General features: G+C 46.9%; 3 protein-coding genes and 1 pseudogene across 5 annotated transcripts; 3 read left to right on the top strand and 1 right to left on the bottom strand.

Annotated features, from left to right (window-relative positions):
• The first annotated feature begins 186,626 nt into the window (after positions 1 to 186,626).
• LOC147661239 (uncharacterized) lies at positions 186,627 to 375,186 on the top strand (annotated as a pseudogene). Its single transcript, XR_015306002.1, has 3 exons — positions 186,627 to 186,707; positions 263,136 to 263,496; positions 372,965 to 375,186. The product of XR_015306002.1 is annotated as an uncharacterized LOC147661239 (transcript).
• On the top strand, positions 263,495 to 264,959 carry LOC147661241 (uncharacterized). The gene has a single exon (XM_086951204.1). The coding sequence runs from the start codon at positions 263,798 to 263,800 to the stop codon at positions 264,809 to 264,811; it is 1,014 nt and encodes a 337-aa protein (XP_086807330.1). The 5' UTR covers positions 263,495 to 263,797; the 3' UTR covers positions 264,812 to 264,959.
• On the bottom strand, positions 363,875 to 364,933 carry LOC147661240 (uncharacterized). The gene has a single exon (XM_086951210.1). It carries the CDS (start codon positions 364,931 to 364,933, stop codon positions 363,875 to 363,877), a length of 1,059 nt encoding a protein of 352 aa, XP_086807336.1.
• Positions 375,187 to 389,759: 14,573 nt separating the features above from the next.
• LOC147661238 (uncharacterized) lies at positions 389,760 to 553,333 on the top strand. 2 transcript variants are annotated; one of them, XM_086951203.1, is made up of 4 exons: positions 389,760 to 389,882; positions 419,179 to 421,022; positions 432,250 to 432,255; positions 551,363 to 553,319. In XM_086951203.1, exons 2-4 carry the CDS (start codon positions 419,838 to 419,840, stop codon positions 552,863 to 552,865), a joined length of 2,694 nt encoding a protein of 897 aa, XP_086807329.1. In that variant the 5' UTR covers positions 389,760 to 389,882; positions 419,179 to 419,837; the 3' UTR covers positions 552,866 to 553,319. The 2 variants fall into 2 exon arrangements, with proteins under 2 accessions (XP_086807329.1, XP_086807328.1); XM_086951202.1 differs by lacking the exons at positions 389,760 to 389,882; positions 419,179 to 421,022; positions 432,250 to 432,255 and adding an exon at positions 443,067 to 443,240 and having other exon boundaries at positions 550,523 to 553,333.
• The last annotated feature ends 23,383 nt before the right edge of the window (positions 553,334 to 576,716 follow it).

The following is a 576,716-nucleotide window of genomic DNA, read 5'->3' as shown; positions in this document are numbered from 1 at the left end:
CAGTCCTAACCTCCCCCACAACTGTTATCGGCTGTGGTAGAGCGCAGCCTTCTAGGCGCTATTCCTAGACAGCGGAGCTCCGAGGATCTCTCCACTAACCACGCCGCGCCCCGCCTGCTCCCACCCCTGCTCGGGGCTGTGGGTGAGCGGGGCTCGCTCTGAGACCACGTCCCAGCCCCATGCCAACTTTGGTTGGTCCTGCTGTCTCAAGGCGTTATTGAGCTAGGTGGCTCCATGGACGAGCGCTCTCTTAACATTCTCTGAATTTACTGACTTCTCCTGTAGGGGGCATGCTGCCAGCGAGGCCCCCACCAGCGTGGAAATGCAGCGCTATGGGCGGATGAGGTATGCTTGTGGTGAGGGGTGGATGTTAGATGTGTCCTTCTAACATCCTCTGCCTTCCCCGACATCTGGGCATGGGAATACATAGTTCGGTGTGCCCGCTCTGCGCATCCACGACTCTCTGCACATCCACGACTCTGGACGCTATCTTCGCATCAGGGGCTGCCTCCTCGGATGCCAGGGTCGCATGTCTGCCCCCTCTCTCTGCTAGAGAGGACTCGTCCACCCTACCCTGCCTTCCCTCTCACATCGCCTGCTCGCTGCTTCGGTGAGCACCGCATTGGGTGCTTTTCCGATTCTATGCCACCCCTGCTGGATGCCCTGGCGTGGGTATTGGTTAACTGCCCGTAACCCCCGATATCCCTGCACACAGTAAATTGCCAGTCCTAACCTCCCCCACAACTGTTTTCGGCTGTGGTAGAGTACAGCCTTCTAGGCGCTATTCCTAGACAGCGGAGCTCCGAGGATCTCTCCCCTAACCACGCCGCGCCCGCCTGCTCCCACCCCAGCTCGGGGCTGTGGGTGAGCGGGGCTCGCTCTGAGACTACGTCCCAGCCCCGTGCCAACTTTGGTTGGTCCTGCTGTCTCAAGGCGTAATTGAGCTAGGTGGCTCCATGGACGAGCGCTCTCTTAACATTCTCTGAATTTACTGACTTCTCCTGTAGGGGGCATGCTGCCAGCGAGGCACCCACCAGCATGGAAATGCAGCACTATGGGCGGATGAGGTATGCCTGTGGTGAGGGGTGGATGTTAGATTTGTCCTTCTAACATCCTCTGCCTTCTCCGACATCTGGGCGGGGGGAGGGGAGAGGGGGAATACATAGTTCGGTGTGCCGGCTCTGCGCATCCACGACTCTGGGCGCTATCTTCGCATCACGTGCTGCCTCCTCGGATGCCAGGGTCGCATGCCTGCCCCCTCTCTCTGCTAGAGAGATCTCACCCACCCTACCCTGACTTCCCTCTCACATCGCCTGCTCGCTGCTTCGGTGAGCACCGCATTGGGCGCTTTTCCGATTCTATGCGCCCGTAACCCCTGATATCCCTGCACACAGTAAATTGCCCGTCCTAACCTCCCCCACAACTGTTTTCGGCTGTGGTAGAGCGCAGCCTTCTAGGCGCTATTCCTAGACAGCGGAGCTCCGAGGATCTCTCCACTAACCACGCCGCGCCCCACCTGCTCCCACCCCTGTACGGGGCTGTGGGTGAGCGGGGCTCACTCTGAGACCATGGGTAGGCACAGACTCCGGGCACACGTACCGTGGACAGGCTGCTGTCTCAGCAGTCGCCCACTCCTGCTCCGTGAGATCGGATGGCAGAGGCCCATGTTCGCCACTTAGGAGGTTAATCCCGGCGCACTCAGCTCGCCATCACTTGTACACAGGGGAGCAAGTCCGCTGCCGGCTGCAGCCCCAGGAGACCCGTCTGTACTAGGATGGCACCGGCAGATGTGTGCGTGCCCAGTCTTCACCAACAGGGCCCTGTAGATTGCTGCACCAGACACAAAGAGCTGCTTGAAGCAGCGTGACTCACCTGCAGCCTTCAGCCAGTACCACGTCCGTGCTTCGTGCTTCGGTGAGAGAGGAGCGCTCCAAATGACCACGTTTCTCCGAGGCAGGTGAGGCAGAAATGCCTCGGAGAAACACACGGCCATTTTCGGATTCGGGGGCATGTTTTGCTGTCCTGAGTGACGGACGACATCACAAGCTAAAGAACAGCAAAATGTACGCCCCAGAATCCGAAAGAGACGGGGCTAAATCGGAGTGGCTGCTCTCTCCTCCAATGGCTGGCCTCCGTTTAGGAAGCCAGCCAATGGAGGAGAGAGGAGGGTTAAACGACCCTACTAAGAAACATAAGATCTCCTCCCGGAAGCTGGCAAGCCTGCATTTCCGGTCCGAGACCTAAAAAGGTTCTCTGACGATGAACTGAAAGAATGGGCAACTTTTGAATTCCAGGCAATAGCAACACAATCACTTTTTGATTTTGGGACTGAGCATGTAAAAAGGCTTGTTGGAACGTATCAAAATGTCTTGGTCCTGGGTGATTGTGAAACACAGACGATGTTGTTCGACAATACAGAGAATATAAATATGTGGTGGCAGAACATGTAAAGGGCAGGTTATATACGACCTTTCAAGACTTGGTATATTTCACTGTACTCAACGCTGCTCAGTATAGTGTGGTGTCTCAGCTTGTTGACGTCTGTGAGGCATCTAGTGCAGATTGTGAATGAGGATTCAGCCTCATGAACACTATAAAGAGTAAACTGAGAAATAAACTAGAGGAGAAGCATGTGGATGTGCTGATGAGGACAAAGGCCAACCTCATGAATGGGAAAGTTAACCCTGATCGAGTTTATCAGCACTAGAAAAATGGCAAGGATTGACATGAGAATCAACCCTGTCACCCATCTAGTGATGGTACTTGACTTGTGAGAACGGCCCTCTCCCACAGTCCATGTTTGCCTGGATGTCACACATTTCACAGACAATCCCTCAGGAGAGATATCCAGACATTACTCAGAAGCTTGCACATCAAATTGTAAATATAGTATGTTATTGTGTAACCTATTATGTATATGTGATCTCATGCAGGCTCCCAACGTTTCCTCACGATAAGACCAGTGCTCCAGTTGAGAATTTCCAATAAAATCTTATAATAGTACCATCTTTGGAGTCACGTACTTTTCTAAATCTGAAGTGTACTTGCCTTTGTTACCAATTCATGTCATGGTGTGTGTATCTAAATTGCAAACCTACCTTAAGACCCTTCACGTGACGTTGTATGTGTGGAAATAAACCGTCTTTTTACTTTTTTTAAGGAAAAGTTTGGAGTTATGTTTGGCGCAGCACCCACACGTACGATCTAGTTACTGATGCGCATAGCATTGGCTGCAGCGCACTTAGACCTTACACTGTCGCACACAGAGGAAACAAATTAGAGGGAACATTGGCTCCTGGGAAAGGTTTGTTACCCCGGCCTTGGGTGGTGGTTATGTTATGTTATGTTAATCCAGTTTATATAGCGCATGGCTACCCCAGCAACAGGGCATCCCAGCGTTGCAGACATGCCAAAGGCAGAACAACGCAGCCAGTGAGGGTATGTTAAATGGAAGAGAACAACCAGGTTTTAATTTGTTTTCGAAAAAGCATGTGGTTGGTGGTGGCCGGTGCCCTTAGAGGGATCGAGTTCCAGAGCTTCGGGGCCAGATACCTGAAGGAGCGGCCGCCGGCTCTACTCCTCTGGATCTTGATTGTGGGGGCAAGAAAGAGGTCTGCCGAGCGGAGGGCACGCGTGGGGGCATAGAGGGAACAAAGTCCCTGCAAGGTTTGGGGGCCAGCGCAGTACAGGATTTTATGGGTTAGGCAGAGAGTTTTAAATTGAATGCGTTGTTTGATCAGCAGCCAATGCAGGCGTCGGAGGATCGGGGATGTGTGGCAGGTTTTTGGTAGTGCAAACAAAATACGGGCGGCGGCATTCTGAGCTCTTTATAGCCTATTTATCACTGTCAAGTTGGAGCCCAGCATAAGAGCATTACAGTAGCTAGATGGGATAAGACTACGGCCTGGACTATGATCTGACGAGTGGGAGGCTCAAAGAAGCCAAGAATGGGTTTGAGGGAGCTTAGGCGACCATAACAGGTGCCTGCCACTCTTTTAGCATGGGTCTCTAAAGCAAGTGAATTGTCCAACATCACACCCAAATATTTGACTACCTCCTTAGGAATCGGAGGTGGTCCTAGTGTGGGGGCCCACCAGTGCTTGTCCGATTTCTGTGTATCGCTGCCTATTAGGAGTGCCTCCGTTTTAGATGAATTTAACTGGAGACAGTTCTGAGACAACCAGTTTGATACGGCCAGGATATCTTCTTGGAATTTGGTTTGGTCCACCACAGTGTTTTTGGAAAAGGTAAAAATAAGTTGCGTGTCGTCCGCGTACGATATCAATTTGATCTTACGTTCCCGGGCCAACATGGCCAGGGGGCGGACATACACGTTAAACAGATGTTCTGTGACGGCCAATAAAGCAGACTCCGTGCTGTGTTTAGCACGGAATCCGTTTTGAGACTCGTCCAAAATCCCATAGGTCTGTAGGTAGGTGGTCAAGATGGAATTCACATGTGCTTCCGCCACCTTGGCAAGGTACGGAAGTAAAGAGATAGGTCTGAAACTATCTGGCCTGGCGGGGTCCAACGAGGGTTTTTTAAAAGGGGGACTACCTTAGCATGTTTCCAAGATTTGGGGATGGAGGCTGACTGAAATGAGTTGTTGATCAACACCCGCCCCTCCCGCAGAATGGAATCCTGAAGTGGTCTAAACAATTCCGGTTTGACGGGATCTTCTGGGGATCCAGACTTTACTTTTAAAGCCAGGAGTTCCATCTCAGTCTGCTCAATGGGTGGGAGGATTTGAAGTGAGTATGGGAGGTCGGTTAGGCCTATGCGGGGCTGGGGGTCGTAGTGGGTCTATCCGGGTGTAGAGAGTTGTAGATCCCTTTAACTTTGTCAATAAAGAAACATGATAGCTTCGCACTGTGCGTCAGATACTATCAAGTTACCTGTTCCCTCCGGAGCCTTGGTCATGTCCTTCACCAGAGCAAAAATAGTTTTGGAGCGGTTGGTGCTGGAATTGATCAAGTCAGTGTAATAGCTGGCTTTGGACATCTTAATAAGTTTATGATAGGCTTTAGTATCGGATCTGAAGTTGGTTTTAGCCAGGTGATCATATGATCGCCTCCAGATGCACTCCAGTAACTTGCATTGCTATTTTTTAGTTGCGAGTGCCTCAGAGTACCAAGGATGGGACTGCACACGCTTTGGCCTCGACCGTTTCATAGGGATGAAGTGATCCAGTGACTAATTTATCCACTACCTGTAAGCTGTATCAGCCTCCTCCATATTGCCAGGCCAAACTGGGCGGGAGGTTTTCAGTCTGGCTTCAAACAGGACATCATCCAATTTATTCCAGGGGCGCCTCCACAGAAGGGAAGGGAGCTTTTCCCTACAGCTAGCTGGGATCTTCATCGAAATGCGGACCAGAAGTGATCGGTCCAACTGAGGGGACTAGGGGTAGTAAATGTAACTTCCTGGATGCTTGTGAACACCGGGTCCAGCAGGTGACCTGCCTGATGCGATGGCCCATCAACCAGCAGCGGTTTAGTAACCCCTCATTAAATGCTGCTGTACTGCGTGAATGAGGCCAGGCAGCGCTGCAGGAGGCTCTTGAAACAATAAATGCCGTCCTTGGTGTGACGGGGCTGGTGTAAAAGTGAGTCTTACTTCACAGTGATAAATGTGCAGCTCACACGACCTTCTCTCTAGCCTGGAACATGTAAAAGTCCTTGAAAAACTGGGACTATCCAAGCAAATACGCGATGTCTGGTCACCCTAAGCATTGTTTATTACAAAATAAAGACAGAAGACATACACTTAACACAGTGACAAAAGGCAGTGCCATGATACTGGCGTAAGCCTTCGCACACGTTATTATGTAACGTTAAAACCTTGGGGCTTATTTATCAGCCCTTTGCTCTGCTCTTGCGTAACTTTTTGTGACACTGCGGCGTCGTACAAAAATCCACCACGTTGCGCCCTATTTACAGTGTGACACATCTAAGCAGAAACATCACTTTATAAATCCCTGCGCTACATTATACCTGCGTTAGGTATAATGTATGCAGGGGAGGCATTCCCCCATAAAAAAGGGTTGCAGAAGTGGCGCAGTGAAATCTATTAGATTTCCCTACACTAAATTTAGGACGCCTCTGCGCCAAAATCTTACGGCTGCCTCGCAGCAAGCGTGAGACTAATGCAGATGCATTTAACATGGGACTTGCCCATGTGTAATGACCCATTGCTGGAGTATAGTCACTTTTGCAACACACTCCTGCAATGTGTCATTATTGCGCCTACAAATACGGCAGAAATACTGATGTATCTGTAAATCTTTGCGACATGGAGCGCCGTACAGTAAATACAAAAACCACAGTTGATGGACAGAATGCAGAACAACGTCATACATTCACCCCAGTACAGAGATCTGGGCCCAAATCCATAGTTTTTTTGCACTCCACACCACCCCAGTTCAGACATGGCCATATGCAAATCAGTCTGACCCTGTGCCTCATGGGAACAGTCCAGCCCGAACTGCCAAGTCATGCCTTCCCTGGACCGGAAACAAGCTTCCGAGGACTGGTTTCTGGCATTCCTGCCGTCTTCAGCCCGGCTTGCTTGAATCCAGTGGTGTGGAGTGCATGGGACTCACGACTGAGCATACCCATCCCACTCGGAGCGACAAATGCAAAAACCACAGTTGATGGACAGAATGCAGAACAATGTCATACATTCACCCCAGTACAGAGATCTAGGCCCAAATCCATCATTTTTTTGCACTCCACACCACCCCAGTTCAGACATGTCCATATGCAAATCAGTCTGACCCTGTGCCTCATGGGAACAGTCCCTGAACTGCCAAGCCATGCCTTCCCTGGACCGGAAACAAGCTTCAGAGGACCAGTTTCTGGTATTCCAGCCGTCTTCCGCCCGGCTTGCTTGAATCCAGTGGTGTGGAGTGCATGGGACTCAGTCTGACCCTGTGCCTCATGGGAACAGTCCAGCCCGAACTGCTAAGTCATGCCTTCCCTGGACCGGAAACAAGCTTCCGAGGACTGGTTTCTGGCATTCCTGCCGTCTTCAGCCCGGCTTGCTTGAATCCAGTGGTGTGGAGTGCATGGGACTCACGACTGAGCATACCCATCCCACTCGGGGTGACAAATGCAAAAACCACAGTTGATGGACAGAATGTAGAACAATGTCATACATTCACCCCAGTACAGAGATCTGGGCCCACATCCATCGTTTTTTTGCACTCCACACCACCCCAGTTCAGACATGGCCATATGCAAATCATTCTGACCCTGTGCCTCATGGGAACAGTCCAGCCCGAACTGCCAAGCCATGCCTTCCCTGGACCGGAAACAAGCTTCCGAGGACAGTAAATACAGCGCATCCATGGTGTCGCAAGGAGGTCACAGTGAAAAGTGTTGCATTGCTGTTTTCACACAACGATGCAACACTTTTCATAAATGAGGCTCAATGTTTATTGGGACAATTATTGTTAAAATATTCTAAAATGTACCTGCTCAGCGTGAGGCTGGTGCTTAAAATATATTAATGAAGAAACTAAATATGTAAGTGCAGTTGTGGACAGGGCAGGGATGCATGACGATTGACCCGATTTGTGCGAGGGATTCCTGATGTTAGAAGTAAGAAAACATTTCATTTAGCGTCTTCCACCAAAGATTGCATCTGCTTTAGTGAAGTTGATGGCAAAACTCCATTTCCTGATGTGCCTTTACTCTCCCAGTCTGAAGATGCTGGCACGCGTGGGCCCTGGCTGGCAGGTGCCTGTTCACAACGCGTAGGATGCCACCTTCCCAAGCTACAGATAGTCCTGCCAAGTACCATGCAGCAGGCGTCAGACTAACGCATTTCAGTGTGGTGTTCTGCATCACCGCACTGAAATGCAGTCACGCATATATATCGCGTCAGCTCAGTGTTAAGCTGCCCAGAGAGCGCTGGCTGATTTGATTTGGTTTGATACACAGGATTGTAATTTAATATTGAAATACAGGGTTCAAGCACCAATAAGCTAATATCTATATCTATCCACAGGAGAGTCATCGCGCAGGACAGCGCATGAGAGGGAGAAACGGGCACCCCAGAAGGAAAGGAGTGAGGATGCAAGCAGGAGTGCAGGGCAAAGCACTGAAATCCCACCCGCACCCACAGCACAGGCAGCCTTCACACCTGAGGCAGGCACAACAGCACAGCCATCATTGCCTCTGCTGTATGATTCACCAGAGCATGACCCACCAGCACAATCTCCCTCACCAGCTTCAGAGTCATCGGAAGTGGTAAGGCCCATGAGGCATTATGTACCCCCTATCCAACTCATGGCGTCGTCCTCTGAGGAAGAAAGGGAGGGTGACACCAAAATTGCTCCACTGGAGACAAACAATGCTGGGCTGCAGTCCAGGTCAGAAGGTGTCACACATGTGCAAGACGCCGTAGGGTCCGGAAGAGCAGCACAACTGGGCGTGGTGAAGTGGTCTTCTGCGGCTGGAGGGCCCAATGGTAAAAGTGCAGCGCCTGCAGGCAAAAGGCATACTATCAACGCAGAGACAGATGCGCCAATTAAACAACCAAATGGGCAATATGAACCAGAGCATCAGCTCCATGGCGGAGAGCATGAGGGAAATGGCAGAGGGAATGCGGGACATGTCCCAATCCATGATGGCCCTCTGCGATAAACTAGACAAGGACCGCACACAAAGGCGCCGGGAGAGGCAGTGTATGCAGCATCACACCAAGGCGCTGAACCGTTTGGCAACTGCCACTTCCCTGCTATGTAAGCGCTCTGTGGCGATGCAAGAGGGGCCTGTTCACTGCTGCACAGATTTCTCCAGGGGGATGGGGAGGGTGACATCTGCTATGGAACTGCTGCTGACCAACCAGTCAGCCAACGCTGATGAGCTAGGTGTCGGGTACACTGAAGACACCACCAGCAGGAGCAGCAGTAGCACACCCATACAGGACATACGGAGGAGCAGCAGGTGCCAATCTGCAGGCCCTGTCTCAACAGCCAGTGTTGAAACCCAGCCTCGGGCATCCCGCACTGTTGTGCGTGGGGGCAGACATTATTGCTGCACACACTCCAGAGAACATCTTAGGGTAAACTAACCCATGACCGCCTAGTTAGGTTGTCACAAATTGGACTACCATGGTGTGCCATTTGTCATTTGCCGTAGTGCCTATTAAACTACGTCATTCACATTCAACCGCTGGCTGTGTCTCCTTACTTACTTAAAAATAGCTGCGTGTAATCTCTACCCAACTCAGTCTCCCATCTGTTTCTGGCGCTACTGTTATGTTATGTTAAAATGTGTTTATATAGCGCTCGGCTACTCTAAAAGAGTGTCCCGGCGCTTTCCACATGAAGCTACAGTGTATAACAACATAACAAGAAAAACAAAAGCCCAAGAGAAAACAAAGAAGAAAATCCACCTAAACAGAAAGATTAAAAAGCCAAGTCTTCAAATTCCTTCTGAATTGAAGCAGATTAGGAGTGCTGCGAAGTTCCAGTGGAAGCGAGTTCCACAGCTGGGAGGCCTTGAGGCTGAAGGAGCGCCCCCCTATCCGGGCCTTCCTCACGCGTGGAACCACAGCCGTGAAAAGGGATTCCGAGCGCAATGAGCGGGCAGGGCGATAGAAAGCAAATCTCTTCTGAAGATATCCTGCGCCTGAGCCAAACAGACCTTTATGCACCAGCGTCAAGGATTTGAACATAATCCGCTTACGGATCGGGAGCCAATGCAGCGTCCGCAGAAGACCAGATGCCCGTGCGCGTCTATGCAGACCAAAGATTGCGCGCGCTGCCGAGTTCTGTGTCACCTGCAGACGCTGGACCAAGTACTCTGGAAGACCCAGGAAAAGAGCATTGGCATAGTCTAGCCTGGATCCGATAAGCGCCTGCACCGTAATCCGTCTATGCTCCGCAGAAAGAAGTGGAAGAAACTTGCGGAGCATTTTCAGAACGCCGAAACAGGTGCCAGCCAGGCCAAGAACATGTGATCTGAGAGAAAGCTTGTTGTCAAGCTTAACGCCAAGATTTTTGGCCACCAAGGAAGAATGTGCCGGAGGACACATGGCGGCCGGCCACCACTGCCGCCACTCGGGATCGGTGACACAGCCGAAGAATAACACCTCCGACTTACTGGAGTTGGCCTTAAGACTGTTCCGCTGGAACCAGCCAAAGACCATATCCAGACAGTCCCGAATTCTCTCCCCATCAAATGGCTGGTCTTTAGCACATGTGAAAAGGAGTTGCGGGTCGTCGGCATAGGACACGATCTGGGCTCCGTAAGCCTCCACCGCTGCCGCCAAGGGGGACATAAAGATGTTGAACAATGTCGGGCTCAACACAGAACCCTGTGGAACCCCAACTCCCAATGGCGGCATCTCGGCGGAGCTCTGGGAAACCCAGACCGTCTGGCGGTGGCCCTCCAGAAAAGATGAAAACCATCTGAACACCGTCCCCCTTAGGCCGATGTCATGAAGCCTAGCGAGAAGCGCCTCATGAGGGACGGTGTCGAAGGCCGCCGACAGGTCCAACATGACAAGCATGGCCTTGCCACCCACATCCAAGGTCTCCCTGATGATCTCAGAGACCTCCACCAACGCCGTTTCCGTACTGAAGTTCGGACGGAACCCGGATTGGGACGGATGGAGCAAGTTGTTAGATTCTAAAAAGCTCGACAAGACACCATGAACATGTTTCTCGGTGATCTTAGCCAGGGCCGGGAGCAGTGAAATTGGCCTATAATTGGCCAAGACCTCGGCATCAAGACCAGGCTTTTTCAGGAGGGGGATCACCATCGCCCTTTTCCAGGTGCGAGGGACACTCCCCTCTCTCAAGGAGGCATTGAGGATAGGGTTGACCAGAGGATTCACCACTGCCGCCATCCCGGCCAAAAATTTGGCAGGGCAGGGGTCAAGCGGGGAACCAGATTTGAGACTGGCCAGCAGGGCCCGGGACATATCACTGGAGACAGGTGGAAAGTCAGCCAGTACTGCCGTAGGCAGGGACGATGTTCCAAGTCCCGGGGCCACAGCAGCCCTCCACAACGCTCTCCGAGAAGGAGGCCTGAATAGCCTTAATCTTGTCGGTGAAAAAAGTGGCAAGATCACATGCCCACGCATCCGAAGAGACAGGCGGGGGGGAATAGGAGGAAGGGGCCGTGAACTCCTTCACAATCGTGAAGATCTCCTTACAGGAGTTCGCCGCCGTCTCAATCCTCCTGGCAAGATATTCCTGCTTGGCACCCAGAATGTCACGATGATAGGCCTTCACCGCCGATCTATAGGCGAGTTTGGCCTCCCCATCATATTGAAGGCGCCAGGCCCGCTCAGCAACCTTGCATTGACTGCGAGCCAGACGCAGCGACTCCGTAAACCAGGGTGCCGACTGCCGTATCACCGAGGACCGGGGGGTCACCCTTGGTGCAAGATCATCTAACCTCTCAGTCAGCCATAACTGCAGGGCCTCAGTGTCTCTTTCCGGATCCCCCGAGAGGGGGCAGGGATGTTCCGTGAGCGCCTGCTCCAACATATCTGGCGTCACTCTGTGCAGCGCTCTCGAAGCCGTTCTGGGCACCGTGGGGGCGCAGATGTCAGACCGCCCATTTTCCAACACGGAAAACCCAATCAGACTGTGATCCGACCAGAGCACCGGCCGTGTTTCGATGTCAACAATAGGGACAGAAGAGAACACTTGATCTAGAGTATGCCCTCTCTCGTGTGTGGGCCCTGACACAAACGGTGTCAAGCCGAGCGGAGATGTAATATCCAGCAGTTTGGCCCCATTCGGATCGTCCGTGACATCGAGATAAAAGTTGAAATCGCCTGCCAGCAAGCAATGCTGTGCAGAAAGCGCCAGCTCCGAGATGGCTGTCTGTAGATCCTCCCAAAAGGAACCCACCGGGCCAGGGGGTCTGTAAACTAGCAGACCCTTAAGTGCTTGAACTGGAGACAGTCTGAGCGTAAAGCCCAAGGATTCAGAGCCCTCAATGGGGTTGACAGGAAGAACCGAGCAGGAAATGTTCTTCCTCACCACCACCGCAACTCCGCCCCCTCTGCCCTTCGCCCTGTCTTGGCGGAAGATATTATAGGATGGAGGGATCGCAGTAAAGACGTCCGGATTGGACGCCTCTCCCAACCAAGTTTCGGTCAGGAGCAGGCAAAGAGGATTATCCCTGACAAGAAGATCGTAGATGTGCTGAGCATGTCCTCCTACCGATCTAGTGTTCAACAGCAGACAAAGATGTTTCGCATGCACTTTGGATGTTCTGGGGGTGCAGCAACGTGACCCGGTGGGCGACCAGCCACACGCCGGGCAACGACGTTTACCCTTGTGTCGGCTGGGGAACACAGAGCGACACAGGCAAGATGTAGTACGCAAGGACCGAAGCGTAGCAGAGGTATAATGTATCATCCTCCCAGCTCCTAGTCAGAGTCCGCTGCCGCCTCGCCGCCTCCGAGACGCTGACGGGCGCAGACGGGCAGGACTCTGGCACGACTCAGGCTAAGCGAAGGCGTACACCTGCGCGTTCCGCTGCGCGGAAGGGGGCGACTTTAAGTAGGCTCTCCCGTCACCCTGCGCGCGCGAGTCCGCTCAAAGATGGCGGCCGGCGCTGAGAGTAAAGCCCCAATCCAAAATGGCACCCAAAATCGATCCCCAGAGCCCGGACCCACCAAAGTGGTGGTGCTTGGAGGCACAGAAGTGCACTTTTTAAATGCAGAGAGGGGCCAGAGGGCGCTCGCTACAAGCAAGAGGCAGTGCAATTTAAAAGCAAGGTAAGCGCGAAGCAGATACAAACCCAGCTAAATGAGAGGGAAAATTGTTAAAAACACAGCGCTAGTGCAGCGCGAGCTTAACGAAGTGGTAGGTGGTCAGGGACACCGCCACGTAAGGAGCCGCCTTAAGTAGGCTCTCCCGTCACCCTGCGCGCGCGAGTCCGCTCAAAGATGGCGGCCGGCGCTGAGAGTAAAGCCCCAACCCAAAATGGCACCCAAAATCGATCCCCAGAGCCCGGACCCACCAAAGTGGTGGTGCTTGGAGGCACAGAAGTGCACTTTTTAAATGCAGAGAGGGGCCAGAGGGCGCGCGCTACAAGCAAGAGGCAGTGCAATTTAAAAGCAAGGTAAGCGCGAAGCAGATACAAACCCAGCTAAATGAGAGGGAAAATTGTTAAAAACACAGCGCTAGTGCAGCGCGAGCTTAACGAAGTGGTAGGTGGTCAGGGACACCGCCACGTAAGGAGCCGCCTTAAGTAGGCTCTCCCGTCACCCTGCGCGCGCGAGTCCGCTCAAAGATGGCGGCCGGCGCTGAGAGTAAAGCCCCAATCCAAAATGGCACCCAAAATCGATCCCCAGAACCCGGACCCACCAAAGTGGTGGTGCTTGGAGGCACAGAAGTGCACTTTTTAAATGCAGAGAGGGGCCAGAGGGCGCCCGCTACAAGCAAGAGGCAGTGCAATTTAAAAGCAAGGTAAGCGCGAAGCAGATACAAACCCAGCTAAATGAGAGGGAAAATTGTTAAAAACACAGCGCTAGTGCAGCGCGAGCTTAACGAAGTGGTAGGTGGTCACTCCTGCTGCATAGGTCTCTGGCTGTTCAGTTCCATCATCAATGTCCTAATGATAAGTCATATCACTTTCAGTGCCTTTCTTGGTGACAAGGTTGTGCAGCATGGCACAGGTTGCAATGATTTTACAGCAGATGATGGGTGTGTACTGACGTGCACCTCCGCTCTTGTGGAGGCAGCAGTACCTACTACGAGTCAAAGTGTGCGCTCAACAACGTTGCATGTTGCTCTGTGTGCCACATTGTAGCGTCCCTGACTCCAGGTTGATGGGTTCATGTAGGGACTGAGAACAAAGGACCGCAGAGCATAAGCGCTATCGCCTAGGTGGGAAAGAGAGTGCCATTAGTTACATACAAAAGAACACTTTCAGCTGTAGTTATTATCAGGATGTGTCACAGTGAATTACCTAGCAGGTATCCTTCCCCAAATTCTCCCGCAGCTAGGCGTGTGTAGATCCCACTGTTCTGGAAGATGTAGGAGTCGTGGGTATTTATGTTGCCAGCATCACAGATCACCTGCACATTAATAGAGTGGGTAGTCTTTTTGTTTCTGTAAATGTACTCTGTGGCAGCAGGTGGGCAGCAGGTGGGCAGATTGGGATGTGGGTGCCATTAATGCAGCCGATAACGTGTGGGAAGTGTGCCGGTTGATAAAAGTCAGTCTTGGTCTTCAGCAGTTCCACATGTGTGTCAGGGAAGCTGATGTAATGATGCATTCTCTGCATCATGGCCTCCAGGAACTTCCTGAAGAAACGGGACAGGCAGCTCTGGGACACCCCACCTATCGCAGCTATCACCCCATGGTAACTCCCAGATACAAGCAGGTGTAGGCTACAGAGCACCTGCACATGGAGTTGGATGGCGTGCGCCCTTGGGGTTGGGTGCTCCAAAAGTGGGTGCAGGTCCCTAATCAAGTCCAGGATGGTGTGGGGGTGTAGCCTGCACCTTTGCAAGATCTCTACCTCAGTGAGTTGAAAGAGCGTTATCCGCTGTCTGTAGACTTGCTACTCCTTTATCCAGACCCTCTCCCCTGCTGCCTGTAGCCGTAGCCGCCTTGCTTCAGACCCGCCTGGACCCTCCTTCAGATCGGTTGCTCCCCCACGCTCCTGCTGACCTGCAGCTGCCACGCTCTGCCGACTCAGTGGTATTGTTTTCTCTCCAACTTCCAGTTTTGTGTAGCTGACCCTCGCATCACTGCAGCGCTTTGCTCGCGTAGCGCTGCACTATCGTATTTATTTAATTAATAGCGCGGCCTTGCTGAGACTGTAAGAATTATTAGCGCTACACTGAGGCTGGTGTGCTTAAATTTCATTAGCCTGCACACTCAGCGCATTTGTGCATTTGCTGCCCCTGTCTCTGTTTGCCTTTGACCCTCCATTTTGTGTTGCTTTCCCCTGGTCCGCCCCTCCTCCCGCCACCGCCTCCCAGCTGCTGCCCCTCCCACCCACGATTTCTAGCCTTCCTCGTCCCCGAGCACACTGTGACCGCCTGGACCCTCCTTCAGATCGGTTGCTCCCCCACGCTCCTGCTGACCTGCAGCTGCCACGCTCTGCCGACTCAGTGGTATCGTTTTCTCTCCAACTTTCAGTTTTGTGTAGCTGACCCTCGCATCACTGCAGCGCTTTGCTCGCGTAGCCCTGCACTATCGTATTTATTTAATTAATAGCGCGACCTTGCTGAGACTGTAAGAATTATTAGCGCTACACTGAGGCTGGTGTGCTTAAATTTCATTAGCCTGCACACTCAGCGCATTTGTGCATTTGCTGCCCCTGTCTCTGTTCGCCTTTGACCCTCCATTTTGTGTTGCTTTCCCCTGGTCCGCCCCTCCTCCCGCCACCGCCTCCCAGCTGCTGCCCCTCCCACCCACGATTTCTAGCCTTCCTCGTCCCCGAGCACACTGTGACCGCCTGGACCCTCCTTCAGATCGGTTGCTCCCCCACGCTCCTGCTGACCTGCAGCTGCCACGCTGTGCCGACTCAGTGGTATTGTTTTCTCTCCAACTTTCAGTTTTGTGTAGCTGACCCTCGCATCACTGCAGCGCTTTGCTCGCGTAGCGCTGCACTATCGTATTTATTTAATTAATAGCGCGACCTTGCTGAGACTGTAAGAATTATTAGCGCTACACTGAGGCTGGTGTGCTTAAATTTCATTAGCCTGCGCACACTCAGCGCATTTGTGCATTTGCTGCCCCTGTCTCTGTTCGCCTTTGACCCTCCATTTTGTGTTGCTTTCCCCTGGTCCGCCCCTCCTCCCACCACCGCCTCCCAGCTGCTGCCCCTCCCACGCTCCGCCCCCTCCACCATCCATTTATGACCAATGCCCCCACGCGCAGCGTCCACGCGCCCACGGCCGCGCCGAAGTTGCGTCAAAGGTAAGCCCGTCTACGCCCGTCCGCGCCTGGACCGCGCCCAGCGCCATACCCCCTGGCCCCAGTCCCACCCACCCCACCCGCATTACCTACGACGCCTCCACCCTCCTAGCCCTTAACCCCGGCCGACTCTCCAACTGCGCCCAAGCCGCCCCTGGACACACCCATGGACCCTTCTCTTGCAATTCCTGCAAGTTTGACGGCACCAAGACCAACTCCTCATCCACGAACACCAAACAGAGCTCCGACACTAACCACCTTAAATGCATCCTGCTCAACACCCGCTCAGTCCACAGACACACCATCGACCTCTGGAATCTACTAGACACCATCTCCCCGGACGTCGCCTTCCTAACAGAAACATGGATGAACGCCTCCTCAGCCCCAGACATCACCATTGCCATCCCGGAAGGATACAAGATCCTCCGTAAGGACCGCACCGACCAAACAGGAGGAGGCATCGCCATCGTCCATAAGAACTCCATCCGCATCTCTACCAGCTCAGACGTCAACCTGGCCAGCACCGAACACCTTCACTTCCAGATCCACACCGACCCCAAGACCACACTCAGAGGCACCCTCCTCTACCGACCTCCAGGATCCCGCGCACAATTCAGTGACGACATCACCGACTTTATCACCCCACACGCTCTCCCCTCCGAGGAATACATTCTACTTGGAGACTTCAACTTTCACCTGGAAAAGAGCTTCGACTGCAACACCACCACCCTCCTGGACAATCTCGCCAACCTCGGACTCAAACAAATTGTTAATACCCCCACCCACATCGCAGGTCACACACTCGACCCCATCTTCTCCTCCAGCAAACATATCTCCTTCAGTTACACCACAACTCTACACTGGACGGACCACAGCTGCGTTCACTTTACCTACACTAAGACCACAACTCACAACCTCCCTCAACCTACTCTACGAAGAAACTGGAACAAAATCACCTTCGACCAGATCTCCTCATCGCTTCTTCAAAACCCCCCGGCCCACTCTTCGAACCCCAACCAAGCAGCCATTAACCTCACTCAATGGCTAACCAACAGCGCCGACAACCTAGCACCTTTGAAAAAACGTCAAATCAAACTAGCCAACAAAAAAGCCTCCTGGTTCAACGATGGCCTTAAGAAATCCAAGAAACTCTGTCGTTCCCTTGAGAAAGCCTGGAAAAAAGACCCAAACACCAGCACCAGGGATGCCTTCAAAAACGCCACCCGCATACACCACCAACTGATCCGGACTGCCAGGAAAGCCGCATTCAAAGACCGACTAGATAACAACGCCCACAACAGCAAGGAATTATTCAACATCGTCAAAGAATTTACCAACCCCTCCGCCAACTCCAACGACATCACCCCCTCCCAAGCCCTCTGCGACTCCCTAGCTTCCTTCTTCCACAACAAAATCGCAGACATCCACAACAGCTTCGACAACCAACCCGGAGACCAACCCTCCCAACCCTCCGCCGTACCTTCACCCTCCTTGAACATCCTTAATGACTGGAACCCAATCTCCACTGAGGCCACCATCCGCCTGATGAACTCCATCCACTCAGGATCCCCCACAGACCCATGCCCTCACCACATCTTCAACAAAGCAGATTCCATCATAGCACCACACCTCCGAGACGTCATCAACTGCTCCCTCAACTCCTCCACCTTCCCAGAAAGCTGGAAACACGCAGAACTCAGCGCCCTTCTGAAAAAACCCACAGCTGACCCCACCGAACTCAAAAACTACCGACCTATCTCGCTCCTACCATTCCCGGCCAAAGTCATCGAGAAAGCCGTCAACAACCAGCTCGCCGCCTTCCTCGAAACCAACAAATCCCTCGACCCTTCACAGTCCGGCTTCCGAGCCAAACACAGCACGGAGACCGCCCTCATCGCCGCAACAGACGACATTCGAACTCTACTGGACAATGGAGACACAGTCGCCCTCATCCTCCTCGACCTCTCCGCAGCCTTCGACACAGTCTGCCATAGCATCCTTCTACAGCGCCTCAGAAACATCGGAATCCAAGGTAAAGCACTGGAATGGATCACTTCGTTCCTCACCGGAAGAACCCAGAGAGTCCGCCTCCCACCATTCAAGTCAGAGGCCACTGAAGTCATCTGCGGCGTGCCACAGGGATCCTCACTCAGTCCTACCCTCTTCAACGTATACATGAGCCCCCTCGCGGCCATCGCACGCCAACACAACCTCAACATCATCTCCTACGCAGATGACACCGAACTGATCCTCTCACTCACCAAAGACCCTAATACCGCCAAAACCAACCTTCATGAAGGAATGAAAGAAGTTGCCGAATGGATGAAACATAGCCGTCTAAAACTTAACTCAGATAAAACAGAAGTCCTTATCTTAGGAACCTCCCCCTCCGCCTGGGATGACTCCTGGTGGCCAGAGGCTCTTGGAAAAGCACCCATCCCGACGGATCACGCACGGAACCTGGGCGTCATTTTAGACTCCTCACTCTCGATGTCCAGACAGGTCAGCGCCGTCTCATCATCTTGCTTCAACATTCTTCGCATGCTCAAAAAAACATTTCGCTGGATCCCCACCGAAACCAGAAAAACGGTCACCCATGCACTGGTTACAAGCCGCCTGGACTATGGAAAAACCCTATACGCCGGCACCACCGCAAAACTCCAGAAAAAACTCCAACGCATCCAGAACGCATCAGCCAGACTCATACTTGACATCCCACGTAAAGACCACATCTCCAGTCACCTGAAAAAACTCCACTGGCTCCCCGTCAATAAGAGGATTACTTTCCGCCTCCTAACCCACGCACACAAATCACTTTACGAACTCGGACCCGATTGCCTCAACACTCGACTTTCCTTCTACACCCCCCCCCCGCCAGCTACGTTCCTCCAACCAAGCCTTTGCTACCGTACCTCACATCAATAAAACCACCATGGGAGGTAGATCCTTCTCCTACCTGGCTGCTAAAACCTGGAACTCACTCCCCACTCACCTTCGTCTCACTCAAAACCATCTAGCATTCAGAAAGCAACTTAAAACTTGGATATTTGACAAGTAATCCCCCCACCCTTCCTCAAGCGCCTTGAGACCCTCTGGGTATGTAGCGCGCTATATAAATCCATTTGACTTGACTTGACTGGCCATTCGGGTCACACTGTTGCATTTTGGGGCCTTTTTTATATCCTGCACCTGGTTACCACCTGCTTTCAATCCATGGTAATTACCGACTCTTAAATACCGAATTTCATGAAATTCAGTATTTTAGATGATTCCTACATCTCAATACTCATGTTTTACCATTTCTTGTTTACCAATTCGGTAAATTCCAATTCGGTAAGGTGCTGATTCGTAATTACCGAATCGGTCTTTTTTGGCCTCATATATCTCAAAAGCCAAATACCGGTCGGTAACGGCCTACATTTAGTATGTTCGGCCGTTACCAGCTGGTATTTGGCTACCTACATCTGGCCCCCAGTCTGAGGGCTGCTCTCCACAGCTACCACTAGGATAGCTTTCTATAAAGGTTGTCTAAACCTACCATCAATAAGGGTCCTTTGGACTGGTACAAGGTGCCCACAAGAATAGTGGACATCATATGCCAGGCCAACTTCTCACACTCTGGAGCAGTTCTCTCTCAAGGGGCAAGATCATCTTCCTGAGAAGACTGATCCTCACATGAATTTTGGGGGAAAGATGACTTTTTACCCTTACAGCTTCTTGTTGTTGGCAGTCTGGGCCATTATTCCAAGCTCCACAGCTCCTTGATCTCCTTGCCTCCTGGCTTGTGCTCTAGTCATCACAAACACATTCTCAGAGATTCCACATATGGCTGCATGACTCCTCAATTCAACCTCAGCCCCTGCTGACGTCTTCAAATCATTGCCCATAAGAAACCCTACATGAATGATAGAGGGTACCACAACCTTTTTAAGGACAGTAACCCCTACCCCAGCAGAGATCGATTGCTGCCATGGGGTAGCTGTTTGTGATATCGCCTGCGTTGGTAACTTGGTAAGTGTTGCCCAAGTGAGTATAGCTTATGTGACTCCAGTCTTTCAGCAACCTAGTGACAGTGGCACCGGTGTCCTCTGACTCCTCATATTAGGATGCCGGGCAGCCAAAGTGGCAAGTTCAGCGCCACCCTCTGATAGCAGGACAGCCTCAGTGACTTCTCTGGTGAGGTCAGAGCTCACTGTTGTACCCAAGGTGAACCCAGCTACACCCTGTTGGGGCTTACTGCACGAGTGCTACTGCTAGGGGCGCTAGGGTGAGTAGTAGCAGTCTTGGTGCCTTTCTTAAGACAAATTGGATCATTTGTCCTATGGACGTTTGCTCACAAACAAAGCACCAACGAGGTTTATTACTAATGAAAGAGGAGGATTGTGATCCAACCTCAGAGGGAGATTTTTGTGAACAGAGGGCCTAATTCACAGAACTAACAAGACAAAATCATAAACTTACTACCATTTTGGTATTCACAGAAGGCACTTACGCATATTGGTATTCACAGAAGGCACTTACTCATTTTGGTATTCACAGAAGGCTCTTACTCATTTTGGTATTCACAGAAGTTAGGAGTCCTAACTTTAGGACTCCTAAACTCTTCTGTGAATACCGAAAGTCTTAAAGTTAAGATTTTTCTCAGTTTTGGAGTCCTAAAGTTAGGAGTCCTATCAGGAGGCACTGGAGCGCAATATCAGCCCTGGTAGGGGGTTCTGCTGTAGCACGGTGTGGATGATGCAGCAGTTGTGGAGCCCAGGTGACGATGCTGGAGCATCGGAGCCATCAACGATCTGTCTCACGCTGGTCGACAAGTGAAGGAAGGTCAGTGTCTGGCAGAACCACCAACAAGCCTTGGCAAATGTAAACACCGGTTCGAAGGAGAGGATGCTGTGTTTAGACCAGCAAGGACTGTGGGACTAAACCAGCAATTGGTAAATCAGGGCTGGCCCTCAGCACGCAGGAGAGCCAGCAGGAATCCTTGGAGCTCCCTCGAGGACCCTCTGCCAGCAGGTACAGGGAGTCGCAAGGAAGCCTCAGCAGCACACAGGAGATGAAGGCCCACGATACAGTGGATAATGGCAGGAAAGCGTTCTTGGAGCTGTGCCAGGCTGGGGCTTTTTTGAGCTCGAAGATCTTCAGTAAGGGGAGCCAACAAGCCTTGGCAACGACAGACAGACACAGTGCACAGGGAGGCAGTTCACGTCGGCTGGAGCGGGATTACAGCCACCCCACTTGCAGGAAAAACTGGTCAGGCCTCTGGAGAGCCAACTAGCCACCAGTTGTGTGTCAGAGCTGGGCGAAATCCGGGGGACAAAAGTGTGAGAAGTTAGCCTGGCATATGATGTCCACAAGGTCTAGTGGGCACCTTGCACCAGTCCAATCGACCCTTATTGGTGATGGTTGTAAAGTCAACCTTATAGAAAGCTATCCTAGTGGTAGCATGAGCCAGCAGTCTTCAGGCTAAGACTTCAGTAGGCAAGTTAAACACGTTGTTTCACCATATATAATCCCTTGAATACCAAATGAAAGGACACCACACAAGGTATATATCAAATATATATGTATTTAATCTAAACACAACCCCTCTGCACCCTTTATGAGGTCAGAGGTAAAAATACAATACAAGTCATACAGTTAATACACAATAAGTTGCACAATATACGTTACGCCCTAGGGGCCTAACTAACCATATACTAAGAAAGTGGAATGAGTACCACATGAGTGTTAAAAAGCAGGCCTAGGGCCTGTAGAATCGCTGGGGCTACACTAATCAACCAGTTGTTAGGAAGTAGGAGACCCACGGGAGCCGCGTGCAGTGTCTAAACACAGGCGCTGGTTCCCATTGACTTTCTATGGTGTTCATAAAAGTTACAAAGTTAAAGATTAAGGACACTTCCGGATGGACTTGGATGGAACCCTTTTAAACAAGGACCCTTGAAGAGTCAAATACCCACGGGAGCACTGGAGTGCTCGAGTTACCTCACCCAGGGAACCCGGGTGCACAGGTGTCTTTTCGTGTCGGGTTTCGTCATCGTTTTCTATGGAGAGCTGCAAAGAAGTGCTGCAGACGACCAGAAGAAATGTTCCGGATGGATCCAAGGGTGAACAGAGTCAGGGTCACTAGCCAGTGACCAGGAAGGAACCAGGCGATGTTGGGTGCTTTGCAGGTGAAGATGGTGAGATTGTCTCTTCAGCCACGAGGTTCAGGAGGCATCAACAACAACCAAGTGCTGGATTCTAGCTGTCCCACGATGGATCTAGATGACTGCGGTGTCGGTATCCGGATTGGACCCAACAAGCCTTGGTAAGTGCAATCCACGCAGGATGTCGAAATTGGCTCAGTTGCAGATCAGCAAGGTCTGTGGCGCTTCTCCTTTTGGGGGAAGCTGGATCAAGCCTGAAGCAACCAGGAAAGCAAATTAGTTTCAAGATACCGTCATTGGGGGGCTCACTAGCCAACGGGCAAGCAGCCGGGAAGACGCGACGAGCACAAATGTGAAGGTGGGGCACACGGGACACTTGCGGAGTGTGGGGGCCTGGGCTTCGGTGCAAATGATGCTCGAGGGCTCGGGCTTTGTGTACTCCAATGCACAACTTACTGAGGCTTCAGAAAAGGAGTGCAGTTAGCAAAATGCAGGATGTCCAAGATATCCGGTCCCACATCTCTCATGTCCGCCACAGGTCTCAGTTTTGATGTGGATGTGGGCCAGGGTCAGAGAAGTCTGGAAGTCTAGTTCTTGAGTCACAGAGTCGTCGGGTTCCAGCAGGAGCCTTGAAACTGCAGACCAGCAAAGTTGCTGTTGGTGCCTGTTTGAACAGGGTGGTCACTCCTTGACCACAAGTGAGATGTCTTCCGTCTTCTAGTCAGAATAGAATGTCGAAGGTCCAAGAGTTCTGTATCAAAGTTTCTTTCCAGGATAATATGAACTCCTGGGGACACAGCTCCTATACTTATACTAAAGATGGGGGCTGGATTACCTGCCTAGGTCCCTCCTATGGGTGGACCTGAGAAGGGGGTGGTTACACCCCTTTCCCTTTGTCCAGTTTCATGCCAGAGCTGGGGCTGGAGTGCCCCAGCAACTGGTTTGAACCGGGCTATGCATGGAGCACCTTGTGTGCCCCAGGCAGTGTCTAGATGCATTCACTGAATGCAGCCCTCCCTGTCCCAATACACTAAACCCCTGTCTGGGGAGGTGCCAGCACCTCCCTGGACATGAAATCTATTGTCCAGGCCTCCCCTGATAGAGTTTCGTCCAGCAGCAGGCGGTCAGACATGTATCTGTGGCAGCGGCATCTATTTTGTGATGCTGAGGCTCTGTTTAACTTTAACCGAGTAAAGCAGTATCATACATGTCTTTTCCCTCTTGAAGGGTGGAGTGCTACCCCGCCGCCAGAATTGGCGGGGGGTAATATTCCAAAGTGTTTGACACCCTACACAACATGTTTTGATAAAGCCAAACCAAAGTTAGCATTAACCGCGAGGATTATAATGCACTTAAGAGTATATGGTGTGGCTAAATCATAGAACAGCTATAAGGAGATGGTTTCGAAAGCTACAGAGGGGCTCAGCTCATGCCAGAGCACCCTCTCACATAAAACCAAGCACTCTGCCTCCTGGATTGTTGAGGCCTACCTTAGGAGTGGCTTATGGGTGTAGATGTGTCTATATGTAAAGGTAGATATAGGTATACTATATCTAAGTAAGGGGTGATTACACCACCTTACCCAGGCTGTGTGAACAGACCTGTGGTGTCAGTTTGGAAGGCAAACCAGGGGTGGCACAATACATGAAGCAGCCCCTGGTAGGCCTAGGGTGCACCTATGCTCCGGGTACCTATGGTACACTATACAGGGGCTCACAAGGGTGACCCAGTAACCAATCTGGTATGCACCTAAAGTTCATGATATCAATTTAGAGAGAGAACAGCTGGGCTGTGGGTCTGATTAGCAGGCCCACAGCCACAATAAAGTCGAAAAACCAGAGTATCACAGCAAAAAGTGGGGGTGACCATAGGAAGCAGACCCTACTCTCCTACCAATAGGATCAGCAAACCGGTCGTTGTCATATAGGTACCTGCAGATGCAGGGAAGTTACTCCTTCATTTCATTCCTTTTAGCTGGGATGCAGGCTGAATCCTTGGTGACTCAGAGGACGCATGGCCACAGAGTTGCAGAACTTGAAAAAGCACAGGAACAAACACGCAGCAGGAATCTTCCCACTGGAGCAGTCTTGTCATAAGTCCTGGCTTCAAGAACATCAGAGTTCCAGAGTCAACTAACAGAAAAGTCTATGGACAGTCTTCAGAAAACAGGCAGTTGGATCTAGATGTTGTTGTCTGGACAAATCTAAGGACCGCCCCTCAGGGGAGCCGATAAGGAACCATAAAAAGGGCAAGAACCTCTTACCTGTTTATCCACCTATCACAGGGGGTTTAGGATGCTACTCAGCTATCCTACCAGTCAGATGCTCCCAGGGGCAAAGATTCAACAAGGCGGAATCAAGTGACCACCTGGAAGAGCTCTGGGCACCTTTCTAGGGAGGACCTGGACAGGGGGGTGGACAATTCTCTGTCTTTTGTGTGGTTTCACGCCAGAGCGGCATCCAAACGCTCCTGATCTTTGCAAAATGGGTTTATGCATGGAAGGCACGAAATGTGCCCTTCAATGCACTCTGGTGGGGCTAGGAAGCTCTCGGTGGTTTGCCTGCCACGCAGTAAGCCTGAGGTAATTAGGCAAGGCAAAAAGCAATCGCTATAATAGAGCAAACAAGGCAATGAAGCAAACCACAATATAAAAACAAAGCGTCAGACAAAGTCCCACTCTCCTGCTAACAGTGTCAGGAAGGAAAAGTAAGGTGACTTAACTGATGGCGTAGCAGTGAAGAAAGAGGATGGACTACGTTTCATTGTGGGTTTTATAGACTGTCGGACTGTGAATGGATTGGACTATTGGTTACTATGGTTACACCCTAAGGTTCATGGGTGATGAAGTTTGTGAAGTTGTTGTTTTATTTTACCTTTGAACCTGCTATGTTAATAAAGGTGAAGAAAGATATGCATAATCCTCGCCTCTGGTCCTGACATAGAAATGGGGTTGTTATGATCCGTCAAAGACACACTGAGCGGGTGTTTTGCAAGGTATGGGAGACGTGTTTGTGCTTGCTGCAGGCAATGTTGTGGTCAGGCGAGCAGTCCCCATTAGGGTAAAAGAGCTTCAACCCCACAGGGAGGCTGTTTTGAATTTGAATTTAAAATATTTATATAGCGCAACATTCACCGTGCGGTTTCTTGGCGCTGTGGAGACTAATTTAGCAGTAGGAACGAAAAACTGGTGAAGAAGAGCAAAATAAGATCAGTTCACATTAAGAAAAGCCTGGGTGAAGAGAAAGGTCTTAAGATCTTTTCGGAAAAGGGAATAGTGTCTGGCCAGACGTAAGTGATCGGGGAGGGAATTCCAAAAGGATGGTGCCAGGAATGAAAAATTGGCTCCGCCCCATTTCTTACGTCTGTACCGGGGTACCTGGAGAAGTGATTGGGTAGATGAGCGAAGCTCACGGACAGGGGTATACTCTTTTAACAGAGAAGAGATGAAGGCAGGGGCAGTGCCCTGGCGCGCCTGAAAAACCATGCAAACGGTTTTAAAAAGGGATCGCTCCCTAACAGGTAGCCAATGTAGTGCCTTCAGTAGGGGAGTAGAGTGATGGGAGCGGGGGGAGGCCATACACCAATCTGGCCGCCTGGTTTTGAACCAGCTGGAGCTTCCGCAGACTGTACGCTGGGATGCCATTGTAGAGGGCGTTGGCGTAGTTTTAGCCAGGGATGCCGCAGCTTCCAAAGTCAATGGCTCCGGCCCTAATGCCACATCCTCTTCCATCAGTTAAGAGAGTGACACCTCAACTCAATGGACTGACTGGCCTTCTTACTACGAAGGATGGGCCACACCGCCCATGAGGAAATGCCCTGCTTGAGGCTTGGACATGAGCTCCTGTAAAAGCTTTGATGGACATAAGCGCCTGTAAAAGATTTGATGGACATGAGCGCCTGTAAAAGATTTGATGGACATGAGCGCCTGTAAAAGCTTCGATGGACATGAGCTCCTGTAAAAGCTTCGATGGACATGAGCTCCTGTAAAAGCTTAGATGGACATGAGCGCCTGTAAAAGCTTTGATGGGCATGAGCTCCTGTAAAAGCTTCGATGGACATGAGCTCCTGTAAAAGCTTTGATGGACATGAGCTCCTGTAAAAGCTTCGATGGACATGAGCTCCTGTAAAAGCTTTGATGGATATGAGCGCCAGGAAAAGCTTTGATGGACATGAGCTCCTGTAAAAGCTTTGATGGACATGATCGCCTGTAAAAGCTTTGATGGACATGAGCTCCTGTAAAAGCTTTGATGGACATGAGCGCCTGTAAAAGCTTTGATGGACATGATCGCCTGTAAAAGCTTTGATGGACATGAGCTCCTGTAAAAGCTTTGATGGACATGAGTGCCTGTAAAAGCTTTGATGGACATGAGCGCCTGTAAAAGCTTTGATGGACATGAGCTCCTGTAAAGGCTTTGTTGGACATGAGCTCCTTTAAAAGCTCTGATGGACATGAGCTCCTGTAAAAGCTTTGATGGACATGAACGCCTGTAAAAGCTTTGATGGACATGAGCTCCTGTAAAAGCTTTGATGGACATGAGCTCCTGTAAAAGCTTCGATGGACATGAGCTCCTGTAAAAGCTTTGATGGATATGAGCTCCTGGAAAAGCTTTGATGGACATGAGCGTCTGTAAAAGCTTTAATCGGTTTGAGGCTTGGAGAGCAACCCATGACTGAGGGAGGTCCACTCGACCAAACATCTGTCTTCAAATTGGAGGGGTGCACAATCATTAAGGCATGCTGGGGGTACTGAAACACCCCCAATGGATACAGGTAATGCGTCGGGGATCAGACTTTTGGTTGCTATACAAATTACAGTCTATGTGATAATAAATGTCATGAAAATCTACAGTAACAAAATGGCCCACCAGTCCATGTAACAGCCCCACAGGCAGCCACACCATGGCTCTCATACTGACCTGCGGGACCTGTCCTGGCGCAGTCACACTGTCCTACAGGCCAGTCCATCCCTGGACTGAAGGTGTGAACAGAGCATGTGCTCCGGGTCAGAGACACTCTCATTCATTTTATTTTATTTTATTTAATGCGATTTTATATAGCGCAAACATTACCCGAAGGTGTCAGAGCGCTTTATATAAGAACCAGTTGCGATACATAAGGATTTAGGATTACATGCATTACATAAAAGATACAAACAGAAAAAAAAATGCAAATGTACAAGTTAAAAGTCACACAAGGAAGAGATATAAACAGAAAAAATTGTAAATGTACAAGAGGTAAAGTCACTCAAGGAAGGGATACAAATGGATATACTCTAAGAGTCCAGAAAAAACAGAGATGGAGAGTAAGGGATTGTGTCCGTGGACACTGGACGAGAAATACTCCTGATCCCCTGGTCATGAATAGTAAAAAACAAATGAAGGAGTATCACCCGATGAGTAGGATGAAGGCTTTCCAGACGTGGAATCAATATTCCTTGTTAAAAAACCCCTCACTCACCACCTAGTGGTGACTTGCTTCATCATCGGGGTCCACCCAGGTGGCCTAGCGTCCCCTGGGTGTGCTTCGACACCTGGGTTGCAGTGGAGCAGGTTGTGAAGTGTAGGTGCAAAAAAAGGGTAAAGTGTTAAAAATTGTCCTGGTTTTTACTTTATACAAGAATTTTAATGAAAAAGCAACAGGACAATGTTAAAATAAAAGGTGAGATACTGGAAGGGGAGTTACGACCTACGTATCTCAGTTATGTGTTGGTGTGTTGGTCCACATGTTTCAACCATTAGGGGTGATCCCCGGTATTCATCAGGACCAAAAAAAGGAAGTGGGAGGTGTGGGTCCCCTAAAAAACTCACCCTGTCCTAAATCCTTTGTCATCCAGTGGTAGAATTTACCATTGGGAAGACACTCTAAGAGTCACATAGGAATGGTAGAGAGTACAAAGGTCTACTGCATATACTAGTGATTAGAGGTATCTCTATATACATATTAATACAAATAGAAGAGTTTCTCAAGTCAAGACCCAAAAAACCAGGAGAGCAGAGTTCCATTAAGTGGGGTAGGAGGGAGCACGCAGTTACAGCACCAAGGGAGGGTATGGAGAAAAGGCAAATCAGAGGATCGTCGAGGGGGAAATGAGGGAAAAGGGTAAGGGACAAGGGAATGGACGAGATGGCGGGTCAGGGTCCAGAGAAAAGCGACCGAGAACAGCTGCAAAATGGCAGGCAGGACAAAAGTAAAGAAGTCCATGAGAGTGACCAGAAACAATGCACAATATTGTAATAAGCTGGGCCCAGAAGACGTTCATATGACAACCAAGGCACCTCTCTTGGTGCAGCCAAGACTGCAATAAGATTAAACAAATACACACTGGCTACACTCAAGCCTCAATGAAAGCAAAGCCCCTTAAGAAATGCTAAAAAGGTGTGACAAATGTACTTTAGTGCAGGAATGTTGTAAGATGAACTACAATGTGTTACACTAACCCCTGATGCGTGGTACTTGGCACAGCTGATACTTGAACATGCCTCCTACCAAGTGGAACATCATGAAAACTCTTGCACCTAAATTCAAAACGAAAGTGAAAAACAGAATCAACAAAGAACAGCTTTCACCCAGTTTAAATACAGAAAGGCAGACTCTCTGATCCCTAGAAGATAAGTGGAAGAACCCATCAGCACCCACTCCCTATAACGTACAACAGCCCAGGAAAAAGAATCTACAGTAACATTAAATATAGAGTCTGTTTCTCTCGCGATTAAATAAAAGCATCTAAAAATGATTGAATTCATCAAACTCCTCCTTTACTCCAGCATGTCCCTAAATTGCAGATTTGTAAATTATGACTTATCACCCCTAAGGGTACCCAGGCACTGGGGCTGTTGGGGAGATTAAGTGAGCTGTTGCCCAGAGTCACATGATGCTGAGCTGCAGCCAATGCTGGGGCTCGAGCAGTGAGCCCTGTGCTTCGGAGTCAGCTGCTCTGGCCGCTGCGCCACACCTGTCCCCGGAGCCCTGTGCGCTGGAGTCAGCTGCTCTGGCCACTGCGCCACACCTGTCCCCAGAGCCCTGTGCGCCGGAGACAGCTGCTCTGGCCGCTGTGCCACACCAGTCCCCAGAGCCCTGTGCGCCGGAGTCGGCTGCTCTGGCTGCTGTGCCACACCTGTCTCCAGAGCCCTGTGCGTCGGAGTCAGCTGCTCTGGCTGCTGTGCCACACCTGTCCCCGGAGGCTTGTGCGCCAGAGTCTGCTGCTCTAGCCGCTGCGCCACACCTGTCCCCGGACCCCTGCGCGCCGGAGTCAGCAGCTCTGGCCGCTGCACCACACCTGTCCCCGGAGACCTGCGCTCTGTAGTCAGCTGCCCTGGTCGCTGCGCCACACCTGTCCCCGCAGCCCTGTGCTCTGTAGTCACCTGCCCTGGCCGCTGCGCCACACCTGTCCCCGCAGCCCTGTGCTCCGGAGTCAGCTGCTCTGGCCGCTGCACCACACCTATCCCCGGAGCCCTGTGCGCTGCAGTCGGCTGTTCTGGCCACTACGCTACACTTGTCCCCGGAGCACTGTACTTCGGAGTCAGCTGCTCTGGCCGCTGCACCACACCTGTACCCGGAGCCCTGTGCTCTGGAGTCAGCTGCCCTGGCCGCTGCGCTACACCTGTCCTTGCAGCCCTGTGCTCCGCAGTCAGCTGCTCTGGCTGCTGCGCCACACCTGTCCCCGGAGCCCTGTGCCCTGGAGTCATCTGCTCTGGCTGCTGTGCCACACCTGTCCCTGGAGCCCTGTGCGCCGGAGTCGGCTGTTCTGGCCATTGCGCCACACCTGTCCCCGGGCCCCTCTGCTCCGGAGTCAGCTGCTCTGGCTGCTGTGCCACACCTGTCCCCGGAGCCCTGTGCTCCGGAGTCAGCTGCCATGGCCGATGCGCCACACCTGTCCCCGGTGTCCTGTGAGCCGGAATCAGCTGCTCTGGCCACTGCGCCACAGTACGCCGGAGTCAGCTGCTCTGGCCGCTGCCCACACCTGTCCATGGAGCCCTGTGCTGCGTCCCCGATGCCCTGTGCGCCGGAGTCAGCTGCTCTGGCCGCTGAGCCACACCTGTCCCCGGAGCCCTGTGCTCCGGAGTCAGCTGCTCTGGCTGCTGTGCCACACCTGTCGCTGGAGCCCTGTGCGCTGGAGTCAGCTGTTCTGGCCGCTGCGCCACACCTGTCCCCGGGGCCTGTGCTCCGGAGTCAGCTGCTCTGGCCGCTGCGCCACACCTGTCTCCAGAGCCCTGTGCGCCTGATTCAGCTGCTCTGGCTGCTGCGCCACACCTGTCCCCGGAGTCCTGTGTGCCGGAGTCGGCTGTTCCGGCCGCTGCGCCACACTTGTCCCCGGGGGCCCTGTGCTCCGGAGTCAGCTGCTCTGGCCGCTGCGCCACACCTGTCCCCGGAGCCCTGTGCTCCGGAGTCGGCTGTTCTGGCCACTGCGCCACAGTGCGCCGGAGTCAGCTGCTCTGGCCGCTGCCCACACCTGTCCCCGGAGCCCTGTGCCCCAGAGTCAGCTGCTGCGGCTGCTGTGCTAGACCCCCCCCCCCGAGCCCTGTGCTCCGGAGTCAGCTGCTCTGGCCGCTGCGCCACACTTGTCCCCAGAGCCCCGTGCTCCGGAGTCAGCTTTTCCGGCCGCTGCACCACACCTGTCCCCAGAGCCCTGTGCTCCGGAGTCAGCTGCTCCGCCTGCTGTGCCACACCTGTCCCCGGAGCCCTGTGCGCCTGAGCCAGCTGCTCCGGCCGCTGCGCCACACCTGTCCCCGGAGCCCTGTGCTCCGGAGTCAGCTGCTCTGGTCGCTGCGCCACATCTGCCCCCGGAGCCCTGTGCGCTGGAGTCAACTGCTCCGGCCTCTGCGCCACACCTGTCCTCGGAGCCCTGTGCTCTTGAGTCAGCCGCTCTGGCCGCTGCACCACACCTGTCCCCGGAGCCCTGTGCTCCAGAGTCAGCTGCTCTGGCCGCTGCGCCATAACTGATACTCAATACTGAGGCTGACTTGGGAAACTGACAGGTTTATTGAGTGGGATGGAAAGTTTGATCCTTTCTTACAACTGTGACTGTTACTCCTCATATTTACATTTATAAATTAACTGACACTCTTTAGTTTCTCTTTCATATTTACACTTATAAATGAACTGATAATCTTTGGTTTCTCTTTCATATTTACATTTATAATTGGAACTGACACTCTTTACTTTCTCTTGTTCTTTTTCTTGTCTGGGGTGAGATGTTTAAACATTTAATACAAAGATACATTCAAAATCCTCTGCTATGGAGTCAGTGGAGGCTGGGCCTGACAGGACTCACTGCTGCTGCTGACTCTGCCACCAGTGACCCGAAGACTATTCACACTCACAGGAAGAGAAGAGCTCCGCAGCCTCCACTGCTTGTGCTGTCGCTGCCGCTGCTGACCCGGACGTTATTACCTACAAAGGCCGGGGAGAAGCTCAGTCTGCTGCTGGCGCTGACTCTGCCCCCGGTGACCCGGAAGTGAAAGTGTATACAGTTTGTTATAAGGAGTGAGAAGGAACCTTCGAGGGAGGAGAGAGGGGGAGACTCAAAAATTAGCTAGCATTCGCACAAATAATTTTCAATTCTATTAAGGACACGGAGGCGAGGATTATGAAGGCATGCTTGGTCTGCCCAGCCTTAACCCTCACATTTTCCAGTGCATGCATGGTCTGCCCATCCTCAACCCTCACATTCTCTTATGCATGCTTGGTCTGCCCAGCCTCAACCCTCACATTCTCCTATGCATGCTTGATCTGCCCAGCCTTAACCCTCACATTTTCCTGTGCATGCTTGTTTTGCCCAGCCTTAAAGTTCACATTCTCTTGTGCATGCTTGGTCTGCTCAGCCTTAACCCTCACATTCCCCGACAGCTGGTGGCAATTATAGCGAAATGAGTGTGTTTCATCACTCTCTCCTTATTTGACATCACAGTCCCACTTAACCTATCTCTACTTCTCTATGTACCACCCTCTCTTTCATCTCTGATCTCTTTTCCTCAGCTTCGTCTACCTCACCTCTCATCCAATATACCTCACTCTGCTCCACCTTTCTATACCTCTCTCTCATGCCCGCTCTCTTACTCAACACTCTACCTCATCCCTATCTCTGTACCGCACTTATCTTGTTTCTCAATTACATCCTTGTTTCTCCCTTGATTCCATTTCACCTCTCGCACAAACTCCTCTCTAGCTTTACTTCACCTCCATTCTCTTTCACGTCTACTACCTTACCTCTTCTTGCCTGTCTGCCCTTTCCATGCCTCCCCATTCTCCTCAACTCTCCATCTCCTCTGTCTCTGCCACACCACCCTCTCTCACTACATACATTTTAACACTTACATCATTCTTAGTTCACAGCCTACTCTTGCCACCTCTTTTTCACCCTCTACCTCTGTTCCTTTTCCTTCACCTCTCTAAATATTTACTACTTTCTGACTACCTCTATCCCTCTACCTCGACCATGAACTATTCTCTCTTTAAATATGTTCTCTCTGCCCATCATCAACCCTCTACGACCCTTGCTCGCTCTTTCATGCAAACATATGTTTTCTCTCTGGACCTCCTTCTCCACTTCACCTCACCCCCTCCACCTCAACTATCTCTCTCAAACTTTATCTGTACGGATCGCTCTACCTAAATGTCTCTTCCTTTTTAATTTTCCCACAACTTGAGATCTCCATATTAACATCACCTCTCTTTCTCTAGTTCATATATGTTTTCAAATTCCTCTTTCTACACTTCACCCCTCTCCGCTCTCGTTACCTGAAAGGTTGTGCTCTATGTAGTATCCTGTGTTTCCCTTTAAATGTCTCGTTCTTGCATGCTTGCATTTCTTGTGTATCCTTTTGAATGCTGGTGTTCTGTGTTCTACAGAGCACTGTTAGAATTCTGTGATGTACCATTAGGTATTCTACCATCTGACACTGAAGTACATGGATCTGCTTTTCTTCATGGATTAAAGCTACAACTTAACTCTTCATCTGGTTGAATTATTGAAAGAGAATACTACACTCTACCTCTTCTCACTTTGCACTCTCTATCGTGCATCGTCCACTTCTTGCTGCTTTTACCTCTCTCTAATTCACCTTTTATCTACATTGCCTCTCTCTCTGTTCACCCCCCCCCCCCTTGGAATACTGTCCTCTTCTGCCTCTCTACATTACCTTCTCGCTACCTCACCCTAAACTCTACCTATTTCTCTACCTCTCTTTAACATCTCCCTCCATCTACCACTCTTCATCTTTCCATCCAGCTACCTCACATTTCTTTATATACTTTTCCTCTCTCCACCTCTTATATCGTTCTACATCATTTTTGTCTCTCCCTTTCACCTCTACTTCATGTATTCATGATTTCCAATGAACAGTGCAGTCACCACAGCCTCCCACCAGCTGACAAGAAGTTCAAAATTAGAACAAAAAGATGCTGCGATCTGAGCAAGAACCATGTGGAGGCCATGAGAGGGGAGGCGGCCTCTGATTTTCAACTAAAGACTCACTTTCAGGACAGAACTCTTCTGCCTTAAAAGGTCTTACATTACTGAGCACAATATCAAGCTCACCCCCTACCCCCTCCTCCTCTTTTGACCCCCCTCCTCTGCGCCCCCTCCTCTGCCTACCCTCCTCTGCCCCAGCCCCCCCTGCCTCAGGCCCCCCTCCTCCACTTTTGACCCCCCTCCTCTGCCCACCCTCCTCTGCCCCAGCCCCCCTGCCCCAGCCCCCCTGCCCCAGGCCCCCCTCCTCCTCTTCTGACCCCCCTCCTCTGCCCCCCCTCTGTTTTCACCTCTGACCCAGGCCCCCCTCCTCTGCCTCTGCCCCAGCCCCCCTCCTGTGCTACAGGCCCTCCTCTGCCCCAGACCCCCCACCTCCTCTTCTGACCCTTCCTTCCCCTTCCTCTGCCCCCACTTCCCCCTCCTCTGCCCCTCGCCCCCTCACCGCTGCCCCGCGTCCCCTCACCTCTGCCCCAGCCCTCCTCTCCCTCCTTTGCCCCAGCCCCTCCTACCCCCTCCCCCCTCTGCCCCAGCCCCCCTCCTGTGCCCCAGGCCCCCTCCTCTACTTCTGCCACCCTCCTCCCCCTTCCTCCTTTCCTCTGCCCCTCCACGCTCCTCCTCCTCCTCCTCTTCTTCTCCCTCTTCCCCCCTCCTCTTCTCCCCTCTTCCCCGCCCTCCTCTTCTCTCCCCTCCTCTTCTCCCCCCTTCTCTCCCCCCTCCTATTCTCCCCCCCTGCTCTGGGTCCTCCTGATTCTATTACAGGACCGGAGGCTTCAGATTATGCTTCTCATTCTTTACTGCAAACATCACAGCAGCCAATGAAAATACATATTTTTCATTAAATAACAGTAAACAACTACATTTCCCATCATGACTTGTACATAGACACGCCCCCATAGTCCATAAGAACCCCTTGCGTGCAGCCATCTTCCTCTTTCTTTGTAGCGAACAAGTCCAAATAACTTGAATAACATCATAACTCCTCCAACATGGAAGAAAGAACGTCCTCCTCAGGTTGAATATCCTGGCAGTCTTCTGCGGTTAATCAGATTTCTTGTCTGAGCCTGAAACAAAGGAGATGAAACCGTAACCACCGAAAAGAACTGGGTGGGTAAGCTGTTACACATAACCAATCCTCGCCTTCGTGTCCTTAATAGAATTGAAAATTCTTGTCGCGAATGCTAGCTAATTTTTGATTCTATTACAGGACCGGAGGCTTCAGATTATGCTAGTTTATCGCTCATTGAAAACAACAGAGGTAATATCCCCCACCGGCTTATAATAATACGTCTTAAAAGTAGACTCTGAGGACCAATCTGCGCTACGCATAATGTCCTGAATGCTGGAACCCAACATAAATGATTTTTACGCCATAGCGCCTCTTACAGAATGAGCACCAAAAATGGTGATGTCAATGACAGCTTCTTTCATATTATAACGAAGCCATCTGGCAATGGTGGTGGCTGCCACAGCTTTAAAAGGTTTTTGCATTGCAATCAACAATTGTGAACAGCCCTGAGGCCTGATGGCCTTTGTGCATTCCTCATATGTCTTCAAACATTGTACTACACATAATTTCTCATTATCATGAAATGCATTATAACTAATATGACGTGACATTGTCTTTGTGCGTCCTGTAATGGTAAATGAAACTCCTTCCGGAGTAAATACTCTACCTGCAAAGTCGAGAGCTCGCACATCCGACAAACATCTGCTTGCCGAGAGGCAAAGTAGCATGGCTTATTTGGCCGATAATTGTTTCCTACTTAAGAGAGTGTTGACAGGCCATCTGTTAAATAATGCAAGAACTAGTGAAACATCCCACAAGCCTGTATACTTGGGTTTCGGTGGATTGGCCACCCGAATACCTTTAAGCAACTTGCACACCACTGGATGCATGCCTACCGGTTTCCCGCCTATCTGGGCATGCCCCGCTGTAATTGCGGACCTGAAATTGTTTACCGACCTATATGCTAAACCTTCCGCTGCTTTATCCGATAAAAAATTCAACACGTGGGGTAACTCTGCCCCCACGGGATCCAAATGTCGTTCCACGCACCAATCCACCCAGTTTTTCCAGGCCGAGGAATACCCTTTTCTTGTGGATGGTGCCCAGGCCTGCCTGATAAACTCTGAAGTCTTGTCCGAAACCCCTGGCAGTTGCCACTGTTCCCGGAAAGCCTCCATGCCATCAGATGGAGCCTGCCTTCCACTATCAGCGGGTGCTGCTCCTGATGAAGGCCCAGCAACAGCGACTCCGACTCCGGAAGAAGTCTGGGGAAATCGCAACTCCACTGTAATAACTTGGGGAACTTGGGGAACCATGACTGGGACGTCCACCACGACGTTACCATGACTACCTCCGCCCGTTGTCTGATCACCTGAGACATTACACTGGGAATCAACAGGAAGGGAGGAAAGGCATATTGGGTCACCTTCGACCAATCCTGGAGAAAGGCATTGGTCGCTTTCGCTAATGGATCCGGCCTCCAACTGAAGAACTGCGGGAGCTGATATGTTAGTCTGGAGGCAAAGAGGTCCGTCTGGAATGGACCTCAAATGGTCTGTATCCACTGAAATACCTCTGGAAACAGCTTCCAGTCGCTGTAGTCTCTGTGGTACCTCGAGTTCCAATCCGCCACTTGAAGGAAGGTATTCCGCCACTACCGATATTTGATTTGTCAGGCAATATTGCCAAAAATCCTTGGCTATCTGCACAAGAAGCGACGATCTTGTGCCGCCCAATTTATTGATGTACCTCACTGCTGACACATTGTCCATGCACAGGAGGATATAACAAGAGGTCTGCTTCGGGGATAACGTCCGCACTGCGAACGACCCTGCGAGCAGTTCCAAGCAATTTATATGTAAAGCAAGCTCCTGTGGAGACCATCTGCAACCTGTGGAGATGTCTCCGCAGCGCGCCCCCAGCCCTACCGGCTGGCGTCGGACTCTATTATGACTTCTGGTTGGGAGCCGAAAATCGCCCTTCCGTTCCAGGCGTCTACATGGCATAGCCACCATTGTAGCTCGGTCCGTACTTCCTCTGATAGAGGGATGATGTCTGAATAGGACAATCCCTTTTGAAGACGCCTGATCTTTAGCCTCTGTAGGGCCCTCTAGTGTAGAGGGCCCGGGAATATCGCTTGGACAGGTGGGGCCAACATCCCTACTACTCTGGCAATCGCTCTGAGAGTTACTGTCTGGTTGCTCAACAACTTCCAGATTTCTTTCTTGAGATCTTTCAGTTTCGCCTTCGGAAGGCATAGCTGGGCCGACATCGAGTCTATCGTGAAACCCAGGAAATCTATTACTTGAGTGGGGACTATCACAGATTTCTTTGAATTGATGACAAACCCTAATGTTTGAAGCAGCGTCGTCGTAAGGGCGAGGTGCTGCAGAAGAATCTGTTGACTCTGTGCCATTATCAGAATGTCGTCCAGATAAAAATATGAGACGTATCACCCTCTCTCGAAGATGAGCCACCACCGGCTTCATTATCTTGGTGAAGCACCAAGGAGCTGAGGAGAGCCCGAAAGGCAGAGCCAAATATTCGTACCATTGGCCGTTCCACCTGAACTGTAGGTACCTGCGATGCGGAAGGAAGATGGGAACCGAGAGGTAAGCGTCTTTGAGGTCTAACCTGACCATCCAGTCCCTTTCCTGTAGCAAATCTGTGAGAAGATGGATGCCTTCCATCTGGAAGTGATTGTACGTTAGAAATTGGTTGAAATCCTTGAGGTTCAGAACTAGACTGTTTCCACCTCCCTTCTTCTGTACAATGAAGATGTTGCTGCAGAAGCCGCGAGGTCACTGAAGACGGGCTAAGGAGACGCGTTGAAGTCACGCGCTCGCCCGCCGAGCACCCAAAATTCCTCAACAATGAAAGACAAGGCAGGTATGATAGGCTACGCTCGAACCATTCGATACCCAGCAATTATCATCAGAAATAATGTATAAGCACACATATAATCCAATAACCAATATAAATCAATTAAACAAGTATAACCATATAGGCCATGCAATACAGCAATAGGAGGGAACAAGGTGCACTTATCTCTTGCTGTGAGCAGCAAAGAAAGAGGAAGATGGCTGCATGCAAGGGGTTCTTATGGACTATGGGGGCGTGCCTATGTACAAGTCATGATGAGAAATGTAGTTGTTTACTGTTATTTAATGAAAAATACGTATTTTCATTGGCTGCTGTGATGTTTGCAGTAAAAAATGAGAAGCATAATCTGAAGCCTCCGGTCCTGTAATAGAATCAGGAGGACCCAGAGCAGGGGGGGAGAATAAGAGGGGGGAGAGGAGGGGGGGAAGAGGAGGGGAGAGAAGAGGAGGGGGGGAAGAGGGAGAAGAAGAAGAGGAAGAGGAGGAGGGTGGAGGGGCAGAGGAAGGGAGGAAGGGGGAGGAGGGGGCAGAAGTAGAGGAGGGGGGCCTGGGGCACAGGAGGGGGTCTGGGGCAGAGGGGGGAGGGGGTAGGAGGGGCTGGGGCAAAGGAGGGAGAGGAGGGCTGGGGCAGAGGTGAGGGGACGAGGGGCAGCGGTGAGGGGGCGAGGGGCAGAGGAGGGGGAAGTGCGGGCAGAGGAAGGGGAAGGAAGGGTCAGAAGAGGAGGTGGGGGGTCTGGGGCAGAGGAGGGCCTGTAGCACAGGAGGGGGGCTGGGGCAGAGGCAGAGGAGGGGGGCCTGGGTCAGAGGTGAAAACAGAGGGGGGGCAGAGGAGGGGGGTCAGAAGAGGAGGAGGGGGGCCTGGGGCAGGGGGGCTGGGGCAGGGGGGCTGGGGCAGAGGAGGGTGGGCAGAGGAGGGGGGTCAAAAGTGGAGGAGGGGGGCCTGAGGCAGGGGGGGCTGGGGCAGAGGAGGGTAGGCAGAGGAGGGGGCGCAGAGGAGGGGGGTCAAAAGAGGAGGAGGGGGTAGGGGGTGAGCTTGATATTGTGCTCAGTAATGTAAGACCTTTTAAGGCAGAAGAGTTCTGTCCTGAAAGTGAGTCTTTAGTTGAAAATCAGAGGCCGCCTCCCCTCTCATGGCCTCCACATGGTTCTTGCTCAGATCGCAGCATCTTTTTGTTCTAATTTTGAACTTCTTTTCAGCTGGTGGGAGGCTGTGGTGACTGCACTGTTCATTGGAAATCATGAAGACATGAAGGAGAGGTGGAAGGGAGAGACAAAAATGATGTAGAAGGATATAAGAGGTGGAGAGAGGAAAAGTATATAGAGAAATGTGAGGTAGCCGGATGGAAAGATGAAGAGTGGTAGATGGAGGAAGATGTGAAAGAGAGGTAGAGAAATAGGTAGAGTTTAGGGTGAGGTAGCGAGAAGGTAATGTAGAGAGGCAGAAGAGGACAGTATTCCAAGGGGGGGGGGGGGTGAAGAGAGAGAGGCAATGTAGATAAAAGGTGAATTAGAGAGAGGTAAAAGCAGCAAGAAGTGGACGATGCACGATAGAGAGTGCAAAGTGAGAAGAGGTAGAGCACAACATTTCAGGTAACGAGAGCGGAGAGGGGTGAAGTGTAGAAAGAGGAATTTGAAAACATATATGAACTAGAGAAAGAGAGGTGATGTTATTATGGAGATATCAAGTTGTGGGAAAATTAAAGAGGAAGAGACATTTAGGTAGAGCGATCCGTACAGATAAAGTTTGAGAGAGATAGTTGAGGTGGAGGGGGTGAGGTGTAGTGGAGAAGGAGGTCCAGAGAGAGAAATATGTGTTTGCATGAAAGAGCGAGCAAGGGACGTAGAGGGTTGAGGATGAGCAGAGAAAACATATTTAAAGAGAGAATAGTTCATGGTCGAGGTAGAGGGATAGAGGTAGTCAGAAAGTAGTAAATATTTAGAGAGGTGAAGGAAAGGTAACAGGTAGAGGGTGAAAAAGAGGTGGCAAGAGTAGGCTGTGAACTAAAAATGATGTAAGTGTTAAAATGTATGTAGTGAGAGAGGGTGGTATGGCAGAGACAGAGGAGATAGAGAGGTGAGGAGAATGGGGAGGCTTGGAAAGGGCAGACAGAGAAGTAGAGGTAAGGTAGTAGGCATGAAGAGAGAATCGAGGTGAGGTAAAGCTAGAGATTAGTTTGTGTGAGAGGTGAAATGGAATCAAGGGAGAAACAAGGATGTAATTGAGAAACAAGATAAGTGCGGTACAGAGATAGGGATGAGGTAGAGAGTGTTGAGTAAGAGAGCGGGCGTGAGAGAGAGGTATAGAAAGGGGGAGCAGAGTGAGGTATATTGGATGAGAGGTGAGGTAGACGAAGCTGAGGAAAAGAGATCAGAGATAAAAGAGAGGGTGGTACATAGAGAAGTAGAGATAGGTTAAGTGGGACTGTGATGTCAAATAAGGAGAGAGTGATGAAACACACTCATTTCACTATAATTGCCACCAGCTGTCGGGGAATGTGAGGGTTAAGGCTGAGCAGACCAAGCATGCACAAGAGAATGAGAGGTTTAATGCTGATCATACCAAGCATGCACACGAGAATGTGAGCTTTAAGGCTGGGCAAAACAAGCATGCACAGGAAAATGTGAGGGTTAAGGCTGGGCAGACCAAGAATGCATAAGAGAATGTGAGGGTTGAGGCTGGGCAGACCAAGTATGCACAAGAGTGGGAGGGTTAAGCCTGGGCAGACCAACCATGCACAAGAGCATGTGCAGGTTAAGTCTGGGCAGACCACGCATGCACAAGAGAATGTGAGGGTTAAGTCTGGGCAGACCACGCATGCACAAGAGAATGTGAGGGTTGAGGCTGGGCAGATCAAGCATGCACAGTAGAATATGAGGGTTGAGGCTGGGCACACCAAGCATGCACAAAAGAATGAGAGGGTTGAGGCTGAGCACACCAATTGTGCACAATAGAATGTGAGGGTTGAGGTTGGGCACACCAAGTGTGCACAATAGAATGTGAGGATTGAGGCTGGGCAGACCAAGCGTGCACAAGAGAATGTGAGGGTTGAGGCTGGCAGACCAAGCATGCCCAAGAGAATGTGAGGGTTGATGCTGGGCAGACCACACATGCACAGTAAGGAGCTGATACATTATTTTTAGTGCAACTCAGTGCAGCAGTTAGGTACAGCTCTGTGATGTGCGAGGGGGAGAAAGCAGCACTGAGCCAGATTTATGAAATGCAGCACGCTGCTGCACACTGCCCCGGTGTTATCCTCCAAGTCCTCGGAATCAGCGGGATGATGAAATAAAGGCCACCTCCTGATCTAACCGAACCCAGAAAGCTGTAACAGCCTGGGTCAAAGAAGGATCAAGTGAGGGCAGAAGGGAAGGAAACAGGAAGGAAAGGAAGGGGACAGCAGGGAGGGAGATCTTTAACGTAAATAAGAGTAGGCCCTGAAGATACTTCTCTTCCCCTACTATCTGGTCCTGGATATTTGTATGAAGCGTGTATGATCTCCACCATGAGTGATCTGATGGATAGCTGAGAACACGTTTCACCATATCATGTCAAGGACCGAGTTATAAATAAGAGAACCCAACAATAAAGTAAAGATGTGGGTTACGTCACCCCTTTTAAATGTAAGTACGGTACCTGGTCGAAGAGCCAACAGATCTGGAAAAGGCAGGGATGCCTGCCCACAAGGTGTAGGAATAACCAACAGAGCTCCTCCGCACGAGCCGGAGAAAGAAGGCTCAGCCAACGGAGAGCACAGGGATCTGACGAACAAGCTACGCTTGTTACTGTTAAGGAATTCTTAGCCTCCACCGCACGAGCCGGTGAAAGAAGGCTCAGCCAACGGGGACGCTATTTAACGAAACAAGCAAAACAACTCAGGGCTTTCTTCGCACGAGCCGTGGGAAGAAGGCTCAGCCAACGGAAAACACCCTTAACGCGAAGCACGCCGTACCTTGGCGTGAAGCAAAACGGAAAGCTGGAAACAAGGAAACAAATTGCTCTCCCCGCACGAGCCGATGCAAGAAGGCTCAGCCAACGGGGAAACAATCGAAAACGAAGGAAGGATAGCAGGGTGAGGCTCAAGGCAAGGAGACGATCAGGAACTCCGATGACGAACCAGCACTCCAACACCGGGTCAGATACAAGAATATCCGACGCTTTGCATCAGCAGATTCCACCCTTTTATACTCCTCCCATAACACCAAGGATTCTGGGACATGTAGTCTTGATAGCATGAATTGTAAATGGAGGCGCTTTCCGACTCCTGACAGTACATCCCCCCTCACCAAGAGCGCCTACATGGGCCAGGACGCAAAGGGAACTTCTTATGATAGGCTGCCACCAGGCGCGGAGCATGAACTCCAGACGCAGGTTCCCAAGAGTTGTCCTCCAGTCCATACCCCTTCCAAGAAACCAAGTAGCGCAGGCCTCTACCTCTCTGCCTAGAATCAAGAATGCCATCCACCTCGTATTCTGGACCATCCTGGACAACAACAGGTGGGGGTAGCTTGCGCACAGGTGACAAGGAGGGTTTCAAAAGCGACACATGAAACACCGGATGTAATCTCAAATGGTGCGGCAACTTAAGTTTCGGGTTGACACGCCGCAGAATGGGAAATGGGCCAATGTATTTCGGATTGAACACACTGTACTTCCGGAACCTGATATTCCGCGTAGACAACCACACCAGATCCCCCACCTGATACAGCGGACCCGATCTCCTATCGTTTATCCGCAGTTCCCTTGTAAGCCACCTTGGAAGCCTTTAGATGTGCTTGGCTTTCACCAGCGTGTCCTTGATGTGAGCCACCCTTTTGGCCGCCTCAGGCACTGAATTCTCCCCAAGAGGATGGAGAAAAGGAATGAAGCGTGGATGGCGCCCATATGTACAATAAAAGGGGGAGACATGAGTGGCACTATGAGTGGCATTGTTATTAGCCACCTCCGCAAGCCACAAATAACTCACCCAGTCGTCCTTTCCCTGATCTACATAGCATCTCAAAAACTGTTTCAATGTTTGATTGAGACGCTCCATCTGCCCATCAGTTTGGGGATGAAAGCTGGTTGATAAAGCTGTCTCAATATGCAACAATGAACACCAAGATTTCTAAAAACGTGCTGTAAATTGGGAACCCCTATCCGAGACAATAACAGCAGGTAGACCATACAGTCGCACTACGTGTTCCATTAACAATCCTGCTAGATGACCGGCTGAAGGTACTTGCGGGCAAGCAATGAAATGGCCCATCTTGGTCAGATAGTCAATAACCACCAACACTGCCGTGCATCCCTGATCCTTAGGCAGACCAACCACAAAATCCAAAGAAATGTGTTCCCAGGGAACAGAAGGAGTGGGCAGTGGTTGTAGAAGCCCAGCCGGGCGTCTATGATCTGACTTTACCGTTGCACACACCTCACACTGGGAAATCCATCCCTTGACATCAGTTCTCAAGGAAGGCCACCAACATCTCCTAAGGATCTGATCGATTGTCTTGTCAACCCCCATGTGACCCGCACTAGGAGACTCGTGGCACCATTTGTAAACCTGTTTACGGAGAGGCAATGTGGGAATCAGCAACCGCCCATTGTGCACTGGATAACCGTCTTTGATTTGCCATTTTGGATGCAACCGTATCCAATCCTTCCAGTAGAAGGTTCTGATTCCCTTGCGGATGCCCTGCAGGAATGCGTCTGGCTGAATGACACATATCATGTTCGCCGTATCAATGATGGCATTTTCCACCACATTCTCCGGAGCCTTAAGAGATGACTGGCGGGTCAATGCATCAGCCTTCCTATTCTCCACCCCAGGGCGGAAGGTGATGGTGAAATGGAACCCTGAAAAGAACAACATCCACCTGAGTTGCCTAGGCATGAGATGTCTAGCCGCTGTCATGTACTGAAGATTCCTGTGGTCGGTATACACAGTAACCATTTGTCTGGCTCCCATCAGAAAATGCCTCCATTCAGTAAATGCCACCTTTATCGCTAAAAGTTCTTTTTCTGCGATACAATAATTAGATTCAGCCCCATTCAGCTTTCTAGACATGTAAGCGACAGGATGCTTCTGCCCTGTTGACTCATGTCTTTGGGATAGAATGGCCCCAACAGCAACATCTGAGGCATCCGCCTCTACAATGAAAGGTTTCTCAGGATCCGGATGTGCCAGCACCGGAGCCAACACAAATGCAGCTTTCAATGTCTTAAAGGCCTCATCTGCATCCTGAGTCCATAGAAAAGGCTGTGTCTTCCTCAGTAAATGTGTAATGGGAGCCACCACCTGGGAGAACTGCTTGATAAAACGCCTGTAAAAATTGGCGAAGCCTATGAAGCACTGAATGTCTCTGATGTTTTGAGGAACAAGCCACTCCTTGACTGCTCTGATTTTTCGCTCTGCCATCTCTTGCCCCTGTGGACTGAGAATTACCCCCAAAAACTCAACTGTAGTCACATGGAAATCGCATTTGCTCAATTTGCAAAACAGACTATGCCTTTGTAATATTTGCAATACCTCCTTGACATGCTGAACATGTAAATCCACAGAATCTGAGTATATCAGAATGTCATCTATGTAGACGACGACGTATCTGTCCAATATCTCTCGCAGCACATCGTTCAAGAAGTATTGGAACGCCGCCGGGGCGTTGCAGAGCCCAAATGGCATAACCAAATATTCGTAAAGTCCATATCTGGTTTAAAGGCTGTTTTCCACTCATCCCCCTTCCTCATTCTTACGAGATGATAGGCACCCTTTAAGTCAAGCTTGGTATAGATGGTGGCCTTCTTCACCTGTTCCAATAGCACCTGGATGAGAGAAAGGGGGTAGCGATTCTTTATGGTGACTGCATTCAGGGCCCGAAAGTCTACACAAGCCCTCAGTTCTCCATTAGCCTTCGGTATAAAGAAAAGAGGGGACGCAGCAGGAGACTTAGAAGGCCTTATGGACCCTAACTTAACCAATTTGTCCAGATAAGACCTCAAATGAGTGTTTTCAGGTTCGGTCAAAGCATACAAGCGACCACTAGGTACGACTGCTCCAGTTACTAGATCGATTTGACAGTCGTACTGACGATGGGGAGGGAGTACCTCGGCTTGAACCTCATCGAAAACACTCGAAAATTCTTTATATGTTTCTGGCAACAACACTTCCTTTTCTGCTGCTGTGGCCCCATGTACGCTGCTGGCTAAAGAGAATGAGGGACTCGCAATATCTTCATAACAATGGCCTTTACAAAATGAGGAGTTCATGTTAACGATGCCTGTTTCCCAATCAATGTCAGGGTTATGTAGTTTCAACCAAGGGATCCCTAAGATTGTGCCATAATGAGGTGCCTTGATAATACTAAACGTGACCCTTTCTTTATGACATCCAAATGCCATTTCTGTCTCTCCAGTCTGATAACCAATGGGGCCGATATCTAACTTCCTCCCATCAACTGCATACAACTCTTCATGAATGGCCCTGGTTAGGAGCAGAATACCAATTCTTCTAGCCTCAGTCAAATCCATAAACATCCCTGTGGCCCCCGAGTCCACCATGGCATGTACCATAATCCATTCGGTTTGTATGAATAACAGGATCTTAATAAACAAATGTTGTGCTCCAACAACTTCTTTCAGTAGTGAAGGGATGACTGACTGGCTCCAAGGAACCCCTTCGTTCACCTCAGAGCCCTCTAGTTTTCCGTCGACTTTTCCATCACAGCCGATGCCCCTTTATTAAAGCGGAATCTGGACACCTTGGGTTTTACAGCGCATTCTCTGACAAAATGCCCTTTTTTGCCACAGTACAGACAGAGCCCGTTCTTTCTTCTCTGCTCTTTCTCAGACACAGTTAACGCTGCTCTTACCGCCCCTATATCCATAGGTTCGACCCCGGAAGCAGTGGTATTATCAGCGGGCTTGGATGGAACAAAAGAAGGTACCGTTCTGCCCTTGTCTTTATGGTCTCCCTTGCGTGCCCTTAACCTGTGATCCAAACGCATGCCCAAATTTATTAAATCCTCACAAGTCGCAGGTTGTGGATCTATTTGGGCAATGACATCTTTCATGTCTTCATTCAATCCTTGATGAAACAAGGAAGCCTGTTTGGCTTCCGGCCACTTGATTTCGGTGACCAGCCTCCTAAACGAGTTCAGATAGGTTAACAGGTCTTGATTACCCTGTCTGAGTCTCAACAACTCCCTATCGGCTGTATAAGAGTCTGCCCGTCTGTCAAAAACTTTTACGAATTCATCCCTGAACGCCTCCCAATCGTGAATGATGGGGTCATCTCTTTGAATCAAGGGGACTGCCCACTGTGCAGCATCTCCTGCCAAATAAGATACTAGAAAGGCCACCTTGGCCTGGTTAGTGGGGAAGGATCTTGGCTTACATGAAAAGTGTAAGGTAACTTGGGTAAGGAATACCTGAATGGAACCAGCATCCCCCTTAAAGCGCTCCGGGTTAGCCAACGGTATAGTGGTTGGCATTTCTACCACCACTGGACTTGGAGAAGTTGCCTCTGATGGCCCTGCGCTGAAAGGATTTCTTTGAACATTATCCAACCTTGTGCGTAAATCTGCTCTCTCTTGTTTGGAGGAGTGTAATTCGTTTTGCACTAACACCAAGGCTGCTAAAACATCATTCAGAGTGGCCATTTCCAAAACCCACTGATCAGCAGGACGTATAATCTTGGGTCGGATATTCTGTTATCCTCCAAGTCCTCGGAATCAGCGGGATGATGAAATAAAGGCCACCTCCTGATCTAACCGAACCCAGAAAGCTGTAACAGCCTGGGTCGAGGAAGGATCAAGTGAGGGCAGAAGGGAAGGAAAGGAAGGGGACAGCAGGGAGGGAGATCTTTAACGTAAATAAGAGTAGGCCTTGAAGATACTTCTCTTCCCCTACTATCTGGTCCTGGATATTTGTATGAAGCGTGTATGATCTCCACCATGAGTGATCTGATGGATAGCTGAGAACACGTTTCACCATATCATGTCAAGGACCGAGTTATAAATAAGAGAACCCAACAATAAAGTAAAGATGTGGGTTACGTCACCCCTTTTAAATGTAAGTAAGGTACCTGGTCGAAGAAACAACATATCTGGAAAAGGCAGGGAGGCCTGCCCACAAGGTGTAGGAATAACCAACAGAGCTCCTCCGCACGAGCCGGAGAAAGAAGGCTCAGCCAACGGAGAGCACAGGGATCTGACGAACAAGCTACGCTTGTTACTGTTAAGGAATTCTAAGCGTCCACCGCACGAGCCGGTGAAAGAAGGCTCAGCCAACGGGGACGCTATTTAACGAAACAAACAAAACAACTCAGGGCTTTCTCCGCACGAGCTGTGGGAAGAAGGCTCAGCCAACGGAAAACACCCTTAACGCGAAGCACGCCGTACCTTGGCGTGAAGCAAAACAGAAAGCTGGGAACAAGGAAACAAAATGCTCTCCCCGCACAAGCCGATGCAAGAAGGCTCAGCCAACAGGGAAACAATCGAAAATGAAGGAAGGATGGCAGGGTGAGGCTCAAGGCAACGAGACGATCAGGAACTCCGATGATGAACCAGCACTCCAACACCGGGTCAGGTACAAGAATATCCGACGCTTTGCATCAGCAGATTCCACCCTTTTATACTCCTCCCATAACACCAAGGATTCTGGGACATGTAGTCTTGATAGCATGAATTGTAAATGGAGGCGCTTTCCGACCCCTGACACCCGGCACAAGTACTCAGTATACCTAGTGCCACGCAAAACCTTTACACCTTAGGGCAGAGGAGTGTGTGATGTCTAGCATAGGATTAGTACTGGAAACACACTTATAGTACAAAAATCTATACATAGAGTAATCTTTCTACACTTCACAGGTTGTGTTTGTGCTGTGAAGTGCAGGGCAGGTTGTTTTTGTGCTGTGAAGTACAATGCACATGCAATATGTGGAGTGTTTGAAGAAGTGACAATGTTTCTCTGTGTAACCTGAACTCAGCCCCTAAAGATGATGAATTTGCTGAGTTAATGATGTTGAGTTTACACCAGCAAATTACATGCTCAGGTCACATGAAATGAAATCCCTAAGATCTGATCTGGGCATATAATTTGAATCGATCCAATATAATCATCCTTTCTTGCACATGGTCCAATCAGCATTTGATCAGCGTTGTATTCCGGTAGATTTTTCTAACTTGATCCACAAGCAGCAAATAAAACCATACACACATGGCGATACATTAACCCCTTCGAATCTCATGACGAGCTCAGCTCGTCATGAGCCACGGTGCTCGTGCGCTCATGACGAGCTGAGCTCGTCATGACCTTTAGAACGCTCGCAAGCAGGGCTAATTCCCCTGCTGTGCGTACGTTCTAAAGAAACGGGTGTGGTCATGACGAGCTCAGCTCGTCATGAGCACACGACCACCGTGGCTCATGACGAGCTGACCTCGTCATGAGCACAGGGGCGCTGTGCGTGCCCCCCCGCCCCCCAGCAAAGCATGAGAATTTGCCCAGCTGCGAAGGGGTAATACAGAGCCAGTGTTATCAGCACTCTCACAATCCCACCCCTGCCCCACTTACCATCAATTGAAGACATTCTCTCCAAAAAAAAATAATCCACTCTGTGGCTCAGACAGGCTAGTTATAAACCTCACCAGACCAATACCCTGGTACAAGCTAGAGATAAAGAAGGCGAAACCTGCATTGCTTCGAAACTGGCGGAAAAGGGATGATAAAGCGCGAAAAATCTAATTCAAAATTGAGCTTGCAGAATATAAAGGCAAAACCGCACATACAAAGTCCTCTTAATAGGCAAATAATAAAAATTATTTTTTATATTCTGAATGATTTGTCGCCCCCAGATGAAATGATAACTTCCCTGACTCCTATCGGGGCATTCTGTGACAATCTAAATACTTAACAAAAAAATTCTTCAAATCTATACTACTATTATAAAGGAAGAACTTTGAGGCTTTGAGGCGGGTAAACTCAGGAACCACAGCGCCAATCCACACACCTGATACATCGTTGTAATCCTCAGGGTTTGCAGATGGACATAGGCTATATAAATTAAAAATAAATACGTTATTAAAAAATATAAGTTACAAAAAAAAGTAGTCCCTTCAAAGTAGCGCCGGACGCGATGTGTGTGCTGACATCAGGAGCGGCGTACACGCGAGGAGCGGCATACAGGAGCGGCGGAGAACAGCGCGGGTTGTGTTCAACAGATTATCGCCAGCAATAAATGCCCTCTGGCAGAAGCAACGCTTTCACTTTCATCTGTGCGAGCACACGCTCTCCGCCCCGGGTCCGCAACAAACCTCGCGGGTTTCTCCAGCTGCAGCAGGTAAGTGGCTCTGACCCACCAGCTCTGTCCATAGGGCCACGTGCTCCTTCTTAAGTCTGCAATATTGGGCATCAAGGCACTCAAGCTCCCCTTCTCTGGCTCGGCAGGGGGTGGGACCCCACACCTCTGGGCTACGGTACCCCCGCACCACACACTTGATGGCTCTCACCTGGAAGGACTTCCTGCCGGCGGGCCGCCGGCTTTCTGCATGCTATTTTGTTCGGTTTTTATAGCGCCAACCATCGGTGCATTTACATTCTCTTTCCAAATGCTGGATTTTGGGAAGACACTGCAGAGGCGGGGGCGACGAATTGCAAAAAGGGTGGATGACATTAGGGAAGGAGGACAGGATAAGAGCTTCTTAAAAGGTGTTCGGTCGGAAGGAATAAGGGGGGGTGTTAAACGCAGACCAGGCATGGCCAAGTTAACCTAAAGCACCCCACGATCAGTACAACAAGGCTCGGGTCAGTCCGTGCCCCTCTTACTTACCTCTCAAAAAAAAATAACTGCCGGTACTGCCACTCTATTTAAGGTAATTTCAAAGGAACGTATTGACAACTAAACAATATGTGAAATAGACCTTTTGTTCAGTCTGAAATAAATCAATTTGCCAGTGCCAGTTTCTCAAGCTTCAATTATGGTGCAGTGTGCTCTCTTCATCCTGTCAGTACCTTTAGCTACGATTCTGACGCGTTGTAGTCATTCCTCTCCTCCAGGTCTGTCCCGCTTCATTTGGACACACAGTAAAACATCCTGACAAATGTTTGCTGATCTAAACCACTCCCCTCCATCCGTAATTGAATGACAGCCCTAGAAGACATTCCTTCTCTTAGAGCAATTGAGCTCATGAATAATAAGCGTTTTTGGTCCTGAAGAGACCTCCCCATAAGCCAGAGAGTTCGAAACGCGTAGACCTGTTTTCCATACAGCTTTAGGATTAATTATAAATGTCATGAATTATGAAAATTACTAAAAAACGACTCCATGGCTGTTAAAGTTGAATCTTTTGTATGATATGTATATATTGTAATGTTGTTTTTGTAATAATTGTTGTAGATAGAGTGTGGCTGTGAATGTTGGAATGGATTAGGAGAGTGAGAGAAGCAGAGTGAATGTTTTTCTAGGATATTCTATGGTGCAAATGTAAATCTTTCAGATTACATAAAGATAAACAAAAAGAAAAAATAGTTTTTGCTCTGTGAAAAAAAGAAAAATAAATGAAATTGATTTATTTCACACTGAACAAAAGGTCTATGGCACATATTGTTTAGTTGTCAATACGTTCCTATGAAATAACCTTAAATAGAGTGGCAGTACTGGCAGTTATTTTGTTTTGAAAGTTACTGAGGCTAGGCCTTACTGCTTCGAAGCCCCAGCCCAGTGTTGGTATCAGCCTCTTACTTACCTCGGCACTCGCCTCCGTGCTTCTTCTGGCTATATCCATAGGTTCGACCCCGGAAGCAGTGGTATTATCAGCGGGCTTGGATGGAACAAAAGAAGGTACCGTTCTGCCCTTGTCTTTATGGTCTCCCTTGCGTGCCCTTAACCTGTGATCCAAACGCGTGCCCAAATTTATTAAATCCTCACAAGTCGCAGGTTGTGGTTCTATTTGGGCAATGACATCTTTCATGTCTTCATTCAATCCTCGATGAAACAAGGAAGCCTGTTTGGCTTCCGGCCACTTGATTTCTGTGACCAGCCTCCTAAACGAGTTCAGATAGGTTAACAGGTCTTGATTACCCTGTCTGAGTCTCAACAACTCCCTATCGGCTGTATAAGAGTCTGCCCGTCTGTCAAAAACTTTTACGAATTCATCCCTGAACGCCTCCCAATCGTGAATGATGGGGTCATCTCTTTGAATCAAGGGGACTGCCCACTGTGCAGCATCTCCTGCCAAATAAGATACTAGAAAGGCCACCTTGGCCTGGTTAGTGGGGAAGGATCTTGGCTTACATGAAAAGTGTAAGGTAACTTGGGTAAGGAATACCTGAATGGAACCAGCATCCCCCTTAAAGCGCTCCGGGTTAGCCAACGGTATAGTGGTTGGCATTTCTACCACCACTGGACTTGGAGAAGTTGCCTCTGATGGCCCTGCGCTGAAAGGATTTCTTTGAACATTATCCAACCTTGTGCGTAAATCTGCTCTCTCTTGTTTGGAGGAGTGTAATTCGTTTTGCACTAACACCAAGGCTGCTAAAACATCATCCAGAGTGGCCATTTCCAAAACCCACTGATCAGCAGGACGTATAATCTTGGGTCGGATATTCTGTTATCCTCCAAGTCCTCGGAATCAGCGGGATGATGAAATAAAGGCCACCTCCTGATCTAACCGAACCCAGAAAGCTGTAACAGCCTGGGTCGAGGAAGGATCAAGTGAGGGCAGAAGGGAAGGAAAGGAAGGGGACAGCAGGGAGGGAGATCTTTAACGTAAATAAGAGTAGGCCTTGAAGATACTTCTCTTCCCCTACTATCTGGTCCTGGATATTTGTATGAAGCGTGTATGATCTCCACCATGAGTGATCTGATGGATAGCTGAGAACACGTTTCACCATATCATGTCAAGGACCGAGTTATAAATAAGAGAACCCAACAATAAAGTAAAGATGTGGGTTACGTCACCCCTTTTAAATGTAAGTAAGGTACCTGGTCGAAGAAACAACATATCTGGAAAAGGCAGGGAGGCCTGCCCACAAGGTGTAGGAATAACCAACAGAGCTCCTCCGCACGAGCCGGAGAAAGAAGGCTCAGCCAACGGAGAGCACAGGGATCTGACGAACAAGCTACGCTTGTTACTGTTAAGGAATTCTAAGCGTCCACCGCACGAGCCGGTGAAAGAAGGCTCAGCCAACGGGGACGCTATTTAACGAAACAAACAAAACAACTCAGGGCTTTCTCCGCACGAGCTGTGGGAAGAAGGCTCAGCCAACGGAAAACACCCTTAACGCGAAGCACGCCGTACCTTGGCGTGAAGCAAAACAGAAAGCTGGGAACAAGGAAACAAAATGCTCTCCCCGCACAAGCCGATGCAAGAAGGCTCAGCCAACAGGGAAACAATCGAAAATGAAGGAAGGATGGCAGGGTGAGGCTCAAGGCAACGAGACGATCAGGAACTCCGATGATGAACCAGCACTCCAACACCGGGTCAGGTACAAGAATATCCGACGCTTTGCATCAGCAGATTCCACCCTTTTATACTCCTCCCATAACACCAAGGATTCTGGGACATGTAGTCTTGATAGCATGAATTGTAAATGGAGGCGCTTTCCGACCCCTGACACCCGGCACAAGTACTCAGTATACCTAGTGCCACGCAAAACCTTTACACCTTAGGGCAGAGGAGTGTGTGATGTCTAGCATAGGATTAGTACTGGAAACACACTTATAGTACAAAAATCTATACATAGAGTAATCTTTCTACACTTCACAGGTTGTGTTTGTGCTGTGAAGTGCAGGGCAGGTTGTTTTTGTGCTGTGAAGTACAATGCACATGCAATATGTGGAGTGTTTGAAGAAGTGACAATGTTTCTCTGTGTAACCTGAACTCAGCCCCTAAAGATGATGAATTTGCTGAGTTAATGATGTTGAGTTTACACCAGCAAATTACATGCTCAGGTCACATGAAATGAAATCCCTAAGATCTGATCTGGGCATATAATTTGAATCGATCCAATATAATCATCCTTTCTTGCACATGGTCCAATCAGCATTTGATCAGCGTTGTATTCCGGTAGATTTTTCTAACTTGATCCACAAGCAGCAAATAAAACCATACACACATGGCGATACATTAACCCCTTCGAATCTCATGACGAGCTCAGCTCGTCATGAGCCACGGTGCTCGTGCGCTCATGACGAGCTGAGCTCGTCATGACCTTTAGAACGCTCGCAAGCCGGGCTAATTCCCCTGCTGTGCGTACGTTCTAAAGAAACGGGTGTGGTCATGACGAGCTCAGCTCGTCATGAGCACACGACCACCGTGGCTCATGACGAGCTGACCTCGTCATGAGCACAGGGGCGCTGTGCGTGCCCCCCCGCCCCCCAGCAAAGCATGAGAATTTGCCCAGCTGCGAAGGGGTAATACAGAGCCAGTGTTATCAGCACTCTCACAATCCCACCCCTGCCCCACTTACCTTCAATTGAAGACATTCTCTCCAAAAAAAAATAATCCACTCTGTGGTTCAGACAGGCTAGTTATAAACCTCACCAGACCAATACCCTGGTACAAGCTAGAGATAAAGAAGGCGAAACCTGCATTGCTTCGAAACTGGCGGAAAAGGGATGATAAAGCGCGAAAAATCTAATTCAAAATTGAGCTTGCAGAATATAAAGGCAAAACCGCACATACAAAGTCCTCTTAATAGGCAAATAATAAAAATTATTTTTTATATTCTGAATGATTTGTCGCCCCCAGATGAAATGATAACTTCCCTGACTCCTATCGGGGCATTCTGTGACAATCTAAATACTTAACAAAAAAATTCTTCAAATCTATACTACTATTATAAAGGAAGAACTTTGAGGCGGGTAAACTCAGGAACCACAGCGCCAATCCACACACCTGATACATCGTTGTAATCCTCAGGGTTTGCAGATGGACATAGGCTATATAAATTAAAAATAAATACGTTATTAAAAAATATAAGTTACAAAAAAAAGTAGTCCCTTCAAAGTAGCGCCGGACGCGATGTGTGTGCTGACATCAGGAGCGGCGTACACGCGAGGAGCGGCATACAGGAGCGGCGGAGAACAGCGCGGGTTGTGTTCAACAGATTATCGCCAGCAATAAATGCCCTCTGGCAGAAGCAACGCTTTCACTTTCATCTGTGCGAGCACACGCTCTCCGCCCCGGGTCCGCAACAAACCTCGCGGGTTTCTCCAGCTGCAGCAGGTAAGTGGCTCTGACCCACCAGCTCTGTCCATAGGGCCACGTGCTCCTTCTTAAGTCTGCAATATTGGGCATCAAGGCACTCAAGCTCCCCTTCTCTGGCTCGGCAGGGGGTGGGACCCCACACCTCTGGGCTACGGTACCCCCGCACCACACACTTGATGGCTCTCACCTGGAAGGACTTCCTGCCGGCGGGCCGCCGGCTTTCTGCATGCTATTTTGTTCGGTTTTTATAGCGCCAACCATCGGTGCATTTACATTCTCTTTCCAAATGCTGGATTTTGGGAAGACACTGCAGAGGCGGGGGCGACGAATTGCAAAAAGGGTGGATGACATTAGGGAAGGAGGACAGGATAAGAGCTTCTTAAAAGGTGTTCGGTCGGAAGGAATAAGGGGGGGTGTTAAACGCAGACCAGGCATGGCCAAGTTAACCTAAAGCACCCCACGATCAGTACAACGAGGCTCGGGTCAGTCCGTGCCCCTCTTACTTACCTCTCAAAAAAAAATAACTGCCGGTACTGCCACTCTATTTAAGGTAATTTCAAAGGAACGTATTGACAACTAAACAATATGTGAAATAGACCTTTTGTTCAGTCTGAAATAAATCAATTTGCCAGTGCCAGTTTCTCAAGCTTCAATTATGGTGCAGTGTGCTCTCTTCATCCTGTCAGTACCTTTAGCTACGATTCTGACGCGTTGTAGTCATTCCTCTCCTCCAGGACTGTCCCGCTTCATTTGGACACACAGTAAAACATCCTAACAAATGTTTGCTGATCTAAACCACTCCCCTCCATCCGTAATTGAATGACAGCCCTAGAAGACATTCCTTCTCTTAGAGCAATTGAGCTCATGAATAATAAGCGTTTTTGGTCCTGAAGAGACCTCCCCATAAGCCAGAGAGTTCGAAACGCGTAGACCTGTTTTCCATACAGCTTTAGGATTAATTATAAATGTCATGAATTATGAAAATTACTAAAAAACGACTCCATGGCTGTTAAAGTTGAATCTTTTGTATGATATGTATATATTGTAATGTTGTTTTTGTAATAATTGTTGTAGATAGAGTGTGGCTGTGAATGTTGGAATGGATTAGGAGAGTGAGAGAAGCAGAGTGAATGTTTTTCTAGGATATTCTATGGTGCAAATGTAAATCTTTCAGATTACATAAAGATAAACAAAAAGAAAAAATAGTTTTTGCTCTGTGAAAAAAAGAAAAATAAATGAAATTGATTTATTTCACACTGAACAAAAGGTCTATGGCACATATTGTTTAGTTGTCAATACGTTCCTTTGAAATTACCTTAAATAGAGTGGCAGTACTGGCAGTTATTTTGTTTTGAAAGTTACTGAGGCTAGGCCTTACTGCTTCGAAGCCCCAGCCCAGTGTTGGTATCAGCCTCTTACTTACCTCGGCACTCGCCTCCGTGCTTCTTCTGGCTAGAGACAGGTGTGGCCTTTGACAACAACACGTGGCACCACACACACAAACTGCACAACACGCCACCCGTTCGTCTCCTTACTTTGATGCTTTGCCATACCAGACCTCCCAAATATACCCAAACTGCTGCAAGGTGAACACCCATACTGAGGGGGTCGAAAGAAAGCCTACTACGGCCATGTTTACACATGAGTATATGATTGCCTATTATAGGCAAAATTACCGGTCACTAAAAGAATGAAAACATTTGTCATTTTGTACCCCAAACATCTATTGCCAGCTTGCAGTCGCAGCCTCTCCTGCCCACCTTCCCTTGCAGTTTGCTGCCCCAGCCCTTCCCAGCCACCCTTCATTGTCTGCTAGCTTATTCAGAGCCTCTCGCCCACTCCTTTGTCAGTTCGCTGCCCCAGCCCCTGCTGCCCACCCTTCCTTCTCCATGTGCTTCTCAGATGCCTCGGTGTGATTGCCCGGACACCCTTCGCTCCCCTGTTGTCTTCCCATTAACCCTGTCTTTCTTTTTTGATGTTCTCCCCTATTTGTTACTTCCTCCCAAACACGATCCGTTGTTGTTGTATCTATACTACTATTGTAAAGGAAGAACTTTGAGGCTTTGAGGCGGGTAAGCTCGGGAACCACAGCGCCAATCCACACACCTGATACATCGTTGTAATCCTCAGGGTTTGCAGATGGACATAGGCTATATAAATTAAAAATAAATATGTTATTAAAAAACTAGCAGCCCGTCCCGACCTTGTCCGGGAGCAACAGGCTTCCCCGACCCCCGCCCGCCCCGACATTGTCCAGCAGCCCAGGCCCCCACCCGGCCCGTCCCCCGCCTGCCTCGACCCCCGCCTGCCCCGACATGGGTCCCCTTACCTCAGCCGCCGCTCCTCCCGCCTGTCCGCTGCTGATATACTGCTTTAAATATGTCTGTTCTTCTTTGCAGAGGTGTACAGCTGACCAATCCGTTCTACAGAGTGTACATTGGCTGGGAAAGCTTACATCATAGATAATCTTTTTGGCCTAGAGGTGTGTTAATGATTGCTGTTTCACCATAAAAACACAGGATCATTCTCTTTTCTCCTGCAGCCCGGGCCCCCGCCCAGCCCGTCCCCCGCCTGCCCCGGCATGGTCCCCTTACCTGAGCCGCCGCTCCTCCCGCCTGTCCGCTGCTCGCAACGCTGCTGGCCTGTCCGCTGCTACTCACGTCACCGCTCCTCCCCTGCCGCACCTCGTCACGCTCCTGGACGCCGCTCCTCCCCGCGCTCCTGACGTGAGCACGCACTACTACTACGGAGCTACTTCGGAGGGACTACTTTTTTTTTACTGTAAATTTTTTAAATAACGTTTTTTTTAAATTTATATAGCCTATAACCATCCACACACCTTGACGATTCCAACGGTGTATCGGGTGTGTGGATTGGCGCTGTGGTTCCCGAGTTTACCCGCCTCAAAGGCTGAAAGTTCTTCCTTTATTATAGTAGTATAGATATAAGTTACAAAAAAAAGTAGCGCCGGCCGCGATGTGCGTGCTGACATCAGGAGCGGCGTACACGCAAGGAGCGGCGTACAGGAGCGGCGGGTAGGAGCGGCGGAGATCAGCGCGGGGAGGAGCAGTGACGAGGAGCGGCGGAGATCAGGGGAGAAGCGGACATGACCGGCGGACAGGCGGTGAGGATCGGCGGGGCAGACAGTGAGGAGCGCTGGCGGGGAGGAGCGGTCAGCGGCGGATGAGGTAGGGCACCAAGTTACCAGTCAGCAAAGCAAACTTGAGGGAGGAGCGGCGGCGGGGAGGAGCGGTGAGCGAGCCACAGGTACCGGAGGAAAAACAAACGTGTGCAGGAAAAAGTAACGTGGGCAGGTTAACACGAGGAAAAATAAACGTGTGCAGGTGACAAAAGCGTACAAAGTGGAGCGGGGAGCAAAGGGGCCATTATAGGACGAAAAAGTGAAACGGGGCATTACAGGGAGGAAAAAGTGACGTGGGCAGTGACGTGGGCAGGTTAACCGGAGGAAAAAGAAACGTGTGCAGGTGACAAAAGCGTACAAAGTGGAGCGGATAGCAAACGGGCCATTACAGGATAAAAAAGTGACGTGGCCAATGACGTGGGCAGGTACCAAACGGGGCATTACAGCAGGAAAAAGTGATGTGAGCAGTGACGTGGGCAGGTTACAGAATGTCAGGGCGGGCGGGGCCCTGAGCCATGATTGCTCCCGGACAACGTCGGGACGGGCTGCTAGTATAGTATAAACAAATACAGCAGCAGTAATTCTGAAGTCAAATCAAATCAAAACAAGCTTTATTCGATTTTAAAATCATAAAAGCAGCCAATTATAAACATCTCCTCTCACTTCTAAAATTACAATGGTAAACATAAATATGTACAAGTTCATAAAACAGTTAATTTACTGTAGCTATTTCTAGTTAGTCAACATAAAAATAACACATCCCATATATTTTCTGTCAAACCTCTAAACATTTAAAATGTTACTTGCTCTCAGTATGCTTTTTAGGAAACCCACCATCGTTCCAATGCGATAATAGTTATCCAACATCTGTAAATACAAAAGAGCTGGACAGCATTGTCTCCATCCCCCCTGTTTTAATAGAGGTATAATCCATCTACGTTCTTCATTTATGTAAAATTTACAGAATAGGATTACATGGATAGTTGTTTATGGAGAGATATTATCGCAGGGGCACGGGCATTATTCCCTTGACCAATTGTTCATGACTGGGTGACTAATCAAACGATGGAAGGTACCAAATCTAAAACATGTTAACACGTACCCATCGTATCCCCTATACAGCACAATAGATACGGTTGGATGTTATACGTTATAGTAATTATTTGGTGCTGAACCACCATACGTTTATTCATTTCTGTTCTCTTCCAGGAAAGTCATACAACTTTTTTGAATTCCTCCTGATGTATGGAAATCATTGCTTCAGGTGGGAAAAGTGTTCCGGACGCCCAATTATCCTGCATAAAGCTTTTTACGTATTTTAGCCAAGTAATCTTGCTAGTATGGTCTCATTTCATTGCGTGGGTTAGGATTTCCTTATTTAGGCCTGTGCAGGTGGAGGTCCAAATTCTATGCCAGAGCAGCACAGGTTGTACCTTAATTAAGTCTGAGATGAATGATACTCCTACCTCGCTGTGGCAGTTAAAAACTGGGGTGCTGGTGGGAACTGTCAATATAAAGCTTAAAGCGTTTTCAACATGTTGGATTGGTGCACAATAGTGAAATCCCCATATACCCACCCCAAAGGTTGCTATGCTCATGCATTTATCCTGGTAGATTATCAGGAGAATTTTGGCTGGCCTTTTGCCCAGTTTTTCATAAAATTAATTAAGGCTGCAGTAGACTTCATAAAGAAAAGTCTCCTATTCTTGATCACTTGAGTCCAAGACCCAGTACAGTTAAATAGGACACCCAGATATGTAAAAGTGTTAATAGGTTCCACCCTGCTCCCTGAACCTTGAAAGCTTCTACACTTTTGTTTCCCTCTCCCACAAGTCATTATAAAGCTTTTCTTTGCATTCATTTTCAAACCCAGGTTGTCCATAAAACTAGTATAAAAAGTAAGAGCCCTTTGTGAACCAATCTGGGTATGTGCCATAAGTAACGCATCATCGGTGTAGAGAAGGGAGACTATTGGACGCTTATTTACATATGGCGGGTCCCTAGCTTTTGACACCTACTCCTGTTCCAGTGAACAGGACTGGTGCCAAAACGCATCCTTGCCTCACTTCCCTCTCCACTTTGAACAGTGCGGTACACTCTCCCTTAAGTCGATAACAAACTGTAGCTGTGGCACCAGAGTATAACTGTCTTAGAAACTGGTTTAGTGTTGGGTCGACCTTGAGATCACTAAGAATGCCCCACAGTTCGCTGTGTATAATGCAGCCAAATGCAGCTGTAAGGGCGAGGAATGTCAAATAATATGTCCCTGATTTAGCCTGAGTGTACTTTCCAATTAAAATACTAAGATTAAGAGCCCACTCGTTGATTCCTAAACCAGATCTAAACCATACTGTACATCACTTAAAATATTATTTCTCCTGCCCGTGTTTGCAACCGATCTAAAACAATCCTTCCTGCTACCTTCATAAGGGACTCTAATAAGGATATCGGGCGGTAGAAGGCGCGATTTTCCCGATCTCCCTTCTTAAAAATGTGCGCAATGATCGATTCGCACCATGTATCTATAAATCCTTTTGCACAGCATGCTCATAATACGTGTGTTAATATTGGGGACCACAGCTGCGGAATTGACTTAAATAAATTAATTGGTACCCCATCCACTCTTGCTTGTATTTGTGGCCATGGTTACATCTTCCAGCATGATATGAAAGTCAACAGGCAGAAAACCCTGGTGGCCCCCCGAGCTCTAGCCTGCAGCCTGTTTCCCTCTCTGTGTCAATCAGTAGGGAGTAAACATTTGAAAAGAAGTTCACACAAGTTTTTTCCTCAATTGCTACCTCAATGGTAGGCGCATCGGGCTTGTTAGTAAAAAAAGGTGCGTTCACGCCCTGCCAAAATAGGGACTGTCTTTACTTGTTGAAGCTTGTTTAAGGTTCTACCACGCCTTTCATTTCATTCATCCCAGTTTTTCTAGCTTCATTGTACAGCTTCCTACATTTCCTATTTCCCTCCTTATCTCTTACTTTCTTATGTAAGGCTTTTTTTCTGAAGTCAAGTCAGAAAGAACTCAACCACCTTTTCCTTTTTTGAAGAAATAAACAAGCTTCATCAATTTATGATCAAGGTCAAATCCGGGTCACCAACTGACCCTTGCCCTCCAGCAGTCATATAATCTCTGACCTCAGCAATCAATCAATCAGCATTTGTAAAGTGCACCCTTAATGGTATCTGGGCGCTGCGGGTGCTGCGTCTCCCTCGAAAAGCGAGGTCTTGAGCAATCCCCTGCAGAGCGTTTTCATCAATTCAGCAGCTCAAGCGATCGTTCCAAGCGTGTTTCAAAATGCTGTAGAGTTTACGATACTGAAAAACCAGGGAGAAGTCCCGGATATAACCAAGAATTATAGGGCAATACCTCTACTCCCTTAACCTGCAAAAAAATTGGTCAGAGACCCGTCTGCAAGAGGTTCCAGGCTTTATAACTACTCCAGCTCCCAGATCATTCTTATAGATGGAATATCCGCCTCACCACTCCAGTATCAAAATATGATGCAATTTAATGATTACTTGAAGAGGATGAATCAGCTAAAACTGTATGTGGACAAAACCGAGTTTGAAATTCTAAAGAATAAGACCAACGTTTGGAAACAACTTTACTCACCAATTTTAGCAATGTACTGCCATTTCTTTTCATGTTTTACAGTTCCTACTTGTTCCATTATTTCATGTTTCTTTATCACTTATTGTCCATATAATTTTCAGATTTTCTTTAAATGCTGTTTATAGAATTCTTATGATATGTCATTGCTTTTTGCTTTTGTGTTGTCTTTCTTGGTTGGAAGCTTTACTTTCATTTTTTTCTTTATTTCTGTCATTTGTTTCCGTAAGAAAAGGGGATCTGTTGTGTCTTGATTATTCCTTTCCTTTGTCCATTTTCTCTTCTTCCCTACTGCTCAGCCAGGATGAGTGTTGGAACGTGTGGTGATATCACAGAATACTTGGGTGCCTGCTGATGCGTGGATTGTCAGTTGATGAATGCCGCCTGAGCAGCAGGGATGCTGCTCCTGGTGGGGCAATTACCTATCTACTTACCATTTTATCTACCAACATACTTTGTCGTGTTCTTATCTAGGACCCTAATTCGATATTCCCGATTTATGCCCTTGTGAGGTTATAATCAATAATGTCCTGACAACGGCATAAGAATCAGATTCATATTTAGTAATAGTCCATGCAATCCAAAGCACAGCACGGGTACTCCCATTGACTCCTAGAAAGCACAACACGTTCTTTAAACAAACCAAGCCTTCAGCAGCCCGGGAAACCCCCCCCTGCTTTTGTTTTGGTTTGAACAAGAACTCCTGAAGTCCTGCAAGAACTGTTAGTTCTTGGTGACGTCTTATGTCCAACCTTACGTCAAACCCGGCACCTTTCAGGTATAAAATACCAACAGTTGCCTTAAACAAACACACAGTGGTTTGGAGCAGAGCGGCCATCTACTTGCCCGAGAGCCCATCTGATGCGTGTGCCCACGGAAGCCGCCCCTCCTGTTTGATGCACTGAGAGAGACGCTGTCTTTTTCTCCACCCGAGAAAATCCAGCTCCGGTGTTTCCAGCCTACCCTTGCGGGTTGCTGGAATATCGAGTCCGGAGGAAAGAGATACCAGACCCCTCACATTCTATTACCAAGGTACGGAGCTGACTAAACCCTTAGGAGAATTCTTGATGCAGATTCTTGGCAAAATTATCTTAACCAACTTAACTTAACATCGCTACTTACTTGTCCCTTCCCGAGTATTAGGCTTAGGTCAGGTACACTGGGGTAGGCTTAGTTAGAAGCACCAGTTGAGTATTTTAGTCAATGTATTTGTGTATGTATATATTTTATCCATTTTAAAGTATCATATGGCTAAGAAACCATATCAATACTTTTACAGTATTATTTCATAATACTACTTTTACTGTACGCACTTTACTTTACTCTAAGTATTGCGATTGTGGCAATTCACTTCTCTTGTATGAGAAAGAAAACTGCTCAATAAATAACACCTTTTTATTGAAAACGCCTGTCTCTCTATTTCTCTGCACTCTGGTGAAACTAAGTATGCACTGCTGACTGAGTGAAATATCTGTCTATTGTTTTCACACGACTCTAGAGATATACTCTTATTCTGAGGGAGCAAAGTTGTCATGTTTATGTGGTTGTCAGAACCTGAATCCCTTCTTGTCTGAGCCAGGGAAGGTTATCCATCCCTCTTCATTCAAGAAAGTTTCCAGTGACCTCTGAGCTAGCTGGCGCAAACCTAAATTAAGTTTAGCATAGCCAGTAGAGACCTAGATGACCTCAGTCCTAAGTCTACACTGCTGTTTATGTTATTCCAATGCGCAGAGCCTATTGGGAAAATAGGAACTACACTACATGGCGCCCAACGTTTGGTAAGGCGATAATCTAACGCAAGACAATAGAGTAACTCAGTCGTGCTTTTTCACACAACCCTATCCCCGTAAAAACTCCAATAAACGTCTGGAATGGGTGAAAGGTTAATATCCGCCTGAACTTAGTAGGATGAGAATCCTATGTATTAGTTTCTGGGTTTGATCAACGTTGAAGGATACAGTGTTCCAAAATATTGTGCACCTAATCTTTGTTTCCTTGAAACTCGATCTGCAACAGAAAACCTAAGTCAGTAAAATGCCAGAAAGTGACGAAGAAAGGGAGCGAGCAAGACTAGCAGCTCGACTCTTAGAGGAAGACACAAGTCTTCATGAAACCGAACCGGATGCAATACTCATTCCGGTCAATCTAAGAAGAACTATAACTCTAAAACTTATATAAAATGGCCTGACACCGCGAGGTGGTACAGTCATATTCGTGATAGAGGCACACGAATATCGGCAGACAGAGGTATTCTATTCATGGATACACTTTCCAGCAGCACACGCTACGACAAAAGACTTCCACTATTACAAAATAGAGGAACCTCCGGATGAATACACTCCTTTCGAGGAGATTGAAATTCCACTAAAATACCAAGAGTACCTTCTCTGGTTTAAAGGCGCCCTAAAACATAATGATCATATCACCAGGCTCGGTCCACTAGGTAGACCAGGAGCAACGTGGCCAGTTCTAGCCAGCTACACACCACATCCAGACATTGATAAAATGTCAGTTGCTGAACTTTTAGCTCAGCTCAAAACTCTTAATTAAAATACATAGACAATTAGTCCAATATGTCATGCGGACCTCAATAGTCCAACCGACATTTAACATTCCACAGCAGACCCCCACCAGGGGACCATAAACAAAATCACACCACAGAACATACAATCATGTCTGGGTAAAGTACCCATAAAACGGGAACAAATTCCATTCTGGTTAGCACAGAAAATTACTCAAATAGAGGCAGAATTTCCTGATACTACGCCTACTGATAAACACAGAATTCTGACTATCTGTCTCCCAATGGGGATCGCACTACATGTGGAGGACTGTGACACTTGGGGCACAGTCTTTGCTTCCATCTACACAAAAACACACGGTGTCCCGTCTACGGCAGTCATACCGGATGTATTAAGACAGATTCAAAACGAATACGGTCCAGAACCAGCTTTAACCCTGAGTATGAAATTACTAAAAGATTCAAGCTGGTCTCGGCTATATTACTAGCCAACATAAAAGGTGAAGCAGCATCTGTGGCGATCCGCCAGAAACTGAAGGAAACAGATATAGCAGCCCAACCATTGGAACTTGCCAGAATCATAGAACAATCCTATGAAGAGCTAGGAAGAGATTGTTTGGGTGGAAAACAGATAAAACCCAAACTAACTGAAAATCCTGAAAAATCATTTATTAAAAATAATCCAAAGACTCCAAAAAAGAGCTGGGATGGTAGTCAAGTCAAGTCAAAGACATCGTTTATTTAGACCTTAGTCTTTAAACAAATAGCAAAGCTCATTACACTTATTACTACTGTGCAATTTGTACATTCTCGGAGCACCAAGGAGCTTAGTACACCCTCAATAATAAATAAATACCGATTATCCAATAAAAACATGGCACACTTATACAATTTATACCCAGCTTAATACAACTCTAAAACCCAATCAATTCATGTTTATATAAAATTCATAAAACCTAACATAAAACTCAAAAGCAATTTATAAAACTCTTAAGGCTGACTAAACCATTCTTGGGGACTTTTAATTGCCTTCATGTAATTACCCAATGCAATTGCTATCTCTATATTTGGTAGTTCCATTAATAGTGCTGCCGCATGTAGCCGTAGCCTTGTATCATATTTAAAAAATATTGGGCATAGGTACCGTTTACGGGGGTCTAGTAGAGTTCGGCAGTCTAGTAAAATATGCATTATATCACCTTTAGTTCCCAGCCCACATTTACATAATCCGTCACTAGATAGCATTTGTGCCTTTACTTCTTCATCAATCTGCCAAGGATTAATGCCCGTTCTTAATCTTAAGATCTCCTGTCTGAGACCTGGATTAGGTAGGATATCCAAATAAGGAAAACAATTTCTCTTTAGCCATGATTCTCTTAAAAATTGAACAGATTTTTTCTTATTCAGATATTCTAAATCGGCTTTTTTAGACACTTCTTTTCCTTGGTTTCTAAGGTCGCTCTTGGTAAAATCTACCTTTAACGATAGTTGGCAGATTGGCACCCTTAGATGATCACTAGTCAATAATACCTTTTTTCTTGCCTCCCTAGCCCATCTTAGGCTGCTGAATTCTATCTCCTTTCTACACCATTGAGATACCTTATGGACTGATTCTGTGTCTAACCGTTTCCAGAAACGGATTAAAAGCATTTGAGTAGTATGGTCCAGGCAGTTGAGCCTAACTCGGTTCTTACCGCCTGGATCATTGATGAACAGGGTAGGGAAAGCAATTTTTTCAAGCTCTTCCCTTTCTCTAGATCCCAGTCACGTTTCCCTCTTACAAAGAGAATTTCTGCTCCGTACAGGACTTGTGGCGGGATCATCGTGTTAAATGCATTTAATACCGGTTTATGAGACATGTCTCCATAGTCATGATTAATTTTTTTCAGCCCGCAGATTGATCCAAATGCTTTTGCATTCTGTGCTTCTAGGTGAGTGCCCCATTTAAGAGACCTATCAAACCACAGTCCAAGGTACCGATATTCCTTGACTGTTTCCAATTGCAGGTCTCCTAGGAACCATGTAAAACTAGTTGCCTTTTTCCCAAAGCACAGGATTTTGGTTTTGTCCATATTTATAGTTAAAAATTTCCCTTCGCAATACTCTCTAAAAGCATCTAGCATCCTCTGGAGACCAATTTCAGTCTGATCCATGATCACCAGGTCATCTGCATACAGGAGACAGGACACTTTCTTACCGTCCATTCTCGGACTGGCACTTCTCTCAACTTCTAGAGTTGCCGGTAAGTCCGCCAAAAAGATTGCAAAAAGTAGGGGGGCCAGCACACAGCCCTGCCTGAGCCCATTCCTAATTGCAATTTTTGGCATCAGTGAACCTTCTGTGTCTCTGATTACCTGTGCCCAGTTCCCACTATGTAGTTCTTTTATGATGGGCAGCAAATACTCTGGGATGTTTTTCTTTATTAATGTCTGCCAGAGGCAGTTCCTGTCAACTGAGTCAAATGCGGCTCTGAAATCTACAAAGCAGCAGCACAATTTACTGTTTAGTTCAACTGACTTACGAGCCACTGCCCAAAGGGCGAAGCAGTGATCGATCGTAGAGTGGCCTTCTTTAAAACCCCCCTGTTCCACTGGTACAATCTAATACTGTTCCACCCAGTCCTTCAGTCTTTGCAGCACTCTTTTTGAAAACACCTTTTCACCTATATCCAATAGGTTAATTAATCTATAGTTTTGTGGTGCATTCATTTGCCCTTTTTGTGCACGGGTCTTATTATTGCTCCTTTCCAATTATTAGGTATGTTGCCTGACTCAAGGATCACAAGAAACATGTGGGAAAAGAAACTCGCCCACCAATTTAGCTCGGTTTTTATTACTATTGCAGGAAGATTATCTGGGCCTGCTGCTCTGGATAGCTTTAGGTTCACTATTGTATTTCTTACATTGTTTTCTGTGAAGTCTGCCTTTAATTCTTTCATTAGCCCTTGCCAGGGCTGAGGCCTTCCTTCTTCAGGTTCTCTACGAGGGCTATAAAGTTCCTTCAAATATTTCTCCCATGATGCTTCCTCTACCACACAGTTCATTGCCCCCACCATGTGATCGGAGCCAGTTCTTACCAGCTTCCAGAACTCACGTAAATTCTTAGTTTCAATGGCTTCCAGAAGATTTTCCCAGCATTTATCCTTATACACTCTTTTAGCTGTGGTAATTAGCCTTTTAAATTCTCTTTTCAGTTTATTAAGATAGAGTTGTCTTATCCCATCATTTTTTACTTTAATACTTCTGGTTATTTTTCTTATCTCTCTCTTTTTCTTTAGGCATTCCACAGAAAAACATTTATGTTGTCTTACTACGGGGGTGTGCTTATTTGTTTTATCTTTTGTTAATTCAATTCTAAGGCAAAGCACAACTTGGGCTAATTTTTCCTCATACCATTCTACTGTTCTCCCCCTTATTGTTCCCAAATCTACCTTCTGCTGTAACTTCTCTAATTTTTCTGTATATTTGGCCGTTAATCTAGTGGTCACTCTTTTTGGGTACTCAATTTGATGAGGGATCACTTTATCTCGGGGGTACAGCGTGCCCCCTTGCAGCACCAGCTGCAGGGGGTTATGATCGCTTTCTTCCCTTTGGAGTACCTCAAAACCTATTATGAGGGAAAAATTCCATGCAGACATAAACATATAATCTATTGGGCAATTTTGATTGCCTTTTTTAAATGTTTTCTGTGCTGGGCTATCGTTTTCAAGTCTTCCATTCAGACTGAACAGACCCTTAGTCCCTAAATAATTTCCCAATGCCAAGTCCTGGCTTGAAGAATCACAGGCTAAAAAGCATGCATTTTTTATTCCATATACCTCCAAGATTTCATTATGCCAAATATCAACCTTCTTTGGGTACAATTTGTGGTTAAAATCCCCCATAATAAAAAATGTATCTGACCCATACTTTTCCCATAATGAGTCAAGATCTTCTTTAAAATGTTCCATTTCAGTTCCATATTCCTTGGTGTCTCCCCATTGCATGTACACATTTATAACAATAACATTCTCATAAGTTTTATTTGAGAACAGCAGGGAAGCCCTACATGCAAGTAACCATTTACATTTTACATTTATTACTACCACATTCTTTGCAACTTTCGTAGACAGGAGGGTCATAATTCCTCCTGCTGGGCGCCCAAACCTTTTTTTATTAGCTGAACGATTGAGCTGGATGAACCCATCAAAAGTTGGGGTTTCGTCGCATAGCCAAGTTTCTTGCAGATACAGAATTCAAACATTTTTTGCTACCTTATTTATAGCTTCTTGTTTTGTCGACTCCCCAAGACCATTTATATTCCATGATATAAACTTAAGGCTATGCGACACCCCATCATCCTATTCAACCTCGCTTAGACCACCCTCTTCTTCCATGCCTCCCTGAAGCCACTGAGATGGTCCCGGGTTATTTCTTTGGCTCCAACTGCCCCAGGAATTGTCAAGGGCTGAATTATTTACTACTATATTCAGATTATCTACCCCCCCCCTTCATTCTCCTCACATATCCTCACCTGTCTCTTGGCAAGCCCTGCATGGCACCTTAGGAAGCCTCTACCTTGGTTGATATTTACCTCTAGTTCTTTCTCGGGTACTAGCCTTATACCCTCCTGTAGAATCTCCCTCTCTGCTTTCTCAATTGCCAGTTTTACTAAAGCTGAGTAAACAGACACTCTTGAGAATTCCTTTCCTTGGCTATTTTCTATAAATCCCACCTGTCTCAGATCTTTTGTTCCAATACCCCTCAGGCTTGGACACTTTGCGAATGAGTATAGGAGTTGGGGTCTATTTAATGGTACCAGTTTTCTTCCCTTTTTTTGCTAAGTGAGCTGTTTCAAAGTATAACCACCTATTATCACCTAGTTCTGTTTCTTTCTTTGGGGATTCTAAATCTGTTCTAAAGTTCTTCCATCCAGTTCCCCCTTGTTTTCTGTTTACTTCCATTTTCGCTTGCCCCTGTCCTACTTTTTCATAATTTTGATGCTTCTGTTTTTGTATATTGCTGCCCAAATTCAGTGATTTTAAAGCTGGTTTTGGTTTTAATAGCTCCTTCGTAGGGCTCTTGGTACCACTTTCCCTTTTGTTAATAATTCGGCCCTTTCTCATATTCCCTACTCTCGCCTTTTTTAGAGGTGTCACCTGCTGTGGCGTTGTTTTTAGATAAGGTTCTTCTGCTCTTTCCATTTTACTTTCCTTTTTGCCAACTTTTTCTTTTCTCTTTCTATATAACTCTCTTTTTAAGAGCCCGCTCAGCCTTGGTTTACTGTTTCTCCAATTGCCTTCTCTTCTTCTTATCAACATTGGGCATTTGGATACATATACACTGTGTGATGGTTCTATTATACCTATACCCCCGTTATTTTCCGTCACCTGTGGGTCTAGAACAGGACTCAACATGGAAGGCATTTGCCCCCTAATTCCCTGCAATTCCTCCTCTATCTTTTGCAAGTGGACCTTTTGTGATTTCAACACCCCATTATTTAACATTGTGACCTCAAGTATCCCCTGAAGGGTTTTTTGAAGAATCAAAAGTACGTCCATCATTGAGGAAGGAGTTGCAGAGATGTCAAAGTCATGTAAACTGTTTCTCTCAGAATTATCTCTTCTCTCTGTTCTCGAGGTCTTCTGGTGCATCTGGATTATATTCGTGTGTGGCCAAAGCGCCTTTGGGACCAATACATCGTCCTGGTCACATCTCAGGCCTTCGCTGTCAATTTTTGCTAAGCTAGATACTTCCTGGTCCTCCATTTCCTCCATTTCCTGACCATATAGTGAGAGTAACTTCGGTGACGAAGAGAGCCGCGGTCCTATTATTATTTTGTTTTGGCTAAATAGCGAATGGTTCCTCGATTGCGATACCTCTACTACTTCTTCACTAGATTCTTGCAAGCCATTTTTATGCTGCTGCTCTTCTTCCCCTTCCATGGGCTTGGTAGAAGAAACTATTTTTTTTGTAGTGCTTCCCTACAAAGTCCTTTATTAATTTGGAGGGCGATGAGCTTCCTTTATTATTTTGCCAAGCTCCTTTTGTAGTTTTAGAGCCTTTTTTATTTTTCCTCTTTCGAGCCACTTCTTTTACCCCTTCTTTGGGGCTCTCCAAGCTCTCCAGGCTTTCCTCTAGGGTTCTGAGGTTCCGTGACGATCGTAAGTGGTGTTTTTGACTCGCACGAATATGGTTGAGTCTGGTATCTATGAACCGCAAATGACGAGTTTAGTGGGTGTACGCAGTTTCGCTGTGCTAACCTAAACCGTTCGGTTGTTTCGTGGGTTTCTACATCCGAGCCCACGGGTTCCATCTTAGATACGGCATCCATTTTGTCTCTTGCCCTCAAGTAGCCAGCGGACGGACGCTGTCCGCTTCGCGACTCTGGGATTCCCAAGACTCTTGCGGAAGACACGTTTCCTTTGAAAGTGTCTTTATGATGAGGGGGATGATACTGTAAGGCAGATGGCCCCGCTCGAGGCTCATCTTGCCGTGCCGGTCTATTGTCTTAGCCGTGCATCTCATTAGGCGCGTCCCTTTGATGCTTGCAACTCGTGTTTCCCGATACCACCCCTTTTACACCCTTTCCGATCTCCCCACTGTTTCTGCCTTCCATTGCACCTGTTTCTGTTCCTTCTTCGATCTGTTTACTGCCAATTGGAATGTACTAATGGTGGGAAGATGGGTTTTTACAGTTGGGAACCACCAAATGTTTCCGTACTTATGTTCCGGGCCCTGAATACATGAAGGCAACCCCTTTTGGCGTTTATTATGGGAACCAAGTTGTAAACCTTTGTGTATCATGTTAATCTATGAGAGAAATGTGTATAAAAGGAGCGACCCACAGTAGCAATTTGAAGCAGTCTCCCAGAACTTACACGTGTTGTACTTCTTGTGACTTCTGTGTTCCCTGCAGTAATAAACCTCGAATCTTTGACGCCGAAGGAAGTGTCCCGTGTCTCTGTCATTGGTACGCCGGAACAGGTTACCCACAAAGGTTTCAGGTGTTGTCCCCTGGCACCGCTGGGTCTTAGAAAAACCCAGTCCTTCAGTTGGCGCAACCAACGCGGGCCTCATCATGAAGTGACTACCTGGAGGAGAAATTTTTCAGAGAACAGAATTCTGCTGGGGCTTTGCTCTACGGCCTCCTTGCGATTTCTCTGCTTCCTTTTAGGAGCCATTAGTCTTTTATTTGGGTTTTATAAGATGTTGGGTAATCCACTTGCTCCCCACTTGCTCTCAGGTCAGCTCTTAAATTATCGCCCCTTACTCAGTTTTGACTAAAATTATTTTCTTTTATTTCTAAAAATGTCCAGCCATCCACACACTTACCTCTGCTGTGCCCTCTTCTTGCCTCACCCGCTGCTCCAGCCACTGTGTGCTTCTTCCAAAATCCCCTTCTTTGGTTTTTTTTTTTATTTCTGCGGGATCACCTCCTACTTTTCCTTTCAAGCTTCTCCTTTTCCAGCTGCCCGGAGCTCCCAGGGCAGGCTGCCCCTCCTATTCCTGCTCCTTCTCCTGTTCCTACCCCCTGCGTTTTCTCTATAAGCAGGGGTTTTCCAGAGGCAGAGAGCAGCATATGCCAGGTACCAACGGGGATTTACCGGCGGGCTCACTGTTGCTCTTCAGGGGTCCCAAGCGCCTGCCAAGCGCCTGCCAGCAACCTCCTAGAAGGCACGCGCTCTGGGGCTTAGACTACGGCGCAGTTAAGCTCAAAATTCCGCCGTTCTATGCCGTATTTTCGCGGCCGGTATCCGCGCTTCTCCCTGAGGGCTCCTGGGGGCGGTGCTTCGATGGACGTTGTGGACGTCGCAGCGTGGTGCGGCGTTCTCGTCAGCGGGGGCGGCAACAGCAGAGAAATAGGTAACCTCCTGTCATGGGATGGTAATAAACAATCCAATCCCAGGGAAAAACGTTTCCAGTCCAGAGGAAGGTCTCCTCAGCGTAGAGAGAGATCTCCAGGCCGAGAAGACAAGTATCCCCAAAGGGAACCCTCTGAAAAAAGATACAACCTTAGAGATAGGGATAAAATAAGAAAACCAGACAGATATCAAGATGTTGATACACGTCCCTCTAGATCATTCTCACTGAATCCTTCTCGATCTTCCTCACAGAAATCGGAAAGAAGAGGACGATCAGAACACAGACAAGAGCACGCCAAGTCCAAAGACAAGGAACCTGCTCATTAAAGTAAAAAATTACAATTTCCCAGAAAGAAGGTAGCAAGTATTAAGATTAAACATGCCGAGAATTCTGAGGACAAAGCTGAAAAACGGAGAGTGGGCACAGAAAATGCTAGACAGCGGAGCAGAAGTGACCATAGCTCACAAGACCCTGATGAATCTTCTGGAGACAGTGGACACAAATGAATACATTCAAGTGGAAACTGCAGACACACGAGTTAGTGTGCCCCATAAGCTATATGAAATAACATTACGTATAGAGGGAGATAAAACCAGGAAAATAAAAAGTCTCTTTTGGGAAAAACTTTCAAAAGGCTATGACATTCTGTTAGCTGAGAAAGACTGGCCGCCAGAGTTTGTCAGGGAGTGCCCTCATGGCGAACAAATGATTATGCCTGCCTTCTCGAACCATATCCCGATTCATAAAAAATGTACTTATGCAAGAAAATGGGCAGTAGCCCAAGTTCCTGCTTTATACAAAAATCATGTAGGATGGGATGAGGACTCACCTCACCACAAGATCCAGTTAAAGAATCAGCCCACTGCACAAAGGCAGTACCCAGTTAAACAAGAAGCTAAAAAACAAGTCAGGGAGACTTGAATACCAAGGGGTGATCGAAACATGCACCTCTCAAATGAACAATCCTTTGTTTCCCGTCTTCAAGCTAGACGATTCGTATCGTCTAGTTTTGGACTACAGACACCTAAACTCCTGTTGTAAAACATTTGCAATACAAAACTCACATAGTGCAGCACTAATGAATAACATTGTGCGCAAAAAATATAAAACAACATTAGACATCTCTAATGGATTCTTCTGTCAAAACATTGCACCAGAAAGCAGGTATTTGACCGCTTTCTCAATATTTGGATCGCAAAAACTATTTTGCCGACTCCCACAGGGATTCAAGAATAGCCCAGGATTATTCTCAGCAAGAGTAACAGAGTTACTACAAATATATGATGATGAAGCATTATCATATGTAGATGACATCTATCTCACAGATGATGACTTGGAGACTCACTTAAAAAGGGTGAACACCATAATACTTGGACTCGTCTCAGAAGGTTACAAATTCAACTTTAAAAAGTCACGAATGGGGCGTGGCCAAGATGGCGGAGTGAGCGGTCGCACTCTCTGCGAGCTCCCGTGAACCCGAGCCCCTTGACCGCCTTTATTCGCAGATCTCCCCCCAAAAGGCCGGGGATCTGCTAATGGATCATGAGATCTTCTTACAAGGACATCAGCGGTGCTGGTAGCCCTCAGACTCGCTGTCTGAGAGCCCGAGGAGTGTGTGCGGAAGTTGAGCCGGCTCGGCGAGAAGACGGAGGGCCGCGGCCGCGGCCAAGAGGCCCGACTCAGTCCGGGGAAGTCCTGCGGTGGAGCGGCTGGCTGGAGTGTTGAGGCAGGACTCCTGTCCTGCACGGAGCGGTGCATATATCCAGTACTCGGTGGCGATAGGCTGTTAACCGGGACCCCCGGGTCGGATCTTCACGCAAGACCGGGGTTGAGGCCCAGCGGCACGCTCTCCTGAAGCGAAGCTTCACCGGTGGCGGAGACACGTCCGGAGTTGGAGTCTCTGTAGCTGGCCACGGCTTTGAGCATCTGAGTGCGGATGCCCGGTGCCCGGAGGAGTGTGTTGTAAAGTGTTTCTTAATCTCCTTATCTGTCATCTGTCTTCTCATCCTTTCCAGCTTGTCTGTATTTAGAATGCTATGTATGTCATAGAATGCTGGCTTTGAGATGGGCCTTCACTTGGTGATGGAAGGCTGAGTGTCCAGGAGGACAGCTCCTGGTGGGGCTTACTTGCTAGCTAACTTATTTACTTACTTGACCATTTAACTACCATCTTGGTTCACCTATACCATCTGTAACTTCAACTACAATAAATACTAACTTGGAACTACACCTTGACTCCATGAAAATTATTACATCACTTCATTGTGCAACTGGGAACCGGAAGGCCGACGCAAGAAACTACGCGAGGCCGGTGGTGAGGCCTAGCAGTACACGCCCTTGACGCGTGCTTCTTCCGGAAGCGGAGGTTGTCGCAGAGCCGGAGCGGAATCCCCTGTGGCAGAGTACAACGCCCGGTGGAGAGGCGCGGAGCCCCAGCGCCCAGAAGAGGGAGACCAGACCTCGGTTTGTCGCCGAGGACCACCGCGTGAGACCTAACGGCTGGCTCCTTTGAGGCAGACCCCCCCCCCCCGACGGCGGCAGCTGGCCATTAGATTGGACTTGGAACTTCCGCAGTTGACTGCTGCACGGACTGGGGCAGTGTGACTGGCCAGGGCCTGGGGGTAGGAGACTGGGCCCGAGAATGTGGCGCTGATCGCTACGCGAGGCCGGAGGTGCAGCCCAGCGGAGATCCCCACTGCAGCGGTCCCCCAGCGTCGACGGTCCACTAGAGGAACAGAGCAGGCCCCACGATTGATTGGGGGCACATGTGTCTGCCGCTGGGGCACGGACTTTAGCTCGAGGCACCAGAACGACCCACACGTGATATCGGGCCTAGTCCGGAGCTCCTCCGATGCGAGGGTTGCCCACCCGGCCACCGGTTTGATCAGCGGGACCTACGGCAAGCCAGGTCTGAGACGCCCGATATAGGGAGTGAGGCTACCTGCGGAACTCGGCAGGCGACAGCGAGCTCCTTCACCGGCGATATGGCCGGTAACAGAGGTACCAGGAAAGGGGACCTGACACTGCCTGAAATGTTGAATAGAGGCCCAGCGAGACAAGAACGGGGGCACCAATCACCGGGCCAATCGAGCAGCTCCCAAGGGGCAGCGGGGGGAGAACCTCCAGTGACTAGATCTTTCCTCGAATCCCTCTTCAGCACGCTTCGGGAAGATTTCCAAACGCTAAAGCAGGAAGTTGCAGGGGAGGTCAGTGAGGTGCGAAGAGAAGTCAATGGTCTTGGCGAGCGAGTGACTGACACACAACTTACTCTTCTATGTTCAAGAACTTTTATGTTAAGATTGATGTAAATTCAACTTTTTATGAAATGTATATTTTATTTATTGTTTATGTGACTGTAATAAACTTATGTATTTAATTGGAAGCTGTTCATTCTCAGTGTTGGTCCTTTACGTATTGTGTTTTTATATTTAGAATTACTGCCTAGGTAGTTTTCTCCACTGGCTTGGCGAGCGAGTGGCCACTATGGAAGAAGCTGGTCACTCCAGGGACGAGGAGATTACGCAGCTGCAGCAGGAGGTACTGTGCCTACGGGATCAGCAACTCGACCTCCAGTCGCATAATGAAGACCTCGAGAACCAGTCCAGTCGCAACAACATACGGGTCCGGGCCATTCCATCCGGAGACGAGGGCGAGGACGTTGCTGGGTATCTCAGGGAACTCTTCAGAGAGATACTGGGAGAGCCGGATGACTTTGTCATCAGAATAGACAGGGCTCACTGGGTGGGCCCGGCTCGCAGGGCCTCTGCGCCTCCTCCTGACATATTTGCTTTCCTACCGGACTTTCCCCTGAAGGAGCGGATCATTCGTGAAGCACGTCAGCAGCAGTCCCTGCACTTCCGGGGGCACCAGGTTGCTCTCTATCAGGACCTCTCGATAATTACTCTCCAGAAGCGTAAGGGGTTCAAAATCGCTACGGACTTCCTGAGGGAGCACAATACGCAGTACTCATGGGACCATTCTTTCTGCTCGATTTTCCGATGGAACGGGACTCTGCATCAACTTCGCTCCCTCCAGGACACCTGGGGGGTACTTGGCATTACCGCGACGGACGATGCGGCTCCCACTCCCCGTCGACGGCATGCTACCAGAGACGGTTGGCAATCGATCCCAGCACGCAGGTCTCCTGCCTCTTCTGCCCGTCCAGACTCGCCCACTATCCGGGCGGACATGGCCAATGCAGTTCAAGACGTGGCTGAAAACACGGCGCCTACTGAGGTCGCTCTGACGGCCTGAATATTCTCCGGGGGGAGATCGACATAGCCATTCTGGGGCTCAGGGAGGGGGGGTGGCGGGAGGGGCGGGCAGTGGCTGGACGTCCACTTGAGTAACTTTCCGCAGACTTGTCCGTTGAGGACCGGACTGGGACAATGGAATCTTGGGAACAGTTGGGGTAGCAGGGGGGAGGGGGTTGTTGGGGAGGTTACAGTTGAAGGTCGGGGTTGGGGACAGTTGGGGAGTTGGGATGGAGGGGTGGAGGGAGGAGGGGGAGGGGATCTGGGAGTTGAGAAGGGGCGGGGGTGGGTCGTCCAGTGCACTGTACGGATATTAGATAATCTGGCGAATTTCATACACCCTGGTCTGCCTGAACGGGGAAACTGCGCAAACATCTACACTCTCTTCTTTGCCCTGCAGCCTCTGGTACCGTTGGGGGCGCTTGTACACACCGCCTTATTTGAGCGGGGTCTTCACGCTTTCTTCCACATCTTTCCCGATGCCTCCTGACACTTTTAAGGTTGTGACCCTGAACGTCAGGGGTCTGAATAATCCTGTCAAACGGCGGGCAGTGCTCTCTCTCCGGGAGAATTCATGTGCGGACATATGTCTCCTTTAGGAGACACACCTGCTGCCACAGGACACACATAGAATGCGCTCCCATAAGTTCCCGTCCCAATTCTTTTCTTCCTGTGCCGATGTGATACGGGACTCAAGCCAACCCCTCCCGTACCTCCCATTCTCGGACACTCACCCTTCACAACAGCCCCTGAGGTAACGTCCTGGGACACCAACCTGACGACCAGCTCCCCTCCCCTCTCTGTCTTCCAGGAGCCAATCAGGAACGGGCGATTCCCGGAACCACAACCACCTGACCCCGGAAGTCCCGCCTCGGAATCCCCACCGGAACAGGGTAAAAGCGGAAGCGAGGACAGAGACGCCGTCGGAGCAGCGATCTCGTGGCAGGAGGCTCGGACCGGCGTTGAAGCAGACCAGACAAAAGAAGAGGCAGAAGAGTGGATCGAAGACTGGTGGAGTCCAGAGGAGGAGGCTGAAGAGCGGCCGCAACTCACCTGGGAGTTGCGGCGGAGCATGTGAGTACTACCGAACCCACCTCTGTAGCACGTTAGGTGCTTTGTATATAGTGTTCGACCCTCTCTTCTTAGTAGCACAAAGCCTGGCCTGCACTGTAAAGATTTTGTATAGCACGTCCTCACTTGTACAGCACTTTGTACATAGGCGGACCCCTCACGATCCCTCACCTACACCCTGTCTCTCTTCCCCTTCCGAACCCGTCCCGATACCCTTCCCTCACTGTCTTTTTCTACTCCCGTACACTCCCGGTGCTGGTTGTAGAACAGTGTCATAGCGAGACAGGTTAGACTAACCGCTCCTTGTCCTCTTTCTCTTCCCTCCGAGGACCACCCAGTACGTATCCATCCCGGAGGACCCATTCCATCACCGGAGGGAGAAGACAAGAAACCATCGCATACGACCGTACATCTGTACTATCTTTTCCATCACCTGTACTAACTGTGTTCTTGACGCTATTAAAGACCCACCATTGCACACTACATACGGCCTCCTCGCCTGATTTTCCGGCCCGCCCTAAGCCCACGTTCACAGGTGGTGTCAGAAGTGGGATCAGCTGGAAGCATGGAGGCCGTCGTCAATCAAATGGCGGAGACCCAAGAGCAGTGGGGAGCGTTAATAGAGAGGTTCTTTAAAACCGCAGAAGACGACCGCGGCCAGCTACATGACGTTCTCAAGGGTCAAGGAGCCGCACACGACCAGGCCATGGGGAAGCTAAGTGACGCCCTGGGTCAGCAGAGACCGGTTGCCTCCCTCCCATCGATTGTATTGCAGAAGTATGTGCCGGGGGAGGATCCGGACTATTTTTTCACCAATTTCGAGAGACTCGCACAGGCAGCCTCATGGCCACCCGACCGCTGGGGTCAATATCTGGGGCCGCTGTTGACCGGCGATCTCCAGGCCGCTTACCAGCAAGCCAATATTCAGGGAAACACACCCTACGCCGACATCAAAACTTGCATTCTGGAACGTTTGGGTATCGAAGATGAGACATACAGGGTCAAACTGCGGCAAGCTAAGGAAGGTCCGCAGGAAAACCCCAGAGCTCTCTCCTTCCGCATTAAAGACTTGGCAAACCGATGGTTGAAGCCTGAGACATCCTCAAAAGAAGATATCCTAGGAAAGATATACTTAGAACAATTCTTGGCTTCCTTACACCCCGCTACTCAGAGATGGGTACGACAACATGCCCGTCTCACCCTCAACACCGCTGTGGAGATAGCCGCTGCCTATAACCGGGCTCAAGAATTGCAAAGAGGACGGGAAGAACATCCCAACCGAACACACAACTCGGGTGGAAATCGTCCACCCAGACCCCCGCTGCCACGCAGACCGGAACCCCCTCCCTTTATGCCGGCTCCCATATTGTACAGACCACCCCAACAAGGACCACAATGTTATAACTGTGGAGCCTATGGCCACATGGCCCGCATGTGTCCACAAAAAGAGGAACCTATGGAGGTGGGCCTCGTACGGAACTATGTATGTGTCAATCCGGGAGCCAGTCCACCTCCCTTTCATATTCCAGTACAATCGATGGCCAACCTGTTCTCGCCCTAGCGGACACCGGATGCAGGCAAAGTGTCTTACGACCTCAAGACATGAGCAAACCCATTGGTCCACACGTGGGTATGGTCGATATTCAATGTGTCCATGGCGATACGAGAAGATACCCGACTGCACGCATCCGGGTACAACACCCCGCTGATCCTGGAACCGACCTCACAGTCGGACTAGTCCCAAACCTCCCAGAACAGGCGATCTTGGGGAGCGATTATTCCGGACTCCCCGGGCTCGTACAAGAGACCACCGATTCGTTTTCCCATTGGTGGAAAGAAGCACCTTTTTCTCAAGAGCAGCCGGTAAAGACTTCAGATCCTCGACCCAAGAAAACACTTACCCAACGGCGCCAGGAAAAGAAATGGTACTCCAGTGCTTACCCTGTTATACCGGCGGAACACCCCTGGCAGACTGACAGAGAATTCAGGGCCGCACAAAGGGAAGATCCTCTCCTGCGGGAAGCATGGGCCAAAGCCTTGGATAATGAAGACCCTTTACATGTAGGTCCCTACTTTCTTAAGAAAGCAGGACTGTTATACCGGAAAGGAGGGCCCCAGCAGAATACACAATTGTTAATCCCTGGTCCCTTTCGCGACAAGGTCCTGTTTCTTGCACACAGCCACCTCCTGGGGGGTCATTTCAGTGATGAGAAAACAAGTCAGGCTATCCTAGAGAAATTCTATTGGCCGGGTATCCATCAACAAGTGAAGACCTATTGCCGGGAATGTCCGGTTTGTCATAAAAACAGTCGACACCATCCCCCCAGGGTTCCCCTACAACTGCTTCCCCTCATTGATGTTCCCTTTAGCCGGGTAGGGATGGACATCATAGGACCCCTGATACCCTCCCGAAGTGGTTGCCATTATGCCTTGGTCCTAGTGGACTACGCCACCCGCTTCCCAGAAGCCGTTCCCTTGCGACAGCCCACCACTCAGAGTATAGCCAAAGCGCTCATCGCTATCTTCTCCAGGGTAGGATTTCCTCAGGAGATCCTTACGGATCAGGGCACCCCTTTTGTTTCCCGCCTGATGCGACAAGTGTGTTCCCATCTCGGGATAAAACAGATCAGAACCGCAGCGTACCACCCCCAAACAGACGGGTTGGTAGAACGCTATAACGCCACCCTGAAACAGACACTAAAGAAATTATTGGCCCTAGAAGCCAGGCGTTGGGAGGAGATGTTGCCGTTGGCCTTGTTTGCCATCCGATGCAAAGCCCAAAGCAGTACTGGCTATTCGCCTTTCGAACTCCTGTATGGTCGGCCACCCCGTACCCTTCTGGACATGGCCCAAGAGGCCTGGGAAGCCGAACCAGACAGAACCCGACCCCTTCCTGAATATGTGGAGAATCTCAAAACCCATCTGGCAGTCGTCCGAGACATTGTACGTCAAAACATGGAAGACGCCCAGAACCGTCAGAAGAGACAATACGATAAAGGTACCAAAACCCGTACCTTTTCCGCCGGAGACCTGGTCCTCTTAATGATGCCATCATCTGACCAAAAACTACTGGGTCAATGGCAAGGCCCCTACACCATCCTCAGGCAGGTAACCCCTGTTACGTACGAGCTGGAGTTGGACCCCACACGGGGTACGACCCAAATATATCATATCAATCTCCTTAAGAAATGGGAGGGACCCCGACCTGTTTTGACAAGTGAACCCCACCATCTAGCGCTCTCATTTGAGCCCTGTTTCAATCCCGATCTAAATGAGAAACAAAAACGAGCTCTTCACGAGGTCCTTCTGCCCTCGAGCCACGTTTTATCCTCCTCTCCAGGGCATACCACGATTACCGAACATGCCATCCATACGGAACCAGGGAAAGTGGTCCGGTTAAGACCTAACCGAGTCCCCGAAGCCCGACGGGCTGTCATCCAACAGGAAGTCGAACAAATGTTACGTATGGGAATCATTGAACCCTCCACGAGCGATTGGAATTCGCCGATTGTCCTAGTCCCTAAACCTGACGGATCAGTGAGATTCTGCATAGATTTCCGCGAGGTGAATAAGGTATCTTCCTTTGACACGTATCCCCTACCTCGCGTTGATGAAATGGTCGAGCGGATAGGGAAGGCCAAGTACATCTCCACGCTCGACCTTTGTAAAGGATATTGGCAGATTCCCCTTAGAGAACAGGACAAGAAAAAAACGGCTTTCTCCACCCCGGCAGGGCTATACCAATTCACTGTTTTGCCCTTCGGCTTACATGGTGCCCCGGCCACCTTCCAAAGAGCCATGAACCAGATATTGAGGCCCCACTCCCTATACGCAGGAGCATATCTTGATGATATCATCATCTTCAGTGACAGTTGGGAAGAACATCTGGAACAGTTGGGACAAGTAGTTACGTCATTGGGTGCCTATGGGTTTACCATCAACCCCGCCAAAACCACCTTAGCAGCCCAGACTGTCAAGTACTTAGGCTTTCTATTGGGAGAAGGAGTTATCAGACCCCAACAGAATAAAGTAGAAGCCATCCAAGCCATTCCTTTCCCCCGAACCCGAAAAGACCTTCGAGCCTTCCTGGGTCTCCTAGGTTATTACCGACGGTTCGTCCCTAACTTCTCCCAAAGAGCAGCTCCCCTTATTGACTTGCCTAAAAAGACAGCCAAGACCGAAGACGCCCTGCGTAACCCTACTCCTTCTCTTTTAAGTGCCTTCCAAGGGCTGAAAGCATCCCTGACCTCTGAGCCTGTTTTAGTCAGTCCAGACTACTCTCAACCCTTTCTGTTACAGACGGATGCATCAGACCAAGTCCTAGGGGCCATGCTCTCTCAGACAGACGACAAAGGAAATGAGAGACCGATTCTGTTTTTGAGTAGGAAGTTGTTTCCCCGCGAAATGAACTATGCAGTTGTAGAGAAAGAGGCTCTTGCCATAAAATGGGCTGTCGAGAGCCTCCGGTACTATTTGGAGGGGCGCGAGTTCATCATCTACACCGACCATGCTCCCCTTGAGTGGATGGCCCGGAACAAAGGACACAATGACCGGGTCCTCTGTTGGTTTTTGTCCCTCCAACCATTCTGTTTTAAAACAATCCACCGCAAGGGTTCTGAACAAGGAAATGCCGACTTCCTTTCCCGATATCCCCTCAATCCAACTGTACAAGAAGGACAGCTAGGGGAAGGGGATGTGATACGGGACTCAAACCAACCCCTCCCGTACCTCCCATTCCCGGACACTCACCCTTCACGACAGCCCCTGAGGTAACGTCCTGGGACACCAACCTGACGACTAGCTCCCCTCCCCTCTCTGTCTTCCAGGAGCCAATCAGGAACGGGGGCGATTCCCGGAACCACAACCACCTGACCCCGGAAGTCCCGCCTCGGAATCCCCACCGGAACAGGGTAAAAGCGGAAGCGAGGACAGAGACGCCGTCGGAGCAGCGATCTCGTGGCAGGAGGCTCGGACCGGCGTTGAAGCAGACCAGACGAAAGAAGAGGCAGAAGAGTGGAGCGAAGACTGGTGGAGTCCAGAGGAGGAGGCTGAAGAGCGGCCGCAACTCACCTGGGAGTTGCGGCGGAGCGTGTGAGTACTACCGAACCCACCTCTGTAGCACGTTAGGTGCTTTGTATATAGTGTTCGACCCTCTCTCCTTAGTAGCACAAAGCCTGGCCTGCACTGTAAAGATTTTGTATAGCACGTCCTCACTTGTACAGCACTTTGTACATAGGCGGACCCCTCACGATCCCTCACCTACACCCTGTCTCTCGTCCCCTTCCGAACCCGTCCCGCTACCCTTCCCTCACTGTCTTTTTCTACTCCCGTACACTCCCGGTGCTGGTTGTAGAACAGTGTCATAGCGAGACAGGTTAGACTAACCGCTCCTTGTCCTCTTTCTCTTCCCTCCGAGGACCACCCAGTACGTATCCATCCCGGAGGACCCATTCCATCACCGGAGGGAGAAGACAAGAAACCATCGCGGACGACCGTACATCTGTACTATCTTTTCCATCACCTGTACTAACTGTGTTCTTGACGCTATTAAAGACCCACCATTGCACACTACATACGGCTTCCTCGCCTGATTTTCCGGGCCGCCCTAAGCCCACGTTCACAGCCACTAAGACAGCGGGAGTGGCGATACTGGTGGCCAGACACTTTAAAGGGGAGATCCTCCATAAGCTCACCGGTAACTGGACATAATATCGACTACATAATATCGAATGGACAAAATATCGACGGAAAAATATCGACATTAACTAAATATCGACTATAGGAATATCGTTGGACAAAATATCGACTGTAAAAATGGCCCAAAAATATCGAATACAAAAATATCGACTCAAAAATATCGAGTAGACAAAATATCGAAATATAGTGAAAGTAAAAAATATCGAGAAAATGTTAGAAAATATTGATTTTATAAAATAATATATATATAATATATAAATAAATAGTAGTTAATGTTTAGGAGCGGGTTGTGGGTTTATAGGGGAATAGGGTAGGAAGTAATTTAATAATAATTAATTATTTAATATATGTTTGGTAATTGTTTTAATTGGTAATTAATTAATATTAATTAGTTAATTGTTTAATTGATTATTTAGCATATAAATTAATTGATTAATTGATTAATTAATTATTAATAATTATAGTAAAAGTAAAAAATTTAGAGAAAATGTTTGAAAATATAGATTTTATAAAATAATATATATATAATATATAAATAAATAGTAGTTAATGTTTAGGAGCGGGTTGTGGGTTTATAGGGGAATAGGGTGGGAAGTAATTTAATAATAATTAATGATTTAATATATGTTTGGTAATTGTTTTAATTGGTAACTAATTAATATTAATTAGTTAATTGTTTAATTGATTATTTAGCATATAATTTAATTGATTAATTGAGTCATTATTTATTAATAATTATTATTTTTAAAAATTGATTTGTATATGAATTTAATTGATATTTTGGTTATTAATTATTAATAATTAGTGATTTATTTTATTAAGAATTAGCATATTATTTACATTTATAAATTGCTAACACATTAATTATAATTAGTTAATGATGTAATTAATATATTGCATATAATTTAAATAACTTAATTGGTAATTAATTTATAATAATGACTTAATTACATTAATTGGATACATTGAAATGTAATGTGTTAATTTATGTTGATGTTAATTAATTAATTGGAATAAAGCAATATTAATTAATCAAAATTATTAATATAGCTAATGTGATAATATATTTTATTATTGTTTTTGTAAAACATTTTTTTTTATATTATATATTCATATTTCTTGTTGTGTTTATTATTATTTATAGTGTTCTGGCTCAGTTTCATAGTTTTTGTTATAGGTTAATTTTTTAGGGTTCAGGGTCAGTTTTAAGTTTGTGGGTAAAGGGGTATTTGTAGGGTTCAGGGTCAGTTTTCAGTTTGTGGGGAAAGGAGTATTTGTAGGGTTCAGGGTCAGTTTTCAGTTTGTGGGTAAAGGGGTATTTGTAGGGTTCAGGGTCAGTTTTCAGTTTGTGGGTAAAGGGGTATTTGTAGGGTTCTGGGTCAGTTTTCAGTTTGTGGGGAAAGGAGTATTTGTAGAGTTCAGGGTCAGTTTTCAGTTTGTGGGTAAAGGGGTATTTGTAGGGTTCAGGGTCACTGTTCAGTTTGTGGGTAAAGGAGTTTTTTTGAGGTTCAGGGTCAGTTTTCAGTTTGTGGGTGAAGGGGTATTTGTAGGGTTCAGGGTCAGTTTTCAGTTTGTGGGGAAAGGAGTATTTGTAGGGTTCAGGGTCAGTTTTCAGTTTGTGGGTAAAGGAGTTTTTTTGATGTTCAGGGTCAGTTTTCAGTTTGTGGGTGAAGGGGTATTTGTAGTGTTCAGGGTCAGTTTTCAGTTTGTGGGTAAAGGGGTATTTGTAGGGTTCAGGGACAGTTTTCAGTTTGTGGGGAAAGGAGTATTTGTAGGGTTCAGGGTCAGTTTTCAGTTTGTGGGTGAAGGGGTATTTGTAGGGTTCAGGGTCAGTTTTCAGTTTGTGGGTAAAGGGGTATTTGTAGGGTTCAGGGTCAGTTTTCAGTTTGTGGGGAAAGGAATATTTGTAGGGTTCAGGGTCAGTTTTCAGTTTGTGGGTAGAGGAGTTTTTTTGAGGTTCAGGGTCAGTTTTCAGTTTGTGGGTGAAGGGGTATTTGTAGGGTTCTGGGTCAGTTTTCAGTTTGTGGGGAAAGGAGTATTTGTAGGGTTCAGGGTCAGTTTTTAGTTTGTGGGTAAAGGGGTATTTGTAGGGTTCAGGGTCAGTTTTCAGTTTGTGGGTAAGGGGTATTTGTAGGGTTCAGGGTCAGTTTTCAGTTTGTTGATAAAGGGGTATTTGTAGGGTTCAGGGTCACTTTTGGCCTTTAGGGTGAAGGGGTCTTTTTAGTGTTTTGGGACAGTTTTGGGTATTTTAGAGTGCTGATGTATAGTGTAACTTAACACTGATATATTAAATCTATTACACGAAAATAGCTATTATTATAACTTTACATTAGTACGCTTTATTTTGATCAAAAAAATATATGTATTAGCATGTTTTCAGAAAGTAGCTTGAGTGGAGTTGGAATTCTAATTATTAATTGGTTGGTGTCCAGCACCATCAGTAATATTACCTACACTGGAGTTGGATTAATAAAAAAACATTGGTCAGTCTCCACCACATTTTATGGTAGTACCTTGAGTGTAGTAGGAATAGTAAATAATTTTTTGCTAGTGTCTTGCAGCTTCTATGATATTAGATTGACTGGAGTAGTAATAATACATATAAAATTGGTCAGTGTGCAGCACATTTGTATACATTTGTTCATTACTGTATTTTAATATTAAAAATTAATGCAACATAGATGTTTTCAAATAACTTTATTAAACAATTTTTTGATTTTTTATTGTGTACTACAATACAATCACAAAGAAATATAACATCAAATTTTTTTAACTTTTATTATTCACAGAATAACATCTTTACATTTATATACATGTTGTCAATGTAAAAAAAAATTTTGATTACTACATTCTTTCTGTAAATTTTACATATTCCCATCAGTCACTTACAATTTAAAGTATTTATATAGAAATACATAAAACAATGATTTGTTATACATTTTTACATTAATATTTAATAATTTTAATATTAAATATTAATATAATAAAATATATATAATACATTTTTCTTTTTAACAAGTAACATGACTATTATTACATTTGTTAGGATAACTTGAAATCAATAAAAAAAATTCTTTGGTGTATATTTCACAAAATGTTGTTTTTACATAAAACATATAAATGGATTTGGTTGTAAAGTTTATAATTGTATAGGGAAACAATATGTTTAATTATAATATCTGGTATTGACCAAATATTACTAAAGCAATTATATACTTTTGTTATAGTTAGACATAATTATAAAACTGTTTGTAATAATTAATAAAAAAGATAATTATTTTATTAATTATTATTATTATTAATTAATAAACATAAACATTTTTTATTATTAACAAAAATATATACATTCACAGATAAAATAGATACTTTTTTTTCAGGCCATTCTTTATATACAAAATGGTTCTAATTGTTATATTAATAACAATAAATAAGTTATATTATTTATCATTATTAATTATTAGCATAAACATTTATAATGTTTTATTAAAATTATACACAAAATTATTCATATAAATATACACCATAAGAAATTATTTACATCTTTTATTCAAAGTCTTACATAATTATTTAATATTATTAATATATAATAAATATTATATATTAATTTCTATTAAATATATTTATTTTTGTTAATAAAGGAAAATTGTCATGAGTATAGTGTATTAATTTGTTACTTTATACATGTGTATGTATTATATATTTTCCATATTACATTGTTTATTCTATTATCCTTTTACACAAATGGGTTAAGGGGACTACTTTTTTACCGCGTAAGGTTATTGCGCTCCATTCAGGACTGGAGAAGCTCGCGGTTGGGAGTTGCTTCGCGTGGAGAGAGGTAAGGTTATTTTTAACTACTAATTATAAGTAAGTGGTAATGTTTGAGGGTATAATCGAACTCTGTAGTGTTTTTTGGTGTATGTATTAATAGTTTAAGTAGCGTTTTGGTGAAAAGTCTCCGTTATGGATGTGTCGTGCTTTTTTTACTTCAAGTCTAATTGTAAGTGTTCGGAAATGTCTTCTTACATGGTTAATGTTAATGGTTAGTATATTTACAAATGTGAAGGGGGTATTTGTGGGTGGCTTTCGTTATGTATGTTATTTTACAGGTTTCGGTTCCTCGCATGAAAACTACATGGAAGGAAGCGTGTTTTTTAACGGAGAAAAAAACGTTTTAGTTATTATGCTTATATTTAGACATTCTTTCTCCTATTTTTCGTGTTTGCCAGGAGCGGTTTTTACACTTTTTAAACCTTTTTCGGGTTTTTTTGAGGGTTTCGATTCGGATTGATACATTGATATGCGTAACCGTTTTTTTAAAATAGTGTGTATATAACTTTAAATCCTAAAGTGTCCACACTACTGTTTTCGGGATTTCCTGGAGCGTTTTTTTACGTTTTACTTTTTATTTTCGGGTTTTTGAGGGTTTCCCATATTGGAATAGTAAGATATTGGATTGGATTGTATGGATTGATTTTTCCTTGATTGCGTCTCTCAAGTCCAAAAATTGTAAGTATTTATTTTACAATTTTGATTGGGTGGGAAATGTCGATTTTTCATGTTATGTGTATGTTATAAAAAATTATAAACATTGCATATTTGTTACGAATTTTTTAAAATAAATTTAAAATGTTTGTCAAACAAATATGTTTTATTTATAATTTATTATATATGTGTATGAAATGTAATTTAATTTAATATTGTAAGAAGACATTCGTATATTTACTTTACATTTATTTAGAGGAGACTTTTTGCTATTATTGCCAGGTATTCTAATCCTCTAGTTGTAGGGTATAATGTGACTTGACTTTGAAGTAGTCGGAACATTTGTTGGGTTTGTTTAGTGAGTTTTGGACCTATTTGTGACACTGATTGTTCCATTCTTAGTTCCTGATAGCTTTGTTCTTTTTTCAAAGCTTCAAGAAGGTTTTGGAATGTGGGTTTGCCTCGGTTTGTAGTTGCTTGGAAAGCATTATGCCACCCTTCAACACTGTTGTTGGTTTTAGCCTCTTGGTTTAAAGTACTGAGGTAGACATTCCACCAAGGGATTTGGAATTTGGGCTGGCGTCGATGTCCTGATCTGTGCAACCTTCCCACCCAAGTGTCTTCAAAATAGTCTAGCAATGGTGTTAGTTTGTCCTCATTCCTCTTATAGTATGCGCTGTCAATTAATAAATTGTAATGTTCAGCAACATCTGTAACAGGGACGTAGGCCAGGGCTATTAACTTTTTAACTTGATAGGCAAAGGTGCTATCTGTAGAGTATAGTATACTTAAAGTAGATTTTTGGAGATGCCTCCATATACTCTGATTAAAATGATAATAGCAACCCTGGATTGCTGTGTGGGGAAATGTTCTCAAAATGCTATTAATCATAGCTAATTCGAAATCAATAATTATTTTTTCAGGAAAATAATTATTGATTTCCGTTTTGAGAACATTTAAAATTTCGGTGTAAGTTGTTTGCTGTTTGTTGGGTAGCAAACAGTAAATGAAAGGTATGTTAGAATGATGGTATAAACCGTGGATGGAATACAGTTGGTAAAAAGGTTTTGGGCAGGGTTTAAATGTTCCATCCATCATCCATTGGGGACACTGTTGGATTTTTCGTAAATTACTTGCAGTTGCAAACATAATTATTCTGTTTGTACTGCTTTCATTATCAAAAAGAATAAATTTATCTTTATTGTGTGTGATGGCCATTTCGGGAGAAATAATAATTTCATCAAAACAAGTTGGGTTGGGTTGGGTTGTGCTAGTGAGGCGTTTAGTGCGTGCAATTGTGCGTTTCAGGGAGTCAATAGAGGGTAGTTGACCTGAAGCATGGGGAGGGATTTTTACCAGTTCTTCTTTCAGGATTTGTGTGGTGGGTTTGTCACTTTGTGTGCTAGCACTTTTAATACTTTCTAAAGCATCTCTAATTTCAATTTCTGTGACATTTGGGGGATGATTATGTTCTCTAGTAAATAGCACATTACTTTCCTCAGTAGTGGCCCTCCCATAACATTTGTTGGAGTAATATTTTGTACACTTCCAAAAAACCTTTCTACCACTTTGTCTCTCCTGATTGTACACATAACCCATGTAGCATAATAGTAATTTATTTTTCTGAGACATGACAAATTCTGCACCTTCAGTCATTTTGATTTACTTGTTCTAGGAAAGAGTAGAAAGAAACAAAATCAGAACCCATTTTTTTACTTTTGTGGTGCTAACATCATTATTGATGCATTTATACTTACAGTTAATCAAAGTAGTAGTCACAGAAGCAGAAATGTCTTTTCAATGATGTTCTTGTATGTATGTCTTTATTTGCTGTTGGTATGAAAATATAGAAAAACAACGTTAATGTTTACATATAACAAACGTATTTCCTACTCAAAAGCAGTTGTCATTTTTGCCTACTAGTGCATTTGATGTAAACATTACATATACTTACTTGTTTAAATAGTAGTATAGTAGTAATTGCTGGAGTATATCAATTTAGTACAGGTATGATCTGTAGAGTAGATAGAATAAATAAAAGCAAAATATTATTATTTTAATACTGAACCGTTTGGAAATGTAATAAATTTAAACGTATACTAACTTCTAAATATGTCGTTTTCTTTGTTGTAGGTAGAATAGCTGTATGATGTATTCTGAATATCTGTAGAGGAAATATAAAATAGATAACATGTTGTTAAGGACATAGTCTGTGTTATTTTCGGCAGTTTTAGAGAAATGACATGTATACTTACATTTTTTACAAGGCTATTCTTGTATATTGGTATATTTTGTGTATGATGTTTTCATATGATATGTAGCATAGATGTATGATGTTTTCTGAATATCTGTAGAGGCAATTCAAAATATATAACATGGTGTTAAGAATATAGTTTGCGTTTTTTGTGCCCACTTTTTAGCAAATTACAATTATACTTACATTTTTCTGAAGGGTATTCTTGTGTTTTGGTATAGTTGATGTTGGATTTTTCAAATGATCTATAGGGAAGATGTAAAAACCAAGATATGTTGTTTAAAAATGTGCATTAATGAAATTGGCAGTTTTATAACAAACACATCTATACTTATATGTGTAATTAGTGTAGTTTTATCGTTTTTCCTGTAGAAATAGCACAATTTCTGGATATCTGTAAATATAATGTTTTTTAAAATTAAATACTCTTGTAAATTAGTGTTTAAAAACAGCAGTTGTTGTGTAACAGAGAATTATTATATACTTACTATCTGATTTTGCACGTGAAGAAATATGACCATTTAATAGGAATTGTGTTGGAGTAGTTTCTATCAGAAAAGTAGGAAGACATGAAAATAAAATAAGTGTAAGACTTAGGAGATGTAAGGAAAATAGTGCACTTCTAATTTAGTTATCTACAAAAATGCTGTGTTACTTACTTGAATAATTAGCTAGTGAGCTGGATCTTTAAAGATGTTTATTCTGCAACAAAATCTTCAAAGTGTTGGCATCTACTTTCCAGAGAGGTAGCAGCAACAAATGGTAGAATGCATGTATCCCTTTTATAGTATATGTGTTATGTGTGCTTTGATTTGATTGGTTGTAGGATGTAAGGAAGCATAGTATAGGCTAGTTTGAATTTTTTTAAGTTAATTGGAGTGTTTGTTGATGTGAGAATGGTGGTATGTGGTCTTTCCCGCATTAAAGCAGGTTCGTGTTTAAATGCAATATATTTATATGTGAAAATAAGTAATGAAAATGTTAGTTAAATGCAAAGAATAGTAGAAAATGATAAAATGCATGTAATAGAATGTATAGCAAATGTGGATTAATAGTAATTTTATGTAAGTAACAGGTATTATATGTGAAATGTATTTTTTTGTGAGAAATGACTTTTATTGATGATAAAGATGGTATTTTAGAAAGAAAAGTGTACAAACATGAACTCGATATTTTTTTTTTTTACGATATTGTGGTAGTCTATATTTTTGTAGTCGATATTTTTGTAGTGTTAAGGCTAATTTCATGTCCAACGATATATTTGTAGTCGATATTTACTTAAGCGATATTTATGTATTCGATATAGTTAGTACTCGATATTTTTTACTCGATATTTTTGTATTTTGTGTAATAAGTATAGATAGTCGATATTTTTGTCGTCGATAATTTGTCAACGATATTTTGGTAAGTCGATAATGTGTCCGTCGATAATATTTCAGTGATCCAAGCTCACCGAACAGAAAGGCAGGCTGTTGGCATACCGGTTTAGGATTGGGGTCTTACTTTTACGGTCGGTCCCTGTACAGCCCTAATGAACGGCAGGAACGCTTTCTACAATCGGCGGTTGAGGATATCACTGCCTCGCAGGATAGACACATTATTCTCGGGGGGGGGGGACCTTAACATGGTTTTTGACTCCGCTGTGGATAGGTCGGCGCAGCGCTCCCCGCAGGTCGGGGAGTTCTCTGCCAGCTGTAGGGCGCGGCTGGCGGAGGTAGACCTCCTGGATCTTTGGCGACACATGCACCCCATGGACAGGGATTATTCATATTATTCCCACGCACACAAGACGTATGCGAACTAGACCACCTATTGGTCACGTCTCCGGTGCAAGCGCTGGTCTCGGGGTCTGATATGGGCGTGTTGTCTTTGTCGGATCATGCCCCGGTCGATGCTACGTTGTGTCTGCCTCCGACGGCTCGCCCTCCCAGAACGTGGCGTCTCCGCGACACCCTGTTGCACAGGAAGGTTGTGGTGGACCGCATTGAAGACGCGATCCGGGAATATCTAACTCACAAGGACAACTCTGACACCGCCCGGGCCACACAGTGGGCAGCCTTGAAAGCAGTCCTCCGGGGGGAATTTTTGTTGATCTCCTCTGCCGAAAATACAGAGCAACAGGCCAAGAGGGAAGAACTCACCGATAGGGTTCGTGAGCTCGAACAGATACATCGACGGACAGAGGCCCCAGAATCTGGCGGCAGCTCAGGGAAGCGAGGAAGCTCCTTGTCAGATTGTCTCCCACTAGGAACCACGCTGCAGGAGCGACGATATTTCCAGCCCTCTATCCCTACACAGACTGCAACCCGCAATATGTATAGCACTGCACACTACAGCCTGCGCCAGGAGAGGGGGCAGGATAGACAGGAACCCGTCCCGGGGAAGAGGAAGACTTCGGAGGACCCCCTACGTCTCCAGTTCTTAAGGCTCTTCAGGGGTACAGAGAGCAACACACCCTGCAGGGGAGAGATAAACAGAAAGAATACAAATGAGAATTCACACCCCCCTGTACTCTCTCTCTGCACATCCAGGGTTTCGGGAACCACAACAACCCCTCTCGTCTTACCCGCAGGAGGTGTCAGTATCGCTGGACAGGAGACGTCGTGCCTCTTCCTTAGTATTGAAATCTTCTAGAGTTAACTCCACTCTATAGTAGGTTCCTGGATTCTTTATACACATTAGGGGAAAAAGTCTTCCGACATAAAAAACCCCTTCCGTCCTGGATATGTGTAAACAAACAAAACGTCCCGCTTCCCAACAACCCGAAAATTCCGTGGCCACAAAAAGAAATGGGAAAAAACCCGCCAACTAGCAGCTGGTTCGTAAAATGAACCCGAATAACACAAAAGGATATTGAGTGAGGTCCAATATCCGGAAATGAATGCACTGGCGTTTTTAAATGTCCGCACGCAGCCGCTTACAAACTCCAATGCTGAATCAGGTACTTATCCCAACAACGTCCGTACTCCCAATCCCGATACAGGAGGTATTCTTATCAGAGCGAAGCCTCGCTCAGCAAGCAAAGTGTCTCCCAGTAGTACAACACGAACACAGCCGAATAATCCCACGTAGCTCGGTCACCAGAAAAGACAACGTGACCGGTAACTAAACCAAGCACTGACTGCCCGGTTTCTTCTCCTTAAAAGCGATCACATGGGTCAAGAGGGAGGGGTGTAATCAACAGCATGTGCACAGAGAGAGGACTGGGCGCAGCCCGTTCTAAATCCCAACACTCCTGGCGGCCCTGGACCGAGCGGAGTACGCTGCACTTCGGCTGCGCCATACCTTTTACACTGGGGGGGACCGCTGCGGCAATTTGCTGGCCAACAGGCTCCGAGTAGCGCGCCAGCGCCAGCGCCAGCTGGTGAAGGAGATCTCTGACCCTATGGGGATGGTGCAGACGGAAGATGCTGATATCACAGCCGTATTCCGCGGGCTTTACGCGGATCTCTACACCAACGAGCCACCGGATGAGACGGCCATGGCTGCTTATTTGTATTCGGTCTCCTTACCTTCCCTCGATCCCTTGCAGGCGGAGCACCTCAACCGGGATATCAAGATGGAGGAGGTGATCTCTGCCATCGCCAGGCTCAAGCATGGCAAAGCGCCAGGCCCGGATGGATGCACTTCGCTCTTTTACAAAACGTTTTGTACGTCGCTGGCCCCTATCTTTACTCGTCTTTTCAACTCGTTTGCTGAACCGGGGGCCATCCCGCCTGATCTTCTACGGGCCTCCGTTACTGTTATCCCCAAACCTGGGAAGGACCCGAAACACTGTGGATCTTATAGACTGATATCTCTTTTGAATGTCGATTTTAAATTATACATGGGAAACTTGGCCGCCCGACTAGCCCCTCACTTACCCGGTCTCATAGATCCTGATCAGGCTGGTTTTGTCCCGGGGAGGCAGACGGTTGACAACACGAAACGGATCGTCCACCTGCTAGAGAAAGCCTCCCGGATTCCGGGGAAAGAATGATGCTGGCGGTGGACGCAGAGAAGTCGTTCGACCGGGTGCACTGGCCTTACCTGGAACGAGTTCTGATGAAGGCGGGCATTGGGGATAAGTTCCGCTCCATGATCCTCAATTGTTACAAACAACCGACCGTTATGGTTCGCGTGAATGGGTATAACTCTAGGGACTTTAACATCGAACGAGGCACTAGGCAGGGATGCCCGCTCTCGCCCTTTCTCTTCGCGCTTTATATGGAGCCATTCTCCCAACGGGTCCGCGACAATCCGGCGGTGACGGGGGTGCGGATGGGAGGATTCACACACGCTATAAGCCTCTACGCTGACGATGTCATCTTGTCGCTTGACGAGCCCAGAACGGCCCTGCCGGCCTGCATGGAGGAGCTGGCCTCCTTTGGCGCGGTCGCGGGGTTCAAAATGAACATGGGAAAGTCGGTTGCTCTGCATATCTCCCTAGAGCCGACCACTAGGGCCCATCTACAGAACTTATTCCCCATTGTTTGGTCATCAGAGGCGGTACCCTATCTGGGAATCCAGATAGCCCCCACTTTGCCGGCCATGGTATCGGCCAACTACACGGCTTTGGGCGCCAAGATTAGGGAGGAATTGGGTCGATGGAACCGCGGCACCCTCTCCTGGTTGGGCAGGATAGCTGCCATTAAAATGACGGTCCTGCCTCAGGTGCTTTATCTGTTCCGGGCCCTGCCACTCCAGCCGCCGTTGGATGGATCTCGCAACTACAGACGGATGTCTCACGCTTTGTATGGCAGGGGAAAAAGCCCAGGATGTTGGCCCCTAAAGCGGGAGGTTTGGGAATACCTGATTTCCGTAAATATTTCCAAGCATTGCAGTTGCGTTATCTCGTGGAATTGAGTAGGTGGGAGTCCGATAACACTGGCTCTTTCAGGACCAGGCAGTGGCGGGCAGACCCCTGCAGGAAGTCCCATTTCTACGCCGGGCTCACCGACCCAAAAACTTGTACGCTTCTTTTGTTACGAGAGTGCCCCTGCGGGTCTGGGATGCCACTAGCACTGCATATGGCCTCACCTCGTTCCCGTCGCCACTCACACCGTTGGTGGACAACACAGACTTTACTCCAGGAATGGAACAAGGAGCGTTCACCCACTGGAGGGGGCGGGATGTAGGGCCCTGTGTCACATGTATGGCCCAGAAGGGGTTATCCCCTTCCCGCAGTTCCGCCAGGAGTTTTCACTCCCTGAGACTGAGAGACACCGCTATATCGAAGCTCGCCATTGGGCTCTTCAGCCTCAGGTGCGAGAGACAGCCGATAGGCTCTTCCTTCCGTATGAAAAATGGCTACTGTCGCGTACATCTGATTCGAAATTGATTACGCATCTCTATAGGTTGCTACAACTGCCTTCAACACACCTCTACAACCCGGGGAGGGAACGCTGGGAGCGGGAGCTGGGAAGGACATTGACCCCTAAAGAATGGGAGCACATATCCTATAGAGCGAGGCATTCGGCATACCACATGGGTCTCACTGACACGCTGACTAAGGTCTCCACCTTCTGGTACTACACACCGGAGCGTGTACACGGATTTGACCGTAACAAAGAGGACACATGTTGGCGAGGGTGCGGGCACCGGGGTACACTTACGCACATTCTATGGCACTGCCCACTCCTGTAAAACTACTGGAAGGAGGTACTGGACGAGGTTGATTCCAACTTTGGCATTGAACTGCCACGCTTTCCAGCATACACCCTGCTAGGACTCCCGAATGGCCTGATGTACCCACTCAGATCCCGCAGGGGTAGGCAAATAGCCATCGCACTGGGTTCAGCTGTCCAAAACATCCTGATACATTGGCGTACTTCCACTACTCCCTCTATCACTGGCTGGCTCCATAGATTGTGGCACGTGTTGGGCATGGAGAAATTGTCGCTCACAGCGGCGGGAGATACAGCGCAGTTTAATGAGCTTTGGCAACCATTTCATTCCTTACTGCTTTCAGAATTTAAAGAACTTACCTGTCCCAACTACCTCCGCCTATTGCGCTTCACGAGCCCGGCTACGACAGCCCCGTGAACTGATGAGAGATTCGTTGTGCTAAATAAAATACTTTAAACCTAAAAAGTCACGAATTGCCCATCTAACTGTCCTATTTTTAGGTCATGAATTATCAAGTGAAGGAAAAAGCCTGGCAGACAATTTCTTAGAGAAATGTGCTATACTCCAAGCACCAAAAACGCTGAAGAATTTGCAATCACTACTAGGTTTCCTGAATTTTGGAAGAACATACATTCTAAATTATGCGGAGAGGGTTAAACCTCTCTATGAATTAATAAAACCAGATTTCAAACAAACCAATTGGACTCAGAAACACACAGAAATTTTAAGATCACTACAAACAGACATGTTAACTAAAACAAAATTGCAAACACGTGAGAACACATGCAATCTTGTAATCCGAGTCATCCCAGGAAGATGCAGATTCACATACCTGACCTCTAATGAGGGAGAAACGGTACCTATAGCTTACACATCACACTTGTACACTGAAGCTGAAAGGAAATTCAGCTCCACAAAAAGAATTCAAATTGTGGTTAAAACTGCTGTAGCTAAAGAAAGAGCCCTAGCCCAAGGCAGAAGAATATCTGTTTTTTCAGCAGAATCAGCCCTTGAGGCGTTAACAAGTCCTCGTAACTTGGTTAAAGGAGTATTAGATCCAGAATGGATAGAATGGGAAACTTCTTTTGCTACAGAAGACGTTAAATACTATTTTGACCCAAATCTGAAAAAACTAGCTGATCTAGTATATGAACACGAATATCCTCTGACAGCTGAAATTCTGCCTCTAGAAAAATATACCTGCGTAATCTATATGGACAGATACGGGCGCTCGGGTAGATTCAAACCATTGATTACCAAAACAGAATCACTCAGGAAATGTTCAGCTCAGCGAGCTGAAATAAGAACCTTAAAGATGGCGCTTGAAAATGCCGATCGCGAATTCCCCACACTAATAGTGTGCGATTCGTATTTCTGCGTCAAATCCTATAACAGTGACATGCACACATGGATCAAAAACAGTTACAAAGATGACACAGGTGCCACAATAAAGCATAAAAAGCTTTGGGAACAGGTAGTTCTTTTACAGAAAGAACTACGAAAGACTCACGTGATACACGCATTGAGTCATCGACGTGATGGCGTTCACGTTGCAGGGATTTCATTGGCTAACACAGCCACAGCGGAAGTGGTTCACCCGGCCACTGATAAGCGTTCAGAAAAACACATAGATGGGGAAACCATGCTAGCGGTAAAAGCCTCATTAAAAGGCAATTATTCAGCACTATCTCTCAACTATCCACTCAGTAATACATACATAATTGATGCAAACTCCGTTCCGTTTGCTCGAATCCCTGAAGTGGGGGATAGGGTAATTCCAAACACAAACCGGAGTATCTTCTTACTACAAGAAGCACATATGGGGTTGGATCTGAGGCACCAGGAGATCCTGAAATCTCTGATGGAACTACAATCGGAGTACTTGTGGCCGGGAATGAGCGTAGATATCTACTATTTTGCAAAGAATTGCAAGGACTGCAACAGAGATCGCAGTTTCGAACCGGTCCAGCCTGTAGCCCAGATACCACTATTAGAGAGCATCAGGCTTTCTATATCGCAGAAATCCAGTCAGAGAAATGCGTCCCCATAAAAATTAAGACTGAATTCACCCCAGCACTCGGCTGACGCCAGAACTGTTATAAAAGATTTGCGAGTCTTTATCGGCACATATGCAATTGGCATGCTACATTCTGATCAGGGTCCTGCGTTTAGCTCTCGAGCTTACAAAGAGGCCATGAACAGTATGGGCATCGCATTGCGGTACTCTTCTCCCTTCCATCCTGAGGGAAATGCGGTTGTGGAAAGAAAAAACCGGGACATAAAGCAATCTATAACGGCAAGGGTATTAGGTTCGGGTGATGGGTGGGTCAAACATTTAACAAGTGTCCAACGTAGTCTTAATAATCTGCCAAGAAACTCTCTAAAAGGTCTCACTCCATACGAACTATTGTTCAGAACTAGAATGCTTATTCAGGACTTAGATAGTCATACTTCAGTGGTAGAAGAAAAAAGCTTTGATATCAAAGATCGTTTGGCTGTTTTACAGGATTTAAATGAAACAAGAAAAAACCTGAGTAACATAAAGTTGAAACAACAGTCGAAATCCACTGAAGAAAAACCACCTGTCCCAGCAAGACCTGTCTGGATTCCAAATATTGGGGATCTGGTCAGAGAAAAGATCGCGGTAAAGAAGGAATTTGGACCTTCATACAGAAAAGCAGTACCTGTTTTAGCTATCAACGGAACAAGATCAGTGGTACTACCACCCCTTGCTGGTAAAAAGGAGAACCAAGTTGCATCCATCGACCTGGTAAAACCACAATCATGTGGTCAATAATAAGTAGTAGGCCAAGTGGACTCCCAAGAAATAGCAGAATACCAAAGTTTGCTACAATCCAAGAGGCTCATGCTGAGAGACTAATCAAAATTGAAAAATCTGCGATGAATGAAAAAGGACTATGCAATAATGCCATGGAACTTGTGCCTCTTGAAACCCAAATAATAACAGTTCATCAAGAAACACCAATGTACAATGATGTAGCTTCAGACTATTCTAATGCAACAAAGAAAAATGCAAAAGCAAATGAAAATCGGGAAGCAATTCCAACAATTGACAGAACTGCATCAGGCTACTTCATCAACATCGACAATTTCTCTGAAGACCCAAGCGAACATGAAGAAACGCCTCTAACACAAAGTTTTAAAAATAAAATAATTGAACTTTTTCTATCACTAAAAAAGACTTACCTAATTTCACCATTGATTGAATTTTGGATTGTGTTAGGTGTACTTTTCCTCCTGCTTTGGTTCATCATGGTTATATGTTTGGGAAGATTCATGAAGGAAAATATAGTACAATGGACACAGTAAGTCAGAACATCAACTTGGTCCTAAGGCCGCACACATCTTCTCACATCGAGAAAAGAGAACTGTCATCAGTGAACATCACAGCCATTCCAATACCCAGTGGGGTAGCATGGGATAGAACTGATTATGACATTTTGGGCCCGGTCGAGCTTTTAAAGTATCCCCACCAGCTCAAGATTTCATTAAGTGATTTTGTAACACCTAGTACCTTCTCTGATGACTGGGATTTTGAAAACATTAATAATATGATGTCAGATTTAGTAATGTCAGCAAAATTTACAGAACAAGATTACTTGCAGGGTTCGTCCAATTATGAGGAGCTTTACTGCTACAACCATTATGGTGATCAATATTTGCATAAAAGTGCTCAACCTAGAAATGTTTTTCTTTTAACCAGTGGGAACACTGTCCAACACCACCAAAAGGCAGTTCAAAAAAGTTTTCTGATAAATTCCAATACTTCTCAGGACTTAATAACAGTGACCCAAGAACGTTTTATTTTAAAATGTCAAATAGAACAGGAATGAAAACAATGTTGACAAATACTAAATTGATTTATTCAGAAAGATTTTATGACAAATTGTCTACAATAGGTTTTGAAATTTGGAAAAACACCATTGAAACAAAAACAATCTGGGGTTCCAAAGATTGGCAAGTACAAGGCCTAGAATCACTGTTTAGAGCCTGCATGATCCCAGAACAAATTATTTTCTTGAATGACACAATTCAACAAACTACTTGTCTTGGCCTTGCTAAGATAAAAGACATGAACACACCGTCTATTCCAAAACCCATGCCTGATAGTGACGGCACTACTGATGTGGAGCTAGACGTTTCTAATATTTTATACCAAAACAGAACACATACTGATTGGAAAAAGTGGTTGATCTGGCCAACAGACACGAATAACTGTCAAGATAGATTCCTGAACAAATCACAGGGATTCAAAATGACCAGACCAGACCCTAGATATTCCCAGAGACAACATCCAGGGATAGTTACAACATACAGTGTAGGGAAACTTTGCCTTGAGTGGCTACAGAAATCCACACTGGCTGAAATTGAGCAACACTTGACTTTACTTAAAGACGGTGCTGACTTGCGTAATTTCATAATGGGACCACAGAAACAGCGTCAAAAACGTTTCATAGCGGCCGGTATATACGCTGCATACAACGAAGTATGGAAAGTAATACAAATTGAGACAGCGGAAAAAATATGAGAAATTGATAGTATTAATTTGGAAAAATCACTTTCTGTTGTGGACAATGGGTTAACGACTCTGTCTTCCAAAATATATTCACTGGACAGTATTGTATTGCCTGCCTTTGATATAATAGAGCAGGACTTACTAATGCTACAACATGGTCAGTCTCAATTACGTTCTATTGTACAGCTTGGATGGACGTTGCAAAATCCACGTTCAGGCTACGTACCATGGCTTTTAATCAACACAACGTCATTATTCGGTCTCTTTAACCTTACTGATAAACAAATCAGTTTGGCACAAAAAGAAGCAGACTATACGATTCTGAGCATTGAAAAACTTGAGAGATTACCATTGACAATCTCAGAAAGACCTGTCATTGAATGGATAATACATGGAACGTTTACAATTCTGATAACAACTTTCCAGTTTAATTACTGTCAAAAGTATATACCAGCAGGACAGTATGAAAGGTTGGGTAAAGAATACATCAGATCAACCTGAGATTTACCTTATACACACAAATGTTACAGTGAAGGAAAAAGAGAGGCATTTCTTAGTGGTAAAAATTGTAAAAAATCACTAAGCGGTACACTTCTGTGTCAAGGAATTAATTTGCATGGAGCGTGTGAAGGGTCTTCAAATAACCTTTCATGTCACCTGCATGGCACGCCTGCAAAACAGATAGAGCCATTCTTTAGACCACTTTCAAACGGTAGTTATATTTTAATAAGTGACCACAGCTGTTGTGGCATGCTGCCAGGAAAAGCCTATCTGACAACTGTAACTTCCAGGGCCATTTGCTGTATGCAAGAATTGTATCCACACAGCAATCCAGATATGGGGGATGCGTTATGGCCTTGGTTGAATATCTCTTCTATTCGAATTGATACTTTAAGCAGAATGAAGTCTATTCTTTTACAAACAACTGTGCCTCTAACGTCATCAAAAGAAACATGTGATCTGCAAGTTGCAAGGACAGCAGCAGAGATACATACCCTTTTATCAACAAATTGCCCCGTACATTTCATAGAAGTGTTGAGCCAAATCTTAAACATGTCTGATACCAGTGGCAGCGCACATGTATTTAAGACAATTTTTTCGGGACTGTTAGCACTGTTTGAAACAGTTCTGGGCATCTTCCCGAATTTTGTCCACTCTGTCGTTGGCGGCCTACCCTTAATCTTGGGACTCGTGGCAGGAATTGTATTTTTTGCTTCTTCTGCACCGATATGGCAAGCCAATCCACAGGCAAGACTCTAGCAACGATGGAAGAAACGATCCTAGCAATACTATACCGAGACCATATCACTAAGGTCCTCGGATTGCCCCGGCTAAGAGATCTAGGTACAACGTGGTTTCTTTCATTCAAACCGATCTGGCAAGATTGCATCATACCTGTGCTTGGATGTCTGCTATGTGGAGAAGAATGCGTGTTGGACATCTGTCTTACACTACAATCAGCAGTACCAATGGATATCGATACTTTGCTAGGTCCAATAACGACTCATGCATCGTGTTGTCCCCAGCGGCTACCGATTCTGATGACGGCATTCATTGAGACTTCACCACTACGAGTATGTGGCGGTGAGGTAAGAGAGGAAAGCAGCACCGAACAGGTACAGCCTTCTGTGGGCATTGCTGATCCTACCATCGATGATAGCACTCACGCAGAAAACTGCACAGTTGCAGCATTTTCATACTTGGTCGAACTTTCACCTGATGTGGTAGACATATTTTTTGCGAATGTGTCTGAAACAATGTTCTCTCCATCCAACGAGAATAACTCTTAATATAAACAATGAGCACACAGCGTTCCCTGAACTCTGAATTCGGCCTTCAGTTTTTGATAAACAAAGCTACAGAAAATATTTGGAACTTTTCCCCGAAAAGCGGAATTATTTTTGACCATATTTCCAAAATATTTACTTTTTTTTTGGCACATGGTACTCTGCTTAAATTCGAACTATTCTTAGAGAACAGAGCTTCTATTTTAGGATACTAGAGACAATATTTTATCTCAGCCTCTAGCACATATAACAGATATTTGTATAAATATGTGATGAAATGGTCTCGACCTTCTTTTCTGTATTTAGAGCCATTTCATGTGTAATTTTTTGCAATTCGTTCAGTTATTATATATATGCATTTCTAAGAATGATAACACTGCTTGAAAAGCGTACAGTACCAATACTCATTTTCCGTGTATTTACCGTATACCATTTCAAATGCGAAATATGTAGTTTGGGGTGGGTCAGAAAAAAACACATGCACCTTTGAATGTTCAATATTGCTTAGTTTTAGTAATGATGGACATCAATTCGTGGAGTGGGTGTCGTGTTCTTATCTAGGACCCTAATTCGATATTCCCGATTTATGCCCTTATGAGGTTGTAATCAATAATGTCCTGACAACGGCATAAGAATCAGATTCATATTTAGTAATAGCCCATGCAATCCAAAGCACAGCACAGGTACTCCCATCGACTCCTAGAAAGCACAACGCGTTCTTTAAACAAACCAAGCCTTCAGCAGCCCGGGAAACCCCCCCCCTGCTTTTGTTTTGATTTGAACAAGAACTCCTGAAGTCCTGCAAGAACTGTTAGTTCTTGGTGACGTCTTATGTCCAACCTTATGACAAACCCGGCACCTTTCAGGTATAAAATACCAACAGTTGCCTTAAGCAAACACACGGTGGTTTGGAGCAGAGCGGCCATCTACTTGCCCGAGAGCCCAGCTGATGTGAGTGCCCGCGGAAGCCGCCCCTCCAGTTTGACGCACTGAGAGAGACGCTGTCTTTTTCTCCAGCTGAGAAAATCGAGCTCCTGTGTTTCCAGCCTACCATTGCGGGTTGCTGGAATATCGAGTCCAGAGGAAAGAGATACCAGACCTTCCACATTCTATTAGCAAGGTACGGAGCTGACTAAACCCTTAGGAGAATTCTTGATGCAGATTCTTAGCAAAATTATCTTAACCAACTTAACTTAACATCGCTACTTACTTGTCCCTTCCCGAGTATTAGGCTTAGGTCAGGTACACCGGGGTAGGCTTAGTTAGAAGCACCAGTTGAGTATTTTAGTCAATGTATTTGTGTATGTATATATTTTATCCATTTTAAAGTATCATATGGCTAAGAAACTGTATCAATGCTTTTACAGTATTATTTCATAATACTACTTTTACTGTACGCACTTTACTTTACTCTAAGTATTGCAATTGTGGCAATTCACTTCTCTTGTACGAGAAAGAAGACTGCTCAATAAATAACACCTTTTTATTGAAAACGCCCGTCTCTCTATTTCTCTGCACTCTGGTGAAACTAAGTATGCACTGCTGACTGAGTGAAATATCTGTCAATTGTTTTCACACGACTCTAGAGATTTACTCTTATTCTGAGGGAGCAAAGTTGTCATGTTTATGCGGTTGTCGGAAACTGAATCCCTTCTTGTCTGAGCCAGGGAAGGTTATCCATCCCTCTTCATTCAAGAAAGTTTCCAGTGACCTCTGAGCTAGCTGGCGCAAACCTACATTAAGTTTAGCATAGTCAGTAGAGACCTAGATGACCTCATTCCTACGTCTACACTGCTGTTTATGTTATTCCAATGCGCAGAGCCTATTGGGAAAATAGGAACTACACTACAACTTCATTTGTAACTGGAACTTAATAAAGCACTATCTTGGTACTTACTACCAGACTACACCTGGACTTCATTTACCTATGACAAATATTAGTGCATCTAGATATGAATGAATGCGCAGTGTATTGTACTGAATTACCTGCATCTACCATCACATGGGAAGCATCCACCTTCCCTGAATTTAATGCCTGTTTTCTGTGCAATTCACAGGAGAAACACTTTTTCTGTCCTCTCCACGATTTTTGCTACCACCCAGTAGGACAAAAATCACTTCCAATATGGCGACCACCGTGCGCCCCACATACACCACATACTTACGCTCTAGCATCTAGATGTAAACCAGGAAGTAGATTAGGAGCCACCATGGCGTCACTTATACTCCGTCAGAGCCAGGTGTAGGTCAGAAACCGTAACCACGCTCCAATACTGTAAGTATTAAACCCTTCACCCTTTTTCTACCTGTTCCCAACCCCCAATATCCTGGCGGCTGAGAAGAAAGATGCACGTTAACTGTCAGGCCCTCTGCCTGAGCGGGCACTGCTTTGGGGAAGCTTGCTAACACCCTGCATTATCAAGTGTTGAAGACTGTATGGCCTCTGCCTCCTTCTTCTTGCAGGACTGTCGGCACGCACAATAGAGTATGCCCTGACCGGTCTGACTGGGGCCCTGTGTTTTGAAATTTCTGGGTGAGTTACCCACTACCTTTGGTTGCACTCAATGTCCCAATGAGGCCGTCCTCCGTGTGTGTTTTGTCTGGTGATAGCCGTGCCACCCCGTGATCCTGACAAGGGAAATTGAACATAACAGGTCTCATTATACTCCGGAATACTGTGCCAGCTAAGTTGAAGGTGAACATATCAGATAAATACCTTAATTTATTACGTTTGTGATTGCATGCACCTACCATCCTGCTTGCTCGCTTGCCTGTAATGAGCATGCACTTACATGAATTACCAATATTGTCACTACAGCACTGGTGGTTCTCCGCAAAAATAATTTTTTTGCATGTTATCGTGAATACTTGTTTTTAATCTTTTCCTTTTACCCTCATGTCTCTCTCAAATCTAGATCTGCCCCCGGGATATACTGAATATCCATGTAATGTGTACCGGACATGGTTTACACACACTTTACCTTTCCATCCCTGTTGGAGTAGAATAAGGTCTCCTTGATCCTGACAAAATGCCATGATCACCCGGAACTGGAATAGGCATTAAACACTTTGACCTTTTGATTGACACTTACTATAGGTAAAATAGACCATTGCATCTATTATATGCTCAACTCATATTTTTTAACCATGACAAAGGGACACAATAATTAAAACTGAGTTCTCTTTCGGATCTCCTTAGTCATTTTTAATACACACCTTCCTCACCCATTCTACTCACATTACCTCACTCACACTCACATTTCACAGCGGCAAAAAAGAAAAAAACTCCAGTAAAGAGTCCCCTCGAGGGCCCGTTGGACATTGCAGCGCCCGCGCAACGAGAAGCTGATGATGATTAATCATGACACCTCATGGGGTGTGTGAGGGACCTTGCTCCAAAAGGAGCACACCCTTTTACTCACCACATTACAGGACCTAGATATCCACATAGGAACTGAACAATACCTTGTTCTCCTAGCATGGGCAATTGCTCAGCTAATAGAAGATCTTGCAGTGAGTTTGTGTCGCTTTTACCACATCCGCCCCAGTAAATGTATGATCAATTTATGGTGTAAATTTATAAATCATACCTCAAAATATATCACACAGACTGAGGGATGAGGGTTAGGGGCTTGATGAATGGATGGGAAGAAGGTTTTGGGGAAAGGTAAGACATGCACAATAAACCAGCAATATCTATACGGTCGATAAACACCATGTCATCATCATCAAATCTGTTGTGGAAAGAAATGAAGGAATGAAACGAATCAGTTAAACACATTGCAAACAGTTCCTCAGTCATTGAGACCCAAGTTATATCTAAATGTTCTGTCATCTAGGGTTGAACAAAGGATTATGCAGGAGTGAACCAACACAGTTGACTGTTCTAAAAAGTATGATTGTTAAAAGAAAAATAATACTGCATAAAAATAGCAAATTGGACGGTGCATCTGCATTCTTCTCACAATGTCCAGCTTGGCTACCTGGCTGAACCAGTCAGGTAAGGTAAGCAGGAGTGTTAAAGAGCTTTCACCTTTCCTGCAGGAAAAGAGAAGGCCTGTGGGTTGTAAAACAGAAACAATATTGTAGAGTCAAGAAGAAGGACAGAAGGTAAGCTGAGGAGTGGACTAAGAGGCACCGCAAGAACATAGGCTGATGCAATCATTCATTATGACTCCTGTGCGATAAATTGAAAAGTTAGAACAATTCTACAACTAATCCCAGACAAATAGCTCCAGGTACCTGGTTGAGCAATCTCACAACCATCATAAAATGTAGCTGAGTGTGTCCATTGTGTGATGATGTGACATCAAAGGTCTGTCTACAGTTACAGCCCCCAACCACAACCACATAATAGAAGAGTTTGACATTTGTGGTAACACACACTACTGTCATGCCCCGAGTTTCCGTACACACTGCCCCTTTAATTGAGAGCGCTATTTAAGTCACCAAGACTCTTGGAGCGACGCTTTACGTTCTTGCGTCTAGCTCCGATGGTTCTGGTGTTCCGTCCTGTTCCTGTTTGCCTGACTTCCTGTTTTGCTATTCTGCCCTCGTTACCTTTGTGGGAGTGTTTCCGGCCCTTGCGCTCGTGTGCGGGCTCCGGTTTTCCTTCTCCCCACAGAGTCTCCGAGGTTAGCGGACGACTCTGTCCCTAACGTCCGCTGGTGTCTCGTTACTGTCGCCCGGTAACGTGTACGCTACCCATTTCCTGGAGTCTCGCCCGGCGGCCGGGTTCTTCCCCGCCATCCGGCTGGGCTCAGCCTGTCCCTTTTCATTTGTGTTGCTGCGCCCGGGCTTGGTCTCCGCCGTCCGGCTGGGCTCCTAATCAGTCCTCTTCCTTCACCTGCGTTGCTTCGCCCGGCGGCCGGGCTTGGTCTCCGCCGCCCGGCTGGACTCCTTACTCATTCTTCCCCCCTTACCTGAGTTGCTTCACCCGGCGGCCGGGCTTGGTCTCCGCCGTCCGGCTGGGCACACTGGGGCCTCCTAGTTCGTTAGGTTCCCTCCTGCTCCGTTTATTTCTCCTTAAATATGGTGCTCCGCCCGGCGACCGGGCTGGTTCTCCGTCATCCGGCTGGGCATCTATTTCCCTCCATATCCATCCTCCACTCTATGCTGAATTTCTTATTGAGCATATCGTCGTTTTTACTTATTCCTTGGCAAGCCTCACATGTGTTCTGGGATTCTTGTGTGGACCAGAGTGGGGTGCAGAATTCAACCTTCACGACTTAGAATCACAGTAACAGCGCTATGCGCTGCCTACATATAAGTTGGCTAATGTTATGATCCTAATAGAAACCTGAGTGTGTGTTTTGTTTCATAGATTTCCATGCAAAGATCATTTGGTGTTGGCATCAGCTCATTGTCATCAGAATAGTGGATGTTGTCCAGTAGTCTTCTACCAAATACAGAGTGAGAGTTGAACAAGTCAGATATTTAACACTCATGTGTACAAGGTCAGAAGACAGTGCTTACTGTTTTTTTCTTTGTAACAGCTCAAGACGAATTCCTACCATTATCCCTCATATCAGTTCTGCGACATAGACAAAACAAATGTGGTATGTAGTAGTCATATACATAATATAGCCAGGGGGTATTTGTGTTTTGTGTTTAACCTAGAGAGATTGTATATTTACCTTTCTTTACAGCCCACCTGTTGCCAAGTGTCCATTCTGAGTTGCCACTCATCCACTGTGAAGACCTCCATCAAGCTCTTATTTTTTTCCCCAACCTTTCCTTGTTTTGTCTCCCTGTTTTCCCCTGGCGAGCCTTTAGTTACTCTAGTGTTTGATAGAGTCGGAAGGCCATAGGGGAAGGCTGTGGAATATTCTTCGGATTCCTGACGCTCCTGCGGAACCTGCTTGGAAATCATTACAACTACTCAGCAGCATTTCCCAAATAAACTCACCCCTCTCTAGTCCACAGAGCTGAGTAGGCCTCTTACAGTTATACTCATGGTTTCCCTTTAAGATCAATAAGTTCCTTTTTATGGATTTTGATGTAGTCCCACCCTGAGTCCTGCCTCCGAGTTATGAATCAGTCCAACTACCCACCCAAATGAGATTGAGAGAGATAAACCTGTAGTGCACTGTTGTTGATGAACAAGAAGAGAGAAAGAATTACAGAATTTTGATTAGATTTGTATTTGTTAACTAAACTGACTGGTCTGGTCTGTGAAGAAACTGATAAAAAAATAGCACAGCATTCAAGTAAATCTACGTAAGCATTAAAGGTCCAATCACCTGCAGGCAAAATCACCCATCAGTCCCCAAACATTGCAAATCAGAAAATTCAAGTTTACAAATTAGTCGAACACCCTAATTTACTCTCTGCCACCACATGAATCATCAATCATCACTCTCACTCACTCAATAATATACATCACTCATTGGTGCAATAGTTACTTGTTCCAATCCAGGCACAGAGGTACACAATTGTTGTATTGTATCTCCTCTTTTCATATGGAAGCAACACATTGGCAGTCTTGTAAATTAAAGTATCTTTACTTGGGCAGTCCTGCTAGGGAATAAAAAAAGGATAGGCATGGGACGGAGGCAGGAATTATCTCCAATGTTTTTGAAGGGAATGGGGAGGTTTCCTCACTGCACACTGGTCCAACTCAGTCTGGCCATACATGTGAATAAAGAGTGGGGCTGCATTAGTCAGACACAAAATATATAATGTTCCTCTAGGTAGATCCATTTTCTTTTATATTTTTTTGCAGAGCAGTTTGACGATGTTCTGAAAGTTCTATGTTGGCATACTCAGTCAGGGAAGTAGAGTTTGCCCTTAAACTCAGTGGGGTTCACCCATAAGTCGGTTGTCAGGAATGCATACTCCACAGGCGGCTTCAGTGCCTTCATTATTTGTCAACATTCAAGGGGTCTCCCATTATATTGCAGTCAGCAGTATATGTGCAGTCAATCATGAGTGAATTCATGCCTGGGCAATGCCCTTTGTTATTATGTAGTGTGTTCTTGTGGTCCTAGGTTTCATTGCTTAAGCGTTGCTATCATTATTCTAGTGATGCTGCCAATGCTTGTTTTGTTCCATTTGCAGCATAAATTTCAGGTAAATAGGAAATGCTTCTTTGTGTTGGGAAGCATGCAAGACTATGGAGCATGACAGTTGTTAGAGTCTTGGAATATCAATGTTGTCAAGCACGTTGTGAACCATGCCCGGCAACGCCCTGCCAAGAAGTTATAAATAGACATTTCCTTCAGCACTTGGTGCTTGGCTTTTGTTTTCACTGTGTCTGGAGTTAGGTGTGAATTTTTTCCTTCTGCTACCGTTGATCCAGTTTCCTGTTCCTGGAATATTCAAGGATTCCTGCCAGCTGGTTACACAGAGACAGAATTCAGAACTAAGAAAAGCTAAGTGAACATTATATAATCCAAGGCCTGCTCAGTGTGTTTTTATTATTTGAGCTGCCAGTTTGTGTGTCATTGGAGGAAGCTCTTAGGGAATCCTGCCAGCTGGTTACACAGAGACAGAATTCAGAACTTTCAAAGCTAAGTAAACATTTCTATTTTCATCACAAGGCCTGCTCAGTGTGTTTTTATTATTTGAGTGGCCAGTTTTCTTGTCATTGGAAAAATCTGTTTTCCTTTTTGTTTAGTTATTTTATATGCAAAGACACCTCACTCAGTGTTACGGCTACAGTCGTTTTTTGTGGACAACATTGACATTGAAATTTCAACCTTATTTAACATTCGCTTTTGGGTTTTTTATGTTAGAACTTTGGAGCACCATAAATAACAAGTCTCCTCATGCGCCAGAGACAATTACCACTGTAATCATTTGATATCACGATGTTTTCGCAAATATTCAGGTGAGAGAGTGTCAGAATGAAGGCATATCACTACATACTGAATAACTAGTATTTGTTAGAATGATACAACATATTTTTTGTGTCTTTTAGAACATTCAGTTGTTATATCTAAAGCAAAATAGCTCCCCAGATCCACAAGATGAGAGAACGTTTAAGAAGTTTCTCACACCTATATTAATAGAGGTAATTGAAGGTTGTAGAGCAGAAATAGATAAACACATATAATTTTTACTTACACTATCACTACTGTTTAATTAGAATCAATCCTGTTTATTCCTAAGGTACAAAAAGTGTTATTCTCGCAGTCTTAGAGTTTCGATCCTGGCTGGCCAGTTTCAGTAGAAGACTAGCTGTGTCTGTTTCTTTTCCCTCTTTCTCATCCAAATCCCCTTCCCTTTTGGCACAGCTGCCATGGATCCTGTTTACTCCTGCAGCGCTGAGAGATGTTCTAGGAGGACTGGGAAATAGTCATCGCCCCTGTAGACGGTCCTGGATTTCAGGTGAGTGGCTGAACTCACATGTAACATTTGTGAAATTGGGGTAAATTAGATATGGAAGCCTTTAATCAATTCTTGTCCAATAGTGCCCCTACTATTGATCAAATGTCAATCACTTCTCTGGAAACAATACATAATTGGATTTCTAATGCAATTGAACAACTAAAAATTAAAAAAAGCACATGCAAAGCGCTGGAGAGACGTTGGAGGAAGAACTATTCATCTGATTCTAAATTGACATATAAAAATGCTCTAAAAGAATATCAATCTCTATGTAAATCAGCTCGAGCGAAATGTTTCCTCTACTATTTCTAATGCACAGAACTGTTCACGTACTCTGTTTACAATGGTAAAAACTAGCTGGCTCAGAGACAAAGCCTACTTCCCCTATTTTAGATGAATTACAAAGCAACACTCTTGCTAACATTTTTATAAATAAAGTGGACAAATATAGCTGACACTTGATAAAACTAGGCCAACGGTCCCTATTCAGTTAGTTTCCTCCTCTGAGCTCACTTCTAATACTGAACCTTCCATTAAATTGGAATCGTGGGCACCTCTTAATATTAATTCTTTAAATAAAATCTTAGGTAGCATTAAATCAGGATCTCCTTGTGATCTCCTTCCTGCCACAGTACTTAGCAGCTTGATTTGCCATCCATGAAGAATGTTATGGAATTACTCAATGCTTCATTGCAAGAGGCCATGGTCCCCTCTGACTGGAAACATGCAATGGTCCTTCCTCTCCTGAAAAAGGGCAATGCTGATCCTGCCCAGTCATCTAATTTTAGGCCAATTTCCCTGCTCCCAATTTTCTCTAAAATCCTGGAAAAACATGTAAATCTACAATTAACACAGTTTATCAAATCCTCTAACTTCCTACACTTTTCTCAGTCAGGCTTCAGAGCGGGTTTCTCGACTTAGATGACTCTTCTTGGAGTCACTGAAATGCTACGGCAACGTCTGGATATAGGAGACACAGTGGCCCTCATATTGCTCGACTTGAGCGCTGCATTTGACACTGTGTTCCACACCGTGCTCATTAAATCTTTGCAGTCTCTAGGCATTGCCGGTTCAGCATTTGTTGGCTTTCTTCATTTTTATCAAAGTGGACTTTATAAGTTTTTACATTTAGGGCTAATTCTAAAATCCATTCTACCCCTTATGGGGTACCCCAAGGGTCGATTCTAAGTCCTCTTCTGTTTAATGTGAATGTTCAACCTTTGGCAGCGATTGCAGAAGAGGCTGGGTTGTCTTTCTTTTCTTTCGCCGACAACACCCAAATCATTTTCTCCCTTTCTAGGGAAAAGCTGTCGGGACCTTCAATTCTTCAAGCGGGTTTGAGTAACATTGCATCTTGGATGCAAACCAATCTACTCAAACTCGATGGCGAAGAAACTGAGATCCTGATTCTGGGGAAAAACAAAGATCTTTGGGGCCCCCAACACTGGCCCAGCACAATGGGCCTTTTACCTCAGCCCACCTCCCAGGTCTTCAACCTGGGAGTCATCATTGATAAACTATCAATGAAACAACGAGCGGTTAAAGTTGCAGCCACCTGCTTCACCATTTTAAAATGGTTGAAGAAAATTATCTGATGCTCCCTAGTGCTACCCAAAAAAACGTAGTCCAGGCACTTGCAAAATCTAGACTGGACTATGGGAACATACTTTACTTGGGAGCAAATAGGGATGTATTACGGAGGCTTCAGGTGGTACAGAACTCTGCCGCCAGATTGCTTTGCAAGATCCCAAGAATGTCTTCCACCTCTAGTGGCTTGAGAGATCGGCATTGGCTTAGAGTTAAACATCGTGCCAAATTCAAAGCTTTGAACTACATGTTCAAGATCAAGGCAGGCACTGCTCCTCAATATTTGCAAAATCTAGTCCATCCTTACCAGCCCTCTCCCCTGTTGCGTTCCGCGACTCAGGAAAAATGTGTTGTTCCCAGGATTAAACCTACAAGAATGGGTGGTCGCTCTTTCTCTTATCTTGGCCCATCCTTGTAGAATTCTCTCTCCATAGCGATTCGCAAAGAAACGCTACATATGAATTTCCGTAAACTCCTAAAAACTTGGCTGTTTAATCAATAATCTCTTACTTTTTCTATTCTGTTCCTTCAGGCTTGCGCTGGGAAACCCTTTTTGGGTAGCTGTGCGCATTATAAAATTAATTTAACATAACATAACAGAACATAACATTGGTCACCTAACGCACTTGAGTCGGACCAATCAGCCTCATTCTCCTCCTCCTGTGGTGTTTCAAGAGCAGCGTATATGGGTGGTCTGAAATGTTGGTTCATTTTAATCATGGTTAATTGCTCTAATCATGGTTACTCGCTCCACATTTGAGGAGAGCTACTGGTCCTTCTGACTGTGCCAATGGTGCCAGCTGCACTGAACACACGCTCAGCAAATACACTGTTCACCAGACAAACCAGATACTTTATGGCCAGTTTGCTGAGCTCTGGCCATTGGTGTATATTCCTATCCAAATATACCAATGTGTTTTGATCCACAAAGACTTCTTATGGATAATCCAGATAGTCTTGGACCATTCTCTGAATGGTAATTGATGCTGTCACTTGCTTAATCTCTATTGCCTTCACCTCTGCACTCGACTGACTTAAGCTCTGTTACTTGAAACCAAGCCATTGCAGATGTTGGGTCCAAATCTTCTGTTGCTTGTGTTGCTATTGGCTGTGTTGTTGTTGCTGGTGTTGGTTGCTGTGCAACAACAGCACTGCCCTTTCCGGATTCATAGTTTGAAGGCTGCAAACCAAAACTTCTGCCCAGGACCATAATGTCGAGCTGTTTTTCTTACACTTGCAGAACAGTCCACATCATTAGATTAACATATCCCCTTCTGAAAAAGGAATGAAAGAGGCCAATTGTTTTTTGTATCATGGGTCACGTATTGTGGCACAAATGTACTGTTTGGAGAACACAATCTCTCTTGGAATAACAGACAAGTGAGGGATTAAGTTCTCAACCAACTGATACACTTCTTGGTTCACATCGGCGAACCTGTGCGACATCTTATTGAACTAGTCCTGTATGAGATGCAACAATGGAATAGCGTGCCCCATCGTACTGTCCTCGTTGCTGATTAACTGTGTGAAAACCTAAAAGGAAGTCGCATTTGTGTCAGGCATTTGATTAGCCTATATTTGGCCACCTGTATGTTCATGCTTTTCCCAGTTGCATCCCCACCTTTTTGAAGGGCGCAGTCATTGATCGGTTTTTACTGCTCAGACAAATGTTGCAACATGTAGTCATTTGAGTTCCCATGTGTTGGCACCTCCTGTTTGAGGGCTTTAACTGGTACTCTATTATCATGCTGAATGATCCTCAAATGCTTCCGGGCTTTTAAAAGAATGACTGAAATGAGTGCAGATTCTTCTGAAGGAGACCTGTATGCTGCTGACCACGTCTTTATTTTTAGAAAGTCCTGCACAATCAAGTTGATGCAATGCGCCAAACACAGACCCTGAAATATCCACCATCTGCCATGCCCTTGACTATAATACTGCCATTGACCATGGCAACAAATTCAATTCTGAGACCTGTGGCTCACATCTATTCAAACACCTTATTGTTAAAGTCATCTAAGATGTTTGCAACTGCATGGGATTTCTCCATGGTGAACATGGCTACTTTTGCATGGCCCCAAAAGCCATTAAACTTTCTTCATCACTGAGACCTGCAGACAACTGTTGCCTGACCCCCAGAAAAGAGATCCAGTGTACAGTAATACACATGCAATCAGTTGCTTGACAAGCGGTCCCCATGTCTCTCGTCAGGTGTAAAGTGCGAATAGAATTCTGTTGCAAAGCTTGTCCAACCAATTGCAGCACATTGTGATGGAGCACTAGAACAGCAACTCTGGAAAAGTAGATGTAACTGGGAACCTTTCATTTCTGACAGATGGCAGCTGCAAATTCTATAAACCCCACTCTTTTCACAAAAAAAAGAGAGAGGAGTTCCAGCACTAACATTTTAGCCAGCTTCTTGTGCCATTGGGTGGTTACGTTCATCGGGCTTATCCTGCCTAAACATGCCTGTAGTAGTAGCCTGGAACCTTACTCCAGCCCCACTGTCACACATTTTTGACTGAGCCTGTGCTTCCTTTCCCCAGCGAGCCGTGCTCTGGAAGGTCTAATTGACTCAAAAGCGGGATATCCTGAAATCAATGCTATCATCGGTAACTATACTCTGCCCTTTTTTTATGGTGCCACTGACGCAGGAGACTTCAGGACAGAAGGTGGTAGACTCGATGTGCATCTTAGGGGAATCATCACTGGATGCGTTGGTGTTGACACCTGAGTCATTTTCCATTTGGAGGTTGCTGATGCGTGTGATGCTGGCACACTGCTGGGGGCCGGGCTGCTTAGTGCTATAAAGCTGTCATCCACTTCTTCTTCATCACCTCCTATCACAGTGACCAGAGTTGATTCCCCTCTCTCATCACTACTACTACAAGCAGCAATGCTCCTCCCATGCATTGTGTGATGCGTTTTCATATGGGTTGTTTAGCCTACAGTACCACAGTATGAACAATGCTTACCTCGACAAACACTAGAGTGGCAAATTGAGCAATTTGCAATGCTATCCTCTTACTTGCTAATAGTACATAAGGCCCAAACTGGCAAGGAGAACTTTCATAGCATGCCATTGCCAATGCCTGAAGAAGAACTACAAGTAGATGGGTGTGTCATTGATTACCTCTCTGCTGTGAGTACTTTGATTGAGATGGGGGTGGATGCAGATCTCAACAGTGGCCTTACAAATCTGGAAGCTGGCTGTGGTTTTACCAATTGTAATTCATCAAATGTGGTGTATTCGATCTTTTGCCCATGCATGAAAATATATATAGGTCAAACCACTCAGAAAATAAAGCTTTGCATTGGGCAACACCGGAGCAGAATAAAATACAACATGAAAACGCCCCCTTGGTGGAACACTTTGTGGAAAAGGCACACAATGAAAGAGACTTGCCTTGGACAATTATTACACAGATCAAACCACCACCACGTGGTGCGGATGTGTCACAACTACCTAACAAGGAGGAGCTCCATTGGAAACTAAGGACCAACATTATCCGTATGGGCCTCAACCGCCTTGAGGATTGGACAACCCTCCTCTAACTGAAGGTGCAAACATCCCCACGATATGCCTGGTTAGAAATTGCTGTGTCAAAGAAAAATTACTGTGTCAAAGAAATGTTCTGTCTCTGTCATTGGATAGAAAACATTTTCTCAAATGTGATCATCTGTCTCCCCTTTTGATAATTTGAATGTACATTGTTTTAAAGTCTTGATTTTCACTTATGTCACCTCCACTATCACTTCACAACCTTTCACTCTCCACTCCAAGATGGCTACCACAACCTTTGAACCACTTAGTTAAGCGTTAGTCCCCCCTTTATTGTTAATTTTAACCACATGCCCCGTGCTATCTCATTCTCCACTCCAAGATGGCTACCGCATACTAATTGCATAACTGCCATTCCAATATGGCCACCACACAGTCAGCGTCAGTCCCTCCTTTATTTTTCAAGACCACATTCCCAAGCTATCTCATTCTCCACTCCAAGATGGCTACCGCGTATTAATTGCATGACTGCCATTCCAATATGGCCACCCCACAGTCAGTGTTAGTCCCTCCTTTATTTTTCCAGACCACATGCCTTTTTAGCCGGCTCCCATAGAACAGCCCAACAGCGATCCCCGCCAGAGATGCCACATCCTGCGACTCTGCAACAGTCACAACTGTAAGTACACCCACCCTAACCCGCTTAACCTTACTCCAGCCCCACTGTCACACATTTTTGACTGAGCCTGTGCTTCCTTTCCCCAGCGAGCCGTGCTCTGGACGGTCTAATTGACTCAAAAGCGAGATATCCTGAAATCCACGCTATCATTGGTAACTATACTCTGCCCTTTTTTTTTTTGGTGCCACTCAGCCTTGACTGCACAATACTTATCAAGGCCACCTTCTCCATAGGTCCTATTCGAACCACTCCTCTCGACCTGTACTACCTCCCCGCCTAAGGATATGCCTTGGTAATACCCTTCACCTCTAATATCACCACGTCACTTACACAAAATTGCTCACTGTAGAGATAATTGTCCTCGCCTTAAGGATTAGCCTTGATATTAACTTTCTCCCCGAATGCCACCGCGCGGTTCACACAAAACTGCTCACTGTATAGACAATTGTATACCTGGTTAGGATCTGCCGTGATAATACCTTCATATTTCACCATGCCGGTTACACAAAACTGCTCACTGTATAGACAACCTTGTATCCAACACTGTGTAGTCGTCGATAGTGCACCATTCACACTGGACCCTCTCACTCCTATTCAGAATACTGTCTTGCACTGCGCCATATGTAACGTTTTGTTTTTTAATCGCCCTTTCTCTGTACTGGTCCCAATTTGAACTTGGGTTTTTAATTCCAACACCATTTCGCACTGCACAGTCACTTCTCCTTCCATTTTTGCCACCTGCGCCGAGCAGACTTCACTATCCAAAATCACTGCACCGATGTTTAAGTGCACTGTATTACACCGTTGCTCCAGCACTAAGCATGCCAGCAAAGAACGGTCCTTGATGTGCGAACAGTAAAATGCACCACCATGTGTTTTTTGTTTTATACATGCCTGGCCACGTATTCACATTGTTTTTTTTCCCCTTCTCTCCCTCATTTTTTTCCCACTTATGTCAATTGTATGTAGCATGAAAGGCCATTGTTTATAATTCCAAGACAAGCATGATTTATATATTTGTCCTAAACATGATGCCATTTATCTTGTTTTTCGGCATTGAAACGTCGTCGACACAATAGGATCATATGTACTGAATATGCTTGTGAATGCTATGTACAATGGTCACTCAAACTACAATCAAGTCTGTTCACTGATTATAAGTATACAGGCCGACTTGCTCGCTCTTGCATATACTTGTTGTTTTGTCTTGTTCACTGTAGGTCACGGGCTGTGCCCCCTTGACATTACTTTCTGATTGTGTGCATCGCCAAATAAATTCCTGTCCGGCTGGACAAAGGACATAAATACTATTCCAGTTTGTGTCTATTCTTACCCTGATCCCCCAAACTACTAGGGTCCACTTTTTTTGTAATAAGTTAAACGCCCAAGGTCCCTAGTGTACTACCTTTGGGTTCCCTTGTTTCCTATAACTGGTAGCAGGTTGAATTGGAGGGGTAATGTTGGTGTCCTCTGAACCAGATTCCATAATAATGACTGACTCTTCCTCCTCATCCCCTTCCATTATTCTAAGGCTTTCAGGAACTTTATTTGTCCTTTGTCTCTCATGGCGGGTCTCGGACTCAGCTGGGGTCCATTCCATGTTCAGATGATGAGAAGGGGGGCTTCCTTTCTTTTCCTTGCTGTAGATCAGAAAGCCAGTTGTTCTAGAAGAGGTAAATCTTGCTCAGCAGAAAGCCAAACCTCCTGTACTCCTACTAGATCTATGGCTGGCTGCGGCTCCTTTTGTTCACTTTGAGCAGTTTCCTATGAAGATTGGGTACTAGTTTATGGCAGAGACAAATCCAATTCAGACTCACTGCTTGTTGCTATGATGGCTGTGGCTGCCTCGCTGAGAGATATGACCTTGAGCTTAGGTTGGGGTGGTGCCATTGAGGTGGAAGTTCCACACCATCACCACAGGCAATGTGCTTCCTCTTCTCCTCTGCCTGAGCCACTTTCTTGTCAGCACCTTTCTTTGAGGCCATCTTTAAGTTCTGTCAGTTGGCACTTAGCTGCGGAAGAGAGAAGGACTCACGTGTTGTGGACACGTCACTTTGTGCTGGCCTTCTGTCTGGGGGTACTGTGGGTGCACCAGGCTAAAAGCAAACAAGCAAGAAAAACATTTAGTGGAACTCACCATTTTTGCAGTTGAGTATTTATAGTACAGACAATATAATTTAGTGAGGTTATCTTATAACAAATAATTAACAACAATGGTATAGCCTATCCATTCAAATGTCAAACCACACTACCACCATAACATAATATTTCAATCAAGATTACAACGTACAGGTGTATCTGTTTGCTTCATTTGGATCTAAAGGGAGACACCTGTGACAGGCAGAGGAGTGCAGGGGAAAATGGAATAATACTTAAAAATGTTTGCTGGTGCCTATGGCAGGGACGGGGTCCAGGGGAAAAAGAGTAATGATAACCTTTAAAAAAATGTATGCTGGTGATGGAGCAGGATTTCTCAAAAAGAAACCTGCTCGGATGAACACCCCCATAAAATGTACTAACAGTAAGAAGTCATAGAAAATTAGCGTACACATCACATGAACACAAGGGAAGCGGCTTTGCACATGCATGCACTAACGTGAGATAATGCATGAACTAAAACCGTATTTACATTGTTTTGAAAGTAATCAGAAATCATGCATGACTAGGCCGCATGTGCGTTTCATAGTTTGCATGTTACATCTTGCTTTGAAATAATAAATAATGCAGCTTTTGCTTACGCTTATGCTAGGAAAACATTAACAGGGAATAGTGCAAAGGATAGTGGTAAACAGTGAAAAGTGCATTATCATATAATTAATGGCGGTACGATCTTTTGCTTTGTATTAGTTTTAAAATTTGTTGTGGTGTCACGTATTTACTTGTATTTTAACTGCGATTCAGACACTAAAAAGCTCACCGCCCTCATAACTACTTTGGGGCAGCAGCCTTTCGCTCCTACTTTCGCACAGCCGATTTGAACGCTGTTGCGATTCGGGTTCACTTGAGCGGCCGCCATCAACACAGGCGTGCTCGCTGATCACGCCCCCTTGAGGCCACGCCCCCCTGCCTGCCCATAAAAACGCTGACAACTAGCGTCCTCGTCAATTTCCATACCCACTCCTGAGGTGGAAGCCGGGAGGTGGCGGTACGATCTTTTGCTTTCTATTAGTTTTAAAATTTGTTGTGGTGTCACGTATTTACTTGTATTTTAACTGCGATTCAGACACTAAAAAGCTCACCGCCCTCATAACTACTTTGGGGCAGCAGCCCTTCGCTCCTACTTTCGCACAGCCGATTTGAACGCTGTTGCGATTCGGGTTCACTTGAGTGGCCGCCATCAACACAGGCGTGCTCGCTGACCACGCCCCCTTGAGGCCACGCCCCCCGGCCTGCCCATAAAAACGCTGACAACTAGCGTCCTCGTCAATTTCCATACCCACTCCTGAGGCGGAAGCCGGGAGGTGGCGGTACGATCTTTTGCTTTGTATTAGTTTTAAAATTTGTTGTGGTGTCACGTATTTACTTGTATTTTAACTGCGATTCAGACACTAAAAAGCTCACCGCCCTCATAACTACTTTGGGGCAGCAGCCCTTCGCTCCTACTTTCGCACAGCCGATTTGAACGCTGTTGCGATTCGGGTTCACTTGAGAGGCCGCCATCAACACAGGCGTGTTCGCTGACCACGCCCCCTTGAGGCCACACCCCCCTTAGCTAGATATGCGCATGCACAGGAAGCACAGCGGACGAGCGCAGCGGGAGCGCCGTTTGCGCGCCGAAGGCGCGCCTAAGGCAAGCCCGTCTGCGCCCGTCCGCGCCAAGTCCGCAACAGGCGCAGGAAACTCTGACCTAACCCCCTCGTTAATAAGGTACCATCCCAACGACCTGCACCGTCTACGTGGTAAGAACAACTGCACCTGCAAGCTTGAAATGATGAACCTCAAAGGCTCGTTCAGCTGTAAACTCTGCCGTTGGTCTTCTGTCAGAACCCCAGCCCAATCGCCCACCCCCATATCCTTCCCCATGGTTAACCAGCCGCACTTTAAAGGAGGACTGATTAACGCCCGCTCCATGTGTAGGCACAGCCAAGACATAAGAGACCTTATCCTCAATTTAGACCTCGATTGCCTCCTGATAACTGAAACCTGGCTAACGGCCGATATCAATCCGGATTTAGCCATTGCCCTCCCCCAGCGTTTCTCCATTTTCAGACAAGACAGACTGAAAGGGAGAGGCGGAGGAGTTGCCATAATACTTAGAAACAGTTTCACCTGCCATACTTTTAACTTAGACCCCCTAAAAGACATCAAAGGTCTTGGTTTCTCAATCAAACTTAACGAATCCTCGTCCTTCTCAGGAGGACTGATTTATCGCCCACCCGGTAATGCCACCCGGTTCCTAGACTCGCTAAGCGACTCTTTGGGTCATCTTTTACTTAGATACCCACACTTTACTCTTGTCGGGGATTTTAACTTACATCTTGAGTCCAAATCCGACTTGCATACCAACAACTTTCTACAGACCCTAGAAATTTTCAACCTTCAGCAAAGTGTTACCCAGCCCACTCATTTACTAGGGCATACACTCGATGGGGTTTGCACTAACTTTCCCCCTCTAATTACCCTACCCCTGGTCCCACAAATATGGACGGATCATAGTTTGATCCCGTTCCACATTAAATCCTCACGCCCACAAACCACCAGTAAATCCAACTCACACTTGGATAACTTCGTCAACTGGAAAAAGATACAAGAAATTCTCATGCTAAATCATATCTCCCAATCTCAGGCCCCTAATCTCACCGGTGACGCTGAACATGATGCCAATCTTTTTCACAGCTGGATTTCTCAGGAAATCAGAGCACGTGAACCTCCTAATCGCCCCCGAAGAACAGACAAAAAACCTAAGACCAATGCCCCCTGGTTCACTTCCGATCTAGCTACTTCCCATCTATCTTATAGAAAAGCCGAACGAAAGTGGCGTAGAACGTACGACAATGCTGACCGACTTTCATATATTCAGCTGAGGAAAATATACCTTTCCAACATTAAAACAGCTAAAAAAATCTTTTATATGAACGCTATTAAGGAGTCCAAACAGAAACAAAAAACACTGTTTTCAATAGTGAAGACGTTCACTCAGCCCAGAGCATTACAACCTGAAATCCACCCATCCCAAGAGTTTTGTAACAAAATCGCCGACTTCTTGAGGAGAAAATCGACGCCATCCAAAAAAAAATTCCTCCTCCACAAGCAACTCAGGTTTCAAGCAATTCTCCTCAGAAAGTAATTCCAGTTGGAAGTCTTAAAAATTTCACACCGGTTAGTCTAGATCAAACTAGAGAAGTTATCTTGGCATGCAAATCTGGATCTCCCTCTGACCCATGTTCCCCCAGAATTCTCCACCAACTCATTGACGTGGTGAACCCAATCATTAACAAAATTGTTAATTCCTCTCTTAGCACGGGATCTGTTCCTCGTTTGTGGAAACAGGGAATAGTTAAACCCCTGATGAAAAAAGCCAACAAATCCCCGTCCGAGCGCACTAATCTCCGTCCTATATCGCTTCTACCTGCTCTTGGAAAAATCACTGAACAAATGGTTTACAGAGAACTCAAAAGCTATCTCGAAGTTCACAACGTACTCCACCCCCAACAATCTGGCTTTCGCCCCCATAACTCTACAGAAACGGCACTGATCGAATTAACAGACTCGATAAAGCTGCTGCAGGACCAGAAGAAGAATGCCGTCCTCATTCTCCTGAACCTCACTGCGGCGTTTGATACCATCTCGCATTCCATCCTGATTAGCAGATTGAAAGATATAGGTATTTCTGAGGTGGCCCTAGCATGGGTAAAATCCTTTTTAACCGACATATCTCAAACGATTGCTCTAGGTCCTTTCCTCTCCAAAGAGAAGAGGGTTTCTTCAGGAGTTCCTCAGGGCTCCATCCTGAGCCCCCTCCTCTTTAACATTTACCTAATTCCACTCATATCTCTGATTGAGTCATTCGGCATACTTGTAACATCGTATGCCGATGACACGCAACTCATCGTGCCCTTAGAGGAAAACTCGACTAAGGCAGAACAAAACCTCAAAAACTGTCTGAAGGCTGTCTTCCACTTAATGGATATAAAGCATCTAAAATGCAACTCCAGCAAGACGGAGATCCTCCCAATGGGAAAAAACACCATCTTCTGCCCAGGCCAATGGTGGCCGGAAGATACAGCTGCCCCCCATCCCCCCCCCCCCCCCAGACGGTAACAACTGCAAGGAATCTCAGTGTCTTGTTTGACACCGATTTGTCCTTCGACCATCACGTCAGGACTGTGGCTGGCCGATGTTTTGGAATTTTAAAGTCTCTAAAAAATTTGTTTGACTTTTTACCGTTAGACTCTAGGAAAACCGTAACAGTGGCCCTAGTACTCGCACGCTTGGACTACTGTAACGATCTCCTTGCTGGAGCAAAAAAGGCTACACTTAAAAAACTTCAAAGTGTACTTCACACCGCAGCCCGACTAGTTCTAAAGCTTCCCTGAAAATCATCAATATCCGCAACTTTAAAATCCTTACACTGGCTCCCACTTCATAAAAGAATATTTTTCAAGATTCTTATTATTGCCTTCCGAGCATTCAATAACTCCGGCCCAAAATACCTCACCAGGCGTTTCCCCCACTACAACCCGAGTAGATCCCTGCGCTCCTCCCATGACAATCTTATCCTTCCAGCTAGGTTCAACCTGAAGACAAAAGGTGGCAAAACCTTAAATTACCGGGCCACTAAAGCCTGGAACCTCATGCCCAAAAACCTGAGATTCCAAACCCAAGAAAAACACTTCAGAAAATTGCTAAAAACCTGGATCTTTAACCTTCCTGATGATTGCACCATGGCAGCCATCTAATTCCTCAGCCACTATGAAGTAATTTGATCTCCTACCTGGAAATCAGCGCCATGATGCTCCTTCCGGAGCGACCGCTGTGCTCTTTAACCGCATCGCTGCGGCGGCTTTTCCCGCTGTGTGCGGCAAATTTAAAAAAGCCGCGTTACATGACGAGCTCAGCTTGTCATCCGCACACGACCACCGTGGGTGATGACGAGCTGAGCTCGTCATCAGCAGCGAAGAGGATAAATACCCCCACAAATTACAAATTACAAATGAATGTTTATGTTCCATTTGCTTTAGTGAGCCGAATGGTCTTCCATTTTTCCTTAAGTTGGTCGGATAGAGGAGGGGTTTGGAGAAAAAAGTAAAAGTGACCTGTCTGAACAGACAGAAGCGCTGAGCACAGCAGATGAGACACAGAAGTTCAAGGCCAATACGCTGAAAGAGAATACTGAGTGCCTGCCAAAGGGATGTGACTGACCGTGGGACCTAAAATCTCTACCGCGGACGTAGCCGAAAGACTTATGAGAATGTCATTTAAACCGCTACATGTATTAAATGTATGAACAAGTCAGAACTGAGGTAATGGGAAAAGAAATGAATGGGAAAGTTGAATGGAATGGGAACCTGATGGTGTGACACACTACCTCCTAAATCCACCAGTCAACAGTCGAAATTTGTGAAATGTTTCAACTGATGTGGGACAGACATATAGGTTTTAGGGTATAATTAGGGGGCCTTTAGGGGTGTGGTTTAGACTTGCGGGGAGAAATAGAAGAAGGGTAAACGCGTCGCTTTTCGTTGGTTTGCAGAGAGGCCTACCAGTTCCTGTCCCTGTCCCTGTCCCTGTCCCTGTCCCTGTCCTGCTCCTGGGTCCTGAAATCTTTGTTCCCTGATTCTATTTGTTAACCCCCGCCATCACCTTGGCCAGGGGGGTGGTATTCCACAGATCCTTTGGGTTTGTATTATTATTCTGACTCATACTTTGCAAAATTATGTTGCAAATGTATTTTTGTCTATGAAACGTATGTCTCTTCATCGATGCACTCCGTCATATATATTTGTTTCACATTATTTTTGCTGAAACTGATGTCTCTTAATATTTCCACTCCTTCAAATGCATTACATATATTGAGATTGAGTTTGACAATGTTTGTATTTTGCTGTTTGTTTTTTCTCCCTCTTGTGAGTTTAATTGTTTGCATTGGTGACCATATCCATTGAGCATTTAATTTGAGATAAAGCTTTATTAACCTTACAGAGAGTGTTAGATTTGGGGGTCTCTAGTTGGCACAGGTAGGCACTTGTGACAAATAGGGACCCTTGCCTCTAGTCAGGGTAAGGGGGTACACTCCTAAAATAACCCCTGTTCACCCCCTTGGTAGCTTGACACAAGCAGACAGGCAGTGTGTAAAGCATTTGTGACCACATACAGTAACCTAGTGACAACACTACAGATGGACACCACACAAGGTTTTATATCAAAAATAAGTATTCTTTATATAGATTTATCAGAAGACCATAAACGACAAAAATACACAATACTGTTACTTTAAGATTGTAGTTTTAGCTTAGTTCAGTTCTTAAGATGCAACACTTTGTGTCAATGTACCTTATGATGCTTTGCGCTTCCACGACAAGCAATGTCGCAGCGATGGAACTGCAGCAAAGTTCCGGTGCAAAGAAATAAAGACATGAAGATCTTCCAGATGAGGCACGCTTCTCGGGAGATGCGGGAAGTTCTCGGTTCGATGTGTTGACTGCAGCGGCGACACCCTTGTTCAGCAATGCGACGGCAACAGCTTCAGCTGCGACACTCTTCTCCCAAGTTTGCGTGAAGCTTCCGCACGATGCGACAACTACAGCGGCGACATCCAAGATGCAACAGCAGCAGCTCCAACTGCGGCGCCCTTCTCTGGGGGATGCGAGGCGCTTTCTTCGATGCGGTGCAATACGACAGCTATAACGCCGACATACAAGATGCCACAGCAGTGACTGAGACATGCCTCTTCCTCGTTGTGAGACACTTCTCTCGATGAAGTGCAAAACGACAGCTACAGCGCCAACATTCACGATGCGACGGCAGCAGCAGCGACGCAGACACGCTTCTTCCTCGTTGAGTCGCGCTTCTAGCTCTTTGCAACAGCGCAGTTCCTCAGAATGCCCAAAACAGCAGCAGGCACTTCCACAAGACTTTTGGGGAGCTGGGGGTTGAAGTCTGTTGTACCTGAGAATTCAGCAGAAGGCAAGCTCTTTTCCAAGCCCTTGGAGATCCTTCACAAGTTGAAAATAAACTACCCAAAGTTCCTTTCTACTTCCTTTGGCAGTCAGGCAACCACTGCAGGCCAATCCCCCAAGCAGCACTTCAGCTTAGGGATATTCTCTCCTCAGTTTCTTCTGGTTCCACTCCTCAGCAAAGGTTTCTTCTTGTAGTCCAAAAGTTATCTAATTTCTTGGGATCAGGGTCCCAATACGTATACCCCACAATCCTTTGACCAGAGGGACCTTTGCCCAGTTCAAACCAGTTCTGGAGCACTCTGTGTACATGTCTCCTTCTTTCCTTTCACAGTGCAAGGCAGAAACATCAGACGCCCCACAGGAGGTGGTGCGAAATCACAGCCTTGGAGCACTTTGTTGACAGGATTCCTTCTCTTCTTTCACTGTGCAGGGCAGAGACATCAGCCGCACCCCAGGAGGTGGAGTCAGCATTGTGGGAGGCAGGCACAGCCCTATTCCATGTTCAGGTGCAACTCCTCCCTCCCATCTAGATGCAGATCTCTCTATTCACCACTGGGCTGACTCATTCTATCTCCTGGAATCTCCAGCCCTGTCACTCACAAATCCCAGACAAAGGATTACACAACCTAGCAGAGGCAGGCTTGAAAGGTTAGTCAAGAAAATACCTACTTTCTAAAAGTGGTATTTCAAACACAGAACCAACTTCACTAAAAGATGTATTTTATCATTCTGAGTTCAGGCATACTAAACTCGAAATTCAACCATGTTCTCTGAGTCAGTTAGGATTATAAACATGTAATAATTTAACAGCCCATTCTGGCCTATGGAGAACAGTTAGCCTTGCAATAGTGAAAAACAAAAATGGCTGTATTTCACTATTAGGACATGCCACACATATCAGTGCATGTCCTACCTTATACTTACAATGCACCCTGCCTTTGGGCCTACCATATGGGTGCCTGATATGAAGAAAAGGGAAGGTTTATGGACTGGCAAGTGGGTGCACTTGCCTAGTCAGCATGGCAGTACTAGACTGCACACAGGCTCTGCAATGGCAGACCTGAGACACACATTTACAGGTTGCTTCTGTGGGTGGCACAACCAGTGCTGAAAGCACACTAGCAGCATTTGGTTTACAAGCCCTGGGCACACTCAGTGCACTGTACTAGGGTCTGACCAATAAACTAAATCAGCCAATCATGGAATCACTAATTCATACATCAATTTACAATAGGAAGAGAATATGCACTTTAGCACTGATCAGCAGGGGTAAAGTGCCCAGAGTCATAAAACCAATAGAAACAGGTCAGACAAAATACAGGATGAAGCCAAAAAGTTCAAGGATGACCCTGCAAAAATGGCCAAGTCCAACATAACCCCTTCCAGCCAAAACGCAGGTTAGAACAATCACTACCTTGATGGGCTTGCCTGCTTTGGGCAATAGAACATGGACCTGGCCCACAACAGCAGGGGAATATTCCAGTTCTACGCCAATCTGAAACTATTACAATCCCTCTTTCCATACTCTCAGGGTCCACTAAGCTAATCCATGGGGAACCCTTCTCTTTACCTGTGGACACCACCTGTGCCGCATCTAACCTTAACTTGCTCACTGGTGTGTCCTACAGACAGACAGCAAGTTACAGTGGCCACTGGCAGTAGTCAGGGATGAGACCCAAGCCTTATGCCTCTCAGGGCTCTCAATCCTCTGTGGCGTCAGAGAGCGGGAGCAGTAGCCCCAGGTGCTTGGTACCCTTTGCCCACTCTCCCTCCTGTCAGGTCCGGTATGACATCCTGACCCTGACCTACCAGCCCGAGTCCTGTACCCGGCAGCTGGACCAGAGACTGGGGTGGCCTCTCCCACACCCAGTCCTCCTCCTTGGGGCTTTGTACCCTCCCACCTGGAGTGGTACCCCCTTCCAGAATTGTCAGGGTGCCTGTAGCAGGTGTCCTGCATAATTTCCCTACCAGTTCAGGAGTTCTATCCTGTAACTGGGTTTCCAGGTCAGGGGGGACACCCTGACCCTGGCCTTCCAACCTAGGGCCTAAACCCTCCAGTTGAACCGGGGTCAGAGGCAAGGACCTCCTCCTTCTGCACCCCCTTCCAGAATGCTGCACCTTCCCAACTGGAGTGGTACCCCTAGAAGCTACATGGATCAGGACATTGAATACAGTTGCCCCTTCCTCCAGGTCATACAACACCTGAACCTAGTTTCCAAACCCAGGGACCAACCCCTGCAGTTGAACACTTGCCTGGCAAACCAGGACTTCTGGGGGAGTGCATATACCCTCCCCAAGGGTGACACATAACTCGTGTTGTGTGATAGTCTGCCTGGCACACATCTCCCAAACCCTGTCCATCTGACAGTGCGTGAAGATCCCCCAGGACAGAAGTGGTGTCACCATGGTCACTCACCGGTGACTCAGCCCTTCTGGCTGGCCCCTCATCCACTGGTTCTTCCACTGGGGATTTTTTCCCCTTCTCACCCCTCAGTCTGGACATCTGTACCCCTCCACCTGGAGCAGCACTGCCAGACATCAGAACTGATGGAGGTCTGATTACAGACACTCCCAACTCACCAGACACTAGGGGATCCCCCTCAATGGGCAGCCCATCAGGGCAGCCTGGGCTCCCCACCCGGTGTTCCCTTAAAGAACCATCCAGGCTCTGAGACTGGGTTTCGGGCACCTGTGGACACGCAGCCCCACACTCACTCCTTCTTCACTGAGACAGGACATGAGTCCCTACACCCCTCCCACTACAATGGGACCTAACTGGGCTACTCTGCACCACTTCCATCACTCTGGGTTGGAAGATACCTGAGCTACTCCCCACAGGGTCACTCCCCAATGCCTCTCCAGACCCTCTGGAATCCACCAAAAGGTTCTGCCTCCAATGTGAGCTCCGTGGGGTCAGAGAACTCACTCTCCAACAGGTGTTTGCATAGCTCTGGAAAACAGGGACTTTCAATATGCTCTCCTACAATTGGACCACACAGCCCGCCACAGGGGTTAACCAAACTATCCTTCACCTCACCATCCAGTGCCTCGCACACGTACTCCACACCACTCTCCTGAGATTGGCAAGACATTATCTGACTGTCTCTGTCATTCAACCCACGGTCTTCTGGGTGATCTTTACGCTCAGATACCAGGACATCAAACGTGGGGGAACCCCTCTCACTGTATCTCTCATCTAGAGTCAGTGAAGTGTTCCTCCCACCACTAGGACCATGGACCCCTGCGCCAGTTACTCCATTCCCCTCAGGGACAGTGCGCACTACTGGAGCTACCTCATGTCCTTGAACCTCCTGGTGTATGTAAACCCCCTCCTTCAAGTCAGGTACCATATCTCTGGGTGTATGTACTGCTCCCTCAGCACTAGAAAATTCAATTTTGCTGCCACCATCTGAGCTGGACTCCACCTCCAACTCAGCAAAGCTCAATCTCTGAGCTACACACACTTCTTGTTGCTCGGCTGAGACACTCATGACCTCAAGCCTCTTGAACTCCATATCAAGCTTCCTCATTATCAAGTCATGCTCAAACTGCATTTTCTTTTCTTCCAGGGCTAACTTTATGGTTTGCATCTCCAATTCCAACGGCATTTAACTTGAGCTTTGTCAGCTCCATCTCATGCCTTCTGCATCTCTCTGTCCTCCAGCTCCTCTGGAAACAGACGCTTGGCAGGAACACTGCTACCTGCGGGGGAAGGTGCTTCCCTTCCTCCTGGACCCAATGTCCCTTCCAGCTGCACATCTGCATCCTCATCCCCTTGATCATTCTCAGGGGCATTTCTTGCTTCTACCCAGGCCCTCAGCGCCTTGTAGAACTCCTCCTTCCGGGAGAGCCCAATAATGGGTACATTGAATTTCTTGCAACAGTGCTTCAGCTGCCTTACTTTGTGGCGTTGCAGTTTCTCCTCTTTCCACTCAAAATCAACAGAGGCTATGGATTCTGCTCTCCCCACTGAATTAGGCATCTTTCAAAAATAGGAAATCCAAAAAGGAATCTGCCAAAAAGTATGTCATTGTGTTATGGTCTGCACTCACTAAGTAGTGTTCACCAATCACTGTATATAAATCACAAATGCAAGTCCAGAATCCTCACCGCTGACCACCAATGTTAGATTTGGGGTCTCTAGTTGGCACAGGTAGGTACTTGTGACAAATAGGGACCCTTGCCTCTAGTCAGGGTAAGGGAGTACACTCCTAAAATAATGCAATGTCGCAGCGGTGGAAATGCGGCAACGTTTCCGATGCAAATAAATAAAGACTTGAAGATCTTCCAGATGCAGCACACTTCTAAGGGGATGCGAGAAGTTCTCGGTTCGATGCGTTGACTGCCGCGGCGACACCCTTATTCAGCGATGCGACGGCAACAGCTTCAGGTGTGACACTCTTCTCTCACGTTTGCGTGAAGCTTACGCACGATGCGACAACTACAGCGGTGACATCCAAGATGCGACGGCAGCAGCTCCGACGGCAGTACGCTTCTCCGGGGGATGGAAGCCGCTTTCTTCGATGGGGTGCAATACGACAGATAAAGTGCTGACATACAAGATGCGACGGCAGCAACAGCAACAGCGACACGCTTCTTTCTCGTTGCCAGACACTTCTCTCGATGGGATGCAATACGACTGCTACACCATCGACATTCACAATGCGACGGCAGTAGCAGCGACGTCAACACGGTTCCTCTTCATTGCGAGACGCTTCTCTCGATGCGATACGACAGCTACAGCGCCGACATTCAAGATGTGACGGCAGCAGCAGTGATGCGGAGACGCTTCTTCCTCGTTGAGTCACGCTTCTAGCTCCTTGTGACCCGCAGTTCCACAGAAGGCCCAAAACAGCAGCAGGCACTTTCACAAGAACTCTGGGGAGCTGTGGGTTGAAGTTTGTTGTCCCTGCGACTTCAGCAGGAGGCAGGCTCTTTTCCAAGCCCTTGGAGATCCTTCACAAGTTGAAAATAAAGTACACAAAGTTCCTTTCTCCTTCCTTTGGCAGTCAGGTAACCACTGCAGGCCAATCCCCCAAGCAGCACTTCAGCTTAGCGATAGTCTCTCCTCAGTTTCTTCTGGTTCCACTCCTCAGCAAAGGTTTCTTCTTGTAGTCCAAAAGTGATGTAATTTCTTGGGATCAGGGTCCCAATACTTATACCCCAAAATCCTTTGTCCTCTGAAGGCAGAGGGGACTTTGCCCAGTTCAAACCAGTTCTGGAGCACTCTATGTACATGTCTCCTTCTTTCCTTTCACAGTGCAGGGCAGAACCATTAGGCGCCCCACAGGAGGTGGAGCCAGCATTGTGGAGGGAAAGCACAGCCTTGGAGCACTTTTTTGACAGGATTCCTTCTCTTCTTTCACTGTGCAGGGCAGAGACATCAGCCACACCCCAGGAGGTGGAGCCAGCATTGTGGAAGGCAGGCACTGCCCTATTTAAGGTTCAGGTGCAACTCCTTCCTCCCATCTAGATGCAGATCTCTCTATTCACCACTGGGCCGACTCATTCTGTCTCCTGGAATCTCCAGCCCTGTCACTCACAAATCCCAGACAAAGGAATACACAACCTAGGAGAGGCAGGTTAGAAAGGTTAGGCAAGAAAATACCTACTTTCTAAAAGTGGTATTTTCAAACACAGAATTGTAAAGCCAACAGAGTTCAGGCCAGGGATACTAAACTCACATTTCTACCATGTTCTCTGAGTCAGTTAGGATTATAAACATGTAATAAGCTAACAGCCCATTCTGGCCTATGGAGAACAGGTAGCCTTGCAATAGTGAAAAACTAAAATGGCTGTAATTCACTATTAGGACATGCCACACACTTCAGGACATGTCCTACCTTATACTTACAATGCACCCTGCCCTTGGGCCTACCACAGGGGTGTCTGATATGAATAAAAGGGAAGGTTTAGATATTGGCAAGTGGGTGCACTTGCCCAGTCAGCAGGGCAGTACCAGACTGCACACAGGCTCTGCAATGGCAGACCTGAGACACACATTTACAGGCTTCTTCTGTGGGTGGCATAACCAGTGCTGCAAGCCCACTAGCAGCATTTGGTTTACAAGCCCTGGCACACTCAGTGCACTGTACTAGGGTCTGACCAGTAAACCAAATCAGCCAATCATGGAACCACTAATTCATACATCAATTTACTATAGGGAGAGCATATGCACTTTAGCACTGATCAGCAGTGGTAAAGTGCCCAGATGCATACAACCAACAAAAACAGGTCAGACAAAATACAGAAGGAAGGCAAAAAGTTCAGGGATGTTAAGGAGAGTAGGGTCTGCTTCCTATGCCCCCCCCCCACTTTTGCTGTGATTTTCTGGTTTTTCGACTCTAGACTGGCTGTGACTCTGCTAATCAGGACCACAGCCTAGCTGTTCTCTCTCTAAGTTGATACCATGTACTTTAGGTACATACCGGATTGGGTATTGGGTCACTTTTGTGAGCCCCTGTACAGTGTACCATAGGTACCCAGGGCATAGGTGCATCCAAGGCCTACCAGGGGCTGCAGTATGTATTATGCCACCCCTGGCTGGCCCTCCAAACTGACACCAGAGGTCTGTTCACACAGCCTGGGTAAGGTGGTGTAATCACCCCTTACTTAGATATAGTATACCTATATCTACCTTATATATAGACACATATACACCTATAAGTAACTCCTATACTAAGCCTCGACAATACTGGAGGCAGAGTGCTTGGTTTTATGTGAGAGGGTGCCCTAGCATGAGCTGAACCCCTCTGCAGCTTTCGGAATCATCTCCTTATAGCTGTTCTATGATATAGCCATACCATATACTCTTAAGTGCATTATAATTCTCGCGGTTAATGCTAACTTTGGTTTGGCTTTATCAAAACATGTTGTGTAAGGTGTCAAACACTTTGGAATACTAACCCCCACCAGTTCTGGTGGTGGGGGTAGCATTCCACCCTTCTAGAGGGGGAAGACATGTAGTTACTGGTAAACCCGGTTAAAGTTACACAGAGCCTCAGCACCACAAAATGGATGCTGCTGCCACAGACACGAGTCTGACCTCCTGCTGCTGGACGAAACTCCGTCAGGGGAGGCCTGGACAATAGGTTTCCTGTCCAGGGTGGTGCCAGCACCTCCCCAGACAGGGTTTTGTGTATTGGGGCAGGGAGGGCTGCATCAGCCGGACAGGGTTTTGTGTATTGGGGCAGGGAGGGCTGCATCAGCCAGACAGGGTTTTGTGTATTGGGGCAGGGAGGGCTGCATCAGAAGATGCTTTTCCAGACACTGCCTGGGGCACACAAGATGCTCCATGCATAGCCCGGTTCAAACCAGTTGCTGGGGCAGTCCAGCCCCGCTCTGGTGCGAAACTGGACAAAGAGAAAGGGGTGTGACCATCCCCTTCTCAGGTCCACCCATAGGAGGGACCGAGCCAGGTAGTCCAGCCCCAAACCTTAGTATAAGTATAGGAGCTGTGTCCCCAGGACTTTAGATTACCTTGGACGAATCTTCACAAGACATATCCCAGACCTTCGACATTCCATTTCGACTGGAAGATGGAAGATATCTCCCTTGTGTATTGTATTGTATTGTATTGTATTGTATATTGGATTTATATAGCGCTTATCACCCAGGGGTCTCTAAGCGCTTGCCTTGGGAACCCGTCCTGGCTTTTCCCTGTGAGATAGCCCCTACAGGGCATCCCCAAGGTGAAAGCCAGGCATCCTGCCGCGGGGGGCCGTTGTGGAGATTAAGCAAGCTTAATGCCCAGAGTTGCAGAGTGTGAACCCATGATTAGGTCAGACACCGAAGCGAGAATTATCGAGTCCGTGGACATTTGAGCTCAAGACCCTGCCGCGTCGGGAATTGAACCCTGGTCCCGGGTCTGACCTCTGCTTCAGGGTCTGCCTGCTCTAACCAGTGAGCCACACTTCTCCTTGTGGTCAAGGAGTGACTACCGTGTGCACACAGGCACCATCAGCAACGTTGCCGGTCTGCATTTTCAAGGCTCCCGCCGGATACTGAAGAATCTGTGACACAGGAAATGGACTTCCAGACTTCTCTGAGTCCGACCCAGATCCACAGCAAAGCTGAGAGCCGTGGCGGACACGAGAGACGTGGGACCGGACACCCTGGACATCCTGCATATTGCTAACTGCTCGACTCCCGAGGTACCCTCGCAGTTGTGCATTGAAGTATGAGAAGCCCCTGCCTCGAGCACCCTTTGCCCCAAAGCACCGGCCCCCACACTCCGCGAGTGTCCCGTGGGCCCAACTTTTGCATTTGTGCTCGACACGTCTTCCCAGTTCCTTGCCCATTGGCTAGTGAGCCCCCTGAAGACTTTTCTTTGAAACAAACTTGCCTTTCTGGTTGCTCCAGGCTTGCTCCAGCTTCCCTCCAAAGGAGAAGCGCCACAGACTATGCTGGTCTGCAACAGAGCCAATCTCAACATCCTGCGTGGGTTGCGTTTGCCAAGGCGTGTTGGGTCCAATCCGGATACTGACACCGCAGTCAACTAGATCCTTCGTAGGACAGCTTGAATCCAGTGCCTGGCCTTCGTCGATGCCTCCTGGACCTCGTGGCTGCAGAGACAAACTCACCTTCTTCACCTGAGATCATCGCGACATCGCCTGGTTCCTTCCTGGTACCTTCCTGGTCACTGACTAGTGACCCAGACTCTGTCCCCTCTGCTTTCAGGTTCTTAGGATCTTCGATCCAACCGGACACTTTTCATCTGGTCGCCTGCAGCACTTCTTTGCAGATCTCTATAGAAAATATCGACGAAACCCGACACCAAAAGGCACCTATGCACCCGGCTTCCCTGGGTGAGGTAACACGAGTACTCCAGTGCTCCTGTGGGTCTCGAAGTGTCCTAGTCTAAAGGGATTTTGTCGTAGTCCATCTGGAAGTGCCCTTAAACAGTAACTTTGTAACTTCTTCGTTTCCCATAGAAAGTCAATGGTAACTCGTGACTGTGTTTAGACACTGCACGCTTCTCCCGTGGGCCTCCTACTTCCTAACCATTTGTTTTTTATTGTAGCCCCAGCAATTCCCTATGCCCTAGGCCTACTTTCTATCCCAGACGTGGCTCTTATACCACTATTTTAGTATATGGTCTGTGAGGCCCCTAGGGCATTACTGTATATTGTGCAACTTATCATATGCTAATTGAGTAACTTGTATTGTGCTTTTACCTCTGACCTCATAAAGAGTGCAGAGGGGTTGTGTTTAGAATAAATACATATATATTTGATATATACCTTGTGTGGTGTCCTTTCATTTGGTATTCAAGGGATTATAATTGGTAAGACAACTAGCTTCACATGCTCTCTGAAGTCTTAGCCTATTGACTGCTGGTCCATGCTACCACTAGGATAGCTTTCTATAAGGTTGACTTTACAAACACCATCAATAAGGGTCGAATAGACTGATGCGAGCTGCCCACTAGAACTAGTGGACATCATATGCCAGGCTAACTTCTCACAGGATGACCCTGCAAAAAGGGCAAGGCCAACAGAGAATCTGTGATTATTCTAGCTGACTGTATAGTTGGTTAGATAGTATTATCATTATCATCAACTATTCAACTAATTGGTCAGTCGACCAAGAAGAAAGAAAGTTCATGTATAAGCTTAGTTATGGTTTTAGACATGTCAAATATGAATCTGTGAAAGAAATTGAGTTGATATATAGTAACAATTGATTCCCAGGGCATCAGGGATTTGGGTGAATGTGTATGGGCCATTGTACTGTGATATAATCGAGTATTGATCCCTGATCAAGTATTAGCTTGCGCTGGATCACTGGGGTGTGGCAGGCGCCTAGGGCAGGCAGAGTATGGAGGGAAAATGTACAAGATTTTTAAAAGAAAACAAGATGTCAAGTCAAGTCAAGTCAGAGAATTTATATAGCGCACTACATACCCAGAGGGTCTCAAGGCGCTTGAGGAGGGGTGGGGAATTACTTGTCAAATATCCACGTTTTAAGTTGCTTTCTGAATGCTAGGTGGTTCTGGGTAAGGCGAAGGTAAGTGGGAAGTGAGTTCCAGGTTTTAGCTGCCAGGTAGGAGAAGGATCTACCTCCCATGGTGGTTTTGTTGATGCGAGGTACAATGGCAAGGGCTTGGTTGGAAGATCGAAGCTGGCGGGAGGGGGTGTAGAAGGATAGTCGTGTGTTGAGGCATTCTGGTCCGATTTCGTAGAGTGCTTTGTGTGCGTGGGTTAGGAGCCGGAAAGTGATCCTCTTATTGACGGGAAGCCAGTGGAGGTTTTTCAGGTGACCAGAGATATGCTCTTTACGCGGGATGTCTAATATTAGCCTGGCTGAGGCGTTTTGGATTTGTTGGAGTTTTTTCTGGAGTTTAGTGGTAGTACCGGCGTAGAGGGTGTTTCCATAGTCCAGTCGGCTCGTGACCAGAGCGTGGGTGACCGTTTTCCTAGTTTCGGTGGGGATCCAACGAAATGTTTTTTTGAGCATGCGAAGAATGTTGAAGCAGGATGAGGAGACGGCGTTGACTTGTCTGTTCATTGAAAGTGAGGAATCCAGGATGACGCCCAGGTTCCGTGCGTGGTCTGTCGGGATGGGTGCTTTTCCAAGGGCTTCTGGCCACCAAGAGTCGTCCCATGTGGAGGGGGAGGTACCTAAGATGAGGACTTCTGTTTTATCTGAGTTCAGTTTCAGACGGCTGTGTTTCATCCATTCGGCTACTTCTTTCATTCCTTCGTGTAGGTTAGTTTTGGCGGTGCTAGGGTCATTGGTGAGTGATAGGATCAGTTGAGTGTCATCCGCGTAGGAGATGATGTTGAGGTTGTGTTGGCGGGCGATGGCCGCGAGGGGGCTCATGTATACGTTGAAAAGGGTGGGGCTGAGTGAAGATCCTTGTGGTACGCCGCAGATGACTTCAGTGGCCTCTGACTTGAATGGTGGAAGGCGGACTCTCTGGGTTCTTCCGGTGAGGAACGAGGTGATCCATTCTAGTGCTTTTCCTTGGATTCCGATGTTTTTGAGGCGCTGTAGAAGGGTGCTATGGCAGACTGTCGAAGGCTGCGGAGAGGTCGAGGAGGATGAGGGTGACTGTGTCTCCATTGTCCAGTAGAGTTCGAATGTCGTCTGTTGCTGCGATGAGGGCGGTCTCAGTGCTGTGTTTTGCTCGGAAGCCGGACTGTGAGGAGTCGAGGGATTTGTTGGCTTCGAGGAAGGCGGCGAGCTGGTTGTTGACAGCTTTCTCGATGACTTTGGCCGGGAATGGAAGGAGCGAGATGGGGCGGTAATTTTTGAGTTCGGTGGGGTCCGCTGTGGGTTTTTTCAGAAGGGCGCTGAGTTCAGCGTGTTTCCAGCTTTCCGGGAAGGTGGCGGAGTTGAAGGAGCAGTTGATGACGTCTCGGAGGTGCGGTACTATGATGGAGTCTGCTTTGTTGAAGATGTGGTGAGGGCATGGGTCTGTGGGGGATCCTGAGTGGATGGAGTTCATCAGGCGGATGGTGTCCTCAGTGGAGATTGGGTTCCAGTCATTAAGGATGTTCGAGGGGGGTGAAGGTCCAGCAGATGGTTGGGTGGGTTGGTCTCCGGGTTGGTTGTCGAAGCTGTTGTGGATGTCTGCAATTTTGTTGTGGAAGAATGAAGCTAGGGAGTCGCAGAGGGCTTGGGAGGGGGTGATGTCGTTAGAGTTGGCCGAGGGATTGGTAAATTCCTTGACGATGTTGAAAAGTTCCTTGCTGTTGTGGGCGTTGTTATCTAGTCGGTCCTTGAAGGCGGTTTTCTTGGCCTTTCGGATCAGTTGGTGGTGTATGCGGGTGGCGTTTTTGAAGGCGTCCTTGGTGCTGGTGGTTGGGTCTTTTTTCCAGGTCTTCTCAAGGGAGCGGCAGAGTTTCTTGGATTTCTTAAGATCATCGTTGAACCATGAGGCCTTTTTGCTGCCAAGTTTGCTTTGTCGTTTTTTCAGTGGTGCTAGGATGTCGGCGCTGTTGGATAACCATAGGGTGAGGTTGGTGGCGGCTTGGTCGGGGTTTGAGGAGTGGGCTGGGGGGTTTTGAAGAAGCGATGAGGAGATCTGGTCGATGGTGATTTTGTTCCAGTTTCTTTGCAGAGTTGGTTGGGGGTGGTTGTTGGGTTTGGGCTTGCTGTAGGTAAAGTGAACGCAGCTGTGGTCAGTCCAGAGGAGAGCCGTAGTGTGGCTGAAGGAGACATGATTGCTGGAGGTGAAGATAGGGTCGAGAGTGTGACCTGCGATGTGGGTGGGGTAAGTGACCAGTTGTTTAAGTCCGAGGTTGGCGAGGTTGTCCAAAAGGGTGGTGGAGTTGCGGTCGTTGTTCTTTTCAAGGTGAAAATTGAGGTCTCCCAGAAGGATGTAATCTTTGGAGGGGAGCGCGTGTGGAGTGATGAAGTCCGTGATGTCCTCACTAAATTGTGCGCGGGGTCCTGGTGGCCTATAAAGGAGGGTGCCTCTGAGTGTGGTCTTGGGGTCGATGTGGATCTGGAAGTGAAGGTGTTCAGAGTTGGCGAGATTGACGTCAGAGCTGGTTGAGATGTGGATGGATTTCTTATGGACGATAGCGATTCCTCCTCCTGTGTGGCCGGTACGGTCCTTGCGTATGATCTTATAATCTTCTGGGATGGCAATGGTGATGTCTGGGGCGGAGGAGGCGTTTATCCATGTTTCTGTTAGGAAGGCGACGTCCGGAGAGATGGTGTCTAGTAGATTCCATAGGTCAATGGCGTGCCTGTGGACCGATCGGGTGTTGAGCAAGATGCATTGTAGGTGGCTGGGGTCGGGAGTCTGTGGTGTGACCGTAGCGGAGTTGTTGATGGTGCAGATGAATTTGCAGGCGTAGCATGAGAAAGGTCCATGGGTGTGTCCAGGAGCGGCTTGGACGCAGTTGGGGGAGCGGCCGGGGTTAAGGGCTAGGAGGGTGGTGGCATCGTAGGTAATGCGGGAGGGCTGGGCAATGCGAGGGCCAGGGGGTCTGGCGCTGGGCGCGGTCCAGGCGCGGACGGGCGTAGACGGGCTTACCTTTGGCGCACCTTCGGCGCGGGTTGGGCGCGAACGCTGCGCGTGGACGCTGCACGTTAGGTCATTAGTCATAAATGGATGGTGGAGGGGGCGGAGCGTGGGAGGGGCAGCAGCTGGGAGGCGGTGTCGGGAGGAGGGTCGTATCAGGGGAAAACAACAACACAAAATGGAGGGTCAAAGGCGAGCACAGCCAGGGGCAGTAAAAGCACAGCGTGTGATGTGAAGGAGCCTAAAGCGCACAAGTCTGCATCGGTTTAGCGGTAATCACAGTTACAGGTCGCGCTACGAATTAAATAAATAAATTAAGCGACAGTGCAGCGCTAGTAAATCAGGCAATAGAGTGACAGTGCAGCGCTATATTTAAATAAATGGAAGCTTGAAGCGCTAGGCGAGCAGAGAGCTGTAGAGCAGGAGATCACAAACGATACCAGCGTATTTGAAATCAGGAGCGTGGAGGAGCAACCGGGCTGAAGGAGGGTCCAGGCGGTCACAGCGAGCTCGGGAGCGAGGGCAGATATTAATCGTGGGTGGGAGGGGCAGCAGCTGGGAGGCGGTGTCGGGAGGAGGGTCGTATCAGGGGAAAACAACACAAAATGGAGGGTCAAAGGCGAGCACAGCCAGGGGCAGTAAAAGCACAGCGTGTGATGTGAAGGAGCCTAAAGCGCACAAGTCTGCATCGGTTTAGCGGTAATCACAGTTACAGGTCGCACTACGAATTAAATAAATAAATTAAGCGGCAGTGCAGCGCTAGTAAATCAGGCAATAGAGTGACAGTGCAGCGCTATATTTAAATAAATGGAAGCGTGAAGCGCTAGGCGAGCAGAGAGCTGTAGAGCAGGAGATCACAAACGATACCAGCGTATTTGAAATCAGGAGCGTGGAGGAGCAACCGGGCTGAAGGAGGGTCCATTTACAAAAGAAAATGAAAGAAAAACAAAAAGAAACAGAAAAGGAAATAAATACTGGTGTACTATGGGAATATAAGAAATCCATTGGGAGGAAAGGAGGTGCAGGGGGGAAATGGAGAAAAATGCATATAATACATTTATTAAACACTCTTCTTAACAATATATATATACTATAATGATAAAGTAAGTGATTTCATGGGGAAACAAGTTTTAAAAAATTAACAAAAATAGAATGGCATAGCACTCTACTATAAATCTCCATAGAAAATGGCTTTGAAAACTGGAGAAAACACACACTGGCTGTCTGTACACAATGACTGGCGGCCACATGGTTGAAAAACAACTACAATCAGTTCTGAGAATGAATTTTCCAACCCATATATAGTTTGTGAAGTGTACAATTGCCCACACACAAGCAATTAACTCTTTTTCGATAACAGCATACCTTTGTTCAGTCTCACGAAGGGTGTGGGAGGCGAATTATACATTCCATTCTTCCTTACCAAACCTCTGTGACAGCACATCTCCCACCCCATACATGTAGGCATCCACAGTGATGATTCACTTCTTCCCCTTGAAAATGGTCTCAAGGTAGCCTGTACTATTTCTTGCTTATTATTATCAAAAGCAGCTTGTTGTCTGTCCGTCCGCAAAGTTCTCTATATACCTGCTGTAGTACTCGCACATTCCTGCAAATGAAAATAACGGATCCTTTTTAACATGGGGAGGTGACTTGACAATTGCCTCGACATAGGACTTATTTGGTACTACCCCATTATCCGACAAGGTGTGTCCCAAATACTCCACAGAACTTTTGAAAATCTTGCATTTGTGACCCTTGAGTGTTAAACCGTGTTTCTCTAACCTGGAACACACGTCAATCATGCGTTGTAAAAGTTCCTCTTTGTCCTTAGAAAATATTTGAATATCATCCTGGAGACATTTAACATATTTGTCAGTGTCTCTGAAGATATGGAACATGTCTCTTTGGAGTACTGAAGCCGCAGAGGCCAAACCAAAGAGCATTCTTTTATATTAATATAATCCCTGTGGTGTGATAAAAGCAGTTAGGTGTTTGGATTCCTCACCCAACACGAGCCAATGGTAAGCTGACCTAAGGTCAAGAGTGGAAAATACTTTTGCTCCCTCCAACATAGACACTACCTCATTAATGTTGGCCAGAGGATGACAATCGATCAATATATTTGACTTCCACGCCCCCAAGTCAACACACAAACACAACTTTTGATCAGGCTTGGGGCCAAAATATTGGGAGAGACCCACTCAGTGGATTCAATTCCTTCAATAATCAGTACCCCTCTCAAATATATTTTTTTTAAACATATTTTTATTGAGAGATTGCACAGATTAAACAGCCCCTCCACACCGAGGTCAGCTGCACAATAAAATGGCTCATTTCAAATCAGCAATCCACATGGTCATTTAGTAGCAAACATTACTACATAATGGAACTCGCCCTCCCCTCCCCCAAACCCCCGACCCAACACCCCCCCCCGGATCCCACCCAGCCCCGAGTGCACGACAGCATGTTCCAAAGTCTCCAATGATAATTACATACCAGTAACGTGTGTATCTCCACATCTGTATCTCATATCACAACTCCTGGTCCCTCTCCCTTTCCACTGGGGGTTCCAACCAAAGACCCCGATATTCCGCCCACCTCTTCCATATCTTGTAGTGTTTTCGCGGGCACCCACGGGCCTCAAATATCGGCAGTTCCAGCCCCATACAAAAGTCAAGGCCCTTCTTCCACACCAAGACCGAGGGAGGGCGGGGGTCCTTCCATGCCTGTGCTATGTCCCTTTTGGCAAGAGTAATACCCAACAGTAGGAGATGTCGCTTATAAGCAGCATATCACAGCTCCACACCATATGGATCAATGTCCCCACCTCTACCCTGCACCTGAGACAGTCCGGTGATGCAATGAGGCCTGCCCGTCACAGTCTTTCTCTTGTAAAGTAGACCCTATGTAGGTATTTAAATTGAATCAGTCGCAGCCGTATTGCTATGGCAGCACCTCTCGGGGCCTCCAGCGCCTCTCTCCAGTCCTCTTCCTCCAGCGCCCCCACATCTCTCTCCCAGGATTCCCGAAGTTTCTGAAGGGGTGGCGAGCAGTGTATAACTGATGTGCGGTAGATGCGGGTTATCTTTTTATCTTCTAAATCTCCCATAAAGACTTTGGCCTCAAGTGAGCTGAATTCTGGCAAGGAATCCAGATCGGCGATACTCGAGGAGATGGCATGGCGGAATTGCAGGTATCGGAAAAATAGGGTGTTGGGCATACTATAATCCCCTCGCAGATCCTGAAAGGATTTGAGCATCGTACCCGACATCACATCTCCCAGGGATGAGATGGCTATGGCGTCCCATCCACCAAACCCCTGGAGGGATGCAAGCGCTGGTAAACGGCCATTTCTCCACAACGGGGTCTCCCGGGTTTATTTGTTCCACCAGCCCATACGACGCAGTGCCTGTCTCCAGACCTGAAACACCACCTGAGTGGCCGGCGGCAGTTCTCTCCCGCGTACAGGAGTGTGTGTAGCGCATTAGAGCCCATGAGATGTCTCTTCAGGGCGTATGCCGGATCTTCTCTATCCCCGTACCACCATTCATTGAGGACTAGTAGGTGGGAGGCCTGATAATAGGACAATATGTCAGAAGTCACCAATCCCCCATCGTAAGTAGACAAGAAGCAGGTGCGCAGCGCGACCCGCACCATCCCCCCGGCCCACAAAAACCGCCCCAGCGCAGAATCCACTTGGCGAAACCACTGAGGCATGACCGGGTATGGATAGTTTTGCAGTTGATAAAGAAGACGGGGAAGAGCCACCATTTTGAAGATGGCTGATCGGCCATATATGGTGAGGGGCATCCGAGACCACGTCTTCATCTCCGAACGAACTTTATCCCAGACCGGCAACATGTTGCGCTCCCAGGACACCTCAGGACTCATGGAGATAAACACCCCCAGGTACTTGATGCCATCCTTGGTCATCTGCAGCGTGGAAGCCCAGTCCCCAACACCTGGACCTTCCCCCAGGACCCACAGTGTCGATTTCCGCAGATTTAAGTAGAGACCCGACGTTTCGCCAAATATCCGCATGATTTCTAAGAGACGTGGTCCCGATCTGTCCAGCCGTGTGAGGAAGAATAATACATCGTCGGCATACAGGGCGATTTTATCTGTCAGACTCGACCCCAATTGAAACCGTGTAACTGTGCATCGATTCGCACCCAGGCCGCCAGCGGCTCCATTGCCAGGGCAAATAGGTATGGGGAGAGGGGGCACCCCTGACGCGTACCACGCGCGATTGAAAACTTTGCGGAAGTCGCCCCCGCTACTCTAACTGACGCCGTCAGATTCGTGCATAGTAGTTTCAGATAGAGTCTGGGCAGCAGCGCAAATAAGTAGGTCCAGCTCAGTGAGTCGAAAGCTCGATCAATATCTGCGAGGAGAAGCGCCGCCTGGACTCCAGTATTCCGAACCGCCGCCACCGCCATGTGTGCTCTACGAATATTATGTCTGGTGGCCCTACCCGGCATGAAGCCGGCTTGGTCTGGATGCACAAGCTCCATGTTATGGGGCAGGAGACGGTTAGCCAATGCCTTGGCTAGGATTTTAGCCTCAATATTTCAGAGTGATATAGGACGGTACGACTCGTGTCGGTCCGGAGATCTGCCGGGTTTCTGAAAAACCACGATCTCCGCATGCCGCCAGTCCGCCGGGAGTGTGCCCCTCTCCCTCGCCTCCTCAAGAGCCGCTCTGTAGTGGACGCCGCGCTGTAGGTGATAGTACCTGAAGAATGCACTGGGGAACCCATTGGGCCCAGGGGCCTTCCCCATGTTTAGTTCCCCCAGCGGCTGTCCCAGCTCCTCTGCCGTGAGGGGGAGCTCCAGTCTATCCTGCACTTCGTCTGTCACCGCCCGGGGTGGCAAATCCCGGATAAATTTGTCTACCATGTAGGCCGGTATACACTCCTTTGGGGCGTATTGGACCGCGTAATACGTCGCAAAGCTCTCCGCCAGCGCCCGTGAGTCCTTGACCGGGGCCCCAGCTGTGACTAGAAGTCCCGGGGGGGTCTGAGCCTGAAATGTATTCTGGCAGATGCGGTGTAACATTGTCCCGGACTTGTCCCCCCACTGATATATTCTGCTACGCATCGCCAGCCACACCTGTCGCGCCTCATCCAGCAACCGTGAAGCATAAGATTGTTGTGCCAGCAGGAGTTGCCCCACCGCTTGACCATCGCCACTGATACTGCAGCGGCTCTCAAGAGCCTCAACTTCCGCGGCCGCCCGAAGCAATTCTGATTTCTTTCGTCTGAGCTCCGCCGCGCACCAGGCAATATCTATTCCCCGGAGTGTGGGCTTCATAGTCTGCCACAGAGTACCGGCCTTCATGCCAGGGCCGGCGTTCTCCGCCCAATAGAATGCTATAGCTTCTCTCATATGTCGCTGGTACTCCTCATTTTGGAGATGCCACCTGAACAGGCGCCACCAGAAGGGCTGCCGCCCCCTATCTAGGGCAAAGTCCAGGACCACTGGGGAGTGGTCTGAGAGCCTCCTAGGCTGTATTGTCACCGACTCCACCCTTCCAATAACTGAGCGGGGGACCAATATGTAATCCAACCGAGAGAAGGATTTGTGGACTGCCAAGACATATGTGTATTCCCTCCCCTGTGCATGTAGGTAGCGCCAGGTGTCCACCCAATCCAGGCCTCCCACCAAGTCCCCTAGTTTAGTGCCTCCAGGCGCCAACTGACTGTCTCCGGGCCTACTCCTATCAAACCGGCCATCCATAACGTCGTTCCAGTCTCCACCCACTATCGCCGGAGACTCTGGGATATCTGCCCAGATCATGAACAGCTTCTCTACTAGGGACCATTGCAGCGGGGGAGGGGCATAAACGCTTCCCAGCACCAGGGGCTCCTCTCCCACCTTCCCCCTGATAAAGATGTACCTGCCCTGCGTATCTACCCACTGGGTGGAATGAATGTATGAGAGCCTGCGGTGTATCAGGATGGCCACCCCCCGGGACCCCCTGACAAAGCCTGCATGGTAGACCTGCTGATAACCAAAGCGCTGTAAGCATAATATCTTATTACCCAATAAGTGGGTTTCCTGTAGACACAATACATCAGCACGTTCTCTCTTCGCCTGCCGCAGGACTGCCCCTCTCTTAATCTTATCTAGCATACCCCTCACATTCCAGCTCAGAATTCGCAATGAGGCCCCCCAGCTTAGGACCTTTGTCTCAGTGGTCGCCATTTGGAGCCCAGGAAAGGAGAGCGCCCCACAGCGGGCCACACCAATAGAGATACATATAAATAGGAGGTACCGGAACAGTCGTAGAATCGAATTCACCCAATCCCCCCCCTGAACTTACCAAACTGCCCCCCCAGCCACCCACCTCCCCCACCCAACTACCTTGAACTGTAAAAACTCCCAGCCCCCCTCCCCCGCCCCCATACCTCAAAACAGTGAAGTACCTGTCGCGGAGCAGCAATCTGCCAATACCCAACTGGACGCTGGCAGCCCTCTACCCCAATGGATCCCCAATAACTCTCCCAACCCCTCTGTCCTTTGTAGCTCACGCACTCCCTGGAGTGCCCCCCGCTCAACCCCCCCCCAAACCCTACAGCATAGCACCCCTGCAAACAACAAACCAGACGGTGGGTAGTCCCAGGTGCAGTATCTATCCGTCTGACCTCAACCAGACCAATTGTTAGAATGAAAACAAACAACATGTCTGAAATACAGAGTAATGGTCGAATCTCCGTAGGTTTGGGACCCAGAGCTTCATCAGCGGCAAATCAAGTTCCATCTGTGCGATCCTCTCGAGCCTCCTGCTGTCTCACTGTCGTATTCACCGATGCCGAGCGCCGCCGGGAGCGGGATCTCCAGTTGGCATTGGTGGTCCATGCCTGTGCCCCATTCTGAGCGGAATCGGCCTCCAACCCCGGTGGCGTGTGCACTCATGTTTACTCATGTAAACACTCCATGTTCCAAATGTCCCTGAACTTTTCTTGGAAATATTTTCTACTGATAATGGTCCAAGGAGAACCCGAATCCATCATAAGATCAAGCTTTACCCCTGAAATCCTCACTTCACACTTAGTGGAATTCTGTACCATACTCCTTTTTAAATCGCTATCTTGAATGGACAGTACTATACCTTTGTTACAGTCTGTGCCACATTCAGACTCTGGTGTGGTCTCTTGCATCTTTGCAGTGTATGACACTTTTCCTCTTGTTTGGCCTCAATTCCTTCTAAGGTCCTTGCATACATGCGCAAAATGGCCTATCACCCACATTTGGCACACTCTCTGTTGACTGCAGGACAGCCATAAAATGAAGCTATGTGTGTACTACTCCCACATCTGTAAAATGCGGTAGGTTTCTCTACCCTATCAAACTTCTTCCCACGTGTAAAGTTACTCCCCCGCAGGCCAACTGTGGTAGGACCCTCCGTCATGCATTGTTCAGCCTTCTTGACCACACATACATCCTCTTTCACACTTGTAAATAAAGTATTGTCCTTAATGGCTGACATCCATTTCTCAGATTGTTCTAATGCTTTAGTTCAGCAATGGCATCTTATTATTTGGGAACACCCATGAACCACAATTGTTCCTCAGTATTTTTTAATTTTCACAAGGACAATGATTTGATCCCAGATCTTTTCATTTGTGATATTGCCAAAATTGCAATGCATATATGAACCCCTTAAAGCAGTCAAAAAATCATGAAACGATTCGTTCTTTTTTGTGCTCTAGTGTAGAATTTAAACCTGTTTAAAGCCATGCTGGTGGTGGGTTTAAACCTTAACTCTTTTCGTAAAATAGCTTCCTTATACACATCTATTTCTTGTCCTTTGGGTGGCCTAACCTGAGGTAAATTTCTAAATGCCACTTGCCCTTCTGATTCTAGGCAATGTAAAAATATATTATTTTTCCATTCTGCCCCGATACATTCACCATCTATAGCTTTGATATGTGTAAAAAAAATCCTCTTTCACTTCATCCATGGAATGGGGGGTTCCCTTTTAGTTTGTAGAAATTTGGATGGTGGTTCAAACTGCATGGTGTCTCAAATTAGTATATATATATAAACCTTAATTTCTGGAAGTTACTTCCTAAATAAGTCTTATAATTTCGCAATGCAGCTCCTAAATACAGTAACACCAAATGAGAATACTCGCAATATTGCTCGTCCATAAATATTATTATTATTTTTACTGACCGATATATAGTTGTCGGCAAACTACTTGAATAAAGAACCACAATAGCAATGGGTGGTACGCACTTTTAGAGTGCCGACAATTCTATTGCAGGACAGGAGGCTCCGATTATGCTAGTCTCATTTCTTTATTGAAATGCCCAGCAGCCAAGTAAAAACCACATTACCCAGAAACACTTGGGTGATAACCATAGAGTCTTGTAGTATAAATAAGCATACAGACAATCCCACTTCCTCTTTCTTTGCTACTCCGCAGCCAGTTAAGTGTTTCTTACCTTACTATTGTTCTTGGTATTGCGCTTCATATTGCTTGCACTGCTTGTATTTGTTTACTTGCTGCATTGTTTCTGCGCTTACTCGCGCTGCTTGCGCTTTCCTTGCCGCGTTCCGTTCGGTTGTCCCGTTTTTCGTGGTGGCGCGGCTGGGTGCGAGGCATCTCCACCCTGAGATTGGGCGCCTTGTGCCCGTGCTCTCCTTTTGTTGTGGAGTGGAGTGGAGTTTTTGGAGTCGGAGCAGCCTCGCGCGGTTTGCGCGAGCTGCTCTCCTTCCTGGTAGGCGGCCGGTTCAACGCGCATGCGCGTTTTGATATTTCCGGCGCTCCGTGTTCCTTCCCTCACCGGAGCTCTCTGAAGGACGTCCCCTGCGGCGTTAACGCCCACAGCCTCCGGGATTGACCCTGTAGACGCCAGTTTCTAGGAAAAAGACTCTGGCTGTAATAATTGGCATAGGCTTTGCCTAGGGTGACGATTTTTGGTGAAAGTAAGCCCTCCCTCCACTCTTTAAATCTTTTGGTCTGTAGTTTTCTGCAGTTTGGCTTACTGTGAGGGTTTTTTCACCCCCCTTAAAATTGGCCTTTGGCTTCTGCATATTTTTCCTTCCTCCTTTGTGGGCATATTTTTCACAACCCTTGTGAAACATGAGTGAATATTACTATGAGGAAGATGAGGAGTTTGATGAGGAGGCTCCGGACACCATGGAGCAACATCTTGTGGAGGCTTTAGACCGGGGAGTCCAGCACTCAATGAATAAAGCTCTTGTGCGTGCTATCACGCCTCTCAAGCGGCACTTGACAAAGTATGCCAGACAGCAGGGTTGGGTCCCTGCGGCTAAGAAGACCTCTTCCTCTTCGCCTGCTAATCCACATGCTTCAGACTTCAAGAAGTTGGCCCAGACCTTGTCCTCTGCCACACCTACCACTATTGTGGAGGATGACGAGAGTGATGACCTGCAGTCATCTTCGTCCTCAGACCCCGCTCCTCCCCCTCCCAAGAAAAAGAAGTGTAAAGAACATTTTGTCGATGCGTCGTCGCATCCACCTGTCCTTACTTTTGAGCCGGCGGACATTGTCCACCCCCAGTCCACGGCTTGGCTTCCTTCCCCGGCTGTGACGGAGTACGTCCAGCAACACATTCGTCAGCCCTTCGAAAAGGAGGTACGTGCCCGCCTCCGTTCCGAATGTCCTCGCCCTGATTTGGCTGACCACCTGGCGGAGACCCCTGAAGTGGATCCCACCATGACAACATATTTACGCTAATTTGCGAAAGATCCCAAGAAGGGTCTTGATAGGTCTTGGCGGGCTTGCCAAGACAAGTTTTTGGATCTGTTGGGGCCCCTCACCAAAATGTTGGACCTTGGTTTTCTGGCAAAAAGTACGAATCGGATGGTTGATCCTGATGAGCTCATTAATTGGGCTCAACGCGCCATTTGCCAGTTGGGTAATGCCAACTGTGCGCTCTCTAGCGAGCGGCGCCGTTCCATCTTACTGAAATTAGACCCTAAGCTGGCAGAATTGGCAACTTCAGAGTCGGGCCCTGCGGCTCAGGGTCTGCTTTTCGGTCATCCATTTCTAAAAGAACTGACCAACTTCGTAAATACCTTCAGTGGCCTGGATAAGGCACAGGCATCTCTGCGCCGGACCTTTCATCCAGTTTTCAACAGGGCCGGAAGAAGCAGGGGACGTTCCTCCGGCCGTGGTCAACAGCAGCCCTCCCAGAGGGGGTACCAGTCCCAGCAAGGAGGTCAGCAGGATTCGGGATATAACCAACGCTCAACCTTCTATCCCTCAAGAAAAGGCCATGGCCAGTTTAAAAAAGGACGTGCTGGTGGTTTCTCCGGCGGCTATCACGATTCCTCCACTTCAGGTGAGAATTCTTCCTGCATGCAGTGTTGTTCTGGGGGGCAGGATTCGCCTTTTCCTAGAGAACTGGCGATCAATCTCCAGCGATGCATGGGTGCTGGAGACAGTTCAGGTCTTCAAACTGGAGTTTTATCATCCTGTTCGTCAGTTCCATCCTCCCTTTCCTCTCAGTTTCTCAAAGCAAAGTCAAGAGTTCATCACAGAGGAACTCAGGTCTCTGGAGCAGAAAGGGGCAATTGTGCCGACAGTGCGCCATCCTCGGGGCTTTGCCAGCTCAATCTTCCTGGTGGAGAAGAAGGGAGGGGGATCGCGGTTGGTTCTCAATCTGAAGGACTTCAATGCGGGAGTGGTTTACCGCCACTTCAAGATGGAGGGCATCCATCTATTGAGGGATCTCCTGAGGGAACGAGATTGGATGGTCCGTCTGGACCTCAAGGATGCATACGTCTCTGTACCGATTTTTCCGCCCCATTGCCGCTTTCTTCAGTTCCAGTGGCAGGGGATTTGGTATCAATATCAGGTTCTACCTTTCGGCCTTTCGTCAGCACCGTGGTGCTTCACGAAACTGTTGCGTCCGGTCGTGGAGTCTCTCCGCTGTCGCGGAGTTCGCTTGATCATCTATTTGGACGACATCCTCCTGTTGGCGGACTGTCCAGTCAAGCTTATGACTCATCTGACGTGGACCGTCGACCTTATCCAGTCTCTGGGATTTTTAGTGAATGTTCCCAAATCTGTACTTCGACCTACTCAGGTGATAGATTTCTTGGGGTTCCAAATCAATTCCCTCTCTTGTCAACTTCTGCTACCTCGTCAGAAGATTCGATACATCAAGCGGGAATTGAGGTCTGTTGTCTCGAGTCCGACAGTGTCGTTGAGATCATTAGCACGAGTTGTCGGTCTTTTAGCGTCTTCTCTGCAAGCGATATTTCCGGCTCCGCTGCATTACCGAGCGTTGCAGCGTTTGAAGATTCAACATCTTCAGAGGGGCCTTCGCTACTCCGACCACATTCCTCTGTCGGAGGAGACGAAGTCGGAAATGACATGGTGGTTGACTCACATGGAGGCCTGGAACGGCAGAGCCCTCTTCGGATCTTCTCCGGAGATTGTGATCGAGTTGGATGCCAGTCAGTGGGGCTGAGGAGCCCGCTGCGGCTCGGTCACGACGGGGGGACGGTTGTCCCCCCAGGAACTTTCTCTCCACATCAATTGTTTGGAGTTACTGGCGGGATCGTTCGCGATCAAATGTCTGTCTCCGCTTCAGTCCCGCTGCTGTATACTTCTCTGGATGGACAATGTATCGGCAGTCCGTTATATCAACAAGCTCGGGGGGACTCGTTCGAGATTGTTGGCGGAGATCGCCAAGGAGTTTTGGCATTACTGTCTACACAACAAGATCACAGTTATTGCGGAATACCTTCCGGGTTGTCGCAATGTTGTGGCGGATTGGAACTCCAGATACCTGAGGGATTTCAGCGACTGGAGACTCCATCCGCTGGTGTTTCGACAACTTCTACGGATTTGGGGCCCTTGTCAGATCGATCTCTTTGCGTCCCGGCTCAACGCCCAACTTCCCCGGTTCTTCAGCTGGAGACCGGACCCGGAGGCTCTGGCAACGGATGCGTTCCTTCAACCGTGGCCGACCTCCCTCTGTTATGCGTTTCCCCCGTTTATGATGCTCCCCAGGGTTCTGGCCTATGTGACACGTTTCCAGGCAGAGCTGATTCTGATCACTCCTCTGTGGCGGGCTCAACCGTGGTTCCCTGTTCTCCTGGAAATGACTTGCGCATTGCCATTTCTTCTGCCTCAGAAGCGGAATCTCCTCCGCTTCGGAATCCGCATCCCCTAGTTCAGTCAGGCTCTCTCCTTCTCCTGGTGTGGCGGATTTCGGGGAACGTTGGGCGGTGTCAGGCCTTTCGACGGACGCTACCAGACTCCTCAGCAACGCCTGGGCCCCAGCTACCCACAAATGTTACAGAGGTTCCTGGAAACGTTGGAGTGATTGGTGTGCTCAACGGCAAGTTGATCCAACATCAGCTGATGTCTCTTTAATTGTCAATTTTTTGGCTTCCCTGTATTCGGCTTCTGGTTTGGCGTACCGTACTATCAGCAATTTCCGCTCTCCTATTTCTGCGGGCCATCTTCCTATTGACGGAAAACCTGTGGGGGAGCATCCTCTGGTGTCCAAAATCCTTAAAGGTGTTCGTATGGCTGTTCCTCCGCGTCCCAAATATGTGGCTTTATGGGACGTTTCGGTTGTTTTGCGTTTTTTGGAGGCCTGGCCGGTCAATTCCCTGCTATCACGCAAACAACTTTCGGCCAAGCTTACCATGTTACTGTGTTTGCTTTCTTGCAAACGGATTTCGGATGTTCACGCATTGGATCTTGCTGGACGGAGTTTTACTCCTGAAGGGGTTACATTTCGCCTTTCCAGGCGCACCAAGACCAATACAGAGATTATCTCTTACCCTTCTTTTCCGGCTCGTCCCAACCTTTGTGTGGTCCAATGCCTTAAGGCTTATGAGGTGAGTACTTCGCTTCTTCGTTCTGATATGCAAGGTCAGTTGTTGATTGCATTGCTGAAGCCCTTCCGCCCCATTACTCTTGCTACATTGGCTCGCTGGGTACGGTGGCTTATGGGAGAGGCAGGTATTGATGTTTCTGTTTTTGGTGCTCATTCGGCTCGTGGGGCCATGGTCTCTAAGGCCTTTCCATTGGGAGTCACCTTGGGGGACATTATGAAAGCTGCTGATTGGTCGACAGATTCTGTGTTTAAGACTTTTTACTTTAAACCTGTTCCTACGGTTGTTTCTGTGGTGTTGGATGAGCTTTGAACGAGCATAATCGGAGCCTCCTGTCCTGCAATAGAATTCAAAATTTGCAAACATTCGTGACAAGAATTTTCAATTCTATTAAGGACTAGGAGGTGAGGATTATCCCACCCATGGATTGTACATTGTGAATACTGACAATTGTTTATGCATTATTCTGTTACAACAGTCTCTATTGCTTTGTCTTTTTCCCCACCCTTATTTCAACATGTTCCTGTTTTTACCGGACGTGTATTACGGCTTTGTGTCTCTTTTCAGGCTCTGATCCCAAGTGATGTATCTCCGCTTCAACGTAGGAGTGCCTGTTCTCTTCTCTGAAGATGGTTCCTGTTTTCTGCCTTCGGCGGTTTGGGATATGTACCTTGCGTCGTCTTCCATGGACTGAACTTTGCTGTTGCATTGACTGTTTTGAACTGTTTGCTGTTTCCTGGATTCTCCTCACCAAAGAAAGAGGAAGTGGGATTGTCTGTATGCTTATTTATACTACAAGACTCTATGGTTATCACCCAAGTGTTTCTGGGTAATGTGGTTTTTACTTGGCTGCTGGGCATTTCAATAAAGAAATGAGACTAGCATAATCCTCGCCTCCTAGTCCTTAATAGAATTGAAAATTCTTGTCACGAATGTTTGCAAATTTTGAATTCCTCTCCAGATTATCTTGTTTGATTAAGATGGCCACTATGTAACGTAATGACACAATCACGTTACGCGGCTGTGTTGCACAGTGACGTCGGGAACGCATGATCTTGGATCGCCCTGAGCGTCTCTCTGCTATCGCAGGCGTCAAAGTTCAGAGTTTAGTCGAAGATTCAGTAGAAGAACGAAAAACGGCGAGTGGGGTCTTTCCTTTTTCTGACGATAAACACTGTGCTTGCCAAGCAGTTTTCTTGACTCAAAGTCTCCTTAAATTGCTTGTTTGTGAAGATTCACAGAATCACTTACTTCACCGCTTATAACAGCCATAAAAAAATCCATTGCAGAAATCCAGGATCGCTAACTGGAAACAAACGGAAAAAAAATAACAATTTCTAAATTCCGTAGGTGTGTGAGGAAGTCCGCTCCTGTGCTGCATGGATGGCAGGTTGCCCCAGTAGCTCGTCACTATGTGTTGCAAGAAGACATGATCCAGAAGAGTTTAGTAAATTTATTTGGAGCAGTAAAGCATACCGGAGGCAGGGCAGCAACAGTAGTAATGAAATGCATCCAAGAACACCCATGATCAACATTCTTGTGACATGTAGAATGCACTAAAAAGATAACAAGGCATGTGCATGAGCATAGAAGAACTCAATACATGTAAAAGTGACTCACAATGCAACACAGGCCTATGGTAAAATCACAACAGCTGGCTATACAAAATAGCCACATGGTCAGACAGCAACTACAAGCAATGAGGCATGGTGAACACAACAAAGAACACATTCAGACCTATGTTAAAAGCACACTGGCTAGCTACACCAAATGGCCGCCTGCCACATGGTCAAACAACAACTACAAGCAAGGAGGCATGGTGAACACAACAAAGAACACATGCATGCTGTTGCAATCAAAGAAAGATCCTTTGTAAGCAAGTAGCGTAGATTTTATGATGACGTTTAATAGGAGAGAATAGTCTCTGTTACAGATGGCAGATCAAATGTAGATGTAGCATCAATGACCCGCCAGGAGCAGCCTCCTCCTGCTAAATCCTGCTAACCCCAACTAATCTCTCAGGCATACATAAACATTCTAATTCCATTACATCACACTCACTCCAACTGAACTCTCAAGCAGACATAAACATTCTAACACTATGAATCACGCACACATTATGCACATACACACAGTAGCTGAGCAGCAGGTAGCAGAGAACTAAGGAGGGAATGCAACGTACCCAATTCAAGATATAACATTTCCCCCCTCAGAAATAATTAACAATAATGGAGGGAATATTATGACTCTAACCCAAAAAGTAAACAAAAGGTATCTTTCAACCTCCACTCAATCTAAACTTAGGGAATCTTGTGAGAATATAACTCACAAGATGTATTTCACAAGGGGTATTTCGCAACCCCAGCTCACACTTGCCACAGGACACTTCAAAACTCAGAAGACGAGTCTCTTTCAACCCACACCCATTCCAGCCTAATGAATCTTGTGAACACAACAGTAAGCAAACCAAAAAGATGTCTCTCAACCCTAACTCAGCCCAGCCAAGGGAATCTTGTGACTAAAGAAAGCAAAGAAAGTAGTGTGGCTCACTGGTTAGAGGCGGCAGACCCGAGAGCAGAGGACGGCCCGGGACCAGGGTTCGATTCCCGGCGCGGCAGGTTTCTGGACCAGGGTCAGCGGACTCGATAATTCTCTCGCCTCGGTGCCCACTCTGATCAGCGATCACACTCGGCAACTCTGGGCATTAGCTTGCCTCATCTTCACTAACGGCCCCACCAGACCGCCGGGGATGCCTGGTCTCACCCTGGAGATACCCATTAAGGGACCATCTCTCAGGGAAGCCAGGAAGGGCTTCGCAGCGGTCGAAGCGCCTTGGGACCCTCCGGGTAAGTAGTGCGCTATATAAATACCTATACATTTACAAAGAAAAAGTTATCTCTCAACCCACACTCATGCATCACAACCGTAGGCAACCAACAATCCAGCATAACAAAATGCTCACTACAGCAGTAGGCATAGGGAATCTATAACCCTTGCTCATCCTATCACGCAACCACATAAACTCAAACTTGATAGGAAGAGGGCATCTCTCACCATCGATCATCCGAACAGGATACTACAAAAACTTGAACTCAGTAGGCAGAGGGGATCTCTCTCTCCCACAAACTTTGCAGGACCAAGCACATTATAAATTCAATGCTACTCTTACAAACAACATTTTCTCCACAACACAATTTCTAGATTTCCAAACAAGGCATATATAATAAATATAAAATTGCTCATTTCGCATAACTTTGCCCCATACTCCACTCACATATGTACCATATAATTACCATATAACTACTATTGTGCATTATATCTCATGCCACCCTATAAATATTACTGACAACTTTACTCAAACCCAAAATAACTAACAAAACATTGCAGGTAGCACAATGTTCAGTTAGCCTGTGAGCGATCTCTCACCCAAAACACTCTAAGTACACCAAGAATTCACGTTCCATAAGAAATTTACACCAAAATACACCTGAAAGCACAATAAATCAAAAATAAATAAAGTGGTCACCGTGGTCTGTGTTAATAATGTACTGCCAAGTTCTGCTCCTAACACAACAAAGCTTGATTCATGCACTCCCAGGCTGTACTTCAACTCATAGCACTGCTTGAATCCAGACAGGTTTGCTGTGTTGCCTGCGTGCAACACTGCTATCTCCTGAAACCTATTGACGTTGCTGCAGTTAACGCCGCGGTATCCTTTTGGTGCGATGCATCACAATCAAGGGCCCACTGTGCCCTTGATCCATCCTTGCATGGTGCATCGTGACCTGAGGCCAACTGAAGTCAGCATTCAAGTTTTCAGCCTCCTATCCCAAAATGGTCCCCAGCACCACCAATAGCAGCACCTCCCTCCGCTGCCTGGTCCCCTCACGTCACCCACTCACAGCGCTTCTCAAAGAATCTCACAGTTGCATCCGCGAGCTCAGAGAAAGGCGGACAGGCGCGCGACATAGTGGGGATCACATGCGTCACAGGTGCGTTGCAAATTCAAATCCTGCAACACATGGTAGTCTCACATTGCAACGGCAAACAGTAAAATAATAACATTCTGACAAGTTAGTGCTTCAATATGACAGCGCGTGACACGGGCTCCCGACCAAAACAATGCTGCAGTTCACCAGACATTCTGAAATACAAAGCGACTCCCTGCTCGATGCACCTCTTCTCCACAACCCATGAAGCACAGAAAAGCCTCCCAGTTCACTCGAATGGCGCCAGTTGCTCTCTGCCTGTCCAACTTACAGTAGACCCTCACGGCAAAAGCAATTCCAATGCGCGTGCCAATGAAACTGTATTTGAGCTCACACAACAGATGAACACACTCACACCCTCACAGCCACTTCGCTCACTGTGTACTTCATTTCTTTCGTTGTCAGCGCTGCCAGATAACAATATTCCTTTTTTTTCCCCTGACCATCCACGCCTCATCATGTCCAATGTCAACGCCCGGCCGTTCACTCCACACCATATTATCTTGGTAACACAATGAACACACTTCGGTTGTCATGAAGCTGTATGGTATAGTATAATCCAGACTCCGGAATCACGATAAGGAGACAGCATACATTTGAAAGACAAAAAAACGCCGCTCACAATTCAGTAAACTGCAGGCTTTCAGTTGGAGATGACACTGGTGCGGCTTAAGGGCATTTTTTCTTTCTTGTAGGGATCAATCCCTTTTCTCTATTTCTTTAAGAATTCACTTTATCTTAATGTCTTTTCTCTTAGTTTCTTATAGGCTTTATCTTTCTCTACCATATCTTTTTACTTCTTTCAGGTAAACTTGATCTTCCTCTTTCAAACTTGTTCACGCGTAGGTTAGTTCTCCACTTGTCGCTATTTTTGCAATCAAAGAAAGATCCTTTATAGGCAGGTAGCGTAGATTGTATGATGAGGTTTAATAGGAGACAAATAGTCTCTGTTACAGGTTGCGGATGTAAGGTAGATGTAGCATCAATGCTCCACCAGGAGCAGCCTCCTCTGCTCAGACTGCTCACTCTGATCTCTCAAGCGTACATAAACATTCTAACTCTGACATCACACTCACTCCAACTGATCTCTCAAGCATGCATACACATTCTAACTTTATGACATCACACTCACTCCAACTGATCTCTCAAGCATGCATACACATTCTAACTTTATGACATCACGCTCACTCCACCTGATCTCTCAAGCATGCATACACATTCTAACTTTATGACATCACACTCACTCCAACTGATCTCTCAAGCATGCATACACATTCTAACTTTATGACATCACGCTCACTCCAACTGATCTCTCAAGCATGCATACACATTCTAACTTTATGACATCACGCTCACTCCACCTGATCTCTCAAGCATGCATACACATTCTAACTTTATGACATCACACTCACTCCAACTGATCTCTCAAGCATGCATACACATTCTAACTTTATGACATCACGCTCACTCCAACTGATCTCTCAAGCATGCATACACATTCTAACTTTATGACATCACGCTCACTCCAACTGATCTCTCAAGCATGCATACACATTCTAACTTTATGACATCACACTCACTCCAACTGATCTCTCAAGCATGCATACACATTCTAACTTTATGACATCACGCTCACTCCAACTGATCTCTCAAGCATGCATACACATTCTAACTTTATGACATCACACTCACTCCAACTGATCTCTCAAGCATGCATACACATTCTAACTTTATGACATCACACTCACTCCAACTGATCTCTCAAGCATGCATACACATTCTAACTTTATGACAGCAGGGAGGCTCCACCAGGAGCAGCCTCCTGCTGCTCAGCCAGCTCACTCCAACTGATCTCTCAAGCGTACATAAACATTCTAACTCTGTGACATCACACACACGCACACACACACACAATCACATTCACACTCACACACTGACTGAGCAGCAGGGAGCAGAGAACTAAGCTAAGGAGAGAATTCATCATGCCTAATTCAAGATATAACACATGCCTATGGAAAAAGCACACTGGCTGGCTTCAAGAAATGGCCACTGGCTACATGGCATGGAGAACAAAGACAAATGAAGGCCTATGAGCAAACACACACACACTGGCCAGACAAAGGAGGCATGATAAACATCCAAGAAAACACCACTATTCATTCAGTAAAGCAAAAAACAATGATTCAGTGAGCTATAAAAAAAATTCACAACAACATAAATTCTCCTAAGGCATCAAATATGATTACCCCACCAAAATACACTTTTGTCGAAAAACATGAGAAATACAATAAAAAAGCAACATAAAACACACATTTTAATTTCATTCAGTATCATCTCTGGCCTAAATGATGTTTAACAACATATGCCACATGAACCTTTGTTTCTTGTACCCAATGACTAGTACTAGAGGGATGGCCTGTGAACAGACAAGGCCACATAGTAAAATAAATGAATAGTGCAAATTTAACCAACATGGAGAAAATTTACTGAACTGTGAAACCTTTTTGCCTTACAAAAGATTAAAAAAAAATGCCAAACAAATAACTAGGTCCCTGCTGCAACTCCAGGGCACCCACTACAACCACAATCAAAATTTTAACTCCTTCGCCGCGGCGCGAATTTCGCTGCGGCGCAGGGAGCGGGCGCGGCTGTGTTTGTGACGGAACCACACCGTCATGAGCACACGCAGCCCGTGGCTCATGACGGGGTGGTTCCGTCATGAGCATGCAAGGGGTTAAAAATGAATAAAAATACAAATAAATATAGGTGCATACCTTCTATCAAACAAACAACACCCGTATACAAACATTTTTGGACTTACTTATGATATCAAAATAGAGAATGATCCTTCCACCTTGAAATCCAAATGATAAGTGGCCAGGAGATGGGCAGATCATTGAAAGGAGCATGCTTGACAGGAACAGGAAGTTGGAGTCTTCGGGGCACTTCGTTCTTGTTGAAAAAAAAGTAAAATTAAAAACATTATTTTCACACTAAAAAAGACTTGAACTGGAGTTGGAGTGGAACAGTCACTAGAAAACGTATTTTTTTAGTTCATTAATCTGTTTCTTGAGAACAGAATCATCTCAAGAAGCAGCCGCTTGATCTCGCGCTGCCCAGCATCATGAAAGTGGTGCCGGAAGGCTCAACGGCGACTGGAAGCCTAGCTGGCATGAGGCAAATCTCATTGTGCTCGCCAGCACGCTCCAACATAAGCTCTCAAGCACGTAAACAGAATTATAATTCTGCCACGCACTTGGAAAGTTTAATTTAGTAGGCACTCCATGTTACACGCGTAGTACGGAGTTCCTGATTTCCGCAAACTCTTTGAGTGAAATTATAACTCTACCTGGGCCTACTTCTATCCCCACTGTAGGCTGGGGAATCGAGCAATCCCCAACACATCTGGAGGAGCATTTATTTATTTTATTTTACAGAGTTTTTTGTAGCACAAACCTGACCCGGAAAGGGTATCAGAGCGCTTTACATAGCACCAGTTGCATTAAATGAGGAAACATTCATTTTTGTTTTGGCACGGGGAAATTAAGTGATTTGCCCAGAATCACAGGATGTTCAGCGTCCTTTCCGAGACTCGAACCCAGTTCCCCAGTTTCAAGGTCGACCGCCCTAGCCATTAGGCCAACTCCTCATTGACAGACTTGGAGAGTTGCACAGTAGCCCTGAGAGATGTTCATAAAATGTTTTGTGAGTGAGCTACTGCTGAAAGAAGAGGTAAAAGTAAGAAGGCCACCCAAGAACACAGCCAGTACGGAATGCAGTAAGACCGTGCAAGGCATACCTCTGTTTCCTGCACTGGAGCCCAGCCTGTCAGAGTCAGTCAAGCCTGCTTCAGTGCATAATGTAACAAATCAGCCTGAGACTGACGTGTGACTCAGCTCCATAGCTGCGGTAAAGAGGTGCTCTGCTCAGTGTAGCAACAGGGCCTTGCCTAATCAGCATAGTGCCCTCAAGAGGCAGGTGTCTGTCTACAGTGCAGAGAGCTACCATGAAGAAGCTGAAGGAAGTATACTTATTTATTGTTACCTGGGATACTGCATTACAGCATGGACGGCGACAGGTACACCTATGTGAACTGCTTGTATAGTGCAGAGATTTGACTTCAAACTTGAGACAGACACAACTTTCTATACATTGTAGCCAGCACCAGCTTCTCTCAAGGTGAAAGGCACCATTTTTATTTGGTATTCTAGCTTTCCACCTTGTACTGTTTGGACACTCGGTGATAGGCACCCTATCAGGCTGTGCCACATTCACTGTTTTACTCCAGGTGGTGCGTTCACCTATTCAGATGTCTCCATTGGCACTGTCTGCATTGTGGGGACCCTCAGTTACCAGAAGTTCACATTTGCTGAACTTGTTGGTATTTTAGGGGTTAACTGGGCTGTTGGACTCTTTTGTATAGACAGCTTTAAGTGGTGTTTATAAGTACTGCTATGTTAGCAATACACCTAGTGTATTTATTGGCCCATATAGACACTTAACACTCTATTCTCAAAGGTAAACTGAGATGAATGTCTAACTTCAGGTTTTTCGGTATTTACAAAAGGCATTTACAAGCAGTAAAGTTAGACTTTTGTTTCAGTAAAGCTTAAGTTTTGGTCTTAAGTTTAACTGAGACTAAAAGTCCTCAGGCATTTGGTCTCAGTTAAACTTTAGCCACTTTACAACGTTTGGTATTCACAAAGGGCATTTACAAATAGTAAAGTTAGACTGTTGTCTCAGTTAAACTTAAGTTTTGGTCTTAAGTTTAACTTTTGGTCCAGTTAAACTTAAGACCAAAACTTAAGTTTAACTGAGCCAAAATTCTAACTTTACTACTCGTAAATGCCCTTTGTTAATACGGAAAGCCTTGAAGTTTGACTTTCGTCTAAGTTTACCTTTATGAATCGGGCCCAAAGGCCTCATCCCTCTGCTCTTTATGAAGCAGCCAGGGGACTGACTGATTCAGTGGAGTAAGTGGAAGAAGGTGTTCACGAACTATGCTAGTTTTTGGAACCAATTTGGGTGTGGCGAGGAAATGCTCCTTGCTAATACAGTGCTTAGTGACGGAGGCCCAGGAAGTTCTGGATAAACCCGATTGATCTGAGTATTAGTAAGGGAGGAGAGTACAAGGTGAGAGTGCACAGCTGCCAAGTCCTCAGATCTCTTATGCGTGACATTTTAATGGTTACAGTGTACATATGAGTGACGTTCAATAACTAAATCTGTGACACTTGGAGGGACACTTTCTTGTGAGTAAAACCAAGAAATGGAGTGCATGGAAAGAGATAAATGTCTAAAAAGAACACCCATTTGTGCAACAAGAAACTCTAAAAAAGATAATGAAACAGCTTTAAAACCCCTGAAATTGAAGGTCACTGGCTTTCTTCAGCCTACTGCCATCTGCATACTCCTTCAAAACACCCTCCTCCTGTACTCTTGCACCACTTCCACACATCTGACACATTTCATCTGTTCTGCTGCAGCACCTGCTCGGTGGACCGTGGACAAATGACATTACTGTCTCCAGTGTAAAACTGCTAGGCCACGTCTGGCTACGTACACTTACCACAAGGAAACTAGCATAGCCGGTGGGACTTGGAGCATAGTGCAAAGAAGGTAATGGGCCCAATGGGGCTATGAGGAATCCATTGGGAGGCAAGAGGTGCCTGGGGAAAATAGAAAAACTGCATATAATACATTTAATTAAACACAGTTCATAAATAATACATATATTATGTTGATCCACAAACACATTAAACTAAGTGATTTCATGGGAAAAAAAGTTTTTAAAAATGAGCAAAAAAAGTGGCATAACCCTCTTCTATCAATCTCCATAGAAAATGGCTTCGAAAACTGAAAAAAACCACACACTGGCTGGCTGCCCAAAATTGCTGCTGGCCACATGGTCAAACAACAACTACAAGCATAGAGTCATGGTGGACACAACGAAGAACACATGCAGGTCTATGGCAAAAGCACAGTGGCTGGCTACACAAAATGGCTACCGGCCACATGGTCAAACAACAACTACAAGCAAGGAGGCAAGTAGTAAAGTTAGACCTTTGTCTCAGCTTAACTTACGTTTTGGTCTCAGTTAGACTTAAGATCAAAACGTAAGTTAAACTAAGACAAAAGTCTAACTTTACTATGTATAAATGGCATCTGTTAATCCCAAAAGTTGTGAAGTTAGATTTTTATCTCAGTTTAACTTAAGCCTTGGTCTCAGTTAGACTTAAGATCAAAACGTATGGTAAACTGAGACAAAATTCTAACTTTACTACTTGTAAATGCCCATTGTGAACAGCGAAAGTTGTAAAGTTAGACTATCATCTTAGTTTACCTTTGTGAATCGGACCCTAAGTGTCTTCAGGGGGAAGAAATACACTGAGTGGTTATAGTGCCATGGCACCTTGCCGGGATATAACGAAAGGTAAGACTCCGTCCACCACCCACTGGATTCGCGTGAGAGCACTGCCGTGTCCTCCTCCTGATTCAGGGTGTTTGTTCACGTAAGCACATGCTGGCAGACCACATCGTACAATGGCCAAGGCTGCAAGGCCTGGCTAAACTGAATCCCCGGCTCCGCAGCACCAATAATGCGAGTAGTTTTTACTACGCAGTTCCTCTTCAGCGCACCTCATCGTGGGGTGATCTGGGTTACGTTATACTGCTAGACAAATGCATTTTGGTGCAGTGATGTAGACACTACTCTAAAATGTGTGGTATCTGGCAGGGCTGAGAGTGAATCTGTGGAAGAGTTTTTGACTGAACTGAAGGAATTGGTACTAGTAAAGTTGACTGATAAATGTATTAGGGACCGGTTTGTTCTTAATTGCAACTGTGATGCACTACTGTGGGCAGCACCTGGGACCACCACTTGGAATATGCCCAGGGACACAGTGTATTGTGTTAGAGAGTGAGAGGACCTAAGCAGGTAAGTACTGCCATGAGAAGCGCTAGAGAGCTATTTTTGAGAGACAATTGTGTGGGTTATTTAGTGTGCTAGTTTTAACATTTATAAAAAATACAAATGATTTTATAGTATTGGACTGGAAAATAATCTTATTGGGGATAGTGGGGGTATTTTGAGGTATGGGTTCTTGCATACCCTCCACCTACAGCCCCTGGTATGACTTGGACTGCTTAACACGTGCTACCATGAGAAGACTGCTCGACCTGTGCTACCATTGAGAGGACTGCTCGACCCGTGCTACCTCTGAGAGGACTGCTCGACCCGTGCTACCACTGAGAGGACTGCTCGACCCGTGCTACCACTGAGAGTCATTTGCTGAAGGGGTACTTGGCCCAGTTGCTCAAGATCCATAGTAGGTGAGGCCGGCAGACATCAAGAGTAAAAGGCCTCAGCCCCTGCCGTTGGGCACTGTTGCTTCTGCTTGTCCTATGGCCCTCTGAAAATGGTTCTGACATTACCACTATTCCGCTCCCAGAGGCAGAACATTCAGGAAAATAAAGTCAGGTGAAAAAGAATTCCTGTTATCAAATATGAGAGTTTCGAACTCCCACTTCACTCTAAATGGGGTAGGGTTTGAGGTGGCTCATGCTTTGAGTGGGTGCAACTGTGTAGTGTCTGAGGTTGATCTTAGTATGCCGGTCTGGGGGAGTATCTGGATAGGGGCAAGAGTAAGGATTAGAGGGTATGGTCTGTGTAAGTGTTAGTTAATAGGTTCGGGGATAGGTGCTAGGGAGGGCCCAGGATGTCAGTAGGTAGGGCCTAGGGTGGTTGCTGGCAGGCCTGGTCCAGGGTGGGTACTAATGGGTAGGGTCTCGGTGAAGGTAGGGTCTGGGCAGGGGTGCCTCTGTGCCAGGTCATGTTTTGGGATGGTGTGGTGATTAGGCTCTGGGGGGTGCTAGTGAATAGATGCACTGGTAGGGTCTCTGGTTGGTAAGGTCCGAGCAGGATAGGGTATGTTATGTTAATGACACTTAAAGATAGATATGTTTAAAGTGACGTCCTGACCCTGAGCTGGTCAGGATTCTGTCTCAGGAGAGGAAGGGGTACATTGCACTGCTTGATTTCGAGAATGGTAAATGAACGTCCCCAACTTGTTCGCACTTATAGAGTTGAATAATGAGCCGAGCAGTGGATGCAGAGGGTAGTATCCTGTATGGTAGATGGTTAGAACATTTGTGGCTGCCTGCTGTCCGCGCAGGGGACCCTCATAAGGGGGCGGCCACCTTAGTGCACACGATACAGTCTAGTGCTAAGGGACCCCTTCTGGGTCCGCGCGCCCCGCATAATTTCCCGGCACGGGTGGGTGGGAGATAAGTATAAGTAGCTCACCCGCCCACCTGGCATCCTCTTTTGGCCGCTACCCTTCATGCCGTTTGGTCGTGCCGGTGGAGGTCCTGGAGCTCTTCGTTGAGGTGAGTCCTCATCAAGTTACCATGGGCCCCTTTGTAACGCGGTCAAGTGGGGGGCGCAAATGGCATAGTTGGGTTCAGAGTTCTGGCCACTTTGTTACCCGCTGGAGTGCAGGTGTAGAATGTGGGTGCGGGCCTGGAGGGGCCAAGGACTGGGTCGATTTATGGCTCCTACCTCCAGGTAGCAAGCAATTTTAAAGTAGTTATGGAGAGGTGGTAAGCGCAATTAAAGGCTCCCAAGTCGCTGCGGTGCAGTGTGGGTGATCACGCCTGGGGACTCTCGTCCATTACATAGGATGCAGGTAGGGTGCCTGGACAGCACCAACAGGGGTTCATGTGGAGAAGCGTGGCTCAATGGTTAGAGCGGCAGACCCTGATGCAGAGGTCTGGCCCGGGACCAGGGTTCAATTCCTTCCTTGGCGGCTCTTGGACTCAATCTCCCCGGACCTGATAATTCTTGCCTCAGTGCCTAGTCTAATCATGTGTCCCACTCTGTGACTCTGGGCAATAGCTTGCTTAATCTCCACAACGGCCCCAGCAGCGCTTGGATGCCTGGCTTCACCTTGGGGGTGCCCAGGAGTGGACATCTCACAGGAAAGCCAGGAAGGGTTCCACAGCGATATGAATACAGCGCTACAACACCTCTGGGTAGAAGGCACTATATAAATACAAACACATTTACATTTACATTCAGTAGGCTTTACCCCAGGCTGGAGGTTGAGACTTTCCGGGCCCGATTTGAGTGGCAGGAGTTCAGGGGCAGTGTCTTTTTCCCGGCTGCTGGGGGCAAGTGAGCCTTTTTCAGGACGATGGCATGCCGTCAACAGAGGAAGAGCAGGGGCAGCGTTGTTGTTCCTGTGGCAAGCTGGTGCGTGGTTGGCTTTTGGTCCGCGCATCCTGGGGCAGTGACCGGAAAGCAATAGCATCAGAAGTGGGGTGAAGCATCTATCAAGGGTAAGGATGTGGGTTCGGATCCCGACCTGGTAGCATATACAGCAATAATTTAATTTTACCAGTCTGGCGTGATATCTCACATCTTGCTACTGGTGATTTTGGGTGTGCCGTTCAGTGTTGAGTCACTGTGACCTAGTGGTTAAGGTCTCTGACTCTTACTCTAAAAATGATGGGGTCAAATCCTTGTTTCAAGGGTTATGGGTTCTGAGTTAAAAACTATAGCCGCTGTTGCGGGTCGGAAGGCTTCGCCACCGGTTTTGTCAATGCTCCGCGCCGCACTCGCCGCTGTTGCGGGTCGGAAGGCTTCGCCACCGGTTTTGTCAATGCTCCGCGCCGCACTCTGGTGGTGCAGGCAGCAGCGGTGTATCCGGAGGGAGTCCGGGGCAAGTTGTGGCAATCTTCTTTGGTATCCTTGTGGCTCGCCCCTCCCCCCTGGTTTGAGGCTGAAGGTGCTGGCCTCGGGGCCCATGAGGCGTGAGTCGGGCTTTGGTGGCGGTGAAGGCTGAGGCAGGGTCTTGAAGGGGCGGTGTGTTGTGTCCTTCTGCGGGCCTGCTCATGATCCTTGGCTGGCGCTGATGCACTGCGGGGTGCTGTTGGGCACAGCAGGGAGAGATGGGTTGGAGCCTCCCCCTCCCCCGGATGTGTCGGTAATTGAGGTGTGTGTTCACTGCCTCGGAACCCAGAGTTTTGGTGAACTGGATTGGTAACGGATTTGCCATTTCACCTAAATTTTGAAAACAACAGAATGTTGTGGGGTGCCACGGGGTTGGCGGGTAGGACGCTGTGCATTGGCAGGATGGGGCACCCCAGCCAGGGGGTGGATCTGGCGGCCTGTTGAAAACGTGCCTCAGACAAGGGCTGCCATGTTCGTGGGCTGTCTGGGGAAGTTTGTGCCTGACGATGTATGAGCGGCTCACTTTCCGCATGGAGTTGCGGCTCTGAGGTGGTGTTGTTGGGCAGTGGTCGGGTGGTGGCGTGTTCGTGGAGCACAGTGTTTTTGGTGGCATGCATGCTTGCTCAGCACCGACAGATGTAGACGTGCTCAGTGCGAGTTAGCCTGGGTTTTCCACAGACGGCTCCAGCTGATTGGATTCACGGGAGGGTTCGAGTGTCAATGGAACATGGTTTTGCCTCTTTCCCTGGGTATATGACAGAGGACCGGCAGGCATAATGGGCACTCTGAAAGGGTACCCTTTAAGTGGTTAGTGAAAATTGTGAGGGAGAGGATGTGGCACAATGGCCAGAAGTAAAAGAAAACACAAGCACAGTGTTTGCTTGAAGCACTGCGTGCCCTATGAGTTATATATAAACACAATATGTGTTCACTTTTGCGAAAAGTGAATACATATTATGTTTATATGTAACTTGTAGTGCACGCAGTGCGTCAAGCAAACACTGTGCTCGAGTTTTCTTTCTTGCAATCTTATGTGGGACGGGCAGCCCACAGATCTTTGCGTAACACACTAACAGTGTTCAGTTTAGTAGAAACTTTGGAACAGCTTATCAAGATTGTTGTTTAAACTTTGGAGTGCACCATACACCCTCATTTATGCACAATGGCCAGAAGTGCCAATTTTGGAGCGGGGAATCCGGTTCAATCCGCAGTGCCGGCTCAACATCCGGTGATTGTGAGAAATGCAGCCTATCTGCTTGTGCCTATTTACAGCACTTATAGATTGCAGGAGTGACGGATTAGGCGAGCTCCAAAAATCCGGGTATCAGAGGTAACGGATTCCCCATGAAAGCCAATGAACAGTTAGTGACCGGTAAACTTGCTTATTTGGTATCACATTTATATGCAGCCCACTCCAACCTCAATGCGGTTTTATCAGATGGTGCAGGGGACTGTTTCTCTTTTACACTATGGTTGGTGGAAGGGCCCGGATACATGGATATCCGCTATTACAGTATGGGCTTGCTGGATTGGTTAGTTGTTCGGGTGTCTTTGTTCGCTAAATTGGTTTCGCCCATGGTTTGGGAAGCGCTTCCGGCATAGGCGCTGTAACTCTGGAAGTGAATTTCGATTGGCTTGTGGTGCTAGATGTTATAGCTCAATCAGATCAACAGTTACTAAAACGCAACAACATGGGTTCACACGCAGTGGAAGGCCCTTTGCAAAGGTTCACTGGTAATCTTTTGTTCCCTTATCCAGTATTTATTTAGTTGTGAAACAGGTACTAAGGTGGGGATATCTTTTGACGTATTTCCATGCCTGAAGGTACTTAGTGACGAAGTAATAGTGTCCCAAGTTGTGCAACATTATGCAGCTTAAGGTGCTTTCACGCGCAGACTTTAGTTGGCGCCTATTACAATAAAAAGTATCCACTCCAGAGGCACATGATGACCAGGGGAAAGCAAGAGAGTAGATAGCAAGAAGGTTTAAACGGAGGATATTTAGGAGCTAATTTCCAGGGGAATAATCCCCTTTTGCTTAAATCCATGATGTGATAAAGTCACCCCTGGACTTTCAAAAAGTGCTGCAATGGACTACTAATGGTAAACTACAGCATCAAGTTTACCTGTGCTAAATTTGACCGGGTGGTTTCCGGTGCTCTGTACCGTCACTTAATTGTCAACGCCGGCGATGGTGACAGTTCGCCACAAGCTAGCGCTGTTTCTCTATTTTAGAGATGATCACAAACCAACAGGCAATTATTAATTCAATAAATTTGCAACCAAGGTACTCGGGTCTCGACATTAATGGGACTTGGAAGATACGTTTATGAGAGGTAAAAGGCAGCAAAAGGATATATTAGGAAAAGCAAACAGAGGGACGTAACCTGACTGGTCTGCAAATTGAAGATGAGGGAATTGTTCGAATAGACGCCAAGACTGTTCACCCTGCTTGTTGTGCCATCAGCTCTGTGACCAGACTTCTAAGTTCTTTCAGACTACAGAAGAGGAGTCCTTCTACCTGGTGAGTGTTTCATTTAAGGTATTGTGAGCATCTGAGACGTTTCCAAATTGAAGGTGTAAAACCAAGCAATGAAGTGAACAGAAATCCAACAATATCAGAAATGACACCCTTTTGAGCAATGAGAAGCTGCAAAGTCTGATAAAGTCATTCGGCATATCAGTCATCAATTATGCCGATGACACTCAACTGATTTTTTCATTTGAGGGTAAAGAGACAGTTACGAGGGACACCTTTCACCGGTGTATGTCGGCAACAGCAGAATAGCTGCGAGTCAACTCGCTTCAATTTAACGGGTCAAAAACCGAGGTTCTTCACTGCTCCTTGGATCGACTCCCCCGCCCGCTGCCGGATGATTTCTGGCCAGCCTCTATTTTGGGCACGGTGACTGCCGCTGAGTCGGCTCGCAACTTAGGGGTCTTGTTTGAGCCTAGCCTTCAGCTTGACGCCTCTGTTAACAGGACTGCGGCGACTTGTATGGGCTTGCTTCGAGCCTTACGAAAAATCTTGCCGTTACTCCCTCTAGGAGCCAGAGCAGAAGTGGTGCGTAGTTCCATTCTCAGTAGGTTAGACTACTGCAACGCACTGCTTCTGGGAGCTCCTAAGATCCTGATACTAAAACGGCAGAGGATTCAAAATATGGCAGTCAAATTGGCTTTATCTCGCCCACGTTCTGCATCGTCATCTGCAGCACTATCTGATCTCCACTGGCTACCTGTCCAGCAGCGGATTGCTTTTAAGGCCTTGTGCCTTGTTTTTAGGGCTTTGCATGGACTGGGACCAATGCTGCTCCAAAATCTTTTTTCCTGGTACCAAGCCGCTAGACCCTTGAGATCTTCTTCAGCATTCCTGGTGTTGGTCCCCAAGATTAACAGAGTGAGGATGGGCGGTCGTGCCTTCAGTTTCACGGCCGCCATATTATGGAACACCTTACCTCTGGCGCTGAGGAGTAGGCAAGATCTGATTTCTTTTAAGAGGGATCTAAAGACCCACCTCTTCCCAAGAGCAATGTAGTGTATTACATCCGATGGAATGGTATGGTCACAGCGCCAGGATACCCTTTGGGTGGCAGCCGCGCTTAACAAGTACTCATACATTTACACATTTACATTTACAAAGGGATCTTGAAAATGCTGCAAAACTCTTGAAATTGGTTTCTAAGATGACAGTTGCATAGTCACAGTCCTTTAATTGCAGGCTGTGACCTCGTAGCACTATGAGTACATATGTCAGACCCTCACGGTGCCAAACAGGGCTCAGTTCTGTTTTCTCTGGTTACACCCACCCACACACTCACTCAGCAGTAATTGCATTAAGCAACTGAGTTCTCATAAGGTAAATGTATAGGAAAAAAGAATGCATTTTCCCATCAATTTAGCCTGATAACAGGGCGTGAGACAAGGCTCTCAGGGTCTTTAATCACTGCTGCTGCTAGTAAGTAAGTCGTCAACCCAATCGACCTGTCTGGTAACGATGATGGTATGGTTGTCAGCCACAGCGGCTGGGTCCCTTCAATGGCCTTGAAAGGCTGCTTCATTCACATGGGTTGGACACAGGAAACTGCAGCCCCACCCCTACTGTCACTACACATTTGAGGGCAAGAAAAGGGTTCAGTGCTTGCAGACCCCATGCCGGGTGGCAGTGAAATGCTCTAGGGGGAGCACTGCTGAGGCTAGTGTTGCCACCTGGCCAGTTTTCTACCAGCACCAATGGTACCGCCTGCTACTAAAATAAGAAACATCATCGAAAGCCGGTATTTTTACCCATTAACTGTACATACTTCAAACAGCAAATAGAAATAGAAAGCACCTTTAACTGTTTTATGGAGCTTAGTCAACTATATCCTGATTAACAAGCATTTGCAATGCAACAGGTCTCGCATTTACGCAAGTTTGAGCTGTTGGCATTGTACATAACAATGCCTTTTATTTATGTTTTGGTTTTTGAAACCTAAATAAAACACATTGTCATTTACTATGCCAATAGCTTAAACTTGCGGAAATGCGAGACCTATTGCATTGCAAATGCTTGTTCAATAAGGCATCCCAGTTCTGGCAAGCTCTCAATCAATTCTCATTTTCACTAACAGCTTCCGTACAATTGGAGAAAAAGCTCAAACTGCTGCGTTCTTACAAATGTTTGTGAAATGTGTTGAACATTACTTTTTCCCTCTGAGAAAAAAAATGTGGCTATTGAGCGGAAAGTATGTTCATAACGTTCACATTGTGTACTAGGGCTGAAGGCGGTCATTCCAATTTCACTAGAAATTAATAAAGTTTAAACATTTTAATTAAACAGTGTGAGGTTCCGTGACGATTTGAACCCGTGTTTTCAAGTTTGTCGGAAATACATAATATTAGTATCAGCGAACCGCAAATGATCCATTTAGCATATCCTGGTGTTTTCGCTACGATACGAGTAAGAGCACTCCTGTTATGAACACATTTCTGATCTACCCATGGCATCCATCTTAGATCATGGCCGCCATTTTGTGTTTCCTTGCCCTCACATATGCAATAGCCTCTGATCACTTCATTCACTCCACTTTGATTAAGGACACGTAGCCTTAGCCGGAGATTCACCTCTTACATGACACGTACACCTTAAACCAGATCACGCTGGAGCTGCATGACTCAATAAAGGCTGCCTCCTCTGCCCGAGGCCAGCCCACCTGAACTGGTTTTCCTGTCCATTGTCCTGATCAGGATTAGGCGGCCGAAGCTGGTAGCCTTGCCCATTTACAACCCACAAACATCTCTTATCCCGTTTTTCTATCTTCTGCACCTGGCTCTGCTCCTTTCCTTCTGGGCCTTTATTAGGGGGAGGTAACGAACTTTACGATGAGGCGGTCCGGCTCTTGAATGCAATATTGACAAGGGATTGTGATGGACTAGTGGGAACCCCTCTTCGTGATGTTTGGCATCAGATATTATCGACAGTTCCTGTGTAACGCCAAATATTTATCGTTTAAGACACAAAGGTTTGGGAATGTACTGACATGTGAAATATTTGCCTGAAGCACAATTTTTGGTATATAAGGAGCAACCCTCAATGTACAAATCGAACAGTCTCCTAGTCTCTGCCCGTGTGTAGATTCTGTGATTTCTGTGTCCCTGCAGTAATAAACCTTTGGTCTTTGACGCCACCATCGAGAAGCCCGTGTTTCTGTTCATTTGCGCACCAAGGCAGGTGGAACTCCGGGGTCTTTGGGTGTTGTTCCCTGACACCTCTGGACGGAACCAAAAAGTCCAGAACTCCAATTGGCGCCCAACGTGGGGCGACGTCATTCGGTACCGGTCCAAAAGCCTGAAGAGTTCGAGAAGCTTCGTGTGAAGATTCCTGAGGGAGGCGCCCCACTTCATCGATCCCGGCATATCGCAAAAGTGGCCCTGAAGTTCTCTTCCACGAGGGTTCCCGTTCAGGACGGCTGCAGTGGGCCGTTGCCTTGACCGTCGCCCTGTCTTGGACCCGAGGTGCAGCCTTAGTACAGCGAAACGTGACGGGTTTCTCCTTGGTGACGTCTTCAGTGCCTCAGTTAAGTATTTAGTGATAGCTAGCTGGTTACTTTGTGAGGATTGTTAAAAATCCTTGATTGGTTCTTGGTTTGGTTTGGTTTCGTAAGATTATCACTAGTTGTTCTGGTTACGATAATCTATTTGGTTCAGTTTGGGTATCGATACATTAGTTTGGTTTTGGTAGGCCTAAGTTCTTTGTTCAAGTGCACATATCTGTTTCGTGTTTTGTTTGTTTCGTGTTCTAGACTGAAAATGGTAAGTCGGAAAATGTTGTCTTGTTTCGGTTGCAACCATGACTCACGATTGGAGGATTCTTGTCTGGTTCCTCCAATTGGGACTCCCCTTTATGACCTATATTGCAAATTTGGAGTGGGTCCTATATCCTATAACGAGGTGTGGGTCCGTTACTGTAAGAAGGATGGTGTCCTTAGTTGGCCACTACATGGTAGTTTTGAACCCGAGATCCTTGATAATTTAGAAGCGAAATTGTTTAGTAAGAAAGCCCGGCCGGCAATGTTTGATTCTTTCCGTTATTGGCGAAAAGAATCTAAACAGAGAGAAATGAAAAGGTTGAAGAAAGAACAAAAAGAGCAAGAAGAGTTAACTCTAGAGCAAGCAACTAAACAACTACAAGATAATGAGTGCGAAAAGGCTATAGACGTAGCAATTAGAGAGCATAATTTAGCGATTGACAAGTGCTACCCTGCCTTGCCATCGAAAACAACTAAGATACTGGAGGATCCCGAAAACGATCCTCTGTTGTCTTATCTGTTACGTTCACCTCCACCGTACGCACAAGGTGCTGCGGCTCAACTTGTACCGAATGTTCAATTACCGGTTGCTGGACAACCTGGTGTTCTTGTTCCTCAGAATCTAGTTCCTGTACCTCCTGTGGTTAATGTGAATGTTCCTACGGCTCCTCCTCTTCCTGGGTTGCCGACTTCTATACCTGTATCTGTCTCGCTTACACCTACTACTTCACAAACTATTTTCATCGATACTCCTACTGCTTCGCAATCTGTTCCTACCTCTACTGTGTTCTCTACGTCTGCAAGTGTATTAACTCCACTTTCTGTACGTCGAAAAATAACTGATTCTGTTGCTAATATTCTGTCTCCTTTATATAAATCCTTAATTAAGACTCCTACTTCTGATTCAGTTCAGAGACGTAGTCAGCTACCAAGTACTGAAGAACGGGGAGTTTTAGATTCCACGGCTCTCAGATGGATTACGAAAGTTAGAAGATATAATACGAGAGATGTATTAGATACGTTTATGCAGTGGAAGGAACCAACGCAACGATACGTCTTTGATGAGATGTGCTCGTTGTTACATGAGGAAATAGAGGAAGATGATGTTGAATCAGACTTGGAGGATTTAATTAAGGTGCAAAAAGAGTTTGCTGCAGGAATGATAGTGGGTGATAATATAAAAGAAGCGATGGAACTTATTTTGAGTTTTAGGAATGATCCATCTCTTCGTTCGCCGAGAGATTTAGAGAAAGGGAAAATGAAGCTAAGTCGCCAATATCCTATGAGGGAGGTTCCTCCGATTTGGCGCGAAGCTATTCAAGCTGATGCGGTTGCGGGTATTGCAGCTGCTCCAGCACAGTTCCAACGAGTGTGGATACACATTCCATGGAAGCGAGCTGAAGTACTAGCAGTGAAACAGGCCTTACCAGATCCGCGTAAGAATCCAGCCGGATATTACAAGGAATTGACACAGACAGTTGAAGCTTGTATAATGAATTTGGCAGACATTGACATGCTATTTGGCAATGTAGTTCCACAACCAGTGTGGGCTAAAATTCGTAGAGAGGATCATCAAGCAGCCTTAGGTGGTGATTGGGCAGCTATCACTGCAGCAGATGGTCAGCAAACGGGTGGTGCAAAACCCGAACCCCTAATTGCTAATCTTCCAGGTAGAATAATTGACTTAATGAAGACTCTGATGCCTGCGTTGCGTGTTAATTGGGATAAATTATCGGCATGCAAGCAAAAGAAAGATGAAAGTGTCTCCGACTTCTTCACGAGGTTCGAAGAGACTTTTGTAGACCATAGTGGTCAGGATATGAGCACTGAAGGAGGACAGAGGTTGTTTGTCGATAAATTTGTGCATAATTTGTTACCTGAATTATGCAATAAATTAAAGGATTCAGAGAGTGCGTGGGCTGTTTCCACGACTGCGCAAATACTTGCGACTGCGCAGTACTACGAAAATAGGGATAAGGAGGAAAAGGAGAAATCAGAGAAGAAAACGAAAGATTTAAAGACTAAAGTTCTTTTACAGCAGGCGTATCCGCCTCGCACGAACCAGACTAATATGCAACAGAATTCGTATCAAAGGACAGATTATAGTTCAACCAGGCCTCAATATCAGTGGAATCAGTGTGCGTACTGTAAGAAAGAGGGTCACTACAAGAATGAATGTCCGATTCTAGCGCAAAATAATGCAGCAGCAGCTCAGAGAGGTCGTGGTGGTTTTGCGCAGAATTCTAGAGGTCGAGGGCGAGGTGCTATGCCTCCGCAAACGAATGATCATCCCTCTAATCACTTTGATCAACGAAACGTACAGTCAGCTCAACAGAATAGATCTCAGCAATATCTTGTTGAGGATTATTGTGAAGTTGATGAGGGATTCCAGCAAAATGGGTACTAGGACAGCCATGGACAGAGAGAGGGAGTAGTATCAGTTCCAGTGGATCAGAGTGGGCCTTATGTCGCAGTAGCAACATCAGGTGTAGTCGAACCGTTTCTGTTGGATACTGGTGCCGCAAAAAGTTCTATAATTCATGCGAAACTCCCTGGCGCACCTTTGTCTGGCTCAACAAATGTTTCCGTAGGTTTTTCAGGCGCCCCTGTTTACAACCCGATATCTAATCCTTTGTCTATTTCTGTTGGACCATGCCAATTGAAAGCACCCTTGATTTTGACGACAGGTTGTAATGAAAACCTGCTTGGTTTAGATTTGTTAAAACGACTATATGCGACATTGTACTGTTCTCCGGATGGAGTACAGCTTACTTTGGGTAAAAGACTCACTTCTCCGATGTACTTGTCAATGGACGCACTCCCGCCAGAGCTGCGCTCACTCCCTAATTCTCTTTGGGCGACTGGTCCTAATGATGTAGGCCTTTTAGAAATACCACCGTATGTAGTAACTTTGAAAGCAAATGTAAAATTTCCTAGAATTCCCCAATATAAAATATCAAGTGAAGGAGAACGTGCACTTTTATTGATTGTGCAAGATTTGATTAAGAAAGGTGTGGTTGAAGAAACTCGAGGAAATGTTTGTAATAGTCCTGTATTGCCAATTCTGAAACGAACTGATCCTACGAAGCCTCCAGTATATAGGTTTGTCATAGATCTTAGAGAAGTTAATAAGATTGTGGTTCCGCAGTTTCCTGTGGTTCCAGACATTACTGCCTTGTTAACATTGATTCCTGCTACAGCCAATTGGTTCTCAGTCATCGACTTGAAGAATGCCTTTTTCAGCATTCCGATAGCCGAGGAAAGCAGGGATATTTTTGGCTTCTGTCTAGGAGGTCGAAGCTTCAGATTTAAACGCGCTCCACAAGGCTACTGTGAGAGTCCATCTATTTACAGTCAAGCATTAAAAAGTCAGCTAGATTCTTTTGTCCTTCCTTCAGGTTCTGCCCTAGTACAGTACGTAGATGATCTTTTAGTGGCTGCCGATGACAAGGAAACTTGCAAAGCAGCTACAGTATCGTTGTTACATCATTTGTCTGATTTGAATCACAAAGTATCACCTTCCAAGATGCAATACTGCTGCCAAGAAGTGACCTACCTAGGTCATCTCTTGTCAAAGGAGGGAAGGAAGTTGACCCCAGAAAGAATAAAAGCAATTACGCAAATGAGTGTTCCACGCACACAGAGAGAAGTACGTGCCTTTTTAGGTATTACCTCCTACTGTAGGCAGTGGATCCCAAATTTTTCTCTTTTAGCGAAACCATTGGTAGCTTTGACTAGGAAAAATGTTCCGAGTCCGGTGCCATGGTCTGATGAATGTCAAGAGAGTTTTACTGAATTACGAAAAGCCTTGTGTTCAGCTCCTGTATTGGGTACACCTGATTACAGTAAGCCATTCACGCTCTACGTTCACGAGAGAGAAGGTTGCGCGTTGAGTGTCCTGACACAGAAGTTTGGTGATAAACAACGCCCTTGTGCGTATTTCTCATCAACATTAGATCCGGTAGCTAGAGCGTTGCCTAGTTGTTTGAGAGCTACAGCGGCAGCTGCGGCTTCCATTCGGCAATCTGCTGGTTTGGTGATGAACAACATGCTAGTGGTCATGGTTCCTCATGCAGTGGATACACTCATGAACCGAACGAAGACACAACACCTTACCAGTGCGAGATTATCTGGTTACGAACTGACACTACTAGCGAGTCATATTCAGATCAAAAGATGTAATGTATTGAATCCAGCAACGTTGTTGCCGACTGATCAAGAGTCGAGTGATTCTGAGCCACATGACTGCTATTTTAAAACGGAGGAAGAGACAAAAGGACGCATTGACCTGAAAGATACTCCGTTACTCGATCCGGATGGTACGCTATATGTGGACGGGTCATGTTTTAAATTGGAGAATGGTGATATGACTGCTGCTTACGCGGTGACGACTTTGAAGACGATTGTGGAGACTGCAAGAGTGAGTCAGAATTCTGCCCAAGCTGCAGAATTAATAGCTCTAACGAGAGCATGTGTTTTAGCTGAGGGAAAGAGAGTGAATGTGTTCACAGATAGTCAGTACGCATTTGGCGTGGCCCATAGTTTTGGCCGGTTGTGGAGAGAAAGAGGTTTCATTACGTCCCATGGGACTAAGATTCAACATGGTCAGCTAGTTAACGACTTGTTGGAATCTCTAACCTTGCCGACTGAAGTTGCAATTGTAAAGTGCAGTGCTCATAAAGCAATCACGGATGATGCTGGACGTGGGAATGCGTTTGCTGATGAAATTGCTAAACAGACAGCTAGAGATGTGATGAGTAGAATGTATGTTGCAACGTCTGCAAGATGGATCGCTGAGTCTGGGATGTGTGAAGATACAATGGAAAGTGTGAAGGAGATTCAGAAAGAAGCAACTGAGGAAGAGAAACGTGTATGGAGAGAGAGTACGGGCAAGTTGGACTCGAATGGATGTTGGATTGATTTGACAGAGCAGCAACGTTGGATGTTGCCGGATGCGTATGTGCTTGCAGTAGTGACAATGGCGCACGGAGTAGCGCATATAAGTTCTAAAGGCATCTGTAAGATGTTGGCTCCGGTCTGGAAGAATGATGGGATCAGTAAGTGTGCAGAGAGAGTGGTGAAAAATTGTATGGTGTGCTTGATGCATAACCCTGGCAAGGGAACTCCAACTCCAGCTGGTCATTTCGCTCCTCCTTCCTGTCCCTTTGAAGTGATTCAGTTAGATTTCATTCACATGGAACGCTGTAATAATTTGAAATACGTCCTGGTGGTGGTTTGTGCTTTTTCCAGATCGATAGAAGCATACCCACTGAAGGACAATACCGCCTTATCAACTGCCAAAATTCTTCTCAAAGAATATTTCCCTAGATTTGGTATGCCACGGATTGTATGGTCAGATAACGGAAGTGAGTTTATAGGGAAAGTTATGCAGAGTGTATGTGCAGGCCTAGGTTTGAAACAAAAATTTCATAGTGCGAACCATCCCCAGTCAGCTGGTCTAGTGGAGGGTTATAATGGTACCCTCAAGCTGAAGATAGCCAAAATTCAAGCATCCACAGGTTTGGCTTGGCCAGACGCACTTCCTTTGGCCTTGTTATCAACGAGAGCAACAGTGCATTCTAGAATAGGGCTTTCTCCATACGAGATTGTGTTTGGCCGCCCGGCAAATGTCTGGGGTGTGCCAAGGCCTAAACAATTTTGCTCCATTGAATATCCTATGTTGATAGACTACCTTTACGACTTGACTGCTAAATTGAGTCTTATTCATCAACAGGTTTTCGATGCACTACCAAAGCCTCCGGAGAGTCCAGGGCATCAACTGAAACCCGGCGACCACGTGGTGGTCAGAAACTTCGCGAGGACCAAGAATCTTCAGCCTCGCTACATCGGCCCCTTCCAGGTCCTGCTGGCAACGAGGACAGCCGTACGTGTTGCTGGCCGCAAGCACTGGATTCACGCTTCTCACGTAAAGCGTGTTCCGTTGCCACTGCCTTACGACGACTGGGTGAAGAAGGGAATTGGTGCCTCCGAATCTGAAATCACCCCGAAATTTATCCCTTTCAGTGATGCCGATTTGATTACTGACACTTTGAAACCTGACTCTCCTCCTGAGAAAACTCCTTCGAACATTGAACATTTGTCTCCAGCATCAGAAGAAACTTTGTTATCTGCGAACTTAAACTCTGCAACAGCTGCTAGTGATACACTATTTTCCGATCAGACAGTACCAACGAAGAAGAGATACAACCTTAGAAGCCATAAAAAGGACTAATAAAGCAGGCAACTGCATATTGTGATTTTGATATATATATATATATATTGAACTTTTGCTTTTCAGCCAGGAAGTTTGCTATTGTTTATTGTTTTTAAATTGCCTTGCCGTCTGGGTAGCCGTAGGGTCGTGGCTGTGTGCCTAGTTTGAATTTGCAGGGGTCTGACACAAGGTCGATCTTTCTGTTGGTTCTGGGAACTCCCAGGGCTGACAGAGGCATTTTCATCTACGTACACATCATCAGTGGTCGCGAGCGGATTGTAGAAGATGGAGCTTCCTGCGCTGCAACGAGAAAATGTGATTTATGTTCGCAGAAACAGACTGTACAAAATTCTTCGTAGCAAATGCTTTTTGATGCAATGTGTCGTTACATTTTTGATTATTTTAGCAACATTGGTGGGTGGAATAGTCTTTAGTATAAATCTGATTTTTGTGCCAGTTACTACAGTACCTCCCCTTGATCCTGTTACTTCTACTGTTTCTTCTATACACTCTTTTCACTCGTTTCCTGAACATGAGCAAGCACGACGTACAGAGTTCATTAACAACACTTTTGTACAGCTCTTGCACCAACACCAACTGGTAGTTAACACTACAGACTGCTGGGTGTGTGGCTTGATACCCCACACTATGGATAAAGGTATTCCCTATCTGGTTTTGCCTTTCAGCTACAATGGATCATTTCAAGCTCTTCAAACCATCTTTGCTTATGCCCTTGAGACCTATCCTCCGCGTCCACCACGTTCCACTAAATATAACTCTGCCAACAAAGCTTTAGTCCAGGGAATTATTGACATGATAACGTTAACTGCAAAGAGCAAAACAAATCACCGATAAAGGAGGGATAACTTTGCAGGGATTGTCTTCCAGAACTGACCCTTGTCTGCACGTCGTGAAACGCCGACTTCGCCGACGCTTTAAACCGGGAACTGCCACTCGTCCCTGCGGCCTCCCCGTGTCCCAGGAGGGATTGACCGCCGAGGCCTGCGCTAACAACTTGCCGCACCCGCTTCGCGGGTGCCGCTGCGCGGCGCTGAGGCGTGGGGTCGAGGCTGCAGGTCACCACCAAGCATCCATCACCGGGAGGAAGAAGGAACTGTGGAAGGTAACTGGGGGCGCGTGAGGCAGGGACTCCATTGACCAGGAGTCCCCGCGCTGCACAGGTGTGCACGGCCGCGCCCCCAGCAAGCCACGCCCCCGGCCGTAACACCCCCAATAAACAGAGGGCGGTAACGCGCAGCGGGACGCGAGCGGGACGCCGAGCGAAGCCCGGGCAAAGGGCGGGCCCTCTGTGGCCCTCAGGGGCCGGAAGAGGCCGGGCTGGGCCAGCTCCCTAAAAATTGCCCCCCCAAATACCTTACAACCGGCCACCACTATCAAACACAGTACCCCCTGCAATGAGGAAAACTGCGAAGAAGAACAGGATGCCCACTCTAAGATCAAGCACAAAAGCTAAATCGGATAATCCACCATCACTACCGACCCTAACGGCCATCGACAAAATGCTTAAGCAGACTATAGGGGCGGTCTCCGATGCTATAGCTAACACTGAGAGAAGATTGTCATTACCACCCGTAACCGTTATCCAAGACACTCAGGAATCACTCTTTAATTTGTCAGAAGCATCTGAGAACTCGGTAGAGGAGGCTTATACCAGCCGGCCCATAACTCCACCATCTTTCGCCGACCTTCCTTGCGCCCAGGCGGTCGCTGAAGTCAGCAGGGACAGTCCGGGCGCACAATCAAGCAGTCAAACAAATATAAAGGACTTAGATGCACCTACGGAGGATAAAACGCTGCACAGGGATGGCCGCAAACAAGGGAAGAAAAAAGGTCTTGTAAAGTCCAGCAACCATAACCTGGTTACACCTATCACCCCGCTCACACCGGGAATACCATGCTGGATAACCAACATGGTGGCGGATTTGAAATCTGACTTAGAGCACTCCATCACGGTACTGTTAAAGCCCCTTATAGCAAAAATAGACAGATTAACATCATTGGTCAACAATAAGGGGATAAACCCGAAATCTCATCCCGTGCAGGAACGAGATGTGACAAATTCCAAAGCACCGGTCACAACAAACCCATCGAAAGAGAAGGTCTCTTTAGCGAAAAATAGTGCCCCCAAACCCAACAACGTTAACAATACCAGTGTCATGCAGAAAGGAGCCAAGGAAAAACAGAAGGCCGCTTCCACCCCACAAGCAGGTAAAAATAAAAATCAATCATTAAGCGGTAATAATAAACCTTTACCTAGCTCTTCACTAACACTTGAAGAAAATAAGGCCCAAACCCCGAAGACAGACCCCAAGATAGTCCGCACCCCTACCGTGGCAACCGAAAACGATAAGAAAACAGCCACACGTTTCCGGACAATTAATCTCCCCCCTGAGGCATTACCATTTGTGGTTGTCCTTACAGGAGTGCCCCCACTCAAGGAGGGCCAAAGGGAATCACAAATTGAACTAAAAAACAAATGCGCTCAGTGGCTGCAAATACATAGGCCCCTGCCCCCAAACATCTATGGGGAAATCCTCTCAGTGAGAAGGGGCGAGTGGATTGGCAAAGGCACTAAAACCATCGCAGGAGACATCATCACGGTGAATTTTAGAGATATGACAGCAGTCAATTTCATCTGCAACGCCCCCCCGAGTTATACCCGTTCACAAATCCACCCGGTCCACCTATCCTATTTCTATCCCCTGGCACCTCAAAGGCCCAGGCAGAATTTCTTTCACAACAGAACATCACATCCGGGTTTTCAATACGGCCCCCCTCAATGGCAAAGGCCAAATCCTGTATTCCCAGTATTTCCTACTTATGACTCTTCACTGACGCAGTACAACCATTGGAACAGGTTTAGTACACTCGATGGGGTGGACTGACAGAGAATGGCTTGCTCCCCATCGTTAAACCAAAGTAGGAACGAGCCAAGTCTTACATCACCAGGGGACAAAGCGGGAGTAATCCACGGACTACCTGACTCTATGGTCCCTGTGTACACCACAGAAGGTAGGAGTACACCACCTACCAGCACCCAGGGCACAGGGGAGGGGACACACTATGAGAACAGAATCGGTAACCCCCCCGGGCCGCAACTAAACAGGGCCGTCAAACCCGCAAAGGACAAACAACCAAGTCCACCAAAAGGCGAAGGTAGAAGGACTCCCAAGGCAATATCTTATGACAACTTATTTATAGCTACCTGGAACATCGCAGGGCTAGCGACTAAGTTCACATCTCAGGACTGGCTCAGCTACATAAGGAAATTCCACATCCTATGCCTCCAAGAGACCTGGGCTACTGAACCGCACGAATATAGCATGGAGGGCTATAAAAGCTTCTTCGTTCCTGCAAAAAAGGCTACCTCAGGGAGAGCGAGTGGGGGGCTCGCGATTTATGTCCACCTAGACATTGATGGTACCTGGTCCAACACTAAATGGGTCACACGTCATCTTCAGGTACTAAGGTTCACTTCGCCAAGCCTAACCTTCATGCTAATGAATTGGTATAACACACCGGCCGTAACGGAGAAGGGAGTAGCTATAAAAGAACTTGAAATTTGCTTGAACTTTTTATCTAAGACACCAGAGCCCATGAATTTAATTTTAATGGGAGATTTTAATTGTCATCTCTGCGAAAACCTGTTACCTGCCAATAAAGACTGGTCAAAATGTACAATTATGAAAGGCCCACACTTCACCCACTCACCGGAGGGCTGGGACCTAGAGAGACTGATGAAAAGGTACAACCTCGCCCACACCATGGATCTTGCCATCCTAAATGAGAGAGGAGAACTTACTCCAACATTCAAAGGCAGGGGCTGTCACTCTTATATTGACTTTGCATTAGTTTCGGCTCATTTAAAAAGACTTATTAGCACAAACTTCACAGAGGCCAGTAGCTTCAGCGATCACAACCCGGTGATCATCAAAATGGAAGGTTTTGTCTATTCAGCGGTAAAGGGGAAGGTTACATTGGAAAGAGTGGTAGACCAGGGCAGAAGAATTAAATGGGCCAATATTGATGGGAGCTGTTTTTATAAAAAACTCTTAAGTGAAGCATCAGCAGCGATCGAAAAATGTCTCGACCCCTGCGTAACTGGAGGTGTGGTGGTGAAAGCATTTGAAGAAATCGCGCAGGTAGTAAACAACGCCCTTCGAACCAAGGGAGAGAATCATAACATGCCCACAAACCCCCGATGGTTCGATTCCAAATGCACAAAGGCGCTGAAAAAACTGAAGGACAGTCTACATGCCCAACCTAGGGACAAAATAAAGGTGGCAAGGAACAGAGCCGAATATAAAAAAGCCGTGAAGGCACGAAAACAGAGCATACAAAACCAGGCTTGGGCAGACCTAAGGGACGCCGCAGAAAGAAAGGACTCTACTGCCTTCTGGAAAGTGATCAATGCTCCATGTTTTCAGGACCAAGGAGCCCCAAAAATCCTGAATACCATCTTGCCGGAGCAATGGCAAAAACACTTCCACAGCTTATACAATCATTCAAATCATGCACCCCAAGAGGAGCTTCTCAAGGCCCATCAGCCCACTAAACCAAATTTCACCTTAAAGGAGGTCGAATTGGGAATAACCGGACTAAGCAAAAATAAGGCGCCGGGTCCGGACGGAATACCACCAGATTTATTCCTAAGCAAGCCAGAGCTATGGGCTCCGCTACTCACGAGGGTGCTAAACGAGGCAGCGGAGGTTGGCCTCCCCCAGTCCTGGTCAACGGCGACTATAGTCCCTATCTACAAAAAAGGCAATCGGGACGACCCCCAATGCTACCGACCCATCTCACTCATTGATGTGACTGCTAAAGTGCTGGGTAGAGTCATTCTATCAAGACTGCAAGATTGGGCAGAGGAGCACCAAATCCTCTCCGAGGCACAATATGGCTTCAGGAAAGGCAGATCTACCACCGACCAATGCCTAAATTTATATCTCCTGACCGCAAAATACACCATCGCAGGGAGGGGGTCAATACATATGGGGTTCATGGACCTCTCTGCGGCTTTCGACCGCGTAAACAGGAAAAAGCTGTGGGCTCTGCTAATGGACCTAGGCGTGGACCACTCCCTAGTTGAGACCCTACAAAATCTACATCGCAACACCTCAGCAAGCGTGAGATACAGTCAGGAAGGAAAAAAGACTGACCCCTTTAGTTGTAACAGTGGAGTAAGACAGGGGTGTATCCTCGCCCCATTTCTTTTCTCCATTTATATCAACGCATTGGAGCAGGACCTTCTTAAACTTAAAGTTGACTCACCCCAAATCGGTCATCGAGCAGTACCTGTACTACTTTACGCCGATGACGCGGTTTTGCTCTCAAGAACACCCCTGGGGCTACAAAAATTAATCGATGGGTTCGTCAAATTCATGGACAAACTGGACCTGGCAACAAACCTGGAAAAATCCTTTATTATGACATCAGGGAAACCAACGAAAGGATCTTTCTCTTATAACATCGGGTCACATAAAATAGACCAGGTCAAGTCCTTTACATATCTGGGGGTATTATTTGACCATGACCTATCGTTTAAACCCCTGATAGAAAAACACTCGACCAAATTGGCGGCCGCAGTAGGAGCAATTATGGGGTATGGGCAGAGACTAGGGAAATGGTCCCCGGAACAAATTTTGACCCTATATAGATCCATTTGCTGTGCAAAAGTAAATTATGGAGCAGAAGTGTGGGGCTTTTTGGGGAAAAAAATCCAGCCACTCCAGACGGAAGAGAATAAATTTCTAAGAAGAATACTGAAAGTCCCACAGAGTGTTTCGGCCCATATCATACATGAAGAGCTGGGAGAACCCTTCCTGGAGGATAAAATTAAAATCAAACCCCTTCTGGCTTGGGTGAAGGTATGGACCAACCCTGAGGCGGCCCTAACTAGACAAATTATCGAGGATTGCCTCAAAAGAGACAAGGGTCATGCAATCCCCTGGTTGAAATTTGTTAAAGATTCGCTAACAGAGATTGGCTGCTCTGAATATTTCTTAGCCCCCGACTCTTTAACCCCGGAGTGCAAAACCTCGGTCAAAAAACTTCTGTTAGCACAGCTGAAACTGACAAGGGCAGAAAAAGAGAGGCTCAAACCCACCAATCTCTCTTATAATAATCTCACACCGAAGCAAGGTATGGAACCTTATCTAAGGGTCATGTACAATGCGCAGGATCGCTACTTCATAACCCGATTTAGAATCAATATGTTACATCACATCCTTGCAGTACCATCTGGATTTACCCGCACAGTGGAGGAGAAGGGTACCTGCGGCTGCGATCATAGATCTCCGCAGGATACCCTTCATTTTGTCCTACTGTGCCCCTTTTACGCGATACCAAGACGCAAGTTCCTGGTGGGTATCCTGAAAGAGCAAAGATTTAAGCAAGCGAAACTGGCGTTGAGATTTTTAATGGAAGCAGAGGACGCTTACACTTTATTCTGCACGATAAACTTCATTCGGATCGCAACAAGACTGAGGTCTACCAGAGATATTGTCCCTTGAAATTGCACTGGACATTTTAAATTCCCTAAAACTATCCCGGTCCTTCCATCAAGTACATAAAAACTGAAACATTTATACTTTTTTAGACTAAATATTTTTTAACACTGCTTTTTAACTTGTGTATGTTGTATCTGTGCTTTTATGGTGTCTTTTTAAGAACCGAATAAAGTTTACAAATTGAAATTGAATTGACATGATCAAGGATGTCAATAATACTCCATCATACCCTAAAGACGAACTACGAGTGTATTTGAGTTGGAATACTTCAGAGTATCGCCTTAGTTTAGGAGAAAGCAAGCGTAAAAGCTCAACTCCAATCTGGGTCGTACCTCACCGAGGTCAGGTCTGTTTGCAAGGTAATGGGAGAAATCCGAGAGCTCAGCTAGGGAGGAGTGAGTGCGTTGAGACTTATGTGTTTCTGGCTAACTCTTCCCCTGCCTTCCTTACTGCTAGGGGTACCTATTTCATTTGTCGAGACCGAGCTTATACATGGTTGCCTGCAGACTTTTCAGGTTCATGCTATATTGCTCGATTGTTGCCTCCAACATACACTGCTTCATCTGATTACCACAGAACAAGAGTAGCAAGAGGTGTCTTCAGCAAAGAAGATACCGCTGGTCAGGAAGCTGGAGACTTTTTCAAAGGCTTCCTTCCGTTCTGGGGACCTATGGCCAATAGTAGAAACATACGTCAGCTAACACGGGTAGTTGAATCTACTATTACCGAAACTGCTGGTGCCCTTAGCAATCTAACAGCTGAGCTTCAGGCGGATAGACTCATGACGTTGCAAAACCGTATGGTTTTAGACGTTATCCTTGCAGACCGAGGTGGGGTATGCAGAATGATCCAATCGAGCTGCTGTGTCTTTATTCCTAATAATGCTCCAACAGTCTATGAGGCGATCTCTAAGCTACACAAGATTTCCGACTCTATACATGTAGACAAGGGAAACTGGTCCTTTATGGAGTGGGTTTGGACTCTGATCTCAGCGTGGGGATGGAAGGTTCTAATGGTCATTGGTGTCGTCTTAGTATTCCTCTTCTCATGCTGCCTGATTATCCAGTGTGGTCCAGCCCTGTGTGGCCTTTGTGCTGCAACCTGTTTTAGGAAACCACCTGCGTTTGGAGAAAAGGCACGAGAAAGGATGATGATACAACAACATGTCACTGACCTGATGAGTATAGAACTAGACTCTGATATAGACTGAGTAATTGCCTATGTAAGGGCAAAAGGAGGGTCTGAGGTTCCGTGACGATTTGAACCCGTGTTTTCAAGTTTGTCGGAAATACATAATATTAGTATCAGCGAACCGCAAATGATCCATTTAGCATATCCTGGTGTTTTCGCTACGATACGAGTAAGAGGACTCCTGTTATGAACACATTTCTGATCTACCCATGGCATCCATCTTAGATCATGGCCGCCATTTTGTGTTTCCTTGCCCTCACATATGCAATAGCCTCTGATCACTTCATTCACTCCACTTTGATTAAGGACACGTAGCCTTAGCCGGAGATTCACCTCTTACATGACACGTACACCTTAAACCAGATCACGCTGGAGCTGCATGACTCAATAAAGGCTGCCTCCTCTGCCCGAGGCCAGCCCACCTGAACTGGTTTTCCTGTCCATTGTCCTGATCAGGATTAGGCGGCCATTTACAACCCACAAACATCTCTTATCCCGTTTTTCTATCTTCTGCACCTGGCTCTGCTCCTTTCCTTCTGGGCCTTTATTAGGGGGAGGTAACGAACTTTACGATGAGGCGGTCCGGCTCTTGAATGCAATATTGACAAGGGATTGTGATGGACTAGTGGGAACCCCTCTTCGTGATGTTTGGCATCAGATATTATCGACAGTTCCTGTGTAACGCCAAATATTTATCGTTTAAGACACAAAGGTTTGGGAATGTACTGACATGTGAAATATTTGCCTGAAGCACAATTTTTGGTATATAAGGAGCAACCCTCAATGTACAAATCGAACAGTCTCCTAGTCTCTGCCCGTGTGTAGATTCTGTGATTTCTGTGTCCCTGCAGTAATAAACCTTTGGTCTTTGACGCCACCATCGAGAAGCCCGTGTTTCTGTTCATTTGCGCACCAAGGCAGGTGGAACTCCGGGGTCTTTGGGTGTTGTTCCCTGACACCTCTGGACGGAACCAAAAAGTCCAGAACTCCAAGTGTAAGTAAAGATGCCTTATCTCCCTGTCTAAGATGGAGGCAAACCTTGACTGTCCATATTACAGAAGAAACCATTCTCGTTCATTAAAGGAATGCGACCACTCAAGGTTTAAACAAGATCTACTCTTATTGCTGGTGTTTAATAACCATCTCCCCAAAATCACTTCTACTGTGTGCCTATTTAATGGTACAGTATTTTCAGTGGTTTCAGGTTGCAGTGGAGGCGTGAATGCAACGTCCAGATGTGCACTGACCAAAGTCCTTTGAAAAAAATCTCCCCAGGATTTGAAGCAGAGCTTCCCAGGGAGAATTGAGGACCAAACAAAGGCAGACCCAACAATGTTCCATGTTATTCAAGGGTATAAAACAATAAACAGGGGCCTATTGTTTTGTATAGTGTGCTCCTACAAGCCAAAAGGTCCCATGCCCTTTTATGGAATGTCTTCTTCCAGCTTAGATTTAAGCCATTTTTTAATCTTACAGAGGCTACTTTTCGCCATTTGCACAACAAGAGGCTTTTAGACGTTACATAGCCTCATTTGCACCTACCCCTTAACACCACACTGCCTCGATCTCATCCTTAGACACTAAGCCCCCACAACAACCAAAGCCTCTGTCTCTCTTATAAGAATAGAGACCCCTGAAAATTACACTTCAGTCTCACGTACACCCAATATCCAGGCGCCTATGCCCTACCGGCTAGTACCGGTCCACTTACAAATTCCAGAGTCTCAAAGTATCAGTCATAACTGGGATACCTGGATATTCTGCAACCTCAATCTCATGTATATGAATCAAAATTCCTGGACATTCCACTACATAGTTGGTGGACTCAGGACATTCCACCAGCTTAATCTCAAGTGCTAGGAATCGAGCCCCCCCCATGGACGTTCCAGGCCCTAAATCCAACCTGTAGGAATTTGGGTAAATCCTGTGATGTTTACCTGTGGATAATCCCCTCTTAACACTTTAGAAAGGCCAATTTGTAGGCTTTTGGACGTCAAGGCTGGTTTGATAAGCACACAAGTTACAGGAATATTCTCTCCTGGTGGCCTTACGCCTGAAAGGGAAGACCAATTGTCTGGGGCTTCGTTCTTCTTGGTGTTACATAATCAGAGCGTGCCATGTCGAATCCTGATGATGACACAACTAAGGAGACTTGGATGAGGTAATATTCCCTGGCTGAGGATAATGATAAATAGTTTTGATCTGTACAGAAGTGCAGCTGCCATGGCAGTCCGCCCCCCCCCCCCCAGCCTGCAAAGGGTCCTCCGAAAAAAATGCCTTTACCATTTCGTTTTGGAGGATTACATTTTACTACCCTTATCCCTACCAAGGCCCAGTACTGTAGCAACACCGTTACCTACTTTTCTGGGTGCAAGGCTATCACAAAATGTTGAGAGAGAAAGTGATCTCATCTTAAGGGTAATGCCCTTGTAACTTTCGAATCAGACTCGACCTTCAGTATCAAAGCCTCACTCCCAACCCCCTACCGTACCTTCGATGACAGAATAGAAAGAAATGTGACCCCTTTAAAAGTGCTGTTATACATGTCTCATTTACATGACAATGAGACTATTTCTCATTTACATATTTCTTGAAATCATCCTCATTGAACTATGATTTCTGACATTTTTGCCTGAACCGGTTTCCCAAAGTAACTTCCCAGGCTTGGATTTTGAGAGTACTGGCAATGCCTGGAGACTTTCTGAACACCTACGTAAAGCAAATATCAAAATCCGCAGGAGGATTTGGCAACGGTTTTCAGGTATAGGGTTTATTTTTTTGCATAAATAAAAAATATCGATAAAAAAAACCGTAATGGCTCCACCTGCTCCTCTGAAGGCATGTGCGTGGCATCCTCCCTGGAGGACAATCCCATACCCATAAATGTGCAAACACTTCATACATATCTAGGAAATAGCAAATGTACACAGCACATACACAGGCTGAGTTGCAACCAACACCAGAGTCCATGAAACCGGAGCAGACCAGGCCTTCCAGCAAAACTAACCCTAAACATGCAGCACACTCCAATGAGAACATCAATGGACAGCCAGAGCGAGGCCTGGCACGCAAGACTAACACTAAACATGCCGCACACGCCACTAAGAACAGCAGTGGACAGCGAGAGCGAGGCCTGGCACGCAAAAAGAACCCTGAACATTCCGCACACGCCACCTAGAACAGCGAGAGCGAGGCCTGGCACGCAAAACGGATTTCCGGGCGGGAGAAAGAGAGGCATGAAACGCACGAACTAAGGGACGGAGAAGCAACGGAGCGGGCTGCGAGTCTGGATACAGGGAGGAAAGACGAGAGCTGGAGCCGGAGGTGAGAGCGATGAAGGGATATGAATAAATCATGTAATGGAGAGAAGGTCAAGATTAGCCGAGGTGTGGGTGGCTGGTGAAACAAGGGAGGGGGCTGTTGTGAGGTGAACAGCTGCCAAGGTTTCAGACTGCCATGTGCGCAGTGGTCGAAGTGGGGAAAAAAGTAGGGGAACTGTGGGTGGAGAATCAGGGGGCGGGAATAACCGAAGATTGAATCAGTGGGCGGAGTCAGGGGCGTGGCTAGAAATAGCAAAACATACCAATTTTTAGTACGTTTAGCATTTCACTGACCAGTTACAGCTTATAACGTTATTTAATTAAAACAATGGATAAACATGTTTGAAGTTTAATTCAGGAAAAAGCAAACACTCATAGGGAATACAGGTTTATGTAAAGCGTTTGAAATATAAGCAGGGACAACATGTTACCATAATGCTTTTACTCAATGTTCAGAAATCCATGATTATTTTTTGTCTCAAACATTGAGGTCATGAATACTTGGCTCCTCCTGTACACATGTGTTAAGCAGGGCTCAGAACAGAAAGGGACTCTTCAGGAGAAATCTAGACTCACGGAAACCCACAAAGGCTCCTTCATATTCATGTCGCCAGCTAGCTGCTCAATCATAATATAGCTAAAAGAACAACTGAATGCAGAACAATATCATACATTCACCCCAGTACAGAGATCTGGGCCTAAATCCATTGTTTCTTTGCTCAACATGCCATTCCAGTTTGGACCTAGCCATATGCAATTCAGTCTAGCTTCTGCGCCCAATGGGAACAGTCCTGCCCCTCCCTTCTCCTGCCCCTCCCTTCTCCTGCCCCCGTCACTTCTCCTGCACCCGTCACTTCTCCTGCACCCGTCACTTCTCCTGCACCCGTCACTTCTCCTGCACCCGTCACTTCTCCTGCACCCGTCACTTCACTTGCACCCGTCACTTCTCCTGCACCCGTCACTTCTCCTGCACCCGTCACTTCTCCTGCCCCTGTCACTTCTCCTGCCCCTGTCACTTCTCCTGCCCCTGTCACTTCTCCTGCCCCTGTCACTTCTCCTGCCCCTGTCACTTCTCCTGCCCCGTCACTTCTCCTTCTCCTGTCCCTTCGCTTCTCCAGTCCCGTCGCTTCTCCTGTCCCGTCGCTTCTCCTGTCCCGTCGCTTCTCCTGTCCCGTCGCTTCTCCTTCTCCTGGTCCCGTCGCTTCTCCTTCTCCTGGTCCCTTCACTTCTCCTTCTCCTGGTCCCTTCACTTCTCCTTCTCCTGGTCCCGTCACTTCTCCTTCTCCTGTCCCGTCACTTCTCCTTCTCCTGTCCCGTCACTTCTCCTTCTCCTGTCCCGTCACTTTTACTGTCCCTTCACTTCACTTTTACTGTCCCTTCACTTCACTTCTCCTGTCCCAGTCACTTCTCCTGTCCCAGTCACTTCTCCTGTCCCAGTCAATTCTCCTATTCCCCGTCACTTCTCCTATTCCCCGTCACTTCTCCTGTCCCCGTCACTTCTCCTGTTCCCCGTCACTTCTCCTGTTCCCCGTCACTTCTCCTGTGCCCGGTCAGCACTCCTGTGCCCGGTCAGCACTCCTGTGCCCGGTCAGCACTCCTGTGCCCGGTCAGCACTCCTGTGCCCGGTCAGCACTCCTGTGCCCGGTCAGCACTCCTGCCCGGTCAGCACTCCTGCCCGGTCAGCACTCCTGCCCGATCACTTCTCTTGCCCCGTTCACTGCTCTTATCTGTTCACTGCCCCTATCCGTTCACTGCTCCTGCCGGTTACCGCTCCTGCCTATGCCTAATCACCGCTCCTGCCCCTTCACTTCTCCTGCTCCATTACTTCTCCTGCCCCCGTCACCTATCCTTCCTTTCCTGTCACCTCTCCTGTCCCGTCACTGCTCCTAACACGTCAACTCTCCTGCCCCGTCACTTCTCCTATCCATTACTTCTCCTGCCCAATCACCTCTCATGCCCTAGTACCTCCCCTTTCCTGTCGTCTCTTGTGTCCTGTCACTGCTCCTGCCCAATTAACTCTGTGTACAACATTAACAAATTAAACATGGTGTCAAGTTCCCCACATACTCTGTCTGGGGAAAGCTCCTCTGTAATCACCAACTACGATCTCACTGGCACTTGATATGCTAAAGGCAGAGGGCGGGCGCATTGTCATTCGAAAGGGGGTAATCAGCCTCAATCGGAATGACATGGGCTGCCCTTGGTCTGTGCGAGCTCAAGGGAGGGTGGGGCTGTTGCAGCCTTTGGAGTTCATAGAGAAGTGCGAGCAGCCCCTGGAATCTAATGAAAAAAGTTATCATTTTTAGGTCGGACTATTCTTGCCATCCCCGGATGCTTTTTTGAAAGTAAGAAGTAGGGGAACAGACTGAAATTATTTTTAGAAGTAGGGGCACGCCGTGCCCTTCTGTTCCCACCCACTTCTAACCCTGGTTCTACCATGGAGGAATCATATCTCCCACACCAGTTACTGGGCCTCTGGGGTACCTATGCCCTGAGTATATAGGATACCATATAGGGTCTTATAAGGGTACCCCAGAATCCAATCTGTGGTGTACCTAAAGTACAAGCAATCATTTTAGGGAGAAAGCAGATAGGCTGGGGTCATGAATAGCAGGATTCCAGCTAAACTAAGTCGAAAACCAGCAAAACACCAGGAAAAATGTGGGAGTAACCATGCAGTCAGATTTCACTTTCCTACACTGAGCACATGATTATTTCTGCAGCAAGTGTTTTTAAATGCCTCTTTGTGACCAGTTAAGTAATCTAGCACAGATTTACTGTCACATATGTCCTCAGTGCCAATTTCATTGTGGCAGATTTGTTGTAAAATAAATCAATAAGTTGACTGCTATACTCTACTTTTCAAGCTTTTCTCCGTGTGACTGCACCCCCTTTCCGCTGCCACACCTTAACCTCCAATTTATGGGTTCTCAAGTGTAATTGCTTTCTAATTCCAGCACTTAAAAGGACCCATTATTTTTTTTATTTGTTTTAGGCTCCAGGAGATTAAGTAATTTGCCCACAATCAGTAGTGTGCCTGCCTGTTTCACACGTCGCCACTTTGACACAGCAGATCCCTGTAATCTTGCACCTAGGCTGACCCCAATTCCACAGGTGATCTGACTCTGCAACGCATGGCCTTAGCCTGGGTCCTTCTAACTGGTCAGAACACTGATCCCTCACATCTAATCATATCCTGCACTACGGAGGGCTTTTGGCCACCACCATAAGCATCAGTCCTCCACCAAGCACAGCGATATAAGTCCATTCATTCATGCAGGGAGCTTCAGCAAGGGTGAGGGCAGCTGCGGCCCATGCAGGTAAGAGCGGTGAGACGGGGTTTGGGGGGGCAATACTACAGTCGACCACGAGGGAAAATTAAGTAAGTAATACATTTTCCCTCATTGTCGTCTGTCGAAATCCCCACCGATCTTACCTGCGCAGGCCGCGGCTTGGAGGAGGGAAATATGATGAAGAAGATGGACAAATAGGTGAGAATATAGCTCCGTAAATGGTTGGATGCAAGAGCAGTCTGAACCCCCTGCTTTAGCAGCTACAGTGAGGGCGGGGTTATTTATAGGTCTATTCTGTCTGTAACTCGGCAAACAAAAGCTAATAATTACAGCTATAAAGGAATACAGTGTCAGTGGAAGAGCAAGCAGGAGCAAGGAAGAACAAAAGATGGGTAAATAGAAGAGGGAACAATGGAAAGAATATATAGACTGGATTATGCAAATGTGCTCTACCTAGGGGTCAATAACGCTTCTTGCTACGCCCAATCACTACTCTTCCTCTAGTACTATTCGGAGGCTACATTGGCTACCAGTGGGGAGACGGGTGGAGTTTAAATCTCTTTGCTTTGCGTTTAAGATCTTGAAATCTCCCTCCTCTGGCATAATATCTGGCCTGCTTTCGTTCTACACTCCCTGGCATCATCTGCGCTCTGCCGGTAAGAACCTGGTTTCTATATCACACGTGCAGAGGGCCCGTGCTGGTGGTCGCTCGTTTCGCGCACTGGCTTCCAAGCTCTGGAATGACCTTCCGTCTCATATACGGAGCATGGATAATTATTTGACCTTCCGGAGACCGATAAAAACCCATTTGTTCTCGCAGTAAGCTTTCCTTTTCTACTCTTTTGTCGTCTCGGCCCCCTTGTTTCTCGTATCTGTGTGGGATTCTTTTGCAGTATTTTTTGTTATTGTTGCTCAGCGCCGGGACGACCCGTTGCTGGGGCAGCCGTGCGCTTTACAAACTATTTTAACATAACATAACATATTGAATGGAAGGAAGGGTGAAAGGATGGATGAGAGGATAGATGGATGTGTGAGTAAGATGATGAGTGAATGGATAGGTGGATGTGAAGGTGAAAGGATGGCAAAGTAAAAGGATTGATAGATGAGTGGGTAAAAAGACAAATTAATGGATGGCAGTGGAAGAACGTATGATGGACGGATGGCAGAGTGAATAGATGGGTTGCAGAGTTGGTGAACGTTTGGGATAGGAATAGATTGAATGATGAATAAATGAATTAATGGATGACAGAATGTAAAGGTGAGATAGTGGGTAAATTGATGAATGGATAGATGCTTGGATTAAAGAGACCAGGGAGCTCTTCGAGTGGAGGATGGGCACATTTACTTATTTTGCTTGGTGTGCATCAGAGGTTTACTGCAAAATGGGGGGCATTCTAATTTTCTGACTACTCCCTTGGTTGGATGGAGCAGTGCAGGCCGCTCTTTTAGGGAGTGCAAAGCACACTCTCATCACCTGCTGCTTGCCATTATAAGTGTAGTTCAAAGTTCGGGGCATTTTGATTTTCTGGCTTCTCCCCTGAGCAGAGCCTCACACCTTAAAAGCCACAGGATCACAGAGGAGGGCTTAAGATCATGTTGTCCTCCAGTTAAAGGGGTCTGGCAGTTTAAAGGAAAACCCTGTTCTCTTTATCAAGACCTGTATTTCGAACAATCCCCAACAATAGGCATCCCACGATGTTTCCTTGTTCAATTACGTCTACTGGGTGTTGAGACTAATGTAACATTCGCCGGATTTCCCCTTTAATACATCACGTACCGAGCAGCAAAACACACACTTATAAAAACATAGCTTAGAACACTCAGCAAAATATATATTCCATAAAACGCATTAGAAGAAGCAAGCACCCTCGGGCACGCCTTTGACAGCTACAAGTGTTTTTACAAGTATACTGTCTATAAAAATAGCTTGATCGAATGTAATGCTTTTCCTCGCCTCCTCCGCGTCGTCGACGCCAGGGTGGGGTTTTCCAAACAGCAGATTACACTGCCCACAGCGCACCTCTCATGCCCCAGCGGGATTATTTTAAAGTTTTGACTACATATTTGCGGACCCATCTAGTATATTTGTTGCACAACGAGCCATGGCCTGCACCCAGATACCAGAGAACCTCATGCAGATCTCACTGGCATATGCTAAAGGCAGGCTGCGGCGGGCGCATTGTCATTCCAAAGGGGATAATCAGCCTCAATCGGAATGACAATGGGCCTGCCCGCAGTATGTGCGAGCTCAGGTGTAGGGGCTGCTGCAGCCTTTGGAGTTCAACAGATAAGTGCGAGCAGCCCTTGGAAGCTGAAAAAAAAGTTCTTGTTTTTAGTAGGACTATTCTCTCCGTCCCGGGATGCTTTTTTCAAAGAAAGAAGTAGGGGACCGGGCTGAAATTATTTTTAGAAGTAGGGGCACGCCGTGCCCTTCCATCCCCGCCCACTTCTACCGCTGCATGTGAGACATTTTCATAATCTCTGTGTAAGTATGAGTGACATTTCGACGACTATGAATGACACTTAGTTTATCACGAGCAAAATCAAGCAATGAAGGCGAGTGAAACGTATAAATAAAACAATTACACACATTTGAGCAACGATAAACTCAAAGATTTTAAAACTGCCGCAAAGCAAGCACCAGAAATGAAAGGGCACTACCTGCACTTGTGTGTCAAGCACCAGAAATGAAAGGGCACCACCTGCACTTGTGTGTCAAGCACCAGAAATGAAAGGGCACTAACTTCACTTGTGTGTCAAGCACCAGAAATGAAAGGGCACTAACTTCACTTGTGTGTCAAGCACCAGAAAGGAAAGGGCACCACCTGCACTTGTGTGTCAAGCACTAGAAATGAAAGGGCACCACCTGCACTTGTGTGTCAAGCACCAGAAAGGAAAGGGCACCACCTGCACTTGTGTGTCAAGCACTAGAAATGAAAGGGCACCACCTGCACTTGTGTGTCAAGCACCAGAAATGAAAGGGCACCACCTGCACTTGTGTGTCAAGCACCAGAAATGAAAGGGCACTAACTTCACTTATGTGTCAAGCACCAGAAAGGAAAGGGCGCCACCTGCACTTGTGTGTCAAGCACCAGAAATGAAAGGGCACCACCTGCACTTGTGTGTCAAGCACCAGAAATGAAAGGGCACTAACTTCACTTGTGTGTCAAGCACCAGAAAGGAAAGGGCGCCACCTGCACTTGTATGTCAAGCACCAGAAATGAAAGGGCACCACCTGAATTTGTGTGTCAAGCACCAGAAAGGAAAGGGCACCACCTGAACTTGTGTGTCAAGCACCAGAAATGAAAGGGCACCACCTGCACTTGTGTGTCAAGCACCAGAAATGATAGGGCACTAACTTTACTTGTGTGTCAAGCACCAGAAAGGAAAGGGCACCACCTGCACTTGTATGTCAAGCACCAGAAATGAAAGGGCACCACCTGCACTTGTGTGTCAAGCACCAGAAATGAAAGGGAATCACCTGCACTTGTGTGTCAAGCACCAGAAATGAAAGGGCACTAACTTCACTTATGTGTCAAGCACCAAAAATGAAAGGGCACTAACTTCACTTATGTGTCCAGCACCAGACCAGAAAGGAAAGGGCACCACCTGCACTTGTGTGTCAAGCACCAGAAAGGAAAGGGCACCACCTGAACTTGTGTGTCAAGCACCAGAAAGGAAAGGGCGCCACCTGCACTTGTGTGTCAAGCACCAGGAATGAAAGGGCACCACCTGCACTTGTGTGTCAAGCACCAGAAATGAAAGGGCACTACCTGCACTTGTGTGTCAAGCACCAGAAATGAAAGGGCACTAACTTCACTAGTGTGTCAAGCACCAGAAATGAAAGGGCACTAACTTCACTTGTGTGTCAAGCACCAGAAAGGAAAGGGCACCACCTGAACTTGTGTGTCAAGCACCAGAAAGGAAAGGGCACCACCTGAACTTGTGTCTCAAGCACCAGAAATGAAAGGGACCACCTGAACTTGTGTCTCAAGCACCAGAAATGAAAGGGCACCACCTGCACTTGTGTGTCAAGCACCAGAAAGGAAAGGGCGCCACCTGCACTTGTGTGTCAAGCACCAGGAATGAAAGGGCACCACCTGCACTTGTGTGTCAAGCACCAGAAATGAAAGGGCACTACCTGCACTTGTGTGTCAAGCACCAGAAATGAAAGGGCACTAACTTCACTTGTGTGTCAAGCACCAGAAATGAAAGGGCACTAACTTCACTTGTGTGTCAAGCACCAGAAAGGAAAGGGCACCACCTGAACTTGTGTGTCAAGCACCAGAAAGGAAAGGGCACCACCTGAACTTGTGTCTCAAGCACCAGAAATGAAAGGGCACCACCTGCACTTGTGTGTCAAGCACCAGAAAGGAAAGGGCACCACCTGCACTTGTGTGTCAAGCACCAGAAATGTAAGGGCACCACCTGCACTTGTGTGTCAAGCACCAGAAATGAAAGGGCACCACCTGCACTTGTGTGTCAAGCACCAGAAATGAAAGGGCACCACCTGCACTTGTGTGTCAAGCACCAGGAATGAAAGGGCACCACCTGCACTTGTGTGTCAAGCACCAGGAATGAAAGGGAACCACCTGCACTTGTGTGTCAAGCACCAGGAATGAAAGGGAACCACCTGCACTTGTGTGTCAAGCACCAGAAATGAAAGGGCACTACCTGCACGTGTGTGTCAAGCACCAGAAATGAAAGGGCACTAACTTCACTTGTGTGTCAAGCACCAGAAATGAAAGGGCACCACCCGTACTTGTGTGCCAAGCACCAGAAATGAAAGGGCACCACCTGCACTTGTATGTCAAGCACCAGAAATGAAAGGGCTCCACCTGAACTTGTGTGTCAAGCACCAGAAAGGAAAGGGCACCACCTGCACTTGTGTGTCAAGCACCAGAAATGAAAGGGCACTAACTTCACTTATGTGTCAAGCACCAGAAATGAAAGGGCGCCACCTGCACTTGTGTCTCAAGCACCAGAAATGAAAGGGCACTACCTGCACTTGTGTGTCAAGCACCAGAAAGGAAAGGGCACTAACTTCACTTATGTGTCAAGCACCAGAAATGAAAGGGCACTAACTTCAAAGGGCACCACCTGCACTTGTGTCTCAAGCACCAGAAATGAAAGGGCACCACCTGCACTTGTGTGTCAAGCACCAGAAATGAAAGGGCACCACCTGCACTTGTGTGTCAAGCACCAGAAATGAAAGGGCACCACCTGCACTTGTGTGTCAAGCACCAGGAATGAAAGGGCACCACCTGCACTTGTGTGTCAAGTACCAGAAATGAAAGGGAACCACCTGCACGTGTGTGTCAACCAACAGAAATGAAAGGGCGCCACCTGCACTTGTGTCATCGCTATGGTCCATAAGAAATCCATCCGCATCTCTACCAGCTCAGACGTCAATCTCGCCAACTCTGAACACCTTCACTTCCAGATCCACATCGACCCCAAGACCACACTCAGAGGCACCCTCCTTTACAGGCCACCAGGTCCCCGCGCACAATTTAGTGAAGACATCACGGACTTCATCACTCCACACGCGCTCCCCTCCAAGGATTACATCCTTTTGGGAGACCTCAACTTTCACCTTGAAAAGAGCAACGACCGCAACACCACCTCCCTCTTGGACAACCTCGCCAACCTCGGACTTAAACAACTTGTTACTACCCCCACCCACATCGCAGGTCACACACTCGACCCTATCTTCACCTCCAGCAAACACGTCTCCTTCAGCCACACCACAGCTCTCCTCTGGACTGACCACAGCTGCGTTCACTTCACCTACAACAAGCCCGCATCCAACAACCACCCCCAACCCACTCTGCAAAGAAACTGGAACAAAATTACCATCGACCAGATCTCCTCATCGCTTCTTCATAACCCCCCCGCCCACTCCTCAAACCCAGACCAAGCAGCCACCAACCTCACCCAATGGTTATCCAACAGCGCCGACATCCTAGCACCACTGAAAAAATGACAAATCAAACTAGGCAGCAAGAAGGCCTCCTGGTTCAACGATGATCTTAAGAAATCCAAAAAACTTTGTCGCTCCCTCGAGAAAGCCTGGAAAAAAGACCCAACCACCAGCACCAAGAACGCCTTCAAAAACGCCACCCGCATACACCACCAACTAATCCGAAATGCCAAGAAAGCCGCTTTCAAGGACCGTCTAGATAACAACGCCCACAACAGCAAGGAACTATTCAACATCGTGAAGGAATTTACCAACCCCTCAGCCAACTCTAACGACATCACCCCCTCTCAAGCCCTCTGCGACTCCCTAGCCTCATTCTTCCACAACAAAATTGCAGACATCCACAACAGCTTCGACAACCAACCCGGAGACCAACCCACCCAATCCCCTGCAGGACCCCCACCCCCCCCTGAACATCCTCAATGACTGGAAGCCAATCTCCACTGAGGACACCATCCGTCTGATGAACTCTATCCACTCAGGATCCCCCACAGACCCTTGCCCTCACCACATCTTTAACAAAGCAGACTTCATTATTGCACCACACCTCCGAGACGTCATCAACTGCTCCCTCAACTCCGCAACCTTCCCGGAAAGCTGGAAACATGCCGAACTCAGCGCCCTCCTGAAGAAACCCACAGCTCACCCCACTGAACTCAAAAACTATCGCCCTATCTCACTCCTTCCATTCCCGGCCAAAGTCATCGAGAAAGCGGTCAACAACCAGCTCGCCGCATTCCTCGAAACCAACAAATCCCTCGACTCCTCACAATCCGGCTTCCGAGCCAAGCACAGCACTGAAACCGCCCTCATCGCAGCAACAGACGACATTCGAACTCTACTGGACAATGGAGACACAGTTGCCCTCATCCTCCTCGACCTCTCCGCAGCCTTCGACACGGTCTGTCATAGCACCCTTCTACAACGCCTCAGAAAAGTCGGAATCCAAGGAAAAGCACTGGAATGGATCACCTCGTTCCTCTCCGGAAGAACCCAGAGAGTCCGCCTTCCACCATTCAAGTCAGAGGCCACTGAAGTCATCTGCGGTGTACCACAAGGATCTTCACTCAGCCCCACCCTCTTCAACGTATACATGAGCCCCCTCGCTATCATCGCACGCCAACACAACCTCAACATCATCTCCTACGCCGACGACACTCAACTGATCCTATCACTCACCAGAGACCCTAACACGGCCAAAACCAACCTGCACAAAGGAATGAAAGAAGTAGCCGAATGGATGAAGCACAGCCGTCTGAAACTGAACTCAGACAAAACAGAAGTCCTCGTCCTAGGCCCCTCCCCCTCCGCCTGGGATGACTCTTGGTGGCCAGAGGCCCTTGGAAAAGCACCCATCCCGACGGACCACGCACGGAACCTGGGCGTCATCCTGGATTCCTCACTCTCGATGAACAGACAAGTCAACGCCGTTTCTTCATCTTGTTTCAACATTCTGCGCATGCTCAAAAAAACATTTCGCTGGATCCCTACCGAAACTAGAAAAACAGTCACCCACGCTCTGGTCACGAGCCGACTAGACTACGGAAACACCCTCTACGCCGGCACCACCGCAAAACTCCAGAAAAAACTACAACGCATCCAGAACGCCTCAGCCAGACTCATATTAGACATCCCGCGTAAAGAACACATCTCTGGTCACCTGAAAAACCTCCACTGGCTCCCCGTCAATAAAAGGATTACTTTCCGGCTCCTAACCCACGCACACAAAGCACTCTACGAAATCGGACCCGAATGCCTCAACACACGACTATCCTTCTACACCCCCTCCCGCCAGCTACGATCCTCCAACCAAGCCCTTGCCACTGTACCTCGCATCAACAAAACCACCATGGGAGGTAGATCCTTCTCCTACCTAGCAGCTAAAACTTGGAACTCACTTCCCACTCACCTTCGCCTTACTCAGAACCACCTAGCATTCAGAAAGCAACTCAAAACGTGGATATTTGACAAATAATTCCCCACCCTTCTTCAAGCGCCTTGAGACCCTCTGGGTATGTAGCGCGTTATATAAATCTATTGACTTGACTTGACTTGACTTGTCTCAAGCACCAGAAATGAAAGGGCACTACCTGCACTTGTGTGTCAAGCACCAGAAAGGAAAGGGCACCACCTACACCTGTGTGTCTAGCGCCAGAAATGAAAGGGCACTAACTTCACTTGTGTGTCAAGCACCAGAAAGGAAAGGGCACCACCTGCACTTGTAGGTCAAGCACCAGAAATGAAAGGGCTCCACCCGAACTTGTGTGTCAAGCACCAGAAAGGAAAGGGCACCACCTGCACTTGTGTGTCAAGCACCAGAAATGAAAGGGCACTAACTTCACTTATGTGTCAAGCACCAGAAATGAAAGGGCACTAACTTCACTTGTGTGTCAAGCACCAGAAAGGAAAGGGCGCCACCTGAACTTGTGTGTCAAGCACCAGAAAGGAAAGGGCGCCACCTGAACTTGTGTGTCAAGCACCAGAAATGAAAGGGCACCACCTGCACTTGTGCGTCAAGCACCAGAAAGGAAAGGGCACCACCTGCACTTGTGTGTCAAGCACCAGAAAGGAAAGGGAGCCACCTGCACTTGTGTCTCAAGTACCAGAAATGAAAGGGCACTACCTGCACTTGTGTGTCAAGCACCAGAAATGAAAGGGCACTACCTGCACTTGTGTGTCAAGCACCAGAAATGAAAGGGAACCACCTGCACTTGTGTGTCAAGCACCAGAAATGAAAGGGAACCACCTGCACTTGTGTGTCGAGGGCAGGAAGTTGAACACAGGTGTCAGTCTTCCTGTAATTTAACACAGCCAGCACTGGGCGGCAGCAGCAATTCATCGGTTCCGGTTTGTCGAGAAAGGTACCAGATGTTAAAGGCAACTATTTGCCACATATTAATGGAGAACAGGCACCAGTGCTGGCACTGCACGCTGGTGCTACTGAGGGCCCCCAAAACACAGGTCTTCTCAGATGACCTAATTGCCAGCTGCCTAAATATCACAAATTAATTGCTTGTAGGTTGTTTTTAATACATATTATATTATATCATAAGTGAAAGAGTCAGTAGTCAGATGACTTGCCAGCCGCCGCAGACAGCACGGCATTGGCAAGCCTCAGTAGAGTGAGTATGGCACACTAGTGCAATCAAGGACGCTGTAACTATCAGAGTACAGTAGACTTCAGCAATGCACTGCTCAAGCCTAATATAAATAATTAGCGAGCCGTAACCCGCCCAGCCCCAGATTACATACACAGACTGTCACAGAGCGAATTAATACATCACCAGCTCTGCTGACTTAACTGCGACGGTGGCCGTGCTAAAAGTAATTTGTTGGATATCACCAGTATTGTCATCCTGTGCTAACACTATCCAGTGAAAGCACATTTGTAAGTCAAGCAGAGTGAGAGAGAGTTCACACTCCAGGCTGCACTCACTTTGCTTTGAGGCGAGCGGCAATTATTTGCACAGGCCGCCTCAGCATGGCTTCAACACTCTGATTCTGAAGCTCAGCAGCTGCGTGAAGAGGCTGGTGTATTCCTCTGTGCTCAGCAACTTCACAACACATGACTACACGTACGTCATTGGCGGGTGCCTGGCCATTTATTACTTACTTCTATCTCTCGGTCTCACAGTCCCACTGCCAGCGGTCAGACGGCGAGCCACACGGTGTCTCCAGACTCTCCCGCAATCGTTCTGGAGGATCACAATGCCTAATGCGCGGGCCCATTGCTGAGACTGTAGTGACAGTCACAGTGAGGGTCGCGCCGGGCAGTAATAATATTTAATTATATGCGCAGACTGAGAGGCTGGAGGCACTTACTTGGGAAGTTGTCCAGAGGAGTGTGGCGGGTGTCGCTCAAACTGCTTTCCACGCAATGCCGTCTCTCTGTAAGGCAGTGGCTGCAGGCTCACTTAGGCCGCAAGCCACTGCGCGCCGTGGTAAGTTAGGTTTGCCGGGCGGCGGCTGTCTCAATTATAGTCACCCTCCAGGCTGGCAGGCCAGTGAGTCCGGGGGCTGGGCCGTCCAGTGACACGCACTTTTTCTCCTGGCGGCCGCGCTGCAAGCCAGGTGGGTCACTCACTCCTCTCGAGCTCCCTCAGATCTGGCATTACTCAGTTGAGGGGGGTAAAGTAAAAGGGCTGATAGCGCTCGGCGGCATTGGTGCGAGCTGTGCTTGCGGCTGGCAGCGTGACACTGCATGCGTGCCATATTTGAATAAATTTGCGGAACCCCGCAAAACACTAGGCAGCTTTTGTTTGCAAACTTCCCAGACCTGCTATGGAAGCAGGGTGTGACGTCCCCCACGCACCCGCCTCAAGTACACAACATGATTGTCCGGCTGCTCCGCGGGGATGGTGATGCATTGTATCAGTGTGAGTCACCCTGCCAGCAGCCTGCCTCAATAACTCAACTGCAAGCCTGTGAGAGCAGTGGGGGCACAGCGCACTGCCACACTAAACAGTTTTAACAGCTTGCCAGCACTAACGTGGCCGCTGTGAGACTCGTGCATTATGCGTGACAATGCATTTCAGTGCGGTGATGCGGAACACCACACTGAAATGCAATAGTGTCACACCTGATGCGTGATACTTGGCTGGCCTGGGTGAGATACTTCTGTGTGTGAAGAGAAAAGTGGGGATGGAAGAGAGAATGGAGTCTGAAGGTGTTTGGGACACCGGCATTAGACGTACAGTGAGAGAGGTGGTACTTTTCAGCAACGAAGTGGCCGAGAGCCCAGGAAGGGTTTAGAGGGCAGGGATAACAAGATAAAGGCACGGGCGCGCCCCCGCTCACCCTAGCGTGCGCCCCCCGCTTGCCCCAGCGTGCGCGCCCCCGCTCGCTCCAGCGTGCCCGAGCCAATACTCCCTACACTCCACAAAGTAATACAACATATTGCCTACAGCGCAAGAGTTGTTTAGGGTCGACCTAAAAATTAAAGAGCAGAAAAGTGATGGTACAAATGTATCTATACGATTTTGTTTAAAGCCTTATTTAATGTCATACCCAGGCCTTTCAGACTCTTAACCTCTTCACTGTGGTGCGAATTCCGCTGCTGTTCTGGACATACCACTCGCGGGCGTGGCTCGGAAGGCCCGCGGGCATCGAGCGCACACGCCCACCGTGACCCCAGCCGTCATGAGCATGGAAGAAAACAACAACAACTGGTATTTTTAGGTCTTGCAGCGCTTTGCGAGGCATGCAGTATACAGTATAGTGGGGGGAAGCTCCGCCCACTTTCCACGTATCTTTTATCTCGGACCCCCACCTATCACCCCTGTCACCCTGAAGCCAGCAATTGACAACTGGATAGCCCTCTCCACCGAAGCTACTCTGAAGACGATGAAGTCAATCCACTCCGGGGCACCCATGGACCCTTGCCTCACCACATCTTCAACAGAGCCGCCGACATCATCGTCCCCATGCTCCGCCACATCATCGCCCCAATTCTCCGCCACATCATCAACCGCTCCCGGGTGACCGCCTCGTTCCCCGACGACTGGAAACACGCCAAGGTCAATCGCCCACCTCGCCGAAACAGACGACATCCGCACCCTACAGGAAAAAGGAGAAACAGTAGCCTTCATCCTCCTCGACCTCTCTGCAGCGTTCGACAGTCTCCCACCGCACCCTAATACGCGGACTCCATGAATCAGGGATGCGGGACAAGGCCCTCAACTGGATCCACTCCTTCCTCTCCGGCAGAACGCAGCGGGTCAGACTCCCCCCGCACCCCCCCCTCCCTTTCCTCTCGGACCCTACACCGACCACCTGCGGAGTCCCTCAGGGGTCCGCACTCAGCCTTACGCTCTTTAATGTCTACATGGCTCCGCTTGCCCCCATCGTCAGAACCTACGGACTCAATGTTGTCATATGCACACGACAACCAACTCCTGCACTCCCTATACAATGAACCCAACACTGCCAGACACAATTTCCGAGAAGGCATGAAAGGTGTCGCCAAATGGATGGAAAAACAGCTGCCTACAACTCCACACCGACAAAACAGAAGTACTCATCATGGGCCAAAACACCAACGCCTTGAACGACACCTGGTGGCTCCATGCTGTCGGAAACCCGCCCGACCCCACAGACCACGCCCACATCCTCGGAATAATCCTGGACTCCGAGCTTAAAATGGACTGCCAGATCAACTCCGTCTCGTCCTCCTGCTTCAACACCCTTCACCTCCTACGTAAGACCTTCAAATAGATTCCCCTCAAACACAGAAAGTCAGTCACTCACGCCCTGGTCACCCGCATACTCGACTACGGCAACGCACTCTAAGCCGGAATAAACAAAAACATCACCCACAAGCTACAGAACATCCAGAACAACACTGTGAGACTGGTCCTCAACCTGCCGTTGCCATATCTCCCAGCACCTGCGAAAACTCCACTGCCTCCACGTCGAGGCTAGGCTGTGATCCCACGTACCAGGAAAACAAGATCGGGAGGCCGCTCCTTCTCCTTCCTCGTGGCCAAAGCCTCGAACGCCCTTGCGCTCCACCTCAGACAGACCTCACTTCCCATCTTCGCAAGACACTTCAAAACTTGGCTCTTGGACAGTCTCCCTCCCTGATAGACTGGAAGCTGCACCCCCGCCCCCTCCCCCAGCACCTTGAGACACCTATGGGTGAGTAGTGCGCTTAACAAACTCGTAATTGATTGATTTATTGATTGAATACTCATTTAACTTTCGTCTAAACACCAGGAAATATTTTAAATTGCTTAAAGTGTCAGACACTGGGACAGAACTATGAAAAACTGAACTTTCCAGGGAAATGCCAGAACCCTAATGTGATTCGAGCCCAGAACGACACAACCACAGGACGCAGACAAGACCACAGCAAGAGAGCGACCTATAGAAGTATAATCACTCCCAGATGAGTGTAGCAATTCTCTCACGAGGACAGCGGGCCAGTGCTTGAAGTGTTTTTGTCCTTCTATTGTGGAACTCAGTAGAAAGCACATCCTTACCTTCAGTCACTTTATTCTGTTTATAAAAGCCAACCGCTATGTGTATTCTGCTTAGTTTTCAAGGTCCTAGCACTGTATAACCGCATTGGCATAGCCAATAGTCCTTGAATTTGAGACCTTATAAGCGTTAAGTTATCCAGCACAATAACCTTGGTGCAACATCATCAACTGTTGCGTGGCTTAACACTTATAAGGTCCAAAAGGCGGACGTATAAGCTATGCCAATGCTTGTTTACACTGCCATTCAGTGGTCAACAGCTTCAAAGACTTCCTCAACGCCTTAGACCTCAACCAATTATGCAACAGCCCGACACACGACAAAGGAGCAATCCTGGACTTAATAATCGCCAAAACTGATTCCACCCATCTGGAATCGATCCTCCCCTGTGACTGGTCCGACCATCACTACATCACCTTTTTCATCAATGAAACTTTCAAGCTGAACTCTGCTCAATCCACAAAGCCTAAGTTATTGAAAAGGGACTGGAAAAAGCTCCAAACAAATACCCTACCCACCTCCAGCAAGAATTTACTTCTTCCCCCTGCTGGAGTTTCCAACGTAACTGACCTCACCAACCACTACCTAAACTCCATGACCTCAATAATTAACCCCTTCCATGCTGGTGACGAACCCCCAGCCGTCATGCACTAAAGTGCTCGTGTGCTGATGACGGCTGGGGTTCGTCATGACCCGCCCCTGTTCATTTGTTTACCGCACAGGGGCAGAAACCTGCCAGCAGTGAAGGGGTTAACGAACTTGCACCCCTGCAACTAAAGAGAGTCTCCACGAAAGACTCTAAACCCTGGTTCAACAATCTCCTTAACGAGGACAGACGCTCTCTCAGAACTGCTGAACGCAACTGGAGATCGACACCATCCCCCGAGCTCCTCCTGACTCTAAAAAGAAAGAGAAATTCTTACTTTCGTAAGGTCAAACGCACTAAAGCAGATTTCTTTACCCAGCAACTTGACCAATCAAGAAATCGACCCAAAAAGCTTTTTAAATTAATCAAAACGCAATTTAAGGACCAAGCCCAACGGCTACCTAAACTAACTCACCCACAACCATCCTGTGACGATTTTTCCAACCACTTTAACCTAAAGACGGAAAACATCATGAAAGATCGTCTCAATGACCTAACTTCTCATTCTGACTCCCTTACCAAGGCGACCCCCTCACCTCCTAACGCGTCTCAACAAATCACTTCAAAGTTTACCTTGAAAAACAACGCAACATGGTCTCACTTCCACCCCTATTCTGAAGAAGTAATAGGCAAATTTCTGAGTGCCCTAAAGCCCCCCAACCACCTAACTGACCCTCTCCCCGCAAATGCGGTCAAAGATCTTACCCCCTCACTACTACCAATATGGACCAAGATCATCAACAGCTCACTTCAACAAGGCTGCATCCCTGACTCTCTGAAGGTAGCACAAGTGTCTCCCATCCTCAAGAAACCCACAGCTGACCCCACGGAACTCAACAACTACCGCCCAATATCCAATATTCCCACTCTGGCCAAACTTCTGGAAAAATGTGTTCACCACCAATTGACTAAACATATTGATCACTTCAAGCTGCTAAATAAGCACCAATCCGGCTTCCGCACAAATCACAGTACAGAATCTGCCATGACACACATCATTGATGATGCACTTCAACTACTCGATCGTAACGAAGCATGCCTCCTCATCCTACTAGACCTCTCCTCAGCTTTCGACACGGTCAAACACGAACACTTGATAGATCTATTGAAACACAGAATGGGTCTTTCAGGACCAGTGCTCGACTGGTTTACATCTTTTCTGCATAATCGGACTCAAAAATTTAAGGTCAACAACACACTGTCCAAACCAACGCCTGTTACGCTAGGAGTCCCACAAGGCTCCTCATTATCCCCTACTCTCTTCAATCTGTTCATGGAACCACTCTCCGATTTGCTACAAACCTCTAGCGTGCAGTTCCACATGTATGCAGATGATACCCAACTCTACCTCAAGATCAATACCTTGGATGACATTAGACTACTCAACAACACTCTTAAGACCACCCAAACTTGGCTGGCATTTAATCACCTCAAACTGAATGCTTTAAAAACTGAATTCCTTCTTATCGCCCCACCCGCCAAAGTCCCCACTATGCACAATCTGATAAAACACCTCACAACACTCGATGTTCAACCAACCATTGTCGACTCAGAGAAATCACTTGGTATAACACTGGACTCCAACCTCAATATGCAGAAGCATATTAGTAATGCAACGAAGGGACAAATTTTCAGATCAATACACTAAGGAAACTGAAGCCCTTCCTACCTCCTAATGACTTCAAGTTAGCGGTTCAGGCTCTTGTTCTACCGCGGCTGGACTATTTTTTTTTTATTTTTTTTTTATGGAGTTTATAGAGCGCACAGCTACCCCCGAAGGGGTGTCCCGGCGCTAAAATCCAGGGTTTGCCAAGGGAGAGGGGGAGTGAAGAGAGAAAATGGAGTAGAGACTAGAGTCCAGAGAAGAGCCAGGTTTTAAGTTTGGCTCGGAAGATTGTTTCGGAAGGACAGAACCTCAGCTCAAGTGGAAGGGAGTTCCACAGTCTGGCAGCAATGACACTGAAACCTCTGCCTCCGGTTCTAGACAATCTGAAACGGGGCGAGATCAGGAGGCGGAGGTCATTGGATCTCAGGGATCTGGTGGAACAGGATATCGAGACCCGTTTTTGCAAATAGGTAGGTCCATAGTTGTTGACGGCTCGGTAGGTAAGGGTGAGGACCTTAAACTGGATGCGGCTAGCCACAGGGAGCCAGTGGAGTTCCCTCCGGTAGGCAGAGACAGATTGACGGTACGGGATATTACCGATCAGTCTGGCTGCAGCATTCTGGACAATCTGCAGCCGGCCTATCAGGTACTGGGGGGCCCCTGCGTAGAGACTATTGGCATAATCCAAGTGGGACGTGATAAGGGCCTGGGTGACTGTGCGGCGGGAATCCAGGGGGAGATAAGGTAGAATCTTTCTTATCATGCGTAGTTTCATAAAGCAGGCGGAAGTAACTTTATTAATCTGGGTTTTGCATGACAGGGAGTCATCAAATTGGAAACCGAGATTCCGCGCCGAATGAACAGGGGATGGGGCAGGATCAAGCGCCGTGGGCCACCACCAAGAGGAGGGGATAGAGGATTTCTGATTGAAAAACAGAACCTCAGTTTTATCTGCGTTCAATCTGAGGTGGTTCGCAGTCATCCAGCCACTGATGTTATTGAGGCATTGGCGGAAGTTGAGGAATGCCGAGTCCGAGTGGTCCCTAAAGGAAAACACCAACTGTGTGTCGTCAGCGTAAGAGACCACCCTGACTCCGTGAGACTCCACAACGTCAGCCAGGGGGGCCAGATAGACGTTGAAGAACAGGGGGCTGAGGGCGGAGCCCTGAGGAACCCCACAGGACAAAGGTTTTTTCTCTGATTTAAAAGGACGTAAGAGTACCCTTTGACTTCTGGATGAGAGGAAGGACTCAATCCAGCTAAGGGCAGTGCCACCAATGCCTATCTGCTTTAGTCGATCCAGGAGGATGGGATGAGAGACCGTGTCGAATGCTGCGGACAGGTCGAGGAGAACCAACATGGCCTCCTCGCCCCTGTCCACGCATTCTCGGATGGTTTCAGATACTTCCAGCAGGGCCGTCTCCGTGCTGAATCCGGCTCTAAAACCGGATTGAGATCCATGTAACAGAGAATGATCTTCTAAATATTCCGTAAGTTGAAGCTGTACGGCTTTTTCGAGGACCTTAGCGGGTTTAGGGAGAAGGGAAATGGGGCGGTAGTTAGTAAAGACAGCAGGGTCTGCGTCTGCCTTTTTCAAAATGGGGATCACCAATGCCTCCTTCCAGGTGGTAGGGAAGAAGCCATGGTGAAGGGAGGCATTCCAAACAGAAAGAAAAGGGCAAGCAAGTGAAGGCGCCAGTTCTCCCATGATTTTAGCGGGGACCGGATCAGAGGGGGCACCAGATTTACAGCAAATTAGTAGTCTGATAGCCTCGTCCTGGTTGAGTTTGTTGAATGAATGGAAGGACGGAGACTCTGGGGGACTAATGAAAGAAGACTGGGTGACAGACTCTGTGGGGAAGGAGACACAGAGTTTATTGATCTTTTCCAGAAAGAAATCTGAGAGTCCCTCGCAAAGCACCTGACTAGCGGTGTTCTGGGGGGCCCTAGCCGGAGGATTAATGAAGTCTTTAACGATGCCAAAGAGCGTTTTTGATGAATTTTTGGCTTTATTAATTTGAGCAGCAAAATGGTCTTTCATCGCGCTTTTCTTGAGTTTAAGGAATTGTTTTAGGGCCGTTCTGTAGAGATGTTTGGCTTCGGGGTCGTAGTCAAGTCTCCACTTGCGTTCAAGAGCCTTACATCTACTTTTTTCCTCTCGGAGAGGGGTGGAGAACCAGGGAGCAGAGGGTCGCGACCTAGTGGAGGAGATAGTTATCTGGGGGGCAATAGAATCAATCGCTTTAAGGAGAGTGGAATTCAATCTAGAAACATTTTCATCGATGTCCGGGGAAAGGTCCTCCGACTGATAGTGGAATAATGGGTCCAGGGTAGCGCAAGTAACCTTGTGCCACTTTCTTCCCAGCTCCTTCCTAGGGGCCATTGGGGCAGATTTGTGTCCCAGGGTGAGAGAGAATGGAATGAGGTAGTGATCAGTCCAGGTGAGAGGAAGAGGTTGAAGAACAGTGATGAGCGGAAAATTAGCGAATATAAGATCCAGAGTGTGGCCTGCCACATGAGTGGGACCTACAACCAGTTGTTTGAGATTGAGGCTCTCCATGGTATCTACCAGGTTGGTAGCCTTAACACATAGAAGTGTTGCGTTATGTGGTCTCCCCAAAACCACCACAGCTCCGCTAAGATCATCCAACAATGCAGCAGCGAGACTCATCACAGGCTCGAAAAAAAGGGCCCATATCTCCCCTGACCTAAAGTCTCTTAACTGGCTGCCATTTGAAGCCAGAATCCACCTGAAAATAGCCTGCATGACGCACAAGGCTCTACATCATAGGGCACCCAGGTATCTCAGTATATCAGGAGGATCAAGATCAACAAGAAGTTCAGAAAACTTCCTTTTGAAACCACAAAAATTAATTAAGAAAAAACCTATAATCGCTCCTTTTCGGGAATGGCACCCAGGATTTGGAATGCCCTCCCACCACAATAAGACTTAACCCCTCTCCGTCCTCTTTCAAACTGGAAGTAAAAGGCATTCTGATGGCGAAATGTACGTAAACATTGCCTTACATGACTGTTTTATGAACCCCTATTTCACTCTTTTCACCTACCATTCTAAAGCCTGGCTTGTTTATATCCAAAACTTTGGTCCATGTATTTTGATGTTATATTTTGATATACACCTGTTCTATGTATTCCCATCATTGTTCTACACCGAGCTAGTTTCTGCACCTTATCTGATTTTGCCCTGTTATCTAGGATTTCCTCTACCACCATGCTCTATTGCCTTGTTTTACTCCCTGCACGTTTCTTTTCTTTTGTTTTTAAGATTTTGATGTTATTCTTACGCTCCTTTTATTTCCTCATATGTCCTGCCTATTTACGCTTATTGTAAAGCGCTCTGATACCCGTAAGGGGCTTGTTCGCGCTCTATAAAACTTTCAAATAAATAAATACATACATACTGGTGATAAGTGTATACATGATTGGTTACATTGAGTTAGCTGTAAGTCCCTTGTCTAGATGGAAGGCATGCAACTAAACACCTCCTACATGGGCCTGCAGAACTCATGTAATTAAAAACCTTCTCCGTGGGCCTGCAGAACTGGATGTGCCACCTACGGAGGTAGTTCTTTAAATGTGCCACATATGTGCCATCTTCCGCTATTGGGACCCCTGTCCCTATCTGAGTGAAGACTTTAATGTTGTTCCTATTTCTTTACTCTCTGGATTTCCATGCTAGAAGGGCCCCACATTTTTCTCCATATTCAACGTTCTTTAATTTACTCGTCTCCCATTTTTCTTTTATGATTTTCTCGTCACACATTTTGAGTTGAAGTTGTAGATCTGAAAGCTCCTTCTCTAATGCCGGGACCCTCTCGGAATTTGAAAGGATGGCTCTTTGTAGCTCAGAGTCTTTTCTAGTTATTGCCTCTAAATCTTCCCGCCTTTTGTTTTTTATAGCCTTTCTTTTGTGCGCCATTAGAGAACTCAAAACCCCTCACAAAAAGGCCTTATGAGTTTCCCAAACAACCTGAGGGGCAGAGGAGCCTGTATTAATTCTCTTTTTACCTGATCACTAAGCAACAATGTCCTTTCCAACGTCCATCTGGTATTTAAGGGACTCCAGCTTAATAGGAAAACCAGTTCCAAAACTGCGTGGTCTGATATCCCGACGGGTATAAACAAAAGGGAACTGATGTCTGAGAGAAGATGTTTATCAGTTAAGAAGTGGTCTATCCTTGAATAGTGTTTATACTTTTTGCTGTAAAATGTAAACCCCCTGGTAGAACCGTATTTCATCCTCCATACATCTAACAGACTGAAGTCTAAGGTAGAGAGTGATTTAGTGGGAGCGTGATACTTAGCTTTGGAGGTTCTATCTAGTGTCTGATCAAAAACCAAATTAAAATCACCCCCCAGGACTACTGGGCCCTTAGTCCCTAGTAAGGCTGCCGCTAACTTAAGTAGCGGGCCAGGGTTATCGTCGTTAGGGCCATAATATACTGCAAACGTGTAAGGGATGTTATAAATTGATATGGCTGCCACCAACCATCTTCCTGTCTGATCTGTTTCATATTTTTTCAGACATATCCCACTATTTGCCCGAATTATTATTGAAACCCCCCTAGTTGTTCCCATCTGCCTAGAGCATATAATTTCCTGCACCCACCTCAACTTCCTAAAAAGTGTGCTACAAGCATTTGCCTCTAGATGAGTTTCCTGAAGCATTATAAGATCGCTTCTGAATTCCTTAAAAACTCACAAACCCGGGACTGCTTCCTTATTTCCCCCAATCCATTCACGTTCCATGATAGGGTTTTAAAATTGTGTAACTTGCTCATGACCCGGCTATTGTTTTCTGCCCGTCTAGAACCTTGTATAAATGAACTTTTTCCATATATGAGGATTTTTTAACTTTTACCCCCCCTACACCCTCCACCCAGTGCTCCAGCCCCCCTCCCCCCAGAGGAACCCCCCCCAACATACCAGACGATGACACCGCCTTTGGAACTCCAGGAGAAATGCCTCTGGCTGAATTCAAACTTTAACAGCGAGTAGTTTGCAGTGACTTACTGCCCCCCCCCCCCCACTTTTCTTTCCCCTTTGATTGCACCCTTTATTCCTATGCAATACAGTGTGTCACACCATGCTTTGAATCAACTTCAGTGTTATATGCTCACCTTATTTCACCTTATTTCACCTTATTACCCCCTTTTTTTTTAAATTTATTTATCTTATTTCTTTCTTTTTAAAAAAAAAAATTTCTTGCACCCGGCTCGAATATAGACAGCTCTGCCTACTCTTTCTTCCCTTAATTTTCTTGGTTTTCTCTCATCCGAGCTAAAAGATTATCTACCTCTTCGGGCTGTGAAAAACTGTATGTCTTATTTCTCCACATGATTCTCAATAGAGCTGGAACCTCATCTGCACATGGGCTCCTAGTGATCTCAACTCTGGCATTCTAGTGCCTAGTTCCCATTGTCGCTGTGCTGTTCTGGCTCCTAAATCTGATCTGATGAGATAGGGGTTTGCCCGATAATGGAGGTCTGATTTTGATAAACATCTTCCCAAAATTAGTTCCTTGACACTGAAGGTCTGGAAGTTTACCAGTATCTTTCTAGGCGCTTTCCTTTCTGCGTGCCTCTTGAAAGGGTCTCTATGTACTCTTTGGATTTCCGCCTCCAGGTCTATATCGGGGCGGTCTTTTAAGAAGCCGGCAAACAAATCCCTTGATATCCTCCAATTCCTCGCCCTCTGGTATCTTTAAGATTCTCAGATTATTTCTTCGGGCCTGAGTCTCCAATCTCTCGACATCAGTAGCCAGAGATCTGTTTTGTGCTCTCAAAGTATCAATGTCTTTTGAGTTTCCTCGTATAGATTTACTTAATGCTACAACTTCCGTTTCCAGTTTCCCAGTACGGCAGATAACATCATCTAACTTGGACTCCAGTAGATCGAACCTGTCGTGTATCGCCTTTTGATTGCCTTCAGATATCTCAAATTTAGACATTAAGTCCCCCCTTAAAGACTGAAAAAGATGTCCCAACCTGTCACCATCCAACTCACTCAATTCTTCCGATCTCCGTCTCGATCTAGGAATAGCAAGCTCTAAATTCTTGTCTTTGTGGTGACCCTGAATTGCGTTTCCTTCTTGAGTGATTGTCAGACCATTTGATGGAAGCTCAGCTGTTACTAAGAGTGTCTTAGGTCTAGTATCTTGTGGACCTGACACTTTATCACTGGCCTGAATACTGTGAGGAGGGATGGGAGGAAGAGGAGAAAGGGAAATGGGAGAGGGGGGAGAGGGTATGTTGGAGCTTGTTTTAATTGAACATGCTGAGCCTCCGGATCTAGGGTACCTGTAGCCCCATCCTCTTCGCCTCTTAGCCATACATTTGGCTGACCTGACTGTCCAGCATCCTCCGAATTAGATAGGCTCTCGAGGGGCCCGAAGCAATTTTTTTTAGGGGAAACGTAATATCACTGCCCGTCTGTCTGTGTAGTTGGACTTATTGACTGCTCCATGATTTTGAAATAAGTTTAGAGGGAGGGAGTATTCTTTACCACCTGCTTTGCTGTATTAGACCCTTTTAAAGCTTTTTTACAGAGGTCGCCCTTTTATTTTTCCCTTTGCAGGGGGTTAATGGCATGGGCCGCTCTCTCTCTTCAAAATCTAGTGCCCCTCCCACCTTCAACTCCTGCCGGGATCTCAACTGATATCTGTTTTCCTTGGTGAGGGAGTGGTTCTAGCTTTAAGCAATCTTGTTTTCAAGCTTGAGCCACCTGGAACAGTTACCACAGCTGGTTTAAAGAGCTCGGTTTGCCTCTGCTTTTGCCTTTGTGCTGTGACAGGCTTTAAAGAATTCTCCACGGTTTCTAAGACCCCCCCTTCGCAGATGATCTTAACCGGGGCCTCTATTGATGCTGATTCCATAAAACCCTGCTTCAAAATAAACTCCAGGGGCTGTTTCAATGTTAGCCCCCCCTCTACTCCACACCTTACCGCGAGGGTTGGCTCATCCTGCTCTTCGGGCGAGGCGTGTAGTATTCCCTTACAAACTGGCCCTCTAAAGCGAAGCTGTGTGAGCACAAAGCGGGACTTAATCCATAGACTCCGGCGTTCTCCCAGGCTCCGTTGTGCAAGTGGCTCCTCGCGCGTCATGCAGGTCTCGCGATGCGCAGGTCCTAGCGCCGCCTGCTGCCGCCGCCGTTCGAGAGAGACGCCAGTGATCTCGAAGAGAAAGAAAGGGAGCAGATTTAGTCTAATCGAGGGTGCTGCTATGACGACCAGCATCTGTAGCCTACCTTAGTAAGTGGGGACACTCATCCTCTCGCTGTGGCGTTTTTGGTGATGCCAGCCATCGGGAGTCTCCTGGAGCTGCCGCGACCGGCTCTCAGCCCGCCGCCATGTTCCTCTTCGTGGGCGTGTTCTGATCCACTCTTGGATTCCGCACTTGTGACGGTTCCACTGAGGGCTTGAGGACCTAATCTGCATGGACGAAAACACGTAACTGTTTACGTCAGCTTTAGGTGGTCTCTTAATCTAATCAAAGTGTCGACAGCAGGGATAAGGGGTATTGTGGGCTTGTGTAGTTTGAGTGGTTGAGGGACTAGGTCTCAAGGTGTAGAGAGAGCCTGTGATTTCTTGACCATTACAAGTATACAGGGTAAGCAATAATGGGAATGTTGTGATTTACGCTGATGTGTTAGTGGGGGAAATGGAATACCTCTGAACAGCCTGAATATATGTTTCTGTCGCGTTTGATGTGGAAGGGATTGTTTGGGTTGTGAACTCCTCTGCGACATATACACCTGGGTGTATGTTGCTTACCAGGCTGAGGGGATAATAGTGCACGCGAACACCTAGGATAAGTATGTATATGTTAATGCCATTCTGCTGCTAATGGAAAAGTTTGAAAATTTCATATAACTGTAAAGTATATATTCAATGTGTATATCATTTTGATTTCAATGTCTGTGTAATACAAAGAACAGTGTTTTTATACATACCCTATGGAGTCTTTTTGTAGCGTCCACCGGATTTACACTTTGAACCTGAGGATAAGCCTGACTGATCCGTCCCAAACTATCCAAGGATGAGCACAGGTTATCAAACAAGTGTATCGTACTCATCCTATCCAGGACGGTGGATTCTGCCTGGCTTCATGCAAAGCGCTTTGTCTAACAAATTCCTAATAAAAGATAAATTGAAACAAACTCTTAAGCTGCACTAATTTTGCATCCAAGACCACCTCAGTTGTCCCAACTCTGACATGTTTGTTGCTATTAAAAAAGACCTATGAAGGTGTCTGTTATGGTACAGCTAATATTTTGGTACTAAGTAGGACAAGTGAATTTCTCTAGAGGGCAAGCTGATTCATGTATCAATTTTATTTAACCTCATTTTTCAGGTTTATAATGTAACAGTTACCAAAATAAATCCTCCCCCACCAGATGGCATCACAACAACACATGTATACTGATCGAGATTCTCATTATGGCACTTTTTAGGTCTCGTAGCGATACAGTGCGTAAGCACTGTACTCGCCGAGATCTATTGTTACTGACTCTGCTTCCCAGGAGACAGCGCCGGCCGCGCGCTTCTCTCAAAATGCGATAGGCGCAGGCCACGCGCTCGCCGTGTCTGTCTCCTGGGAAGCGCATACATACACAGGCACACCCCCCCCCCCCCTGCACGCATGCGCACACAGCACCACACACATACACAAGCGCACATACACGCACGGGGAGACGTCCCCCCCCCCACCCCACCCCTCCGCCGTCGCATACACACACGCACACATACAGGCATTCCCCCCTTCCCCTGAGGGGGTCACATAGCTCCCCACGCTGGAATAAATATGAAAAGTGCTCTGACGCCTGGCATGGTTCCTGCTTTACACAGTCATAAAATAAATACCTTAAATTATGGCCCCGCGCGCTGCCGCAGCTCACCCCGGCTTTCTCCCATCCCGGGGGGGGTTGGTGGAGGGGAGGCGGGGTCGCTCGCTGGTGCCGGGTGCCCCCCTCCCCCGGTGTGAGCCGCTCTTTGCGGGCTACCGCCGGGTCCTCCGCAGTCCTTTCCACCTACTATCTCCCGGGGCCCGCAGCCGCCCCGCGATCCCAGCCTGCACCGCGCGCGGCCGGAGGGAGGACCTCCAGCGGTCCCATCGACCAGCGTGCAGCGGGGACTCCGCTTATTACTTCCTGCTTTCAATCATAGGCAGCGCCGCCCGGCGGCCTCCGCCTCCCATGAGTAATCCAGGGGCCGCCTCCGGAGCCGGCAGCCAGCAGCACTGATCCCGCCGGGCCGCACCGAGCGATGCTCCTCTCCATGGCGTGGTTCAAGGCTCCTCGACGCAAGGCCAAGAAGGCGCCTCGAAGGTAACCAGCGCTTTCTGACTCCTCGGAGGTGGCGGGGCGGGGTGAGGCGACTGGCGGGGATCCTGGGGTTTAGCACACATTGTCGGGTTTGGAGGAGGCGCGGCGGGCGCTCTGAGGCAGCGGCACGTCGGGCAGGGGTGATAACCAAATGCATGCTCGGTGAAAGAAATATTTGTGCATTTCACGTAAAATAATAAATGATGTTGTCAGTTAAGCTTAAGTGTGTGTTTTGGGAATAGGTGTGAACACGGATTCGAGACGGTATTCGCCAAGTTGTACCCCAAGCAGTAATATCAAAAGGTGAACAACATGTTACATCTCTGCGCTCGCACAGATTCTCGCCTTCTGTTTTGTGTGTTGTAGACTGTGCGTGGCAGACCGCACATCTGTCTAGGGCTCTAGGCGCTGTATTCAAGGGTGCGGTGAGAACCCTCTCTACAGCAGGCACGCCACTGATGTATGAACAGTAAATACATTCTTCTGTCTCTTTATGAACTTGTGGTTTCTTGTTGCATATTTTTTCCTGTTGCAAGTGTAGCAAAAATTCTTTAGCAAAATGCGGAAGGCGTGCAATAGTTTCCTAGAACAGTGCGAGAGTTCCCACCACGAATACTGCACAGGCTGCCCCAGGACCAGAGGAAAGGCCTCACTTCAGAGGAGTGAAGGCTGAGTCAGTCTGGAGAGACTCCAGACCTGCGATATGCAGGAAGACCGTAGCTCTCAGCACCGAGTCCTTAACTTTTAAGTGGTTCTCTGTAGTCATTGACTTTCGGAAGTCAAGCTTGAATGCAGGTCTGACTGAGCCAACGCACCTCCAGTAGACACTGCTCCCTATGCGATGTGACCTCCAACTATCACTGCTTTAAACAGCCCCACCTCACCATGTCTGTACCCCAAGCTGTGTGAGCTCTAAGAGTTATCACTGCTCCACCCAACCCCACTAGACCATATCCGCTTCCTTGCCCGTACCACATCTACTCACTAAGTGGTGCAGTCTCCTAATCTCCCCTCCCGTCGTGAAAGGGATATCCGACCCTCTTAAGTAAAACTTATTCAGTGATTAAAAACTGATAATATTGTTTGAAGAAAATACACTCTGTGTCATCATTAGAGCTGCGTGAATAATAACAGCTGTGAGCAACAGCACTCTTGCACACACTCAAACTGCTCACCAATTCAAAGTATGCTAAAAAATGTATGCAACGCATTGTCATACACAATGCCAATAACTCAAACTTTAATGCTGCGAGACCTATTGCATTGCAAATGCTTGTTTGGATATAGGCTTCACTTAGATATACTTAGACCCATGAGGCATAGCAGAATAACAGACAAATAAATAGGTATCATCATGAGGAAATAACCAGACCTCGCACTGTGCTAAGTAAACCTTAGGAAACGCTGTGGGACCATTGCCCTCTCATTGTCAGTCCCGAAATACACATGGCTCGCCAAGCAAGTTGTTCCTCTTGTATTTTTTCATCTCTCCTGGTGCTCCATATGTGTTTCTTCGGCTAAGGACCATTCTCTCTGAGCCATGTGGGTATCTCTGGGGCCCGCTGTCCCATCCAAGTAATGGCTACCCTGCACCTGGCCAGCACCAATATCAGTTGTAGTAATCTATAGGAAAGTTTCCGTTTCCTCTGCCTAGGGACCAGCGCCAGTAAGCATTGTAAGGGTGTTAGTGTGATCCGGAGGCCTGTGGTGGCAGCTATGTGTCTACAACGCTTGCCCAAAATCCCCTAATTAACGGGCAGTCCCAGGCTAAACGCAGGAAACCCGCCCTCTCTGCGCTACATCTGGGGCAACTGTCCCCTCTGTCCTCAGAGTAACGCCTCAACAAAATCGAAGTGAGGTAGGTATGGTGCAGGAAGTTAAAGTGTATTAGTTTAAAGTGTGCATTGCATGAGACCTATCGCGTAAGAGCCCCTATGCGCTTGCGCTGCCCTTGGTCCAGCGGTGTGCCCAAATTTGCTTCCCAGACCGGTGGCACCGGTGAGGCGGAGTCTCGCTTCATAGCTGCATATAGCAGGGAGATTAGTCTGCGTCCTCTGCCGCAGGACAGAAGAATATGTAAGGTGTGAGTCATTGGGGGTGCTTCAGGACACTGAGGCCAGATTGACCGCACTACATCGCGCAGGCCTTCGTAGTGTAGATACTGTCCTCTACCGAGGCCAAAGGTCTCTACCGCCTGTTCATAGGTCATTAAGGTCTCGGTGGGGTATAGATCGGCCAGGACCTCACAGCCCCCTTCTCGCCAGTCACGGAAGGACATATGTTGTTCCATTGTTATCATGGAGGCCAGTACCCAGATCGTGAGTTCCCTCTGGAAGGGCACTGTTCGCAAGACTTTCTCTATAAATCGTTGCCGCCTCCGTGTGCCTCACAACGTAGGGCAATGCTTCATTCGCCCCCTGCCCTGCATCAAAGCCACCTGTAACTCCTGTACCGTTGCTCTACCCGCCAATAGTCTCGTCTCCCAAACATCCGCATCCGCAAACCATCTGGCCGCCGGTTGCAGCTGCGCCGCGATGGCCAGCCGACCCATTAATGATAGCGGCAGGGTATTCCAAAAGGACACTGATTGTTGCAGGGACTTAATCACCCTATCAATATTGCGGGCCAGTAATTGTGTGTCGGTTGAGGCCACTTGAATACCCAAATAGCGAAGCCCTCATGTTCCCAGCGCAGCCCAAGGTCTGGCAAGTCCCCCAGGGGCACTGACTCAGGACCCGACAGCGGAAAGATTAGGGACTTGTCGTGGTTGAGCCTCAGTCCCGACGCCTCGCCGAACCGATCCAGATGGTACAATGATATCGGAAGCGCCTCTCTCGGGGCTTTCAAATAAAACAAGGCATCGTCTGCATACAGAGAGATGACATTGCATGTGTCTCCCACCAGAATGCCCCATTGCCCATCTCGGAGCGGATCCGAATGGCAAAGGGCTCTATAGTCAGGGCAAAGAGTAGTGGCGAGAGGGGACACCCCTGTCGTGTACCCCGTCCCAATTGACACTCCTCCGATTGCGCGGCTCCAAGTTGTACCCTGGCCCGAGGGGACTTATATAGGATACAAATCCAATGGCAGAAATTGGGGCCCAAGCCCATCGCTCGAAAGGCCTCCTGCAAATAGCCCCAGTCAACCGTTTCAAATGCTTTAGCGAGGTCGACGGATAACAGTACCGTCTGTTCCTCATTCCCTGTACCTCGTGCTTAATGTGATTCAAGCGCCGTAGGTTCATGGCTGTATTGCGCCCAGGAATAAACCTGCATTGGTCTGATGGACCAGATGCGCCATATAAGGAAGGTGCCAATAGCTTGGTCAAGATCTTCACATCCGTATTAATCTTAGTGATCGGACGATACGAAGAAGGGTCGTGCTTGTCACCCCCCGGTTTGAGGATCATGCAAATTGCGCCCCGTGTCATGCTCTGTGGGAGAGACCCGCTCTCAAACGCTTCTAAAAATACCTGTAAGAAGAGATGAGACAGTGTTCCCCCAAACTCTTGATAAAATTCCGGTGGGAACCCATCGCTCCCGGGCAACTTTGCGCGCGGCAAACGGGCCAGAGCTGTACACCTCACCTAGCGTTAGGGTCACATCCAGGTCCTCCCGATCCGCCTCAGAAAGGGTCGACAGGGTCAATCCCTGTAGGTACAGGAGATAAGAGACCTCGGAAATATCTGGGTCTGCAGTATATAGTCGTTGTAAGTGGGACCGGAGAACCCCGAGGATGTCTTGTTCCGAGTGAACCATGTCCCTGTTTGGGTCTCGCAGGGCTACAATACGCTCCGGGCCTGCTCCTTCCGAAGGATCCAAGCCAAAAGCCGCCCTGACTTGTCGCCCTCCCTATGAAGGCGCTGCCTATATTGGTCTAGGGTATATTTGTCGAGCCTGTCAAGAATATCATGTACCCGAGCCCAGGCGGTCTGCTCCTCCTCCATCTGCAGGGCGTCGGAGGCCGCTGAGGCTTGGGCATTTAAAAGAATATCCTCTGCCTTCCGGAAGTCCTGGTGGAGCTGTTTCCGGACTCCATAGTTGAGTCTCATGCAGGCTCCCCTCACCACCGCCTTTAGGGCCTCCCACTTGGTGACAAGCGAGAGGCCCCCCTCCTCCCAATTAAGGTCCACGTAATCCCCAAGAGCTGTTTCCACATTGGACCTCCCCACCTGGTCCTGGAGAATATCAACTGGGAGTCTCCAAGTCTGAGGACGGGAAACCTGGGCTCCCCATTGCACCATGCATGCTACCGGGGAGTGATCAGATAGAAAACGAACCTGGTGGGTAACCTCGATGGACATATTAAGCTCAGCATTCGCTACTAAGACCCTATCCAGGCGACTGTACAGGTTGTGGGTGGGGGAAAAACAGGTATACACTTTCTGCGTCAGGATTTTCTGGCGCCAAATATCCACCGCTCCTGTATTCTCCATAACCTCCCTAAGCTGCGCAGTCATATGGGGTTTTGTGCCCTCTCGGGGTGGAGACCTATCCAGGACAGGGTGAAGAACACAATTAAAATGCCCCGAACTAAAGGACTGCGGCCCCCAGATCATGGATGAGGACGTCTTGGAGGGCCTGAAAGAAGACCGGGTCATCCGTGTTGGGTGCATAGGTGTTCAGTATTACGACTTCCCTGCCTTCCAGTTCGCCCTAAGAAGCAGGTATCTGCCGTGGATGTCCGCCTCCACATATTGGATAGCGAACGGGACACTAGGCGCCACCCAAATCCATACCCCTCTAGCATACGTAGAAAAGGATGAGTGGAATACCTGACCCTGCCACTTTTTTCCCAATTTCTGTTCTCCCTTATCTGCGAGATGGGTCTCCTGGAGGCACGCAATTGAGACCCCATGTCTACGAAGAAGAGAGAGGACTCTATATCTTTTAGTGCATGTTCCCAGTACCCTCACGTTCCAGCTCATAAACTTATACCCCATGTCTGACGATGTAGCCTGGACAAGCAGATTTTAAAAATAATTTCCCACCCCTGTAAGGGGTATTTACATATCGGTAAGGTGCACCGATTATCACGCACTGTAAGAGGGTGTTTAGAGTTTAACTCCATGGCTGCTATGCGTTTTCCCCATCTGTGCTGCAAATTGTTGTTTTACATTGTTTTATGACGAGCTGGGCTCGTCATGAGTGTACGAGGAGGCTACACCATGACGAGCCCAGCTCGTCATGAGTGTGGAAGGGGTTAAGAAATCTGTGGGCTTTGCGCTGATTATTGCTCATACTGCTAGAGATATTAACTTTTTGTGGAAGCATTTACACACTGTATCACTTATTACTTGTACTCTGAATGGTTTTAAATAAATGAGGGCGTCTGTGACCATTGCACTGCATTGTTCTCACACTGTATGTAGTGCTAACAGAAGAGGAAACCTATTCACTGCACTTCACTTTGCAGAGACCTTCACTGAAGAATTAATTTGTGCACCTGGAACTGCTTACTACAGTGACAGGGGAAAAGAAGTTAGGATATGCATAACGTTATGTTAAGTGTATCTGTAGAACGCATTGTCACCAGAGAAGGTATCCTGGTGCTGTGCAGGTGTGGAAGTCTAGCCTAGAGTGCAGAGTCATTCAAAGAGCCAGGTCTTCAGCTTCTTGCTTAACTCAAGAAGTGAGGAGGAGGGTCTGATATGTTGAGGGAAGTCATTCCATGCTTTAGGTGTGATGTATCTGAAGGGTTGGCCTCCGGATCTGTTTCTTTGTATGCGTGGGATGTGTCAGAGTACGAGTCTGGCTGAACAGATGTGCCTATGGGGGTGATGGAAGGAGATGCAGTTGTTAATGTAGACCAGGACTTGTTGGGTAGTGCCTTGAATGTGTGGTGAGGGGTTTAACTGTGGGCGTTTATGTATCTGGAGCCAGGGAGCTGTGATATGTGTTCTAAGTGGGAGGTTGAGGATATGTCTGGCTGCTGCATTTCGGGTGGTTTGCAGCCTTTCGGTGAGCTGTTTAAAGATTCCTGTATAGAGAGAGTGCCTGTAGTCTAAACTACTGTTGATGTGTGCTTGGATGATGGTCATATGGTGATTCTCGGGAGCAATTTGAAAATGTTCTTTATGGTGTGAAAGTAGTGATGTCATTGACCTGAGCAAACCTGTCCACCTTTTTCTTGATTATAGTCCCTGGGTTGCTGGTGCGTGAGCTGGAGGTAGGAGTAGGTCTTAGGTGTATGGCCATTAGATGCGGTCCCATGGACAGGTGTTTCCAAAGATCAACACTTCGATCTTGTCAGTGTTAATTTTGAGACAGTTAAATTTCATCCTGGTGGCTACTTCAATTATGCCCGCAGTGAACTTGTTTCTTGTGTTGTGGATTTAGTCCAAGAGGGACCGTATTCGTTGTGTGTTGTCAGTGTAGGACAGGATTTTGATGTGGTGGGTATGGATGGCATTGGCCAGTGGGGTTATGTAAGTGATGAATAGTGTCCTGTTGGAGTTCTTTTTATCTGGAAGGAGCAGATCAGTCGCATACAGTTTCTTGAATCTCGAACTTGTGAAGGAGCCTGATAAGGATGGAATGTGGTACCATGTGTCACACCGCCAAGAGGTGCGATAGGATGACTGCCTTACTCTCCACTCTCTCTAGGATCATGCAAATGATTCGTTATATGACTTATACATGTTGGACTTGTTGTTCACTTAGCCTTCTGTGTATTGTATTCGCTATTTTGACCTACACACATCTGGTTGTGAAGCGTTCTGATGCCCTCGGGTCTGGCCAGCGCTATAGAAAACTCAAAAAATAAAAATAAAAATATGGCATAGGTAGGTTCAATGTTTCCATCTCTGGTTGGGTCTGCATCCAGACTGGGTGGCCTTGAGGAGCTGGTGGTTGATAAGGTAGCTGGTCAGACACTTCTTGATAGTTTTTTCTTGGACTTTGGCCATATATGAAAGCAGGGTGATCAGTCAGTAGTTGGAGAGTTTGGTGAGATCTGAAAGAGGGTTTCCTCAGCAGGGCGGTGATTGCTGCCTGCTTCCGGGTTTCTGGGAAGAGGACCACATTGATGGAGTCATACAAGATGGGAGTGAGGACTTCACTGATGGTTGTTAGACCTTTGTTGAAAGTGTGGTGGAGGCATGTGTCTAATGGGGCCCCGGAGTGGATGGTCTTCATGGTTGCAGCTGTTTCTTTGTCAAGGTCCATACTTTAGCTGAGATTGGAAGACTGGCTACGAGGTTGCTGGAGTCAGGTTGAAGTTGGTGTATGTGGATGTGATCCTCACCCCCGCCAAAAAAAAGTTACAGAGATTGTTGCAGTGGGTCTTGTAAGGGGAGATGTTGCTGGTGGTGGCTGCAGCATCATGAATTTTCTGTTTATGGAGAAGAGTTATTGGTGCTGTTGCTGGCTTCAATGCGTTTGGTGTAGGCTGTTCACTTGGCATTTCTGACATGCTGGTGGAAGCATGTCAGGGCAAATTTGAAGATCTCATTATCTACAGTGTCTTCGATCATTCTCCACTAGCTTTCCAGTTGCTCACAGTGCTGCATCTCCATCCTGATTTGTTTTCAGTGTACCAGCTGGCTTGCTTTTGTGATCTTGATTTTTAGGTCTCGCCTACACAGCGCGTACGCGCTGCATAGGAAAAGACCTTTTGAAATCGACGCAGCTTTGCAGGCAAAGTGAGACACCCAGGTCGATTGATCTATATGAATATCAAGAGAGGGGCCACCCTGATCCTACCGAAAAGGGGCATTTACCACCCTCCAAAATGCCTTGCTATCTTTACTCCTCGAAGCCTCACACAAATGTACCAATGCTTCATTCTGTTAATTCTTTTTTCTCACCTCCCTATCTGTTTTATTGTCAGCTTGTAGCTTCCTTGTAGCTTCCTTATCAAATCTTTGTTTCTGGGACTTATTTTAAGAGGAGTGTGAAGTTCTTTGGAGGCCTTTGAGCAATTTGTCTCAAACCCCCTTATTGTCAATGGAGTGTTTCTTGTAGTTGGATGTAAAAGATAGAAATTTAAAGATATTCCAATTTTACTAAATGCTATTACTTCTTGATGAATATCAGTGTTGGTGTCTAAGTAGGATTCAATGTCAGGTAACGCCTCCTTTGCAACCTTTGAGAGGAAGGAAATAGGGTTAATTTTCTCCCATTTAAGAGTAGATCCATTTTTCCTACTCAGAATCGGGTTTGGGGCAAATATTGAGCTTGATTTAGCAGAAAGAGGCCAGACAAAACAAAAAAAGAAGGAAAGCATGATCACTGAACTCTGTCAACTCTACTATGGGGGACTTAATACATCTCTTAAAATTAGCCTGAATAATTGTAAAATTAGATGTCGAGGTAACTCCAGTAATTTAATAGGTGGGGAGGGGTTGACCAGTCATGGGGTGACACAGGTTTATTATAACTAGGTCCCAAGTTAATGAAAAACTGTTTGAAATGTTTCCGTAGTTCAGATGCATAAAATGGATTAGCAACAAATCATGTGTGTCAATTACCTCACAAATACATTAGTCCGAATTGGGGCCACAGTACACGTGAAAATCCACAGCTCAAATAAAACAAATTGAACATGTGTGGTATGTTAACAGAGATTTCAATATTCCCGCCAACTCTGCAGTCACCTGTGTAGGATTCTTAAAATTATTCTTATAAAATGGATCCATAACAAATCAATTTTCCTAGAAGCTTCGGTAGGAAGGTGGATATATGACTATGGTTACCCCCAACTTTTTGCCTGGTGTTTAGCTGGTTTTCGACTTAGTTTTTTTTTTTTTTTTTTTTTTTTTTGGTAGACCTTTATTGCACATTAGCACATTTACACAGCGGTGTGCCTACAACCCGCTTATAGGGCCGGCCGCAATCAGAGCACCACATATTAGGCAGGGCAAGCAGTACATCTCTTCATTCCAAACTCACATGCAGTGTACGTTAAGCCCATGAAGCCACCACAAGTGTTCCCGAAGCAATGTCCAATGTACCCGAACAAGTCCGGCCGTCTGCCCTTATGTGATCTCGGTCTGTTTCCTTTTTTTAACACAACCAAAGTCAACCGACAACTAACCCCAACTCCCTCCCAACCCCCTCTATCCTGGTCCTGATGAAGACTTCAATCTAGCATGTGCATATACCGTATGACAGCCGGTTCAGTAGGGAACAGAAAGCGTATAATTGAGTTAGGCCACACCCCTCAGTGTCTCTCACAGCACCCACTGTAGTACAGAGCATCACAGGGTAGTACAGTCTCATCTCCTCCCAGAGCAAGTGCAAGTGTCCCAGAGGGTATCAGTAGTCGCACACCCCGCTTAGCTAGCATGCCCCACACATATTGAGGCCACATTCACGCTGTCTCCTGCCCCCCCCCGACAAATTCACTATCTCACTCATTTCGCTATCAGAATCGTCCAGAGATAGCACATATAGCGTAAACGGCTCCCATACATCCCGAGGGCGGGATTTCTCTGGCAGCTCCTCATAATAGCATTGCAGTTGGTCTCTACAGTAGGCCATGTCATTCAGCCACATCTGTACATTAGGTGCCCTCCTCCCCCCCAATCCAATAGCGACCCTCCTCTTAGCCAACTGCAGAGCCAGGACCACAAGTCGTCTTGATTGAGCAGGTACCCCAGAGGCAATGCCCAAAAGGCAGAGACGTACGTCCAGTTTGACCTCGCTGGAGATCATGACAGACAGTCTCTCAGTCACCTCCTTCCAGAAATCATACACTCGCGGACAACCCCAGGCCAAGTGTATAAAATCAGCTTCGTCAGCTCCACATCGGACACATTGGGCACTGGTCCGGAGCCCATATCTAACCAACTGGACCGGTGTGTAGTACCATTGATGCAGATATTTAAAGTGCAGGAGGCGAAAGTTGCCGTTGATCACACATCCCCCAGTCATGTTACAGCATTCCTCCCATTCTTCATCACTCAGAGGTTCTGGCAAACTCCTATCCCAGCGCGCCCTGGCCAAGACCGCCCCCCCTCCTTCATCCTCCTGCGCAGCCTTATAAAGTCTAGAGAGCAGTTTAGTTCTATCTTTGGCCGTGTAGAGCAGCTGCAATGCCCCAAGTGTTAACGGCTCCGCCGGATACGTTGGAAACAAATCTCGCACTGCTGCCCTCAAGCGGGTGTACACAAAAGTGGACATAGCCGTATTAGTGGAGCTTTCCGTCATGGCCTGTAAAGAGAGAAAGGAGGTCCCCGGGAAAAGATCCCCCATGGTCTGAACTCCCGCCTGCCTCAAGACCTGCAATCCCCCGACCTCACTGGACACTGATATATCTGAGTGATATAGAAGCGGCATAGCCGGAGCATATAACGGCAATCTAGCAGCCCTTCTACCAAGGTCCTCCCAAGCAGATGCCGTGCGCCGTACCGTATCAATCTCCCCCTTCTCGAATACTGAATGTTTGTTGGTTATCATCGCCCTTAGCGGATACGGCAAGACTGCACTAGCCTCAAGCGCCACATGTGGGGTGTATGGCGGAGCAGTGATCCAGTAACTGGCGAATTGAGCTTGCGCGCATAGGTAATAAAGCTTCATGTCCGGCAGGGCGAACCCGCCCAGTGCATGCGGTTTAGTCATGACATCCCAGGTCACCCGCGGTTTCTTGCCAGCCCAGGTGAGCGAGATCAAGAGGGACTTCAGCCGTGCGAAAAAGTACGATTTCAGCGAGACCGGGACATTCACAAAGAGATAAAGAAATTTCGGCAGCACCACCATTTTAATCAAAGAAGTACGATCAGCAAGCGTCAGAGGGAGCCGAATCCATCTCGCCACCTGATCCTCCAGCTTAGAGATGGCTACTCCATAGTTAGCCCTTATAACTTCTTGGCAGTCCCTATGTACCCAGATGCCCAGATAGCGAACCGGGTCCGTCGCCCACTACAAAGGGAACTCCAGCGGAACCCGACTGGTCGCATCCGTGAGTGGGAGTATCACCGATTTGTCCCAGTTAATAGTCAACCCGGAGTGTCGACCAAACCTAATAAATTCGCGAAGTATATTTTCAAGATGGAGCGACGGATCTCTGACATACAGGACCATGTCGTCCGCATACATCGACACCGCCAGAGATCTGAGGGGGAATTTCAACGCTGCCTCCGAGTACCTCTGCCGCAGAATACAGGCCAGAGGTTCCATCATGATGGCAAATAATAGTGGCGATAGAGGACACCCTTGCCTTGTTCCCCTCTGGATCGGGAATGACGAAGAGACATGCCCGTTGACCCTGACTCTTGCAGTCGGAGCGGTGTACAATAGAGCGATAAGGGAAGTGAAGAAAAAAGGCACCCCCATCCGGTGCAAGACAGCCAGCATATATTTCCATGCCACCGAATCAAAGGCCTTGGCCGCGTCAAGCATGACCGCCGCCGCAGGGAGATCCGGTTTGAGTAGGTGCAATACAGCGAAAAGTGTCCGCAGATTATGCGTCGTGGACCTGAGAGGGATGAAACCTGATTGGTCCGGCAGGACCATGACTGGCAAGAGTAGACGTAGTCTCGTAGCCAACACTTTGGCAATAATTTTGACATCAGTATTCATAAGTGAGAGGGGACGATATGAATCACATTTATTTAGTGGTTTCCCAGGTTTAGGCAGCGCCACTAAGAGTGCCTCTCTCATGGACGCCGGGAGCCGTCCACGCTCAAACGCCTCTTCCAAGACCAGCGCCAGCTGTGGAATCAGGATGTCCGCATATTTTTTATAAAATTCGGAGGGCAGACCATCCGTGCCGGCCGCCTTTCCATTCGGAAGTGCCGCAATGGCGTCCCTGAATTCAGCCTCCGTAATATGGTGCATTAGGAATTCCTGCTGACCTTTAGAAAGCCATACCAAGGCAACACCCTCCAGATATCGGTCCACCTCCTCCTCATCAGCCGTGTCCCTCCGCTCATAGAGTTGCGCATAATGCTTCGAGAAGCAGGCCAAGATACCCTCAGTGGTGGTCACCACTTCCCCCTGATCCTCAATCTCTTGCACCGTGCAGTGGCGTGCCCACGGCTCCTTGATGCGATCCGCCAGTCCCTTTCCTGGACGTCCCCCCTCGCCATAGTATCTAGCAGTAGCATGCTTAGCCAAGAATTTCACCTCCTGCTCCGCCAATTCATTGTATTCCGTGACCTTCACTCTGATGTCTGCAAGTGTCGCGCCCTGCGCGCCCTCTTCCAACCGTCTCTCGAGGGATAGTAACTCCCTTTCCAGCCTGGACATGGAACCCCTGATAGACGTGAGCACCCCTGATTTCAAGCCTATGCATGCACCTCTCACCGTCACCTTGAAGGCCTCCCACACCGTGCTTATATCATCAACAGATCCCACATTATTAACAAAGAACTCCTCAACAATTCGTCCTAGGCGATCAGAAAGCACTTGGTCAGTCAGTATCCCCGGAGATAGTCTCCAAGTGAAAGGGGCTGGGGCATGTGTCGGGATCTGCAATACCAGTGTAGCAGGAGCGTGGTCCGAAATAGTGCGAGGCAAGTGAGCAGCATCTACCACCCAACCACACACATCCCTAGTCGTCAGCCAGAAGTCTAGTCTCGACCATGTATCGTGTGCTGAAGTGTAGCAAGTACCCACTCGCACAGTTGGATTCCGCAGTCTCCACACATCCAGCAGTTGCAGCCCAGTCATACCCTCGCACACTGCTTCCGCCGCCCTCTTGCGCACAACAGGACTGTCGTGTTTCTTGTCCAGCACTGAATCGAGCGTGACATTCCAATCTCCCCCGCATAGGATAGCTGACGGTGCAAGCAAGTAAAGTTTGTTCCAGAGCATTACATAGAAATCAGGATCGTCAATATTTGGACCATACACATTGAGCAAAGTAACCAACATACCACACAACTTGCCCTGCACAATAATAAACCTTCCTTCCTGGTCTATTTCCTCGTGCACCACTTCAAAGGGTAAATTTCTCTTGATCAAAATCATCACCCCCCTAGCATATGAAGAGTACTTAGTGGCCAGTCGCACCCCCGCCCACTGTCTGCCCACCATTTCAGCCGCTCTGCCCTGAAGATGCGTTTCCTGAAGAAACACCACCTGAGCGCCATGTCGATTCAAAAATGCCAGCATCTGTCTCGTCTTTTGCGGCCTATTAAGACCCCGCACATTCCACGTTATGCATGTGACCTTACCCCCCCTGTCCATTACTCTCATTCTGTAAGCCTCCCAAGCGCCAATAGAACCGCCACCTTGCCCATCCCAGAAAGCTCACCCCTGCACCCCACCAACCATATGCGACATGAGCATCCTCGTAGAAGAAACGGACCCTCAACCGGAGGGGCTTCAGCGCCACAGTCCTCACATCCCAGACCAGGACAGTAAACAATCCCTCAACAGCCCTCAATCCCCCTTCCCCCATCCCACCGCCCACTTCAGCGCTCCCAATTAGCCGAAGCCATCCCGAAACCCAACATTGCACAACCCCCAACATTTCAAACAACAGTGTGTGGGGATCTCCCTTATCAGGGGCGTAGCGGCACACTTCTCCCGCCAAGAGATGACGGGAGCGTGGACCACACTCAGTTAGAACATCTCCAACCTCACAACCCTAATCTCGTGAACAGGCTCCCAATATTGTGCCAACAGTTTATCATACAGTACTAGAAGAGCCCCAGATGTGCCTACTACCAAGAGCGCCGTAGTTTCAACCGAGGGCCCTGGCATCCATAGGGCAGGCCCAGTACGAGCCCCTCAGAGCTCACCACCTTTCAATCTAGTGTGCTAGGTATAGAGCCAGCCAAACGTAAGTCGATAGCAGATATAGGGACGTCACCCTCCATCTTCCCCCACCCTCCACAATATCCATGTTCTCACTCTCAAGGGCCAGCAGCCCCAGAGTACTCCTCAGTTCGTTAAAGAGAAAGCGAATGAGAGGTCGATGGGGAGTAGTCCGCAGTGTGCATCGCAGCAGCGCTCTCGTCGTAGGTAAACATTCAGAACAGCTTATGCGGCTTCATCCTGCCCCTCTTCTTCCGCCACATTCCTCCCGTCCGGCTCTTTGGCGCGTTTTTTCAATTTTTTGGCGTAGTCCATTGCTGCCTTGGGGGAAGAAAAAATCTTGTTATCCGCCGGTGGCCCTATCCGTAGGCGTGCAGGATACAACATGGCGTACACAACATCATTAGCCCTCAGCATTTGTTTCACCGGGGCAAATTCTTTACGGGCTGTTTGCACTGCCATGGTGAAGTCTGGGTAGAACTCGAGCCTATTGCCTTGATATTTAATGGAGCCCTTCTCCCTTGCGAGCCGAAGAATTGTGTCCCTGTCCCTGTAGTTCAGGAGTCTGGCTACTATCGGCCGCGGCGGCGCCCCAGGCGGTGGCCGTTTGGCCAGCGAGCGACGAGCGCGCTCAACTATGAAGACCTTAGAGAGTTGTTCGGAACCAAATATGTCAATAATCATCCTCTCCATATAGTCCTCCATGCGTCCCACGTTCGTGGATTCCGGCAGGCCTGTGACCCTTACGTTGTTCCTTCTGGACCTCCCTTCTAACTCCTCGTTCTTCGCCTGTATGACGGCCAGCACCCTTTCCATGTTGAATACTTTAGACGATACGGTGGCCAACCCGTCCTCCGTGGCAGACACCCTCTGCTCCACTTCCCCCATTCGCTCGTTTTGGCGGTCAAACTGCGTCGCCATGTGGTCGAGTCGGTGATTGACCGATTCCATGGTGCCCTCGATGGATTGTAGGGTCTTCTGCATAGCCACCAACGTGGCTTCTAGGTTCGGGGCGCCCCCCACAGCCCCCTCCCGATTAGTGACATCCGGGGTCTGGGAGTTCATAAGTGCAGTCTTTTTTGCCTCGAAGTTAAGCTTCGGCTGGTTCCTCTCCGCTCGGCCCATGGCGGCAGCTCACGCAGCACAGCCAAATATACAGTTCAGCAGCCCTGACTCGTCCGTCTATGCCAGCCCAGTGGGTCCTATGCAGTAGCCTGGTGTCCCTCGCAGTCTCAGCGCTCTCCTGTGCACCTGTCTGCAGCGCCGCCAAGGCCCCCGCGCCGGTCAGGAGGCAGCACCCCAAAGCGATCCCAGACGGTCTTTACGTTCCCCCCCCCCCCCGATGCTCGGGGCATGCCAGTCGGTAAGGCCGTGTTCAGCAAGGCCCCCTCAGCAAGCAGACCCCTCCAGCTCCGGGTCCCCGCATTCCACTCGGATTTTGACAGCCACAAGTCCGCGGTGTGGATTAACAATTTGTCGGGCTGCCGCAGATGTTTAGGCAATCATCACTTCCACCAGTGGCAGCAGTGCAGAGTAGCGCGCCGTCATCGGCTGGGGCATAGGGGCTGCAATTAATGTCTCCGTCTTCCCGCCTTGCCTCCCCGCCGAGCCCCTCTCCCTGCCCCCACCAGAGTCGGCTCACGCGGCGCGGCCTCGGCAGGCCCAGCGCCACCTCCGCAGCCCCGGGCTTGCTTAACGCCCCGCCCCACTCACCAGCTCCGGCGGGGCCGGGTCCGGGCCGTTCCAATCTCCGGCGTCTCACTGGGGATATTTCACTGGGTTTCGTCGTCTCCGCCCCGATGCCGCTAGGCTCCGTCCTCCTCTCCGCAGGGTGGAAGCCGCAGGTTCTAGCGGGCGCCCAAGTTGGCCAGCAGCGGTAGTCCCACGAGGTGCGGGCAGTGCAGGCAGCAATCTCCCGTCACGGAGCTCTCCGTTCCAAAGTGCGCTCCGGACGGCCTCGGAATCCGGACAAAAGCTACGCAGCAGGCCCCCGATGTCAGCGGGGCTCTCACAGCTCGATTGCAGGGTTCAGGCTGCAGAGATTTTAGGATAAATGGATGTATTTTAAGTGGTCCTGACAGAGCCTCACGCAAGTGCGGCCATCTTGTCCGGCGCCCTCTAGCGCCCCCCTGGTTTTCGACTTAGTTGACCTGGGGCCCTGCTATTTAGGACCCCAGGCCCTCTGCTCTCTCTGTTGAAATGGATTCAATGTACTCTAGGTACATACCAATTGGAACCTGGATCACCTTGTGAGCCCCTGTACAGTGTACAGGGGCTCACAAGGTGCATAGGTGCATCCAAGGCCTTCCAGGGGCTGCAGCACATATTGTGCCACCCCTGGCCGGGCATTACTATTTGACACAACTGGCTGATCAATCAGCTGGGGCAAGGTGGTGTAATCACCCTTTGCTGTAGATATAGTATACCTATATCTAACCCAAAATCGACACATAGATTCCTATAAGTCACTCCTATGGCAGACCTTATCAATCCTGAAGGCAGAGTGCTTGGAATTATGTGAGATGGTGCTCTAGCATGAGCTGAGCCTGTCTGCAGCTTTCGGAACCATGTCCTTATAGCTTTTCCATGATAACGCTATACCATATACTCTTAAGTGCATTATAATCCTCGCGGTTATTGCTAACTTTGGCATAGCATTATCAAAACATGTCGTGTAAGGTGTCATACGCTTTGGAATACTACCCCCTCGCCAGTTCTGGCGACGGGGGTAGCATTCCACCCTACTAGAGGGATAAGACATGTATGTAACTGTAACCCCAGTTAAAGTTAACCCGAGCCTCAGCATCACAAAATGGATGCTGCTGCCACAGACACAAGTCTGACCTCCTGCTGCTGGGAGTCCTTCCAGCAACGGAGGCCTGGACAAAGGATTTCCTGCCTGGGGAGGTGCCAGCACCACCCCAGACAGGACTTTGTGTATCCAGATAGGCAGGGCTGAAAGGAATGAGACATGCCTGGGGCACACAAGGTGTCCCTGTGCATACCCCGGTTCAAACCAGTTGCTGGGGCACTCCAGCCCCTGCTCTGGCGCGAAACCGGACAAAGGATAGGGGGTGTAACCACCCCCCTTCCTGGTCCCACCCATGGGATGGACCTAGTCAATAGTACTGCCCCCTTTAGCAGAATAAAGGTAGGAGCTGGTCCCATTCCAAATTAGATTATCCTGAACAACTCTACAAAGAAGAAACTCTGGACTTCGACGTTCTGCTCCACAGAAGACTGAAGAAATCTCCCTTGTGGCCAAGGAGTGACCACCCTGCATCTGCAGGCACCATCAAGCGTCCTAGCGGTTCTCTTTGTCGTCCTTCCTGGTGGAACCAGACTTCAGAGCCCGACGAAACCCGGACTTCCAGACCTCTCCGACCTCAACTCACATCTACAGCACAGCTGAGATCCGTGGGTGAGACGAGACACGTGGGACCGGCCATCTTGAAGAAACTGCACTTCGCTTCCAGCACAACCTCTGAGGCAACCTCGAGAAAGTGCTTTGGGGATTTAGAAGCCCCAGCCGCGAGCAGCTCCTGCACCGAAGACCAGCCCTCCAGCCTCCACGAGATCTGTGTGGGGCCCTTCTGCCTGGTTGCTGCTCGACGTGTTGTCTGGTCACTTGCCGGCTGGCTTGTGGCCTCCTGGACGACGAACTTTGAAAACTACACCGCTGGTCTGGTTGCTCCAGACTGGCCCTTGCTTCCTTCCAAAAGAGAAGTACCCCGGACCCTCCTGGTCCGCACCAGACGCCATCTTCACTCACCGCGTAGGTTGCCTTTGCCAAGGCCTGTTGACTTTTTGATCTCGGAACAGACACCGCCGACAGCGAGAGCCTGCGTGGGACAGCTCGTGCCTCCATCCTGGTCGTCGAAGACACCTCCTGGTCCACGTGGCTGCAGAGTCAAGCGTCCCCTCTTCACCTGATCGCGACATCACCTGGTTCCTTCCTGGTTCCATAAACAGCAGAAGGTACAAAGTTCCCCGGAGAATAGACAAGAAAGTGTGTATGTTGTACAGAGGGAGAGCAAAGGCAGGGAACAAGAAGTTCACTTGTTGGAACTAGAAGGCCTCGACCACCCAGTGAGCTAGATGTCATGCTTCATCATTGGCCTCCTGCTCCTCGTCAGACTGGCGCTGCAATGTCTGACGGGCGCCTAACAGGCGCTCTTTGTTGGAGTTCTTTTGTTCCAGCCAATGGTTGAGTGCGTGTGAGGGGTTAAGTGAAGGTGTAGTCGTGAGGGGTTTGTGATTAAAAAAGGTAAGTCAGTTCACAAGGACATTTATTTGCGTGGCTAACTCCCTTGATTAAAAAGGTGGGAGGGGAGATAGAGACTGTAAGGGGCACAGCAGACTACCTCTTTAATCACAAACCCCTCACGACTACACCTTCACTTGACCCCTCACACGCACTCAACCATTGGCTGGAACAAAAGAACTCCAACAAAGAGCGCCTGTTAGGCGCCTGTCAGACATTGCAGCGCCAGTCTGACGAGGAGCAGGAGACCAATGATGAAGCACGACATCTAGCTCACTGGGTGTGTGAGGCCTTCTAGTTCCAACAAGGGAACTTCTTGTTCCCTGCCTTTGCTCTCCCTCTGTACAACATACACACTTTCTTGTCTATTATCCGGGAAACTTTGTAGCTTCTGCTATTTATGGTTGATTGGACATGTACACTGCACCCCGCTAAATAACGTCCAGAATTGGTTCCTTTTTTTTGTATTCCACTCCGGTCACTGGCTAGTGACTGTGAACATTGTCCCCTCTGCTTTCAGGTCTCCATCTTCCTCGATCCACCCTTGGATCACTCCGGACATCTTCCTCCTGGCCGCCTGCAGCATCTTTCTTCAAGGCTCCATTGACTTCAACGCGGAAATCCAACACATTTTCACACTTATGCGCCCGTGCTCATAGGTAGATTGACTCTCCTAGTGTCTAGGTATCCTGTAGTTTCAGTCTCAACCAGTCGGAACTGTCTTTAATTACCTATTTCGTAATTTGTTCATGCCCATTGACTTTGCATTGAAACCCGCGTGTGTGTTCTAACACTGCACCCGCATCCCGTGGGCCTCCTGCTCCTTACCTAAGGTCAGGGTAGTGTAGCCCCAGCGATTCTACAGCCTCTGGGCATCCTCATTTCTTCTATCGTTCTACTTATACCATTTACTTAGTATATGGTTTGCCGTGCCCCTAGGGCACCATTGTAATTTGTGCGACTTATTGTATTTTTCTGAAGAGTATTGTTATGTGCTTAGCCCTCTGATCTCATAAAGAGTTCAGAGGTGTTTGTTAGTAATAAATATATTGTTTATTTTAATAACAACCTGTGTGGTGTCCTTTCATCTGGTATTCAAGGGGTTATATGTGGTAAAATAGCTGGCTTCACATGCCAAAAGAGTTTAGCCTAAGACTGCTTTGTCCATGCTACCACTAGGATAGCTGGTCTATAAGGTTGACTTACAACCAATCATCATAAGGGTTGTTTGGACTGATACAAGGTGATCACTAGAACTAGTGATCATCATATATCAGGCCAACTTCTCACAGCTTCAGCCAAGATAACATGAAAACATGAAAATGGGGCGAGTTATTGATAAAGGTCACTATACCTAGGGTGATTGTGTTTGCTCGAATTCTGAGTAAGCTCCCCTCAGATCTACCTCTTGCTGATGGAACTGCTGGCGTAACAAAGGAGCAGTAGCCGTTTACATAGACAGACTGCTCTGCCCAATTTTCCTGAAAGCAGATATCAGAATTTGTGAAGCCTTTATGCCAATTTTGATTATCCTTTTTGTTTTCATAACCTCCTATAGTCCTAGAGAGAAACTTTATATCACTTAGCGACTCCTGCGACTGAATCACTGTCTGTACTGGTGAGACGGATGATGTAGGGTCAATTGGTAAGGATGTAATACTGCTTAGTGAACCTAAATAAAACGACCTACTGAACTCTCTCCACAGGTACCAAAACCAGAAACCGTATGATAATCATTTTAAAGAACAGATTGAGGAGGCAAATGATTTAGTGGAGAGATCAGTCAATCACATGCCTTCATATCTTCCAACAATGAGTACCTATTTGATAGAGCAAGGGCATCAAAAGCCACCTGGGCAGGCTTATGACCAGTTCTCACTAAAGAAAGGCCCTGAGTTAGTACGGTGGAACTACATACTGATGCGGACCCATAAAAAAAGCCCAACGAGACTGCATACATTTCGAGAATGGAGTGAAGGGGCAACTGGTAAACTCCCTAATAGGTCACTCACTAGCCATTCATTATCAAAGTTTAAAATAACCAGTCACTATTGGTTGTTTTTATATCAGACCCAATTCACTGCGTTCTTCTGGCCATTATCAAATGATATTGGATGAGATGACCTTTATTAGAGTTTTGAGTTATCCAGTGTCGAGCCTTGGCCATCAGCTGAAGTGAAGATTTTCTAAGATTGGGACTTAATAAAGGCATGCTGACTAAAATTTTAACATAGTGACAAGCTGCAGGAGGAAATTCCATGTATTGCTGATTTGGTCTGCTATTGGCCCGAGTAGAATGGGGATTTATCTTAACCTGTGGTTTTGATAAGTCGTGTGATTGCCCTTACCCATAGAATCTTGCATGGTCACCTGCAGTGGGCAACTCCTAGGGAGCAAATCTACATGGTCTGGACCTATAGGTTCCCTGTTTTCAACACAAGGATGACCAATAGCAGTAGAGGGCGATTTAACTAACTCAGGACCAAGGATCATGTTTTCGCAATTAAAACACAAATTATGACTTTCACAATTATAGTTTTTAAGAGTTTTACAGACATCAGAGGGGATGACCTTAGGTGCGATCTATAGAATATAAACGGGCATAGATCAGTTGCAAAAGTTGTTTAAAGTTATCAAGAAGATGACACCAATATGAGGGAAATGTAGTCTCTGAATGTTACTGGCCATTCATACATGTGGAACTCGCTGGCATAGCGACCTTTCTGATCTTCTTGGCAGGACACTTAGAGGACAGTATTGCATGACCTCTTTTTCATTTACGGAGGTAGCGTAAGTTGGTTTCCAACTAAATGTAGAGGCAGGCTGTGAATGTTCGGGGGTTGGTACAGAGACTGCTGGCAAATCTGGAAGAGAAACTTCATATAGTTCTGTTACACCCGCCTTAGTTGGAGAAACAACTAGATTAGATGACTGCCCTGTCCCTGACTCAACGAAAGTCTCTTTTCTGTAAGTGAATGAATCAATGAATGAATAGGTACTTGCAAAGTTCATGGCTACAAAAGCCCTCCCAGCGCTGATGACAGAGCCAATTACCGACAAAAGGAGCAACAAGGGAACAGCAAGGTCTTCAGAGTTTTATGGAAAGAGAGATGATTGGTCTCGAGCCGAATCTGATCTGGGAGTTGATTCCAACTCTTCGCAGATATGGTGGAGAACATCCGTCCACCGCTCCTCACTCGATTAATTTTGGCGACTGCTGCGAGACGTTTCTTCTCGGAGCTTACTGATTTTTAGGGAGGTAGGGGGTGATGATAGTTCTTAAAATCGGGATTGCCCTAGAAGACAGCAGCCTGTGGGGAATACACAGGGCCTTAAACTGAATTCTCTCTCCCACTGGCAACCAGTGCAGAGAGGCAATCAAGGGCTTTGCCGATGCCCGATATGGAGCCTGCAATAGAGAACGTGCAGCACAATTTTGCATCATCTGAAGCTTTTTAATGGTGGCGCATGTGGATCCAAGATAAGGCACATTAGCTTAGTCAAGCAGCGACAAAATCAGGGTCTGAACCAGCAGTTTCCCTGCAATAAAAGGTAGCAAGGGAAGAATTTTCCTAATGATTTTAAGGATTCCAAAGCAGGTGGCTGCTACTCAGCGAGCTTGCTCCTTAAAAACCAATTTGTGATCAAACCACACCCCAAGAATTTTATATGTCCTTTAGGTGTAGGCATAATACCTGAGCATTTTAGCCAGAGAACACAAGGGTTGGTGTTAATGGAATTCCCTAGAAACATCAGTTCAGTTCAGTTTTTACGCCATTTAGCTTAAGGAAGGAGTTATCCATCCAAGTGTATACTCTCCAGGCAGATGGCCAAGCAGTACTGTTTATCATCAAGCTGTTTGAGGGAAACATCTGCGTACGAGAGGATCTTAACCCCGAAGGGCTTAACCACATCTGCCAAAGGTCAAATGTAACATTAAAAACGTGGGGCTCAGGGATGATCCCTGAGGCACCCCACAAGGCCGAGGCGTTGTCTCCGAGATAAAGTTATCCTCAAAAACTTGAAAGGACCTATCTTTAAGAAATGACTCCAGCCAATTAAGTATGGCTCCTGAAACACCAATCTCTCTAAGTCTGTCAATCAGAAGTTGATGATTGACCATGTCGAAGGCCGCGCTGAGGTCAAGAAGAACAATGGCTGCAGATCCAACGACATCAAGAATTTTCCTTGATTCTTCAACCACTGCAAGCAAGGCCGTTTCCGTGCCCTGTTGTGGTCGGAATCCAGTTTGAGAGGGGTGTAGGCGATCATTTTCCTCCAAAAAGGTGGAGAGAGTAGAATTAACATATTTTTCGCTGATCTTTTCAAACCCAGGTAACAGTGAGATTGGCCGATAGTTTGCAAAGATTTCCGGGTTCAGGGTAGGTTTCTTCAGGAGGACCCATGGCCCGTTTCCAGGGGAATGGAACAATCCCAGTGTTTTATTTTATTTATTTATTTATTTATTTGAGACTTGTAATGCGCATGGCTGCCTCAGCAACGAGGCGTCCCAGCGCAACCAGAAACCCGAGACAGAAGCAAAAAGACCACTCAGCGCTTAAACATCAGATAATGGGAACAGCCACGTTTTTTATGGATTTGCGGAACAGCAAGAGTTTGGGAATACCTCTAAAGTGCGCTGGGAGAGAATTCCAGAGTTTAGCCGCTAGTAGGCCGAACAAACGGCCCCCTGCCCTCACTCTCCAAACTCAAGGAATACAGACAAGCGCAAGGTCAGCAGATCTCAATGAGCGCTCTAGGACTTGCCCCTTTTGGCAGGTCCACCCCGAAACTTTTTTGATTTTGCCTAGCCTGTTTCTGTAACCTGGTGTTGGTGATTTTAGGTCTCTGCGCACTTTTTCACTGTGGTCCTGTGTAAAGTGCGTGCACTCTCTGTGTATGTATGATGAGAGTGGCCTGCCCTCCCATAGGAATGCATGGGGAATATGCAGGGTCGAGTTTGGTATGTGCGGACTCGTGTGATTAAATGCTGTGCGATGATGTGCGCAGATTTATTATGTCTGGTGTGGAAGTGTGACTTCTAGAAGTTGGCTAGAAGTTGGCCTGCCTGTGCAGTGAATGTTATTTGACTGTCTGGCTTGTGATTGGCTAGAGCTGGCTAGTGTGCCTGGTGAATGGAGAGATGCGCATGTTGATAGCCGGAAGGGGTGCACCTGGGACCTGAATAGGGCTGGGCCTTCCCTACACAATTCTGGCTCCGCCCTTTGTGGTGCGACTGATGTCCGTAGCCTGTCCTGTGAATGGGGAGAGGGGCTGAGCACAACAGAGTGCTCCACGACCAGCTGCGTCTGGTTTTCCCCCACCCTGTACCCTAGAGACAAAGGATTTGTGTGTATAAAAAGAGACTGTGACCTCCTGTAAAATGTTCTTGTGTTCCTACTTGAATCTACCAGAGGCGTGCTGCTGCTGGGCCGTGCCCAGCCCCTCGATGTCCTCCCCTGGATGCCTGGAAAACTTTCTTGCCTGGGGGGACTGGAGGGCTTTTTCTTTGTTAGGAGCTGCCTGCTCCATTTCCCTGGACTCATTGGACTCCCCAGCGCATTGGAAGTGCTGTAGTTTTATTGACCTCCCCAGCGCTATGCTTATGATGCCCAATCTTTCCTCAAAGGAGGAGAAATGTGTGGGCTGGTGCAGCGTGGTGCTTCGTGTCTGTAGTGGCCGATATTTTGGTAAATATGACCATTGCTCACCACCATCTCAGCATATTGTAGACACTTAGACAGCACTGATTATTGCTTATGGTATGCTTTGACATCATCACACAACATAGGGATTGCTTAGTGGTAGTGTTTGCCTATTGGCTTTGGCATGAATTTATGCCTTCTTTCTATGGTTTTTGCTCTTTTTAGGGCCTAAAGGCCTATGCTCAAGCGATGCCATGTTATTTTCTGACACCATCTTGCTGAGACTCTTTAGGTGAGAGGCTATGTTTTAGTTCTGAGGTGTTGTTCGCTCTTTGCAAACTGGAGAGGACCGGTTCTTATCGGAGGAATGTACTTTCTCTGTGCCGGGGACTCAACAACAGTTCGGCCGGCTGGGGGTGCGTCCTTGGCACAGAGATTGGTGCAGGAATCTGATGGGAGGCTGGGCGCTTGCTAGAAGCTTCTCTGGAAAACCTGCATTCTATATTAGCAATAGAGTTAGAGGGCAGGGTGTCATTTGTCATTCGTCATTTTGCCAGTTGGAAGCCAGTTGAAACTAAGTGGAGTGCGAGGGCCATGAGGAACATCAGAATTTGATCTGTTGGTGATGGTGGTCTGGTGATAACAGAGATTCCTGATCTAACCAGAGAGATGGGCCCCCTTGAAAGCCAGATGTATAGAAACCTGGTGAGGTGTTCTAAGAAGGTTTTCATTATACCTGTTTATGCTTAACCACTTTTTCTTTTCAGCTTGCTATATGTATGTCTGTGTTGGTGATTGCTCATTAGTTATTTATTTCCTCGTCATTCTATCATTGTGTAATAAAGAGCATTAGTTATTTCTTCTTCCTTGTCATTTTGTGATCATTGTATAATATATTGACCCCAGATAATAATTTGTTTATGTTCTTTGGAATTTATTTATTTATTCTATTTTATTTATTTAAAGATTTGTAAAGCGCCTGGTGACCCGGAGGCATCCCCGCGCTGTGAGAGCTTGAGTTAGCCAGGAGGGGAGAAAAAAAACTTATTTAGGAAAAAGCAGAGTTTTAAGCTGCTTGCGAAAGCGCAAGTAGCAGGGTTCCAACCGCACACTGCGGGGAAGCGAATTCCAGCGTGTGGCTGCCTTTACGGAGAAGCGACGGCCTCCAGTACGTACCCTCCTAAACTTGGGGACATTTGCCAGTCGCTCATTGTCCGAGCGCAGAGATCTCGAGGCTTTGTACGGGGTAACCATATTTCCTAGGATCGAAGGGCCTTGTCCATTGAGGAGCTTGTGAGCGATGCACATTGCCTTGAACTCGATCCTCTCTCGCACTGGCAACCAGTGGAGAGCCTTAAGCGCTGGTCTGGCAGAGGTTCTGGAGGGAAGACCCATCAGCATCCGGGCAGCCGCGTTTTGGGTTTGTTGTAGCTTGCCCAGGGTAGCTTCAGGGGAGTCCAATCTGTAGTCCAATCGTGCAAGGACCAGTCCTTGAACCAGGAGTTTCCTAGATTGAAGGGGAAGCAGAGGAAGGATCTTGCGGATTGACCGCATAAGTCCAAAGCAGGTTCCAGCTGTTTTTGTTGCCTGGGTTTTCATTGATAAGTCCGGTTCGAGCCAGACCCCCAGACTCTTAATTTCTTTCTTGGGGGCGGGCACCTCACCCATAGTATAGCGGCCAAACAGATGATGGAATTGTTGACCACTTCTTGCCCATCAACATAACATCTGTTTTGGACCCATTAAGTTTGAGTGAGGACTCGCACATCCAGAGATGGATTTTCTGGAGGCAGTGCAAGAGATTATCTGGGCATTGATCGAGATGTGAGAGAGAGACGACCAATTGCGTTTCGTCCGCGTAACTCACAATCTTGATGCCGAAGGGGGCAACTACATCCTCCAGAGGGGCCATATAGGCGTTAAAAAGAGTGGGACTAAGTGAGGAACCCTGGGGGACCCCACTTGTCAAAGGAAGAGAGTCAGAACGGCAGTTGCCATCCCAGACCTGGAACGAACGGCCCGTCAGGAATGACTCTATCCAGGCCAACGCAGTGCCCCCGAGTCCTGCCCTGGCCAGCCGGTGGAGCTGGACACGGTGATTCACTGTGTTAAAGGCGGTGTCTAAGGTCCAGGAGGATCACTGCCACTGACCCCCCCGAATCCAAAATGCACCTTGCCTCCTCGATGACGGCGAGGAGGGCAGTGTCCGTACCTTGGCCAGGGCGAAACCCCGTTTGGGAACGTCGCAGCAGATTGTTAGATTCCAGAAACTGGGATAGCTGGACGTTAACCAGTTTTTCCGCAATTTTGCTGATGCCCGGGAGGAGCGAGATCGGCCTGTAGTTGGCCAGATCAGCGGGGTTCAATTGGGGTTTTTTGAGGAGGGCTTTAACTACCGCCCCTTTCCAACTAGGAGGGACGGCGCCTTGGGACAGAGAGGCATTGATTAACTCCAGAACTGGTGGAACAATCGCAGAGGTGACTGTTTTCAAAAACCTCATGGGAACGGGGTCACGGGGGGAGCCACTTTTCATCTTTGCCAGAGTCATTTCAACTTCGTCCGGTGAGACCGCCCTAAAAGCATTAAGCTGCGGGAGAGGGTCGCCTGCTGGACAAGTGTCAGGCGTCACGTTGTCCCAGCAGGATAGCTGGCTAGGCTGCGGAAGTGAAGCTAAGATGTGGGAGATTTTAGAGTCAAAGTATTTTGCAAGTTCATTACTCCTGTCCGGTAGGGCCCTGGTCAGTGAAGGGGGTTGTGGTACCTTTAGGAGTTTTTTGACGATGAGATAGGATTCTCTCGCGGAGTTTGAGGCATTTTTTATCCTATCATCATAGTAAGAGGCCTTAGAAAGTTTCAAAGCAGATTTGTATGCTCTCACAGTCCTCCGGTAGGAATCTTTACTAGAATGGAGCCAGTCCTTCCTACACAGTCGCTCCGCTTTTTTACATTCCTTTCGGAGGGCTCTGAGTTCCAGGCTAAACCAGGGGGCCGAGCCTGTCTTTCCGCTCTTGTCTTCGCAGGTTTTTATGGGTATGAGAGAGTCGAGTGAGTCGGAAATCCACTTCCTGAAATTACTATCAGCTACGACAAGGTCCCCAGAGGGAGCGGGGGTCGTCGATTCCAGCGCTCTGGCCCAGTCCTCAGTTGAGTCTGGACAATGCCCTGTCCTGGGTGTACGTGACGGGCTTGTGGGGCTTCCTGAATTCTCCTGGCCAGAAAAGAGGAACCAAAAAATGGTCTGTCCAGGGGAGGGGGCAAGAAGGTTTGGCCTGGAGGGTATGAACATTTGTAAAGACTGGGTCTAGCAGGTGGCCCTTGATATGGGTAGCTCCGGTATTGGCCAGTTGGAGGCCATAAGCAGCCAAGTCTAGTATCAGGTCAGCAGCCCCTGTGTCTAGGGGATCATCAAAGTGAATATTGAGGTCCCCTAGCACAGTGAAGTTAGGTGTAGAGTGGGCGAGTGCTGAAATAGATTCTAGTAGGGCGCTAGCGAAGGGACCAAAATGGCTGGGGGGGGCGATACACCAGAAGACCGGCCAGAGAGGTTGTCGGGGCCAGATGGATGGTAAAATGGCAGCTCTCTTAGTCCGTGATGTGGGCATCGCTAATTCTGCATGAGAAATGATCTCTGTGCAAAATGGCCAGTCCGCCCCCTCTACCAGAGGGACGTACTTGGGACTGGATAAGAAAACCCGGGGCCAGAGCTAAGACCACATCCGAGTCCGAGTGTGTTGTGAGCCAAGTTTCCCTAAGAAACAGGATGTCTAGCTCATGGTCCACGAGCAGGTGGTTAATAAGCAGGGCGTGCATGGGGAGCGACCGACAGTTCAATTCTGCTAGTTTCAGGCCAGAGTGTGCAGTTGGTGCCTGAGTCAGATGTAAATTGACCGGGTGACAGAGTACACAATTTATCAAATGTCCATCTGAATCATGTACATAATTACACTGTGTGTTCTTTGTAGGTCTGAGACTTAGTAAGTTGCGACGCGAATAACTCACCCTATCAGTGTCCACGCCCGGCATGGGTTCTGGCCCTAAGCCCGTTCGTGCGCGGACGGGCGCAGACGGGCTTGCCTTAGGCGCGCAATCGTCGCGCCCGCTGCGCGTATGGGGAGGGCACATTTCTAGTGAGGTGGGAGGGGGCGTGGCCTGTCTCGGTGGGCATGGCTTGTGCTCGCTCCGATTTTGGCACCAAGAACTCCGACCCGCCGCAGCCCTGAAATCGGCAGCGCGGGGAGTTCTCAACAGGTGAGGTGGGGGAGTGCTCTGGGGTATCGTGCTACAATTAAAGTGCAATTTTCAATCAAAAGCAGTTTTAAAAATAGTGCAACAATGTAGCCAACATGAAATTTTTATAAGTATTCTTTAAAATCAGTTCTCGAGTGGATTAGTTAAAAAGCGTTTCGTCTCCCGGCTATCTCCCCTCAGGAGTCGTTAGTCTCTGATAGCGGCCTGAATTTAGCTCGCTTTTGAGGTCTAGCGAAGGGGGCGTGGCCTGCGTCAGTGGGCGTGGCTTGTGCTCGCTCCGATTTTGGCGCCAAGAACTCCGACCCGCCGCAGCCCTGAAATCAGCAGCGCGGGGAGTTCTCAACAGGTGAGGTGGGGGAGTGCTCTGGGGTATCGTGCTACAATTAAAGTGCAATTTTCAATCAAAAGCAGTTTTAAAAATAGTGCAACAATTTATCCAACATGAAATTTTTATAAGTATTCTTTAAAATCAGTTCTCGAGTGGATTAGTTAAAAAGCGTATCGTCTCCCGGCTATCTCGCCTCAGGAGTGGTTAGAATCTTTCTTGTACCAAGTGCTGTCGCATAGAAGGATGGTAAGTTACCCTTCATGCAAGTAATTGTTGAAGAGGGAGGTTGTAACACTGGCAAACCAGGAAATGTAAATTTGGTTCTGATTCCTAGTTGCGAAGGTGAGTATTGATCCTGCACAAGGGTGCAGGAAGGTATCTAGAGGGGGACACCGCCCTGATAAGGATGAGAACTGCACCAGGGTGCAGTAGGGAATCCTAAAGAGAGATTCTCGCCCGACAATGTTTACCCTACATCAGGGTGTAGGGAAGGTGTCTAGAGAGAGGCACCGCCTGACAAGGTTGATCCTGTGCAGGGGCACAGGAAGATATCTATAGAGAGATATCGCCTGACAAGGTTGACCCCACACCAGGGTGTGGGAAAGATGTCTAGGGAGAGACATCGCATTGACAAGGTTGATTCACCGGAAGGTGTTCCACATTGTTCGTCGGAAGGCGTTGCTAATTCGCACCAGGGTGCGTTGCTGATTCGCACCAGAGTGTGTTGCTTGCGTAAATGCGTGTTGATTCACCGATGGGTGTTGCTGATTTTTTGGAAGATGTTGCTATACATACCCTCAGAGCTATGATCTATAGTAGCTTTAGTGTCTCTAGTTGTTAGTATTGTTCCTTTCTCAGACAGATATTCTAAAAGTGTGGTGTTTTTAAACATTCAGGGAAGGGATGGTGCACGTAATGTCCTGTTAGTTGGCAGAAGCCCAGAGCTTCTAGGCAGAAATAGAGGATTTTCAGGTCATAACAGTGTCCTGCTGGGGGGAGCCCCAGCGTGAGGGGTTCCCCCATGATGCCTCATTGCGGTTGCCCACCCCGCGGTTTTTATAGTATCACTTATTTGCTTATTTTAACGGGTGCCCACCCCGTTTCCACTTTTATTTTTCACCTTGAGGGAGCCTACCCCTCAGTTGCACTCAGATGAAGAAAATCGCCGCCGCGGCCCCAAGCAGCCACTGTCTTTATTTTGAGCCGCTCTGGGATTGGTCTCAGCCGGCCGAGATTCCGGCGGCGTCACAGAGGTGCCACGCAGGGATTGGCCCATCAGTGAGGGCTTCCCCTGCGCTCAGAGGTCATGCTGAGGAGATCGGCGCCAGGAGAGGACGCCTCGGGGCTCCCAGGATGGAGGGAGAGCCCTGCAAGCGCCACCGAAGACAGCTGTGATGCGGAGGGGGCTCGGGGTACACTGCCGGTGCCTGCCCCCACCACGAGTAACGAGGAAGAGCACCGCCAGTGCCAGTCGTCAGAGAGCAGTCCACATAGCCGGTGAGTGAGGGCTGAGGGGGCACCCAATTGGTTAAAGGGTCTCGAGGGACCCCAGGGGCATGCCCGCGTTTCTCGCCCCCTTGCTCCCCGAGTCTGGGTGGCTCCAACGTGCCCTATGTTGTTAAAAGCCCCAGTGGGGGTCCCTGAGGGCCCCCTATGTCCTAGAGCCAGAGGGCTCCACCCTGGGTAGCCAGTTCTTTTTCTCTAGATTGCGCATAACGAGGCTAGGAGCCAGAGTGCTCCAAGGGGCAAGGTTGACCTCAGAGCCTAGAGGGTTCCACCGTATGCGCAACATGTATTTCTTTTTTTTTTTTTTGTCCTCATACATGCCACCAGTTAGTAAATACTCTAAGTAGGCGCTCTTCAAGCCACTGACACAAACCTTCCTTCCCAGCCCTTGTGTTTGTGGATAGCCATGGAAGATTGCCCAGAGGTATGGTTGTTACCCGTCCAACTTCCTCTCGTTGTGGTACTTGCTGCTTAGGAAGGATAGGACCACAAGACCTCTGGCATAATCATTGGACTATTAGTTTATTTTTCGCTCCAGGCATTCAATGCTGACCACAAATTAGCAGACTTTTCGCCCCCACATAAAGTGTCTAATTTACTCACAGCCATGATGTTTTTAAGGCAATCTGCAAACGTCGGAGGGAGTGCCGACTTCCAAACTTTACAGATCTCTCTTCTAGCGATCACTATTACATAAAAAATAAACTGTGACCCATTACTGTTAACTGCATAATCAAATGGAAGGCCAAAAAAGACTAATCTGGGAGTACATAAAATTGGAACTGTAAGTACCTCCTCTAAAAACTTACACATCTGTCCCCAGAAGTTACATATAATAGGACATTCAAAAAACATATGGATATCATTTGCACCCTGTAGATTGCATCTGGGACAAGAATATTGGACTGCAGAGATCTTGGAAAGTTTCGCTGGGGTCCAATACACTCTATACATTGTACATAAATGGTTTCTTCTTAAGTTAGAAGGTTTAATTATTTTTTGAGACATGGAGAAGGAATCCAACCACAACTTTTCTAAGTCATCTGTTATCTGGACCGAAGAAGGGTCCCATAATTTAACGATCTCTGATTCCAGATTGTCTTTATGATCTAAAAAGATCTTATACCATTGTGCAATCTCCCCTTTCCTTACTCTAGAATTACTAATTAACTCCAATAGAAGGTTTTCATCATCTGTATCCCAGTTTTGGCTTCCCCACCAAGCGGAAAGTTGATAAAACTTAAATCTCGTGAGAGTCACACTGGTTAAGCCAGCTAAAAATTCCCATTTTAAAACTTTCGATGCATCACAAAAATCCCCCCGTCTCAAAAGACCAGCTCTTTTTAAAGGGAGAGCCAATTGATCCATTAGGCAGTCAGAGGTACCAGGGGAGTCCCAGACTGGGGAATATTGATGGTAGTACTCCATGCATAACAGCTTACAGATCTGCGTCCAATAATATAAAGCTGCCTTCAGGAGCTTCAGTCTAACCTTTTTAAAAAACTTTTTGTCACTAAACTTAAACAGAAAAAAATCAGCACCATAAGGAAGGTCTTGCAGCATGGCCTGAAAAAGTAAACTATTGGAAGTAAAGTCCAATTTATTGGCTAATAACCTGAAGTTTTTGAGCTGGAAGGCATAACAATAAAGTAATAGATCCGGGAGAGCTAAGCCACCTAATTTTAATCCTCTCCTTAACTTCTTCCAGGCAATCCTTGGGGTTTTAGTCGCCCAAATGAAAGATCCTATCCTGCCCTGCAGGTTGAGAATATCTTTTCTACTAAATACTAAAGGAATCGAATTAAACAAAAACGTTACCTTAGGTAAAATGATCATTTTGATTAAATTAACTCTGCCATAGATGTTTAAGGGCAGAGCATTCCACTTAGACAGAAGTTTTTTGATCTCCTTTACCACTACTTCCCAGCTAGCCTTGGGAATATCTTCTAGTTTATGGGTCAAATGAATACCCAGATATCTCATTTTAAGCTTAGCTTCTGGAATAGGGACTGAATTATTCCAACACATAACCTCAGTTTTGTCCCTATTAATACTGTAACCAGAAACAAAACCAAAATTCTCAGCAAGCCTAAATAATCTGGGAATTGCTTCTAAAGGGTTTGAGGTGTAAAGGAGAAGGTCATCTGCATACAGTGCTGTCCTAATTGATAATTCTCCTATGTTAAATGAAGAAATAATAGGATCTTGCCTTAAGGAACAAACAAAGGGCTCAATATATATATCAAATAATAATGGAGACAAGGGACATCCTTGCCTTGTTCCTCTGCAAATGTTCAGCCAATCTGACAGACCACTGTTTACCAGAATCCTAGCTCTCGGGCCCCTGTATAAAGATTCCACACTCTTAATATAGGTCTCAGGGAAGCCAAATTTCTTCAACACTGTCCATAAATATAGCCAGTTCACTTGATCAAAGGCTTTGGCTGCATCTATTGCAACAATGGCAAGTGGCTTTTCCTTCTGGATTGCGTAATCTATGGCGCCAATTACTTGGAATGTAAGTTCGTTCAGTTGTCGACCAGCAATAAATCCTCGCTGATCAGGGTGGATGATAGTTTTTATAACCTTAGCCAATCTATTTGCTAAGATACCAGAATAAATTTTTAGATCAGAGTTCAATAGTGAGAGATAGGCCGATACGACTCTATTTTTTCTGGGTCTTTATTCGGTTTCGCAACTAATGAGATGGTTGCATCTAACCAAGAGGACGGAATTTGCTGTCCCTGAATAAAGATTTTATTACATAATTTCTGGAGTGGGGCTAGAAATTCATCCGTATTATCCTTGTAGATCTCTATCGGGAGCCCATCTGGACCTGCAGCTTTATTTCTTGCCATCTTCTTCAATTGAGATCTAATCTCCCCCTCAGTTATTTCCTTTGCCAAAGAGGCTATGTCTTCATTGCTCAACTGTGGTAGGTTCCTCAAAATGTCCAGGTTTTCTAATTCATCGGATGGCCGATTCACTTTTTCAAAGTAAAGATCTTCATAAAAAGATCTAGCTTCCTCCTTAATGTCCTCATCTTCTGACAGAACTGTGCCAGTTCCTTGTTGTATTAAAGATTTAATATTATTTCTAGTCCTCTCAGTCCTAGCTCTCCAAGCTAACAGTGATCCGCATTTCTCACCATATTCAAAGTTACGTAATTTGCTTACTTCCCATTTATCTTTGAGTGTTTTTTCAGTTCTTAATCTGAGGTTAGTTTGGAGGTCTAATAGTTCCTTTTCCAGTCTTGGTATCTCAGTTTGATCGTTAGAGATGGCAGAAAGTAGCTGCTGTTCTTTTATTTTAATCAGTCTAAGGTCGTTAACATCCATTTCTTTATTTAACTTTCTATTCAGAACCATATGAGAGCCATATATTCCTCTTAAAAAAGATTTAAGAGCATCCCATATAATATGATCTGGAGCTGATTCATGATTAAATAAGAAAAACTCTGATATATTTTCCTTGATTTTAATGTTAAACTCTTCATTAAGCAAAATAGTCCTGTCCAGGGTCCACCTATACTCTGAAGAATTTTTTTGAATCTTAATGCTTAACTCGACCACTGAATGATCAGACAACCCAATCGGAATATAAGTGATAGAATAAATGTTTGCTAGCAGCGATCTATCGAGCAGAAAAAAGTCTATCCTGGAGAACTGATGGTATTTTTTGCTATTGAAAGAATACTCTCTCTGGGTACCATGTTTAACTCTCCATGCATCACACAACGTATACCCTTTCATAATATTCTTCAGAATAGAGAGAGATTTCCTTGGACAGTATATTTGGCTTTTGAGGTACGGTCAACTTCTGAGTCTAGTAGCAGATTAAAATCGCCTCCTAACACTATAGGAATCGTATGTTGTAGCAAGTAATTTTCTAATTTCTGTAAAAAACAGGGATTATCCTCATTTGGACCATAGTAGACCCCACATACAAACTTAACTGCACTTATTGATACTACTGCGGCCAACCACCTTCCCGACTGATCTGTGGCCCAATCGTGGATAACAATTCCTTTATTGGCGCAGATTATAATTGCCACCCCTCTCGTGGTGCCAGATTGTTTTGAACACAAAATGTCCTGAACCCACTTGTTCTTTATAAAAATATTTCTAGTCTTTTGCTTCCAAGTGAGTTTCTTGTAAGAAAATTAAAGAAGCTCCAGCATTTTCTAAAAAGTGGGAAACATTAAATTGTTTCTTGCGACTCCCTAAACCATTCACGTTCCAGGAAAGGATTATAGTATGCCTAGCTTGAGACATCAAAAGATTTTAATCTTCTATTGTGGCTATCAAAAGAGCATAATAACCTATAGTGATAATTAAATTAAAAAAAAAAATGCACTTTTATGGCGCATGAGGACATTTTTATTTGATTTTTACGCCCACCCCTAGACACCCCACCCTCTCTCCCCCCGAGGAACCCTTCCCTTCTGATTGCTGATTGGCGAATATACGCCCTAAGAGGCCCTTAGATCCCGATTACCCCGCTTATTGGGAAGTGCAAGTCTCTAATTCACTATCTACATATCTACATATTTATTCATTTTTTTTTTTCCCTTTCTTTTTATTTTTTTATTTTTTCCCCTCCCCGCTTCCCCTCTTAAACACCCCACACCCGAGAACATATATATATATATTTTTTTCCTCCCATTCCTCCCACTCCCCAGCTCTCTCAGACCTTCCTTAGTTAGGGTTGAGGCAGGATTGAGACTGGTAGTACGATTACGACAACCCTAAATTACGTTATTCTGTCTGCTCTGTCTGCTCTTTCATCCTGACTAGGACTGCATCCACTTCCTCGGGAAACTGGCACGAATACATTTTATTATTCCACATTATTTTGAGGAGTGCTGGAAATTTCATTTGCACCTGTGCTCACATAGAACGTAATTCTGGCATTCTAGATCCAAGCTCCCATTGTCTTTGGGCAGTCTTACCACCTATATCGGATCTAATATGATATGGATTCGCTCGGAAATGTAGAGAGGTACGGGATAGACATCTGCTGAGAATCAGCTCTTTCACGCTATAAGTTTGGAAATATACCAAGATCTTCCTGGGAGCCTTTCGGTCAGGATGTAACCTAAATGGATCTCTATGGACCCGCTGTATCTCGGCTTCCAGATTGATATCAGGGCGATCCTTAAGAATGTCCTCGCGTAGCAGTCTACAGACAAATCCCTTTATGTCTTCCACCTCTGCCCCTTCCGGGATTTTTAAAATCCTCAGGTTATTGTGTCGGGACTGAGTTTCCAACCTTTCCAAATCCATTGTCAGGGATCGATTCTGAGCTTTTAAGGCTGCTATATCTTTAGAATTGACCTTTGAGGAGCCTGTGAGAGATTAAACTTTTCCCTCTAGCGCACTGGTTCTAGTGCTGATACCTTCAATTTTTGCTTCCAAAAGGTCAAATCTGTCTGCAAAACCCGCTGGTTTCTTTCAGAGATCTCAAATCTACCCAATAAATCTCCTCTCAAAGACTGTAGTAAGGACACGGTCTGTCATAGCACCCTTTTACAACGCCTCAGAAATGTCGGAATCCAAGGAAAAGCACTGGAATGGATCACCTCGTTCCTCACCGGAAGAACCCAGAGAGTCCGCCTTCCACCATTCAAGTCCGAGGCCACTGAAGTCATCTGCGGCGTACCACAAGGATCTTCACTCAGCCCCACCCTCTTCAACGTATACATGAGCCCCCTCGCGGTCATCGCACGCCAACACAACCTCAACATCATCTCCTACGCCGACGACACTCAACTGATCCTATCACTCACCAGAGACCCTAACACTGCCAAAACCAACCTGCATGAAGGAATGAAAGAAGTAGCCGAATGGATGAAGCACAGCCGTTTGAAACTGAACTCAGACAAAACAGAAGTCCTCATCCTAGGCACCTCCCCCTCTGCCTGGGAGAACTCTTGGTGGCCAGAGGCCCTGGGAAAAGCACCCATCCCGACGGACCACGCACGGAACCTGGGCGTCATCCTGGATTCCTCACTCTCGATGAACAGACAAGTCAACGCCGTTTCTTCATCTTGCTTCAACATTCTTCGCATGCTCAAATAAACTTTTCGCTGGATCCCCACCGAAACTAGAAAAACAGTCACCCACGCTCTGGTCACGAGCCGACTGGACTACGGAAACACCCTCTACGCCGGTATCACCGCAAAACTCCAGAAAAAACTCCAACGCATCCAGAACGCTTCAGCCAGGCTCATATTAGACATCCCGCGCAAAGAACACATCTCCGGTCACCTGAAAAGCCTCCATTGGCTCCCCGTCAATAAGAGGATTACTTTCCGGCTCCTGACCCACGCACACAAAGCACTCTACGAAATCGGACCCGAATGCCTCAACACACGACTGTCCTTCTACACCCCCCACCCCCGCCAGCTACGATCCTCCAACCAGGCCCTTGCCACTGTACCTCGCATCAACAAAACAACCATGGGAGGTAGATCCTTCTCCTACCTGGCAGCTAAAACCTGGAACTCACTTCCCACTCACCTTCGCCTTACACAGAACCACCTAGCATTCAGAAAGCAACTTAAAACGTGGATATTTGACAAGTAAGTCCCCACCCTTCTTCAAGCGCCTTGAGACCCTCTGGGTATGTAGCGCGCTATACAAATTTATTGACTTGACTTGACTTGACCCCAAACTTTTGTCTGCTGTTTCACTTCCTCCACGAGCCCCTTCTTCCTCATCCGCAACATGTATTTCTAGAGCCAGAGGGCTTCAACAGTTGGTGCAGTTTTGCTCCTAAGGGCCAGTGAGGGCCCCTGTCGCAGTTTTGAGTTCCCAGCTGCCCAGCAAGTAGTGGGCAGCTGCACCGTTTAGGTTTTTCTTTCTAGGAACATGTACTTTGCATCTAAGAGTGAGTCGCACTCCTTCATCCCTACCTTGGCCTTCCCCAGCTGCGCAGCACTTAGTGCCAGCTGCAGCGTTTAGGCACTGTTCTTGTCCTCGCCTGCCCAGCAAGTAGTGGGCAGCTGCAACGTTTAGTCTTTGGCGCAGTGGCGCAACCTGGACCTTGATGTGAGTTATGTGCTAATGCTTTGGGTGTTAGGAAATGTACTGTGTGTAGTATGTTTTGCGCACCCTGTGTTCTGATACCTCTGAATGTGTTTATGCTTAGGTTGTTTTACCTAGTATAGTTATACTAGTGAGTTCATGGTTCCCTGCGTGATATATGCCTAAGGTGATTAGGATTCCGTAGGATGTACTTACCTCCTTCCAGTGGTTACTGGTTGTGTGCTACATGTCCTATTTGGTGCTATAATTGTTCTATGTTCTAAGTGCTAGTTTTACCAAGTGCTTATTCCTGACAGTGGTCCATGTGGCCCTGTCCTATGTACATAATCCCCCTGCAAATTCCGGCCGTGGCAGTGGCACAGTGTATATTATGTGATTCTGATTCTGATGTGTTTTTGATAATACACAGGCTATTTTTTGATATAACCTTGTGTGGAGTTACTTTTCTGGTGTGCCTGGGATGTTGTTGCTGTGTGCGTGCGCAAATGCTTTACACATTGCCTCCGGGATAAGCCTGTCTGCTCGTGCCAAGCTACCTAGAGGGTGAGCAGGGGTTATCTTTGGCGTGTACCTCCCTTGCCCTGACTAGAATGGTGGTTACTGCCTGGCTTTGGTGTAAGCCTTAGCCAACCAGAAATCCCATTTCTAACAAGTGCCTAGGCACATAGGGCATCAGTAGACCAGATAGCCAGACAGGGGCTTGGTGTTTCAAGATTTTATATGAAATGCACAATACCTTAAACTGAATGCGCTTTTCGATGGGAAACCAATGTAGCTTGGGGAGCACATGCGCTACCGAGCAAGATCTAGGTAGGGCCACTAAAAGACGCGCCAACGCATTCTGTACCCTCTATAGGCGTTTAATGCTGGCTTTGTTAGCGCCTAAGTATAGAGAGTTACCATTATGCAGCCTGGAAAGAACGGATGCCTGCACAATAGTATGACGTACTCTGGGAGTAAAAAAACCAAGCAAGGATCTCAGCCCTCGCAAAAGCGGCAACAGCTTTTGGCAGTTTCTCAAATGTTAATCCTTTGTCGAACCAAACACCAAGGGTCTTCACAGCCTCCTTGGGTGATGGGGAGGGTTTGAGATGGTCAAGCCACCACTTCCGCCAAGGGTCTCACATAGAGATTGAACAAAAGCAGGCTTAAAATAGAGCCCTGTGGCACCCCCTTGCACAGGGCATAGTCCTGGGAATGGAAAAGTGGCACTGAGTCCTGGAAGGACCGCCCCTCTAAAAAGGACTGAATCCAATCCAGGGCACCGCCCCTGATCCTAACTTCCCGGAGGCGTTCAAGAAGGATCATATGAGACACCGTATCAAAAGCGGCGCTCAGGTCCAACAGGACCAAGCCCGCAGTCTCGCACATCCAGTCTACTCCGGATGGATTCCGTTACTGCCAAAAGTGCTGATTCAGTGCTATGGCGTTGGCGGAACCAATGCTGAGATGAATCAAAGATGTTATGCTTTTCGATAAATTTAGATAGGATGGAGTTCACGTGCGCTTCTACCAGCTTAGCCAGGAAAGGCAGCTGGGAAATGGGGCGATAGTTGCCAGGATCTTCGGGATCAAGAGACAGCTTTTTTATCAAAGGAATGACATTAGCGTGCTTCCATGCCCTGTGAACAGAGGCTAGCCTCAAAGACAAATTGGCCAGTTCCAGACCCACGGGGGCAATTGATGAATGAAACTGGCGAAAGTGGGCAGATGACATTGGGTCAGCTGGGAAACCTGACTTAATTTTAAGGCACAGGACCTCAAATTCCTGGGGCGTCAGGACGGTGAAACATTAATGAAGTCCAGAATAACTGAGCTAATGGAGTCAAAAACCTGGTTAATAAAGACAGGGGCAACCTCATCATTGGGGGAGCTAGATTTCAACTGGTAAACATAAGTTTTTAAAGATTTCAATACCATGGGAGGGATGGTCTCAATGCCTGGAGCTGGCATTGGGCTAGGTTATCTGGAGAGGCGATTCCTACTTGCCCTGATGGAGGCGGGAAGGTAGAATAGATATCATCAATTTTTTTAAAGAAGAAGTGCGCCATATCATTACACCGCCCTAAGGGATCAGCAGAAGAAAGGGGAGGTTCAGATGGTTTGAGGAGGATTTTGGCAATTTTTAAAATTTCCCAGGGGCAGTTGGAGGCAGCGAAAATCTATTTTTCATAGTACTCAGCTTGGGCTAACCTGATTTCAGCCTTCTAGGTTTTAATGGCTTCTCTATACTTCGATTTCTCGATCACCGAGAAGTCCTTCCTCCAACTTCTTTCCAAGCGTTTACAAATTTGTTTCTGCTCCCTAAGTTTGGAGTTGTACCATTCCGAGCCGAAACTATCTTTTTTGCTAGTCAGTTTTTTCAGAATTAGTAAATGTAGTGACGTTTCCAGCCATCTAGTCACTTTATCAATGGCTAGTTTAGGATCATTGCCGAGGATGGGTCTAGATTTTTCAAGAGTCGATGCCCACAAGTCAGTATCCAGTTTGGACCAGTTTTGACTCCAACTTTTTATCTTTTCTCGTGGCTGAGCGCAATCCTGATGGGTCCAAGCAAAGGGCATCATAAGATGGTCAGACCACGGTAGAGGAATATGCTTTCCTACTATCAGATTGTTAATATTAGAGAAGAGTGGGTCAAAAAGGTGACCTTTCTGATGGGTGGGGCTAGAAACTTAAAGCTTCAGTGCTAAGGCACCCAGGCTTTCAATAACAGCGTCAGCATCCGTAGTGGATTCCTCATCAAAATGGAGATTAAGATCTCCTAATACAGAAAAGTTGGAAAAGGAGCTGACCAGTTTAGCTATATTTTCAGGAGGTCCTTAATAAAATGGCAGCTATGCCCTGGGGGCCGATCTATAAGGACACCAGTAAAGGTACATGTGGAGGAGAAACCTAGGTAGAATAAAAGACTTTCACAATCAATGATTTTATTAGCTGACATGCAGCCGTTACATTTTCCTTTATAAATGATAACTACACCCCCCCCCCACCCCCCGCCCCCAACCCAGCGTATTCACTTCCCTTTCTAATCTTTGGATGAGATAGCCCGGAGGCAAAGCTTGCAGTACCGCAGGGTCCGAGGTATCCGAGAGCCATGTTTCGGTGAGCAACAAGGCATCAAGATCTTGTTCATCCATCAGTAAGTGCAGCTCTGCAGTGTGTTTGGCTAGGGAATGACAATTTAAGAGAGCCATTTTAAAAGTTGATGCCAGTACCGGGCTTGGATCGGTGGTAATAAAAAGGTAATAAAAGAGGGACTAATTTGAAAGGGCAATGGGGGCATTTGTTAACGCTATTTGTTGGCGCCATTAAATGGGCACAAGAAGCGAGTGGACTCTTGTCTATAACCTTAAAGCTGATCTAAGGTGTAGCAAAGCTTACCTTTTGCCAATGGACCAGGGGTGCTGGCCCCTGGTCTCGGGTCGGGCGCAGACGGCCACGTCATCCGCCCCTTAAGAGGAGTGGTGCGTGTGATTGCTGTCGCAGCTAGACTGCTCGATCATGTAAGGCAAGCCCTTCTATGTGTCCCCCCCGGCCCCCCGGAGCATTGAACACAGCTCCTTTCTGAAGTGGTGCAAACATCAGTACAAGTGCAAACAAAGTGGCCCGGAAAATCTGGTTGAAACCTGTATGTAGGGAGCTGGGGTTGAGGTGTCATAGTCTGGCATTACGTGTACTCTCTACCGATTCATCATCCACTGTCATGATATGCGGGGTGGCAAAATTTTTGGGTAGCGTTTGGTTGACGCGCTCACGGTTACTGAAATTGCATTCTAGGTTACCAACGGATTGATGTATGTAACTGAAGATACCCTCACTTAATTTAGTGACTGTGGAGCATTCTTTATCTTAGGATATTTTTATGCTGTTCTATTTTGTTTTAGCGGGGGATGGAATATTTATTGTGCATATGTACTCTTTTTTATGGTGAACAATTTTGCCGAATAAAGATTATTACTGAGTTTGGAAATATGCAATATAAAAAAGTTAAAAACCCAATCAATTCTAGTATTCCATGTTTCCTCTCAGAGAGCCCTTGAGTGCATAATAAGTAAATGTGTTTTATTTTTCTAATGCCGATGTTGCCTTGGTCAGAAAGGTATCTAAAGAGGTAACAGTTACCTCCTCTGTTGATCTCAGATTTTTCTTGCCCATGGTGGGCCTGTAACGGGGGAGTGTAGAAGATAGAGGGGGGGCCCAGCTCAGCCTCGTCTGGGCATCCGACAGGCATGGATGGGTCTGCCCTTGGCCCGACCGAGTCCCATGCAGAGGTACCAAGCTGCTGCCTTTAAGCATCTCCGGGTGCCGTAAGAGTGATGCTTTGTGCAGTGGAGCCTGGGGGCTGAAGTTCGTGCCCTGGCTCTGCTCTGATGCAGCCCCTACAGCGGGACCTCGCTGCTGCCTTCAAGCTCCTCCGGGCGCGGGAAGAGTGATGCATCGTGTGGTGGAGCCTTGGGTCTGTAGTCGGTGCCATGGCTCTGCTCCGATACGTCCCCCACAGCGGGACCTCACTGCTGCCTTTAAACGCCTCCGGGCGCAGGAAGAGTGATGCGGCGTGCAGTGGAGCCTGGGGTCTCACTGCCCCGGCCCTGCTCCGATGCGTCCCCAGGGAATCTCTAATAGAGTGTTCTACCTTGCACTCACTTCAGTTGTCCAACTTGAGAATAATTGGAGAGTTGAATCTTCATCTTGATCTAATCAACAATAAAGAAATCCAGGACTTTACTAATGACCTGGCCACTTTCAATTAGCTCAGTTAGTAAAACATTCAGCTATGAGGCTGGCCATCTGCTGGACCCTGTTTTTTCCATCCTGGCCACCCTTCAAACTGCTCCCCCTATTCCAGTGACCTGGTCAAACCATTATTTGGTGCCTATGACCATTGATACACCTGGCGTTGAAAAAAACATTACCGGTAGCCCCACAATGAGAAAGTAGTAGCATAAACTGGACCCATCTGCCTTGTCAAGGTTTATCGAAAGGAGTGTGCCTCTATTAGACTCCAATAAAGAACCTGGCGGAGACTTCCACCAAAGCATAGAAATCTACTCTATTGTGAACAACCTGATTAAACCCACCACCACTCCTGGATTAGCAGAAGCTTCTAACATCCACTGTAGCAAGCTTGGTCAATGATCTTCATCTTTACTTTAACCGGGGTGAGAAAACAGTCAAAGCTGTCTCTCTTGACACAGGGACCTACCACTCGCAATGGGCTCCCTTGGACCAATTGGCTCTACTTGACACAGATTCTATTTCCACCTTAATGCATCAAGTGAAATCTGGATCTCCGGGTGACCAATTTAAACCTGATTATATTTTAAAATTTCAAGAGCGCATCACACCCTTATTTCTAGAATTAGCCAAACTCTTGCTGAGCACTGAAGAAGTATCAATATCAAGGAAACACGCCAAGGTTATTCGTCTTCAAAAAAAGCCTCCGCTAAATGCCACTCAGCCAGAAAATTATCACCCTATTTCTCGTCTGTTGTTTCTGTCCAAGGGTGGGTAGAAACATGTAGGCAATCTCCTAGCCAAAATATTAGAACAATATAAAATATTAGATTGTTTCCACAATGGATTTAGATCATACAGCACCAAAACTACTCTTTTAACAGTTACCAAATCCCTTTGCAGTACTGCAGATGCTGGCAAATCCCATGCTCTGATACTCCTAGATTTAAGTGCGGCCTTAGACACTCTCTCACATTCAATAATATTAACTCACCTCACTGACCTAGGGGTACAGGGCAAAGGCCTGGCCTGGTTTACCTCCTTTTTAAAGAAGTGGTTCTTTCAAGTTATACCCCCCTTTCGTCTCATCACAAAGAGGACTGGCTCCTGGCATCTCCCAGGGTTTGAAGCTCAGTCCTACCCTTTTTAGGTCTCTGACTCGAAGGCTGCGCTTGCGCAGTCTCGCTCTGAGACTTTGTCTACAGTATGGGGGCATGAACCTGCCCCTATTCTCCATTGGCAGGCTTCCTAAACCGAGGCCAGACATTGGAGGAGAGGGGCGTCACTCCATTGAAGACCGGATTCAGGGGACAGGGGGGTGTTTAGCTTCTTTCTGCTGGGCTCTCCCTGTGCTTGTAAGTCTTGCTGGGGGGCTGTTCAAATGCTCTTCAAATCCATCACTCATACATTTGGCTACTGCTTGGTGTTTTGATCTAGTTGGGGGAAAGATCATATTTGTAAGTGGGCTTTGGACTGGTAATGCAGTGGGTATTTCTTATTGGTGTAATTCCTCATCTCAGTTGTCACTTGTCAATGTAACATGGTTCTGCCTTAGTTTGGCTCACAGGTAAATGTGCGGGCTTCCACGGTTGCTATTTCTAGTTTTTCTTGTTACTTTTACGTGGCATGGTGTTAATCTGGCCGGCATGAAGATGTATTATTCTTAATTTTTATTTATTGCTGCCAGGTATGCTGAGGTTTAAAAATAGCCCTAAACAGGTCTTGCTAGTGTTTAGAAGGTGCAGCCCATCGGTTTCATGTGAAGGAATCAAAGGACACGCGTCATATCGTTTCCAAATGTAATATCTGTATGATAGTCAGGGCGGCCATTTTTGCTAGGCCCAATAATCAAGCTCTTCTGGTGCTTAGTCTTAGGCCGCTGCCTTTCAAGAGCGAATGGAAGGCAACGCCTGCTTATAGCAAAAGGGTGCGTGTGAGTGTGTGCCGCATATTGATGGAACCCCGTCCCCTGGGCCTGTGAGCTCACCAAGTGACTTCATTGACAAGCAGAAAACAAGTGTTAGAAAAACCTGAATCCCTGGGGGTGCTGCAATGAGCCAGGGCAGGAGATGACAAGTAGAGTGGTCCTCTCTCATCCCTTCGCTCTTCAACAAAAGACAATTGTAAGTACGCACTTGCATACATGAAACATGCCTGGAAAGTGCTTAGCTACGCTTTCAAACAACGTTATGAATCAAACACCAATTATAAATAAAGTAAATGCCTGAAATTCCAATTAAATAACTATATATGTACATGCGTTGCTCCTCAAGAGGTAGGGAACTGTGTTTGGCAATCAGGGCATTGATAATAACTAGTAAGCAACGTGGTGGGTATTGTCTTGTTTCAGACAGAGAATACGTACATTTAACCTGTTAAAAAAACCCAATTTGACATTTTTAAGCACAAGTAGACACGTAGCCACGCTATTTTAACCTTCTTCTATTTTTACACAAAACTATAACAAAATGTCAACTACAATAAGGCGTACATTTGCTGCAGGATTACAGACCATGTTCTCGATGGTGTTCTTGTTAAACAGCTGTATGCTTATCTTATGAAAAATTTGGGAAACATATACAAAACACCATAATAAATGTGCTCGGAAGTCTTCCAGTCTATGTGTGTGTGTTGGGCTCTGTGTGTGTGTGTGTGTGTGTGTTGGGCTCTGTGTGTGTGTGTGTGTTGGGCTCAGTGTGTGTGTGTTGGGTCCTGTGTGTGTGTGTGTGTGTGTGTGTGTGTGTTGGGCTCTGTGTGTGTGTGTGTTGGGCTCTGTGTGTGTGTGTGTTGGGCTCTGTGTGTGTGTGTGTTGGGCTCTGTGTGTGTGTGTGTTGGGCTCTGTGTGTGTGTGTGTGTTGGGCTCTGTGTGTGTGTGTGTGTTGGGCTCTGTGTGTGTGTGTGTTGGGCTCTGTGTGTGTATGTGTTGGGCTCGTTGTGTGTGTGTTGGGCTCTGTGTGTGTGTGTGTTGGGCTCTGTGTGTGTGTGTGTTGGGCTCTGTGTGTGTGTGTTGGGCTCTGTGTGTGTGTGTGTGTGTTGGGCTCAGTGTGTGTGTGTTGGGTCCTGTGTGTGTGTGTGTGTGTGTGTTGGGCTCTGTGAGTGTGTGTGTTGGGCTCTGTGAGTGTGTGTGTTGGGCTCTGTGAGTGTGTGTGTTGGGCTCTGTGTGTGTGTTGGGCTCTGTGTGTGTGTGTTGGGCTCTGTGTGTGTGTGTTGGGCTCGTTGTGTGTGTGTTGGGCTCTGTGTGTGTGTGTGTTGGGCTCTGTGTGTGTGTGTTGGGCTCTGTGTGTGTGTGTGTGTGTTGGGCTCAGTGTGTGTGTGTTGGGTCCTGTGTGTGTGTGTGTGTGTGTGTTGGGCTCTGTGAGTGTGTGTGTTGGGCTCTGTGTGTGTGTTGGGCTCTGTGTGTGTGTGTGTGTTGGGCTCTGTGTGTGTGTTGGGCTCTGTGTGTGTGTGTGTGTTGGGCTCTGTGTGTGTGTGTGTGTTGGGCTCTGTGTGTGTGTGTTGGGCTCTGTGTGTGTGTGTTGGGCTCGTTGTGTGTGTGTTGGGCTCTGTGTGTGTGTGTTGGGCTCTGTGTGTGTGTGTTGGGCTCTGTGTGTGTGTGTGTGTGTTGGGCTCTGTGTGTGTGTGTTGGGCTCGTTGTGTGTGTGTTGGGCTCTGTGTGTGTGTGTTGGGCTCTGTGTGTGTGTGTTGGGCTCTGTGTGTGTGTGTGTGTGTTGGGCTCAGTGTGTGTGTGTTGGGTCCTGTGTGTGTGTGTGTGTGTGTGTGTTGGGCTCTGTGAGTGTGTGTGTTAGGCTCTGTGTGTGTGTTGGGCTCTGTGTGTGTGTGTGTGTTGGGCTCTGTGTGTGTGTTGGGCTCTGTGTGTGTGTGTGTGTTGGGCTCTGTGTGTGTGTGTTGGGCTCTGTGTGTGTGTGTGTGTGTGTGTGTGTTGGGCTCTGTGTGTGTGTGTGTTGGGCTCTGTGTGTGTGTGTTGGGCTCTGTGTGTGTGTGTGTTGGGCTCTGTGTGTGTGTGTTGGGCTCGTTGTGTGTGTGTTGGGCTCTGTGTGTGTGTGTGTGTTGGGCTCTGTGTGTGTGTTGGGCTCTGTGTGTGTGTGTTGGGCTCTGTGTGTGTGTTGGGCTGTGTGTGTGTGTGTGTGTTGGGCTCTGTGTGTGTGTGTGTGTGGCTCTTTCTATGTGTGTGTGTGTGGCTCTTTCTATGTGTGTGTGTGTGGCTCTGTCTGTGCATGTGGCTCTGTCTGTGCATGTGGCTCTGTCTGTGCATGTGGCTCTGTCTGTGTGGCTCTGTCTGTGTTAGTGTGGCTCTGTCTGTGTTAGTGTGGCTCTGTCTGTGGCTCTGTCTGTGCTAGTGTGGCTCTGTCTGTGCTAGTGCGGCTCTGTGTGTGTGGCTCTGTCTGTGTGTGTGTGTGTGTGTGGCTCTGTCTGTGTGTGTGTGTGTGGCTCTGTCTGTGTGTGTGTCTGGCTCTGTGTGTGTGTGGCTGTGTGTGTGTGTGTGTGGCTGTGTGTGTGTGTGTGGCTCTGTCTGTGTGTGTGTGGCTCTGTCTGTGTATGTGTGGCTCTGTCTGTGTGTGTGTGGCTCTGTCTGTGTGTGGCTCTGTCTGTGTGTGGCTCTGTGTGAGTGTGCGTGTGGCTCTGTGTGTGTGTGTGCGTGTGGCTCTGTGTGTGTGTGTGTGGCTCTGTGTGTGTGTGTGGCTCTGTCTGTGTGTGGCTCTGTCTGTGTGTGGCTCTGTGTGTGGCTCTGTGTGTGTGCGTGTGGCTCTGTCTGTGTGTGGCTCTGTGTGTGTGTGTGTGTGGCTCTGTGTGTGTGTGTGTGTGTGTGTGTGTGGGTGTGTGTGTGTGTGTGTGTGTGTGTGTGTGTGGCTCTGTGTGTGTGGCTCTGTGTGTGTGTGTGGCTCTGTGGGGGTGCAAATGCAGTAGGTCTCGCATTTGCGAGAGATTAAGCTATTGGCATTGTAAATGACAATGCCATTTATTTATCTGTTTTCAAAACCAACACATAAATAAAAATGTTGTCATTTACAATGCCAATAGCTCTAACTTTTGCAAAGGCGAGACCGGGTAGTGATTTCCCATAACAATTGGTCAGAGGTCTTGATGGAGAGAGGAAAGAAAAAAGGGCAAGGATTTGAGGCGATAATATTCTTGTCAGTTTTTGGAGGATGTTATTATTTATCACTAGGCATGGCATTTTACCATCCCTCCTCAAGACTGGGCGTTTTGAAGGAGGGCATCTGTACCGTTGTCTTCTGGGGTGAAGCGTGAAGGGAGTAGTGACATGGGCTCTGTGTGTCTGTATGTGTGGCTATCTGCGTCTGTGTGTTTGTGGCTCTGTGTGTTTGTGGCTCTGTGCGTTTGTGGCTCTGTGCGTTTGTGGCTCTGTGCGTTTGTGGCTCTGTGCGTTTGTGGCTCTGTGTGTGTGTGGCTCTGTGTGTTTGTGTGTGTGGCTCTGTGTGTTTGTGTGTGTGGCTCTGTGTGTTTGTGTGTGTGTGGCTCTGTGTGTTTGTGTGTGTGTGGCTCTGTGTGTTTGTGTGTGTGGCTCTGTGTGTTTGTGTGTGTGTGGCTCTGTGTGTGGCTCGGTCTGTGTGTGTGGCTCTGTGTGTTTGTGTGTGTGTGTGGCTCTGTGTGTGTGGCTGTGTGTGTGTTGCTCTGTGTGTGTTTGTGTGTGTGCGGCTCTGTATGTGTGTGGCTCTGTGTGGGTAGTTTTTTTTGTGGGTGGCTCTGTGTGATGGTGGCTCTGTGTTTGTAGGTGGCTCTGTGTGGGTGGCTCTGTGTGATGGCGGCTCTGTGTGTGTGTGTAGGTGGCTCTGTGTTTGTGTAGGTGTGTTTGTGTAGGTGGCTCTGTGTGGGTGGCTCTGTGTGTGGGTGGCTCTATGTGAATGACTCTGTGGGTGGTTCTGTGTGGGTGGCTCTGTATGTGTGTGTGTGGCCTTGTGTGTGGGTGCAAATGCAATAGGTCTCGCATTTGCGAGCGATTAAGCTATTGGCATTGTAAATGACAATGCCATTTATTTATGTTTTAAAAACCAAAACATAAATAAAAATAATGTCATGAGCAATGCCAATAGCTCTAACTTTAACAATGCCGAGACCATTGCATTGTAAATGCTTGTTAATATTCACGTCGGACCTCTGGTAAAGGTAGTTAAATCCTTTCGAATCTCACCAGATGTCTGCTGTGATCATCGAGTCACTCCTCTACTTTAGCTGTAAATAAACCCTGTTGAGCGAGTACGCAGACATAAGGGAGTATTGAAGGCGATGAACAGGGATTAAGGTGAAGTTGATTTCAAGAAATACCCAAAGGTGTAAATGCTGCATGTACCTGCAACAGACATCTTGTCCCACTCTGCCAAGGCTCCAACCAACCACAGAGTAGCATGCTGGCACCAAACGGAAAATATTAAGTCAGATGCCATGGTAAGGTAGAAAAAGACAAAAAGCAGACACGTATTAGCAGCAGAGATATTGCAGGTATATTACAGGTTGTGATGGAATTTTTATCATCAATGCTGCAATCTTCGCACAAATGCTTGAGCCAACCCCAGGAAAGTGGCAAAGATAACTTAACAAGCAGAAAAGTAAAGACAGGAGTTGGAACTTCAGTTGCTCCAGTGTGAACAGGAAAGTTTTGTCAAGAAGAGTGTGAATGGAGCTACATTTCTTATATACTTCCTGGAGCGTTACCTTTATTATATACTTCCTGAAGAGTTTTCTTTGTCATATCATTTTTGGAAGGGTTACTGTTGTACACTTACTGAAGTGACAGCAGCACATCCTGATCCATTTCTTTTCCACAATCCCTTCTTGTTTAAATAACATCATGGCTATGTGCATCTTCCTAAAGCTGTACCTCTAGCGAGTGGGCACTCCATGTGTACTCTTTCTGTAGTAAGTTACTCTGTGAACAATGGAAAATCACCTCCTTTCCTGAAGTAAGTAAGAGTGACCTGTTCAGTGCAAGATTTAGTTAAATATCTGTGTATGGTGAAATATCTCTAGGTAACATTCATAAATGGTAAAGAAGAGATGTCTTTTACAACTAGTTAAATATTGTGTATTCCCTTTCTCTTACATTTCAGTTTAGTGATTTTAAATCTCTTTACATCCAATAGGAAACCAGCCTTGAATGCACAAATGATCGTGAATAATGACAGTAATCGTGCAAATCTGAAAAAAGCTGTTAGAAAAAATAAGCTCCAATATTCAGGAAAAGATCTGCACAGTCCGAGACTGCGGACCCTAAACAAATCCTGGGAGAAGCAGTCGAGAGCAGTTCAGTGGATGTAAGAGTCTGAGCTGTGCACCTCCACGCAACAGGATAAAGAATGAGCTTTAGAAAATTAAGGCAACAGAACTGACTAACCACCTCCTTTATAAACAGGCCTCCACCACCAGCTTTGATCATGTGTTCGAGGTGGATACAGCATTGCTCTGCTTCCTGTAATGATGGCAGATATCCATTCAGCGTGCTAGGTGTATTATAGACTCTTTCTGGCCAAACCGCATGACGACTGAAGGGTAATGGAACGAGAGGGTATTTGGTCTATAACACTGTCCCAATTTGCATCGACCAGAAGGAAGCCTAATCTTTACCCGTAAACACACAAAACTATTATGCAATCTAAAGACCTACTCACCTACAAAGAAGCTTTACTTGCCAAAATAATATATGTAGCTGTTGAGTCTTGTATTTCATTGTGAAATCTGAAATCAACCATCCAAAATACCACACACATATCGTTAATGTGAGAATAACACAAGTACTTTATCAACCATGTTAGCTCCTCAGGAAACGCATTCATGGGATGCAGACAATTGTAAACTCAACCCAGAGACACTAACCAAGAAAAAAAAATCATACACATCCTCCAAGAGCTTTAGTTTGTCATCGCTACTAAAGAACGATCATCAAACATACACAGGAGATGCAACGTGCAATTGCAATGAATGTGTGAAGAACATTAGTCAGTTAGGGCTCCTAAAAACTCATCAGGGAACAACACATACAGGGGAAAAACTATACCATTGTACTGAATGTGTGAAGAGCTTCAGTCATTTAACACAACTCCAAAGACATCAGCGAACACACACTGGGGAAAAACCATACCATTGCACTGAATGTTTGAAGAGCTTCGGTCAGTTAACACAACTCCAAATACATCAGCGAACACACACTGGGGAACAACCATACCATTGCACTGAATGTGTGAAAACATTCAGTCAGTTAACAAATCTCCAAACACATCAGCGAACACACACAGGAGAAAAACCGTACCACTGTACTGAATGTGTGAAGAGCTTCAGTCATTTAATACAACTCCAAAGACATCAGCGAACACACACTGGGGAACAACCATACCATTGCACTGAATGTGTGAAAACATTCAGTCAGTTAACAAATCTCCAAACACATCAGCGAACACACACTGGGGAAAAACCATACCATTGCACTGAATGTGTGAAGAGCTTCAGTCAGTTAACACAACTCCAAAGACATCAGCGAACACACACTGGGGAACAACCATACCATTGCACTGAATGTGTGAAGACATTCAGTCAGTTAACAAATCTCCAAAGACATCAGCGAACACACACAGGAGAAAAACCATACCATTGCAATGAATGTGTGAAGACATTCAGTCAGTCATCACATCTCCAAACACATCAGCGAACACATGCTGGGGAAAAACCATACCATTGCAGTGAATGTGGAAGTCGTTTTAGTGATTCCTCACATCTCAGGATTCATCAGCGAACACACACGGGAAAAACCATTCAAGTGCAGTAAATGTGTGAAGAGCTTCAGTGTGTTATTACATCTCCGAAAACATCAGCGAACACATACTGGGGAATTACCATATCATTGCAATGAATGTGGAAGTAGTTTTAGTGATTCCTCAAATCTCAGGAGTCATCAGCAAACACACACGGGAAAAGCCATTCCAGTGCAGTGAATGTGTAAAGAGCTTTAGTGGTTCATCAGCCCTACAGAAACATAATTGAACACACACTGGGGAAAAACAATACCATTGCACTGAATGTGTGAGGAAATGCAGTCGGTTATCAACCCTCCAGAGCCACCAGGAAACACACACAGAGGCAAACCCATCACCACCCAGCCAGTTAGGAACAGCAACAAGACTGCTCTTTAGCACACCCATCCTTATACATAACACACTACAGGGGTATTCTCCTGGGTCAAAATCACGTTAATTTCACGTTAACAGCAACAAGTTCTAAACTGGACAATTTATATTTAGGAACAAGTGGTTTCTAAGGCCATTAGTGGCATAATAAATTTGAAACCCAATAATTTATAGATCTGTATTAATGATACATATCCAAACACCACCCATGTATGGACATCCAAGAGCCTTTAAAAACCACACTACAGAGGTGTGTACCAGGATTTACTTTAACATTAACATGAACTAAATTATGATACAGCAAGAACAATCATGATTCTATGAAATGTACACAATGATGACTAGATTTTACATATTAATTAGAAATTTATGTTTTTAGATATGTAATAAAACATATTTTTTTGAATTCATGGTATTTGACTTCTGGGTGTATAGAAGGAGATCTTAAATGTGATTTATTTCCTAAACTATAAAGATAATTTGTGATGTCGGCAAAAAGCCTAGTTTATTTGGCAATAGAGGGGTCAAATCTCGAAAGCATGACTTCTTTTAGCTGGTAGTCGGGCGCAGGTGGTATCAGAGGGGACTATTCTCGCCAGTGAGCTTTCTCTGAGTGAGAAGCGGTTCTCTGTTTGAGATGATACTACTTCTCCTTCTGTGTTAATGAAGAGAGAAGTGTTACCAGTAATACTGAGATCTGGGATTCCCTTCTGTTTTGGGAACTTACTTCAGTCATTTGTACCCAATCAATACCTGATTTATTTAGGAAGCTTAACATCTGGCTGTATTCTGGCAGTCCTCTTGTTAATAATCCATAAAAATACCACAGGGATTTAAACATTAATTTGTCACATACAAATTTGTCTTTGGTTTTTTAGGTTCTTATATAGTGCTGCTTTATCTAATAATGTCTGATGGGTTTTCTTCAAGAGCCCTTTCTTCTTCGGAAGATGTTTTCCATCGACAGACCCAATGGGATTTCCGATGAAAGGCTGACAATCTGTCCAACTCTAAACAGGGCTCATGGGTGGGCCATTGGTTTGGCTGGTGTAAAGCTTTGTTGCACTTTTGATAGAGTGCCCTGAATCCAGCCCGTCTTTCTTTGGTGATTTTTCTATTTTGAGTTACATTTGAAGAGGGTCCGCTTATTTATAGTTTGACAGGGGGTCCACAGTCTGCCAGAGGAACAGGTATAACAACTTCCACTACCCCATTGGACTACTGTCCACCATATTTAGCGATCTCCACCAACCCGACTATCTCTGTGTCTTCAGAGGAGTAACAGGAGCTCCTCTAAAAGCACCTAAAGTTTGCTGAGTGGCTGCCATTTTTCACACGGTTGCCCAACAGACTTTTTGGTTTTACTCCTAAAGTGAGAGTTTGATTTTTGTAAAACCAATAAATAATGTACTTGATACACTGAGAGCTTTCAACAAGGGAGTCTAGGTAATTTTTCATAGATTTTTTCTGTTCGAGACTGGCAGTCTTTTCATTGTGTTCCTGGAGGGAAACAAGTAGGTCAGAATGCCTACCATAAGTACGGCGGACGCCTGATGTACTTACACCAACGGCCCCAGGTATGTCGGTCATTGTGGTGAGGGTTCCTGAGGTTCTGACCTCTGTGTATGCAGAGGGGAACATTCTTAGCTTATTCTCACCAATCTCTAAAATTCTCCAATTTATTTTTATAATCCGTTTAATACAATTTGCTAATGGATTATACATGAGAACCACGGCCATGCTTTCTTCTCTTACTCCTGCATTAGGGATCAGGAGGTTGTCTCTGACTCGTGGCCTCTTCTTCGCCTGCTTTAGTCCTTCTGGGATAACCTCTTCCACCAATTTATCCTTCAAGGATTCCTATTGTTTCATTAAAGAGCCTTATTTGAACAGTTTCTCCAAATTTTTAAAACTGTTGAAAGTGGAGATTCTTCCTTAGAGACCTTGGTTGAAAGATGGCAACATTGTGTCTGGTGCTGTGTACAATCAGTGTGCCAGACTCGAAGGCTGTGCTGTTGCATCAAATATTGTGTAAAAGCAGTGTGCCACCCTCTGAGGATGTGTAAAAGTAGTGTGCAGCTCTCTTAGGCTGCAAAAGGACTTATGTAAAGCATTGTGTCTCCATACGCTTGCTGCTTAAAGCAACATCGTGTCCACCTTCTACCTGGGATCCAATCTGCTAATAATGTGTCGGTATTAAAATGTTACAGATCACAATGCCCATTCACAATTAATCAATTTGACACACTCGGTTAAATGGTGCGGCTCTGTCTGTTTTGGCAAATATCTTAAGCTACCTATCGTCTTCATCTAAGTCTTACAGAATTATGAACACACTTGGATCAGCCATTTAATACACCTCATTTTATTTATGGGAAACCTGTGTGGGAGCACTCATTAATTTGACTGTTTAAAATGGAATAAGGATAAGCAGACCTCCTTTACTGACATATCAGATGTTATGTGAAATGTTAAATGTCGTATACTTGTAAAGTGCACAGCTGCCCCAGCAAAGGGGCGTCCCGGCGCTGTATACCGCTGGGAAACCCATCCTGGCTTTCCCTGTGAGATGGTCCCTCCTGGGCATCTCCAAGGTGAAGACAAGTATCCCCGGCGCTGATGGGGCCGTTAGTAGAGTTGCTGAGTGGGACCCATGGTTGGAGTAGGCACCGAGGCGAGAATTATTGTGTCTGATGACCAAGGCCCAAGACCCTGGCGCGTCGGGAATCGAACCCTGGTCCCGGGCAGACCTCTGCTTCCGGGTCTGCCGCCTCTAACCAGTGAGCCACACCACTCCACTATGATGTGGTAACGTCTTTATTGTGTTAAATTCCTGGCCTGAGAATCCCTATCTCTCACGGATTGGTCGATCAAGTCTAATTGACCATGCTTTTGCGTTTCAGACAGCCATCCTTTGGATGTTTTGGCTAGGCAGTGTTCTCCTGGAATTCTGTTCGCAATTTCCAGCTGTACATAACATTTTTAACACCAGTGGATTAACCTGCCTTTCCTGAACGACCAAATCTCTGTGTAGGTACATCTCTTAAAGACTAGGAAGCTTGAACATCTGGTCTCAAAATGCTTATTTAATTTAGGAAACTGCATTGTCCTATATCCAAGAGCACATATATTTCATTAGAACAATCTTCAATCACAAAAATACAAATACATATATTACCAAAACATTGTTTACTTGATTATATGGTTATCATTATTATTATTAGTGGAGAAGTGTGGCTCACTGGTTAGAGGAGGTAGACCTGGAAGCAGAGGTCAGCCCGGGACCAGGGTTCAATTCCCGGCTCGGCGGGTCTTGAGTCCTAAAATGTCCACAGACTCGACAATTCTCGCTCTGGTGCCTGCTCGATTCACAGGTTCACACTCTGCGACTCTGGGCAATAGCTTGGTTAATCTCCACAACGGCCCCTGCCTGGCTTTCACCTTGTGGATACCCTGCCGGGGTTATCTCACGGGAATACCAGGACGGGTTCCCTAAGCAAGCGCTTAGATACCGGGTCGGTGATTTGCGCTATATAAATACATGTACATTATCACAGACAATATCATTTTCCCAAATAGATAACTAGACACACAACTGTTGTTAACTCCCAACACATTCTCCTGTCTGTGTTAGGCCGATATGCAGCATGTCATTATCTTTCCGAGAACTCATGAATGTTTCAATTTATCCAAACAATAATTTTGCCACCACAGAAGGCAACACAAGTCTGCTACCAGCTCCATGATATCTGCCTTTCAAGGTCGGACAGTGAATGTGAAAAATATACATGTAGTCCCGTTGTTTTTTTTTTTTTTTTTTGTAAGTTTCCAAAACCTTTATTGAAAAATTGCATGGTACAATAGTATATGCATTTTGATCCACAGTACATTCCTGTTACAGACCTAGTTGCTATCCTAGTTCACATTCTCAACAAGGCAACAGTACTTACTCTAAACCCCCCTCCCCAACTCTGTAACTCCCTCCCCCTGCACACTATGGCATATCCAGTATTGCAACATTTGATACATTATAATATCCCCGAATCGGTCGGCCCATCCCATCCCCTCTGTAAGGTCCTGCACCCATCACATTAATAGATTTTTCAAAATCTTATATCCTGCTGTATATTCATACATTCCCTTGGTTACAGAGCACATCCTCCTTCCCGGCCTCCCCACTTTGTACCCATGTAGTCTACAATGCGATCAGTTTAGGCAATCTTACCTCCCTCCACTCGCTGTTAGGCCCCCCTCCTCCCTCTGCTCTTCCTCAATAGTTGCACTCTGCTCCAGGAGGTAAGCCACTAATGGCTCCCATATATCTTTAGGGTGGTACTTCATTGGTAGCAGATCCGCCTAGTAATGTAGTTGCTCCTGCCAAGTGGTTAAGTCATGCACCCATTCATTAAATTTGGGTGTGCGCCCTCTCCCCCATCGACGCGCCACCCTCCTCTTCGCAATCAGGAACACCATTGCCAAGAATTTCCTATGTGCTGTCTTTAGAATCCGGGTTATTCAGGGAAAATATTGGCCCTTTAAATGATTGTAATTATCCAGACTTTACCCTGGACAAAGTTAGATTGGCGCTGAAAGAAAGCAAGGGGGGGAAGGCCCAGGGCCCGACGGAATTCCTATCAACCTTTTTAAATTTAACATCAAGCTCTGGGGTCCTATCCTCACTTTGCTCTTTTTTTTTACCCACCTGGCCTGAGTCACTTATCGTCCCTATTTTCAAGAAGGGCGACCGTAACAACCCAGCCGAATACAGGCCAATTTCCCTTTTGGATTGCCTGGTTAAGGTGGCTGGTCACATGCTTTTGGGACACTTACAGGAGTGGGCAGAATCTAATAACATCCTCTCAGACCTATAGTATGGTTTCAGGGCAGGTTTGGGTACTGTGAAGCAGGCTGTTAACCTAGACTTGTTAATTGGCAAGTATGTACACATGAAAGGAGGAAATCTTTTTTTTTTTTTGTTTTTATTGATTTGTCTTCAGCTTTTGATTTGGTAGCTCATGATAAGTTATGGGCAATAATGACTGCTATGGGCATGCATGTTACAATTGTGAACTTCCTATGAGACTTGTACGCCAGAGTCATTTAATATAGGAAGAAGGGTGCGGCAGGGATGCGTAATGGCCCCCTTCCTATTTAACCTCTATATAAACAGCATAGGAGATATAATGGCAAGCAAATTCGTAGACCTTTCGCAGGTGGGGCAAATGCCTATTACAGCACTATTTTGTGCCGATGATGCGGTGCTAATGGCCCGCACTCCCATTGCTCTGCAGCGCCTGGTGGACGAATTTGCTCAGTATATAGCTAATTTGGGGTTAAAAATTAACATAAATAAAACCTTCGCTATGAAGATTGGGAAGAAGGCTACCCGCTGTCGTGACATTATCATTGAGGTTTCAACCATCCAGTTTACAGATTCTTTTTCTTATTTGGGCATTGTTTTGAATCAATCAGGGCATTGGCAAGGGGCTATTAAATCAAGGCAACAACATTTCATGAGAACAAAAACGGCCCTATTGAGTTTCGCAAGTCAGTTTGGTTTTAAACACCAAAAGGAGATGATGACTATTTATAATGCAAAGTGCAGATCGTCAGCCATGTATGGGGCTGAGCTTTGGGGTCATGGAAAAATAGACATATTGCAGCTTGAAGAAAATGTTTTTTTCAGGTCTCTCCTTGCAATCCCGAAAAGTAACTCAACGTTTGTATGCCACTCTAAATTGGGTGCCCCCCCCCCACTTAGCAGATTTAATTAGGATCCAACCTGTGCTATTATGGCACAAAATATGGTCATCTGAAAACACTGTTTTAAATCGAGCGATAATCGCCGACTGCCAAAAATCCCCTAAGGTTTTTAAAATCCCATGGCTCAAGTATGTTCAGAATTTTTTGGTAAACCTTGGTCATTGTGAATATTTTACTCTCCCAGAGAGTTTAGCCACCGTTCAGAGGAAAACCTTGAAGCTCAAATGCATCTCTTTTTTAGAAGAAATTAGATTAGCATCTGAAAACTGTAAACCCACGGTGTTGAGGAACCAACTGATTTTGACTAGTGTTTACATGCAACCGTACTTAGTTAACATCTACAGTTCTTGTCATCGGTTTGTGCTCACACGTCTTCGGCTCGATATTTTTCATCATTTAATCAGTTTTCCAATTGCTAATAATTGGTCAGCCGATCAGGGGAAACTCAGAATACTATGCACACCCTATTCTTTTGTAAACACTTCTCATGTTTGAGACAGAAATTTATAAAACCCTTGATATTAAAGCTGGGCTTCAGATACTGTCGTCCGGTCTCGGGCACCGCCATGCCAAGTGCATGAAGTCTGCTCCCTCCCTCCCGCATCGCTCGCACCTGTCGTCTGCTCTCAGTTGAAGCCTGTGTAGTTTAGCTGGGGTGTGATACAGGGGATGGAGGGACTCAAAATGTATGTTCCCCCAGGTCCTTATCCCATTCTTCTCTAGCACGCAGGGGATGAGTGGGGGGCCAGTCTCTGACCTGCGTGTACAGCAGGGAAATCGTATGTGGACGGGCCTCCGGGTGCAGTATTGTATTGAGCGGAATAAACATGTCGGGTTCTGCCAGGAATGCCTGGGTAACTGCTTTCATGCTCTGTATAAACCGGGTGTACATAAATGTGTCCATAACCGTGGGCTCATGTACCGCGAAAAACTGCTCTTTGTTTCGGAACTGCCCCCCGCATATAGATCTCCCCCAAGTGTTGTACTTCAGTTTGCTCAGCATTTTACAGCACAGTCCCTCATATGTAACCTTCAACAGTGGATTGTGCAGCAGTGCCATCTTAGGAAAGTACATTAGTGGTATGTTCATCTTGCGTGCCATCCATCGCCAAGCCGTCACTGTACAATCCACAGTGGACGGGTCCCGCCCTCGTTCTTGCACCTGTGTGAATAAGTATACCTCCGGGGGCGTCGGGGCCATGTAGCCATCCTCCACCGCTAAGTGTGGCATAAAGGGGGGTGGGTGTATCCAATAAACAGCAAAGTGTGCCTGTGCGCTTTGGTAGTATTGCTTGAAATTGGGGACATCGTATCCACCCTGATGGTATGGCAACATCATCGTTGCTAGGTTCAACCTTGCCTGTATTCCCCCCCCATATGAGTCGTACTAGCTCGTATTGAGGGTACGGAAGAAGAAACTGCCCGGGTAGTAAGGAATATTAATAAATAAATACTGGAATTTTTGGCTAAATCGTCATTTTAATAAGGGATATCCTTCCCGCCATCGAGAGGGGCAGTTTTATTTATGTAGATATGCTGTCCGTTACTTTATCTGTGGCAGTACCATAATTGGTGCGCACTAATGCGTCCTTGTCCCTGGTGATGTGTATCCCTATATATTTAAAGTCCCCCGTCTCCCACTGCAGTGCTGTGTATTTTTATGCGTCAATGGGAATATTGCTGACTTAGCCCAATTAATTTGAACCCCGGATATAGCCCAAAATTTTGTGATTTCCCTCAAAATCGGATTCAAGTTGTCCTGGGGCTTCCTTATGTATAGCGCCATATCGTCCGCGTATAAGGAGATGCGTAGCTGCCTACACCTGGTACACCAGGGCCCTTTCTTTATGGTGTTGTCTTAGTTTTGCGGCCAAGGGCTCTATTGCCAGCGCAAACAATATAGGAGACAACGGGCAGCCTTGCCTCGTGCCTCTAGAAATAGTGAAGTTGGCAGATCTGGTGCCATTTAGTAATACCGTGGCCCGTGGGTTTCTATGCAGTAGCTGGACCCAGTCAAGGAAGGTGTATGGCATACCCATCTGTCTCAACGTTCCAATCAGGTAGTCCCACTCTACAGAGTCGAATGCTTTGGTGGCATCTAAAAATACTACCACACCGACTCGTCATACAGTCCAACTCTGGTATAAGGCACATAGGCACCTTAAATGTGCAGACGCTATCACACAAATGACACCCCTGCGGGACTCACACAAACTGGGCTTCATGGGAAATAGCAAGGGGTTCCGAGCATGGGATGTCATGGGCATCTCGGTGGTGGGAGATCTCTGGAGAAAAAACAACATAGTGGACTTCACTTACCTGCAAACCAAATACGATATGGGCAGTCCGAGTATTATAGGTATATGCAGATCCGTCATTCGCTTCTATCGGTCATCCCGGCAGGTACAAAACTACCAGAGTCCACTCCGTTGGAAGATAGGCTGCTAACAGAGCATATGTCACATAAAGCGACGTCCTACACATATAGGAAACTGGTCAACAACCTACCTGACATGCTATCCAAATTGCGCCTGGCTTGGGTGGACGAAATTGGCGACCTTGATGACTCGGAATGGCAGGAGGCTCTTTCGTCACCCCGAGAATCAGCGATCCCGTCCAGACTTAAATTAGTTCAATTGAAAATACTACACCGCACATACTATACCAGAACGGTCCTTTACAAAATAGGGAGGGCTTCTCACGAATACTGCCTCCGCGGATGTGGAGAAAGAGGAACATTCTTCCATACCATTTGGGACTGTAGCCGGGTGGCCACGTATTGGGCGGCGGTGATGCGAACCATTTCCCAATCCACGACTATTTCACTGATGCCCAACCCACGTCGCTGCCTATTAAATATCTGGGATGCGGAAGATATGACCCACCGACAACAGGATTGGGCCACACTGGGAATGTTAGTGGCAAAACGTAATATTGCCAGACTATGGGGATCCAGCGTACTGCCCACACTGCGAGACTAGTGTAAAGACATGGACGAAGCGATGGTGGCTGAAAAGGCGGTATTTGTCCATCGGGGATGCCCCGAAAAATGGGGACAAATCTGGGGGGCCTGGAACAAATTTAGGGGTGACATATGTGAGCCACCACGAGCTGATCCGGATGAGTGTTTTTCATATTAAAGGTTTGAACTAAAGTTTACATAGGCCAACATGGAACTCCTTGGGCTGTGCTGAACCCTACCCTACTGCGTATCGCGCTTCATGATGTGAGATTGGTTTTGTGGTCATAATACCAAGGTTAATAAAGCTGCAGACTTGACCGTTGTTTTGTCACCTTTGATGGACTGAACGTGATTACCGTGGTTTATTTCAATGTGGGATTTGTTGTTTGTTTTAAAAAGAGCAGAAAATCTTAGACCTAAGTCATGTGGTATATTTCCATTCTTACCATCATGTTGCTATATGTTTTCATCCGCCGCCGGACACCTGGGTTGTCGGCTCAAAGGCCGTGTTTTCAGTATAATGACATATAGGTTGTGTTACCATTGTGGCCGGCCCAGGGGGTTGTAGGCCCTATATTGTGTATTCTGGTTCATGTACAATAAAGGTCTTAAAAAAAAAAATACTGCCACCGCCGCACTGTTTGGGTCTATATCTTGGAGTACTGCTAGTAGGGTCCTGAGATTATGGGACGTGGACCTATTGGGGACAAACCTACCTGGTCCAGCAGAACCAGCCGTTCCATCAGGAGGTTAAGGCAGACAGCCATCACTTTAGAGAGTATTTCAGTGTCGCAGTTTAACAATGATAAGGGACGGTAAGAATCGCAAGAAGTTGGGGACTTCCCTGGCTTCAGTAGTGAAAATATCTGGGCTTCCCTCATGGTTACCGGCAGGCTTCCTTCCACCAATGCCTCATAGTACACTGCCTTTAGAATCTGGGCTAAGGTTGATACATATGTCTTATAAAATTCCATGGGCAATCCATCTGATCCCTGGGCCAGTCCTGACTTCATATGCATAATCACTTCTGTGATCTCGTCAACCTCCAGTTCCAGGTTGAGGAATTTTTGCTGGGTATTCCCCAACCAAGCCAGGGCCGTGTCCTCGTAGTATTGTTGCAAATCTAAGGGGGAGCCCCTATGGAAGTATTAAGGTTTTTGTAGTAGGCCACAAATATGTTTAGCTGCTCTGTTAGGTTCTTGTGCACCTGACCCTGCTCATCCTGTGTTTCCGCTACGTAATTCTCAAATTCAGGGGGGCGTACTGCATTCGCCAATGCCTTCCCTGGATGGTCTCCTTCCCCATAAATTCGTGCCATATGAGAGTTCCCCCTGAACCTGCACTCGTCAGCTGCTTCCTCCTACTCTGTCAGTTTGGTGTGCAATTTGGCCCTCGTAGCCCCTGCATTGCCCCCCGCCGACAGCTCCCTTTCAAGCGCCTTCCAATTTATGAAGGGTTCTACCCAAGTTCTTTCGGACACCTCCCCCTTTAGCAATGCACCAGCCTCGTACTGTGACCTTAAATGCTACCCACACTGTTGTTAGGCTTGTTACCGAATTCACCTTCTGCTAAAAAAAACTCCTTAATTTCCTGCCCTATTTTTGCCTTAAACACTGAGTTTTGGAGGTGCAAGGGATTGAGCCGCCAGTTAATATATGGGTAGGTATTTATCGGGGCCAGCAATGTAATCCGAACCGGCGAGTGATCAGAATATGTGCGGGCTAGTTGATAACCTCCTCCCACCCAATGCGCCATATGCACTGACCCAGTACATAGTCCAATCTGGCCCTAGATGAATGCACCGCGGAATAGTGGGTCCCTTCACCTAATGTGGGGTGTTTGTATCTCCGCGTGTCTAGCAAGTAATTGGTTTCTATTATGTCCTTTAGTGTTCTCTGCATGTTGGTGTAATGCATGGGGGTGGCGCGGGACCTATCTCTCCGCGGGTCTACCACTGTTTTGAAGTCCCCCCCCCCCCCCCCCCCCCCCCCCCCAGATAACATAGGTAGTACCAAACGTCTGTATTCTGCCCCACACTGTGAGCACGGTGTATGCATCATCCTTTTTTGGACCATAGTAATTAGCAAATGTTACGTCGTAGGAATTTAGTCTCCCACAAAGCAAACAGCATCTCCCATTGATATCTATTTCCATGCCTCCCTGCACAAACTGTAACCCTCGTGTGATAAGAATTGCTACCCCTCTTGAATAACTAGAGTATGATGCGAAGCTGCAATGGGATGCCCACTTTGTTGCGAATTGGGGCGCATGCCTCAGGTCAAGATGGGTTTCTTGCAACAGGGCCACTTTAACCTGGTGTCTATCCATGTAACCCAGTACCTGCCTCCTTTTTCTTGGTTCGTTCAGCCCCCGTGCATTCCAAGATAAAACAGTAAGCTCGTTCACATCCGATGTACCATCACCCATTGTTTCAACTCCTGCCTATGCCTAGAGTGTGCTTGCCGTGCCCATGTCCGTTCCTGCTGCAATTAACTTCCCCCCCCATCCCTCCATCCTCCCCCCAACCAGGCTTCCCCAACTTGCCGAGCATATATACCTCCCCCCCGCAACAAATATAAAAGTCAGTCAAGTTTTCCCCCTCGCCTGAGGGAAATAAGGGGGCCGCCCTCGTATGGGAAACACTAGAGGCCCACAACTCGCCCACTCTCCTCCTCTGTTTCACCCACTCGCAGCTCCGTTTGGCTAAGCATGCCGCTTCAGTGGGATGGAGGTGAGTGTCCGGGCGGAACTACTAATGAATCATAAACTCTGTTAATTCGTCACCAACTTGGAGATGTTCGCAGGCATCGAATTGGCCGTGTCAGTTTTTAGCACGCAAGGCAAGGCCAAATCCCTCATTCCGGGTTCGACGTGGGTGAATGGGACCTGGAGCGCCTGCCTGCCTCCGCCTCCTGGGATGCTGCTCTTCAATTCCTTCTGAGGTAGTCTTCTGCCTGCTGGGGAGTCGTGAAAAAGTGTTGCTTTCCTAAGTGGGTTATTCGGAGTTTCACTGGATACAGCATGGAGTATGGGACGTCTTGTGCCATTAGTTTTTTCTTCACTGCCGGGTACTTCCGTCTAGCTTCCTGTACCGCTTGCTTAAAGTCCGGGAAACACGCCAGGGTAGTGTTCTCGTATCTCACTCGTTTCTTTTCCCGGGCCAGACGAAGCACAGTGTCTCTGTCGCGATAGTTTAGGAAGCGGATTATTACAGGGCGGGGCGTTGCTCCTAATGGCGGGCGCGCCGCTAACGAGCGGTGAGCCCGTTCCACAGTCATGTCGGCCGAAAAAGAGTCTCTGCCAAACAGTTCAACAATCAGGTTTTCCATACAATCTTCCATACTGCCCGTGTTGGTTGATTCAGCCAGTCCTAGGACTCTAACGTTATTTCTTCTGGAGCGCGCCTCCAAATCCTCGTTCTTATCCGCTATTACTTTTAGCAATTTATCCATTTGAAGTATTTGTGCTCTATTCGCCACCGCTCCGTCCGATATCCTGGTTTCGGTTTCCTTGAGTCTCTGATCATGCTGGTCCAGCTTATTCACCACGAAGTCCATTCTGGCATTCATGGTATCTATTTTCGCATCAATAGATGTGAGGCTCTGTTTCATGCCCAGTAGTATCTCTTTCTAGTCGTCCTCCTGTTGCTCCGCTGAATCAGAGTCCCTCTGCTCCACCGAGCTCGGTTGTGGCGCCTTGCAGGAGTCCAGTGTGAGTTTAGCTTGTTTGACATCAGCACGCCCCATGTTGACAAATCTGTTACGTTATGAGCAGGATATGGACTTTATTTTCCCCGTACTCCACAGGTTCGTTGTTGCTCTCACTTCGCAGTCGATAAAAGCAGGGTCTTCAAATGCAAGGTGTGGGTCCTTCTGGTTGCGCTTCCGTGTCGCGTTTGTCTTACACACCAAGATCCCACGTGTCTGACTACCACTCCCTGGTTAATTTCGGGTCCGATTTACTGCTGCTTCAGTTTACTTTGTGTGGCATCACGTGCAGTACTCGTAGATATCGGCGGGTTTTGCTCTTGAGGTCTGGGGGTCCGGCGGCTCTGCGTATCTTAGCCCCTGGTATTATGCACTGTCGTTCGAGCCTGTGCCAACCCCTCACCTGTTCCACAAGGGTATGGCCTCTGTCCTAAAATGGTGGCTTGCCGGCCCAAACTCCACCACCTCCACGTACTGTTGGCTGTGCCTGCCCCCTAAACTTCTGTTCAGGGGTTATGCATGTGCTGCTTTCTATCCTGTCTTTGATGTATTATGCAGGGTGCCACTTAGCTGGGGCTGTGCTCAGCGGTCTATTCTCTCCAGTCTTCCACCCTGCGTGAGTCAAAATGGCGGCTGCTCTTGTCCTCGGTCTCGCCAATTCTGCTGCAGACGCCACAGTCTATTCACGAGTCTGCGTACCCTCCGTACCTCCTTTGCTCTCCCGTCGGAGCTTCAATGAGCCCACACCAGTTTTTTCAGCTCTCGCTCACCAGCGCCGATGTCATAGTCCAGGTGACAAGCGCAGGGGCACGCTCCTCCTTCTCATGCTTGTACCCCTTCTCACAGCATTCTCACCACTTTGCGGGTGCCCGGGCAGTGGGCCTTCAACCAGCAAACTTCTTCCCCTCTGCTATTCTTATTCCGGAGCCCTCCGAGTCCGCACCCTTCGTGGCTTGGGCCGTTATTCCTCCCGTGTCTCCTCCTACAGCGGGGCCTTGTCTCTACCGGCCTTGCCCAGCAGTCGCAGCCGCCGCACCTCACCGGACCTCCTCCTCTGTCTCCCTCCCGGAGGTTCCCCAGTTTCGATCTCGGCGGCGGTTCTGTCCTGAGCTCTGCAACTTTCACTACGGCAGGCTGTGGTCTCTCCGCTCTCCAGATAGGTTCATACAGGGCCACTTGTTCAATGGAGGATGAGGATTATGTTTAGTGTTCCGCCCGATGTGGCAGGAGCCTTACTGGTGCACGGCCATCTTGGTTGTGCGCCCTCTAGTGCCCCCCTATATGTAGTCTTGTTTTACATATTTATATCATGCTAGTTCATAGCAGTTATGTCTCGGATTAATGGGAGCCCCCAATGTAGAGTAAAATACAGTTGTTAACTCTATATGTACCTCATGAATTGACCACTGAATTAGCTAGGTCTTACCCCGAATTTATCACACGAGCTCCTGCCAGACGGCTGCAGCATTCGTTCCTATGCTGAGAGCCAATCAGAGAGGAGCAGATCTGAGCCCAGCTGATGTGTGTTTTCCTTCCTGTGAGAAGTTGGCCTGATATGCGATATCCACTATTCTAGTGGGCACCCTGTATCAGTCCAAACAACCCTTATGGTGATGGTTGTAAAGTCAACCTTCTAGACCACCTATCCTAGAGGTAGCATGGACAAAGCAGTCTTAGGCTAAAACTTCAGAGGGCATGTAAAGCCAGCTGTTTTACCATATGTAACCCCTTGAATACCAAATGAAAGGACACTACAAAGGTTATATATATATATATGTATTTATTACTAAAACAACCCCTCTAAGCTCTTTATGAGATCAGAGGCACAAGCACATAACAAGATACTCAGTTATCATACAATAAGTTGCACAAAATACAGTGGGGTCCTAGGGGCACACTAAGCAATATACATAAATAGTGGTATAAGAACCACGTCACGGATAATGGATAGGCCTAGGGCCTAGGGAATCGCTGGGGCTATGTTGTACTACCAAAGGATAGGAAGCAGGAGGCCCACAGGAGGCGTGTGCAGTGTCTTAACACACACACGAGTTACCATAGAGTTAGAATGGGAACGAAAGAAATGGAAACTAGTTCTTTTAGGACACTTCCGAATGGATTAGGAGAGAGCTAGCCAGAGACCAGGAAGGAACCAGGCGATGTCGTGAAGCAATCAGATTAAGCTTGTCTCTGCAGCCGCGTGGACCAGGAGGTGTCGACAATGACCAGGAGCTGGGCACGGACTGTCCCACGAAGGATCTCGCTGTCGGCGGTGTCTGCTTCCGGATTGGAGTCAACAAGCCTTGGCAAAGGCAACCCACGCAGGAATCGAAGATGGCTTCTTGATCAGACCAGCAAGGTCTGATGGGCTTCTCCTTTTCAGGGAAGTAAGGGCCAGCCTGGAGCAACCAGGCCAGTGGTGTAAATTTGTAGGTTCGTCGTCACAGAGGCCACTAGCCAGCAGGCAAGTGACCGGACAGACGCGTCGAGCACGTGACCGGACAGACGCGTCGAGCACAAAAACACTAGAAGGCCCCACGTGGCACTCATGGAGTGTGGAGGGCTGTGCGTCGGTGTAGAAGGTGCTCGGGGCTGGGGCTTCTCAATCCCCAATGCACAGGTTCGAGGGTGCCTCGGGAACTGCGCATTTAGCAAAGTGCAGGTTTTCCAAGATGGCCGGTCCCACGTCTCTCGTCGCCTCCACGGGTCTCAGCTTTGCTGTGGCTGTGGATCGGGCTCAGAGAAGTCTGGATCTTGTCAGGCTCTGTGATCGGGCTCCGGCGGGAGCGTCGATAAAGCGATAAAGCAAACCGCAGATTGCTGGATGGTGCCTGTTTGCACAGGGTGACCACAACTTGACCACAAGGGAGATTCTTCAGTCTTCAGTAGAATGTCGAAGGTCCAGAGTTTTGTTTCAAGTTTCAGTTCAGGATAAATCTAAAGTCTCTTGACTCAGCTCCTACCTATATACTAATCTGAGGGGCTGGATTACCTGCTAGGTCCCTCCTATGGGTGTGACCAGGGAAGGGGTGGTTACACCCTTTTCCCTTTGTCCAGTTTCGTGCCAGAGCTGGGGCTGGAGTGCCCCAGCAACTGGTTTGAACCGGGCTATGCATGGGACACCTTGTGTGCCCCAGGCAGTGTCTCATTTCATTCAGCCTCCCTGCCCCAATACACTATGGCCTGCCTGGGGTGGTGCTAGCACCTCCCAAGACTGGAAACCTATTATCCAAGTCTCCCTCGCTGGAAGGTCTCCCGACAGCAGGAGGTCAGACTTGTGTCTGTGGCAGCAGCATCCATTTTGTGATGCTAAGGCTCTGGTTAACTTTAACCGGGTTTAGTATGAACAACATGTCTTCTTCCTCTAGAAAGGTAGAATGCTACCCCCGTCGCCAGAACTGGCGAGGGGGTAGTATTCCAAAGCGTATGACCCCTTACACGACATGTTTTGATAAAGCCAAACCAAAGTTAGCATTCAACTGCGAGGATGATAATGCACTTAAAGGTATATGGTATGGCTATATCATAGAACAGCTATAAGAACATGGTTCCGATAGCTGCAGACAGGCTCAGCTCATGCCTCATCTCACATAAAACCAAGCACTCTGCCTCCAGGATTGTTAAAGCCTGCCATAGGAGTGACTTATAGGTATATATGTGTCTATATGTGAGGATCATTTCTGAGACATTAAATGCCTCTATTCATCTGGCAACAGTCCCATCGTCCTGGAAGCACGCCATGGTCAGCCCTCTGTTGAAGAAGCCGTCTGCGGATCCTGAGGTGCTGGCCAACTATCGCCCTATCTCCCTGTTGCCTGCTTTCTCAAAAATCTTGGAGAAGCACATTCACGGTGTACTTTCAACATACACGGAGAATAACAACTTACTCCATTTCTCCCAGTCAGGTTTCAGGGCAGGCTATTCCACCGAGTCTGCCCTCCTGGGAGTCACCGAGAAGATCAGGGGGCTCTTGGACGATGGGCAAACGGTTGCGCTTGTCCTGCTTGATCTAAGCGCGGCCTTCGACACCATCTCACACAACAGACTGCTTACCAGGCTGAGTGAGGATGGTGTCGGAGGGACAGCGCTGGACTGGATCGGGTCCTATTTGAGCAACCGGACGTTTCAGATCTCGTCCTCCCAGGCTCAGTCAGACACCTTTGTCTCATCCCATGGCGTGCCTCAGGGCTCAATTTTGAGCCCGCTATTTTTTAACCTGTATCTCCGCCCTCTCGCCGATCTAGCAGAGCGAGTAGGTCTAGAACTCATGACCTATGCGGATGATTCGCAGATTATTTTTTCCCTTACCATCTCAGAGCCTTCATCCCCCTCTGCGCTGAAACTAGGTCTTCACGAAATCTTCAGCTGGATGTCAACGAACCAGCTGAAGCTCAACGGGGAGAAGACGGAGATCCTTCTCCTAGGTAAAAACAGAGATCTGTGGCAGGATATCCATTGGCCGCCATCCTTGGGCGCTTTTCCTATCCCGGCTACCCAGGTCAGAAATTTAGGGGTGTGCATCGATGAGTCACTATCGATGAAACAGCAGGTCAATAAAGTGGCTGGCACTTGCTTCACTATCCTCAAGTGGCTGCGGAAGATTATCTGGATGCTGCCTGTGGATACCCAGAAGACCATAGTCAATGCACTTATTACATCTAGGCTTGACTACGGTAACATCTTATACCTGGGTTCCAACTTAGCCGTGATCAGGCGGCTTCAGCTTGTCCAAAACTCCGCAGCCAGGCTGCTGTGCAAAATCCCCAGGACAGCAAGGATTTCGAAGCACCTCAAGGACCTGCACTGGCTCAGGGTTGAGAACCGGGTTCGGTTCAAAGCTTTGACCTATATGTTTAAGATCAAGGCAGGAACCGCACCAAAATATCTGCAAAAACTAGTTAGACCCTATGCTCCTGCACGCAACCTCCGTTCTTCAAATGGAGCAAATTTTGCGGTTCCTAGATTTAAACTGGCCCGAGTGGGAGGGAAATCCTTTTCCCATCTGGGACCAGTCCTTTGGAATTCCCTTCCCTCAGCTCTACGAAAGGAGGAAAATTTTGCCAGTTTTAAGAAAAGCGTAAAAACCTGGCTTATCAATAAATAATTGTGGTCTTTGATCGTGCTGCTTTCTGTGTTGTCGGTCTCTTAGTCCTGGCGCCGGGAAACCCTTTGTGGGTATCTGCGCGCATTATAAATGCAAAAAATAATAATAATAATAATATGTAAAGGTAGGTATAGGGATACTACACCTAAGCAAGGGGTGATTACACGACCTTGCCTCAGTTGAGTGATCAGCCAGTTGTGTCAATGTGAATGGCCAGCCAGGGGTGGCATAATACATGCTGCAGCCCCTGGTAGGCCTTGGATGCACCTATGCCCTGGGTACCTATGGCACACTATACAGGGGCTCATAAGTTGACCCAATGCCCAATTGGAGATGTACCTAAAGTACATGGAGTCCATTTTACAGTGAGGGCAGATAGCCTGGGGCCCTGATTAGCAGGATCCCAGGCCAACTAAGCCGAAAACCCGCTAAACATTAGGCAAAAATATCTGGGGTAACCATAGTCAGGTATCCACCTTCCTACACTTACAAAGGAACACTCTTGCTTAACTTAAGTCTGATAGTCACAGCTTCTCCAATGTGAACAGGTATGCAGTGTACGAAGTCCCAAAAAACTCTATAGGCAAGTTAGCTACTCCAAACTCTCATAGTGTAGCACATAGCACTTCCAGGTGCTAAGCTCCAAGTAACATTCCACTCTTGTTACAAATGTTCATATTATGTTTGCTGCTAGTAACATACATGAGTGCTGTTATAAATATAATCTGTGTGGTTATTAATCAAGTACTAAGCAACAGGATTTGACGGTTGAAATAAAAACTTCTAAACATATATAGGGTCTTTTCCTAGCACAGTGCATGTGAAAGCTATGCTAAAGAACAAAGTTGGGTTTGAATTACCACTGCATCCCTGACCCCTTCGCAGAAGTGTTCGTAACCCAGAACGCACGGACACCCCACCGTTACGTATGCCCAGTGGGTTTGTGTGGGGAGTACAATAACTTGGAATTCTATTTAAGCGATGGGGCACTGAACTTAGTCCAGGCACCCTTAGATGGGAAAGCCAAAGCCGATTGAGCTTGGCCAGAGTCCTAGTTTATGCAACACAACAATATTGTTTACATGATTATTGGGTCATCATAAACAATATCTTCAATATCTTCAAAAAAAGACAGATAAACAAACAGTTATCATATGTTTCACCTTGCTTCACATAAGACCGTATCTTCAAGACCATAATACATACACAAACTAACCATTTTATAGTCAACACGTCAATTATCACGGATATTATTTTAAACCTGTGCACACTTAATTTAATTATTTTCTTAGTAAAATATGACACTAAAAGTTATGTCACAAGATGTCTCTGTTAAATATATAGTCATTCGAATTTAATATTTCTCCATAAAGCAATTGACTTAAACAAAAATATATTTTTCACTATCCCTAAATATATTATAGATTAATGTAATTGACAATACTTGTGCTGAATCAATGTAAGTCTTAAACTTATATTGTGTATCAGAAATATTGCATTATATCTCCTACGATTAGTGTAGATAAGTATACCTTTATTTAATGTATTGTCAGGATAACGTCCTCAGTCTTCTGACGAACACAGAATTATTATCAAGTCTTTTTTTCTGAACAAGGACAGCATTATGACAATGAGTCACGTTAGTGGAGGAGTAATGCTGTGTTTAATAAGATTGAAGTGTCTGAAAAGATACTTGGTAGGCTATTATGTATACCAACTCTGTATCCTACGTTGTAGGAAGAGAGAGAACCAGCATGACAGGAAGGAGGCCTGGAGGCAGCTGTAGTACTAAAGGTGCTGAAAAAGGCAACTGAGTTTGAGAGAGTGGACTGATAGCAAAGGAACCCTTGGACCCGTTGTGGGAACGCCCCCCGAAGTAAAGAGTTTCTTAGTAAGCAAGTATTTCCTGTGCTTGACACCTTAGCCTGGCTATCACCCCTAGGGACAGGCAGTCTCTAGGAACTGTGCTTTCTGTGGCTCTGCTCGCCTATGGTGAAAGGCCAAAGTAGTAACAACCCAGTCCGTATGTGTCCATGCAAGAGCACGGAATCAGAGGGGACAGGAAAGCACAATATCGGAGCTATGACTGATCACCCAAAAAAACCCGTTTGGCCTGATCTGGAGAGCACCCCATTGTGCCAAGCTTTAATTATCAACAAAGAGCTATGCGAACTGTCAACAGACTTACGCAAACAAATGGACGGAATGCTGAAAATGCAACCATTCTCCCCCAGTCAAAAGATCTTGGTTAAATCCATCGTTCTTTTGCCCACTACGCCACCCCAGTGTGGACCCAGTCAACAGGCTGCCTGCTAGAGGGACTATTAGTTCCAGGATAACTGTTTGTCAGCTGATGGAGGAGGAGGGGCCACATCGTCTACATGCTATGTGCCGGACTATCAAATGCAGCTGGATGCCACGCCACTGTAGGTGCCTGGTAATGGGACTACATATCCCATGAGACCTGTTGTCTGCTGGGGAGGGACCATATCTTCAACGTGCTATGTAGCCCGTACTGCCTCCTGCAGCACAGGATACCAAACTCACGTCTTTATTCAGCCTGTAACTGTTAGATTAGCTGAGAGGCTGCTCTGCATTTCCCTGTATGCAGGCAGCTGCACAAAGTAACTTGACAGCTGGGAGCCCCTAAAGCAATTGTGAAAGTGACACAGCTCACAGCTCTGCAGTCACTGACTGCACAACAAGTTGAGTTCTGTTCCGTTTCATAAAGCTGTCTCAGGCCCGCTCACCGCAGGGGCCTCTCACGAGTGCCCTTACTTATATTTCAGGTTCCTTGCAGCAGTAAGGTCAGTTAAGATAATGACATGAAAAGAACAGATTGCAATACTGTATGACCTTTTGAAAATATATTTAGTTTGTCACATAAACGTAAGTTAGCTTATAGCAGCCAAAGAAACAATATATCAATTGATTATAAACACTTTTATTACTTAACACTGTTGTCTCGGAAGTGTGCAAACCGATTTCACAAAAACTAAACCAAATCGGTACAGTTAGGAAAAACGCAAACTGACATGGCCAGCACTGGCTGAATCACAGCTCTTTGTTTTCTCACGGCAGGTTGGTAGTATGGGTGCTAGGGTAAGATGTTGCTTTATAAGTCAAGTTAGCAGTGTAAGTACATATATTTAAAAATAGGTTAACCTGTTGCAATTCAAGTCTGTAAAAAAATGTAATCATGAATTTGGCTTTAAATGGTTGAAAGAAATATATGTATCCAGGATGTGCATCTGTCAATGACATACAGCCACAGGGAGAGCTGACCTCGCGACATCTCTGCCAGTAGGTGTACAAGGCCTCTGTCTCCTCTGCTTGTGTCAGTTTTTGTACTGTCCTTTTCAGTGTCTGTTATTACTGTGCCTTGGTGCCTTGTTATTGTGCTGATTGGTGCCTCTTTGCCTGTTTTGTATTTTTCCTTATATGTCTTTCATGTTGTTCTGTTGTGTCCTCTGTGCACGATTTTTCATGCCGCTGCTGCCCCCTGTGGTCACTGCCGGTTTCCTGCTCCCGCCTCCCAGCTTCGCTTCTTGCCCCCTTCCCTATTTAATGGCGACTGCTGCGAGGGAGCGCGAGTAAGATCCCTGACCTCCTGACCAGGGACCTGCTCCCTCCCCCAGCAGCTCCGCTGTTGTTCCGCCGCCGCTGACCCCACGTCACCTCTGCCAGTAGATGTTCGAGGCCTCTGTCTTCCTCTCTGCTTGTGTTCGTTTTTGTGCTGTCCTTGTCTGTGTCTGTTATGACTGTGCCCTGGTGTCTTGTTATTGTGCTTTTTTGATCTGTGCCTCTTTGCCTATTTTGTTTTTTATCTGTCTTTCCTGTTGTCCTGTTTATGATTGTATACGGTTTTTCCTGCCCATGTGGCCCTTCCCTCCTGCTGGTTTCCTGCTCCCGCCTCCCAGCTGTGCTTCCATTCCCTATTTAATGGCAGCCTCTGCGAGGGAGCACAAGCAAGACCTCTGACCTCCTGGCCAGGGACCTGCTCTCTCACGCAGCAGCTCTGCTGTTTTGCCACCGCCGCTGACCCTGTGTCACCTCTGCCAGTAGGTGTTCGAGGCCTCTGTCTGCCTCTCTGCTTGTGTCAGTTTTTGTGCTGTCTTTGTCTGTTTCTGTTATTACTGTGCCCTGGTGTCTTGTTATTGTGCTTTTTTGATTTTTGCCTCTTTGCCTGATTTTTAGGGCTCGCCTATGCCTTCCGCAAGGAATGATAGGGGAGAATTTTAGTGGGCAAAATAAGTTCTCAAACCATCGGGCGGATTTTCGACAGTTCACGTGAACACAAGCACGCGCTTTTCCCTCGCTCCCGAGCCGCCTGCCTCCGAGAGCTTCACTTCAAAGGGCTCCCCCGCCCACTGCTTCACACTTTGTGTCTCCTATTTCTCCTCCCCCCCCCCTCCCCACAGCAATGCCAAGAGCTTGTTTTCCGTGCAGCTTTTTTTCTTCTGGCCTGCGTGTATCCATGCTTACCACCACCGCAGCAGCAGCGAGAAACCTGGCCGCTACCCTTTCATTTATGGGGTGAAGTTTCCCGGGGCTTATGAGAGTGCAGAGCACACAGAGTACACAAGCGACCAAGGTGTGCTATCTGTGCCGTTAAATGAGTTACCGTGGCAACTTCCCCTTTGTCTTGTATTTATGCTACACACAGTCAGTCGCCCGCTGCAGGGCCCTGTGTGCTACAGCATACACACATGTTCTGCTGTGAACTTGTCAGTGCTAAGCTATCGGCTCTCACCCTGCTTAGCCTATTCACGACACACGGATGTCTGTGTCTCGCCATCCTTCAATGGGACCTCAGTCGTCAAATTGCGCCCCAGGCAAATTACCAGTGTCTTGTCCAAGGACTCGCGCTGCACGGAGGGTGCACGCTAAGTCCGTGGTAAACATGCTCCTTAGAATGCGGCTGCCAGTACCTCTAAAACAGCAGGCAGTCTGGCAGATGATACTGACTCTCCCTATCTTTGATGCTTACTTGTCTTGCTTCGCCTCACTACATATATCAGCACAGCACTTGCTTCTCTGACACTGCACTTCATGATTTGGACAGCACGTTGCAAACAATGCTTGTTTATTTTGTCTGAGTTCGTTGACCTGCCTCGTCTCCCTCAGAGCGCACACCGCCCCTGCAGTAGTGGTTCACCTCACTCCTTCGACACATTCTTTTCCCATACCATATTTTATAGTTTGAACAGCACAGTGCTAACAATGCTTGTAAAGTTTAGCACAGTTTGGCTAAGATAAACAGGCATTGTTAGCACTGTGCTGTCCAAAACATGAAACGCAGTAAACTCCGACACTGCCCATCATGTTTCGAGCAGCACAGTGCTAACAATTCTTGTTTAATTTAGCACAGCTGCTGACTTTTACTGGCTATACGTATACTTGTGTCTTTCACAGTTCCCATACTCCACTGCATTCACTATTCAGGCGGAAAAAAGCTTGAGCTCGCAAAGCGCATTCCAATTTTGTGTTGCCTCTACATTTCTAGGCAAACCACTTATTCTCCCAGTGAATACAAAATAAATGAATGTGTCTTGCTGTAATATAACTAGTGCTCCGATACCTTCGGGTCCAGCTCGCATTATTTAAAACTACAAAACAATTAAGTGACCCTCCAGCTTCCTGGCATACAGCAACATAGAACGTTACTTATTTAGGTTTGTAAGGTCCAATTTTAATATCTATGGTGTTAAATGCACCCTTGGATGTAACAGTGCAATGGTGAGTTCATGGTCTATAAACCTCAGCCTAAGCTGCGGTTTTACTCACATAACCTTTCCAACCTTAGGACATCTGAAAATACATTTTTATCATGCCCCTTTTTATGACAGTTCTCATTTTCATAATGCACAGACTAATTTAAAATTAGCATATGAAGCAGGGATCTCATGTAAGCTGTGAGCAGCAACCCCATACCTGTTTTTGTCTTTGCATTTTTGTGACTAAAGCATGCAAAACTGGCCTGGAAAAAAAATACATATCAGTATACTATACACAGATTAGTTGGTTTTCACAATGCTGCTTTGGGGGGTTCTTTGTGGCTTTTCAGCATGCACTCTTTTTGTTTTCTTTCGGATATAACAGTAGCACTCCCAGCAGACGTCTCACTGGATTTAGATTGTGTTAAGTGTAACTCAGCAGTGCTGTCAGTGAAGCACAAAAGCATTTATACATTATGTTTAGACTGATATTCTGCTTATGCCAATTGTTCAAGAACGCAGTGACATATTGGCATTGTATGTGAAATTCAGCAGCGTTATGTGTGGTAAGTGATGATTTGACATTTGTAGCAGAACAGAAGTTGAGATCAGTTCTAGTGGCCCTGTAATGAGTATTGCTGTTATCGCCCAAAGACCAATAATCATCTCTTTTGGCTTTGACTTTTAGGGAGAGGCTAAGGTGACAGTCAAGGCTTATCTTGGAAGGTGAACTGGGGTAATATGCCTAGTTGAGTTAGCATACTGTATAACTCACAATAAACATAATGTTGAAGCTGTGTTTTTTTATTAGTCTTTATTTAGATTACTATTTAATTAATCTGAGTACGATTCTGCTGAAACTCTGTAACATGAGTTTATGCTGGAGAGACTCACGTGAGTGGCAGATACAATATTGATTAGGAAAACTGTACAGCGTATGTTGCCTCACACAAAAATTAGGTACACTGTTTAGTGTTACCCATTTACTCATTCTCAGAATATCACATTGCAGGGAACTGGCAAGTCACCTGTCACTTCACAAAGCTGCAAGTCAGTTCTTTTTTTTTAGCTTTGTAGTCGGGAGAGGCTGACATGGCTCAAGAGCGGAAGTCACTACCTGCAGTCTGAATTCAGTCTGATGGTGGCATGTATATGGCAGCTGATAGGAGTGCATTACAACGAGAAGTCACTTCAGACTTCAGCTTGCATGACCCTCACGCACCTTGTACAAGGGTTGCCTAGCTGTAACATGCAAAGCTGCTGTGTGATTCTAAGTGGGGATTCAAGCCAGGCCTGGACAGGTCCAACACTACACTATTGACATCCGTAGTTACTCTGTTCATCGCTGTGTGGAGGATCTTCGCTCTGTGCACTCCAGGGGATCTCCGCATTTGGTTAGGGAGCAGGCACTCTTCTTTAGAGTTTGTAGGTCCTCATAGTATCACATTGGCCTGCCCGAGGCGCCTGCCACCGAGAGCTTCACTTCAAAGGGCTGCCCGCCCCCTGCTTCACGCTTTTCACGGCCGCTAGGCCGTGTCTCGCATTTCTCCTCCCCCCTCCCCACAGCACTGCCAAGAGCTTGTTACATTCCTTGTTGACAGCTGGCTCTGGACCTTTGACCCCAGAGTGAGTTGAATGATAAGGAGAGGAAAGACACTGCATAATGGCAGGACAGTGGGGGATGTAAAGAGCGGTCACTACATTGTATTTTCCAGTCCCGTGCATTACTTCACCGCTGCATCTAGATTTAAAAGGTTTGCTTGTCTTTTAAGCGTCGCAAATAAAAATGCATCTGGTCCACTCAAGTTTCCAGTTGGAGGTCACAAGGTTGGAAATAATTTTAAAATGGGAGTTAAAATGCGAGCCACATTTCCTCTGCAGCACAGACAGCTTTCTTTGTGGCTCCTCCTACATCACCTACTGCGCTCTGAAGGTAAAACATTGTGTTTCCCATGCCAGACTACTTTTGTGCATAATGTTTGCTTGTCTTATGCTCACATCATGCATCACAAATGAAGAGCCGTTTTAAGGCACTACACCCCCCACTCCATCCATCCCCCCACTCCATCCATCCCCCCCACTCCATCCATCCCCCCACTCCATCCCCCCACTCCATCTATCCTTCCCCCCACTCCATCCATCCTTCCCCCCCCACACCATCCATCCATCCATCCCACTCCATCCATCCACCCCCACTTCATTCATCCATCCCCCCACTGCATCCATCCCCCACGCCATCCATCCCCCCACTCCATCCATCCATCCATCCCCCCACTCCATCCATTCATCCCCCACTCCATCCATCCCACTCCATTCATCTATCCCCCCACTCATCCGTCCCACTCAATCCATCCATCCCCCCACTCCATCCATCCATCCCCCACTCCATCCATCCATCCCCCCACTCCATCCATCCATCCCCCCACTCCATCCATCCCCCACTCCATCCATCCCCCCTCTCCATCCATGCACCCATCTCACTCCATCCATCCCCCCACTCCATCCATCCATCCCCCCACTTCATCCATCCATCCCCCCACTCCATCCATCCATCCCCCCACTCCATCCATCCCCCACTCCATCCATCCCCCACTCCATCCATCCCCCCACTCCATCCATGCATCCATCTCACTCCATCCATCCCCCCACTCCATCCATCCTCCCACTCCATCCATCCACCCCCCACTCCATCCATCCATCCCCCACTCCATCCACCCATCCGCCCACTCCATCCACCCATCCATCCATCCCCGCACTCCATCCATCCATCCCCCCACTCCATCCATCCATCCCCCCACTCCATCCATCCATCCATCCCCCCACTCCATCCATCCATCCCACTCCATCCATCCCCCACTCCATCCATCCATCCCCCACTCCATCCATCCATCCATCCATCCCCCACTCCATCCATCCATCCATCCCCCACTCCATCCATCCATCCCCCCACTCCATCCATCCATCCCCCCCACTCCATCCATCCATCCCCCCACTCCATCCATCCATCCCCCCACTTCATCCATCCCCCCACTCCATCCATCCATCCCACCACTCCATCCATCCATCCCCCCACTCCATCCATCCATCCCCCCACTCCATCCATCCAAACATCCACTCCATCCATCCATCCATCCAACCCCACTCCATCATCCATCCCCCCACTCCATCCATCCATCCCCCCACTCCATCCATCCATCCATCCCCCCCCACTCCATCCATCCACCCCCACTCCATCCATCCACCCCCACTCCATCCATCCACCCCCACTCCATCCATCCATCCATCCATCCATCCACATCCATCCATCCCCCTCACTCCATCCATCCATCGATCCACCCCACTCCATCCATCCATCCCACTCCATCCATCCATCCATCCATCCCATCCATCCATCCCCCACTCTATCCATCCCCCACTCCATCCATCCATCCCCCACTCCATCCATCCCTCCCCCCACTCCATCCATCCCCCACTCCATCCATCCATCCCCCACTCCATCCATCCCTCCCCCCACTCCATCCATCCCCCACTCCATCGATCCATCCCCCCACTCCATCGATCCATCCCCCCGCTCATCCATCGATCCATCCCCCCACTCCATCCATCCATCACCCACTCCATCCATCCATCCATCACCCCACTCCATCCATCCATCCCCCACTCCATCCACCCATCCATCCATCCGCCCACTCCATCCTCCCATCCATCCATCCACGCACTCCATCCATCCCCCCACTCCATCCATCCATCCCCCCACTCCATCCATCCATCCCACTCCATCCATCCCCCACTCCATCCATCCATCCATCCCCCACTCCATCCATCCATCCATCCCCACTCCATCCATCCATCCATCCCCCACTCCATCCATCCCCCCACTCCATCCATCCATCCCCCCACTCCATCCATCCATCCCCCCACTCCATCCATCCATCCCCCCACTCCATCCATCCATCCCACCACTCCATCCATCCATCCCCCACTCCATCTATCCATCCCCCACTCCATCCATCCATCCCCCCACTCCATCCATCCATCCCCCACTCCATCCATCCATCCCACTCCATCCATCCCCCACTCCATCCATCCATCCATCCCCCACTCCATCCATCCATCCCCCCACTCCATCCATCCATCCCCCACTCCATCCATCCATCCCCCCACTCCATCATCCATCCCCCCACTCCATCATCCATCCCCCCACTTCATCCATCCCCCCACTCCATCCATCCATCCCCCCACTCCATCCATCCATCCCACCACTCCATCCATCCATCCCCCCACTCCATCCATCCATCCCCCCACTCCATCCATCCATCCATCCAACCCCACTCCATCATCCATCCCCCCCACTCCATCCATCCATCCCCCCACTCCATCCATCCATCCCCCCCACTCCATCCATCCACCCCCACTCCATTCATCCATCCATCCATCCACATCCATCCATCCATCCCCCCCACTCCATCCATCCATCCATCCATCCCACTCCATCCATCCATCCCACTCCATCCATCCCCCCACTTCATCCATCCATCCCATCCATCCATCCCCTCCATCCATCCATCCCCCACTCTATCCATCCCCCACTCCATCCATCCATCCCCCACTCCATCCATCCCTCCCCCCACTCCATCCATCCCCCCACTCCATCCATCCATCCCCCCACTCCATCCATCCATCCCCCCACTCATCCATCGATCTATCCCCCCACTCCATCCATCTATCCCCCACTCCATCCATCCATCCATCCTTCCCCCCACTCCATCCATCCATCCATCCTCCACTCCATCCACCCATCCATCCATCCATCCCCTCCATCCATCCCCCACTCTATCCATCCCCCACTCTATCCATCCCCCACTCTATCCATCCCCCACTCTATCCATCCCCCACTCCATCCATCCCCCCACTCCATCCATCCATCCATCCATCCCCCCACTCCATCCATCCATCCATCCCCCCACTCCATCCATCGATCCATCCCCCCACTCCATCCATCCATCCCACACTCCATCCCTCGCCCCACACTTCATCCCCCGCCTCACACTCCATCCCTCCCCCGCCCCACACTCCATCCCTCCCCCGCACCACAATCCATCTCTCCCCCCGCCCCACACTCCATCTCTCCCCCCGGCCCACACTCCATCTCTCCCCCCGGCCCACACTCCATCTCTCCCCCCGGCCCACACTCCATCTCTCCCCCCGGCCCACACTCCATCTCTCCCCCCGGCCCACACTCCTTCCCTCCCCCGGCCCACACTCCATCCCTCCCCCGGCCCACACTCCATCCCTCCCCCGGCCCACACTCCATCCCTCCCCCGGCCCACACTCCATCCCTCCCCCGGCCCACACTCCATCCCTCCCCCGGCCCACACTCCATCCCTTCCCCGGCCCACACTCCATCCCTTCCCCGGCCCACACTCCATCCCTCCCCCGGCCCACACTCCATCCCTCCCCCGGCCCACACTCCATCCCTCCCCCGGCCCACACTCCATCCCTCCCCCGGCCCACACTCCATCCCTCGCCCCACACTCCATCCCTCGCCCACAATCCATCCCTTGCCCTGCCTCTATCTCTCGCCCTCCCTCTATCTTTCGCCCTCCTTCTATCATCTATCGCCCTCACTATCCATCGCATCACCACAGCATCACTCAGGGGCACCACAACATCACTATGCGCTACCATAGCATCACTGAACGCCACAGCATCACTCGTCGCCGCCACAGCATCACTCAGCGCCACCACAGCATCAATCTGTGCAACCATTCAACAACAACTGATTCAAATATGTTTTCTCAATGTTTCAAACTTTATTACAAATGTCACAAAAAAATTTTAATATTTTACTTCTGTTCTTGTATTTTCATCACAATAAAATACACTAAACATAATCTTCCAAAAAGTTATTTGCAAAAGTTTAAGCTATTGCCATTATAAATTACAATAAATTTTATTTAAGTATTAAATATTGAAAAAAATACAACCCATTGTTATTTTTAATATTAATACATCTAAGTCATGTAAATACAACACATATTGCATTACAAATGCTATAGGTGTCACGTTTGCAAAAGTTAACACTATTGGCATTGTAAATGACAAAGTTATTAATTTCGCTATTTTCAAAACAAAAACATAAATAAAAAATGTGTCATTTACAATACTAATACCTCGAACTTTACTAATGCGAACCCTATTGCATTGCAAATGCTTGTTCTTTTTCTTCATCTGTCTTTCCTGTTGTCCTGTTATGTCCTCTTTGCCCAGTTTTTCCCACCGCTGCTGCCCCATGGCCCCTCCCCCCCTACTGGTTTCTCGCTCACACCTCCCAGCTGTATTTCCCTCCCCCTTCCCTATTAAATGGCGGTCACTGCACGCCAAAGGCATGCCAAAAGCAAGCCTGCATTCACCCGTCTGCGACCCGTCCGTATCCAGCGCTAGGGACCCTAGATCTCTGGCCATCCACCGCTATGACAGAGCTGCCCTCCTTTCACTCAACCCCGGCAGGAACAACTGCCAGCTGTCCACGCCAAACCCCACCCATGGACAGTTCTTCTGCCATCAATGCCGCCAGACCTTCACCTCCATCCGCACCCCTACGGCAATCGCACCCACGTCGGACGCCAATACCACCGAAATCCTGAGGTGCATACTCCTCAACATGCGCTCCTTGCACAGCTACGCCATAGAGATCTGGAACTTCATCCAAACCCTCTCAACAGACATCATCATCTTCACAGAAACCTGGACCGCCCCCGGCATCGCCTCTGCCATCCCTTAACAATACAAGATCAAGAGGAAGGACCGCCCCAACCGCCCAGGAGGAGGACTTGCCATTGTACACAAGAGCTCCCTCCGACTCATGACCATGATTTCGAGCGACAGCCCGCCCACCACGAACACCTCCATTTCAAGATCCAGACCAGCCCCAGAAGGACCCTAAGAAGCACCCTCAGCTACAAACCACCTGGGCCTCGAATTGCGTTCACCACCACCTTCGTCAACCTCATAGCACCCCACGCCATTGCCTCCACAGACTTCACACTCAACCTCAACTTCCACCTCGACAATATCAGCGACCCCAACTCCGCCACCCTCCTGGACAACCTCACCAACCTCGTACTGAAACAACTTGTCACCACCCCCACCCACAAGGCAGAATACACCTGTGACCCCATATTCATAGGAGGTAACAAAATCCACTTCAGCCACACCATGCAACACCCATGTACGGACCCCCTCTGCGTACACTGCCACATCGACAAACCCACAGCGTCCAAACCAGCCCTCCAACCCACAGGAAGAAACTGGAGCACAATTACTGAGGAGCAGCTGAACTCCACCCTCAACCGCTATGCCTCTGCCACCTCGACCTACGATAACCTCGAAGCCGAAGAACTCCACAGATGGATCTTCAACTACGCAGGCAAGCTTGCACCCCGACCTACCCCCGACGCGCTTACACTGATCCTTGGACCTACCATTTTGCTGCCCTTCGTCGCTGCTGTTTTCCTGAGGACACCGGGGCCAAATCTTCTACCTGCTCCTTTCCCTCGCTGCTCCTGCGGACCGCTGACTGCCGGGGCACTACATCCCCCAGAAGGCAGTGCGGTCTCGCGAGAGGGCCCGCAAGAGACTTTGCCAGCCTTTAAAAACTTCTAGGAGCCCTAGCGGCGCGGGACGCTCTTACACTGATCCTTGGGCCTATGATTTTGCTGCCCTTCGTCGCTGCTGTTTTCCTGAAGACACCGGGGCCAAATCTTCTACCTGCTCCCATCCCTCGCTGCTCCCGCGGACCGCTGACTGCCGGGGCACTACATCCCCCAGAAGGCAGTGCGGTCTTACGAGAGGGGCCGCAAGAGACGTTGCCAACCTTTAAAAACTCCTGGGAGCCCCCGCGGCGCGGGACGCCCGCGTGATCGCCCAGGCAAAGCTCTGGCCAAGGGCGGGCCCGTCTGCGCCCGTCAGAGCCTGACAGAGACTGGACTGGGCCACTCATCTGTTATTTGGACTTTGGTAGCTTGGCACTAAATACCCTGGTAAGCTTTATGCACTAGAGGGTCTGAATTTTATTATTCTGTTGTAAACTTTGACGCAAGTCTCCTCATTCTTCCCCTTTGCATTAAAATATTGTTCTTCTTTTGCCAGGAAGGGAAGCATCATGAGCAAACGTAAGGTATAGCTGCCACTCTAGATGCATTTATTATTAGGGCAGAATCTCTACTAAATCAGGAGATTCAAATTGCCGAAAGGTCATACACAAAGGTGCTCACCTAGGCTCTCTGGTACGCCACATATCCTCCCGCTGGTATCCCTAGATGCAGAGAAGGAGGATGGTTTGACATTTAATAGCTCTAAACGGTGCAACTCCATAGGGACTGATGACATAACTAGTTCACCGATGGGCACGAGACTAAGAAATCAGAATTTGGCAAAGAAAAAAAACATAGACACCAAGGGTGCAAAAAAGAAAGCCACAGCCCCCAGGAAGGCTAGGACTAGGGTTGCTATGGGTTTGGGACAAAGAGGGAAATCAAAACTGAACATGGAACCCACGAAAATTCATGTAAAGAGTGTATCAACTCAGACAGAGCCACATGGTGAAAAGAACTACTTCTCTCAAGCAAATTATCTAGGGGATCTCGAATCTATCTTGAAGAGATCCCTGGACTCTGCCAAGGAAGGCATGCTATCTGACCTAGTGGACCACATAAGTGAGATCTTAAAACCGCTAGAAGAAAAGCTGGATCTATTGGAAAACTCTATGGGACGACTGAGTTTGGGTAGCTATTCATCTAGTGCCCGCACCTTAAGGGGAGGAGATTTAGCAAATGCTAGTGTACAATCAGCGAGTAGACCTATCCCATTAGAACCAGAGATAATTGTACATCATGATCATGGTAGGAAAGGACCCAGCTGACATAACCAGCCAAAAATAGATAGTAGAGAAGCACCACCGAGGACAGAGGTAGAAGCTAGTAGTGCGATATATCAGGAACTAGGAGGCAAAATAGACTTTCCCCCAGTATGTGACAGATGTGGGGGTCAAGTAGATACATTATTGGTATATAGCCCGAAAGGCACAGATCTAACTACAAATGAAGATGTTTTAAAATTGCCACCTGCATCATGTCCCTACCCGTTGATCCTAGCAGGTGTACCGGTGCTTAGGAGGGATCAGAAAGAGAACTGGATGAATCTGAAAAACAAGGTGATTCATTGGCTAGCAAAGTTTAGGCACTTCAACCCAATGAGAGGAGCTGACATCCTGATGGTTCGTAGGGTAGGGTGGGTGGGAGAATCAAGGAAAAGTATAAGAGGGGATTGTGTTGTAGTAAACTTCAGGCAGCCACATATGATCAGGGCCATCTTGGCCACCAAAGAGGTGACTGATTTGAGGAATACCAGTATTAGTGTCTTACCGTTGGGCTATTTTTATAGACCGACTGAGAGGAAATACTAGCAATGCCGACCCAAAGATATAACGGAATAACTCCTTTGAAGTTCTATCAACACTTGAGGACCTGGATTGACTCTTAGAGTTTTCATACTCCGGGTCGGAAATACCAATAGGGCATAGGGAGGATGATTGTCCGGAACAGAGTTCTGTACCGGAGCCACGAATGGCGGTGGAGTCTCAGTCATATGGGCACAGAGAACCTGTGGGCCAAGTACCACCTCCGTTGATAGCAGAAGATTTCTGCGACCAAATGGACGCAAAAATTGATGCTTCTTCATTACATATGCTAGATAGTAGTGTCCAAGCCATAAGTATTGAGAATTTGGGGAACAATTTTTCACGTCCCAAGAACCCTGTAATTCCACTTTACCTGCATGTTGTATCTTGGAATATTGCAGGTCTAAAGCGGAATATGTTTGATCCAATATGGAATGACTACACAGAGGCTAGTGATGTGATACTCTTGCAAGAGACCTGGCTTATAGACACACCTCACAAAGTCGGTTTTAAAACATTTTGGGCGGGTCGAGCCCCTCCGTAAAGGGAAGACCGTTGGGAGAGCTAGTGATTTGGATCTGGGTCTCTTTGGAAACCACGATCTCATCCCTGGATGTATCATCCCCAGATATACTGGGCCTCAAATTGAAGGCAAAAAATGGTGGGGTTGTATATCTGTTTACCATATATAACAGACCCTCACCTGCACATCGTGAGTCAGAAGTAATAAGTCAGCTGGACCGTATTCTTGACTCATTGGGGTAGAGAGTAAATATTATTGTAGGAGGTGATTTTAATTTCAATTTTGAGCCTGTAGCGGGTTTTGGAAATCTTTTGGAGGTGGAAGACCAGGCTTATAACATTCCAGAGTTAGAAAGTAATAAAGAGGTCAAATGTACAGTAGCGGCGACACAACTGTTAAGGTTGACAATGGCCCTTAGCCTTAGACCCTGCAACGGGCGGCTCCCATCTGATAGACCCAATGCCCGCAACTCATGCAGTAACATAGATTATATTCTAGTGTCACTGGGATGATGGAACTACCTAGTTGACCGTAAAATAGATCCCAGAACAGAGAGTGACCACCGACCCTTGAGGCTGGCGGTCACACCAGAATTCTTTTTCCTATCCCAAATTGGTTCTGTAGAAATCGACAGTCTGGATGATGAAATCATATTAAAGAGAAATAATAGAGCTGTAAAATGGCCACACATTCTGGGGAACAAAAGGGCACTAGCCAGTATTTACACAACCTTTGCAGACACCATAGCACCTCTTCTAGAAAATAATATCGATCAAATAAAGATGACTGACCTGCATGGCACGCTAGTAAGTGCTTTGTGACCAATACTAAGCAAAATGCCTAAAGTAAGGGAGTCGGGCGGAACAGAGAGGATTGATCGCAGTAATCCCTGGTATAATAAGGACTGTCGAATAGCCAAGCAAGAGTTAATCAAGGCTATCCAGAGCAAAGATATAGATAAGATAAGGGAAAAAGGTGCACATATAAACAGACTCTAGGAGTTGCAAAGAGGTTATGGGATGAGGAGATCTGGGCTGACCTAATTTGTGCGGCCAAAGCAAAGGACCAGGATGGTTTTTGGAACTTGATGAAAATACTTGGGTGTACCATTTTTCTGCACTCTATTCTGAATCCAACTGTGATAGTTTTGAATTATCAGAGGAAATGATTAATAGAGCAAAGGCAGCCAATTTGAATTTTACGTTAGAAGAAACAACTTTAATGCTGGAGTTAGTCAAACCGGGTAAAGCACCAGGTCCAGACAAAATACCTGGTGATCTTTTAAAACATGACATGAACGTTTGGGCTTTTTATATTAACCATCTTTGTAATGCGATAGCAAACTTTGAACCAATTCCAAACACGTGGAAGAGGACGGAAATAGTCACAATTTTTAAAAAGGAAAATTTTCGCCCTATTAGTCTGATTGACATCCCACAGAAATTATTTGCTACACACATACTTTCCCGTTTATCGACAGGATAGATGATGTGGACTTACTCTCAAAATTCCAAGCTGGGTTTAGAAAGAAGACCTTTACTATTGACCAAGTCTTCAGGTTTTTATGTTTGTGCTGGAAATATATATCCATAAGGCAAGGCAGCCTATATATCGCATTTGTAGACTTGAGGGCTGCGTTCAACTTGGTACCCAGGCACTGCCTTTGAAGCTGCCTGAGAGATTTAGGGGTACCAATCGAATTGCTTGTGCAGATAATTAGGCTTCACGAAGGGAATTATGCCAAAGTGCGTTGGGGGCCAAAGGGAGAACTCAGCAGGGAGATACCCGTGAAACGGGGGTACGATAAGGATGTGTGCTGGCGCCCACCTTGTTTACACTGTACATAAATGATATCCCAAGCTTCCTGAGAGGTTGTAAAAACAACTCCCCTAAGCTGGGAGGGGAAGTTATACCTGCTTTACTTTTTGCAGATGATACCATCTTAATCTCACAAACCCCCAGCGACCTCCAAAATCTGTTGAATTCATTCCACTCGTACTGCACTAATAGGAGACTTGAAATTAACCCCAGCAAAACTAAGTACATGTCTATCAATTCACGTAAATCCTTTAAAAAGAATTTAGAGCTTAATGGACAAAAACTAGAATATGTAAATAGTTTAAAATATTTAGGTATCTCACTTGACTCAAAATCGAATTGGAAGCCTCAATTGGAAAAAAATAGAGTACTCTTGATCCAAAACTGCACTCCAATTACAAAGAAGCATGGAGGGAGTACCTCTAAGGCTGTTTCTCTAGCCATCGAGGTTTTTAAATTTAAGACTCAGTTAGCTGTTTTGTATGGGGCAGAACTTTGGGGACCATATTGTAAATGTAACTTTGAAATGGGAGATAATAAATTCATCCGGAAGTTACTATCTTTACCCAATAGAACCCCAATCCTTTCGGTGATACTTTTATTTAGGTAAGAATTTGGTCAACGGCAGAGCTTGTTCATTATAAAAGGGGCCTGCAAGAGGTAATGAGTTTTGGTCTCCTGAAAGCCATTCCGTGGTTTTCCCACGTTATGATTTGGCTAAAAAAATAGGATTATTGAGATGTACCCTCTGATTTGACTATGGCATGAAGTAAGGTTGTTAAGTTATCCTTCTGGAACTATATGAGTAGTATTTTGCAGCATGACTCTAGGTTAGGATCCTTGACTACATCATTCCTCTTGCTAAAAGATATGCCCCAATTTGAACCCCTGATGGACGAGATATGCCCACAAATTGCCAAATCATTGTACCTGAAATTTAGATATGGTGTCTTGCAAACAAATGATAAGAAATCAAAATGGGCTAGCAATCGTAATGACCAAGATCATGATAAATGTACTTTTTGTAAGCACTTAAATGAAGTCAAGGAAGATGATGTACACATTGTTTTCTTCTGTTCCTTATATGACACCCCTAAGAAAAGATGAATCAAGCCCTTCTGCATCTCCCTAGATGTAAGGCACTGCAGAGAGGTAGAACGTCTATTGAAGTCTGATACCTCACAACTGGTGGTTTTTTGTGTATCTAGATTTCTCACCAGTGTGATGGCCATTAGAGCTAAAAAGGGTTTGAAATTGTGATATTCTTCTACTTTTTTTGCACTATTGGATACAAGTTGTTTTTAAAATTTTCAACTATTGTTAACACCTTAGCTGCGTGTAAACATTTCTCCCCAGTGCTGCGCTGTCCATTAGAACTAGTGCTGAATGGACGTTCAATGGTCGTGCGCAGCACTGGGGAGGTAGCGCTGCTGACGACCATTGGCCGTCAGCAGCACTTAAGGGGTTAATAGCCCAGCAATGAATCCGCCGAATATCTAACTACGTGGGTCCATTAGATGATGTTTGCTATTGATAAGTAGTAATTTCGAGGTGTGTGATTCCCAGATTTTATATATAAATTCCTTTCCTAGATTTTAATTATTTAATTATTTTAAAATATTTATTGTACTACGAATGTATTGTTTTTATTGTAAATGGTTGGACTTGGGTAAATTGTGATGTTTTCCGCCCAACACAGTGTGATAATGAATGCTATCGCTAAGATCTGGTCCGAAATGTGTTATTTTATATTTTATGAACTTTTATGGTCTAAAAAAGACCAAAATAAAGTTAAATTGAATGAACCTACCCCTGACAAACAGAACCCCAGAAAAGCCACTTGGTATACCACCGACCTCCAAGAATCCAGACGCACCTGCAGATGTCTCAAGAAGAACTGGAGAAACAGCAAATCCTCGGAGGACTGCATCACCTACAAGAACACCATGACCGAATACCATCAACGCTTCAGATCCACAAAATGGACCTTCATCCAGAACAAGATGCTTGCCAACTCCAGCAGCTCCAAAGAACTCTTCAGCATCATCCAGGAATTCACCAAACCCCCCAACAAAACCACAGATATCACACCCTCCCAGGACCTCTACAACAAGCTCGGCTCCAACTTCCATCAGAAAATCAAGGGCCTCTACGACAACTTCAGCGACCAGACACCCTACTCCGAAACCACTCCCCCCTCCAGCAACGCCAGCCAGCCCACCATCTCCTCTTGGACCCTAGTCACCACGAAGACACCGCATCGACCATGAAAGCATCCACTTGGGAGCCCCCACGGACCCCTGCCCATGCACATTTTCCACAGAACCGACATCACCATCGCTAAGGAACTACGACGCACAATCAACACCACGGCATCTTTCCAGACAATTGGAAACGCGCGGAAGTTAGACCCCTACTCAAGAAAGTAAATGTAAATGTAGGCGTACTTGTAAAGCGCACTGATACTCCAGAGTGTCCTGGCGTTGTACTCGTACCGCTAAGGAACCCTTCCTGGTTTTTCCCCGTGAAATGTCCACTCCTGGGCATCCCCAGGGTGCAACCAGGCATCCCTAGCGCTGTTGGCGGCCGTTGTGGAGACTAAGCAAGCTATTGCCCAGAGTTGCAGAGTGGGACCCATGATTAGAATAGGCACCGAGGCGAGAAATCAGGTCCAAGGATTTTATGAGTCCAAGATCCGCCGAGACCACCCGAGGCGGGAATTGAACCCTGGTCTCGGGCCACACCTCTGGATCAGGGTCTGCCGCTCTAACCATTGTGCCACACTTCTCAGCCCTCAGCAGGTTCATCTGATCTCAAGAACTACAACCCATCTACCTCCTTCCCTTCCAGCAAAACTCACAGAGAAGAGAGTCAACCTCCAACTAACGAAATTCATCGAAGAAAACTCCATCCTAGACACCTCCAAATCCGGATTCTGCAGCAACCACAGCACTGAGATCACTCTACTCGCCTCCACAGAAGACATCCGCACCCTCCTCGACCAAGGAGACATCGCAGCCCTGACCGTACTCGACCTCTCTGCAGCCTTCTGCACTGTCTCCTCCCGCACACTCACCGCCAGACTCCACAAAGCCTGCATACAGGGAACCACTCCCGACAGGCTCCGCTCCTTACTCACCAGCAGAAGCCAAAGAATCAGACTCCCACCCTTCTTTTCTGAACCCATGGAAATCAACTGCGGAGTACCCCAAGGATCATCGCTCAGCCCCACCCTTTAACATCTTCATAGCCACGCTCGCTGCCATCATCAGACGACACCCAGCTCATCTTCTCCCTCACCAAGGACCCAATCACCACCAGACTCAACTTCCAGGAAGGAATAAAGGATGTCGCATTCCTGGATGAGCAGCAGCTGCCTGACGCTCAACTCAGAGAAGACAGAGGCCTCGTCCTATCCCCCTCTGCATGGGACAACACCTGGTGTTGTCATCCCTCTCCGTGACCTGACTGTTCAACGCTGTCGCATCCACCTGCTTCAATAACCTCTGCATTCCCTGAAAGACCTTCAAATGGAACCCCACCGAATCAAGGACGATCGTCACCCTTGCACTCATAATTAGCACATTGGACTAATAAAATGCCCTCTACGCCGGAATCAACAAGTCTCTGCTCCTCAAACTCCAAACCATACAGAACACCGCAGCCAGACTCGTCCTCGGCATCCCTCGACATGAACACATCACCCAGCAACTGCGTAAACTCCACTGGCTCCCACATCAAGAAAAGAGTAACTTTCAAGATACTCACCCACGCCTACAAATGCCTCCTGGACCCAGATATCTCAATGACATAATCTACTTCCACGTACCCAAAAGGAAACTCCGATCCGCCGACCTTGCCCTCACCAAACCCCCATGCATCCGCAGAGCAAGAACGGGGTGAAGAACCTTCTCCTACATTATGGCCAAGACCTAGAAAGAGCTGCTGATCAACATCAGACATCCCCTCACCCTGCACATCTTCAGGAAGACCCTCAAGACCTGCCTCTTCGACTGACCGGAGCTGCTCCCTTCCTCCCCCAGCCCTTGAGACCCTCACGCGTGGGTAGCACACTTTTAACTTCCCTGATTGATTGATAGAAGTATCTTGGGCCACGCCAGTAACGGTCAGATGACTCTGCTCAGTGGTGACGGAGCTAGTGTCACTCCAACTCGTTGAAATGTCACTCATAATTACCCTGAAAATATGAAAATGTCACTCATAGCAATCTGAAACCATGGTAGCTATGCCTAATTTGGGCCTAAAATCAGTTGTTTGAGGATATAAAACTGTATTAAATATAAGGAATAACCAAAAAACACAGGAAGATTAGAAAAAATCTGTTCTTTTAATTTTCGCTTTGACATATGACTTATGCAACACTATATGATCTGGTGAATAAAACTGTATGGTATTTTTCTCTATTTACTTTGCTATGTACCGTGAATGGCATTTGAAAAACCCGATAAATAAAGTGTTTCAAAAAATAAAATGAAAAAATAAATACGCTGCCCAGTTTAATTACACCACTAACACATATGCTCATATATTGAATGAAATATAAACTGTCACTTCCAGTTGACAGCCTCCTGTAAATACTCTTTAGTCCTCTGCATCATTCTTTTGAAGATGCTCATGTGCAGTGAAGCTGTAAATACATTTTTTCAGCAGCAACCAAGGGTGAGACCCTGTATGTGGACAGTGTGTATTTTAAAAACATCCATATTTGTGACATCTATTAGCCCAGGCATTTCCTGCCACAAAATGCTTGTTTGTGTGTATTCACTCCTGGAGACTGGATGTGAAGTTTCTTTAAGTGCCCAGCAGATGGCGCAGTTCGCCTGCTGATTAAATCCACTGAGCACATTGTATGAAAGGAGGAAGGGTTTCCTGTTCCAGGTCAATGGTGGCAGAGACAGCACCTGCAACGGACGCTGATATTACTTCCTGATACTCAATCTGTGTCCAGCCTGCTGCAGAGGAGGAAGGACGCTGTGTCTATGCAGTTATCTTCATCCTCTCACAGACGCCCCCCCCTCCCCAGACTCCAAATCTGCACCAACCCCACCCCAGCCCTAGGAGGAAGAGAGAGCCTGGAAATGTCTGCACAGGTTTCAGCTCAGGTAGGAGATTGTCAGCACCTTGTGCTATGTTTGTAGAAATGGACTGAATAGTCTTGGAGTAAATCTCTGCCAGGAGCCAGGCTCTTCTATCTGAGTACCTCTGGGGGACTTTCCGTCCGGCCCTGAAGGTGTTTGTGGTCATCATTTGTGTTAAAGATGGGATCTGTGCACGATGCACTGCTTCTTACTGCACTGTGAGAAAACTGTGCACACTGCACTGCATCATACTGCACTGTGAAGAATCTATACCACTGCACTACATCTTACAGGACTGTGAGACGTCTGTACACACTGCAGTGCATCTTGCTGCACTATGAGATCTGTGCACACTGTTTGCTCGGCTCTCGCTGTTAGTTTGTTGACTTGCCCACCTTCACCCCTATGTCAGAAGCATGTCCCCCAGGCAATTGAACATCAAGCTTTCCCTGCTGCCCCGTGCCCCTTTGCCCCTGTTTCCATTTCTCAGTCTAGGTAAAACCTCAGTCATTGCAATAGTTTCCAGCGGCAAAGGTTGGTTTATGGCATTATCTGCTGCAGATGTGCGTCTGCTGCAGCGATTGAGTGTGTATGTGCGTGCACTGACCTTGAGTTTGCCAGGTAGGAGGCCGTTCCAGCAGTGGAACGTACATGTCTGTGTTTTTGATGTACCCCTGCAAGTTGGATGTGTGTGTATCTGAACAGGGTAGAGTTGTCTTTGATGGCTGTGTCTGTATATGTGTGTGTGTGTGTGAGGCACGTCTACAGTATGCAGTGTGTCTGTCTTAGGGGATGTCGGTGCGACTGTCAGTCACTCTTCTTGGCCTCTCATCTCTGTACATGAATCTTTAGGATTACTGGCCTTAAGAGGATCTTCTCTGTGCAGAATGGTCAGGTAGTACTCAGCACACTGTAGACTTCTGAGCAAAGTCACATGCCAAGTTCTAGTTCTTCCCCATAGTTTGGAAGAATTAGGCGAGTTTGAGTGTGACTTCAGCACGACTTCCAAATAAGTGAGTGTCCGCAAGCACCCATGGCTACTTGTGGGGTTGCTGCACTCTCTCATCAACGGTGTGTTGATGAGGATTATGCTATGATATGAAGCCTACATGAAGGATTCCAAGAGACTTTTGAAGTCATTCTGCTCTAGTTGTCACTTCAGGAGGAACGGGAGAACAAGATGAGCGAGCAGAAAAAGCAAGAAGAGGCCAGAGAAGAGAAATAAGAGGGATACAGAGAGAAAACACACAAAGGGTGGAGTAAAGTAATTAATATGTCAAAAACACAAGAGGGAGGTAGAGCAAAGGGTTGGATTCCTGCTCCACAATAATATTTAAGTAAACAAAGAGAATCCAACACCAACACAGAGGAAGGGAGGGGGAAAGAGTGATCAACAAATGTTGAAGCACTCAGTGTTTTGTAAAATACCCCTCACACACCAAAAGGCCCCTTGGTGTCATGCTTCATCATCGGGGTCTTCGCACCCCTCTAACGGGGTGCGCGTGCTGCGACCTACGACTACGCGGGAGCACTTGTAGTACTGACTATGTGTGGTGTAAGGTGTGTGGGGTGTATTTATAAGTGAGTAGTGGGATGTGGTGAAAAATTAAAAAGTACCTGGCACATGAGTATAAAAGAATTTTTTTTTTTATTCTGAGCTCTGGCTGGAACTGTTAAAAGAAGTGCAGTGTGAGGTCGAATCTGTTATATTAAAGAACAGGACCTCTGGTGTGCGTTGTCGACATGTTTCGGAGACAAGCTCCTTCTTCAGGACGGGGGCACGACCTCCCCACCTTACTCACGTATTTTTAATAAAAAGTGTGTATTTACAGAAAAGTGAAGTATTTAGGCTAAGTGTGCCTACAGCGGTCTGCTACAAGTACAATGACTTGTGAAGTGCTTGTTGGCTTCATGAGCATAAAGGAACGTCAGGGGTGTTGCTTGATTTGCAATACAAACAGGACGCTGTGATCACCGTCTTACCCCTCGCGCTGCTCCGCTGACAGCGGAACAGCGCGAGGGGTAAGACGGTGATCACAGCGTCCTGTTTGTATTGCAAATCAAGCAACACCCCTGACGTTCCTTTATGCTCATGAAGCCAACAAGCAAGCTTCACAAGTCATTGTACTTGTAGCAGACCGCTGTAGGCACACTTAGCCTAAATACTTCACTTTTCTGTAAATACACACTTTTTATTAAAAATACACTGCACTTCTTTTAACAGTACCAGCCAGAGCTCAGAATAAATTTTTTTTCTTTTATACTCATGTGCCAGGTACTTTTTAATTTTTCACCACATCCCACTACTCACTTATAAATACACCCCACACACCTTACACCACATATAGTCATTACTACAAGTGCTCCCGCGTAGTCGTAGGTCGCAGCACGCCGCATCCCGTTAGAGGGGTGCGAAGACCCCGATGATGAAGCATGACACCAAGGGGCCTTTTGGTGTGTGAGGGGTATTTTACAAAACACTGAGTGCTTCAACATTTGTCAATCACTCTTTCCCCCTCCCTTCCTCTGTGTTGGATTCTCTTTGTTTACGTAAAGTAATTAATAGACATCGGCCAAAATATGAAAGAAAGACATTTGTAGTGGAGGAAGCGAGAGTTCTAAAAGATGGCCAGGTAAAGAAACGTAATGAACAATTTTTATAAATTGCCAAAAGTTGAATTATATGTTCTGATCTAAAAATGTGATTTAAGTGTGACGTGAATGTGAGTCTTGAAGAGTTATAGCTGTAAGGTGCTGTTTAGTGGTACCAATATTTGAGCCAACGTTAGAGCAATGGATCTGGGATTTAATCCCAATCACTGAACGGTGTAAATGACGAAAGGGAGGGATTAATGTATTTTCGGGTTACCAATTTCATCTCTAGTGAGATAGTTAAGAGGTCCCAGGTTCCAACTGCCCTCCTTAATAAGTGGGTTTATTCACAAACGGCACAGATCTGTGTTACGTATGTGGCACACATACCAATCCCAATAATTGCTGTTGGGAATGTCCCTTTCTAGTGTTCTTTCCCTCAACAATTGTTCTGCTTTTTCCCCTCCTGGTTTTCCGCTGATCTATGTGCTAGCCTAAAGACTTTGGTCTCTTTTTACACTGCCATTCAGTGCCAATATGCTGTGCTTGTCATATAAATACTGGTGATTAGTGTAGATATGATTGGCTAAATTGAGTTTGCTGTAAGTAGATTGTCTAGAGGTAAGACATATACCTAGGGCACGTAACTCAACACCTCCTCCGTGGGCCTGCAGAACTGGTTGTGCCACCCACGGCGGTAGTTCTTTAAAAGTGCCACAGATTTGCCATGACGGGGCCTGTGTTGCAGGTTACTGTTACTAGGCTTGGCATTTAAGAAGCTTCTTGCCAAGGTTCTCTTGCTATATCGAAGTACTCCCTGGGGACAGGGGTTGGTGTCGGGAAGAGGTAGGGCATGTGCGTGTCTACGCTACATACACTGGTAGTGAATGGAACTGAATGGTATGTTCGGTATGGTAGGGCCTGCTTTTCGTATTGGATTGGCCTGTGGGATCTGTGGAAAGGCTATTGAGCTGGATTTCCTGCATGCAGAAGACTGGCTGTAAAGTGTTTGAGATCGATGATTTGTTAATGCAGTGAATTCGACATGACAACAGTGGAAATATCACTTTGGGAAAGTGGGAATTTCTGTGCTCATGGCTCTGTATGCCTATCTACCTGTCTCCAGTTCACCGCTGGCTGCTGGGGGTTGACAAGGTAGTTGGCCAGACACTTCTTGATGGTTTTCTCTGGAACTTTGGCCATTTATGATTGGAGGGTAATTAGTCAGTAGTTGGAGAGTATGGTGAAGTCCTCAGAGGGTTTACTCAGCAGGGCTGTGACTGCTGCCTGCTCCCAGGCTTCTAGGAAGAGGGTCGCATTGATGGAGTCTTTCAGATTGGGAGTGAGGACTTCACTGATGGTGGTTAGATGTTTGATGAAAGTGTGGTGGGGCATGGGTCTAGGGGGCCCCACAGTGGATGGTATTCATGGTTGCGGAAGTCTCTTTTGTGGAGATGGCGTCCTACATGATCAAGGTCCATTCTTCAGCTGAGATTGGAAGACTGGCTGCGAGGTTGCTGGAGTCAGGTTGAAGGTTGAAGTTGTCGTATGTGGATGTGATCGCCTTCCAAAAGAAGTTACAGAGATTGTTGTAATGGGTCTTGTAAGGTGGATTGTTGCTGATGGTGGCTGCAGCACCGTGAATTCTCAGATTATGGAGAAGATTTATTTGTTGCTGTTGTTGCTGGCTTCGGTGCGTTGGGTGTGGGCTGTTCACTTGGCATTTCAGACATGCTGGGGGAAGCATGTCTGGGCAGAATTGAAGACGTCGTTGTCTGTGGTGTCTTGGATCATTCTGCACTTGCTTTCCGGGTGCTCACAGTGCTGCATTGCAGTTCTTCTGTGTACCAGCATGCTTGCTTTTGTGATTTAGATTTTTTTTGCTGTGTTTGAGGGGGTGCACAGTGTTGGTGCAGGTGGTTATCCAGTCGTTGAAGTTCTTGATGTCTTCTGTTAGGTTGCTGCTATGCTTGAGGAGGTCCAGGGGGTCGGTGCAGGTGGTGATCCAGTCGTTGAAGTTCTTGATGTCTTCCGTTAGGTTGCTGCTATGCTTGAGGAGGTCCAGGGGGTCGGTGCAGGTGGTGATCCAGTCGTTGAAGTTCTTGATGTCTTCCGTTAGGTTGCTGCTATGCTTGAGGAGGTCCAGGGGGTCGGTGCAGGTGGTGATCCAGTCGTTGAAGTTCTTGATGTCTTCCGTTAGGTTGCTGGTGTGCTTGAGGTGACGTGTGTGGAGGGCAGAAGCCCAGTCCTTCTCTGAGATGTTCTTCCAGCAGCTGGGGCCTGCCCAGAGGTGGTGGATCTCCCATGATCCAGGCTGGTGAACTTGAAACTTAAAAGGGTGTTGCCTGTTCAGGTGATGAGCGCTGGTTTCTACACTCTGATGTTGTTCAGTGTGGTGAAGAGAAGGGCCAGGAAGTGGTCAGCTGTGTGGGTGGGTCTGGTGATGTGCTGAGTAAGGTTGAGGTTCCCAAGGCTTTTGAGGAGGGTTTTTGAATGTGAATCATGGAGGTTGCAAAGTTCTAGAGTCAATGATAATCTCAAGTCTAGATTCCTTCTGATTTCCATTCTTTCTTTTACACAGACCTATATCTCTATATTATCAAAGCTTTTTCTAATCTTTCTTCTACATTTTTACTTTGGAACTGCTGGCTTCTGGTAATTCACTTTGTGGTCATGATGAAAAGACATAGGTCGGCTAGTTCCCTTTAATGCTACCAAATATTTTGAGGACACTTTGCTGAATGCTTCTATGTCTGACCCAATGAGAGCCGCATTTAGTGTGTGAACATCTGAGGGGAAAAAGAAATCTTCTTACTATAGCAACCGTTGTATCCTCTCTGGTTAATTACTTGATGTCTAGAATACTACATGGAATACACATCCAGTCTCCTGTGATCCTATACTCTTTACCAAGAGACTAAAAGTGTACCCCAGTCGCACTGAGAGTGGATAGTTTCCCTTCTGACAATGCTATGATGTGACTGGCTGTGGTGGCACCAGATTATTCGTCAGGGTACCACTGTGTTTACTTGCACCCCTAAGGGGAATACTGCTGGGTCAAAGTGGGGAGGTGTGTGTGTGTGTGTGTGTGTGTGTCTGTCTGTCTGTCTTTCTGTCTGTCGTTACTGTCCTGTTTCCCTGATGTACCTGACTATTTCTATTGCTTTGGCTCCCCACTGATACTGGAAGTAGTATGTGGAGGTGGGGGCAAAGGGTGTCTTGGGCAGGAAAGGAGCAACACCTGGCTGGAAGAAAGCCCTGGAAGATCCGCACGAGGCACCTCCTGCCTGGAGGGGGTTTCAAACTGGTGAGCCACCACAAACCACAGGCTCCTTCCAGTCCAGCTGGCCTCAGAGCAACGACAAGCATCACCCAGGGCAGTGGTGCTCTAGAAACACATTTTCTGTCTGTTGTTCCGTGACCACAGGTGTCATGGCACTAGGGAACCAAGAACATACTGATAGATTTGAAACAGACAGACCAGCACAAGCCGTCAGGGCTGCATGGTAGCAGAAAAAACATTGACACAGTTCTCCTGAAACAATTATGACTTTATAGTGGGAAGGAATGAATTGAGGGGCCAAAGATAGCTCAATTTGTCTGTGCTGCCTACATTCACCGAAGGTCCCCCGCTCACATCTAGCCCTCTGGAAGGAAAGAATATGACGCAGAACCCAGGTGCTAGATCACAGAAGTGACATAGGAGTGTGGGGCTCCAACACGTCAGCCAACGAGGGTTGTCTGCCTTTGCACTTTGTAAAAGACCTGATGAGTAAAACCGAGGATTTTAAGGTGGGTCAGTTTTTTGCCTGGGAGCCATTGTAGAAACATGATGACATTTCTGCATCCCTAACTCTAGCATTATTGGTACATCGTAACTACACTGTGGTTTCCCAATTCAGTTTCCAGCAAGCCGTGGTAGAAAATAAAGGCCCTTACCCCCTCCACTTGATTAGGGTTGTGGAGCAATGGCAAAGTCATATCATGATTCACTGTTGTAAAATGCAAGAAGAGCAAACCTTTTGAATTTAAAGATGAAAAGTTCATGTGGTGACCAGTGATCCAACTTCCCAGCTGATGTAGTTCTACAAACGACAAGAACATCTAAATACATTTAGGACATGAATGACTGTCAAGCAGATCCTCCGATGACTGATGGAATTGTCAGAATCCTAGTCCAGTGTAAGGATGAGCTGTGTGTCATCGGGATAGGCTTACACTTTCAAACCAAAGGAGTGGACTAACCCCTCAGTGCTGCCACAAACAGATTAAAGGGGTGAGGTAGCATAGCCCTTGAGTGTCTCAGTTATATTGCTGAGTGGAAGAGAAACGTTCTCAGAACCCCCACACTGAGAGGAGCAGAATGAGTGGAAAGTCTGCCTGCAATGCCTTCCATCGAGGGATATTCAACCAAAAGCAAGTGTTTGACAGTCTCTGAATCAGTTTAGAGACTGAAATCAGTCCTTAAACTTCCTACACCACTAAAAACAGCGACTACAACTGGAAGCTTTCAAGACACAGCAGCAAAATCCTATTCCAGTGGAATCCATAGAGAGCACTGACTCAGCACTGTCTTTATCTCAAATTGAGTAGCTTGCAACTACCAGACCAACTGAGGCCTTAATTAGTCTAACCCGCACTAAACTGAATACCGAGTGCCCAATCTGTAACAAAAAAAAGTATAAGCACGTATAGTGGCAATGTATCAGATTTTGGTGACATACCATTTTTCCAGTGCGTATTGTAATTTCCCCCTAGTTTCCCTTTGAGACATCCTTGTACACACCCAAAAAGTTTGTTGAGTGATCCATTTGCCGTCACACCATGGAAGGAGAGTTACCCCAGCATTCTGCTGAAGTAAAATCGAACGTTTTCCAAGTTGTGAAAAGTTCAAATTAAGGTTTACACACATACAAACTAATAAAGCAAACCATGCATGTGTAATTCAGTGCATATGTGGCCGGAAATTAAACCGTGACAAAACATTTACACCTGACTGGTATTCTTTTGTTGGTCACTGTCGCGCCTCAGTAGAGTCATCAATGACTTTCTGACTGGACAGTGGGATGCTTGTTGCCATAAAACTAATTTTGGTGGGTCCTTTTGTATCTTAAATGTTTTTGTGGGCAAGGAGGGATTTTTTTAATGTTTATAACTTGAAACGCAGTAGCAAGGACTCTGGCTCAATGAGTTGTCCAGTTTCTATTTGGCACCAATTTCCCATTGACTAGTTTTGTTTACAAACGTAGGAAGAGCCACTGAGTCTTAAAGACTTCTGAGAACATCTAAGCGCTATCCCAGAGGTTAACATTGGACTTTGACTCAATGTTATTTGAGACCCCAATTCATGCTCCTACACACACAGTAAATGTTTTTGACTTTGTATCTCCCCTAGTGGGTCCCGGCACCTTCTGTATATTTTTTGCTGCTCCTTTTTGTACCTCTTGGTGACAGTCAAATTCTTCTTTCGCGTTGTAGCTGGTGTGGGACATTGGCCTTATTGTGTGTGGTTTACTATGAATTGAATTGAATTGAAATAAAAATAAAATTTATATCGCGCAACTAAGCCGTAGGCATCAATGCGCCTAACAAAGAAAATCAAAAAAGGCAAAACCAGAGCTAAGGATAGGCTATGGCAAATAGCCACGTCTTAAGGGCCTTTCTAAAGGCTTGCTTTGAGGGAAGGGTTTTAATCTCAGACGGCAGAGAGTTCCACAACCTTGGAGCCAAAGTTGAGAAGGCTCTGCCACCCCACCTAGCTCTACGGACACGGGGGATTGATAGCAAGAATTTATTAGCCGAGCGCAAGGATCTGGAAGGGGTGTACGGATTTAACAGATCCCTTAGGCCTCCAGATTTGTTCGTGGCCAGGGCCCCATAGATCAAACAAAGGGACTTAAAAGAAATCCTGGCCTCAATTGGAAGCCAATGCAGTGCTTTCCTGGCAGCCGTGGCAGAGGCCCGCCTAGGGAGATCTAGCACAAACTTCGCGGCGGCATTCTGCACCATTTGGAGTCGCATTATCAAACTCTTGTTAATGCCAAGGTATAAGGCATTGCAGTAATCTAGTCTTGAGCCTATTAATGCTATTACAATTTGCTTTCTGGCTTGAGGGGACAGGTAATGTTTTATCTTCCTCAGGGTGTTTATTATGCCCCAGCAGGTGGAAGTAGTCCTACTGACTTGCTGACCCAACCCCAAAGAAGGGTCAATCATGGCTCCTAAGTTCCTAGCCAAGGCAGTGGGTGTAGGGCACACTCCCAAAGATGAGGGCCACCATTCCGCCGACCAAATGTCCTCCTTACCTCCGAACACCAGAATTTCTGTCTTCTCGCCGTTGAGCTTCAATGAATTGCAAATCATCCATTGAGCCACTGCCTCCATGCAGTGTCTAAAATTGGAGGCAGCCAAGATGGCAGGTTGGGCGAGAGACATCAATATCTGCGTGTCGTCGGCGTAGGAGACTACCTCCATCCCGTAAGATCTAATAAGCCTGGCATGAAGTGCTGTGTATGATTTCTAGCCTGTGCCAGAGCATGCCTTGACTGCTTGACCTTACTACTTCGAGAGTCATTTACTCAAAGAAAGTAATCTGGTTATTTAGTTGAAGTGCTGTAGCATTTGTGTCACTGAAACCACAGTGTCTGCCTGTAATACTGCCACGTCACCACAGACTGATCAAGAGACCCAAAGAAAATGCTTCTCCAGCTCCTGCACCTCAGAGCTCCTGCCTGATAGGAATCAGGTGGAGTGTTCTGCAGGGTGTGTTCAGCTGCTCTGGTCAACACTTCTTCCAGTTCCTTTCTGAGAGTACCTAGCTGGAAAGATCTGCTGGGTGTTTTCAGCTGTTCTGGTCAGGACGTCTTCCTGCTCCTGTTTCATTGCACTGCATTTAGTTCCTTTGCAGGTTTATTTTCACAAAGATGACCTCTGATTCCAGAAGGTCACAGGACTAGCCTTTTTTACCATGCTGTAGCTTCTTCTCTCTACGCATTTCTTCTACTGTCCTTACCAGAGCTTTTTTGTAGTTTGTAACTTTTCAAGGCTACTGACTCAGTTGTACTTTTCATGTGGCCAATGGTGTCCAGAGTTCAACTGTTTACCCTCACACAGGTGTCTTGATCACATGCCTCAACACCTCATCTGACACACTATTGGAAATATTTCATAGCTGGCCATTATTTACAACAGTTCTTGTTCCAAAGTCACTGCAGGGACATTATTCCAACTCTAGAAAATGATAGTGTTAGCAGGATGTACTACTGCTACTGAAATCTGCCAAACTACATAGTGTGAAGTGTTCGCACTTGACTTTTATAGCTATTGCTGTGAAATGGGTACCACAAAGTCTTAAGCGAGGTTGATCTTCTTGCGATAACTCTAATCAATGAGAATATTTTCCCTATTGATGTGGTCTAACTCACAAGTCCATATGTTGCTGCATGTGCTCTCTATCAGGAATCCAGCTGTTCCTCCTTGTGTCTTGAGCTGTTTCTTTGCTTTTGTGGTTGTTGATCTCCTTTTTGGAGCCAGACCAGTGAGCGGAAGGTTTATCTTGCAGTGCACTTGTGAAAGAACTTAACAAGGTGTAGCTGTGGGACTCCTACTTCAAGATTTTTGACATTTGCAGAGATTCTGTTACAAAGACTATCTCAGTCTAATTTAATGACAGAAACATGAAGCTTGATCTGTATGTCCAAGCAACCGTAGATGTATCCATGAGAAGTCTTCTGGTCCTGCTACTTAACCAGGGTCAATCACGTCATTACACCTTGCTTCTCACTCAACCCTTCATTGGCCGTGGTACACTTGACATTAATTTATACCTCATCTCGGGCAACGGGCAGTCGATGTCATCCCCACTGCATAGCCAGCCTGTGCCAAACGGCACCAAGGAGAATATCCTTGTGCTCTGGATACTTCCTCCCAACTATAGTCCTTTCAGCACCTGCATCCTTCAGGGTAATGACCTTCCTCCATTGGAGGATAAATAACACATACCCCATGATATTTGGATGCATGCACTTAGGAAAATCTGTGTTCCCTTTCAAAATGGTGATTTCTGCTAGATTGTGTCCAACAGGGCTCATTACCCAAGTCGACACACTCAGTAAAATGGGTGCTGCTGGGACACGTCTTTCATCAGACAGTTCTTTACTGAATGCCCCCTCAGTGTGAGACCCTGTAGCAAGTTCTTCCTTTGAACTTGAAAGAATATTCTTTTCCTTTTGTACGGACTTGAAACCCAATTCTTTTTTGTCTGCGTCCTACCAACGGGAATGTTCTACGGTTCCTACGAATTAAGTAGGATGTGTATTCCGGACTGCATAAACGTCAAAGTATGGAAACTTGGTTCACACGTATCATCAGGAATTGTTGGCCTGGCTCTAACTTACTCACAGTGCCCCATCTGACTTACTAGGGTACCAGATGGTTTCAGCAACCACAAACATGACCACTCTTTTACTCCCCAAAGGAAACATGAACACAGAACTACCCTTTTGTTGTTTACTTTTGCATGCCCAAGATAAAAATAAGAAAGATACGAATTGACTTTTCAAACATTTATTGAAACAATCAATTTATTTTTTGAAATAATCTTGTATACAAAGAATGTGCAAAGAATGTGCTGCAATTATTAGGCAAAGAAAAACAAAGCAATGTAACCAGCATTACAAGAATGGTGATAATGATAAACAGTTTCTAGTGATTTCCCTTTTGAGCCCACTTTAGTTCTCCCTAAGTTTTGCGATTTTGACGTTTTAGGCTGTCCCTGCTCGCTCTGCACAGCCACATATAACACATTTGTGTTTGGAATATTATTTTGAGAATACGCTGTACATGTTGTTTGTTATTCACAGACTCTTCTTGGGACTTCATTTACAAATTTTATTCAAGGTTTTTTGGAATACATAATACATGCAGATGTTTGTTTGAATTTATCAAGTTTCAAGTTTAATGTTTATTGCTTGATTAATTAAAATCATCACAAATACCCCCCCTACATAAAAAGAGTAAGTTTCATCTTTTCAAACAGCTAGAGGTGGGTGTCATATATACAAAAGTGCAAACTATGCTCTGACTCCCATACATTTCAAATGTATAAAAAATCTGTTATTTTAAAATCATTCTAAAACTATATTTAGATCAAGTTGCAGCAAAAAGTTAAAATTATGCGCCAACCACTTTAAAAAGTATGGGAATTTGTTACATACAATTATGATTAAAGATCGTCCGCTTGCAATAGGCAGCTGTTGACTAATCTCATAAACTTGATCCCTCGGCAGGACAAAATGCATGACGAACCCTCCAGCCACCTTATCACTGCTTGTCTGCTAGAGCGAATGTTCAGATTGATACAAATCGCCTTTAGGTATTGTCTCCTTTGGGTTAACATGACTGGGCATGCGCACATCAAATGGGCCAGGGTTTCCTTTTGGAATCCGCATAAGCGACAACGTTCTGAGTTAAAAACTGTCAACCAGGAGGGTGATAAATCCTTGGAGACATGCACCTCCAACCTGAACTTTAGAAAGCACATCTTCAAAAAGGAACTAAAATTTGCAGATAAGTAGGTTTGTGGCTTCGAAGACTTGTAAGAGTTCATGACTGTCCATCCATGCCGTCTCTTTGTGAGTGCAAATTTATCTTCCAATAAAGATTTCTTTTTAATTGCGACGTTGACAGTTTTGTTAAAGGACGCTCGGTCCATCTTGTTGTCCCATGCTGGTTGGAGTTCCAGAGTGGCCAAGGATGTACTCAGGTAGCTTCCCCAAGAGTTTGGGGTTTCTTGCTCGTTCTGTGACCTTACTTCATCCCAGCAGAGTCTATTTAGAGTGTCCACTTCGGATAACCGGAGGGTGTGACAGAATTTGATAAAGTTACACATTTCCCTGTATTTGAGGTCCTGAAGCCCGAATTCCAGTCTTACCTGGGCGGGTGAGTCACATGGGCGGGTGAGTCACATTTTGGCAAATCAAGAACTGCTTTATAGATTTTTGACTGCAATTCGTTCTGGAAATGCGAATCTTTGCCACACCAGAGGATAAGACCGTATGACATGCTTGGTTGGATTTGAGCAGCCATAACTTTTAACAAGTGCGAATGGTTAGGGCAGTCCAATTTTCTACGAAGTGATCTGCAGGCATAGATCAGGGACTGGGTCTTTGCTTTGAGGGACATTTTGTGTTCCTTGTGACTTGTGCCCTGCCCGAAAATTATGCCCAAATATTTGTATGAACTTATTTCTTCCACATGGGCCCCCTTAACCCTCCATTTGAACTTTAATTTCCTACTGTCAACCAGAAGAACGATTTTTGTTATCTTTGTTTATCTCTAGCTGATTCGAATCCAAGTAGGATGCCAGGTTGTTTATTGATCTTTGTAGTCCCACTGGGGTTTGGCTTAGCAGGACTATATCGTCTGCATATTAGAGGATTGCAACTGGTTTGTTGGCCAGTTTTGGGGGATGGCAATCTGGGTTTTCAAAGTATCTGGCAATGTCCGATAAATACAGATTAAAAAGACTTGGGGCCAAGACACAGCCTTGCTTCAGACCACTTTGTGTCTGGATACTTCCAGTGGTGCTCGACCCGTTTCCCAGCTTGACTCTTGTTCAGGTGTCGGTGTGCAAAGTTACAATGGCGATGAGGAGTGCATTTGGTATGCCCCATCTCTTAAGTTTGCTCCATAAATGGTTCCTACTCACTCTGTCAAATGCTGATTTGATATCCACGAAACAGGCTAGGAGGCGGACTTTTCTTCTTTGCGCCTGTTCCGTCAAGAGAGCTAGGGTTGCAAGGTTAGATTGAGTGCCCATGCCTTGCCTGAATCCTGTTTGGAAGTTGGGGATGATGTTTTGTTCCTCCATCCAACGTTGCAGATGGTTCAATAGGCACGAGGCGTATAGTTTGGCTTCCACGTCAATCAAGGAGATTAATCTATAATTCCCTGGCTTACCATATTCTCCCTTTTTATATATGGGGTGAATGACAGACCCCCTCCAGGATGCTGGGATATTAGAATTTTCATAGATCTCATTGAAGACTGGTGTTAGGATTTCAGACCATAGATCTGAGTTATTCCTAAAGATTGCGTTTGGAATACCGTTTGGCCCAGCCGCTCCCTCATACTTTAATTTCTTTATGAGGATTTTTAGTTTTTTCTCATTTGTCAGAGGAGTTTGCTCTTCGAAAGAGGGCTTTAAATGGGGTGAATTGGCAGTTGTTGTTGCATGACTCGGTCCAGCTTGTGCCTCTTTTTGGTCATGGTGTTGCCCCTCGGGTTGTTGTTCTGAATCCCTCCTAGATTGGTTGAACAAGGTCTTTACGAGGTCTGTCCAGATTTCTGCTCCAATTCCTGCCTGTTGCTGAAGTGTTGGATCCTTTGTTAACCTGTTAATAATCCCCCAGAAATCGCTGGAATTGGGTTTTTTACTAGCTATCAGTAGTTGCTGCCCGATTGATTCTTTGTACTCTGATTTTGCTTTCCCCAACTTCTTTGAATAAACACTCCTTAGTGTCTACAAATTTATTTCTTCTTGTTTTAGGTCCTTTTCTCCCTCTCGGGATAAACGTCGCACTTCTCTCGCAATCTCTCTTTTGCGTATTTTGAGATCGTAGTTGAACCATGGGTGCCTTTTACCTGTATTTAAGGTTCTCTCTGACTTGGTAACCGGGAAGGTTTGAAGTAAAAACGCGACCATTTGCTCCCACGAGCTTACGTGAGCACCTTCTTGAACTAGGCCTTGGGTTTCAATAAAGGCCTTTACTTTGTTCTCAATAAGTTCAGGAGCCTCTCCTCGCCATTTTACTTTACGCAGGTTGAACTTTTCTGGATACTGCGTAATGGCGTTATTCTTCTGGGCGAAGTTTGTTCTATTCTTCAGATTCAATATTAACGGCAGATGATCACTCTCAGCTCGTGTAATTATTCTGAAACTGTTTATTTGTGAGAGCTACTTAATACTCGTTATAATAAAATCTATTGTCGAATCGACTTTTCCACTCAGGTGCGTTGCCACTGGAGGCGAGTCCCACGGGGAATTACCGTTCATGATTATTAAGTCGAGTGCTGCTAGTTTGCGGACAAAGTTCAGCGCACCGTTCGATATTTTATGGTTTCTTCCCCGATTGGTCGCTAAAAGATTGGTATTAAAATCGCCGGCAATCACCAGTTCAGCGTTTGGGTGGCTTTTCTGCAATACTTTTAGCAATTTTATAAGAGGTATGTATTTACCATTTTGCTTCTTTCTCTCTGGGTGGATATAAACATTTATTAGGAGGAGAGTTTTGGTTTGTTCCTTGCCGGTTACCTTGGTCACTTGGATCCAGTTTGCCCCTGTGTCTATTTCTTCAGTTTTCCAATTCAGTTTTTGAGTTATGAAGGTTGATAAGCCCCCTTTCGGATGGCCATAATTTGAGTGTCTTTCTGCCAGGCAATGATGTTCAATGAAACCAGGTATTGAGGTTGCCCCCATGTTCCATGTTTCCTGAAGCATAATTATTTGCTGTTGGTTTAAAAAGGTTACTGTGTCTTGGTCTTGGCCCATGTCCCTAAAGCCGTGCACATTCCATGAACAGAGCGAGACGTTAGCTGATTCCTTGTATTCCTTTGCTGGCTCCGATGTTTGTATTTCTTTGTTAGGAATACTTGTCATTCAAAGTTTTTGCGATCCAGGCCCAGTTCTTGAGGTCCTGGGGGCTTCCCCCAGTTGTACCCAGGCTGTCGCTTTTGGGGGGCCTATTGTTTTGCACCGATGTCGTTGGTGAGTTGGAATGTGCTCCGCGTAAACATGTGTGCTGGTGTCTTCGTGGGCTTTTCTCTTCATTTAGACTGTTTAAGAAGGGGTGCGGGTACCTTGGGCGTTGCACTGCCTGAAGCCTGATTCCCCATGTCTCAAATCTTCCACTCATAGCTACAATGTTATCCACCTGGTCCTTAGACGCCCACGTTGTCAGGGACTCCTCTGCCCCCTTCTAAATGTTTCCTTGAATTCCAATGAAATTAAATCACGTGAACAGATTCCTTTTAGTTCGGGGATTTCATGGAAAAGTCTCAAGAGGTTTCCCCTATTGAGCGTGTCCTGTGTGCATTTTGATGAGTATTCCGGGATGAAAGACGGCTTCAGTTCACATCAGTCTTTTACTTCTTGCTTTTCAGAAGACTGTGGAACGCTACCATTTCCTCCCCCTGGCTCTTTGAGAATTTTCAGGGGTTCTTCTCTGCCTCCCCGTCATACTCTGCCGGTTTAAAATTTTTACCTCTAGCCTAGCCATTGGAGGACCCGAATGTTTTTGGGCCAACGTCTTTGTTTGTGGGTCCTCTTGCTCATGGACTAAGAGCTTGCAGTGACGATCCTTCCCCCTTAGTGTTACAGCAATTGGTTTCAGGGGGAATTGAGGGATAGTTAACAATGTTCCCTCTAACCTGTTTTGCTTAAGTTCTGCAACGTTGGACCCCTCTTGCGTCTCTTGTACTTGCAGTGTTAATTGTTGACTATTTTGTGCTTCATCACCCCTCGAGCTGCTTTGTCCCGGCAGTTGCTGGTTTACCCTATGTGCTACTGCTTCCAATACGTTTTCGCGTAGTTTTATTTTCTTCTCTTGCTGCGCCACCCGGGTATCTTTACCAGTCACTTTATCCTCGCGGACTGGGCTTCTAACTCCTTGTTTGTTTTGAGACTCAGAAAATGCTTTTATCATTTGCCTAAGGTCTTGACTGTCTGCGAAGGAGGACTGTGAAGAGTGTGCTTGATTCCTTTCTACGCTTCCTGCCTCATGTAGGGGTCCAGGTATTACTTTAGTTTCCGTGTTTGGTTTTGCTGTAAAGAGTGGGAATAATTTGACCAGGGCTGGATTTTGTTGTTTGTTGTATTTTAGCCTGGCCTTCCTTGCGCGCTTTCTTTCCCGTTTTGTGATTTTAACTTCCGCCTTTGTTATTGGCTCAGATGACGCTATTTGTTCTTCGCATTGGATTGGATTTGTCTCAAAATCCGAATTAATTTGAGCGTCGTTTTTATTTTTTGCTTCCTCATTGTTGACCATGGTTAGGTGAGGGGTTTGCTCTTGCGCGGTTGGTTTTTGAAATGTTCCTTGGCACTGGTGTGTTAATGACAGTTTGGCTGGCCCTAAAACATCTTTTAAGATTTCCGGTAATGTGGCCAGTTTTTCTATTATCGGGCTACAATGGCAGATGGCTTGTTGATTATTTGTGTCGCTCTGCCTTTCTAGGGATTGTTTTTTTATTAGTAACACTGTTATTGCGTCCAGTTTTTTGTTTATTCCGGCAATGTGAGTGGCCATCAAATTTATTAGGTCAATTTGGACGTCCATTTTTATCAGATTGGAAATTTAGTACCTTTATGGATTGTTCCAAGGTTTGAATCAAATTGTCAGCCCATTTCGTATTGTGGTGGTCATCGTTGTGTTGTATCAGTGCTGACGAGCTGGGGCTTGACCCATTTCCGGAGGAGATTGTATTGGTGAAGACAGGATTTGTTGTTTCTTTGTTATAGGGCTATGGCCATCCTCCTATGGTTCTGTTATGTTGGCGTCTTGAATTCTTCGAGGATTCAGAGGCGTTGATGAGACCAGGATGGCTCTTCTTTGTGAGATTGTATTCTTTGGGCTCGGGGTAAGTTGCTCCCTGTCCAGTCCCGTCCCTTCTAGAGACTCCAAGAGTTCAATTAGGTTCGCCTCGCTTATGTTGGAGATCGATTTGCTGATCCGCAATTCCTTTGTAGCTAGGCTTGCTGCTGATTTTATTAGATCTATTTTTTCCTCCTTTAACCATTTTGTGATAACGGGGGACTGTTCCTTGTTTCCTTGGGGGATTTCACCAGCGTTTCGATTTACTGTAAGTGAAGGGTCTTTTTGTTACTGTATTTGGCCTTCAGTAAAGGAGTGGGGTTTATCACACTCTCTACTTGTCCCCATAAGAGCCTCTAGGACCTCTAGATCCGAGGATTCCGCGGTATCTCTGGTGTTAATTATATTTAGTTTTGCTGTAGTTTCTTTTTGAACATCAGTTACATCTCCAGGTTTCGTTTTGGGAGTTAATCACATCCTTTCAATTGCTGCCTGTGCACCTGGGCTATTACTGGTACTAATTTTCAGCCATCTGTATGTGCCAGCACAATCTCTGGAAGTTTTGATGGTACTCTGTCTAACATAGCCGTAGTAGCTCTAAGAGATGGTTGTGTTTTAGCCGCCTGCATTGGGGTTGGCAGTAGCGCAGATTCTCTTTGGGGGGCGTACATAGCCGCCAAGGGGTCTTATAAAAATAAAAACTTTTGTATCACTGTTTGGTGAGTCGGTTTAGCGTTTGACTTTGTTGGTGTGGTTGGGACTGAAACCAGCCTGTCCCTGTGACGCCCTTCGTTTTCCACGATATTGGTTTGTGAGACCTCTTCCTCTTGTTCTTTAAGTTTTGTTTTTTTGTTTTTGTTTCCTTGTTTCCTTCGCGGTCTTGCTATGGCCTCCTGGCGGACAGTGCCTGATCGCATCTGTGAAGAATCCCGGTGTTGTGTTTCTTTGCGCACACCCGGGTGCTGGAGGCCAAAGTGCACTACCTTATCTTCCTTTACTTCCACAAACACTAACTCCTGTCGATCTCTTTAACGGCAGTGCTTCGGTAAGTGCGGCCTTGCGCTAACTAGCCCCGTGGCATTAGGGCTTAAGGGTGGCTTCTGATGAGGCAAATTGCTGGCCAAAGGCCCAACCCGGTCACAAAATAACAGAGTGGACTAGGCACTTCGAATCGCTCTCGCAATTGTTGTTCTTCTTTTTCGGGCAAAAAAGGCACGCAGCTCGTCGTTCGTCAATTTCTGCTCATCATTGAGCTCATTCGTGCTCACCGCCCTTGTCCTCCTTTCCCCAGGCGAGGGGTCAAGTGGTGGCATCTGGTAGGGTTGCGTCGGGTCGGGTGAAAATTCGGCTGGCTTGGGCTTTAGGCTGCTTACAAGCACGTGTTTTTCGGCGCTTCTGATTTTATGCTCGCAGATTTCGATGCTACTTTATGCGCCAGTGATGAGCGGGTAGCAGGTAATGAAATAGATAGAGCGATTGGGGGGGGTGAGGGAGTGAGCTGGGGAGGATGGTAGTGGGGTGGTGGGGTAGTGAGTTAGGGTTTGAATTTATCATTTCTGTATTGTAAACAATGCTTATTGCAAGATTTAAGGACCACGTTTTACAGACAAGAGAGCAAAAGCATAAATAACACAGCATGTAGCATGAAAACCAACCATATCAGCAAGTTCCTAATGGCAGAATCTATAGAACTATAGTTGGTAAAGCAAAGGAAAAAGTCCAAATACTTTCGAAGTGCAAAATAAAGCAATCATCAGTCCAGCAATATACAAAAGTCAAGCATGTTTTGTAAAATCAAGGAATGGATACAAGAAGGCAAGTACTCAAGGGAAAGATACAAAAGAGGAAATAGCAAAAGGGATTGGATTAGGAGGAGGGGTGGGTCTGTAAGGGGCAAGATGGCGGCTGCCTAGGTAGCCGATAGCAGCACTGGCGAGTACGGGCTAGGAGCAGATGGAAAAACCTCCCAAACGATTTGGCTGAGCTGCCAGTGAAAACTCTGTGAGGCTCTGCCCCCTTCCCCATTTCTCATGGTGGGATTGTGCCACCAGAGCAATAGCCTGGTGTCACTCTGGCTGAAAATCGGACCGCGGCTGATTGAGCACGCCGCTCGCAGACTGCTGGTGTCGGAGTTTGCTGGAAGCAGCGAGACAATGGCGCCAAAGATCGCAGTGAGCTCTACCGGCTCCAAAACTACCGCAATGGTGGCGGCCACTCGTAAACTCAGGGCAGAGGTGGCGGCTGTGGCTGCAACGGCTGTTACAGCTCCGGGTGCTGAAGAGCGGACGGAGGCCGGTTCTGGACAACCCCTCGCGTTAGATCCGCCGAGGAGAGGCAAAGGCTGGATTATGGTGAAGAATCGACCGCCCGGAGCATCAATAGCGGAAATGTTAGTTTGTGGCAAGGAGACGAGGGTTCAGACTCCCAATGGGACACCCATGAGTGCCGACAATGGAGTGAAGAACGGGGCTAAGGGACAAGAGAATAAGAAGGTGAGCGAGTCAGATTCTTCTGGGTCCCTAGTCCCAATTGTTGTATATCTTGATGGTCTACCTACAGATGGGGCATCTGGGAGGGGCCAGAGGATGCGCTCTCAAATCCCAGCTCTATCTATGATAAAGAAGGAGATAATGCCTTGACAACGAGCAATGGCCAGGAAAGCACTATAAATATGCTGGTGATTTTTGTACAATAGATCATGACATTGCTGTGGGCAAGAATAAAATACAAGATGCCGTGGGTCAGCCCCTAGAGGATGTATGTGACAAAAGGTTGCTGAAGCCTGGTTTGAAAAATGAAGAAGGGGCTGCGTCCACTATAAAAGATATAACAGCTACCGATAAAGATAAAGATGGAGATAAAGGTAGATTTGACATGGATAAAGAACGCAGTGACTGTTTTTATTCACTCTTGGATGGGGGCGAATGGTCAGAGGTGATCAGAGTTCATCGCCAGGCACCAGTAATTTAGATTCTGACCCTGACTTAGAAAATCATGAGCCTGACCCCCCCCCCCCCCCCCCCCCCCCTACAGCTAGGAAAGCGAACCAATATATAGGCAAAAACTGGGGGAGTAAGGACCTGAAATGGGACTATTCATCTACTGCTCCACTATCTGGTCATATAGTGGATAATCCCCAGTCGAAAATTGGTGCCATTCCATCAACACTGGAGATGATTCATCAGGCCATCCTCTCGCATAGGGAGGAAACATGACAGGACAGTCGGAAGGCACAGGCAGCGATGAGGAAGATGCAAGGAACTGTCAGGAAGCTATCCAAGGCATGCTCAAATACAGGCGAGAGGATGAGAAACCTCGAGGAGAGAATTGTGGTGACGAAGTCAGAAGTTGCCAGCGCGTCAGCTAAGGGCTACAGTTTGCAAATCAGGAATATCCAGTGGAACCTTGAGGAGTCCGAAAACAGGCAGAGGCGAAATAACCTCAGGGTGCTGAGTATTCCTGAAGGAGTTGAGGGGCAGGACACAATAATGTATATCATTGGCCTCTTTAAATCTGCCTTTCCGGGACTAAGTGAATGGAACTGGGCGGCTGAAGTTCAGAGGGCCCACCGCATCTCGTTCAAACCCTGAGTTCAGGCAAAAGAGGGGGATAAACCTCGCGTGTTCCTTATATTCCTCTGCAATTTCCTTCTAAGACAGGCCATATCAGAAAAGGCCAGACCAGAAGCAAAGAGAATAAGCGATGGGGTCTCGTTTTTTGTCCGTCCTGATTTTTGCCATTCAACAGTGGAGAGACGATGGAGATTGAGGCAGTTAATAAAACCTTTTCAGGACAAAAACATTCAAGTGTATCTCGTCAACCCGGCGCAGCTTAAAGTAATCCATAACGGACAGACTCTGTTTTTGCTTCAGAAATCAAAGCTAAAGAGTATCTTGATACAAGTGTCAAATAAGATGGTTCTAATGACAAGTGCGTAGCTGAAATTTGAAGAAGCTGTCGGTTCCTGGATATTATTGAGTGATGGGTTTGGTAGAGTAATGAGGGGGGGATGAGGGAACTCTTAGGGGAGGTTAGGGTGGCTATTACATTGTGATTTGTTGGATGCAAGGGAATTTTGGGAGGATCCAGGAAGTCAAGGCTATAATTTTTTTATTGACCTACCTGGCCAATGCTGTGTACATCACATGCGCAGACCAAGGTCTGAGTGTCTCACTAGGGTAGGGGGAGGGAGGGAAATCAGGGGGAGGGTGTAAGGTGGGGGGTGGGGGATTGGGGGGGAGAAAAAATGGAAAAAAGGGAAAAAATCCTGGTACTATTGTATAATTGGTGTTATTGGAGTAGTTATGTGTCTGCTTCTGAGCAGTCTATGGATACAAGATGGCATAATGATTCAGAAGGGAAAGCTCTAAAAATGGAGTATGCTTAAAATTTGCAGTTATTATAGGAGGATTGAATGATCGGGGGAAAAGACAAAAGTTAGGGTACTTTGTCAGATCAAATCAGATTGATATGATCTGTTTACAAGAGACCCATCTCCCATGGGCCAAAAAACATCTGTTGAGCCTAAGGGGTTATGACCTCTTGGCCTGCACTTCACAGACATCCACAATTAGAGGGGTAGCAATATTGGCTAGATCTTCCGTTGGTACAATAAAGCGGCAAATGACAGATGGCCAAGGGAGATGGGCGTTGGGGGAACATGAAATGGGGTATACAATTTGTTCAGTTTGTGGTTCCAATCAAGACGATCCAAAGTTTTTAATCTTTTGGAATTGGAATTAACTAATTGGCCAAGACCTATTATTATGTGTGGAGATTTTAATATATCTGCTGATCTGACTAATAACAGTGTTTATGGTGGTCGTAAACCTAAAGTTTTTCGTGCCTAGAGTTCTTTAATGGAATCACATGGTCTGGTGGACGTCTGGGGGAATGAGGAGCCTAATAGTCAGGGATTTACTTATTTCTCATGTTCTTATAAAAAATATACCAAATTGGATTATTTTTTAATCTCCTCCATTGAATTAAATAGGGTTGGGATTAAAAAGCTACCCAAACTCTTATCCGATCATAATCCACTAATTTTGCAATATAATATTGGTATTTCAGGCGAGAATCGGACTAGATGGACCTTCGAGCGGAAGCTATTAGCTAACCCTATATTTGTAGAGCATTTATGGAGCTGGGCCTTGTAATGCTTTGATATAAATCGATATAGTGCTAATAGAAATATGGTGTGGGAATAATTTAAATCCGCCCTGAGAGGCGAAACAATAAGCTTCTCGACAAGAGTACGGAAACAAGATGGAGAAGTCAATGCGAAATTAACTGCCCAGCTTGTGGATGTAGAAGAACATCATATAAGGGATATTATCCAGGCCTGTGATGCCACTGAGAGTCAGCAGAGGATCCTGGCCATAAAAGCAGAATTATGTAAGGGGTTGGCACAGAAAGCTGCAGACGAATATCAGACACACAAGGGCAGGCTTTATGAAACAGGGGAACAGGCGGGGAAGCTTCTAGCACTACGAATAAGGCAGAGCTGTAATAGGAATATAATATCTAATATCCAAGAAGGTACCCTGAACTATACAAAACCCGAAAACATCTTAAAGGTTTTTAGAAATTACTATCAAAAGCTATACATGGAAGAGATGCACTTCGATGGGGTTACCGCAGATTTTAAGGACGAAGGACCTCAACTTGCTGTGGCAGATAGAACTGTGCTTGATAGTGACATCAATATGGAAGAACCGATGGAGGCAATGCAAGAGCTAGCACCAGGGAAGGTCTCGGGTCCCGATAATATCCCACTCGAAGTTTATAAAACCTTGCAGAATGAGATTGCACCTATACTGTTAGATCTATTTAACTGCATTTTTAGGTCTCGTAGAGAGACCTATTGCCTTCAAACCAGAAAGCTGAGGATTTGTAGAAGTGCACGTGCTCGTGAACGCGCTTCTATCCCCCTACCTTGCTCTTCAAAGGCTCCCCTTACCATTTGCTCCTGCCTCCCCGCCCACTGCTTCACACTTAACGGCCGCCAGGCCGTGACTCGCATTTCTGCCCAGCAGCTTCAAAGGGATCTGCTTCCCCGCCCACTGGTTCACACTTCACGGCCTGGCGGCCGTCACTCGCATTTCTCCTTCCCCCTCCCCACAGCAATGCCAAGAGCTTGATTTTACAGATACTTTATTACCTGAAACTTCGTCCGTCGCTTATCTTTCCGTGCCTCCCCTCACCCCTCCCACAACACTGCTTTCAGGCCTTACCATAATCTCCCAGTGCATCCACCTCACACCTTCCACCTCCCACAACAATACCCCTCTGAGGCCAATTGTCCTGTTTTCATACGAAGTTGATGTTATTAAGGCCCGTGGCCTCTGTTTTTTCCCCGAGTAGCTTCTTTGCTGTCCATGGCTTCATCCAGCCTCACCCTTCACCTCCACCTGGGAAATGCAATTACTGCTTATGCTATAACTTAACAGGAGGTACTTTCTAATTATATTAGACAACATCTGTTTTATTTTAAAGAAAAAATATTGAAGATCGTATCATTTACTGTTCTCACACTGGGTTAAAAGGATGACTGAAATTGGTGTTTGCGACAATAATGTGTTGTTTTCTATAAAAATCTAGGCTTGTTTTATTTTGGCAGTGCGGTACGCTTTAACTATAGCGACCTAGCGCCTTTATTTTCCTCGTAACGTGCTAATTTTAATCTGCATTATTTTTTTTACATTTGATTTTTTTGCAAGCACGGCACGATTTACCATAGCGGCCGCTCGCCTTTTGTTCTTTTTTTGGCGCTTTGGCAGCTTGCTACTCATTGCCATCCTGCCCCCGGAGGCCACGAACAACTTTCAGTATTAACGACACCGTGGGTGCCACACATTAGGTTGCAGGCAGCACAGCGCTCGCTTTTCCACTCTGCTGACTGCTCGTAAACACTTTACCGACCCCTGGTGGTGCACTACACTTTCGACACTCAATGATTCTGGCCTCACAGCAGTAAGGGTCAGAGTGTCAATACTTCCTTTAATGTACGTCAACTGCTGATTAGGAATTATTGTTGTATTATTCTTAAGAAACATTCTGCTTTGGCCACTCCACATTTAAAGATATTTCTGATTCTGGGCGCTACGCTTAATATTTTAGCCTTCTTGACTTGCTGACTTTGCCATTGCTTGTTTTCTTTACCCTCTGCCTGCAATTGTCTGTCCATCTGCTTTGTGTATTCTGCATCGAGCCACATTTGGCATCATATTAAGTCGTTTACAACACCCTTTCCTCTCTCTCCATCCATCTACCCCATGCCATTATTTGGAAAAAAAGCTGGTCTGCACAATGTATTTTTGTCTGTAAATAGCGATGTACTGCCATTATGCCTCTGTTCGGTGGGAAACAAGACACAGTGGGGCGCTCGTTGCATGGGGTTTTATCAGGCACCCCAGTCGCTACTTCCACCCACCCTTCAATACACATGCTGTGCGTATATGCTGTTTTTGTTGCTCAAGCTTTGTAAGAGTTTTATTAGTCTTCATAAACTAGAATGCAGTGTGTTTTAACTAAGCATTTGGAGTGCAGTCCGTTTGTACCCGTTTGCTTAGGCCAGCGTTTTTTTTATATAGAAGCTTCTTCCTTTTGTGAATTTAGACTGGCACATCTCCAGTCTCCGCTGAGGCATGTGTTTTATGTTTTCTCACCCTCAATTAGTATTGAACCCTTTGGGCACTGTAACGACAGAACGATTTGTTTTCTATGTTTTTAGAAACTACCTCTGTGTTTACACACTACCCCTAGAGAGCTGTTTTGTGTTTTTAGACGACTGTCAATTTTGTGTTCAGTTTCTGCTCTCAAATCCTCCGATGCCTGTGGGCAGATTGATTTTCCAAGATTGCAATCAGGTCTCCACCCTCCAACACCACCCTCCAACTCCACCTCCACCCTCCAACTCCACCCTCCAAATCCAACCACCAACTCCACCTTCCAACTCCACCCTCCAACTCCAATTTCACCCTCCAACTCCAACTCCACCCTCCAACTCTACCGTCCAACTCCACCCTCCAACTCCAACTCCACCCTCCAACTCCACACTCCAACTCCACCCTCCAACTCCACACTCCACCCTCCAACTCCAACTCCAACTCCACCCTCCAACTCCAACTCCACCCTCCAACTCCACCCTCCAACCTCCAACTCCACCCTCCAATCTCCAACTCCAAGCTCCAACTCCAACCTCCAACTCCAACCTCCAACTCCAACCTCCAACTCCAACCTCCAACTCTACCCTCCAACTCTACCCTCCAACTCCACCCTCCAACTCCACCCTCCACCCTCCAACTCCACCCTCCAACACCAATTCCACCCTCCAACTCCACCCTCCATCACTCAGAGGCACCACCACATCACTCAGGGGCACCACCACATCACTCGGGGACACCACGACATCACTCGAGAACACCACGACATCACTCTAGGACACCACCACATCACTCGGGGAGACCACCACATCACTCGGGGACACCACCACATCACTCGGGGACACCACCACATCACTCGGGGACACCACCACATCACTCGGGGACACCACCACATCATTCGGGGACACCACCACTCATCACTCGGGGACACCACCACTCATCACTAGGGGACACCACCTCTCATCACTCGGGGACACCACCACTCATCACTCGGGGACACCACCACTCATCACTCGGGGACACCACCACTCATCACTCGAGGACACCACCACTCATCACTCGGGGACACCACCACATCACTCGGGAACACCACCACATCACTCAGCCCAACCACATCATCACTCAGCACCACAACAACACTGTCCTTGCTTGCTACCAAAAAGCATTGCCATAGCCAATAGGACTCGCATTAGGAAAGTGTAAGCTATTGGCTTTGTGAATAACGATGCTATTAAATTATATATTTTCAAAGCCAACACATATTAAAAAAATGTGTCATTTACAATGCCAATAGCTCACACTTTCCTAATACGAGACCTATTGCATTGCAAATGCTTGTTTGTTCTGGGGTTGTGCCGCATTCGTGGAAGGAAACAAATATTGTTGTATTTCATAAGAAGGGTAAACCGAAGGAAAAACCTGGCTCGTATCGTCCAATATCCCTCATAAAAACGGACACAAAGATCTACGCCAAGGTCTTGGCCAAAAGGCTTGGAGGGGTCATTGGCGGTCTGGTCTCCCCGTGGCAGCATGGCTTTATCCCAGGTCGTGGCACAACGGACCATATTGGACGTGCCATCACGCTGTTCAATGTCCTGGCTGCCACGGAAGGAAGGATGGCCATGATCCTTCTGGACGTCGAAAAGGCCTTTGATCGGGTCACGTGGAACTATTTGTGGGGGATATTGGACCGAAGGGGCTTTGGCCCTAGAATCTCGAGAGCTATTAAGGCGATGTATTCCGATCCAAAAGCCGGAATTCAAGTAATGAGGTAGCTCAGAGTCGTTCTCTATTGCAAGAGGGACACAACAGGGATGTCCCTGCTCCCCCATTCTTTTTGCTTTGTACATAGATCCCTGATAAGTTGTCTTTAGAATGTAGTCAGATTGATCCAGTAATTAGCAACAGGTTTGAAACTAAGCTGCTAGCCTATGCGGACGATTTGGCCATTATTACCCCGGACCCAGATAAGGCTTTGGCAGCGATCGCAGGGATAGCCAAGGATTTTGGGCGGAACTCAGGATACCTTTTAAATGAAAGTAAAACCCAGATGATCTGTACAAGGAATATCATAAGGTCTGATGATAGGTATCTTGATGCAGCTGTTTATCTGGGCGTCAGAATGAGTTTACAAATGTGGATTATTATAGTTCGTTAACTAATGAAATTGTAAAGGATAATTTTAATCCATTGTAAAAATCAATTACGGCAGATTTGAAGAGAATAGATGTCCTCCATCTTTCTATAATAGGAAGAGTTAATATCCTTAAAATGACTATGCTTCCTAAGATTTTATATTTATTTCGTTCCATCCCATATTTGATTGATTGAGGCTGTCCTAAAAACTATTGAGACAATTTTTGCAAATTTTATCTGGCGATACAGTAAGATCAGACGCGGATTGAAATACCTATCCCTCCCGCAACAAAGGGGAGGACTGGCGGCGCCAAATATTAGATTTTATCAACTGGCCTGTCTACTGAGCCAGATGGCGATCTTATTCGAGCCTGCCACAAATATATCTGATACTCGATATAATGACCAAGCAATTCCATCCATATATGAGCTGCTACTGGGCAGTGAGGCTTTGGTACTCTTGCTGTGAAAAAACGATAGACGATACTTAAAAAAATGCGATATAAGGTGCTGGATAGTCTCTGGGAAACATGGGAGCTAGTTCGAGAGGCAATGGAAATTCCTAAAATCAATCACTATACATCTTTGTGGAATTCTAGTAGTCTCTTGCAATGTAGCAATGATAGAATGGCGAGATAATGGGAAAAACTAGGGGTTAAAAGAGTAGGGGATATGTTTGAAGGAGATAGTTTGTTGAGCTTTGAAGAGAGTCAGCAGATATTTGGAATACCGGCGCATCAGGGATTCAAGTATCTGCAGATTGCTGGAGTACTTGGGGGTATTAGACCTCGGATTATCCCAGGAGGTCAGATTAGTATAATAGAATATTTATTAAGGGGCGGAATTAAAACTAGGATGATTTATGGATCTCTACTGTCAAGTATACAGGACGACTTTGAAAAATGCGAAACATCCTGGGCAACTAGACTGGGCGATCCGGATGTAGATTTAGATAAATCTCTACAGATGGCTAGTAAAGTTTTCCGCTCCTACAATTTGAAGCGCAGCAATATAAGACCCTCTTTAATTTGTATCTCACCCCTTCCAAATGTTGTCAATGGGGGAAAAGACTCGACGATAAATGTCCAAGATGCCAGGAAGGCATATGTTGCATATGTTTTACAAATGTGATAAATTAACTCCAATCAAGGGGGAGATTGAGAAATTCTGGGAGGGGCTGCTAGGTTTTAAGATCAATCTATCCCCTACCCTAATGCTGATAGGAACCAATAGTAATTTGGGCCTCAATAAGGAGAATGAGGCATTCGTTTTTATGAGTGTGGCTGTTCTCCGGATATTGTTAGCCTCTGCCTGGAAAGATGTAGCACCCCCTTCCTATCAGATGTGGTTGGCTAGGCTCCTTGGGATCTATAACATCGAATCCTCCCTCTACTTGCGGAGGGGTAAAAAGATGAGGGATTGGGGGCGTGACATATGGGCACCGATCAGGTTAGATGCTCATACATAAATTTAAGATCCCAATAAAGCTACTTGGTGGTACTATGGGCGATCTTGTAATTAAATTCTGACTTGGCACTGTACGATATAAATTAATTATGCTGCTCTTCTCTTTTTAGAAAATGTTAACTTGATCCAGTCCATCTTTATACGTCTCGTGTGCATTTCTTGTAAATATTATTTCTAGATTTATAATGAGGTTTATGAGGAAAAAATGTATGTATTTATGATTGTACCAGGTATTTGATCCAGTCCATCTTTATACTTCTCTTGTGCATTTCTTGTAAATATTATTTCTAGATTTATAATGAGGATTATGAGGAAAAAATGTATGTATTTATGAATGTACCAGGTATTTTTTCCAATTTAAAAAAAAAAAGGGATGGGTTTAGGAGGTTATCGCTCAACAGTTGGATGCGGACGATAAGAACCAATAATGCAGGAGTTAAAGGCTTAGATGCAAGGAGGGATGATCTAAATGTACGGCTGCAAGGAGGCAGGAGCTAAAGGGAGGAAGCCAAAAAGACAGGCGATGAGGGGCTGGAGCTGTCTTGAATGTATTTTATTGTTATATTTATAGAGGACCTTACTACCCCTATATGGAGCACTGAAGTGCTTGCCTACCTGAGTAGCAAGCTACAATATGTGTAGAGTGTGTGGTTGGAAGGGTGTTGTATTTGTATTGATGCTATGTGGGAAGTGTTTCCATGTTGTGTTTGAGGACCACTGACTGGGGTGTGTGTGCAGCTCATTGTGCAATGAGACACGGTGCTAATCTGATGGATTCGGAGGTGTGAAAGGTATGCACGCTATTTTGGTTTTCATCGCTCTGCAGGTCCATTTCTGCTATTTCTTTTGTTCATAATCCCACTTTGGTGGTTACAGCACTGAGTCGTCCATTCTGAGATACTGTGTCTACTGTTTAAAGTTAATGGTCCTGAGCAGCCATAGATGAAAGGGTATTGATATGTTGAGATGTCTTCTGGAATGGACTTTGTTAAAAGCATCCCATATCTCATTTTCATTGTGAGGTGTCAAGAAGTGGTTGCCCGTGGTAGTATCTAGTTAGTTCGATCAGATCAGTATAGTCTCTGCGCTGCATAACACGTCTGCAGCAGGTTTGGCTGACTGCACCAGAGCAGTTCCATGGGACTGCCCATGGACCACCTATAGTGTCTGGATTACAAACTGTAGAAAACAACTGAAGATGTATCAGACTTTCTAACAGAAAATAAGTTTCACTCTTTACTACTTTGCCAGCAGGAGACACATTGATGGAATTAGAAACTCTTTTATGTCTCATTAAAAGCTAAAATAAATGTGAGTGGAGGAATAAAGCACCCAGCGTGATTCAGGCTGACCCTCTCTATCCCAAGGGTACCATGAGTGAGGCAGCTCTGAAAACCACAAATAGCTGTTAAACCCCCAGCAGCTCCATGGAAGTGATTGTCATCATTAATGCCAACTTTTGATAAAAATGCCTGGAGTGCATTTTTAAATTCAAGGAAGCTAGGCAGTGTTGTGTTCCATCATTACCACCCAATTGACTTCAGGATTCAGGCCACTGTGCCAGGGAGACATTTATTACGCCACAGTTCATACAGCATATTTTTCCTGAGTTTTGCGGTAAATAACATAGGGAACAGGCATTATTACCTCCCATGTGAATGAATAATATGTTTAAAAAATACATGCATTTGATTAAAATGTAGGCTGTATCACGCTGCTCATCTTGTTGTACTATTCTTGATGACATGAAGCAAGATATTTGCTATTTGACACTGGGCAGTCTACTGAAGAGGAAGTAGGTGCAATCATGTGTAGTACTTCCGACTACTAGTAATTTCTCTTACATGTTGGAGTAGTGTAGTTAAAATAAATGCCAGACTACTCACTATGCATCACACAAACCACAAGCTCGCATTTGAAAAATACTTTGTAGGTTCAACCAGCTCCGAATTCTATGAATTATGGCCAATTCAGAATTTGCCCATCTTAATTTACCCAGAGATGTATGAATGAAATATATCTGTAGATGTAGTGTTTGTTTCTGCTGCATGATACTCTTTCAGTAAGGTAATTTTTCACATTGAGGGAATGGAATGTGAGCACACTTGTAATACAAAGAGAAATGTAAAGTTATTTTCCATGTTGGGCCTAGACGTGCCGGCACACGTGGTAACTATGACCATCATATTTACAGATGGCCCCAGGGATATCTTAAGGATTTTGGGGGCCCCTGTTAGGAACAGTTTTAAATGTATGATCCAGTTTCAGCTCTTTCATGTCCTCGTTGGCCATGTCAGAGACAGTGCACAGGCACATTGGTCCAAATTCAAATGATGTTGACATGTAATATTCAGTTATAGGATGTGTGTTTTCAATATTTTAACACAGCAGCAACTCACTCATATTAACTGCAAATAATCTCTGTGACACTTTGATATTTCTCAAATGTTAGGTCCTGATTTGATCTTCAATAAACCTTTTTTATGGCTGTTGCATGTAACATAAACACATTTTGCTACAAAATGTCTGTAATAGACACTCACATATCACCAAATTGAAAATAAAGCAAGCCAGTGGTTGCTGAACATCATCTCTGCAGAACATAATCACTTCAAATATTGCCTAATATTCACACGGTTACATAAAAAACAGAAAGGAGGGCATGCATAATTTACTTTGAATGTCTGCATGCGAAGCATTATTGGGTATTTTTAGCAAAATGAAAAATTAACATTAACACCACACTGCTCCTCCAGACGAAGCATGTGATCATAGAAAACAATGTAGACTTGCAATGCCAATTGTCCACTTTCTTTCATAGTTCCCACCAGAGTGTGATGGAATTGCTGCCTACAATCCTTGAGAATGGCTGCAGCAGCTGCAGAAGTCATTTGCCACGTTTTTATTTATTTAGGTATGTGTCCCCACTCCCCCTCTCAGCGACTGGAGAGTGGCCTTAATCCCAGCAAGGCCACAAATGCATGGCACCTGGCACAATTCGAGTGGATTGCACTGATGGCACAAGGCAACAGGTGGCAGGACACTCCTCCCTTCAGTTGTCTTTTGGGGCAGAATGAAAGGCCCTTGCAGTTGGGCTGGGCATGAATATTTGACTGTCGCTTAGCCAAGCCCAATCCGAACAGGGCTCCTTTGATGTCATTATTAATTCTCGTTCAAATTAGCAAATCTTTGATGCAGAGGCTGATTGGAACGCAAAGAATTAAGAAAAAGTTGTAAAGTAGTTATTACAGCCTTTCTGTGTTGATCAACTAAGAAAGGCCCACTTAAAACATGGGTCCCCAGGCCGAAACCCACTTTGCCCATGCCTAGAAACGTCTCTGTGTTAATGCATATGCAATGTAAGCAGAGGACTCGGCCGCTCTACGCAAACTTGTATCAGAGGGGCCTGAAATCAAAAATGAAACGGAGAACATAGAAACAAGACTAAAAGGCTCCATTCATCATTAATTTTTCAAGGGATGACTCACTTGCTGGTGTGGGACTCGATCAGGAGAATGCTGCACCGCAGCTCTCCTCTGCCCTGCTCCATTTAAGAGAGTGTCGTCCCACTCAGACGATTGCATAACAATCGCCTGTGCCAGGGAGACGCGACTGCGAGCTCACAGGCATATCAAAAGGCATGCAAATTTACAACCTATCACCAGGTGCGGCAAACAAAGGCCTCCATAGCTCGCTGCACTCCGAGGAAAGAAGCATGTTGATGCTAATCTGTTTATTCCCGCGTTCACATCACACAGTTCTTCATAAGAATGTTACTTTTTTCAGTTGCATCTGCCTAATGATCGCAGCATAATAGCTTCATAATAGACCCACAATAGTTTCAATAAATGTATCGTAAACTTTCTTTGTGTCTTTCTTATGTTCACTATGGGCATGAGTAAGTGAGTAACAAAAGGGCAGGATCCGTTTCCACAGGGCCCTTGGGGATAGAGGATCATGTTTGAGCCTGCTGAAATCACCTGTTACTCTGGGAAGATTAGGAGTTCAGGTGAGGTACTGTGAGCTAGAGGGATTGTGCCAACAGGTACTGACGTTGTAGAGAGCCTCAGTCCCTACACTCTGACCTCCTTTCGTCCTAACACACAGTTCTGCTTTACCAGAGCAATCCGTGCAACAGGTTCAGCCATTAGAACATTACTGTGTGGTTATAAGAATATATTATTCTACACCTACCTGACACTACCTATACTATTATATGAGGGAGAGAGATAACGGGAATGGAATGTGTAAACATAATGCTGAAATTGAAGATGAAATGTTGACTATAAAAGGCAATAAAATATGTTTAAGAAAAACAAAACCGTACCTATAATATTGAGAGCTTAGTGGAAGTACCCTTTGCCAGATATCTTGGGATACCCTAAACTTCCATACCTAACTGTGATGTATGACAGAGCCAGCCTGTGTAGAACAGGTTATCGGCCATCTTTTTTTTGTCATCATTCTTTGTGCGTGTGTTAAATTGTAGGGCAAAAACCATTCTGTGCGTTTAGATATTTCCAAGGCACACAGTTTGATTTTAAAACCTGCAATTTTCACTCAATTACATGGCATGCTTTATACTGTACAGCGGGTGCAATAAAGTGAAACTTGTTCCCCTTTGGGCAGGAAATATTGCTTCAGCCAGTAATAAATTGTGTGTTTAAATGCTTGATTCCACTCTGATAGAAGGGACCATGAATACCAGTCACATTTTGAGGTGGTCCAGGTGGCCGGGTTTGTCATGTGTGTTATCTAGGGGAATGATTGGTTTGGGCTTTATTTGATGAATGCAAATGACCGGCTGCTCATCCTTGGCCAGAATTCAGGCTCCCTAGTGTGCATTCATTTGTATTTGACTGTGTACATCTGACTCGTTCCTTTAGGCATTACATCCTGGGGCCATATGTGATTTACTACGGCAGTCTTCCAGGTGTGTTTGAGGCTTGTTCCGTATCTTGTGTCTCCATCACATGAAGTGCAAGGGGTGAACAGAGGGCAGCTGGGTTATGTTGATCTGATGAAGGGTACCTCTGAAACCGTTAAGTGTTTTACGGTGAATTTAGGTAGCGCAGGCAACAGTTGTTCTGTGGTATGCTGGACTCCTAAGAGCGGGATCTTTCCATAAATTACTCCCAAGCTAACATTCCCCCCTCTAATTGATTTTTCAACTACTAATGCGTCTTGAGGAAAGACGCATGGACATCTTAAGGCCCTGGGCTGAACTGAGATTGGGGGCCTCTGTTCAGAGCAGCTTTGGATTTATGATCCAAATTCAGCACTTTCATGCCCTCTTTGTCCAGGTCACTGACCGTGCACATGCTCACTCCAATTCTAAATGTGTTTACATCTAATATTCAGAAATAGTGACCTGTGTTTTAAACATTGTAACACCGCAGCAGGTCAATAATATTACTGAAAATTACCTCTGTGACCCCCTCACATTTCTCATATGTCAGGTCCAATTTTGATCGGAGTGAAAAAAAATATACGCTTGTTGCATGAATCAGTCACAACATTTCTCTGGAAAATGCCTACTATAGACTCTCACACATCACCCACATAAAAAAATAAATGAAAGAAAAAACGGTATTTGAAACCTGTTTAAGAATTATTCAAGGTCATCAGGGCAAGACTGCGGAACAAAGCTGACTCTATTAGCGCCCACCCCGGATGCCTGACGCCCTGGGCTAGAACCCACTATGCCAATTCCTTAAAACATCTCTGCATGGGCGGTTCCTGTTTCTGGCTTGTGGGGTGAGTGTTTACCTTGGCTTTGGGTGTCCTAATTCCCCCTATTTTCGGGGTAGCCTTCTTCACACAGGCACATATTAGTTGTACAGTGCAGCACAGCAAGAGCAAGATCACAACCACTGATAACAAGGCTTTGTATAGCCACCTTGGTACTTAGGTAAACAAACCTGTGAACCATTCTATGTTTGGGATATCTTCTTCTTTAATCATGACCTGCTGTAGGTTGTGCAGTGTTTGGATGGCGATTGACAGTGTTCCATTGTCCAGGTCTTTCACGCTGTACCTATCTTGGCGCATACACACCCTTCGATTCCGGTCATTAAGTCCAGCACACCTAATCGTTGGGTGTATGGGAGATTCGTGGCGCACATGTAAAAATACACTCCTAAATCTATTCCAAATGTAATTCCCTTGGGTGCTTGCAATGCCAATGGGAGAGGAGAACACCCTACTTCTCGCTATGCAATCCTAAGATTTGACACAATTTACAACAATGATTGCAGCACACCACTTATCACAACAATAATAACACTTTTTTTCAAAAAAACATAGGACAATCTATTGGGCTCTTGAAGATTTCTTCCTTCTTTTTAATCGTTTTGTTCAAACTCCCATCCCTTATGTCATGCCAACGCGTTTCGCCGTGGTTTAAGATCACCAATCAGCTTCATCAGGGCTAAAATGATACAAGAAGCGCTTTTACAACAACATTCTTTTCCCAAGCGTTACATGCATTGATACAGAGCCCCCTCGTGGTCATCAACCTTGTGCATTCCAATGGTCCAACACTCTGTGAGACATGCACGAGATTTGTCCATTATTTGCACCTTGTGATTCACTCATTAGAAAAAACATTTCTACATTATACATTTTTCAACTTAGAATATTCACGCATTTCTTTAAAATTCATTTCATCCTTAGTACTTCATACAAGGCGTGCGGTATACATCTTACGGCTGCAGCCATAGATTCCCATTTAGAGACTATCAGCTACTCCTAATCTTTCTACAATCAATAAAACATTCGATTAGTTTCCACTCCCATATGGCAAAAATGTTCCTATCTTAGAGCTAGTTGCTTCGTATAACCTACCAAAAGTCTGCCGATTATGCTCAAATCATTGTTATCCCGCCGCCGCCTGCTTCTCAAAAGGGTCTCCCCCTGCCAAATCGAAGCATAAATTGCCATTACTACTCCGAAGCATTCCTAAAGATGGAAATCTAATCCTCTTTTCGGCTCGCTTACCTTCAATAATATTGTTCAGTTCCTCCCAAGGACAGGCGACAAAGTTCCTCTTCCTTCGTAAACTTAAGTACGTCACCATCGCGTGTACATAGAAAGGGGACTACCGGGCGCCTCGTAAGTCCGCCATCTTGGACTGGTTAGAGTTTCTCTATCATGAAGCTAAATGCTTCTTTCTGATGCCTTCATGCCATAAACTTCAGCAATATGGTACAACAGTTCAGATCCCCTAATACTTAACCTGCCCACAATATTTAACTTGTATATTAAAAATTTCAATTTGCCGCCTTCCCCAAATAAAATCTATGGCACTCTTGCTAATCGACGCAACCACAGTTTAGAGGCAAATTTCCACAGAGCAGCTGTGCTTCTTTGCAACAAATTATTTCTGTTGTCTACCATAGCAGACCAGTTAAGTTTGGTATCGAATAGACAAGCATTTGCAATGCAAAAGGTTTTGCATTCACACAAGTTTGAACTATTGGCACTGTAAATGACAATGCCTTTAATGCCGTGGAGAAGTGTGGCTCAATAGTTAGAGCGGCAGACCCTGATGCAGAGGTCTGGCCTGGGACCAGGGTTCAATTCCCGCCTCGGCTGGCCTTTGCGGGGTCTTGAGCTCTAAATTCCTTGGACCTGATTTCTCGCCTCGTGCCTATTCTGATCATGGGTCCCACGCTGCAACTCTGGGCAATAGCTTGCTTAATATCCACAACGGCCCCAACAGCGCTTCACCTTGAGGATGCCCAGGAGTGGACATTTCACAGGGATAAGCCAGGAAGGGTTCCTTAGCGGTATGAGTACAAGCGCTGGGAGACCCGGTCCGGGTAGCTGTGCGCTATACAAGTACAAAACATTTACATTTATGTTTTGAGTTTTAAAACCTAAAGACAAGGCATTGTCATTTACAATACTAATAGCTAAAGCTCTAGCAAATGCGAGACCTATTGCATTGCAATAAAGGGCCTTTTTAACAGCTTGTTAGATTATAACTGTCTGAGGATGAGACAGGTCTGCGACGTCTTCAAAGTAGTGATAAATAGTGCAGTGAAGAAGATGTGTAAGTGTTGTAAATTACACAGACACAAAGTGTGAAGTGAGAGTTACATTTGATCCGAGCTATAAACACCAACAAAGCTCTCCAACACCTTTCTCTCTGTGATTACACTGTTGTGGCTTAGGAGGAAGAGCGGGGGGCTATTTCCTGCCCTCCCCGTGATTTGAGTTTGCAGTGTTGTAATGCATAATGTCATTGCTATCTTTGGCCTAATAAAAAACACTCCAGCTGTCGTAGGGCCCTGGCTTCACCTCCTGATACAGGGCGGGCTGTGATTTATGGCAGGCATGGAGGGAGGGAGGGATGGTCTCGGCTGCAGCTCCGGCCTCTTACAGTGCCCATGCTATTACTAGTCCGCGAGAGGCGCTAAAGTGGTGGTATTGGTACTGGTGGTGGTATTACTGGTGGTGGGGGTATTGGTGGTGGTGGTGTTGTTGTTAATAAAACAGGCTTCTGAAAACAACCAGTAAGGTGGCTTTAATATAGATCACATGTAACACAGATGTGCTGTTGTCAGTTTCCCGCACTCAATATGGAGGGTGGGGCATTTTTTTAAGGTTAAGAAACAGAAAAAGTATATTGTTACATTAATGGAACAGCTGTTGGACTTACTGGGAAAGGCACTGCCAACTCCATATTATTTGAGGTCAATAGCACATTTCTATCCTAAAGTTGAACCAAATTCAGGAGATTAGTAGTCTATGCTTATATATGGGCTCAATGCATGTCCAGGCCCAGTACTCCGTTTACATCCAAACCAATCACGTTGAAAGTTACCAAATTTCCCAACTGAATGCAAATGTAATCGTACATTTTTTTTATCAGATTATTTTCTCAGAAAAGTATTTATTTTTAGTGCCTTTTTCCTGAAAATATACAGTGAGTTAAAACATTATTAAACCGTTAAAAAAAAAAACTCTGTGTGGAACTGATGAACTTCACAAAGATTACAAAGTTTCAAAGTTTGTAAAAACTTAGTGTTGCGGACATGGACATAAAGCCCTTGCAACGTCATGCACCTCTAGCACAAACAGAAAACAAACACTAAAATAATTCAAACAACATTAAGCTGTGTACTCAAAATATCTGCGGGTCTTAGCTGCTGATTTTCACCAATAATAAAAAAAAGGGTGTACACAATGGATATAAAATCGCACAGTCACACTTCAAACCCGAGGGCATCTCACCCAATCACTCATCACCCAATGATCCAACAGCTGTTCCTTTTCTAGTGGACATTCTGACTTTCAACTGTCCACAGGCAGCAGCAGTCCGCTATGCACAGTGTTCAGAAATACAGTTTTTAGGTCTCGGCGTCAACGCTCGGAAGCGCGTCTCCGCCGAGATCTTTTGTCAGCGACTATCATTCCCAGGAGACAGTCCCGGCCACGCGCATCCTTCCAGGCGATTTGTAACTGGAACGCGCGCTGTGGCCAGGCGCTGTCTCCTGGGAAGCGCAAGCACCACACACGCATGCGCATACACACACACACACAAGCGCCCATGCACGCACGCACATACATACATACAGAGACACCACCCCTGACTCATACACACACGCGCGCACACACACAAGTGCACCGAGGCCCCCCCTCCCCCTCCCCCGCCGTCACCGTCGCACACATACATACACACACGCACACACGAGCATACACACACACAAGTGCACCAATCGCGCTCCAGCCTTTTGGAACTTACCTTACCTCAGCACGCGGCGCCCAACCTCCTGCTGGCGCGGCCCCGGGGCTTTACACCGCTCACAGGAGCCCCGGGCCGCGAGACGCTACGACTCCGCCTGCCTCCTCTTCCGGTGTGAACGTGGCCCCGCCCCCGTCACAGGCGACCGTGCCTGACTTCCGGGGCGGCCGCGAAATGAGTAGGCTTGTTTTTCGAAGCCGCCTTCCCGTTCCTCTTTTCAGCCGTCGTCTTCCCATTGCATTCTTCATTCCCTCTTTACTCAGTTCTTTCCCTCGTCTCCTCACCTGTGCCTCCCACCGCTACAGTGTGCCCCGGCCTGTAAAGCACAAGACTACAGACAGTGCAACGATAGAGCTGGAGCCCAGGTAAGGTCGGCAGTGCCAATGGGCCAACTTGTTTAACTTTCCAGCAGATCGGCAACAGGAAAAATATTCCATCGTTCAGTAACCACCATATAAAAAGCACACCATTCGCCATAACATATAAAGTGCTCTCAGACGCCCAAAACATTACAAGATCCCTTTTTTTTAACCTTTGAAACAAGGTAGGACACAAACAGCAAATGCTACACTCTGTAGAAAAGAGGGCTGGGACGATCTAGAAAATTCCAGATAAACGTCTATATTTCTACAGTATCTATCCTCTTTATGCTATCTCTATCCTGTAACAAAAACCCCACCTCCTTCTGTACGCTGCCAGCCGCCCCTCTCCCCCATTCCCTGATCTCTATTCACTTTTGCATACCTATATACCCCACCCCCCTGTGAACTACTTACACCATCCCCTTTCTGCCTACTTTTAAAAATACAACTGTCGAGAGCTAATTACATTACAATGCAAACTCCATACCATTCTAAGTTGAAATCTTTGAACAACTGCCCTTAATTAACTTATTAGAAAATTGGCAACAAATCAGAAAAACAATGTCCGTTAACGTACAAGTACAACGCACCCGTTCCCACCAGACCATCTGAAGCTCTTTCGCACCACAAATCGTTTACAAGATGCTTTTATTACCTGGCAAACAGGATAGGAAACACACAGCAAACGCTACAGTCCTTCAGGGAAGCACGGCATCAACCATCTTGTAATTTCCTAATTAACCGCCAACAGTTGCTACGCAACGTAATACAACGCAGCACTCTCATTTGCTGCTGTACATGTCATTCAGAATATGAACATAAAAGGGGTGAAAACGTAAACTTCAACATTAAATACATTCTCTATCCTTACAGGGCATTATAATTTTAAATTAGCAGTCGCATAATATGTTTCACATTCTGTTCACATACTTTTTACAGAAAATGTTAACGACATTGCTATTTAACTAATGCATGTTACATTGCCAGTATTTACAAGGCAGCTCGCCTAATTTATTTTTTAATACAGCTGTCTATTAATTGTAATGCACCAAATTGTAATAGTAATTGTTTTTTCTACCTTATTTTATTTTGTGACACACCTATTGACATTGTACAATGTACATTAAAGCCTTTTGATTGTGTTTTACTGAAATGCAAGTTTAATAACTGAAACACTTTGCTCTGATCCGTGGGTGTTAGCTGTGTGGGAATGCTTGCTTCGACCACAATGCTGCCTGTTTCAAGCACATAGGTGAGGTGGCTGCTTCTTTACCTCTTCAAATGCTCCCCTTTATTACCAGTATTTATGAACCGCTACACGCACGCCGGAGTCGATGCAGCAGCACTCCTGCTCTCCTGGCCACATACGCTCGCTAAAGCCCTGCAAGGAAGGGACTGAGGGCTTCATGGCTGCTAGCAGCACCCACTGCTATCTACCAGCAAATGTCGTGTGTGGAGTCACAAGTGACAACTTTCACATCCTATCTTCAAGACTTTTGGCCCTTAAAGACTCGCTCAAGCCCTTCTATAGATAAAATCGAACCGCCTTTAGCCTCACGGCTACATGTTGTAATAGCGAACACTATAAAATAAATTAAATTTTTTTAGGAGCATAGTCAAGGACAATTGTGGCACTATTTGTCGGCTGTTTGACATTACCTCGTGTATGGAACCAGGCACGCTCTTACTTTTGTGAAAGAAAGTGTCAGTGAGCAGACAGAGGGCCATAAACAAAAGGAAACAAAGAAATAAACAAGCATTGACAAAACGGGAACAGTTTTTCGTGCAAGCGAAAACTTTTGCTATTATTGGGGTCTTACAGTGTTGCACAGAAGCGCAGAGTAGTGAGTGGAGAGTAGTGAGTAGTGAGTGGAGAGTAGTGAGTAGTGAGTGGAGAGTAGTGAGTAGTGAGTGCAGAGTAGTGAGTGCAGAGTAGTGAGTGCAGAGTAGTGAGTGCAGAGTAGTGAGTGCAGAGTAGTGAGTGCAGAGTAGTGAGTGCAGAGTAGTGAGTGCAGAGTAGTGAGTGCAGAGTAGTGAGTGCAGAGTAGTGAGTGCAGAGTAGTGAGTGCAGAGTAGTGAGTGCAGAGTAGTGAGTAGTGAGTGCAGAGTAGTGGGTGCAGAGTAGTGGGTGCAGAGTAGTGGGTGCAGAGTAGTGGGTGCAGAGTAGTGAGTGCAGAGTAGTGAGTGCAGAGTAGTGAGTGCAGAGTGAGTGTGCGCAGAGTAGTGTGCGCAGAGTAGTGAGTGCAGAGTAGTGAGTGCAGAGTAGTGAGTGCAGAGTAGTGAGTGCAGAGTAGTGAGTGCAGAGTAGTGAGTGCAGAGTAGTGAGTGCAGAGGAGTGTGCAGAGTGAGTGTGCAGAGTGAGTGTGCAGAGCATTGTGTGCTGTTGAGTGCAGAGTGCTGTGTATTGGCAATGTTAATGACAATGCCGATTATTTGTGATTTAAAGAAAAAAAAATGTCATGAGCAATGCCAATAGCTCTACCTTTAATGATGCCGAGACCATTGCATTGCAAATGCTTGTTTAGAAATATCTGTGTCTCTTGGCACAGGGTTCAACAACTAGACCCAAAGACATTAATATAGATGTCAGCATATCGCCAGCAATAAGCAAAAGTAGATACACTGACACTTGCTTAGCACTTTACCCATTTTTTATTGTCTTCATCCACACATAACTGTTGTTTTTGAATTGCTTACTTGTTTTCAACAATTTCTTAAAACAAAAAGCAGATTCAAACTCCAAACGTATACAGTCATTCAATCCAGGGTCATTGGGTAGCAACCACTTACACATCAAAAGGAAATTAAATCAGCATATTCCACAAGCCAAGCCACGGGTGTTTGCTAAGCATTTTGATGCAGACTATTATTCTTAAAATAGTATGGACATTTTGAGGAAACCGAAAACAAAATCCTGCAGAAATGCAAGGTGCAGGAAGGCTAACAAACTCTCAAAAAATTAAATTAACAAAAAACACTATTTGTGAATTCCTTTATCCTTCCAGAGTGGGAATGGTGCCAGAAAACTGTTGTCGTAATACTGTCGGACGTAAACATTGTGCCCTGTTGATTCAAAACCATTGCTACCCCAAATCTACCCCAATGAGACAATATTTTTGTAAACTATATTTAGGACAAAATGTTTGTGAGACATAATTTCTGATTACGATACTCAGACATGGAGCCCAGAGTGGGGTGTACAAATCTATAATTATTCTATTTTCAGTTTTATAGAACACCGCCAAGATCGAAAAGGATTAAGAGTGTTTACTTCTTAAATGCTAATATTTCAAGAAGAAAGTTGTTTTTGCAAGTCTGTAGCCCACCTAAAATATCTAATTTGTAGAACGGGTAATTGCTGGTTCTCAAAAATATGCCTGATGACTTTTTTTGGGGGAGTTTAATATAGCTCACACCAGACCTGAAGATATCAGAGCCCTTTACGGACACATTCATTTTTGTTGTTATGCGTGGGGAGATTAAGTGATTTGCCCAGAATCATTGGATGTTGAGCATCCCTGCTGAGACTCAAACCCAGCTTCGAGCCTTCACTCTAAATGTATTTAAAGAGGCCATCCAGTGTAGCAATAACAAAAGGTTCACTTTGCCCAATTCTGCACCTTTATCAATAGGCCTTCCAGAATGTTCCTTCGTTCGATTAAATCAGTTGGGGTGTGGATATCCAGTGTAACATAATTCCCTAAATGGCCCATTTAATGCTTAACCACACCTTATAGTTTTTGTGTTTACGAGCGCTTCGTCAGTGAGTGTGTGTGAGAAGGAAGATCCTTCTCCTACCTGGCAGCTAAGACCTGGAATACACTCCCCATCCACCTCCACCTCCGTCTTACCCAAGACCACCTCTCCTTCAGGAAGCAACTCAAGACCTGGCTGTTCGAGCAGTAGCGGACCCCTCCCCCCACCCCCCCAAGCACCTTGAGACCCTCCGGGTGAGTAGCACGCTATACAAATGTCTTGATTGTGTGTGTGTGTGTGTGTGTGCTTGTGCGCGTGTGTGTAAAAGCAACTATATTGTTAAATGTTTTGAGAAGGGCATGTTTTTTGTGTGCCGAGGATTTTCAGCCCAGGCTGAAGTCATGGCTTGCCCTTGCGCCGACGTCCACCCACAGACCCACTGACCTTCCTTCAGACTTTTCTGCCTGTTCAGCTCAAGGCATTACTGGTCTTTCATGTTTCAAAATCCTCGGCAGGTAAGATGTCCTGGAAGTCCTGCTGCTGGTGCTGCTGCTGTTTTTATGCAGCTATCGATCATGATGACTGCTCTTCACATGCACACAAGGAACTCCACAACACCGAACCAACGTACCTCAACAGACGACTCCGCTTCTACACCCCCAACCGCCAACTCCGCTACGCTGACCTCGCCCTCGCCACAGGCCCCCCCTTCCGAAGAGCAACCTCCGGCACCAGATATTCTCCCACCCCGCCGCCATGACCTGAAAAACCCTCCCCATCCACCTACGGCAGACCCAAGACCTGCTGACCTTCAGAAAACTCCTCAAGGCTTGGCTTTTCGAGCAGTAGCAGCATTCCCCACCCCAGCGCCTAGAGACCCTCACGGGTGAGTGCTGCGCTATGATTGATTGATTCTTATTTTACAATACAAGGGAAACCCAAAGGAGCGATAGGTAGGGGACCTTGGGTGCATATATTGTTTCAAGGAACATTGGTCCACAACAATTAGTCAATAACTTAGAATGAATATAGAACAACAAATGAAGTCTATATAAACTGTCCAGCCGGACAGAGTTTAATACCACAATAGTAGAATTTTACCAATCAATAAGTTACAATATCAAAAAGTGGGACACAGCCTGTGTCCTACTACTGCATCAAAGACAATTGTGACACACATGAACATGAATGAGGCAAAAGCAAGCAGTCTGCATACATTCCAAAATTTGGCAGACATATATTTGCACAAAAACACTGTTGTGATTTAAATAGTAATCAAATCAAATCATCCAGTGTAAAGTGTCAACGACGTTTCGATCCCTTTAGGGCATTACGGGATCATCATCAGGACAATCAAGATTCATGCCTTATCATACACAGTGAAATTTGCATTATTTGCATTAAGCGTGTCGCCAAGGATAAATGATTACAGCGGGACCGCAACAGCAGGTATTTGTACGAGGGAAACACGATGGTCCCGGGGATAGTAGTGTGTGCCGTCAACAATGGGGGTCCAGGTACTGACAGGGACCCCCATTGTGGACGGCACGCACTACTATCCCCGGGACCATCGTGTTTCCCTCGTACAAATACCTGCTGTTGCGGTCCCGCGGTAATCATTTATCCTTGATGACAAGCTTAATGCAAATAATGCAAATTTCGCTATGTATGATAAGGCATGAATTTTGATTGTGTACAATACACACCAAGCACAGGGGTTTGAGGCTATGCGATATTGCACCTATCCACTAGTGTCACGTTAATATCTGAAAATTTTAGGTGCTAAGGACAGGAGATCCAGGCCCCTAGGTCTCCCTGAGACTAAAAAGTCTCAAACAAACACAATATAACACAATGTCCAGCACTCTACAAATGTATAGAAATTATCTATTTCTTTATCGTATAGTAGCCAAGGAAACAATAATTATGGATAAACACCATATAATTACAACATTTCATTCATTCCATCCAAGGAAGTTAGGAGTCTTCAATGGTTGAGTAGTCAGGTCTTTTATTCTGTTCAAAAAAGGCTATCTTCATAAAAGCAATGTTGTAGCCAGTGCCTACGCGTTTCGTCCAAACGGACTTCTTCAGGGCAGGTTAGTCACTGTTTTTTGTCTAGTCTGATGCTTCATCTAAGGAGTTGTCTGTGAGTTCCTTTCTCAGCGCAGTTGTGCAAGCATTAAGACAAATATCTTATAATCGGTAAGTATAGTCTTATAGTTGGGGGTCCTGTGACTCAAAGAGATATTTTCGTGCTTTCTTTGATGAAGTAATTTGCTGAGCCGGAACGTTGTAGGTCCAACTTATTGTTGTGAAATGTAGAGTCGAAGCATCATGGCATCGTAACCGCATTCGCTTACGTAAGCGAATGCGGTTACGATGCCATGATGCTTCGACTCTACATTTCACAACAATAAGTTGGACCTACAACGTTCCGGCTCAGCAAATTACTTCATCAAAGAAAGCACGAAAATATCTCTTTGAGTCACGGGACCCCCAACTATAAGACTATACTTACCGATTATAAGATATTTGTCTTAATGCTTGCACAACTGCGCTGAGAAAGGAACTCACAGACAACTCCTTAGATGAAGCATCAGACTAGACAAAAAACAGTGACTAACCTGCCCTGAAGAAGGCAGTTTGGACGAAACGCGTAGGCACTGGCTACAACATTGCTTTTATGAAGATACCCTTTTTTGAACAGAATAAAAGACCTGACTACTCAACCATTGAAGACTCCTAACTTCCTTGGATGGAATGAAAGAAATGTTGTAATTATATGGTGTTTATCCATAATTATTGTTTCCTTGGCTACTATACGATAAAGAAATAGATCATTTCTATACATTTGTAGAGTGCTGGACATTGTGTTATATTATGAATTTTGATTGTCCTGATGATGATCCCGTAATGCCCTAAAGGGATCGAAACGTCGTCGACACTTTACACTGGATGATTTGATTTGATTACCATTTAAATCACAACAGTGTTTTTGTGCAAATATATGTCTGCCAAATTTTGGAATGTTTGCAGACTGCTTGCTTTTGCCTCATTCATGTTCATGTGTGTCACAATTGTCTTTGATGCAGTAGTAGGACACAGGCTGTTTCCCACTTTTTGATATTGTAACTTATTGATTGGTAAAATTCTACTATTGTGGTATTAAACTCTGTCCGGCTGGACAGTTTATATAGACTTGATTTGTTGTTCTATATTCATTCTAAGTTATTGACTAATTGTTGATTGATTGATTCAGCACAGCATGGGAGGGAGGCCAAATTGCAGAGCGACCGGTACCCCGGAATCCGCGAACCACGGGGTCCAGAGATATTGCAGTTATGTGTTGGAGCAATAGGAGGCAGCCATTACGCTCGCATTCCCAGCATGACCTGCACATGTGGAAGGAGCACCATGATTGCTGGTTGCATGACAACAACCTCCTTGTAGATTGGCCAAAATACCTTCAGAGGTGGGGGGAGATTAACAAGGTTGGTTGCAGGAGAGCTCTTGCCCATTGTTTTAAACCACCTTTACTGACAACTCTAGCTTTCTAATTAGGCTTCCATGTGCAACTTGGAAGTGTTTTAGTAAAGAAAAAATCTTATGTCCTAATCCTCTGTTCCATAGTAACACTTTCAACAGTAGGAGGCATTTCGGAGAACTAATGTGTACACGTAGTGTAGATGCCATAAGTGTACCATTTGCTAGTCTGTGCAAGTAAGCTAGCATTTTAAATTTAACAAAATCAGTACTCGCATGCATCGGGTTCCTGGCAGCCACATGGGCTGGTCAGCTGTTGCAAGGGAGTAGGGGAGGAGGGCTGGTCGGAGCACAGCTCAGCAGCTGATCACTATGGCAGGAAGAGGCTTTTGCCACTGATGAAGACGTGGGTGGGGCTAGAGGGGGAGCAGATGCAGCTTTGAAGCTGCAAATAAAATGAAAGTGTGGCGCTTGGAAAATCGGCGGTGCCATTGTCCCAGGTGGGCACGTTGTTGTGCCTGCAGTAGGAAAAACTCATTACAGAAAATGGGGCACGCAACATGCAACAACCAAGTAAATGTGCTAGTAGTAATTGGGAGGATACAAATGGCAACATGCTCATACTAAGGAGGGAATAATAAGCCTCATAATGAATCAGACGCCAGCATTGACGAAAGACAAAGACACAAGCCAATCACAAAATAAGGGTGGGGGAGTGGGTGAAACTATCACAGAACTCTGCAGAGCAGCGCCTGCACGCTGGCTCAGGCTCGACCTAATAAAGGACTCTACCCATTCCAGAGAACACCCATCTGGATGGAATGAAAAAGACTTTTTCCTTCCCAGTCCCGCTATCATCATAAATGTTTTTGATTTGTTAACAAGCAGACCCAGTTCCGTCTTGAAAGTTGAATAAGAGCCAAGCTCTAGGGCCAGGGGTGTGTTGGCCATCAAAACCGCATCATCTGCATAGAAGAGAGCAGGCAGTGATAAGCCACCTGCTGATGGAACATCGCTGCACTGTGTGGTCAAAACTACATTACATTTATTGGTGTACAAGGAAAAAAGAAAGAGGGCAGTGACGCACCCCTGTCGCACCCCCTTTTAAATTTTTTATATTTCCGAAGATTCCCCCTGTTTACCAAACCTGACTACTGCCCCTGCCTTTCTATATGTCTCCCTAATAAAAAGAATTATGGAGGTGTCAATGCCCATCGACTCCAAAAGAACCCACAATTATGAGTGGTGTACGCAGTTGAAGGCCACGGTCAAGTCCACAAAAGCCATATAAAACTGGCCCTTTTTTGCACAAACATATTTTGCTGCAAGTAAGGGTGAATTTTGTCCATGGTCGATCGTACCCCTCCCCTTTCTAAACCCGTTCTGTGTCTCAGCTAAAACATTATTAACAAATGGCCACTCCTCCAGTCTATTTAGGAGCAATCTCCCCATTAGTTTGCCAGTAGGGAGATTGGGTGGTAATTTGCCGGATTCGAGGGATCCCCTTCTTACATATGGGGATAATCACGGATTGTTTCCAAGATACGGGGTGTCCCACTTTGGAAACCGTATTAAAAACTTGGGTCAAGAGTGGAGCCCATACATTTTTATGTACAAAGACATATTCAGAGGAACCCCATCTGACCCTGCTGCCTTTAGGGCAGGCGATTGAGAGAGTGCAAGCTCAATTTCCTCTAATGAGAATGCCATCATCAGATGGGCAGTCATCAAGTCCTAAAGTTTTTTTATAGCACTATCCATCTCTACTTTGCAAATGCTCTGTAAGTGAGACACCCAGGTCGATTGATCTATATGAATATCAAGAGAGGGGCCGCCCTGATTTTGCAAAAAAGGGGCATTTGCCACCCTCCAAAATGCCTTGCTATATTTGCTCCTTTTTTCTCAACGCCCGAGCTGTCTTATAGTCAGCTCGTAGCTTCTTTATCAAATCTTTGTTTATGGGACTTGTTTTAAGAGCAGTGCGAAGATCTTTGTAGGCCTTTGAGCAATTTGTCTCAAACCCCCTTATCATCGATGGAATGTTTCTTATAGCTGGATGTAAAAGATTAGAATTTATAGATGTTAAAATGTTACTAAATGCTATTACTACTTGATGACTATCAGTGTTGATGTCTAAGCATGATTCAATGTCAGGTAACAACCCCTTTACAACCTTTGGGAGGAAGGAAATAGGGTTAATGTTGTCCCTTTTAAGAGTAGATCCATTTCTCCTACTCGGAATCGGTTTTGGGGCAAATATAGAGCTTGACTTAGCAGAAAGAGGCCAAACCAAACAAAAAAAGATGCAATGCATGATCACTGAACTCTGTCAACTCAGCTATGGAAGACTTAATACATCTCTTAAAATTAGTCTAAATAATTGTAAAATCAGATGTCGAGGTAACTCCAGTACTTTGAAAGGTGGGGAGGGGTTGACCAGTCATGGGGTAACACGGGTTTATTATAACTAGGTCCCAAGTTAATGAAAAACTGTTTGAAATGTTTCCGTAGTTATGATGCATAAAATGGACTAGCAACGATTCATTAGTGTCAGTTACCCCACAAATACATTGGTCCGAATTGGAGCTACAGTACACTTGAAAATCCCGAGCTCAAATAAAAAATATTGAACGTGTGCGGTATGTTAACAGAGATTCCAATATTCCTGCCAACTCATCTGTCACCTGTGTAGGTTTCTTAAAATTATTATTATAAAAATGAATCTGTAACAAATCAATGTTCCCAGAACCTTCAGCCAAGATAACATGAAAATGGGGAGAGTTATTGATAAAGGTCAGCTTACCTAGGGTGATCGTGTTTGCTATAATTTTGAGGTAGCTCCCTTAGATCTACCTGCTGCTGATGGAACTGCTGGCGTAACAAAGGTGGCTGAAGCCATTTACATAGACAGACTGCTCTGGCCAATTTTCCTGAACGCAGATAATATCAGAATTCATTAACACTTTATGCCAATTTTGATTATCCTTTTTGTTTTCATTACCCGCTATATTCCTAGAGAGAAACTTTATATCACTTAGGGACTCCTGCGACTGAATAGCGGTCAGTACTGGTGAGAAGGATGATGTAGGGTCAATTGGTAAGGATGTAATACTGCTTAGTGAACCTAAAACGACAAACTGAACCCTCTCCACGGGTACCAAACCAGAAACCGTTTGATAATCGTTATAAAGAACAGACTGAGGAGGCAAATGATTTAGTGGAGAGATCAGTCAATCACATGCCTCCATATCTTCCAAGAATGAGTATCTATTTGATAGAGCAAGGGCATCAAAAGCCACCTGTGCAGGCTTATGACCAATTCTCACTAAAGAAAGGCCCTGAGTGAGTACGGTGGAACTACGTACTGGTGCGGACCTATAAAAAAAGCCCTACGAGACTGCATACATTTGAGAATGGAGTGAAGGGGCAACAGGTAAACTCTCTAATAGGTCTCTCACTAGCCATTCATTATCAAAGTTTAAAATAACCAGTCATTATTGGTTAGTTTTACACCAGACCCAATTCACTGCGTTCTTCCGGTCATTAATAAATGATTTTGGATGAGATGACCTTGATTAGAGTTTTGAGCCATCCAGTGTCGAGTCTTGGCCATCAGCTGAAGGGAAGAATTTCTAAGATTGGGACGTAGTAAAGGCACGTTGACTAAAATTTGAACATAGTGACAAGCTGCAGGAGGGAAGTTCATGTATTGCTGATTTGGTCTGCTATGGCCCCGAGTAGACGGGGATTTACCTTAGCCTGTGGTCTTGATAAGTCGTGTGATTGCCCCTTACCCATAGAATCTTGTATGGTCACCTGCGGTGGGCACTACCTAGGGACCAAATATACATGGTCTGGACCTATAGGATCCCGGCAGGGAGCCACTGATTTTCAACACAAGGATGACCAATAGAAGTAGAGGGCGATTTAACTTACTCATGAGCAAAGATCATGTTTTCATAATTAAAATACAAATTATGATTTGAACAATTATAGTTTTAAAGAGTTTTACAGACATCAGAGGGGATGACCTTAAGTGCGATCTATAGAATCTAAACGGGCATAGATCGGTTGCCAGAGTTGTTTAAAGTTATCAAAAAGATCACACCAATATGAGGGAAATGTAGTCTCTGAATGTTACTGGCCATTCATACATATTAAACTCGCTGGCATAGCGGCCTTTCTGATCCTCTTGGTAGGACACTTGGAGGGCAGTATTGCATAACGTCTTTTTGATTTACCATTAACGGAGGTAGTGTCAGTTGGTTTCCAACTAAATGTAGAGGCAGGCTGTGAATGTTTGAGGGTTGGTACATAGACTCCCGGCAATTCTGGAAGAGAAATCCCACATAGTTTGGTTACACCCCCCTTAGTTGGAGAAACAACTAGATAAGATGACTGCTCTGCCCCTGATCCCAATGAATGTCTCTTTCCTGTAAGTGCGATTTATTTTTCTAATACCGATCATGCCTTGGCCAAAAAGGTATCTAAAGAGGTAACCGTTACCTTCTTTGTTGCTCTAAGCTTTTTCCTGCCCATGGTGGTCCTGTAACGGGGGAGTGTAGAAGTTAGAGGAGAGGCCCAACTCAGTCTCCTCCGGTCTCCGACTCGCATGGATGTGTCTGCCCTTGACCCGGGAGAGTCCCATGCAGAGGTACCTCGCTGCTGCCTTTAAGCATCTCCGGGTGCGGGAAGAGTGATGCATCATGTGGTGGAGCTTTGGGGCTGTAGTCAGTGCCATGGCTCTGCTCCGATGCGTCCCCCACAGTAGGACCACACTGCTGCCTTTAAACGCCTTCAGGCGCTGCAAGAGTGATGCGGTGTGCGGGGGAGCCTGGGGACTGTATTCAGTGCCCCGGCCCTGCTCTGGTGCGTCCCCAGGAAATCTCTAATAGAGTGCTCTACCTTGCGCTCACTTCAATTGTTCAACTTGAGCATAATTGGAGACTTGAATCTTCATCCTAATCTAATCAACAATAAAGAAATGCAGGACTTTACTAATGACCTGTCCACTTTCAAATTAGCTCAATTAGTAAAACATTCAGCTGCGAGGCCTGCCAACTGCTGGACCCTTTGTTTTTCCAACCTGGCCCCCTTCAAACTGCTCCCCCCCTTCCAGTGACCTGGTCAAACCATTATTTGGTGCCTATGACCATTAATGCACCTAGCGTTGAAAAAAACATTACCGGTAACCCCACAATGAGAAAACAGAGGCATAAACTGGACCCATCTGCCTTTTCAAGGTTTATCGAAAGGAGTGTGCCTCTATTAGACTCCACTATAGAACGGGCAGAGACTTCCACCAAAGCATGGAAATCTTCTCTATTGTGAACAACCTGATTAAACCCACCTCCCCTCCTGGATTAGCAGAAGCTTCTAACAGCCACTGCAACAAGCTTGGTCAATGATCTTTATCTTTACTTTAACAGGGGTGAGAAAACAGTCCAACCTGTCTCTCTTGACATAAGGACCTACCACTCACAATGGGCTCCCTTGGACCAATTGGCTCTACTTAACGCAGATTCTATTTCCACTTTAATGCGTCAAGTGAAATCTGGATCTCCGGATGACCCATTTAAACCTGATTATATTTAAAATTTCAAGAAAGCGCCACACCCATATTTCTAAAATTAGCCAAACTCTTGCTGAGCACTGAAGAAGTATCAATATCATGGAAACGTGCCAAGGTTATCCGTCTTCTAAAAAATCCTTCGCTAAATGGCACTCAGCCAGAGAACTATTGACCCATTTCTCTTCTGTCGTTTCTGTCCAAGGATGGGGAGAAACATGTAAACAATCTCCTAACCAAATTATTAGATCAATATAAAATATTAGATTGTTCCCAAAATGTATTTAGATCGTACAGCACCAAAATTGCTCTTTTAACAGTTACAGAATCCCTTTGCAGTACTGCAGATGCCGGCAAATCCTAGGCTCTGATACTCCTAGATTTAAGTGCGGCCTTTGGCTGTCTCACATGCAATAATATTAACTCGCCTCACTGACCTGGGGGTCCAGGGAAAAGGTCTGGCCTGGTTTCCCTTCTTTTTAAAGAAGTGGTCTTTTAATTTATTTTAAAATAATTTTTATTGTTTTCATTAATAGCACAATACATAAGTCCAATATAAGTTAGCAGTACATTATACATCATTGGAATACATTCAGACATAATCAGGCCTTTTGGTTCATACCGTCACAGCAGAGCCATAACGGGAGGTTTCTCCTTCCATGTCTTAGCTCCGACCCAATGGTATTCTATGCCTCCTACCCTTAGAAAGATTCAATATCACTTACTGTTCCGGAAACAGCGGAGGACCCAGCTCTTCTCCATCTGGGCTGACTATTTCGTCTCTCTGCCTCTGGGTTTCTTTAGATCCTTTTATGTCCCTTGATGATTTTGTCTGACACCTGGACCCTCACCTTCCCTTCGGGAAAGGCAGCCTTCAGGTGATGTGCTTTCTAAGGCTCTGCTCCCCTCTTGTAAAGGGTCAAAGTGGGGAACACCCTTGCAGCAAGTGCCTTTATCAGCCGCAGGATTAAGATAGAGTGCACCCCAATTCCCAGCCCAGTAAAAGCCTGAAACAGACCCAAAATGGAGCATGTACCTACATGTTCACCTCCTCTGTTTGTACCTCATGAGTATCTACCTGTGCACTTCCTTCAGGGTTCGATTCCCGGCGCGGCAGGTTTCTGGACCAGGGTCAGCGGACCCGATAATTCTCTCGCCTCGGTGCCCACTCTGATCAGCGATCACACTCGGCAACTCTGGGCATTAGCTTGCCTCATCTTCACTAACGGCCCCACCAGACCGCCGGGGATGCCTGGTCTCACCCTGGAGATACCCATTAAGGGACCATCTCTCAGGGAAGCCAGGAAGGGTTTCGCAGCGGTCGAAGCGCCTTGGGACCCTACGGGTAAGTAGTGCGCTATATAAATGCCTATACATTTACATTTACATTTATGTCCCGGGCAAGCTTCTCTAAAGACGCTTTTGATCCTTCGACTGCCAACCATAGCGTTTTTCTTTCAGACCATTGCCTGTGTTCATCGAGTCACTCCCCTGCTTTAGCTGTCAAGCGAGTACGCAGACATAAGGGAGTATGAAAGGTGATGAACAGGGAGTAAAGCAAAGCTTATTTTAAGAAATTCCCAACTGTGTAAATGCTGCACTCACCTGAAAGCAATGGACATCTTGCCCCACTCTGCCAATGTTCCATCCACCGACCGAGAAGCATGCTGGCACCAAACGGAAGACATAAGTCAGATACCCTGGTAAGGCAGAACAAGACAAAAAGCAGACACGTATTGGTAGCAGAGATATTGCAGGTATATTACTGGTTGTAATGGAATCTCTATAATAAATGCTACAATCTTCCAACAAATGCTTGAACCATCCCTAGGAATGTGGCAAACATAACTTAACAAACAGAAAAGTAAAGACAGGAGTTGGAACTTCAGCTGCTCCTGTGTAAACAGGAAAGTACTGTCAAGAAGAGTGTGAATGGAGCTTCATTTGTTATATACTTCCTGAAGCGTTACCTTTATTATATACTTCCTGGAGTGTTATAATTATTATACACTTCCTGGAGAAGCGGGGACAGAAGGCTGTATCTCTCTAGACCTGAAGCAGGCCTTTGATTCCCTCTGATGGGACTTTACGTTTGCAAAGTTCGCTAAATTTGGTATACCACCAGAGTATGCCGCATGGGTGAAACTGTTGTACACCCGCCCGACAGCTCGGGTTCGCACAAATAGGTGCATATCGGCAGAACTGGGAATAGCGAAGGGCACCAGGCAGGGGTTCCCGTTGTCCCCCCTATTGTTCATACTGGCTCTAGAGCCGCTGTTGTGTAAGCTTCGGACCTTAGCACAACATAGGGGAATACAGAGGGCTGAGACGTTTCATGTGGTGTCAGCGTATGCGGACGATATTATCCTTTATCTATGTGACCTGAGGGGCGGACTAGATCCTATCCCCGGAATCTTTGAGAACTTCCGGGCATTGTCGGGTCTCACGATCAGTGACACTAAGTCTTACGGGTTCTGCTTCAACGCCTCTGCGGCGACTACTCAGCTACACTTCCCGCCACACACTTTTCAGATGGCGACGACGACCTTCCGGTATCTGGGGATACACGTGTATAGAGAGGCGAAGGATATGGTTGATGGGAACCTGGGTAGGGCGATAGCTGCTCTTAAATCACAGACACAATTCTGGACCACACTGCCTCTGTCAGTAGCGGGCCGGGTGGCCATCTCTAAGATGGTAGTTCTGCCCCGACTTCTATATTACTTCACGAATCTGCCCTTCATGGCCCCTGCGACTATGTTCAGGTCGCTGAACACCATGCTTAAAGAACTGATATGGGGATCGGGGAGGCGTCGTATTAGTCTGGCTAAACTACAGCTTCCTAGTGCAGAAAGAGGTATGGGGGTCCCCGATATGTTGGCATATGGCTATGCATGCCAGTTGCAGTGGCTGGCCTAATGGTTGGCGGGAGGCAACCTGCACGAAATTGGCGTGTCAGAGGCAGCCAGAGCGAAGGGAGTCATCCACTCCCTGTTGTTACCGAGAGTTGAGATCCCTAGGTCGACACCCCCCCTGCTTAAACTGGCGATTACTTGCTGGAGGAAGGCGGTGAAATACACGGACGCGGCGTCCTCTTATGCCCCCACGATACCCCTCTTGGGACTTCCAATGGGGACGGGCCCGCTGTCAAATCGGGTACTCACTGTGTGGCATGATGCGGGAGTGACGCAGGTGGGAGATTTGTTTGAGGATGGCCGTGTCATGCCTTTCGAGGATTTTTCCAGCTCGCATCATACACCGAGAGGGCTGTTCCTCCTGTATGCTAGGGTGTGACACTACATTACGCAGACGTGGGCGCCGAATGGAGACAAACCACTCACGAACCCACTGCTCACCATGCAGTACCTAATGGGATCGGGCAGCCACCTGACGAAATGGCTCACGCATGGTATTAGGACAGGGAGGGCGAACTCATTACAACCCTTGCGAGAAAAATGGGAAGGTGACATAGGGAGGCCAGTTAGAGATAAGGAGTGGGAATGTATACTGAAATTACCGAAGAAAGTATCGAGGAACCCGAAATTCAAATGTATCCAACTTATGGTATTACATAGGACGTACCTCACACCTCATCGGTTGCACGCCATGTTCCCTGACACAGCTAACACTTGCCCCAGGTGTGGCGCGGATGACGCGCGACTACTACACATGTTATGGGATTGCCCGAAACTGGGATACTATTGACTGCCAGGCCGTATGCATCACTGGAATATAGCTTACTGGGATTGGGGCCTACTGAACGGAAAAAAAGCGTAGCCACACGTTTTGCTGACCTAGCCCTACTGCTCGCCAAAAGAACCATAACGATGAGATGGAAGTCGGCTAGGCCGCCTGATCCGGAGGTCTGGAGGGCAGAGGTGGTGCGATGGGGGAAGGCAGAGGGTATGGCATTGCAGCATGAGGAGCTTAGGGGCCTCAGGAAGACTCCATTGTCCTTAGATTGGAACGCTGTGGTGGAGGCCTTCGATGCTGGTGATGGCGGCACTGCATCTTCTTCCTCCGCTCTTGCTGATTAGGAAGAGGGATTGTCTGGGCAGATTGTTAGAAGCTGCCCCTACTCTGAGTGGCAACTCATGCACTGCAGTGTAAGCGTAGACCAGGTGCGAAGGATCAAGTATGGTTCATATTGAGCATGGTCCTATAGAGGTTTGTGGCGGCATATTGTTTGTACGACAGATGTGCAATGTTAGAACCACGTACTAAATGTAACTGTGAGAGAAAAAGTTCCCTCCTAGGCCTCAGTTATTCCAGATCTGTATTTATCAAATTCTTCATATAAAAGTGACAGAATTGCACCAACCACATTTTTTTCTCATTTTTTTCAAAAATATATATCATTTATTATCTTTATACTTTAAAGTATTAGCATTGCTTTCACAGATACGATACAAAATTCATTATTTGAGAACACCACATAAAGCTAAATCACAAAATCCATATAGCAAAAGTAAATTATTAACACAATACATATAACAAAAAAAGGAATCACTATTTACAACAACATTATACAAAAAATGGAAAGAATTATTTTCGTTAAAAAAGGGAGAAAAAACAATTCATGTGTCCCAAAAGGTTCTCACCCACACAAACAACTAACACACTCATACATACACATTCACAAAAAGCTCCAATTGTGAAAAGGTAGCTGGGTACTAGTAGACAGGGAGCCCCCTGTTACTAGGACAGTCTCAACCAAATTTTTGAGACCCGCACTCTGGTAGTCGACGCGCGTTTCGGCGGCTCTTGGCCACCTTCCTCAGGACCTTTCCCCAGATGAACAGCAACCCAGTGAGACCCAAGGGGACCTAAAAAATATAATAACAGTGGTTGTAGGCGCTGCCACCAAACAAAATTGCAAAAACCCACAGACTATTAGCAAGATAAAAACAGATTGTTGACACCAATTCCAACTTAGTGACGCACCACTGTCAACCTCCACATAGGAATACATTTAATGTCGATCTTACAATGAGATGATACAATAAATCATGAGGGTCTCGTCATATCCTCATGCCCATATATCAGGACTTTTTATCAAGAATTCCACACTGGTCAAAAATCGCAAAGAAGAGACAATAGACACTCACACCGTGAGATCTTGGTGTGTGTTCAAGTCTTGATGTATATTCAAATGAGTGGCTGTATCACAGGTGTAAGGGTTTTTCTTTCTATTCATACCCTATAACAGTAAGAGAGTTATTATTAAGAGTCATAGTCCAATGGTCACTATGCATGTGACTCATGTGTGCTCCAGCCCAGAGCTATACCTTACCTCATTATCCAAACATGGGTGTCTCTCCAAGAATGCCCAAATGATAAGTACCCGATGTCACACAATTGTGTCGCTCGATCCGTGGTTTTATTGAGGTGGACTGAACCATAAAGAAAAAGAAAAGGCAAAAAGTGGACCGTTGATGGTCTCTATTTGGTATCAAACAACAGAGAAGCCATAGATTACATGTGTCTAGGCAAATGGTACCCACCTATAGTTAATAAGCATGATTGCTTACATGTTGTGCCAGGAAATTCCTTAATTTATAAGACAAGAGCGTGTCTTTCCGTTTCCGACCTGAATGCCCACAGCGGAGGATTCTCTAAACAAAGAGTAAGATGGAGACCTTTAGTAAGTGTGCAGTCTCTTTCTAAGCACACATATCAACTATATTACTTTAAAATGCAATAGTTCCTCCCTAACGTGAGTAATCAGGTTTCTATTACAAGACTCCGTTTTGCCTGCTAACTCAATATCCGTTATGTATTGTGAAAAGCCTATGGACAGAGTAAGAGTCTCAAGACTGTCACAAAAATAGGATATCGTTTCTCAGAGTGTGAATACCCGACATAAGTAAAACACGCGGAGGGTGTAGTATCATTTCTCAGGGTCAGGGCACCCGACATAGCTAAAACACGCGGAAGGTGTAGTATCCGCCTACTCTAACTATACTTAAAACATGTAGATCAGCATGACATTCGTGTTTAGACAAAGTTCTACATGTACACATAATCCAAGAGGCCCTTGCCACATATGTACGAGAATTCAGAAAAAAACCCGACCGAAGTGCCGTAATACCACGAGGCATAGCCCCCGTACAGTCCATAAGCATATTGACTAGAAGCGTAAAAATATTAAGGGTCAAAGCTAACTTTCCAGCAAACGGGAGGCTCGGACAAAACGTGAGTTCTGAGCATGTTCCTACTCCTACCATAAAACACGTAACCCAAAGAATCCTTACCGCAAATGTGCACAAAGTGCACCGTGAAACAGGAACACCACGGTCAACGGCGACATCGGACAGAGCCCTGATGCAACCCGGACGTATTTGTAGAGGAAAGGTGAAATATCGCGATATCCCAGGGAGTGGGCAGATCATGGAAACAGAGGCTGGACTTGATCTATTCACTCTCCAATGTGTCGACATGTGGTGTAAACATAGTGTAATTATAAACCACAAAGGCGAACTCCTATGTATCAACAAACTCAGCGTCCACAACAGAAAACCCTTTTTAAATAATTCATGGAAACAGAAATTGAAGTAAATTCAGTTCCTCGCCGTTGTGTGGACACGTGGTGTAGACAATGCGCAATGGTCAAATAAGAGAGGCAGACTCCTATACACGACAAACCTGGGACTACGCGATAGCAGAAAAACCTGCGCCATATTGGAAGGTTGTCATACTGCCCAGGGGATGCAATAAAGTTGCAAAAATCGGTAAGATTGCAAATAATTGTCAGAGTCTAAATTCCTTAGCTATAACTCGACGTCCAAAATAGTAAAAAGTAAATAATTAATCACAGCGAAAGGCTAGGTCAATTTCTTAACCATTTATATGGGCACATCTACCTAGATAAACTGTAAATGGGGGTCCACAAAAGGACAAACCTTGCGCCATATTGGGACGGTGTCATGCTTTCCAAGGAGTAAGACGAAGTTGCGGAGGCCGGTAAGTTTACGATCAAGGTCCCCTACTCTCATGATAAAGATTTCCTCGCTGCAAAGCCCAGAAGAACTGTACCTAGTATGGTACCACCATGTTGTTTATGATTATCCTTCTTGTCATAGAATGCAGAAGGAACCACATTCCAGACAGGTCACTGTCGCTAGTTAAGAGCCCATATAAATAAACTATGGACTCCAATAATGTTGGGAAATCACAGAGGCTGACAAAATATAGAGGTTGGATTCACTGTAACTCGAGCTATATATATGGGCACAAATATATTACCGAGTGATATACCAAGAGATTTCCTCATGGAGGCCGTGTCTTACGCAATCTAATTGGTATATCCAAAAGGTTTCCCTTTTCTTACGAGTAATGTCTACCACTTGGCCTAATTTAGGTTGCACTTTTTCCAAAATGCACCATTTGATCTCTTGTTCATCATGGTTCATTTCGAGGAAATGCTCCACCAGGGGGGCTGACATTCTCTTTGTTCTGATCGCCGATTTGTGCTCACTGAAACGTGTCCGAAATTCTCGGCCGGTTTCACCCACATAAGCAAGTCCGCAGCTGCAGAATAAAATGTATACGATATTTTTACTGCGGCAGTTGGTCAAATGACGCAGCTTGACACTCTTGTTGTTATATTCTACAGTTTCTGAGACAATAGCAGCCTCACATGCGTGGCAAGAGCCACACCTGTGGTTGCCCAATATAATGGGAAGCCCCGGAATAGGACAAAGGCCTACTGTTGGAGGTCTTTTGATTTGACGGGTATGTACCAACATATCCCGCAAATTCTGATTTCTCCTATATGCCAGAAGGGGCAAAGGCAAAGCTGGTTCTTGATCGTCCACATTCAAGATTTTCCAATTTTTATTTATGGTGTTCCTAATCTTGAAATTTAAAGTGGAATGATTTACCACACAGGTGATGCGGTTGTGTTCTGGTCGTTTCGATCCCTGAAGTAGGGCCATTCTGTCGTAGTATTTTGCCCTCTTAAAAGCATGTCGTACAAGACGATGTGGATAGCCTCGTTTCAACAGTCTGTCCTTCAATTCGTCTCCATGCTTATGATATGTTGCCAAATCAGTACAATTACGGCGAATCCGCAAAAATTCGCCAAAGGGGATAGATTCTCTTTGACAGTTTGGATGGAAACTATCAAATTTGAGAATGGTGTTCTTTGCGGTTGGTTTCCTGAACAAACAGACCTTCAATTCACCAGTTGTCCCTTCAATGCTGATATCTAAGAAATCTACCCTACGATTATTGTAGTTCACAGTAAATTTCAAATTTGCGTCGCTGGCATTAAGCCAAAGAACAAAAGATTCTAACATCTCCACCGGCCCTCTCCAAATAAAAAAAATATCGTCTATAAAACGCCTCCATCCGGAGACATTTTTGAAGAAGGGTGCCAACTCGTTGAAAATATTGCATAATTCCCACTCACCCATAAATGCGTTGGCTACACTAGGGGCACAAGATGCTCCCATCGAGGTGCCTTTAATCTGTTTAAAAAGTGAGCCATTGTATTCAAAAAAGTTGTTCAAAAGAACAATTTCAAGACACTGTAAAATGAACATGTCTGGGCGGTTGTTAGGGTATCTATCCAGAAGAGATGACACCGCCTGTAACGCTCGACACTGAGGTATGTTGGTATAAAGTGCCTCAATGTCGAGCGTCACGAGGATGTCAATCTCTGGATCAAATGGTGAACCTTCGATTTTTTTAATGATGTCGCCCGTATCCCGGATATATGACGAATATTTCTGTGTGAGTGGACACAAAAAGGTGTCCACATATTTGGACAGGGGCTCCGTACATGAACCGATGGTAGATATTATTGGTCGCATGGGGGGGTCACTCTTAGATTTGTGGGTCTTTGGTAGGCCATATAGAGCCGAGATAATCGGACAAGACTTATTCAGAAAAGCGAGTTCATCCTCACAAATGAATCCTTCCCTGAATGCCTCCTGAGTCATCTCTTGTATACGTACATTCAATCTGTCTATTTCCCTTCTTTGTGCCGGTCGATAATGGTCTGTTACTGCCAGCATCTCCATCATTTTCTGGTCGTACAAGGTTTTGTCAAACACTGTAACGCCTCCACCTTTGTCACAAGGTTTGATGACAATAGAGGGGTCTGCCTTCAGTTTATTTAATGATGTTCGTTCCAATTGTGATAAGTTAAGTTTGGGTTATTGCGGGTTCTTGATGATACGTTCAATGTCCCGAAGGACACTTTGTTCAAAAATGCGAACCTCAGCTCCCACCATATCCAACGTGGGAGTGAATGTGGATGATGGTTTACAATTAGATAGATTGTCATCTACACTGTTGGTCGGTCTGTCTGAAAAATATCTATTTAGCCTAACTTTGCGGAAGAAAGCGAATAAATCCTCATGTAGTTTAAACTTATTCAAACACACAAATGTAACTGTGCCCATTGAGTGTAAGTGCCGGGGAGGGAATGGATGGGTGGGGGGAGTTGGTACAGAAGCAGTTGGGAATGTAACAGAAAATTGAAAATGTTTAATACACGTATTGCCATGTTTCAAGAATGTGAACTGTAAGATACAGGCTACTGATCCGTGAGACGAAATGTATGTCTATGTTCATGATTATACTGCTAATAAAAAGATTAAAAAAATAAAAAATACACTTCCTGGAGAGTTACCTTTATTATATACTTCCTGACATACACAACAGCTTTGAAAACCAGTCCGGAGTCCATTCCACCCCACCCACCTCCGAACTAAAACCCCCCTCCCAACAACATTTGCGCCTGGAACCCAATCACCACTGAAGACACCATCCGCCTGATGAACTCCATCCACTCAGGATCGCCAACCGACCCATGTCCCCACCACATCTTCAACAAAGCTGACTCTATTATCGCACCCCATCTCTGCTCCCTCAACTCCGCTACCTTCCCAGAAAGCTGGAAACATGCCAAACTCGGCTCCCTTCTGAAGAAACCCACAGCAGACCCCACTGAACTTAAAAACTACCACCCCATCTCGCTCCTCCCATTCCCTGCCAAAGTCATTGAGAAAGCCGTCAACAATCAGCTCGCCGCCTTCCTCGAATCCAACAAATCCCTTGACCCTTCACAGTCCGGCTTCCGGGCCAAACACAGCACCGAGACCGCTCTCATCGCAGCAACAGACGACATTCGAACACTACTGGACATCGGAGAGACAGCTGCCCTCATCCTACTTGACCTCTCCGCAGCCTTCGACACAGTCTCTCATAGCACCCTTATACAACGCCTCAGCAACGTCGGAATTCAAGGAAACGCATTGGACTGGATCATTTCGTTCCTCGCCCAAAGAACCCAGAGAGTCCCCCTCCCCCCTTTTAGATCAGAGGCCACCGAGGTCATCTGCGGCGTACCACAAGGATCATCACTCAGTCCCACCCTCTTCAACGTATACATGAGTCCCCTCGCATCCATCGCGCGCCAACACAACCTCAACATAATCTCCTACGCAGACGACACCCAGCTGATCCTCTCCCTCACCAAAGACCCAAACACCGCCAAAACCAACCTACACGAAGGGATGAAAGAAATAGCCGAGTGGATGAAGAACAGCCGATTAAAACTGAACTCTGACAAAACGGAAGTCCTCATCTTAGGTTCATCCCCATCCGCCTGGGACGACTCATGGTGGCCACCGGCCCTGGGAAACGCACCCATACCTACGGACCACGCATGTAACCTGGGCTTCATCCTGGACTCCTCCCTCTCGATGACCAGACAAGTCAACGCCGTGTCATCATCATGCTTCAACACCCTACGTATGCTCAAAAAAATCTTACGTTGGATCCCCACCGAAACAAGAAAGACGGTCACCCATGTACTGGTCACAAATCGACTGGACTACGGAAACACCCTTTACGCCGGAACCACAGCCAAACTACAGAAAAAACTCCAACGCATCCAAAACGCCTCAGCCAGACTCATACTTGACATCCCCCGCCAAGCTCACATTTCCGGTCACCTGAAAGACCTCCACTGGCTCCCCGTCTCCTCACCCACGCACACAAAGCCCTCTACGACCTAGGACCCGAATGCCTCAACTCACGTCTGTCCTCTTACACCCCCACCCGCCAACTACGATCGTCCAATCAAGCCCTCGCCGCAATTCCACGCATCCATAGATCCACCATGGGGGGGAAGATCCTTCTCCTACTTAGCAGCCAAAACATGAAATTCTCTCCCCACCCACCTCCGCCTCACACAGAACCACCTCCCCTTCAGAAAACAACTAAAAAATTGGATATTCGATAAATAAAGCACCTCCCTCAAGCGCCTTGAGTCCCTCTGGGTGAGTAGTGCGCAATACAAATGTTAAACTTGAAACTTGAAGCGTTACCTTTATTATATACTTCCCGCTGTGCTCCCCCCTCCGCCTCCATTTTGTTGTTGTTGTGGTCATCTGTAGCCCGCCCCGCCTCCCAGCTGAGCCGCCCTCCCACTGACTAGATCAGCGCTCCCCTACCGGAAAGCGCCGTGACTCGCTCCTCTCCCTCAGGCTGAGTGGTCGCTCCCCAGTGTCCCTCTGTGACACTCGGTATAGTTGTGCTGCATTGCTTTGTTTAATCTGCCTAATTATTGCTGCCTGCTGTGTGCCTGGTTGCCGCTCTGATTTATTTTCACTTTTAAAGTTTTATTTTGCCGCTTTCACTGTGTTTGCGCGTTTGCCCTAGCGCTCCGCTGTGCTCCCCCCTCCGCCTCCATTTTGTTGTTGTTGTGGTCATCTGTAGCCCGCCCCGCCTCCCAGCTGAGCCGCCCTCCCACTGACTAGATCAGCGCTCCCCTACCGGAAAGCGCCGTGACTCGCTCCTCTCCCTCAGGCTGAGTGGTCGCTCCCCAGTGTCCCTCTGTGACACTCGGTATTGTTGTGCTGCATTGCTTTGTTTAATCTGCCTAATTATTGCTGCCTGCTGTGTGCCTGGTTGCCGCTCTGATTTATTTGCACTTTTAAAGTTTTATTTTGCCGCTTTCACTGTGTTTGCGCGTTTGCCCTAGCGCTCCGCTGTGCTCCCCCCTCCGCCTCCATTTTGTTGTTGTTGTGGTCATCTGTAGCCCGCCCCGCCTCCCAGCTGAGCCGCCCTCCCACTGACTAGATCAGCGCTCCCCTACCGGAAAGCGCCGTGACTCGCTCCTCTCCCTCAGGCTGAGTGGTCGCTCCCCAGTGTCCCTCTGTGACACTCGGTATCGTTGTGCTGCATTGCTTTGTTTAATCTGCCTAATTATTGCTGCCTGCTGTGTGCCTGGTTGCCGCTCTGATTTATTTGCACTTTTAAAGTTTTATTTTGCCGCTTTCACTGTGTTTGCGCGTTTGCCCTAGCGCTCCGCTGTGCTCCCCCCTCCGCCTCCATTTTGTTGTTGTTGTGGTCATCTGTAGCCCGCCCCGCCTCCCAGCTGAGCCGCCCTTGCCCCTCCCCCTCCACCATCCATATATGACAGTTACTCCCGCGTGCAGCGTTCACGCGCAGCGACCGCGCCCAATCCACGCCGAAGGTGCGCCAAAGGTAAGCCCGTCTACGCCCGTCCACGCCTGGACCGCGCCCAGCGCCATACCTCCTGGCCCTCTCATTTCCCAGCCCTCCCGCATTACCTACGATGCCACCACCCTCCTAGCCCTTAACCCCGGCCGTCCCCCGAACTGGGTCCAAGCCGCTCCTGGACACACCCATGGACCTTTCTCATGCTACTCCTGCAAATTCCTCTGCAACGTCAACCACTCCGCTACGATCACACCTCAGATTCCCGACACCAACCACCTACAATGCATCTTGCTCAACACCCGCTCGGTCCATAGGCACGCCATTGACCTATGGAGTCTACTAGACACCATCTCTCCGGACGTCGCCTTCCTAACAGAAACATGGATGAACGCTTCCTCCGCCCCAGACATCACCATCGCCATCCCAGAAGATTATAAGATCATACGCAAGGACCGTACCGGCCACACAGGAGGAGGAATCGCTATCGTCCATAAGAAATCCATCCATATCTCAACCAGCTCTGACGTCAACCTCGCCAACTCTGAACACCTTCACTTCCAGATCCACATCGACCCCAAGACCACACTCAGAGGCACCCTCCTCTACAGGCCCCCAGGACCCCGCGCACAATTTAGTGAGGACATCACAGACTTCATCACTCCACACGCGCTCCCCTCCAAAGATTACATCCTTCTTGGAGACCTCAACTTTCACCTTGAAAAGAACAACGACCGCAACTCCACCACCCTGCTGGACAACCTCGCCAACCTCGGACTTAAACAACTGGTCACTTCCCCCACCCACATCGCAGGTCACACCCTCGACCCTATCTTCACCTCCAGCAATCATGTCTCCTTCAGCCACACCACGAAGCTCCTCTGGACTGACCACAGCTGCGTTCACTTCACCTACAACAAGCCCAAACCCAACAACCACCCCCAACCAACTCTGCAAAGAAACTGGAACAAAATCACCATCAACCAGATCTTCTCATCGCTTCTGCTAAACCCCCCAACCCATTCATCAAACCCCGACCAAGCCGCCACCAACCTCACCCTTTGGCTATCCAACAGCGCCGACATCCTAGCACCACTGAAAAAACGACAAAGCAAACTCGGCAGCAAGAAGGCCTCATGGTTCAACGATGATCTTAAGAAATCCAAGAAACTCTGCCGCTCCCTTGAGAAGGCCTGGAAAAAAGACCCAACCACCAGCACCAAGGACGCCTTCAAAAACGCCACCCGCATACACCATCAACTGATCCGAAAGGCCAAGAAAACCGCCTTCAAGGAACGACTAGATAACAACGCCCACAACAGCAAGGAACTTTTCAACATCGTCAAGGAATTTACCAATCCCTCGGCCAACTCTAACGACATCACCCCCTCTCAAGCCCTCTGCGACTCCCTAGCTTCATTCTTCCACAACAAAATTGCAGACATCCACAACAGCTTCGACAACCAACCCGGAGACCAACCCACCCAACCATCTGCTGGACCTTCACCCCCCTCAAACATCCTTAATGACTGGAACACAATCTCCACTGAGGATACCATCCGCCTGATGAACTCCATCCACTCAGGTTCCCCCACAGACCCATGCCCTCACCACATCTTCAACAAAGCAGACTCCATCATAGCACCGCACCTCCGAGACATCATCAACTGCTCCTTCAAATCCGCCACCTTCCCGGAAAGCTGGAAACACGCTGAACTCTGCGCCCTCCTGAAGAAACCCACAGCTGACCCCACCGAACTCAAAAACTACCGCCCTATCTCGCTCCTTCCATTCCCGGCTAAAGTCATCGAGAAAGCTGTCAACAACCTGCTCGCCGCCTTCCTCGAAGCCAACAAATCCCTCGACTCCTCACAGTCCGGCTTCCGAGCAAAACACAGCACTGAGACCGCCCTCATCGCAGCAACAGACGACATTCGAACCCTATTGGACAATGGAGACACAGTCGCCCTCATCCTCCTCGACCTCTCCGCAGCCTTTGACACAGTCTGCCATAACACCCTTCTACAGCGACTCAGAAACATCGGAATCCAAGGAAAAGCACTGGTATGGATCACCTCGTTCCTCACCGGGAGAACACAGAAAGTCCGCCTCCCACCATTCAAGTCAGAGGCCTCTGAAGTCATCTGCGGCGTACCACAAGGATCTTCACTCAGCCCCACCCTTTTCAACGTATACATGAGCTCCCTCGCGGCCATCGCCCGCCAACACAACCTAAACATCATCTCCTACGCGGATGACACTCAACTGATCCTTTCACTCACCAATGACCCTAGCACCGCCAAAACCAACCTACATGAAGGAATGAAAGAAGTAGCCGAATGGATGAAACACAGCCGTCTGAAACTGAACTCTGATAAAACAGAAGTCCTCATCTTAGGTTCCTTCCCCTCTGCATGGGACGACTCTTGGTGGCCAGAAGCCCTTGGAAAAGCACCCATCCCGACAGACCACGCACGGAACCTGGGCGTCATCCTGGACTCCTCACTTTCAATGAACAGACAAGTCAACGCCGTCTCCTCATCCTGCTTCAACATTCTTCGCATGCTCAAAAAAACATTTCGTTGGATCCCCACCGAAACTAGGAAAACGGTCACCCACGCACTGGTCACGAGCCGCCTGGACTACGGAAACACCCTATACGCCGGGACTACCGCTAAACTCCAGAAAAAACTCCAACGAATCCAAAACACCTCTGCCAGGCTCATATTAGACATCCCGCGCAAAGAACATATCTCTGGTCACCTGAAAAACCTCCACTGGCTTCCCGTCAATAAGAGGATCACTTTCCGACTCCTAACCCACGCACACAAAGCACTCTACGAAATCGGACCAGAATGCCTCAACACACGACTGTCCTTCTACACCCCCTCCCGCCAGCTTCGATCTTCCACCCAAGCCCTTGCCACTGTACCTCGCATCAACAAGACCACCATGGGAGGTAGATCCTTCTCCTACCTGGCAGCTAAAACCTGGAACTCTCTTCCCACCTACCTTTGCCTTACCCAGAACCACCTAGCATTCAGAAAGCAACTTAAAACGTGGATATTTGACAAGTAACTCCCCACCCCTTCTTAAGCGCCTTGAGACCCTCTGGGTATGTAGTGCGCTATATAAATCCTTTGACTTGACTTGACTTGGAGCGTTACCTTTATTATATACTTCCTGGAGCGTTACCATTATTATATACTTCCTGGAGCGTTACCATTATTATATACTTACTGGAGCGTTACCATTATTATATACGTCCTAGAGCTTTACCATTATTATATAAATCTTGGAGCGTTACCTTTATTATATCCTTTCTGAAGCGTTACCTTTATTATATACTTCCTGGAGCGTTACCATTATTATTTACTTCTTGGAGTGTTACCTTTATTATATCCTTCCTGAAGCGTTACATTTATTATATACTTCATGAAGAGTTTTCTTTCTCATAGTTCTTGAAAGGGTTACTGCTGTTATACACTTCCTGAAACTGGAGTGACAGCAGCACATCCTGATCCATCTCTTTTCCACAATCCCTTCTTGTTTGGATGAAATCTTAGCTATGTGCGTCTTCGTAGAGCTGTACCTCTAGCGAGTGAGCGCTCCATGTGTGCTCTTTCTGTACTAAGTTACTGTGTGAACACCGGAAAATCACCTCCTTTTCTGAATTAAGTAAAATGTGACATATTCTATAGAACATTTAGTTAAATATCTGTGTATTGTGAAATATCTCTTGGTAACTTTCATAAATGGTCATGACGAGATGTCTTTTACAACTGTTAAATATTATGTATTCATATTCTCTTACATTTCCATTTAGTGATTTTAAATCTCTTTACATCTAATAGGAAACCAGCCTTGAAAGCACAAATGATTGTGAGTATTGACAGTAATCGTGCACATCTGAAAAGAAGTGTTTGGAAAAAAGGAGCTCCAATATTCAGGAAAAAAATCTGCATAGTCAGAGACTGAGGAACCTGAACATAAACTGGTAGATCCTGGAAGAGGCACTCCAGAGCAATTCAGTGGATGTAAGAGTCTGAGCTGGGCACCTCCACACAACAGGACAAAGAAATGACCTCTAGAAAATCATGGCAACAACACTGACAAACCACTTCCTGTATAAACAGGCCTCCACCACCAGCTTTGATCTTGTGTTCGGCATGAGGTAGATACAGCATTGTTCTGCTTCCTGTAATGATGGCAGACCACCATTCAGCCCACTAGGTGTATTGTAAACTCTTTCTGATCAAACCACAGGAACAAGAGAAAAGCACAAGGGAGTGGAGCCAGACAACTGAAGGGTAAAGGAAAGAGAGGGTCTCTGATCTACAACAGACTGTCCCAATTTGCCTCGACCTGAAGGAAGACTAATCTTTACCTGTAAAAATGCCAAACCATTATACAATCTAAAGACATAACCACCTACAAAGAAGCTTTGCTTGCCACAATTATAATATATGTAGTTGGTGAGTCTTGTATTTCATTGTGAAATCTGAAATCAAACTTCCAAAATACCACACACATACAGGGAATGTGAGAATAATACAAGTGCTTTATCAACCATGTTAGCTCCTCAGGAAACGCAGTCATGGGATGCAGACAATAATAAACCCGACCTAGAGACACTAACCAAGAAAGAAAAATCATACACAAGCAGCAAGAGCTTTAGTTTGTCATCACTACTAAAGAGCCATCAACAAACACACACAGGAGAAGCAACGTGCCATTGCAATGAATGTGTGAAGAACTTTAGCCAGTTAGCACTCCTAAAATATCATCAGCGAGCACACGCAGGAGAAAAACCATACCATTGCAATGAATGTGTGAAGAGCTTCAGTCAGTTATCACAACTCCAAAGACATCAGCGAACACACACTGCAGAAAAACCATACCATTGCACTGAATGTGTGAAGAGCTTCAGTCAGTTATCACAACTCCAAATTCATCAGCGAACACACACAGGGGAAAAACCGTACCATTGCACTGAATGTCTAAAAGCATTCAGTCAGTCTTCAATTCTTCAAAGACATCAGCGAACACACACAGGAGAAAAACCATACCATTGCAGTGAATGTGCGAAGAGCTTCAGTCAGTTATCACAACTCCAAAGACATCAGCGAACTCACACTGGAGAAAAACCATACCATTGTAATGAATGTGAAAGTATTTTTACTGATTCCTCAACTCTCAGGATTCATCAGCGAACACACGCAGGTGTAAAACTATACCATTGCACTGAATGTGCGAAGAGCTTCAGTCGGTTATCACACCTACAAGGACATCAGCGAACACATACTGGGGAAAAACCATATTATTGCAATGATTGTGGAAGTAGTTTTAGTGATTCCTCAAATCTCAGGAGTCATCAGCGAACACACACAGGTGAAAAGCCATTACAGTGCGGTGAATGTTTGAAGAGCTTCAGTCAGTTATCACAACTCCAAACACATCAGCGAACACACACTGGGGAAAAACCATACCATTGCAATAAATGTGTAAAGAGATTCAGTGTGTTATCAAATCTTCGAAGACATCAGCAAACACACACCGGAGAAAAACAATAGCATTGCAGTGAGTGTGTGAAGAGCTTCCGTCGGTTATTGGACCTACAAAAACATGAACAAACACAGACTGGGGAAATATCATACTATTGCAATGATTGTGGAAGTAGTTTTAGTGATTCCTCAAATCTCAAGAGTCATCAGCAAACACACACAGGGGAAAATCCATTCCAGGGCAGTGAATGTGTAAAGAGCTTTAGTGGCCCATCAGACCTACAAAAACATATTCGAACACACACTGGGGAAAAACCATACCATTGCAATGATTGTGGAAGTAGTTTTAGTGATTCCTCAAATCTCAGAAGTCATCAGCGAAAACACAGTGCCGTGAATGTATCAATTCTGCAGAGACATCTGCGAACACCCACAGGGGGAAAACCATCTGATTGAAATGAATGTGGAAATAGTTTTAGTCGTTCCTCAAAATTAAGGAATCATCAGCGAACACACACAGGGGAAAAAACTTTCAAGTGCAGTGAGTGTGTTAAGTGCTTTGGGGGCATATGTACGAAACTATTTTGAAGTCGCAAATGCTGTAAATCGCTAAAAAACAGCGTTTGCAAACACAAAATCACTAAACACGATGTATGAGACATTTTTGCATCGCAATATTAAGGAATCGCCAAATTTTGCGATTCCTTATTTTGCTATCGCATTTAAGGAATCACAAATTGTGATTCCTTAAATACAAGGTAAGAGGCCCAGAAAAAGTGAAATTTGGCCTTAAGGAATCGCAAATTACCACCAACTTCAAATTGGTGGTAATTTGCGATTTCTTTGAAAAATGCACTTTTTTTGCATTTTTCAAAGTGCCATGTGGCACACATACATGCTGTAGGGCATGTTTGTGTGCCACATGTGCACACATGTACATTTCAGGGGTGCAACAGGGTGTCCTTTTGACACCTTGGCACCCTTGAAATTGCATTCTCAATTTGCGATTTTCTAATTGAGAATCGCAAATTGAGAATGTCTTCCCGTTCATTCATAGGCCCATAGGAATGATATGGGGAGGTATTCCTTAATTGCGAATTGCAATTTGTGATTCACAATTAAGGAATATGTAGGATTCGCAAAATTATTTGCAAATCCTACATACATAGCATTTTGCGATGCTCAAATAGCGATTTTCTAAAAATCGCTATTTGATAATCGCAAAACCAAAGTTTCATACATATGGCCCTTATTCAATTATCAGAAATACAAAGACACACACAGGTGATAAACCCCTACGACTGCAGTGAATGTTGAAGTAGTTTTAGTCATTACTCAGCATTAAGGAACCATCAGCATACACATAAAGGTAAAAACCCTACCACTGCAGTGAATGTGGAAGTAGTTTTACTGCCCCTTCAACATTAAGCAATCATCAGCGAACCCATTTAGGGGAAAAGCCATTCAAGTGCACTACACAAACACAAACAGGAGAGAAACCATACCACTGTAGTGGATTTGGAAGTGTTGTACGATTACAGGGATTAGTGATAAAACCTGTAAACACAACACACTTGAATAAATTTAACAAACACGGACTGGAGAACATTTCTAGCTGATTTTGATGTTTGGTCATTTTGTACAACAACTGGTTCAATGACAGATGCTAGAGAACAACATCCAAAGGCACAAGAAGTCAAAGTAGGAAATTGTGAACTGTAACTCTGAGAGTTATTGCTTGCAGTGCACAACATTTACCTCTGAAGCCCTGACGCAGAAGAAATTATGCTCATTTGACTCTTCACATGCATCTGTTAGTGCACCCACCATAGTAGCACTTCCCCAGAGGTGTCCAATATCAAGCTGGATCCTTGGGAAATTTGCTGGCTAACAACTGACTATGTAAATGATTCACGGTCATATTAATTGTATATGTCTATTTAGACCTTCCTTATTTACAGAGAATCAACCAACCAACTCCTAACTGGTGAAAGGGCATAATCTGTGCATGATAGCGAAAGTATTGATTGGAGAGAGAGCTGACAAAAATTTTAGTTCTTAATTTGTTTCTGAAAGCTTGACAGTTAAGTAAAGAATCTTGAGCAGAAATGAATTGCAGCTCTTAGAGTCCAGAACTATCGACTCCCTGCTTTACATTTCTTGAAGCTTGGCACTGGAAAAGAAATCTGGATACCTAAGTAAAGGAACACAAAAGATACAGATTTTAGACCCAAATGATATGCAGGTTTGTTTTTACAAGTAAAAAGAAACTCTTGTTTTATAAACTGCCGGTGAACAAATGGACAGAAAAAGTATGTGCTGCCTCAGACCACAAATAAGATCGATCGTAGCATTCTGACTCATTTGTATGGTGCTTTTGTGTTGCTGGAGCTGCCAAAATCACAGTGTTCTCATAGCCCAGCCTTGCTTAAAGGAAGGAGTTCACCGATATAATATGCACATCAGAAGAAAGGATACATCTTCTGTAGCCAAAGATAGTAGAAATGAATGCTTTTCACCAAGTTCATTTTAACAAAGTGCTGAGTCCAGGACGTTCTTATTGCTGCCGACCATCATCATCATCATCATCATCATCATCATCATCACCACACCACCCAGCCAGTCAGGAACAGGAACGCGACACACCCATCCTATACATAACACACTACAGGGGTTTGTTGCAGGGTCACACTCACTTTACTTTCACGTTAACTGCAACAAATTCTAAACTGAAAAATTATATTTAGGAACCAATGATTTGTATGGCCATTAGTGGCATAAAAAATTTGAAATCCAAAACTTTATACATCTGTATTAATGATATATAACCAATCATCCAAACACCACCCATGTATGGACATCCAAGAGCCTTTAATGATTTGATTTGATTTGATTGATTTGATTTGTCAATTTATAGAGCGCAACGATTGCCCATGGGTGTCTTGGCGCTAAGATAAATCCTTTCCAGCTCTGTAACAGTGTCTGATGTTTATTCGGAGAATAGCCATGTTTTTACTTCCTTTCTAAAGGTTTCCAGAGATGGACAGTTTTTTATGTTAAGAGGCAGTTGATTCCATGCACGTGCTGCATGTATCAGGAAACTTCTCCCTCCCCAGTTAGCTCTTTTAAATCTGGGGACAGCAATTAGTTTCATCTGGCCCGATCTCAGAGGTCTCATGGGTTCATACTGTTTCAAATGGTACCTCAAAAATTGTGATCCTTTTCCCTGTAGTGCCTTATAGGTTAGACAGAGTGATTTAAATTTCACCCTCTTTTCAATTGGCAGCCAATGCAGATTTTTCAGTCTGTGTCTGACCAGTCTAGCTGCTGCATTTTGCAGGCGTTGTAATTTATCTATGATCTTTTTCCTAGCTCCGGCATATAGACCATTTCCATAGTCCAATCTTGCTAATGCTAATGCTGTTACTACTGTTTTGCTAGAATCCTGTGGTAAATATGGAAATAGTTTTTTTTATCATTTTTAAAATGTACCAGAGTGATGATGACAGTTTATTGGCTTGAGCTTCAAATGATAAATTCATATCAAGGGTGGAACCCAGATTCTTCACTTTTTCTGATGATCTAGGACATCTGCCCATATCCTTAGGCCACCATGCGGGGGACCAGATGTTTGTCTCACCCCCTAATATCATCACTTCACTCTTGTCTCCATTGAGCTTCAGGCAATTCCTTTCCATCCATTGGCCGACCTGTATCATACAATGTTGGAATTTTTCTGCTGTTTCTTCTATATCTTTGTTGATGGTCACTACAATTTGAGTGTCATCAGCGTATGATATTGGGGTAAAACCACAATTTCTTATTATCTCTGCAAGTGGGGCAACATAAAGGTTAAAAAGGGTGGGTAATGATCCCTGCGGAACTCCGCATGGTAGATAAAAAGCTTTAGATTTTGCTCCTTCTACTTCTACTGCAAAAGTTCTATTGGCAAGATAGGATTCAATGAGGGTACATGTCGAGTCATGTATTTCTGCTGTTTTTAATCGATTTAAAAGAATTTCATGACTGACCGTGTCGAAGGCCGCCGATAAGTCAAGTAATATCAATGCGGCCTTCGCTCCGTTGTCCATCACTTTCCGGAGTTCTTCTACTGCTGTAATTAATGCAGTTTCTGTTCCGTGCCCTTCACGGAAACCAAACTGAGAGTTGTCCAGCCAGTTGCCGTCAATCAGATAGCGGGATAGCTGTTTGTTCAGGAGTTTCTCCAATATTTTAGCGGCGAAAGGAATTCTGGCTATGGGTCTATAATTGTTTGGCTCGTCTCTATCAAGATTGTTTTTTTTTAGTAGTGGTCTGATGGAAATCTTTTTCCAGTTATCCGGAAAGGTATTGGTATCGATTATTTGACCAAATAATCTTGCTAGTATAATGCTCATGTGTTCTGAGCAGATTTGCATTATTTTGGGCGGACATGGATCTGTTGGGCTGCCTGAGTTAATGTTAAGTAATTCTTTCTGAATTTGGTCTATTGTTGGAATGGTAAATTGGAACATTGTAGGTTGGACTAATTGTTCCTCTGAATTTATTGTTTGAGCAGTGGTTTGATCTGTCTGATTAGTTTTGTCTATTTTGTAATTTTTAAAACATTCGTAGACTGATGAAACCTTTTTACGAAGAATTCACCCAGAATATTACAAAATTCTGATGACATTCTTCTGGGATGTTATTTTCAATTTTCGAAAGTTTTCTAACCGTGGAAAAGAGGGTTTTACTGGAGTTTTTTGATTCATTAATTTTTTGGACGAAGTATTTGCTTTTCTCTGATGTTATTAATTTTTTATAGCTAGCAAGTATTGTTTTATATTCTAATCTATGCTGTACCTCATAGTTAGCTCTCCATTTCTTTTCTGCTCTTCTACATTCTTGTTTTTTGTTCTTCAGAGCTTCTGAGAACCATGGGGTCTTTCTTTTGAGAGTAATTTTCTTCTGTGGGACTGTAAGTTGGACTGCGTTCTCTAGCCATGTATTATTTTGTTTACAGGCTTTATTGCTGTCTGCATCTAAAGTTGGGTACGAAGAACATAGAGTATCTATGAATATCTGGGGCTGGATTTTGGAGCAATCATGATATATGTTTTTTTTAGCTTTGACCGGTCTTCCTGTATCTTGCATATTTTCTAAGAAGAAGGAGACCATCTGATGGTCTGACCACGGGATCAAGAGCGTATCATATATATTTAACTTCCGACATGATGTGAAAATTCCATCCAGAGTGTGGCTGGCGCAATGCGTATCTGTATATACTTTCTGCTCTAAATCAAAGTTTGCCATTTCGTCTTTAAATGACTTTACCTTGGGGTCCGATGTTTTTTCTAGGTGTATATTAAAATCTCCTAGAATTGTATAGTCACAATACGTCACACTGGATTCTAGAAATGGGCTTAATATCTCAATTAGAGGTGTTTTGCCATTTGGTGGTCTATAAATTAGTAGACCACTAAAAGTATAGTTATTGGTGATTTGTATTTGAAAGGTTAGCGTTTCACAATCTGGGTTACTTCCTTTTTCTGAGCTTTTAATCTGAAGTCCCTCCTTCGCTATGATTGCTAATCCTCCTCCGCGTTTTATTTTTCTGTCTGCTCTGTAGATGGAGAAGCCCTCTGGGATTGCTAGGGTCAGATCTGCGTCAGAAGCTTCATCTGCCCATGTTTCGGTTACGAACAGAAGATCCAAATTTTGGCTTTCGATTAGCTCAGCTGTCTGAACATTATGCTTGACCATAGATCTAATATTTATGAGACCAGCTTTAATAGATGATTTTCTGTAAGTTGTTATTTTAGGTTGGTGGTAGGCCGTACTAAGATCTCTAATCTGTGAAAAGGCAAATGTTCGTGAGCAGGTTAGACATGTCTTACCTTCCTTATGTGGATCCATCGAGTTGCATGTGGCACGGGGTCTTAATGCTAGAATCTCCTGGCTGGAGTAGATCTGTCTTCTGCTATCTACATGTATTTGGTCAGGGGGCATGGCCCTGGGCCCGGCGCGGACGGGCGCAGACGGGCTTGACTTAGGCGCGCAAACGGCGCACCCGCAGCGCTCTTCCGCTGCGCGTCCTGGGGATGCACATGTTTTATAGGCGTGGGGCGATGCCGGCAATGGACGTAGCGGGGGCGTGGCCTCCCGATAGTGGGCGTGGCCTGCTGTGATGGGTGATGGCAGCAATGTTTGTTTTGAATCCCTTTAACAACCACACTACATAGGTGTGTACCAGGATCAAACTCAATTTACTTTAACATTAGTATGAACTAAATTATGATACAGCAAGAACAATCACAAGGCTATGAAATGTACACAATGATGACTAGATTTTACATATTAATACGAAATGTATGATTTTAGATAGGTAATAAAATAACAAATGTATTTGAATTCATGGTATTTGACTGCTGATTGTACAGGAGATCTTAAATGTGATTTATTCCCTAAACTATAAAGATAATTTGTGATGTCAGCAAGGAGCCTAGTTTATTTGGCAATAGAGTGGTCAAATCTAAAGAGCATGGCTGTTTTCAGCAGGAAGTCTGGCGCAGGTGGAATCATTGGGGACTATTCTCACCAGTATGCCTTCTCTCAGATGTGTGAGTTGGTTTTTTGCTTGAGATAGTACTGCCTCTCCTGTGTTAATGAAGAGAGAAGTGCTGCCAGTAATACTGAGATCTGGGCTTCACTCCTGTTTTGGAAACATAATTCTGTCGTTTTTACCCAATTCATACCCGATTTGTTTAGGAAACCTAAAAATATGTCTGTATCCTGGCACTACTCTTGTTAATAATCCATAAAAATACCACAGAATGTCGAGTACTTGAAAGCAGTCTGCATTACAAGGGATTTAAATATGAATTTGTCAAATATAATATTGTCTTTTTTTCTAAGGTTCTTATATAGCGCTGCTTTATCTAATAATGTCTGATAGGTTTTCTTCAAGAGCCCTTTCTTTTTCGGATTAAGTTTTCCATCGATGGACCCAATGGGATTTGCGATGAAAGGCTGACAAACCGTCGATCTCTAAACCGGGCTGATGGGTGGACCATTGGTATGGCTGGTATAACGCTTTGTTGCATTTTTGATAGAGTGGCCTGAACCCAGCCCATCTTTCTTTAGTGATTTTTCTATTTTAAGTTACATTTGAAGACCATCCCGCTCATTTATAGTTTGACAGGTGGTCCACGATCTGCCAGAGGATCAGGCGTAACAACTTTCACTACCCCGTTAGACTACCGTTTACCATATTTAGCGATCTCCACCAACCTGGGTATCCCTATGTCTTCAGAGGAGCAACAGGAGCTCCTCTAAAACCACTTAAAGTTTGCTTCGTTGCTGCCATTTTTCACACAGTTGCCCAACAGACTTTTTTGTTTTACTCCTAAAGTGAGAGTTTGCTTTTTGTAAAACCAATAAATAATGTACTTGATACACAGAGAGCTTTCTACAAGGAACTCTAGGTTTTTTCCTAGTATTTTTCAGTTTGAGAGAGCCAGTCTTTACATAATGTTCCTGAAGAGAAGCAAGTAGGTCAGAATGACTACAATAAGTACACTGGACGGTCTGATGCACGTACACCAACGGCCCCAGGTATGTTGGTCATTGTTGTGAGCGTTCCAGAGGTTCTGACCTGTGTTTTAACAGAAGGGAACAGTGATAGATTCTTCTCACCAACCTCCAAAATTCTCCTATTTATTTTTATAATCCGTTTGATACAATTTGCTGATGGATTATACATGAGAACCACGGCCATGCTTTCTTCTCTTACTCATGCATTAGGGATCAGGAGGTTGTCTTTATGATTCTTGGCCTCTTCTTCGCCTGCTTTAGTCCTTCTAGCATAACCTCTTCCACTAATTTATCCTTCAAGGATTCCTATTGTTTCATTAAAGAGTTTTATTTAACCAGTTTCTCCAAATTTGTAAAACTGTTGAAAGTGGAGATTCTTCCTTAGAGACCTTGGTTGGAAGTTTGTAACATTGTGTCAGGTGTTGTGTAAAACCAGTGTGACATTCTCCAAGGCTGTGCTGTTGAATCAAATGTTGTGTAAAAGCAGTGTGCCACCCTCCGAGGCTGTGCTGTTGAATCAGATTATGAGACACAGAAGCTGCAGAAAGAAGGGTTTGAGGATTCACTAATGATGTGTTTTTATTAAAATGTTACAGATCACCAGTAGAGGAGTTGGTCTAACGGCTAGGGCGGTCGACCTTGAATCTGGGGAACTGGGTTCGAGTCTCAGCAATGACGCTGAACATCGTGTGATTGTGGGCAAATCGCTTAATCTCCCTGTGCCTAACAAAAATGAATGTGTGTCCTCATGTAATGTAACTGGTGCTGTGTAAAGCGCTCTGATGCACAATTCGGGTCAAGTTCGCACTATATAAAACTCTGTTAAAAAAAAAAAAAGCCTAGTCACAATTAGTCAAATTGACACACTTAGTTAAATGCTGTGGCTCTGTCTCTATTATGGCAAATATCTTTAGCTACCTAGCTTCTCATTCTAAGTCTTACAGAATGGTGAACACACTTAGATCGATCATTGTGGACACCACACTTTATTGATGGGAGCATCCATTAATTTGACTATTTAAAATGGATTAAGGCTAAGCATACCTCTTTTACTGAAATATCAGATGTTATGATGTGGTAACGTAGTCTTTATTGTGTTAAATGCCTGGCCTGAGAATCCCTATCTCTCTGTGATAGATCTATCAAGTCTAATTTACATGCTTTTGCGATTCAGACAGCAATCCTTTGGATGTTTCTGCTAGGCAGTGTTCTCCTGGAATTCTGTTCTCAAATTCCAGCAGTACAAAACATTTTTAACACCTGTGGATTATCTTGCCTTTCCAGAGCAACCAAATCTCTGTGTAGCTAGCTGTCTGAAAGAATAGGAAGCTTGAACATCTGGTCCCAAAATGCGTTATTCTCAAATCGATATTCACTTTACGAAATGTCATTCTCCTGTATCCTTTGCTACTCTTTCCAGATGGGTTACATGATCCATGAAACAATCTGGAATTGATAGAACCTGTTTCATGGGGCCTGGCATGGCTTCCTATACGTTTTCAATAACAGAACATTCTGAGAGCTCCTAATTGGTTTCATTTTCCACTTTCAAAACTTTCAATTGCAAACCAATTATTCATGCTTTTTCTGCTATAAAGCAGCTTTTAAATGGCACAATGGTAGTCTCCAGTCTTGCGAGAAAATCCAAATTTTACCAGTGTCAACGAAGTAACTTCCTAACTTAATTAAATACACTTCGGTGACTATCTTTAATTTGTGGATAGTGGTTTGACCCTCCTTTATATGTATTGGCCCTCCCTAATTAGCTCTTTGATGCAGTGGTTCTTAACCTGAGGTCTGAGGACCCCTGGGGGTGTGCAAGGCCTTCATGGTGGTCTGCAAAAGTTTTACAAAATGTAATTATATTTAAATTAATAAATAAAAAGTAATAATCTATGTTCGAATGAAGAACTAAAACTGAAAATTGTGAACCTTTTATCAATATATTAATGTGAATTAAACAAAAGATTTCAATAATTGAGAATTTGTTTCATGTTTTCTTGTGTCTATATTTTTGAGTATTATTTGTAAGTCCAAGTGTAATAAATTGCTTATGCGGAGGGCCCCTGGCTTCCAATAATGACAGGATTGCAGTAATGATTCAGTGGGGTGCCTCAGAATTGAAAAGGTGAAGAACCGCTACTCTAATGTATTGTGTCTTTAACATTTAAATCTTAAAACTGTCAATTTTGGGAAATGAAAGAAACCGACTGGGAGAGGAAGTGACCTGCATGTAATGCAACAAACCCAGCCAGTATAACTCTACTGCCTTGTTTCAAACAGTATTACATCTACTTTTAGAGCCTTAAAAAAAGTTCTAAAGTATTTTTGAAGAGTATATTTTATTTTATTTACATTTTTCACAATGTAAGGTCCAATTTTCAGAGAAAATGTAATCGATTGCGTTCTGAAAGCACATATATTTGATTAGAAAAATCTTCAATCACAAAAATACAAATCCGTATATTACCCAAACATTGTTTACATGATTATATGGTTATCACAGACAATATTCTTTTTCCAAATAGATAACTAGACACAGAACTGTTGTAAACTTCCATCACGTTAGCCGGTCTGTCTTTGGCCTATATGCAGCATGTCATTATCTTTCAGAGAACTCGTGAATGTGTCAATTTATCCAAACAAAAACTTTGCTACCACACAAGGCGACACAAGTCTGCTACCAGCCCCATGATATCCGCCTTTCAAGGTCTGACAGTAAATGTGAAAAATATACATGTAGTCTTGTTTGACATATTTTCATCATGATGGTTCATAACATTATGTCTTGGATTCATGGGACGTCCTCCAATGTAGAGTAAAAGTCAGTGATTAACACTATGTATCTCATGAATTGACCACTGAATTAGAGTGGTCTTCACCCCAGTGTATCACAAGAGCTCCTGCCAGATGTCTGCAGCATCCGTTTCTATGTTGAGAGCTCATCAGAGAGGAGCAGTGCTAAGTCCAGCTGATGTGTGTTTTCCTTCCAAGGGAATACTCTTTCTTAACTTAAGTCTGATAGTCACAGCTTGCCCAATGTCAGCAGGTATGCAGCGTGCTGAGTCACAAGAAACTCTAGAGGCAAGTTAGCTACTCCAAACTCTCAAAGTGTAGCTCATCGAAGTAGTCTTCCAGTTGCTAAGCTCCTAGGAACATCCCACTCTTGTTACAAATGTTCATATTATTGCTGCTAGTAACATACATGGCGCTGTTCCAATTATATTCTGTGTGGTTATTACTCATGTACTAAGCAAAAGGATTAGACAGTTGAAATAAACACTTTTAAACATATATAGTGTATTTTCTTAGCACTGTACTACTGAGTGCTATGCTAAAGTACAAAATAGGGTTTGAATTACCGCTGCATTCCTGACCCCTTCGCTGAACTGTTCGTAACCCAGAAAGCACAGACACCACACCGGCACATATGCTCAGTGGGGTTGTGTGGGGTTTACAATAACTTGGAATTCTGTTTAAGCGATGGACATGGGAAGAAACATAGAGCAAACAATTCACTGAGGAGAAATGCGACCAGCTACTGGGCTACTCATAACTGGTCTCAGGAGATGCTACGTCCAAATGCTCACTTTTTATCTATCTGTATCAGAAGCAAGACCCCTGACCTCCTGGCCAGGGACCCGCTCTCTCCCTCAGCAGGTCCACTGTTGTGCCGCCACCGCTGACCCCACAACACCTCTGCCAGTAGGTGTTAAAGGCCTCTGTCTGCCTCTCTGCTTGTGTCTATTTTTGTGCTGTCCTTGTCTGTATCTGTTATTACTGTGCCCTGGTGTCTTGTTATAGTGCTCTCGTCCGTGACCAGCACCAGGGACCCTGGATCTCTGGCCTCCCACCACTACAACAGAGCTGCCGTCCTTTCACTCAACCCCGGAAGGAACAACAACTGCCAGCTGTCCACGTCAAACGCCATCCACGGGCAGTTCTCATGTCACTGCGGCCAGACCTTCTCCTCCATCCGCACCTCTATGGTCACCGCCCCTACGTCAGACGCCAATACAATCAAAGTCCTGAGGTGCATCCTCTTCAACATGCGCTCCATGCACAGACACGCAATAGAGATCTGGGACCTCATCCACACCCTTTCATCAGACATCACCTTCTTCACAGAACAGTGGATTAAAGATCCAGAGGAATGCCCACCCCAACCACCCAGTAGGAGGACTTGCTGTCATAAACAAGAGCTCCCTCTGACTCACGACCTTGAGCTCGAACGACAGCCCGCTCACCACCTAACACCTCCATTTTCAGATCCAGACCAGCTCCAGAACAACCCTAAGAAGCACCCTTGCCTACAGACCTACTGGACCTCGAACTGTATTCACCACCACCATTGCACCCCACATCATCGCCTCCACGGACTCCATACTCATCGGAGACCTCAACTTCCACCTTGACAACATCAGCGACCCAAACTTGGCCACCCTCCTGGACAACCTCGACAACCTCGGACTGAAACTCGTCACCACCCCCACCAACAAGGCAGGCCCCATCCTTGACCCCATCTTTGTAGGAGGTAACAGCATCCACTTCAGCCACACCACGCAACCCCCATGTACAGACCACCACTGTGTACACTTCTACGTCAACAAACCCACTGCGTCCAAACCTGCACCCCACCCTCTATGATGAACCTGAAGCAAAATTGCTGAGGAGCAGCTTAACTCCACCCTCAAACGTGATGCCCATGCCACCTCAACAGATGCCAACCTCACAGCCAAAGAACTCCACAGATGGATCTCCAACTGCACAGACGAGCTTGCATCCCATGTAACCCCGACAAACTACACCCCTGAATAGCTACATGGTTCATCGCCGAACTCAATGAATCCAGGCGCACCTGCTGACGTCTCAAGAAGAACTGGAGATACAGCAAATCCTCGGAGCACCGCACCACCTATAAAAACACCATGATAGAATACCACCAACACATCAGATCCACCAATAGGACCTTCATCCAGAAAAAGATCCTCGCCAACTCCAGCAGCTCCAAGTAACTCTTCAGCATCACCCAGGAATTCACCAAACCCACCAGCGAAACCATGGACATCACCCCCTCCCAGGACCTCTGCAACAAGCTTGGCTCTTACTTCCATCAGAAAATCATGGGCCTCTACGACAACTTCAGTGACCAGACACCCTACTCCGAAACCATTCCCCCCTCCAGCAACGCCAGCCAGACTATCATCTCCTCCTGGACCCCAGTCACCACAGAAGACACCCCATCGACCATGAAAGCTTCTTCTCAGGAGCCACCACGAACCCTGCCACCCGCACATTTTCCACAGAACCGCCATTGCTCCGGAACTATGACGCACAATTAACGCCACTGGCTTCTTTTCAGATGACTGGAAACGCATAGAAATTAGACCCCTACTCAAGAAGCACTCAGCACATCCCACCGACCTCAAGAACTACGACCCATCTACCTCCTCCCCTTCACAGCAAAAGTCACAGAGAAGACCGTCAACTTCCAACTAACGAAATTCATTGAAGAAAACTCAATTCTATACCCCTCCCAATCGGGATTCTGCATCAACCACAGCACTGAGACCCCTCTACTCGCGGCCACAGAAGACATCTGCACACTCCTCAACAAAGGAAACACCGCAGCCCTGATCCTACTCGACCTCTGCAGCCATCAGCACTGTCTCCCCCCGCACACTCACCGACAGACTCTGAAAAGCCGGCATACAGGGAACAACCCTCAACTGGCTCCGCTCCTTCCTCACAGGCAGAACCCAAAGAATCAGACTTCCACCCTTCCTCTCCGAACACATGGAAATCAACTGTGACATACCCCAAGGATCGTTGCTTAGCCCCACGCTCTTCAACATCTACATGGCTCCGCTCGCTGCCATCATCAGATGACACCCAGCTCATCCTCTCCCTCATCAAGGACTGAATCACCGTCAGACTCAACTTCCAGGAAGGAATAAAGGATGTTGCATCCTGGATGAGCAGCAGCTGCCTGAAGCTCAACTCAGAGAAGACAGAGGTCCTCGTCCCCTCCTCCTCTGCATGGGACAACACCTAGTGTTGTCACCCACCTCCATAGACCATGCCCAAAACCTTTGTATCGTACTCGACACCTCCCTCTCCTTGACCTGTCGGGTCAATTCCGTCGCCTCCACCTGCTTCAACACCCTCTGCATCCACCGAAAGACCTTCGAATGGATGCCCCCCTAATCAAGGAAGATCGTCACCCACGCACTCATAACCAGCAGACTAGACTACGGAAATGCCCTCTACACCGGAATCAACAAGTCTCTACTCCTCAAAGTCCAGACCATACAGAACACCACAGTCAGACTCGTCTTTGGCATCCCTCGACACAAACACATCACTCATCACCTGCGTAACCTTCACTGGCTCCCCGCCGAGAAGAGATTAACTTTCAAGATACTCACCCACGCCTACAAATGCCTTCACAACAGTGGACCCTGATATCTCAATGACAGAATCTCCTTCCACGTACCCAAGAAGAACCTCCGATCCGCCAATCTTGCCCTCACCGAACCCTCGCGCATCCGCAAAGCAAGAACGGGGGGAAAACTTTCTCTTACATCGCGGCCAAACTTGGAACGAGCTTGATGATCAACATTAGACGCGCCTCCACCCTGCACATCTTCAGGAAGACCCTCAAGACCTGGCTCTTTGACTGACTGGAGCAGCTCTCCCCCCATTCCCCGAGGCGCCTTGAGACCCTCACGGGTGGGTAGCGCACTTTAAACTGCCCTGATTGATAGATAGAAGTATCTTGGGCCACGCCGGTGATGGTCGGAGCTAGTGTCACTCCTAGTCATTGAAATGTCACTCATAATTACCCTGAAAATATGAAAATGTCACATATAGCAATCTGGAACCCTGGCAGCTCTGCCTAATTTGGACTTAAATTCAGTGTTGTTCGAGGATATAAAATTGTATTACATAGGAAGGAACAACCCTAAAATGCAGGAAGATTGAAAACAATCTGTTCTTTTAATTTTCGCTTTGACATATGACTTATGCCAAACTGTATATGAACTGGTGGATAAAACTGTGGGTATTTTTCTCTATTTACTTTGCTATGTACCATGATGTGCATTTGAAAAACCCAATACATAAAGCGTTTCAAAAAATAAAAAAATAAAAAATCTGCCCAGTTTAATTGCACTACTTAGACATATTCTCATATATTTTATAAAATATAAACTCACTTCCAGTTGACAACTTTCTATAAATACTCTATAGCCATCAGTATCAGTATTCTGAAGATGCTCATGTGAAGTGAAGCTGCAAATACTTTTCATGTCTGTGACATCTAAAAACCCAGGCATTCCTGCCACAAAAAGGTTGTTTGTGTGCATTCACTCCTGGAAACTGGAAGGGAAGGTCCTTTAAGTGCCCAGCAGAGGGAGCACCTCGCCTGCTGATGAATTCCACTGAGCACATTGTATGAAAGGGAAAAGGGCTTCGTGTTCCAGGTCAGCGGTGGCAGAGACAGCACCAGCAACGGAAGCTGTGTCCAGCCTGCTGCAGAGGAGGAAGGACGCCTAGTCTGTCTGTGCAGTTATCTTCATCTTCAGACCCTCACAGCTTCCCCACCACCTCTCCCAGACCCCAAATCTGGACCTGCCCCACACCAGCCATAGGAGGAGGAGAGAGCCTGGAAATGTCTGCACATGTTTCTGCTCAGGTAGGAAATTGTCAGCTTCTTGTGCTGTGTTTGTAGAAATGGACTGAATAATCCTGGAGGAAATCTCCTTCAGGAGCCAGGCTCTTCTATCTGGGGGCCCCTGGGGATCTTTCCGTCCGGCCCTGTGGGTGTTTGTGGTCATCATTTGTGTAAAAGAGGGGATTTGTGCACTGCACTGTGAGAAAACTATGTTCACTGCATTTTCAATAAAGATAAAGAAGGTACCCCCTAATATTAATTTCAGGTCCAAGAGGGAGCGGGAGAAAACAGGAAAATACTATGGAGAGTCCTCTATCCGACCTATATTTCTTTCAAAAGTAGCCCATGGCTTACAAATCTCCCACACAGAAAGACAGTTTTGTCCTATCTATAGTGAAATCATATAGGTATGACAATGTGGATTAAACAAACATTATTTTTTATTATTTTATACATATTTGTTATTTTTATTTTTCAAATATCACACAGCAATTCGAGCTAAATACATAAGTCACACAATTATTTTTGACATAGATATACAACATTGGACTCTAATACACATCAATTCTATGTAACTAACATACCCCAGCACACTCCTACAATATCACAACATACTCACTCCATACCATACCACTCATTCACCTGACATTCAAAGTACAAGATAAAAATACCATTTAAATAACACAGTGGGGATCCGACAGGGACAGGAGGAAGTAAAACTTATTAGGAAATTATTTCAACTGCAACATGAAGGCATGTCCTAAGTTACAACAGTGTGTAACAATCACTGAGTCATTTCATTATCATATGCAACTGTCATGACTATTGGTTTTTCTGTATGTTTCTCTAGATGGATTCCCAAGGAATGAAGGTCCGATAGGGGACTCTCCATAGTCTTCACTGCACTGCATTTTACTGCACTTTGAGAAATCTGTGCACACTGCACTGCATCTTACTGCACCGTGAACAATCTATACATGCAGCAGTGCATCTTACTGCACTCTGAGGAGTCTGTGCTCACCCTCACTGCACTGCATCTGCACTGCATCATACTGCACTGTGAAGAATCTGTACCACTGCACTGCATCTTACTGGACTGTGAGGAGTCGGTACACGCTGCAGTGCATCTTACTGCACTATGAGAAAACTGTGCACACTCTTTGCTCGGCTCTTGCGGTTAGTTTGTTGTCTTGCCCACCTCTACCCCTGTGTCAGAAGCATGTCTCCCAGGCAATTTAACGTCAAGGTTTCCCTGCTGCCCCGTGCTCCTTTGCCCCTTTTTTCATATCTCAGTCTTGGTAAAACCTCAGTCACTGCAATAGTTTCCAGCTGCATAGTTTGGCTTATAGCATTATCTGCTGCAGAGGTTGTGTGTGTGCGCACTGACCTTGGGTCTGCCAGGTAGGAGGCCTTTCTAGCAGTGGAACGTATGTGTCTGTGTTTTTGATGTACCTCTGCAGGTTGAATGTGTGTACATGTGATCAAGGTAGAGTTGTCTTTGCAGGGTGTGTGTGTGTGTGTATGTGTATGTGTATGAGGCGCGTCTACTATGTGTCTTTTTGCAGGGCGTCCATGTTAGCAGATGTTGGCGGGGCTGTCAGTCACTCTTCTTGGCCTCTCCTCTCCGTACAGAAATCTTTAGGCTCACGAGCTGAAAGAGGGTCTGCTCTGTGCAGATTAGTCAGGCACTATTAGGTACATAGCAGATGTCTGAGCAAAGTCATGTGTGAAGTTCTAGTTCTTCCCCAAAGTTTGGAAGAATTAGCCAAGTTTGAGTGAGATTTCAGTACGACTTCCACATGTGTGAGTGATTACAAGCACCCAAGGCTCCTCGTATGACAATGCTACAAGGGGTTGCTGCTCTCTCTCTTCAACGGTGTGTTGATGAGGATTGTGCTACGACATGAAGCCTACATGAAGGATTACAAGAACTTTTGAAGTCATTCTGCTCTAGTTGTCACTTCAGCAGGAAGGGGCGTACAAGAGGAGCGAGCAGAAAAAGCAAGAAGAGGCCAGAGAAGAGAAATAAGAGGGATACAGAGAGAAAACACACGAAGGGTGGAGAAAAGTAATTAATAGATTTCGGCCAAAATACGAAAGAAATAATTTGTTGGGGAAGGAGCGAGAGTTCTAAAAGATGGCCAAGAAAAGAAACAAGTTTATGCCTTCAATGAGGACTTGCTAAAATGAGGCCAATGGCGGACCGGACGGTTGTAGAAGGTAGTACCACTGCTGAAAGTGCTATTCAGCACTGAGTCCCCTCCGTTTTCGTAGGCTCATGATGCCATTGGCCTCATTTTAGCAAGTCCTTATTGAAGGCATAAACTCGTTAGAAGCCAGTTACCACAGTAGGCACATTCGGCTAGTTTCTACATTCTATACATAATATTGTCTGTGTACTAACGGTACTATGCTGTTTGATGTGAGTAAGGTAGGGATCTGTGCACCCCGCCCTGAAGAAGAATCTTTATGCTTCAAAACATGTCGACACACCAAGTAGGTTATGTACATTGACTACAAAAACCTCCAGCACACCTTTTTTAACAATACTAGCACGGAGGTATATTAAAACTCTCTCTAGCCCTCACATGCCAGGCATTTTTTAATATTCACATATCCATTCATATCTGACCCTACCACTAACAATCCTCACGCAGCACACATAGTATCAGTGCACCCGCGTAATCATAGGTTAGCAGCTCGCCGCGTTCCGTAGAGGGACGCAAAGACCCCTATGATGAAACATGACACCAAGGGCTCTTTTGGTGTGTGAGGGGTATTTAAAGAACACTGTGTGCTTCCCACAATTGTAGGAAACACACCTAATCCTGGACCTTGTGTCCCCACTTTCGCCTTTCCCACCTGGGTGGATACTATTTGTTTATAAACTGTTGTCAGGGAGAACGAATCCGCCCTGTGTGTCCGTGTCGACACATTCCCTCTCCATTCCCCCTTTTCTTATATTTACTATTTGTCCCACAGCAGACGTCTGAGCAAAGTCACGTGTGAAATTCTAGTTCTTCCCCACAGTTTGGAAGAATTAGGCAGGTTTTAGTGTGACTTCAGCACGACTGCCAAAAATGTGGGTGCCCACAAGCACCCATGTCTACTTGTATGACAATGCTACAAGGGGTTGCTGCATTCTCTCATCAACGGTGTGTTGATGAGACTTGTGCTATGATATCAAGGCTACATGAAGGATTCCACGAGACTATAGAAGCCAATCTGCTCTTGTAGTCACTTCAGCAGGAAGGGGAAAACAAGATGAGCGAGCAGAAAAAGCAAGAAGAGTCAGAGAAAAGAAATAAGAGTGATACAGAGAGAAAAAACACGAAGGGTGGAGTAAAAGTAATTAATAGATATCGGCCAAAATATGAAAGAAAGAAATGTGTTGGGGAGGTGCGAGAGTTCTAAAAGATGGCCAGGAAAAGAAATGTAATTAACATTATTTATAGATTGCAAAAGTTGAATTATATGTTCTGAGCTACAAATGTGATTTAAGTGTGACATGACTGTGAGGCTTCAAGAGTTATAGGTGTAATGTGCTGTTTAGTGGTACCAATAGTTAAGCCAACTTTAGAGCTATTGATCTGGGACTTAATCTCAATCCCTGAACGGTGTAAATGAACCAAATGGAGGGATCAATGTATTTTCCTGTGGGTTACCAATCTCAGCTCTAGTGAGATAGTTTAGAGGCCCCAGGTTCCAACTGTCCTCCTTAATAAGTGGGTTCGTGCACATACGGCACAGATCTTGGTTACCTATGTGGCACACATACCAATCCCAATAAGTGCTGTTGGGAATGGCCCTTTCTAGTGTTCTTTCCCTCAACAGTTCTTCTGCTTTTTCCCCTCCTGGTTTTCCGCTGATCTATGTGCTGGCCTAAAGACTTTGATCTCATTTTACACTGCATTGAGTGTCAATATGCTGTGCTTGTCATATACATACTGGTGATTAGTGATTAGTGTAGAGATGATTGGCTGAATTGAGTCCATTGTCTAATGGTAAGACATATACCTAGGGCATGTAACTCAACACCTCCGACGACGGCCTGCAGAACTGGTTGTGCCACCCACGGAGGTAGTTCTTTAAATGTGCCACAGATTTGCCATGACGGGGCCTGTGTGTGTAGGTCACTGTTACCAGGCTTGGCATTTAAGAAGACACTTGCCAAGGTTCTGGATGTCTCTAGCTATATCTGATTACTCTCAGGGGACAGGGTGTGGTGTCGGGAAGAGGTAGGGCATGTGTGCGTGTGTGCTCTACATTCACTGGTAGTGAATGGCACCGAGTGGTGTGTTCGGTACAGTAGGGCCTGCTCCTCGTATTGGATTGGCCTGAGGGATCTGTGGAAAGGCTATTGAGCTGGATTTCCTGCATGCAGAAGAGTGTCAGTATAGTGTTTGATATCCATGAGTTCGTTATTGGCGATCCTGCTCCGGTGGTGCGAGTGAATTCAACATTATGACAGTGGAAATACCACTTTGGGAAAGTAAGACTGTCTGTACTCATGGCTCTGTATACCTCTCCACCTGTCTCCAATTCACAGCTGGCTGCGGGGGGGATGGCTACATCTGTGCATTTCTGATAAGACAGCCATAAACTAAGGGCTCAACGTATACTGTAGACCTATCACTCGGAGGGGCCTTCCTGTGTTGGTTAAGAGGGGGTGAAATTGGCACCTGCATTCCAAGTGGCAGGGTTGTAGCCTCACTGAAGATACTGATCAAGCCTCCCAGGTTAGGATGTCAGCCATGACAACATGTAGAGAGGGCCCGTGCATTTCAAAGGTGGCCTTTTGAGCTGATCTCATCTTCATAGGTCATTGTGGGTATACCCACTGGGGCTCTGCCTTTATGAGTTAGAGACACTTTGGGGATTGGAAACATACTACGCTGGTTCGATGCTGGGACATCAACAAGAAGTACTATTGGGGCAGGGGGGGCTGCAACTGGATTATCTGCAGACTAGTGGTGGCCTGGGACTTGTGCTCTAAGAAGGGGACTATTACTTGATGGATTTTGCCTGGATGTTGCTGGCCTGCAGCTAATTGGCAACTGTTGTGGCCCAGGTCCCGAAGCACTCTCCAAGGGCTGGTTGACTGGCCTCCTGTCCACAAGTTCCCAAGAACAGAAAAGATCTCCCTGTTTGTAAGGACCACGCAGGGTGGGGCATAAGCATGTGGAAGTGATCGTCGGTTGAGACAAGGACCCTACCGACTTGTGTAGTCATCAGACTATGACAAAGAGTGAGCTGGTAAAGTTCAGTGGCTCACCTGGGGTGGCTATAGCATGACAAGTTCGATGAGTGCAGGGGACTTTTAATGAGTCAGAGAAGCTCGTGCTTACAGCCAGAAACCTCTGCTAGTTAGTATTCCTTAGCGTATGTTGAGAGAAGTTTGCAGAGTCTGCGATAGCCAAGCTGGGAGCATAGACTGTGTCTGACCTCCAGATTGGGAGGACGACAGTGCCTGACATCACGGCCTCAGTCTGAGGTCACCTGCTCCCTCTCCCCAGGCCCCCGCCAAAAGATACTACTTTGTTAAGGATAGCATGACTGAAAGATCTATTCGTGCCTTGTGTGCACCCACAACTTGCTCCCTGGAGGAACTGTAGCTCCCACCTTTTCCAGAGGTAAAATCATTCTCCAAATTGGGAGGGGCCAGCTTCTGGTGTTGCAGTATTTTTCCTGTGGGGAGGATAGTGATCCTGCACTTGTGAAGGTGCCACTGGGTGTCTGAGGACCTAATCTGGAGGGACAAAAACGCATAACTATTTCCTTCAGCTTTAGGTGGACCCTTAATCTAATCTAATCAGTGACGACAGCAGGGGCAATCTGTATCGTTGGCTGGTGTAGTTTGAGTGACTGATGGGCTAAGTCACAAGGTGCAGAGAGAAACTGTGATTTCCTGACCATTACAAGTATACAGGATACGCGATAATGGGAATGTGGAGAAGTGGGGCTCAATGGTTAGAGCGGCAGACCCTGATGCAGAGGTCTAGCCCGGGACCAGGGTTCAATTTCCCCCTTGGTGGCTCTTGGGCTCAATTTCCCCGGCCCTGATCATTCTCTCCTCGGTGCCTATTCTAATCATGGGTCCCACTCTGCAACTCTGGCCAATAGCTTGCTTAATCTCCACAACGGCCCCAACAACACTAGGATGCCTGGCTTCACCTTGGGGGTGCCCAGGAGTGGGCATTTCACAGAGAAAGGCCAGGAAGGGTTCCTCAGCGGTACTCGTACAAGCGCCGAGATGCCTCATGGTAAATTGTGCACTATACAAGTACCATTACATTACATTTACATTTACATTACAATGTTGTTGTTTATGCAAATGTGTTAGAGGAAAAGTGTAATACCTCTGAACAGCCTGGATATATGTTTCTGTGGCTTTTAATGTGGAAGGGATTGCTTGTATTGTGTGCATGTTGCTTACAAGGCTGAAGGGATAATGGTGCAAGTGAATACCCAGGACAATTATATTATATATATATATATAAGGCAAAATCCTGAAGCTAGGGAATCCTTTCACCAAGAACTCCGGTATAGAACTCCAAAGAAAGTGCTCCAATCAAAGAATAATTCAGTGCATTATCTTATATTTCAGTTTCGCCAGCATGACGTGTTTCGGGGCAGGGCAGCAGCCTGGATATATATATATATATATATATTTATGTTTCCAATGTTGTGCGTTCCTTGATTATGTGTTTTGATTAAGTTTCATGAACATGATCTGATCTTTCCTCCCCCTTATTAGGGCTCGCTGGTACTGCGTCCAGCTGGAGCCTTTAATAAGTAGGTCGCTGGACAGACAGACAGACAGACAGACAGACAGACAGACAGACAGACAGACAGACAGACAGACAGACAGACACACACACACACACACACACTCTCTCTCTCTCTCTCTCTCTCTCTCTCTCTCTCTCTCTCTCTCTCTCTCTCTCTCTCTCTCTCTCTCTCTCTCTCTCTCTCTCTCTCTCTCTCTCTCTCTCTCGTCCCGCCCTCCCCGTGAGCAGAGGAAGCTTGCATGGACAGCTTTCACTTTCTCTGGAATAGAAACTTAACTTGATGCACGGTGGGACACAAAGACCGGGAGAAGACGAGGCAGGGTGAAGACTGGAGCATTAGACAAACACATCGCACTACAATAGAGTCAGGCTGCCCTGGAGCAAAGTCGATAATAACCACAGCTCGTGTCGTCTGTCAGGTTTCACAATTACCAACACAAACGACGTACGATTTATTCCTTCATTTGTCTACCACTTCAGTGTCCGCTATTCGTTCACACCATCAGCAGAATATTAGCCATTTACCCATGGCACGTTATCAATGGCTTTCCTCACAGGTCAAATGTTACTGGGAGGGCAGAGCACCCCACCGAATTTACAAAGTAGACTGCTCGCATCTCCTGGAGCCACCGAGACTTGCAAAACAAGAAAAGTGCTTTTTTGAGTCAGAGCTGGGTTCTACAATTTTGTGAGTTCGACCCAGATTATCGAAAACCCCGAGCACTGCATAAAAGTTACCTCCCTTTGGTTTTGGAAAGATTCTTAGCATGTTCGTTCATTGGCACTGGTTGTATGAATAACTTCTGAAAGAGATCGCTGTAAGCTTCAGCACTTTCATATAAATCTGGCCGTTGTCTCCTTTGAGTCATGAGGCATTTTCTTAGACCCAGGGGTGTTGAGAGACGCGAACAATACATGCTCGGCATGCGTGTGAAGTGGCAAGAACATCAGATTTGTCACTGAAAAAATGCAGGCGGCGTGGAGTGAGTAATTATGTGAAGGGTCTGTTCATGCCATTTCATGAATGTCAGTCCAAATATGGGAGTGCTCCTTCTGTCTAGAGTTGTGTAAAGGGATGTGAACTAAATTCTCAAACTCCATACATTTCGCTGTGGGTGGCCTGCATCCAGAATGAGTAGCTTTAGGTGAGTTGTGCCCCTCAACGGATATTTAGGCAATAGAAATGCGTACATTGCCATGAAGGCTCTGAACCGCACTGGGGGCCTTATTTATGAAGGCCTTGCGCCGCTGGTGCGTCACTTTTAACATGGGAAAAAATGACGCATCGGTGGCGCAAGGCTTTCATAAATGAGGCCCTGGGCATTTCTGTCCGGTAGCTGCAATCCCAACTGCGCCGCACCTACTTTGCACACCAGGTTGTTTGCATGCCCAGTGACATTTAGTGTGTCGTTCTTGCACAGGAAGTACACTATTAGTGGCTTGCTACAACTCTCACCAGTACTCCGCTACCACTCAGTGAGGTCGGCATTGCCCACCTAGTAGAGAGGATTGTTTATTTGATTTATTTTTGGTTATTGCAGAGTGCCCTGTTATCCACAACGGGGCCTTCTGGTGCTAGAACTGCTCTGGTAACTAAAGGGTAGAGCTAGCTGTTGGGTGAAAAGTCGTGTTTTCAAACTTGGCTGTGCACTTCATCACATCATCCATTTTTTAAAGCATCTGGACTGTATGTACATACTCCTAGCACTGAAAGCAGACCTGCCAATTATAATGCATGTCCACCACTATATCTTGACATTCATATTTGTGTATTTTACATAACAACTGTTTTTGAAACTACAAGATGGTGACTCATCATGCACCTATTTGAGGCAGCATTCAACTCGATATTAATACCTATTCATGGACATATTACTGTCACTCGCCGTCTATGTGAACATACGCGTTTAGAGTCGCGTTTAGAATTACCACTTAATGTGCACCAACACGTTGTAGTGGACATACCTAATGTTTGGTGTACTAACTGTGTTGACAGGTGGTGATGAATTGCAAGGTATTTTACCTAGTAACTGCAACATGAATTAGCGATTATTTTTCATGTAGGTAAATATGCGTAATATGCGCAATCAGTAAAAATGTATATGTTATGAACATTACTTTATCTATTGCATAGAAATTACAGGCTTTATGTGTGGCTATACAGTGATAAATGAATTGGTTCTCACCACATTACAAGATGTCTGCCACAGATAGTACATACTTTTTGTATAAACACAGCCCCCTGTCTATGTTTGACTTACCAGACGCTTTGTACAATTCTTTATTAAGACACTTTTTGAGCACATTTCCTTTATGCGAGCAAGGCTTCACAGCCGAAACATGTTGTTGAAGGAATAAACACCCTTGGATATATTTCTGGTGTGGATTAAAGTTTTTGAGAGCGCACGACATTGGAAACTTTCTAAGCAAGCTTGAATTTCCGGCGTGCTCCGCTGGCGTGTGCGCCAACTCCCGTGGGGCCCTGGCAATCAGAAGGAGCGACTTTGTGTATATATAAATATATATATATATATATATATATATATATATATATATATATATATATATCCTGAAAGTCGTCTCACCACAGGAATCTTTTCACCAAAGAGACAACGCGGACCCAAAGTCGCGCTGCAAAATTTTATTTTCTCTCACCCAGCACCTCCGCCATGACGCGTTTCGGTCCTCGGACCTTGATCACATGACAAGTCACATGGGGAAGCCTCATTCAATTTAAAGTGCAAGTGCAAGTTGCAGTGCAATGGAAACAGACAACAGACTCCGTGTTTACTACCACAAAATTATATCTATATACTCAAAACCGACATCAGTTTAGCTCCCCTGATACCAGATGAACCCTCTATTGTTTTTAAAAGAGCGCCCTCTATGAGGGATGCTTTGGTTAGATCTAGTCCTGAGGTAGTTTCTAAATCCAACTGGTTATCAGACAAATGTGGTTTTTTCAAATGCATTTCTTGCAGAGCATGCAAGTTTGGTATCAGTACCAGTGAGTACCATTCAGCATTTGATTCAAAACCCATTAAGATCAGGAACTATTTCACCTGTCGTACTGATTTTGCGGTTTACGTGCTCCAGTGTACTTGTGGACTCAAGTACATTGGTAGCACGAAGTTGCAGGCTTTTAACCGTATCCTTCAGCATCTCAGAGCCATAGTCAACTCTGTTGCAAACTATCCGGTGGCAGGCCACTTTGAATTGGTCCACAAAAAGAACTTAAATGACCTCAAGTACTTTATCATTGACGCAGTACCCAAGAACATCAGAGGAGGCATTAGGGAAAAAACCCTAAGACAGTTGGAAAGTAAATATATTTTACTTTTAAATACCAGGATCCCTAATGGGATGAATACAGGGGAAGAATTGCATTGTTTTCTATAACTGAGTGAAACATCTGAGTGCTGTAAATCTCCTGTTTTTGTAATCATAGAGGTATTTTTTCTACTGTAGATACGTCCCTAGTAGGTTATCCTGAAGCTTTCCAATTTCTGAAAACTTTTGCCTGTGCGGATATGTTTGTCTATACTGTGAAGTATTTGGGCACTATGCCATAATGTTTCTTAATCCCATTGGCCACTCTGATTATACCCGGTATTAGTATTGTAATGTGATTTATATTATCAGTGGGTTTGCTAACGTCATGTAACCCTCCATAATAGGGGTTCTAACGTGCCGTCCCAATTGCATCTCTTATATTTATGAATTGTTTTCCTATTTAAGGGTTTGGATTTTGCACTTTACACGTTTTGCACTTTATAACTGTTTTGCACATGCACTTTCTTACTCAGATTGTTTCATCGATAATTTTTCGAGTCAGCATTGTATTTATAGACTGTTTACATAACTACTTTTAATCAATTTTATTACTACTTCCGTTGTATTAGCCATGGTATGTTATTTATATGAAGTGTACATTGATGATCCATTTATTTTATCAAGATAAACCCTATTTATTATACCTGGTTTATTTGAATATTTGTATCCTCTGAAGCTGATTTTTGAGTATGTTTTTCATGTCTATTCTTTCTGACGCCCATTCAATCTGTGCCTGCACTATATTTAAGCACAATTATTGGTTCCTTTGGTCATGTGATCAAGGCTACTGTGACTGGGCCAAAACGTGTCATGCTGGTGACAAGGGAGCAATAAACCACCTCTGAAAGAACCCGATTGGTAGGAGTTGGGAACGGATATATATATATATATATATATATATATATATATATATATATATATATATATATATATCCAAGAACAAGGGGGTCCAGAACCTCTGAAAGAACCTTGAAGCGAAGTTGTGGTCTGTACCTGCGTCGTTGGATCGGCGTTCATAGCCGATCGGTAGGAGTTGGGAACGGATATATATATATATATATATATATCACGCTTCAAGGCTGCGCAGGCGAGCGTTTCTCCTTTCGCCACCGCCCGCCGTAGACAAAACACGGACCCAGATTTAGTGCAGATTTAATTTATTGTCCCAAAAACCGTCAGAGACACGTTTCACCGCTCGCGCGGCTTGTTCACTCGACAATGATTGTTCTCGTGAGAGGCAATTTAAAGTGACAGTGCTCATTTGTGAAATACCACGTGATATAGCAGTGGACATAGAGAAGATACTGCCGTTTTCCTTATCACTGTTAAATACAAAACTCATATTGGCATCATGCTATATTATCTATACATGTAAAATACATATTGCCAATGCATACATCAACTCGACTTTTAAATAAAATCAGTGTTTGTTTGGATACATATAGAATACCATAAATTCATGGCATTTCTAAACTTTCTTAATATCGGTAAAATTCCAAAATATCATGTATTTGGAAAACAGTTCCCATTCTTGCCATATCGTATTTAAAGTGCTTAATGTGAGTAGAGTTCTTAAAATATTTTTGTAATTTTTCAACTTTTCTTAGCGCGCGTTTCCAACTTGTTGGTAATTAATATGTACTTGTCTTGATAGTTTTTGCTTACTTACACATAATATATCATCAGTTTCCTTAGATTATGGCATGTTCACAAATCTAAGTAGCCATTACAATTATATTTGAATTTCCTGGTTCATAGTCACTCAATGGATCGCACCATTTATCAAATAGCTCATCTAAATCTATTATCCATAGTCCCATATATTCTGATATCATTTTGTTGATCCATATAGAAAACCCACCCTTACAAGCATTCATAAAATTGCTCAATTCATATATTTACACCAAAATAACATCCTATCAAAGAATATCAATATAAATATAAATATAAACACATATATAAATATTCATTCACATATTTCCTAGACAGTTAATAAATACATAAAAAACAAAGTTATGTTTAAAATTTCTCATTTAGAACCAGGGTGTATAGTGTATTGTGACAACTTCTTCTCCTCTAAATTTATATGTCACATAAGGGATTCTATATTTAATATGTTTGACTGTAGGGACCTAATTGGATTATTATGTTGTTAATCAAGGCAAGTGTGTAAATCTTCTGTGGTGTTAAGCCCATGTGGATGTTTGGAATCAAACAATAAAATATATTGTGTTCCAACTTCCGAAGTTTGTTCTCTCTATCACCTCCTCCACGTCTACTGGGCAAGATTGCATCAACTAAATAGTATTTCAGCCCTTTATTGTTTGCTCCGTGGTAGTCTTTAAAGTGTCGGGCCACCGGATACGTACTATCCATATTCGTGATGGCCCTCATATGTTGGAGGATTCGTACATGGCTTGCAGTTTCGTGCACATATACTAAATTGCATGGGCAGCTTAAGATGTACACTACATACTCTGTCTTACATGTTAAGATTTTCGTTATTCTTTGCGGTTCTTTGCTGAATGGGATAGAAAATACTTTTGTGTTGACACAATGGGTGCATGCCTTATAACTTTGTACCAGGTCGGGTTTTTCAAAATTTCAGGGTCTGAGGTTACTAGGCAGTCCCTCATGGACGGTGCCTTGCTGTAGGTGATGGACGCCCTCTGCGGTAGCAGGGGTCCTAACACTGGATCATTTAATAGAATTGGCCAGCTTGTTTGGATAATATTTTGGATTGCCTTATGTTGATTACTATAGGCCATGATAAGGCGGAACTGGTTGGTCTCAACTGTTCCTGCCTATGCCTCAAGTGTACTTTTAGTTAGTAAGTCAATCCTATCCAATTTTTCTGTTTTGGAAATGGCCTGATCTATAACGGATTGTTTGTAACCTCTTTCTAAAAATCTTGCCTTGCTCTGTCTCTGCGCCGTTTGGAGCTCTAATGGTGTGCTGCACACTCTTTTAATTCTTAACATTTCGCCGAATGGTACACTGTTGATAAGATGGCGGGGATGAGCGCTTGAGGCATGCAATACTGAGTTTCCTGCCGTTTTTTTCCTTTATAACCTAGTTTCAAGTTTGTTATTAGTTATATAGATTTGGGTGTCCAAAAAATTGACCTTCTTGTCATTTATTTCGGCTGTGAATCTCAGATTTAAGTTGTTAACATTAATTTGTCTCACAAATTCCTCCGTCTGCTCTTTGGTGCCATGCCAAACCACAAACAGGTCGTCAATAAACCTGAGCCAGAGTTTTACGTTCCTTGACATTATCTCAGCAAATTGTGTCGTGAGGACCTTCCTCTCCCATTTGCCCATATGAAGGCAAGCATAACTTGGGGAGAAGCTTGCCCCCATGGCTACTCCCTGAATTTGACAATATAACAAGTGATTGAACATAAAAATGTTGTTGTGCAGGCAAAATTTGATCATTTGTATAAGCATAGTACTATGTTCCTTATAAATAGGATCTCTATTTTTCAAATAGTACTCAATGGCCTCCAATCCGTCAGCATGTAGTATACTCGTGTACAAAGATGATACGTACAAAGCTATCAATAGATCGTCTGTTTGCCATTCGAAATCCCTGACTTTATTGATAAAGTCACTCGTGTCTCTTACGTATGATGGAAGGGATTTCACATACTCTTGTAAGAAATAGTCCACATAGATAGAAGTTTTTTCAAGAATACTGTTTCTGGCACTGATGATTGGTCTGCCAGGTGGACTATTTTTGTTCTTATGTACCTTCGGGATGAAGTAAATAGTTGGAATTATAGGATTATCGTTCCGCATGAATTTTTGTTCATCCTCATTGATTACATTTTTGTGGTACCAATTTGATAATTTCTTATAGTATGTGGTATACATGGCTTTCACAGTTTTGATATCAGTTCTTTTGTAACATTGTCTGTCATTCAATAGGCTCATTGCCTCCTTCATGTAATCATCGTATGCCCATAGAACAATGTTTCCGCCTTTGTCGCTATTGCGAATGATGACATCTTTATTGTTCTTCAACTTTTTCATGAGTTGGAAATATTTGAAATCCTGGTTACGATGTCTTGAATGGCTGAAGCCGACTTTTTTGTTAAGTTTTTTCAATTTATTGATGATCATTTCGTGGAAAGTGTCCATGGAATCATGGACAGTGATGGGGCGAAATTTTGATTTTCGCTTAAATTTGGTTAGTCCCGCTCCTTTCGATTCCATCCCCAAGGTTATGGAGATTGGACTAGTATCAGGAATTGTTTCATAATTCCACATGTCTTCTAACTCTGCCACCGTATTAGAGCCTGGAGGTGTGGCGTCAACGTGTAGATCAATGGCACTTGTTTGTGTTTTTTTCATTGCATAAAGTTTTTTCAATTTCAATTTTTGAATTCCCTTGTAGACATCCATCCTGGCGTTAGGGTAATCGAAGTTTGAGGGTGGGCAATAAGATAATCCTAGGCTCAGAGTTGTGGTCTCTTCATTTGATAATTCCACTTTTGAGAGGTTGATCACAGTTTGAATTACTGTTTCCTCCGCCAGTAGTTTCTCTTCGGTTTTGAGCATTTTGGTTTGTTCCTGTTTGCTCTGCGCCTTTGTTTGCGCCTGAAGTTTGCCCGCTTGCGTTTGTTTGTCTTTTGTTCCTTGGTCGCAAAGTTGCCAATCTCTGGGCCGCTAAAATATTCATTTCTTCCCCCGGAGACGGTTTTGTTCCACTTGCTCCTTGGGGGTATCGCACAGCTGATTCATCCTCGCTGTTTAAGGTTAGTTGGTCCAAGAACAAGGGGGTCCAGAAAATCAGAGCGCTCAACAGCGGGTGCAGGCTCAGGGCCAAACCCTGGGCCAAACAATCAATTTTTTCACAAGATAGAGCCGCACACAGCAGTTCTTCTTTTTCCAAGATTTTATTCACCAAACAGAGCCAGTCTGTCCACCGATGCGTTTCGGCTTTGCAGCCTTTGTCAGGGTAGGGAGACACTACTATCGTCAACCATTTAAGCATTTCCTGTTTAAAAACAACCCCATTGCCTTATGGGAGTTGTAGTGCATTTTCATATTCTCCAAACGACAGACAACACAATATACAATCAGTATGTGGCATCGCATTGTATCTTTTTGACATGTTGTTATCTTAACAGGCAGAGTTGTGGACTGAGTAATAATACTTTATTATTATTAAGAAATCAATGTATTTGCAATAATATGATTGGTATAACAATACATCATTACATATATTTTGCTTCTTTGTGAGTTTCAAGGGATTCAATGCCGTGTTGTTCCCTCTATGTCACATTATGGCAATTCTTATTATACTATGCTATATTTTCAATGCATAGCATCTTTAAATTCTGTGTTAAGTACACATTTCTCAGATATATATATATATATATATATATATATATATATATATATATATGTTAATGCCGTTCTGCTGCAAATTGAAAATTTCATATAACTGTAAAGTACATACGCAATGTGTATGTCGGTTTGATTTCAATGTGTGTGCAATACAAAGACCAGTGTTGTATACAAACTGTGTGGAGTCTTTTTGTAGCGTCCTCATTGTATTTCGAGGTTGAGGGTTGTGCCAACACTTTACACTTTGACCCTGAGGATCCGCCTGACTTCTCTGTGCCAAGCTATCCAAGGGTGAGCGTAGATTATCAGACAGGTGTTTCTAGGACAGTGGATTCTGCCTGAATTTGATGCATCCCAGTCAGAAACCACTGGGTCTAACAAATTCCTAATAATAAATTCATTGAAAAAAAATGTTAGCTGCATCAATTTTGCACCCAAGACCACCTCAATCTGTCCCAACTCTCGACATGTTTTTGAAGAGCCATGTCTTCAGCTTCTTGCTTAGCTCAAGAAGTGATGAGAGGCTCTGATGTGTTGAGGGAATTCGTTCCACACTTTAGGGGTGATGTATGAGAAGAGTTGACCTGGATCTGTTTCTGTGCATGCATGAGATGTGTCTGAGTATGATTCTGGCTGAACAGAGGTGCATAGGTGGTTGATGGAAGGAGATGCAGTTGTTAATGTAGGCAGGGATTTGTTGGGTAGTGTCTTGAATGTGTGGGTGAGGAGTTAGAACTGTGGGCACTTGTGTATCTGGAGTCAGGGAGCTGTTATATGTGTTCTGAGTGGGAAGTTGAGGATACGTCTGGCTGCTGCGTTTTGTGTGGTTTTCAGCCTTCTGGTGAGCTGTTTGATGATTCCTGCATAGAGAGAGTTCCTGTAGTCCAAACTACTGTTGATGAGTGCGCGGATGACGGTCTCATGGTGATTCTCGGGAGCCATTTGAAAATTTTCTTTAGGTTGTGGAAGCAGTGACGGCATTGACCTGGGCAAATCTGTACACCTTTTTGTTAATGATGATTCCTAGGTTGCTGACGTGCGAGCTGGAGGTGGGAGTAGGTCGTTGGTTGGATGGTGGAGTCCCATGGACTGGTGATGTTTCCAAAGATAAACACTTCTATCTTGTCAGTGTTGAGTTTGAGACATTTAACTTCATCCTGGTGGCGACTTCCATCATGCAGGCAGTGAACATTTTCCTTTTGTTGTGGATTTTGTCTGTCAGTATTAATTGTGTGTCATCAGTATAGGAGAGGATATTGATGTAGTGGGTGTGGATGGCATTGGCCGGTGGGATTATTTAAGATTTGAATCGTGTTCTGCTGTGGAGTGAACCTTGAGATTCTCTGCTGACGAGATTTCCAGTTTCCAAGGGGTATGATGTCAGGTTAACTGTCGGAGTTCTTTTTATCTGGAAGGAGAAGATCAATTGTATGCAGGTTCTTAAATCTCGATCTTGTGAAGGTTCCTGATGAGGATGTGATGTGGTACCATGTGACACACCGCCAAGAGGTTCAATAGGATGACAGCCTTACCCTCTCTTCTGTCTAGGATGATGCGAATGGCTTAGGTAGGTTCAATGAGCTCTATTTCCTTACTCTGGTTGGGCCTGCATCCAGACTGGGTGGTCTTGAGTAGCTGGTGGTTGATGAGGTAGCTGGTCAGATACTTCTTGATGACTTCAATGATGGTGGTTAGCCTTTTGTTGAAAGTGTGGTGAGGGCATGGGTCTTGGGGGCCCCACAGTGGATGGTCTTCATGGTTGCAGCAGTTTCTTTCGTGGTGATGGTTGGTATTCTACATGGTCAAGGTCCATTCTTCAGCTGAGATTGGAAGACTGCCTGCAATGTTGCTGGAGTCAGGTTGAAAGTTGAAGTTGGTGCATGTAGATATGATCTCCATCCAAAAGAAGGTACAGAGTTTGTTGCAATGGGTCCTGGAAGGGGAGATGTTGCTGGTGGTGGCTATAGCACTGTAAATGTTCTGACTATGAAGAAGATTTATTTGGTGGTTTGCAACACAGAAAGGGTGGCAGGTACTATTGCTGCACTAACCGACAGTTATTACAACCGTTTTTTGGTTTACGCTATTATTTCCACTTCTGCCCACCTCCTAAGACCAGCCACCAGAAATGGTCTTAACATATAAACTTGTTTAACACAACAGTGGAGAGGCAAAGCGTATCAGTACTACTTTGTGGCTTCAGATGCCATGCATTTGAGTCAACATAGATGACGGGAGTAATGGTTGTCCAGACGGTGACGTGATTTTCAAGTGCCTTTATTGTGTTCATAAAATCCACAGCCAAAATCCACATCTTACGCGTTTCGCCCAAACACGGGCTTCTTCAGGGCTTAGTATCATATCCTGGTGCTACACTGGTTTCAAGACTGGCTTGGTCCAAATGTAGCTCCCATAAATGGCAGTTGTATCCCACTTGTATTTATTAAAGGTATATTCTTGTGATCCCTTGTATGCTGCCAAACTCCTTAATTCAGAGGATGGGAGAAGAACTTCAAGCTTGGCCGTGTCGCTATCACGTGCCAATTAAGGCATAGTATAGTGTCTCCTATGTCGGAGCCCGTCCCTTTTGAAATTCGTTCCGGAAGCGTGGTGCATGGCATCTGAAGCCACAAAGTAGTACTGATACGCTTTGCCTCTCTACTGTTGTGTTAAACAAGATTTATTTGGTGCTGTTGTTGCTGGCTTCGATGCGGTTGGTGTGCGCTGTTCACTTGGCATTTCAGACATGCTGGTGGAAGCATGTCAGGGCAGATTAGGAGACGTCATTGTCTGCGGTGTCTTGGATCATTCTCCTCTTGCTGTCCATGTGCTTACAGTGCTGCAATGCCATCCTGGGTTCTTCTGTGTACCAGCTGGCTTGCTTTTGTGGTCTTGATTGTTTTTGTGCTTGAGGGAGGCTAGGTTGTTGGTGCAGTAGGTGATCCATTGAAGTTTTGGATGTCTTTCACTAGGTTCCTGGTGTGCTTTGAGAGGCGTATGGAGAGGGCCAATGCCCAGTCCTTCTCCGGGATGTTCTTCCAGCAGCGGCCGCCTGTCCAGAGTGGCTCTCCTGTGATCCAGGATGGTGAGCTTGAAACTCAAAAGGGTGTTATCAGTTCAGGTAATAGGCTTTTGTTTGTAGACTCTGATGTTGTTTAGTGTGGAGAATAGAGGGGCCTAGAAGTGTTTGGCAGTGTGGGTGGTTCTGGTGATGTGCTGAGTAAGGTTGGGGTTCATAAGGCTTTTGAGGAGGGTATTTCAATTTCAGTCATTACGGTCCTCTAGGTGAAAGTTCGGGTCTCCATGGAGGATGAAAGTTGTGGAGTTGATGGCAATCTCAGAACTAGATTCATTCCAATTTCCAGTCTTTCTATTACACAAACTATATCTCTATATTATCAAAGTCAACACAAGCCTTTTCCCATTTTTCTTCTGTATTGTACTTTGGGACGGCTGACTTTTGATAATTCACTTTGTTGTTAACCTATAAAGACAAAAGTTGGCTAGTTTACTTTAATTCTTCCAAAAAGTTTGAGGACACTGAATGCTTCAATCTCTGACCCAAAGAGAACCTCATTTAGTTTGTGAACATTTGAGGGAAAAAAATAAAATGTTGGTTTTCCCCACACGGGGTTCGGTCCGTGTGATGGTCACCTCCTTCAGATAGCAACCGTTGTATCCTCTCGGGTATTAATTACTTGATGTCTTGAATACTACGTGGAATACACATCCAGTCTCCTGTGATCCCATACTCTTTACCAAGAGACTAAAAATGGCCAAAGTGTTCCCCAGTCACACTGAGGGTGGTTAGTTCCCCTTCTAACAATGCAATGATGTGACTGGCTGTGATGGCAGCAGATTATTCGTCAGGGTACCACTGTGTTCGCTTGCACCCCTTAGGGAAATACTGCTGGCTGAGGGTGGGGGGAGGGCAGGTGTGTCTGTGTGTGTGTGGGTATGTGTCTGTCTGGCTACTTGTCTGGCTGGCAATTTAAAAAAGGCAGCGAAAATCTTTTTTTCAAAGTGCTCAGCTTGTGCTAACCTGATGTCAGCCTTATAGGTTTTAATGTCTTCTCTATACTTCGATTTCTCGATCACGAGAAGTCCTTCCTCAAACTTCTTTCCAAGCGTTTACAAATTTGTTTCTGCTCCCTAGGTTTGGAGTTGTACCATTCTGAGCCGTAACTATCTTTTTTGCTAGTCATCAGTTTTTTCGGAATTAATAAGTCCAGTGACGTTTCCAGCCATCTAGTCACTTTATTAATGGCTAGTTTAGGATCATTGCCGAGGATGGGTCTAGATTTTTCAAGAGTCGATACCCACAAGTCAGTATCCAGTTTGGACCAGTTTCGACTCCAACTTTTTATCTTTTCTCGTGGCTGAGCGCAATCCTGATGGGTCCAAGCAAAGGGCATCATAAGATGGTCAGACCACGGTAGAGGAATATGCTTTCCTACTATCAGATTGTTAATATTAGAGAAGAGTGGGTCAAAAAGGTGACCTTTCTGATGGGTGGGGCTAGAAACTTTAAGCTTCAGTGCTAAGGCACCCAGGCTTTCAATAACAGCGTCAGCATCCGTAGTGGATTCCTTATCAAAATGGAGATGAGGATCTCCTAATGCGGAAAAGTTGGAAAAGGAGCTGACCAGTTTAGCTATATTCTCAGGGAGGTCCCTAATAAAATGGCAGCTATGTCCTGGGGGCCGATATATAAGGACACCTGTAAAGGTACATGTGGAGGAGAAACCAAGGGAGAATAAACAACTTTCACAATCAATGATTTTATTAGCTGACATGCAGCCGTTACATTTTTCTGTATAAATGAAGGCCACCCCCCCACCCCCTTATTCACTTCCCGGTCTAATCTTTGGATGAGATAGCCCGGCGGCAAAACTTGCACTACCGCATGATCCGAGATATCCGAGAGCCATGTTTCGGTGAGCAACAAGGCATCATGATCTTGTTCATCCATCTGTAAGTTCAGCTCTGTAGTGTGTTTGGCTAGGGAATGACAATTTAAGAGAGCCATTTTAAAAGTCGATGTCAGTACCGGGCTTGGATTGGTGGTATTAGAAAGAGGGACTTATTCGAAAGGGCAATGGGGGCATTTGTGAATGCTATTTGTTGGCGCCATTAAATGGGCACAAGAAGCGAGTGGACTCTGTCTATAAGCAAATAGCTGATCTAAGGTGTAGCAAAGCTTACCTTTTCCCAATGGACCAGGGGTGCTGGTCCCGGGTCTGGCGCAGACTGCCACGTCATCCGCCCCTTAAGAGGAGTGGTGCGTGTGATTGCCGTTGCAGCTAGACTGCTCGATCACGTAAGGCAAGCCCATCTATGTGTCCCCCCAGAGCACTGAACACAGATCCTTTCTGAAGTGGTGCAAACAGCAGTACAAGTGCAAATGCACAATATAAAAACATTAAAAACCTAATCAATTCTAGTATTCCACTTTTCCTCCCAGAGAGCCCTTGAGTGCAAAATAAGTAAATGTGTTTTATTTTTCTAATGCCGATGTTGCCTTGGTCAGAAAGGTATCTAAAGAGGTAACCGTTACCTCCTCTGTTGATCTCAGATTTTTCTTGCCCATGGTGTGCCTGTAACGGGGGAGTGTAGAAGATAGAGGGGGGGCCCAGCTCAGCCTCGTCTGGGCATCCGACAGGCATGGATGGGTCTGCCCTTGGCCCGGGCGAGTCCCATGCAGAGGTACCAAGCTGCTGCCTTTAAGCAGCTCTGGGTGCCGGAAGAGGGATGCTTTGTGCGGTGGAGCCTGGGGGCTGAAGTCAGTGCCATGGCTCTGCTCCGATACGCCCCCCACAGCGGGACCTCACTGCTGCCTTTAAGCACCTCCAGGTGCTGGAAGAGTGATGCGGCGTGCAGTGGAGCCTGGGGTCTCACTGCCCCGCTCCGATGCTTCCCCAGGGAGTTTCTAATAGAGTGCTCTACCTTGCACTGACTTCAATTGTCCAACTTGAGCATAATTGGAGACTTGAATCTTCATCTAGAACTAATCAACAATAAGGAAATCCAGGACTTTACTAATGACCTGGCCACTTCCCAATTGGCTCATTTAGTAAAACATTCAGCTATGAGGCCGTCCATCTGATGGACCCCTTGTTTTTCCAACCTGGCCCCCTTCAAACTGCCACCCCCCCGCCACCCCCCGCCCCCGCCCCACCCCCCTATTACAGTGACCTGGTCAAACCATTGTTTGGTGCCTATGACCATTGATAAACCTAGCATTGAAAAAAATATTACCGGTAATCCCACAAGGAGAAAGCTGTGGCATAAACTTGACCCATCTGCATTTTCAAGGTTTATCGAAAGGAGTGTGCCTCTATTAGACTTCAATGTAGAACGAGCGGAGACTTCCACCAAAGCATGGAAATCTACTCTATTCTGAACAACCTGATTAAACCCACCTCCACTCCTGGATTATCGGAAGCTTCTAACAGCCACTGCAGCAAGCTTGGTCAATGATCTTTATCTTTACTTTAACCGGGGTGAGAAAACAGTCAAACCGGTCTCTCTTGACACAGGGACCTACCACTCGCAATGAGCTCCCTTGGACCAATTGGCTCTACTTGATGCAGATTCTATTTTCACCTTAATGCGTCAAGTGAAATCTGGATCTCCGGGTGACCCATTTAAACCTGATTATATTTTAACATTTCAGGAGAGCGTCACACCCTTTTTTCTAGAATTAGCCAAACTCACGCTGAGCACTGAAGAAGTATCAATATCATGGAAACACGCCAAGGTTATTCGTCTTCAAAAAAAGCCTCCGCTAAATGCCACTCAGCCAGAAAACTATCAACAGATTGTTCCCAAAATGGATTTAGATCATACAGCACCAAAACTGCTCTTTTAACAGTTACCAAATCCCTTTGCAGTACTGCAGATGCTGGCAAATCCCAGGCTCCGATACTCCTAGATTTAAGTGTGGCCTTCGATACTGTCTCACATGCAATAATATTAACTCTCCTCCCTGACCTGAGGGTACAGGGAAAACGTCTGGCCTGGTTTACTTCCTTTTTAAAGGAGTGGTCCTTTCAAGTTATACCCCCCTCGCCCTTTTAACTCAATCCTGGAGAGGGTTGGCTCCTGGCATCTCCCAGGGTTTGGGGCTCAGTCCTCCCCTTTTTAATATTCACATCAGACCTCTGGTAAAGGTAGATAAATCCTTTTGAATCTCACCAGTGTTGTATGCAGACGACACTCAGCTAATTATTTCCCTGTACGCAAAGTTGACCAGTGGTTGTTTCAAATCTAAAAACTGTCTAACAGCGGTGGCGGCATGGATGCACAACAACTGTTTAAAACTCCAGAAATGTTATGTACCCGTCAAACATAAAGTGGTGGTAGAAAACCTTGGGGTTTGGATGGATAACTCTACATCCTTTGAAACCGAAGTCAAGATTCTAGCAGGTCACTGTTTTGGCACCCTAAGGAACCGCAAACCAATTATAGGATACTTTTCCTGGCAATCCCGCCAACTGATTGTACAATCCCCTGTTATTTTGCTCCTGGACTATTACAAATATCTGTATTTGAGCTCAAAGAAATCTGTTCTGATCCGAATCAGCTCTGCTTCCCAACTTTTGAACTATTGGAAAGCTTTCAAAGCTCTATCCATCTCCCACAAAATCCTATGCAAGCAAGGAGAAGGCAGCCTAGCTGCCTGGATGCAATTTTACATGCCCTACAGAACACTACGCTCCACCAATCTAAACATGACCCACATTGCGAGCAGCCCGGTGGCAGTGGGCTTTCTAGCAGGAGCTGAGGGCTGCGTTTCTAATTTTAAACCTTGCGCGTTGTCACGCTGACTGCGAGCGGTGACACGCTTTTATCTTGTGTTAGATTGTGATCCTTTTATTTTGTTTAACCTGTACTGAAAATCAACAGGTCCTTTAACTCCTACCTTGTTTCCTAGGGGCTGTGTGGGGCTGGCTGGCAGCTGATTACATCGCGGGCTCTCAGCGGCCGTGGCCGCCATCTTGGCTTGGGCTGGATCGCCCAACCCCACCCACGCCACTCCCCCCACGCTGCTCCTCCATTTAGGAGCGTTTTTGACGTTTCCCCAGCGATTGCGAGCAGCCCGGTGGCAGTGGGCTTTCTAGCAGGAGCTGAGGGCTGCGTTTCTAATTTTAAACCTTGCGCGTTGTCACGCTGACTGCGAGCGGTGACACGCTTTTATCTTGTGTTAGATTGTGATCCTTTTATTTTGTTTAACCTGTACTGAAAATCAACAGGTCCTTTAACTCCTACCTTGTTTCCTAGGGGCTGTGCGGGGCTGGCTGGCAGCTGATTACATCGCGGGCTCTCAGCGGCCGTGGCCGCCATCTTGGCTTGGGCTGGATCGCCCAACCCCACCCACGCCACTCCCCCCACGCTGCTCCTCCATTTAGGAGCGTTTTTGACGTTTCTCCAGCGATTGCGAGCAGCCCGGTGGCAGTGGGCTTGCTAGCAGGAGCTGAGGGCTGCGTTTCTAATTTTAAACCTTGCGCGTTGTCACGCTGACTGCGAGCGGTGACACGCTTTTATCTTGTGTTAGATTGTGATCCTTTTATTTTGTTTAACCTGTACTGAAAATCAACAGGTCCTTTAACTCCTACCTTGTTTCCTAGGGGCTGTGCGGGCCTGGCTGGCAGCTGATTACATCGCGGGCTCTCAGTGGCCGTGGCCGCCATCTTGGCTTGGGCTGGATCGCCCAACCCCACCCACGCCACTCCCCCCACGCTGCTCCTCCATTTAGGAGCGTTTTTGACGTTTCCCCAGCGATTGCGAGCAGCCCGGTGGCAGTGGGCTTGCTAGCAGGAGCTGAGGACTGCGTTTCTAATTTTAAACCTTGCGCGTTGTCACGCTGACTGCGAGCGGTGACACGCTTTTATCTTGTGTTAGATTGTGATCCTTTTATTTTGTTTAACCTGTACTGAAAATCAACAGGTCCTTTAACTCCTACCTTGTTTCCTAGGGGCTGTGCGGGGCTGGCTGGCAGCTGATTACATCGCGGGCTCTCAGCGGCCGTGGCCGCCATCTTGGCTTGGGCTGGATCGCCCAACCCCACCCACGCCACTCCCCCCACGCTGCTCCTCCATTTAAACGTCCCTCATGTGTCAGCGCAGCGGGCGCGCCATAGGCGCGCAGGAGTCACGCCAGAGTCCAGCCCGTCTGCGCCCGTCCGCGGCTGGCCGGGGCAAGGGGCACCTCCTTATGTCCCTTCGCTCACATATTCTCCCTCCCTTCTCCTTTCGTATTGGACCCCTGGCTCCATCAGCTCGTCCGTCTCCGACCTTCTGATACATCTAGGTCTACTCTCCCGCCCACCTTCTACTCCCCCCGCTGTCATATCAGGAGTGTCCCCTGTGCCCAGCATTGTCCCACCTGCCCCCCCCCTCCCATTTGTCCCCCACACTCCGGCCTTTAACACCTCGGCCGCGCTCCTGAACACCAGATCGGCAGACAGCCATCAGTATGAGCTATTCGACTATATCGATACTCACAAACCAGATCTCCTGTTTTTAACGGAGACCTCGTTCAAGGCCGACTCCCTGCCCAATGTCTTAGCTGCACTACCTCCCTCATACTCTACCATCCGAGCAGACCGACCGGAGGGCAGAAGAGGCGGTGGAGTGGCCTTGATAGCCCGCACTGATCTTCATTTCCAGATTCTTCCCTCCCCCCTATTCCTGAAGTCGACTGCTTGATAATCCGCTCTAGCTCTCATTCGGCTCCCTTAACTTCTGTTCTTATTTACCGTCCCCCCCACACCTACTTTTGTTTCTAGTCTCCAAGACATCCTTGCAACACTGGTAGTAAACAACTCGTCAGTGTTAGTCCTACGTGACCTAAACTTTTGGCCTAATGACCCTGCCGAAAGCCCCCTCTCTAAAGAGTTCACCGATCTTATGTTCAGTCTTAACTTTACCCCCCACGTCCACAGCCCCACTCATGTACAAGGCCACTCGCTCGATCAGTTCTGGACCCTGAACATCCCCATCACACCTCCCATCATTTCCCCTTGCTTTTGGTCTGACCACTTCTTAATTTCTTTTTCCCTTGCTTTAGCCCCAGCCATCAAGCCTCCACTCCCCAAGAACACCTGGGTCAGAAAATGGGGCAAAGCCGATATGCCATCCCTCTGCTCTTCCCTGGCGAACTCCAGCCCCGACCTTTCCGGCCTCGCCGCCCCTGTCCAACTGGCCACCATTAACAACTGGCTGACCCAAGCAGGCGACGACTTTGCCCCCTTGAGGCGGATCACGGTCAAGCGAGCCCACGCTGCTAACCGTTGGTTCACTCCTGACCTCAAGGAGAAGTTGGCCGCACGCAGAGCAGAGCGAGCATGGAGAAGAGCATACTGCCCCGCCCAAAAAATTACTTATCTCTCTGTACTCAAGGTATACAAGCAAGGCATCCTCGATGCCAAGACCATATTCTATTCCAACTGGATACTGGCAGCGGAGTCACAATCCAAAGAAATCTTCGCCACGGTGCACGAGCTTGCCTCATCTAACAGAGCTACGGCCTCGATCCCCCCCCTCCCAACCTCTCTGCGACTCGCTCAACGATTTCTTCGTTGATAAGGTCGCAAAGATCAAGGCTAACATTCCTCTTCCATCCCCCACATTCGTCAACCCCTCCCCCCCGGCCGCCACCTCTAAATTAACTTCCATTCCCCCCCTGACCAAAGCCACTCTCCTCCCTCTGCTTCAAAGGGTGAAGTCAGGTTCCCCCCTGGACTTTGCCCCTGCTCATATCCTGAGAGAAATCTTCCTAGCATGCCCGACTCCACCCCTCACATTTCAGAATGACTCACTTAGCAATGGAGTGGTTCCCACCCCCCACAAATTTGCGGCTGTCATCCCTATTTTAAAAAGGGCCGGTGCCGACCCTTCATCCCCTTCCAACTACCGTCCCATCTCCCTCCTGCCTTACTTGGGTAAGGTCTTAGAAACTCATGTAACCAGCATCCTGAGCACCCACGTGGAAACCAATCACTGCCTCTCCCCTCGGCAGGCGGGCTTTCGCCCCCTCCACTCTACGGAGAAGGTGGTGATCTCAGTGATGGACAGCCTACGCGAGGGCAATGATATCAATCTCCCGCAGGCCCTCATCCTTTTAGATCTGTCCGCGGCTTTTGACACGGTGGACCACTCCATCCTTCTCACCCGCGTCAGGGCGGCGGGCATAGAGGGCCTAGCATTCGCATGGCTCGAGTCCTTCCTGAGTGACAGGGCTCAGGCGGTCCATCTAGCTGGTTTTACTGCTGCCTCCCGTAAGGTTGTGTGCGGGGTTCCCCAAGGTTCTTCACTCTCCCCTCTTTTGTTTAATTTATACATCTATCCCCTCATTTTTATGTTGCAGCAGCTTGAGGTCACGGTGTTTAATTACGCCGATGACCTCCAGCTAATTTTCAACCTTTCTCACTCCCCCTCATCCTCCCAGAACGTCCAATCTGTTATGCTGTTCATCCAGGATTGGATGAACTGCAACCACCTCAAACTCAACCCGGACAAGACGGAGTTAGTCTTGACCGGAGGTGGTTGCAGCCCTTGGTCCCCGTCTCACTGGCCTCTCTGACTTGGTGTCCCCCCACTCCCCGATCCCAAAGTTAAAACTCTCGGTATCCTCCTTAATCCCTCACTTTCTGTCCACTCACAGGTTAGTGCTGTTGTTTCCCCCTCAGAACTATTAGGAAGATTTCTCGCTTCTTTTCCCTTCCTGCCCTAAAGATCATAGTGATGGCAATGGTGCTCTCGCGCCTTGATTATGGCAACATCATCTATAATGGCAAGCCGGCCTATGCTATTCACCGCCTGCAACTAGTGCAGAACCAGGCTGCCCGCCTGATCCATGGCCTGCCTAAATTCCATCGTGCAACTCCTCTATTGCAGGCACTGCACTGGCTGCCGGTGAAAGAGCGAGCCTTGTTCAAGCTTGGCTGCCTCACTTTCCAGGCCAAAATGGGCACCGCTCCGGAGTTCATCTGCTCTGCCATACAGCCTTACACACCGGGTAGAGAGCTTCGCTCCACCCATATGGCACTCCTGACCATCCCCCGATTTAAAAAGAAAAAGGCTGGCGGAACAAAATTTGCGGTTCTCGCTCCTGTGTTTTGGAACTCCCTCCCTGTGGAACTCTGCATGACACCTTCTTACACAGAGTTTCGAAAAAGCCTTAAAACCCTGCTCTTCTCCCGAGCCTTCGCTGTCTAACTGTCTAACTTCCTCTGCTCCTGCTGTCTCCTCGCAATCTGAAAAGCGCCATGAAACCGCGTGGTATAAGCGCGCTATACAAATGTTTTTAAATTCAAATTAAAAAAAAATTAAATTCAAAAAATCCCTCGTCCCGTCAGAGCCAGAATGGGAGGTTGCTACTTCCATGTCTTAGCTCCGACCTGATGGAATTCTATGCCTCCTAACCTTAGAGACAATATCACTTACTGATCCGGAAACAGTGGAAGACCCGTCTCTTCTCCATCCAGGCTGATGATTTTGCCTCTGCGGCTGGGTTTCATAGGATCAATTTATGTCCCTTGCTGATCTTGTCTGACACCCGGACCCTCACCTTCCCCTCAATGCAGGCAGCCTCCAGGTGTTGTGCTATCTAAGGCTCTGTACTCCTCTTGTAAAGGGTCAAAGGGTAACCCCACAATGAGAAACACCCATGCAGCAAGTGCCTTTATCAGCCGCAGGAATAAGATATAGTGCACACCAATACCCAGTCCAGTAAAGGTGTGAAACACACCCAAAAAAGAGCATGTACCTACATGTTTGCCACCTCTGTTTATACCTCATCAGTAGCTACCTGTGCACTTCCTCCGTTTGTATGTCCGGGACGAGCCACTTTAATAACGCTTATGATCCTGGTACTGCCAACCATGGCCATTTGACTATCAGACGATTACCTGATGTCTGCTGTCAGCATCGAGTCACTCCTCTGCTTAGCTGTAAACGAACCCTGTTGAGCGAGTACGCAGACATAAGGGAGTTTGGAAGGCGATGAACAGGGAGTAAGGTGAAGCTGATTTCAAGAAATGCCCTAAGGTAAACATGCTGCACGCACCTGCAACAGACATCTTGGTCCACTCTGCCAATGCTCCATCCACCCACAGAGTAGCATGCTGGCACCAAACGCAAAACATTAAGTTAGATGCCATGGTAAGGTAGAAAAAGACAAAAAGCAGATGTATTGACAGCAGAGATATCACAGGTATATTACAGGTTGTGATGGAATTTCTATAATCCATGTTCCAATCTTCGCACAAATGCATGAGCCAACCCCAGGAAAGTGGCAAAGATAACTTAACAAACAGAAAAGTAAAGACAGGAGTTGGAACTTCAGCTGATCCAGTGTTAACAGGAAAGTATTGTCAAGAAGAGTGTGAATGGAGCTACATTTCTTATATACTTCCTGAAGAGTTTTCTTTGTCATATGGTTACATATGGTTACTGTTGTTATACACTTCCTGTAACTGAAGTGACAGCAGCACATACTGATCCATCTCTTTGTCCACAATCCCTTCTTGTTTAAATAAAATCTTGGCCATGTGCATCTTCCTAAAGCTGTACCAATAGTGAGTGGGCACTCCATGTGTACTCTTTCTGTACTAAGTTACTCTGTGAACACTGGAAAATCACCTCCTTTTCTGAAGTAAGTAAGAGTGACCTGTTCAATGGAAGATTTAGTTAAATAACTGTGTATGGTGAAATATCTCTTGGTAACATTCATAAATGGTAAAGAAGAGATGTCTTTTACAACTAGTTAAATATTGTGTATTCACTTTCTCCTACATTTCCATTTAGTGATTTTAAATCTCTTTACATCCAATAGGAAACCAGCCTTGAATGCACAAATGATCGTGAATAATGACAGTAATCGTGCAAATCTGAAAAAAGTGGTTAGAAAAAATGAGCTCCAATATTCAGGAAAAGATCTGCACAGTCCGAGACTGCGGACCCTGAGCAAATCCTGGAAAAAACAGTCAAGAGCAGTTCAGTGGATGTAAGAGTCTGAGCTGTGCACCTCCACGCAACAGGATAAAGAATGACATCTAAAAAATTAATGCAACAGCACTGACAAACCAGCTCCTGTTTTGATCATGTGTTCGAGGTGGATACAGCATTGCTCTGCTTCCTGTAATGATGGCAGATCACCATTCAGGTGTATTATAGACTCTTTCTGTCCAAACCACATGAGCAAGAGAAAAACACAATGACCGACAACTGAAGGGTAATGGAAAGAGAGGGTCTTTGATCTACAACAGACTGTCCCAATTTGCATCGAACAGAAGGAAGACAAATCTTTACCCGTAAACACACAAAGCTATGATGCAATCTAAAGACATACCCACCTACAAAGAAGCTTTACTTGCCAAAATAATAATATATGTAGTTGGTGAGTCTTGTATTTCATTGTGAAATCTGAAATCAACCATCCAAAATACACACACATACAGTTAATGTGAGAATAACACAAGTGCTTTATCAACCATGTTGGCTCCTCAGGAAACGCAGTCATGGGATGCAGACGAATATAAACCCGACCCAGAGAAACAAACCAAGAAAGAAGAATCATACTCATGCAGCAAGAGCTTTAGTTTGTCATCGTTACTAAAGAACCATCAGCAAACACACACAGGAGTGGCAACATGCAATTGCAATGAATGTGTGAAGAACATTAGTCCGTTAGGACTAATAAAAGATCATCAGCGAACACATACAGGGGTAAAACCATACCATTGCACTGAATGTGTAAAGAGTTTCAGTAATTTAACACAACTCCGAAGACATCAGCGAACACACACTGGGGAAAAACCGTACCATTGCACTGAATGTGTAAAGAGCTTCAGTCACTTAACAGCACTCCAAAGACATCAGCGAACACACACAGGGGAAAAACCATACCATTGCACTGAATGTGTGAAGAGCTTCAGTAATTTAACACAACTCCGAAGACATCAGCGAACACACACTGGGGAAAAACCGTACCATTGCACTGAATGTGTGAAGAGCTTCAGTCAGTTAACACAACTCCAAAGACATCAGCGAACACACACTGGGGAAAAACCGTACCATTGCACTGAATGTGTGAAGAGCTTCAGTCAGTCAACACAGCTCCAAAGACATCAGCGAACACACACTGGGGAAAAACCGTACCATTGCACTGAATGTGTGAAGAGCTTCAGTCAGGTAACACAACTCCAAACACATCAGCGAACACATACTAGGGAAAAACCATACCATTGCAATGAATGTGGAAGTAGTTTTAGTAATTCCTCAAATCTCAGGAGTCATCAGCGAACACACGCACGGGAAAAGCCATTGCAGTGCAGTGAATGTGTAAAGAGCTTTAGTGGATCATCATACCTACAAAAACATAATCGAGCACACACTGGGGAAAAACCACACCATTGCTCTGAATGTATGATGAAATTCAGTCGATTATCAATCCTCCGGAACCACCAGCGAACACATACAGGGGAAAAACCATACCATTGCACTGAATGTGTGAAGAGCTTCAGTAATTTAACCCAACTCCGAAGACATCAGCGAACACACACTGGGGAAAAACCATACAAGTGCAGTGAATGTGTGAAGAGCTTCTGTCAGTTATCAACCCTCCAGAGCCACCAGCGAACACATACAGGGGAAAAACCATACCATTGCACTGAATGTGTGAAGAGCTTCAGTCAGTTATCAACCCTCCAGTACCACCAGCGAACACACACAGGGGAAAAACCCCCACCACACAGCCAGTGAGGAACAGCAACAAGACTGCTCTGCAGGACACCCATCCTTATACATAACACACTACAGGGGTTTTCTCCAGGGTCAAAATTACTTTAATTTCACGTTAACAGCAACAAGTTCTAAGCTGGGCAATTTATATTTAGAAACAAGTGGTTTGTACGGCCATTAGTGACAATAAATGTGAAATCCAATAATTTATAGATCTGTATAAATGATACATATCCAAACACCACCCATGTATGGACATCCAAGAGCCTTTAAAAACCACACTACAGAGGTGTGTGCCAGGATTTACTTTAACATTAACATGAACTAAATTATGATACAGCAAGAACAATCATGATGCTATGAAATGTACACAATGATGACTAGATTTTACATATTATTAAGAAATGCATGTTTTTAGATATGTAATAAAACAACTATTTTTTTTAAATTCATGGTATTTAACTGCTGAGTGTAAAGAAGGAGATCTTAAATGTGATTTATTTCCTAAACTATAAAGATAATTTTTGATGTCAGCTAGAAGCCTAGTTTATTTGGCAATAGAGGGGTCAAATCTCGAAAGCATGACTGCTTGTTGCTTGTAGTCTGGCGCAGGTGGTATCAGAGGGAACTATTCTCGCCAGTGTGCCTTCTCTCTGAGTGAGAAGCGGCTCTTTGCTTGAGATGGTACTACCTCTCCTTCTGTGTTAATGAAGAGAGAAGTGCTACCAGTAATACTGAGATTTGGGATTCCCTCCTGTTTTGGGAACTTACTTCAGTCATTTTTATCCAATCAATACTTGATTTATTTAGGAAAGCTAAAATATGTCTGTATTCTGGCAGTCCTCTTGTTAATAATGCATAAAAATACAACAGGGATTTAAACATGAATTTGTCAAATACAAAATTGTCTTTGTTTTTTTAAGTTCTTATATAGCGCAGCTTTATCTAATAATGTCTGATGGGTTTTCTTCAAGACCCCGTTCTTCTTCGGAAGAAGGTTTCCATCGACAACCCAATGGGATTTCTGATGAAAGTCTGACAATCCGTCCAACTCTAAACAGGGCTGAAGGGTGGTCCGTTGGTTTGGCAGGTATAACGCTTTGTTGCATTTTTGATAGAGTGCCCTGAATCCAGCCCATCTTTCTTTAGTGATTTTTCTTTTTTAAGTTACATTTGAAGACTGTCCCCCTCATTTATAGTTTGACAGGTGGTCCACGGTCTGCCAGAGGATCAGGTGTAACAACTTCCACTACCCTGTTGGACTACCGTCCACCATATTTAGCGATCTGATGTTATGATGTGGTAACGTAGTCTTTATTGTGTTAAGTGCCTGGCCTGAGAATCTCTATCTATCTCGGATAGGTCTATCAAGTCTAATTAACCATGCTTTTGCGTTTCAGACTGCAATCCTTTGGAAGTTTTGGCTAGGCAGTGTTCTCCTGGAATTCTGTTCGCAATTTCCATTTTTAACTTCAGTGGATTAACCTGCCTTTCCTGAACGACCAAATCTCTGTGTAGCTACATGTCTTAAAGACTAGAAAGCTTGAACATCTAGTATCAAAATGCTTATTTACTACATTGTCCTATATCCTAAAGACATATATTTCATTAGAACACTCTTCAATCACAAAAATACAAATACATATATTTCCTAAACATTGTTTGCATGATTATATGGTTATCACAGACAATATTATTTCCCAAATAGATAACCAGACACACAACTGTTGTTAACTCTCAACAAGTTACCCTGTCTGTGTTTGGCCGATATGCAGCATGTCATTATCTTTCTGAGAACTCAAGAATGTTTCAATTTATTCAAACAATAATTTTGCCACCACAGAAGGTGACACAAGTCTGCTACCAGCTCCATGATATCTGCCTTTCAAGGTCTGACAGTGAATGTGAAAAGTATACATGTAATCTCGTTTTTTTTTTAAGTTTCCAAAACCTTTATTGAAAAATTGCATGGTACAATACTATATGCATTTCGATCCACAGTACATTCCTGTTACAGACCTAGTTGCTATCCTAGGTCACATTCTCCCCAAGGCAACAGTACTAAATCTAAACACCCCCCCTCCCCAACTCTGTAACTCCCTCCCCCTGCACACTATGACATATCCAGTATTACAACATTTGGTACATTATAATATCTCGGAATCGGTCGGCCCATCCCATCCCCTCTGAAGGTCCTGCACCCATCACATTAATAGATTATTCACAATCTTATATCCTGATGTATATTCATACATTCCCTTGGTTACATAGCACATCCTCCTTCCCGGCCTCCCCACTTTGTACCCATGTAGTCTACCATGCGATCAGTTCAGGCAATCTTACCTCCCTCCACTCGCTGTTAGGCCCCCCTCCTCCCTCTGCACTTCCTCAATAGTTGCACTCTGCTCCAGGAGGTAAGCCCCTAATGGCCCCCATATATCTTTAGGGCGGGACTTCATTGGTAGCAGATCCGCATAGTTATGTAGTTGTTCCTGCCAAGTGGTTAAATCATGCACCCATTCCTTAAATGGGTGCACGCCCTCTCCCCCATCGACACGCCGCCCTCCTCTTTGGAAGTAGGAACCCCATTGCCAAGAATTTCTTATGTGCTGTCTATGCACACAGTATTCTTTTCTAAACACTTCTCATGTGTGAGACAGAAATTTATTACACACTTGATATTAAAGCTGGGCTTCAGATACTGTCGTCCGGCGTATACATACTTGCAAATGCTACCAGACGTATTTAAGTGCTTTGTAATGTTGCATTTTTTGTTGACTGTCATAAGTCGTAGGAAACATTTGTAAATCGTGATTATATCATTGCGATACTATGTTAGATCTTTTAATATTTCAAACTTTCATTTTTAAATAAGGATGAATTTTGTATAAATGTTTTTAACTTGTATTTTTGGTCATTCTAAAACTATTGTAGTGATGTATTGTGTAGCTTTTATGACTCACTTTGTGATCTTGAATAAAGCTTATTTTGATGATGGTTGATGATGTGCGGTCTTTAGAGTCAGGCCCAGGAGCCCAATGAATGGGGTCATTGTTATCTGTTCTCCTACCATGTCTGACATCCCTTTAAATACTGCCTCCCAGTTAGCTCCCACTCTCGGGCACCGCCATGCCAAGTGCATGAAGTCTGCTCCCTCCCTCCCGCATTGCTCGCACCTGTCGTCTGCTCTCAGTTGAAACCTGTGTAGTTTAGCTGGGGTGTGATACAGGCGATGGAGGGACTTAAAATGTATGAGCCTTGATCTACTACTGCCAGTAACCGCCTCCGTCTGTTTGCAACTTATCTCCCACTGGTCGTCTGTTAGGGGTTCCCCCAGGTCCTTATCCCATTCTTCTCTAGCACGCAGGGGATGAGTGGGGGGGCAGTCTCTGACCTACGTGTACAGCAGGGAAATCGCATGTGGAGGGGCCTCCGGTTGCAGTATTGTATGGAGCGGAATAAACATGTTGTGTTCCGCCGGGAATGCCTGGGTAACTGCCTTCATGCTCTGTCTATACCGGGTGTACGTAAATGTGTCCGTAACCGTGGGCTCATGTACCCCGAAAAACTGCTCTTTGTTTTGGAACTGTCCCCCCTGTATATAGATCTCCCCAAGTGTTGTACTTCAGTTTGCTCAGCATTCTACATCACAGTCCCTCATATGTAACCTTCAACAGTGGATTGTGCAGCAGTGCCTTCCTAGGAGAGTACATTAGTGGTATGTTCATCTTGCGTGCCATCCATCGCCAAGCCGTCACTGTACAATCCACAATGGATGGGTACCGCCCTCATTCTTGCACCTGTGTGATAGGTATACCTCCGGGGGCATCGGTGCCACGTAGCCATCCTCCACCGCTAAGTGTGGCATAAAGCGAGGTGGGTGTATCCAATAAACAGTAAAATGCACCTGTGCGCAGTGGTAGTATTGCTCGAAATTGGGGACATCGTATCCACCCTGATGGTATGGCAACATCATCATTGTGAGGTTCAATTTTGGCTGTTTCCCCCCATATGAGTCGTTCTAGCTGCGTATTGAGGGTACCGAAGAAGAAACTGCCCGGGTAGTAAGGACTATTAATAAATAAATACAGGAATTTTGGCAAAATCGTCATTTTAATAAGGGATATCCTTCCCGCCATCGAGAGGAGCAGTTTTATTCATTTAGATATGCTGTCCGTTAATTTATCTATGGCTGTACCATAATTAGTGCGCACTAGTGCGTCCTTGTCCCTGGTGTGTATCCTTAAATATTTAAAGTCCCCTGTCTCCCACTGCAGTGCTGAGATTTTTTATGTGTCAATGGGAATATTGCTGACAGCCCAATTAATTTGAACCCCCGATATAGCCCCAAATGTAGTGATTTCCCTCAAAATCGGATTCAAGTTGTCCTGGGGCTTCCTTATGTATAGCGCCATATCGTCTGCATATAAGGAGATGCGTAGATGCCTACACCAGGTACACCAGGGCCCTTTCTTTATGGTGTTGTCTTAGTTTCGCGGCAAAGGGCTCTATTGCCAGCGCGAACAATATTGGAGACAACGGGCAGCCTTGCCTCGTGCCTCGAGAAATAGTTAAGTTGGCAGATCTGGTGCCATTTAGTAATACCCATTGGTTTCTATACAGTAGCTGCACCCAGTCAAGTAAGGTGTATGGCATACCCATCTGTCTCAACGTTCCGATCATGTAGTCCCACTCTACCGAGTCTAATGTTTTGGTGGTACAAAAGGGAGTGGTGATGGACGGAGCATCTGAATCAATCAAGCACTCACCCAGTCAAAAGATCTGGGTTTAATCCATCACCGTTCTTTAGCCCACTCTGCCACCCCAGTTCAGACATGGCTATATGCAAATCAGTCTGACCCTGTGCCTCATGGGAACAGTCCATCCCGAACTGCCAAGCCATGTCTTCCCTGGACCGGAAACAAGCTTCCGAGGACCAGTTTCTGGCATTCCAGTCGTCTTCAGCCCGGCTTGCTTGAATCCAGTGGCAAAGTGAGCAAGGGGCTCACGTCTGAGCATACCCTACCACACTTATGGCAGCCAAAAGCAGTACAAAAGGGGGTGGTGAAGGACGGAACATCTGAATCAATCAAACACACACACCCAGTCAAAAGATCTGGGTTTAATCCATCACCGTTCTTTAGCCCACTCTGCCACCCCAGTTTAGACATGGCTATATGCAAATCAGTCTGACCCTGTGGCTCATGGGAACAGTCCAGCCCGAACTGCCAAGCCATGTCTTCCCTGGACCGTAAACAAGCTTCCGAGGACCGGTTTCTGGCATTCCAGCCGTCTTCAGCCCGGCTTGCTTGAATCCAGTGGCAAAGTGAGCAAGCGACCCACGTCTGAGCATACCCTGCCACACTTATGGCGGCCAAAAGCGGTACAAAAGGGGGTGGTGATGGACGGAGCATCTGAATCAATCAAACACTAACACCCAGTCAAAAGATCTGGGTTTAATCCATCACCGTTCTTTAGCCCACTCTGCCACCCCAGTTCAGACATGGCTATATGCAAATCAGTCTGACCCTGCGCCTCATGGGAACAGTCCAGCCCGAAATGCCAAGCCATGTCTTCCCTGGACCGGAAACAAGCTTCCGAGGACAGGTTTCTGGCATTCCAGCCGTCTTCAGCCCGGCTTGCTTGAATCCAGTGGCAAAGTGAGCAAGGGACTCACGTCTGAGCATACCCTGCCACACTTATGGCGGCCAAAAGCGGTACAAAAGGGGGTGGTGATGGACGGAGCATTTGAATCAATCAAACACTCACACCCAGTCAAAAGATGTGTGTTTAATCCATCACCGTTCTTTAGCCCACTCTGCCACCCCAGTTCAGACATGGCTATATGCAAATCAGTCTGACCCTGTGCCTCATGGGAACAGTCCAGCCCGAACTGCCAAGCCATGTCTTCCTTGGAACGGAAACAAGCTTCTGAGGACCGGTTTCTGGCATTACAGCCGTCGTCAGCCCGGCTTGCTTGAATCCAGTGGCAAAGTGAGCAAGGGACTCACGTCTGAGCAAACCCTGCCACACTTATGACGGCCAAAAGCGGTACAAAAGGGGGTGGTGATGGACAGAGTATCTGAATCAATCAAACACTCACACCCAGTCAAAAGATCTGAGTTTAATCCATCACCGTTCTTTAGCCCACTCTGCCACCCCAGTTCAGACATGGCTATATGCAAATCAGTCTGACCCTGCACTCATGGGAACAGTCCAGCCCGAACTGACAAGCCTTGTCTTCCCTGGACCGGAAACAATCTTCCGAGGACCGGTTTCTGGCATTCCAGCTGTCTTCAGCCCGGCTTGCTTGAATCCAGTGGCAAAGTGAGCAAGGGACTCACGTCTGAGCATACCCTGCCACACTTATGCCGGCAAAAAGCGGTACAAAAGGGGGTGGTGATGGACGGAGCATCTGAATCAATCAAACACTCACACCCAGTCACAAGATCTGGGTTTAATCCATCACCGTTCTTTAACCTACTCTGCCACCCCAGTTCAGACATGGCTATATGCAAATCAGTCTGACCCTGTGTCTCATGGGTACAGTCCAGCCCGAACTGCCAAGCCATGTCTTCCCTGGAACGGAAACAAGCTTCCGAGGACCGGTTTCTGGCATTACAGCCGTCATCAGCCTGGCTTGCTTGAATCCAGTGGCAAAGTAAGCAAGGGACTCACGTCTGAGCATACCCTGCCACACTTATGGCGGCCAAAAGCGGTTCAAAAGGGGGAGGTGATGGACGGAGCATCTGAATCAATCAAACACTCACACCCAGTCAAAAGATCTGAGTTTAATCCATCACTGTTCTTTAGCCCACTCTGCCACCCCAGTTCAGACATGGCTATATGCAAATCAGTGTGACCCTGTGCCTCATGGGAACAGTCCAGCCCGAATTGCCAAGCCATGTCTTCCCTGGACCGGAAACAAGCTTCCGAGGACCGGTTTCTGGCATTCCAGCCGTCTTCAGCCCGGCTTGCTTGAATCCAGTGGCAAAGTGAGCAAGGGACTCACGTCTGAGCATACCCTGCCACACTTATGGTGACCAAAAGCGGTACAAAAGGGGGTGGTGATGGACGGAGCATCTGAATCAATCAAACACTCACACCAAGTCAAAAGATCTGGGTTTAATCCATCACCGTTCTTTAGCCCACTCTGCCACCCCAGTTCAAACATGGCTATATGCAAATCAAGTCTGACCCTGTGCCTCATAGGAACAGTCCAGCCCGAACTGCCAAGCCATGTCTTCCTTGGACCGGAAACAAGCTTCCGAGGACCGGTTTCTGGCATTCCAGCCGTCTTCAGCCCGGCTTGCTTGAATCCAGTGGCAAAGTGAGCAAGGTACTCACGTCTGAGCATAACCTGCCACACTTATGGCGGCCAAAAGCGGTTCAAAAGGGGGTGGTGATGGACGGAGCATCTGAATCAATCAAACACTCACACCCAGTCAAAAGATCTGGGTTTAATCCATCACCGTTCTTTAGCCCACTCTGCCACCCCAGTTCAGACATGGCTATATGCAAATCAGTGTGACCCTGTGCCTCATGGGAACAGTCCAGCCCGAATTGCCAAGCCATGTCTTCCCTGGACCGGAAACAAGCTTCCGAGGACCGGTTTCTGGCATTCCAGCCGTCTTCAGCCCGGCTTGCTTGAATCCAGTGGCAAAGTGAGCAAGGGACTCACGTCTGAGCATACCCTGCCACACTTATGGTGACCAAAAGCGGTACAAAAGGGGGTGGTGATGGACGGAGCATCTGAATCAATCAAACACTCACACCAAGTCAAAAGATCTGGGTTTAATCCATCACCGTTCTTTAGCCCACTCTGCCACCCCAGTTCAAACATGGCTATATGCAAATCAAGTCTGACCCTGTGCCTCATAGGAACAGTCCAGCCCGAACTGCCAAGCCATGTCTTCCTTGGACCGGAAACAAGCTTCCGAGGACCGGTTTCTGGCATTCCAGCCGTCTTCAGCCCGGCTTGCTTGAATCCAGTGGCAAAGTGAGCAAGGTACTCACGTCTGAGCATAACCTGCCACACTTATGGCGGCCAAAAGCGGTTCAAAAGGGGGTGGTGATGGACGGAGCATCTGAATCAATCAAACACTCACACCCAGTCAAAAGATCTGGGTTTAATCCATCACCGTTCTTTAGCCCACTCTGCCACCCCAGTTCAGACATGGCTATATGCAAATCAGTCTGATCCTGTGCCTCATGGGAACAGTCCAGCCCCAACTGCCAAGCCATGTCTTCCCTGGACCGGAAACAAGATTCCGAGGACCGGTTTCTGGCATTACAGCCGTCTTCAGCCCGGCTTGCTTGAATCCAGTGGCAAAGTGAGCAAGGGACTCACGTCTGAGCATACCCTTCCACACTTATGGCGGCCAAAAGCGGTACAAAAGGGGGTGGTGATGGACGGAGCATCTGAATCAATCAAACACTCACACCCAGTCAAAAGTTGTGGGTTTAATCCATCACCGTTCTTTAGCCCACTCTGCCACCCCCATTTCAGACATGGCTATATGCAAATCAGTCTGACCCCGTGCCTCATGGGAACAGTCCAGCCCGAACTGCCAAGCCATGTCTTCCCTGGACCGGAAACAAGCTTCAGAGGACCGGTTTCTGGCATTCCAGCCGTCTTCAGCCGGGCTTGCTTGAATGTTTTGGTGGCATCTAAAAATACTGCCACCACCGCACTGTTTGGGTCTATATCTTTGAGTACTGCTAGTAGGGTCCTGAGATTATGGGATGTTGACCTATTGGGGACAAAACCCACCTGGTCCCGCAGAACCAGCTGTTCCATCAGGAGGTTAAGGCAGACGGCCAGCACTTCAGCGAGTATTTTAGTGTTGCAGTTTAACAATAAGGGAAGGTAAGAATCGTAAGAAGTTGGGGACTTCCCTGGCTTCAGTAGTGAAATTATCTAGGCTTCCCTCATGGTTACCAGCAGGCTTCCTTCCTCCAACGCCTCATAGTACACTGCCTTTAGGATCGGGGCTAAGGTTAATACATATGTCTTATAAAATTCCACCGGCAATCCATCTGATCCCAGGGCCAGCCCTGACTTCATATGCATAATCGCTTACGTGATCTCGTCTACCTCCAGTTCCAGGTTGAGGAATTTTTGCTGGGAATCCCCCAACCAAGCCAGGGCCGTGTCCTCGAAGTATCCTTGCAAATCTAAGGGGTGGCCCCTCTGGGAAGTATAAAGGTTTTTGTAGTAGGCCACAAATATGTTTAGCTGCTCTGTTAGGTTCCTGTGCATCTGACCCTGCTCATCCTGTGTTTCCGCTACGCAATTCTCAAATTTAGGGGGGCGTACTGCATTTGCCAATGCCTTCCCTGGGCGTTCTCCTTCCCCATAAATTTGTACAATATGAGACTTCCCCCTGAACCTGCACTCTGTCAGCTGCTTCCTCATACTCTGTCAGTTTGGTGTGTAATTTGGCCCTCGTAGCCCCTGCATTGCCCCACTCCGACAGCTCCCTTTCAAGCGCTTTGATTTCCCCTTCCAATTTATGCAGGGTTCTGCGTAGGTCCTTTAGGACACCTCCCCCTTTAGCAATGCACCAGCCTCGTACCGTGACCTTAAATGCTTCCCACACTGTTGTTAGGCTTGTTACCGAATTCACATTCCGCTCAAAAAACTTCTGAATTTTCTGCCTTAAACACTTAGCCTTGTAGGTGCAAGGGATTGAGCCACCATTTAATATATGGGGAGGTATTTATCGGGGTCAGCAATGTTATCCGAACCGGCGAGTGATTATAATATGTGTGGGCAAGTTGATTCGCTCCTCCCACTCAATGCGCCATACCCACTGACACCAGTACATAGTCCAATCTGGCGCAAGATGAATGCGCCGCGGAAAAGTGGGTCCCTTCACCTAATGTGGGGTGTTTGTATCTCCGCGTGTCTAGCTAGTAATTGGTTTCTATTATGTCCTTTTGTGTTCTCTGCATGTTGGTGTAATGCATGGGGGTGGCGCAGGGCCTATCTGTCCGGAGGTCTACCACATTATTGAGGTTCCCTCCTCACCTCCCCCGGGATAGCATAGGTAGTACCAAACATCTGTATTCTGCCCCACACTGTGAGCATGGTATGGGCGTCATCCCTATTTGGACCATAGTAATTAGCAAATGTTACGTCGTAGGAATTTAGTCTCCCCCAATGCAGACAGTATCTCCCATTGATATCTATTTCCATGCCTCCCTGCAAAATCTGTAACCCTCGTCTGATAAGAATGGCTACTGCTCTTGAATAACTAGAGTATGATGCGAAGCTGCGATGGGATGCCCACTTTGTTGCGAATTGGGGTGCATGCCTCGGGTCAAGAGGGGTTTCTTGCAACAGGGCCACTTTAACCTGGTGTCTATCCATCTAAACCAGTACCTGCCACCTTTTTCTTGGGTTCTTCAGCCCTCGTACATTCCAAGATAAAACAGTAAGCTTGTTCACATCCGATGTACAATCACCCATTGTCTCGACTCCCTATGCCTAGTGTGTGCTTGCCGTGTCCATGTCCGTTCCTGCTGCAATTAACTTCCCCCCCATCCCTCCATCCTCCCCCCACCCAGGCTTCCCCAACTTGCCGAGCATAGATACCTCTCCCCTGTAACAAATACAAAAGTCAGTCAAGTTCTCCCCCTTGCCAGAGGGAGATAAGGGGGTAGCGCTCGTATTGGAAACACTAGGGGCCCACAACTCGCCCACTCCCCTCCTCTGTTTCACCCACCTGCAGCTCCGCTTGGCTAAGCATGCTGCTTCAGTGGGATGGAGGTGAGTGTCTGGGCGGAACTACTAATGAATCATAAACTATGTTAAAACGCACCAACTTGGAGATGTTCGCAGGCATCGAATTGGCCGTGTCAGTTTTTAGCACGCAAGGCAAAGCCAAGTCCCTCATTCCGGGTTCAACGTGGGCGAGTGGGACCTGGAGCGCCTGCGCGCCTCCGTCTCCTGGGATGCTGCTCTTTGATACCTTCTTAGGTAGTCTTCTGTCTGCTGTGGAGCCGTGAAAAAGTGTTGCTTTCCTAAGTGGGTTATTTTGAGTTTCACTGGAAACAGCATGGAGTATGGGATGCCTTGTGCCATTAGATTTTTCTACACTGCCGCGTATTTCCGTCTAGCTTCCTGTACCGCTTGCTTAAAGTCCGGGAAAAACGCCAGGGTAGTGTTCTTGTATCTCACTTGTTTATTTTCCCCGGCCAGACGAAGCACAGTTTCTCTGTCGCAATAGTTTAGGAAGCAGACTATGACAGGGCGGAGCATTGCTCCTGGTGGCGGGCACGCCGCTAACGAGCAGTGAGCCCGTTCCACAGTCATGTGGGCCGAAAAAGAGTCTCTGCCAAACCGTTCAACAATCAGGTTTTCCATAAAATCTTCCATACGACCCGTGTTGGTTGATTCAGCCAGTCCTAGGACTCTAACGTTATTTCTTCTGGAGCGAGCCTCCAAATCAACGTTCTTATCCGCTATTACTTTTAGCAATTTATCCATTTGAAATACTTGTGCTCCATTCGCCACCACTCCGTCTTCCAAGACCCATATCCTGGTTTCGGTTTCCTTGAGTCTCTGATCATGCTGTTCCAGCTTATTCATCACGAAGTCCATTCTGGCATTCATGGTATCTATTTTCGCATCAATAGATGTGAGGCTCTGTTTCATGCCCAGTAGTATCGCTTTCCAGTAGTCCTCCTGTTGCTCCCCTGAATCCGAGTCCCTCCGCTCCACTGAGCTTGGTCGTGATGCCTTGGGGGAGTCAAGTGTGAGTTTAGCTTGTTTGGCATCAGCACGCCCTATGTTGTCAAATCTCTGTTACATTATAAGCAGGATATGGACTTTATTGTCCCCGTACTCCACAGGTTCGTTGTTGCTCTCTCTTCGCAGTCGATAAAAGCAGGGTCGCAGGGTCTTCAAATGCTAGGTGTGGGTCCTTCTGGTTGCGCTTCCGTGTCGCATTTGTCTTAAACACCAAGATCCCACGTGTCCGACTAACACTCCGCAGTTCACTTCGGGTCCGATTTACTGCTGCTCCAGTTTATTTTGTGTGGCACCACGTGCAGTACTCGCAGATATCGGTCGGTTTTGCTCTTGAGGTCTGGTACTCCGGCGGCGCTGCGTATCTTAGCCCCTGGTATCATGCACTGTTGCCACCATGCACGCCTCCCACATTCGAGCCCGTGCCAACCCCTCACCTGTTCCACCAGAGTATGGCCTCTGTCCGAAAATGGCAGCTTGCCGGCCCAAACTCCAACCCCTTCATGTACTGTTGGCTGTGCCTGCCCCCTACACTTCTGTTCAGGAGCTATGCATGTGCTGCTTTCTGTCCTGTCTCTGGTGTATTATGCAGGGTACCACTTAGCTGGGGCTGCGTGAGTCGAAATGGTGGCTGCTCTTGTCCTCGGTCTCGCAAATTCTGCTGCAGACGCCACAGTCTATTCACGAGTCTGCCTACCCTCCGTACCTCCTTTGCGCTCCCGTCGGAGCTTCAATGAGCCCACACCAGTTTTTTCAGCTCACGCTCACCAGCGCCGATCTCATAGTCCGGGTGACAAGCGCGGGTCACGCTCCTTCTTCTCGCGCTTGTACCCCTTTTCATAGCGTTATCACCACGTTGCGGGTGCCCGGGCAGTGGGCCTTCAACCAGCAAACTTCTTCCCCACTGCTAATCTTATTCCGGAGCCCTCCGAGTCCGCACCCTCCGTGGCTCGGGCCGTTATTCCTCCCATGTCTCCTCCTACAGCGGGGCCTAGTCTCACCCGGCCTTGCCCAGCAGTCGCAGCGGCAACTCCTCACTGGACCTCCTCCTCTGTCTCCTGCCCGGAGGTTCCCCGGCTTCGATCTCGGCGGTGGTTCTGTCCTGAGCTCCGCAACTTTCACTACGGCAGGCTGTGGTCTCTCCGCTCTCCAGGTAGGTTCATACAGGGCCACTTGTTCAGTGTAGGATGAGGATTATGTTTAGTGTTCCGCCCGATGTGGCAGGAGCCTTACCGGTGCGTGGCCATCTTGGTCGTGCGCCCTCTAGCGCCCCCCTGTAGTCTCATTTTACATATTTTTATCATGCTAGTTCATAGCAGTTATGTCTCGGATTAATGGGAGTCCCCCAATGTAGAGTAAAATACAGTGGTTAACACTATATGTTCCTCATGAATTGACCACTGAATTAGGGAGGTCTTTGCCCCAATTTATCACAAGAGCTCTTGCCAGACAGCTGCAGCATCCGTTCCTATGCTGAGAGCCGATCAGAGAGGAGCAGATCTAAGCCCAGCTGATGTGTGTTTTCCTTCCAAAGGAACACTCTTTCTTAACTTAAGTCAGATAGTCACAGCTTCTCCAATGTGAACAGCTATGCAGTGTACGAAGTCCCAAGAAACTCTATAGGCAAGTTAGCTACTCCAAACTCTCATAGCGTAGCACATAGCACTCCCAGTTGCTTAGCTCCAAGTAACATTCCACTCTTGTTACAAATGTTCATGTGATGTTTGCTGCTAGTAACATACATGAGTGCTGTTCTAAATATATTCTGTGTGGTTATTAATCAAGTACTAAGCAACAGGATTAGACGGTTGAAATAAAAACTTCTAAACATATATAGTGTCTTTTCCTAGCACAGTACATGCGAGTGCTATGCTAAAGAACAACGTTGGGTTTGAATTACCACTGCATCTCTGACCCCTTCGCAGAACTGTTTGTAACCCAGAAAGCATGGACACCACACCAGCATGTGTGCCAGCGGGGTTGTGTGGGCGGTACAATAACTTGGAATTCTGTTTAAGCGATGGAGCACTGAACTTAGTCTAGGCACCCTTGGATGGGGAAGCCAAAGCCGATTGAGCTTGGCCAGAGTCCTAGTTTATGCAACACAACAATATTGTTTACATGATTATTGGGTTATCATAAACAATATCTTCAAAAAAAGACAGATCGATAAACAGTTATCATATGTTTCACCTTGCTTCACATAAGACCGTATCTTCAAGACCATAATACATACACAAACAAAACATTTTATAGTCAAAACGTCAATTATCACTGATATTCTTTTAAACCTGTGCATATTTAGTTTAGTTATTCGAATTTAATATTTCTCCATAAAGCAATTGACTTAAACAATAATATATTTTTCACTATCCCTAAATATCTTATAGATTAATTTAATTGACAATACTTGTGCTGAATCAATGTAAGTGTCTTAAACTTATATTGTGTATCCGAAATTATTGCATTATGTCTCAGCCTACGATTAGTGTAGATAAGTATACCTTTCTATCAAGTCTTTTTCGGAACAACAAGGACAGCATTATGACAATAAGTCACGTTAGTGGAGGAGAAATTCTGTCTTTAATAACATTGAAGTGTCTGAAAAGACACTTGGTAGGGTATTATGTATACCAACTCTGTATCCTACGTGTAGGAAGAGAGAGAGCCAGCATGACAGGACGGAGGCCTGGAGGCAGCTGTAGTAGTAAAGGTGCTGAAAAAGGCAACTGAGTTTGAGAGAGTGGACTGATAGCAAAGGAACTCTTGGACCCATTGTGGGAACGCCCCCCAAAGCAAAGAGTTTCTTAGTAGGCAAGTATTTCCTTTGCTTGACATCTTAGCCTGGCTATCGCCCCTAGGGACAGGCAGTTTCTAGGGACTGTGCTTTCTGTGGCTCAGTGTCAAAACATTCACCCCCAGTCACAGATCTGGGTTTAATCCATCGTTATTTTGCTCACCAAGCCACCCCAGTTCAGACATGGCCATATGCAATTCAGCCTTTACCCTGTGCCTAATGGGAACCGTCCAGCCCGAACTGCCAAGCCATGTCTTCCCTGGACCGGAATCAAGCATCCTAGGACTGGTTTCTGGCTATCAGCTGTCTTCAGCCAGGATAGCTTGACTCCAGTGCCGTAGTGAGCACGGGACCCACGTCTGAGCATACCCTTCCCACATAAGGTGAACAGCAGAACATACAAGATGATGGACGGAATGTTGCACAATGGCAAAACATTCACCCCCAGTCACAGATCAGGGTTTAATCCATTGTTATTTTGCTCACCAAGCCACCCCAGTTCAGACATGGCCATATGCAATTCAGCCTTTACCCTGTGCCTCATGGGAACAGTCCAGCCCAAACTGCCAAGCCATGTCATACCTGGACCGGAATCAAGCATCCTAGGACCGGTTTCTGGCTATCAGCCGTCTTCAGCCAGGATAGCTTGACTCCAGTGGCGTAGTGAGCACGGGTCCCACGTCTGGGCATACCCTTCCCACATAGGGTGTACAGCAAAATATACAAGATGATGGACGGAATGTTGCACAATGGCAAAACATTCACCCCCAGTCACAGATCTGGGTTTAATCCATTGTTATTTTGCTCACCAACCCACCTCAGTTTAAACATGCCATATGCAAATCATCCTTGACCCTGTGCCTCATGGGAACAGTCCAGCCCGAACTGCCAAGCCATGTCTTCCCTGGACAGGAATCAAGCATCCTAGGACCGGTTTCTGGCTATCAGTTGTCTTCAGCCAGGATGGCTTGACTCCAGTGGCGTAGTGAGCACGGGTCCCACGTCTGGGCATACCCTTCCCACATAGGGTGAACAGCAAAATATACAAGATGATGGACTGAATGTCGCACAATGGCAAAACATTCACCCCCAGTCACAGATCTGGGTTTAATCCATCGTTATTTTTCTCACAAAGCCACCACAGTTCAGACATGGCCATATGCAAATCAGCCTTGACCCTGTGCCTCATGGGAACAGTCCAGCCCGAACTGCCAAAACCATCTCTTCCCTGGACCGGAATCAAGCATCCTAGGCCGGTTTCTGGCTATCAGCTCCTATGGTAAAAGGCCAAAGTAGTAACAACCCAGACAGGATGTGTCCATGCAAGAGTACAGAATCAGAGGAGACAGGAAAGCACAGGATCGGAGCTATGACTGATCACCCAAAAAACCCTGTTTGGCCTGATCTGGAGAGCACCCCATTGTGCCAAGCTTTAATTATCAACAAAGAGCTATGAGAACTGTCAACAGACTTACGCAAACAAATGATGGACGGAATGCTGATAATGCAAACATTCTCCCCCAGTCAAAAGATCTTGGTTAAATCCATCGTTCTTTTGCCGACTACACCACCCCAGTTTGGACCCAGTCAACAGGCTGCCTGCTACAGGGACTATTAGTCCCAGGCTAAATGTTTGTCTGCCGTTGGAGGAGGAGGGGCCACATCTTCTACATGTTATATCGTGCCGGACTATCAAATGCAGCGCTGGATACCACACCACTGCAGCTGCCTGGTAAAGGGACTACAAATCCCATTAGACCTGCTGTCTGCTGGGGGAGGGACCACATCTTCAACGTGCTATGTAGCCCGTACTGTCTCCTACAGCACAGGATACAAAACGCACGCCTGCATTCAGCCTGTAACTGTTAGTTTAGCTGAGAGGCTGCTCTGCATTTCCCTGTATGCAGGCAGCTGCACAAAGTAACTTCACAGCTGGGAGCCCCTAAAGCAATTGTGAAAGTGACGCAGCTCAGAGCTCTGCAGTCATGGACTGTCTGCACAACAAGTGGAGTTCTAATCAGTTTCATAAAGCTGGCTCCGGCCCGCTCACCGCAGGGGCCTCTCACGAGTGCCTTTACTTATATTTCAGGTTCTTTGCAGCAGTAAGGTCAGTTAAGATAATGAAATGAAAAGATTGTGAGAGCACAGATTGCAATACTGTGTGACCTTTTGAAAATATATTTAGTTTGGGAAATAAACAAAAGTTAACGTACAGCAGCCAAAGAAACCATAAATCAGTTGATTATAAACACTTTTATTACATAACACTGTTGTCTCTGAAGTGTGCAAACATCAACCGATTTCACAAAAACTAAACCAAATAGGTTCAGTTAGGAAAAAAGCGATCTGACATGGAAAGCACTGGCTGCATCACAGCTCATTGTTTTCTCAAGGCAGGTTGGTAGTACGGGTGTTAGGGTAAGATGTTGCTTTATAAGTCTAGTTAGATGTGTAAGTACATAGATTTAAAAATAGGTTAACCTGTTGCAATTCAAGTCTGTAAAAAATGTAATCAGGAAATTGGCTTTAAATGGTTGAAATAAACATATGTATCCAGGATGTACGTCTGTCAATGACATACAGTCAGTAGGAGAGCTGACCTCGCGGTACCTCTACCTGTAGGTGTTCGAGGCCTCTGTCTGCCTCTCTGCTTGTGTCCGTTTTTGTGCTGTCCTTGTCGCTGTCTGTTATTACTGTGCCTTGTTATTGTGCTTTTTTGATTGGTGCCTCTTCGCCTGATTTGTCTTTTTCTTCGTCTGTCTTTCCTGTTGTCCTGTTGTGTCCTCTCTACCCGGTTATTTCCACCGCTGCTGCCCCATGGCCCCTCCCCCTGCTGGTTTCCCGCTCCCACCTCCCAGCTGTGCTCCCCCCCTTCCGTATTTAATGGCGGTCACTGCACGCCAAAGGCATGCCAAAGGCAAACCCGCATGCACCCGTCCGCAACACATCCGTATCCAGCGCCAGGGACCCTAGATCTCCGGCCACCCACCGCTATGACATAGCTGCCCTCCATTCACTCAACCCCGGCAGGAACAACTGCCAGCTGTCCACGCCAAACACCACCTATGGCCAGTTCTCCTGCCGTCACTGCCGCCAGACCTTCACCTCCATCCGCACCCCTGCGGCCACTGCACACACGTCGGACGACAATACCACCGAAGTCCTGAGGTGCATCCTCCTCAACATGTGCTCCATGCACAGCCACGCCATAGAGATCTGGGACTTCATCGACACCCTCTCAACAGACATCACCTTCTTCACAGAAACCTGGACCGCCCCCGGCATCGCCTTCCGCCATCCCTGACAAATACAAGATCAAGAGGAAGGACCACCCCAACCGCCCAGGAGAAGGACTTGCCATCATACACAAGAGCTTCCTCCGACTCATGACCTTGAGTTCGAGCGACAGCCCGTCCACAACGAACCCCTCCATTTCAAGATCCAGACCAGCCCCAGAAGGACCCTAAGAAGCACCCTCCGCTACAGACCTCCTGTAACGCGAACTGCGTTCACCACCACCTTCGCCAACATCATAGCACCCCACGCCATCTCCTCCACGGACTACACATGCATCGGAGACTTCAACTTCCACCTCAACAATATGACCGACCCCCACTTCGCCACCCTCCTGGACAACCTCACCAACCTCGGACTGAAACAACTTGTCACCAACCCCACCCACAAGGCAGGACATACCCTCGACCCCATCTTCATAGGAGGTAACAACATCCACTTCAGCCACACCATGCAACCCCCATGTACGCACCACCACTGCGTACACTGTCGGCAAACCAATGGCGTCCAAACCTGCACCCCAACCTACAGGAAGAAACTGGAGCAGCTGAACTCCACCCTCAACCGCTATGCCTATGCCACCTCGACCAACGATAACCTCGCAGCCGAAGAACTCCACTGATGGATCTCCAACTACGCAGACGAGCTTACACCCCTACCTACCCCCGACAAGCAGAGCCCCAGAAAAGCCACCTGGTTCACCACCGACCTCCAAGAATCCAGACGCACCTGCAGATGTCTCAAGAAGAATTGGAGAAACAGCAAATCCTCGGAGGACTACATCAACTACAAGAACACAATGACAGAATACCACCAACACTTCAGCTCCCAAAATGGACCTTCATCCAGAACAAGATGCTTGCCAACTCCAGCAGCTCCAAAGAACTCTTCAGCATCATCCAGGAATTCACCAAACCGCCCAACAAAACCACAGATATCACCCCTCCCAGGACCTCTGCAACAAGCTCGGCTCCAACTTACATCAGAAAATCAAGGGCCTCTATGAAAACTTCAGCGACCAGACACCCTACTCCGAAACCACTCCCCCCTCCAGCAACGCCAGTCAGCCCACCATCTCCGCCTGGACCCCAGTCACCACGGACACACCGCATAGACCATGAAAGCATCCACTCGGGAGCCCCCATGGACTCCTGCTCAAGCACAGAACCGCCACCACCATCGCTAAGGAACTACGACGCACAATCAACACCACCGGCATTTTTCCAGACGACTGGAAACGTGCAGAAGTTAGACCCCTACTAAAGAAGCCCTCAGCAGATCCATCGGACCTCAAGAACTACAACCCATCTATCTCCTTCCCCTCGCAGCAAAAGTCACAGAGAAGATCGTCAACCTGCAACTAACGAAATTCATTGAAGAAAACTCCATCCTAGACCCCTCCAAATTCAGATTCTGCAGCAACCACAGCACTGACACCCCTCTACTCGCCGCCACAGAAGACATCCGCACCCTCCTCAACCAAGGACACACCGCAGCCATGATCGTACTCAACCTCTCTGCACCCTTTTGCACAGTTTCCCCCCGCACACTCGCCGCCAGACTCCGCAAATCCTGCATACAGGGAACCGCTCTGGACAGGCTCCACTCCTTCCTCACCGGCAGAAGCCAAAGAATCAGACTTCCACCCTTCATCTCCGAACCCATGGAAATCAACTGCGGAGAATCCCAAGGATCGTCGCTCAGACCCACGCTCTTCAAAATCTACATGGCCATGCTCGCTGCCATCATCAGACAACACCCAGCTCATCTTCTCCCTCACCAAGGACCCAATCACCACAGGACTCAACTTCAAGGAAGGAATAAAGGATGTTGCATCCTGGATGAGCAGCAGCTGCCTGAAGCTCATCTCAGAGAAGACAGAGGTCCTCGTCTCCTCTCCCTCTGCATGGGACAACACCTGGTGTTGTCCCGTGCAGCCCCCCTACCCCCACAGACCACGCCTAAAACCTCTGCATCATTCTCTACTCCTCCCTCTCCGTGACCTGACAGGCCAACGCCGTCGCATCCACCTGCTTCAATAACCTCTGCATCCCCTGAAAGACCTTCAAATGGATCCCCACCGAATCAAGGAAGATCGTCACCCATGCACTCATAACTAGCAGACTGGACTAAGGAAACACCCTCTACGCCGGAATCAACAAGTCCCTGCTCCTCAAACTCCAAACCATACAGAACACCGCAGCCAGACTCGTCCTCGGCATCCCTCAACACGAACACATCACCCAGCACCTGCGTAACCTCCACTGGCTCCCACATCAAGAAAAGAGTCACTTTCAAGATACTCACCCACTCCCACAAATGCCTCCTGAACCCCGATATCTCAACGCCATAATCTACTTCCACGTACCCAAAAGGAACCTCCGATCCGCCGACCTCGCCCTCACCGAACCCCCTGAAACCTTGGTAGCTATGCATGCGTGACAATGCATTCCAGTGCGGTGATGTGGATTCCATTCAGCCGCACGGTGCCGCACCAACATAAATTACCGCGTGAACGGCGGTATTTAATGGGGCGTCCATGGCATGAGAGAGAGACTGTGAGCAGCCTGCAGTCTCTCGGATTCCCCCGCCACTTCTGCTCACTTTCTGTTTCTCCGGACGTGATGGCACTCTAACAGCCGCACATCCGGATGGATTTATTCCCGGCCCCCTGGTGCCACACCGGTCAGTGATTGACAGCTGCAGTGAGTGAGAGGGCAGCCCGCCCCCCTGCAGTGATGCTAAGTTTGAGAGCCGCGCGCCGCCAGCACCATGATTTGCGTATCTTGTTTCCAGGGCAACACTGACTCCGGGCAGAGAGTCAGAGAGAAATATTGTAGCGCTCTCAGCCACAGAGCTGAGAGCAGTCTTGTTAACTGTTTGGAACTCAAAGCAGGCTCACCTCTCTCAGAGCAGCAGAGCGATCCCGGGCACAGCCTGGTGACGTTGGTGGCACGCCTGGCAGGCAGGTGGTAATTATGCGTGACAATGCATTCCAGTGCGGTGATGCGGATCACCGCACTGGAATGCGTGAACGTCACACCTGTTGCGTGACGCTTGGCAGGACTGGTGCTGTTTACCCGGCTGCCATCTGCCAGCCAGAGAGACCTCCACAGCACCGGCGATCCCCCTAAATAAAATAGCTTACTGCATTGAAATAATTTCTTCGGGCAAGGAGAGACACAGCAAAGATAAAGGGTTTTATCCTCTTGCACCATTCGTCCTACGCAGCGGCACTAAAACTTCCTACGGACCACCTGTGAGCCTGGTGTAGTAACAAAGGTCAGCACAATCCTCATGGCGCCACTTTGAAGGGCGGCCCGGCACCTGTGACGGCACAACTCTATACTGTTTTTTTTACAGGCGCGAGATCGAAGTGTTTGGGGGCCTTCGGCTTCCACAAGTAGTCACGTGATCAGGTCAGATGTTACACTCCACTAGTGTCTGGTTCTGTTATTAACTGTTGCTGCAGCGAGAGTCACTACCTCCCTGGGCCAATGAATCACTGCGGCCGGGGGTCGTATTTACCATAGCTGCTGAGACACGCAGCGGGGCACCGGGCACCCGGCAGCCGGAGGAAAATCTAACCTGCCGCCTGCCTCCCGAATGGCCGCTTCCTTGCAGCGAAAGGGGCATTACAGGGAAGTGATGATGAGCTGCACTCCAGTTCACCATAAATTGCTGACATCGTCAGACACATGCACGCTTTCCTTGGCACAGTAAGCTCGCTATTGCAGCTTCCAAAGGCTTCTTGTTAAAGCATGCCTGGGGGTGGGTAGTCAGCCTGGGGGGGTCCCTAATTATGCGTGACAAATGAATTTCGTGCGGTGATGCGGACACCGGCACTGAAAAGCGATACCGTCACGCCTGATGCGTGACACTTGGCAGGGCTGGGAGTCTGAAATATGCACAAACTCAGTGTAGGACATTCATGACTGTGACCTTTAAATAACCCTCGTCCTTGACACAACATCCTGGAGGCGGCGGTTCTGTTATTGGCCACTAGAGGGCGCTCCTCGCCTGCTGAAGAAACCGACTGAGCTGGACATTGTATGAAAAAGTGAAGGGATTCCTCTTCCGGGTCAGCGTGGCAGAGACAGCACCAGCAGAGGAGGCTGACATTACTTTCAGCCTCTCCCTCAATGCCCAGCCTGCTGCAGCGGAGGAAGGACCCCATTCTCTGTGCTGTTATCTTCATCTTTAGACCCTCATAGACCCCCTCTCCCTCAAACCCCAAATCAGCACCTGCCCCACCCCAGCCCTAGGAGGAGGAGAGAGCCTGGAAATGTCTGCACATGTTTCTGCTCAGGTAGGAGATTGTCAACACCTTGTGCTGGGTTTGTAGAAATAGACTGAATGATCCTGAAAGAAATGTCTGCCAGGAGCCGGGCCCTTCTATCCGGGGACCCCTGGGGGCCTTTCCGTCCAGCCCTGGGGGTGTTTGTGGTCATCGTTTGTTTTAAAGAGAGGATCTGTGCACTGCATCTTAATGCACTGTGAGATATATGTGCACACTGCACTGCATTTCACTGCACTATGAGAAATCTGTGCACGCTGCACTGCACCTTATTGCACAATGAGGAATCCCTGTACTGCATCTTACTGCACTGCGATGAGTCTGTGCACTGCATCTTACAACACTGTGAGGAATCACTGCATCTTACTGCACTATGAGCAATCTGTGCATACTGTGTCATACTGCACTTTGGGAAATCAGTGCATGTTTCACTGTATCTTACAGCATTGTGAGGAATCTGTGCACTACACTATGCCTTACTGCATAATGAGAAATCGGTGTGCACTGCCGTCATCTTATTACAGTAAGGAATCTCTACTCACTGCATTGCATCTTACTGCACTTTCAGAGATCTGTGCATTGTGCACTGATTTTACTTCACTATAAGAAATCTGTTACCACCACACTGCATTTTACTGCACTACGAGGAACTTGTGCATATTAGACTGCATCTTACGGCCCTTTGAAAAATCTGTGCACACTTTGGTGCATCTTACTGCGCAGTGAGAAATCTGTACTCTGTGCTGCTGTTACTACTACAGTTGGAGAAATCTGTGTACACTGCACTGCTTTTTACTGCAATATGGGAATGTGTGTATGTTCCACTGCTTTTTACTCACTATCTGTGCACACTGCACTGCAGCTTACTGCGAGGAATCTGTGCACACTGGACTGCATCTTACTGTACTATGAGGAATGTGTACACAGTGTACTGCATCTTACTGAACTAGGAAGAATCTGTGCAGGCTGCACTGCACTATGAGGAACTTGTGCACACTGCATCATACTGCACAGTGAGAAATATATGCACACTACTCTGCATCATACTGCCCTACGAGGTATCTGTGCAGGCTGCACTGCATCTTACTGCACTGCAAGGAATCTGTGCACACCACCACATCTTACTGCACTATGAGTCTGTCCTACTGAACTGCATCTTACTGCTCTGTGATGAGTTTATGCACTGCACTGTATCTTGCTGCACTATGAGTAACCTGTCCACACTGCACCACATCTTATTGCACTATGAGGAATCTGTGCATGCTGCAGTGCATCTTAGTACACAATGAGAATCTGTGCACTCCAGTGCATCTTTCTGCAGCATGAGAAACGTTTGCCCACTGCACTGCATCTTACTGTTCTATGAGGATTCTGTGCACATAACACTGTATCGTACTGCACTATCAGGAATCTAAGCACTGCACTTTACTGCACTAAGCAAAATCTGTGTGCACTGCTCTTTATCTTACTACACTGAGGAATCGCTACGCACTGCATTGCATCTTACTGGACTTTGAGAAATCTGTGCTCTTGGCACTGTTTTTACTGCACTATAAGAAATCTGTGACCACTACACTGCCTTTTACTGCACTTTAAGAAACGTGAGCGCACTGCACTGCATCTTACTACACAATGAGAAATCTTTGCACATTTTACTGCATCTTACTGCACTATAAGAACTCTGTGACCACCACACTGCATTTTAGTGCACTATGAGAAACGTGAGCGCACTGCACTGCATCTTACTGCACTATGAATGAATGGATGGGTGTCTTATAATGCGCTTAACTTAACCCCAAGGGGCATCAAGGCGCAGGTAACAGACATATAGGCACAGCAAAGCAGAAAGGAAATATAGTAAAGATTAATAGTTATTAAGCCAGGGAAAAAAGCCATGTCTTCAAAAGTTTTCGAAAAATCACCAATGAGGGCTGGCTGGAAAGTTCAGGCGGGAGCGTGTTCCACAGTTTGGGCACCAAGAAGGAAAACGCTCTTCCTCCCCATCTCACCTATTGAATCTAGGGACGGTGAGCATTTTTTTGGTGGATGAGCGAAGGGGTCTTCTGGGGATGTAGGGGCTGATTAGAGATGTAACCCCTTCAGAACGTGGACCAAATACAGCCTTGTGGGCCAGACAGAGGAGTCTGCCCTGAATTGGCAGCCAGTGGAGGTCTTTTCTCACCTTGGTGGCCGATGAGCGCCTAGGCAGATTAAGAACCAGCCTAGCAGCGGCGTTCTGAACCACCTGAAGTCGCTGACTCGAATTCTTGTTAATACCACCATATAGCGTGTTACAATAGTCGAGCCTGGAGGATACCAGGGCGACCGTTGACTGTTTTCGTGCCTCAGGGGACAAATAGGGGGCGATCGTTTTTAATGTTCGAATAATAATACAGCATGTGGCCACTGTTTTATTGACCTTACGGTCAAAGGAGAGGGCCGGGTCAATTATGACGCCTAGGTTCCAGGCTGCTTGTACCAGTTGGGGACAGTCACCTAGTGAAACAGGCCACCAGTCATCATTCCACAATTCATGGCTCCCACCAAACACCAAGACCTCAGTCTTCTCTCCGTTTAGCTTAAGATGGTTACATATCATCCATACAGATACCTCTTCCATGCACGCTCTAAATTTGGGGGCAGAGTCTTGTGTCTGTCGGGTAGTAGAGACAATGATCTGAGTATCATCGGCATAGGAGAGTACCTGATACCCAAAAGATCTTATAATTTTAGCGAGAGGGGTCAGATAGATGTTAAATAATACAGGGCTCAAAGCCGAGCCCTGTGGGACCCCACATTGCACCGCCTGGGAGGGAGATATAAATTTGCCCAGTTTAACTCTCTGCTGTCTCTGATGCAGAAAAGAGGAAAGGAGATTCAAAGCGTTGTCCTCGACCCCTATCGCCCTCAACCTGTCTACCAGGATTGAAGGGGACAGGGTGTCAAAAGCTGCTTTTAGGTCCAACAACACCAGTAGAGCGGTTTGACCTTTGTCAACTTTTGATCTGATGTTGTTGACCACCACTGTGAGGGCCGTTTCTGTACTGTGGGCCGCACGGAACCCATGCTGGGAAACATCCAACAGATTCTCCCTCTCCAGATATGAGGACAGGTGACGATTGAGATGGGCTTCGAGTATTTTAGCCGGGGCCGGAAGTAAAGAAATTGGCCGAAAATTTTTCAGGACTATGAGAAGTTTGTGTACACTGCACTGCATCTTACTGCACTGTGATAAATCTGTGTACTCTGCACTGCTGTTACTACTACAGTTTGAGAAATCTGTGCACACTGCACTCCCTTTTACTATAGGATGTGACCTGAGCCTATGTTTTGACTATAGTATGTAATCTAGCTGGGCCATAATGCTAGTTGCGTACAATTTTGTAAAGTGTTTCTCTGCCCTGTGTATGGTGTGCAAAATGATTGGAATGGAGTAACATAGCAACCCACTGTTTCTGGCCTGGTTGAATATCTAGGTCTCTCTCCCAGCTGGCTTGGTAAGTGTTTAGAAGATCTGGGGGTTTCAAGTAGGGCAGGGTAAAGAGCCTAGAAACTAGATGGTTTGCCGATTTGAAGGAAACTCTCAAAGTTTGGGAATGGAGGTATGGCCGCCTCTTTGACTTACAGCCGAGAGACCGTATGTCTAAGGTTTTAGTAATGATAGCTTTCTTTCTTCGGCATCCAGTAGGCAGCTTTAATTTCACCAAACGTTCAGATTACTCCATTGTGGTAGAAGTCACTGAACCAATAGCATTCTCTGGTTAACCAAGTTTTGGAGGCACTGCCTCTCGAGGCCCAGGGAAACATCTGTGCTGCCCACAGCAGGAGTCATTGTTGAAGGGTGGGTGGCAAATCCCTTATTCTAGTCAAACGGTCCAAGGTACTTAAAGTAACTCTGGTGATTCACGAAATATATAAGGCAGTAAGATGCAGTGCAGTAGCACAGACTCATAGTGCAGTAAGATGTGGTGGTGTGCACAGATTCCTGGCAGTGCAGTAAGATGCAATGCACTGTGTACAGATTTCTCACAGTGCAATAAGATGCAGTGCAGTGTTGATTTTGTATCCATATGATTTTTAATTTTTTAATTTTTTTTTTATATTCTTATATAGCGCAGGATTCGACCCCCGAAGGGGTATCTCCGCGCTTGCGCTATTGCTAGAAGTGCACAATCAGGTTTTGTAGTCTGTAAAGTAATTAGGAAGTCGCAAATAAATGTGTTTTGAGAGACTTCCTAAAAGACTGGAAATTAGTATTTTGTTTCAAAGTGAAAGGGAGAGAGTTCCAAAGAGTGGGGCCTTTATAGGAGAAAGCTTGACCTCCCTGCCTAATCCTCTTAATCCTGGGGACCTGAAGTAGTAATTGATTGCTAGAACGCAGGTAACGTCCAGGACAATAGAGATTGAGCTTTTCAGTCAGATATTTAGGGCCCAAGCCAAAGAGACTCTTATGTATTGTGCAACAGATTTTAAACTTAACACATTGCTGGACAGGCAGCCAGTGGAGTTTGTTCAAAAGGGGACGTGAGGGAGTCCTAGGCAAAGCGTTGAGAACCAGTCTAGCCGCTGTGTTCTGGACCACTTGTAGTCTATTGAGTTGTTCCTCATTGGCCGAGATGAGAAGGCCATTACAGTAGGCCAGCCTGCTAACTACAAGAGTCTGGACAAGCGTCTTTCTGTGGCTGTCGGGCAGGAATGGAAACACACGCCTTAAAAGTCCAATGACACAAAAACAGAATCCGGTAACCTGACTAACATGTTCTTTAAGCAGTAGTGCCTGATCTAGTCGCACACCAAGATTCTTTACAGTCTGTTTAGGTCTTGGTACTGGCCCTAAGTCCAGAGGCCACCATTCTGGAGACCATAGGAGGGGGCCTCCCCGAACAGCATAACCTCTGTTTTGCCTACGTTGCATTGGAGGCAATTTGAGGCCATCCAATCCGATACTGCCCTCATACCACCCGCAAAAGAATTTCTTTATTGCAGGTGTGAGGGACTGAAAAGGGAACAAGAGCTGGGTGTTGTCAGTGTACGACACCAGGGTGAACCCATATTCTCTCACAATGTCAGCCAAGGGGGCCACATACATGTTAAAGAGTGTAGGGCTTAGACATGAGCCTTGTGGCACTCCCTTGGTGAGCTCCCTTGAGATGGAATGGAGGGAGCCCAATCTGACTCCTTGTGAGCGGCCTGAGAGAAAACTCTCCAACCAGGACAGAGCCACACCTCCTATGCCTACCTCCCTCAGACGACCGAGAAGAATCTCATGTGACACCGTGTCAAAGGCAGCGGATAAATCTAACAGCACCAGAATCATAGAGCCCCCTCCATCCAGTGCCATCCTGATGTTATCGGTCACGGAGAGGAGGGCGGATTCGGTGCTGTGATTGGGTCTAAACCAAGATTGAGAGTAGTCTAGACCCTCCGCTGCCTCGATGTATTTAGACAAATGTGTGTTCACATGTTTCTCGGTCATCTTGCTAAGGTATGGCAGGAGGGAGATGGGTCGAAGGTTAGAAAGGTCTGTCCATGGAAAGCTGCGTTCTTTCGAATGGGATTCACCACCGCTTTCTTCCACTCCATAGGCACCTGTCCCTCCCTGAGGGAAAGATTTATGACTGATTGGATCTCAGGTCCAAGCAGAGTACTCAGGGAAGCAACCATTTTGGCGGGCAGGAAATCATCAGGGGACCCCGATTTTATATGACTGATGAGAGAGGAAAAATCAGAATCATTGACTGCTGGAAAAGTCATAAGTGAATTATCACCATATGTGGACACTTGAGAAGGAATCGGGATATTATTCCTTTGACTAGAGGCCTTCATGATTTTATCATGGATCATGTCAATTTTGTTCTCAAAAAACAAGGAGATTTCATCACAGAGGGACTGAGAAAAGTCATCTGGACTCTCACAAGCTACCGGTTTTACAAAAGCCTGTAGAATTTTATACAGTTCCTTGGAAGAATTACCCGCCTCAGCAAGCTGCTGGGTAAGACAGTTCTTCCTTGCCAGTCTAATGTTTTTATAATAGTTAGACTGAGCATCTAAATGTGTTTTCTTACTTTCCTCAGTTCGAGTTTTTCTCCAGAATTTCTCGAGCTTTCTACATCCCTGTTTCTCTGTTCTAAGTGATTCTGTATACCACACTTCTTGCTTGGAAGTTGGGTATTGTTTATGTAACTTCAAAGGGGCCAGCATATTAATTGCCTCTGTAAAGTTGTTAAACTTGGATAGAGCGAACTCCACATTATTCGTTTCTGTAATAGTGGGTTTCTTCCAAACCCTCTGCAGCTCCTCAACTGTTACTTTATGCCACTGTCGCCGCCAAATCGGCGGAAGAGGGGTCTTTTGGGGGGGCTTATTCAACCCCAATAAGGAGAATTCGACTACAAAATGGTCGGACCAATTTACTTGCATTGTGAGGTGACACCGTACTTTTGGAACAGTTGGAAAAATGTAGGTCCAGGGTATGGCCCCCTATATGTGTGGGGCCGCTGTTCTGCATTACTAACCCTAGAGAGGATAGATCAGAAAGCAAGGATAAGGTTTCAGGGTGCATGGGGATATCTACATGAGTGTTAAAATCACCTAGAAGAATAAAATCTTCATTTGCTTTAAAATGCGGAGCTAATAGTTCCAGAAGGGAGAGAGTGAAACCCAAACTGGGTCCCGGAGGACGATAACCTAGTGCTTCTTTCCAGAAGGTTTTGGCGGCTGAACTTATCTTAAAAACCATAATTTCCAATAGCGAACAACACCTTTGTTCTAATATAGTGACCTTTAGATCCTGTTTATATATAATAGCTATACCACCACCTATTTTATCAGGGCGATCTAATTTTAAAATCTTGTAGTCTATGGGAACCCCTAACATTATAGCTGGGACTGTGTGTGGTTTCAGCCAGGTCTCTGTTAGAAAACATATATCCGGCTGCAGCATATGTACAAGGTTCCATAGTTCAAGGTGATGTTTGGGCAGGGAGCGAATGTTCAGGAGGAAACTCTTAATGCCACTTGATGGCAGGACTTTCTTAATGTTTTAACTAGTGTTAGAGTTAACATAGATGCTTGAAAGTGACAGTTAGTACATGAGAAGGGGCCCTCTGGACATGGCCAAGAATCCTTTGTGCAGCCTACCAGGGGAGCTGTCTGTAAATGTCTTAATGTTCGGGCTGAGTACCTGATTCTATGTTCCCCAATAAGAGATGGATCCAAAAGAGCAGAGCCCATGGCCCCTAGCCCTGTCCTGTCGTGGACGGGCGCAGACGGGCCACTCTTCGGCTACTCTTCGGCGTGTCTTCGGCTGCGCGCGACCGCTGCGCGCTCTAGGAAGGGGCGAGGGCTAAATAGCCCTTCAAGTCCAACCACTAGAGCGCTAACCGCTCCCGTGGTTACAGGAAGTGCCTGGCTCTCACCTGACCCGCCCTCTGCCCAACGCTACTAGCTACCGTGTCGGACCGGGCGGTCAGGAATGAAAATTGAGCCCAGGCTTCCCCGCTGCCCTGCAAGCAATATTCCCCTCCTATTAACTCGGAACACAATGAAAAACTGTTACAATTATTTTACAGAGCACAGCGTGGAGGCGCAATTAGGCATAAACAACAAAGCCAGCGGGTTGGTGACTCTGCCACCGTCGCCTTACCGAGTTGTGCCAGGTGGTTTGCTGCAGGAATTTGGTCTAAAATACACCGGACTCTATACTTCTCCTCTCTGAGCCAATCTGTGATACATCATATTTGTGCTGGTTCACATCTAAAATAATTCCAAGTAGTTTATGTTTACTGTCCTCTGTGGGAACAGCAGACAAGCGCCGGCACACCACCAGTAATGCCACCTCCCCCTGGATGCTACTAAGAAGCGTTGAAGAGACAGCGTCAACATTACCAATTAAGTTCTTGCTCAAACCATCAGTGGCTCCAAATTATTCATGTATTCATTTGAATGCCTTTGATAGTGTCACTGAGAGGGTGCACTATGCATATGCTAACAAATACTGTTCCCCATATAGTACAGTCCTGTACCGGTAGTACCGTACCAAAAAGAACAGACGTAGCTAATATCCTATGCTTGTCTTGGGTGTTGTATGAGGATAAACTACCTTTAATTAGTTTGTTTTGTGAATGATCCCAAATTTAATTTCACTGCTTTTGGTTATTGCCTGAACTGGGGTGGTGAATTGAGCTAAAGAGCGATGATGGATTCAACCCAGATCTGTGACTGGGGGTGAGTGTCTGAAAAGTTTCAGTGCTCTGTCCATCATCTCCTTGTGTTTGCTTAGTTCGCCCTTAGTTGGCAGGGTATGCCCAGATGTGGGTCCATTGCTCACTTTGTCACTGGATTCAAGCTAGCCTGGCTGATGAGGGCTGTTAGCCCGAAACCAGTCCCAGGATACTTGTTTCCGGTCCAGGGAAGACCTGGCTTGGCAGTTAGGGCTGGACTGTTCCCATGAGGCGCAGGGTCAAGACTGATTTGCATATAGCTGTGTCTGAACTGGGGTGGTGAAGTGAGCTAAAGAAAGATTATGGATTCCACCCAGATCTGTGACTCGGGTGTGTGTCTGAAAAGTTTCAGTGCTCTGTCCATCATCTCCTTGTGTTTGCGGTGTCTGCTCAACAGCATCAGGAGCTCACACACCAGTTGCTATAGCCTGTGGTATGGATTGTCTAAGCCACCCATAGATGGTCACTAATTCTGTTAACAAATGTCTTCATTCATGAGTAGCTAACTGTGATTGTTATTGTGAGGGATGTAACCAGCCAATTCCTGCCAAGTCGCGTTTAGAAGGCCTGTAGGGCTATTCTAACTGGTTTCCCATCATTTGGTAAGTCCCCTTAAATAATGCTTGATTTTCTTGAAAACCTACAGGGAAACATTAAGGGATTTCTAATACTTTGTACGGTTCATAATTCGTAAAAATATCAGGATAGTTGGAGGTCTGTATGTTGCGTAATGTCTACTTGTAGAATCTGCTGGCTCGGGATTCTCTCCACGAATAAAAAATTTGCAAGGGGATTGCTGCATCTTCAGAGATTACTAGAGTTAATGTGCCCCAAGTGTAGACCTGTCCCATGAGATACTGAGTCAATGAACCCCTAAAATTAATTCAAACTGAGAATGGTGAAAGGGGTTTTTAAATATTTTTCATGAGTAAGCATTTAGCAAACCCTAAAGCTACTAAAGGGCTCCTTACCCCCTACACAGCAACCAGATCCCTACGATCCCAGAATGAGAACCTAGCTAGCATTCCTAGATTCAAAAGAACCCGCACAGGAGGACGACAATTTTCCGTTCAAGCAGCTACGGGATGGAACGCTCTTCCCCGCTCCCTCAGACTTGAACCTAACTACCTGGTATTCCGCAAGAAATTAAAAACTCATCTGTTTCCTAAATGAAGTCCCCTTGTCGGTCTCCCCTCCCTCTCTTCCCCCTCAACAGGATCACAAATCTTATAGTGCGGGGATGCCCTTGGGTCACCAGGCGCTTTAGAAATCGTTATTAAATTAAATTAAACTAAGAAGGATGTACTCAATTTTATAAACAACGCCTTCCTATTAGTCAGAATCGGCGGGGTTATGTGGGTGTGTCCCAGAGATACTCAGACTCTAGAATATTTATACGTGAGTTCCTGAGCATCTCCCCCCTGAGTGACCACTCAGAAGTAATCCACAATGTCCATTTTGAAAAGCTTTAGTGAAAATTGATCCCTATACAAGTCCAGATATCATGAATACATATTATAATATATATATAAACAGAACAATCATGTTGATATGAGCAATAAAACTGTAGATTAGAAAAAATGTCAATGTTATTGAACACTTTTGATGTAATCACTGTATGATGGAACCCTCCCTTCCAAGGCTGTATCTAATTTGAACCTACTCAGCATTAAATAAGCCCACACATGTTTGGTAGAAGGCCTTGACTTGCATGCTTTACAAGGTGTTTTCTCAATCTGCTACTATTGTTGGGCAATAAATCTTCAACACTCCTCAGCAACACATGGAAAACACAGACACCAGGCAGGCTTCCAAACAAAGGAAATGTATTTGCACCTCTCTTCTTTTATTGGCATGCCAAGGCAGACGCACATCCCAGTGTCACATCTTGGAACCCGATTCTTCTGCCCCGCTCTGGCGTTCAGGGGGGCTTATATAGTGAAAAAGGGCTGTTACCAGTAAAACCCTTAGAAGTGGACTAGGCCAAATACGGGTATATATACACAAATAGAATTGTCATGCAAGCACAAGACATAGAGCAAAATATACCTATTGCCGTAGGAGGACACAAGTGAAGAGAAAATAAGTTTAAGCTAGACTTGCAAGAAACAGGCTTTTGGCAGTTGTTAACCAAGGACGTGTCAGAGAGGGCAATAAAGGCCCTAGGGTCAGGCTGGAATACATTTATTAAGGAGGGGGGTTTGTAGGAGCACAGAGCAAGCTGTTTTTTTTTGCAGCGTTGCAGAGTTTTATGTAGCGCGAACTAGACCCGAACCAAATCGGGTATCAGAGCTCTTTACATAGCACCAGTTACGTTACATGAGCTAGCTCAGTGGGTCTGAGATAGTGCTGCGGAGAATTGGGATTGATTCCCTTATCAGGCTGATGCAAACATATAGATATATATTTTTACCCACAACTGTGCACAGCTTTGTGGCTCTTTCCTTACCCTGAGAGTCGAAAGATCGACTCTTACTGAGCTACAAGTCCATGGCCTTCAAGGCTGAAATGTAATCGAAAGCCTTATTCTCCCTTGAAATACTCAGACGTCCTCTTTGATGAAATACCTATGCATTGAGGGTAAATACGCATCGCACATTATCTTAGAAAGAGTTAGAACTCATGCTTTATGATGGCAAATGCACAAATTAGCATTCAAAATCAGTTGCGCAAAACCTGTATTTATAAAGAATGAATCTATGAATAAGTTCATATTGTTCTGAAAATGCATTCCAGGTTTGAATGTTTGGTATTCGACTGCTCACTGCAGGATTGTTGCTTGGAATCTAACAAATCACCTTCAATCCAAGCTCCTCGCACAGGCCATAGATGCATTTTTCAATGTAAGTGATCAGAACATTCTCTCCACCACTGCCTGTCTAAATAAACCTAGTGCCATCCTCTTAGAAATTGGTTTGTTGATTGACTGGGGAGTAAACTTTGATCAAAAAGCAACCACAATCCTGGTCAGGATAAGTGTCCAGCAAACCCTAAATAAACCTTTGCTCACCCTCTGGTAGCTTTTCGCAGAGCAGTCAGGCTGAACTTAGAAGCAATGTATAAACTATTTGTTGAACACTTCAAAACAGTTAAAACACCTCACAAAAAGATTCCACACCGGTTTTGAAAAATAGATCTGAATTTAATAAATAAAACAATGCCAAAACACAAAAAATCCAATTTGTAGAGCTTGAGTTATGAATAAAAAAAAGAAACTGTAAAATAACACTTAGAAGCACAAAGTGCTTGAACAAAATCAAAAGTTCAGGCCAACCGCAATGGAGTGTGGGCCAACTACAGGTTGTGAAGCATTGCGTGGGTCTGAAAGACAGATGCGTTGTGCAGCCGAAGCAATGCATTGGTTTAAGTTGCATTGAGATTGCGGTGCAAGGTCCTGTTGTGTTGTCGTCGAGAATCCCATCAACTGGGCTTGCGATGCAAATGCCGGTGTCTGGGAAGCGGTGCGCAGCTGAGGCAATGCATCTCTGAGGCTGTGTTGCGGAGCGGTAGCGTCTTTGTTGAGCGATGCGAGGAGATGACGCCAGGAAAAGTGTTGCACATCAGTGGTTCCGAAGGTGACTAGTTGGCCCCAAGATGCAGCAATGCCAGTCTACTGCATTGGTTCCGACTCATGAGGTATTGGTGATGTGATGGTTCTGTTCCATGCAACAGCGGTGATGCATCTGAACTTCTCCCTCACCAGAGAATATGTCAGTCCTACCGGTACAAACATCTTGGGCCCGATTCACAGAATGAACTAAAGCCTCAATCCTAAACTTACTACTATTTTGGTATTCACAGAATGCACTTACTACTATTGGTATTCACAGAATGAATTTAAGACTCAATCCTAAACTTACTATTTTTGGTATTCACAGAATGCACTTACTACTAGGAAGTTCCAGGATACACGATCAAAGGCCTTTTCAGCGTCAAGAAGGATCATCGACATCTGGCCCCCCGTTGCAGACATTATATCAAATAGGGTGATAGCCCTTCGGGTGTGGTTGGTAGTGCTTTTACCCGGGATAAATCCGTGCTGCCATGGAGAGACCAGATGCTCGACAACCCTACCAAGCCGAATGGCCATAACTTTAGCATATAATTTGGAATCCGAGTTGATTAGGGAGATTGATTTCTGTTAATTGGTCTGGGGTTTCCCTTTCTTTTGAAAGACGATTATGTTTGTCTCCTTCCATGATTCTGGGGGAGTACCACTCCATTGGATCCCCAGAAATAGATAATGGATGAGTGGACCTAGATACTGGCTCAAGATTTTGTACAGTTCGAGGGGAATTTTGTCAGGGTCTGCGGCTTTTCCAGATGCAAGTGAAGACAGGGCCAGCTGTACTTCCGCAAGGGTAATTTCCTTCTCGAGATCTTCTCGGGTAATATAATCTATGAGCTTGCTTGCCTCTGGGTTAATGAGAAGATTACTCAGAAAAGTGTCTGATTCAGCCCTGCTTGCTGTACTATCATCCTGATATAAGTTCTGATAGTATTGCTGGCATGCATTAATTATATCAGGGGTCTGCGTGAATGTCTGCCCTCCTGCCTGTATAGGTCTAATAGCATTAAATACGTTTTTCTTGCTTTCCGACTCTTTCGCCATTTTTATATACTTCCTTCTGGTGTACTTTAAAGGTCTCTGCAGCTTTTTGGCTTAGGCCTGAGTTAAGTTCGGTTTTTAACACTAATAACTGATACATAGCATGCTTTCCATCATTTCCTTGCGCTATTTGTATGATATGCTCTTCCTCTGCCCTAGCCAGCTCCTGAACTTTTTGGATATATTCATTACTCCTTTGTTTCCGAACCCTTGCTTGATAACTCATTGTTTCTCCTCTGAGCGTGGCTTTAAAACAATCCCAAACATCACTTCTTCAGGCACTGTATCGGTTGGTATCAAAAAATTCTTGGGCCCAGCAAGTAATGTGGTTAATATAGTCTTTATTAGCCAGAAGTTTTCTGTCAAACGTCCAGACCCGGTGTTGTCTTGTTATGGTTGTGATGCTGATTGTGAGGGTTAGTGCATTATGGTCGGAGATAATTTTAGGACGTTTGGTGATTGTGGCTTGTGTATATAGATCAGTTGATACAAACATGTAGTCTATTCGAACATGTTTACTATAAAGGCAGGAGAAGTAAGTATAGCCTGGGTCGAGGTAGTTCTTGGCATTCCACACATCAACTAGGCCCAAACTGTCTACCAGCCTGCTAATGTATATTTTAAATGTGTATGTCTGTTAAACCTTGCGCCGAGCGAGATGTTTAGATCCCCACATATAACAAGGGGCCCCTGCCAGGCTGCGAGTTCAAGTTCGAGTTTCTCGAAGATAGCAGGATCTTCCTGGTTGGACCCATAGACTGAGCAAATAGTGATACCAAGAACAAGCTTAACAATAACCCATCTGCCCGGTGGATCAACTAATTTGCATGTCGCTTGGCAAAGAGAAGCTTTGGCTAGTATGGCTACCCCCCCAGAATGTTAGAGGTTTGTGATGTACATGCTAATAGATTATATACCCTTATTCCAAGCAATGTCCTCTTATCCCAAGACAGATGGGTCTCTTGGATACATATAATGTCTACAGGGTTCTGATTTATTATTTTGCTCAGGCGTTGGCGTTTATATCTAGATAAAAGACCTGCTACGTTCCAGGTTTGAATAGTCAACTTCCCCATAAGAATGTATTAGATGTTACCCAATGCCTCTGCTGCTTAGACTTCTACTGCTCTTCATGACATACTTGTTCTACCTTGGTTGACATACTTTCTCGGACTTTTGCTGAATTAAGAAAAAAAAGGACTCCTATCTTGAAACTGGTTCTGGTTTCAGTTTTTTTAGCTGCGCCCCCCTCCCACCGCACAGCAACCCCCCTCCCACCCCACGCCCCTCCAAAAAAAGGCATTCAGACTCCATGAGAGTCTGTATGATGGTGATACAGTGCTGCACTTGAGCATTTACAATGAAACATACAAAAAGAACATTTTAAACCCCATAAGGTTGCCGGTTCATACTTATTGCACAGGACACCCCAGATGCCCCGGCAATATAAAAAATACCAAAATACGTAAGAATATAGAACATCCCCCTCTACCCCCCACCGTCCTAGTGATTAGCGTAGTAAACAAATAAAAACAGCGCCGCGCCTGCCACGCCCCCAACACAAATAATTAAACATTTATATCTCATTCTAGCCCTGTGTATTAAAGCTAGTGCCTAAAGTGATTATTATTCAGTATGAGCATGGTGAATAAAGTGCTAGTTCATGTTTAAATCATTTTAGCTCATCCAAATAGGCTTTAGCCTTAATCTCTGACATGAAGAATTTAGTTTGCCCTCAAGTCAAGTCAAGTCAAGTCAAAGAATTTATATAGCGCACTACATACCCAGAGGGTCTCAAGGCGCTTAGGGAGGGGAGGAGGATTACTTGTCAAATATCCACGTTTTAAGTTGCTTTCTGAATGCTAGGTGGTTCTGGGTAAGGCGAAGGTAAGTGGGGAGTGAGTTCCATGTTTTAGCAGCCAGGTGTGAGAAGGATCTGCCTCCCATGGTGGTCTTGTTGATGCGAGGTACAGTGGCGAAGGCTTGGCTGGAAGAACGTAGTTGGCGGGAGGGGGTGTAGAAGGACAGTCGTGAGTTGAGGCATTCTGGTCCGATGTCGTAGAGTGATTTGTGTGCGTGGGTTAGCAGATGGAAAGTGATCCTCTTATTGACGGGTAGCCAGTGGAGGTCTTTCAGGTGGCCAGAGATGTGTTCGTTGCGCGGGATGTCTAATATGATCCTGGCTGAGGCGTTTTGGATTCGTTGGAGTTTCTTCTGGAGTTTAGCGGTAGTACCTGCGTAGAGGGTGTTTCCGTAGTCCAGTCGGCTCGTGACAAGAGCATGGGTGACTGTTTTTCTGGTTTCGGTGGGGATCCAGCGAAATGTTTTTTTGAGCATGCGGAGAATGTTGAAGCAGGATGAGGATACGGCGTTGACTTGTCTGTTCATTGAGAGTGAAGAATCCAGGATAACGCCTAGGTTCCGTGCGTGGTCTGTCGGGATGGGTGCTTTTCCAAGGGCTTCCGGCCACCAAGAGTCGTCCCATGCAGAGGGGGATGTACCTAAGATGAGGACTTCTGTTTTATCTGAGTTCAGTTTCAGACGGCTGTGTTTCATCCATTCGGCAACTTCTTTCATTCCTTCGTGTAGGTTAGTTTTGGCGGTGCTGGGGTCATTGGTGAGAGAAAGGATCAGTTGAGTGTCATCCGCGTAGGAGATGATGTTGAGGTTGTGTTGGCGGGCGATGGCCGCGAGGGGGCTCATGTATACGTTGAAGAGGGTGGGACTGAGTGAGGATCCTTGTGGTACGCCACAGATGACTTCAGTGGCCTCGGACTTGAATGGTGGAAGGCGGACTCTCTGGGTTCTTCCGGTGAGGAACGAGGTGATCCATTCAAGTGCTTTTCCTTGTATTCCGATGTTTCTGAGGCGTTGTAAAAGGGTGCTGTGGCAGACTGTGTCGAAGGCTGCAGAGAGGTCGAGGAGGATGAGGGCGACTGTGTCTCCATTGTCCAGTAGAGTTCGAATGTCGTCTGTTGCTGCGATGAGGGCGGTCTCAGTGCTGTGTTTTGCTCGGAAGCCAGATTGTGAGGAGTCGAGGGATTTGTTGGCTTCGAGGAAAGTGGCGAGCTGGTTGTTGACAGCTTTCTCGATGACTTTGGCCAGGAATGAGAGGAGCGAGATGGGGCGGTAATTTTTGAGTTCGGTGGGGTCCGCTGTGGGTTTTTTCAGAAGGGCGGTGAGTTCAGCGTGTTTCCAGCTTTCCGGGAAGGTGGCGGAGTTGAAGGAGCAGTTGATGACATCTCGGAGGTGCGGTGCTATGACGGAGTCTGCTTTGTTGAAAATGTGGTGAGGACATGGGTCTGTGGGGGATCCTGAGTGGATGGAGTTCATCAGGCGAATGGTGTCCTCAGTGGAGATTGTGTTCCAGTCGTTGAGGGTGTTCAGGGGGGGAGAATGTTCAGGTCCTGCAGAAGGTTGGGTGGGTTGGTCTTCGGGTCGGTTGTCGAAGCTGTTGTGGATGTCTGCAATTTTGTTGTGGAAGAATGAGGCTAGGGAGTCGCAGAGGGCTTGAGAGGGGGTGATGTCGTTGGAGTTGGCCGAGGGATTGGTAAATTCCTTGACGATGTTGAAAAGTTCCTTGCTGTTGTGGGCGTTGTTGTCAAGTCGATCCTTGAAAGCTGTTTTCTTGGCCTTTCGAATTAGTTGGTGGTGTGTGCGGGTGGCGTTTTTGAAGGCGTCCTTGGTGCTAGTGGTTGGGTCTTTTTTCCAGGCCTTTTCAAGGGAGCGGCAGAGTTTCTTGGACTTCTTAAGATCATCGTTGAACCATGAGGCCTTCTTGCTGCCAGGTTTGCTTTGACGTTTTTTCAGTGGTGCTAAGGTGTCGGCGGTGTTGGATAACCATAGGGTGAAGTTGGCGGTGGCTTGGTCTGGGTTAGAAGAGTGGGCTGGGGTGTTTAGAAGGAGCGATGAGGAGATCTGGTCGATGGTGATTTTGTTCCAGTTTCTTTGCAGAGTTGGTTGGAGGTGGTTGATGGGTTTTGGCTTGTTGTAGGTGAAGTGAACGCAGCTGTGGTCAGTCCAGAGGAGATCCGTAGTGTGGCTGAAGGAGACATGATTGCTGGAGGTGAAGATGGGGTCGAGTGTGTGACCTGCGATGTGGGTGGGGGAAGTGACCAGTTGTTTCAGTCCGAGGTTGGCGAGGTTGTCCAAGAGGGTGGTGGTGTTGCGGTCGTTGAACTTTTCAAGGTGAAAGTTGAGGTCTCCCAGAAGTATGTAGTCTTTGGAGGGGAGCGCGTGTGGAGTGATGAAGTCCGTGATGTCTTCACTGAATTTTGCGCGGGGTCCTGGTGGTCTGTAGAGGAGGGTGCCTCTGAGTGTGGTCTTGGGGTCGATGTGGATCTGGAAGTGAAGGTGTTCGGAGTTGGCGAGGTTGGCGTCAGAGCTGGTTGAGATGCGGATTGATTTTTTATGGACGATAGCGATTCCTCCTCCTGTGTGGCCGGTACGGTCCTTGCGTGTGATCTTATAGTCTTCAGGGATGGCGATGGTGATGTCTGGGGCGGAGGAGGCGTTCATCCATGTTTCTGTTAGGAAGGCGACGTCTGGAGAGATGGTGTCTAGTAGGTTCCATAGGTCAATGGCGTGCCTGTGGACCGAACGGGTGTTGAGCAGGATGCATTGTAGGTGGTTGGGGTCGGGAATCTGAGGTGTGATCGTAGCGGAGTTGTAGACGGTGCCGATGAATTTGCAGGAGTAGCAGGAGAAAGGTCCATGGGTGTGTCCAGGAGCGGCTTGGACGCAGTCGGGGGCGCGACCGGGGTTAAGGGCTAGGAGGGTGGAGGCATCGTAGGTAATGCGGGAGGGCTGGGCAGCGCGAGGGGCAGGGGGACTGGCACTGGGCGCGGTCCAGGCGTAGACGGGCTTACCTTTGGCGCACCTTCGGCGTGGCCGAAGCGCGTGGACGCTGCGCGTGGGGGCATTGGCCATAAATGGATGGTGGAGGGGGCGGAGCGTGGGAGGGTCAGCAGCTGGGAGGCGGTAGCGGGGAGGAGGGGCTGGGAACAACAACAACAGCAAACAAAATGGAGTTCAAAGGGGAGGCGAGGCAGAGGCAGCAAATCGCCTGAGACACCGAACAGAAGAATAAAATAATGTTTTAAGTTGCTGGTAGAAGCGCAGAAGAAGGCAAACACAGCTAGATGCAGAACAGGGCGGGCGGCGCTATAATTACATGCACTGCGGGGACAGCGTTACAGTGAGCAGCTTTCAGATACCACAGCGCTAATTAATTAAGTGCAGGCGATACCGCTAATTAACTAAATGCAAGCGATACCGTGAAATCCAATGAGCAGTGCGAAGAACACCAGGCAGGCAGCAGCAGTACTGGGAGAGGAGCGAGGAGGGAGCAACCGGTAGACAACTTTAAGCCGTGCGGAATTGTTCGGATAGGCCTGGGCTTTTTTGTCTTGGAATGGCTTGATTAACATCCGAAGTCACCAGCGCCTTTCAACTGTGGCATGACAGAAATCGGGGCGCGTAAAATAGGATATGTCTTTATAGGTGCGCTTAGATTCAGGCCTTGCTTTCTCGAATATTGCCTGCCTGAGCAAAAAGTTGCCGAAGTAAACCAAGATTGCCCGAGGGTAGGCCCCGGGTTTTGTTGGTAGATTAAAGGGCATTCAGTGCGCTCGCTGGATCTCAATGTCCCAATCCCAGTTTGTTGACTCAGGCAGGGAATCTCTAAATAGGTTAGCCACGAAAGCACGGACATCCTCCCCTTCTGCCTTCTCGGGAACACCTAGTATACGAAGTTTGTTCCTTCATTGGCGATTCTCGAAGTCCTCGAGCTTCCACCTAACGTCCGCCAGCTCAGACTCGTGTAGTTCGATCTTTTCGTGATTCATAGCTACTTCATTTTTGTTGGAAAGCACCCTGGCTTCAATTTAGGTCATTCTATCTCCAAAAGAACTGCAGGTCTTGGTGAGTTTGTGAACAACGCCTTGTACTTTTCGATGGGCTGCTTGGGCCCTTCAACCGTCTTGAGCGGTCTCCTCCATATGTGCCGCTATGGCTTGTAGGATAGTGTCTAATGTTGTAGGGGAGGGCTCGTCAAATGAGGGGTGCAAAATGGGCTGGGCGTTCTTTATACTACATGCGGGGTGTGTAAATTGGTCGGTGAGGGAGTAATCCCATGCGAGATCTCCACCCTCTTGTTGTTTTCTTTTCCGCATCTGGGTGGGCTTTGATTTGATAGTACTCATCTCTGCCTCTTTGCCATTACTGTTATTACCTACATCTGTCAGATAGGACATAGATTCAGATTCAGATTCATCTGACCAGTCCCCCTCAGCCCCGGCTTCATCAGAAAATGAAAAAAAGTCGCTTGCTTCTTTGTTCAGCTCATGGTTTGGATTATTATCCTCATTGGGGGGTCCCCTTTCCTCATGTAATATCTTGGGGCCGCTAGAGATTGATGCAGTGTCTCGTAATGCAGATACATTCATAGCTGACCCCCTATTCAAGGATGGGTTGGCAAGGTTAGAAACGTTTGCCTCCGCGATTTGATCTATAACAATAGCCACAACCCCAGTGTCAGTGAGTGTTTCAGGAGAGGAGCTAGAGTGCGTGCATGTAGCCTGTACAGTTGGCCCCACAGTACTTACAGTTGAAGCAGACTTTTCTGGCAGCTCGGCGTTGGAAACTGAGTATTTTTGGTGCTTTCCTTCATTGACTTGAGAGCTAACCCCTTGAAGATCGTTATTGCCATTTTGATGCATAGACTCATTGACAGCCAAGGCAGAATCCGGTGAATCACTTGTTGATGCTGCCTGGCGCTTCTTATCTCGCTCTGGAAACTCTGTGATGTTTTCGACAAATTCCTAACTTAAGTCTGTCTTAAGACAAACTTAAGACAAAATCCTAACTTCTGTGAATACCAAAAGTAGTAAGTTTAGGGTTTTGCCTTAAGTTAGTTCTATGAATCGGGCCCATTGTTTCTCCACCACCAGTGTTGCAACGCTCCTTTACAGCTGCAGGCTTTACGTGCTCCTAGGCCCACAGCTATTTCTTGCCGAACACTCAACCCTCTCCCTTCTGTATTAGAGGGGCCTCAGCTTCTGAGGTGCCTTTAATAAACCACCCCCTGAGACGGCCACGTACCTCTGCAAGCCACGCTCCTCCAGGAACGCGGGCGGCAATCTCGTGAGGCTGGATAGGGTCCGGCTTCCATCTTGCTCTGCTTTCCCGGCTCTCCAGTCTCAGGTCAGGGGTGGGCGTCTTCCTTGTGAAGCCGTCGGGACTTTCCTCTCCTTCCTTCTGGATTTCGCGGCTCCTTAATTGCTTGCTGTCCATTTTGCCTTCATCCCTGCTTGACTCATCCTCGTCACACGGGAACGCCGTCTTCTCCCTCGGGATACCGGATATGTAGTTTCCTCTCCAGACCTCGACGGCTTTAATAGGTCCACGTGACGATGTCACGTGGGTCGTCTCGGCTTCCAGGAAGTTGAGCGAATTAAAGGTATTGTCGATTTTCTCCTCGCCCCATCAAAGGGAGACTGCAAATAGAATATAGGTGAGACGTAAGGGGGAATACATCCCCGCTCCCTACTTCCTCCCGTCCCTAACCAGGCAAGTCGTGACATCAAGTTAAATGCAGTTACAAAAATGCTGCAGTTCCCAGAAACCTCTAGAATTCATGACTACAGAAGACTAAACCAGATGCGCTGCCAATGGCTCTCTTGATGCAGCCAGTCCGCTTCACTGACGATGCACATTGGAAACAAAATGGAGAAAAAATCTGTAATTAAACACATTGATCACTGGAAACATCAAAGTGAACCAACAGTGAAATCGACTCTGGACAATTCATGACCATGGGTGACAAGAGCTGTAGCAAGAAGAGAAAAGAAACATGGCGAGGTTGGCTTATAATACAACAAAGGAAGCTATGGCGTAATCACACTGCAAAGAACTCCAAACATGGTTTGTGAATATTATAGAGCTCACACCTTGGGGTCCAACTGCCTCTAAACCCACAGTTTAAGCAGACATGCATTATATAAGAGGAGGCTCTCAATACTCAGTTCCAAATTTCAACCATAATTCCGATTATTTATTACAGGGGCATGCATTACTCCTATAAAAGTGCAGCACCTTGGATCATGGCCAAGATGGCGTCTCAATGGGACGCGACTGTTCCGCTCTCCGCTCATGCCGGGCCCTCTATAGCACATCCAGCGGCTACAGGGTCTCCAGAGCCCAATCAAAAGATCGCGAAAGGGAAACGGAGTGTTCCGAGAGGCACTGGGATAGGCGAGAACGATCAGGGGAAAGCGCAGCAGGGAATGCGCCTAAACACTGAGAAAGGCTGTGACTGCGAACTCTCGGCCCAGAGCACCCATCCAAGCTATTAACGATGCCCCCGAGTGGCAACAGTGCGGTCGTCACAGCCAAGCAAGCCTGCTGCTGAATAGCGGCATTCCGAGTGGCAGAACAAGCACACGCAGGGGGCAGAAGTGAAAGCCCCTGCAGTCCCGCTCCACTCAATGCCCTGGCACGGCAGACCGGGTTTGGCTTCCCCGCGAAGGAGCACCACGGGGGGAGCGGAGGCCTGTGCTTGGACGAGGAGGGCCTGGTTGGCCTTCTGGACAGAGCAGATCGCACCCCCTGGCAGCTTACAGGAGGGGCAATTGGGGGCTGCCATCGCCCAACCACTGCGGAAACGGTCCAAACCTGCTCAGGTACCAGGGCAGGGGGGCCCCAGCAGCATGAACCGGTCGTGGGCTCGTGGACTGGTTGATCTGGCTAGGCCTACAAGGCCACAATGCCCGGTAGGAGGTGCAGATACCAGGGCATTAGTGCATAGCGGACAGGGGCCCCCTGCAACATAACTGGGCCTGCGTGGACACTTCTAGCGGTGCGAGGGAGGGCCACTATGCCCACTTAATACCCGTGCTGGTGATCACTCTCTGCAACAGTGGCACTGACCCACACCAGCGAACCAGGGAAACAGTCTGAGGGTGCGCGTCTTACGTGGGGTCTGGTCTGTCCGGATTGGAGTGGCCTCCCCCCCCCACCTGCGGCTCTCAGAAACTGTGGGACTGACCACCTGTGCCTTACCAGCCTAGTACCTGGGCCAAGCAGAATCCACCTCAGGAGAGCGGGTCTCGTGGTCCCCTGTGGAGATGAAAGACATCAGCCAAGACGGCCCTGGGACGCTGTGGCGGTTCACCAGCCCCGACTGAGAGAAATTAGTGTAGTGGACCTTCCAAATCCCAGACCTGGGTGGACACTCACTTCGCTAGGCCCTACAGTGTCTTCGAAATGGCGACCACCAAGGGCAAAAAAAGACAGGTCGGTTAAGGATCTGCTCCTTAAACCGGCGGCCCAAGAAGCGGAGGGACCGCCCAGGTCGAAGCACCCGTATGAGGCCTGTTATAGTGAAAGTTCAGAGGGCCCAATTAGCCGTTCCTTCATGGAGTCGCTGTTCTCCTTGCTCTGCGAAGATCTATCCAACATGAAGAGTGAGCTCTCAGCGGACATGAGGGAGATCTGAGGGGATATGGACTGCTTGAGGGAGCAAATTAATACGATTGAGGAACAAGAAGCGGACCAGGATGAGGAAATTGAGCACCTTCAGCAAGATGTCCTCAAGCTTCAGGAGCAGAACTTGGACCTCCAGGCCAACACAGAGGATCTGGAGAACCGGTCATGCTGGAACAACATTTGTATCCGCAGCATGGCTCAGGGCGATAGAGACAATGACATAGAGGGGCTGGTGGTGGGCCTCTTCCATTTCTTCCTGTGTGAGACCTCAGAGTTCCCCATCAAGCTGGACCGCACACATAGAGTGACCCCAGAAGGGTGGTGCCGCCCCCCGTAGATATCCTGACCTGCGTTCACGATTTCGAACTAAAGGAGCGGATACTCAGGGAGGCTTGGCTCGGCTCCAATCTCACCTACTAGGGCTCGCGGCCCACATTACACTGGCGGCCTCTACCCTACTTAAACGCAAATCTTTTATCCCGGTCACGTCCTGTCTCAGAGATGCCGGTATCTAGTACTCTTGAGGCCATATCTAGTACTCTTGAGGCCATCCCTTCAGACTGATTTTTCACTTTAAGGGAGAACTTAAGACAAATTAAGTCCCTCTCAGCAGCGTGCAAGCTTTTAGGAATCAAGACCCCTACTGCAGACACGTAGCCGCAGCACAACTCTGCACGCAGGCGCTGGCAGGGTCATGGGTAGACCACCATTTAATCTCCTGGCCGGTCCACACGCCCTTATTCAGACACCATGGCCAGAGAGCGACAGGCGGTACTGGAGACCTTTGCTGGGACATCATCGGAGTGATCGGTCCCACAGAGGCCAAAGTCCCGACCACTCACAGCTCTAATTCTTGTCAGCCACTGGACTTCTGTTGATTTGGGCCATGCCCAGGTGAGCGGGGAGCCGTAAGCCACAGGTACCTTAAACTACTCTCCCAGGAGCAGTACGCTCTTGACAATGACTGTTTGCAAGTCACTATCATCAATGTTCACGTTATTTTTTGGGGTTTCTTTTGTATACTGTGGGTTCCCTTCCCTCCCCCACGCACATCCTTTACTCTATCTGCATGCCTGCTACACTGGTCTTGTTGAGATCTCCTGGAGTTTGTCACCCATGGGGCTGGCCTGGGAGGGTGCGTTTCGCCCCGTAGCACTCACCTGCCCAGAGGAATATTAAAATCCTGACCCTTAATGGGAAGGGGCTCAATAACCCTGTTAAACGCAGCACAATTTTGCCTCATCTATAGAATTCCAAGGCACACACCTGCCTGCTGTAGGAGACCCACCTATTGCGCAGTGATACACATCGGCTACGCTCCAAGGCCTTTCCTCAGCAATATTTCTCCTCCCTCCCAACTAAAAAAGCCAGAGTGGCCATTCTCATTTCAAAGCTGCTTGAGATCACTGGGAGACTCTTGCCGCTCTCACTAACGGTGGGGCAGCATGAGCTCACGCTGGCTACCATCTATGTCCCCAAAAAGGGCCAGGATGAGTTTTCTTGGGAGGCGGTGGCGGACTTGACATCCGCCTCTGATGGACAAATACTCATGGGGGCGACTTGAATATTGTGTTTGATGGGCAGTGGGATCACTCGGCTCAGAGGCTGGGACAATCTGGCTCTATCTCTAACAATGTGCGGCAATGGTTACACGACTTGGGGTTGCTCAACTTGGGGCGTCATCTTCACCCTCAGTCAAGGGACTACACCTTCTACTCTCACTCCCGAGGTACCTATGCCCCTTTGGATTATTTCTAGGGTCTCCATCTCTCCTTCCATTCATACCAGACTCAGACATTGAGCCCCAGGTGCTCTCAGACCGCGCATCTCTGACCATGACCCTGCTGCCTCCCCCTATCACTCGCCCTCCCTTCTCATGGAGGCTTATAGATTCCCTCCTTCATCGCCCTGAAGTCATCACCCCTCTCAACTAGGCGTTACAGGACTACTTAGTTGAGAATGACACCCCTGAAGTATCCATATTGTCCCTGTGGGAAACACTTAAGTTGGTAGCTTGGGGCGACCTAATAGCCACATCCGCCGCAGACAATAGGATATACAAAGAGAAGTGGGAGGAGCTTTCACAGCAGGTTTCTGAACTAGCGGTAATCCACAAGAGAACAGGCGCCCGAGGGTATGGAGGCAACAAAAGAATGCACGAGCACAACTCGCCAGATTAGACTTGGACTGAGCAGAATATGCGCCCTCAGGCTTAAACATACATGTTACACAGGTGGAGACAAATGCAGTTGCTTGTTGGCGCATAACCTCCGCACGCAGCACCAGGCAGTGGCTGTCCCACTGATTATAGATGAGGGAGGCTCTGAACTTTCCCGGGAGGAGGATATCTCTTGCGCCTTCTGAGATTTTTATGCCCATCCTTACTCAGCACTGCATATACCAGAGCAGAATCCTCCTGCATATTTTCAGGGTTTAACACCTGCATGTCTGCCATCCCTTCAAGCCGACTTGCTAGATAGCCCAATCCGAATTGAGGAGGTAGTTTCAGCCATTGCAAGGCTCAAGCTTCTCAAATCACCCGGCCCAGACGGGTTCACATCCATTTTTTATAAAACCTTCTGTTCAGTCCTGGACCCAATACTAACATGATTATATAACGCGGTCTGAGATGCCGCCCACGATGCTGATGGCATCAGTGGTAGTTCTGCCCAAGCCCTGTGAGGATGTAAGCTCTGCGCCTCGTACATACCTATTACCCTGTTGAACATCAACCTTAAGCTCTTTACCGGAATATTGGTGGCCAGGCTTGGCCCGATGATGCCCGGGTTAATTGAACCCGACCAGGCCAGATTTGTGGCAACGAGGCAATGTAGTGACAACACCAGGAGCCTGCTCCACCTCCTGCACAAGGCACACCGCCAACCAGTAGAGCGTTTAGTGCAATCTGTTGATGCCGAAAAAGCTTTTGACAGGGTGCACTGGCCCTTTCTGGAAGCTACCCTGGGCGGTTTAGGATAGGCAGCCGATTCCGTAAACGGGTGCTTAGTGGGTATAGCTGATCCAACGGTTCATCAACAACAGATACTCCACTACCATATACTCACCTGGGCCCATAAACTCTCAGTGCGTAAAACAGCTGGATTCGAGTTTGTTGATTTTCACAACATTCAGGATTAGTTATTTAATACCTCTGTTTGCTTTTAACTAACCCTTCACGGATCAAAAAATTCTTTCCTCTGGTCGATGGACCATTAGTTGAACTAGTTGATGGTGAGAATAACATAAACTAACTTACTTATACATTAAAATATGATGAAATAACCACAGACTCCTTTGTAATTTAAATCTTTATCTAAATTTCAAGTGCATGTGAACCATCTCAAATACACAGTGCAATCACCGTCATTCATGGAAGGAAAATGTAATTAATGAAACTCCATACATTTGCCTCGGACTCCTACAATAATCAATGCTCAGAGAGGGAGAGGACAGAGAGAAAAGAACATTCATCAATTAACGAGAAATTATAGTTACCAAGGATGGTGTGGAAGACCAACCCTGTGGCCAAAGGGCTGCTAAGGGTCCCCTGGGATAGATCTGGAGATAAAGACCTCTCTAGAATACAATACCAGCGGTTGCGTCGCACCCCTCTCTGACACTCTCTTCCTTCTGGAGATTCTTCCGCAGTCTTCTGATCTAACCCAAATTAATTAGGATAGAGAGTTCTGCTTCAGGTTCTGCAATCGGCTCCCTCTACCCAGCTGTGCTCTTCTTCAGCTCTCCATCAGCATCTCAGCTTCTTGTTCTCGCTTCCCCCTTCTCTCGTACATCTGCTGCTCCTCTTCTTCTCTTCTCTATCTAACTAACTAAAGCTATCTTCATTATAACTTTTGCTTCTTCATGTCCCACTCATTAAAGTTTCAATATTGGGTACATACGAAATTTGATTGGTCAGGCAAGGAGGGTTCTTCATCACACCGTGCTTACATGTTACTAAATTCAGTCTAGTCATTGTTTACAAACCCATCCCCTTACTTTTTATTCATAAATTATATTCCCATTTTTATATTCCCATTCACAAATTGTATTGACGATGATGCATATAAACTTTTTCATGAAAACGACTCTTCACAGTTGAACTTTGCACCATCCTCTTCCCATGGAAGCCCTCTGGAAGTTCTTGGCTTCTATTCAAGTACACTGTCATCATTTTCATGGTTCTCTTCCGAGGAGCATGCGCAGGCATCCCATCACCCAGTTCAGTTCAGTTGTACAACAGAGGCCCAAATACGCACTAATGATAAAAGTCAAAAGACAAATATTAGTTTCTCAAATAAAGTGGTTGCACTATACTATATCCCATTGTATTTATTAATACTTTCCCCCGCATTAGCATGAGCAAAATAGCTTGTTTTCATTTTCAGCTAGGGCAGGTGCCATGCATGTGAGCCTTCAAGCCTCCATTTTTGAAGCTTCTTTTCATGAGCGAGAATTTCCCTCCATACATTAGCTCGTCATCCTACGTAGATGTAGTTGACACATGCGCAAAACATATTTCCAGTTTAAAGCGGTATTAGTCCTTCCTCAATGTTATCCGCATTAGTTGCCTTAGGGTAACTGTCCGCGCTTTATAAAACTCCTTTCCATTCCATTCCATATACATACGCAAGCTTCACTAACCCGCATGTTCATGTGATGCGAATTAGTTTTCACAAAACTGTATTAAGCTCTTTTCCACAAGTCCTTGCTCCATCATAGCCACCCCTCAGCCACTGTCCGAGTGAACAGCTATACGTCTGATCCATTTCTGCTAGCCAGTGGCAGGCGACTGGGGTGCCCTCTTTCCCTGCTCCTGTTCATCCTCTACATGAAGCCACTTCGCCAGAAGATAAGGGGAAACCAGCAAATCAATGGGGTCCTTTTTGGAGGTGAAAGGCACACCATTACCCTGTACGGGGACAATATCATAGCCATGCTCTAGACCCCGGAGTCGTCTGTCCCACCCTTCCTTGCAGAACTAGAACAGTTCTCCCCATCGGGCTTTTGTGACGATGTCTCCAAATCACAAGCCCTGGGGTTTTCTGTACAGCCGTCCACCGTCGATTCTTTAGCCCTGGCATGCCCCATCAGATGGTATCAAAAAACTATCCCGCACCTAGGATTTACGCTGGCGGTCTCAACGGCGGAGACAGTCTCTTAAGCTACATGCTCGTGCTAGCACAGATACGGCGCGACTTACAACACCGGCGCCCATTTAGCCTCTCATGGTTAAGCCAGGTGGCAGCTCTCAAAATGAACGCACTCCCCAAAATCCTTTACCTTTTTCAGACACTGCCTGTCGAGCCGCCCCTGGGAATGCTGAACCAACTCCAGGCTGAGTTCTTCTCCTTTGTATGGGCAGATAGGAAACCGAGGATTAGCAGGACCAAGTGCTTTAGATCTCCAGCCGAGGGAATGCCCAACTTTGATTATTATTAGCATGGAATAACCACAGGAGCGCCCTGAAGGAATATCACCAGCGCATAAGAGACACCAAACTGATCTTCATAAGAGACAAGGTCCAGATCCATGCAACCAACGCCAAGGAACTATTCAACGTCATACAGCAGTTCGCAAAACCCACCAGTGAAGCCACGGACGTCACACCTTCCCAGGAACTCTGCGACAAGCTCAGCTCCTTCTTCCTTTTGAAGATCAAGACCCTTTACGGCAATTTCAGCAAACCGACACTGGGAAACCACCACCACCCCCACTGCCGCCAATAAGCCAACCATCACGACCTGGCATCCCGCCACCAACGAACACATCACCGCGACCATGAAGAAAACCCACTCAGGGGCCCCAATGGACCAATGCCTACTGCACATATTCCACAGGGCCGCTGCCGCCATGGCACCTGAACTAGGACAGACCATCAACTCCTCCTTCATTGCAGGAATCTGCCCAGACGACTGGAAGCGGGCAGTGGTCAAACCTACTGCAGATCCTACAGACCACCGTCCCATCTCTCTCCTCCCCTTCGTGGCCAAAGTCGCAGAGAGACTTGTAAACACTCAGCTGACCACCATCATTGAAGAGAACTCCACCCTAGACTCCTCCCAGTCAGGATTCTGCTGCAACCGCAGCACTGAGACCGCCCTCCTCGCCGCCACAGACAACATCCGCAGGCTACTCGACCAGGGACACACTGCTGCCCTCCTCATTTTAGACCTCTCCACAGCCTTTGACACTGTCTCACATTGCACCCTCGCAGCCCGACCTCACAACGCGGGGATACAAGAAACCGCCCTCAACTGGATCCAACCCTTCCTCTCCGGCAGAACCCAGAGGATCCGCCTCCCTTCCTCTCCAAAGCCACCGATATCAACTGCGGAGTACCCCAAGGATCATCACTCAGCCCTACGCTCTTCAAGATCTACATGGCTCCCCTCACCGCCATCATCAGACAGCATGGGCTCAACATTGTATCCTTGTGGTAAATAAATTACCTGGTCTATTTTTCCGTATAATTATCATTACAAGACAGCTCATTCAAATGAGAGGCAGAGTCCGTGGTATCTGAGTCATACGGGGTTTAATGGAAAATAAACAGAAAACCTTGAGGTTGGAGATCATGTTCCGTCACCACTAGGGTTCGGGAAGGGACAGTCAACGATTTATTAACATTACACATTATATATAGTAAAATAACATCATTGAATTCAATACAGTAGGCGTAACAGGTGAAAAGGAGAAGATAAGAACACATGTGCGTAACAGGGGGCGTGAAAGAAGGCGTGTAATAGGCGTACACGGAAGCGTATAATGTGAACGTAATGTAGACGTCACAGAGAGTGTCATAAGTGGGTATGTGCACAGAGGTAATCTGCAGAGTCAGCAGGAAATGCGGATGCGCGCGCAGCTAGCATGACGTGGCATAGACGTGTAACTGGGGAGAACTTTAACACTAGTAGAGGAGACAGAAGTCTGGGATGTCAGAATGACCTGGACCTATAACATATCTGGTATCTTATGTTTGGAGGATGTATTATCTGGAGTAAAAGGTCTCTCGGGCAGAGGCTATTCTATACTGAATGCTAGTGCGTGCATATGTGTCTACGTGTCTACGTGCAGGGCCATGGGCCTACTATGGCAACGGGAACTGTAAATTACTTGCATGGAGACAGGACGGCTTGCTCTTTGCTCTGCAGCCGGGGAGATGTTTACCTAAATCACTAGACAGGAATGTATTTTCGAGGAGGCTGAACAGATAACTTGAAGGCAAAATACTGTCTTGGCAGGCAAGCCAGGTTGAGCCAGGCACCGCTTCGCTTGGCAGGAAGTAAGGCAGGGGTCAGGGATACGTATCCATACTGCAGCTTTCAGAGGCAGGAGGCAGAAAGCAGAAAAGTGTACCATGTAAAGACGTTGGCATGGCATGGTTAGGAACTGAATAATCGATCCATTCATGGTGGATCTGAAAGAGGACATGTTAACGTTGGACGCAAATGTATTTGCGTTTTCATATCTGGTGATGGAGGGAAATCACATGTACTTGAAGCACGTACATGGAGACGTTGGGGTACACGTTAGGGGACATACTTGACCATAAAAATTTCAATTACCTCATTCCCTCCTTGTCCCCTACGGACCCTTCAGGATATATCTATTTTCATGAGTCCATCTATTTGTTCATATAGCATCATTTGCTCATCTTTTTTCATTCGGGCACGAGAATGTGGATGGGGATGGGGAATACATGATGTGGCGCACAAGCCGCAAATCGCTGGCCCACATTGTAGACATAGACAACAACTGAATACTATGAGTAGTATTATTCCAATGAAGGAGAGGACTTTCCATCCCCAGGCTGATAACACGCTCCAGAGCCAACCGGACCATGTCCAGGTGCCTGGATTCTGGTGAATCTGACTTGCAATCTTGTGGAGCCGAGTTATGGCTCTGTATACTGACGGTGCATTATTTGGTATGAAAACACAACAACTGGATCCGATGACTCTACAAGCCCCGCCCCTATCTGCCAGGATGACGTCAAGGACGAGACGATTTTGAAGAACGACAAGTCTCATAGCAGACTGCTCTTCTGTTAAGTTACCTAGGGCAAAAGTAGTTTCATTCACTACTACTTCAAGGGTTCTGGTCAATTTACGTATCAGTTTATTATTTGAGACAGTTCCTAAATAAGGAAAGAATCCTTTATTGAAATCCGTATATTGTTCCCATGTAGTTTCAGTGTAATCGACAATCGGGAGTTCTCTCTTGGGTCTGACATGAACGAGATGAGAATTTCTATGGTAATCAGGTGGCGCTAGAAAAACAGGTGGCAATAGGAATGCAATGTAACAAGTACCATCCCAGTCTGGAGGTAAACGTATATAAGCTGTATGGCCACAAATGAAATAGGAATGTCGGGAAGCTTTGAATGTAGACTTGCCATTATCACTGAATTCGATAACTGTATTACAATCGCTGTGTCCTAGATGTATTGAACAATTCTTTCTAACGCATAGGTCACCCTTCACTGGCAAGACCGTAATTGAAGGTGAGTTCGAACTAGTTTCTGACTGGACATTCAAAATCATGAGGTTAAGTGTAAAATTACCTAATCCATATACTTCGTTTTCTAGATCGGTACCTGTCATTTGGGGAAGACCCTCCTTGTCAGGGAAACATGCCTTATTCATAACTGTATTCAGGTCTCCCCATATCCAATTACCTTGGGAAACTTGGGACTTACTGTCCAATGAGGACATTAATGTAAACCACGCACCACATGAACCATTATGTGTAAACGGGTAAGGAAAAAGAGGCAAGGCTCCCGTCATTTTCTGGTAGGGAGGGAGTCGGCCACATACCCAGCAATTAGTGGCATTGCTGGTCTGGTGTGAATGATGTAACATACGGATGAAAGAATTGTTACGCAGTGCAAGTCTGTAAGAAAGTTCGTGCGGGGGCAGATCACTAAAGGTGTGGTCTGCAGTGTCATTGAAAGAAGAATGTGCTTGTATAGGAAAATATACATGTAACATATAGCTTAGGCATATAATCGTAAGACTCAGAAAAAACATGACAAGTAAAGTAACAATACAGCGACTACGGAGATTCTTGCAATATTTCTGTTTCTTGATCGCCTGTCTATCTCTCTCACTATGGGGGTCTAGCTTGTACATGTCAGGAACCTGTCTAACCGCTTCACCCGAGGGGGACTTAAACAATTAAACTGTCTGACTTACTAGACCTCAACTTTAACCTGTACTCCTGGGACGGAGTTCTCTCTACCAGGGGGAGTTTAGTATCAGTCATTGGAATGCGGCAATCCTGGGAAACAGTTTTTGGCGGAAGTCCATAGCACTTCTTGACGTGGCTCGAGTGGAGCCAATTTTTCCTGCCTTCCAGTTTCACTGCAGTCCTTGTGGTCATCAAAACGATCTTAGGTTCCTTCCAGCGGGGCTCCAGAGGGCTTGACCGGTCGAAATTGCGGACGTATACATAATCACCAGGGACGATCTTGTGTGGCTTCACCTCAGTGTTGTCTGGAAAGGCTGCTGCGACCTGTGAACGACATGATTGTAGTGCAGACATCAAGGAAGCAAGGTAATCTGTCAGCATATTACTGTCAACATCGATTAATTTACGGGGCAGAGGCGTCCCCCACATATTCGGTGGCCGGCCGAAGACCACCTCATACGGGGATAGCCCTGTCCTAGAATGGGCTACCATGCGCATATAGAAGAGGGCAACTGGAAGGGCTACTATCCAGTCTACTCCTTTTTCTGCACAGACCTTGGCAAGACGAGTTTTCAGAGTCTGATTGTGTCTCTCTACTAAACCAGCTGCTTCGGGATGCCGAACACAGTGGAACTTCCATTGGTAACCTAGCAAAAGGGAAACTTGCTTCATTAGCTCAGACGAGAATGGCTGTCCGTTATCTGAATACACGACACGAGGCAAACCAAACCTCGGGAAAAATTCGCGAACCAACTGCTTGGCAGTGGTCACGGCAGTGTAATCTGGGACTGGATATGCTTCTGTCCATCGGGAAAGTGCACATACAACTACGAGGACATACTTGAATCCTCGACAACGGTCCATCTGGATATAATCCATCTGGAGGACTTCAAAAGGGTGATCAGGAGGATGAAATCCACCTTGCTCTACGGGAATGCCTTTACCTGGGTTGAACTGACAACAGATCATGCAAGTACGCACTTTCTGTTTTGCTGCTGCTCGTAAATGCTTATTGAACCAAAGGTTTTGAATACTGTCTAACATAGCCTTTTCTCCTAAATGTGCAGGACTATGTACTGTGTTAATGATAACTTGAACCATAGAGTCGGGGAGAAACCATGTGGCTTTTCCCTTCGTCATCCATCCTTGTTCTGTCTGGATCCCTCCTAGTTCTGTCCACTTCTTGATTTCGTCTGGAGTAGCATGTGTCTGTATGTCAATTACATCTAGTGCGGGATCCCTAACTGTCATGCAATGTGTTGGAACTACTGTCTTTGTCATATCAATCGTATGAGTATGAGTCTGAGCTGTATGTTTGGCTGTTCGATCTGCCAGGTCGTTACCCTGGGAAACTGTATCTGTGACTTTCGTATGTGCTTTACACTTCATGATGGCTATGGCTGTAGGCAAATGTATTGCTTCTAACAGAGCTTGAATGAGGGGACCGTGCTGTATCTTGGCACCGTGGGAAGTTAAAAAACCTCTCTCTTGCCAAAGGACTCCGAAGTTGTGTACAACTCCGAATGCATAACGGGAATCTGTGTATATGTTGACTTTCTTGTCCTTAGCTCGAATACAGGCTTGAGTCAGAGCGATGAGCTCTGCTGCTTGAGCAGACAGGGTGTCAATACGATGTGTTTCTATGACCTCAGTTTCAGTGGTCACTGCATATGCGGCCACTAACTCTCCTGTACTTGTTCTCATACATGAACCATCCACATAAAGTGTCAGGTCTGGATCTGGTAATGCGATGTCTGTCAAGTCTTGTCTGGGTTTCGTCATAATGTTAATGACTTCTACACAGTCATGTGACAAAGGGTCTGTTGTAGTTAACGGTAAAAGTGTAGCAGGATTCAGTGTATTGCAGCGTCTGATTTCTATGTGTGGCTGGAATAACGTCAATTCATAACCTGTCAGTCGTGCTATAGTCAAGTGCTGAGTCTGTGTTCTGTTTAAAAGAACTTCCACGGAATGTGGAACCTGTACTGTCAATTGGTGTCCTAATACTATGGAATCACTTTGCCTGATTGCTAGAGCTGTTGCTGCTACAGATTTCAAGCACGCAGGCAGTGCCTGAGCTACTGGATCTAATGTACAGGAAAAATAAGCACATGGTTTGTGTGAACCAGCTTGATCTTGGGTGAGAACTGATAATGCAGTACCTTCGCGTTCTGTGACAAAAAGTGTGAAAGGCTTGCTGTAACATGGTGTTGCTAGAACAGGTGCTTGACATAGGGCTTTCTTCAAATCGTCAAAAGCTTGTGTATGTTCCTGAGTCCAAGGGAGGACAGTCGACGACGCTGCCTCCTGGGTTGTCAACTGTATAAGGGGTTTGGCTAGATATGCGTACTGAGGGATCCATTGTCTACAGTAAGAAGTGAGGCCTATAAAGGCCCGTACCTCCTTTTGTGTCTTGGGCTGTGGCATGTGTACAATTAACTGGATGCGATCAGGTGTTAGCTGTCTCCCCCTCTTGGACAGCAAGTGACCAAGGTAAACAACTTGCTGAACACAGAATTGCAGCTTCGAAGGGGACACCTTGTGTCCCTTGTCGGCCAGAAAATATAGGACTGTTAGAGATGCATGTTCACATTCTTGTTCACTGCGGGCGGTGATCAAAAGATCATCGACGTACTGAAGTAAGGTAGTGTTAGCAGGCATGTGGATACTGTCAAGTTGTCTTTTCAATGCTTGGCTATAGATACTCGGACTTTCCGTGAACCCTTGAGGTGCACGTGCAAATTTAAAGCTTCGGCCATTTAAACTGAATCCGAAAAGGTACTGGCTCTCTGGATCAATAGGAACACTAAAGAAGGCATTCTTGAGATCTATTACAGTAAAGAACACCGCTTCAGAATCAATGGCAGTCAATAGGGATGAAATATCTGGGACCACTGGGAACTGTGGTATGATACATTTGTTGAGCTCTCTAAGGTCAATCACTAAACGATATACAGGAGGTGCATTTGGATCAGTACGTTTAAGAATCGGGATGATTGGAGAATTACAAATATTGGAGTCAGTTTCTACAACTACTCCTTGGGCAATAAGCTCGTCAATGATTTTCAATAAGGCTGCTACAGCCTCTGGTGGTAATTTGCATTGTCGGATTCTGGGCAGAACAACACCTTGCTTGAGTGTAACACGATATGGTGTGATGTGCATACAACCTACATCGGTGGGGCCTTGTGCCCATAAATGCTGTGGTACATTCTGTAATCGGGGATCAAAATCTCTCAACACATAGTGACCCTTGAAGTCACGTAAAAACAATCTCACTCCTTCCGGAGAACAACATATGACAGCTCCTAGAGCCTTCAGCGTTTTAATACCTAGCAAGTTTTCTGGACATGACTTCGTAAGCAATAAATCTGTAGTACGGGACAATGGACCAACTGCAAGGGGAACTGGTTTCGATACTTCATTAAAAATAGGTTTTCCTGAAAATCCAAGGGAAACATTCTGTGAGCCTGAGAGGGGTGCCCCTGGAACCTCGTCATGACTAATGGTAGTTCTGCTTGCCCCTGTGTCAATCAAAAATTTTCTGTCTTTTCCTAATACCTGACTATGTACATAAGGACCCTCTTGATCTACAGGAATCTCGATGAGAGGCAAACCCACTTCCCTCTCTAGGCTGTTTCATGAGTACTGTTGGTAATCTGGATACTCTGACTGTGCATACTGGTACATCTGCTGTGTAACGTGTTGTGTTGCGGCAATGGGCTGGGGCTGTGGTACCGCTACGGTCTGTTGCTGAACATGTTGTGGAGCAGGATACAGATTCTGTTGAATATTCTGTTGAACATATTCTGGCCTAGGCTGACGTGGTCTTTCTTTCATTTTGCCTGTAGCAATATTATGTTTCAGAACTGCACAATCACTAATAAAATGACCTGGCTGTTTACAATAGTTGCAATTCCCTTTAACAGGAGCTGCCGAATGACTGGACTGTGTATTCTGCGTGTTACCCCTCTTCTGACCATCTGCTGGAACAGACTGGGCAACTAATACTTTCATTTTCGTGTCTTTCATGCGTCTCTGTTCGTGATCGTGTTCCTCTCTGATTCTATTCTGATGGTACTGTAACATTTGTAACATTTGGGAAGGCGTATTTGCTTGCCATGTACTTTCGACTTTCAATACTCTGTTCTTAACCTGGGGTAAGGAATTCTCAACTAATTTGGTTACGAAAAGATGTGGGAAGGACTCGCTACTTGTTTTCAGGCCACTATTAATAATAAAACATTTCTCGAATCTGGAATAAAAATCACTAGTGTCTTCATCGGGTTTCTGTTTACAGGCTGAAATTGCATCCCAATCTTCCTTTTTGACTGTCAATAATCGAGGCAAAACCTGTACTAATAATCCCTGTAATGCTTTAGTTTTGTCCCCAAGACCTAAACCTGGGGTACGTCCTTTATCTTCATCTTCTAATTCGGTCCAATTAATCTTTTTATCTCCCACCTCCCAATCTTTTTCTTTCAGTTTTTCGAAAATCCCTGCTGGCAATAATACCTTTAACATTTTAAGAATGTCTGAATACGTGTAATCGCCCATAAGTAACATATCTTTTAATTCACGATGGAACCCTGCAGGGTCTTTATCGTGACAAGGTACAATTTTCTTCATTTCCAATAATTCCATTTTAGTCAAAGGAGTGTATACAAATACACGTTCAAGCGTATCATCTGGCTTCCGGATTGGATGTACTTCTCGTAAAGGATTCTGTCTGTCTAGGTGGTAGGGCTGTCTAACTGGGGGTGGGACTGAAACAAGACGTGGAGTCAGGAACGTACTATATTTCTGACGTTGTTCTAAAATGATATCAATTAAATCGGTACCTAAGCCTCTCCATCTTCTCAGGAGTAAGTCTTGTAATAGATTATACAGCGGACCTGGATCAGACTGCTGATTTTCATACTGGGTAATGAGATGTTGGGTCATGTATATACCAGCTAGTCGCTGTTCTTCTGGAGTAAGACTTAAAAACATTTGCACTACTAGGTCATCTGTATATATTTTATCATCCCCGGCCCATTGGACTGCTGACCGGGCTAGTTCCTGGTCACGTAAGGTAGTGAGTTCATGATATCCTACTCTTTCTTTCAGGATTTTATCGGTAACTTGGAATATATGTTCAAGAGAACATTGCTCTGGTATCGGGGAAAGGTATCGTTTCTTGCTTTCTGGACGAATGGGTCTGTCAAAAGGATTACCTAAAGGGTACTGTTTAGGAGGTTTCGCTCTACCTACATACGCTATCGTATCTTGATTTGCTGTAGCATTCTCTGGTTCTTCCTCCTCTGAGGTATCTTTATCGTCTGACTCGGCTGTCCTTTCGGCATTCTGTCGGGTATGTATGGCTACTATTTCTTTACAGATTTTTCTAGACATGGCCTCCATACATTTCTCTCTGTCATGCTTACAATCTGCAATATTCTGACTCCATTTAGTCAATACATCCATCTCTTCCTGAGCAAAACCTGGTCGGTCTCGTTCTCTTATCAAACAATTAATCAAAAATCGCAATAGCAACGCTTGTGTATCAACTTTCTGATATGCCATGGCTTCACGAACACATTCAGGGCCTTCTCCTGTTTGAATAAAATGATATATCCTGTCTAAATATTCGGGCATTCCTGGTAGTATACTCAAATAATCTGCAACGCGTCTTAAACGTAACAAGGCTAACATCATAGTCCCAGTCTTGCCTGGTACTGGATCATATCTACAATCTGTAAGGTATTGTTTAAGCTTTTCAGAAGGGGTCGCTTTCGGGGTACGCTGTGTAGCTAATTCTCTCATTGTCAGTCGCTGTACTTGTGGCGGGGTGTGATGGGGACCTCCTGTGGCACCTCCTGAGGCGGAGGCATGAGCATAACCTGACTGTGATGTAGCTGTGCCAAACGGATTATGCGGACCAGGGACAGGGAGAACAGTAGGGGAAGTGACAACAGGTGCGGGAAAATGCTGACGTGGGGGGGTCGTGGCTTGATCAGCAGGAATAAGCTGTGGCAAATTATTATTAGCAGGTTGTACGGGTACATTGGTATATGCGGGAGCTACATCATCTAAATAGGAAGAAAGGAAAATATCTGCTGCAGTCTTATGGTGACGTACTTTAGTCGGAACCAATGGTGGTGGCAAGTTACTGGATACTTCCGGGTTGGCCTTAGGCAGGCCCTCGGCAAGAACTGGATACATGCCTGTAATGAGTGCATTTCTTTGACGGTCTAATTGTTCTGATCTGACCTGTTCTCCTTGTTCTAGTAACTCCTTCTCTTTGGCTTTTTCGGATTCCTCTCTACTTTTCTCTGTTTTTCTGAATTATTTTTCTGTTCTTCTATGCGATTCTTTACGCCACAATTCTATGGCATCTTTCTGAGATTGTCTGGCTTTCTTTTTCCATAATGCTTCTTCTACTCTCATGATGCACTCGGCATCCCATGTCCCTGAGACAGGCCATCTAAACTTCTCTTCTAAGTGCTTGGTATAGTCCACCCACAGATCTAAATACAACACAGCGTCTAAGCCATGCTTATGGTACATAAAATACCCTGGAGTGTCCCTAGGCGGGACAGGCACTGCCTCTTCGAGTATCCCTTTCCTAGTTCCTATCTGACGTAACTTTGAAAATAACAGCATTTTTACTTTGACTCGAACACAATAAACACAGCGATGAAAAGCAAACAGTCATTCATACCACGACATACAACACATTAAAACATTTCGAATAGATACTGTCTAGAACATAGAACACAATACTTAGAATTACGTGATAATACTTGAGGGCTTGAATTACTGAATCACTGAATTACTGAATCACTAGATGCACTGCTAAACAGTACAGACCGGTCCCATAAAGAGAGACGTCATACCGTGCTCACCTAAGTGAACACGTACGGACCAGGACTGTGTACCCAGACCTGTCTTTACCGGACACAAACTAATGCACCCGTCTAGATGCGTCCCTAGCAATTGTACTCACCGGGAGCAATACTTGAACTTGAACTTGAAGGCCTCAGACTGGACTGGTTACTACGCATGCGCCTCGACACATCGGAACAGGTTGGCCTCTGGATACCTCGGACACTGCTACTCTCGGCTGGGCTCTGGTCGGGATCCTCCGCACTCCTCACCGCCTCGTCTGGATGTCGACCGCAGTCTCCGTCACCTCCGTAGGCCTGAGGGAGATACAGGAAAACCTGCAGATGCGCATAGGAGTCCGTCACGGCTGTGGCAGGGGGCAAGGCCTGCGACGCATCGCCGGCACGTGGGGTGGGGGAAGGGCCCCTGTTCGGGCGCCAAATTATGTGGTAAATAAATTACCTGGTCTATTTTTCCGTATAATTATCATTACAAGACAGCTCATTCAAATGAGAGGCAGAGTCCGTGGTATCTGAGTCATACGGGGTTTAATGGAAAATAAACAGAAAACCTCGAGGTTGGAGATCATGTTCCGTCACCACTAGGGTTCGGGAAGGGACAGTCAACGATTTATTAACATTACACATTATATATAGTAAAATAACATCATTGAATTCAATACAGTAGGCGTAACAGGTGAAAAGGAGAAGATAAGAACACATGTGCGTAACAGGGGGCGTGAAAGAAGGCGTGTAATAGGCGTACACGGAGGCGTATAATGTGAACGTAATGTAGACGTCACAGAGAGTGTCATAAGTGGGTGTGTGCACAGAGATAATCTGCAGAGTCAGCAGGAAATGCGGATGCGCGTGCAGCTAGCATGACGTGACATAGACGTGTAACTGGGGAGAACTTTAACACTAGTAGAGGAGACAGAAGTCTGGGATGTCAGAACGACCTGGACCTATAACATATCTGGTATCTTATGTTTGGAGGATGTATTATCTGGAGTAAAAGGTCTCTCGGGCAGAGGCTATTCTATACTGAATGCTAGTGCGTGCATATGTGTCTACGTGTCTACGTGCAGGGCCATGGGCCTACTATGGCAACGGGAACTGTAAATTACTTGCATGGAGACAGGGCGGCTTGCTCTTTGCTCTGCAGCCGGGGAGATGTTTACCTAAATCACTAGACAGGGATGTATTTTCGAGGAGGCTGAACAGATAACTTGAAGGCAAAATACTGTCTTGGCAGGCAAGCCAGGTTGAGCCAGGCACCGCTTCGCTTGGCAGGAAGTAAGGCAGGGGTCAGGGATACGTATCCATACTGCAGCTTTCAGAGGCAGGAGGCAGAAAGCAGAAAAGTGTACCATGTAAAGACGTTGGCATGGCATGGTTAGGAACTCAATTAGCGATCCATTCATGGTGGATCTGAAAGAGGACATGTTAACGTTGGACGCAAATGTATTTGCGTTTTCATATCTGGTGATGGAGGGAAATCACATGTACTTGAAGCACGTACATGGAGACGTTGGGGTACACGTTAGGGGACATACTTGACCATAAAAATTTCAATTACCTCATCCTACGCCGACAATACCCAGCTCATCCTTTCACTCATGGAGAATCCAGAAGACCCCAAACTCTGCTTCCAGGAAGGAATGAAGAACGTAGCAGCCTGGATGAAAGACAGCTGCTTCATGCTCAACTTGGAGAAGACCGAGGTCCTCATCATCGGACCCTGCACATCTGCCTGGGACAACACCTGGTGGCCCCCCGCCCTCGGAAACCACCGACCCCCACAGACCACGCACAAAACCTCGGTATCATCCTGGACTCCTCCCTCTTCAAGAGACGCCAGATCATCGCCTTCGCCTCCACTAGTTTAAGCTGCCTGCGCCTCCGTAAAACCTTCAAATGGATCCCCCACTGACTGCAGAAGGACTGTCACCCACGCACTCAAAACCAGTATGTTGGACTACGGAAACGCCCTGTACTCCAGAATCAACAAAGCTCTTCTACACAAACTCCAAACCATCCAGAACGCCGCAGCCAGACTTGTCCTTGGGACACTGTGTCACAAATACATTATCCAACACCTAAGAGGCCTCCACTGGCTTCCCGTAGAGAAGAGGGTCACGTTCAAACTCCTCACCCACGCCTACAAAGCCCTGAACAACATCGGACCCAAATACCTCAACAAGAGAGTTTCCTTGCACTTACCCAAGAGAAACCTCCGCTCCGCCGACCTCACCGTGGCAGAGGTACCCCGCATCTACAGAAACAGAACTGGCGGGAGAGGCTTATCCTACATCGTAGCAAAGACCTGGAACAAGCTCCCCGTGAACATCAGATGCTCCCAGACCCTGCACTCGTTCAGGAAGGACCTCAATCTTCGATTGATCAGGAGCCGCCGCCCCCACGCCCCCCCCCAGCGCCTTGAGACTCTCAAGCGTGAGTAGCATGCTATATAAACCTCTGATTGATTGATTGATTGATTGATTATAAGGCTTCTCAGATTCGCTGCCTGCTGGAGTGGGCTCAGCCGGAGTCCGAGAAGCAATGTCTTTTTATGGAGAGAGTGCTGGCTGGGCAGCCTCTGTGGAAGATCCCCTTCCTGCGTAAGGCTTCCAGGTTCCGGGTCTCTACGGCTCCCCGATAGTACAAGTCACTCTCAATGCTTGGGACGCCACAGCCACTCGCAACAGCCTCACCACTTTCCCTTCGCCTCTCACTCCTATCAGGCATCCCTGATTTTACCCCAGGTCTAGATCAGATGGCTGTTCGCCAATGGGAACAGCACGGCCACAGGTCAATAGGACATTTTTTAATGAGCAGGGACCCTTGTCCTTTGAAGAATTCAGAGAGGATTTTGCCATGCCAGAGACTGAAGGGTACCATTACCAGAAAAGAGGGCATTGGGTGATGCAGCCCCAGGTATGTCAGGGAGTGGAGAGAAAGCTAACCCCCTATGAACATTGGGGGTTGATATCTAAACAATTCACTAAGGGACTCATCACCGAACTCTACCATATCTTACGCCCTCCGGAACATGAGAGTAGGTCCGCGGGACAGAAACGGTGGGTGGCGGAGCTGGGGCGCACACTGACCCAGAAAGAATGGGACGATATCCACTAAAGGGTTAGGCACTCAGCGCACAATATCTCTAGCATAGAGTCTGCTACCAAGATAGTGACATATTGGTATCTCACTCCACATAGATTGCACAGGAGATACCCCAACGGACCGCCAAGATGTTGGAGGGGATGCGGAGCGACCAGCACCTTGTTGCACATTCTATGGGAATGTCCTAAGCTTCAATCGTACTGGACTCAGGTCCTAGATGAAATAGACCGCCCTTCGACACCACTATTTTACGATTCCCAGAATATATCATACTAGGCATCTCAGATAGACTTACATTCCTCCTCAAACCACGCAAAGGGAAACAGATGGGTATAGCTTTAGGGGTGGTCCTACAGAATATCCTGGCAGCATGGGGATCAGATAGAGTACCCTCGATACAGGGATGGTTGCAAAGGCTGTGGTATGTGCTGGGGATGGAGCGCATTTCCTATTCCATCCAAGGCGACAAAGCTTCCTTCTCGGAATTGTGGCGTCTTTTCATCTCTCTCCTACGCTCCGAATTCTGCAAATTCACCTGCCCTAGGTACATGCACCTCTTGCGACTTTCTTCGATTTCCTACAATCTCACCCCACCGCAGGACCTCTAACATTTCCTCTGTAGGCTCTAAATACCTTATCGGATGTAACAAGGGGGGAGGTGGTTTGGGAGAGGAGGGCCCAGAGGAAGGGGGTGTTGGGTCGTTCCATTTCCTCTTGTTGCTATTGTTGTAAATGCACTATGTAGCGCTTCATTGAGCATGGCCCCCAAGCTGGGCTCTTCACCAAAAGCATTTTGTTCTCTCTTGTCTATTGTATCAATACAAAGATTTAAAACTAACAGTTCAGCACTCACAAATGTCTCTTGTATATAGTCCATCAACATTGAGCAGTACAGGTCCCTAGGGTTCCTTGTTTGTTATTCACAGGCAGATCGCACGGCAGAGGTGAATAGTGCATTGAAATTTCCAGGACAGAATTCACGTAAGTAAGTGATAGAGACTTCTTCAATTTAAATCCAGTTTAAAAGACACATCCAAAGCGCTTGCATGATCACCCCTAAACATTTGGAGTAATGCCGCTGCTTTTCAAATCTGAAGATGCACTAAGTCCTGCAAATCAGACCTCCGTGCCAGAGCTCTGACCCTTAAAACATATATGTTTAACTGATTTACCCACAATTAGCATAAGTCCCTAGTATATGGTAGCAGGCGTACCTAGTTCCTGTACCTTATGTGTCCCACGTGGACTACAGCACTTCAAGTGACACCACAAGTGAGACCAAGTAAAACATGACTCCCAGTTCGCTCTTGCCGGCTGATGGAGCATTTTTAACTTGCTAACTCGAGTTTGCCATTTAATCCAATGGCAACGCCCAAAACCTTCCTTTTTCTAAAGGTAGAATGCATTATAATAAAAAGAAGGACATCTGTTGTATTGACTTGTTGTGTCCTGATAGTTAAAGCCCCACACTGTTGTTTTTACTCTGGAAAGGCAAGTAGCCCCATTGGCGAGTATGGAGTTACACACAGACAACTCAGCACGCGACCTTCCAAATGGGGCTACTAAACATGGAACTTCAAGGTATCAAACTAATCATTGCATGAAACTGGCTTGTTGCTCATGTAGAATTTAATGTAACTCTTGCACAAAAGTTGATACTGTGTTGCCCAAAGTGTTTCTGTAGTCGTTTATGGTTACACACAGGCTACGGCCCAAGACAGCCTTCTGCTCTCCTGGGGACCTATGAGAATGAGTCTCAGGAAGAGGAACAGAGGACCTGCCCAGGGAAGAGGTGTGACGTCAGCTGGCAGGATGGCCAGAGTAGGTGTGTGCCCACAGCAAGCTCTAAAGGGGAAGCTTCCTTTAAATGGCAATCAATAGTCACACATGGAAGGGGCTGCTCTTTTGTTTTAGCACGAACGGATACTGTGGAAAACATGCAGAAAATATCCAGATGACTTGACCACAAACTTACTATGCATTTATCATCTCAAATTATTAAATCACATAATTGATACAACCCTTCTCTCTGTTCAATTGCTTTTGTGAACTTGTTAATACTTTCTTTTTATTGTCAAACAAATAACAATGCAAATGATATAAAAAAAAGAAACAACAATAACATAAATTATGAAAAGAATTACATGAATACACAATGACATAGCAACATCTAATCCATCTGTTATTTGTGCATTCTTTCATTTACAACCATTCCTTGTCTTTACAAACATTCATTGTTTTTAGAGTAGGTGGCACATCAAATATATTTGGAGTCCATGATCCACCTGGAGGTAGTAATAACAAGCATTTGCAATGCAATAGGTCTAGCATTTGCGAGATTTTGAGCTATTAGCATTGTAAATGACAATGCTTATTAATTATGTTTGAAAACCTACACACACTTTCTACTTATGGTCCTTGCTTACGAGAAGCAAAGCTGGCAGTAACTGCGCCTCTTTTACTGCCAGCATTGCTTCTTGTAAGCCAGGACTAGTAGGAAATGTGTTCAAAACATATAAATAAAAGGCATTGTTATTTGCAATACTAATAGCTCAAACGCTAGCAAATGTAAGACCTATTGCATTGCAAATGCTTGCTTAGTGGAAGCACACAACTTCTGCCCAATCTGATCATGTCCTGCCCATGCGCAGCGTTGACGCGCAGCGGGTGCGCCGATTGTGCACCAAAGGCAAGCCCGTCTGCGCCTGGACCGCGCCCAGCGCCAGGACCCCTGGTCCTCGCCGATGCAAGACGACCCGACAGACCTACGACGCCGCCGCCCTCAACGTACTCAATGCTGGCCGGAACCCCACCTGCTGCCGGGCCACCCCGAGACGCATCCACGGACCCTTCACCTGCAAAACCTGCAAGTTCACCTGCCTCCGAACCTGCACCGCACCCGCCAAGCCAGACACCAGCAGCAACCACCTCAAGTGTATCCTGCTCAACACCCGCTCCGTCCACAGACACGCCGTGGAACTCTGGAACCTCCTCGACACAACATCACCAGACATCGCCTTCCTCACGGAAACATGGATGAACGCCTCCTCAGCCCCCGACATCGCCATCGCCATCCCGGACGGGTACAAGATCATCAGGAGAGACCGCATCAACCAGACCGGAGGAGGCATCGCCATCGTCCACAAGAACACCATCCGCATCTCGACCGATTCCAACGACACCTTCGCCACCGCGGAGCACCTCCACTTCCAAATACACACCGACCCAAAGACAACCCTCAGAGGCACCCTCGTCTACAGACCCCCGGGACCACGCACACAATTCAGTGAAGACATCACGGACTTCATCCGCCTGCACGCCCTCCCCTCCACCGACTACATCCTCCTAGGGGACCTCAACTTCCACCTGGAGAACAACAAGGACCGCAACACCGCCGCCCCCGCCGCCCTGCTAGAAAACCTCGCCAACCTCGGACTCAAGCAACTGGTCAACACCCCCACCCACTACGCCGGCCACACGCTTGATCCCGTCTTCTCTTCCAGCAAGCACATCACCTTCAGCCACGCCACTGGACTCCACTGGACCGACCACAGCTGCGTCCACTTCAGCTTCAGAAGAACCACGACCCACCACCACCCGCAACAGGTTCCTCACAGGAGCTGGAGCAAGATCACCGCCGACCAGCTCACCACCTCCCTTAGCCAGAGCCCACCCGCCAGCACAACGGACCCCAACGAAGCAGCCCGCAACTTTACGCAGTGGCTGACCGCCTGCGCCGATGACCTCGCACCACTGAAGAACCCTCCCAACAGACCCAGAAGCAAGAAGGCCTCCTGGTTCACCAGCGAACTCAAAGACTCCAAAAGAACTGCCGCACCCTCGAGAAAGCCTGGCTCCTCGACCAGACCACAGACAACATGACTGCCCTCAAACAAGCCACCCGCAAGCACCACCAGCTCATCCGCACCACCAAGAAGAAATCACTGAAGGAACGACTGGACAACAACGCCCACGACAGCAAGGAACTCTTCAGCATCGTCAAGGAGTTCTCCAACCCCTGCACCGGCAACAACGACATCACTCCTTCACAAGACCTCTGTGACTCTCTCGCCTCGTTCTTCCACCGCAAGATCGCCGACATCCACAACAGCTTCGGCGCACCATCCACGCACCCAACCGTCGAACCAACGCCCCCCACCGCCACCCTCCGCACCTGGACCACGGTGACCACCGAAGACACAGCCCGCACGATGAACACCATCCACTCCAGATCTCCGACCGACCCCTGCCCCCACCACGTCTTCAACAAGGCCGACTCCACCATCGCACCCCAACTCCGGAACATCATCAACACCTCCTTCAACACCGCCACCTTCCCGGAGAGCTGGAAGCATGCCAAGCTCAGCGCCCTACTGAAGAAACCAACAGCGGACCCTCAAGAACTTCCGCCCCATCTCGCTCCTCCCTTTTCCTGCAAAAGTCATCGAGAAGATCGTCAACAGACAGCTGACCGCCTTTCTTCGAGACGAACGGATCCCTCGACCCCTCGCAATCAGGTTTCAGAGCCAACCACAGCACCGAGACTGCACTGATCGCAGCCACCGACGACATCCGAGCCCTGCTCGACAACGGGGAAACAGCGGCACTCATCCTCCTGGACCTCTCCGCAGCGTTCGACACGGTCTGCCACCGCACCCTAGTTCAACGCCTCAGCAACATCGGCATCCAAGAGAAGGCACTGGAGTGGATCATCTCGTTCCTCGCCGGAAGAACACAGAGAGTTCGCCTCCCCCGGTTTCGATTCGAGGCCACCGAAGTCATCTGTGGCGTACCACAAGGATCATCACTCAGCCCCACCCTCTTTAACGTCTACATGAAACCACTTGCAGCCATCGCACGCCAACACAACCTCAACATCATCTCCTACGCCGACGACACCCAGCTGATCCTCTCCCTCACCAGGGACCCCGACACCGCCAGAACCAGCCTACACGAAGGGATGAAAGACGTCGCCGAGTGGATGAAGAACAGCCGCCTGAAACTGAACTCGGACAAGACGGAAGTCCTCATCCTGGGACCATCGCCCTCCGCCTGGGATGATTCCTGGTGGCCTCCCGCCCTGGGCACCGCTCCCAAACCAACAGACCACGCACGCAACCTGGGCTTCATCCTGGACTCTTCCCTCTCGATGACCAGACAAGTCAACGCCGTCTCCTCATTGTGCTTCAACACCCTACGCATGCTCCGCAAGATCTTCCGATGGATCCCGACCGAAACCAGGAAGACGGTCACCCAGGCACTCATCACCAACCGACTGGACTACCGAAACTCCCTCTACGCCGGAACCACAGCCAAGCTACAGAGGAGACTCCAACGCATCCAGAACGCCTCCGCCCGACTCATCCTGAACATCCCCCGACGCAGCCACATCTCCGGCCACCTGAGGGACCTGCACTGGCTCCCCATCAACAAGAGGATCACGTTCAGGCTCCTCGCCCATGCACACAAGTCTCTCCACGACCTGGGCCCCAAGTACCTCAACAACCGACTGACCTTCTACACGGCCACCCGCCAGCTACGATCTACAAGCCTCGCCCTCGCCGCCGTACCACGCATCCGAAGAGCCACCACCGGAGGCAGATCCTTCGCCTACCTGGCGGCCAAGACATGGAACTCCCTCCCCATCCACCTTCGACTGACCCAGGACCATCTCGCCTTCAGGAGACAACTCAAGACCTGGCTGTTCGAGCAGAAGCGGACCCCCTCACCCAAGCGCCTTGAGACCCTCCCGGGTGAGTAGCGCGCTATACAAGTGTTATGATTGATTGATTGATTGATTACCAACATGTGGGCAGAGCCAAAGCCCCTCTCTAGTGATGCTCACCTAATAGTTTGATCACCGCTGCACTGTCCATCCAGACCATAATAAAATGGTTATTCTGAGTTTGTGTCTGCAGCTGAGCTGAGCTGCAAACCACAGGCCTTGAAGGGCCAGAGTCCATTATTGGGGGCAGGCCCTCTCGAGGTTCACTCTTGGCAGTCTCAGGGCACTGGACGTGGGTACCAGTAATCCTCCCCCTCCCCTACTGGGCATGATTTCTAGCAGGTCACAGGCTGGCAGTGGCTTGAATGGGAAGTTCATGGCCTGGGGGTTTGGGGGTGGGGGGCGGGGTTTCTCAGTACTGGAGGACGGCGCGGATGGGGTGGTAACACTCTATTCTGTAGGGCCTGAATGAATGTGTGAATCAGGTAATGTAATGCTATTTACTTCTCAAGGGATATGCCTGGGAAATTCTTCAGGTTCATAGAGATGATAAGGGCAGGTGGATTTGGGTGGTGGCCAAATTGCAAAATAAAATTATAAACTTTGTTAACTATTATGGCCCCATCCACGATGATATTTCCGGTCTGTCAGAAATTTATGAATCTTTGAGGGGCGTCCCAGGACAGATAATACTAGGAGGAGATTTTAATTTTATCCAAGACTTGTCAAGAGATACTTCTAACAAGAAAAACAGTTAAAGCCCAAAACAAAATGTTTTTTTGAAGCACTCATACATGAATATCAATTAAGGGATCCATGGCGTTATAGGAATGCTGAAATTGAATCTTTTACATGCTATTCCCACCGGTTTCGGACTGCATCCAGAATAGATTTTTTTTAATATCTAGATCTTTTTTGACCTTAAGAGCTGTGATTGGATTCAATCCGTTTTCGGACCATGCTAGAATTGAATTGGGAGGAGTGGATGAGATGTGCCCCAGGTGGCAGATGGATCGCACCCTCTTACAGAACCAGGAATGGGTTTCACAATTCAGAGATTGGATTACACAATACTTTGTAATAAATGATAATACAGCTGAACCCTTCTCTGTTTGGGGCGGATTCAAAGCATCAGCACGCGCCCAGATTATTGCATATACTAGCGCTAAGGCAAAAGAAAGAAAGTTAAAAATAGCTAAGCTTCAATCAGACGTAGAGAGGGAATATGCATTGCAGCTTCAACATCATTCAAGCAAACTAGAGCAGGCTAAAACTCTTCTTCGGGATTATTTTGTAGCAGAAGAGATTATCAGCTCGAAAGCCTTCCAACAAAAGCTCTACGAAGACAGCCAGTTGGTGGGGAAACTACTAGCTAACTCTACCAGAAAAAAGCAAGAGTCATCACTGATAGTGAAAATTCGCAATCCTCAGAGTGGGCTGGAGGAGGAGGATAGAGTCAAGATCTCAAAAATCTTCCTAGATCATTTTGAAAAAATTTACTCAACGGAGTATCAGGTAGAGGATGTAATGATCCAGGACTATTTTGCAGAAATACAAATCCCCAAAATTTCCGAAAGTCGGGTAAATCAAATTAGTTTGGAAATAAATACCCCTGAAATACAAAACTGTATAAAGGCAACTTCAGGGGGAAAAGCTTCCGGTCAGGACGGATTCCCTATAGAATTTTATAAGGTCTTTTTTAGAGAATTAGCAACTCCCTTGAAAAAGTTATATAATCATGTTAGGCTAGGCGGGTACGTTCCTGCTGAGTTTAAGGAATCTACAATTATATGTTTTCTTAAAAAAGATAAAAATCAGTATGATGTTAATTCATACAGGCCGATTAGACTACTAAATTCGGATTACAAAATCCTTATGAAAATATGGGCTGAGAGATTTGTCTTGGCTGCCCAGGAGGTCATTCATCAGGACCAGTCTGGGTTTATTGCAGGTCGTTATATGGCAGCCAACACCGAGTTCCTCATCCAGGCATTGGACTACTTTAATATTAATTTGACCCCAGCCTGTATATTGATGATGGATGCGGAAAAAGCGTTTGACTTAGTGAATTGGGCTGCATTATTTTACTCTATTGGTCAATTTGGTTTCCCAGCCTCAATTATTAAGATGCTTTATAACATCTACGAGGGAGCATCGGCCCAAGTAATAATCAATATGAAACAGGCTGGTAAGATCAAGGTAAACAGAGGCACAAGGCAGGGCTGCCCGTTGTCCCCGCTACTTTTTACTTTCTTTATCGAACCTTTAGTAATTAAGATTAGGGACAACGTGGCTATTCAGCCCCCTTTAGTCGGTATGTCTAAATTAAAACTGTTTGCCGACGATATTATTTTATATTTATCACCCATAAAAGAAAATATTGAAAATGTAATGAGAGAGTTCAATAATTATGAAAAGATAGGGGGGTATAAAGTAAATCCAAAAAAAACTGAGGTCCTTGTATTAAACACTGATCCTCATTTTCTCCCTGATGATCTGCAGGCCCAAGCTGTAAGAAGCGACCCAATAAGATATCTGGGCATATATGTCTCTACCGAATATGATATGCTCTATTCTATGAATTATATCAGGATGAAGAACAAAATTCAGAACCTTTTAGATCACTGGCTTCTTCTTCCATTATCAATTATAGGTAGGGTTTCATTGATCAAGATGTCGGTGTTGCCTTTGCTTATCTTTTTGTTCAGTAACTTGCCCATTAAAATGAATTTAACATTTTTTAAAGAAATCGAAACAATGCTGAGAGGTTTTATATGGGGTAACAAAGCTTCAAGAGTTAAACTTCCAGTATTACAACTTCCAGCTGAACAAGGAGGCTTAGCCCTACCCCATTTAAGGACCTACTATGAAGCCGCATTTTTCGATATAATGGCAGGATTATTGAGGAATAATGAGATAATTTTTTTCTTACAAGAATGCTACAAGAGGTAGGCTCCCAAATTCCATTTTTTAAAAAAAATCTCAAAGCTCCCAAAGAGGTCAAGATATAAAACACTAAGAGAATATGCCTCACGAATGTCGCTCCTTTTCAGAAAATATGGTACTGATAGTTCTCATTATTTAAGATTAAAAGAATGTGTTCAAATAGACCTCCCACTAAGCCTGAATCGTATTAAATCTTGGGAACTTTGTGGCTTTCGAGAGCTAAGACATTTTGTAATCCAAAACAGGGTAATTAGCTGGCAGGAGGTAGCCGCTAGAATAAATGGCTCATTACACCCGACTTTTTTTTAATATATGCAGATCTTTAATTTTATTAGAAAAGAGATAAGTGGTCTGCTTCATCCCCCTAATATCATACTAACAGCCCTGTATGAAGGACTGAGAGTAGGTATCGGATACTGGTATAAGATGCTTCATTGCTCAAATCAAAATGTTTTAGTAGACAGTCATCTTGAGAAAATAAATCTTGCTACACAATGTAACTTTTCCACAAAGGATTGGGAGGTCATTTGTGAGTTGGGGAATAGATCATTGCGAGCTGCTAACTATAAAAGGATGTGCTTTCTGTCTCGTTGGTTAGCATATTATACACCGGAGGCTTTGGAAAGGATGTTTCCCGGAGCTGAGAATAAATGCTTCAGATGTATGGCTAATGGCCAGGGAGGATGGCATCATATTTTTTTTTCTTGCCTCCAGTTAGAAACTTTCTGGAAGGGAATATTTGCCGATATTGAACAGGCTATTGGGAAATCTCTTCTACCAACAGCAGAAGTAGCCCTGTTCGGTATATGCAAAGATAGGAGCAGGTTTAATAAAGCAGAAGAGTTATTTATATTTATTTCTTGCGCAGTTGCTCGTTCCTTAATTCTACAAAACTGGAAGTCCAGCTAGATTCCATCACACTTAAAATGGTTCAACAAAATGATGAGAACTTGTTATTTTGAAAAAGCTTATGCGGGTAGAGTGGGAGCTGTCGGGAGATTTGAAAGGAACTAGAAATATTTTGAGACTCTAGAAGTAATTAAGGGAGGATGATTCGTGAAGAAAATTGTGAGGAAATGATTCTTCTTTTATAGCCTTCTATCTGATTTCCAGGACATTTACATTTACTAGCACTTTCTCCTATATCAGATTGCACTATGCACTTTTTAAGATAGTACTTTTTTATACTTTTGGCACTTTTGCATTTGCACTTTATTGCAGTTTTGCACGTTTTTGCTGTTGCACGTTATAAATTGCATATTTTGCACTCAATGTCCTGGGGGGGGGGGGGGGGGGGAATTTTTTTAATGCAGTAGTAGGCTGACTTTTTCTATCTCAATGAACCTTCCTTTTATCTTTGCATATCGTTTTTAACTTTTTAACTTTTTATCTCTTGTTTGTTATTTGAGAAATTTATTGGAAATTTATTGGAAATTTGTGATTATTGCATTCTAAAGTATATCATGTTCTGTACCTTTGGTTCACCTGTTGCTCTATTCAATAAAAAAAAATTTTTTTTTAAAAAAGGTAATGTAAATGTGTAAATGTACAGGAATTTATATAGTGCAAATCACCAACTGGTCTCTAAGCGCTTGCTTAGGGAACCCGTCCTGGTATTCCCCTGTGAGATAACCCCGGCAGGGTATCGGCAAGGTGAAAGCCAGGCATCCCGCCGCGAGGGGCCGTTGTGGAGATTAAGCAAGCTATTGCCCAGATTCGCAGAGTGTGAACCCGTGAATCGAGTAGGCACCGGAGCGAGAATTGTCGAGTCCATAGACATTTTAGGACTCAAGACCCCGCCGAGCCGGGAATTGAACCCTGGTCCCGGGCTGACCTCTACTTCCAGGTCTGCCTCCTCTAACCAGTGAGCCACACTTCTCCAGGTATATCGACAAAGAAAGGGTGGATGAACGTTCCGCGCCTGTATTACACAGCGTTTACAGGGTGGTTGCGAATCGCCAACGACGTGTTTGCAGGCTACCTCTTGTGTCGTGAGCAGCAGTGCACTATGGGTAGGTCGGCAATCTCAGGAGCTGTCTCCCCACTCTGTGGACCCTGCTGTTCATGTCATGAACGCCACACCAGTAACTCCCCATCTCCTGTCCCTACAGATGGAGGGCATCTCTCCTGGGGATCCCCGCTGTGACCTCCCTGTGACCCAGATGTTACTGTGCTTCAGACAGCCGAGCTATTCCTCCCTCCCTCCCTCCCTCACAGAGGCTCCTGAAGGCCTGTGTACCCAGGCGGGGCAAAGGGTACAGGGTCACCCATAAAAACCTGTACCAGCGAGGAGCTTGCAGAGGAGCACACAGTGCGCTCGCAGCCATTTAAAGGAACCAAGAGGTCTATTAGCAACAACTTGCGATAATTATCGCAAACCTCGCTTAGCGTGAATTTTTTTATTGCCTCCTATCGCTGGATTTTATCACGGAGATAATGCAGTATTACCAACGTTTATCTCAAATGCGATATAAAATCCAGCGATAGCGGCGAAACCCATGTTTAACGTGAGATTTCCAGCGAACGCTAAGGAAAATCTCGCTAATAGGCAGGTGGGGACTTAGCCGTAGAATCCACCTCCCATTGACTAATATGGCTAAGTCAGGTGTTTACCAGGTGTAAAATCCTGGAGCTAATCGCGGTTAGCGTGCGTTTTTTTATTGCGTTGCGGGTATTGCTAATAGGCGATAGCTGTGTTAGCCACTGCTTTCAGTTGCTAACAGGTTGAGTACGCCCACTTTGCATGTCATTAGCGATAAATATTGCTCACATGCAAAGAGGGCCCCAAACCAGTCGCTTTCGCCTAAAAGCTGTCGCTTACTGCTGTTAGATCAAGCTTGCTGATAGGGCGATAAAAATATTGCTGCTTTAGCGGGAAAAAATCCCACAATGTCCCTTCCCCTCCCATGTTTCCTCGTCCTCTATTCTGCCTCCCCCTTCCACTCTTCTTCCTCCTCCGCTTCGCCCTCTTCCTCCTTATTCTCCTTCCTACACTTTCTCTCGCTATATGCCCCGTTCTAATCCAAGATCCTTTTAAGTATTGCATCTCCTGTCCCAATTCCCTCCGGATGCCAGCAAAGAGTGGGTGTAAATGCCAGGCTGTGTATGATGCCCCCGCCCTCCCGTTCTCCGGACAGATCTGGATCATTAATTGCACCCTTATTAATCTCTACCAGAAAGGGCGCGGTTTCTGCAAGGAGCCCGAAAATCTCTCTAAATGTTTTCATCTTACTGTTTACGCTGTTAGACAAATATTGCAAGGACTCTGGAGAAGGGTGTAGTATCCGGCTGGATACATTCTAGTGGTCCGCTCGTGATGTAATACACTCTACACCCACCCACCACAGGCGTCACCAGTCAGGTGACCCTGTTAATAAAAGGGCCCGGGCGCACGTGCCCTGCCCCAGTTATCGCACCGTACTACTGGCTGTCTGTGTCTGTTCTTTCTGGCCATGTAGGCCTGAGGTCCAACACCACATTGGCGACGAGGCAGGTAGCTGACCCCGCATGCCCGCTGCTCAGCTGCTCCTCACCCCTCGTGGGGGGGAGGCATGGAATAAGCCCGACAGACAGCATTCCTCCCTCCCCTGTTGCGCCGTTCTCAGGTGCCGGTACTGCGGTGGGGATTGAGCCCCGGGTCCCCAGGCACCACCTCCTGGCCCGAGGGGATCAGCAGTGCCTGCACTGTGGCACCCACATGCCCCCTTGCCAGCATGACGACCGTGGCCATGCGGTAGAGGAAGACGGACACTGACTGCCTGAACCGGCGTCACGGGGGAAGTCTAGACAGGCGCCCCTAGACGCCCACACACTGCCGCAGTGGCAACCCTGGTGCCGGACTGCCCGACAACGAGAGGTCGGTCGCAGTCTCTACAAGCCCGGAAGTGTCCACAGGCTGTTGCGACTGCCGTGTCCACACTGAGGGAAAAGGGAGGGGAGACTGCTCCCAGCAACCGCCGAGTCTAGGGTGACCAACTGGCATGGGTGCAAATTCAGGACAGTGAGTGTAAAAATTCAGGACAAAGGGTCAAAATTCAGGACAAAAATTCAGGACAGAAGGTCAGAATTCAGGACAAAAATTTGGGACAAAAGGTACATGTTACAGACACATCAGAGGAGGTCGCACAATATTACACAAGTAAATAGACAACCTACCTAAGTACAAGTCAAAATAAGTTTATATTCGATTGAGAGAACTTTGCACTGCATCTATTGTGTGCCGGATTGAAACTTATACACTGGCGTTTGCATATTGGATGCACCTTGGTAACATGAGCCTAAATGAAACCTCCACGCCCCCAAGAAAACAGTTTGCAATGCCCTGGGCTCTGGCAGGAGCAGTGGCGGCTAGTGACATTTGCAAGTGGTGTGGCGTAGAAGTTATTGATGAGTCCCCAGAAGCGAGCGCAGCGAGCGAGCCTGAACGCCATTAGGGGTTCTTTTTCTCTCCCGAGAAAAGTTTAAAACAAGAGTGGGCAAATGGTGCATTTTCCAGAATATTTGAGAAAGCAAGAAGGTTAATAAAGCAATTGTGAAAGTGTAGTTACTGCATCAATAAACAGATTTCATATGATAATGACGTAGGAAGCTGCTTATTCAGTATAACCACATAGCTGTTAGTCTGCCTGATATGGCTGCCCGTCTCTCTCTGCTCAGGCTCCTCTCGAGGCCCAGCTTCTATCTTCCCTCCTGCCAGGTCCTACTGTGTTTTTGCGCTCTCCCTTATCTCCACCTAGTTCCCAGACAGTCAACCCCTTGTTCTGCCTGCCTGTGTTCCCTTGGTTCCAGCACACTGTTAGTGTGCTCGAAGTCTCCTGTGGTATCGTTTGACACCTTTGCATTGCTCATATGCTCCCTCTCCTCTTGATGCTATGTCTCTCTCTCTGGACCATCAGCCTCCTGTGGTATCCTTCGACTCCAGTGCTTTGGTCCTGCAATCTCTCCTCCCTGTGCTCTCTCCTTCACTGCACCCCCAGCCTCCTGCAATCTCAAATCTCAGATCCAGAACATTACGGTAAGGGAATTCTCCAGATCATTCTAAAATACTCTGTTCACAACACACGCGTACTAACTCTTGTACATGTAAAGAACTATCCAGAGAACTGTCTGACAAACCTGCAGAACCATTCCTATAGTGACATCATTGATCTACATTATCCTTAAAATTCTCTGTTCACAACTCCCTTACTCCACACAGGCATTTAATTTTGTGAATCGAAAAAGTGCCTTGTACGTGAGGCCTTTACACACCTTTTGCTAGTGGGATACGGTAGATGCACCGTGGGATAGACTACCTTACATCATTCCATATGTTAGTCCGTCTTCTTTATGAAGCCACACAAAAGAAGGCAACAGAATGGTAGGCAACAACAACATCAAAATATAAAGAAGAGTAAAATAAGTAAAAGCAATATAATTAAGGAAACAAGGCAGTGAGTACTCTAGCTTCCCATTACGCATACCAGCATAAACATTCCACAGTGTTACTTCTATTCGGTAAGATAGCTGAGCACATGCTGCAGTGACTTACATAATAACCTGCAAGTAATACTTCAGACACTTTGCTGGTGCCTTTCAGCTTTTCACCCTTTCATGTATCATAAAATGACTATCAGTGGGGTGATAGAAGCTATATTGCGCAAAGCTCATGATACAATGCCATATGTGGTGCAAGCTATATAACACCATATCATTAATCAGGTTAACATAAGCACATTTTGTTGAACCTGTTCGTTTAAGGCTACCACTTTCAAATGTTAACAGCCGCCACTGCCTTTGTCTTTGCTATTAGTGATGTCCCAGACTAATATGATGGTACTATGCATTGTATGGAAAGCACTGCATGGTCTGATGCCCAATTACCTTTCTAAATATTTTACTCTAACAATACCACAGAGATGGTTACATCTGCAGCTGATTCAAAACTTGCTATCCACGAGTGGCACTTTTTTAAAGATGGTAGTGAGATGGCAAGCACTTGTGGGCAGCTGGGGTCATGTTATTGATCCAGTTGCTGATATCACTTTGTTCTATCTCAAGTTTTCTTGGTTTTCAGCATGAGCTTAGAGATGATTACCTGAGCCAGGAATATTTGTTCTACCTTTTTAGAGTTTATTTATTCTTTTTCGCAACATGTTACTCCATGGATGTTTATAAAGCGCACTTACTTCAGAGACTGGCCTCATGATTTCTTTACCAGCGATATTAAACAGGTGCAGTGTATTAAAAGAATAGGTGACATGCTTGCTCAAAGAGCTGGCTTTTGAGCCTACCTTTCAACAGTCAGAAATCCAGGATCCCTAATAGGCAACAGAAAGCATTCCATTTCAGGCCACAGAAAATTAAAATGTATGTCCACTCTGCCTAGTTGGTCTGAATCTTCATGCACCGGGCAACATGTTTTTTGCGGTCTGCAGTGCTTTCTGAGATTTATACATTTTAAAGCGTGGAAAAAAGGAAAGAATTGAGCCCAGATGGCAATGTGTACTATACAGAGTGATTTAATTGTGTGTGTTCCTTTAATAATAGCTGTTGCTTATTGGAAGAAATTATGTGAGCGGCTGCATTTTGAAGTTGTGGCAACTTATCAAGCAAATAGCTGCGTACATTAGTTAAGACTTGACAGGAGAGTGCATAGGAGATAACTAACACTGTTTGTTTCTGCTGAAAAATGAGGACTGTAAAGCTCTTACTTAACAAATGATTAGATGATAAAATCCCTTGCAAATGATAAAGATCCGTTCTCATAGAGTAGCTGAGAAGGTTAATTCTGCCATCACAGGCACCTGAAAGTTATTGTTGTCTTTTAATATGTTGTTAACACAATATTACCTTTTTGTGTGTACTGCACGCTCACCCTCGAGGCTGCTTCTTGGCGTTCTTGACAAATACCAGTTGCTTATTGTTATGGAACTGATTGTAATTACCGTTATCCTCTTATAAGGACTGTGCTCCCACCTAGTATCAAATCTGTGCAAAAGTCCATGTGTGTCAAACAATGACGGTTACCACCGCACAGTAGTGAAATTGACATTCATCGTCATCCATTTTGGGAAAACTCAATCAAAATTACTTGAAATAAATAAAAAGAAAGTCCATGTGTGTGGCCTCAGGAGTCCTGTTTCTACAGCCCAGAGGTGTTCCCTAAGCAGTAGTGCCCAACAACACAGTGGATATGAAAAGCAGGACGTTTAATAACATAAACAGGAAAGCCCTGCATCAGCCTGAAAGAGTTCCTTTTTTATGTGTATTTGAATACTTATCACAGTACATCATAGCCTGTTTTCCATGGTACAGTGTGCCATTCTGAGATCTATCAGCGTTACAACCGCACTGTCGAATAAAAACTTTTTTGTGGCAAATTGCACGGAAACGCTTTAACTTTTCATTCATACCTCTGCTCTGCCATCCTCTGCTGAGCAGTATTTCCACTTCACCCCTCGAGGAATAACTAAAACGGGCCTTGAGGAGGTACAGCATAGACAGGAGTGTATAAAGCTCCACTGGCCCCTGATTAACAGAAGCCATTCATGTACCCCCTTGAAATGAAAGTGGTATAGCAGTGGTAGCTGGTGACACCCACTGAGCAATGCTGCTGCACACTTGATCAATCCCTGCAAAGAGCAGTAAGTGTTAAGTTGCTTCCTGAAGGCATGGATGTCTGATGCTATGTTTAGTTTGTTGGGTAGACGATAGGAGGCCCTTTGTGTGACGTCCTTATCTGGCTTAAGTAGAAGAGATGTCCCCACCACTCTCAATTAAGGAGAAAGTGTCCCTATTCGGACAGAAAAGTCCTCCGCATGGTCATGGACGTGCACCCCTGCCCTGAGTTCCCCAACTTTACTGATGCCTTGATCCTAATGCTGATATTTTGTTGTCACAGCCAAACACAGATCATGCTTGTTTACGTAACATAGGCCTGTCTCGCGGATTGCGGTCTTGTTGGACCGGGAGGGGTGTCCAAAGCGCAACCCTCCTGGTGGTGAGAAGCTACTGCCTTCACCAGGAGTTAGGCAGCACAAGAGTTATTGTGGCAGCATAACATGTAGTGATCAGTAGGAGTGAACTGGTCCTTTTTAACCGGTCACTGGAGTGAGGCCTACAGGGCTCACTCAGTTAAAGTTCTGCTGCTGTGTGATTAACTCAGCCTTGGCCTGCATGGGTTTGGTGTGTAGTGCTGTGCACCTTGAGTGGTTTATCTGCACTGGGTGTATCTTTGGCTGGAAAATGTACGATACAGTGATAATGCAGTACTGTGCAGTACATGCATGCTGAATGTATGTACTGGGAGTATGTGTACAGAAGAGGGATACAATACATGAAGGATGTAGTGCTGTGCAGTGTAGGCATGGGGAATGCATGTGCTGGATGTATGTGTGCCTATGTGTGGTACAGTACATGAAGGATGTAGCGCTGTGCAGAGCGTGCAGGATAAATGTATGCGCTGGATGTGTTTGTGCCAATGAGTGGTACAGTACTTGAAGGATACAGTGCTTTGCACTGTGTTCATGTTTAATGTATGTGCTGGGTGTATGTGTGCCTGTTATTGGTACAGTACAGGGGAGGTAGCAGTGCTGTGAAGTGTGTCTATGCTGTATACATGCACTAGGTGAACGTGTGCCTGTGAATGATACATTACATGGAGGCATTTGGCAGATCAGGAGTAAAGGGCCTCAACCCCCATGGTGGCACCCGGTAACCTCTGTGTGTCCCGTGAGTTCTGACAATCCCCATCTCAAGATCCTCACTGTATGCCGCAAGCAGATGGGAAGGCTTGCATGTTTCATACAATCCAGCCATCAGTTTGTCCAATGCCAGGTCTTTGCCACTGGGTACTGCATCAATTGCTGTTTCCATTCCATATTGGTGATGTTTAAAAGGGCTTACTGAGTGTATTTCTGAATGCATCATCGACCCATGCAATAGAAATGCTATCAAAGTAGTAGTAGACGTGTTGTGCCTTCAGATGTACAAAGTTGAGAGAATTACACAGTAGCCAAGCTACCATCAGGTTTGCGAATGGACGAAATAGTTGTGTATGATACTGATCAACGAAAAACCTAAGGAAGGGTTCTGATCGGTCCATCCCCTGCTGTACTGTCGGGCTCTAGCATGTTTGCCTAGAAATGTTATTTCTCGGTCACTTGTGTCCTGAACAGCAGTTGTTGTTGGCTACTATTAGTTTATATATATTTGTCACCCATTTCACTAAATCTCACATCAAGAGTTTGCAATGTGTTTTCAATATTGTTTAGTACAGTTCTGATTGATTTTAGAGAACCGACGTGTTTGGATAGTGAGATGCCCCGGATATATGCTTTACACGCTTCCAATAATATGAAGCTTTGAAATACTGAGGGTTTATTAAAGTTAAAATATTCAGACATAACTGGTTGGATTCACGGAGTGTTTTTGTCCCTGCAAATATGGTAGTTACTCCACAGTTCTTAGTTTTTGACCCATTTCGCCCTCTTGCCTCGGACTTTACAAATTCATAAGGATAATAAGATTTTATATAGATATATATAATTCTGTGATGTTCTACTGACAGGTGTCCTAGTGCGTTTTTAATGGGCTTTACATTTAGCGGCGAGAAAGCCGTGTTATGTAGGCTAACCTTGGCAACTATATCCTGTTTTCAAGAAATGCTAAACGCTGACTAGCATTTCCTTCTCATAATCTGTCTTTCTTGTTAATATTGTTTTCACCGTTCCTTATATTTACGCCAATCTTCCATCTTGTTAATTCAGTTGGCCTCCTTGTTTTGTTTTATTCAACTTGTCTGATGTCTATTTCTTAAAAAAAACATTTTAGATTTACTGTTCATTATCCTTTACGTTGCATGCAGGCAGTTTTTTTTAAAGTTTCATAATCTTTTACTTTTCCAACAGTTTGTTATGACTTTACGTCTGTGTTCCTGTATTTTCTATCGAGTTTATTATTTTTACTGTAAAAATTATAATGACATGTTGCAAATGTTTTCTTGCTTAAGACAAATACCCAAGAGCCCGGAACTTTGACACACTTTAATAGGAGCAGCAACGTATATTTTAATCCTCAATTGAGGGGTAACAGAATAGATTATTTTATGGATTGGCTATGTTTTCATATCCAATGAATGTGTTTCTTGTGCAGGTCCTCTGTTATAATATCCAAGCTTTAAATGTCTCGACCACTCCTTGTACTGGATGAGCTGGACAGCAGTTTGTTTTTTCCAAATAAATTGAGTTATTTTGGAAAAAAATAAATAAGAGCAGTAAGTGTAGGAGGAGGCCCGGCAAATGCGGTCACTGGCCCATTATCATTCTGTATGTGATCATTCAAAATTTGCAAACATACGTGACAAGAATTTTCAATTCTATTAAGGACAAGGAGGCGAGGATTATGCTTTTCTCATTTCTTTAATGAAATGCTCAGCAGCCAACATAAAAACAAAAACTACATTTCCCATGAACACTAGGGAATAACCATAGAGTATGCAGTATAAAAGGGAACAACACTAGTCCTTCTTCCTCTTTCTTTGTTGAGGAAACAGTTCAAGTTCAAAAGGCAATCCAACGTAGACCAAAAGGAACAAGGCCAAGCACACCGCAGAAATCCAAAGGAACTGGACGCAGACAGTAGAAGAACGTTGAGACGGATGAAACCGGCAAACTCTACTTCTGGTCGGAACCTGAAAAGAGATATAGAGCCGTAATACCCAAATAGTGCAAGTAAGAATGCAAAATCGGGGGGTAAAAACAAGAGAAGAGACAATTGTGCAACATCATCAATAATAATGCAAATCAATAACAATGGGTGGGATAATCCTCGCCTCCTTGTCCTTAATAGAATTGAAAATTCTTGTCACGTATGTTTGCAAATTTTGAATTCTATGTCAGGACAGGAGGCTCTGATTATGCTTGTTCAAAGCTGATCCACCACCACAGAAGCAATATGATCAATGGGTTTATAATAAAACGTCTTAAAAACTGAGTCAGATGACCAATCCGCTGCTTTCATAATGTCAAATAGAGTGACACCCAAGAAGAAAGCTTTAGAAGCCATCGCCCCACGAGCAGAATGTGCACCAAACACAGACACATCAATGCCAGCCTCTGACATGAGCCATCTTACCCAGCGTGCCAAAGTAGCTGGAGTCACAGGGCGAAAAGGTTTCTGTAAAACAATCAACTATTGACCCTGCATATCTGAACGTAAAGAAGCAGTACTTACTTCATAATCCTTGAGGCACTGCACAACGCAAAGGTTGGGATGAGCGGGAAAAGAGGGATTCGTGATCACCTCAGTGTTAGATTTTGTACGCCTGGAAAGATGAAATGTAACGCCTTCTGGCGTAAAACAGCGACCCGCAAGGTCCAACACACGGACATCCAACACACGTTTACAAGAGACAAGACACAACAACATGGTCAACTTTGCAGACAACTGCTTATGGGATAACAACGGGTTAGAAGGCCATGCCTCCAAGAACCTCAAAACGATGGAGACATCCCATAAAGAGACATACTTAGGAGTTGGTGGTTTCGAGAGACGAATACCTTTAAGTAATTTGGAAATTAAAGGGTGTTCACCAGCAGGCTTTCCATCAATCTGGATATGGCCAGCCGAGATAGCGGAACGAAAATTGTTGACTGTCCTATAAGCTAGACCTGAAGAGGCTAGGGATGCCAGAAAGTTAATTATCAAAGAGACATCTGCTGAAACGGGATCAACTTCCTGTTGAACACACCAATCACACCAGCTCTTCCAAGCACCCTTGTATCGTTTGTGAGTATTGGGAGCCCAGGCCTCACTAATGAACTTGGAAGCATCGCTAGAAATGCCTGGGATCGTCGAGCGGTCCCCGAGATCCGGCACGCCAGCAACTGGAGGGATCCGGACAGAATCAGGGGATGCGGACCTTCTAGAGGATCCAGCAAAAGATTCCACTTCTGAGGAAGAAGGAGAGGAGCCTCGCAACACATTTCCAGGAGAACCGGGAACCACGCTTGAGCCCTCCAGAGCGGAGTAATCAGAATCAGATCCGCTCGAAACCGTGTGGCGTAAGCTAGAACCTTGGGGATCATCATGAATGGGGGAAACGCATAGCACAGATTCGAGGGCCAAGCTTGGAGAAAGGCATCCGTGGCTAGGGCCAGCGGATCCGGTCTCCAACTGTAAAACAGCGGAAGCTGTGTGTTGAGGCGAGAAGCAAACCGGTCTATGTGACACTGGCCCCAACGCCGAAGAAGAGAGCGGAACACGCGAGGGTGAAGCCTCCAGTTGCTGAAGTCCCGAAGATGCCTCGAATGCCAATCCGCAATTTGATTGTGGTGACCCGGAAGATACTCTGCTATAACAGTGATCTTCCGCTGCAGGCAAGAATGCCAAAAGTCCTTGGCGATCTCCGCAAGCACCTTGGACCGAGTCCCGCCCAGCTTGTTGACATAACGGACTGCCGACACGTTGTCAATCCGGAGAAGAATGCAGCAGTTGGACTGATGGGGAGTAAAGCACTTGATCGCAAAAGAACCCGCCAGGAGTTCCAGACAGTTTATGTGGAGAGATAACTCCTGAGGAGACCAGCGACCCCCCGTCGAGACTGGACCGCAGCGGGCTCCCCAACCCCAGCGACTGGCATCGGATTCGATCACTAGTTCCGGCGATGCACCGAAGAGAGCTCGACCATTCCAGGCCTCCATGTGGTCCAGCCACCATTGCATCTCCCACCGCACCTCCTCCGACAGAGGAATCTGATCCGAGTACCTGAGGCCTTTGCGGAGATGTTGGATTTTGAGACGCTGCATTGCTCGGTAATGCAGCGGTCCCGGGAAGATCGCCTGAATGGAAGATGCTAACAGACCTACTACACGTGCCAACGATCTCAATGACACAGTCTGTCTGGAAATAACAGACGTCAACTCCCTCTTAATGTAACAAATTTTCTGAGCGGGTAAGAGAAGCTGACAGGCAACTGAATCTATCTTGAAACCCAGAAAATCTATTGATTGCGTCGGAGTCAAAACCGATTTCGGAACGTTGATCAGAAAACCGAGAGATTGCAAAAGATCGATGGACCACTCCAGATGAGTCAGGAGCCTGAGTGGGCAATCTGCCATTAGGAGAATATCGTCCAAGTAAATAATCAGACGTATACCTCGAGCGCGGAGATGTTCCACAACCGGCCTCAGAAGTTTCGTGAAGCACCACGGTGCTGACGAAAGGCCGAACGGGAGAACCTGATATTCGCACCAAACCCCCTTCCATTGAAACTGGAGGAACCGACGATGCGGCTTGAAGATCGGAATCGACAGATACGCGTCTTTGAGATCCAGACGGACCATCCAGTCTCCTTCGCGAAGGAGAACCCGCAAGAGATGGATGCCCTCCATCTTGAAGTGCCGGTACACAACCCCTCTGTTGAAGTCTTTCAGGTTGAGAACTAGGCGAGACCCGCATCCTTTCTTCTTGACCAGAAAGACTGAGCTGGCAAATCCCTTCGGATGACGGGCGGTTGAAAGAATCGCCCCCTTTTGTATTAGAACATCGAATTCCTCTGAAAGACAAGCTTGATCTTGAAGGGAAAAACTTAAAGGAGGGGGAGGACGGGTCTGATGCAGAGGGTGATAGAACTCTATCTTGAACCCTTGAACGGTTTCTAGCACCCATGCATCGCTGGAGATCATGCGCCAGTTGTCGAGGAAAAACTGCACTCTGCCCCCCAAAATCACATCGCGAGCATGAATCGGGCTCACCTGCAGAGTTGGAGTCCTGGTAGTGACCTTGCTGTCCTCCCGAACGGCCTTTTCCATACTGTCCTTTCCCTTTGCAGGATGGATAGAAGTTTGCTCTGGTGGATTATCCGGAGTCGTGTCCCCCACCACGTTGAGAGGAGTTACCTCGCAGGGACTGTTGGTGTGACCCTCGGCCGAACGAGCGTCCACGATGTCGTCCGGCCTTGGCAAAAACCAGACGCATAGCCCGGCGCAAGGAAGCCTGCGCTTTGTCGATGCCACCGAAGGTGGAGACAAATTTGGTAAGCTCCTTCAAAAAAGGCTGCCCAAACAACAGGCCCTGCGCTTCCGGACCTGACTCAGAGGACGACAGCTCCGCTAGTTTCGGGTCCAACTTCAACAGAATTGACCGGCTCCGCTCAGAGGAAATAGCACAATTGGTGTTACCCAATTGACAGACAGCCCTCTGTGCCCATTCTATCAGTTCATCAGGGTCCACAAGAGCCGAGGCTTCCTTTGCTTGAAATCCAAGATCCAGAATCTTGGTCAGAGGACCAAGCATTTCAAGTAATTTGTCTTGGCAAGACCTCCAAGACCAAGGCCCTTTTTTGGGTCCTTAGCATATTTTTTCAAATAGGTGACCATCATGGGATCTACCTCTGGTGTCCGCTAGATGATCCGCGAGATCAGGTCTCGGGCATTCAGAACGTAGTCTGGCTCTAACAGAGGCATCAAACAGCTGACGAATGTGAGCCTGAACATAAGCTTCAACTGCTGGTGAGGGCAACCAAGAGGAAGAATTAGGATGGACGATATCTGCGGGTTCAAAATTCAACACCGATGGACGCTCAGGAGCGTCAACAAAATGTTCCTTGCGGACACGCTTTCTGGGCGGGGGCGAATCATGCTCAGAAGCTGAAGTATTAACAATATCAGAGTCGTCGGTGTCCTGAGGCGCAGAAGACTTGGAAGCTTCAGCCGCCAAAGTTTTAGCCAGTTTCTGGAAATCAGACTTGTGGGGATTGACTGGATACTTGGAGGATTTTTTAGACGTAGGCAACTAACCCTGTTGCTGCGCATATTGATTTAAATGACGCTTTAGAGGATTAATAGCACGTACGAGTGCCTTATTGACAGACTGCTGGACACCTTTATCCAGTTCCTCCACCAAGTTATGTTCCAGAGAATCATCATCCTCATCCCCATAATAATAGTCATCTTCTGCGTCATATTAATCCGCCTTGATACACTAGTTTAACAATTCGAAGCCCACAAGATGACTGCAATAAATGTGGAGTATCAAAGATACAATTCAGGGGGAGTGTGAAAACCCCACAATAGGCCAAATAAGAGCAGGCACAAACCTGACTCTAAATTCAGTTAAATCGTGGAGGGAGATAAGCCTGCCGACTAAAGCACACTCTAGGCAGAGCCTATGCAACAAAATAACAATTGAAGCCCTTTCCTGAATTCCAGCGTCGAACGGGGTCAAAATTCCACAGGCTGTGGGCGTAGGCGTTCGAGTAAACGACCTTTCACTCAACCGGAGCTGTGAAGAAGCACAGAAGCCGGAAATATGGCAATGCGCATGCGCGACACCGCCGCCCGTGTAAACGCGCGAGCCGGTAACCCCTTCTCCCGCTCCACAAAAGCAACAGGGCAACACACCGGCGCCCAGGCACAGGGAGGTGAACTCACGCTCCCAATCAAACACGCTGCCAAACGGGTGAAAACACGGACGCAAGCGGTTGCGATGGCAAACGAAGCCGGGGCGCTCCAAGAAAGCGCAAACACAGCACGCTGAAAACGCCAAAGCAGTAATACAAAGTAAGTGACACAGTCAATAAGGATGCATATAAACAGCAAAGAAGCATGTAATATAGATAAAGACACTTAACTGGCTGCGGAGCAGCAAAGAAAGAGGAAGAAGGACTAGTGGTGTGCCCTTTTATACTGCATACACTATGGTTATTCCCTAGTGTTCATGGAAAATGTAGTTTTTGTTTTTATATTGGCTGCTGAGCATTTCATGAAAGAAATGAGAAAAGCATAATCGGAGACTCCTGTCCTGACATAGAATTAGGCCGACATACAGAATGATAATGGGCCGATAGCAGCCTCTGCTGGGTCAGGGAGGGGCTGCTGCAGGCCACTTATCACAACCGTAGTGTGAGCTGGCCCCCGAGTGAGTTACAGAACTCTCAGGCTGCTTGCAGGGGGCAGCTCGCTGGAATGTCTGCAATTACGGACAAAAGGCGTCCGTGAAAGACTTGTTCACGGACAACGAACAAGAGCCCCAAATTATGGGCAGTCTGTGAAATTTACGGACGGTTGGTCACCCTAGCCGGGGAGAGCACCAACCCCCCCCCGCCCCCCCCCGCTACAACGCTGGACATATGCCCGCAGCAGCACCGAGGCAGCCGCCTCCACAGCCCCTTTTATAATGGGCAGCATGGGGTTGAGGGGCCGCTGAAGTCGATGATGAGATGAGCCATTAGGCAATGCCACCGAGCGGACGCATGACCTCGCCGCACCGGAGACTGAAGACAGGGGAAGCGGTCTGCAACCTAAGCTGTGCCCATACCTGCCAGTGAGTGCATCTTCTCCTAGAGCTGCCAGCGGTTATTAGCTCCCAGCACATAAGCCAGGCCTCTCACCTGCATCCGTAGAGCGAGCCCCAGCCTGCAGCGTCAGCCCCGCGTGGCCTGCGTTCAACGAGGACTCTGCTGCACTGCACATTACGAGCACCGTCAGCGCCACCTAGCGCCGGCCGGTCGCTCAGCACCTGGACTTGATGTAGGTCAGCGCGAATGAGCCGCAAACCCCAGCGGAGCCCGCCTGCATGCCCTGCTGCAGACTGAAGTCGACAGGCAGATCCACGCCAGTCTCGTACCATCACTTGCTCCCCATGTAGCAGGCACATCCTTTGCAACCCAGCCTGCAAAGGGCCCACACCGGCAGCTTTGCACGGAGCACGCATGACCAGGAAAGCCTGCAGCCTTGGGTAGTGTGACCCAGCTGAGGCACCACCTACTGGCTGCACTGTTCACCGCCAGCATGAAGACTCCAACACGAGGCCAGCAGCTTCCACAAAACACTACGAGAACATAGAGAATAATGTAATAACTACACTTTCACAATTGCTTTATTAACCTTCCTGCTTTCTCAAATTTGCTTGAAAATGCACGATTTGTCTTCTTTTTTTTCAAAATTTTGGGGTTCGGGCTTGCGCGCTGCGCACGCTTGCTATGGTGCGGTATGCAAATCACATTGCGCTCCACCATTTTCAAATGTCACCCGCCGCCCCTGCTGCACTGCCTATATCTCCGTGTTGGCTGAGACCCACAGCCAGGGGCATGTGAGTTTGAAGCTCAGCCCTGCTATCTAGTGGCCACCGGGTGCGCTGCACCCAAACTACAGGAACACACCACAAGTGTACACTGTCACACTCGCAACCTCCCAAAGCCAGCCTGCATGACAAGGATTGCTGCCGTGGCCAGGAAGAGCACCCACAGCGCCACCTGTGAGTAGCCTACAGCACTGCCTTCAAGGAAACCCCACAGTCTGCAATGCGAAGCACGTTTCTACAATGTAAGACTAGCCCTGTTGACTGACACCAGCCACAAGCCCACGGTGCTTTACAAAACAGCACAGCGCCGATACCTGCCTTAGGGCCAACACCGCACTGACCTGCCACCCATCCCCCAGGTACCGCTGTAGATGAGAAGCGCCAAAGGAAAAGAGCACTATTCCCACGACGACGAAAGAGAGACAAGAATCCCCTCTGATGGCCACAGGAAAGGCCTGCAGTGGGCCGCAGCAGAAAAAGGAAGACCGTCACAAGGGAGACGCGACCAGTGAAATGTCCATGTGGAGCAACATGAGACAGGTGGCAGGACGCCACATCCAAAGAAGAGCCTGGTCAGAAGAAGGAGTAGAGTGTGGCACGGTGCCATTCCACAAAGGAAGAAAGAACAGTCGCATGACGCCACAGGGCAGACAACCGACACAGGTGTGCGAGATGGAACAGAGAAGAGCGACAGGACCAAGGACTCGCATCAGCACTGAGGAAGGTGTTCATCCACACAAGCCACCACCAGGGTGCAGAGACGTCACTGGAGACAGCTCCGTGGGAGGACCTACTGTAAGCCGCTATCAGCACTGTCTGCGTCCCAGCTCCACGCTTCACAGTTCGACCGTCCTCTCACCTGTCACCGGCTGCTTGGTATCGATAGCATCACACCTCACCGTGTACCTACCTGCAGACAGTGGTGCAGTGCCACGAAGTCCCTCAAGTCCTTCTCACTCCCTCAAGTCACCCCGACAGGAGATCGCCGCCGGTCTGCCCACTGAAGAGAACTACCATCTTGTTACCACCGTCCAGGTGCATCACCACCAAGGAGCATCATACCACCCAAGTAAATCCATACACCCAGAACAACCGAAGCTCAGAGAGGTGAATCACCCAGGAACGGTCTGTACACCCCAGTTCCTCCAAAGCCTGTCGAAGTCGAGCACACCCGGCCATAGGGAGATCCGCCCTTGGGGACTACACAAGACTTGACCGTGGCCCTGTCGAGAGTTCCGCAGCAACCCTAAGCGTGCTGCGCCACATCCCGCACAGCCCACGCAGTCACGTGGCAGTCCAAGAGACAAGGGCCTCAACGGAGTCCCCATGCGAAAGGGGTCCGAGTGGGAGAGGTGTGTTGGCCGCCGCTCCATGTCAGGTGCAGGAAGCATGAAGGTTACGGGTGAAGGCTGGTCGCCCACAAGATCGGCAGAGGATGACGCCGCACCCGAGTCCAGACTGCAAGGACGTCCATACCATGACACCACCCTCTGAGGCTACATGAGCGACTGTGAGACCGTTGGCAGTTCCTCAGCGATGCCTTTGCGCGGCTCCTGTGAGGCCGCAGGGAAAGCCCTCCAAGAGGCTCCAGTGGCAGTGGAGTACAGGATGGTGAGAGAGGCAAGTCGAACATCGCTCAGCCATCAGGAGCAGGAGAGTCACCAAGCGCAACACCCCACAGGAAGACCTCACTCACCGAGATCGTCTCCGACACCGTAGTGGATTGCACCACAGCTCCAGATGCATCGACACAAAATTTGTACATATGAACTTCACCACTGCGAGACCAGGCTGGTCTACAAAACGTCACCTAGGCGAAGAATGCATCCTGACCATGCTGTCAAGGACTCTAACCCTGCCCAGCAGACGGCCTGAAGAGACTTATTTGGTGGTGATTTTTTTTTGCTTAGTTGTTTTTCTTACATGTTGGACTTTTCTTTGATTTTTTCATTAAAATTTGGGAGCGATGTAGTATCCGGCTGGATACATTCTAGTGGTCAGCTAGTGATGTAATACACTCTACACCTACCCACCACAGGCATCACCAGTCAGGTGACCCTGTTAATAAAAGGGGCCAGGTGCATGTGCCCTGCCCCAGTTATCGCACCGTACTACTGGCTGTCTGTGTCTGTTCTTTCTCGCCATGTGGGCCTGAGGCCCAACACCACAAAGTTTAGCAGGAATTCCGTTATCCTACCGAATTGTGCATAGAGATTCGGAACCTCAGTGAATTAGGATGGCCCAAAACTCACCTCAGTACCCAAAATCCCCTTAACGAGCTAGCTACAGTGTCTCATTGGTCATAACAAACTCCCAATGTTTAGACAGACCAGAACATGAACTTGGAATACCTCAGGTATCGTGGAACACATGAACACTCTTTCGCTATATAATCATTTCAAACCAGAACGTGGAGTAAATGAGGACACGTGCATATTTGAAATATTTATTTACTAATGCAGGGTTCTCAAACGCAGTATCTTATATAATACAAGCAAACATATTATAAGCAACAAAGTTATCAGCATAGTTACTAGTCCATAGAAAGCGAACGGTGACAGCATACTAAGATGCTGAAATGAATAGGAATTAACAACACCTAATTCTCACCCTCCCTGTTTAGCATAGTATATTTAGATCTATGAAGGTCTCATTTGGGTTTTAACAACGGGCCCATACCTCAAAATCTCAGTGGCAGAGGATCACATCATCTTCCACCAGCTCTCTGCATGCGAAGCACCATCAAGTGTGTGTTACGTGTGTTTTCAGCAAAGCAATATAAAACCCGCTTAGAGTCAGATTTTGGCAGCAGCATGTGTGTTATGTCTAGAAAGGTGCGAAGATCAGTCCTCACAACAACACTGTGTCGAGTTATCCTTGGAGCCTTCAGCACTCACTGTGCAGACAGTGTACCAAGCAAAGCTGATATCAGAGCAATAACATATTATTTCTCAAGTAAATCACAACGCTCTTCTGGGTTGAAAGCTAAAATAACAATTATGTGTCATGTGCAAATTAAAGCAAAAAGGAAAAATGGTGTTTAAACATTTAATAAGCTCATGCTAACTTAACACAGTATACAGAAACGAAGTAGCTATATGACACCCCCCCCCCCCCAATGATCTGAGCATGGTCAAAAATTAAGGTAAGGGGGGCGTGGCCAAGATGGCGGGGTGAGCGGACGCTTCTTCCCGCAGCTCCTCCGACCCGACTAGGCCCGAGCCCTTTTTCGTCAGCTTCTCTCCCCCCGCTGAAGCTCAGCGACCGAGGGACGGGTGGCGGAGACCCTGGGGCGCATATTGGTGCAACTTTGGCCCCGATCGCTCCGGCGGAGGCACGCTTAGAGACTGATAGCCGGACTGCGGAGCGCCTCGGAGGCGGAGCGGAGCGGAGCGCTGGCCGGGAGGCTTGGATGGACCCTGATGATGGTGTCTGGTGACCTGGAGCGGAATTCGCTTAGGTACCCGATCGGGAACGCCGGATGGCTAGCTGCCGCGGGATGTCGCTAAGAGTGGACCCTATTGTGTGATCGTGATGGCGCCTGGATCTGCAGCGGTGGCTTCCTACATTGTGTGGGGCCCGACCCCGTCGCCAGTTTGTGATAGTGCTTAGGATCTGGGGCCAGGTCAACTGTTTCTCTTCTTTGGCTGGTCGGCCCTGGATGGGACTCTCTTCCGTGTAACTGACTCTTGGCGTGGCCTTGGTGGCGCCGCCGGGCTTGGACGATCTGCCCGGCTACGCCCAACCGCCATCTTGTCTTCACGGCGACAGTGACGCAGCCCTCCTACAGTGTCGCCTGGGGCCGACTCCTGCACCCCTGGCCCTGCATGGCTCTTTCTTCCTGCGGGACGCTGCAGCCTGGGTCCCCCCTGTGGGGGCCAACGTTGGACCTTTGGCTGGGCTGCGGGTTGCCCTCCGCGACTGGATTGGCCCGCCATTTTGTCATCTGTGGCGCAGGACCCCTGGTGCCCCTACTACAACGGGCGTTCCCCCTGGCGGCGCTCTGCCGGCCGTTGGAGACTCATGGAGGCCGATGCCTGCTGCTGGTGGCCGGAGCTCGCATTTCTGACTCAGTGGAGTGCGGCAGCTCACAGGGCACGAATGTCGGGGAACCGAGGATCGAGGAAAGGGGACCGCACCCTGCCGGACATGCTCAGCAGAGCCCAGCAACAGCGAGACAGGGCGCAACCGTCCCCGAGCTCTTCCAGGGCTGCAGCGGACCCGACCGGCGGTGAGCCTCCCGTCACGAGGTCCTTCATGGAGGATCTGTTCAGCTCGCTTAAGGCTGACTTTCAGACGCTGAAGCAGGAGGTGGCCAGCAAAGTGCGCGAGGTCCGTAGAGAGGTGGAGGGCCTAGGTGAACGGATGGAGACGGTGGAGGCGGCGGCTCAACGGAGGGACGAAGAGATTGTCCATTTGCAGCAGTACGTTCTCCGTCTCAGGGAGCAGCATGTCGAACTCCAAGCCCATAATGAGGATCTAGAGAACAGGTCGAGGAGGAACAACATCCGTGTACGAGGTGTGCCATCCGCGGATGAGGGGACGGACCTGATGGGCTACCTGAAAGACTTGTTCCGGGAGATTCTGGGAGAGCCCGCGGACTTCCCGATCCGCATCGACAGGGCCCATAGAGTCGGCCGGCAGCGACAGTCGACGGCACCTCCACCAGACATCTTGGCCTACCTCCCGGTGAAGGAGCGCATCATGGCCGAGGCTCGCAGAAAGCAGCCATTGACCTTCCGAGAACGGCCTGTGGCGCTGTTTCAGGACCTGTCTGCTATCACGCTACAGAAGCGCAGGTCCTTCAAAATTGCAACAGATTTCCTGCGAGAGCATGAGACACCGTACTCTTGGGGGCATCCTTTTCGCTTGATATTCCGTTGGAACGGGGTGCTACACCAGCTGCGTTCCTTGCAAGATGTCTGCGGTGTCCTGGGTCTCGCGGCCACGGAAGAGGATGGAGCGACACCAGGCTGGAGGCGTTCTGATAGAAGAGGACGACGGCGATCAGCGAGGAGGAGATCGGCGGCGAGTGCTGGACGACCGGACTCGCCCACTATTAGAGCGGACATGGCCAGCGCTCTGAGAGAAGCGGCCAGGGACTCGGCCGCCACGAACGGTGTCGCCTTGACGGCGTAGACTCACTCCGGGGGGAGATGGACATAGCTTCTTCAGTGCCAGGTTTGGGGGTCGGAGGGAGAGTCGGGGGAGAGGCGGGGAGAACGAGTGGCCGGACGTCCACTTTTGGTACTTTCCACGGACTTGTCCATTCTGGGACTTGACTGGGACAATGGGTTGTTTGTGCATGAGTGGGGAATTGGCCAGTTGCCATGGGTCAGTTTGGGGAGGGGTTGGGAGTTGTTCAGGGGTTGAGGGGGTACCGTCCAATATCTCAAATGTTATCGCTTGGTCCTATTTTGCTTGTCCTGCGCTGCTATCCTGCGCCCCCCCCCCGCTTATTGTCTGCCCGCGGCATAGCGCCTCCGGTCCCTTGGGGGTATGTCGTCACTGAAGGTAGTGACCCTTAATGTTAAGGGTCTGAATAACCCTGTGAAGCGAAGGGCGATCTTATCTCTGCTGGAGGGGACACAGGCCGATATATGCCTCCTACAGGAAACCCATTTATTATCACAGGATTGTTACAGAATGCGCTCTGCTAAGTTCCCAACTCAGTTTTTCTCCTCTGCTGCGTCTAAGACCGCGGGGGTAGCTATTCTGCTAGCGAGCTCCTTCAGGGGGGAGGTGTTGTACAAATTTGCGGAACAGAAGGGGAGGCTTTTGGCGTACCGCCTCGGCCTGGGGGACACATCGTTCACTATTGACTCCCTATATAGCCCAAATGACTACCAAGAGCGCTTTCTAGACTCGGTGCTGGTAGACGTGACTGCCTCCCCTGATCGCCATGTCATACTAGGGGGCGATTTAAATATAGTCTTTGATTCTGCACTAGACAGATCAGCGCAGCGATTCCCACAGACTGGGGAACTTTCACAGGCTGGGAAGGCCCGAATCACCGACATGGATCTGCATGATCTTTGGCGCACCTTCCACCCCACGGATAGGGACTATTCCTATTATTCGCATGTGCACCGGACCTACGCACGGTTGGACTACTTATTGGTTAGTGGGCCGATGCGTGCCGCTGCTACGGCGGCGGACATTGGGGTCCTGTCACTGTCTGATCATGCGCCGGTCGTGGGCACATTTGCATGGCCGACGGCCTCCCCCTCTCGGGGAGTGTGGCGCCTCAGGGACACCCTCCTGCACAAAAAGACGGTTGTGAAGCATATTGAGGAAGCGATTCGGGAATACCAGGCACACAATGATAACTCGGACACTTCACCGGCGACACAGTGGGCGGCGCTGAAGGCGGTTCTCAGGGGGGAGTTCATCTCCATCTCCTCAGCAGAAAACAGAGAGAGACAGCGCAAGAGGGAGGAGCTGACTTCCCAGGTCCAGGAACTGGAACAGGTCCATCGCCGTACTGGAGCTCCAAGGGTATGGAGGCAGTTGAAGGCTGCCAGGAAGCTCCTGTCGGCGCTGGACATGGACAGGGCGGAATACGCAGCGCTGCGTCTGAAACATGCGTTCTACACGGGTGGGGATAGGTGTGGCAAACTCTTGGCAAATAGGCTTCGCATCGCGCACCAACGTAACGTGGTGAAGGAACTACTGGGTGCTGATGGGGTGGCGGTTTCTGATGACGCCGCGGTTGCGGAAACGTTCTGTAGTTTCTACGAAGCGCTATACGCGGGAGAACCCCCCTCGACGCAGGATGCCTCGGAATATCTGGAGTCAGTGGCCCTTCCGGCGCTGGACCCCGCTCAGGCGGAACACCTCGAGCGTAACATCCACGTGGAGGAGGTGATATCTGCGATAGCCAGGCTCAAACACGGGAAAGCTCCGGGCCCGGACGGTTACACGTCCTTGTTCTATAAAACCTTCTGCCCGGTCGTGGCCCCCTATTCTCACCCGGCTGTTTAACTCCTTTTCCGAACCGGGAGCCATCCCACCGGACCTGCTGAGAGCAACGGTCTCAGTGATCCCAAAACCTGGGAAAGACCGGGCCCTATGCGGCTCATACAGGCCTATCTCACTCCTGAATGTCGACCTTAAATTGTACACAGGGATTTTAGCGTCCAGGTTAGCCCTGCATCTGCCGGGTCTGGTCGAGGCTGATCAAGCTGGCTTTGTGCCTAGTAGACAAACAGTCGATAACACCAAGAGAGTAACACACATCTTGGAGAAAGCTTCGCGGATCCCGGGCGAACGGATGCTGCTGGTGGTGGATGCTGAGAAAGCATTCAACAGGGTTCACTGGCCTTATCTCGAGCAGGTGCTCAGGAAACTGGGTATTGGTGACAAATTCTGCTCGATGGTCTTCAATTGCTACAAGTACCCTTCGGCGACGGTGAGAGTCAATGGGTGCAGCTCCCGTAGCTTTGCGATCGAACGGGGCACTAGGCAGGGATGCCCGCTTTCCCCACTCCTCTTTGCTCTCTATATGGAGCCGTTTGCCCAGAGGATCCGTCAAAACCCGGATGCGATCGGGATCAAGATGGGGCAGTACGTCCACACGGTCAGTCTTTATACGGACGACGTCCTGTTGACCTTGGACGATCCTAGACGGGCCCTCCCCGCTTGTATTCATGAACTGGACGCTTTTTCGAGAGTGGCTGGCTTTAAGATGAACATGGGCAAGTCGGTGGCTCTGGATGTGTCTCTGGCCGCGGATACTAGACGGGATCTCCAGCGGCTTTTCCCCATGCAGTGGTCATCATCCCTGGTGCCGTACCTGGGGATTCTACTAGCGCCAACGTTGCAAGCGATGGTAACGGCCAACTATGCCTCTCTTAGCAAGAAAATCAGGGAGGAACTAGGCCGCTGGAGTAAAAACCTGCTGTCCTGGCTCGGCAGGATTGCTGCCGTCAAGATGACGGTTCTGCCCCAGATTCTATACCTCTTCCGAGCCTTGCTGCTCCAGCCTTCTGTGGGCTGGATCAGGCAGACACAAGCCGACATCGCACGCTTTGTCTGGCAAGGCCGCAAGCCGCGGATGAAGAGGGTTCTTTCCACGCTAGCCCCGGAGGCGGGGGGCCTTGGTATCCCGGACCTCCGGAAATATTTCCAGGCGGCGCAGTTGCGCTACCTCGTGGAGTGGAGGAGGTGGGAATCCGACAAGCACTGGCTCTTTCAAGACCAGGCGGTGGCCAGGAGGTTCCATTCTTACGCCGGATTCACCGCCCCCCCCCCAACCTCTACGCTTCCTTTGTCACGCGAGTTCCCCTGAGGGTGTGGGACACAGTCAGTGAGGTTCGTGAACTCACCACGTTCCCTTCGCCTTTTACGCCGATAGCGGATAACCCTGATTTCTCCCCTGGGATGGAGCCAGGCGCTTTCTCTCACTGGAGGGCGGCGGGCTGCCGAGCTCTATTCCAGATCTATGGGCCGGAGGGTGTGGTCCCCTTTCAGCAACTAAAACAGGAGTTCCAACTGCCTGAGTCAGATAGGCTGAGATACATGCAGGTTAGGCATTGGGCGCTTCAATCCCAGGTGCGGGACACTGCTGATCGCCAGATAACACCATACGAGCGGTGGTTGGTGACCCGCGCCTCTGATGCTAAGCTGATCACCGATCTTTATAAATTCCTGCAGCCCCCTCCTTGTCACTTCTATAACCCGGGCAGGGAACGCTGGAATAGAGAATTGGGAAAGACGCTTAGCCATAGAGAATGGGATCAAATTGCGCACCGAGCGAGACACTCTGCATATCATACAGGCCTCACGGAAACACTCACCAAGGTGTCCACGTATTGGTATTATACCCCGGAGAGGCTACACGAAATGAACCGACATATTGAGAAGGAGTGCTGGAGGGGTTGTGGTCAGGTGGGGACCCTTACACATATACTTTGGGATTGTCCCTTGTTAGAAGCTTACTGGAAGGAAGTTCTTGACGAGGTTGATGTGCATTTTGAAATTGAATTGCCGCGCTTCCCGGCGTATGTATTGCTGGGCCTTCCTAATGGTCTGATGTACCCGCTGAAGTCCCGCAGGGGCAGACAAATTGCGATAGCGCTGGGTTCAGCGATTCAGAACATCTTGATCCACTGGCGTACCACCACGGTCTTCTCCATCACAGGCTGGCTGCACAGGCTCTGGCATGTGCTGGGTATGGAGAAATTATCACTTATGGTAGCGGGGGACGTGGACCAATTTGATGAGCTATGGTGTTGATGTTTGATGTTTTTTTGGCTTTTGTATAGCGCACATACACTCCATGGAGCATCGTGGCGCTGCTGATTGATTGATGGCAACCCTTTCACGCGCTTTTAACTACGGAATTTAGGGAACTCACCTGCCCGAGGTACCTTAGACTTCTGAGATTAACGCCACCGGTGATTTCAACCGACTAAGGGGACACGAGAGCTGGGCTCACGGGGAGGGGGGCGTGGCGGGAGGGCAGGTTGCGTTATCAGCCGAGCATTGGACGGGGGGGATGTGGGAGGGAGGGGGTTGGGGTGAGTTGGGGAGTTTGGGGGAAGGGGTTCTAGGGGTTGGTGGGGTTGGTTTTTTGCATCATTGCCTTTCCTTTTCTGATCTGCCTGATGGTGTTGACTGTATTCAGCTTTTATCATTTGCCATTGTTTCTTTTTCTACAGTAGCTATGTCCACCATCGCACTCATAGATATATGCTCAGCTTTTCTCACCTAAATGTATGTAACCCTAACCTCCTGTTCCCTTACCTCCTATGTTTTGTCTTAATCAAATGCTTGAAACCTAAAAATTAAGGTAAGGACAGGGACATAACATGAAAGCAGAGTTCAATAATAACGAGCTAAGTTAATTTTCAAAAGCAGATATGATGGCCTTACAGCGGCCAAATAAAAAGGTCTAAACTTTTCAACACAAGGCCCACCTTCGTACAAGTCAATAGGCCTGGGGTGTAGAAAAAGAATTGTTTGTATGCAATAAGCACCCCCAAAAAAAATGCAATCAGGAATGTGCTAATAGCAAAAGTCTCGAAGGCTTCTCAGGATAGGACTGAATATGCAAAATATGCAGCTACAGCCCCCAACATGAAATCACTGTCATCATCCGAAAACAGTTCAGCCATCCGATTAAGTAGTGGGAAAGAACATACGTGCTCCTCCAGCACTGAATCCTCTAGCATCATCAGAGGACAACTCGTGGGTTCTCAAGAAAGCTCTGTGCCAACAACTCATGCGCTGCTGCGAGTATGTCTCAATGACCCATTAGTCCATGCATCGCTGCCAAGGCCATAATCCTTTCGCCAGAACAAACCAACTCGTGAGCAACTACGGGGCTCATCAGATGATTAAAATCGACGTCAGGAGACACCGTCATGCAGAGACACAAATCAAGGACCCAGTCGAAATCGCAGCTCAGGCAATGAAACACAGGCTGGACACATGTGAAATAGGAAAATCGAAACGATAATCCAAATGCTGTGCTTAAAGTCGCAAGCGGCAGGGTGACATAGTAATCAAGCATCCGGTTGCGAAACAGTGGCAGGAGGGGCTCTGCGGCTTCAAACGCAGAACGGGCATCCATGTTTAATAAAACAAAATATCACCAAAACTCCTGCAGCCAATGCTAGCAAAACAGGGAAGCCACCAAACAGACTCGAAAATATAGAATGAAAGAAGGCAGGGATGACTCCAAAGATTTTCTCGAATGAAGTCACAAGACCACTGCTAACTATTTTAAACAAGCATTTACAATGCAATGGTTTTGCCTTTGTTAAAGTTAGAGCTATTGGCATTGCTCTTGACATAATTTTTATTTATGTTTTTTTTAACATAAATAAATGGCATTGTCATTTACAATGCCACTAGCTTTATCTCGCAAATGACACACTCAAACACCCACAGAGCCCCCCCAAACACACACCCACACAGAGCCCCCCACACACACAGCCACACAGAGCCCCCCACACACACAGCCACACAAAGCCCCCCACACACCCAGCCACACAAAGCCCCCCAAGTATAAGGTACTTAAAATGAGTAATTTTGTCAAAATGACACGTCATGTGTAAGATGCCCTGGTGTGTAGTGTTCACTAGCATGGTGCCAGGCCATGCCATCTGTGTCATATACCTCTGTGAATAGAATCTTGAGATCCCTGAATAGCAGCGCCCGGAGCTCTTAACAAATGAGATCACAAGAAAGATGAAGAGTTTCTCAAGGACCACAGGACCAAAGAAACACTAGACAATATTCTAGGAGGCAAACCTGGGGCAACACAACCAGCTGCAATACTACCGTTCACTGAGAAGAAACTTCTGAAAAACTCACTATGGCGAGAAGGAAAACACAGGCAACACCAGCCAAATACAAAATGAGTGACTACGGACTGACTGACACCCACCAAACAACCCAGATAGGTCACAATCTACCAGCAGTGTGGTCTGGGAGAAATCCATGCAGAGATCACTTTCTCCACCCCTACCTGCAGTAGCTCTCTGGACACTGACAGCACCACATCCCACCAGAAAAGGAAGCGTCTACTAGTGAAAGTGAAGGAGAAAAGCAGTTCATCATTCTAGTGCACAGGCCAGAAACAGGGGCGAGAGCAACAATAAGCACCCATGCATGAGACCAAAACATACCGTGTATGAAACAACCGCTGGGGGGCCAGTGGCATTGAATCAGCATTTACATTTCATGGAGTTACTTGGCCAATAATGTAACTTGAATTACTTAACCATAATAGGCAAATCCCCTCTCGCCCCCATCAGCTCCTCCGCTTATGACGAGAGAATACCTAGCCTCCTTTCACCTTAGAGGCACCAGAACAACCTTCGGGGAAGAAGAGTCACGCCCCTCCCCCCCGCACCCACCCACCACCCTCAGATTTTTATCCAATGATGATCAAGCATCCTACTCCTCTGATCTTACCATTCCCACTGAGGAAAAACCCCTCCTAGATTTCAACCTGTGAGGAAGAGGGGAAACCCTTACCGCCTGAATTCTGCAACTTTGAGGTTCCTCATACCCAGTGACTGACATACAGTGGACTGCGGTCCACACATACACGATCCATGCCTAGGCGACCCCTCTCGGAGTCCATCATCCCGCCCCGAGTCCTTTCAGCTTCCTTGTCACTCGTCCAACACTCACCCCAGCTCTGCGCCTCCTATTCACCCTCCTCTCCGCCTGCAGCACCCATCCTATTACTCCCGGCTCGCAGCAATTCTCTTGCCCATCCCCGAATTACCATAATCCTTCACCCTATACATTTTCCCAAATCCCCACTTTAGCCACTAAACATGGACATTCACTCCCTGCCTGCTCTTCAGCACACTCACTCACCCCTGTACCGTTCAGCACTCAACCCCTTTCCTCTGCCCCCATCCTTTCAAACTTCCCCCTCCCAGCCCCCAAACGCGGCCTCATCACCTCCACAGATGCCATCCCATACACTCACTCCGCGGCCCCCGGTGTCGGACACTCACTCCGTGCTTGGCCTCCTCCTCCGCCTTCTTCCTCTGCAGGCCCCGGTCCGCCAGGGTCATCAGGTAGGCCCACACCTCGCTCCTCGGCCGGGGGGCACGAGCGGGCCCTGAGGGGCCTGGAGCGGCCCGGGAGAGGTCCAGGCGGAGCCGCTGTGTCCCGGCCACCTCCATGGAGCTTTGTCCAGGCTCAGCCTCTGCCGGCCCTTGCAGGCAACAGCTGTGCCCCCTCCTCCTGGGGGTTGGGGGGTAGTTGTGGGAGGAGCGAAAGAGCTTTGATCACGCTCGCCAGCTGACCAGGGGGAAGGAAGGGAGGGCCCTCGGTGGCAAAGAATGCCCCCTAGGAATGAGGGATCCGATTCCGGGAGCAGCCCAGGGCCAGTGTCTAGCCGGGGGCATAGTTCAGTCGGTTGACGCGTCAGCTGCAGAGATATCTATGTGTGTGACCTGCACGTCGTAGGTTTCAGTCTGACCAACATAGCTTAGCGGGTTGATCGTCGCGATCCGGAGTTCTGTGTGAACCTTGAGGGCTCCCCCCAGTAGGTAGTCCCACGATCCGCACTTCCCTGGGGTACGGGCCCGCACACCACCAGTCACCCTCCCAGCCCCTCTCGTCACCGTCCATCTGCCACACACCCACGCCTGCTGGTGACCGGGCTATAAAATGTGTTCTCCACTTTGAACCCTGTGATGTTACGCGCTCAAACAGGGGGCCACATCAGAGGAGCCAGCACCAGGGAGGCCTTCTGTCATCCCCCGCTGAACCTCGAATCCTGCGAGAACGGAGAGTAGACAAAAAAAATGTAGCAAGAATCAATGAAGAGAGTTAAAATGGCAAAACGGATTTTAGAGAGGAGGCACGCCGTTCCAGGCATGGGGTCTTCTCTTACCCACAGGTGAGCTGGAAGTCAGTCGGAGTCTAAAACCCGGGAGGGTCCATGCGGCCTCGAGAACAAACACCAACGTTTCTCTTCTGAAGGTCCCTAATCCGACCAGACTGACTTTTCAAACATTAGTCCCAGTTCCAACATGGATCCAGTAAAACGTCCACAACTAGTGATGTAGAACGCCCAACCACCTGCAAACACACCACACGCACCGCATCCAGGGATACCGAGTGTGTCACAGCCTTTCTGGACAACGTTAGAAGAGGTTTCGTCAACAAAGGTTAGCGTGGCCTGGATTGAGAGGTTTTTGACAGTTCTCAACAGTAATGCCAGCGGCTAGCCAGAGTATAGGTCAAACTAGGATGAGGCCTTGACACGGAGGGAAATAAGTTCTGTTCAGAACTGCTAACAAGCGGGAGGGGGCGGGAAAGGGGGAGGAGAGACGCAGAAGACGGCCGGAGCAGGAAGGTGGGTGCCGGCAATGCCGGAACAGATTCGGGGGCGTTCCCGGCTTTTGGCTGATGTCGCGTGACGTAGCCAAAAGCCAAAAATTCTCGGGAACGCCCCCGAATCTGGTCCGGCATTGATGGACAGGCCCGTCTTCCAATGGCTAGCCTCCATTTATGGAGCTAGCCAATGAAAGGCGGAGGCCGTTCCTGTCTCCCGTATACATCTCAAGAGGTTTTCGCCTGCGCGAAAAAGATGCGCAGAGCGCATCTTTTCGCCAGGCAAAACCTAAAAAGTGAGCAAGGCCAGAAGTGGAGGAGGCATTAAAGATTTGATGAACCAGCTCGCTGAAATGTAACGGCAAATCAGAATTTAAAAGCGCCTGCACATCTGTGCGCGTGTTAGCTATGTGAAGGACGAATGTTTCTCGGGCTGAACTCACGGCCACCTCTTTTTGAGACAAAAGGGCTCTTATTCTACTCATACCATTGAACTCTGCCTTCAAGGTTGGGATGCGCGGCCAGATGGAAACATCTGAATTCCCATGCGTAGGAGGATACAGAACGTTTTTGCAACATACCACACGTTCTGATACAGTTACCACATAAGCGATATCTTTAAATAACCCACAACATTCCTCGTTATTCAACAGTAAATAACTACAGTTTGCAAGTAATGTGAAAGTTGGAACGATTGCGGGAACCGGAGTGCCTTTCAAAACACAGGCTAAATTAGGCCGGTCCTGATTACAAGAACCATGTAACTGGATGTGCCTGCATATCAATGAATGGTCAGGGGACTCTGTGCATTCTTCCCCATTAAGATATACTTCTTTCTCGTCCTTCAGGCACCTATAAGTGAACGGAAGCGACCATGCCTCATGGAGGAATGAGCTGCCTAATGGTTCATATCTCCCTATCGCAATATATCGCATACAATTAGTAAACTTGTACAAGGCAAATGGTAATGTGATTAATCCGTGGATAACACGTTGCAGCAGTGGCCTCAGCTACAGAGAACGGTAAAGATTCCAACCTCTCAATGTGTAACATGGAAAAGGATGCGTCACGCATTGAAAGCATGCGCTGTTTGTCAGTCAAATTAAATGGGGCAAAGAGGGAGGACACGCTCATGTAATTTCAAGGCACTCTACCAGCCTTAAGAGTCTGCAGGGTCCACGCAAATTGCATTATAGAACGCAATTGATTTTGACCATGGTATAACACAGACACTTCATCATTTACAATATCAACAACAGAGGATACAATATTATTCAACGTGTAGATGCGGGAAGAAAGCATGTTAATACTGTTATCGACAACTGCAAGCACCTTTTCCGAATTAGCTAGATCAATAGCTCTAAGGCGCCTAGCAGCCTCAATTTGTGAAAGTTTTCAGATTTCATTGTAAACTGCATAAATCCACCGTTTAGATCTACCACTAGCCGGGCCTTTTATGAAATCATTTAAATCCACATTATCAGTCAACTTGGATAGATGTAATTTAACTGCAGCTAATGTAGAATGTTGTAGGCAATTCTGACATAATTTGTCAGCTGAGTAAGTGGTGACAGAATGATCAGTATCAAAATGGGGATCAGGCCTGACTTGTGTAAAACCTTCAGCTAAACCCAGAAAGCGATGCTGGCAAGAATCAGAGCTTCTGTGCCACATCAGCCAACCCTTCGGATCCAAACTGGATACATTAAAGGATGAATTGTGCAATAGTGTTTGCAAATCTCGAATGGAAAACTCTGTTACATTATCCCAACCGGAATGTTCTTCCAAATCAGGGATTGTAGGTGTATTTAATTTTTTAGAAGTAGCCAATCCAAAGCATGTTGTCTGCAAAATTGTAGAATTTAAAAACAACATATGATTCGGGATGAGACATGCACGGTGCAAAGCCTCAACGCCTTGTACCTGCCAACTTTTAGAACCCCGAACAGATTTAAGGTCAATGGTTTCCTTCCATAACTCATAGCCTTCTACAGCTAATTTGTCTAGAAAGGACTTCGAATACAATAATTTAGTATCGGAAAGTCTAACTTTGGACATGGACTTTTGTTTCATTTTAAAATAAAAGGACCCAGGACTTGATTGATTAAAGTCGGTAAAATAAGTGTACTTTTTCAAAAATGTACTGGAGCTGCCTTGCAATGGTGCTGGGCAATGTTCCCACTGTGTGTAATTCACAGTACCCCTTCTGGAACTCGTTTTATGCAGAAAATGGTTACCATAATGTTGAAAGCAAAATAATTCACCATAATTAGCAGACTCTAAATATAAATCTTCAGCATCAAAGGCAGCATAATATTTCAAATCAGAGAATAATGACTCTATGGCCTGAATATCCCAATCATCAGAATGTATGTTTTGTTTCACCACATCCCCCATGTTCACTCTGAGCACATTAGGGACATTAACCACTTCAGTAGGGCCATGGATTTGAAATGTAAGTGCATCCCACACAATCCCATCAAAAACAGGCCAAGCAGTGATGTTAACAACATTTAAGTCTCTCTTCAGTCTGTGTGCTGAATGTGACATGGAATGTGGGGCCAAAGTTCCATTAAGATGTCGAATGCATGTTCTCTCCTCGACATAGTGTCCATCGATGAGACGGAAAAAATAAAACACAAAACCAATTGACATAAAAAGGTAAACTGAAAAAATCACCAGCCAAATATATGTCCCAGGGGGAATCAAAAAATGTTTTTTAAATAAAGAGGCATAAATTGCACAACGTGAGGGATTTTTGAATTCACTGAAACAGAGTCAAAGGAGAATCTGGGTTCTGTGGCCAAACGTGTTTGTAAATCAGGCATCAACAAATCAGCTGGATAGGCGTAATCTAGGTCATCAATGTTATTAACCGGAAAAGTTCTTAATAAAGGATTGGAAACAATAGGCATCTCGAGGGCCACTTCTGGCTCAGCATTAGAAGTAGTGGCCAAACCAGAATTTCTCACAATCGAAGGACAGGAGACCGCCGGTGTCATACTATGAAGAATCGGCCACCCTATGTATCTTGACATTGTCAATTGAGATAAACCTGTTTTCCTTACGACCTGGAAGTGGTGGTAAAATGACTGTTCTTGTGCCCTTCACTCCAAGAACGGGAACCGGTGCTCGATAGGAAGGACCAAATTCTTTCTTGTTATCGATCTTCTCTCGAACCAGTTCTCTAACTTTGGGTAGCCAGCCAACTACCGGGATCTGCAACGCATCATCCGATGTGGAGGGCAAATGTTCCTTTGCAAGACTGTCTCTGGTCTTTTGTAGATCCTGTAAAACATTGCAATGTTCATCTACGTCAAAGGCCGTGGCTTGGGCCACGCAATCAAGACCGTTGAGGTCAGGGATATACATCTTGATACCAAAGAGCATTTCATACGGGGTCTGCCCACCCAGAGACCTTCTAGGGAGATTATTAAGAGCACGCTGCATGCCATTGAGATGGGCCAACCAGTTTCTGCCAGTGCCTATAACTTGTGCTGTCAAAGATTGCTTTAAGTCATGGTTCATTCGTTCCACTACACTATTACCCTCAGGTCTGTATGGAGACAAAAACTTGACTTGGACCCCCAACGAAATCATAGCATCCTTACACGCCTTAGAGGCGACAGCCGGACCCTGATCCGAATGGAAGGTACCACAGGCAAAAATCCCTACAAAGACACGCAAATCTCTTATGACAGTCCGTGAATCAGCACTGCGATGGGGCCAGACCCACACAAAGCATGTGCATGAATCAACTGCTACTAAGATGTACTTATACGCAGTATCAGAAGAAAAAGGACCGCAGTGATCTAAATAAACGCAACCCAGTGGTTTATTAGATATGTATAACTGTGTCTGAGGTGGACGCGCAGCAGTCGATGGCTTAATCTGCTGGCATATGTCAAATTGAAGGACATAATCGCGCGTCTGTTCGTACAGTCCCTGCCACCAGAAACGTTGTTGTAGCTGAGTTACAGTGGCCGAGACGCCCGCATGCGCAGACGCCACACCTTCATGCGCCGCTGCAATCAACGTAGCCCTGCGATCCAAGTTGGGAATCAACCGTTCTCCAACTTCAGGAATTTTCACATAAGGAACCTTATCAGGACTTAAGTGGTATGTGTACTTCGAAGGGAACCCCGTAGGATATTTACCTCCCTTCTCAGTGGCAACTACAGCCGCCAAGATGTCATAATCTATTTTACTTTTGGACCGTGTAACTGCTGCAACTAAATATTTTGATACTGCAGACTTCACTGCTCCATCAGCAAGCGAATTACCAACAGCGTGTACTCCAACATGCTGATGAATGAATGAAATGGCATTTGTATTGTGCAGCTATGCCCAATGGGCGTCAAGGCGCCGAGAGTATGAATCACAAACACAAGTGGCAACTGCTCTTTAAGCTCAGCCACTCGGACCCAGATCATCTTATGTTTTATTGTGCTACCCTTGGAATCACGAAAGTCATTCTGAATCCAAAAGAACAAGTTCTCATTGTAAGACTGGACACAGTAGTAAGAATCACTTACGATTAAAGTCGTCACACTAGGATCAGCGTACTCCATTGCAAGCATCAGAGCACGAAGTTCTGCTAATTGTGCGGTGCAGTCCCCTAGTGTCTGCGTGCGCACGACACTGGACTTGAACTCATCGTTCACCATGGCACCGACCACAATGGCGCACGCGGAAACGTAGGCATGTTTAGAGTCATGCGCAACCTGCGCCAAACCATCAGTGTAAATGATGCAATGGAAATCCTCTAAAGGTCGCATTGCTAAAGGAGCCGGATGAACGAATTCATACTGTAAGTACTCCTGCGACCGTAAAGAGGCGTCAAAAATAAACGTGACATCCTGGGATGTCAAGGAAGCAGCCAATTGAATCCACCGAGGGTGCAAAGCTTTGGAATTTGGTACACTGGCTTTCGTGACTGCCTTCAAGGCAGGACACGGGGTAACAACCAACATGCGCTTTCCCTGTGACAGGGCACGTTCCTTAAGAATTGCCATCTGCACAGCCGTCAAAACTTTCTCCACAGTGGAAAAGCGCAATTCAGACGAAGTGTACAAGTGTGATTCGTAAGCAATAGGTACTGTGTGTCTCCTTCATAAAAAGTCAGGTACGTGAAACCCACCGTCCCAGGGATAATTCTTATCACCAGGTTGGTCTGGTTATCACGAGTCAGTAAGAATTTAGAAGCGAGCAGATCAGCTTGCAAAGACTCCAGAATAGCTCAATGCTCAGGCAGCCAGCATGATTTGGAAAAAGATGGTTGTATCAAAGCATACAAAGGCTTGATATGCTGGGCATATTCCGGAATGTAAGTCCTCCCGAAATTTAAGAAGCCCAGTAAAGATTGCATTTTTTTCAGTGTCGTTGGAGCGCGCAGTTGTGCGCATTTCTCCAGGAAGTGAGGAGCCAAACCTTTTCCTTCATTGTTGAGCTCGTAGCCCAGAAACAACACTGTGTACTCTGCAATGTGCGATTTTGCAAAGTTAAATTTGTAACCCAAGTTTGCAAAGGTACAAATAATTCCGTTGACTCGACACAGATGCTCCCAAAGTTCGTCGTCCGTGAGATACATGTCATCCACATACGAACAAGCATTCGGGTTGATTCTCTCCAATAGAGAGACAATGCGGGCAGTAAAAATCCCTGGACTATTCTTATAGCCCATAGGCAAACGCTGAAACTATTTTTTGACACCGCCGCAAGTAAAGGAGGTCCATTGGGAACTTAGACCATCCAATCTATGGGCAAAAAAATCATTGGAAATGTCAAGCGTGGTTTTAAACCGCTTACGCACAAGACTATTCACTAGGGCAGAGCCGTGAGTATTCTGTACTGCAAAGATACTGCAATGTGAGTTTAAATGCCGGTAATCCAATACCAAACGATACGAACCGTCTGGTTTGTTCACAGTAAAAAGAGGGTTGTTCATTGGTGACACACATGTTTCAATCACACCTTGATATTCCAATTGTTCAAGGATTGCCGTATGGGATATTGAGGTTGAGGCTGCGGCTGAGACCGTAAAGGAATCTCGTGGCTTTGGGACAATTTATCCAAACCATATTGATTGCGGTACACAGCCGGCGCTAGAGCCAGAGCCCACTCTTCTGCAAAATGCAGCGCATCCTCGTTCGAGACTGTGTTTGCGAAACTGGGGAGGATTACCTCCACCCCTCGCGGATCTGCGAGAATAAAAGGTGGGGTCCAGTCCCCCTCAGAAAGCAAAATGTCATACGTAGAGAAAGATTTTCCCAAAATACCCCTTTTATGGTTCGCTGTATGTCACCTTCGATTAACAGGACAATTTCAAAAAGTCTATCAGGGGGAGCAACTCTAGTATCAGCTGTTTCTATCACAACATAAATATCAGTCGCTGTCACCTTCAGTAGTGGATGCAGGGCCTCTCTCACAATGGTAATCTCCGCCGCGCTGTCCAGCAAAGTCAGAGCCGACGTCAGATTCCGAAGCCGCGTTCTCACTATCTGTGGCATATCGATGCGCTGTTAAAGCCGCGACTTTCTTCTTGGCAAACTGCGGTCTCTTCGGCGTCAAGCCTTCCTGCTTTGCTGCACCGTTTTTCGGGCGGGGTTGGTCACGTCCTTGCTAGCCACCCCGACCCCTGCTGCCCCCTCCGCCACCGGTCGTTGAGGCCGATGAGTCCTGAAAGGAACGAGGAGAGCGTTGATCAGAAGCCTGAAATTGATCAGGAGATTTAATCATCGCGCGATCGCGCAAGTCATAAACACGTTCAGATTGCGCAGGCAATGGAGACGCAGGACGAGAAACCTGTGTTTGTTGTTGTTGCTGTTGCTTTCCCTGTTTCTGTTTTTTAGGCCAATTCTGTTTCTAGGACTTGGGCTGAACTTCCGTTTCCGAAGTTTGTCCCTGGGGCTGCTTTTTCTCCTTAACAGAAAAAGACTTAAGATCCTTACTATTGCGACCCACGGTTTTATAAGCTGCCACAATAATTTTTGATAACTGTCGGGGTTTCTCGGCATCGGGAAGCACTGCCGAAGCAGTTGCAACCTGAAAGTTCACTGCATCCCCCTTGACATTAGCAATGATGAGATCGCAAACCACATCAAAGGTGCCACACAGGCGCATACCCAACTCAACCGCAGACTCTGGTCCGTGATCATCTTGAACACGTTAAAGGACCGTAGGCAGCACTGCCATAGACAGAGTTCCGTAGCACCTCGCATAGACCGCTGCAAAAGTCTTACCCCAGGTCTCTCAGTCAACTAGTTTAGGGGCCAAATCTTTCGGCAAACTAAGCGTTAGAATCCGGTGTTTTTCACCAGGAGTCGTATTAGGAAATACAGCTTCCAGCTGGTCAACTTTCTCGGCAAGCCAGAAAGGAAAATCATCCTTATCCTGGGGCTTCTTGCCCATTACAGCATTGACCATGACGGGACTGAGTTTCAAACCACCCTGTCCGGTCGGAAGCGCCACACCCCCCGGGGCTCCACCTGGAAGATTACGGCCCATGTAATGTAATAAGGCTCTAATCACGGCAATAGAGACTACATGTAGTCTACGAAGTTCAGCTATGTTACAATTGCCGTGTAGAGGATGAGGAGTAAATCCAGCCAAAACAGGCCAACTTGCGCCTGGAATGGACAAAGGACCTAACCTCGGAGCGGTCAAAGTATGAGGTAGGGCGCCACCAAACCAAACTCGATGCTGCCAAACGTCAATTGGAACTTCCTGTGCCCTGTACGGAGTATATTCATTCAGTACAACTGTGGGAGTTATGTGTGGAACACACCAGAATTCCTGTCCACCGCCGGAAATGTCACCCATGAATAAAACAGTTTGTATGGGTAAGCTGCATCCGCACTCACCACCATTATCACGGCCAAACCATCTACTGGTACATTGTAAGTCAGCAAATGATCGCGCACCGCAATGCGACTATGCTGCGGAATGTCCACGGCAGCCATGACAGCACAGGAAATAAGAAAAACAAAGGAAACTTTGTAGCACAACTGGGTAGTAATTCAAGGAAACCGTTTTAGAAAGATTCAAGCTTGAAAAGACCTATTATAAAAATAGGTCGGTTTTTTCCGACACCATCGTTTTCCGGAAACGACAGTGAAGGGGTTAAGGATTGAATGATATACTACTCGAGTGTCATGATATAAGACCAACAACGTATGGGCGCCAAGTAGCGGGAATTCCGTTCTCCTACAGGACTGTGTATAGAGATTTGGAACCTCAGTGAATTAGGATGGCCCAAAACTCACTTCAGTACCCAAAATCCCCTTACTGAGCTAGCTACAGTGTCTCATTGGTCATAACAAACTCCCAATGTTTAGACAAACCAGAACATGAACTTTGATTACCTCAGGTATCGTGGAACACATGAACACTCTTTCGCTATATAATCATTTCAAACCAGAACGTGGAGTAAATGAGGACACGGGCATATTTGAAATATTTATTTACTAATGCAGGGTTCTCAAACGCAGTATCTTATATAATACAAGCAAACATATTATAAGCAACAAAGTTATCAGAATAGTTACTAGTCCATAAAAGGCGAATGGTGACAGCATTCTAAGATGCTGAAATGAATAGGAATTAACAACACCTAATTCTCACCCTCCCTATTTAGCATAGTATATTTATATCTATGAAGGTCTCATTTGGGTTTTAGCAGGGCGGGCCCATACCACAAAATCTCAGTGGCAGAGGATCACATCATCTTCCACCAGCTCTCTGCATGCGAAGCACCATCAAGTGTGTGTAACGTGTGTTTTGAGCAAAGCGATATAAAACCCGCTTAGAGTCAGATTTTGGCGGCAGCATGTGTGTTATGTCTAGAAAGGTGCGAAGATCAGACCTCACAACAACACTGTGTTGAGTTATCCTTGGAGCCTTCAGCACTCACTGTGCAGACAGTGTACCAAGCAAAGCTGATATCAGAGCAATAACATATTATTTCTCAAGTAAATCACGACGCTCTTCTGGGTTGAAAGCTAAAATTAAAATTATGTGTCATGTGCAAATTGAAGCAAAAAGGAAAAATGGTGTTTAAACATTTAATAAGCTCATGCTAACTTAACACAGTACATAGAAACGAAGTAGCTATATGACAAAAGGGGACGCTATTTCCGTGGTGCCTTCACTGCATCTTCATTATTTTTTATGCTGCCAGCAGCCGGTAAATAATTTCGCAGATATCATTTACAATATGTGCAATCAGCAAAGCTGGTCTATTAAAAAATGTTTTACCTCTAGGGCTGCTCTTTGATTGTATCTGGAAGTGAAACACATAGGACTTATCGTGCTATTTCTGGTAGCGGCGGGAGAGAGCACGAGCCAAGACTGCGGTGCATACAATTATCAGAAGCGGCTGTTGACAAATACGCATGCAGGCTGACAGAGGCCTGCCCCGCATAAATTCCACTGCCTGTTGCCCAAAACACGGGGATGCTGCAGAGCACAATCGATGGCTGTGCGGGGTCTCTCTGACATTATCACGCCAACGGTGACACCCCCACCCAGAACCAGTGAACGGTGATACCCCCAACCGGAGCCAGTGAACGGTGACACCCCCACCGTGAGGCAGTGAACAGTGACATCCCCACTTGGAGCCAGTGAATGGTGACACCCCCACTTGGAGCCTGTGACTGGTCCCCCACCCCTCCCAGACAAACGTGCCCACCCAGAACCAGTGAACGCAGTGGCGTAACAAAACTTGAGGGGGCCCCCCTGCAAACAACATGGAAGGGGCCCCCTCCCCAACACCTACCACTTTTGCTGAGGGGGCTCCCTGGAGGTCTGCACCCCCGCACTGCGGGAACATATGTTACAACACTGCTGAAGAAAAATAACCACTGAAGTATTGCCTAATATACATACAAATATTCCAGAAAGAAGAAATAGGTGCATGCACAATTTACTCTGAATGTGTGAATGCGAAGCATGATTGGGTATTTTCAGCACAATGAAAAATGAACACTGCCATATTAACAGAGCACTGCTCCTTCAGAGGAAGCATGGGATTGAAGATATTTGGGTCTTGCCATTTGTCTACTTTCACAGTTCCCAGCAGGCTGTAATGGAGAATGGCTGTTGAAAACGCCATTTGTCAAGTTTTTCATGTGCGGCACCCCATACGGAGACCGGACCCTCCAATAAAGAAGCATCAATAAATCAAATACCCTTGTAGGGCCGCAGGCTGACATCTGCAACATTTCTTGAAAGTAAAGCTTATTTTATGATGGGTGTAAGGCTCGTGGTGGCTAGAGTCTCGCAAATGGCATGCAAGCACATCTGGGGCCCAGGCTCCTTAATAAAAGCAGCCCCCACTGCAGAGAATTGAAGAGAGAACATAACTGAACTCAGCCAGTGGTCCAAGTGGGGGAAAAAATGTAGGGGAACTGTGGGCGTAGAATCAGAGGGCAGTAATAACCCAAGGATTAGATCAGTGGGTAGAGTCAGAGGTGTGGCCAGAAAGAGAAGGACATCACAATTTCTAGTATTTGTTTAGCACATGGGTACTCACAAACTTTCTGTCGGGGGCTAAAATGACAGCGTAGTTTGTGGCCGAGGGCCGCAGTAGTAGGGGTGGGGTCAGTGGGGGGCGTGGTCAGTGGGGGGCGGGACTAGAGTAAAAAAAATCAACCCTGTTTAAAAAAGTAGACAATGCAATCTTAACAGGCATTGCATAGCTTCATACACACTTTACCCCAATTCCGTCATTACTTTTGGCCCATCCTTAGCCCCGCAATAGCCTGCAATGGTGGAAAGGCATGGACCAAAAACTGCCTAAAGTCAAGAGGACTTCCAAGGGTTTACTTTTTATTCCTGGAGCAAACTCCATGGCTGCTGAGGCCAGTCTCTCTCTCTGTCTCTCTGTCAGTCAGTCCCTGTCTCACCCAGTCAGTCAGTCTCTCTCTCAGTCAGTCAGTAAGTCTCTCTCAGTCAGTCAGTCAATCTCTCTCTGTCAGTCAGTCTCTTTTAGTCAGTCAGCTAGTCTGTCAGTCTCTCTCTCAGTCAGTTACTCTCTCTCTATCAGTCACCCTCTATGTCAGTCTCCCTCAGTCTTTCTCAGTCAGTCTCTCTCAATCAGTCTCTCTCTCTCCTAGTCAGTCAGTCTCTCTCTCTGTCAGTCAATCTCTTTCTCTGTCAGTTACTCTCTCTCTCTCAGTCACTCTCTCTCTCGCAGTCAGTCTCTCTCTCGTAGTCAGTCAGTCTCTCTGTCCCAGTCCGTCTCACTCTTAGTCAGTCAGTCTCTCAGTCAGTCAGTCTCTCTCTCTTAGCCACTCTGTCTCTCTGTCTGTTAGTCTCCCTCAGTCGGTCAGTCTCTCTTTGTCAGTAAATCAGTCTCTCTCTTAGTCAGTCTGCCTCTCCAATCAGTCAATCTCTCTCTATCAGTCAGTCAGTCTCTCTTAGTCAGTCAGCTAGTCTGTCAGTCTCTCTGTCAGTCAGTTTCTCAGTCTCTCTCAGTCACTCTCTGTCAGTCTCTCTCAGTCTTTCTCAGTTAGTCTCTCTCAATCAGTCTCTCTCTCTGTCAGGCAGTCTCTGTCAGTCAGTCTGTCAGTCTCTCTTCTAGTCAGTCAGGCTCTCTCTCAGTAAATCATTATCTCTCTCTTAGTCAGTCTCTCTCCACTCTCTCTCTTTCCTTTTTGTCTATCCACAGTCTCTCTCCCCCTCTCTCCACTCTTCCTTCTCTCCTCTCTCTCCACTCTGTCTCTCCACTCTGTTTCTCCACTCTCTCTCTCCACTCTCATCTGTCACTGGTAAAAGTGGGTTTCTGGAGGTCCATGGGTACATTAACTGCAAGGTCAGTGGGCTGCAAAGGAAGACCTGCCGGCCTCACTATGAGTACCACGGTAAGCAGCAACAGTCCTGGAGAGAGGTATGCTTGGTTGTTGTGAACCATAAAAGTACAGGGATATGTATGATTCCCCTTCAGTATCTATGTACTTTGTGGGCAAATGTAGGGGAAAACAATGCTGTCAAAATCGTAATTTAGTGCATTAAAAAAAGATACTTTGCAAGAACGATTAGCATATCTCACAAATTGAAAGGTCGTGTACTAATTGAAAATACTTATTAGGGCTGGCTGTGTGTGATATTACCAAGTGTTCAGCAACATTAATTTCTAGGTTGCGGCCCTCCCATGACAGCAGTAACACAAAGCAGCCTCATGTGAAGTTGCACAAGATTCCTGATTCTTCTCGTGATGAACTGAATTGTGACCACCTAAAATGTGTTGTGCTTTTGAGTTTCGTAGCCTCATTATTCCAACCATAAAAATATAAACATTTAAATGCCCATGCACACGTGCTTGCTGTGAGGTGAGGTATTTCAATGACGTGTTCGTGGCATGGTCACGGTTTGAGGAAGCATTTTTGCCATTCCTACACTTGTAAGTGTGCAGTGTGCACCCACGCCAGCCCAGACCCTGGCCGAAAGGGCTTCAGCAAATTCCCCCGTCCCCTCTCCCCCCCGCCCACTCCACCCCCCTCCTTCCCTCGGTGTGGCAGCCCGTCTCAGACAGCTTCCCCGGGCACACACCGCACTAGAGTATTTCACAGGTCTTTTAAAGACCATTTACTTGCAAATGAGGTTTTGTCGTGTTTCGCCTCTCCTTAGCGCCCCTGCATCTCCACTCTATTACCGGAACATCGCCCAGCCCCCAGAGAGCAGAGTCTCTCGGAGTCCAACCGGCGGTGTTTGCTGGCACTCGTTAAAAAAAAAAACACCAGTAGGATGTGGGCAAGGTCCGCGGGCCGCCAAAGAAGGTTGCTGGGCCGCTGGCGGCCTGAGGGCCGTACTATGAGTACCCCTGGTTTAGCAATTCACTGACCAGTTACAGCTTATTACATTATTTAATTCAACCAATGGATGCACATGTTTATTAAAGGTTTAATATGAGTTATTGACATTAAAATACATTCACAAAGTGGGATATATTTCCAATCACAGAATGTCACCCATATGCTCAAAAGTGGAATCACAAACTATCTGTCTCCGAGCCGTGTAGTTTCTGTCATCAGAACTTCTCTTGCCCTTTTCCACAATAGCAGTTAAAAAATTAATGGCAAAATATCTTAGTTTGTAAATGTATTCCACATAATTATGACTCTGCCATATTTGTCACATAATACATCATCTGCTGCATAATTTGGCGATTATAACTAATAAATTGTTTGCAGCTCAAACCGATCAAAGGTTACTGAAAAATGTGACTTGTGTTGCTGCGAAGTGGAGGGCCCTTTGCAAAGTGTGACCGGTCACCTTTCTCACTGCTTCATTTGTATGTTACACTGGTATTAATGAGGCACAATCTTTGCAAAGACAGTTAGTATGTGTAAAAAGTCAAAATAATAAAGTATCAGAAAATATACCGCATTACGCTGCAGCCATTTCCTTGCTGCATAATTTAGTAAACACTGCAGCATAATTTTGTCCCTGATAGCTGTATAATTCCAGTGGCCCCAAAGAAGGCAACACATGTTAAAAGTGCTCGTGCATGAAGCAGAGAGACAGTGAAGTTTGCAAACTTAGTTGGGTGTGTGTGCAGATCCTGCATTGCCGATCCCTGGTGAGTTGCACTACTACTGCTGTAACAAGGCCAATGGGTGAGGCGGACTGGTTTCATGGGTCCTGTGACCTCAGTGACAGAGTCACTGTTGCTCTAGGGTGTACTGCTTCGTAGGCCTGCCCATAAGACTGAAGGTACACTTCAGTATGGATTGTGTTGGACAGGCCTTCAAAGTTAACGCACTAGGATTGACCTGCTGGTGCTATGACACCAGGGCTTCTAAGGTCTTGCAGTGCCTTTTTACGTCTAGCATGGGAATGTGCTCCTTCAGGAGAGTGATCCGGTGGACTGGCCATAAAGGCTGAACCTGGTTCTCCAGTGCCAAAACTGGCAGCTGTGGCCATAGTGCCACATCTTCTCCCCCACTGAACACCAGACTGCTCCCCTAAGAGAAAATTGCACTGCCTTCAGCTACAACCAAATCCTGCAGTGCTATAAACACCTGGATCCTGGGGCTAAAAGTGAAATTCCGGGGGATGATGCACCAATATATTGGAGTAAATATGAGATTGTTGTATTGCAAGAGACCTGGTTGTTAATACCGCAGGAAGTAGCTAATTATAAACTTCATTACGTCAATGCTGTAAGATCAAACCGCTATGGGAGAGCAAAGGGATGCCTAGCAGTGTATATTTCAACGGCAATGGCCATAGGCTCAGAGCAACTTAATACAACCACGCCAGACATACAGGTTATCAAATTAGACAATTTTTCAACACATAATTTAACAACAATATTATTAATAAATGTCTATTTGCATCCAAATGTAGGAAAAAAATAACAGCAGTTGGATAAACTATTCTTGATAATCACAAAATACAGACTGACGCACCCAGAGTGGGAAATCATAATAACAGGGGACTTTAATACCAACCTTATTTACACCCCGGAGGAAGATGAGGTAATAACTGCGCAAAATGTTTCCTGGTCGGCACCACTACAAAAATCTTCAATGGCAAAACGCAGGGATTTAATTGGCCAAGAAACAGTTATGGTCCTGGAACATCTAGGTCTAAAAATAATAAATGGAAGAACGCAAGATGATAGGCCTCCATCTTGGACATATCAAGGAACAAATGCACAGTCAATAACAGACTTTACAATTCTGTCTTTACCCTTACTGAATAAAGTGAGGAAATTCATGATTAAGTTTACAACACAAAGTAACCATTCATATCAGCATCTGGAAATAATAACTAATTTTAATAAGCATCAGGGAGCCCCTATAGGGATAGGTAATCTATCAACAACTAATTTGAAGTGTATAAGATGTTCGGCAGGTAATCTAGTCGAGATAACAAAGCTAGCAAAGGAGGTATTAGAATCAAACATAGCTACAGAAAACTACCAAAAAGGGTCAAGGCAGCAGACCAGGTCAAGCACTACTAGTTCTATGTTTCTAAGTTCTGGGTGGTGCAAACTTCTTCCTACACCTGCTACCAATAGGTGTTTAGGTCAAAGATACAAAAGCAAAAGTGGAAGGTGCACACAATTAGAGTCCAAAGGAAAGATAGTGTATTGTTTATCTTCTTCTTTATTTAGCAGTTTTTTTCAAATACAGGCACAGCCAACGCGTTTCGTTCCATTAGCCTTGTGGAACTTCGTCAGGGCGAAGGGGACGCCGCCACGAGACGTTACATGAAATTGGAGCACCCGACTGCAGGTGCTCAGTGGTTATTACCACGAACACCGGGTTTTACTACGGACCGGTGACCTCTTCTTTTTGAATTTATGCCCTGACACTAGAGGGAAGAGCAAGAAATTATCGTTGCGAATATTAGGTTACATGCCTTTGAAAACCCAGAATCTGCTATTGTGTGATCCACAAGGTGGGTCTGAATAGATTCCAATCCCAAAATTGAATCAATTCGCCCTGATGAAGTTCCACAAGGCTAATGGAACGAAACGCGTTGGCTGTGCCTGTATTTGAAAAAAACTGCTAAATAAAGAAGAAGATAAACAATACACTATCTTTCCTTTGGACTCTAATTGTGTGCACCTTCCACTTTTGCTTATATAGCTACAGAAAACAACCAAGTTGAAAACTGGGCAACTTTTACTACAAAGTTTATGAGGCTCGCACCCAAACAGGAGCATACAAAATATAAAAGAAGCAGGAGAGACGGTGAAACTGTCAAATAATGTACTAACATTAAGGTAATAAATTAGGAAGGTGGCTAGAAAGAACAGGATAAATAACGATGTGACTTCTTGGAATGATATAAAAATCTGAAAAGGTTATGTAAAAAACGAACCTGGAAGGGTCAAAAATTAAACCAGGAGCAGTTCTGGACAAGGCTTCTTTTTTGCGCCAAACAATCGAACAATCAAGCGTTTTGGAAAATAGTAAATGGAATATCCAGACCCTCCCAAACCGTAAATGGCGCTTGTGTGACAGAGTCAGACTGGGTACACTACTTGACAAGTACTTTTAAGAAAGGTACAGGTGGTGAAAATAAAAATAGTTATATTGGTTTTGGATCTAACCTGCCAGATACACCTAAGGAACAGTGTAAAAGAATGGGCTCCCAAATAACGCCGGATTGCCAGGTAGCCGATAGGATAATGAAAATAATAAAATCAGGTCGAAGGGAAGGGGCCCCGGGCCCAAATGGAATACCGCAGCCATCTTGTCTGGTGACTATGAATACTGGGCGAGCCCGTTGTCAGGACTGTTCTTGGAGGCAAAATTAACAAACAATCTGCAGATGAGTTGGAGAGGTGCAATAATCAACCCAATATTCAAGGGAGGGGACAGATCGGATCCTGAAAATTATAGGCTCATAGCTTTAACCCATTCCGTGCTCCCTGGTGCCCCGAAATAACGGCCACGGTAAACAGGTTAATGGATGTGGAAGCAAAATATTATGCTTCATTAATCCTGGAGCACCTAGTAGAATGGTCCACTAAAAATAAGCTGATTCCTATGAACCAAACCGAATTTCGCAAGGGGTCCGGTACAACAACATGATTGCAGAAAGGTGTAAACGTTTGAATTTAAAATTACAGCTCTGCTTTATTGATTTTAAAGCAGCATTTGACAGCATAGAGCGAGGAATATTGTGGTGTAAATTGAAGAAAATGGGTCTCCCAAAAGTACAACTGCGTGCCATTATTCAATTGTATACTGGAACATGGATACAAATAAAAATTGTAAATGGTACGAGAATTTCAAAGAAAATCTACACTGCAATACGGCTAAAGCAAGACTGCGTTTTAGCCCCCCATGTATTCAATCTTTTTATGGCGGATCTCTCTATAACATTAAGTGAGACAAATGCTCATCCCCCTCGTCTAGGTCCATTGCCGATAACACATCTTTGTTACGCTGATGATATAGTACTGCTCAGCGACACACGAGTTGGCTTACAAAGATCATTAAACGAGTTAGCGACATTTGCGAAGGTCAACGCCTTGGAAATCAATATAAAGAAAACAAAGACGATGACTATTGCAAAGCGGACATGGAAGCAAAATTGCCTGTCAGGCTGGGAGAAATAACATTAGGGGTAGTTAATAACTACAAATATCTAGGTCTGTACATTGATGTTCGTTTAAATTTACAAAAACATAAACAATATTTGGAAGCAAAAGGGAATGGTCTAATATACGCATTTTGTGCCCTCTCAAAAAAACGAAAGGGTCCATTTTTAAAGCCTTTATTAGGTACAATGGCTGCCAAATTGATGCAGAGAGTGGAGTACGCAAGCGTCGTTCTACACGGAACAGATGCTGAGCTGTTGGATAAGATTCAAGTAAAAGCACACAAAAGGGTCTTTAAGTTACTTCAAAATGAGTCACCAGCACAGGTTGGAATTTGGTCTTATCCATCAAGGGATTGGGAGAAACTATGCAAATGTCAACAGATGGTATAAAATCTGGTTGAGTCGAGCCAACATTTTACACGATGCCTTGTGGCGAGCTCAGGAAGAAGATCAGCACTCCATTTATGGCAAGTTTTTGAAATTGGCCATGGAAGAAACAGAGTCTAAAGAACTTTGGGTACAGCCTCCCTCTTTTCCCGTTTTTCGTAAAGTGGTAAACAAAATGGTGAAAATACACGCATTAATAATAGAGGACAAAAATAAATTTGCAAAGAGGTCTCATGCTTGGATGGTAATACAGTCCTGTACAAAGTTACATCTGGCAGAATATTTGAGTACAACATATGCATACTATCTAAAAAGGAAACTTATGGCCACCAGGTTTGGGTTATTACCAAGTTTAGCGGATCAGCCAAGATGGAGATATAATGGGCCTACATCATGTACACTATGTGGCACTGACAAGCAAGTCCTCATTCATCTTATTTGTGTATGTCCTGGCTTAAGGCTGACCCAGGTGTGGTTTTTGAAAAAGGTATTTAATGAGAGAGGCATTAGGTCTTTTAGATCCGCAATAATCATGGGTTTGGACGCAACGGATTCCTATCTAAACTGTAAGATGATGACATTTTTGATACAATATGAGCAGATAATAATGAAAAAGGGTAACCAAACCTCTACGCCATTGCTGGGGTAGTGCTTGGCAAGTATTAATATGAACTGGTGGTAGGGACTGCATCATTGACTATAATATTGGGACTAGGACAAGTAGCAACGGAAGCCCTGTTTTTTGGTAAACATAAATAGGTTTAGGCATGCCGTTTTTATATAGTTTATATAGGTTTTAAAAGGAGTGTTTTGTTTTAGCCAAAAATTCATCAACACTGTATATTTTTGTATGAAATCCCTTTTTTATAATCTTCTTGAAATCTTTTGCAAAATTTTAAGATATATAACTTTTTTCGATATTGTATGGTTTTTATTAACTGAAACAATAAAGATTTTACTTTACTCTACCTGGATGCGACTCAATTCAAATAATGCACTAGACAAGAGTAATATGCTGCCTGAAAAAAAGTAACAACATCCTGGAAAAAGCAAACACTCATAGAAAATGCAAGATTAAGTAAAGCATGTGAAATCTAAGTAGGAACAACGTGGTTGCCTTAATGCTTTTACACTCATTATTCAGAAATCAATGAGTGTTTTGCTTGAAAAGTTAAGTAAATGACTACCGGGCCTAGATGTGAACCGTTTCAATGCCCATTGCTTATATCCTTACAAAACGTAAGCAGTTTGGTTTATAAAGACCACATCCCTGGATGCAGATGAACTAAAATAAGGAAGACAGCTTATAATGAACACATTAAACGTTTTCCACTCTACACATTAACTAGGTATTGCAGTCCCTTCAGGAATGCAGCGCTTCCCCAACTAAAGAAAACAATGCTGCAGCTACGGCCCAGGGAGGGAGTTCCGTGGTGCAGAAAGGCGGGGCGGGGGAGGAGTGCTTAACACCAGAATATGTATAATTGGAGGTAAGTAAACGCATTTGCGATGCAGGGTACGCTACGAAATTCGTTTTATTTATTAAATTGTTTACTTACCTCCAATTATCCATATTCTGGTGTTTAGCACCCCCTGCCCCGCCTTTCTGCCCCACGGAACTCCCTCCACGGGCCGCGGCTGAAATGCTGTTCAAAGAAAGACGAGAAAACAAAAATAGCATTTCACTGGTAAACTTTGTAAAGTGGCGCTTAAGTGTGTGAGAGTGAATTTAACCAATCTGGCCACTTTGCGACCTCTATGTCTTGCCAATCTCACCATACCAGAGCAGAGAAGCAGGGTGCCTGACCGCCTTCAGCAGTTGGAGTTCCATCGTGCCAGTGCAGAGAGCAGGGTAACTGGCTGCCTTCAGCAGTTGGCATCTTTCCTTTGCATTTTCTCCTCCATCACAAGATCCTCTCTGAAGTCCACATTCTCTTGCGCGCGCTCATTCTTCCCTGCTTAAGGTTTTGTTTTTTTGCTCTTCCTCTTTTTCAGGCGTTCTTTCTCTCTCTGTTGCTACCTTACCTCAACTTTCCCCTATCGGCACCTTTCTATGTCTCTCTTCCTCTTTCTCGCTGTACTCTCTTTTCACCTCGGTCTCTTTGTACATGTTTCTACTGCTTTCTTCCCCCTCTTCTGCAATTTGTTTCCTGTTTCTATAGTTTTTATCCAGTCTCTGTCTGTCTGCAGTGTGTTCTTTCACTCTTTCTACCTTTCACATTCCAACTCCTTCTGTCTCTCCCCGTCACTCTCCTTCACACCAACACGTTCTTTCACTCCTTATTCTCTCTTCTCTTCTCGAACATTGTCTCTCACTGCCCCTATGCGCTCACTGCCTCTCTTCCTGTCTATCTTTCCACATCGGTCTCTTTCTGTCTGTCAGCCTCTTAGCCAGAGTACCTGCTGCTATCCAGTCTTCTCCAGGACCTTTACTCCAAGAGAGAAAAGACATGCAAGAGACCCCAGTGAGGGAGGTCACCAGGTGTGGAAGGGAGGAGAGAGGAGGAATAGGAAAGAGGCATTTAAATACCCGAGGGGTAGAAGTAAGCTTAGCTGTATGCGCCGGTGGAAGTGTGACTCTAGCGCAAGGCATCACGGGATACCCCTTGGCAGAGAGCCTGAGGTGCAAATAAAGGAATCTGGTACAAACAAAATGGTGTACAACCGTGCACAGGAGAAACACCACCTGCCAGCACAAGGGGTAAAGCTGGCACAGACCTCACTAAGGCCGGTGCTCTGAGACCACATCAGAGATGAATGCACGGGCTCTGGTTTGTACCCGAGCGCTTATGGACAACACTCTCTTCTAATTAGGAAAAGGGAAATGCAGAGGAGAAGCCGCCAGTGGAATATCCCCCCCACCATACTAGGGATTTAACTGCCCCCGCACTTTACATCAAACTGTTACTATTATGCACTAATAATCTGTGATCTATATCGCGTGCACACCTCACTTCTGCCGATTCTTTGCGCTATAAATAACAGTCTTCCAAATCACTCCAGTTTAGTGGTGCAAGAGGAGTCTGTGATAATGCAGCAGGCAGGGAGAGAGTGGCCCAGAGTCTGCTCTGCCCCATCATAACCTTTCCCACCTGACAGCGATGGCAGATGAATGCGCCCATCAATCACCCGCCCAGATTCACCAGCTGCTCTGGAAAAAACATGCATTTTCAGCGCATTCAGGGACTAGTTAACTTTAACACTAGGTCTCAGAGTTCAGACTGACCCAGCCTGCAAGTGTAAGTGTACAGTGCGCTTAGAGGGCCCCTGGAGCTCGGGGGCCCCCTCACTGCGCGGGCTGCTCAGGCCTTTGTTACGCCCCTGCGTGAACGGTGACACCCCCACTCCTCCCAGACAGCCGCGCCACCACTCCCTGGCAGTTCCAGTAAACCTTGACACCCCCCACTGAAACTACTGCCGCCGCCGCAAACCAGAGAACTGTGACAACCTCCCCAACCGAGATCCGGTGAAGTGTGACACCCCCTCCTCCCCAACCGCCACCGAGAACAAGCGAACTGTAACAGCCAGCAGCCGCCAGCGCACAGAAGCAGCGCAAGGTGACCCCCCCCCCCCGGCTGAACCCCGTCCAGACATGGAGACTGCAGGCAACTGGTGCCTACAACCAGGCACCAAACATGCCAACACTGCCACCCGCCCCCTGCACAATGTCCTATGGGTGATGGTCCTTCACCCATAGGACTTTCAGAATCCTGCATCTCTCCATCAGAACTATTCCATTGGTTCTTATGGCAGTTCACCCATAGATTCTTCAGCATCCTGCATCTCGTGCATCACGACAACTCCATTGATTCCTATGGCAGTTCGCCCATAGGACCTTCAGCATCCTGCATCTCTTGCATCAGAACCATTCATTTGATTCCTAGAACAGTTCACCCACAGGACCTTCAGCATCCTGCATCTCTTGCATCAGGACCACTCCATTGATTCCTACGACAGTTGGCCCATAGGACCTTCAGCATCCTGCATCTCTTGCATCAGGAATGGTCCATTGATTCCTACAGCAGTTCACCCATAGGACCTTCAGCATTCTGCATCTCGTGCATCAAGACCACTCCATTGATTCCTACAGCAGTTCACCCATAGGACCTTCAGCATCCTGCATCTCATGCATCAAGACCACTCCATTGATTCCTACAGCAGTTCACTCATAGGACCTTCAGCATTCTGCATCTCGTGCATCAAGACCACTCCATTGATTCCTACAGCAGTTCACCCATAGGACCTTCAGCATTCTGCATCTCGTGCATCAAGACCACTCCATTGATTCCTACAACAGTTCATCCATTGTACCTTCAGCATCCTGCATCTCATGCATCAAGACCACTCCATTGATTCCTACAGCAGTTCACCCATAGGACCTTCAGCATCCTGCATCTCATGCATCAAGACCACTCCATTGATTCCTACAGCAGTTCACCCATAGGACCTTCAGCATTCTGCATCTCGTGCATCAAGACCACTCCATTGATTCCTACAACAGTTCATCCGTAGGACCTTCAGCATCCTGCATCTCTTGCATCAGAACCATTCATTTGATTCCTATGGCAGTTCACCCACAGGACCTTCAGCATCCTGCATCTCTTGCATCAGGACCGCTCCATTGATTCCTACAGCAGTTCACCCATAGGACCTTCAGCATCCTGCATATCTTGCATCAGGACCGCTCCATTGATTCCTACGACAGTTCACCCATAGGACCTTCAGCATCCTGCATCTCTTGCATCAGGACCACTCCATTGATTCCTACAGCAGTTCACCCATAGGACCTTCAGCATTCTGCGTCTCGTGCATCAAGACCACTCCATTGATTCCTACAACAGTTCGCCCATAGGATCTTCAGCATCCTGCATCTCTTGCATCAGAACCATTCATTTGATTCCTATGGCAGTTCACCCACAGGACCTTCAGCATCCTGCATCTCTTGCATCAGGACCGCTCCATTGATTCCTACAGCAGTTCGCCCATAGGTCCTTCAACATCCTGCATCTCTTGCATCAGAACCATTCATTTGATTCCTATGGCAGTTCACCCACAGGACCTTCAGTATCCTGCATCTCTTGCATCAGGACCGCTCCATTGATTCCTACAGCAGTTCGCCTGTAGGACGTGGACCTGAGGACGGCTTAAACCAAGCGGTAACTACTAGACCTGACTGTGACTGGCTCCCTATTGAAGTCAGACCACACAAGCGTGCCCTTCTACCCATTTTCAAGTTACCTGTTATGGCTAACCCTAAACCATGAGTCACACTAGATAAAAAAATATGTATTGCGTTAGTGAAAAGCAGTGATTTATTAATTCATATCGCTAGAACACTCTAGTGGATGTTTGTCGTTGAGGTGTCTGTTTAAAGATAAAATTAGAATCTGTTTTTATAAAGTGCTGTTGGAATTGTATTGTATTGTATTTTTTTTTATTCGACTGTTTGATACTTCTCAATGCTTTACACTTGTTCATTTGATAACACCTGACTGCTTTAAGCTACAGCTATCCAGGACTGAGCTAAGGTTTTACAAACAAAACTGAGTGGGTTTGATACAGAATTGTGCCTTCATACCATGGTGAGGATGCACAATCACACCATGTAATAAACCACTTTCCTATCAGAATTTCATCTCACTCTGGAACTTCATCAAGGCTCATTCATTACTAGTAGACGAGAAACGATTTCAGTCAGGTACAGGCAAATCACATGGTACATCTCCTCCAATTGGTCCAGTAGTGATTTTTGGGATACCATCATCAGGCCCCTGCTATTTCAGAAGTTTTTATTTCCCATATAGTATTCACAAGCAGTGTGGACCAAAGTAGATGCTGGAACCTGTTCACCTCCATCACGAAAGTCCATATGTCCTCCCAACTTAGGTAATGGCATTATGACGGCAGGTCACAGCAGTGGTGAGATAATACCATGCCTTTAATAAAACGAAGCCTTTACAACGCTCAAAAGACCCAATGTATAACAAGGGTCTGACTTATATTTGAGCAGATGGTTTATTCCATCACAAATGTGATTGATATGCCATCCGCTCTATTAAAAGTGCATTTAATCCTGTGGCAATTGTAATAAGGAGGGTGGAATATCTGTCACGTTTTGAGGCAATAACCTGTCTGAGAAAGTGTATATCAGGCGCTAAGTCTGCAACTAGTGTTGAAGAAAAAGCGCGAACCTGCAGCAAAGGAAGAGGGCCGAGAAGCAGGTATAGTCCAAGAGTCACAGAAAAAGGGCGTTGAGTTTGAGAGCGATGACTGATAGCAAATTAACCCTTCAATCTCTTCTTGTGATGTCTGTGAGTGTTTCGTTAGATGCTTTTGTCTTCATATTATCTGATACCTGAACCCTTACCTGGCTCTCCCTTTTGAGGCAGGCAGCCTCCTGGTGTTGTGTTTTCTGTGGCTCTGCTCACCTCAAATAAAGGGTTAACACCCATGCAGCAAGTGCCCATGTGAGGCAGCAGGAATAGGATACAGTGTACACCAATACCCCGCCTAGTACAGATGGAAGCAGACATGGAGAGGAACACGGGCCTACCTGTGCACCTCCTCTGTGTATTCCTCATAAGCACCTACCTGTGCACCTCCTCTGTGTATTCCTCATAAGCACCTACCGGTGCACCTCCTCTGTTTATACCTCATTAGCACCTACCTGTGCGCCTCCTCTGTTGATACTTCATAAGCACCCACCGGTGCACCTCCTCTGTTTATACCTCACAAGCACCTACCTGTGCGCCTGCTCTATTTGTACCTCATAAGCAGCTACATAAGCCCCTCCTCTGTTGATACCTCATAGCACCTATCTGTGCACCTGCTCTATTTGTACCTCCTAAGCAGCTATATAAGCCCCTCCTCTGTTTAGTCCTCATAAGCACCTACCTGTGCACCTGCTCTGTTTGTACCTCACAAGCGCGTACCTATGCATCTCCTCCGTTTGTAGCTGTGCACCTCCTCTTTTTGTACCTCATAAGCACCTACCGGTGCACCTCCTCTGTTTATACCTCATTAGCACCTAACTGTGTGCCTCCTCTGTTGATACTTCATAAGCACCCACCGGTGCACCTCCTCTGTTTATACCTCACAAGCACCTACCTGTGCGCCTGCTCTATTTGTACCTCATAAGCAGCAACATAAGCCCCTCCTCTGTTGATACCTCATAGCACCTATCTGTGCACCTGCTCTATTTGTACCTCATAAGTAGCTATATAAGCCCCTCCTCTGTTTAGTCCTCATATGCACCTACCTGTGCACCTGCTCTGTTTGTACGTCACAAGCGTGTACCTATGCATCTCCTCTGTAGCTGTGCACCTCCACTTTTTGTACCTCATAAGCACCTACCTGTGCACCTCCTCTTTTTGTACCTCATAAGCACCTACCTGTGCACCTCCTCATTTTGTACCTCATAAGCACCTACCCTGCACCTTTCATGTACTTCATAAGCACCTACCTCTGAGCCTTCTCTGTTAGTGCCTCCCAGGCAAACCTTTGAATTGAAGCTCGTAATCCCCATGCTGACACCTGAGGTTTCTTGACTATCAAGACGTTATCTGACTTCTGCTGAAGCCTGCATAGTGAGGACGCAGACAGAGTAGGGGAGCTGAACGACAGGAAATGAGGTAAAATTGAATATAAGAATTATGGAAAAGTAGAAATTGTGCATCACCTGTGAACAATGGACCCCTCCTGCCCTGCCCTACCAAATACCCAAACAGTCACAATTTATATCCTGGACCCCAATCAGACAATGTTAAGTAAGATACCATGTAAAAAGGAAGAAAAAATGGAAAAAAGATGAATATGCACACATCTGATCCAGGAATATGAGAGGTAAGTTATTGGTTGGGATGGATTCTTTACAAGGACTAAATGGCTGATATCATTGAATATTAAATGATATGAAACAATGTTTGCCTTATCTGTGCCTATAATGTGCAAGATGGGCATTAAAATGAACCCCTCCTTCTGTTTTACAAAAAAGCCCTGGAAGGAGCTGCATCTTACAGAACCTTATCCACTTTAGGACAAACTAAAGACTTGCATTTTTAAGTTGTATTTCAGGGCCAGAAGCAGGCCCTGTAAGCTGAACTAGTTTTAGGGAGATGGACAAATGTTATAACGATAGGAAACCCACCTCAACCCACAAAAATGCTCAAATCGTACAGGTTAGAAGAAACCAGAAATATTTGAACCAGAGGAGCTGTCGAAAGTGTCAAAGGTGACTTAATGAACTGCAAGGTAAGGAAAGGAGATGGCAATTGAGCTGATCAAGTATGAACAGGAAGGCATTAAGAAGAAGTGTGTGAATGGAGTTACTTTTGTTATATACCCCTTGAAGAGTTACCTTTGTTATATACTTCCTGAAGAGTTACCTTTGTTATATCCTTCTGGAAGAGTAACCTTTGTTATATACTTCTTGAAGAGTTACTGAAATAACAGCAGCCCAGCCTGATTCCTCAATTTTTACACAATCTGTTGTTGTTTAAATGAAATCTTGTCACTGTGCATCTAGTTTAAGTTCTACCTCTAGCACATGGTTGCTCTGTGAGGGCCCTTTCTTTACTAAGTTACTCTGTAAACACTGGTAATTCACCTTCTTTTCAGAAGATAATAAGATCTGGCTTGAGCAACAGAATTTTTAGTTAAATATCAGTTTATGGTGCAATATTGTTTGCAATGTTTTAAAGATGGTGAAGAAGAGATTTCTTTTACAGCCAGTTAAACATTGTGAAATCACATTCCATTATGTTTGTGTTAGTAATTTTATGTGTCTTTACATCCAACAGAAAACTTGCCTTGAATTCATGTAATTGCTATGAATAATGAAACTAAAACTGCAAATCAGCAAACAACACTCACCAACCATGAGCTCTGGTATTCAGGAAAACATCAATGCAGTCGGAGACAGAGGAACCTGCACATAAACTTACAGAGCCTGGAAGAAGCAATCAAGGGCACTTCAGTGGATGTAAGAGTGTGAGCTGTGCACCTCCGCGTGACAAACTAAGAAACGACCCCTAGAAAATTAATTGGATCGGTATGATAAGGTTATAGCAGTGCTTTGTTTTTTAAAGTAAGAACATGCCATCATTTAGTGCTGTAGGTGTATTCTAAACTCTTTCCGGCCAAACCACAGGAGCAAGAGAAAAGCACAACGGAGTGGAGCCAGGTAACTGAAGAGTAAAGGAAAGAGGAGTTCTGCTGTCTACAATACAACAGACTGTCCAAATTTGCAGTGGCCAGAAGGAAGATGAATCTTTACCCACAAGTGTGCATAATCATTATCCAGCCTAAAGACACAACTCTCTACAAAGAAACCTCATACATATTATGAGTGTAGCAAGTGATTAATGGATATTGCACATCATTGTTAAATCAGAAATCAAACGTGCAAAATACCACAACATACAGGACATTAGAATAACTCAAGTGCTTTTTCAGCCATGTTGGCCCATCAGGAAACACAGTCTTGTGATGAAGACAAATATATACCTGACCCACAGACACTAACCAAGACAGAAAAAACATGCACATTTAGTGAGAGCTTTATATTCTCACCTCTATTAAAATGTAATCAACAAATTCACACAGGAAAAAACCCATTAAAGTGCAGTGAATGTGGGAAGAACTTTAGTCAATCAGCACACCTAAAAGAGCATCATCGAACACACACAGGGGAAAAACCATTTAGATGTAGTGAATGTGTGAAGAGCTTTCGTCACTTATCAACCCTACAATGTCATCAACGAAGACACACAGGTGAAAAACCATACCATTGCAGTGAATGTGGCAGTGGTTTTTATGATTCTTCTGGATTAAGGTTTCATCAGCGAACTCACACAGGGGAAAAGCCATTCAAGTGCAGTGAATGTCTGAAGAGCTTTAGTCGGTTATCAGACCTACAAAAACATATACGAACACACACTGGGGAAAAACCATACCATTGCAATGAATGTGAAAGTTGTTTTAGTGATTCCTCAAATCTCAGGATTCATCAGCGAACACACACAGGGGAAAAGCCATTCAATTGCAGTGAATGTATGAAGAGCTTTAGTCAGTTATCAAATCTACAGACACATCAGCGAACACACACAAGGGAAAAACCATACCATTACAATGAATGTGGAAGTCGTTTTAGTGATTCCTCAAATCTCAGGATTCATCAGCGAACACACACTGGGGAAAAACCATTCAAGTGCAGTGAATGTGCAAAGTGCTTTAGTTGGTTATCACAGCTACAAAGTCATCAGCGAACACACAGAGGGGAAAAGCCATTTAAGTGCAGTGAATGTGTGAAGAGCTTTAGTAGATTTGCAAACCTAGAAAGACATCAGCAAACACATAATGGGGAAAGACCATATAATTGCAGTGAATGTGGAAGTAGTTTTAGTGACTCTTCAGCATTAAGGATTCACCAGCGAATTCATACTGGGGAAAAACCATATCATTGCAATGAATGTGGCAGTAGTTTTAGTGACCCTTCAGCATTACGAATTCATCAGCGAACTCACACTGGGGAAAAGCCATTCAAGTGCAAAGAATGCACAAAGAGCTTTATTCAATCAGCACACTTAAAAGAGCATCAGCGAACACACACTGGGGAAAAGCCATTCAGGTGCAGTGAATGCACGAAGAGCTTTATTCAATCAGCACACTTAAAAGAGCATCAGCGAACACACACTGGGGAAAAACCATTTAGGTGCAGTGAATGTGTGAAGAGCTTTAGTCACTTATCAACCTTAGAAAGACATCAGTGCACACACACAGGTGAAAGGCCATTCAAGTGCAGTGAATGTGTGAAGAGTTTTAGTCAAAAAGCACTCCTAAAAGTACATCAGCGAACTCACACAGGGGAAAAACCATTCAGGTGCAGTGAATGTGAAAGTAGCTTTAGTCGATCATCAAACCTACACAGACATCAGCAAACACATACTGGGGAGAAACCATACAATTGCAGTGAATGTGGCAGTAGTTTTAGTAACTCCTCAAACTTAAGGATGCATCAGAAAACCCACACCGGGGAAAAGCCATACCACTGCAATGAATGTGACCGTAGTTTTAGACACTTGTCGTCATTAAGGATTCATCAGGGAACTCACACAGAGGGCAAAGCCATTCAATTGCACTGAATATGTGAAGAAATGTAATCACTAATCAGGCCTACAAAGATATCAACAAACATGCAGGGAAAAACATTAAATTGCAGTGAAGAGCTTTATTCACTCATCATACCTACAAAGACATCAACAAACACACACTGGGGCTAAACCATACCATTGCAATGAATGTGGAAGTAGTTTTAGTAAATCTTCAGAGGCTCTGGGAGTAAAAGTAAGCCCCCATGGTTTTTCAATCCACGACCTAAGGAGATCTTAACATATTTTTCAAAAACACTCCTAGTTGGAGCTCTACGGTCTTCAGCTGGTGTGCAAGGCCTTCTTGTGGGTTTTTTGCTATCATTTTGTGAGCTGAAATTTTTTTCAAAGAAAGACTCAGGGACATATTGGTTTTGTTTAATAAAAAAACTCCCTGGGTCTTTCTTTTAACATTTTGCAGACTGCAAACTACTTTGATAATAAAAACTATGTTAAACAACAGACTCATAGACATGATGATTTTTTAATTAAAACCTTTTTAAACATTTTTGTAAAATCACTGTTATTAAACATTGCATTGAGGGAATTACTGAAATATAGATTTGATTAAAAACATTAATGATTTTTGGAGAAAGCTGATTTATATATATTATGCTATATATGCTTAATGTATATTGATATGCTCACCCCTTAATGGAGCCAATAGGTCCACTTGTTATATATATTCTGGTGCTGTGACAAAATCATTAGTCTCCCTAAGTGCGGCCTGCAAGACCAGCCACACCCTAAGCATGGCAGAAGGCTGTGTGTGGTGTGGGGTTTGCTGCACTTAAGGGGATGGTGCAGAGCCTGTCCAGAGGCAGGCCTGCTAACAATATCATGATGTGCATGGCCAAAGGCCATGTGTGGCATGGAGTTGCAAGTGTGCGAGGGGTTGGATGCAGGGCCTGGTCACAAAACCTTTAACGTATTGAAAGTGCATGGCAGGGGTTAGCTGCCCACAGGTATTTGGAGGCAGGGCCTGGCAGCAGGCGAGGTCCTGTGGCTAACCTCACGCTGCGCACTGTCAAAGGCTGTGTGCTTCGGGGATTGGCTCTTAAATATGGTAATAAAATATAAGCCTTTATGTTAACAAACTTAGAAATTCTCTGATGAAAACAAAGGGTTAAGTGACGTTATAGTTATGAGTTGTAATTTTATCTTGCTTTACATTAAAAAATTCCTTCGAAATTCACAGAAAAACACAAGTTTAAGGTGACGTTATAATTAGGTGAAAATTAAACTGACAACATGACATCTAAATTCAAAAACCACTGAAATTCACCAGTTATAATTATCTCTAGTAACTATAATATGTTCCCTAAAGTACCTATTATTTACACCCTCACCATGCACAGCTAATTACTCCACATATTACATCACTCATAACTCGTCTGTAACACCATTAATAACATCACTGCAACATTTGAATTTACATCAGTGATAACAGAACTGTACATGGGGGGCGTGAGTTGCTAATATATTATTAAAACATCATACATTAACGCCCTGTCATTTATAGACGGCATATTTATCTGCAAAATGACCACTAAATTTGCAGACATACAGCTTAACTAATAAAGGTCTATAGCACAAATGAATAGAAATCAGGTTTCAGTGAATATCATTTGTGCATCACGCAACTAAACCTTCTTGATTTGTTTTGATCCTTTTAAAATCTTTAGTCCCATCACACTTCAGAATTACAAAAAAATGGGTTTCATTTTTGCTTTCCTAATTGTTTTTTTTTTTTTTTTTTTTTTTTGGAAAACCTTTATTTATAGAAAAAGTACACCGCTATTCAGCCATACATCCCGGAGGCCAGGCAGCATTGAGGTAGCAGGTAGGTTCGTGTACAATACTGTATACAGAAGCAATCAGGTTTAATTTTCAGATAGTGCTGAACTTAGGAATAAATAAACCAAGAAAGAAGAAAGCCTCAAGGCTAGAAAAAGAGGTTATGCATTAAGCGAGAAAGGAAGAGAAAGAGGAAGAAGGTAGGTTGAGGACGGCACAGAGATAGTGGACTTGTGTAGCGGGAGGAGGTCAGGGGCTGCACACCCTAGGCAGCGCACAATAATAACAGCAACAGAAAGTCATGTGGGGAGTAGCACTTCAGGATAACCAGTTTGGAACCACGGGTTAGGGCCGCTACGGGGACAGTTGGACATCGGAATCTATCTCCGCAGGGGGGTCACAAATATCGCCTCTGTAGGAGTTCCAAGCTCCCCATACGGACCTCCACATTCTAGGTTTGCCCCTGGCCACATACACCGTCTTCTCACGCAGCATGCACCAGTCCATGTTGGTTTCCCATAAGCTGAGCGAGGGGGGAGCAGGCGCACCCCATTTCTGAGCGATGTCTCTTTTGGCCACCATGTTGCCCAAGGTGACCCAACGGGTCTGGGCAACGCTGTAGTCATTCGGGCCCCAAATATTGAGGAGGCATCGCCGGGCCTCTGCCGGCAGGGTCACACCAGTCACCTCGTTCATCACGTCATGCACGCGCGTCCAATACCGGGCAACCCCAGGACATTCCCATATAATGTGCATGAAGGTCGCAATCATACCACATCCTCTCCGGCACATACCATCCATTGAAAGCCCCATATGTATAAGTCTGGGGCCAGTGACATACACCCTGTGCAATATCTTCAGCTGAACAAGGCGGAGTCGTGCCGATATGGCCACCTCTCTAGGGGAGGAGACCGCCGACTGCCACTCCTCGTCGTCCACCTCTATGCCATCATTCACCCAGAGCTCTCTCAATCGTCTAAGCAAATCAACTCTCACATTAATGAGCTTCTTGTACGTTAGGGAGATAGCGCTGTCCGGCATGTGGCCGTCCAGCACCCGATCCTCCAGAGGTGATGACTCGGGGATCGCCTCCCCTTCCGATATGTGGGGGGAGATGGCATGACTGAGCTGGGCGTGCCGGAAGTATTCCGTCACCGCCAGTTGGAACTCAGACTGCAACGCCTCAAACGACTTGATCCTCCCCCCAGCCACCATGTCCCCAACCTTAGATATTCCGATGATGTCCCATCTATCGAAACCCTTGGTATGCCACAGCTTCCCCAATATGTCCGAGTCATACAATGGAGTGGCCATGGTAACCCTATCCTGCCAGCCCAGAGTTTTAGTGACTGCGCGCCATATGTGTACCATCGTCTTAGTGGGGCCCGTCAGCTTCCGATCCAGAGACCTGGAGTACAATGCTCTATAGTAGTTCCCGTCCCCCACCAGCCACCGATCCATGGCGTAGCCCGGGTTGGTCGCCGGGCCGTAGAGGCCATGGTTGACTGCCGCGAGCTGAGACGCCCAATAGTAGCGTCGCACATCAGGCAAGGCAATGCCCCATCATAGCTCGGTATGGTCAGCTTGACCAACGAGATCCGTGGTCTACCGTCCCACAACAACGCTCGCTGCAAGGATTCGATCTCCCCGAAGTACTTAGCTGGCACGGGGTCTTGAGTATTCTGCAGTGCATAAAGGAAGCGTGGCAACGCCATCATTTTGAACAGCGCAGCCCTGCCCATCAGGGAGATCGGTAGTTTTTTCCAACCCTCAACGTCCCGGCGCAACCGCACCAGAGGCGGAAGCAGGTTGTGCAAATACCGGGCTCGGGAGTCCCGCGACACGTAAATGCCCAAGTACCGAAAGCCCTGTTGGGCTAACTGTATTGAGCACCCACGGGGGAGACGCGGAGTGTCTCCACACAACGTGTACAGTGAGGACTTGGACCAGTTGATCACCAGGCCCGAGTGGGCCCCAAAGGTTCCCAACAGGTCAAAGACCACTATAAGTGAGCGGCAGGGAGAGGTCAGGTACAGAAGGATGTCGTCCGCGTAAAGCGACACCCGGTCCTCGAAACCTGGAGACCACGTTATCCCGGAGATATCGGGGTGCGTCCTGACCCAAGCCGCCAGGGGCTCGAGCGCCAGGGCGAACAGGAGCGGCGAAAGCGGACAACCCTGTCTAGTGCCCCTGTGCAACGCAAAGGAGGCCGACAACCGACCATTAACAGCCACGTTAGCCAGCGGGGCAGAGTACAGTAGCCGGACCCAGCCGATGTAAGCGGGTCCGAACCCCAACTTGGTCAGGACGGCCCATAGGTAGTTCCACTCCAGCGAGTCGAAGGCCATAGTGGCGTCAAGCGAGGCGAGAACTGTGGGTTCACTAAGCAGATGAGCACGTGCCATGACCGCGTGAAGCCGTCGCAAGTTGAGCGCCGTATTCCGGTGCGGTATGAAGCCAGACTGGTCCGGGTGGACCAGGTCCGAGATCACTCCCACCAGCCGGTTGGCTAACAGTTTGGCCAGAATCTTGGGTTCGGCGTTCAAAAGTGAGATGGGTCGGTAGGACCGGCAAAGATCACGCGGTTTCCCCTCCTTGTGTATCACCACAATGGTGGCGAGACGTTGGTCTAGGGGGAGTTCTCCGGCCTCGCGGGCCTCAAGGAACATGTTCAGCAGGGGTGCGGCAAGTGTGTCAGCCTTGAGTTTATAAAGCTCAACCGGGATGCCGCTGGGCCCCGGCGCTTTGCCAGAGCGCAGCGACCGGATCGCCAAAGCCACCTCGTCAACGGTCAGGTCCCGATCCATGTCGTCTCGCTCGAGATCCGAGAGGCAGGGAAGTTCGATGTCTTCCAGAAGGGAAGCCGAGGCAGACTCCGGGAGGGGGTTCGCGGAGGTATAGACCTCTTCAAAATATTCCGCAAAGGACCCAACTATGGCCGCCGGGTCCGTTAGGGACAGGCCGTCCGCAGCCACCAACTCTGGGACCACCCGGGACGCAAGCTCCCTTCTATCCAGCCATGCCAAGAGCTTGCCCGCTTTGTCTCCCGAGTCATATATCCTGCCCTGTTGTTCCCTGCTCAAGGCCTTCGCCGCATCCTTGGCCGTCGCCCGGAGTTCGGACTGTTTGAGGGAGAGAGCGTGCAACAGTTCGGGAGATGGGCCCAGCGCCAGCTGGGAGTTTAAGTCAGCGAGGTCAGACTCCAGCCTCACCACGTCTTCATCCCGCCGACGGCGGGCTTCCGCGATCAGGGAGAAGGCCTCGCCGCGAAGCACGGTTTTAAAGGCCTCCCAAAGGGAGACGGCGGATTCAACAGAGCCAGTATTCTCGGCGAAGTACCGATCCATAGCTTTAGCCAGGAGCGCCCTGGTCTTCGGATCGCGGAAGTACCATGGGTTAATGGGAGCAACCCGCGAGGACGAGGGTATCTGGAAGTCAAAAGAGACCCAAACTGGGGAATGACCCGAGATCCACCTAGCCAAAAGACGCGCGGTGGAAACAGACTGCGCCTGGGCAGCTGGGGTGAGAACGTAATCTATTCGAGAAAGGCTGCCGTGGGCACCCGAGAGGAAGGTGTACTGCCGCTGGGTAGGGTGCAGCAATCGCCAGCAATCCACCATCCCCATGGAGCTCAGAAAGTCAGGTAGCCAAGACTGAGAAGGACGCAGGTCTCTGGATGGGAAGCGGTCCAAGTCCCCCGAGACTACGGAATTGAAGTCACCACCCACCAGTAGCAATCCCTCGGGGAGACCTAAAATGGCGCCACCCAGGTCCCTGAAAGTAGTCTCCTGCAGCCCAGGGGGAACATAAACCGAAACCAAAACTAGCGTGCGGCCCTCCCATTTGCCCGCCACAGCCACATACCTGCCCCTCTCGTCAACAAGCACAGACTCCACCTCCAACGGGAGGTACATGCGCACCATGATGCCCACCCCTCTAGATCCCGAGGAGAACCCCGAATGCGCCACCATTTTGAACCCCCGTCTATTCAAAGCTTTACAAGCGTGTCCCACTAGGTGGGTCTCTTGCAGGAAAACCACATCCGGCGAACAGCGTTTGAGCATTTGTAAAACAATACCCCTTTTAATGCGGTCCCCCAACCCGTTCACGTTCCAGCTCAACAAGTTAAGAGATTTACCCCCCATCATCAAGGACGGTCCGCCCCCTCCCCCCCGCCCGTAATGGCGCCCACAATGAAAACATATCAGTCCAATGAATCCTCAGCCAGAACAAAGAATAAAACAAGGAAAGAAATAGAGAAAACACACCCCAACTACCCCCCACCCTGCACCCCTGCATTAGACTATAATCCACCCCAACTAGCAGTGTGCCTGTCGCCCCTTAACTAATCTACAAGAAGCCCACAGAGGAGAAAGGAGGCATCCTATCCCCCCCGTCATCCCCCATATCATTGACAAAACGAGTCAAACCGATAGCTGCAGTGTCTTAAGTCGATGCCCCTTGCGGCAACCCAGCTCCCAGAGAGTCAAGTGATGAAACAATCATTCCTGTGCTTCCGCGCCTCCGGTGGTCTCCTCCGTCTGGTCAGCCGGTTCATGTCGTTCTTGGGGCAGGGTATCAAGCCAGTGTCCCACCTCATCCGGGAAGTCGAAAAACAAAGTCCGGTGGTCACGTTCGATGCGGAGTTTGGCAGGATAGAGCATGGAGTAACGCAGGCCCATCTCCCTCAGTCTTCGTTTCACCCCCGCAAAGCTCTGGCGCTTTTTCTGTACTGCCTGAGTGAAGTCCGGGAAAAAGTTCACATCCGAGTTCTGGAAGCGGAGAGGGCCCGCGGTCCTCGATGCCTGCAGGATAGCGTCTCTGTCCCTATAGTTGAAGAGCCTTGCGATAATAGGGCGAGGGGAAGCGCCCGACTTTGGCGGCCCACCCGGTACCCTGTGGGCTCGTTCCACCGAAAAGAACTTACTTAGGCCCCCCGGCGCCAAGTTCTTAACCACCAGGTCTTCCATGAAGAGTTCAGTCGAGTCCTCCTCAGCCTTCTCCGGTACCCCGGTGATGCGAACGTTCTGGCGCCGTGCGCGGCCTTCGAACTCATCCAGTCGACGCGCCAGCAGTCCATTCGCCATCTTCAGGTCCCGCACCTCTGTCTGGATATCGGATACATCAGTGACCAGGCTGGAAGTCTTGAGATCCAGCGATTTCACCCGGTCATTAGTTTTCCCGAGGTCGGTCCTGATGAGGTTTAACTCAATCTTCAGGGAGTCAACCTTGCTGGACAGCGCCTCGTGGAGAGTGTGCATCTCCGTCTTCACCCCCGTTATCGCGCCCATGACGTCTCGAAGTGTTATTTCAGAGTCGTCTGGTGATTCATCCCTTCTCGGGTCTTTAGTGCGGCCCGCCAGTCCCGGTGATCCCTTAGACTGGGAGAATCGCTCCGGAATGGTGGATTGGGACTGGGACGGTTTTCTGCTGACCCGCTGAGACTTGCCTTTGTCCAAGTCTCCTCTGCCCGCCATGTTGGCACTCCCGGGCCGGGCAGTCAACAGGGGCGAAGGAGCCTCGTGTGGTGTGCGCAATGTGCGCAGTGGTGTTGCCAAGGTCCGTTACTGAGGCCACGTAGCAATAGCGTTCAAATACCAGAGGCAATCATCGGGGGGACGAAGCGCAGGCAGGGAGGCACCGTGTGAAGACACCGCTGTACCCCTCGACGGTCGCCAATGACACGGGCGGAGCCTCCGGGGTCCGTCGAGCCAACTAAGTCCAGGAATGTCCGATTTTCATTCCGAAAGCGGGTGCCGCCTCAGGACCGGCTTAGCAGTCGATTCCCACTATCGTGGGACAGGATAGGTAGCAGGATTGTTGCGGAGGATCGGGAGGTCTTCGGAGCTCCGAGCTCACGCGGCCATCTTGGTCGCCGGCGAAGCTCCTCCCCCCTTTCCTAATTGTTGATATATTCTGAAACATATCAGCAGTTAAGAAAGGTTCCGGTATTTAAATGTTGTGTATTACAAAAATTGCCATTCTACAGCCATTCCTTTCACACAACATGTACGCTAGCGGGACTGCCACATAGGTCACTTTAAAAACTCCAATTGCTTTGCAGTCAGAGTAAGAAAAGTGAACACCAATCCCCATGTTAACAGAATAAGCAGGAATTTGTCAAAAGACATATCGTAATGTTTGACTTCTGCCATTAAAGCACAGCAAATGTGACAAGATAAATACAAAATGTAAAGGCACTGTTATTTATTACTCTTTCGCTACCCACCAGAAATTGGCTCACGGACCACCAGTGGCTTGTGGCCTGCGGTTTGGGAAACGCTCTTATAATAAGATTGATGTACTGTTTTAATTGAATATACATTAATTTTAAATTAAATGTTAATTGATTCATTCACTCGCATTTCGTCAACTCTTTGGCGTTTTTCTTATTTATGGACATAGAGTGCTTGAAATGTATGACCAGGGTCTTCTTCATCAGGGAGGTGTGAGGGGCCCGATGTAACACCGTTGGTTTGTCAGAGCTTAAAGTGGAGGGCACAGAGACTCACAGCCGAAGGATTTCAGTCTCAAACGTGTTCAATCAATACTTACTCATCCTACCTGATCCTCACAGATTGGCCGCTAGCTGTCTGAGTTCAGCATACATTGGAAAATTAGGATTTCATGATTTAAATGATAAACGCATGAGAAGGGGGGACAACACCAAGTCCTGTGTGACTCCCTATAATGAAGTACCACAAACAGGAGTGCAAACGTGTATATGCTTACAGTGCCCTTTAATGAAAGAGACTTGAACCAATTACTGATTACATTGGTCTGTAATATTTATTTGATCATCATTCATATTTTTATAGACCATTTACTTTTTATCTTTTTTGTCAAAACCAGGGAAAACACTGGGGCATATTACCAAGCAATAGCGATAAGCAAGAGCGATAATTATCGCTATTGCTTGGTTAGAGACAAAAATGTACCGCTGCGCTGCGGCGATTTTTACCGCAAATAAACCTTGGTATTACTAAGGTTTATCGCAAATGCGATAAAAATCGCCGCAATGCATGAATATCGCTGAAAAGTCTGCGATATTCATGCATTACCGAGCTAATGCTCTTAGCCATGTTATCCACCTCCCATTGGATAACATGGCTAAGAACTGCTCAGGGCAGGTGTTAGCTTTTGGAGATATTCGCGCTTAGCACGAATATCTCCAAAAGTTGGTAATAGGAGATAGCGATGTTAGCGACTGTTTTCAGTCGCTAACATCTTGGCACGCCCACTTTGCATATCATTAGTGATAAATATCCCTGACATGCAAAGTGGGGCCCAAGATGGTCGCTATCTCCTACTAGCTATCGCTAACTGGTGTTAGCGACAGCTAGGTAATAATCATACATTGGACTTTAAATCATAAACCAACGCAAAACATGTTACAAACAGTACATATACATATACACAATAATTTGGTGAACAAATGAATTGATTTTGAACCAGTCATCAATTTATAAAATGCAGCAACAATAATCATGATTTGGTTTTCAATTAGTCAGTTCTTTTATACTGCTGCTGCCCACTGGGATCTATTATTCTGGCTCCAGGGTTAGGAATTTTCAAACCATTCTCCTAGAGTAGATTCTATTCGGCTACATATGTTCCCCAGGTGGTGAATAATGCAGAGGCGTTTCAAGCCCCAATATTACTTTTGGGGTTCTCCTCAGGACTATGACTGGGTACAATCTGTAATTGAAAATTAGAGAGAAAAAAATAGGATTAATTTCTATCACCTTCCACACTCGCTTTAACATTTCCTTTAATTATTGTATTTAATATTTAGTTCATAGTACCTACTGAATCTTCTGTCTTTTATTCTTGGCGCCATTGTCTTTACTTGAAAAACACCTTGGTTACAGCGCTACACTTATTTAATTCTTCTCAGTATAGAACATATTTAGTACTTGCAGGTCTGCAATATGAGAATTAAATGGAAATAGTTTATGCCAAACCTGTTTGTCTTGAAGTTTACTTTCACAATTTAATTTGAAAAATTCTTTTTTATTTTGAAACAATACACCTTTAAGACCACGACAACCATCTTGATAAAATTAAACCTACAAGTGACATGAGCTGCACATTACAGAGCACTCCTCTTACATCTTGTGATATGAAATTAAATAAAGGTTTCTACATTAACAACAGATCCCTTTTTCCCAGTCTCTAGGGTTCGCCCCGGCTCTAGAGTGTTTACACTGCTTTGGCATCAGGCGGGTCAACAATTTGAACTGGTTGACAGAGCATGAAATGAAATTAAATGAAAATCCTTTTTATTGAGCGCTAGCAGCTGCCCTGAGGCGTCCAGGCGCTAAAAACTACCATCAGTACTTAGTGAGAAAAAAGAGGGGAGAGGCAACACTATTGATTGAACAAAAAAGTTTTAAGTTTCTTGCGGAAGCTCAGAAGGTTAGAGTCTGCTCTAAGATGAAGTGGTAAGGTGTTCCATATTTTCGGGGCTTTATATGAGAAGGAACGACCTACGGCCCTCGCTCTATGAATTCTTGGGATTTGAGCTAGGAAGGCATGTGAAGATCGGAGAGCTTTGGTGGGTTCGTATGGTGATACCAAGGAGTGGTTGATCTCTGGACCTGATTTCCAATACGCCTGGTGTGCAATGCACAGAGATTTAAACTTGACTCTGTCCCTAATGGGGAGCCAGTGTAATGCTCTTAAGCCAGGTTGTACTGAAGCTCTCCGAGGGGTGCCAAGTAAAGTACGAGCTGCACAATTCTGAGTACGTTGTAGTTTTTGTAGAGTGTATTCCGGCGCCCCAAGGTACAGAGCATTGTTGAAATCTAGGCGAGATTGAATTAAGCCCTGAATGACTATCTGTCTTGCCTCAAACTGGAGAAGTGGCAAGATTTTTTTTACCATCCTTAGGAGGCCAAAACAGGTCGCAGAGACTTTAGTTGCCTGCATGTCGAAGGTCAACGATTTATCTATCCACACCCCCAGGCTTTTGATGTTATCTCTAGGGGTGGGAGCTGTGCCCATGCATCCCCCTACTCTCATTCCATTTCCCACAGACCTTTGTCCATTTATGTGGGCACCCCCTACTCTCGTAGACACTCTCTATGCTTGAATGCATCAGTTCATATCGTTTGCCTGGTCGTTAAACTTCAGACTGGAATCGGGCCCCCCCCATTTGCGCACTATGTTGCGCTTATCTATCATTTTAACTAATACAACACATGTGTAGTATGCCCTATGGAATAGTTTCAATAGTTTCAATTGAATCAGTCTGAATCGGACCGGGTTCGCCACTTGTTTGGGCGACGCCAGTGCCTCCAGCCAATCCTCATCGTCCAGATTGCCCACATCCTCCTACCATCTGGCTCTCAATTTATCGAGGGTGTCTGGGGAATTATTTAGTATCTTCCGATAGGTTAGTGATATAACTTTCTTGCTTAGATAGTCGTATAAGAGCCTATCCTCCAAGAGGGAAGAGGCCGTAAGGTCCGTACCTTTCGGAATAGCTTGGTTTAATGCGTGTCTAACTTGGACGCATCGAAAGAACTCTGCCGGAGCTAAGTCGTAGTCTTTTTGAAGGTCGGCAAATGGGTCTAACCCTCCCCTTCAACCTCCCCGTCGCCGCCCACCCTGGAGAGGCAGATCAAATCCCATTGTCAAAGCACGGTTGATTCCCCAATAGTCCAAATTCTCTAGACTCCCACACTGGTGTAGCTAGGATTATTTTATCTTTCCAAACCAGCGCCTTTGATGTTGTGTGCCAATTCTCAGTTGTCGATGATGTTGGGGAATGGAGTGGTGTTGCCTGTTTCCCACCGTAGATGGCTCTGAGGTAACCGCCTGGTCCCATATTGTATCTGTCCATATTGTAGGCTGGATCGTCATAGGCTACGTGTACCCACCTATCAACTACTACAAGCTGCGTCGCCCTGTAGCAAGCCTGCAGCGCCGGACGTGCAATCCGCCATCATACTAACTCTTAGTCACTTTGTGCAGCGCAATTCGCGGAGTGCATCCATCCCAGAGGAATGTCCTAAGTTCAGTCTCCACCAACCTAAATTATCCTGAGGGCACCACATATGGCGTATTCTGTAAAACACATACAAAGGTGGGCAGCGCCATCATTTTATAGAGGGCTGCCCTACCCAACGATTACAAGGGTAGTGACCTCCAGTGTCACACGTCTTACTGCAAATGGCGCACCGGGGGGGGGTCTTGATTTAGGCTATGGAACACTGACGGATCCCTAACTATATAAATTCCTAAATATTTAAATCCTTCTGTCACCACTCAGGCCTCACAATCCCTAGGGAGTCTCGGCTTTCCTCCCCATAGGATACATATCATCGACTTGTCCTAATTTATGGTATATCCCGAGTACTTTTGATATAGCGTGAAAATATGTAGTACTCTATTGAGGGAGGAGTAAGGCTTGGCCAAATAGAGGAGAATATGGTCAGCGTAGGGGGAGATTCTATCCTCCCAGTCTCACACCCATCTAAGTCCTCTGATAAGGGGATGCCCTCCATATCCACACCGCTAAGGGTTCCAGTACCAGGACAAATATCAGTGGAGACGGGGAGCAGCCTTGCCTCTTACCCTGTCGAGCCTGAATTTTGACGATCTTCCCCCATTCACCGACACCTGTGCCAGTGGTTCAGAGTATAGAAGTTTGATCCATGTTACGAAATTACCTCTGAAGCCCATCCACTCAAGGACGGCAAATAGGAAGCGCCACTCTACGCTTTCCTGGTGTCTAATGAGACTACTACCACCCCTTCTCTGATGTTCCCGTCCCTCCCCAGCACTCCATGTAATCACTTGAGGTTGAGTGCCGTGTTTCTGTCTGGCATAAATCCTGATTGGTCGGAGTGAACAAATTTATGCATCAACGGGGCCAGGCGAATTGCAAGGATCTTGGCCAGAACTTTTACCTCCGCGTTGAACAGAGAGAGATGGGTCTGTATGACACGCAGTCATCTGGAGGCGTCCCCTCTTTACGGATCACAACAGTGTTGGCAAGCCTCTGGTCCTCAGGCAGTTTTCCCACTAGGACTCTTTCCTGAAACATTTTCAATAAATATGGTGCAGTTGAGTAGGCTGTCACTGTATATAGCTCAATCGGCAGGCCTTAGGGCCCATTGCTTTCCCTGTTTTCAGTGCCTGAATCGCCTGTATTACTTCACTTTCTGTTGGTTTCAATTCCAAACTGTTTCTATCGGACTTATCAAGGATGGGTATAGTGAGTGTGGCTAGGAGTTCCTGCGCCTCAACTTGGGTGGTACGAGCTGAGGACATATATAGTTGTTGATAGTAGGCTGCTAAGGTATCTGCAATTCCCTGCCTGTCTCTGATCTCCTCCCCCACATCAGAAGTAACCTTAAAGACCCAATGTGAGGCCTGCTCCCACCTGTCTAGCCACACCAGTAACTTACTTGCTCTGTCGCCCACTTCATATAGTCAATGAGAGGTACCCCAAAAATGCGCTTTGACTTGATCCTAAACTATGTCTCTATATTCCTTTTGCTTAATCTGTAGCTTGTGTTGAGCTTCTGGGGTGTCCGAACGCAGCAGACCCACTTTAATCTGTGTGATTTCATTTTCTATTTCTACGAGCAGCCTAGCCTTTTCCTTTCTGTCTGCCGAAACCAGGGAGATGCCCTTCCCTCTAATTACAGCCTTGGCCTCCCATAGGTTTCAATGCGAGTCCACTGTACCCTTATTTTCATCAAAATAGTTCATTGATCAGAGGCGGAGGCAGGCCGCCCCTCGCAGGCCTCATTGATTCGCAGGGGGGACCTTCTGTGGAGCAGCGATCGCATCCCCGGAGTGGCTCCTGAACTGAGGTGGGACATTTATACCTTTGGCATTGGAAATGGAGTGCCTGGGGACAGCGAGGATGGATGGGAGCGCCGCGGCAGTGGAGTGAGGGGAGGACATAATACAGGCAGCCACACAGATTGCTAGAGAAGTGGAAGATAAACTCCCCAGCACCCGGGAGAGCGGGGAAGACCCTGAAGCAGATCCACATCCGAGGAGGCGAGTGCAGCCGTCCAACACCCCCGCTGTAACTCAGACTCTGTACCCATATCCGTAGACCGCCATGACGAGGGGCGGCAACAGTGGCGGCGCCACGAAACAAGGAACAATTGACAAGTTTACAGGGCCGAATAGAGGGGCAGGGGCCTCGGGGGGCCACCAAGTGCCGGGACCGGACAATGCAGCCCTCATGGCGGCGAAAACGCAATCTAGAGAAATGCTGGATGCAAAAATTGGGGTAGTTGGGGCGGATGTTACTCTGCTACGTCAGGATTTGCGAAATGCCGTGGCCCGCATTACTGAGACTGAGACCAGAATCACGGGTGTGGAGGATGACGTGGTGACCCTAAAGAAGAAAGTAGCCAACATGGAAGGGATTCAAAAGGGTCTTGCACTTCGAGCTGAGGATGCGGAGGGTGTGCTTGACGGAACAACCTGCGGTTTGTGGAATTCCGGAGGGCTGTGAGAAGGGCGACATGGAGGCCTTTCTGACCCAATGGTTAGAGGGGTGGCTCCCTCTGGAGTCCCTCTCACGCTGTTTTATAATTGAGCGAGCGCACCAAGCACTGGTCCAAAAGCCGCCGGTGGGAGCTCGCCCTCGACTGGTGATAGCCAAGCTGCTCAATTACCACGATCGCAACACTATCCTGCGACAGGCACGAACAAAGGAGCCCCTACTATTTGAAAACCACAAAATCCTGATATTCCCGGACTATACTAGGCTGGTGCAGCAACAACGGCAGTCCTTTACTGCGGCTAAGGCGCCTTTGAGAGGCCTCAATATCCAATATGCCTTGCTCTACCCTGCCCGCCTATGTGTGGTTTTCCAGTCGCGGACCCAATTCTTTAATACTCTGGAAGAAGTCTTCACCTGGACAGACGAGACGGTCCAGATCAGAGTACATACCCCTCCGGGCCGTGACTCTGAGTCATCCTCCACAGCGGGGCCCCCGAGGACCCCCTGGCGATCGCGGAGCAGGAGCAACTGGAGGTCGTGTTCTAAGAAGAACCCTCCTCCCAATGATGGGGCGACAGAGGCAACCGAAGCTACTGACACTCAGACTCCGGAGGCATGAGGACCTATGTCACTCAGCGGATTTCTTGCATAGGCCCTGAGAGGTGGCTAGGGGGTCGCGCTCACCTCGTGGGCGAAGACATCTCTTGGGATTCACCATCCGAGACTCTAGACAAACTGTAATTGTATAGCTAAGGGACGTGGTTTGGGGGCTGTTAAAGGGAGGGCGGACACAACCCCTCAGTTTAGCTGAGTTTTTTTGTAGTGGGCGGTAAGTTGGGATTGAGGGGTAGTTCATGGGGATCCATTGGGATAGTGGGTCTCCGACCTCCAGTTGGGGGCCGGGGATGATCTATCCCGCGACAGGTACTTCAATGTTGCTGAGGTATAGGGGGGTGGTGGGGGAGTTGCAGGGGCGGTTTGGGGCAAGGGGAGGGCTGGGGGGCTAGTTGGGAGGAATTGGGTAGCCGGGAGTGAGTTGAGGGGGGGATGGGAGGAGGGGGTAGCTTTCAACCGCACAGTGTCCATTCGAGTTCTATTGAAGCGTGGTGTGTGTGTGTGTGGTCTCTGACGCCCGGGCCATTGACCTTTCTGCCCCGTAGATGGCGGTTGACACCTCGTGACAGGCCTTCAGAGGGCATCGTTGCGCGTTGTGAGCTGGAATGTACGGGGGATGCTGGATAAAATAAAAAGGGGTGCAGACCTGCGGCTAGGGAAGAAAGAAAAGGCAGATGTACTACTTTTGAAGGAGACTCACCTCCTGGGCACCAAAACCCTTAGCTTACAACGTTATGGATATCAGCAAGTATTTCATGCTGGTTTTGTGAGGGGATCCCGAGGGGTAGCTGTCTTGGTACACCGTAGGTTGTCCTATGTACATGAGACACAATGGGTTGACGCGTAGGGCAGGTATGTGTTTGTCAAGGGAAAGATAGGTGCGGAGCCGATAGTCTTCGGGAGTGTGTATGCCCCTCCTCCACTGCAAGGAGCCCTTATAGAAAAGCTGTTTGGTGTATGGGCCGAGGAACCAGATGTTATGGCGGTTGTGGGCGGCGACTGGAATGACGTAATGAATGGATGGATGGATCGTCACAGGCCGGGGGGAGCTCTGCCAGTGGACACACCCACTAAATTGAGTGACATGGTGAGAGGGATGGGCTGGGTTGATGCATGGTGATACCAACATACCCATAGCCGTGAATACAACTATGTTTCGGCAGTACATAAGTCCTTCTCCAGGATAGATTATTTGTTTGTCCCCCACACCTGGATTGGGAGGGTGGACTCCACTTCCATGTTGCCACGCGGCCTGTCGGATCACTCCCCCACAACAATAGACTTACATCTCGATAGGAGGCGGCAGCCATTTCGGTGGCGCCTTTCCACGTGGCATTTGCAACAAGACAGTTATCAGACTCACATGAGGGAGGCCATTGCTCACTACTGGGACGATAATGACAGGCCCTATACTGACGACAAACCCTCTGGGAGGCTCTAAAGCCCACGCTCCGCGGGGTGGATATTGCCTGGTGTGCAGTGGCCCGTAGAACACGTGGGGAGGATATAGTGAAAGCGGCGGGTCGGGTCTGAGACCTGGAAGAGAGATGCCATACCGGAGGGGATGCGGAAGATGTTGGACTGTTGCTACTGACGCAACAGACATATGCCTCTCTGCTACTAGACGACACTCGACAGCTGTGGCTGGCAACACAGAGTAGAATTTACCAGTGGGGCGATAAATCCAGCACTATGCTACATAGGCTTTGCCAGAGTACTTTCCATGCACAGTCCCTACCGGGTCTTCGCGATGGAGCAGGGGTATCCATGACCACCCCGGCAGATCTAGCAGCCAGCTTTGCACAGTACTATGCGGCCCAATATCTCACCCCCAAAAACTAACACTAATCGCTCCCACCAACTAAAACCTACCTCAAACTCCTCCCACCCCCTAAGAACTATAATGAACCCCCATCCCCTAAAACTAATATGAACCCCCGCCACTCCCTTAAACTAACTCCTACCCCTCCCACCCCCTAAAAACGATCACGAACTCCCAACGCTTAAAAAAACTAATACAAAACCCCACCCCCTTTAAACTAACACAAACCCCTCCCAGCCCCTAAATAATAAAACAAACCCCCACTATTCCCTTAAAACTAGCTCTAATACCCCACCCCTTAAAATCTATCCTTAGCCCCTCCCACCCCCTAAAACTAAGATACAAGCCCCCCTCCGCACCCCCAAACTCCTCTTACCTCTCCTGTTCTCCGACGCTCCTTGTGACTGCCCATCCCGAACACTAGACCGTCTTAGTCTAAAACACGCAAATGTGTGGTTCAGGCTAAGTCGTTATTTGTGCAAATCGTTGTTCTGTGCAAATCGATGTTCGGCTTGCGTGTCCCGGAGTCATTGTAAAGGATGTTTCCCTTTTATATTGTTCTCTTTTTGTACCTAAATTTTACCTCAGGGTGGGGTAGATATAGCAACTCTTGCTGTCTGGCCTCCTAATATGAAAAAGTACCAGCAGTACCCCTTGATCAATGGGACTAGAATTAAAGCACGTAGGGGTACAGGTGCCAGTGTTACCATGATTTCCCCAGGGCAATATCCGGCTGGAATAACCTATGCAATCACCAACACTGATAATGTCCACCCCATGGCTATGGTGTCATTAGATTGAGGAGGGGTTACAAGCCTGAAAGAGGTAGTGGTCTCTTCCAAGATCCCAGTTGAGTGTCTGCTAGGAAATTATCTGGTGCCACCAGCATGGGCTGAGGTACAACTGAAAACCCATGCAGCCATGCTGAGAATCCCGGAGTTGGTGTGTGTGAAAACACGGGCACAGTGCCGAACACAGGGTGAAAAAGAAGTGTTTGAGTCTGGAATAATAGCCGGATATTTTATCGCATTAGAGATAAACGTTGATAATAGCACGTTATCTCTGCGATAATACCCGGTGATGCTTGACGATAAAAAAAAACTTGTTACGCCCATTTAGCGATAAATATCCCAACTTGTTGGTAATATGCCCCCTTGACCCTTAACAGGTTGAGGTTTTGGGCCCAGGTGGATACTCTAGGGAACAGCTGTGCCTTGGACAGAGGACCTGTCCAACTCTTGAAAGACTGCAACAGCAAGCTGTTGCATAGGAAAAGAGAGATGTCAGTGGCTCTCGCAGGACCTATTGGGAGGCAGGAATCCTTTACGCCTGGCCAGAGACTCGAAACCTGGTACCACTAGGAGAGTGGTAGTACCTCAGGAGTTTAGATAATTTCTCCTCACATTGGCCCATGACATCCCCCTATGTGGGAATTTTGGCCAGGCAAAAACTTAGAGCAGGCTTGTCAGCCACTTCTACTGGCCAAACATGTCCCTGAAAGTAAAGGAGTTTTGCATCTGCTGCCTAACCTGTCAGGCCAGTGGCAAGACAGGTTGACAACCAAAGGCCCTCTAATTCCACTACCAGTGGCTGGGTTCTATTTGAAAAGGTGGATATAATGGGTCCACCTGAACCTCCCACAGCACCAGGAAACAAGTTCATACTAGTGGTAGTGAATCATGCTACCAGGTATCCTGAGACAATCCCCTTTAGGACTACTACAAGCTGCTGCTGTAACCAAAGCCCTCAGTCGTATCTTTACCAGGGTAGGGTTCACTGTTAGAAGCGGCGATCCCAGGGGAGGGCAGGAAGTGTACCTAACCTCCCTGTGACCCACCTCTCCCAGGAATACAGCCGAACACTGGTGGGAGACCCTCCTGGGGGAGAGTCTTGTATCTAAGATCATACGCACTTGTTGCGTGCTTATCTAGGATCCTGATCGATACTGTGACCTTATGCCCCTATTCGGCTATAAATCCATTTATTCCCTATATTGGCATAACTGTTCAAGTGCGATATTCAGAAAGTCATCTCTGGCCTCACACGAAGAGAGCCACATTCCAGAATAGTTCTCTGCCACTTCCTTTGCAACCAATTAGTGCAATGACAGAGCAGAAGTCACTATCTGATATTCCTAGATTAACACTCCGAGTTCTTCAACAAGATAAAAACTCAGCAAACCTGGAAATCCCCGCTTGCTGTGTTTTGATTAGTAATGGAACTCTAATGAGCAACTGATAGCTATCACTTCCTAGTGACATCTTTAATTGACGTCTTATGTCCAGCAAACTTACGTCAAACAAGGCACCTTTCAGGTATAAATACTACCAACGTTGCCTTAAGCAATTGCTGGTGTCCCATTGCTGTTGTATGCTGTATGCAGTACGCTGATGCTGCTGCTGTCCCGTTGCTGTTGGTGAAGCTACTGATACCATTATCGCTGCTAAAGCGCGAACAATGGTGTGGTGAGCTTAGGAGCTGAACAGCCGTCCTCTGCGAAGAGCCCAGCAGATGCCAGCTGCCCGCGGACGCTGTCCCCCCTCCTCCTCCTCGACGCGCTGAAGAGAGACGCTGCCTTTCTCCTGCAGAGAAATCCAGCTCCAGCGTTTCTGGTCTACCCTTGCGGGTGACTGGGATACCGAGTTTCCCTGAAGGAGATACCAGACCTCCATCATTTTATTCAGAGGTATGGTGTTGACTAAACCCTTAGAAGAGAATTCTTGAAGCAAACCTTGGCAAAACCAACTTAACTTAAAGCTACTTACTTACTCCCCTTCCACGTGTTAGGCTTAGGTCAGGCACACTGGGTTAGGCGTAGTTAGAAGCATCAGTTGAGTATTTTAGCCTAATGTATATATGACTGTATATATGTTTTATTACTTTTAAACCATTGTATGGCTAAGAAACCATATCAATGCTTTTACAGTATTATCTCGCAATACTTACCTTACTGTACGTACTTTTTATAATAACAAGTCTTGCAATTGTGGCAATACATTTCTCTTGTACGAGAAGAAAGACTGTTCAATAAATGTTAACCCTTTATTGACAAACGCCCGTCTCTCTAGTCTCTACATATTGTGAAAGTAAACTGCACTAACCTGACTGAGTAAAATAACTGTCTATTGTTTCACACGACCCTAGAGATCGACTCTTGATCTGAGGAGCAAAGTTGTCATGTTGCACGGTTGTTGGAAAACTGAATCCCTTCTTGTCTGTGCCAGGGAAGCTGATCACTTCCTATGCAGAGAAGAAAGTTTCCAGCGACCTCTAAGCTAGTTGGTAACAAACCCAATTAAGTTTAGCATAGTCAGTGGAGGCCTGGAAGATCCGCACTTCTACGTCGATACTACTGTTTATGTTATTCCAATGCGCAGGGCCTAGTGGGAAACTAGGAACTACACTACACACTGAGCTAGCACCACTCGACAAAGAGACACCACACCGTAGGTTCTGAAGAATGTATTCTTTATCTAGCAAGATATCAGGATCTTTATGATCCGCAAGGCTCGTATTTACAAGTAGAGCAAGGGCTCATAGAGTCTCAGCAAGGGTAGGGGTAGCGGGACAGTCTTAAGGATCAGGGTCAATGCAGGTGCATATCCGACGCACAGCTCTCAATCCTCGAGCCGGGGGATAGGGTGCGATCTTGGGTCCAGCCGGACCAGAACAGTTGATGAGCCGCGACCACATCAGCTGGGTTCAGATGGATCAGGCAGAAGTCCGTTTCTGCCAAGTGGGAGCCGCGACGTCGACAGCAGGGCTCAGGTGTTCTCAGTTGCAAGGGAGGCGCTGCCACGTCAGCAGAGCTCATATGGTTTCAGGCAGAAGTCCGTCTCTGCCAGGTGGGAGCCGCGACAATGTCAGCAGGGCTCAGGTGTTCTCAAGGTTGCAAGGGAGCCGCGACCACGTCAGCAGGGCTCAGATGGTTCAGGCAGATGTCCGTCTCTGCCAGGTGGGAGCCGCGACAATGTCAGGAGGGCTCTCTTAGTTCCAGGATTCAATCTGCCGAAAGTCCCAGAGCACCCCTTGTTATAGGTCTGCTCCTCTTTGATGTCCGGAGTCTTTGCAGGCAGGGGTCTTAGCACCTGGGGGTCGCTTGTCAGGGTTTCCTGTCACGCGACCCTTTTGATCCTTTCAAGTTGGGTCTGGAGGGATCCCAGACACACAGCAAGCGTGGAGCCAGCCCTCAGGGAGGCCGGAGGGGCGATCGAAACCCATCTCTCAAGGGGAGGCTGGAGGTGTGATAGAAACTGCTCCTCCCTCTCTCGCTTCCTGGGAGCTCTCTACCCCCCAGCCGGGCATGGTGCGTCTAGGGCCGAGGTCGCGCTGGGGTCAGGGTGGCCATCTTAGGTGCAGGGGAATGGTCAACGGAGGCCTTCGGGAAAATGGGGGTTGAGGACGGGGAAGTCTCTTGTTGTCTGTGGGGTCATGGAGGGAGTGGGCCGGGATAATTAGGGGTCTGGTGGGGTGCATGGGTCAGGGTCGGATCACGATGGGTAAGGAGGGGCCACGCCACGAGGCCGGGTCTAACATTCACTAAGATGGTGGTGTCAGACAGAGGTACCAACTTCATGTCTACATACCTGACAAACATGTGCAATGAGTGATGGGTGACCTGTAAGTTCCCCAAACTTTATCATCCACTAACCAAGGGCCTTGTTGAAAGGTTCAACAAGACATTGGAAGGTATTGTGGAAACTAGCAGACATCGCTGTTAGCATGAGCTGAAGCCATTTTGTTTGTGGCATCCATTTTAGTTAGCCACATGTTTGCCATGTGCTTATACGTTTTCGCTGTTGTCTGCTTGTCTATTACGCCTGAGTCATCACAAAAGACTTGAATAAGTTTAACAAGCACAGACTGGAGAATCTTTCTAGCTGATTTTGGTGTTTGGTACTTTGATGCAACAACTGGTTCAATTTCAGCTGCTAAAGAACAACGTCCAAAGGCAGAAGAAGTCATAATAGGAAATTGTGACCTGTAACTCCTAGAGTTAATGCTTGCAGTGCAAAACATTTACCTCTGAAGCCCAGACGCAGGAGAAATTATGTCCTCAAGATGGCCACCATCCTTGTGTTTCAACCTTGACACAAAGTCCTCTATGTGATCTGGTGTTGGAGGCTGAATCAACTCAGAGCACACCATCAAATAACCTTCCCCCACGAGGATGTAATCTTCTGATTGACCTCTGACTATGCCCCATGGGTGGATTCTAAAACTGTTTTACCAAGAAATACACCATTATCCCTAAAGTTACCACCATGGTGTGTGCCCTTTACCAAAGCACTCCTTCTCCCCTTGTTGGTAAGGGATCCAACATTTATACCCTGGAGTCTCAGAGACCCCCCTGAGAGAGTCTACAGCGTCAGGGGAGCCACGCACAGTGGAGGTGTGGGAATGCACCCCTTGCCAAAGCACTCCCTCTCCCCTTGTTGGGAGGGGTATAATATTTATGCCCTGGAGTCTCAGAGCCCCTCTGAGAGAATCCACAGCGTCAAGGGAGCCACACACAGCAGAGGTGTGGGAATGACACCATTTCCACGTTCTTTCCTCCTCTCTCGGTTATGTTTCCTTCACCCTCCCCCACCTCTTTCCCTCTTTCATTCTTTGTCTACCTACCGTGCTCCTATCCTGTCCTCTGAATCTCTCCCCTTGCCTGCTTTTTCCCATACGTATATGTTTTTAACACATGTAACTACGCTCCAGCAATTTGTAACTATGCTCTGAAACTGTGTAACTTGTAACTATGTAACTGGTAACTATGCTCTGAAACAATGCTCTTCCTCATGTAAAGCGCTCTGATACCATCCGGTCTAGCCAGAGCTATACAAAACTTTTCAAATAAATAAATAAATAAATAAAATCTATAGTTAACTCCTTCAGCACTGAGTCTGAGCACTGCACATGCTCAGAAAGGCCTGTAGCTGCTAGAATGCACCAGTTACAGACCTAAATGTCAAGCTATTTTAATAGATCTCAGCAATTATGTAGCTCCTCCCACTCTGTTGACTAAGCGATTCCTATGTATCCTTACATGTGAGTAGCTATTTGTGTGTTCACTTGTACTGCCTCTTTTTGAACCTTCATGCTTACACAGCAACTATCAGAATATATAAGCACCATGGTTTCTGTACTCCATGTGCTGCCTCATACATTGCCTGAGGGTTAAGTATCGATGTAGTTCCACTCATGAGGTTTAATAAACTATTCCTATAATATTACAGCTCCCGTGCCAATCTCTCTTTTTGTCAGTCTGAAGGACCATTGCGTAAAGAAGGCTGAACCCCTGCACGGGTGAGCCTCTTGAAAGGCTCACCCCACAGTATGATCATGGGACTCCCTGAAAATTTCAACAGGATATCCTTTAGCCATGCCTGCTTTTTGCCTACAGAAGGTGCTTCAGAAAGGAGTAGGGTTGTCCCCCTTTGAACTTCTGTTTGGCCATCCTGTTAGGGGACCATTTTGTCTTTTGAAGGAAGGTTGGGCGAAGCCTCTCCAAGAAGCTAAACAGGATATTGTGGACTATGTACTAGGACTTCGCTCTAGGATGGCAGAGCACATGGAGAACGCATCTAAAAGTCTTGAGGTCAGCCAAGAGGTCCGGAAGCTCTGGTATGACTAAAAGGCTGCACTGGTAGAGTTTCAACCAGGGAAGAAGGTTTGGATTTTGGAGCCTGGGGCACCAAGGGCACTGCAGGACAAATGGAGTGGTACTTACCATATCCTATAAAAGAAAAGTAAGGTCACTTACTTGGTAGACCTGGAAACTAGCAAGACCCCCAAGAGGGTGATCCATGTGGCCCGCCTCAAATGTTTTCATGACAGGTGTGATGTAAGCATGCTGATGGTTACTGATGAGGATCAGGAGACAGAGAGTGAACCTCTTCGTGACTTCCTCTCTTACAGTCCAACAGATGGGTCAGTGGGTGGAGTTGTCTATTCAGGCACCCTCTCTGCTCAACAGCAGGCTGACTGCAGGCAGGACCTGCACCAGTATGTAATGTAATGTAATGTAATGTTTTACTTGTAAAGCGCACTGTTGCCTGTCGACGTCCTGGCGCTGTATACCGCTGGGGAACCCGTCATGGCTTTCCCTGTGGGATGGTCCCTACTGGGAGTCCCCAAGGTGG

This window comes from Lissotriton vulgaris, unplaced genomic scaffold, assembly GCF_964263255.1.
Source record: "Lissotriton vulgaris unplaced genomic scaffold, aLisVul1.2 SCAFFOLD_372, whole genome shotgun sequence".
In the NCBI taxonomy this organism is placed as follows: Eukaryota; Metazoa; Chordata; class Amphibia; order Caudata; family Salamandridae; genus Lissotriton; species Lissotriton vulgaris.
This window is presented reverse-complemented; position numbering and strand designations above follow the sequence as displayed.

Bases quoted from the DNA above. Each gene is read 5' to 3' on its own strand.
- LOC147661240 (XM_086951210.1), bottom strand. From the start codon at position 364,933: ATGTTAGAATCTTTTGTTCTTTGGCTTAATGCCAGCGACGCAAATTTG.
- LOC147661238 (XM_086951203.1), top strand. From the start codon at position 419,838: ATGTTGGCTCCTCAGGAAACGCAGTCATGGGATGCAGACGAATATAAA.
- LOC147661241 (XM_086951204.1), top strand. From the start codon at position 263,798: ATGTTAGCTCCTCAGGAAACGCATTCATGGGATGCAGACAATTGTAAA.